Below are 576,716 nucleotides of genomic sequence, written 5' to 3' on the forward strand. Positions count from 1 at the left end.
CATAGTCCCGTTTTTCAGGAAATCCTGAAGAACATTGTCTTTATCATTCATTTAAAAATCAGCCATAACACTCTTTGCTTGTCCTTGTTTTTTTTAAAAAAGGATATTATTATAATCGGCTTCATATATTTTTATAAGCATAAATCTTAATATATTGAATTTAAAGTCTTTCATATCCCTTTTTTTTTTACTATTTTACACTCATTTGAAATGTTTTGTATATCTTGTCTTTTCATTAGATTTCATGATCATTTCATGAAAGAATCAAATATCAAAATTATACAATTTCTCATACATTTAGTAAAGTATTATGCAGATGATAGATATTAAAAACTAAATATAAATATAACTTAAAAGAATTATATGTTGTATATTCTACTGTTCTGTTATATACAGTTGGTGTTTGCTGTGGGGCAGAATGGGAGGATCAGAAAATAACAAGTACTAAGTGCCTTCTATGTTCATGACTATGCATTAACCTCATTCAATCACAGTCATAGTCATCCAATTTACAAATGAGAATACTGAGGCTTAGTGGGATTAAGTTACCTGCTCACAGGTAACTTAAGCAAGGTCATACAAGCAATAAGTATCAGAGTAAAACTTCAAAGGCAATGTGTTTTTACTCTGTCATATTAGCTTCCTTGCTGAACTCATACATGGTTCTTAGAAATAAATAGATGTGGAATCTTCCCATTCTTTAACTCCTTTTTCAACTTTTAAAAACAAGCATCCATAAAAAGTACCTACATGTGATAATAGTGTTGATAGCAATAACTTACTGTAATGGTCTTCAACAAATAAAATATATATATTATAAAATATATTAACATATTGTAAGAGAAGAGCATTGCCCTTGGAGTAAGGAACACTGATATATATCTATCTTGGTTCTGGTTGATTAATAATTAATTAATAATTAACTGATAAATACAGTGCCTAATTTTTTTTGAGCTTTACATTTTGAAAGTCCTTTTCAATATAATATTTGATATGATATTAGTTTTTAAATTAATTCTATTGAACCTAAAGTATATCAGATATTTCATATAACTATCTTTTCTATAACAGCAATGATGAAAACTTTTTGCTGTTTAAACATTTAAACATGTTTAAATAAGTATTTCTTTAACAGCACAGCTAACTAGCTATGTTGGAAATCCCTAATAATTGCCAAGTTATTTTCTGGCAATTTATAAGCTTAAGGTCAATATTAAATATTTCAGACAATACACACACACAAAAAAAATTAAAATAAATTTCTAAGCTTTGTCTTTCCTAGAGGCATGAAATATAAATTATTTGGATTCTTGTTGAGTTATCATTGAACAGCTGTGAAATTATACATGTTTCAAAGAAATCATACACGTTTCAATTTCTCCACTTAATATAGTCTGAATGGCTTGGGGAAGGGGCTTAAAAGTAAGTGGAACCATAGGTTGTAGTTTTGGAGAAGTATTGCTTGTAGGGAAGATTCATATATAAGGAGAAATGGTTGTATCCTGTAGAACGTGGCCATATAGAGAAAGAGGGCAAAGTTAGTTCTCCAGCAAAAACAAATGAGAAACAAAGTATGCAACTTCCCTGCCCCTGACATTATCCTTTCAGGAAATTGTATAAAAAAGGTCAGAACTGATATATGAAGCTTCTCTCAAGACAGGAAAATCCTCCCTTCCCCCCACCCCAGACAAACATGAAACAGAAGAAAACTGTACACTACATTCCATTATATTCCATAGCACCTAACAGGCTTTTAGGAATATGAGAAAATATTTTGAATCAAGAATATCAAATATCTTCATGTTTGAGTTGTGTATGTTGTTATTTTTCCTCCTTGATGACTATATGATTCCTTTTGGGAGGGTACTTGGGGTGATTCAAATTAGGTCCAGGGTCTACAGTTGTTTTTGGTCTTTAAGTTTTCTTTCCACTCTGATTCAAGTTCAATATTAGTGTTTGGGGTAATTTTTGAGTCCCTGTGGTTGACTTCTACAGTCTTCAGAATGCAGTTCATCAAGAATTGTTTGTTGCAATAAGTGGCTGTCTGATTGCCTATTTTTGTGGCTACCCACAAAAATACTACCTAATGTCATTTTATGAGTAATCTTCATTCTTCAGAATGTAATGTAAGAATGTAAATGTAAAAATACATTCTTCAGTGAATAATCTGTAGAAAATAGAAATTTTGCAATAATTGAAAGCAGTAGATTCTTAATACACTTTGCAAGTATCCTATATATATATATATATATATATATATAGTCCTAAAAGAAGAAATGAAAATCCAACAGTTAAAAACTAGTTTATCTACACATGCAGAATTAAAGTTGGTAAGCAACTTATGTAACTAATCATGTAAAACAAAATAACCTAAAGTATTATTGAGAAGGTATTTGTAATTATACTTTAAATGTATGAAAGTCCACTAATGGTATTGGTTCATAATTTGGCCATAAATATGTTACTTTTAATATAAAATATTAAAAGTAAGGGACAGTAGAGACCATTGGATCTCATAGTTAATAATCAAAATGTGAGAAGATGGAGATTTTTCAAAACATGCCTGCCAAGACACTGTCTCCTCACTTCTGACTCACAAGATTTGGGACAGAGAGTATTGAGTATTGAGTATTGAGTATTGAGTATTTCTGTTGTATGCCCCTGGTTCACATCCACTGGCAAGTTAACTGCTTCTATTTATAGTCAGAGGAACTGAGTACTAGACAGATTAAATATTTTACAAAATTAAAGATATTAATATAAAAATTATAATACAGGGGAGTCACTTGTATTAGAATGATGTTTAATTACTTTACTGAAAATATGAAAAATATATGGGTGGCTTTAAACCTCCAGATCCTATTGAAAATACAGAAGATTTTTGAAGATAGAACTTCTAGTGATGAGAAAATCAGTATGCTCATAGGAATGTGTATTAAATGCTCTACAAATTTTTCAAATTTTATTATAATTATTTCTTTTCTATGAGTGACAATATTTATTTTTCTTTTTTACTTTTGAAAAGCCAATTTACTTTGCATATTACTGACTAGAAGGGCTACTTCTAAAAAAAAGTAAAGTAAATTTTCATTAAGGTGAAATTCACCTAATATTAAATTAATCATTTTAAAGTGAACAATCCAGTGATATATAGGACATTTACAATGTTGTGCAATCACCACCTCTACCCAGTTTCAAAATATTTTCATGACCCTTAGAGGAGAGCCTATACCCATTATGAAATTGCCCCTCCATAGCCCCATTTTCTACCCCCTAGCAACCACCAATCTGCATTTATCCCCATGGGTTTATTTCTTTGGGATATTTTATATAAATAAAATCATACATTACCTTATGCACCTGGCATCTTTCACTTAACATCATATTTTTGATATATGTCCATGGTGAAGCACATTATCAGTACTTCATTCCTTTCTATGGACGAATAATATTCTATTGTGTGTATATACCACCGTTTGTTTATCCATTTATCCAATGATGGCCATTGGACTGCTTTCACCTTTTGACTATTGTGAATAATGCTACGATGAACATGTGTGTACATGTATTTGTTTGAGTACCAGTTTTCAATTTTGGTGGATGAATATAGAAGGACTACTTTTATGGTAAATGACATAAGAACTACTGAATGAGTTTCCACAGATCTAAAATTTAAAAAAAAAAGCTATTAAAAAGAAATATTAAAGCAAAGATTTATCACACTGAACAGATAGAAGTGAATAAACAAAACGTTGATTGCCTTCCATCTCTGAGTTCTTCTAGTTACGTACATTTTGATTCCTTTCATCCCACTTCCCTTCACCCTTCCACCATATACCTTCCCATCCCCATTCCTATGTTACATCTTATCTCCTTTAAGGAAATAAATGAGGGTAAAATAATAATGAATTATATCATTTGTCAGAGTAACTTTCACATTTCTTCTAGTCACTCAAGACACAACATCTGTGATTTTATGGGACATGGTTTTGCTTATTCTAGCCAGACTACTCACAAACCCCTAGTAGAGTGCCTTGGTAAGTAAATGGAAATGTGGATGAATGCATTTTAAGTGTATTAAGATGTATTGTGTTTTATGGCCACTTGGCAACAAGACCAGCTAAGTTTCATCTCAGTGAAATATGAAGCCATGAATCTCATTTCCTTTAATGAGGTTATATGATAGAAATAATTGGAATGTGGCATGGTTGACTTTTTTTTTAACTTTGTTCTGGATTTGAGTACTGAATTTGTGGAGACAATCAACTTTGACCAACCTAATTAAGAACCATAGAATAATAATTGTCTCTGCCAGAAATTTTAAATGTTCATGGAAGTAATGATGCTTCAGCTGTTCTGGGGCCTGAATATCGAAGAAAGTCTGAGATATTATCTTTCTATAAACAAAGCTGTCTGGAAAAGAAAACAAATACTCCAAATTTGAGTGAGTTGCTCATTTTTATTAGAAGAACTAGATGGTTATCTCTGAGATCTAAGTTTTCAATTCATTTCACTCTTCTGACTTAGACTTACAGAACTATTACCAGCTAAAGATTTTGATAATTATACAAAAATCATGATTTACTTTATATAAAGTCATGTAGTTTCAGGCTTTTTATCTCATTCACAGAATGTAATATTACTTTTTCTATATAATATATGTTCACGTACATGAGTAAATTTTTCTACTCCATTACATCCTTACTAAGTCATTCTTTTAAATTACAGAAAGAACAAATTATCATGATTTACATGAGACTTTCTTTGGGAGAAAGATGTCTGGGATTTACCATCAATGTCATTTTACTTTCAACTTTCATCACTGTTACTGCCTCTGCATAATTTCTTTGATGTAGTCTCCATTTCACCCTTAAACTCAACAAAGTGGGAAGGGTTGACTATTTTAAAGGTAGTACCTCTAATGGTAAATGGATTGTTAAAAATAAGAAAAAGTATCATTTAAAGTTAAAGCAAAATACATTTCTCTAAACCTAATATTTATTTAAATTTTTAAAAATATGTATATACTAAGTACAAAGTTGTAGTAAGTATAATATAGCAATATGTTATATATATAATATATGTGTACATTGCATATGTATATATATTTTCCACATATACAATATATATGCATGTAACTAAATTTTAAATGGCTTAGTTTAAATATTTCCAAGTGTTAAAGTATACCTTAAGATTTTTTTTTTCTTTCAGCATTTTCCTCTCACCACTTCAATCTTTGTCTGGCTTTTATTATTAAAAAAAAAGTCTCCATCCCTGATTTTTCTAGCCTGCCCCATGTGATTAATGGTGCTCCCTTTAGTTATGATATCATTGCAGTCTCAAATTCAGAGACATGGCACACGTCGTAGACTTCTGCTTTTCTACTTACCAAAAGCCAAAATACACTTGGTAGCATTTAAACACAACTATGGGGGAGAATTAGGTCAGAAAGCAGGAAAGAGAGGATTAATGTTGAATTTACCAGGTGGAGCTATAAAGCCTCAAGTACGTTTTGTGATTTCTGCACGTCTTAGACCCAACTAGGTCTGACGGAGCGCCATCGGAGCACACATTTCCTGTTTAAAGTCAGCGTTGGACCCAGCCCCAGAAGCTTACAGTATCAGACCAAGACTTTCCAGACTTTGGCCAGGGCTAAGCCTCGTCTCACTGACACATTGCTAGCCTGATTCCCTGACTCAGAAGAGCTGAAGGTGCCTGGTTTGTTCGCTCACTCTAAAATTTACTGCTAAGAGTGAGAAATACCTGTCCCCTCGGCCTGAACCACACATGGACATACGGTCTAAATGCTGCGAGCATTCGGTTTCAGGCTGTCTTTGTTTTACCTTTTGTTCTGCAGAAACATTAGCTAAACATAAGATGTTTCTCTGGGAAAAAAAGCTTTCCCAAAGTCTTGCTATAAAAAGTGAAGCCAGATTGGAACTTAGTAACTGGGAACCAGGGAGGGCATTTCAACATTTAGGAAAATCCTCCACAGACAATTACAACTCCCCACAGAGTTTTGGAAAAGTACGATAGCCACTTACTTGCCATGGTAAGAGGATCTCAACGTTAATTTAATATTTTAAAGAAACTAGTTAGAAAGTTAATAAGGAGATGCTCAGTCAATATAACCATAGCTAGTCATTAAAATATTTTCCTGCCTATGACAGATCAGTGTGGTTTAAAATTATCTACTAATGGTTATATTTCTTTATACATATGGTTTTCAGGGGTGTTTTTTCCCCCATGGAACCAACATGAGAAGATTTTTATAGCTTACTTTATTCATAGAGATATACAATCTAATATTAGAGAAAGCCACTGCTGCACTAGTAAAAATTCAGTACTTTCCTAGGAAGAATGCCTCAGAAAGAAAAATACACATCACTCATTTCATTATTAATCAGCAACTTAAAGTCTTAGCAATACAATTTCCTGTTGTACAGCAAAAAGAGATAAATAGTATTGTACTTCACTTGCTCCCTGTAACCTCCTTTTGTGCTTGGTGGGAAGGAAAACATTGGAACAATTGCAGGACATTTTATTTATACAAAAAGTAACAGAGTCCCCCTTTATCCGTAGTTGAAGACCCTCAAAAGTAAAGCTACTGCACTAAATACCCTGTAAGTCAGCAGGTTTTCACAATAATCTCTGTTAGGGCATGATGAAACTGAAATGTTCACTTTACTTTGGATTAGTACTGCCTCTCTTTGTGGCAGATTCTCTACAACCTAGCTGTAAAGGCTGCCAAGGGATTCCTTAAGAATCTGTGAGGGAAACTATGCCCATAACAAAAGGACTCCATTATTATCCTTTTTATGTGGATTTCAGTAATTTGGAAAGCAAAGAATACAGCAATATTTCAATTAAATTGAGTAGAGGCAAAGTCTTTTGTTAATTGTTTTTGTTTTGCTTTATTTCATTTAATAATATCAGCAAGTTTATAAAATAATAATAAACCTTGACCTGCTTTGTCTTGCTCAACAAGGACACTCTGCTAACCTGCCAAAGTACAAGCACACAATGGTCTCTGTATGCTGCCCATTGTCTGTGACCAGGTGAAGGTAAATAGCAAGGAGGATGGGCAGTTATAAAGGTGGTCTTCAGTGTCAATGCTCTGTCACTTGTCTTTTCTTACTATATTATTTTCATCCTCAGTAGTAGCCCTTTTTCCCATCCAAGTGCTGGTTCTTTCCATTTTCAAGTCTGTAACCCTAATCTAACTAGCAACAGATCTGAATCAGTTGTTTAGAATGATTATTGGCTGGTTGATAATGTTTCAATCTGAATAGGAAAACTAAAAATAAAGAGAAAGGGTGCATTAGTTTTTTAAAATCACATTAAACATGAGCCAATTGAATATACTATAAATAATAATTTCTACCTTCTGATATTCTAGAATCCATCTTTGTATCTGTTATAGTTTTCTTCCTTTGGTAGAAAAGTTTTTAATAATTCTTCTATAAGTAGAATATACGTTTTTAAACTGTTGAATTTGCATATAACAGAAAGTTATCTGAACCAAACTTTAAATGTCTCTGAGATTTTACTTTAAATATTTAGGAAGAGATGAGGTAAATACATGAAAGTTAAAATGGAGAAAATAAGTCTACTAGATTGTTTTTGTAGTACTTTGTTTTCAGTATTAGATTCCCTTTTATAGATAAATGGGAACCCGATGTCTGTACTTGGGCTAGATTAATGTATTTTGAAAGCCTGGCTAAATAAAGGAACAAGAAAGACTTTCACTAAAAGGATAAATCATATAATTAAAGGTGATTCAGGGAAAAAAACAAGTCCAGATATTCCTTTCAACTAGATCACCAATAAGAAGAGGGCAGAACCAAAAGAACTGAGTATGAGCAATGAGAGGAAATGAGAGAAACAGAATAAGATTTGAGTCACCTTAAAATTAACCACAATGATTATTAATGTGACATCCATATCTCAGTGGCATGAATGAGCTGTTAAGAGCACAACCAGTCAGGACATTGTGCAACACAATTACACATAAAAATTCATTTAATTTTCACATAAACCCACTCTGAATATATTAAACTCTGGGTGCTGCCATCAGATCCTCTGCCACTGCTAACCTAAGAACTAAATCTTTCTGTTTATCACTATGACCTGCTGGAAGAGTTACACGTATGTTCCAATCTTAGCATCACTAGCTCCTGATTCAAAGTCTGAGGTAGACATTTATCGTCTTGTGTTTGCACCTTAACTCCAAGGGGAGCTCGGAAAGAAAGCAGCATTTTCAGGTTTTATAACGAGAAAAGAGTGTATTCTACTGCCAACAAGACTCATCAGGTGGGGAATTCCCCAAAAACCTGAAGGGGAGTTAAGCTATTGACCAGTTAAAATTAAAAAAGGAATGGCAACTGTCATATGGTTAAAATAAAAGCCATCTTTAGCAACATAAACCCATGGATCTAGGACTGAAATGAGGGGAAAAGGGCTGATCGGCATCCACATGGCAGTTCTTTCCTTCCGTTTGGATGTTAAGAACATCCTCCACAAAGGAACTGTTTTTTGTACTCTGAGCCTATTTTGAAAGATCCATGAATTTTCACAAAATGTCTTGTCATTCATCCTTTAATTCTGTTCCTGACCAGCCACACGTATTGTTAACAATTATCTGTGATTAATGCAAATCTTAACCTCAGCTCATCTCAGGCAAAGTGTAAAATTTTGCCACAGAGGATGTTTTCTACTTCCACCACCCTTTAGAACTCACCTAAGTAAAGTTTTCTACCACAGAATTGCACTTTCAGCTGCTATATGCTTATGGTGTGGAGCCCTAAAGCAGACTAAAATATTTTTCTCTTTAATCAACTGGTTGTAAAAGGTTCTCTGGGAGGCCATCTGAGACATTGACTTTAGTTGAGAGAGTGGTGGAATAAGAAGAAGCTCCTTGTAAACAAAAGTCACTGTTTCATGCAAATTATGTGTGTTTCCAGAACTTTCTTGGCCCAAATTCCGCCCATTAGACTTTCCCTAATGTGCATACCAGACTTTATGTGTGGATGCATCAGATAACCCATACTTCATGAGCTCAAGGATTTTGATCACTTAATAGTCTCATGGTAAGGCATCCAGCCCTTTCTTTTTAACTTTTTAATTACGGAAACTTTCAAACATACACAAAAATAAAAGAATGATATAACAAATCCCCAAGTACCTCTCACCCTAAGCAATTAAGCAATACTTATCAATGTTTATCTATGCCTACCACTTTCAACCCTGAATAGATTTTTTAAAATAAGTACCACACATGTCTTCATATTAACTATAAATAATTCAGCTTGTCCAAGGGATAAGAACTATTTTTTTTTAAATATAATGATACCATTATCACGTCTAAAAATTAACACTAATTCTTTATGTCATCTAATATCCAGTTTCAAATTTCTCTCACTGCTACACACATGTATTTTAAACTTGGCTTGTTAAAATTAGAATCCAAACCAGTTCTACATATTGCATTAGGACATATTTCCTAAGTTTTTAAAATCCATAATAATTACCCTTTCCTTTCTATTGTCATTTATTTGTTGATGAAACCAGATTTTTTGTTTTGTGGAATTTGTCATATTCTGGATTGCTCCCTCTGCTGTTTTTTAATATGTTCTTCTATCTACTGTATTTCCCATATAATGGAAGGTACCCAAATCTAGAGATAGTATACAAAGGAAAAAATAAAACAAGTAAGCTGTGCTTTTCAAAAATGCTAGTATCATAAATGACAAAGGAAGAGTGAAGACCTGTGACAGATTAAAGAACGCTAAAGAGGCATGAAAACAAAGGCAACGCATAATTAGAAATTTTATTTTGCTATAAAGGACATTACGATAAGTGACAAACTTTGATAAGGTCTATATAAAAAATTCTTTTTTTTTTTTAATGTTGAGCCTTCTTTTAATTTATTTTATTTTTATTTTTCGCTGTGTTGGGTCTTCGTTTCTGTGCGAGGGCATTCTCTAGTTGTGGCAAGCGGGGGCCACTCTTCATCGCGGTGCGCGGGCCTCTCACTGTCGTGGCCTCTCTTGTTGTGGAGCACAGGCTGTAGACGCGCAGGCTCAGTAGCTGCGGCGCACGGGCTTAGTTGCTCCGCGGCATGTGGGATCTTCCCAGACCAGGGCTCGAACCCGTGTCCCCTGCATTAGCAGGCAGATTCTCAACCACTGCACCACCAGGGAAGGCCCATATTTTTATATTATAATTATTTCCTTATTTTCATCATTGTGCTGTGGCTAAGTAAGAGAATGTCCTAGTTTTTAAAAAATACACACTGAAGTGTTTAGATGTAAAGTGTCATATCTATAACATTTCTCAAATGGTTCAGAAAAAAATACATATATATGTGAATATATCTATATATATTTATGCATACATACAGTCAGACAGAGGGAGAGAAAGAGAGAAGGAGGAAGAGGAGGATGAGAAAGAGGAAAATAAATGTAGGAAAATCTTAACTGAGGAGCTGGAAAAAAGGAATATGAAAATTCTTTGTACTGTTCTTGCAAATTTTCTGAATGTCTGCTATCACAAAATAAAAGTATAAAAACATGATAGATCTGGGACTTGATGGGATCCATGTTATAAATTTGGCAAGAGCATTTCACAGGTAGTTTGAGCTTCCTACTGTAACATGTAAGGAAGGACATTATGTCTGGTTGTCTCATTTTTTTTTCAAAAAAATTTTTTTAATAGGGGTGTAGTTGTTTTACAATGTTGTGTTAGTTTGTACTGTACAGTCAAGTGGAGTTCCCTGTGCTATACAGCAGGTTCTTATCAGTTTTCTATTTTATATGTATTAGTACATATATGTCAATCCCAATCTCCCAATTCATCCCGCGCCCCCACCCCCTGCTTTCCCCTCTTGGTGTCCATACATTTGTTCTCTACATCTGTGTCTCTATTTCTGCCTTGCAAACCGGTTCACCTGTACCATTTTTCTAGATTCCACATATATGCATTAATATACGATATTTGTTTTTCTCTTTCTGACTTACTCCACTCTGTCTGACAGCCTCTAGGTCCATCCAAGTCTCTACAAATGGCCCAATTTCGTTCCTTTTTATAGTTGAGTAATATTCCATTGTATATATGTACCACTTCTTCTTTATCCATTTGTCTGTCATGGACATTTAGGTTGCTCACATGACCTGGCTATCGTAAATAGTGCTGCAATGAACATTGGGGCACATGTCTCTTTTTGAATTATGGTTTTCTTTGGGTATATGCCCAGTAGTGGGATTGCTGGGTCATATGGTAATTCTATTTTTAGTTTTTTAAGGAACCTCCATAGTGGCTATATTAATTTACATTCCCACCAACAGTGCAAGAGGGTTCCCTTTTCTCCACACCCCCTTCAACATTTATTGTTTGTAGATTTTCTGATGATGCCCATTCTAACTGGTGTGAGGTGATACCTCACTGTAGTTTTTATTTGCATTTCTCTAATAATGAGCAGCTTTTCATGTGCCTCTTGGCCATCTGTATGTCTTGTTTGGAGAAATGTCTATTACTTCTGCCCATTTTTTTTAAACATCTTTATTGGAGTATAATTGCTTTACATTGTTGTGTTAGTTTCTGCTGTATAACAAAGTGAATCAGCTATATGTATACATATACACCCATATCCCTCCATCTTGCATCTCCCTCCCACCCTCCCTATCCCACCCCTCTAGGTGGTCACAAAGCAGCCAGCTGATCTCCCTGTGCTATGCAGCTGCTTCCCACTAGCTATCTATTTTACATTTGGTAGTGTATATATGTCAATGCTACTCTCTCACTTTGTCCCAGCTTACCCTTCTCCCTCCCCATGTCTTCAAGTCCATTCTCTACATCTGTGTCTTTATTCCTGTCCTGCCCCTACGTTCTTCAGAGCCTTTTTTTTTTTTTTTTAGATTCCATATATATGTGTTAGCATACGGTATTCGTTTTTCTCTTTCTGACTTACTTCACTCTGCATGACAGACTCTAGGTCCACCAACCTCACTACAAATAACTCAATTTCATTTCTTTTTATGGCTGAGTAATAGTCCATTGTATAAATGTGCCACATCTTCTTTATCCATGCATCTATCAATGGACACTTAGGTTGCTTCCATGTCCTGGCTACTGTAAATAGTGTTGCAATGAACATTGTGGTACATGACTCTTTTTGAATTATGGTTTTCTCAGGGTATATGGCCTGTAGTGGGATTGCTGGGTCATATGGTAGTTCTATTTTTAGTTTTTTAAGGAACCTCCATAGTGGCTGTATTAATTTACATTTCCACCAACAGTGCAACAGTCCACCCTTTTCTCCACACCCTCTCCAACATTTATAGTTTGTAAATTTTTTGATGATGGTGTTTCTGACTGGTGTGAGGTGATACCTCATTGCAGTTTTGATTTGCATTTCTCTAATTATTAGTGATGTTGAGCATCCTTTCATGTGTTTGTTGGCAATTTGTATATCTTCTTTGGAGAAATGTCTATTTAGGTCTTCTGCCCAGTTTTGGATTGCATTTTTTTTTTTTTTTTTTGATATTGAGCTGCATGAGCTGCTTGTATATTTTGGAGATTAATCCTTTGTCTGTTGATTAGTTTGCAAATATTTTCTCCCATTCTGAGGGCTGTCTTTTTGTCTTGTTTATGTATGGTTTTGCTGTGCAAAAGCTTTTAAGTTTTTAGGTCCCATTTGTTTATTTTTTTTTTATTTCCATTTCTCTAGGAGGTGAGTCAAAAAGGGTCTTGCTGTGATTTATGTCAAGGAGTGTTCTTCCTATGTTTTCCTCCAAGAGTTTTCTTTTTTTTTTTTTTTTGAGGTACGCGGGCCTCTCACTGTTGTGTCATCTCCCATTGTGGAGCACAGGCTCCGGACGCGCAGGCTCAGTGGCCATGGCTCATGGGCCCAGCCGCTCTGCGGCATGTGGGATCCTCCTGGACCGGGGCACAAACCCATGTCCCCTGCATCGGCAGGCGGACACTCAACCCCTGCGCTACCAGGGAAGCCCCCTCCAAGAGTTTTATAGTGTCCAGTCTTACATTTAGGTCTTTAATCCATTTTGAGTTTATTTTTGTATATGGTGTTAGGGAGTGTTCTAATTTCATTCTTTTATATGTAGCTGTCCAGTTTTCCCAGCACCACTTATTGAAGAGGCTGTCTTTTCTCCATTTTATACCCTTGCCTCCTTTATCATAGATTAGTTGACCATAGGTGCATGGGTTTATCTCTGGGATTTCTATCCTGTTCCATTGATCTACATTTCTGTTTTTGTGCCAGTACCCTACTGTCTTGATTACTGTAGCTTTGTAGTATAGTCTGAAGTCAGGGAGCCTGATTTCTACAGCTCCATTTTTTTTTTTTTCCTCAAGATTGCTTTGGCTATTCGGGGTCCTTTGTGCCTCTGCACAAATTTTAAGGTTTTTTGTTCTAGTCCTGTAAAAAAATGCCATTGGTAATTTGCTAGGGATTGCATTGAATCTGTAGGTTTCTTTGGGTAGTATAGTCATTTTCACAATATTGATTCTTCCAATCCAAGAACATGGTATATCTCTCCATCTTTTTGTGTCATCTTTGATTTCTTTCACCAGTGTCTTACAGTTTTCTGAGTAGAGGACTTTTACCTCCTTAGGTAGGTTTATTCCTAGGTATTTTATTCTTTTTGTTGCAATGGTTGCAATGGTGAATAGGATTGTTTCCTTAATTTCTCTTTCTGCTCTTTCATTGTTAGTATGTCTCTCTTTCAAGTGATGTTAAGATTGATAAGTGAGTTCAAATGTCAGTCTTATCCTGTTGTAAAAATACCACCAGCTTTTCACTTAATTTTTTTTTTTAGCAGCAATTGATGATGATTCACTTAGTAAAGATAACATAAATGCCTTTTTCTCTCTCTTTAATGGATTTCAGGAAAATGAGATGTTGGCACAATAACTTCCAAAATATACCAAGGATCTTTTTTCAGATATTGTTGAACCTGTAGAATGTAACATATTTAATGTATTTCAATACATTGCTGTCATTATTTTCCTTGGTACCAAATTTCCTCATATCTAGGCAGTGGAAGCTCCTTCAAGTTCGTCCCCTTGTACTTTTTTTAAAAAGCCATCATAGTCTTTGAGGATGTTCTGCTTCCTGGTATGACAACATGCCTTATATAGTATATTTTCTGACCCAAACATTAAACCAGTCATTCCTTCATGGATCCCTGATTCCTCTTAGTGAGAAAAAGTACTAAGGGTCTGTATTAGTTTTCCATTTCTATGTAACAAATTACCACAAACTAGTGACTTAAAACACACACACACATATGTAATCTTTTATGTATAAATGTCTATAAATATATAATATATATTTATATAAATATATTTACATTTATATAAAATATAAATTATTTTTTATATTATACATATACACTTATGTACATGTATGAATGAAATCTTACAGTTTCTGTAGGTCAGGAATTTGGGCTTACTGCTTACTATAAGTCTTCAGCTTACTGTATCATAAGGTTGAACTCAAGGATTCAGCTGAGCTGTACTCTTATTTGGAGGCTTGACTAAGGAAGAATTTGCTTTCAAGCTCATTTAGGTCACCTGCAGAATTCATTTTCTTTTGGCTGTATGACTAAAGGCCCACCTTCTTACTGGCTGTTGGCTAGAGACCATCCACATTTCCCTGCTGCATGACCCTCTCTGTAAATAGTTCACATCGCAGCAGCTTGCTTCTTCAAGGCACAGGGCATCTCTCTCACTGAAGTCATATGACATGGAATTTTATATAATGTAGTGTAATCATGAGAATGACATACCCTTATCTTTGTCCATCCTATTAGTTAGAAGCAAGTTTTGGGTTCTGCTTGTACTCAAGGTAAGGAGGCTGTACAAGGGTGTGACTCATTGAGGATCCCCTTAGGGTTTGTCTGCAACAGTGATCAAACCCCGGGTATTTGTGATAACCTCTGCCTCTGAGTTGGTCATTGTTTTTAAACATTTTCAGTGGACTGAAGAAATATATTTCTTTGATAGAGAAAAATACATCGTGAGTTTATTAATGATGGTCACTTGGACTGTTAGGGCTGCTATAACAAAATACCGTGGACTAGATGGCTTAGAAACAACAGAAATGCATTTCTCACAGTTTTGGTAGCTAGAAGTCACAGATCAGGGTGCCAGCACGGTTCTGGTGAAGGCCGTCTTCTGGGTTGCAGACTGCCAACTTCTCACTGTGTCCTTATATGGTTGAAGGGGCAAGGGAGTTCTCTCAGGCTTCTTTTATAAGGATATTAATTCATTCATGAGGTTAAAACCCCCCACACAGAGATTCAGACCCTTCTTTCACAAACGCTGAAAATAAATTGATTTAAATGGCCATTCTTACTCTCACTCCATGGCTCCACGACAGTGGAAATTACATAGCCCATGACTTTTTTCCCAGCCTCACCATTGATTCTAATGGGTTACTCAAGGAAAGTGGTGAATGTTCACAGCTTGATTGAAAACTAACCAAAGCCAGAATATGACTACAGGGCTCATCAGTGAATCATGCCCCTAAATTCTTGAGGGTTGTTACATCTATCATTGTTTTATACATTGATATTGTACATTCTCTTATGTAATGACCTCAATATTTTCTTTTAGCAGAATTCTCATGCTATTTCTAACATTAAAGGAAGCATCTTTTCACACATATCTCAACTACCACATTTAGATTTCACTAAAATTTTTAAATATACTGATACTTATTTCTGTGCACTCTATACTCAGCCAATGATGTCTTATTTATCTAATTGTTTTATTTTTTTAACTGTATATTACAAAAGTTTTTCAAACATTTAGAAAGTACAGTTACATAATTAAATCCATAAGCCATCACTCCAACAATTATCAATATCCTGAACTTCTTATTTTATTTATCACTGAGATTTTTTCCTGAAGTGTTAAAAAGCAAATCCCAGATATCAAAGAATTTCATCTGTAAATACTTAAGTATATGTTTCTAGTAGATAAGGATGCTTGTAAAACATAACCACAATATCATTATCACATCCAACAAAATAAACAATTAAAAGTAATTTCTTAATTTATCTAAAATTCATTGCATTTTCCCCAATTGTATAAAAATGAGTTTTTGTTTTGGGGTTTTCTTTTTTTGGTAGTTGTTTGTTCAAGTCAGCATCCAAACAGGATGACCAACTTCCTTTGATTGATATGTATATTAGGGCTTTTAAAATTTGCAGCAGCCCTTCCTCATTTTTGTGCCCTTTACATGTCAAAACTGGGACATTGGTTTTCAAGAATGTCTCTGTTTCTTGATTTGAATTATTGAATCTTCATGGAGTCATTTAAAATGATCCTTTCTTCCTCGTATTTCCTTTCTTTCCTCGTAAAGTGTTATCAGAGGCTTGATTGTATTTTAGCAAGAGTACTTCACATGGAATGCTGTTTATTGCTTATTGCTTCACATTGGGAGGCACTGCATGTCTGGATATTCACTTTTAGTGATGTTAAGATTTATCAGTGTGTTCAGGTAAAGTCACCGTCACTCTTTTTAGAGTTTCGCATCAACTTGTCTACTAATGGTTTAGCAGCCATTGATTATTTATGTATATATCCATTATTTCCTTTGGTGTTTGCAAATGATAACCTTTTAACTCTATCTTTTCTTCCCCTTTCTTTAACTGTGATTCATCTATTTAAAAAAAAAAAAACATGTTTCTTCCATTAACTATTTTGTTAGCCTGAAATATATCTACAAAAAAAGGTAGAATAAACACTAGAGTCTTTTCCTATATTTATCAATGTTCAAAACTATGAATTAGCACTGTAGCAAACTCTAGAAATATCCAAGTTTTTTGAACATCAGTATGAACTTGCAGATTTTTATGTATGTGATATGCTTCAATTACTTCAATCACTATTCTTCCTGGTGTTCAGTTGTCCCACATTTAGATGGTAGGAGTCCTTCAAGTTGACACCTATTTCATTCTGCAAATACCCCACTAATATTTGACAGATTTCTTTATTCAGTACAAAGATATCTCAGGCTCAACTTGGCCTGAAACATTAGCCGATGTTTCCTTCCCCAGATCTCTAATCGACATTTTCCCCAAAGAACCTTGGTTTTAGTAGAAAATTGTATTTAGAGAGCACAATCTGGAAGTCAGTGTTCCTTTGTATTTTTTTATATTAGCCTTTATTATACATTTTGCAATAAGTAGGGTGGGTATGCACAAATAATAAAATAAGTAGAAATATATTGTGTCAACTGTACTGTAAATTTACTCTAAATCTTATGAAAATGAACTTTAAATATTCAACTTGGGAAAGGACATTATATTTATTTTAGTTGGTTGATAACACAGAGACCCAAGGCTTCCATTTTTCTAGGACATAGTTATTCCAGCTGTTGCTTATATTACACAGCTGTCCTCAGAATTTTCCATTTTCTATGCTACAACATGAAGCCAGATATTTCCAACAGTTCCATTGTTCATTCTCCCCAGTGACTATACAAACATCCTGCAAATGGTGTTACCTAGCACATTGCAAACACATGGATGCAACAACTAACCAAGAAGCTGCTATAGCCTGACTCACTGTTTATAATAGTTTGTTGTCAATGACAAATATGGATCAGCACGTGCAGGAGAGTAATTAAAATTAAAGAGAGAGACATCACTGAAATAAAATGTGTGGGAGAAGAGCAAATATTTCTGAATGTAATTAAAAGTTGTATGTGCTCTAGATTTAAATAACTGAAGGAAATTATCAACTTTTCAGAGGTTGCATACCAATATCTTCTTCAAAACCTGAACACATGAGCAATCTGAGCCAAGAGAAAGAATAAGGAATGAATGGGCTTCCTTGACAGCACTGTGACCCTCTGTGGTCCGGTACATTAACTGTTCTAGTGCACTATGCATTCAACTGCAAGTCCATGATGGCATACAAACTAATGTGCTAGGAAAATTTTTATAGGGACCTACATGAATTCATATTGTACTTACATCACCCTCCAGTTACCAATTGCACATGTTCTCATTCATCTTACAGAAGCATGTGCTGTAAGAAAACACACTGGGTTTAATTATCCATATGTATTAACCATACGGACAGGTAAGGATCGAGCTCACCTTTTCCTTTAGCAGAAATGCTGCAGATTTTATATTCATAGGATGAAAATAAATAGATATACATAACGGTTTTCATCTATGAGGAAATAATTTCCAATCTGGTATATTTCTTTTTCTTTTCTTTTTTTTTTTTTTTTTTTTGCGGTACGCGGGCCTCTCACTGTTGTGGCCTCTCCCGTTGCAGAGCACAGGCTCTGGACACGCAAGCTCAGCGGCCATGGCTCACGGGCCTAGCCGCTCCGCGGCATGTGGGATCTTCCCGGACCGGGGCACGAACCCGTGTCCCCTGCATCGGCAGGCGGACTCTCAACCACTGCGCCACCAGGGAAGCCCCCAATCTGGTATATTTCTATAATGAGGTGTGAATATGATGTTATCCTTTGGGTAGTAGTTGTGGGACAATATTTCATGTGAAAGAGAGCTAGAATGTCTTTCTAGCAGGCCTAGTAATAAAAATCCTTTAGCATTCTCCTGCCATATAATGAATTGCCTACTTTTTATTAAATAAACTTTTGTTGAAAGGATGAATTAAAGAATAAAACTCATTAATTAAAAGCTATTATGGGCTTCCCTGGTGGCGCAGTGGTTGAGAGTCCGCCTGCCGATGCAGGGGACACGGGGTCGTGCCCCGGTCCAGGAGGATCCCACATGCCGCGGAGCGACTGGGCCCGTGAGCCATGGCCGCTGAGCCTGCGTGTCCGGAGCCTGTGCTCTGCAACGGGAGAGGCCACGACAGTGAGAGGCCCGCATACCACAAAAAAGAAAAAAAAAAAAAAAAAAACTATTATTATCAGCCCCCAGTGTATTACTCTATTCAGTTTCTTTTTTTTTTTTGATTGAAATGTAGTTAATATACAATGTTGTGTTAGTTTCTGGTTACAGCAAAGTGATTCAGTTATACATACATGTATATATTATTTTTCATATTCTTTTCCATTAGAGCTTATTACAAGATATTGAATATAGTTCCCTGTGCTATACAGCAAGTCCTGCTGTTTACCTATTTTATATATAGTAGTTTGTATTTGCTAGTCACAAGTCCCTAATTTATCCCTCCCTTTGGTAACTGTAAGTTTGTTTTCTATGTCCGTGGGTCTGTTTCCCCCAGGGAGGGAAACATTTGTGGCAGCCATTTGAGGGATCTTGTACTATGCTGACATTGGTGCTGGAAAACACTCTTACGGAAATATCTCTCTAGGCTATTAGCTGGGGGCTTGTCCCATCTTCCAGTGAACCTATAGCAGCTGCACATGCCAAACATGCAACCAGCCATGCTGGGGTCCTGCCCCGCCTACCAGAGTGTCTGCAGCTACTGTGCAAGGCAGGGCCTCACAGACAACTGGGACAGGGGCCAGCCACGCATACTAGCCCACCCACAGTAGCTGGCTCTACCACAGCAGAAGGAGGCATGCAGCTGACATAGGGGACACCACTAGAAGTTCTAGCTCTGGTGACCAGAGGGGAGCATGCTGCTGGACCCAGAGGACAGCTACATGAGGCCACTTCTCCAAGACTGGGAGATGCAACAGACCTACATAATGCATAGAAATAAACACAGAGAATTCAGCAAAATGAGAAACAGAGGAATATGTTCCAAACAAAAGACAAGACAAAGCCTCATAAAAAGAGCTAAACAAAATGAGAAAAACAATCTAATCAATAAATAGTTCAAGAAAATAATCATAAAGATGCTCACTGAACTTGGGAGAAGAATAGATGAACATAGTGAGAATTTCAACAAAGAGCAAAAATAAAAAAGGACCAATGAGAGCTGAATAATACAATAACTGAAATAAAGGATACACCAGAAGGAATTAACAGCAGATTAGGTGATACAGAAGAATGCATGAGCTACCTGGAAGATAGAATAGTGTAAATCACCTAGCGGAATGGCAGAAAAGATAAACAATAAAAAAACAAGGATAGTTTAAGAGGCCTTTGAAACAACATCAGGCAAACCAACATTCACATTATAGGGGTCCCAGAGGAGAAAAGAGGGAGAGAAAGGGGCAAAAAGGAATTTCACAAAATTATTGCTGAAAACTTCCCTAACCTAAAGAAGAAAACAGATAGCCGGGTCCAGGAAGCACAGAGTCTCAAACAAAATCCCCAAAGACACCCACACTAAGAGATATCATAATTAAAATGGCCAGAGTTAAAGAGAGAATTTTAAAGGCAGCAAAAGGAAAACAGTGTCACACACAAGGGGACCCAAACACAAAGGAGGCAAGAATATACAATGGGGAAAACTGGACAGCACATGCAAAATAAACTGGATTACTTTCTCACACCATATACAAAAATAAACTCAAAGTGGATTAAAGATTTAAATGTAAGACCTGAAACCATAAAACTTTTAGAAGAAAACATAGGCAGCAAGCTTTTTGACAGCAGTCTTAGCAATATATTTTTGGAACTGTCTCCTTAGACAAGCGAAACAAAAGCAAAAATAAACAAATGAGACTACATTAAACTAAAAAGCTTTTGCTCAGCAAAGGAGACCATCAATAAAATGATAAAGTTACCTACTGAATGGGAGAAGATATTTACAAGTAATATATTCAATAAGGATTTAATATTCAAAATATATGAAAAACATACAACACAACATCAAAAATCAAACAAGCCAACTAAAAGATGGACAGAGAAACCTGAATAGACATTTTTCCAAAGAAGACATATATATGGCAAATTGACACATGCAAAGATGCCCAACATCACTAATCATTAGGGAAATGCAAAGCAAAACCACAATGAGATATCACTTCACACTTGTCAGAATGGCTATTTTCAAAAAGGCAAGAAACACCAATTGTTGGTGAGGATGTGGAGAAAAGGGAAGCTTTTGCACTGTTGGTAGGACTTCAAATTGGTGCAGCCAGTTTGGAAAACAGTATAGATGTTCTTCACCAAATAACTGCCTCATGATCCAGAAATTCTACTTCTGGGTATTTTTTCTCAAGAAAACAAAAACACTAATTTGAAAAGATATATGCACCCCAATGTTCATAGCAGCAGTATTTACAATCGCCAAGATATAGAGCAACCTAAGTGTCCATCAATCAATGAATGAATAAAGAAGTTGTGGTATATATATACAATGAAATATTATTCAGCCATAAAAAAGAACAAAATCTTGCCATTTGGGACAACATGAATGGATGTAGAAGATATCAAACTAAGTGAAATAAGTCATAGATAAAAACAAATACCATATGATTTCACTTACATGTGGAATCTAAAAAACAAAACAAACAAACAAAATTAATCAAAAACAGACCTGGATACACAGAACAAATAGGTAGTTGCCGAAGGAAGGATGTGCAACTTGGGCATAATAGATGAAGGGGATTAAGAGGTATAACCCTCCAGTATAAAATAAATAAGTCAGGGGTTATAATATACAGCATAAAGAATCTGGCCAATATTATAGTTACTCTTTGTGGGGAAAAATGGTTAGTAGACTTATACTAGTGATCATTTCATAATGTAATTAAATGTTAATCATTATTTTGTACACCTGAAACTAACATAATATTGTCTGTCCACTATATTTCAATTTTTAAAAAAAGCTAAAGAGAGTATGGCAAGGAAGTGCAAAAATTTTGTCTTAAATTATGGCAGATTGGGATTTCCCTGGCAGTCCAGTGGTTAAGACTCTGTGCTTCCACTGCAGGGGGCAAGGGTTTGATCCCTGGTCCAGGAACTAAGATCCTGCATGCCGTGTGGCACAGCTGAAGAAAAATAAATATGGCAGGTAGATTAAAATGATGTACTAGATTTAGGGGATTTGTCATTTTATACAATTAAAACTTAAGCATTACCAATACCCTAAAAACAAAGATGCATGACTGTTGTAGAGAACTCTGAGGGAGGTGAAGCACGTGAATATTCCCTTCCTCATTTTTAGATATCCTCTCTCATGTAGTGATATCCCCTTTCATTTCTCCTTATCATGAACTAGAAAGAAAAATTCTGCAAATATATATTATTCCTTTTTGTAAAGCCTATGTGTTGTCATTTACGTGGTGAAACTCCATAACAATGAATTTAATACAAGCTTTAAAATTTTTAGTCAAAATAAACTGTGAGAAAGGAATTCAATATTAGAATTCACATAGTGTTCCCATAGAACCCAGAGACAAAATGGCCAAAATACATATATGAAGGGGAAAAAAAAAGCCTTGGAACCTATTATTAAATAGGAAAGAGCATCAATTTCCTTCTATCCCAGTCTATCTTCCCACAAGCTCCTGAATGCTCCCTGTGTAGTGGGTGCTCTGGGAATTTAGGTTTATTTTCCCAGTAAGACTTGAACTATAAGTGGGGCAAGAAAGCAAAAATGGAATGATGGTTGTTAGTTGATGTCCTTAACAAAAGATTTTAAGAACTACCTGTGGGTGTGATCTTAGTTCTATGATACAATCAGCACACAAGCTATTTTGACGATGTGTGACAAAGACCAAGAAAATTGTTTACAAAGGAGCATTCAGAAGACTGGGTCATTAGCAGAGGTAGAGAAATAACTTTGATATGGCAAACACCTTTTTATAGTTGTTTTCTTATAATTACACCTTTAACAATAAATGCTCCCTTACTTGGCTGAGGTCTGACTAGCAGGTCCACCTTAAATTATATTAAACATAAATAACATTTAAATAAATAACAAAAGAAAATGAAAAACATCAGATTAGTTTTAACAGTTTTATAAAATCAAGATAACAATTCTTGTGGTCATTGAGCTAGTCTCATTTATCTATCTATCATCAAATTATCAATCATCTATTTATCAATACTCCACTGTGCTTCAGTAATCAAAGGATTTGGAGAGACCTTCAAGATGGCAGAGGAGTAAAAGGATTTTAAAAATAGAAAAATATATATCAAATAAATATATACATAAAATTATACATATATTCCCATAATTGCTTTGATAAAGTCTGATCTATTGTTCCAAATAAGAATAAGTTTCAGGATAATTAAGTTTTGCCAACCCTTGAATGAATGTGGCATATATGTCCAGGTGGTCCAAAAACTTCTGCTGGGATACAGAAAGAACATCAGTGTTGAGGTTATCCAGTTGACAGGAGACAGGAATAAAAGTTAAGTTTCTAAATACAATGTAATAGTCTGTGACCAAGTCCAGCAACCTCATCTTTAGATTAAGTTATGTAAGAAACAAGGGTGATTGTATTGCATAGAATGACAATGTGTTATTTATGAACCTTTTGATGGATCTATGGTCTCAGCTATAAGAGCAGTGATCATTCATTAGGCAATGGACAGAGTTTCAGAGATTTGCTTCCTCACTGAGATATCCAGGGGAAAAAATGTGTGCCCTGGGTTGCAAGAGAACTGTCTATAGCTCAAGACAACAGGAGAAAAAGTTTATTTCTTTATTCTCTCAGAAGTCTTTCAGTATCTATTCTAAGTTCTGAACTAGGTAAATTAATGATCTCAGAGATCAAAGACAGGGTGACCTGTAGCAGACAGGGATATAGCTGAGGGGCCTGATCAAGGACTTGCCAGCCTGCCCTGGGATACAGCAAAAAACTGCAGTATAAAGGGCATCTAGACTATACAGGAAGAAAATTTATTTACTAATCCTAGAGGCTCTACCAAATGAGCAGGGAACTGTTGGAGCATCCACTGGGGTTAAGGGCACTGGCAAGTGTCATTGTTTGAGACCCCTCAGGACTATCCTCAACCTGCACTGCTCCAGCTCCAGCCCCAGCTGTCCATCCAAGGTGGGCTCAGGTACAGCACTCTGAAGGGACTGCCTCTGTCCTGGGATCACTCTAGCCCACGCTGGCCTGCCAAAGCCGCTAGGCACAAGCACTCTACGCAGTGGGTGCTCCCACACAAGGCCATTCCTTTAAGATCAGGAGAGGTAGCTGTTTTGCCTAATTCATAGAAACAAAACCAAAAGTCAAACAAAATGAGGAGACAGAAGAATATGCTCTGAATGAAAGAACAAGATAAAACTCTAGAAAAAAAATGAAATGGAGATAAGTAATTTATCTGATAAAGAGTTTAAAAAACCATAATAAGGATGTTCATGAAACCTGGAGAAGAATGGAGGAACTCAGTGAGAACTTCAACAAAGATTTAGAAAATATAAGAAGGAATCAATCAAAATGAATATAATAACTGAAAAAATAATCTAGAGGGAATCTTCTGTTCTAGAAGAACAGAAAAGCAATCTGGAAGATAGGATAGTAGAAATCAACCAATCTGAACAGCAAAAAAAAAAAAAAAGAAAGAACTTTTTTTTTTAAATGAGGAAAGTTGAAGGCACCTCTCAGACAACATTAAACATACTAACATTTGTAGAAACTTTACAGGCCAGAAGAGAATCTCAGGGTCTACTTAAAGTGCTGAAAGTAAAAAACTTAAAACTTTAATGTACTACACCACATTAACAGAATGAAAGATAAAATTTATACAATCATCTCAATGGATGCATAAAAAGCATTTGACAAAATTCAACATCCATTTGTGTTAAAAACTCTCAACGAAGTGGGTATAGAAGGAACACATATCAACATAATAAAGGCCATTTATTACAAAGCCACAGCTGACATCATACTCAATGGTAAAAAGCTGAAAGTACTTTCTCTAAGATCAAGAACAAGACAAAGATACCCACTCTTGCCAACTTTATTCAACATAGTATTGGAAGCCCAAGTCACAGCAATTGGAAAAGAAAAGAAATAAAAGGAATTCAAATTGGAAAGGAAGAAGTAAAACTGTCATTGTTTGCAGATGACATAATACTATATATAGAAAACCCTAAAGACTCCATCAAAACTAGTAGAACTAATAAATGAATTAAATAAAGTTGTAGGATAAAAAAAAAAACTGACCTACAGAAATCTGTTCCACTTCTATACTCTAACAACAATCAGAAAGCTAAATAAAGAAAATAATCCCATTGAAAATTACACCAAAAATAATAAAATACTTAAGAATAAATCTAACCAAGGAGGTGAAAGACTTGTACTCTGAAAATTATAAGACATTGATGAAAGAAATGAAGACAGCAAATGCAAGTGAAAAGGTTTACCATGCTCATGGATTGGAAGAACTAATATTGTTAAAATGTCCATACTACTCAAGGCAATCTATAGATTCAATGCAATCTCCATCAAAATACCAATGGTATTTTTCAAAACACTTGAACAAATAATTCTAAAATTTGTATGGAATCACAAAAGATCCTGAATATCCAAAACAATATTGAGAAAGAAGAAAACGGGAGGTCTCACACTCCCTGATTTCAAACTATACTACAAAGCTACAGTAATCAAAACAGTATGATACTGGCACCAAAATAGAAAAATAGATCAATGGAACAGAATAGAGAGCACAGAGATAAACCCACACTTATAAGGTCAACTAATCTATGACAAATGAGGCAATAACATACAATGGAGAAAAGACAGTCTCTTCAGTAAATGATATTAGGAAAACTGGAGAGTACACACAAAAGAATCAGACTGGACTAATTTCTCACACCATATACAAAAATAAATTTAAAATGGATTAAAGCTTTAAATGTAAGACCTGAAACCATAAAACTTTTAGAAGAAAACTTAGGCAGTAAGCTCTTAGACATCAGTCTTCACAATATTTTTTTGGATCTCTCTTCTGAAGGGGAAACAAAGGCAAAAATGAACAAATTAGACCAAATCAAACTAAAAACATTTTGCATAGCAAAGGAAACCATCAACAAAATGAAAAGACGATCTATTGAATGGGAAAAGATATTTGTAAGTGATATGCATGATAAGGAGTTAATATCCAAAATATACAAAGAATTCATTCAACTCAAAATAAAAAAAGCAAACTAGCTGATTAAATAAAGGGCAGATGCCCTGAATAGACATTTTTCCAAAGAAGACATATATATGGCCAATAGGCATGTTATAAACTATTCCATATCCTAAAAACTTTACTTTTAATATAACTTAAAAATTAAATTAACAACTTAATTTGAATTTCTATACAGTGTAGATAGAAGACACAATGAGTGACAGTGTCACTTACACTTACTGCACTGGGAAATATTAACCATGGACAGTTCTGTTAAAACGTGTCATTTTGATATTGTGCTGTATCAATCAACTCACCCTTGAAAGCTAGAGTGCAGATATTTCTCAGTTCATTTGTCAGAGGTTACATGATAATCTTTTTTCCCCCTTAAAATCCTTGAAATCCTCTTCCTATTCCTATTTGTTTTCAAAAGAGTTCCAAAATTATTGTGGAGTATTTTTATTTTATTGTCTATATCTCCAACTCGTCACCATAATGAAGCCCTGGTGATATTCATAGATTGTTGTTTCTTTTTGGTGGGGAAGAGTTAGTTTTCCAGAAGGAATAGCCACCTTCAAGGAGTATAAGACACATTAACAGTTATTAAAGTAATTTTATTTAGCTCCCGAATCTTGCATTTCCTTTAAGCTGTTTTCTTAGAAAAGTTTGCATCTTGCATTTGTAGCTGCAAACTAACTTTTCTCCTTGTCTTTCTTTGTTCCTGTTGTTATGAAATGCATTCTGTGCCTATCCAGCTGTGCTGGCAGTGTGTCAGGAATATGAGTCACTGCCTGATGTCCTCCACACGCGAACAGGAACTCACACACACACAAAAATAAAAGACATTGCTCTTGGATTCTGTTTACAGCCAAACATCAGGGAAAGAGGCAATCGTGTGATTTTCAGTGAGGTATGATTAACTGTGTCTCTTTCTATTTGTCAGTGACATTGATATTTTTGGTTACCTGTAGTAGATCCAAGAGATGTAATTGGAAGAAGAAGAGAAATGGTCTTCAAGATATCTCTTGATTACATTTTAGCTAGAAAATCCCTTGACAAGGTTAGCAAATATTTTTATTAAAATGTCACAAAAGCAAAACATCATTGAGAAAGTATTAAATAAATATGGGTTTCTCAAAGCCACCCAACCATTTGGTAACATATGTATATATTTCTTTCTGTCCTTCAATCTCTTTTTATGGGTTGATTAGAATTACGAGTTCTGAGTCCCAGAGAGAATCTTATAAATTATGTGTTTACAGACAGGAAAATCAAGTTCTAGTAATCACAAAGTAATCTCAGCCCCATACAGATAAATATTTTAAGGATTAAAGCTAGTATTCAATCTCATAACCAAGTTTACTGTGACTTCCCGTACACGCCACCATAATTTCCCCCTCCCCTACTCTAATAATCAGCAAAGAAAATCACTCAGTGAATCATTGGTGGCAGTGTTTAGTTAGTCTTACGTTGTCTGATAAATAAATAAAATTATCAGGTGACTCATATCACCAAGTTGCACTTGGATTGAGGTAAGCTAAACACCTGGGTTCAACAGTATGATGGCACTAAGAAGGTTCTAATTAAAGAACAATTGTACATCTTATTGCCAATCCGAAGAGGAGCAGATTCATAAACATATTCTCATGACTTGTAAATGAGAAAGCTTTAATAAAGCCAGTTGGCTGAAATAGTACTTTTTTTCCCTCTCTCTCTCTCTCTCCCTAAGGAGAAGGGTGAGAAAGAGTCCAAAGGCAAAGTGAATCTGAGGATGCGGTAATGCCACGTAGCTTCTCAGGAAAAGAAAATTCTCAGTCCATATCTTTCAGAAAAGTAATAAAATCATAAATCCTACATTCTAAAAGTTCAATAAATTAAGTTATTTCTGCACTGATCTCCAAATTATAAGTTAGATTTATCTACTTTACTTTTATTACTTTATTAATTACTTTCTTAAAATAAAAAAAGAGCTCTAATTTTGCCTTTTGTAAATGTGGACAATGCTGCCTAGAGGCAAAGCTAATTCCGTGTAAAGAATGGGGACATAGGTTCACTATGAGAACTATGTAGTTATGTAATTAAATATTTATGTCATGTATATTTTGTATGTCGATAAGTTTAATTCAATACAGAGTTCTCCTTTGAGAACTTAGTGTTCCTGCAAATAACAAAGACTGAAAAGCGTGCTAAAAGCCCAGTTTTACTGACCATGTTAGAAATAGTTAAACATCTGTCCTTTATCTGTGAGCTCAGATGGTTACGTATTGTATTGTATATTGTATTGTATAACCAAGTGACTACTGTTAACTTTCTTCTGACTCTTTATAGGGCCCAAATGCTAATTCCATTTACTGAAGCCTCCCTGGTTAAGGGTTCTGGAAAATTTCAAGAGCATACAATAAAAAACAGTGATGAACTAACTTAAGAATGCAATTTTTCAAAGTTGTCATGAAAACAGCAAACCCATAAGAGAGAAGAAAATGTGAAGTATGGTGAAAATGTCCATCCTAGTGGAGGAGTAAAGGACAGTGGGCATCGCAGCCTTCCTTCTTGTCCTCCTTTACCCACATGCTTCTTTTCCCCCAATTTAAGAGAATGTGTTAGGAAGCTAAGGGACAGGGGACAGCTTTCATGGGAGAAATGGAAAGAGACATGAAGGAAAACTGGGAGGGTGGAGGGAAGAAGAGAGATGGAAGAGAGAATTCTAGAGCCTAGAGTAGCTATTGGCAATTGCAGGTTTTTGACCTGGGGTGAGAGGTATTTACTGCCTTTTGGCCTGGAGATAAGTTTAGCTTGAAAATGCTGAAAGGTGAGGTTGGCACACAGAGATCGAAACAGATAGATCATTGCCAAGAACTTATCTTCAACTATTTGCTCAAAGACAAAGGATTAATGAGCCTGTAAATATATTTATATATCTGTAAGTCTAGCTCAAAAATAACAAGTGCTCAAAACTCTCATTCCAATATGAAGTTTGTGTCATGTTTTAGTACCTTCTCCCAGCCAGGCCAGTCTGCCTCTTCCAAATGACTCACTTTTATTTCAGATGATTTGTTTGCTGCTGTTCTTTCCCAGACAACAGTATTATCACTTCTTAGAAATGCTATTGGGAGTTATATTTCTTCAGATAGAAAGTTAGACAGATTATACAAACGGCGAAACACAATGTCATGTGAAAGGAGGCGGAAAAAATGTTATTTAATAAATTGCAGAGAACCGTCTGTGTAATTCCTTACATCTTCTGTAGTGACAACTGCGCTTCTGGGGAAAACCGCTCTCCTGTTTAGGAAAACTCTTCAATAGGCTTTGTAGTTATAGGAAACAAATCATCTATAGGGAGAAGTTAAGAAAATACACAAATTCCCTATGTAATGAAGTAAAGGGTGTTCACCTTAGGGAATGTTTTGTTTTTGTTTGTACAATTTGTTGTATGTGGATTTATACTGTGTCGTTGGTTAGTGGGATGGGGAGGAGGGATGATGAGCAGAGAACATCTTTCTGTTCTGAAGCCCTAGAGACATCAGAACAGGTCTGTACTCAGAGAGGGGCAGACACAAAAGAGGCCTCTTTTATAGGAATGGCTGAAAAACTTACGAAACATGGTATCTATACCCAGTTTTAAATTATTTCATGTCCTGTACTGTGATTCTCCTCCACCAACTTCAGAGCTTCAGTACGGTCTAATACACACAATAGCGCTGTGTTAATGGGGACTAAATGATTTATGTCCACATTTGGGACCAAGGGGTGTGGAGAGAAGGCAGCGACTGGCATGAACAGTGAGCGATGAGGCCATGGTCATTAAAGGGAAGCCAGGAGTTTAGAATGAGAGATAAGAGTGACCAAGAGAAAAGATATGTGTCCTGGTAAACTTCAGAATTATGGCAGAGGGATCTGGACTTGCTACAGTTACATTAGATGAAAGAGGATTTGGAGACATTTGGATTACTAGGAAAATATGTTAAATTATTTCAGGATGTTGAAAAAATAAAATTAGAGCTTCCAAAATATGTATAAATTATGTTTCTAAAGTAATGAACTTCCAGTGGTATAGAAAGCAAATCATTTTCATCTGAGAGAACCCAGAGATGGGAGAAAAGAAGGTGTAACCAAAGAGAGAAGATGGCCTGTTGCCCATCTGAGGCAGACTTGGTACAGATTACTATGTTGCTAAAGGGAAAAGTAAGGGCTGGTTTATGGCAGTCTCAGCCTCAGCCATGCGCTTAGTTATCTAAGAGTGAACGGTCTGTACTGTCTTCAAGGGCATAATTAAAGGGCTACACATATTTGAAATTCATTTCCATATCTTTTTTTTTAACATCTTTATTGGAGTATAACAGCTTTACAATGGTGTGTTAGTTTCTGCTTTATAACAAAGTGAATGAGTTATACATATACATATGTCCCCATATTTCTTCCCTCTTGCATCTCCCTCCCTCCCACCCTCCCTATCCCACGGCTCTAGGTGGTCACAAAGCACCGAGCTGATCTCCCTGTATTATGCGGCTGCTTCCCACTGGCTATCTATTTTACATTTGGTAGTACATATATGTCCATGCCACTCTCTCACTTTGTCCCAGCTTATCCTTCCCCTTCCCCGTATCCTCAAGTCCGTTCTCTAGTAGGTCTGCATCTTTATTCCCGTCTTGCCCCTAGGTTCTTCTGACCATTTTGTTTTTCTTTTTTAGATTCCATATATATGTGTTAGTATATGGTATATGTTTTTCTCTTTCTGACTTACTTCACTCTGTATGACAGTCTCTAGGTCCATACACCTCACTACAAATAACTCAGTTTCGTTTATGGCTGAGAAATATTCCATTGTATATATGTGCCACATCTTCTTTATCCATTCATCTGTGTTGATGGACACTTAGCTGCTTCCATGTCCTGGCTATTGTCAATACAGCTGCCATGAACATTGTGGTACATGACTCTTTTTGAATTATGGTTTTCTCAGGGTATATGCCCAGTAGTGGGATTGCTGGGTCGTATGGTAGTTCCATTTTTAGTTTTTTAAGGAACATCCATACTGTTCTCCATAGTGGCCGTATCAATTTACATTCCCACCAACAGTGCAAGAGGATTCCTTTTCTCCACACCCTCTCCAGCATTTATTGTTTATAGATTTTTTTGATGATACCCATTCTGACCGGTGTGAGGTGATACCTCATTGTAGTTTTGATTTGCATTTCTCTAATAATTAGTGATGTTGAGGATCCTTTCATGTGTTTGTTGGCAATCTGTATATCTTCTTTGGAGAAATGTCTATTTAGGTCTTCTGCCCATTTTTGGATTGGGGTGTTTGTTTTTTTTGATATTGAGCTGCATGAGTTGCTTGTATGTTTTGGAGATTAATCCTTTGTCAGCTGTTTCATTTGCAAATATTTTCTCCCATTCTGAGGGTTGTCTTTTCGTCTTGTTTATGGTTTCCTTTGCTGTGCAAAAGCTTTTAAGTTTCATTAGGTCCCATTTGTTTATTTTTGTTTTTATTTCCATTTCTCTAGGAGACGGGTCAAAAAGGATCCTGCTGTGATTTACATCATACAGTGTTTTGCCTATGTTTTCCTCTAAGAGATTCATGGTGTTTGGCCTTACATTTAGATCTTTAATCCATTTTGAGGTTATTTTTGTGTATGGTGTTAGGGAGTGTTCTAATCTCAATGTTTTACATGTAGCTGTTCAGTTTTCCCAGCACCACTTATTGAACAGTCTGTCTTTTCTCCACTGTATATTCTTGCCTCCTTTATCAAAGATAAGGTGACGATATGTGTGTGGGTTTATCTCTGGGCTTTCTATCCTGTTCCATTCATCTATATTTCTGTTTTTGTGCCAGTACCATACTGTTTTCATTACTGTAGCTCTGTAGTATAGTCTGCAGTCAGAGAGCCTGATTCCTCCAGCTCCGTTTTTCATTCTCAAGATTGCTTTGGCTATTCAGGGTCTTTTGTGTTTCCATGCAAATTGTGGAATTTTTTTGTTCTAGTTCTGTGAAAAATGCCAGGTAGTTTGATAGGGATTGCATTGAATATGTAGATTGCTTTGGGTAGTAGAGTCATTTTCACAATGTTGTTTTTTCCAATCCAAGAACATGGTATATCTCTCCATCTTTTGTATCATCTTCAATTTCTATCATCAGTCTTATAATTTTCTGCATAAAGGTCTTTTGTCTCCTTAGGTAGGTTTATTCTTAGATATTTTATTCTTTTTATTGCAATGGTAAATGGGAGTGTTTTCTTAATTTCACTTTAAGATATTTCATAATAAGTGTATAGGAATGCAAGAGATTTCTGTGCATTAATTTTGTATCCTGCTACTTTACCAAATTCATTGTTTAGCTCTAGTAGTTTTCTGGTAGCATCGTTAGGATTCTCTGTGTAGATTATCATGTCATCTGGAAACAGTGACAGTTTTACTTCTTCTTTTCCAATTTGGATTCCTTTTGTTTCTTTTTCTTCTCTGATTGCTGTGGCTAAAACTTCCAAAACTATGTTGAATACTACTGGCGAGAGTGGGCAACCTTGTCTTGTTCCTGATCTTAGTGGAAATGTTTTCAGTTTTTCACCATTGAGGACGATGTTGGCTGTAGGTTTGTCATATATGGCCTTTATTATGTTGAGGTAGGTTCCCTCTATGCCTACTTTCTGGAGGGTTTTTATCATAAATGGGTGGTGAATTTTGTCGAAAGCTTTTTCTGCATCTATTGAGAAGATCGTATGGTTTTTCTCCTTCAATTTGTTAATATGGTGTATCACGTTGATTGATTTGCATATATTGAAGAATCTTTGCATTCTTGGGATAAACCCTACTTGATCATAGTGTATGATCCTTTTAATGTGCTCTTGGATTCTGTTTGCTAGTATTTTTTTTTGAGGATTTTTGCATCTATGTTCATCAGTGATATTGGCCTGTAGATTTCTTTCTTTGTGACATCTTTGTCTGGTTTTGGTATCAGAGTGATGGTGGCCTCATAGAATGAGTTAGGAAGTGTTCCTCCCTCTGCTATATTTTGGAAGAGTTTGAGAAGGATAGATGTTAGCTCTTCTCTAAATGTTTGATGGAATTCGCCTGTGAAGCCATCTGGTCCTGGGCTTTTGTTTGTTGGAAGATTTTTAATCACAGTTTCAATTTCAGTGCTTGTGATTGGTCTGTTCATATTTTCTATTTCTTCCTAGTTCAGTCTCAGAAGGTTGTGCATTTCTAAGAATTTTTCCATTTCTTCCAGGTTGTCCATTTTATTGTCATATAGTTGCTTGTAGTAATCTCTCATGATCCTTTGTATTTCTGCAGTGTCAGTTGTTACTTCTGCTTTTTCATTTCTAATTCTATTGATTTGAGTCATCTCCCTTTTTTTCTTGATAAGTCTGGCTAATGGTTTATCAATTTTTTTAATCTCCTCAAAGAACCAGCTTTCAGTTTCATTGATCTTTGCTATCATTTCCTTCATTTCTTTTTCATTTATTTCTGATCTGATCTTTATGATTTCTTTCCTTCTGCTAAATTTAGGGAGTTTTTTGTTATTCTTTCTCTAATTGCTTTAGTTGTAAGGTTAGGTTGTTTATTTGAGATGTTTCTTTTTTCTTAAGGTAGGATTGTATTGCTATAAACTTCCCTCTTAGAACTGCTTTTGCTGCATCCCATAGGTTTTGGGTCGTTGTATTTTCACTGTCATTTGTTTCTAGGTATTTTTTAATTTCCTCTTTGATTTTTTCAGTGATCTCTTGGTTATCAAGTAATGTGTTTTTTAGCCTCCATGTGTTTGTATTTCTTACAGACTTTTTCCTATGATTGATATCTAGTCTCATAGCACTGTGTTTGGAAAAGATACTTGATACGATTTCAATTTTCTTAAATCTACCAAGGCTTGTTTTTTGAAACAAGATATGATCTGTCCTGGAGAATGTTCCATGAGCACTTGAGAAAAATGTGTATTCTGTTGTTTTTGGATGGAATGTCCTATAAATATCAATTAAGTCCATCTTGTTTAATGTAACATTTAAAGCTTGTGTTTCCTTATTTATTTCCATTTTGGATGATCGGTCCATTGGTGAAAGTGGGGTGTTAAAGTCCCCTACTATGAATGTGTTACTGTCGATTTCCCCTTTTATGGCTGTTAGTATTTGCCTTATGTATTGAGGTGCTGCTATGTTGGCTGCATAAATATTTACAATTGTTATATCTTCTTCTTGGATTGATCCCTTGATTATTATGTAGTGTCCTTCTTTGTCTCTTGTAATAGGCTTTGTTTTAAAGTCTATTTTGTCTGATATGAGAATTGCTACTCCAGCTTTCTTTTGATTTCCATTTGCATGGAATATCTTTTTCCATCCCCTCACTTTCAGTCTGTATGTGTCCCTTGGTCTGAAGTGGGTCTCTTGTAGACAGCGTATATAAGGGTCTTGTTTTTGTATCCATTCAGCTATTTTATGTCTTTTAGTTGGAGCATTTAATCCATTTACATTTAAGGTATTTTTGATATATATGGTCCTATTACCATTTTCTTAATTGTTGTGGGTTTGTTGTCGTAGGTCTTTTCCTTTTCTTGTGTTTCCTGCCTAGAGAAGTTCCTTTAGCATTTGTTGTAAAGCTGGTTTTGTGGTGCTGAATTCTCTTAGCTTTTGTTTGTCTGTAAAGCTTTTAATTTCTCCATCAAATCTGAATGAGATCCTTGCTGCATAGAGTAATCTTGGTTGTAGGTTTTTCTCCTTCATCACTTTAAATATGTCCTGCCACTCCCTTCTGGATTGCAGAGTTTCTGCTGAAAGATAAGCTGTTAACCTTATGGGGATTCCCTTATGTGTTATTTGTTGTTTTTCCCTTGCTGCTTTTAATATTTGTTCTTTGTATTTAATTTTTGATACTTTGATTAATATGTGTCTTGCTGTGTTTCTCCTTGGATTTATCCTGTATGGGACTCTCTGTGCTTCCTTGACTTGATTAACTATTTCCTTTCCCATATTAGGGAAGTTTTCAACTATAATCTCTTCAAATAATTTCTCAGTCCCTTTCTTTTTCTTCTGGGACCCCTATAATTCGAATGTTGGTGCAATTTAATGTTGTCCCAGAGTTCTTCGAGACTGTCTTCCATTCTTTTCATTCTTTTTTCTTTATTCTGCTCTGCAGTAGTTAGTTCCTACATATATATAATTTTTTTTTTTTTTTTTTTTTGTGGTACACAGGCCTCTCACTGTTGTGGACTCTCCCATTGAGGAGCACAGGCTCTGGACGCACAGGCCCAGCAGCCATGGCTCACGGGCCCAGCCACTCCACGGCCTGTGGGATCTTCCTGGACCGGGGCACAAACTCGTGTCCCCTACATCGGCAGCCGGACTCTCAACCACTGCGCCACCAGGGAAGCCCCAGTTAGTTCCAATATTTTATCTTCCAGGTCAGTTATCCATTCTTCTGCCTCAGTTATTCTGCTATTGATCCCTTCTAGAGAATTTTTAATTTCATTTATTGTGCTGTTCATCACTGTCTGTTTGCTCTTTAGTTTTAGGTCCTTGTTAAACGTTTCTTGTATTTTCTCCATTTTATTTCCAAGATTTTGGATCATCTTTACTATCATTATTCTGAATCTTTTTCAGGTATACTGCCTATTTCCTCTTCATTTGTTAGGTCTGGTGGATTTTTGCCATGCTCCTTCATCTGCTGTGTTATTCTCTGTCTTCTCATTTTGCTTAACTTACTGTGTTTGGGGTCTCCTTTTCGCAGGCTGCAGGTTCGTAGTTTCCGTTGTTTTTGGTGTCTCTCCCCAGTGGCTCAGGTTGGTTCAATGGGTTGTGTAGGTTTCCTGGGGGAGGGGACTAGTGCCTGTGTTCAGGTGGATGAGGCTGGATCTTGTCTTTCTGGTGGGCAGGTCCCTGTCTGGTGGTGTGTTTTGGTGTGTCTGTGGCATTATTATGATTTTTGGCAGCCTCTGTGCTAATGGATGGTGTTGTGTTCCTGTCTTGCTAGTTGTTTGGTATATGGTGTCCTGCACTGTAGCTTGCTGGTCGTTGAGTGGAGCTGGGTCTTGGCGTTGAGATGGAGATCTCTGGGAGATTTTTGCCGTTTGATATTATGTGCAGCTGGGAGGTCTCTTGTGGACCAGTGTCCTGAACTTGGCTCTCCCACCTCAGAGGCACAGCCCTGATGCCTGGCTGCAGCACCAAGAGCCTGTCTTCCACACAGCTGAGAATAAAAGGGAGAAAAAAAGAAAGAAAGAAAGAAGAAGATAAAGTAAAATAAAATAAAGTCAGTATTTTTTATATTTAATATAAAAAATAATTATTAAGAAAACAAATTTTTTTAGTAATAAAAATACAAACAAACAAACAAAAACCGGACAGACAGAAGCCTAGGACAAATGGTAAAAGCAAAGCTATACTGACAAAATCACACACAGAAGCATACACATACACACTCAGAAAAAGAGAAAAAGGGAAAAATATATATATATATATCGTTGCTCCCAAAGCCCACCTCCTCAGTTTGGGATGATTCGTTGTCTATTCATGTATTCCACAGATGCATGGTATATCAAGTTGATTGTGGAGCTTTAATTCGCTGCTTCTGAGGCTGCTGGGAGAGATTTCCCTTTCTCTTCTTTGTTCACACAGCTCCTGGGTTTCAGCTTTGGATTTGGACCCGTCTCTGCGTGTAGGTCTCCTGAGGGCGTCTGTTCTTCGCTCATACAGCACGGGGTTAAAGGAGCAGCTGCTTCGGGGGCTCTGGCTCACTCAGGCCGGGGGGAGGGAGCGGTAGGGATGTGGGCTGAGCCTGCGGCAGCAGAGGCCCACGTGACGTTGCACCAGCGTGAGGCGCGCCGTGTGTTCTCCTGGGGAAGTTGTCCCTGGATCACGGGACCCTGGCAGTGGCGGGCTGGACAGGCTCCCAGGAGGGGAGGTGTGGATAGTGACCTGTGCTCGCACACAGGCTTCTTGGCGGCGGCAGCAGCAGCCTTAGCGTCTCATGCCCGTCTCTGGGGTCCGCGCTTTTAGCCGCGGCTCGCGCCCGTCTCTGGAGCTCCTTTAAGCAGCGCTCTTAATCCCCTCTCCTCGTGCACCAGGAAAAAATGAGGGAAAAAAAAGTCTCTTGTCACTTTGGCAGCTCCAGACCTTTTCCCGGACTCCCTCTCGGCTAGCTGTGGCGCACTAGCCCCTTCAGGCTGTGTTCATGCCGCCAACCCCAGTCCTCTCCCGGCGCTCCAACCGAAGCCCAAGCCTCAGCTCGCAGCCCCGCCCGTCCCGGCGGGTGAGCAGAGGAGCCTCTCGGGCTGGTGAGTGCAGGTCGGCACCGATCCTGTGTGCGGGAATCTCTCCGCTTTGCCCTCCGCACCCCTGTTGCTGTGCTCTCCTCCGCGGCTCCGAAGCTGCCCCCCTCCGCCACCCACAGTCTCCGCCCGCGATATCTGTCTCTCAGCTGCCGCAGGAATGCAGGAGGACAGGGAAGTGCATGCAGTAAAGTAGGTAGAAAAGCAAAAGCTCAGAATTCAGATCAAACTAAGTTTGAATTTCTTTTTACTCATTCATGTTGCAACAGGTCAAATTAATTTATATATCTGAGTCTCCTTTTATTTTTTTGCTGGTAAACAAGATAATTTACGTAAAATACTTAGCATGGTGCGTGGCACATAACAAGCACTCATTAATGTTTGTAGGACGTGATAGATGAATAAAATTATCAGTATTATTATGTTGTTACTATTATCATCATTTACATAATATCTAATCTAATTCCTCATCTAATGAAGCAATCTCTTCTACAATTTAATTTCTAAATGACTTAGCCAAACTTTTCACTAAACATTTTTATTGTTGGAAATTTGCAGCACAATTTGCTCTGCCCAACTTACACTCTTCGGCTCTGCCCACTGCTGCCACATGGGATTGATATACTTAAAACACAAACATACACATACCATACCACATTTATTTAACATCGTGTGTACTTGGTCATGAGCTAGGGATACAAGAAATGAGACAGACATGATACTTTCTTGGGGCTTGCAAACTAGTAGTCAGAAAAAAAAATGAAAGTATTATAAACACTAGGACAGAGTATAACAGAAGGACAAATACTGTATGATTCCACTTATATGGGGTATTCAAAATAGTCAGACTCAGAGAAGCAGAGAATACAATACTCGTTGCCTAGGGTTTGGGGAGAGGGAGAAACGGGACATTGTATTGAACAATGTAAAGTTTCAGTTATGCTAGGTGAGTAAGTTCTAGAGATCAACTGTAAATCAGATTGCCTATAGTTAACACCATGGTGTTGTTCACTTCAACATTTAAGAGGTAAATCTCATGCTAACTGTTCTTACCACAATAATAATAATAATAATTTTTTTAAATCTCATTAAAAAAACCCCAAGGACCACAGGGGTGGTCAATTATCAGAAAGTTGTTCTTAAGGCAGATAATGATTAAGTTGCATCTTGAAAGATACATAGGATTAGTCCAAATAGGACTGGACAAGATAGTTTGTCATGACAGGATCAGAGAGCAGCGGGAATGGGCACAGTTAAGGCCAGGAGGTTTAACAGAAGTCTTACCCCAGGGAGATGTATATGGCATGCTAATGGGTTTGGACACTTTTGCCTAAAGCAATAGAGGATGATGGCCTCATTTTAAGCTGGAGAGATTCATGTTAAAATTTCAAAATGTCATTCTGCAGTTGTGTACAATGAATTGGAAGGAGGGCGCTAATAAAGACAGGGAACCATTTAACCAGTTGGAAGTTTACTTCAATAATTTCTGGCAATATTGTGGTTCTCGAGATCATGACCTCTATTCTCCACATGACCACAAATGCAAAATGAGCTTTCATGATTTTTTAGGCAATTAAATCATACCGTGACTTATAAGGAAGCAACAGTCAATTAAAACCCTAGGTATTTTTTATACAATTGAAGACTCACTATTCTCTATTAAAGCAGTTGAACTTAACATACATCTATATTATCTCTTAATTTTGTCTGTTGTTCCCATAATCAAGATCTATTTTTCCTTAATTCCTGCCAGAGTTTAGGCTGTTCAAAGTTTTCAGAGTGGCATAATATGTCTTTTAAAATTATTGTCACTTTATTGTTAATTTAGCATTTATTAATCTTTAACAGGAAAGAAATTGGGTGAGAGAAGCTGTTACTGTGCAAATTAATGAAGCTAAAAGTGGCAGAAAAAGACTGGAATTCAAACTTTTAACCCAGGCCCTGTATATCATTAACTACATGACAGTTTTCACTCTGTGCAGTCCATTCCTGCACAGGTAAGTTATGTTATAAAAGTCACTAATTTTCACACTGTCAGCTGAAAGGAATTTGGTTAAAAATATGTGAATTAGAATACGGAGATTTAAAATCTCACACATTTCCCCATGGAAAATTACCTTCCTTTTAAAATATGATAAACTAATCTTTTCTGATTCAGTGGGAAAATATTAGGTTCATTAGTAAAATTTGAATAGGGGGTAATTTGGCAGGCAGAGGAGGAAATTTAAAACCAAAAACTAGTAAAGAAAGAGCATTAGAAATGCAATACTGACCAAATTCAGTTCAAGAAGATTCTCATTATCTATTCACAATAAAACAGGTGTTCCAGACCTCATATATGTAGAGAACAAATTAATTTGGATTTTAATATCCAATGGCCAAAGGTTTTCAAATTATATTACCCACACTCATAAGCATATTTGAAAAAAAGGTTATTATTAGAATTGACATCTTTTACAGATTTCTAGCATTGTAAGAACTATAAAAAGGGTTGTTGTCGACTTAATGTGTGACTAAGTTGATGTGTTGGCTAGTTCTCATTTGGAATAATAACATCTAGTGGTTTTCATTAAAACTATAACAGCAGTAGTAAAGTTGTTATTTTTCTCTTGGTTGCCCCATTCATACCACTCTCATAACCACCTCATGCTCATCCTTCCAACAAAATAAAAGGTATTATGTTGTGGCTTCAGAGACCATTGGACTGATCAGAAAAATATGTCTTGGCATGACCATTAGTCTTATCCATGAGGCAACAAATTGCATGCAGCAGCAATGTAGGGCACCAGAAACGTTTTTGAAATAACGATCTTTGATATTTCAAAAATTGTTGAACTTGTTTTTATGCCAAAAATCAGAACATTTTGATTCCTTATAATTACTTTATAATTTAGGTTTGTTTTCTTTTTTGATTTTAAACCAAAGCAGGGAAAACCATAATCTTTTCAGTGCTAAGAGCTGCAAAATCTCTTTTTGGTTGTTTCTTTTCCCTGTAATACTATTCAAGTTATAAAAAATGACTAAATTTGATTGTCATTTAAAATCACAAAAGACATATCAATTCTAAAATTATTTTCATCTCCTGGTAAGAATGATGCACATAAGCTGAGCTGAATAATCAATTTTGTGATTTTATGGCTGCCCATGAAGAAAATATTTTAGGCTTTCCACTGCTTTTTTCCTTTGTCTAATACTGATTGACCTAATTATGACTTAATAGAGGAGGGTTTTTTCCCCCTGATTTAACCCTCTATTCATTTTCTGCAGGTAGATTGATTATAATGGGCAGATAAACTTCTCCTTGGAAATAGCAGCATTTGTCATCTAAGGACCTCTGTGTTAGTAAAACCAAACTCCCAAGATACATATTATTGATTCCATGGAGGAACATACCATATAAATCTCCATTTTCTGCAAATGACTCTGTGTTCTGGGGGTATTGATAATTGGATTAAAATCAGAATTTGAGATAGAAATTATATTTTACTTGCAATGAGTGGCATCTGATAAGCAAAGCTATAGTCAACCTAGAAAATTCATAAGTAGATGTCAAAATGACAGTTTACTTATAAAGCTCTGTTCCCAGATCAATGTGATTTACTAAAGGTTCAGAGCAGTATCTGAGAGGATTAGAATGAACCCCAAGTCTTAACAACATTTAAGGGACTGGGCTGCAAAATTGTGCCGCAGAATTTTATCTGTATTCAGAGTGGACAAGTAGTTTGCCTACTGTTATTTTGATAACTCAGTCCTAAATGGCAAGTTAATGAATTATTAGTGCCTAAGTCACATTATAAATTATATGTCAACTTTAAAATATCATTAAATAGATCTTCTAAATCTCAAATGGATCCACCAAAAGTTTCAAAAATCTTTCTTTGAAATATTCTTCTACTTTTCTGATCCAGGTTAAAAAAAAAAAGTCATATTGACTAGGAAATTTATTTGGAAATGATAACATATGGATAAGCGTATAAATAAACGTTCCTGGAAATATTAACTTTTTGTAATGCCTGTGTTATCAGAACTTGGCTGCAAAACTATAGTTCCAATTTATAAAGAGATAGAAAAATGTTCAATATTATAGGTTAGTAGTAAGTATGTAAACTTCACAATCTATAGCTCCTTGAGTCATAACTACTATTTACAGCTTTTATATACTAAGCTAAGTTTTCTGTTTCCATGCAACCAAACTGATTTTTAGAAGATTGGGTTAAAAAAAACTCTGATGTATTCTTTGAGGTCACAGAATGAATCGCCAACAGACAGGAGCCTGAGATGGAAACCATTGGAGGACATTTTGCCAACTCTGATGAATTGTATTTAATTTTAAAGTCCATGTATCGAGGTTATGTTTTCTTTTAAGAAACTTACTTTGTAAATCTCACTACCATAGCTTGGAATTAAAAGTTTTTCCACATTGGTGTCTAGTGTCTTTCATCCTGAAGTAAGGCATTGAACATCTGTTCCTCAATTTAAAAACCACCCACCATTTTTTTACAACTTAGAAAAAAAGTCCACATTCTTTATTCTGTCTTTCAAGATTTCCCCATTGTCTGTCTGCAGCCTACATTCTCAATCAATTTACTCCAAAAATTGGAGTCAAACATAAGTATTATCAGATATTTATGTACATTCCATGTACAGTTTGTCTCAATAGTAACATAATGCAAAACCACGGACAATTCATGACCAGGATATTGACATTAATATAGTCAAGATACAGTCAAAATCTCTTTGTAGTATTCCCTTATCCTATTGATGTTTATAGAGTCTGTAGTGATATCTTATATTTCATGTCTGGTATGGTAATTTGTGTCTTTTCTCCTTATTTCTTTGTCACTCTTGCTGGAGATATCAATTTTATTAATATCTTTGAAGAATAAGATTTTTGTTTCACTGATTTTTCTCTATTTTTTTGTTTTCAGTTTCATTGATGTCTATCTACCTTTACTATTTCTACTTGCTTTGGGTTTATTTTGCTCTTCTATTTCCAGATTCTTGAGATTAGGTGATTGATTTGTGACTATGCCTCTTTTCTACGATTATATATATATATATATATATATATATATATATTTTTTTTACAAATTTATTTATTTTTGTCTGAGTTGGGTCTTTGTTGTTGCGCGTGGGCTTTCTCTAGTTGTGGCGAGTGGGGGCTATTCTTCGTTGCGGTGCACAGGCTTCTCATTGCGGTGGCTTCTTTTGTTTCGGAGCACGGGCTCTAGGCATGGAAGCTTCAGTAGTTGTGGCTCATGGGCTCTAGAGCGCAGGCTCATTAGTTGTGGCGCATGGGCTTAGTTGCTCTGCGGCATGTGGGATCTTTCTGGACCAAGGCTCGAACCCGTGTCCCCTGCATTGGCAGACGGATTCTTATCCACAGTGCCACCAGGGAAGCCTCTCTACGATTATATTTTTAGTGCCATAGATTTATCAACAATTGTCTTTTACATTACAAAGGATCATTCCAACATACTCTTGACATCCAAAATGTTCATCAATAACAGAAGTATTCTTGTGTTAAGTGCTCCTAGCATTGTATATCTAATTCTTCACAACACCTAAATGACACATTTATTGCTATACATCAAATTAAATATTTATACATATGTGAGAAAAACATTGATTAATGTCTTTCTCTCCCACTGGACTGTAAGCATATCAAATTCTATATTTATTGCTTGCTAGTTTGATCAATTTCTTTATTTCCTACTAGACAGTAAGCTCCATAAGGCAATGGTTTACTCACCATGCCTGGGATTTAATTTGTGCTAATTAGCTTTCACAGAGTAGAAGAACAAATATCCTAATTCTGAAAACATGAGAACTTATAATTGGCTAAATTTGACAGAAACCATCATCAAGGATATGTGCCTCTTAAAATTACTTTTACTCTCTCTTATATTCTGTCCCCAGTATGATGGTGGCAGGCAGACCAGCCAACTCTGTTCTTGTCACATACTCCCATTCCTACCCTTTCACCCATATCTCATTTTAAATAACATATTCTACCAAGATTTGGATCTAATGGTCACCAGACACCCCAAAACTGTCTCTTGTTAAGTTAATTCTAATGTAAGTAAATTCAAATGTTGGGAAGAGAAAAATTTTTTAATAAACTCTTTTTTCCCCAAGAATATGTTTGAGGCAACCAAAATCAAGTGGGATAGAGTGAGCTGAATTTTATCATAGGAATCAAAATCCCATATTATGAATGTACATTAAGTATGTACTTCTGCATCATTATTGCCTGGGCACTGGCTAAGTTATTAGTAGGATATTCAGAAATGAGTTACAGTGGGCATAGGTGAGAATATAGATAGTTTTGTGTTTGATTTTCCAACACATGCCCCATTTTTCTCTATTATTTGTCTTTCTTCTTCATTTTTTTCTTTTCTTTAGACTAAAGTCTTGGGCTAGATTGTGGCATTTTGAGGGATATTGTGCAACACACCAGGTACTTCTAAATAATTAACAAGTCTAGGAAACTTTTAAGTGTGGAACTATTTATAGGCAAGGGTAGGGGGAACAAAAACATTTACAGACAATATTAGACTCTTCATTGTAAAGTCTCCATTGTTCAGTGTAAAGGAAATTTATATGGGGAGTAGGCTCACCTATTATTTGTCAAGTTTCTAGGCAATTGTGTGGTGTAACCTCATCAAGTTCCCTTATGGTTTAAAGGAACTAATATAAGTATCTATATGACATTCTTCCTTGCTATCTCTTTCACTTCTGATAAGATTATTTTAATGTGCTATTTTTATTAGTAAAAATCTCTTAGCTCATCTTTGAGGTTCTGAATTTCCTCTCTGATTCCCACTGGATCTTGTTTATATTTCTAAGATTGTCAATTTTTTAAAAGTTATATCAAATGCATTTGTACTTATGTGTGGTTGGACTAAAGCCAGTGTTTCTCTTTCTCCAAACAGCTTGCTCCTCTCTGATCTCTCTTTTCCCTTCTTATTCATTCCTATAGAAAGGACAAAATTTCTAAATGCATATTCAAGGACTGACAGAGACATGGGGCTTCCCCAGCCAAGATTATCATTTGATTCAACAGGAAAACTAATAATTTTTCATCCCTCCAAACTGCTATTATTTAAAGATATAATCAACATTATACAATTGGGGCAGAGTTATGAACATAAAGAGCATTCTATTTAGTTTTAATTTCTTACCAAAATGTTGTCTTCTTTGGGAGAAGCCACTTCAATTTATATTTCAACAGTTATAAGAGAACACCCTAGTTAACTAGCAGCCACCATATTTTTTGACCTGTTCATGTGATGTTTTAGCAATCCCTAACAGAGACGTGGTTTGGGTGCCGTTTGCTCTCCTCTTAATCTGGCTGAAGAGCACCAAGAATGTAATACCCATCTCTTCCTTTTTCTCCTTTATCTGCTACCTCTTTCCTATATTACTTTCAACCCCTAAAGCTCTCCTTGCTGCCTCATCCCCTTTCTCTCTGTTGCATTTCTTTCTTTTTTTTTCTTTTGAGATGAAGTATAAAGAGATAAAGAAAATAAGGTGAAAGTAATGCCTCTTCTTTCTCCTGCTCCAATACATCCTCCTTATGGCTATTAAGCTATTTTTCCAACTTTCAATATAATCATTCTGTAACTCTGTACTTCTTTAAAATACCATCCAAAATCTTAGTGTGATGTACAAGGCTCTCCAAGTGCAATAATAATAAGTTCATATGTCTATATTCTTCACTGAACTGAGAGTCTCACAGGATAGAAACTGTGTAGGATGTGGGTACATGTGTGTGTTTATTTTCCCCCACATTCCCAGCACTTAATTTAGTGCCAAGTACAAAGAAGACTTGTAATAATGATGGTTGAATAAGCAATCGATAGATAATTGTGTCTCCTTTTCTTAGCAGTATGTTCTCTCGGCTGCAAAGATGAGAAGTTCTTAATTCACTAGTGTGACAAACATGAACAGAGAATAAGACAAGCCTCCCTTTGACCTCCACCCCAAAGTAATATGTACAAAATTTAATGGATGTTCTGAATAAAAAGTTCTGTCTTTATTGTGTAATTATGAGAGGTGATTTTAATGGTAAAATGTTCTCAAAAGCAGGAGATGAAGCCAGCAGTCTTGCAGAGCTCTGAAGGGAGGTATGCTCAAATGGGTGGATTTTGTTTCATAGTAAATTAAGGGTCAGCTATGTATTTGTGTCTTAAAATGTCTTTTCATTGAGAAAAATCTTTATAAATAAAGAAATCCATATTTTGCTGTTTTAAATAACAAATATTATTAAACAATATTAAATATGTTTATGCTGAGAGTATTTTCACATAAGGTATGGTGAATATTTTCTATAATTCTTTTATAATTTAAATTTCACAAATTACACTGGTAAATGTTCATAACTGTGGCATACAGTGTTTTCCTTTTGAAAGAAGGTAGAACTTACCTGGGGGAGAAAGTTAGAGGCAGTCAACACACCAAGTCTGATTCTCCAAAAATACATAAGTCATAGGAGGCCACCATGAAATTCTATGCACCCAATGTTCACTCTCAATTGTTTAAAAAGATGTTAAGATGATCAAAGATAAATACTGATCAATATGTGTGACTGTTCCATTCACAAACAAGAGTGGAAAGCTGAAATTTAATGTAAAATTAATCACACCAATGGGAACTTTAGCATACTGACATAAAACAGCACGTGAAGTACAAAGGACAATTATAAGTTATTTTCTGCAGACTTTATTGCATACTAGCAAAAATCTAGTGGGCTCATCTGTAAGCTATCTGTTCAGGGTTCTTTCCTCTCTCTTCTTCAGTTGGCAATTCACAGTCTCTTCCTCTGCCAAATCCTGTGAGGCAGTAGAGAACAGGTTGATCTTAATTATGTGGTTTGATAATGGAACACTTGCTAGAAGACATTTTTTCCTTTGACTAATTAATTTAAGGATAATTATTGTTTCTGTATTTCTCTTTAGAAACCACATTAAGTATTTTTCTGGGTACATTTGTATCAGAAAGTCTTCTAAAATTTGGTGAGAATACAAAGAATAATACATGAAGAATAGAAATGTTCTGTTAAAAATATGGAATTGATTTATTTAAACAGATGAAAAAAACTAAATCTTATTCATCAGCTAGGCCAGTTGATGAGTAAGAGGGAGTAGGGCTGAAAGAATTTGAAGGGTGTTAACAAAAAACATGGACAACAAATGTTTAGCATTATGCAAATGTTGACTGGGTAAAACAGCAGCATACAGGATAAATTCTCGTTCTAATAAAATGGTATTTAGACAAAAACAATTGTCAAGGGGTGGGAGAGTCATTGCCTGAATTATTTGAACTTAACAAATAAGAAATGCTGAATGTTTTAGCAGCTAGTGGGAAACGTAGAAAAGTCATATATGGAGACTTAATGGATTATGCAAATCAAACCAAAATTTTTCAGACATCATCTTTCACCATATCATTAAATCCTGACTCAAAAATGCTGAAAATTTTATTATATCTGGTTGCATATTTCATTCTGGAGAGACGTTTATAAATGGACAATATGTGTTTCTGTTGGGAAACTGACAACATTGAATGATATAGGACGGGGCTTCTTAATCTGTTTGTGCAATAACAGGACGTCCAAAATTATGTCCAAGAGTGTCATAGAAATCTCAAACTTCACCACCCCCTAAAAACATTTCAGAACAAAGTAGATATTAATTCATTTTAATCATTTTTTAAAATCACTGGTATTCAGAAGGCAGGTCATTTAGGAAGATGGGTATCATGAAATAAAAGCAAACTCCAAAAGTTTAAGAATCACTGTATTAGGCAATAAATATAACCATTGAATGAGAAATTTTGCTCATTGGTAAAAATTCTCCCAGTGATTTTGTTCATAGTAAGGCAGCACTCCAAAAGTCAGATTTCCATATTCCTATTGATATAGCAGGGTGGTTTGCTTTTGTTTTGTTTTGTTTTTATCCTTTCCAAGACCACTAATTGTAGGGATTATCTATTTCTTCTAAGTGAAATCAGATTTTAGCATTTGACAGTCCCACAGAATATAATGAGAATGAATGCAAAATAGGACAGTTTTGATTTTGGTTTAATAACATAAGAATACATATCATGTCAACTTTGGAACATTTACTATTCAGTTCCAAGTATGGCACCTTGGAAAACATGAAGGGGAAAATAAGATGCATTCACATTTTAGTTCAATGATTTCAGTAAAATATTTAATGAGTCTGCTGTGAGAAAGGCACAATGCTGAGCACAGTGTAGGTTGCAAAGAAAACAAAAATAATCCTTGGTAGATAGACGTTTACCAAACAGATGTAGATATAAAACATATTCATAAACTATGGTAGAGTGATAAGCAATATAAGTGATACAAATGCAGGCTCTTGGTAAGGAAAGTAATTAACTCATCACTAAGGCTGAATATTTCAGCATACAAAAATACATATGGAAGGTGAGGCATTCCAGATGGCAATAATGGAGTCAAATATTCACAGGTCATGAGTAGTTTACAGAATATTTCATGGCTCAGTTTGGCTGGAACACAGCCAGTGTTGAAGCTAGATTGTGGCCAGATTGTGGGAAACTTTAAGGGCTAAGATGAAAAGTGTGGACTTTATTCCATAGGAAAGCAAAATGAGTTTCTTAACAGGTGAGTGATACATGAAATATATGCTTTAGAGCAATTAATTTTTCAGAAATACACAGGAAGAGTTGAAGTGGCTAAAAGATGTAGGCATGGAGGGGGACCTTCAAGATGGCAGAGGAGTAAGATGTGGAGATCACCTTCCTCCCCACAAAGACATCAAAAATACATCTACATGTGGGACAACTCCTACAGAACACCTACTGAATGCTGGCAGAAGACCTCAGACTTCCCAAAAGGCAAGAAACTTCCCACGTACCTGGATAGGGCAAAAGAAAAAAGGAAAACAGGGACAAAAAAAATAGGGACATGACCTGCACCTCTGGGAGGGAGCTGTGAAGGAGGAAATGTTTCCATGCACTAGAAAGCCCCTTCACTGGTGGAGACGAGAGGTGGCCCAGCGGGAAGATTCGGAGCCATGGAGGAGAGCACAGCAACAGGGATGCAGAGAGCAAAGCAGAGAGATTCCCACACAGAGGATCAGTGCCAAACAGCACTCACCAGCCTGAGAGGCTTGTCTGCTCACCCACCGGGGTGTGTGGGGCTGGAAGCTGAGACTGCGGCATCAGATCCCAGGGAGAGGACTGGAGTTGGCTGTGTGAACACAGCCTGAAGGGGGCTAGTGTGCCACAGCTAGCCAGGAGGGAGTCCAGGAAAAAGTTTGGAACTGCCTAAGAGTTAAGAGACCATTGTTTCAGAGTGTGCGAGGAGAAGGGATTAAGAGCACCGCCTAAACAAGCTCCAGAGATGGGTGCAAGCCACGGCTATCAGTGCGGACATCAGAGACGGGCATGAAACACTAATGCTGCTACTGCAGCTACCAAGAATACTGTGTGCAAACACAGGTCACTATCCACACCTGTCCTCCTGGGAGACTGTGCAGCCCGCCACTGCCAGGGTCCCGTGATCCACGGACAAATACCCCAGGAGAACACACAGCGCACAACAGGCTGTTGCAATGTCGTGCTGGCCTCTGCTGTTGCAGGCTTGCCTGGCATTCCTCCCTCCCACCAGCCTGAGTGACCCAGAGCCCCTGAATCAGCCACTCCTTTAACTCCCTCCTGTCTGGGTGGAGAACAGTTGCCAGAGGGGGACCTACATTCAGAGGCAGGGCTAAAACCAAAGCTGAAACCTAGGAGCAGTGCGAGCAAAGAAAAGAAAGGGAAATTTCTCCGTGCAGCCTCAGGAGCAGCAGATTAAATCTCCGCAATCAACCTGATGTACCCTGCATCTGTGGAATACATGAATAAACAACAAATCATTCCAAAACTGAGGCAGTGGACTTTGGGAGCAACTGTAGACTTGAGGTTTGCAATCTGTGTCTAATTTGTTTCTAGCTTTATGTTTATCATAGTTTAGTATTTAGAGCTTATTATCATTGGTAGATTTGTTTATTGATTTGGTTTCTCTCTTCCTTTATTATTTTATCTATCTATCTATCTATCTATTTCCCTTTTCACTTTTTGTGAGTGTGTATGTGTATGTTTCTTTGGGCAATTTTGTCTTGTATAGGTTTGCTTTTACCATTTTTCCTAGGGTTCTCTCTGTCCATTTTTTTTAAGTATAGTGTTAGTGCTTGTTATCAATGGTGGATGTTTTTATTGGTTTCTTGCTCTCTTACTTTTTAAATTACTTTTTTATGTTTTATTTAAATAATTTTTAAATATTTTTTATTTTAATAACTTTATTTATTTTTTCTTTCTTTCTTTCTTTTTCCTTTCTCCCTTTTCTTCTGAACCATGTGACTGATAGCGTCTTGGTGCTCCAGTCAGGTGCCAGGCCTGTGCCTCTGAGCTGGGAGATCCGAGTTCAAGACATTGACCCACCAAAGACATCCCGGCCTGTCATAATATTAATCGGTGAGAGCTCTCCCTGAGCTAGCCATCTCACCTCTAAGACCCAGCTCCACTCAATGACCAGTAAGCTCCAGAGTTGGACACCTCATGCCAAACAACTAGCAAGACAGGAACAATACACCACCCATTAGCAGAGAGGTTGCCTAAAATCATAGTAAGTTCACAGACCTGACAAAACACACCACTGGATGATGTCCTGCCCACCAGAAAGTCAAGATCCAGACTTATCCACCAGAACACAGGCACCAGTCCCATCCACCAAAAAGCCTACACAACCCACTGCACCAAACTTACCCACTGGGGGCAGACACCAAAAACAATGGGCACTACAAACCTGCAGCCTGTGAAAAGGAGACCCCCAAACACAGTAAGTTAAGCAAAATAGGAAGACAGAGAAATACAAAGAAGATAAAGGAGTAAGGTAAAAACCCACCAGACCAAACAAATGAAGAGGAAATGGGCAATCTACCTGAAAAAGAATTCAGAGTAATGATAGTAAAGATGATCCAAAATCTTGGAAATAAAATGGAGAAAATACAAGAAACATTTAACAAGGACCTAGAAGAACTAAAGAGCAAACAAACAATGATGAACAACACAATAAATGAAATTAAAAATTCTCTAGAAGTAATCAATAGCAGAATAACTGAGGCAGAAAAACAGATAGGTGACCTGGAAGATAAAAGAGTGGAAGTGGGCTTCCCTGGTGACGCAGTGGTTGAGAGTCCGCCTGCCGATGCAGGGGACACGGGTTCGTGCCCCGGTCCAGGAAGATCCCACATGCCGCAGAGCGGCTGGGCCCATGAGCCATGGCCGCTGAGCCTGTGCATCCAGAGCCTGTGCTCCGCAACGGGAGAGGCCACAACAGTGAGAGGCCTGCGTACCACAAAAAAAAAAAAAAAAAAAAAAAAAAAAAAAGTGGAAGTAACTACCTCAGCGCAAAATAAAGAAAAAAGAAAGAAAAGAATTGAGGACAATCTCAGAGACTTCTGGGACAACATTAAACACACCAACACTCGAATAATAGGGGTCTCAGAGGAAGAAGAGAAAAAGAAAGGACTGAGAAAATATTTGCAGAGATTATAGTTGAAAACATCCCCAATATGGGAAAGAAGATAATCAATCAAGTCCAGGAAGTGCAGAGAGTCCCATACATGATGAAACCAAGGAGAAACATGCCAAGACATATTAATCAAACTATCAAAAATTAAATACAAAGAAAAAGATATTAAAAGCAGCATGGGAAAAGAAACAAATAACATAAAAGGGAATCCCCATAAGGTTAACAGCTGAACTTTCAGTAGAAACTGCATAAGACAGAAGGGTGTGGCAGGAGACATTGAAAGCGATGAAAGGGAAAAACCTACAAATAAAATTATTCCTTGTAGAGCCAGAAAAGATCTCATTCAGATTCACCAGAGAAATTAAAAACTTTACAGACAAGTAAAAGCTAAGAGAATTCAGCACCGCCAAGCCAGCTTTACAACAAATGCTAAAGGAATTTATCTAGGCAGAAACACAAGAAAAGGAAAAGACCTAAAATAACAAACCCAAAACAGTTAAGAAAATGGTAATAGGAATATACATATCGATAACTACCTTAAATGTAAATGGGTTAAATGCTCCAACCAAAAGACATAGACTGGCTGAATGGATATAAAAGCAAGACTCTCATATATGATGTCTACAAGAGACCCACTTCAGAGGTAGGGACAGACTGAAAGTGAGGGGATGGAAAAAGATATTCCATGCAAATGGAAATCAAAAGAAAGCTGGAGTAGTAATTCTCATATTAGAAATAATAGACTTTAAAATAAAGACTATTACAAGGACAAAGAAGGACACTACATAATGATCAGGGGATCAATCCAAGAAGATATAACAATTGTAAATATTTATGCACCCAACATAGGAGCGCCTCAATACATAAGGTAAATGCTAAGAGCTAAAAAGGGGAAATTGACAGTAACAAAATAACAATAGAGGACTTTAACACCCGACTTTCACCAATGGGCAGATCATCCAAAATGAAAATAAATAAGGAAACACAAGCTTTAAATGACACATTAGACAAGCTGGATTTTATTGATACTTATAGGACATACCATCCAAAACCAGCACAATACACTTTCTTCTCAAGTGCTCATGGAACATTCTCCAGTATAGATCATATCTTGGGTCACAAATCAAGCCTTGGTAAATTTAAGAAAATTGAAATCGTATCAAGTGTGTTTTCCAACCACAATGCTATGACACTAGATATAAATTGCAGGAAAAAAATGTAAAAAATATAAACACATAGAGGCTAAACAATACACAGCTAAATAACCAAGAGATCACTGAAAAACTCAAAGAGGAAATCAGAAAATACCTAGAAACAAATGACAATGAAAACATGACAACCCAAAACCTATGGGATGCAGCAAAAGCAGTTCTAAGAAGGAAGTTTATAGCAATACAATCCTACCTCAAGAAACAAGAAACATCACAAATAAACAACCTAGGCTTACACCTAAAGCAATTAGAGAAAGTAGAACCCCAAAGTTAGTAGAAGGAAAGAAATCATAAAGATCGGATCAGAAATAAATGAAAAAGAAATGAAGGAAACAGTAGCAAAGATCAATAACATTAACACCAGGTTCTTTAAGAAGATAAAGAAAATTGATAAACCATTAGCCAGCCTCATCAAGAAAAAAAAGGGAGAAGACTCAAATCAATAGAATTAGAAATAAAAAAGGAGAAGTAACAATGGGCACTGCAGAAATATAAAGGATCATGAGAGATTACTGCAAGCAAATCTATGCCAATAAAATGGACAACCTGCAAGAAATGGACAAATTCTTAAAAAACCACAACATTCTGAGACTGAACCAGGAAGAAATAGAAAATATGAACAGACCAATCACAAGCACTGAAAGTAAAACTGTGATTAAAAATCTTCCAACAAACAAGAGCCCAGAACCAGATGGCTTCACAGGCAAATTCTATCAGACATTTAGAGAAGAGCTAACACCTATCTTTCTCAAACTCCTCCAAAATATGGCAGAGGGAAGAACACTCCCAAGCTCAATCTATGAGGCCACCATCACACTGATTCCAAAAATAGACAAAGATGTCACATAAAAAAAGAAAACTACAGGCCACTATCACTGATGAACATAGATACAAAAATCCTCAAAAAAATATTAACAAACAGAATCCAACAGCACATTAAAAGGATCATACACCACGATCAAGTGTGGTTTATCCCAGGAATGCAAGGATTCTTCAATATACGCAAATCAATCAATGTGATACACCATATTAACAAATTGAAGGATAAAAAACCTATGATCATCTCAATAGATGCAGAGAAAGTCTTTGAAAAAATTCAACACTTATTTATGATAAAAACCCTCCAGAAAGCAGGCATAGAGGAAACCTACCTCAACATAATAAAGGCCATATATGACAAACCCACAGCCAACATCATTCTCAATGGTGAAAAACTGAAACCGTTTCCTCTAAGATCAAGAATAAGACAAAGATGTACACTCTTACCACTATTATTGAACATAGTTTTGGAAGTTTTAGCCACAGCAATCAGAGAAGTAAAAGAAATAAAAGGAATCCAAATCGGAAAAGAAGAAGTAAAGCTGTCACTGTTTTCAGATGACATGATACTACACATAGAGAATCCTAAAGATGCTACCAGAAAACTACTAGAGCTCATCAATGAATTTGGTAAACTAGCAGGATAAAAAATTAATGCACAGAAATCTCTCACATTCCTATACATTAATGATGAAAAATCTGAAAGTGAAATTAAGAAAACACTCCCATTTACCATTGCAACAAAAGAATAAAATATCTAGGAATAAACCTACTTAGGAGACAAAAGACCTATATGCAGAAACCTATAAGACACTGATGAAAGATATTAAAGATTATACAAATAGATGGAGAGATATACCATGTTCTTGGATTGGAAGAATCAACATTGTGAAAATGACTATACTACCCAAAGCAATCTACAGATCCAATGCAATCCCTATCAAACTACCACTGGCATTTTTCACAGAGCTAGAACAAAAAATTTCACAATTTGTATGGAAACACAAAAAACTCCAAATAGCAGAAGCAAACTTGAGAAAGAAAAATGGAGCTAGAGGAATCAGGCTCCCTGATTTCAGACTATACTACAAAACTACAGTAATGAAGACAGTATGGTATTGGCAGAAAAACAGAAATATAGATAATGGAACAGGATAGAAAGCCCAGAGATAAACCCACACACATATGGTCACCTTAACTTTGATAAAGGAGGCAAGAATGTACAGTGGAGAAAAGACAGCTTCTTGAATAAGTGGTGCTGGGAAAACTCGAAAGCTACATGTAAAAGAATGAAATTAGAACACTCCCTAACACCATACACAAAAATAAACTCAAAATGGATTAAAGACATAAATGTAAGGCCAGACACTATAAAACTCTTAGGGGAAAACATAGGCAGAGCACTCTATGACATAAATCACAGCAAGATCGTTTTTGATGCAGCTCCTAGAGAAGTGGAAATAAAACCAAAAATAAATAAATGGGACCTAATGAAACTTAAAAGCTTTTGTACAGCAAAGGAAACCATAGAAAAGACGAAAAGACCACCCTCAGAATGGGAGTAATATTTGCAGTGAAGCAACTGACAAAGGATTATCTCCAGTATATAAAAGCAGCTCATGCAGCTCAATATCAAAATACCAAACCACCCAATCCAAAAATGGGAAGAAGACCTAAATACACATTTCTCCATAGAAGATATACAGATTGCCAACAAACACATGAAGTGATGCTCAACATCACTAATCATTAGAGAAATGCAAATCACAACTACAATGAGGTATCACCTCACACCGGACAGAATGGCCATCATCAAAAAGTCTACAAACAATAAGTGCTGGAGAGGGTGTGGAGAAAAGGGAACCCCCTTGCACTGTTGGTGGGAATGTAGATTGATCCAGCCACTATGGAGAACAGTATAGGAGGTTCCTTAAAAAACTAAAAATAGAACTACCATATGACCCAGCAATCTCACTACTGGGCATATACCCTGACAAAACCATAATTCAAAAAGAGTCATGTACCACAATGTTCATTGCAGCACTATTTACAATAGCCAGGACATGGAAGCAACCTAAGAGTCCATTGAGAGATGAATGGATAAAGAAGATTTGAGACATATATACAATTGAATATTACTCAGCCATAAAAAACAGAATTGAATTATTATAGTCAGGTTGATGGACCTAGAATCTGTCATACAGAGTGAAGTAAGTAGAAGAGTAAAACAAATACTGTATGCTAACATATATATATGGAATCTAAAAAAAAAAAAAAGGGTTCTGAAGAACCTAGGGGAGGGACAGGAATAAAGACGCAGCATAGACAGTAGAATTGAGAACACAGGGAGGGGGAAGGTAAGATGGGACGAAGTGTTAGAGTGGCATGGACATATATACACTACGAAATGTAAAATAGATAGCTAGGGGGCAGCAGCCGCATAGTACAGGGAGATTAACTCGGTGCTTTGTGACCACCTAGAGGGTTGGGATAGGGAGGGGTAGAAGGGAGATGTCAGAGGGAAGGGATATGGTGATATATGTATACGTATAGCTGACTCACTTTGTTAAACAGCAGAAACCAACACACCATTGTAAAGCAATTATACTCCAATAAAGATGTTTAAAATTTTTTTAAATAAATAAGTAAATAAAAAGATTATATAGGGGACAGTTTTTATTTTATAATAAATAAAGACCAAAAATTTAGTTTAAAGAAGGAAAAAAGAAGAAAAGATGTGGGCATGAAGGTCACTTCATAATCTTGAACCACTGCATAATCTTAAAATCATAAAATCTCATATTAATACAAATATAGTTGAGTTGGGGCATCTACAAGTAAATCTCATTAATTAAATTAGTGATAATATTTAGAAGAATTTTCATACCTAATGTTACAATAATGACATAGATCTAGTCATTTTAACAGTTCGATAAATGTTAACAACATGCTTTATGTTTAATGATATATTTTTAGAAGCTTCACCTTTTAAAAACTCAATAGGTAATTTAAGTAGAGTGTGAATGTATGAGTTAAAAGTTTAGTATAAGTAGGTAGGAGTAAATATAATTTCATTGGTGTGAATCAATGGAGATATAATCAACAAATAATTTGTAAAGGCTTAATAAAGGCAAGTACACACTAATATACTACTCTTTGAGGAATTTGAATAATACATCTGTAAAGAAATAATCTGTTTTTTAAAATAATTCTTAGAACCCAAGAATTTCATAAATGAATAAAAATTTAATGATAAATGTAACAATCCACATTATGTCACTGAAAGGGAAAGTTACAACTTCAACTATACGGCAGCCCTGAAAAATAAGTGATGTTATATATACAATGGAATATTACTCAGCCATAAAAAGGAATGAAATTGAGTTATTTGTAGTGAGGTGGATGGACCTAGAGTCTGTCATACAGAGTGAAGTAAGTCAGAAAGAGAAAATCAAATATTGTATATTAATGCATATATTCGGAATCTAGAAAAATGGTACAAATGAACTTGTTTGCAAGGCAGAAATAGAGACACAGATGTAGAGAACAAATGTATGGGTACCGAGGGGCAAAAGGGGGTGGTGGGATGAATTGGGAGATCGGGATTGACATATATACACTAATATGTATAAAATAGATAACGAATAAGAACCTGCTGTATAGCACAGGGAACTCTACTTAGTACTCTGTGGTGACCTAAATGGGAAGGAAATCCAAAAAAGAGGAGATATATGTATACATATGGCTGATTCACTTTGCTGTATAGTAGAAACTAACACAACATTTTAAAACAACTATACCCCAATAAAAATTTTAAAAACATAAGTGATATTAGATAAGTTAATATTCTATATAGCTTTGAGTTCCCCCTATTTCTTTTTTACTTAGACATTTCCTGGTGGAAATATTCCCCAAATAAATACTGTGTTTCACTATTTTCTTAAATCATTGTATTATGTTGGGTACATATAGCTAAAGATTCAGTTGTATGTAGCATGGGGCATTGGACTAAGTAACAGTTGCTTCTGTATGGTAACTTTGCTGTTTTCTCTTATATTCCTATTTTTTCTCTCTCTCATAGCTTTCCCACACATTTCTGCTTGTGCTATTCTCTAAATGACTATCATCATAGGACATTATCAGCCACAGAGAGCCTGTTATTTCAATTTTTTGCATTGGATAGAATTGGGAGATTTGGTCCTCTTTGTTTCATTCTTCGTTGCTGAACACTAAGGAATTGCTTCCTGGGCCACCAGAGACTTTCTTCTTGGCATGTTTCCTCTCATTAAACTTGGGAATCATATTATGGAAAATAAGTAAATCCATGAGGGACCCACTGGGGGTATTCATGAGAATGAGAAGATAAGGTTCTTTGGAAATGCTAAATATGCAATTGAATTTCCTTTCAACAAAAGTTAGACTTACGTTCCATGTACTTCATTTATTCTTTGATAAATTCAAGGGAATAAACTGTTCTTTTTCTTCTCATTATTAGTATTACTAATTCTTTTATTTTTCCAGCTAAATAATCATTCTTTGAAATTAGATGACAGAACTAGGCCTGGAAGCCAAGTCACTTGACTCTCAATATGTTTCTTTGTACTTTAACTGGGAGTCACTTTTCCTTTCTGAGTTTCTGCTTCTTCGGTGAAGAAAGGAATAGGCCATCTGTAAATGCCCCTCCAGTTCTTGATTTCTAGGAATTATAATCAAGTTCTGGAACTCAACTGTCAATCAATGCAAACTTTTAAAATGTGCTTGGATGAGTTAATGGTGAGCGTGAAACCATGAGTTTTGCTTTAGATAAATTATTTGATCTCCTATGGAGATCAAACTGGTGTTTTTATTCTCATGATTAGTCCATGAGACCTGGTGTATTTAGTCTGAACAACAGGTTTCAGAATGATGTAATTGTTAAAAGAATATCAAGGATTGATGTGATCCTAGTATAATTTTAAATGACCTTTTTCTTCATACCAATAGTGAATAGAGCAAGGAGAGAAGTAACAGAAATAAAATGTAGGTTCTAAAACATGAATTACTCAGAAGTAATTTGAGTAATATTAAATTTTTATTAGCTCATTCAATTGAATCATTACTCAAATGTATTTTCTGACTAAAATTTATATCTTGAAAAAAGGAGTTAGATAATTTGTACTTTAAGTTTGTTTATTAAATTTTCACCCAAATATACACAATATGATCATACTGTTTGTGTTAAATAAATATTAATACTGTTTCCTCCCATCTTTCCAGCAACCAGGGTGATCTTTCCATGAACTTATCAGGGCACTTTGAATAAAGTTAAAATTTCTTAACATGGTCTTCAAGAATCTACAAGAACCTAGCCCCTGCCTACCTTCTCAATCTCTTCATGTTAGTTTCTTCCCATACTCACTACACTCCTGAAGACTAAGGAAACTAATGAGATTAAGAGACTTTGGGCATCAGGAAGCATGAGAGAATATGATCTTTCACTCTCCAGAAACTGAGTTACTTGAGGCAGCTCCAATGTGACAACAGGTCTCTCAGCAATGACAATGAAGCCCTGAGGCACCATCAGAGATAATATCATTCACCAGACAAGAAGTTTGTAATTATGCTGATACCCACTTTTCATCAGAAATGGTCAGTATAATCATAAACTGAGTAAACTGTACAGAATTTCTTGGTAATAGCTTTACAATGTTGTGTTAGTTTCTGCTGTACAACAAAGTGAATCAGCTATATGTGTACATATATCCCCTCACTCTTGGACCTCCCTCCCCCTCCATCCCACCCCTCTAGGTCATCACAAAGCACTGAGCTGAACTCCCTGTGCTCTACAGCAGGCTCCCACTAGCTATCTGTTTTACACATGGTAGTGTATATATGTCAATCCTAATCTCCCAATTTGTCCCACCCTCCCTTTCCCCCTCTGTGTCCACATGTCCATTCTCTACATCTTCATCTCTATTCTTGCCCTGCAAATAGGAAGCTTTGCATCAAAACTGTTTTTAGGAAATTTCACTGTACCATAATTTAAAAGCAATTTTGTGTTTGTGTCTTTATCTCCAATATGTTTTAACACTTACAACACAGTGCGGTCCTAAATTTCTTTAAGAATAAAATAGAATATTTTTTTCATATTTAGTTATCTATTTTCATTTTAGTACTATCCTGTACTTCAAATGCACTTCCAGTTACGATTAAATCCCATAATATCCACCCATAACATCTGGATAAATACATATAGATTATATGCCAAAGAGCTATAATGCATGGAAAAATCCTGTTGGCATCCACTAGACTTTTCCATTTCTTTAAAATTAAGCTTTACTTCATAGTAAGCAGAGGTGAAACATATAATTAGCTTTTTTTTTCTACTTAGTGTTATGTTTGCTATTTTCTTTTCTGTCAATTTTCTCCCGATACATCTGTTGCCTCTAATTTATATAAAGAACCTTCTCATCTTAATGAGAGTGTTTAAGTACTGATTATTTTCCTTTATTGTGTATAAAAGGCATACGTTCAATTTTTAAAATTTCCCAAATTATTCTGTGTTAATCCCCTGCTGATCTCAGGCCTATTAAATGATATATTAGTGTGTGCAGGAGACAATGCTGAGTTTGATTGTTCACACAGACTGCCAAAACAAACTCCTGCTAAAATAGCATATCCGTTTGTATTTCACTAAGTAAACAATTGTCCGTGAAGTCTCACAATTTGGTGCAACACATAAAAATTAAAATGCCATCTGGAAATTTCAGACTCAGTATGTTACATGATACACATGACATTAATCTTGGTGGAGTGAAGACATTTCACAAAATTCCCATATTTTCATTTTCCTTTGCTTGCCAATTATCATGAGGAAAGTCACTGTATTAAGAACCTGTAGAAAGCATGTTTTTTACAAGGGAATTTTAACAACACATAATATTTAACCATCTAGTTAATTTCAACTATGTAAAATCAACCTCCCAGAAAAGTGAAAGCTATACTTGGTAGAGTTGTGAGACCAGACAATCATTTCTGCAAATTTTGGTTTAAATTGGAATCATTTTCGCTAAGAAGTCTGAGCCATTTTCTTTGCAGACCAGCATTTTTTATCAAATTCTTGGTTTTATAAGGCTGATAGCAGTAGCAATTTTTGTCACTGCTTTATAGATACTGTTTTCCTGAGGGATCTCATATGAGCACTTGGACAGACTATGTTTGAAAGTCCCATGTTTTTGCAAAGTATACTATTTTGTGAGATGTTTTATATTTTGTTTCTTAGTTGAAAACTCCTTGTCCACAGTGGTCAAGAGGATTATATAAATATTGCCTCACACAGATGTACTTACCAGTATAACTTGCCTAAGAAATAAAACAACTAAATGTTTGACAAGTTAGAAGTTTTCATCACTGAGAATGTTCATTCTGAGGGTTACAATAACCTTGGATGTGAGAACTATGCGCTGAATGATGCAGTTATGGAGCTCTTTAGTGAAAATAGAAGGGAAAGAATTATATTTGTTGTTAAATCTCCATGAACATTTTGCTGACATAGATTTATTGGCTTTCAACCTTCTTTCCTCTAGCTTTTTATTAGCAGAATTCTGAGGAGAGTACTGAATAGGAATTTTCACCTTGTTGGGCTTAATTTCCAAAATACACAGATAGCTCATACAACTCAATAACAACAACAACAAAAAAAACAAACAACCCAATCAAATAATGAGCAGAAGACCTAAATAGACATTTCTCCAAAAAAGACATACAGTTGGCCAACAGGCACATGAAAAGATGCTCAACTTCACTAATTATTAGAGAAATGCAAATCAAAACTACAGTGAGATATCACTTCATACCAGTCAGAATGGCCATCATTAAAATATCTACAATGAAAAAATGCTGGTGAGGGTATAGAGAAAAGGGAACCTTCCTACACTGTTGGTGGGAATGTAAATTGGTGCAGCCACTATGGAGAACAGTATGGTGGTTCCTTGAAAAACTAAAAATAGAGTTGCCATATGATCTAGCAATCCCACTCCTGGGCATATATCTGGGCAAAACTCTAATTCAAAATGATAAATGTACCCCAATGTTCATAGCAGCACTATTTATAATAGCTAAGACATGGAAGCAACCTAAATGTCCATCGATGAAGGAATGGATAAAGAAGACGTAGTGTATATGTATATAGATAGATAGATAGATAGATAGATAGATAGATAGATAGATAGATAGATAGATAGATACACACACACATTTTATATATATATATATATATATATATATACAGTCAGCCATAAAAAAGAATGAAATAATGCCATTTGCAGTAATACAGATGCACTTAGAGATTATCATACTAACTGAAGTAAGTCAGAAGGAGAAAGACAAATATATGATATCACTTATATGTGGAAGCTAAAATATGATACAAATGAACTTATTTACAAAACAGAAACATACAGACATAGGAAACAAACTTATGGTTACCAAAGGGGAAAGGAGGGAGGGATAAATTAACAGTTTGTGACTAGAAGATACAAACTACTATATATAAAATAGATAAACAACAAGGTTCCACCATATAGCACAGGGAAACTATAGTCAATATCCTGTAATAAACCATATGGAAAAGAAAATAAAAAGAAATTTTCACTATGCTTATTAAACTATTTTTTAGTAACAAAACTATACCTGAATTTCAATGACAGATACTATTTAAGAGCACTATCTATTTATACATTATGACCTGTGAGTATTAAAACCTTCAGTTGGTAAAAATTGGCTTCTATGTTATCAAAATTATACCTTACTTAATGTTAGTTTCTTTTGGTTTTTTTTTGATCATCAATGTAACTTAATTAAATCTGTGTTTGAAGAAGGATAAATTTTTTGTGCTTCGAGATGATAGCCATTATTTTTTATTTTTCAGTCCCCCTTCCCTAAATCATCTTTATAGTTCTTTTCATAAGCAGTAAGAAGGTAATAAATTTATTTAATAATTGGAAATGAACTCATTCAATATTGATGATGAATGACAGGGGATGAGAATTTTCACTCAGTTCACTCACTGATTGATTTGTTCAGACATTAGTCTATATTAAAGCAAATAATAAATATTTGACTTTCAACATTCAGCTTTGGTAGTAACCCACTACAGAATATTTGCATTTCAAGCTTGAGACAGAATTCAACCATGAACTGATGCAGCTTGCATTAATCAATAAATAGGGCAATTAAAAATGAGAAAGAAAATTAGTTTTATATGTACTTTCATCTATACCATTTCCAGTGCTTCTCATTCCATTAGGTAAATTCAAGTTTTTAATCATATACATGTTGCCTAAAGAATTTCTTTTAACATTTTGTTGTGGGGGTTTGTTGTTATTAACTATGTTGTTTATTCTTTGTCTGAAAAAGCTTTTTTTTCTCTTTCATTTTTGAAAGTTATTTATGCTAGATAGTGTAAACTAGTTTGACATGTTTTTCCCTTGAGGCCTTTTAAAGATGTCACTTCATGATCTTCTAGCTTCAGTAATTTCTGATGTGAATTATTGAGAAGTCTGCCATCATATATATATATATTTATATATATGTTATATATATGTTATATATATATATGTTATATATATATATATGTAATATGTTCTTTTCCTCTAACTCCATTTAAAATTTTCTTTTTATCTTTGGTTTTCAACACTTTGAATACCTTTGTCTAGGAGTTTCATGTATTTTGTTTAGTATTTATTCTGCTTGGTTTTCGATGAATTTCCTTGATCTGTGGTTTATATCTTTCAATATTTTTGGAAAATTCTCAATCATTAACTTACAGCACTTTCCATGTTTTCTCTCTCTTCTTCTTTTGTGATTCCTATTACACCAGTACGAGACTGACTGATACTGTCCTGAAAGCCTTTTATGTGTTGGTCTTTTAAATTTTTTTTTTATACTCATTTAGTCTTTATAATTTAGCCTGGTTAGTTTCTATTACACTATTTTCCATTCACTTCATGTTCTTCTTTCTTTGGCTGTTTTAAGTCTATTAATAAACTCGTCAAAGGAATTTTTCTTATATCAGTTACTGTGTTCCTTGTATCTAGCATTTCCATTTGATTCTTTCTTATCATTTTCATCAGTCTGATGAAATTTAAAATCTATTCTTATAATTTTTTTCTCTCTGCTGTAATACATGCATGTTGTACATATTATTAACAAAAGTTTTTTTTAAATACATTAATCATAGTTATTTAAAATTTTCTGTTTGATAGTTCCAAGACGGACCTCATTCTATTGATTGATTTCAGTTTATCTTAACAGAATATTGTTTTTTTACTGTTTTATCACTCTGTACTTTTTTGTTGAATGCTGGACATTGTGTATAAGACAACACAAATTGATGTAAATATCATTGATGTCTGAAAATGGAAATATTTCTTTTTATGCTAGGTCTTCAGTGTGGCAGATTGAGTTAACCTAGCCAGGGGTTGGGCTGTATTTGGGTTTTGTTGTTGCAATGATTTTTAGGGCACCACTGGCTTCAAATTCCTCTAGCTTTTCCTTGTGTTTATGATGGGAGCTGAGTTGCAGAGGTTTATTCTAAATTATTCTGTTCCACATTAAGTTTTAGAATTCTCTGTATATTTACCCAATCAGAGAAGATCTTTCTCCACGTTCTTGTCCCTCTCTCAGCAGTCGACAGATTCTATTTATCATTCATCACTTGGTAGCCTGGTGAGGGACGGTGGAGAGGGTTCTCTCTTGTCCTGCTTTAGCATTAGTCTTAGGCAAACTCTCTGTTCCTGGATCTTGGGGCTTTGTTAGTGACCCTGCCATTCCACCAGTGGAGTGGACCTCTAATATCCTGATATTTGCTCTGGTGTCAAAGGTTGTTTTTTCCTATTTTTTCTTCAAGCTGCAGTGGATTTCTATGTGTTCTTTGAAAGCTACAGAGATTTGCCTGAGTGGTGTAAGGCTATTTCAGTAGAAGAGATGGGAAAGAATAATCCAAGTGAGGCTTTGTGCCTTTGCCACAGTGGTTGATACTTTCCTCACCAAGGCCTAATGAAGCAGGAGACAATCTCTGATCTCCCAACCTGACCCACATCTTTGTCATGAGAATGTGGAGATGGGAGTGGATAAAAGCCTGAGATAAAGTGCAATCTCCTAATTTCTATGGTTTGAAGCATTCTATACTCTCATAGTAGTCAACACTCAACATTTCAAAATCTGTTCAAACATTTAGCTGAATTTTCTTACCAGTTTCTTTAGCACCCCATGTCCCTTCCTAGCTTGATCTCCTACAGGTGAACCAGTGCTCACATCTTGTCTCTGTTAGGAGGCACCTGTATTCCCTTAAACTTGAGACTATTTGTTTGCCTGTGGCCTCAGCTCTTTCATGGGCTCAAGAAAATTTATGATTTGGTAAATTATCCAACTTGTCATTGTTTGAGGTGGGGAGCAGTGCTCTTTCAAGTTTTCTGTATCTTAAGACAAAGCTAAAACCCTTCTCAGCTGATTCTGAAGATATAACTTCTAGGATTAAATATAATACAAGTTACATTGACAATTTATTAAAAGTAATTCATAAATTTTAAGTTTAAAATTGTTTTGAAATACTTAGTCAACATAAACTTTCTCCATCTTGAGTTTCCTGAGGGTTGCTAAATGAAAAAGGAGAGGAATTAATGACACAGAAAACACTGGATTATTGAGCAAATAATTGAGCCCATTTCATAGTCGGGATACACTATTGGTATCATTAACTCAATATATGGATGATAAGATCATTAATTTTTGTTTGTTTGTTTAGTGCCAAAACTTGGTTTGATGTTGAAGTAGCCCATAAATGCCTTTTCAAAATCTTAAATTGTCTGAGAAAATAATATTAAATGGTGTGTTCAACACATTAATGATTTGAAATAACTATTTAATAACAATAAAACTGCTTTAATTCAACTAATCTAATAGTATGTTTTTAAATCATGAATTGTCATAAAAAATTGCTAGTTCTTTAGTCAGAAACAAAAATAATTTCAACTACTTTGGGCTGAGTCAAATAATTCAAATAACTTGTGTTTACAAAATATAGACAACATTATTATTAAAAATATAATTTAATTTTCAGCATTTAAAAATGTCAGTTTTGTACAAACTGCTTCATGGTTTCACTCCAATTTCAGTTTAAACTGTATTAGGAAAATGGGAAATAAGACTTTGAAGAAATTATTTCTCCCCTTAAAAACTTTACAATCTAATAGAAACTGAGAAGATATACATTGGATTTGAGATTTAAAAACATAAACATCTTCACACTTTAATTCAGCAATATTTTAAACAAATATTTATATGGTGTCTTCTATGGCCAGGCACTGTGCTGGGTGCAGATAGACACAAACATGGAGGAGAGTGACACAATGTTAAGAGATAAAAAAGTATGAATATGGCTTCACAAAAATTATAAAGTGATTGGGAAAGAAACACCAAGAACAAAGTCAAAAGCCAAACAGGCATATATGACCAAAAATAGTCCATTTTATTCATACGTAAAAGCTCCTAAAAACAAGAAAACCCCAGCAGCCCAAAGCCCAATTGAAAATGGATAAAATGACATAAATAGTATACATAAGAGGAAAAACAAATCAGTTTCAAACTTGTGAAAAGATATATAACCTCGGGACTTCCCTGGTGACACAGTGGTTAAGAATCTGCCTGCCAATGCAGGGGACACGGGTTTGAGCCCTGGTCTGGGAAGATCCCACATGCCACAGAGCAACTAAGCTCTTGCGCCACAACTACTGAGCCTGTGCTCTAGAGCCTGCGAGCCACAACTGTTGAGCCTGCACACCACAACTACTGAAACCCGTGCACCTAGAGCCTGTGCTCTGCAACAAGAGAAGGCACCACAATGAGAAGCCCTTGCACCACAAAGAAGAGCAGCCCCCACTTGCCGCAACTAGAGAAAGCCCATGCACAGCAACAAAGACCCAATGCAGCCAAAAATAAAAAAAATGATTTAAAAAAAGATATATAACCTCACTTGTAATAAGTGAAATGGAAAATTAAGCTAAAGTTATTTTTTACCAATCACATTGGTAGAATTTTTAAAAATTATTACATGTTCTATTAACAAGGAGGAACAGAAACAGGCAACCTCATACATTATTGGTGGGAGAGTAAATTGACGTAAAGTCTTTGGAGATAATTTTGTCAATACCAATCAAAGAATAAGATATATATAACCACTTCCAACAACTTATTTTACTCTTCAAGCATCTAAAATTGTAAGACTATGAATATACATTGGAACATGTTTATTTATAATAACCAAAGTATATGGCAATATATCAAATATTTACTAATAAAGGACATTCATCATATAATATATATGTAAAATAAAATAAAAAATATACATTGTATAATATACCAAATATATTATCATACATTTATAGAGGAGACTAATCTCTCTTCCTTATCAAATATGTGTTATACACAAAATTAAGACAAAAGATATTTCAGTAACATAGATAGGAGATAATGAGTGTCTTAGTTTGGGTGGAATACTCAAGATGCAATTGAGAAATAAAATCAGTTGGTGTCATTTGGATATAAGGAGTTAGAAAAAATATGTATGATGACACGTATTTCTGGCTTAGTATCTGCCTGGCCTAGTTATCAGATTCTATCAAATTCATTATCACTTATTTATTTTTAAAAATTTTTATTCAATTTATTTAAACTAGAAAAAAAGTTCACTATTATCTCTCCCATGTGAATAGTTATTGCAGTTTCATCTGTTACCAGTTTCTAAAATGTTATCGCTATCAATGAAATATCTTTTTTTCACACTTAGCAAAATTTCTTATTTACAATAAACAAATATAAATGAGAAATATATTTGCCTGACAATGAAAGGCATTATCCATTAGCCCACAGAAAAGCATCAGGATCAGGAGGTCCTAAGGCCAGTTACATTAATGTATCTCAGTCTGGGCTATGATAGAGGGTGGGGTCCCCCAAAACAGACTCCTGATCATAGATGGAATTTATATCTATTTTGTTAAAATTTCTTTTTTTCATGAATTAATCACTTTAAAAAATATTCCTCCTTATAAAAGTATTAGAAAATATATTTAAATTGTTAACATATTACAACCAGCAAAATATTATTTCATTTAAATGTAAAATTTTTCTAAAGATCAAGTAAGTATTTTCTACTTTAGCATCTGTTTTAAATTATGACCTATATCCATCCTGCCATGTATCCCTCACAAAAAGCGACGGAACCACATGATTGATGTTTCTGTCCCTTACTGCTTGGACTTGTCTAAATCCACTTCTTACAACTTGGCAAAGATTTTTTTTCTTAGTTCCAACATTAACTACTTTTAATTCATTATTTTGGTACACTGTGATAATAAGTAATATGGAACATATTCCATACCTTAAAGACTAGTCATAAACTTTCAGACATAGAGTACATTTCTAAAACAGTCCTTCCAGTGGATTTAAGCCAAATGTGACTTAACTGAACAAGGATTACTTACGGAATACTGTGCTTTTATTTCCTTACTTCTCACCTCTCTTTCAATGTTTTTACAAGCCAATAAGACATATATAAAAGTGTATGTAATTTTTCTTTTTTAACTAACATTTTTTTCTGAAGAAGTGTTTAATAATCAAGTTTCTTATTAATATATATTTGTGCAGAAAAGTTTGTTCTTTAAGAAACTCAGGGATAAATATTTTAGAGTTGTAAATTATAATACTTGATTTTTTTCTTTCTAAATATTTAACTTATTACATAATGGAATATTCTTGCATATGGTTTAGCAAAGTAACATGATGTAATTTATCTCATTCATGCCGATTAATGTTGCAAATCTGTAACATCTTTTTGTATAGGTTACAGTGAGCAAAGATTTGATAGAATTTCCTAAACATAAATTGAAGGGAACATAGAGCAAATCATTATCTCAAAATGTTATCAATTTATGAAACTTTCTTCTTAGGAGTTCAGCTAATTCCAAAACATAATCTGGGTGTTCCTCAAAAATTAAGCATAGAATTACCATATGATTCAGCAAGTTCACTCCTAAGTATATGCCCAAGAGGAATGGAACCATATATCCACAAACACACACACACACAAAACTTGTACACTAGTGCTTTAGCAGCATTATTTGTAAAAGCCAAAAGGTGGAAACAATCCAAATGCTCATTACTGACAATAGAGAAACAAAATGTAGTATATCAATACATATTATTTTACCATTTAAAAAGGAATGAAACACTAATACATGATACCACATGGATCAACCTTGAAAACATGTTGCTAAGTGAAGGAAGACAGCCACAAAAGACTACATATCATATGATTCCATTCATATGAAAGTCCAGAATAGGAAAATCTATAGTGGTTGCTTAGGGCTGGGGGATATGAGGATATATGTCCTCATTAGAGGATACAGTGTTTTTTCTGAGGTCATGAAAATGTTCTAAAATTGACTGGTAATGGTGGTAATGATTGCACATGTCTGTGAATATTCTAAAAGCCACTGCATTGTCTACTTTAAATGAATGAATTGTATGGCATGTGAATTATATCTGAATAAGGCTTTTTTTTTTATTTCAAAAGAATCTGATACTAAGCAGGTCAAGACTGGCTTAGCTATTCAAGGTTGTCATCAGAGTCAGAAACTTCTGACCATCCATCCCTTACATGCAGCTTTAATCACTAGGATCTCAATTTGACTCCTTCACCTCTAACTCATCCACCTTCCAGTACACAAAAGAAACAAAAAATGTATAGCACCTACAACAGGACAGCAATTTACCAAAAAGCCCTCCATCGTATTGCTTCTGGAGCCAGAAGTACAGCCATCCTCAGCAACAAGACAGGATGGAGAATTTGGTATGTTTACCTGGACACCATTCCACATCAAACAAAATCTGGGGAAATGTATATGAGATAGGAAATTTGCAGAATCTGTCACAAATTCTTATTCATAAGAGATATTTTAATTTTACAAGTCTTTCACTTTTTACCAGGGACCAAGATTCAGGGTTTTTTTTTTTTTTAATCAATATTAAGCTTTTAGAAGAATAGGAACTTATGATGAAAGAGAGTATTTGATAATAGAACAATAAGAAATGAATTCTTCCTTTCTAATCATAAACATTAATCAACTGTTATCCATCTTCATAGAGAAGTTTTTAAAATTAGCAAAACCCACACGGTATCAAAAACATAACATTTATTTTTTCTGTATAATTTTTCTTTATAAATTCACAAAATTAATGGATTTATTAATTCGGTAACTATTGATTAAAGATGTTCTATTGTTCATGCCCTCTCAAGTTGCTGGCCGTATACACATCTTTAAATATATGATACTATAGAGAAAATCTTAACTAATAGGATGAGATTTAGAGATGTTAAAGGAAAGGAAATCCTTAAAGGAAAATTCTTTCTAACTAGAAAAGCGGTAAGGACAATGAATACCAAAAGAACTGTTGGTACAAACATCCAGAAGTATTTTATAAAGACGGTATTGCAGAAAACAGTGAAAAACATCTACAAAGGGTAAACAGGGTGCACAGGGAGGGCATATGAACCATGGGAAGAGTTAGAAGAGGCCAAGTACATTTTATAAGTTATAAATGTTATAAATACAGCAATAAGCAATGCATGATGTTCAGTGTTAGAATACTGAAAAATGACTCCTTATAATATTCCGAAGGATCTAGTCTCTCTTTGGCCTGAAGATTGCAATTACTTCACCTCCGAAAGATTTAAAATGTTATAGTGCACACCCAACATGTAGATAGAGTGGTTATAAAATATGTCAAAAATATCTTTTTTTAAAAGGGAGGCTTATGTTAAAATTAAATTTTTCTTTGAAGTGCATAAACTATGATGAGCACAGATTCCAATAAAATGATTACTTTTTCTGAATCATATTTATATTAGCTTATTTTTCAGCATTTATTTTTATTACTAAGATTTCAGTTAGTCTGTTTCATAGAGTGTTACATCAACTGGAAATTTTACCCATTATTTTTAGTCATATTTATATTGAGAAGCATTGTAACTGAAATAACACCTATTTCATTGGAATATACAATACCTTTTTCCATATATTTCAAAAATATTTTAATATATAATTTTAATATGTTATATACAAAAGAGTATAGTAGTAGGCTTGCTTATTTTTTTGTTGTTTTGTCCATTGTTCTGCTTTATTTTGGAAAGTATGAGGGGACCCCCTGACATTTACATGAATAAGAAATTTGTGATATTTCTAGAACATTTCAGGTATAAAATTAATAGTAAAAACTTGTATAAAAATATTTTAACAGTAAAGTTTAGATTTCTTTTCTGACCCATGAGGAATTCTAGGAATAGCACAATGTAAACTAAAATCTTATTTTCACTTTAGTTATCTTATAAAGAGATAAAGATACTGTAATTTTCTGCAGATAGTCGTATATTAGTGCTGGAATCACGATTCTTAATTTCAATTGTGTATGTGCCATTAATTTCTGTTGTGTGTCCTACTGACATAAAGCCACCCTTCCCTGGGGTAGGGAAAATATGTTTCCTGTCTCTTTTCTTGGACAGTGTAGAATGGGTGATACCTAGATTGTGATGGGAAATATCCTATGACCAAAAGTGACACAGGAATACAGAGATGAAAGATTCACTGAGAAATGGAGTTAGAACTCTGACTGTATAATTCCTGAAGCGCTCCTACTTCTAAAATTTTAAGTTTACATGAACTGGCACAGGCCTTTCATGGTTTGAAAAAAGTTTGAATTGAGCTTTCTAATACTTGTGAGTGAAAATAACACAATTGACACAGATTGGAATATTCCAAAATTAAAAGTAAGATCCATCAATACATATCATTTACTGTATCATAAGAGATAGTGTGATGTAAAAGAGAAAGAGGGGACATGAGCTCTAATTTAGATCAGTGTGCAGAGTGTCCTGGACATTGAATAAGCACTGGAGATAGAGGATCACATGAGAATCTGTGTCTCACTTCAGAGTTAGAGAGACTAGGGAAAAAACTGGCTCATAAATTGATAATTTTCCTAAAATATTGTCTGGGTGTATGTGTTCATGTGCAAATGCTATGATTAGGCTGCTCATAAGAGAGAGACATCAACACAACTTCTAAGAGTATCTAAAAAAAACCAGTCATTACTAAAAATGAAGAAAGTGGGATGACTTAGCATGAACAAAGGCATAATGTTATGAAATGTCTAATTGTTATTGTGTAGCTATTTAGCTAAACTATAGAGTATAAGGCAAGGACTAGAAAGAGATGAAGTTGCAGAGATAGGTCATGAATGAATGATGTGCATTGTTCTGAGAAATTTGGGCTTAAAAACTAAATTGGGAAGTAACAGTATTTTAAACAAAAATATTAAACTGTTAGATCTACTAATACTTACTAAACTCAGCAAGCACATGGAATACATTTAGAGACTAATAACAGAAGAAAGAAATTATACATGTATATGAAGACCATATTATTTACAATAAAATTCCTGAAACTTTTAATGATATCATTAAAAGTTATCATTTAATGATAAACATATAAAAGGATATCATGCTCCCAAATTTAAAACTAAATAGAACAAATCAGTAAAGTTTTATGTATTTGAATTTTGTTTAGAGACAAGACTGCTATTTGAAAGAATAAAGAAAATGTTATTTTATGCTGTAGAGATGGACAGCAAGATAGCAAATCATAAACTGTAAGTTTATCTTGAAAGTTTCTGTTTCCACATGTAAGGAGCTTGGAAGTCTCCACTCCTTCCTAACAAGTAGAAAGCTGAATAGATTGAAAGATCAACAGTGCTTATTGGATCCATAAAAGAGCAGAGGACACAGGACAAAACACTGTCCCAAGATTGGAGAGACAGGAAAAAACAGGGGATCATGGCTTACCAGGGCAGAGACTCACATGCAGAAACCACCCTAGGAGCAAGTGCTGTGGTAGAAAAACCTGAGCTGTAATTGATGAATTGCTGGAGGCTCAGTATGGATAACTCCGAGAGTTAAAAACTCCAGGGAATGCAGTCATAGGATGCCTGCACAATATTGTGAGATTATTCTCCAGGAGCTCAACCAAGTTCCCACAGTATATATGAGAAAAATTCCATTGTGATTCTGGCATGGGAGGGGAAAAGGAACAATTTTGAAGAAGGCCTGCCATCAAGGGAAAATACTTACCCAGAACCTAATCTGCTGGGCTATTACCACAGCCTAACTGACCTGGAGGAAGCAAAATATGCAACTCTAGCACTCTCTAGCCATTCTGTCTCATCTAAAGGAAAGAAAAATACTGAGAAACTGTTGTGAAGTCAACAGCCCAAAGATGTAGGCTCACTAAAATACTGAGACCCAATTGTAAGACTCTGGAATATTTCCCCTCCCTACAGCTCGCCACCACATGTGCTAAGTCCTATTTACAGCCATTCCTTTACCCAGTACATTATGTCCAGCTATCAAGAAAAAATTACAAGACATACCAAAAGGCAAAAAACATGATTTGAAGAGACAGTACAAGAATCAGAACAAGACTTGGCAAGGATGTTGGGATTATTAAACCAGGAATTTAAAACAACTTTAGTATGCTAAGGGTTCTAGTGGAATAAGTAGACAGCAGGCAAGAACATATGGGTAATGTAAGCAGAGAGATGGAAATCTTAAGAAAGAACCATAATAAATCCAAGAGATAAAAAAAACACTTTAACAGAAATGAAAAGTGCCTTGATGGGTTTAACAGCTGCCTGGAAACCATCTCTGAGCTAGAAGATATATCAATAGAATCCGTGAACACCACAAAGCAAAGAGATTAAAGACTGAAAACAAACAACAACAACAAAAAACAATATCCAAGTACTGTGGGACAATGCTATAACATAGTGTAACATATGTATAATGGGAATACCAGAAGGAGAAGAAAGAGAGAAAACAAGAGAATAAATATTTGAAATAATAATGACTTAGAATTTCCCCCAAATGAATTTCCCCTAAATGAAGTTCAGACACCAAACCACAGATCTAGGAAGCTTAGAGAACACCAAGCAGGAAAAATACCAAAAAACATCTCTAACTAAGCATATTATTTTCAAACTACAAAAAATCAAAGATGAAGGAAAAATATCAAAAGAAGTTTGAGGAAACCATCACCTCACCTACAGAGGAGCAAAGAGAACTATATCCAACTTCTCTTGAATTATATCCAAGCAAGAAGAGAATGAGGTGTAATAATTAAAGTTTTGAGAAACAAAAAATCTCACCACCAACATATTCTGTACCCTAAAAAATTATCTTTCAAAAGTGAAGGAGAAATAAAGAATTTCTTAGACAAGCAAAGACTGAGGGAATCTGTTGCCAGTACACATGGCTTGCAGGAAATGTTAAAATAGTGATATATATAGAGAGAAAATAATATAGGTCAGAAACGCATATGTTCATAAAGTAAGGGTGTCAAAAAGGAATAAGTGAAGGGAAACTAAAAATTTTTTTCTTATTTTTTTTTAAACATCTTTATTGGAGTATAATTGCTTTACAATGGTGTGTTAGTTTCTGTTGTATAACAAAGTGAGTCAGCTATATGTATACATATATCTGCATATCAACCTCCTCTTGTGTCTCCCTCCCACCCTCCCTATGCCACCCCTCTACGTGGTCACAAAGCTCCCAGCTGATCTCCCTGTGCTATGCGGCTTCTTCTCACAAGCTATCTACTTTACATTTGGTAGTGTATATATGTCTGTGCCACTCTCTCACTTCATTCCAGCTTACCAATCCCCCTCCCCGTGTCCTCAAGTCCATTCTCTACATCTGCATCTTTATTCCTGTCCCGGCCCTAGGTTCTTCAGAACCATTTTTTGTTTTTTAGATTCCATATATACATGTTAGCATACAGTATTTGTTTTTCTCATTCTGACTTACTTCACTCTGCATGACAACACTAGGTCCACCAAACTCACTACAAATAACTCAGTTTCATTCCTTTTTATGGCTGATTAATATTCCATTATATATATGTGCCACATCTTCTTCATCTATTCATCTGTCGATGGAGACTTAGGTTGCTTCCATGTCCTGGCTATTGTAAATAGTGCTGCAATGAACATTGTGGCACATGATTCTTTTTGAATTATGGTTTTCTCAGGGTATATGCCCAGTAGTGGGATTGCTGGGTCATACGGTAGTTCTATTTTTAGTTTTTTAAGGAACCTCCATACTGTTCTCCATAGTGGCTGGATCAATTTACATTCCCAGCAGCAGTGCAAGAGGGTTCCCTTTTCTCCACACCCTATCCAGCATTTACTGTTTGTAGACTTTTAGATGATGGGCATTCTGGCCAGTGTGAGGTGATACCTCATTGTAGTTATGATTTGCATTTCTCTAATAATTAATGATGTTGAGTATCCTTTCATGTGTTTGTTGGCAATCAGTATATCTTCTTTGGAGAAATGTCTATTTAGGTCTTCTGCCCATTTTTAGATGGGATTGTTTGTTTTTTTGATATTGAGCTGCATGACCTGCTTGTATATTTTAGAGATAATCCTTTGTCAGTTGCTTCATTTGCAAATATTTTCTCCCATTCTGAGGGTTGTGTTTTCATCTTTTTTTTATGGTTTCCTTTGCTGTGCAAAAGCTTTTAAGTTTCATTAGGTCCCATTTGTTTATTTCTGTTTTTATTTCTACTTTTCTAGGAGGTGGATCAAAAAGAATCTTGCTGTGATTTATGTCAAAGAGTGTTCTTCCAATGTTTTCCTCTAAGAGTTTTGTAGTGTCTGGTCTTACATTTAGGTCTTTAATCCATTTTGGGTTTATTTTTGTACATGGTGTTAGGGAGTGTTCTAATTTCATTCTTTTACATGTAGCTGTCCTGTTTTCCCAGCACCACTTATTGAAGAGGATATTTTTTCCCCATTATATATTCTTGCCTCCTTTATCAAAGATAAGGTGACCATATGTGTGTGGGTTTATCTCTGGGCTTTCTATCCTGTTCTATTGATCCATATTTCAAAACGGCACACCAGCACACCATTTTTGTGCCAGTACCATACTGTATTGATTACTGCAGCTTTGTAGTATAGTCTGAAGTCCAGGAGCCTGATTCCTCCAGCTCTGTTTTTCTTCCTCAAGATTGCTTTGGCTATTTGGGGTCTTTTGTGTTTCCATACAAAATTTGAAATTTTATGTTCTAGTTCTGTAAAAAATGCCATTGGTAATTTAATAAGGATTTCACTGGATCTTTAGATTGCTTTGGGTAGTATAGTCATTTTCACAATGTTGATTCTTCCAAGCTAAGAAAAGGTATATCTCTCCCTCTGTTTGTATCATCTTTAATTTCTTTCATCAGTGTCTTATAGTTTTCTGCATACACGTCTTTTTTCTCCTTAGGTAGGTTTATTCCTATGTATTTTATTCTTTTTGTTGCAATGGTAAATGGGAGTGTTTCCTTAATTTCTCTTTCAGATGTTTCATCATTAGTGTATAGGAATGCAAGAGATTTCTGTGCATTAATTTTGTATCCAGCTACTTTACCACATGCATTGATTAGCTCTAGTAGTTTTCTGGTAGCATCTTTAGGATTCTCTATGTAGATTATCATGTCAACTGCAAACAGTGACAGTTTTATTTCTTCTTTTCCTATTTGGATTCCTTTTATTTCTTTTTCTTCTCTGATTGCTGTGGCTAAAACTTCCAAAACCATGTTGAATAATAGTGGTGATAGAGGGCAACCTTGTCTTGTTCCTGATCTTAGAGGAAATGGTTTCAATTTTTCACCATTGAGAACAATGTTGGCTGTGGCTTTGTCATATATGACCTTTATTATGTTGAGGTAGGTTCCCTCTATGCCTACATTCTGAAGGGGTTTTATCATAAATGGGTGGTGAATTTTGTTGAAAACTTTTTCTGCATCTATTGAGATGAAAATATGGTTTTTATATTTCAATTTGTTGATATGGTGTATCACATTGACTGATTTGCATATATTGAAAATCCTTGCATCCCTGGGATAAATCCCACTTGATTATGGTGTATAATCCATTTAATGTGCTGTTGGATTCTGTTTCCTAGTATTTTGTTGAGAATTTCTGCATCTATGTTCATTAGTGATATTGGCCTATAGTTTTCTTTCTTTGTGACATCTTTGCCTGGTTTTGGTATCAGGGTGATGGTGGCCTCATAGAATGAGTTTGGGAGTGTTCTTCCCTCTGCTGTATTTTGGAAGAGTTTGAGAAGGATATGTGTTAGCTCTTCTCTAAATATTGGATAGAATTCACCTGTGAAGCCATCTGTTCCTGGGCTTTTGTTTGTTGGAAGATTTTTGATCACAGTCTCAATTTCAGTACTTGTGATTGGTCTGTTTTTATTTTCCGTTTCTTCTTGGTTCAGTCTCAGAAGGTTGTGCTTTTTTAAGAGTTTGTCCATTTCTTCCAGGTTGTCCATTTTTTGGCATAGAGTTGCTCGTAGTAATCTCTCATGATCTTTTGTATTTCTGTAGTGTCAGTTGTTACTTCTCCTTTTTCATTTCTAATTCTATTGATTTGAGTCTTCCCCTGTTTTTTCTTGAGAGGCTGGCTAATGGTTTATCAATTTGGTTTATCTTCTCAAAGAACCAGCTTTTAGTTTTATTGATCTTTGCTACTGTTTCCTTCATTTCTTTTTCATTTATTTCTGATCTGATCTTTATGATTTCTTTCCTTCTGCTAACTTTGTGGGTTTTTTTGTTCTTCTTTCTCTAATTGCTTTAGGTGTAAGGTTAGGTTGTTTATTTGTTTCTTGTTTCTTGAGGTAGGATTGTATTGTTATAAACTTCCCTCTTAGAACTGCTTTTGCTGCATCCCACAGTATTTGGATGGTTGTGTTTTCATTATCATTTGTCTCTAGGTATTCGTTGTTTTCCTCTTTTATTTCTTCAGTGATCTCTTGGTTATTTAGTAGTGTATTGTTTAACCTCCATGTGTTTGTATTTTTTACAGTTTTATTTTTCTGTAATTTATATCCAGTCTCATAGCATTGTGTTTGGAAAAGATACTTGATATGATTTCAATTTTCTTACATTTGCTAAAGCTTGATTTTTGACCCAGGATATGATCTATCCTGGAGAATGTTCCATGAGCACTTGGGAAGAAAGTGTATTTTGTTGTTTTTGGATGGAATGTCCTATAAATATCAATTAAGTCCATATTGTTTAATGTGTCATTTAAAGCTTGTGTTTCCTTATTTATTTTAATTTTGGATGATCTGTGCATTGGTGAAAGTGGAGTGCTAAGGTCCCCTATTATTATTGTGTTACTGTCAATTTCTCCTTTTATGGCTGTTAGCGTTTGCCTTATGTGTTGAGGTGCACCTATATTGAGTGCATAAATATTTACCATTGTTATATCTTCTTCTTGGATTGATCCCTTGACCATTATAGAGTGTCCATCTTTGTCTCCTATAATAGTCTTTATTTTAAAGTCTATTTTGTCTGATATGAGAATTGCTACTCCAGCTTTCTTTTGATTTCCATTTGCATGGAATATCTTTTTCCATCACCTCACACTCAGTCTGTATGTGTGTATGTGTCCCTAGGTCTGAAGTGGGTCTCTTGTAGACAATATATATGTAGGTCTTGTTTTTGTAACCATTCAGCCAGTCTATTTCTTTTGGTTGGAGCATTTAATCCATTTACACTTAAGGTAATTATTGATATGTATGTTCCTATTACTATTTTCTTAATTGTTTTGGGTTTGTTATTGTAGGTCTTTTCCTTCTCTTGTGTTTCTTGCCTAGAGAACTTCCTTTAGCATTTGTTGTAAAGCTGGCTTGTTGGTGCTGAATTTTCTTTGCTTTTGCTTGTCTGTAAAGGGTTTAATTTGTCCATCGACTCTGAAAGAGATCCTTGTTGGGTAAAGTAATCTTAAGTGTAGGTTTTTCACTTGCATCACTTTAAATATATCCTGCCACTGCTTTCTGGCTTGCAGAGTTTCTGCTGAAAGGTCAGCTGTTAACCTTATGGGGATTCCCTTGTATGTTATTTGTTTCTTTTCCCTTGCTGCTTTTAATATTTTTTCTTTGTATTTAATTTTTGATAGTTTGATTAATATGTGTCTTTGCATGTTTCTCCTTAGTTTCTTCCTGTATGGGACTTTCCTGGACTTGATTGACTATCTCCTTTCTCATATTAGGGAAGTTTTCAATTATAATCTCTTCAAATATTTTCTCAGTCCTTTCTTTTTCTCTTCTTCTTCTGGGACCCCTATAATTCAAATGTTCATGCATCTAATGTTGTCCCAGAGGTCTCTGAGATGGTCCTCAATTCTTTTCTTGTTTTTCTTTATTCTGCTCTGAGATAGTTATTTCCACTATTTAACTTCCAGGTCACTTATCTGTTCTTCTGCCTGTTAGTTTGCTATTGATTCCTTCTAGCAAATTTTTAATTTCATTTATTCTGTTGATCATCATTTCTTGTTTGCTCCTTAGTTCTTCTAGGTCCTTATTAAATGTTTCTTGTATTTTCTCCATTCTATTTCCAAGATTTTGGATCACCTTTACTATCATTACTCTGAATTCTTTTTCAGGTAGACTGCTTATTTCCTCTTCATTTGTTTGGTCTGGTGGGTTTTTACCTCATTCCTTCATCTGCTGTGTATTTCTCTGTCTTCTCATTTTGTTTAGCTTACTGTGTTTGGGGTCTCCCTTTCGCAGTCTGAAGGTTTGTAGTTCCTGTTGTTTTTGGTTTCTGCCACCAGTGGCTAAGGTTGGTTCAGTGGATTGAGTAGGCTTCCTGGTGGAGGGGCCTGGTGTCTGTGTTTTGGTGGGTGAGGCTGGATCTTGTCTTCTGGTGGGAAGGGCTGCTTCTGGTGGTGTGTTTTGGCAGTCTCTGAACTTATTATGATTTTAGGCAGCCTCTCTGCTAATGGGTGCAGTTGTGTTCCTGTCTTGCTAGTTGCTTGCTTGGCATGGGGTACTCAGCACTGGAGCTTGCTGGTTATTGAGTGGAGCTTGGTCTTAGCATTGAGACAGAGACCTCTGTGAGAACTCTCACAAATTGATATTATGAGGGACCGGGAAGTCTCTGGTAGACCAATGTCCTGAACTCAGCTCTCCCAACTTAGAGGTTCAGGCCTGACACCCGGCGGGAGCACCAAGACGCTGTCAGCCACATGGCTCAGAAGAAAGGGAGAAATGAAAAAAAGGAAAAACAGAAAGAAAGAAAAAATAAATAAAGTTATTAAAATGAAAATATTAAAAATTTATTAAAATAGAAACATAAAAAAGTAATTAAAAAAGAGGTCAACCAAACCAATAAAAAATTCCACTAATGATAACAAGCACTACAAACTATACTAAACAAAAACAGAGATACAGAACCCTAGGACAAATGGTAGAAGCAAACCTACACAGACAAAATCACACAAAGAAGCATACACATACATACTCACAAAAAGAGAAAAAGGGGAAATATATATATATATATTAAAAAAAGGAAAAGAGTAACCAAATCAATAAACAAATCTACCAATGATAATAAGCTGTAAATATTAAACTAAGATAAACATAAAACTAAAACAAATTATACACAGAAAGCAAATCTGAAGTCTACAGTTGCTCCCAAAGTCCACCACACCTCAGTTTTGCAATGATTCATTGTGTATTCTGGTATCCCACAGATGCAGGTACATCAGGTTGATTGTGGAGGTTTATTCCACTGCTCCTGATGCTCCGCAGAGAGATCTCTCCTTTTTTCTTCTTTGCTCGCACAGCTCCTAGTGTTCATCCTTGGATTTGGCTCTGCCTCTGCATGTGGATCACTTTCTGGCATCTGTTCTTCACCCAGACAGGAGAGGGTTAAAGGAGTGGCTGACTCCAGGGCTCTGGCTCACTCAGGCCAGGGGGAGGGAGGTTGCTGTATGCGGGTGAGCCTGCAGATGCAGAGGCCAGAATGACATTGCAACAGCCTGAGGCGCGCAGTGTTCTCCTGGAGAAGTTGTCCCTGGATCCCGGGACACTGGCAGTGGAGGGCTGCACAGGCTCCCAGGAGGGGAGGTGTGGAGAGTGACCTGTGCTTGTACATAGGATTCTTGGTGGCTGCAGCAGCAGCATTAGCATTTCATGCCTGTCTCTGGTGTCTGCACTGATAGCTGCAGCTCACGCCTGTCTCTACAGCTCATTTAGGCGGTGTTCTGAATCCCCTCTCCTTGCACACCCCCAAATAATGGTCTCTTGACCCTTAGGCAGGTCTAGAGTTTTACCTGGACTCCCTCCCAGCTAGCTGTGGTGCACTAGCTCCTTCAGGTTTATTCATGCAGCCAACCCCAGTCCTCTTCCTGGGATCTGACCTCTGATGCCTGAGCCTCAGCTCCCAGCCCCCACCGACCCAGGAGGGTGAGCAGACAAGCCTCTCGGGCTGGCGAGAGCTGGTCGGCACCAATCCCCTGTGTGGGAATCTCTCCACTTTGCCCTCTGCACCCCTGTTGCTGCGCTCTCCTCCATGGCTCTGAAGCTGAAGCTTCCCCTCTTCTCACCTCCCATCTCCACCGATGAAGGAGCTTCCTAGTGTGTGGAAACTTTTCCTACTTCACAACTCCTTCCCAGAAGTGCAGGTCCCATCCTTATTCTTTTGTCTCTGTTTTTCCTTTTTTCTTTCATCCTATCCTGGTATGTGGGGAGTTTCTTGCCTTTTGGGAAGTCTGAGGTCTTCTGCCAGCATTCAGTAGGTGTTCTGTAGGGGTTGTCCCACAGGTAGATGTATTTTTGATATATTTGTGGGGAGGAAGGTGATTCCATGTCTTACTCTTCCACCATCTTGAAGGTCCTCCCTTTTTCTTATTCTTAATTCATCTAACAGGTAGCAGTTTTTTCAAGATAATAATTCCAACACATAAATATTTATTATGTGTATATGTATGTTTATATGTAAGTAAAATGATTGACAACAATGACACAACTGACAGGAGGGGGGAATTAGAATTCTTTCATTACTATAAGATACTCACATTACCCATGAAGTTGTATAGTGTTGCTTGAAAGTGGGTTTGGATTAGCTATAATTATATTGCAACCTCTATGGTAACCACTAAAAAAGTTTAGAAAGGAAGTATAACTGATATACCAAGAAAGGAGAAAAAAATGGAATAATATAATGCTAAATTAAAACCACAGAAAGGTAGGACAAGAGTGAAAGACAAAAACAGGGACAAAGAACAAGGGCAACAAATAGAAAATAGTAATGAATACAGTAGATATGGCTCCAGCTATGACAAATAATCACTTTGAATGTCAATGGTCTAAATGCATGAAGTAAAAGGCAGAGATTGTCGAGAGATTGTAAGAGTGAATGAAAAAACAAGACCCATCTATATGTTGTTTACAAGATACCCACTTTATATAAAAATGCGTACAGTTGAAAAGTAAGTGGAAGGAGGAAAATATACCATGGTACACTAATCAAAAGAAAAATCAGTCTTCATAGTAATAGAGGAGAATGGACATACAGTGAGAAATGGTATTAGACTCAGACTCATGCATAGTGAAGCAAAGAGGGCAAGTGTATAAAAGGGTTTAATCATAGCCTCCTAATCACCTGGTGGAGAACAAAATGAAATATGTACCTGGTACATAGTAAAGATCATTAACTGTTAACCATGGTTTTTATGGGTTTGATTATTTCATCTCAAGCCTGTCTCATGAGTCACACTATAAAGAACACATAAGAGCTCTGCCAAGATCAAGACTGCTTTATCCAATATTGTCCTGAGTCAATTTCAATATTCTTTACTTTGTCAGTATCTCCCTGGCTATCTGATTCCTTGCTTCCTGCTGGAATTTAAAGAGGCTTCTCTGGCTTAACTCCCCATATTCATATTGGATTTTATCAGTATCTGTCCTCTCACTCTAGGCATACCTGATTCCACAGTCCTGACCTGTAGAATCCATAATAGTCTGCAGTAGGAGGCTAATATATTCATTCTGCTTCTCAAATGTGTCTTGACATTTAGAAATCACATATTTCATTTTCATTTGTTGGAAATTACCTCTGAAATATGTCAACGTTGAAGTCATTGAATCTCTTTCATTTTGCAGGTTGGTAACTTAACTAACTTCAGTATATTTTATATTCTTTGTAGACATGACCACATAACCACAGAGCGATTTGTAAACACCAGCGCTATTAAAATCTAGCAGGTGTATTTTAGCACAGTTACATTTCGGTGAGGGAACTGGAAATAATTAGTTTTCCTCTCCATGATGATACAATTCTCAGTTACTACATGTACTCTGAGTAACGCACACCAGCTATGGGAACAGTTCAGATTTTTAGTACACTTCTCTCAGAGACATAATCAAAGCCAAAAATATTAACTGACTAGTTCATACCACACCTTAAAACAACCAGTGGTTAATTCTCTTGTGCTTTGAGGGAATAGATTTATATTTTATAATAACAATGACTGGCATCAACTAACCATGTTTCATATTCATAGCATAAGATATGAATAATTGATTATTTTAAAACATGTGGCCAATTATATGTTTCCTTTTGTCCAGAAATAAATTTCTCTCTAGGAGAGAAATGCAGTATGAGTTTATGCAGAACTGGGGAAATTAATCTCCATTTCATCTTCTTAAAAGACTTAGAAGTCTACAGTATTACAATTCCAAGAAAGAATTTCTCTGGTTTCTATGTTTATTTGTTTTAAATGATATGTAAATCCTTCTTTATCAGTAATCAGGGATAAGATGTGAGTTGAGTGGTGACTCTACTGTATCAGCAGGGCAAACCAGGGACTCTCCAATGATCATTACAGTTGAGTTGTCCAGTTAATAATGAACCCAATGAAGTAAACAAGATAAATAACAGTAAGTGAATATAATAATCATTACACACACACACATACACACACACATGCATACACAGCCATGCCAAATCCTCAGAAAACAATCCTCTTCAAATCAGAAGTTTTTTCTAGAGTTCTCTTAGACAAACAGGTTAGGAAAATGTTAGCTGATTCTTCTCTGACGATAGATGATGCATAGTAACTTAAATTTTCAGAACTTGTTCTTAGCAACCAATTGCAATTCCAGAATCAGTCTTTTTCCTGGAAGGTCAAATCTGTAACTGGATATTTTTTCATATGTTAGAAATAACATGAGAATTGAATTCACAAACCCTGTGTTAGAGTGCTGGCACTACTGTAATGAATTTGAGAATGTTACCTAGCATTCCTGCAAATTCAATTTTATTATTTGTTGAGAATTTGAATAAAATTGTAAATGTTCAGTGAGTTGAAAATTGTTAAATGATATGAAATTGTTTGTTATTACACAGCATATTTCTACAATAGTTCTTGTAGTGTGGGCTGTTGGTCATAAAACTCTCCTCATCTTTGTATAACTGAAACTGTCTTTATTTGACTTACATTTTTGGATGATAGATTAATTGAATGTTAGATTGTAAGTTAATGGCTCTTTTGTTGATGATATGTTCTCTTGTTGTTTATCTGTCTTTTTCCTCTTGTTGTTTATCTGTCTTTTTCCTCTCATTTTCTCTTATGTTTTGTATCACAAAACATTTAGCTGTTGGTATTTATTTCTTTATCATTTATATTTTGCTTTGTACTTTCAGTCTGAGGTTACATGTCTTCAATTCTATAAAAAAAATCTCACCTCATCCATTTTCTTTTCAAAAATTTATCTTCTGCCCTTTCCTCTACAGTTTTCTTCTGGAACTTCTTTAGACCTATGTTGACACATATAAACTTACCCTCCATTTCTTCCATAGGGTCATATATTTCATGTCTTTATCTCTTATGCTGCATCCTGGGAAAGTTCCTCAGTCCTATCTCTGCATTTAACTATTCGTGTTGCTGTGACTTTCAGTGATTCTGTATTTCATTTCAGTTCTCCTAATTGCTTCTTGTGTCAATTCTACTTGTTTTTGTAATTTTCATTCCTGTACATGGCTGTTATTCATTCTTTTAAGAATCATAGATATATTTCTTAAAAAATCAGTTTCAGATTGCTTTATGATTTTTATTTTATTTGGAGTGAACTTAAAAAATATTGATTTTGTTTATAACCATATTAACACTGCTTTCCTTCACATGTTTTGGAATGTTATACACTAATACTTAATAAAAGGATTTTTTTTTTCACTCATTCTTTGTCATTTTTTTCTTGCAGATCCCCAGGTCCCACAGGTCAGAACCAGGTCTTGTATTTGAACTTCAAATAGCCGGGTTATGTTAAAAAGTACCAAAATTATTATTTTAATGATTGACACAAAAGAGTTGCTCTTAGGTAACAACCTAACTTTACTTAGGAAAACCTCTTTTGGGAGTTGGATATTATGATAGGTTGGATTACTGTTCTCTACTCATCACTCTTGTCTGTTAAGAAATTATATGTAAGCACACTGTGCCATGTGACTGCAGTACCTCTCATTAGAGTAGGTAGAGAATATTTATTTACTTTATTGATTTTGGCTTGGCCTGGCCTTATAAATTGCTTTGGCCAGTTGAAATAGCAAATGTGACACTAGGCAAGGCTTTATACTTATTTTTAAGGCTTTATGTATAACATTCATCTTGGCCTCCTGAGTTTCCACAATTCACTAAGAAAAGAACTCACCCTTAGGGAATTCCCTAGCAGTGGTTAGGACTCCCCACTTTCACTGCCCGAGGGTGCGGGTTCAATCTCTGGTCGGGGAACTAAGATCCCGCAAGCCACGTGACATAGCCAAAAAAAAAAAGTACCCACCTTTGGTAGCTGCTGTTCCCACAATGATAAGAATCCCAATCTGTAGTACAGGTAAATCCAGGTAAGCCCAGCTGGGATCAACTAAACGATAAACAAATGAGACCTATGAAGGAGAAAAATATATTGTGTTGTAATTGATCAAAATCTTGTTGTTATTACATAGTATTTCTGTATAAATTGCTGACTAACTCAGAATGTGAAGAGGAAATAGGCTAGTGAAAAATTCCTGGTATCAGGTTGGTCAAAAGACTTTAAAGAATAAATTTACCAAATATTCAAGTAAATGCTAATTTTCTAATAATCGCCTCCTGATTTCCAAAACCTCTGTAAACTCTATTATGCATATACAAACTCCTTATTGGTACTTCTTAAAAAATAGAAATCAAAGTAGTTGAGTTCTATATTTCACTTAGGAAGAAGGAAAGAGAAAATTCTACCATGCAAGAGGAGACAGAAATGAAATCAAGAATACAGAGGAAGCAGTAACTGAGAGCTAGCAATGACCATGCAAACATAAGCACAAGGGAATTTGCAGAAATCTTGGGCAGGACATTCTACTTCACACAAAAATGGGTTAGAGTGCTAGTGCTAGCTCCACAAAAATTTCAAAAGACAGGGTTACATTTTTTGAAAACTGTAACTCCCATTAATATAATTTCTCAATTCTAAGAAGCTATAAATTATAAGACACATGGTAAATGCAATTAACAGATTTTTTCTGGAAATATATGTTACATTAATTGCACTTTAAAAAAATTAACTTAGAAATAATAGGAAACATTTACCAACCAAGTTTTAAGTTACTGTGTTAGTTTGGATTCTGTGAGGAGACCCTGGAAAGGAGTCCCTTGTAAGAGATTCATTGGGAAAAGACCTGTGAGGGAAAATGGGTTGGGGGTCAGAAGAGGATGGGAGATTTTTCAGACCATGGAGCAGGTCCAAAGCTTGTGAAGGAGGAAAGCAAGGAAGGAAAGTTTGGAAAGAAACTGCAGCACAGTTCTGATAGAGCAAAAACCAATAAGGAGTCTTCAAGCCAAAATCGCCTATAAGAGGAGGACAGAATTTCCCAGGAATTGTCCTGGCTTAGAGTCTCTGCCTGACTCAATCATTGGTTGACAGTGGCCCCTGGAAAGTGTGGCTTCTTTGCAAATGCAGTAATAGATCTCAAAGTACAGCAGATGAAGCCATTGTCAATTATGCTCCTTGCAGTGGAGATTTGAGATCTGAGTGGAGCTTTTTCATAGATGTTACATTTATAACCTCTTAGAATTGAGCAATTATAGTAATGGCTGTCACAGTTTTTATTGCTTTCTTTTGAAGATTCCAATCAAATTCTGTGTCTTGACCTTCTTCATATTCAAAAGCTAAAATATTTTCTGAATTACTTTTGAATATCACATGACATATTTCATAGTTTTTGTTTTTGTAATCATATCTTTATCATATTTTGAATTGAATTTGTAATTTTGGGTTACATTGAAGAATAACAATGTTTTATCAGAATTTCATACTCAGTTAAATTAACAACTTTGTTTTTCCCTCTAAATGAATTGTATGTTTCTGGCAGATTAATGGCTTTTCTTAAAAGTCAGTTGGTAACTTTTGACACACAAAGGCTTGATCTTTTCTTGCCTTTAGAATGGCTGAACTATCCATCACAGACTTAGTTAACTAAGAAAATGTTATGATCTATTGCAAGAAATTCTTCTGTCTTATAACAATAAACTGGCTTTGTATATAGTTTGTATATATATATAGTTTTTTGTATATATATATTTTTTTCCTCACTGCTACAACATTTGGAGGCATTTAAATTACAAATTTGCTGCTCAAACTGACAGCAAATTTCATCCCATGTGGTGCTATCAAAGTAAATAACATAACTGGGATGACTGTAAGATGGATGTATATTTTATCCATTACTAAGTTTGCACTATACAAATAAAAACAAATATATCACAAGTTACCCCACTTGTGGTAGGCAAGATGCATCCAAATTTCAGGAATATTACTAAAATGAATATTTTGAAATGAGAGGTTTCCTTATTGTTACAGAGGTGCTAACTAAAAATTTTAGACAAGATAAAAATTAGCATATAGATTCTTGCCAGAAATTTGTTTCTTCCTGGAAGTTGTATGTCTAACTATTTAGTGATTACTATCTTTAACCCAAATCACATAATTTGAGATATTTAAGGGATTATTAATTCCAGCAAAGTTCCAACATTTTTAAAGTTAAAACTTTTCTTTTAAAAATAACTCTTACAAAGTATTCCAATGTATACAACAGATAAACAAGATTACTATAATTAAATTTGGGAAGTGTTTCTTGGAGCATATCCACTGAGCCTTTTCACATCTTTCTCCTTCTGTAACCCCAGAACCCCTTCCCAAGTGTTTCCACATAATGCAGTTTAAAAACAGATTATGAAAAAAATTATTATTTGAATGGAAGTGGTGTGAGTGAATACAATTTTGTCCTGACTGTAGGGTGTACACTTAACATGATGAGTATTAGGTTAGCTATAAGTTTTTCCAGCTATCTTTCTGTTACTGATTTCTAGTTTAATTCCATTGCAGTCTGAGGGCAAACATGTATGATTTCTATTCTATCCCTTTAAATTTGTTAAGTGTATTTTGTTGCCCAGAATGCGGTCTATCTTTGTCAATGTTCTATGTGAGCCTGAGAAGAATGTGTATCCTGTGGTTGAATGAAATAGTCAGTAGAGGTCCATGATATCCACTTGACTGATGGTATTGTTGAGTTTAACTATGTCTTTACTGTTTTCTTCCTGCCACCCGTTTCTTTTTCTTTTTTCTTTTTTTAACATCTTTACTGGAGTATAATTGCTTTACAATGGTGTGTTTGTTTCTGCTTTATAACAAAGTGAATCAGTTATACATATACATATGTTCCCATATCTCTTCCCTCTTGCATCTCCCTCCCTCCCACCCTCTCTATCCCACCCCTCTAGGTGCCATCCATTTCTGAGAGAAGAGTTTTGAAATCTCCAGAATTGATACTGGATTTATTTATTTCTCTTTCCAATTCTACCAGTTTTTTTTTGTTTTGTTTTGTTTTGTTTTTTTTGCGGTACATGGGCCTCTCACTGCTGTGGCCTCTCCCATTGTGGAGCACAGGCTCCGGACGTGCAGGCTCAGCGGCCATGGCTCACAGGCCCAGCCGCTCCACGGCATGTGGGACCTTCCCGGACCAGGGCACGAACCCGCGTCCCCTGAATCAGCAGGCGGACTCTCAACAACTGTGCCACCAGGGAAGCCCCTACCAGTTTTTACCTCACATAGTTCAATGCTCTGTTGTTAGGCATGTCCATGTTAAGGATTGTTATGTCTTCTTGGAGAACTGACCCTTTTATCATTATGTAATGCTCTCCTTTATTCATGATAACTTTCCTTGCTTTGAAGACTGCTGTGTCTGAAACTAATAGAGCTGCTCCCGCTTACTTTTGATTAGTGTTAGCATGGTATATTTTTTCTCCATCTATTTACTTTTAATCTATATGTGTCTTTAAAGTGGGTATCTTGTATACAACATATAGTAGGGTCGTGTTTTTTGATCCACTCTGATATTCTCTATCTTATTATATTTGGTGCATTTAGACCAGACATTCAAAGTGATTATTTGACATAATTGGGGTAATATCTATCATATTCATTACTCTTTTCTGCTTGTTGCCCTTGTTCTTTGTTCCTATTTTTGTCTTCCACTCTTTCTGCATTTCTGTGGGTTTTAATTGGACATTTTATTTTTTTTAATTTTTTAAAAAAATTTTTTGGCTGTGCTGCACAGCTTGGGGGATCTTAGTTCCCAGACCAGGAACTGAACCCTGGCCCCGTCAATCAAAGCACAGAGTCCTAACCTCTGGACCACCAGGGAATTCCAAAATGGACATTTTATATGATTTCATTTTTCTCCATTCTTAGAATGTAAGTTATGCTTCCTTTCTTACTTCTTTAGTGTTTGCCCTAGAGATTGCAATATTCATTTACAGCTAATCTAAGTCCACTTTCAAATACAGTGGACTTCATGGATAATGTACATAACTTATGATAACAAAACAATCTTAATTCCTCCTTCCTGTCAGTTGTGTCATTACTATAATTCATTTCACTTATATATAAACACATATATATGTATATAATTATACATATATATGAGATATATACACACAAGATCAAATACATTGTAGGTATTATTATTTTGAATAAACGGTTATATTTTAGGTTAATTAAAAATAAGAAAAATAAAAGTTTTTATTTTTCCTTCTTAGATGGTCTTCCATACTTTATGTAAATCCAAGTTTCTGACCTAAATTATTTTCTTTGTCTCTAAAGTACTCTCTTGACATTTCTTGCAAGGCATGTTTACTGGAGACATACTCCCTCAATTTTTGTTTGTCTCAGTAAGTCTTTATTTTCCTTCACTTTTGAAGGATACAGAATTCTAGGTTGGTGGGGTTTTTCTCTCAAAACTTTATTCATCTCATTCTCTTCTTGCTTGCGTGCTCTCTGAGAAGTCAGATGTAATATTTTTGTTTGTTCTTCTATATGAGAGGTGTTTTTGTCCTCTGACTTTTTTCAGGATTTGTATTTATCTTTGATTTTCTGTAATTTGAAAATAATATGCCTAGGTGTAGTGTGTTTCTTTGGTTTGTTTGCTTTTTTTTGCATTTATCCTGCTTGGATTTCTTTGAGCTTCCTGGATCTATAGTTTGGTGTCTGACATTAATTTAGGGGAAATTCTCAGCCATTGTTATTTCAAATATTTTTTCTCTTGCTTCCTCTCTTTCTTCTTCTCTGGTATTCTCATTATGCATATGTAGATAGGTCTCAGTCTTTTAGTGAGCCTATGCTTCTGGACAGTAAACTTCACAAGAGTTTCTCAGTATTTTCCTCCTCCTTCAGTTGGGACAGGATGTATAGAGTAGGTTACAGTTGGGTATTTTCTTTGCTCCATGTCAGTTAGGCTGTGATGAAACCCTAGTGGGCTAGGCTCTGGTTAACTTGCTTCCCTTGATGACGGCCCTTTTTAAGAACAGAGTGCTATGGTGTATATCAAAATGGTTCCTTTTCCTTGTCTCTTGCTGGAAGTACAAGGGGATCTTTCTCAGATATTTACTTATGGAAACCTGGTTAAGCTCCAGGAGGTATGTGTTATAAAATTGTGGGTTTCCCCTTATGACTGGGTCCCCTGGAATTTTTAACCCTCAGACCTGCCCACACTGAGTCTCCAGCAATGCATCAATTACCATTTTGGATTTTCTTTCTGGCCCTGGTTCCTGTGGGGGTTTCTTCTTGTGAGTCCCTGGTCTGATAAGCCATGACTCCCTTCTCCAGTCTTGGGGGCAGCACTTTGCCCTGTGTCCTCTGCTCTCTAGGGTCCAACAAAAGTTTTTGATTACTCAGTCTGTTCAGCTTTTTACTTATTGTTAGGATGGAGTGGAGACTTCCAAGCTCCTTACACACAGGATTGGAAACTGCTTTCTCAGCTATGAGTATTTTATCGTGGTTCTATATTAGGCTGCAAAAATGTCCTTCTGTTCTTAGTTTGCTGAGAACTTTTAATCATGAATGGCTTTCAGATTTGTCAAATGCTTTTCCTTTCATATTTTTAGATGATCATATGTTTTTTCCCAATTTTCTGTTAATGTCTTTCATTTCATAGATTGGTAAATCAACTAACTTTGAATCCTTGGAATATAGCTTTTTGATCATAAAGTATTGTACTTTTACTATATTTATGGTTTTAATTTGCCAATATTTTATTGAGAATATTTGCATCTTTGTTCATGAAGAATATCATTCTGTAATTTCCTTTTCTTGTAGTATCTTTGTCAAGTTTTTCATCAGGATTAGGCTTATAAAATGAGTTGGGAAGTATTCTAATTTTTTCATTTTTTACATTGGATGTTTTCATTTCTTCTTTTTTTTTTCCCTTGATCAGTCTAGGTAGGGGGTTGTCAATTTTATTAAAGTTCTCAACAATTTGTCTTTTAGTTTTATTATTTTTCCGTATTGATTTCCACATTTCTATTATCTATATCATTTCTTTTCTTATACTTACTTTAAACTTAATTTTCCATTTTGTTTGTAGCTTCTTAATGTGAAGAATCTGATCCTTACTATTAGACTTCTCTTTTCTATGCATAATTTTATACTGATATTTTTATATTATTAAATAACTCTGCCACTATACCAACATTCCCTAATAAGCCTGAAAAATTATATTTTTGAGGGACTGCATTGTATTTTTTAATTTAAAATTTCAAAAATTCCTTGTGGAAAATTTGATTAAATACATAATACAACTTTCTTTGATAACTTGTAGAATAAACATTACTATCTCAATAAAGTATAGAATTAATACTTTTCATAGCTTGGTTATACTTTGAAAGTCAGAAACCATGTCCAAATTAATATTTGTGCTTTTGTTTATCATCATTCCTGAGGTCTAAGTCTGTTGGATATATTCACAAAGTCCTAAAGAAATTGTGATATAAAAGGAGCTTTGGATATCCAGATAGTACTACTAAGTATTTCTTTGAAATGTAATCAAAATAAAATCCAGAAGTGTGATAAATATTTAAAATATTTTTAAAAGATATGTTATCTTTTGTTTAATTCATGTTTTCTTTTCATCCCCTTCCTTGTCCCATCCCACTTCACCTACTTCAGTCCTAAAACCCCATTGTTTCTGAATCAAAGAGCACACTATGGCTATGAAGTAAAGTATTTTGTCATAATGTAATTTAGAATTTTAGAAGTTTTCATAAGTCCTCATATATTACAAAGAACAAGAATAAAAATGAATTTTCAACCTTAAACAATCCAACTCATAACAAATTAACAAGAAATAAATAACTTTAAAAATAATAATTAGAATTGTTTTTCTTTTATGGTGTCAGCTTTATATCGATCTGTTGAAGTTATAGAAGAAATGATTTGGATAGCGAGAAAATTACTTGCTTCAGATGGCACATTATTTAGTTAATTCTTAAGCAAGTTTACCATTGTCAGGCTTAAGTTATACATGTTTTAAAATCAGATTTTGAGCAGTCATTATTATACAGGATGATAGTTAACATTTTCATCCAGTAGGATTTCTGATCCATTTATGTTCTTCCTCGAATAATGGGCTGCATACTGTTAAACACAATGGCATTCTATTTTGTGTCACTGGCAAGAAACCCTATTTGTATTCAAACTTACACAAATAAACAGAGCTCCTTTTTATTATTTCCTGTAAAAGAATTTGGGAAATATTTTATAAAATTAACAACCACATTAAAAAAAAAACAATAACTGCATTGACTATATTCTTAGAAACAAAAGAATATTTTGTAATTAGGAATATTAAGAATGTAAGTTCAAAAGGTCACTACTTTTTCTAATCGTGTGCTATCCAGTTGCTTATGAAGATTTCCATGAATTTATGTCAATCATGAAAATGACGTATGTGTCAAGAATGTGTTATGTTTTGTGTGAGGCCACTGAAAAGATTTTTATAAGAATGTCTAGTCTTATTTGCTAGTGATTTGAGAAGTACACAAAAGAATAAAAATTAAGATACAAAAATAAACATTATATGTGTCAGACACTGTGCTAAGATTTTTGCATGCCTTATCACTTCTAACTTGATCCACATAGAAATACAATGTGTACTTTCACTATGTGAACACTGAGTATTGAAGAAGGTAGGTAATTTGCCCAGTTTATCCATATAAATATTGAATAAGGAGTCATTGCAACCAAATACGTCTGTTTGCAGAACCCAGGCTGTTAACCATGTCACCTCTCTATGTTAACTTCTGTCTTGAGTTTTATGTGCAGAAAACTAAGAATTTGCAGGTAAGTCAACTTTACTAATTTAGAAACACAGAATCAAAACCGTTCACATTACTAGTTTAGAATAGCTCTTTCCCTACACATCCTAGATAGATAAGCATTTGTCTCTAATAAAATATATATAAACTGTCATATCTGTAAGCATTTTGAGAAACTGTTTTCACTTTCTTTTATCTCCAACATCTACCACAGTACCTGGCAAGGACAGTATTTTTGGGATTTTTTTGGATGACTTGAATAATATATATATATTTTTTCTATACAGCAGGTTGTTATTAGTCATCAATTTTATACACATCAGTGTATACATGTCAATCCCAATCGCCCAATTCATCACACCACCATCCCCACCCCCCCGCCGCTTTCCCCACTTGGTGTCCATACGTTTGTATGCTACATCTGTGTCTCAATTTCTTCCCTGCAAACAAGTTCATCTGTACCATTTTTCTAGGTTCCACATATATGCGTTAATATACGATATTTGTTTTTCTCTTCTGACTTACTTCACTCTGCATGACAGTCTCTAGATCCATCCACGTCTCAACAAATGACCCAATTTTGTTCCTATTTATGGCTGAGTAATATTCCATTGTATATATGTACCACATCTTCTTTAACCATTCGTCTGTCGATGGGCATCTAGGTTGATTCCATGACCTGGCTATTGTAAATAGTGCTGCAATGAACATTGGGATGCACGTGTCTTTTTGAATTATGGTTTTCTCTGGGTATATGACCAGTAGTGAGATTGCTGGATCATATGGTAATTCTATTTTTAGTTTTTTAAGGAACCTCCGTACTGTTCTCCATAGTGGCTGTATCAATTTACATTCCCACCAACAGTGCAAGAGGGTTCCCCTTTCTCCACACCCTCTCCAGCATTTGTTGTTTGTAGCTTTTCTGATGATACCCATTCTAACTGGTGTGAGATGATACCTCATTTTAGTTATGATTTGCATTTCTCTAATAATTAGTGATGTTGAGCAGCTTTTCATGTGCTTCTTGGCCATCTGTTTGTCTTCTTTAGAGAAATGTCTATTTAGGTCTTCTGCCCATTTTTGGATTGGGGTGTTTGCTTTTTTAATATTGAGCTACATGAGCTGTTTATATATTTTAGAGATTAATCCTTTGTCCGTTGATTCATTTGCAAATATTTTCTCCCATTCTGAGGGTCGTCTTTTCGTCTTGTCTATGGTTTCCTTAGCTGTGCAAATGCTTTGAAGTTTCATTAGGTCCCATTTGTTTAGTTTTGTTTTTATTTCCATTACTCTAGGAGGTGGATCAAAAAAGGTCTTGCTGTGATTTATGTCAAAGAGTGTTCTTCCTATGTTTTCCTCTAAGAGTTTTATAGTGTCTGGTCTTATATTTAGGTCTCTAATCCATTTTGAGTTTATTTTTGTGTATGGTGTTAGGGAGTGTTTTAATTTCATTCTTTTACTTGTAGCTGTCCAGTTTACCCAGCATCACTTATTGAAGAGACTGTCTTTTCTCCATTGTATATCCTTGCCTCCTTTGTCATAGATTAGTTGACCATAGGTGCATGGGTTTATCTCCGGGCTTTCTATCTTGTTCCATTGATCTATGTTTCTGTTTTTGTGCCAGTACCATATTGTCTTGATTATTGTAGCTTTATAGCATAGTCTGAAGTCAGGGAGTCTGATCCCCCAGCTCCATTTTTTTCCCTCAAGACTGCTTTGGCTCTTCGGGGTCTTTTGTAACGGCAGTTTATTTTTAAGAGACAATTTTTTTGAACCAAGTTATCAGATTATAAATTTCAGAAATATACTTAGATGTTTCCCACAGTTGTAAAAGTGGTTTTACATATAAGAAAATCACAACCAATTAAAAATAAATTTGGAAAAATTCACGAAATTAAATAAATTATGAAATTACATATATGCTAAATCAAAGAATTCCAAAGATATATAATATATTATACATGTGCACCATGTTTCAGAATCTGGATATGGTGCATATACATCCCAGGATTTTATTTCAGGTCTAAATATGTGTAAGTGATATCCCCTTTTACTGAAATGCAAGTTCATAAATATTCACTGAATGACTAACATGGGTTCAGTGTGTCTCTTCCTAACATGTGTAAAACAATGTTATATTAAATTGTAATTTTCAAAGGAACATGGATCCTCCCTGTGGATTCATGAAAAAGCATTTATCTGAGTTGAGATATATGCTAATTTCAAGAATGAGTCAGACTATCTATCAAAGAACATTATATAGGATAAACTGAATACAATTAAAAACAAGAAGTGCTAGAGAACAGTCACATTGAATAACAAAATTTGAGACTGTGATGAAATAGATCAGTGATCAATAGATTTGGGGTACTAATATAAGTCCTTTAAAACAGATTACTTCATTTGAGGCCTATGATGGATTTTGTGGTAGATAAAATAATAATTCCCATTTTTGCCAATGGGAGAAAGAGATGCTTAGAGAGATCAAGTGTCATGCCATAGTCATACCACTAGGAAACAATAGTTAGGATTTGCTCTATACCATCCATCTCTAGAACTCATTCTTTCCTTAAACTATAAAATATTTTCTACAACAAGGAGTATCAATAAAACCTTTTTTAAATTCAAGAATTGGAATATATTACACCTAACCAGGTAGATAAATATCAGAAAAAAAATCCTGGACTATTAGAATTCAGGGACCTGGGCCCTTGTCTCAGCTCTGGACAAATTAGCTACACTTTACAGGCAACTTACTTAATCTTTACATGCCTCAGTTTGTCAATTTGTATATCAAGAAGGCTGGAGATGATGCACTTAAAATCTTCTCCTTCTCACTCAATATTTGCAAATTTCCTGCTGCATTATTGGTTGTTTTCTGCTGTATCTGATTCTGCCACAATTTTCTCTTCCACTCCCAGCACACTGTGATATTTACATCAATAGGATAAAGTTAAGTCACTCATTGTGCTAAATTGGATTTGTAACTATTGCTTCCTGACATGAAGGTAACTTGATGATCCAAGACTGTACCTAAGAAGACAGAGATAAACTTATATTAATTTAGATTTGTGATGTTGAATTTTAGTAAACTCAGGTGCTAAGATTAAGGTCGGTGAGATAATAATCTATTTGGGTTTGTAATTCTATAAAATGAAAATTTCTAAATATTTTAAACTATAGTTTTTTATAACACAGTATAAAAACGTTTAAATTTCCTAGGTAATTTTTTACATATGATACTAAACAATACTAAAATTAAAATATGACACTAAATTTTAGCAATGAATCAAAAATTAAGTTAAATAAATGAATTAGAAATCTTTTGTAGTCTGCAATTTGGGAAAAGAAAATATGCAAAATATTGCTTTACAAGCAATTTATTCTCTTAAGAAGGTATTACAAATGTTGGTGGGAACATAAGCAGTATTTACATTGATGAATAGAAGTTATTACAGCTTCATTTATGGGATACACCTTATTTACTCATTCTTTGACCCCAGTCTACTCTCATCCCTCTTTCAGACATCTTAACTGAATACATATCTATAAATTTTATGGAATGAATTTATTTAATATATTAGCTGGGTCTGTTCTTTCTGACTCATGTAGGGAGACAGCCTGGCCAGCCACCCCAAAAATGCTTGAGACTTACATGAGGCCTGCAGACATCACTATCCACCACAGGGCATGGGAGCTGCAGGCTTGTTTCTTGTTACTTGCCATCAGCCATGCCCACCACATGTGTGCACCGATCCAGAATACTCAAGCTCGTTCTCTTGTTGCTGCAACATCAGAGCTGTCCGTCTTCTCAGGCACACACTTCTGCGATCAAGAAAAAAGAATCGACTTGCTTCTAGGTCTTAACTGAATATGTGTGAGACTAAAGTGTCCCAGCTCATTTAGGAAACGGACCTGATGAAACCAACCAAACCTCACCTAACTGTAATACCCTGCAAGTGTCATCTCCTTCTAACCTCTTGTACTCTCATCCCCAAAAGAATCTGTGTTGTTTACCCCTTCATCCATAACCATTCTCAGAGAAGCCCATGCTATATGTCTCCCTGAACTGTTCCAGATTAAAAAAAAAAAAAAAATGGAGAAGACATTAAATTATGTTGGGATATTTGGCTGACTTTCATCTAGAGAAAACTGTAAATTTAAATCCCTACCCTAAAATATTCACAAAATAAAAATTAATTTTAGTTAAATTAAAGATTCAAATATTTGTTTAAAAACCTATATAACATTAACTGCAGAACTGAGGGATATAATCATAATTTTGAGGTATGTGATTGGAGGTCATATCAAATAACACCCCAAATGCAGACTCTAAGAAACAAGACAGATACATTAGCCCGTGTTAAAATAAAAATATCTATACAACAATATATATTATAAAGCAATGTAAAAGATAAATAAAAAGGCCGAGTAAATATTTGCAGTATATATAATAAAGGTTTAAATTATATTTTAAAATATGTAAAATTCTTCTTTTAAAGAAAAAACTCAATGGAAAGAAGCCAAAATATGAATAAACAAATCACAAAAGAAAAAATAGTAATGGCCTATAATCATTTAAAAGAAGCTCAACCTCACTAATAATTAGAAAAATGTATATTAAAATAATTAAAAACAATTTTAACTCATCATATTGACAATTTTTTTTAAAAAAAAGACATAATATCATTTCTTAGTACGGGTGTCAGAAAATGGCTTCTTTCTCATAATGTTGGAAGGAGCAAAAATTGGACAGATTTTTTTTTTTTAATTTTTATTTATTTATTTTTGGCTGCGTTGGGTATTCATTGTTGTGCATGGGCTTTCTCTGCAGCGAGCGGGGACTACTCTTGGTCGTGGTGTGCAGGCTTCTCATTGCGGTGGCTTCTCTTGTTGCAGAGCGTGGGCTCTAGGTTCACGGGCTTCAGTAGTTGTGGCTTGCAGGCTCTAGAGCGCAGGCTCAGTAGTTGTGGTGCATGGGCTTAGCTGCTGCACAGCCTGTGGGATCTTCCTGGACCAGGGACTGAACCTGTGTCCCCTGCATTGGCAGGCAGATTCTAATCCACTGCACTACCACAGAAGCACTGAACAGATTTTTAGTAAGGAAATTTAACTAAAAAATATATGCTAAAAACATTAATTACCTAGAATGTAAATTGCTTAATTTGAGAGTCTAGATCTTGAATTTATTTGCCATTATCTGCCCCTGGTGTTGCTTTTTACACACACAGTGGGTTGGAATTTTTACTTAGTTATGTATTGAATTATTTACTCACACTTCTGGATTGAATTACTTATTTAAAAAACACATTCCCTTACCCCATTTAGATGACATTAAAAATATTATTATGGATAATATGGCATATTGATAGTTATCCCATGATTTTCTTCTTACTAAAGCAAAATAGAAACATTTGAAATATATGCTTGTTGGCTTAGAAATCAACTCCAGAGAACAAAGATCTAGTTTAAATCATTCCTAAAGTAACTGTTAAAACAGTCTCAGTTATAAAATATTCTTTTTTTTTCTATCTTGTCTCCTTCAGTTTCTATGTCTAAATTCCAATATGTATCTTGATTACTCCCATGTTCATGTCAGCAAGTGTTAACTGTACCTTTAGTATGTTTCATATACTTTGCTATTGATTATGAGAAAGAGAAAATAAATATGGCATGGATTAGCCCTTAACAATCTGCTGGGGAAGCTGACTTGTATATGACAAGCAACAAAGATATTAGGAACATAGTAAGAGAGAAAACAAAGTTCAGTGGTGGCAAAGAAGAAGAAAACTAATTCCAACTCATGGGTTAAAAAAAAGTTGTTTGAGGAATTGACATTTTATGCACACTACATAAGACTGATAATTAAAATATTGTCTCTAAAATTGTATGTTTTCTTTCTTCTTTCTTTCTTTCTTTTTCTCCCTCTTTCTTTCTTTTTACAATTATGTTCCTTAAAAATTTTCAAATCCATACATATTTTGTAAATTCCTAGAGGAACTTATGAGTTAATGGAATTCTTTAGTGATTTCTGGATGAGGTGAATAATTGTTCTCTGATGTTTCTTTTCTAGAAATCCAGATTTCCAAATATTGGAGAGTAAAATTAAGGACACACACCCATATATTCATTAGTTTGGTGTTCAGTGGTATCACTAAAGGTATTGATGAGCAATTTTTAAATTCACTTCTGAAATTTAAAAAGAATCTTATAAAAATATTGCTATGACATTTATTGCTTTGTGCACGCATTATATCCAACATAGTAACTAGGAAAAAATTAAGGGAATTTACATAAAGTTTGAATTACTATTATTTTTAATGTATCTTTTTTTGGTTGTTATTTAGATTTCTTGGCAACTTTCCCTGATACGTGGTTAAATCTCTATTCGTGAGTCACTGATACATGGGAAAGACAAGTACTATTTCATTTAACTTCACAAGTCATCTGTGCCTTTGTCTCTCTCTTGAATCCCTTAAAATGTCCCAGGCCCTGTTATGTTCTTCTGTTTTGTCAGTTTGTACTATTCTTCTGCTAGCCCTCCCAATATGTATGTACCACCCACTCCTGCCACAGACACCAAAACACCTTGGTAAGTTGAAGAAATGTTGAGTTTTGTTCCCTGTTTTTCTTTGGAGCCAGAAAAAAAAAAAATCTACAAGTTGCCTCTCTGGGAGAGGACAACACGTTCACCTAGCTAAGGGCTAAGAGGAGAAGCAGGACAGTGTAGGGGTGGAAAGTGGCACAGAGGAAGGAACAAAGAACAGGGACAGGGGCTAGAGGGTTTTCTGGCATCTGTGAGAGGAAAGGAAGTAGAGGAATTGAACTCTATGCCTGGAGGCTACTCCCACTTCCTTTCTGCTCAGTGAACCGTTGCTCATCCTTTAAATCTCAATTCAATCACTACCTCCTCTGTGAAGTCTTTCCGGATCGGTTCAGGAGTGATTAAGCACTGCTTCTATTTCATTTTACACAAACTTCTATAAAGGCAAATATCTTGCTGTTTTGTGTTACTAGCATAAAGAAATGTGATTTTCTTAAAAGGATTCAGCCCCTGCTCCTAAACGAGAGAATGCTGACTTATAGGTTGCTGGAGTTATGGCCTGAGAAGCTCTTAAATTGAAGAAATGTTTCTCAAGAAAGATAGCAGCCAGGTTACCTTTTAATTTTGTTGTCTGGGGTATGCAAGTTGAGGGCCAGTACCAAGTTGCCTGATGCCATAAAGGAGGAAGAAGGGAGTAAGTGGGGTCAGTAGACAAAGAAAAATAGATAACGAGTCTAGAAAATAAAATAGAACTCTCTGATTTTAAAGAAGTGATTCCAGATATAGAAAAGGAAAATGCATTACATACAGAAGTACTTCCAAAATTGCAATAGTTGTGGTGATGGTAGTGAAAGAGTTGATACATGACAATGTGTTGGGTCCAGCCTCAAGGTAGCCATGGGTGAGATGCTAGCTTCCCACATGGGCTCTACTTGTTTATTTACAAACTATCCTCCCCTGAAGGTAAGCCAATCAAGTTAAGAATATTTGCTTTTTCATCTTGATATTTCCAGTAGCTCACATAGTATGCATGCTATCTGTTAAATAAATAGTGGTTGGAAGAATAAAAAGGAAGAGACCAAATTGTGCCTAAGCACAGAGTGAAAGATTGAGTGAGTTGGTCTGACCTATCCATGCTGGTACTAGTGCAGCCACTAGATAAGTCAGTGATTTTGTATATGTGTCCTGTTGCCTGGGCCAAGGGACAGCTTCTAGCAGCTAAGTCTTCATTTTCCTTGATCAGTAACACTAGGAAAAAAAAGAAAAAAAGGTATGTCGTTATTGCCTGAGGCTATAGGACAGCTCACAATTTTCTCCAGTTCTTTCACCAAATCTTTATCACCCAATACCAAATACATACACCCAAGCATTTTCCCTCTATCATCTGTCTTGGCACACCTATTTGGGGAAATCTAGGGCAAAATTCCCATCATACCTGTGCCTAAAGAAAGTCTATATTCTCTAGAATAAAGAAATAGAAAGTCTGTCCTCTGTGTGTGTTATGCAACTGATGTGTGGTGTCAGTACTCCAAAATCTGGTGCTAATATTCAGAAGGTTTTTCGTTCTTATCATTAAGAAACTCAGAATAACGGTTACGTATTACAATAAAATTTTAAAAGTTAAGTTCAAGTTCTAAATATAATAAGTCTTGGAAACTTTTACTCTGAAATCACACTGGCCTATTAAAAAAGAAATATACACTCAATATGTATACTTCAAAGCATCACTGTTTGGATAAAACTGAAGGAAAATTTTGTTTAAGATAGACTAATACATAGATATTAAAAAATGAAACAATTCTAATGAAAATAAAAATCTTAGATAAGATTTATTATGTTATTATGTTAGTTACTTCAGATGTTAGACTAGGAGAACATAAAATTTCCTTTCCATTTCTTTTAAAGTGAACCAATTATTTTTAGCCTGTCTGAAGTAGGGAATTGGGAAAACTATTGCTTAATTTTAATAGAAGAAAAAAATAGTCAATATTTTAGGGCTATCCAATAGAAAATGAGAAGGAATTTCAAATGTGTTTTAGCTAGGCCAATTACATACATCTGCGGTTTTTCATACTATCTAGTAGGTTATCATGCTTGCATAGTTAAAATGCCAGAGGAATGCACTTAACTGCAGAATGCAGATCAGAGAAAAATATTGTTTATATAGTGGGAGGTAAGATAGTTCCTGTAAGTGGAAAGCCTCAAGATATCTTTCAACTAGCCAGTGTCAACAGATTTCTTAAATTTTAATATTCTTGGTCTGTTCATACATGTTTTATTCCAAATTATTCAAGTTCAGTCATAGCAGTCCTGAGAGTTTCAAGATAATGTTTCCTTTAGACTTATTACCTCCATCTTCTCTTAACATTCATACCCTGACATTTAAGAAATTAAGATATTTATTAGTTTTTATCAAATAATTCAAGAAGTTTCCTCTAGGCAGTTAGAAAATAATCCTGCAAAAATAGAATTCTTAAAAGACTGCTTTTTTTTTCTGTCCTAGCCTTATACCAGTCTACAACTATCATTCTTACTTAGAGACAAAATGACAAACTTTATTAAATAATATAAATTTACATATTCCAACAGCTGAAAGATTTTATTTCACTTCTCTCCAACCTGTCTGGTAGGTAACCGGTACGTAAACTGAGAGTGCCACAGAGATGAGAAGTCACTGAGCAATGTCATGTCTGTATCTACGTGTCTGGTGAATATTGCTGTGTTTCCACAGTGAAAAGACAGGAGAATATCTTCTGATAATATCCAAAGGGCTAGTGCAAGTGCCAACCCTAATAGGTCATTTCAATCTGACTGCTGCCGACACTACCACATATTATTAAGTCTTCAAATGAGAAGAGTCTTTCTAGTTCCCATTGCCAGGAAACAGACAAGGCATATGATGTAGAATCCATAAATAGTGAGTTTATCCCAAGTTAAGCTTTGAAGTGATTTTGACTGCTAGAGATACTCAATCTTTAGCCTTTAATAAATTATATTAGCTCACTCTGAACTGTTTGAAATATTCAAGAACAAAGAACTGTTCACCTCAAAATTAAGATATGAATTTTAGCAACAGGTTTTACATGATGGCATGCCTGCTGCTAAACATGGAGACAAGCACACCCTCATGTATTTCTTATTTGGCTTCAGTTTGAAATTTATTTTGTATTTTGGGTTCTTTATTAACATTTTATATTTTATTTTGTTAACCTCTGCATTAAACATTGTGCCTGGCACAGAGTAGGAGGTGAAATCATGATAAATAAATTGCATTGAACATGCTTTGTGTTCTTCTTTCAGTGAAATCCTTAGAGAAGGATATGCTTCCTTGAAGCATTAGTGCTGGTACTGTGAAAGGTTACAGTTGAAATAATGTTTTCAAAGAAAACATGCCGGCATTTAGCATGGGCCAAAATACTCTTGTTGGTCAGGTGGGACTCCTACTGAAATTTTATCCACAACATGACTATCCCAAAACCCAGGCTCACTGCGTGGGTGAAAAACTAGGATTGAAATTGACCCCAAAGAAAAGAAAACAATGTTTACTTGTAGGACTAGTCATTACATTTACTTCCCATGAAGAACTATTTACCTATGTAAGTAAGACAACATTGAACATACTATCTTGATGGAAATGTTATAGTAACACATAATTTACATCTGCTGATCACCGATGCAGTTTGTCAGCAGGAGTAGCTATTATACAAAGCATGCCAAATAGGAGTAAAGAGTTAAGTGGTCCATGTACAATTAGCCTCCCCTAAGCAAGCAAATTATCCAAAGAATTGCTTACCCTCCCCACATTACTAAAGGGAGTGAAAACATGATTGTATTTAGTAAACTCCTGTACATATATACGGTAGACACATTTCATATATCTAGCCTTCCCCAGCTTCCTTTGTGATTTCATGTTACTGGAAACAACTTTGGGCAAACTGGAGGTGAAGTCAGAAAACGGATGGGCCAAAGCTTTCCCTCACTCTCTCTCTCTCTCTCTGTATGTCTCTGTGTGTGTGTGTGTGTGTCTCTCTCTCTCTTTTGGCCCCTTCCTTGCTTTGACTGATTTTTTGTTTGTTTGTTTGTTTTTAAACTAGCTTTAGCTTTAACTGATTTTTTTCTGTCACAGATGTTACTAATGATGCACAAATTGCTGGAACCAATGTGGAAAATATTGCACAAAAGAAACACTATTCTTTTAGTTTTATTGCCAGGTATAATTGATTCCATACAGTCTGGCCATCATTCTAGTTGATTCTATTTCTTCCAGCACTTCTTTTGGGGAGAATGAGAGATGGAGTAAAAGAGTTGCGTTTACCTAACTGCTCAGAAATTTAAAAATAGGAAATGATCATTTAAATACCTTACTTACTTTGCTTTATTTTTATATTTATTTATATTTTAACTCATCTTTCAATGGCCAAACATAATTTGACCTTTATAGTTTAAAATATATCTTATCAAGATTAACAGGCTATTAAATGTGCAGGTGGTCTCTTAAAAATGTTTAATTATAGGACATTTGCCACAAAGGCTCCTTAAATAATACTTCACCTGATGAGCTTTCCTTAAATATCCAACTTTAGATTACACAGTGTTTTGCAAATGAATTGATACTTGAACAAAACTCTCGCATTTACGTCTGCTACCTGAATATTTTTATGCGATAAGTTCTTTTCTCATGAGTCATACATCAGGGAATCCTACTGAAAAATAAATCACTCAAACTTTTTAAATAGTTAATTTGACATTTTTTTGGTGATGTGTGTTTTGATTAAGTTGAAACCAAGAAAAAATAGTAAAAATAAGCTATCTGATATATATACCTGTTTATTCACTATGAATAGCATGTAGAAGCAAGGTCATTATACCGCCTACAGAAAGGCAGACTTCAGTGATCTCACAGATATTTTTTTCTTCTTTATATTATTTTATCCATAAATGATGTAGGTCATACTTGAAGAGATAATGAGAATTTGGAATGTGATGATGTCCAAAGCATCCCTCCCACTCCCAAAAGCATCTTTATTTTTCTTCACGTTATTCTAGAATGTTTATTAAAATATATTTTCCAAACACATGGAAACATTTGCAGAAATGTCACCTAGCCAACACTAATTCAATACTTCTTTTTATATTGCTGTCTTTTTAGATCTTTAGATCCGCTCATCTTTCACTGTTGTTTGAGAAGTCTGTGAAAGGGATTACATTTCTCTGCATCTAGATAGAATCATTTTATCTTATGTCTACCTAATTTCTTTCCAGCAGTGGAAGACTTCAAGACTGTAAGTAAAAGAACTTGCCAGCAGCCCAGAGCATAAGTTCTAAACTTGCCTATAAATTAAGCACAAAGAAAGTAAGTGACATGCAAATATATTTGAAAATAACGATGGCAATTTAGCAGAAACAAAAGACATAAAATATATAGTTTTGTGTTTTAGATAGATAGTTGTGTTCAGAGAAACCCAGAGCTTCTTCTTACTATTAGTTAAAGGGAAATAGACATCTAGCATGCATTGAAAAACATCATTGTAATAGCACCTTCACTTTGAATCAACTTAAACTACGACTTTAAATGCATGCTAATGATAAATGCTAGTAACTGAAAGTTAGGAGAATGTGTTAGTGATCTTCTCAATCAGTTGTAAGACATAATACAAGTAAGTCTCTGATGTTTGCTATAACAAAGCTCAAAGTAAAGGCAGTTAAGGTACCATGTGCTCATCTAATATGAAGACAAGTAACCTGTAAGAACCAAATAAAGTCTTGTAGATACAGATAATTGTGCTTTAATTATTTTATTTCCAAGAGGATTTACTTTATTCCAGATAGAAACTTGCTCTGTAAAGAGAAGAATGATATTGCATTTCCTGTTTTAGTTTTCATTCCAATGCAAAGAGCAAGGGGAGGCACCTGTCTGCTAGGTCTGGTGACACAGGCACTCTGCTTCCCTTGGGTTCCAGATTGGTTCACCAGGAGCAAGTGTTAGGGACAAAGCTGGAGATAACCAAGGTTCCAATCCTGAAGATTGAGGGCCACGGTTGCTAGCAGCCAGGAGTGTCCCGCCAGCTGTGGCTCAGGCCGTCATCGCCAAAGTTTACCTCTACACATGATACTGGGGGAAATAGAATTACTTAAACTTATTTTTATGTCAAAATTCATGGTGGAAGAAAATAGTGAGTTCAAGGAAATGTATTATTTCATAAAGACCTTCCTTCAACTCATATAATTGAATTTTTCATTGGATAAGAAGGGCTGAAATATACTCTCAATTAGTTTTGTTGTGAAAAAAAAAAAGTGAACCATTTCTCTATTTGTGTTACAAATAGATCTCTTCTTTTTAACGATTTTTTATGGTAACACCCAAATTCTCTCTCTCTCTTTTTTTTTTTTTTTGCTGTACACAGGCCTCTCACTGTTGTGGCCTCTCCCGTTGCGGAACACAGGCTCCGGACGCGCAGGCTCAGCGGCCATGGCCCACAGGCCCAGCCGCACCGCAGCATGTGGGATCCTCCTGGACCGGGGCACGAACCCGTGTCCCCTGCATCGGCAGGCGGACGCTCAACCACTGCACCACCAGGGAAGCCCCAAATTCTCTTTTTATCCCCATTCTTTCCCCCTAGACAAATTGGTAGACTCCTATAGCTTTAATTAACTTTTCTGTATAGTTGATTCCCAAGTTTCTTACAGGCTCCAACATAAGCTGAAGCCCAGAAAAGCTCCGGAATAAGAGAAATAAATCCTACTACACTTGCACACCTCAGAATATCTTGAGGACAATTCAGATTTATTACATCCAGAACTGAGCTCTAATCCATATTCCTTCTAAAAATAAAAACCTTCTAAAAATAATCTGTACTCCTTCTAAAAATAAAAACTATTTCCCCTCCTCTTCATTGTCACAATCTAATCACCTAAGTTAGAAATCAGAAAGCCACTTCAGGATTTTCCTCTTCTGCCCTATGCCACTCCCTCTACCTCACATCCAGTTAGTAACCAATACATGTCATTGCTGTCATTAATATTTGTCTTTTTTTTTTTTTTGCATGGAACTGTCACCACTACCATGATTTCATTATTATAGTCCTGACCTCTTCATCCCCCACTTATTTCCCATCTGTATGCTACTGTCAGAGTAAAATTTCTTCAATATAAAGGAGCTAATTTTGTCTCTTTTTAAAAATACTGTCCTCTGCTTCCCACTTCACCAAACTTAAAGCTCTTAGCATAATACACAGGAGACCTCATGACCTAATTGCGTTTTTTTACTCCCATCTCTTCCGGGTACTCATGTCCTTCTTTCCTACACAACCACCATATATACCAACATTACAAATAAAACAAATTAAGTTACTTAAAAGAACCTCGCTCTATTATACCCTCAGACCTTTGTAAATACCAGTTCATCTACCTGCTTTTTCCACAGTTCGCTTTTTTTGGGCTGGTGAATGCTTAGTTACAGTTTCACATTAAGATTAAATATCACCTCCTTTATATAATCGGCCCTGATCCCTGAAAGATCCCTTCCCTGTGCTATCTTGGTAACTTATGTACTTACTTCACTTTCTCACAGTTTGTCTGTGACTGTTGACATTGCAGACTTCCTCACTAGACTTGGAGAAATGTAAGTGCAGAAATCCTGTGTTATTCATGTTTGATTTCTCAGCACTTAGTCACTCTGCTTTGACATTTTTGCACAAATGGTGACCTGAAAATATATGCATTATGACTTAAAAGACTGGAGAAATAAGATAGTATTTTCTACAGAATGATGAGTGTTGATGTTTTCTTTCAGTTAAAGGTTCATATAAATCTTATTCATTCATATGAACTGTTCTATTTCTCTAACACCTTAAGGACAATAATATTAACAGGATGGGATGAGAGTGAGATTTAAAAATGCAAAGTTATAGTTTGATGATCATTTACTTTGTTTAATAAACCCATGTATTAGAGCATTTCTCAAAATCCCATCACCATACATGCTTTCATTTTAGCCGCAAGCTATCATCTGGGCATGGAGATATTTAAATACTTATTTTACTGCTGAGGACACTAACCATTAGAGAGGTTAAATGATTTTACCAAGGCAGAATGTTAGAAAATGTAGGAAACAAGACTTAAACCCATATCCTCTAGCTACGAGTCCAGAGTTCTTTCCTCTCACATCATCAACTGTGTAAATAAGGTCCAGACATGTATTTTTGATGTTGGATGTATGGAGTCTTTCATAATCTCTGGTCAGATGCTGAAATTAAGTTAGAAGTGTAAGAGATTTATTGAGAGGTAACCCCTGGGATCAGAGAAAGCAGGATTGGGCAGAGAGTCTCAGACTATAACGCATTTATGACAGACTCTCAGTCACCCAAAGGGGAGCTTTGGAGCACAGATTACAAGTCAGGTAAGTCTCTCACTGTGCAGAAATTGCCAGGCCCTGCAGTCTTCACTCTACTCAGTCATTGGCAGGGGCTACTCTGGAAGTACTTGACCTTGGTTCAAAAGTGAGGCAGATCCCCCAGGTGCTAACAGCTGGAGGCTGTCAGCTAACTACCCTCCTTGCAACTAGATGGCCAGGTCTTTCTTGAAGGTACTGCAATAGTAACTTATATTCACACATAAGCTGTGGAGTTATAGGAGTCTAAAACTTCTTGGAAATGGTGAAGCAAGAGACAAGCAGTGAATTAACACAGATTGTAGAAAAGAAGTTGGCTCTGAAGGGTATTGAAGTTAAATATGTTTAAAGTCTTGTTTTTAGAAAAGTGTGCTCCACCAAAAGTTCACATGAGCTATATTACTTTATGAATTTGTCTCCCTTCACCAAGAAAATACGTTGGCCATACTCAGTGATTCTTTTCTAACAATCTTCAGAATATGAGAAAACATTTCCTTATGAGTCACATAATTCTATTTTGGTGACTTGTAAGCAAGTTTGTACATGAAACATGAAAATGGAAAACAGCTGGACTTAAAATTTTGTATATGAGAATTTTCTTTAGTAGTTTATCAGTTTATAGAATGTATAAGATGGCTTAGAAATTACCATTGTCAAAAGTGGCCAGATGACTCCTGAAAAGCAAATCTAATTTCAGCATCGAAAGAGCTTAAAACGTAAAAATACTTCATACTGTTCCAAGGATTCTTACATAAGAAAAATTTGTAGAGTTACATAGTTAACTATTGGATAACTCAAATAATCATCTTGAGATAAGTGGAAATAATATTAGAAAAATCATTGCTGAGGAAGTACACATTTTCAACTCTTTCTCAGTTTTCATCCTGAATATATTATAGCAATCTTATGAATATTTTGCTAAAGTGAAGTAGGATTAGCTATCCATTTATAGGTGTAAATAAATTTATTTACTTATTTACAAAGGTAGTATTACTTAGATCTGTGAGTATGTCTGAACCATTTAGAAGTCAAACAAATACAGTTCAGCAACTAAAGTATTTTCCAAACAGTTGAAAACCATTGACTTATATTTTTCACAGAATTCTGAAGAGAATCAAAGTGTGTAATTCTCAGCAATATTTATAACATCCCCCTTCAAATCCCTATCCTATTTATCAGATATAGTCATCACTCTTCCTCCATCCCCAACAAACATTTTTTTTTTCTCCATTTCCTTTTCTCTCCAATCTTGTATTATGAAAGTTAACTTAGCCTTTAATAAGCTAGAACCCTTAAAAATTTCAGGGGGAGAATGAGAAATATTAATCTGGTAATAGCAATATTCTCTTTGAGTAGGGAATATCATGAATACAAACTAATTAATGTAACTTTTGTTCTAGTCACCTTTTGCAGAACTCACTCAACTTTCACAATTTTGTATAATGTTCAGGCATTATGGAAAAGCATTTTCAGAATGTCAAACTACTTAGGAATGTATTTTGAGAAGTAAATCAATGGCCATTATGTCACTGTAGATGTTTTCTTCTGGGCCTCAACAACCTATGAGTTTACAAACATTTTAATGACAAAAATCACAATGGCTTGAAGTTCACACAGGCTTTTTTTTTTTTTTTTTTAACAGAATCTGATTTCCTAATAATTTCTGGAATTCCCACTTACAACACAAATCCATCTTGGATGTCACTAACTTCACAGTTAGCATCTGGTCTGTAACACACTTTGCCCTTAGGTCACCTCCTGCTGGCTCAAAGTCAGGATCCCTAGGGTTTCTGCTGCTTACACTACAAATACTTTTCTCTATGTATGGACCCAGTGCATCCTACAATGTATTACCACGGTTATGGTGACCAAGTTGTGATGTTTTAAAAGACGTCAATGAGTGAGTGGGGACAATACAAGAAAACAGTCAAAAAAAACTAGATAAAGTTGAATACTCTCCCAGGATTATATAACACAAAATTTATAGGAAGCTCATATTATGCAAGCTGTTTCATAGGTACATAATAAAATTTTAGAGATGTAGAAAATTTTGTTTTTTATGGAAATTCAAATCAGCCCTTTGATTATGAAGTAAGCATACATGGCAAAGACTATAGCAAGAAGACATTTTGCTTTTGAATGTTTTTGTTTTATTCTGTTTTGTCATGGATTTTTGCTATAGAGATTCTTAATCCAGCAGTTTATATTATTTAGGTGTCGCAGGGTTATTCTACATCTTTTGTAGTAACTTCTTAGGTAGCTACATGAGGCATGAAGGCCTTCTTTGTACTAAATGAGTACTTTGTACTTAAATAAGTACAAAGAACCCTAAGAGCCAGGACAAAGTCAGGCAGACCTCCAGACTAGCGTGCCCATGACCCAGGTTCACTTACTTCGTGGAACACAGAAGCAGAACGAGAAAGCTAAATTTGAGCTCTGAATGCAGCAATCCCATGCTCAGACTCAGCAATCAACGTGGGTATGTAAGAGTGAGGAGGATGGAAGGATAGGAAGATTCTTTCTTGCCAATACTGCTGAAGGAACAGAAGTTCCTATATTATTCATTAATTTAGGGATACTGACAGAAGAAGAAATGTATGGTTCTTCCTACAGTTTCAACCCATGGTTCTTGTATTCATTAGGGTTAATTTGTCAGTAATTAATGAAAATCTGAAATAATACGCAGGTACTGATTTTTCTCTCATATAACAGATGTCATGAGGTAGAATTCAGCTGTCATTTGAAAGTTTCATTGTCCTCACACACCCAAATACCCTCTGAACCTTGTATTATGCAACTTCTTTCATAGCACACTATTCTGCAAACCACATGTGCCTCTTTCTGCTTTTTAAGCATGCTGTGCTCTTTTCTGTTTTAGGGCCCATAAAATATGACCCAAAATTGATCTATCTAAGGGTCTGATGGCCTGAGCTATTCAAAAGTGTCTGGATAATTGGCCTTTGTTCTACTTTTGCAGAAATAAATTCAGAAAAGTACTTAGGACTGGGTGTCCTAGCACAAGAGTGGTAAATAAGAGGCTTATTAATGCTGGATTTGTCTCATTGTGTACTGATGAATAAATTTTATATTTCTGTAAATAGCATGTTTACTTTTTCACTTCTTGATATCCCATTGTAAGCCTTACTTACTTACCACTATGGAAGATGGAAATTTAGTTGCCTTTCACTTTCTCCCACTTCATTACATTTTACCTAAGTATCCTTCTTTCCAATGTACAGGTATACCTCTTTTTATTGCACTTTGAAGATATTGCTTACTTTTACAAATTGAAATTCTGTGGCAACCCTGTGTCAAGCAAGTCTATCAGCTCAATTTTTCCAAAAGCATTTGCTGTGTCACATTTTCGTAATTATAGCAGTATTTCAAATGTTTCCATTATTTTTACGTTTGTTATGGTGATCTGTGACCAGGGATCTTTGATGTTACTATTGTAATTCTTTTGCGATGCCATGAACCACAACAACATGAAATGGCAAACTTAATCATAAATGTTGTACTGCTCTGCTGACTGCTCTCTCCCTCCTCTCTTTCCCTCCTCAGGCCTCCCCATTCCCTGAGACACAACAATATTGAAATTAGGCCAGTTAATAACCCTACAGTGGCTTCTAAGTGTTCAAGTGAAAGGAAGAATAGCATGTCTCTCACTAGATCAAAAGCTAGAAATGATGAAGCTTGGTGAAGAAGGCATATCTGAAGCTGAGACAGGCAGAAAGCTAGGCCTCTTGCGCCAAACAGTTAGTCACATTGTGAATGCAAAGGAAAAGTTCTTGAAGGAAATGAAAAGTGCTACACCAGTGAACACACAAATGATAAAAAAGTGAAACAGCCTATTGCTGATATGGAGAATGTTTTGGTGATCTGGATGGATCAAACCAGCCACAACATTCCCTTAAGCAAATGCCTAATCCAGAACAAGAGCCTAACTCTTCGATTCTATGAAGGCTGAGAGAAGTGAGGAAGCTGCAGAAGCAACGTTTGAAGCTAGCAGAAGTTGGTTCATGGGTTTAAGGAAAGAAGCCAACTTCATGACAAGAAAGTGTAAGGTGAAGCAGCAAGTGCTGATGTAGAAGCTGCAGCAAGTTATCCAGAAGATCTAGCTAAGATAATTAATGAAGGCGGCTCCACTACACAATGAATTTTCAGTGCAGACAAAACAACCTTCTCTTGGAAGAAGAGGACATCTAAGACTTTCATAGCTAGAGAGGAGAAGTCAATGCCTGGCTTCAAAGCTTGAAAGGACAGGCTGACTCTCTTGTTAGGGGCTAATGCAGCGGGTGAATTGAAGTTGAAACTAATGCTCATATACCAATTTGAAACTCTTAGGGCCTTTATGAAGTATGCTAAATGTACTCTGAATGCTCTATAAATGAAACAATAAAACCTAGATGACAAGCACATCTGTTGACAACATGGTTTATTGAATATTTAAAGCCCACTGTTGAGACCTACTGTTCAGAAAAAAAGATTCCTTTCAAAATACTACTGCTCATTGACAATTCACCTAGTCACCCAAGAGGTCTGATGAAGATGTATAATGATATTAATATTGTTTTCATGCCAGCTAACACAACATCCATTCTGCAGCCCATGGATCAAGGAGTAATTTTGACTTTCAAGTCTTATTACTGAAATTTTGTAAGGTTACCATTGCCATAGATAGAGATTCCTCCAATGAATCTGGGCAAAGTAAATTGAAAACCTTCTGGAGAGGATTCCCCATTTTAGATGCCATGAAGAACATTAGTGATTCATGGGAAGAGGTCCAAATGTCAACTTTAAGAGGAGTTTGGGAGAAGTTGATTCCAACCCTCATGGATGACTTTGAAAGGTTCAAGACTTTACTGGATGAAGTAACTGCAGATGTGGTGAAAATAGCAGGAGAGGTAGAATTATAAGTGGAGACTGGAGATGGGACTGAATTTCTACAATCTCAGGATAAATGTTAATGAATGGGGAGTTGCTTCTTATGGATGAGTAAAGAAAGTTGTTTCTTGAGATAGAATCTACACCTGGTGAGGGTGCTGTAAGGATTGTTGGAAACACAACAAAGGATTTAGAATATTCCATAAACTTAGTTGATAAAGAAGGGGCAGGTTTTAAGAGGACTGACTCCAGTTTTGAAAGAAGTTCTGTAAGTAAAAGCTATCAAAATCATTGCACGCTACTGAGAAATCATTCGCATTCATGAAAGGAAGAGTCAGTCAATGTGGCAAACTTCACTGTTGTCTCATTTTAAGAAATTGACACAGCCACCCCAACCTTCAGCAACCATCATCCTGATCAGTCAGTAGTCAACACATTGAGGCAAGTTTATCGCTTGCTAAAGATTAAAGATTACAATGTGCTAAAGGTCCAAATGATGGTTAGCATTTTTCAGCAACAAAGCATCTTTAATTAAGGTATTTACATTATTTTTTTAGACAATACTAGTGCACATTTAGACTACTGTATAGTATAAACATAACTTATATGCACTGGGAAACCAGAAGATTAGTGTGACTTGCTTTGTATTGATATTTGTTTTATTACAGTGGTCTGGAACCAAACCCACAATATGTCCAAGGTATGCTTGTAGTTAAGTTGTACTTTTGATTAGTTAAATATGTAGTATTTACATTATAATTAGACATGTTGTCTACTATGATTATGTCTCTCATGTGTAACTTTCTTTTTTGCTAGAATTAATAAATGATTTGAATTTTTCCATTTTAAAAATTCTCTTTATATTTTCTATTATTTAACCTTATATCTTTGCCAATATTTAAAAAAATGTTACAATAAATCCAAATGAATCAAGCATTCTAATTAATCTTCTACCATAAAGCCCTTCTAGAGCAGTTTGATATAGTCCATTCTAGACTGTTTTCCCTCTAGCCCAATATAAGCTCTCATCCTGGCATCTTCATTCTCATCATCTGAGGGAGTCTCTTTGCCTCTCTCCTTTGTTGGATATGCTGTTTCCTGTATCCTAAGTCATTCTCTTTCTTGTTCTGCTCATCCAAGTTTGTGTAGTATATCCTCCAAAAACTTCCTGAGAATGATTGTATAAAAGACAAATGTTTAGAGTCCCTGCATGTCAGAAGTTATATGTATGTGACTGATCATTCAGCTAACTTAAGATTTTAGGTTGAAAAAATTTCCTTCCCCCAGGATTTAGAAGACAAAGTCTATTGTCTTTTAGCTTCCAATGTGCTGTTGAGTATTCAGTAATCATTCATACTCGAGACATTGTGACCATTTCTCCTCCTTTCTAGAAACATCTTATTCCTTTTTGGGCTAGAAATAACAAAATGCCAAAGACTTTTATGTTTATGAGTGTTCCACCCTCATGACCTAATGACCTCTCAAAGGCCCCACCTCCTAGTACCTTTGCCTTGGACATCATGTTTTCAACGTAAAAAATTTGGAGGGACGTGAACATTCAAACCACAGCAGCAAGTTTTCAGGATCTTCTCTTTTTTATTGGTCTTCTGAAAATGTACAATAATATACTTACTTTGGGTCTATTTTTAATCCATTGTATATGGAATTTCTCTAATTCAGGAAAAATACATTTTAGATTATAAAGTAGCTACTGTGTATTTGTTTCATGAGTGACTTAATTTTTTTAAACCATTCATTTCTGATTGTTTAAACAATACATACTCAACATAAAAATTTGGTTCATGGTGCATGTATAAATTTGCAAAATGTAATTAACATGAAGGAAAAATCAGGTATAATTCACTAGATTCCTATAAACATTTTGGAATATTTACCAAATATTAGAACTAATTACTTTTGATAACTTTTATAATCGGACTCAATCCCTTAGTGTTAATCTATGAATGACTATTTCCTCATGTCAAGAAAGATCTCATAGTGGTTTCAGATTTCTATATGTGGACTATTAATTACTTAATCATTCCACTATTTTTAAACATTAGGTTTGTTTATAGTGTTTGTTGTTATAAATATAAATATGAGATATTTGCATATAATAATAGCTAGTACTAGATCTTCTTCCCACATTTCTATTTGGACTCATTTAATCTTCATAAGAACACTGTGACTATACTTATCCTTATTTTACAGAAGAGCAACTGAGGCACAGTGACGTTAAGATCACACAGCTAGTAAGAGGCAGTGATAAGATTTGAATTCAGGCAGTTTTTCTCCACAGTCCATCTCTCACAATATTTCATACCATGCCACCAACAGCTTCAGTATCATTGTCAGATATTTTTTTCCTTAGGATAAATCCCCAGAAATTATATTTTTGGAACACATTGTAGACAAGGATATTTTTTAAAAGAGCTGACTGTACTGGAAAAATTTTTTCCTTAACACTGTTCCAGTGTTGAAACTAGTAAGAAAGGGACTTCCCTGGTGGTGCAGTGGTTAAGAATCTGCCTGCCAATGCAGGAGATAGAGGTTCAAGCCCTGGTCTGGGAAGATCCCACATGCTGCGGAGCAACTAAGCCTGTGTGCCACAACTACTGAGCCCGCATGTCACAACTACTGAAGTCCTTGTGCCTAGTGCCCATACTCCACAACAAGAGAAGCCACTGCAATGAGAAGCCCGCAACAAAGAGTAGCCCCTGCTCACTGCAACTAGAGAAAACCCGCGTGCAGCAACAAAGACCCAACGCAGCCAAAAATAAAAGTAAATAAATAAACTCATGGGGAAAAAAAGAAACTAGTAAGAAGGTAATGAGGATTGTCTTTCTAAACTTACTCTTAAAACGTACTAATTCTTACTTTAAAAATAGCCCAAATCAAAGGTGCTGTGTAATCATTTTTATATTCAATTTCTATAAGTACTATAGGTTTATAAAATGTTTAATGATTATTTTCTTTTTTATTTTTTTCTTTCTATTCATTTCCTAGATTCTTTACCAGCACATGTATATTTTATTTATAATATGATGATATTTTAAATGTTAAGGAAGCCCATTTTCTGTTACGTTTGTGATAATTTTCCCTGAATTTTTGTTGTTACATTAAATCTGACATTTATAATTTTAATTTTATTGTTTGGTAAATGCTAATTTTTACAATTGATTTTTTTTTTTTTTTTTTGTGGTATGTGGGCCTCTCACTGTTGTGGCCTCTCCCGTTGTGGAGCACAGGCTCCGGACGCACAGGCTCAGCGGCCATGGCTCACGGGCCCAGCCGCTCTGCAGCATGTGGGATCTTCCCAGACCGGGGCACGAACCCGTGTCCCCTGCATTGGCAGGCGGACTGTCAACCACTGCGCCACCAGGGAAGCCCTGCAATTGATTTTTTTTGCTACTTGAAAAGAAGGTATAGTGTATAATAGATGAATATGTAACAAACTTAATAAAGGTACTTTCCAAATCATAAAAAATGTTTTTCAAAGTCTAAAAGATATATACTCTCACTGCTATTATGTTTCTGACAATTTATCCATATGTGCACAGTGTGTGTGTGTGTATAAAACTTTACTTTCATGTTATTTAATTTTAAAAAATCATGTTTTTCAGGAATATGAGAAAAATAGGCTTTTTAAAAAACAAACCAAATCCCAATTAGAAACATCCATAATATTTGATCAGCTTTATTCCAGATAACTCTCTAGAGAGAAAGAAAAGAAATACAGATTTAATTTTAGAGATGTGTTCTAGTGTTAATAAAATTGTTGTATTTAATTTTAATTGAATGTAACCCAAAATTGCCAAAAAAAACTAGTAGAATTGCTAAAATTCAGGCAATTGCTTCTTTACCAAAAGTGATATTATTTCCTAAAATATTCTTCTAAAGTTAAGATTTTTAAAAGATAATGAAAACTTGAAAGGATTAGAGTTTTATTTAAACAACAAATGATTTTCACATTTTGTCACAACTTATTTTGAAAGTTTTGAAATTCACAGATAATAAACAAGAACAATAAAACAAAGACCCCATATACCCTTGATATAGATTGTTGGAATCACTGACATTTTCTGGTGTTTTGTTTGTTTTGTTTTGCGGTACACAGGCCTCTCACTGTTGTGGCCTCTCCCATTGCGGAGCACAGTCTCCGGACGCGCAGGCTCAGCGGCCATGGCTCACGGGCCCAGCTGCTCCACGGCATGTGGGATCTTCCCGGATCCGGGCACGAACCCGTGTCCCCTGCATTGGCAGGCGGACTCTCCACCCCTGCGCCACCAGGGAAGCCCTTTCTGGTGTTTTTTAAAGTTATGTGTCAATTAATACAGTTTCTATTTACTCCCTATTAGGAAAGACAGCGTAATGCACATTTATATGTCTCTTTTTCTTACTCCCTTGATTTATGTTATTAATATAGTTATGTTCATACTTCCTTTCTAAACTAATAGTAACTATGGCTGAATTCAGTTTTATAATTAAAAGGATTCATTACTCCCCACAATTCTCTTCCTACTTCCTCAAGGCAGTTTCTAAGGTACTGTGCTCTGTATACTGGTTGTCATAGAATAATTTTGTTTTGTCTATTTGTCTGACACTGAATTTGCTAAAGTTCTTGGACACTTGTGATCATGCATCTGCTGCTGTTATCCATGATGAAAATTTACATAGGAAAATATTTAGGGTTATATTTCATGTCTCTCAGATCTGTAGATATCATCTACTGGTAAGAATACACTGCCTTCTAGTATAAGAGGCTGCTCCTTTCTGTCTGGACACCAATTATTAGTGATGTTAAAACCCCAAGACATGTCTGGTGTCTATTGTTCTCTATCAGTTTTCCCTGGTAAATAGCACACACCATAAATCTACAGATTCCAGTCTTCATTTGTTTCAAAATTTTCACTTATTATATATTTGAATAGATTTTGTATTCTATGCATGCTGTTCTCTCCAAAACCACTAACCATGTGTGGCCCAGATGTCCTTTGTTACTATATTTTTAATGTTTTGTAGTCTTATTTAATTAGTTGGCATTTTCCTTTTGTTATGTGTTTTGGCTCAAATCTATCAACATATTTCTGACATTCTTTTCAGCCATTTTATTGTATTTTTTTTTGTTTCTGTAGTACATTTAATATTTTAATTCACTTCCATTTCTTCCCCATGCTCTATTCTCAAGTTTTCATTTGCACTGATCTATGGTCTTCTGCTCTTTTAAGTCTTTTCTCTCTCATTTCTATACTTCTTTTAAAAAAGATAATGTTTTCTTTCATTATTTTGAGATTTTGAAAGATAATTTCTAATGTCTTCCTCTGTTTTTATGGAGTGATTCTTCTTGAGGTGTATGATATTTATCTTTTGATTATGTGTCTATTCCTGTTATGTTTGGAAGTTTTTATGCATAGAAACTTTATTAGTTCATTTCCCATTAAAACTCATTTTTGAATGAGCAATGGCCTCCAGAAAATACAGTGTTGGGAGAGGCAGTTGGGAATAAGGCACAGAGGGGCACATTTTCTAGAACACACACTCTTCTATTTTCTTTGTATCTGACCACATTCTTTGTACAAGGGACACAATTCCCCTCAAGTTTGCTTAAGAAACTCATGGACCTCATAACAATTCCTATTCAGGCTCAGGCTGTGTATTTGGTGGTCTGGCTCGACTCCTTCTTTCACTCTACTTCACTCTCTTTAGTCTCCTGGAGCTAGGAAACGAAATCCTAGATAAAAGAAGTTATTTATCAGCTTGATTTTTCTCTTAGCTTCCCTACCTAGTTACTTTAACTGGGTTACTTTCTGGACATTCCACCTAAAACCTAGGTCCTGTACTGAACTAGGTCTAATCTCCCTAATCAAACTATACTCACATATGCCTTCCATGAAGGTGATAATTGTGGAGAATATGTATTTTGCTAAAGTTTAAAGGCAACAAATGTTAACCCTTAACACGTTCCTCATCTTAGTTCAGGCTGTAGAGTTTTGGCAAGTGTGCCCCATAGTCTGTGGTTTGAGGTTATGTCTGTCTTTCTTTTTTGGCCACGCCGCCCAGCATGTGGGGGCATGTGGGATCCTAATTCCCAGACCAGAGACTGAACCCCACCCCCGCCTCCCACATTGGGAATGCGGAGTCATAATGGCTGGACTGTCAGGGATGTCCCATAACTGTCTTTTTATATCACTGATGAAGTACTTTTAATACCTATCGCAAGATGTGAAGTTGGGTAAACTATTAATGTTTTTTCTTAATTTCTGTAGATTTAGTTATTCATTTTTCTGTAAGATTCCTTTGTTCTTGTGAGTGTCAATCTTCTTCCATGTGTCCGATGCAATTGGAAAGGATATGGTGGTTCCATATTAAAAGATGTTAGCATGATACTCACCACTTGAATAGAAATCATGGCCATGTCTTTGAAGTGCAGAAGTTCCTATAGCTTAGTAACGGTATATTTTTGAATTCAATTGTTTTTATGAAGAAAAATACCTTTTCCAGATAGAGAACAGATGCATATTTGCAACAGTTTTCTACTAGCCCTTCTATAGTTTTAGTTTTGTTTTTTGTGGGTTATTTTTATTCTTATTTTAAATTTAATACTTAATAAATTTAGTTGTTATTTTGGAATATAGTATGAGCTGACAATCTAGAAATACTTTTTTTAGTAAACAGCTAAGTTTTTGACACCTTGGCTGAGCAATATATATTTTTCTTTATTGATTTTTGCTTATTTATATCACTGTTTTCACTGATATATTTCAAGTGCATGGAAGAGTGTGGAACATAGTAAGCTCTCAAATATATTTGAATTAATTAGTAATATCTACTCACAAAAATAAATGTGTTTTGCTAGCATTTCCACTCACTGATAAGGATTTCCCTGGTTTCTTATGGAAAACCTAGACAAAGAAGATAGAAAGTATGATGAAAATCTCACATTTGACAAGTGCCGATTGAATTCTTCAGGAGGCAGATGACAAGACAGGCTTAAAAGTGCAACCATTTTATTGGAGACAATGCCTGTGAAAGGATCAGGATTAGGAAACAAAAGGCTTTAGGCTATTATATAGTTCGGAAACCAGTGAAGGGAGAGGAGGAAGGAAGGCAGATTAGGTAGGAAAGTTTTCAGACTTCAGTGTACCTCTGAGAAAGCCTTGGCCATCTAAATGGGGACCTGTAGGGCAATGGTTGTGCAGAAATGGCCAGCCACTGGTATTTCCATCATGCTCTGTCATTGTTTGTCTTATACTGTCTGTGTGCTTTCTAGGAAAAGCATAACTTCAGCCTGAAATCTCAAGTGGATCATGAAAGTATATACACCACAGTTGGAGACTCTCAACTAAATACTTCTCATGACGGATTCTAGTTTGAAGAGAGATCTTAGTGGAACATAGTTTGGGTTGCCACAGATACTATTGATAAGCCAACAAAAAGTGAAAGACAAGGAGACTCTACATGAATAATCCTCTTTTCTCAGATAGAACAGTTATGAAAGAAAGAGGCTCAATTATTATCAACATCGGAGACTATTATGATATTATATATAAAGTTCTATTATTACATTAAAAAAACAATTAACTTCATTTACCCAAGTTTGCACCCAGTTTACATAGCCTCAGTTTCCATGTGTGAAACCAACAAATAGCCCTAGAACTGAGGAAACTGTAATTTTACATTCTGGGTACATTGATACATGCCAGCCAATTTTTGATTTAAAGTAGTAGTAGTTTAGGGCTTCCCTGGTGGCGCAGTGGTTGAGAGTCCGCCTGCCGATGCAGGGGACACAGGTTCGTGCCCCCTTCCAGGAAGATCCCACATGCCGCGGAGCGGCTGGGCCCGTGAGCCATGGCTGCTGAGCCTGCGCGTCCGGAGCCTATGCTCCGCAAGGGGAGAGGCCACAACAGTGAGAAGCCCACGTACCGCAAAAATAAATAAATAAATAAATAAATAAATAAAAAGTAGTAGTAGTTTAAAATAAAAACATAGGAAATGAATGGATAAAAGTATGCGTAGGGCTCAATTTAGTGTTATTAAGAGGTACACCCTTTCTCCTAGTTAATTAAAGACATAAACACATGCACACACGCAGACACACAATATCTATAAGAAAGAGAATACAGTTTCAGCGGTATATTTATTGTATGTTTTTCTTAGAGAAGGTGAGGTTTCACACAAGTTTTTATAGATGGCTGGATTGTGTTGTTGGTTGTCATAAAATAATTTTATCTTTCACTATTCTACTTTCTTCTTACAATGCTGATGTTACATGTTTTCATCATTAAATAGCACTGTCAATTTAATGATTTTTTTTTAATCAAACGAAAGCTTTCTCGTAGACATTTTGTTTGTTAAGGCCATTACATGGTTATTCTGTACTTTTCCATACTATAAATATTTCTGATATTCTATTTCATATTTATTAAAAAAAATAAACCACACTCCTTATACCTCATAAAAAGGAAAGCAAAATTCTCAAAACTGGAGACATCTCCTTCAAAGAGAAATTCCAGAGAGCTCTACTCTCTAAATGATACATGTACCCTTTCCTTTCCATGAACTTGTTCACCTCATACTTGAACTATGCTAATATTTGTTGATTTCAACCAAATGGATTTACAGTAAATCACAAGGTCTAAGAATGAGCTCTCATTCATAATGTTTTGCAGTTGATCTTCCTTCCATTGCTATGAGTAATAGAAATATAACATTGCCTAGTGATTAAGAGCATGGTCTCTGAAGGTGGATAGGAATATAGATGTCATGACACTTGCAAAACAGTGTGACTTGGTTCTTTTGCCTTATTTTTCTCTCTTGTGAAATGTAGACATAATAATATCTAAATTGCAGTTTTGCTGTGAGAAATAATGACAACATAAATGTAAAATCCTTACAGTACTGTCTGCAACATACTATATACTCACTAAATATTAGTCATTATTAACTTTTGAATTGAAGGTAGTTTAGTAAATACTGTGCTTTTCTCAGTATATGCATTGGGGTTTTACTTCGGCTTATAGTCTAAGCTAGTCATGGCCTTCTCATTCCCCTTGTCAATAACTGATTGAAGCTTAAGTATATTAACACTCTCCAGGAGGTGAAACTATAATAAAACACAAATGGATGTTCAATGAATGCCCCTAAGTAAAAAAGTTTCCCTTCATTTGAAAGAAAAGCATTATTCTTATCCTGGATATCATGACATGTGAGTATAAAGTATGGAACCCTGCCAGCCATCTTACTACCAGCAGGAAGATATATCCAACACACCAAAAAAATCAGGCCCTAGAGAATCAGAGAAAAATTGAGCTGTATCCATGGAATTAAGCCAGTCCTATTGCATACAATGCCTCTTAACTTCCAAGCATGTGATCTGATTGATTTTGTATCATAATTAATCTCTTTCAACTTGGGCTTTCTCTTATTTGCTATCAAATAAAAACTATCATAGATTTTCTTCTGAAACATAAATGCACAGAGTGCATGAATGTGTGTATACATTGGTTTTAGTACTTTCAATTGCAACAAACAGAAAATAGAAAACAGATTTGAAGAAAGAAAGTGTTATCTTACAATACATAACTGGAAAAGTCTATAGCTCAGTCAATAATCTGTTGTCATTCTGTAAGAGCTGTAGCTTGACTTCCCTTATTCTCTTGGCTCTCTCTTCTCCATGTGTCACCTTCATCTTCACTAGAGTAGCAGGAGGGTTGTGGCAATCCAGGCTTCTTTTTCATACACAGTAATGTGTAGAAGAACATGAAAAACCTTTCTTTCATTGGCTTTGGGGTTTTTTTCCAGTCTTATTGAGAAATAACTGACATACATCACTGTATAAGTTTAAGGTATACAGCATACTCATTTGACTTACATACATCATAAACTGATTACCATAATAGGATAAGTTAACATCCATCATCTCATACAGATAGGATAAAAAGAAAAGAAAAAAATTGTGATGAGAACTCTTAGGATCTACTCTCTTAGCAATTTTCTTATATATCATACAGTAGTGTTAACTATAGTCATCATGTTGTACATTACATCATTAGTACTCATTTATCTTATAACTGAAAAGTTTGTATTTTGACCATCTTCTTTAAATTCCCCCTCCCCTCATCCCCTATCTCTTGTAACCACAAATCTGTTCTTTTTTTTCAATTATTTTGGTGAGCTTTTTTTGGTTTTGTTTTTATTTTTTTAGATTACACATGTAAGTGAGATTGTATAGTATTTGTCTTTGTCTGACTTATTTCACTTAGCATAATGCCTTCAAGTTCCATTTATGTTGTTGCAAATGGTAAGATTTCCTCATTTTATGGCTGAATAATATATACATATATTATATATATTATTTGTGTATATATACTATATATTTTATATATATTATATCTGTAAATATGTGCGTATGTATACTATATATGTATATATATAGTATACATACGCACATATTTACAGAACACTTCCTATCCGTTCATCCGTTGATGGACACTTAAGTTGTTTCCATGTCTTAGCTATTGTAAATAATGCTGCTATGAACATGGAGGTGCGGCTACATTTTCATGTTACTGTTTTTGTTTCCTTTGGATATATTCTTAGAGGATGAATTGCTGAATCATATGGTAGCTCTAATTTTAATTTTTTCAGGAAGCTCCATACTGTTTTCTTGGTGGCTGCACCAGTTTACAGTCCCATCAACAGGGCACAAATGTTACCTTTTCTCCACATCCATGCCAACACTTGTTATTTGTTTTTTTGTGGTTGGCTTTGACTCTGTCTTAACATCAAGCAAATATCATTTTAACTTCCCTAGGTGTTTTATTAAGCATTACGAGAGACTTAAGGGAAGTACTACATGGTGATTAACTCAAACCTTAGTTGATAAACACTTGCACAGAGGATGGAGGATGGAATCACCTTTCCACCAAATCAAGTCCACTTCAAAAAGATAGGGTCAGCTTCCTTTTAAGCATAATAGATACCTACCTAATTGAGAGTTGGATATCTGAAAGAAATAATGTTTCAATTAGAAAGGGACAAATAGATAAGTAATCAATAATTTTGACTAGAGTGTTTGTATATATTATTCTTTATATATGCTTTCCACTAAAAATTCAAAGAATTTTGAATTACCCATGTAGCAGAGTCCAACCAATGGATATACTTGTCTTGGAAAAGAATACATAATTCCTACTGTTCAACTTTGAGACATTAAAGACAACCCTGCCTATCACCTCCTCTTTATGAATACTATAATACATTCCCTCAGGTAGTAGTGATAAAAGTATTTTTTAACACTGCTTACTATGGACTAATCACTCTTCTGAGCAACACGTATTAACTCATTTAATCCTCACAATTACCTATTAGTTAGTTGTTACTATTGTATCATCTCCATTTCACACATGAATTAATGTGGATATAGAGAGGTCAAGTGACTTGCCCAATCTCACACTTAGTAAGTAAGTAATTGGGCCAGGGTTTGAACCCAGGTGGTTTGGCTTCAGGGACAGTGATCTTTACTATTGTGTAGTCTGTATCTTTGTGTTCCTAGCTCATAAAATTCAATTTGAGCATGTTTTGTCCATCTTTTGATACCCACTTATCATATCTCTCTGCCCACCAGAGTTTATGACTGTGATCCAATATGTTCCTGAATATGTCTACTGCACCTACTGGGCATTTAAACAGATGAAGAAGGTGAATAAAGGAAATATTTAATTATATATTGAGTTATAATTGTTTCCTCTTTAAATAGAGTCTTGAGTTTGTATTGCAATGACCTAGGATCATGCAAAAAATATACTGGGATATCTTCACTGAAAGAGCATGGCATATTACTAGCTATAGCAATATACATCTGTGTCCAACACCTGGTTGTATTTATTTACTTTTTCCTCCTTGGCAAGCTAATAAACCAAATAACCAAGAGAATTTTGGATTTTTATGTTTTTTGTAACCAAGAAAACCTTGGATCATTTAAATATAAATTGAAAAAGTAAATGAAAATTAAATTATGTCTTTGTCTTAGCTGTTTTAACTCTAATATTGATTTAGTAAATATTAACCACCTTAAAATCACAATGTTATTTAAGATGTGGTAACTTGATAATTACAAACAATGGAAGCAAACACCTTAAGTTTAAAATATGGCAAAATATAACAAATTCAATATAAAAAAATCCACAAAGATGAAATCCAATCCCCAAGATATCAACAAGACATGAATCTATCAAAATCTAGGCCTCAAATTTCTAGGGCAATATGACCAGAATCACTATAATTAAATGGGCATGACAGAATGGCTTCACCATCAAAGAGTTTGGTGACTGATCTTGAGGTGGTTTTAATTATGATTCAACTCTTCTACAAAATGCACATTTAGGGAAATACTTATCACCATGTGTGCAACTAGCTGCCTGATTTGTGCATTCTTAATTCATTCAGTGACATGAATTAATTACCTACTATATTCCAGGCATATGGGTATGCAGCACTGCAGAAAACAGAACACTGTCATAACATCATAGAAGAGTAGAATGGTTTGAAGAAACAGAAATATAATCCAGAAATGGAGTGGAGCCAATGATAGCTGGAACAGACCATTGGTAGAGAAAAAAATCTGGTATATAACAAGAAAAATGGAATAATCTCCTTTGAAAAGGGATTTTGAGAAGCACATGAGTCTGAGTCAGAGCCACAGAAGTAATCCATCTAAGACAAGACCATAGCCACATATCAAAAAGATATTTTTTATGTCTGAACATTCATTTTTTACTATCCCAGCTGCTGTAAAAAATTGCATCCTTAACATTCTTACTTCCCTTTTCTTTCCTTGCTACCAGCCCCTCATGGATAATTGTTTACTCACAAGGCCGATGATGTAAGTACAGTAACTTGACATTTAGTTACCAAACATAAAGAGAAAAAAATGCCTAAAAGATTCTTGGTCAGGCTTCCCTGGTGGCACAGTGGTTGAGAGTCCGCCTGCCGATGCATGGGACACTGGTTCGTGCCCCGGTCCGGGAAGATCCCACATGCCGCAGAGCGGCTGGGCCCGTGAGCCATGGCCGCTGAGCCTGCGTGTCCGGAGCCTGTGCTACACAACGGGAGAGGCCACAACAGTGAGAGGCCCGCTTACCGCAAAAAAAAAAAAAGATTCTTGGTCAACAAGAGTTAAGAAGCCATCATTTATTTACCACTATACATCTAAATTACCAGGCTCAGATCCTGGTAGAATTATTTATCCCAACAATAACAGAGTGTCTCAGATTTTTCATCTAGCCCCATAAATTATGATGTTGCTCTGGGAGAATGAGTAACCTTTGCCTCATCGTTTAATTGTATAGTATAAGTGAAGGAGTCAGGGAGTTTTAGTATTCTCATCCAAATATTATTGGGTTGAGTTTTCCAAGCTAAAATACAAAGACCTTCATGTCTCACACTTGTTTCTTCATTAATAGGTTTCATTTTTTCCTATTCCTTTGTTAATTAAAGATTGAAGGAGAGACTTCCCTGGTGCTGCAGTGGTTAAGAATCTACCTGCCAATGCAGGGGACATGGGTTCTATCCCTGGACTGGGAAGATCCCACATGCCACAGAGCAACTAAGCCTGTGCATCACAACTACTGAGCCTGTCCTCTAGAGCCCACAAGCCACAACTGCTGCAGCCCGCGCACCAAATTACTGAAGCCTGTGTGCTTAGAGCCCCTGCTCAACAACGAAGAGAAGCCACCACAATGAGAAGCCCACGCACCACAAGAAGAGTAGCCCCTGCTCGCCGCAACTGGAGAAAGCCCGTGTGCAGCAACAAAGACCCAACACGGCCAAAAAAATAAATAAATAATAAAATTTAAAAAAAAAAAGATTGCAGGAGTGCACAAAGTTTTGAGTCTTATCTGAAGGTGCCAAGAAGAAAAGAAATATACATGAAAGTGTTCTTTTCCCTGAGTAAATTTTTCCTTATTGTAACAGTTGAAAAAGACAGACTAGCCCGTTTTGCTTCTTCTTGTATTATACTTAAAGTGAATCTTGCCCATCAATATGCCTCACACATCTGCACAGATTTCAGTTACCCTCATATTCAGGAAAGAGGTCTGACCCAGAGACAAACTACAAAGAAAACTTACATCATCTACATATACTGAGAGCATAGTCTTTTTCATTAATAAATAGAATATCACCAAATATTAAGACAAGATCAAGTAAGAGAAACTGATTTTAAAAAAATAATTCAAGAAATAAAAAAACATTTTAAATATAAATCTATGTCCATAATAGGTTCAAGGAAATATAACATCAATAAAATAAGACTGGACAGCTATAAACTGTAGCCATCAAGAGAACAGAAATGAGTACTTTGGAATTAATTGCAATGTTTAAACTAAACAGAAAAATAATAGAATAAACACTGTTGAAGACTACATTAGTTCTATGGAAGATAAATTCAAAGAAATATCTTAGAACATACAGCAAATTGACTTAAGACCAAGAAACAATTCCATAGGGAGAATAGAGACAGTGGTGGGGAAGAGTGAATTTCAAGGAAATATAGATCACTTTTATTATTGTCATGAGTATTTCTTCCTCTCTCTGCCAGAACATTATACATTTCTGCCTTGTTAAACACCAGAGTTGCAAGTGACTTGCTTAGCCAATTTACTGTTTGTGAAAGTTATGTGCACCACTTCTGAACAGGAGCTTTAAAGTCCATTTTCCTTTTCCCCATCTGCCATGAGACTTCAATGTTCTGCTATTTCTTAACCTAAGTCCTGGAGTGAAGACTATAGGAGATTACTATTTTACAAAATATTTTGCCACTGCATAACATTCCAGAATCTAACACCAGATTTCTCACCATTCCTGCCTGGTGTAACCCTCAATGGGTGTATACACAGTGTGAAAAAATAAACATTTTTACACCACTGTTTTGTGAGGGATTTGAAGTTTTATTGTTGCAGGCAGAACTTTGTGTTTTATGATTGATAAACAAATTGGTTGTTACCACAGCAGAAACCTCAAATATGCGTCACTGGCTGATGAGCAGCCGGTGAATAGTGAGAAAACTGTTACTCTAGAAGGATAGTGATGGTATGCGGTGATAAAACATTTTTAAACTGTCACCATTTGTCATTCTGAAAGCAGATAAAGTACTGACTGAGCTTGTGCCTTTAGTCTATTGGGAAACCGACTCTAGGTTGCCTGCTGTGGTGCTGTTGGTTGCATTTAACAAGTTTCTACAAGACAGAGACAAACTCAGAAGGAAACTGGTTGGATTGCAAGCAAAATTTAAGGGGTACAGAAAATCAAAAATTTTGAATCCTTGTAATGTTAAATGTTTAAAGACTCTAAAACATCAGAAGAAAATATTACATATATATGTATAATATACACGTATAAATATATATGTACACAATTCATATATGTCTCTCTATATATACATACCTATATATAAACTCTTTCTTAGTAGAAGCCATAAAAGATGATTGACAGCTTTGACTACATTTCTATTTCATTTTGGTAGTAAACTTCATAAACTAAGTTGAAAAATCTGACAGAATGACAGAAATATTTTCACCATGTAGAAAGGACAAAGAATTAACATTCATTTTTATAGAAATTCCTCCTAGAAATCAATACCCCCCAAAAGATAATTAAGTAGAGAAATGCATTCAGAAAAGAACAGGCAGTTCAACAAAGAAAAAATAATCACCTGTCAAAAAAATATATAGAATGGTGCTCAATGCAAGCATTTTAATACCAAGATAAATACATTGAAGTCACATATAAAATAGCTTTTTAATGCCTGGTATTCTTGAACTGTAAGGAAAGAAATATTTACATTCAATTCTGAGGGGAGTAAACATTTTCATCACCCTTTAAAAGAGTACTTTGGCGATTTCTATCATTTTAAATTGTATATGCTCTTCGATTGATGTTATTTCTGTTAACATCTTATAGAAATGTTTGTGAGAGTAAGTATATGGAAATTAAGATCCCTAGTATTTGTAAAAAGAAAAGATGGTAATAATCAGAATGGAATTGTTAAATAAATTTTAATACATTTATATGGAATCACACAATGAAGAAGTTAAAAAAAAATGGCATAGCTCTAGCAGGGTTGCCTAAGGAAGCATACTATCTATTTCTCCATAATAACAATCCCAGGGTATATCTGGACAGATTGCACAAATCAAAATATAAAAATAATTTAAAAATTAGAATATTTATCCATAATATTTAGCAACTCAAAATCACTAGAATAAAATAAACATTTTGCTTTAATGAAAATGTAATTCTTTAGGATTGTTTCAGGGCTTATTTGATTCAATTTATTGTAGATATGGTCATTAGATTTGACAGTCTTTTCTGTGATATTTTAGAATTTACATAGTTCTTGGTAAATTTTAATTTTGGTAATAATGGCAAAATTAGACATACTGCAAGGACCACAAAAGTGTACAGAAACGAATGAAGTAAATTATTGATACACATGCAATGTAACATTTCACCAAGACTCAAGCTAGATTATAGAAAAAAACATAATAATTTTTCTTTTTCTGTTCATAATCAATTTCAGTTGCAAAATTTTAAGTAGTTGTAGTGGTTTATTCATATGGTACCAGAATGCTGAACTGACCATTAGATTGTCTTTCTTTCTAAGACTGAGATCAAAGATGAGCTGATGGTGAGATTCATAGTAGAAATCAGTTTTCTTTTTCCTTTTTCCAGTATTTTTTATGTCAGAAAGTTTGGCAACAATATCCAAAGACTCTACTCTTCGTTTTATGCAAAAAAATATTTAAGTAAATAATACTCTTCTTCTAAGAAGTAGTGTTATGTACCTGAAATCTTGGTTATTACATCATTTTGCTTACAAAAATTTTTTATTCAATTCATCATGCCTAATTGGTACTCATAAAATAAATTTAAAGGTAGATATTTTAAAATCTATATTTTTAATATTACTGACAACTGATAACAATGCTTTGCTTTGCATTCTCCCTTTAATTAAGTTTTTAGGAACTCGATGACATCAGTTTGCATAAAGTACTATATTACTTTAAAAATACAACTCTGTAAAATTATAGTTATCTTTTCCACAGGGCTTACTTTAGAACTTATATCTAAATTGATCAAGTGACACCTGGCAAATTCATCTATTCAAAATTATTTCATGCATGACATGGCATTAATTTTTTAAATTTGATTTTGTCTCCTAAAGCATGTGTAATATTATTTCTTATTGATGTTTGCAATGGCCACGGGCTCTCTTTTATAACATTATTTGATTTTGCTATGGTTTCTATCATGTGAAGAAAATTCCTATTTTCATAATTACGAAGTATTTTGGGATGATGTGCTGTAATCTAGGTATTGCCTCACTAAAATATAAATAAATTATATTATGAATTGAATGGCAAATATTTTTCTGAGTCTCTCTTCTCTAAAACATCAGTATGATGACTTATGATGTTTGGATCTTTAGAATCAAAAAAATTATAATAAACTATGTAAAAAATTCAAATTTATTTGGATGCCTACTTCCTTAGCTATAGCTCCCTGGGACAGAACCAGTGTGGAACCGGAACAACCGTATACTATGGCCTGTTCTTTAGGTCTTAATGTGGAAAGATCTTGAAGACATATTATGTGATAATTAAAGATTTAAATTTTCATGTATGATCTCAGTTATTTTCAAACTGAGTAAACAAATAGATCTGAAAGCCTATAAACAAACTGTTAATTGTCAGAAGATAATAAGAACCTGGTTCCTGGCTATTTACCCTAAAGGCTTATGTGAGAAAAACGTATTTTTCTGATTTTATTATATTTATTCCTAAAGAAAACACAATGCTATTTTCCAACAATTAAAAGATTAATTAATTATTGTGTTTAGGCACAGGTAAAGCAGCATACACATATAAGGAAACTACACTGTTCTGAAGATTAACAACTCCGCAGAAACTTGAATGATGTAAAAGCATTAACCAGGTTAAAATGGAGAGAAAAAGCTACAATTACATGTCTGAACTACTAAATGAATTCCCTAAAACAGAATATCCTCTTCATCTTTCTGTGGTACCCAATACCTAATCTTTATAGGTGTTCAATAAATGTTCAGTAAATTATTGGGTGGATTCTTAGGACTAGATGACTGTGTTTAAGCATATCTGCCAGAAAGTGACTTATTAGAAATTTCAAAGCACAAAATTTCAGGAAGACATCCACCACTTTGCCTAAAATGGCCTGGATTCCATAATTAAACTATCAGATTAAAAATCAATTTTTTAAACCTCAAATTAATTTTTATTATGTTACTGTGAAATAGCTATAAACTTCATTTTTTTAGTAGTTGGTCTAAAATTATAATTATGCCCAATTTTCAACTTCCTTTTCCCCAACTTTTATAATCTTATCAGTCATTACTACATATGCTTACCAATTTGTTTATTTATTCTTTCAACAAACTTTTATTGATCCATTTTGTGAACAAGACAACTTATTATTGCACCAATTGCATTCACTAAGTTTCTTACCAAAACCCTTGCTTACCAGATATTAATATTTTTCGCAGGTAAAAAGCTCTGTTGTAGATGTTTTTTCTGCTTTTCTTCAAGCTAAAATGGAATTTCTTACCAGAGAATACATCAAATAGTGATCTTAGATGCATTCATAGCACCTGAGATGGATACATTAAACTTAACTAACTCCTTTTTATTCATTTATTTATTTTTTAAGTTCTGATATCATCCTCATCATACAGGCTATGCCTGATGATCAGTAGAAAATGCAATGTCATCTAGATATTACTATCTATATAGAGAAAGGACAAACAACAAAGTCCTACTGTATAGCACAGGGAACTATATTCAATATCCTGTGATAAACCATCATGGAAAAGAACAGGAAAAAGAATATATATGTATAACTAAATCACTTTATTCTACAGCAGAAATTAACATTGTAAATCAACTATGCTTCAATAAAATAAATTTTTAAAAAGTAAATAAGTAGATATTACTGTCTATACAACTTAATAGTCAGCTATTTAGAAACATTATGATAACTGACAAATTTCTTTCTTCAGTATATTCAATAAATATCCTGGAACATTGGAGCACTTGACACTAGGAAGGAAATGGAATATTGAAGACCCAACTCCACTTTCAAAATTTTTTGTGTATATTGCAAGCAAAGCAAACCTAAAATAGGACAAGTCCTGTGAGAGACTAATGACAGATATGTGCCTAGGGATTCTCACTTTTTTATTCTGTTTTGTTTTGTTTTCCTGTTATTGTTTTTTAATGCCCAAACTTTTGCATGTATTATCCACACTGTAATTGTGATTCCATCTCAGGAAGTTTTGCTTTTACTTTGAGATTTTAATTATTACGCTTCAAGAACTAACTATTAATGTGCAGGTTTAAAAGTAGTCACAAATGATCTAGTTAATCCCTTGGGTTTATGACATGAAAAGAATGGGAATGAATGGTGTGATACCTGTTGAAACTCCTCCAAGGTTTTCACCCACTTGTTCCAAAAAGGGCATTGCTAGTGCTGAGACATATAACGAATCAAGACTTGAAATACACCACAGTCATTTTTTTTTCTAGAAACATGTCTACTGATGTTTTAAATTTATTTATAAGCTGACCTTAGAAATTAAAACACACAGAGCTTACTTAAGACTATCTGCCAAGTCTATTCTGCAATAAGATACATAAATCATATATAAAAATTTTCATCGTTATGGTATACTAAGAAAAATGTACCTTTTAAAATTAATTATGTGCATGGATAACTTCTTAGCACAGGTTTGACAGTAAATGCTATTAATTAACAATTTCCACTGTTATACATACAAGTAAAGTTGCTTTCAGACACTAGTGACAAGATATGTTAACTGCATTAATATTAATAATAAAATTATATTAATTAATGATGGGAATATGTTGAGAAGTACTATGGATATAATGTAGTTTAAAACAGGATGCATACAGGATTTGACGACTGACGGAACCTGAGTTAGGATTGACTGGAATGACATGCTAGAGATTTTGGACTTGATTTTGAATGCAAGAGGAAGCCATTAAAACATTTTAGTTTTTAAAATTGCCAATGATTTTTGAAAATTTTCTTGTAGTGATTAGATTTTAAATCATAAAAAACATTGGCTTGGCAATTACAATGGTAAAAGGACTAATGGATGAGTTTGTATGAATGGATGGTTAATGGTAATTTCATAATCAGAAAAGAATATTTAAGAAGCAGTGAAATACTATGTGTGTGTTACACATACATACTACATATATTTTGTATTACATATATTATATGCTACACACACACACACACACACACACACACACATGCTTAAAAATAGTTCTTTAAAAGTAGCTCTTGGTGAATGTAAGATGTCTAAATATTGTAGAAAAATCTTATAATTTTACTGATATATAAGCAATAGTTTTTGAAATCCCATCTTGCAATTTATTTCTTCATTACTCAATGAACATTTGTGGAACACCTACTATGTGCCAGACAGATAATAAACAGGTGTACAAACAAGTAAATGTAAAATATCAAGTTTTGATAAATGCCATGATGGAAAATAGTCAGATGTTTGGGAAGTGAGCAAAAAGATGGGTGAAGATTTTTTCTTTAGATGGGTTGTTAGGGAAGACTACTTTGGGAAACTGACATTTGAGCTGTGATATAAATAATGGGAAGCCAGATATAACAGTATGAAGAGTATTCAAAAAAGAGAAAATTCCATATGAAAAGATCATAAAGAAGTTAAAAGCACAGCGTATTTTAGGAATCCAAAGAAAGTTAGTATAGCTAAGACTGTTGAGAAAAATGATTATTACATGAAATAGGAATAGTAATGTGGAAGACAAATTATGCCTTCTAAGCCATGGAACTTAGATCTAATTAGATCTAAGTTAATCATTAGATCAACTTAGGTCATTAACTTAGATCATTCTAAATTCAGTGATCAAAAAGGTGTAACTTGGGCTTCCCTGGTGGCGCAGTGGTTGAGAGTCCGCCTGCCGATGCAGGGGGCACGGGTTCATGCCCCGGTCCTCGAAGATCCCACATGCCGCGGAGTGGCATGGCTGCTGAGCCTGCGCGTCCAGAGCCTGTGCTCTGCAACGGGAGAGGCCACAGCAGTGAGAGGCCCGCGTACCACAAAAAAAAAAAAAGTGTAACTTTTCTGTGTTTTAGTTTATTCATTTGAAAAGTAGTGATAATAACTGTGCATCATAAGGTTTTCGTGAAGATTAAATTAGTTGAACTAAGTAAACTTAAAATAGTATCCAGCATAAAGTAAGTGCTCTATAATTGTTAACAATTATTTATATTTTTCTTGTTATTATTTACAATAATAACATATTGAAAGCCCTAAAAACATGTGTCAGTATTCATCATTATTCAGGAGAGAAATCAAATAGACTAGGGGACAGATAGTAAGTATTTAAGATTTTTAAAACTTAAGTTCTCTATCACAACAGCCCTACTCTACCATTGTAGCGTGAAAGTGGTAGGAGACAATATATTTTAAAAAATGAGTGTGTTTGTGTCCAATAAAACTTTATTTATAAAAGTAAGTAGTGGGGTAGATTTGGCCTGTGGGCTATAGATGTTACTCCCTGAATTAGAGGGTTATCCAACTTAAATATCTGTAGGCATCATCACAACTCCCCAAAAGGGCTGAAGATCTGAAAATCAGTCAACTTGATACTAGAAGGCAGTATTGGAAAAAATTGGAAACTAAAATTTATAATTTTCAAAAATTTATAATTTTCAAAAATATATTGCAGTTGATAGCAAGAGATAAGCATGAATTATTGCCCTTCCAAGCATAATTTGTAGTATCTAACCATTTTTGATGAGCCAACCCCTAGCTAACCTGGTAACTCTCTAGAGACATGAAAAGTCTTAGCCAAGATGAGGTGGTCCTGGCTCAGCTTAGCACAACTGGTCAGTCCTGCTAAAATTGATGACCTACAGAATCCTGAGGTAAATAAATGTTGTTTTAAGCCACATTACACAGCAAAAATTAATTGACATAATAGGCTTATTATCATTGCATTAAACAGTTAATGTATCTTTCTTAAATGATGGCAAAACTTATATAAAACAGAATGAATACCAATAACAGTATTTAGTAAGTGCCCACTATACATAGGGACCATGCTTGAGTTCTGAGATGCACCAGGAATCAAGAGAATCTTGCCACCCACCCTCAGAATTTTCATTTGTTATGTTCAAATAACAGGTTGTTGGAATGATCCAGTCAATAGTTAAAGGTTAACGTTCTGCAGTGATAAACATCAACAATGATATAAACTTCAAAAAATTTATGTAAAGTGGCTGTAACCAAGGTGAGCTACAGTGTTTATGACATTTTAGATTTTATAGGAAATAGAAATTATTGGCCTCCCCTTTTACTGGTTGCTTCCAAAATGAAGAATAATGTTGCAACCTACTCTTTCCTTCAGTTTTGCTTTTGTGGGGCAGCTTGTTGTGACATGTATTCAATGAGCCTCTTTCTTTTTTTCCTGTGAGTCTGTTGTAAGTGGGAGACATAGGTACATGGGACTTGAGCATTTTCAAAAGAGCCTTGGCAGACTCCAGTGCTTTGAAATTTAATTCTGTTCTCTATGCTGTAATAGTTTCCATTTTGAGTCTTATCTTCAATATTACGACTATTTGCTGTTGGCTTAGTTAAACCTACTTGAAAATTCATTGACTTATAAACAATAACACAGCTGTGTGCATAATAAGGGCCCCAACTGCATTTTACCTCTATACTCCTTTAAAATCAAAACTGAGTGAACCAAATGTCATCACCTTTGTCCACTACGTAATAATTAATAACTATCTTATTAAAATGTGTGGAATAAAATATGTTGAAAATTATCTGTTTCTCATTTCCCACTATACAGAGATTCTCCACCATATTTTTAACCAGAACTGAGATTTGCTGCACACTTCCTAAACTTTAAAATCCTGCTTTTTCTGAAATGAAGAAAATAAGAAAGAGAAATCAGCTTGTTCACAATCATGAGTACGTTCAACTAAAATTGTTTCCGTGAAAATTATTAAATTTTATAATTAATTAATAAATTAATAAATTTTATAATTTATTTATTTAGAACTGATGAAGTATTCATGAGTTTAAGCATTTCAGTTATACATCTTTCCCCAAATTTTTGTATTAAAAAAATTTATTATCCACATTTTTCTTTACTTTATCGTAGATAAAATGGTCTAGGCTCATAATAGGCAAATCCAGTCTGTTACATTTTTTTTAACTATGATAAAACAACCATATGATTAATGAAATCTCATGTGTAAAATCTAAATGTTTACATCACATATTTTGTTTCATATTCTCAACTTTTTGAGTTAAAATGTTTTGGTTTTACATTTATATCTTGTTTTTAAAAATTATGAGCCTGAGATTCTTGACTCCTGATGGTGTAAAACACCCTTGAGGTAGTTTTCTAAACCACAAACCAGAGAAAGACAGTCCAAGTAGTCCAAGTAGAGAATGATCTCTCTAGAGTAAACAGAGATCAATACTTGAGGCTGCCAACACAGGTGGAATTTGGGGTAGTACTAGAGAGGAAGGATGCACAGGGAAGGAACCATAAAACCTGCATTAAAATTTCCTTCTGATTCTTGGCCAACTCCCGAGCTGCAAATTCACAGGGTGAGACTCTGGGAGACCATCCTCACAGCTACTAGGAGGCTGAGAGCTGAACAGAGATTTAAGAGGTTGCACAATGCAGGGAAGAACTTGGAAGCTGGGTAAGGCCAGATTGAAGCGACTTAGCTGAATACTTACTAAGCATTCAATTGAGGTAAAAAGGCCATATCCTAACCCCTAGAATCATGCCCAGTTGGGCAAGTGGTGTGTCCAACAGGACGGGTACTGGCAAACCTGGAACAGACCCGCCAACAAAGCTTAAAACCAAGCTTGCACAGATCCAGGGTCATCATCCAGGAAGTTAACTGCTTCCTAGAACAGAATCAACACTTTCCTGTGTATAATTTACTAAAAATGTATGTTCTACTGGCTATGTATAAAGTAAATAATCTCAAAACTTGCAATATGTGACTGGGATTTTATTTACTGCTCTAGTTAAACAAATTTGAGCTAAGAACTTTTTGTTCTTTTTGAAAATATCTCTTCAGTCATTCCAGCTGACTCTGCTTAAATCAGCCTTCACCCTTCTCATTCCCCCCATAAACTGTTGATAGTGCACAACAACGTGCCCTTCGTTTTTACGTACATCATGCATTTTTGATGAGTTATAATATGGCTCTATCTGCGTTTTAACATTTCTATAATTAGATGTGACTTAATAATCAATGGTGGATCACTATTTACTGGGAGTTTTTTTCTTTCTGGTGGATACATACAATGATAGTTGCATAAGGCTATCAATGCAGACTTAGAGTCAATGAATTATGGTAAATATGTAGGAATGCAATTACTTAACGGATATTAAAAATATAACACAAAGATAAAGGAATTGCTTTAGAAGTTCATAAGAGTTACCACTCTAAGGCAATGATACGTGAAGAGAAATATATCGGCATCTCAAAGATCTACATTAGACTCACTAATGGCTCTGTCACTGACTAGCTGGTAGACCTTGGATAATTTACTTCATACTTCTCAGTCTTGTTCTCCTCATCAGCAAAATTGTACCAATAATACTAGTGGACACCTCATAGGGTTGTGAGAGTTAAAAGAGATAGAAAGGAACGTGCTTAAAACAGTTCCTGGAATAAACTGTGCTTGATTAAACAGAAACCATGTTTATTACTATGAAGATGATGAAGATGTTGAGTTACCAATTTCTTGCATATATTACCAAAAAAAGTATATTTTTAATCTTTCATTCCTAAAAAAAAGATGAAGGATGTAAGGAAGGCAAAAAAAGGCAGGGAAGGAAGGCAAAAGAGAGAAAGAAGGAAGAAAGAAGAGATTAAAGATGCTACTATTTAATGCAATTGGCAGATAGAAATGCATCCTCTTCTCATTTATGAAGTATAGTTGACACTAATTTCTGAGATAGTAGAGTTTCTGATCTGTGAATAAGTGCAAAATCATTATTATTTTTCTTCCCACTAGACTGTAAGCTCCATGAGGGCAGAGATATGTCTTTTTTCTTTTTACTCAACAGAGAGGTAATAATAAAAAGTAAAATATATAATGAATAAATGTTATGCATTGTTGAATTCCAATTTCTTGAAGGAGAAAAAAACTTCCTCATAAAATTACTGTATTATACAACTTAATAACAGAAATGAAATACCTCTAACATGATAATATTCAACCAGCCACCCTATCAGGTAGAAATAATTACTTCCATTTTTGGTCCCTTTTGTGTAGCACCTGTTACATTTGATTGAATTTATATGTCTCTCCTTGAGGGCAGGGGCAGGCTTACTCATCTTTGGGGTGCCAGCAATCTTCACAGGGCACAGAACAGAGAAGGTGTCAGTGAGTGCCTGATGGATGAATGAGCCAGCGAATGGTTAATCCTGAAGGAGATCTTAAATCTGACCCTATCCTGACACTGACACTCAATCTAACTAAACCCTGACTGCAATCTGGACCTATTACCAACCTGCTCCTAAAGCTGATTCCACTACTGAGGCAGAATGAACAGGGACTGATGGAGAAAGGGAAAGAGGGCAAAGCCAACAGGAATGAGCAGTGGGGAGACACTTAAAGAAAGAGCGAGGGCTTCCCTGGTGGCGCAGTGGTTGAGAGTCCGCCTGCCGATACAGGGGACACGGGTTCATGCCCCGGTCTGGAAAGATCCCACATGCCGCAGAGTGGCTGGGCCCGTGGGCCATGGCCGCTGAGCCTGCACGTCCGGAGCCTGTGCTCCGCACCGACGGGAGAGGCCACAACAGTGAGAGGCCCGCGTACCGCAAAAAAAAAAAAAGAAAGAAAGAAAGAAAGAAAGAAAGAAAGAAAGAAAGAGCTAATCACTCCAAGGTGGGAAGTGGGGAGAAAGATGGAGAAGGAGGGAGAAAGATGGAGAAGGAGGGAGAAAATTATGACTAGAGGGAAGAGATGACAGAACAAGAAAGAGAAAAGGGAGGATAAAAAGGAGGGGTAGAAAGAAAAGAGAAGGAAAGGAGAGAGAAGAAAGGTACAGAGGAGTTTTTAAGAGGGAAGGGGGAGAAAAGAGGAAGAGGCTGGCTGAGAAGCTGAGAAGGACAGCACAAACCACCATAAAACAAAAGAAAATTTAATAAATCATTTTCCATAAATAATACTTCTATATTTGCTGTTTTATAAAAAGGAAACAATGAAGTTTAGAAAGATTTCCAGGATCCAGATGTTTTAAAATAATGAAAAACCTCTGTGCTTGAAAGAGTATGTTTTGGTGACTTGGAAAATCCATTCGCTTAGGATAACACTTCTCCCAAAGACACTAAAAACAAGGACAGACTCAATTCCAGTAATGATAAGGTAGAGTGACAGAATATTCTGATTCTTTGCAGTTTGTATTGATCTTGAAAGTAAGTGTTTCAGTTTTACCAATTTATATAAACAGTATAGAAAAATATAAAGTCATTTTATTTCTTAAGAGGCTCATTTTCCTTTATCATTGTTTTTCATTCTTACACAATCTCTGTGAAGTGGCAAACTGGCTCAAAGAAGAGTGAAAACTGACAAAGTACATGGATGTTTCTTTCCCCTTTCTGCAGAAGGAAGACTCTGTCTTTCATGGTTTCCCCCTCAAGCCACCCATTTACTTTGCAGCCACTTGCCTTGGCTCCTAACGACAAGAATTTGCCATAATTCCCAAAGACACAGCTGCATTTATTTACTGTGCTATAGATATGCACATATCTCAAGTTGACACCTAATGAAATACTGAAATCATTAAAAAAAAAAAATTCAAACTCTGTGTGCTTTGGAAGAGGCCAAAAGTACAATGACCACTGTACATTACACAGGCATAAAGAGTTCAGAGGAAGGGTTGACATCACGCATAATGAGAGAATTTCTCAGACTCCTTCACCCCGTGAATCACTAAAGGGGAATAGCTACACAGCAATTCAACTTGCTAAATATTTTTCTCTAATATATTGTGAAATATTTAGATGTCTTGCTTAAGATTCTTGTATCTCAAAAGGTTTTGACTTTATGTTATCCTTTATTTTGAAAGTGACTTAATGCAAATACTGTTACATGAAAAAGCAAAAAAGAGTAGTCACTAAATCATTTATGAGTTGATCAATGAAAAGGGGGCATATGATTTTCTATATTTTTCTATAAAGTAAGATTCAATAAGCATCAAAATATATATAGTACATTTTTAAAATATATTTTGATCTGTGGTATAATAATCTATATTTGTGTCTATGTATTATTTTTATGTACTCACAGTTTTGTTCTTTTCAATTTTATTAAAGTTTCATTTGTTATTTGCTATTTACTCTGAATTGCTTATCTTCTGTGGAACTCTTACTGATCCCTTTATCCATTTTCATGTTCTTTTTTAAAGCATTCAGTTATAAAATCAAAGTTGAAATTCATTTCTATTAGATTAGTGCATTATTGGAAATGCACTAATCAGGGAGAAAAAAACCCTTTAGAAAGGAGTGTGATTATAACTAGTTCACATTGAATAACTAGGTTTCAGAGCATTTTTAATGGTATCTTTTTTCCCAAGCAGATTACAAATACAAAATTATCTTTATGGGCTCCAGATGTGTTGTCAAATAAAAAGCATCTCTAGGGCTATTTGATGTATTATACACTTGTTTCCGCATTTATCAGGCAGAGCAAAACTTGACCTGGCATTATATAAGATATCTTTCTGAGACTGTTAAAACCATCAGTACAGCTGCTCATTTTATGGACTCTGTTTACTAAAAAGATTCCACAGACAGTAAATACGCTGACAATGAAGACACACAGGATCTCTAAGTGCATCCAAAGAGACATTTTAAGATGTCTCCTTGGCTCCTTGGGACTTACTAGTGTCACAGTGTGAAGTTTAAGCTATATAGTTAAAAGGAAGCATACCCGTTTTTTAATTTCAATTTTTCAATGTAAAGAAGACCTGAATTTGAAGCACAAATTTGCTTAACACTTTATACTTCAATTCTATAAACCAATGTATTTATGTCAGTGCTTCAATACTGACAGTACTGTCAGTAGTTTAATTTCAATATTGGGTAGTCACCAGAGAGCAATGTACATATGATTTATTCATAGCATTGAACTTGGTTAAAATTACCACAATTTTTAAGTTGCCATATTTTTAAAACCCAAACAATTCTTCAATAGCCTCATTTCTAATTTACTTACAGTCAATTTTTATGTATAAAAAAATAAATAAATTCAAATTTGATAAGGTGTGTCATTTTTTTCTCCCTCAGTACATAAATATAATGTTAAAAATATACTTTCTCAATCAAAATCACAATGCAATACTACTTCATCACTAGAATGGTTAGAATTTTAAAATGGAAGAATGAGGAGAAACTTGAATACTTACACAGTGCTAGTGGGAAGGTAAAACGGCACAGCCACTGTAGAAAACAGTTTGGAGGTTCTTCAATAAGTTAAGCATACAATTAGCCTATGATTCAGCAATTCCATTGCTAGGTATATACTCAAAATAATTAAAACAGGTGTTTAAACAAAAACTTGTACATGAATGTTCATAGCAGCATTTTTTTTGCAATAGTCAAAACATGAAAACAACCCAAATATCCATCAGCTAATGAATTGATAAGCCAATGTGGTACGTCCCACTCAATGGAACATTATTCAACCATGGCAAGGGGTAGAGTACTGATTATGCTACAACATAAACCTTGAAAACATTATGCTAACTGAAAGAAGTCAGACACAAAAGGAGACATATTGTATGGTTTAATCTGTATAAAATACCCCCAATAGGCAAATACATAGGGTCAGGAAAACTGAATAATTGTTGCCAGCAGCTGGAGGAGGGTGGGAATGGGAAATGGCTGTTAAATAGGTATGGAGTTTCCTTTTGAGATGATGAAAATATTCTGGAACTAGATGGTGGCGATGGTTGATAACACTGTAAATGTGCTAAATGACACAATTGTACATTTTTAAATGGTTAAAATAGTAAATTTTATATCGTATATTACGCTCAAATTTTTAAAATATATCTTGACAGCCACTCGCCATATGGCCTATTGTCTACTTAAGAATTTATGCATTTGTTTACTGAATTTTATAACAATTTTCTACTGAAAAATTCAAAGCATGACTCTTTCTACTCCCTCATGAGATTATAAAATTAAATACACTGTAGATGAATTCTGAAATGGATATGAGCTAATAATGACAAAGATAAGGGCAAACTAATATCGGCAAGTAGTAATTATCCACAATATTTAGGAAACTAGGAAGTAAACTGATGAATGGCATGGCAGAAAATGTTCACTATCCCCAATCTGTCCTTCCACTTTATGTTAATAGAATTTTTAGGTGAGAGTAGGAAGATTAATTAGGAGCCTATTGCCAACATATTTTACTCTCAAAGTTAAAACTTTGAATTATGCCATAATTTTCTCAAGAGATACCAGTGGCCTTTGTCCAGAAGGAATGTCAAGAGGCTGGACTCATTATTATTCATCATAAAGTCTATCTCTAATAGTAGAGACCATGGAAAGATTATGATTATGTACAATTTCTGCTAAAATATTCATAGTGAGAAAATTTAACCCCTAAGTATAGCTTAGGAGTGAAACATTCAAGGACCCCCATACCAAAATTTCCTATTCTCTTCCATTTTAATATCGCTATCATTATCCTTTAGCTAGGAACATAATCTGTTTCTTAACTTTGCACCCCATTCAAGAACAAAAACTTTTTTAGGGCTTTAGAATACAGAAATTAATGTTTTGGATCACATTGTCAAAACGAATCTATTAAAATACTGTATCCAACTTTAACTAGTTAGTCTTCTATGAGTGGAAATCTCTAGTGTCATGTGCCAAAACAAACAAAATGAAAAAGCAACTCTTAAAGGGTCTTTATGATTGTGTTTTAGATTAGTAATTGCTGTCCTTTGTTTAAACAAAAATATCCATAAAAATACTTAAATTCAGATAAAATATAAACATTTAGATTACAGTATTTTAGTCTTAATTTTTCTAACGTTTACTTTCATTTTGGAAAAAAAAACCACTCGTCTTAAGAAGCATTTGTCTACAATTTTTTTTCTGATGATGTCTTTTGTCTTATTTCAATTTCAGGGTATTGTAGGTTCCCGAAAATGATTGGGGGAATATTTAATCTTTCTCTATTTTCTGGAAGAGATTGTGTAGAATAGGTATGATTTCTTCTTAAATCTTTGTTGGAATTAGCCCATGAAATCATCTGAGCCTAAAGTTTTCTTTTTCTGGAAGATTTTTAAGTAAGAATTCAATTTATCATATATGTGATTGTTCAGATTATCTATTTGTTAGTTTGTGTCTTCAAAGAATTGGTCAATTTCATTTAAGTAGTTGGATTTACATGAGTTGTTTGTACTATTATCATCCTTTTCAATGTCCGTGGAGTCAGTATTCCCTTCTTTCATTTCTTAATAGATAATTAGTGTTTTCACTTTTTTTTCTTGGTCAGTCTGTTAAGAAGTTTATCAATATTAGTGATTGTGCAATTATTTTCTGCTCTCCTTTGCTCCTCCTTGTATATTTAGTATAAACTCACATTTAGGTGACTAAATAAAGCCCATTTCTGTGACCTACAATAGGAAACATTCTAATGTGTCATTTTAAGCAATCTGTGATATGATAAACAAGAATCTATAAACTTTGGGGTTTTTCTAATAATTTTTATTGCAGTTTAGTTGATTTACTATGTTGTATTAGTTTCAGGTGTACAGCAAAGTGAATCAGTTATACATATACATACATCCACTCTTTTTTAGATTCTTTTCCCACATAGGTCATTACAGAGCATTGAGTAGAGTTCCCGATGCTATACAGTAGGTTCTTATTAATTATCTATTTTATATATAGCAGTGTGTACATGTCAATCCCAATCTCCCAATTTATCCCTGCCCCCTTTCCCCCTTGGTAACCATAAGTTTGTTTTCTATATTTGTGACTCTATTTCTGTTTTGTAAATAAGTTCATTTATACCATTTTTTTAGATTCCACATATAAGCAACATCATATATTCGTATTTCTCTGTCTGACTTACTTCACTCAATATGACAATCTCTAGATCCATCCATGTTGCTGCAAATGACAGTATTTTGTTCTTTTTATGGTTGAGTAATATCCCATTGTATATATGTAACACATCTTCTTTATCCATTCATCTGTTGATGGATAAAAAAAATCTCTAAACTTTGGAACAAGACTCCTAGTAAATGAAACACAACAAGACTAAACAACTTGTGTAAATAAAAAGGAAAACACTTTGGGTAGAATGACTACTCTCTCCCCTTATCCTCTAAGCATAAAGAAATATTGAATTACTCTGGACATTTTTTTAATAAAAAAAGTTGACAATTTTTTCACAGAATCCTGTGATCTTCAAAGTATGTACACATAAATCCTTTGAAGTGCTGTAATTATGTTTTCTCAGGTATTGAAAAAAATTCATATTATTCAATAATATCTATTTACCAACTCTATTATTTTCCATATTATCACTGCACTTACCTGTTTCTTGAACTTTAAAAAAATTTATTGATTCTGAAATCTCTTCAATTCATTCCTTAATTATTCAAGTTTTAGGTCCTGATATACATTTTTAGAGGAGAATTTCTTCAGAATAAAGTCAGTTTGGTTAAAATGTATAATATTTGTTAAAACTAAAATTAAACTTGTTTGGAGAATTTTAAATTTCTCTTGAAATATTTGGAAAAGTTTATCAAGTTACAAGAATAGAAGACAGAAAAGTCTTAACTGATAAAGCAATTGTTTGTCTATATTTTGATATAGATAACTGTCCAAGTTTGATAAATAAACACTTATCCACCTAGTTTGGTAAATAGTTAAATTTCACAGTTATATTGATAATTTACTTTCCATTCACACCAGATAACAAAAGCAATCTTTTTTAGATTTCATTCCATGTAACCTATATGTGTTGAGGACATCAGAAAACATTTTAATAAAAGATCTATTTTTTATCCTTTGGTAATATTCCTCCAACATGAAAAAATAACTTGGCATCCCATGAAAATACAACTTGGCAACCGTAGTCTCTGCTTTTAAAACATGTCCAAATCACTATGATTTCCATAAATCAGATTTAAAAATAACTCAACTCATTCCCAAAGAACTTTAGGTGCAAAAATACATAAAACTTTTTGATTTTTGAATACCAAAATGCACATTTTAAGGACAACTTTATAAACTTTTAATAAACTTAAACAGAGAAAATAGAAAATAAAATTACTTTTTAATTAAACATACAAAAATTAAAATACAAAGCTAAGCTACAGAGTTTACCCAATTGTCTCTGAAATGCCGTGCAAATTGAACTCTTTCACTATCATTTCAAAAAACATATGAAGTTGTTTTCCCAAAGCAATATGCATTTAAGCCTGGCATAGAACTATTCAGTTATTATCTGCTCCTGCCAATCAAACAAATGACTCTTAACAAGACCAAAAAATTGAGTGTAGTCAGTTATAAAAAAGGCATAATTTTCTTCTATATATGGCAAAATTGATTACTTAGATGAGGAAATTGTAGAATAGTGAATGAGTAATCATTAAGATTGGAATCACATAAACGCACATTTACCTCCCATCTCTGTAACAAAGTAACTTTGTCATTCAAACGTATAACACTCCTTAACCTTGTTTTCCCTGTCTTCAAAAAGGGGAAAAAAATTGTAAAAATAGTAAGGAAATGATAGCCAAATTTAAAGCAGCATAGAAAAACCTTCCTGACATTTGCTTTTTGTTTGTTTGTTTGTTTCATTATTTCTCAGCTTTTTTGAGATAAAATTGATATATAATATTGTCTAAGATTAAGGTGTACAACCCGTTGATTCAATACACTTATATTGTGAAACAATTACCACAGTAGCATTAATTAATACTGCTATCATCTCAATTACAGTTTCTTTTTTTGTGGTGAGAACACTTAATACCTACTCTTTAGTGACTTTCAAGTATAATACATTATTATTAACTATAATCGACTTGCTGCACATTAGAGCTCCAGAACATATTCATCTTCTAACTGGAAGTTTGTACTCTTTGAACAACATCTTTTCATTTCTTCCCCAGTCCCTGGAACCCACCATTCTATTATCTCTTTCTATGAGTTAGCTTTTTTTAATTCCAGGAGTGTTTTGGTTTCAAGTACTACGTTGAAGTTTTTAATACATTTTGCTAGTTTTCGTGTATGGTGTAACATAGTGTTCCAGTTTTATTTTTTTGCATGTGGCTGTACAGTTTTCCCAACATGGTTTATTGAAGAGATTTTCCCTTTCACATTGTATATTCTTAGCTCCTTTGGATAAATTAATTGATCATATATGCCTGGAGTTATTTCTGGGCTCTGAATTCTGTTCCATTGATTTATATGTCTGTTTTTATGCCAATACCATACTGTTTTGATAACCATAGCTTTGTAATATAGTTTGGAATCAATAAGCATGATGCCTCCAACTTTGTTCTTTCTCAAGATTGCTTTGGCTATTTGGGGTCTTTTTGTGATTCCATACAAATTTTAGCATTGTTTTCTATTTCTGTGAAAGATTCCATTAGAATTTTTATAGCGATTGCATTGAATCCATAGATGACTTTGGGAAGTATGACTATTTTAGCAATATTAATTCTTCCATTCCATGAACACGGGATATCTTTCCATTTATTTGTGTCATCTTTAATTTCTTTCATCAAAGTCTTAGTTTTAGCTCCTTGGTCAAACTTATTCCTAAATATTTTATTGTTTTTGATGCTTTATGAATGAAACTGTTTTCTTTATTTCTTTTTCAGATATTTTGTTAGTGTATAGAAACACAATTGATTTCTGTATGTTGATTTTGTGCCTTGCAACTTTATTGAATGCATTGATTAGTTTTAACAGTATTTTGGTGGAGTCTTTAGGATTTTCTATATCATCTAAAAACAAAGACAATTTTACTTCTTCCATTCTGATTTGGATGCCTTTTAAATTTCTTTTCCTTGCCTAATTGCTCTGGCTAGGACTTGCAGTGCTATGTTGAATAGGAGTGATGAGAGTGGGCACCTTTGTTTTGTTCCTAATCTTAGAGGGAACCTTTTAACCTTTCACCATTGAGTATGGGTTTGTCAGATATGGCCTTTACTATGTTGGAATATGTTCCTTCTTTACCCAATTTGTTGAGACTTTTTATCATGAAAGTTTGTCGTATTTCATCAAATGCTTTTTTTCTGCATCTCTTGAGATGATCATATGATTTTTATCTTTTATTCTATTAATATGGTTTATCACATTTATTGATTTATATGTGTTGAACCATCCTTGCATCCCTGGAGCAAATCTTCCTTGATCATGGTGAATGATCTTTTTAATGTGCTGTTGAATTTAGTTTTCTCATATTTTGTTGAGAATTTTTACATCTATATTCATCAGGGACATTGGCCCATAATTCTTTTCTTGTATTTATTTGTCTTTGGTATCAGGGTCATGCTGGCCTCCTTAAATGAGTTAAGGAGGCTGTGGAGGGTGTCACTTCCTCCACAAATTTTTTGAAGAACTTGAGAAGGTTTGGTGTTCATTCTTCTTTAAATGGTGGAATGCACCAGGGAAGCCTTCTGGTCCTGGGTGCTAAACTCAAATTTGTGGTCTCTTCCAGATTTGCAGATTCTGGCTGGCTTTCTGTATGTGGTCACTAACCATCTGTGAAAGCCTTCTCTCACCATCATCACTGGGAATGCACACAGGGAGCTGGCCTCCAAAAGGGTGTGTGGGTGAGATGCAGAGTGCTGGGGGTGCCTGTGGGCCAGTTGGGGGCATCCATGGGGAAGGAATCCCCAACAATTTGTGGACAGGCTTCTTGATGCAGTCTACCACACATTTAGTAGGATCCGAGTCTCTTTAATGCCCTCCAAGGATCCTATCTACCACTTTCCCAGCCTCTTTCTACTTCCCAGTCATTCAGCTCATGACTCAGTACTCTGCATAGGGTGAGAGAGAAAGGAGCCTTTTGGGCAGTGTCCTGCACAGCTGGGGAAGCCAAGTGCTCATTCACAAGCTCTCACGTTCTCTTGCAGGAGAAATCACTGGCCTAGGAAGATCACCCTTGGCTTTAAGCTGTGCAGCCTTGGGGGAAAGATGAGGCAGGTAAAGTCAAACAGTTCCTTGTACCCTCTTCATTGTGTCCAAACTTGAATTTTTTGGTTCTAAAGGTGTGCTGGAACTTCTATGCTGGAAACCTAGACTTCCACAAAGGCTCTCTAAACTGCAAGTGATTGTCTAAGATAATGTGTTCCAGGGGCTCCTGGATGATGGCAGAGAGGGGCTGGAGGCAGTAAATAGGCCACTGCAGATTCTACAGCTGGGAACAAAGTCTATAGGCCTAATATCCAATGCACAGGTGGGCTAGACTTCTCTTGGGTCCCTTGGTGTAAGTTGCTGGATCCCGCAGATCCCACAAATACACTTTTGTCCATGGATTGATGCCAACTTTTTGTTTTTTCAGGGGATGGGAACACATAAATGAGGGATGTCATATTCAGCCATTATGTTGACTTTACTAGATTTATCTGATGTTTACTCTTGATTTCCATTCAAGGAAGTAACTCATTTAATAAACTGGTCTTATGATGAGCTGGCTTTGACTGGAGTATTTATACAATTCCTGTAATTTTTAAATTGAGAAGATCAATACAATTTCAAGATTTCCATACATGCATCTGCCATCTTGACTAAGAATGTGTTTTTTCCAAGCAGGTTTTAATAACGCTCTTACCATAGCTTATGTCTCTAAAGATTTGGGCTGTCAGTTAAAATAACTCCTGGTGTTAAAACTGCCACAAATATCCCTTTGTCCTATTAAAATATGTAAAGTCTATAAGACTAAACTCACAAAAATCCTGTATCTAAAATGACTATGATTAGTCTGACATAAAAATTAGTGACCTGTTACCAAACCACATAAGACTGATTTGAACTGTTAGTTAAATGTGAGTGTTATCTAAATGTGGAGTTTAAAGGTATTGATCACCACCATTGATTTATTCTTGTATAATTAATCTGTCATGGCTTTTACATCACAGGAATGGAAGGCACAGATGGAAATTCCTGGTCATTAGGACTTCCTGTACTGATCTCTGGGTCTCTCACACCAGATACTTTTTTATATGATAAAAGGCCTTGGCTCCTTTTTTCACCAGAAACGGAGAGTACCTCTTGCCCTTGAGCTTTTTAGTGTTCACTTGATCATCTGAGGACAAACACTGACCATTTGTCTACCCTACCACAGGCCAAAATGCTATCTTTCCTCCTAACTGGAAGTTAGGAAGGAGTGGGAAATTACCTCAGGACCTGTTATAATCTTTCTTCTATTAATGTTATGGAGGATATTCCTTTGAGGTAAGAGATAGACATAAGATATACTTAAGGCACTTTATTTTCTTAAAAATTCAGCACTTTAAATATTCTTATTGATTAAATGATTTATATGTCACCTTACTGCAAAGTGAATCAAGGCAGCTAATCCTTTAGCAAGGGTGGCCACAGCAAAGTGATGCTTCGGATTTCTAAACCCACAGCATGTGTTGGATCTTATGTAAGTAGTTCTAGAAAGTTTATGGCTACCTACATCCCAAACTCAAGATATAACTCTTTTCAGGAGACCCTAAATGTTCACCTTTATATGGATGGAAGAGTTATCTTTTGATTAATACTGCTTAAGTAACTATGATCTATAGTCAGATGCTAGAAATAGGTTATTTTCTTAATAAGTCTCTGTGCCCTTATCCCTTAGTGATTCTCAGTGATTTTTCAAGCAGTTAATGAAAAATTGGCTATTTATGGGGGGAATAGCAAATACATATTTCTTATTTTCATAGCAAATTACTGTATTTAATTGGTAACATAATTTTGCATAACATGCTAGTAACAAAATTTAGTGTTTTGCCCCCTACAATGAAGTATTAATTTAGTTTTGATCACATTAACTCTTGGTTTGCTGCTTCATTCCTGATGATGTTGAGATATCCAGTATCAGTCGTTATTCGTGAAGGATGGAACCTACTATGGTAACAAGACCCCAGCAACTGGGAAATTGAATAGAGGGTGTTTGGCTCCTCAGATCATATTGAGCACTTCTGAGATGCTTGTAGTCCAAACTCAAAAGTTTGGAGAACCCATAATTTCTTCCTCTTAATATCATATGTATCTTTGGATCTTTTGCAGAATCTTCAATCAGAAATGACTAGTATTGATTTTCCTGTATCAACAAACTACATAGTTAACCGTCTATGAATATATGAAGCCTTTCTGATAGCCTTAAAAATGCCCAAACTCTCAACTTTTCTCAGGAATTGGCAATGTCTTCTCATCACCAACATAGTACCATATTACACCTTTGATGCCAAACCCTTGTCTGTATCTTCAAGTGTGTGGTCAGTGCCTGTACCAGCTATGTTGTCTCAGAAAGCAATCTTTTAAAGGAAGTCAGAGTTGAATAAAGAACAAGGAGGAAATGAATGTTGAAATCAGTTATAGCATGCTCCTGTTTACAAGATAATGTTAACAATCTGCTCTGCTTCAACTTACTTGGCGGTGTTTTTTAAACCTAATCTCCAAAATTCTCTTCAGCCTTCATTGAAGCTGTCCAATTTAGTCACTTGAATTAAAAGACATACAGATGTTCAAACACTGGAATTGAACTATTTTTTCTCTAACATTTATCAATATTTGTTAGTCACTATTTTATTTTATAAATTGTGGTGTAATAAGAACTTTTGCCTTATTACTGTAATCTCAGTGTTTGAGAAATCCAACACTAGCAGCTTTACTGGACTTAAAAATCTTTAGTGGTGGACTTCCTGGCAGCAATATTTTTTTTCCAAGATTTAGTCCAAAGTTATCTCAGTAAACACAGCTGCAAAACCAAAACCTTACAGCTTGAACTACAATTCCCTAAGATTGAATATCAGGAAATATATATTTTTTTCTAGTTTTTATACATGACTTTTAAATGAAGAAGTCAAAACCATTTTTATAATCATGAATCTCTTCTGCTTACATATCATCCCACAAAAGCAAAATATACCATGAAATCTTGGATTTCATAAAGGCAGAGCTAATAATTTATATTGGTATAATATGTATTGTTTCTATAAAATTAAACCATCAATTTTATTCTTCATAATTATCTCATTTTGCAAATGAAGAAACAAAGAGCCAAGGTAGTTAAGTAACTTCTGAGACTACCCAGCAAATAATTGTGAATAAAAGTAGGACCTCATTACTCTGAGTCTCGGTCCTCTTTCTAATTTTTCTATGAAAATCATGTTAAAAAAGTATTATTTTCTAAATATTGCCTTCATGATTCACTAAAAGAGTAGTACTTCTATATTATCCTATACTTCACAATGATGAGTAAAATTTACTCTGTCATTTGGCCAAAGAAAGTCAAACTGTGAAGTGTTTCCACATAATAGAGGTTAAAGGAATAAATAATCCAGGAAAGATCTTAAAATATGTTAGTGATAAATGGTAGTACTAATGTTAGTGATAACATCCCTCTTGCCTAGAGTATAGCTCTGCACAAAGTTTTTTTTAAAGAGTAGTGTGTGGCTTGTTTACTGATATATATCTTTGAATTCTAGTTTCATTCAAAATGCAAAAAATCAACAGGTAGACTTGTATAACTATGACAAAAAATATATAAATCCAAGCTGTCTATTCTCTCCAAAAATAACTTTTTCTCCACTACAAAGCTGTATATGATGCTTTTACAGGCATACCACAGAGATATTGTGGGTTCGGTTCCAGACCACCACAGTAAATTGGATATGGCATTAAAATGTCACATGAATTTTTTGGTTTCCTATGCATACAAAGTTGTGTTTACACTATCCTGTACTTTATTAAGTGTGCAATACCATTATGTCTAAAAATGCACATACCTTAATTTAAAAAATACTTTATTGCTAAAAAATGCTTACCATCATCTGAGTATTCAGTGAGTTGTAATTTTTGCTGGTAGAGGGTTTTGCCTTCATGTTGATGGCTGCTGACTGATCAGGGTGGTGTTTGCTGAAAGTTGAAGTGGGTGTGGCAATTTCATAAAATAAGACAATGATGGAGTTCACTTCATTGTCTCTTCCTTTCATGAACAATTTCTCTGTAGCATGCAATGCTGTCTGATAGCATTTTAACCCACAGTAGAACTTCTTTCAAAACTGGAGTCAATCCTTTCAAACCCTGCTGCTTTATCAACTATGTTTATGTAATATTCTAAATCCTTTGTTGTCATTTCAACAGTCTTCATAGCATCCTCACCAGGAGTAGATTCCACTCAAGAAACCATTTTCTTTGCTCACCCATCATCCGTGAAACTTTATCCTGAGATTGCAGCAATTCGGTCACATCTTTAGGCTCCACTTTAATTCTAGTTCTCTTGTTATTTCCACCACATCTGCAGTTACTTCCTCCACTAAAGTCTTGAGCGCCTCAAAGTCATCCCTGAAGAATGAGTTAGAATCAACCTCTTCCAAACTACTGTGAATGATATTTGGACCTCTTGTTATAAATCACAAATGTTTTTAATGGCAGCTAGAATGATGGATCCTTTCCAGAAAGTTTTTCATTTACTTTTCCCAGTTCCACTAGAGGAATCACTATCTATGGCAACTATATCCTTACAAAATGTACTCCTTACATAATAAGACTTGAAAGTCTAAATTACTCCTTGTTATGATAGCAGGCATGAAAACATTAATCTTGCTATACATCTCACCAGAGCTCTTGGGTGACTAGGTGCATTGTCAGTGAGCAGTAATATTTTGAAAGGAATCTTTTTTTCTGAGCAATAGGTCTCAACAGTGGGCTTAAATATCCAAAAATCCATGTTATAAAGAGATATGCTAGCATCTAGGCTTTGTGGTTCCATTTATAGAGCTCAGAGTAGATTTAGCATAATTCTTATGGGCCCTAGGATTTTCAGAGCGTAAATGAGCATTGGCTTCAACTTCAAGTCACCAGCTGCATTAGCCCCTAACAAGAGAGTCAGCCTGTCCTTTGAAGAGTTGAAACCAGATATTGACTTCTCTCTAGCTATCAAAGTCCTAGATGGCAGCTTCTTCCAATAGAAGACTATTTGGTCTACATTGAAAATTTATTTAGTAGAGCCACCTTCATTCATTAGCTCAGCTAGATTTTCTAGATAACTTGCTGTAGCCTCTACGTCAGCACTTGCTGCCTCACCTCGCAAGTTATGGAGACAGCTTCTTTCCTTAAACTTCATCAACCAACTTCTGCTGGTTCAAATTTTTCTTTGGCAGATTCCTCATTTCTTTCAGTCTTCTTAGAATTAAAGAGGGTCAGGGCCTTGCTCTGGATTATGCTTTGGGAATGTTATGGCTGGTTTGATCTTCTATCCAGACTACTAAAACATCTCCATATCAACAATAAAGCTGTTTCACTTATTTTATCATCGTTCATGAGTTCACTGGAGTAACACTTTTAATTTCCTTCAAGAACTTTTCCTTTGCATTCACAACTTGGCTAATTGGCACAAGAGCTCTAGCTTTTGGCCTATTTTGGCTTTCAACATGCGTTCTTCACTAAGCTTAATCATTTCTAGCTTTTGATTTAAAGTGAGAAACGTGTGAGTCTTTCACTTGGAGGGCATTGTAGGGTTATCAATTGACATAATTTCAATATTGTTATGTCTCAGGGAACAGGGATGCCTTAGGAGAGGGAGAGAGATGGAGGAATGGCTGGCCATTGGAGCAATCAGAGCACACACAACATTTATTGATTAAGTTCACTGTTTTATGGGGTGGTTCATGACACCCCTAAACAATTACAATAATAACATCAAAAATCACTGATTACAGATCATCATAACATATATAATAAAGGTGGAAAAGTTTGAAATATTGCTCAAAGCAATATTTCACAGATCTTCAATTTGTAAAAAAAAAAAAAATTTTTTTGCAAAGTGCAATAAAGTGAAGTACTATAAAACAAGGTATGCCTGTACTTGAAAAGTTTTTCTTTACTCCTGATACAGGCTTACATAAAACAACGTTTAGTTCTCCCCTAACAATAGTCTAGCCAAGTGGAAGTTTCCTAGTACCAGCTTGGCAACAAGCGAGTCTTCCTCTAATTATGAGCCCCCAAGCATGTGCAAAAAATTTGATATACATATGAATCACCTGGAGAATCTTGCTAAAATGTAGGTTATAAAGCAGTAGGTCTAGGGTGAGGCCGCGACTCCATATATTTTCTAAGCTTATATGATGCTTGCTGCTGGTTCTCAAATAACACTTTGAGTAGTAAGACTTTATTAGAAGGACCCCAAATGTAAAGAACTTGGAAGGTCATTCTCAATGGACTTCTCACAATACTGTGACTAGAAGGTACTTGGAAAGCTCATTGATACTGGGAATTGCAAAGCTAGTGCCAAGGCAGCTGCAGTCAACTTGAGTGTATTCTCAGTACACTGCATTCCACACAGTTGAGGCTAAAGGAGTGAATAATCCAGGAATGATCCTCAAATATGTTAGTGATAAATGTTAGAATTAATGCTAGCGATAAAGCATACCTTTAGCTAAATGGTAGCTCCATCCAAAAAAAACTTCATTCTATAATGTTTCTCAAACCCAAACCAATGCAAAAATATTCTGCTAAGTTTAATTTCAGGGGAAATGTCTTTGCACACACTAGGACACGTTTTAACGTTTTAGGTAATAAAACTGTATACTTTAATATAGCTTTTCTTCTTATAGTTACCTGGAAACTTTAGAGACAGCTTTAAATATTATCATAAGTTTCAATTTTAAAATGGTGACAAATATAATTTAACCTTGTTGCTTCATTTAATTTCTATTGTTTTGTATCCCTAATGTTCTTATTTTGCATAATGTTTAATCTGAAACTGTCTCCAAATAGTTTTTAGAGGTAATCAGGAAAATAAGAGAGGAAAGGAAAAGTAAACAATAAAACAAAGAGAGAGAGGGTATATAGGAGGAAGGTAAGAAAAAAGAGAGAGGGCTTCCCTGGTGGCGCAGTGGTTGAGAGTCCGCATGCCGATGCAGGGGACGCGGGTTCGTGTCCCGGTCCGGGAGGATCCCACATGCCGTGGAGCGGCTGGGCCCGTGAGCCATGGTCGCTGGGCGTGCGCGTCCGGAGCCTGTGCTCCGCAACGAGAGAGGTCACAATGGTGAGAGGCCCGCGTGCCGCGGAACAAAAAAGAAGAGAGAGAGAATGGAGACAAAAAGGAATGCTGCAAGGAAAGACGGGAGGAAAGGAAAAAGCAAGGCAGGAAAGAAAAAGAAGGAAGACAGCAAGGAAGAAAAGGCGTTAAGTACAAGGTATGAGAAATTAGTTTTTTGTAAAATGTATGAGATTAAGGTCAAGTATTTTTCCCCCTAAGGATATCTAATTGTTCCAGCACCATTGCTGAAATGTCATTTTTGCCATTGAATTGTTTTTGTATGTGAGTCCAAAATCAGTTGGGCATATTTGTGTGGGTCTATTTCTTTGTTCTCTGTTCTGTTCCATCGATCTGTGTATCTATCCCTCTGACAATACCACATGGTTTTGAACAGAAGTCAAAACTATAGCCCTTTTTTTTTTTTAATAGATCTTTATTGGAGTATAACTGCTTCACAATACTGTGTTAGTTTCTGTTGTACAACGAAGTGAATGAGCCATATGCATACATATATCTCCATATCCCCTCCCTGTTGAGCCTCCCTCCCACCCTCCCTATCCCACCCCTCTAGGTGGTTGCAAAGCACTGAGCTGATCTCCCTGTGCTATGCGGCTGCTTCCCACTAGCTATTTTATATTTAGTAGTGTATATATGTGGATGCTACTCTCACTTCACCAAGCTTCCTCTTCCCTCCTCCGTGTCCTCAAGTCCATTCTCTATGTCTACGTCTTAAATGTCCATCGACAGATGAAAGGATAAAAAAGATGTGGCACATATATATAATAGGATATTACTCAGCCATAAAAAGAAACGAAATTGAGTTATTTATAATGAGGTGAATGGACCTAAAGTCTGTCATACAGAGTGAAGTATACTCTAAGTCTTAAAAGTCATATTCCTCCTACTTTATTCTTCCTTTCCTTTATCTGTCCTTTCCTTTCCTTTATCCTTCCTTTCCTTTAGCAATTCAAGCTCCTTTGCATTTCCATGTGCATTTTAGAATAATCTTGAGTATGTTGACAAAAAACATCTTTCTGGAATTTTGATTGACATTGCATTAAACCTGAATATACTTTTTGGGAGAATTGATATCTTTACTATGTTGAGTTTTCCAATCCCTAAAAAGATATGTCTCTTCACTGATTTAGATTTTCTTTTATTTCTTTCATCAGAATCTTGTAGTTTTCAGTATACAAGCCCTGTACATGTTTTGTGAGATTTACATTTCAATATTTTGTTTTTTGAGCAATCGCAAATGGTATTGTCATTTTAATTTTGATGTCCACAATTATATTGGTAGTACATAGAAACACCATTGATTTTTGCATATTTAGCTTCTATCTTGTTAACATGCTAAACTTACAAATTCTTGGAATATTTTTGTAGATTCCTTTGGATTTTTTTCTTAGACAATCATGTTGTATGCAAACAAGGACTCTTTTATTTATTCTTTTTCTGATGTGTATGTTTCTATTTTATTTCACTGATTTCTACTCTTACCTTTATCATTTCCTTCTTCATGCTTGCATTGGGTTTATTTTGCTATTCAATATTCTTGAGGTAGGGACTTGGATTATTGATTTGAGACTTTTCTTCTTTTCTAATATGTAGTATACATGTTAGTGCTATAAATTTTCCTTTCCTTCTTTTTTAATTTAATTTTATTTTTGGCTGCATTGTGTCTTCGTTGCTGCACGCAGGCTTTCTTTAGTTGCGGCGAGCAGGGGCTGCTCTTCGTTGTGGTGTGCAGGTTTCTCAATGCAGTGGCTTCTCTTGTTGCAGAGCATGGGCTCTCGGCGCACGGGCTTCAGTAGTTGCGATGTGCAGGCTCAGTAGTTGTGGCTCGCTGGCTCTAGAGTACGGGCTCAAGTAGCTGTGGCACATGGCCTTAGATGCTCCGTGGCATGTGAGATCTTCATGGACCAGGTCTCGAACCCGTGTCCCCTGCATTAGCAGGTGGATTCTTAACCACTGCGCCACCATGGAAGCCCTAAATTTTCCTTTCAATGTTGCTTTACCTGTGTCTCACATATTTTGCCATGTTGTGTTTTCATTTCCATTCAGTCAATAGTTATTTCCCAATACTATTAGATTTTAACAAAAGAATTATTTAGAAATGTGTTGTTCAGTTTCCAAGTGTTTGGAGCTTTTCATCCTATCTCTTATTGCTTTCTGGTTTGATTTTATTGTAGTTGGTCAACACTTTGTGTGATATCAATTTTATTTTATGGCCATAAATCTTCTGTGGGCACTGGAAAAGAATGTGCATTCTCCTGTTGATGGGGAGAGTGTTCTATAAAAGTTGATTTGACCCTGTTGGTTGATGGTGTTGTTAAATTCTTCTATATCCCTGCTGATCTTCTGTCTAAGTTATTCTTGTTAAGACAGAGGTGTTGAAGTCTCCAGCTTTAATTGTGGGTTTGTCCATTTCTACCTGTTCTACCAGGTTTGCTATTTTGCAGCTCTCTTGTTTGTCTTAGGATTGTGATGCTTTCTTTTTGTTTTGACACTTTTATCACTACATACATTACCCTTTTCTAAGTCTGATAATTTCCTGTGCTCTGCAGTTTATTTTATCTGACTAATAATATAGCCATTACTGCTTTCTTTTGATTAATATATGCATGATATATCTTTTCCCATCTCTTTACTTTCAACCTGCTTCTATAATTATATTTTAAATGAATTGTTGTAGACAACCTACAGTTGTGGCATGTCATTAATCCACTCTGACAACCTCTACCTTTTACTTGGTATATTGAGATTATTTACATTTAATGTGATTATTAACATGTTAAGGCTTAATTTTGGCATTTTATTTGTTTTGTTTTCTGATTGTTCTGTTTTTCATCCCTCTGTTGTCTTTTTCTTGGCTTTCTATATGTAACTTGAATATTTTTTTAGAATTCCATTGATGTATAATGTGTTTGAGGGTCTGTATTTTTATTGGTGCCTTTAGGTATTTCATGTTATATATGTAACATTTCACAGTCCATTAAAGACATAATCTTACTAGTTTGAGTAAATTGTAAAAAACTTTCCTCCTTTACATCGATTTACCCTCCCACATTTATAATATAATTGCCTTTAATATTTCTTCTACATACATTTAAAATCACTTTAGATAGTATCATACATTTTTCTTCAATAATCAAAAATAATTTAGAAAACTCAACAAGGGAAAGTCTATTGTATTTACCCATTTTTTTGCTGTGTTCTTTCTTCCTATGATCTAAGATTTCTTCATTTGTCATCATTCACTTTTTGTTTAGAGTACCTCCTTTTAGTCATTCTTTTAATGTGGGTCTGCTAACAACAAATAATCTAATCTGAGTTTTGTTCTTCTGAGAAGGTCTTGGTTTCCCCTGAGACGGTCTTGGTTTCCCCTGAATTCCTCAAAAATGTTTTCTCAGATAAAGGATTCGCAATAGCTTTTTTCTTTCAGAAATTGAAAAATGTTTTGCCATTTCCATCTGGACTCCATGGTTTCTAACAAGAAATGCACTGTCATTCCAATTTTTTCTCCTATGGGAAATTTGTTCTCTTGCTGCTTTCAAGAATTTTTGTCTTTAGCTTTTAGAACTTTGACTATGATGTGTCTTTGCGTGGAATTCTTTGATTGGGATTTGCTCAGCTTTTCATATCTGTAAGTTTATGTCTTTTGCTAAATTGAGAAGTTCTCAGCCATTCTTCTCTGAATCTTTTTTCAGCCCCACCCTCTTTCTCCTCTCCTTTGTGAATCTCATAAGAATATTCAATCTTTTATTATCCTCTCACACAGCCCTAAGGCTCTGCTTCTTTCTTTTTTTTTTTTTTTTTTTTTTTTTTTTTTTTTTTTTTTGCGGTACACGGGCCTCTCACTGTTGTGGCCTCTCCCGCTGCGGAGCACAGGCTCCGGACGCACAGGCTCAGTAGCCATGGCTCACGGGTCCAGCCGCTCCGCGGCATGTGGGATCTTCCCGGATCGGGGCACAAACCTGTGTCCCCTGCATCGGCAGGCGGACTCTCAACCACTGCGCCACCAGGGAAGCCCTGCTTCTTTCCTTTTATTCCATTTTCTCTCTATTATTCTATTCGTATATCTTCCAGTTCACTGATTCTTTCCTCTCTCCCCTCCATTCTGTTGTTGAGCCTGTACATTTTTCAATGCTAACATTTCCATTTAGGTTCTTCTTAATATAATATCTCATATATGTGTGCTGAGACTTTCTATTATGGTTGTTTCAAGTGTGTTCATTAATTTCTTATTGAAGCATTTTTAGGATGGCTGCTTTAGGATGTCAGATAATTTTAATACCTCTGTCATCTCAATTTGTCTTTTTTTTTTTTAAGGTTGAGATCTTCCTGATTCTTAGTATGACAACTGATTTTTTGGTTGAAAGCTGGAAAGTTTGGGTATCATGCTATGGTGTTATTTAAACCTTCTAGATCTTATTTAAGCCTTCTGTTTTAGCTAGCTTGCTTCTCCCTGCTCTAGCACTCCAGCTCTGTTGACACCTGAGTGGGATGCTTCTCATTAGTGCTGAGTGAGAGTGAGAGTTCTGGCTCTCAGCTAGGTCTCTACTGATACCTCCCAGGCTGCAAGCGTAGGGGGGGCCTCATTACTGCTCCTCACACTGAGACCTCCACTGAGACCAGAGAGGGGTGTGACCTCATTACCACTGGGTGGTGGTGAAACTCCTGACTCTCCACTAGGCCTCCTCTGATACCACCTTAGTGGGGGAGATGAGGAGGGTCTTTTTCACTGCCAATTGGGGGGTAGAAGTCCAGGCTCTCTAATTTGTTGGTCTCTACTGACACCAAGGTGAGTTCAGGTACTCTTTACATCCAGTGGTGATGATGTACTATCTCCCTACTAGGCCTCTCATACCATCCCAACAGAAGGGTTGAGATGCTTCATTGCAACAAGTAGAAGGTAGCAGCTCTAGGTTCCCCTGGAAAAGGTGGAGGTCTAGGCTACACTTTCGACATTTGCTGACTTGGGGAAATGCCACGGTTTTCTGTGATGTTTGCCTGGAGTGGAGTGGTTGTTTTGCTAGGCTTCACCTTTCTGGGAATTTGGCTACAGAGAGCAGGCTTTCATTAGGCCTTTTTTTCCTGTGTGCATTTGTTTTTCTGGGTTGCCAGCTCCTTCAGCCCCAAGTCTGAGATACATTAGTCAAAAAGGAAACCAAAGGAATTCACCATTGTGTTCTTTCTTGGATCTGGAGGCTCCTAGCCAGTCAGCCTTCTTTCAACTTTTCTGAGTCTTATGTATGTTTTATATATATTGTCCAAGGTTTTCAGTTGTGCCGAAGAGTAAAGTATGTATATTCCATCTCTCTGGAAGCAGAAACTTTCTTCTCAATGTAGCTTTAATTTGCTTTTATCTTATTATATTGAAGATCCTTAATTATATCTTCTTTGAATTCTCTGTTAATGTCTTTTTCCCATTTTTATAACTGGGTTTTCATCTTGTTTCCCTCAGCTTGTAAGAATTCATTACATATTAGGAATCTTAGCCTTTTATATCTGATACATATTAAAATATTTTCCTTACAGTTTTTCATATGTCTACTGAAGTTGGTGGTTATGTGAGGCAAGTATATATTTTTTTTAATTTTTATGAGTCCAGTGTGTCAGTCTTTTATGTCATCTGGATTATGAGTTATATATGTCTTCTATTGCTGTTTCAACAAATAACCACAAAACAAATTTACTGTTTTATAGCTCCATAAGTCAGACGTCTGACATAGATCTCACTGGGTATAATCAAAGTGTCAACAAGACAGCATTACTTTCTCAAAGCTCTATGGGAGAATCCATTTTCTTTCCATTCCCAGCTTCTAGACACTGCTCATATTCCTTGGCTGTGATCCCTTCCACCAGCTTCAAAGCCAGAATGTCAGGCATAATTCCTTTCACACTTCCTTCTTTCAATGTCACATCTCTTTCTTATCAAGTTGGGGAAGATTCTCCGCTTTTAAGAATTTATGTGATTATATTATATTTACCCAGATAATCCAGGAAAATCTTCCCTTCTCAAAGTTCTTACCCTTTATATAACATCTGCAAAGTCCCTTCTGTTACGTAAGGTAACATATTCCCAAGTTTCAGGGATTAAGGATGGCCATCCTTGGGGGCCATTATTCTGTCTAACATATGATTCATAACTAAAAAGCCCTTCTTTATAAAGGGTTATAGAAGAATTCAACCTTTTCCCCCTACTTCTTATATTTGTTTCTTATTGTTACTGTAACCAATTAAGTGACTTAAAAAATATACATTTATTCTCCTACAGTTTTGGAGGTTCAATGTACAGATAGGGCTAATCAAGGGGATGGCAAGTCAGTTCCTTCTGGAGGCTCCAGGGGAAAATCCATTCCTTGCCTCTTCTAGCTCCTAGAGGATGTTGGCATGTGTTAACATTTGACCACATCACTCATTTGACGATCACGCATCATCATATTGCAGTTTTCATTTTTGACTGCTACTGTGTCTCTCATTTAAGGACCCTTGAGGTTGCACTGGGGCTACACAGATAATCCAGGATAGTCTCCCTTTCTCAAGATCCTTAACTTGATAGCATCTACGAAGTCCTTTTTGCCAAAGAAGGTAACATTTACAGATTCTGGGGATTAGGGCGTGGACATCTTTGGGAGCCTATTCATTCAACTACACTTGTTTTCTTCTCTTTTTTTCTTTCTTTGCTTTATTTTTAAGGCTAAATAGTTATCCAAGAAACATTTATTAAAAAGTCTATCTTTATCACAATGACTTTAGATGCCACTTTTTTCAGATACTAAATTTTCATACATACATGAGTCTACTTTTGGAATTCCTCTTCTATTCCACTGGATTGTCTATGTATGCCTGCTCAGCTTTAGTATGGAAACATTTTAGTAAATTTTAATATCTGGTCTGGCTAATCAGTGCTCATAGCTTTTATCTTTCAGTGTTTACTTAGATAATGTAGCATGATAATTGAGCTGCGTAAACTTTAGGTTTACTTTGTCTTACATCATGAAGAAAGGGTGTTTAACACACAAAAATAAACTCAAAATGGATTAAAGACCTAAATGTAAGGCCAGACAACATGAAACTCTTAGAGGAAAACATAGGCAGAACACTCTATGACATAAATCACAGCAAGATCCTTTTTGACCCATCTCCTAGAGAAATGGAAATAAAAACAAAAATAAACAAATGGGACCCAATGAAACTTAAAAGCTTTTGCACAGCAAAGGAAACCATAAACAAGACGAAAAGACAACCCTCAGAATGGGAGAAAATGTTTGCAAATGAAGCAATTGACAAAGGATTAATCTCCAAAATTTACAAGCAGCTCATGCAGCTCAATATTAAAAAAACAAACAACCCAATCCAAAAATGGGCAGAAGACTTAAATAAACATTTCTCCAAAGAAGATATATAGATTTCCAACAGACACATGAAAGAATGCTCAACATCATTAATTATTAGAGAAATGCAAATCAAAACTACAATGAGATATCATCTCACACCAGTCAGATTGGCCACCATCAAAAAATCTACAAACAGTAAATGCTGGAGAGGGTGTGGAGAAAAGGAAACCTTCTTGCACTGTTGGTGGGAATGTAAATTGATACAGCCACTATAGAGAACAGTATGGAATTTCCTTAAAAAGCTAAAAATAGAGCTACCATACGACCCAGCAATCCCACTACTGGGCATATACCCTGAGAAAACCATAATTCAAAAAGAGTCATGTACCAAAATGTTCATTGCAGCTCTATTTACAATAGCCTGGAGATGGAAACAACTTAAGTGTCCATCAACACAGATGAATGGATAAAGAAGATGTGGCACATATATACAATGGAATATTACTCAGCCATAAAAAGGAATGAAACTGAGTTATTTGTAATGAGGTGGATGGACCTAGAGACTGTCATACAGAGTGAAGTAAGTCAGAAAGAGAAAAACAAATACCATATGCTAACACATATATATGGAATCTAAAAAAAAAAAGAAAAAAAATGGTCATGAAGAACTTAGGGGCAAGATGGGAATAAAGATGCAGACCTACTAGAGAAGGGACTTGAGGACACGGGGAGGGGGAAGGGTAAGCTGGGACAAAGTGAGAGAGTGACATGGACATATATACACTACCAAACGTAAAATAGATAGCTAGTGGGAAGCAGCCGCATAGCATAGGGAGATCAGCTGGCTGCTTGGTGACCACCTAGAGGGGTGGGATAGGGAGTGTGGGAGGGAGGGAGATGCAAGAGGGAAGAGATATGGGGACATATGTATACGTATAACTGATTCACTTTGTTATAAAGCAGAAACTAACACACCATTGTGAAGCAATTATACCCCAATAAAGATGTTAAAAAAACGGTGTTTATATTTTCAGTGAGATAAATTTACAGTAATAAGTGAATGACATTTTTATGATGAGTTGTTCCAATCAAGAACAAGGATGTCTTTCTATTATTATCCCTTCCAAAGTATTTATATTTCTACTCATACAGAGTGAGTATATTTTATTAGGTTTATTCCTCTATTACTTTTTTGTTGTTACTATATATGTGATTGTCCCCACCATTATTTCCTCTAAGTGGGTATAGATTTTTGTGTATGAAGGCTTTTTATTTCTGCTTCCTTCTATCCTTAAAGTCATTAATGACTAATTCCAGTGGTAAAGGTAGTCCACTGCACACTATGGGAGACAAGCACATAAACAACCCCCATAAACACCTGTAATTTTGTGTCAATATAGGTAATGGCTTTGGGTAACCAAGTATTTGCTGTGATAGAACATCTTAGTGAAAATAAGAAGTATAGTAGGGCTGGTGAACTGTTTCTAATTGCTCTGGAGAAACTGGGGGAAGAAAATGATTAGTTCAGATCATTAAATTCCTGCTTCAAGGTCCATATTTTTCTCTATCCCAGTATTCAAGATCCTGCTTCTTCCCAGTCAATACTCTAACTTTAACAAATGATCATGTGAGGTTGGGGAATTCATTTGTGCTACTTCGGGCACGTGCAGGACTAAATGGTGGTCTTGCTTTTCAGAAATCTAAGCTCTTTTCTCTATACTTTCATAAATACTTTTCAACTGGCAAGGCTGGCAATATAGCTTAATGGTCATACCTCAAGGTTATATCATGTCTCAGACCTGTGTCATAATCTAGTCTTCAGGGACTTTGATTGTCTTTCTATTCTATAAGGCACCATGCTGGTCTCTGGCATTGCTGATAACATGCTAAATGGCCTAGACTGATACAGTCTGCTTAAGCTTTTTATATCTAATAGGGTCCAATTTGGTAGACTATTTTCCTAGGAAGTTACCCATTTCATTTAGGTTTTCAAATCTATTTGCATAAATCCCATTTGTTTCCCTTCTGTATCAATGCTTATGTTCATTATTATTAATCATTTTTTACATTTGTATACTTGTTCTTTCCTCTTGTAAATTGATTAAATATTTTATTTAATATTTAGATACACTTTTAAAAATACATTACTTACTTGATTTCTTGTATACTTATTATTTCCTTCTTTTGTTTTTATTTATGTGTTGTTCCTTTTCTAGCTTTTGATCTGGGAACTTATTCATTTATTTTTATTTCTTAATCCTTACTGGTAAGTCTTTAGTGCCAGAAACTTTTCTTTTATCACTACTTTAAACGTATATCATAAATTCTTATGTGTAGTGTTTACACTATCATATCTTTTAAAAGTTCTATATCCAGCAGTCATTTTCTCTCTCTGACAAATCTATTTAATAGAATATTTTAATTAATTTCTAGAGGGAAGAGCCTTTATAACATTTTTTTAAAATAATATTTATTACACTATGAACAAAGATTGTTGATTAAAATATTTCTACCCCATAAAAATTACTGATGCATATTTAGGGCCTAACATATTATGAAATTTGGTAGTATTCCATATGCACTTGAGAAGAAAGTGCATTCTTTATTATCAGAGCACAAATTTCACATAGACAAATATGTGTTCATAAAATACAATTTATTTATTGCATTGGTTTGTCTTTTACAGCCCTACTTACTTTTGGCAATTTGTTCTCTCTTATACTGAATAGCAGTCTCTTATTGTTGATGTGTTTCTACATAGATCTTCTTCAATCTCCTGTACTTTTTAACATGTAAAGGTGGCTATTATGTTATTTTGGTGCATGAATATATATAATTATAATATACTCACTACAAATTATGATAGTTTGCATTAAAAGTGCCCTTTTTCACACTGAATTCTATTTTTTTGATATTAGGATGATGACCCCTTTTTTTATATTTTCCATTTGTCAATTGTACTTTACATTTGTCCTTCCCTTTATTTTTAACCTGAGGTGTGTCTTAACATTTAGTTTTGCTTTCAGAGCCAAATTGAAGATGCTTTTCTTTAAAAATATTAATTATTAATGTTAATTATTAAATATTATTAAATATTAATATTAATTATATTTGAGCTCATTTCTACCATGTTATTTTATGTTATAATTTAGGAGAACTCTGGCATATTTGCTGTTTATTTCTCTACACCTTGTATTCTCTTTGCTCTTATACCTTTTAATGTTTCTTTTGGTATATAGGGAGGTTTTCCTTTTCTGTTCTTGTTGTTACCTTTGTACATATATCTTCTTTAAATGTCCTTAGTCCACTGTTTTTCTTACTTAATGTTTTACTAAGTTGTTTGTTAATTATTGATGATATCCTTTGATTTCCACTATTTCCTATGCAAACAATCAATGAGCTTATTCTACTGCCTTCCTTCTCTCTCCCTTATTCTATAATTTTTATTTGAATTATTTATATTTTGTTAGCATATATAATATTTATGCATCATGCTTTCATCTTTGTTCCCACATTTACTTTAGTCATAGATCTGTAATTAAATATATTACATGCTTGCCATCAGGCTCCTGCCTACGTCTCCAACCTCATCTCACATGACTCTTCTCATTATTTGCTACCTTTCACCCTCAGTAGCTTTCTATGTGTTCCTCTATCACCACTGTCACTCTGTGTCTTGTTGTTATGATTTAATGTCTTCACAAGGCTTATGACTATCTGAAATAATCTTATTTTTTTATGTATTGTTCATTTTCTCTCTCCCCTGACAAGGCACACAAGGTTTCATCACCATAAGAGCAGAGTCTTATATGTAGGCGCAGGTCCTGGCACATCGACAATCATGTAGTCGGCACTCGGTAAGTACGTGGTGACTAAATGAATGAAGAGATAGCAGAGCATGTTTGGTGTCAAATTTTATTGTCAGTACCATTCCATTCTTTCAGAAATTATTCTCAATGCAAGATGGAGATGGTGACCTACCTCCAGTAATATTTTGTCAACTAGACAATATCAATCCCTCCTCTCCTAAAGTATGACATCCTCCTTCAGGATCGCCACCAATTGTCCACTGCTTTTGATGGAAGTGTCACAATATTACATAAGTTAGGTTGAAAATTTGCCTTACAACATACTTTAATCATTAAAACAGTTTTCATCAAGAAGTGGTACTACATCTAATAAGAGAAGCCTCTAAATTACACTGCATCATCATCTTTTTCTGTCATCACATTTTTCTTCACCTTCCCATCCCTTATTTAAGTGGAATAAAATTGGATTAAGACTTGAAGTAGAGGTGAAGCACTAAGGCGAAACCAAGATTGTTAGCTACGGTGGAACATCTGCAAGTTCAAATAGTGGTTAGTCAGTTCTCTGCAAGGACATTAGAATAATAGGACTCTCCAGTAACATCGAGAAATGGCTACAGTTCAGTTTTTGTGTCTTTGGAAAAAAATCACACATGTTCCCCAAAGGAAGTTCAAACCCATGAGTCCAGCTGCATTTTTATCTCTTGTACTAAGAAAGGATGAGAAGATTTTTTTCCAGAGATTTTAAATGTGCTAGACTTAAAAGACAGAGTTAAATTCTCTGTAAGATGTGTGAGGTGGGGGCCATATGTCTCTCTGCCAAAAAACTGAGCTCCTCTAATTTGGGGTTTCTGAACACAGAGCTTCCTGCATTCAGACAATACACAAAAGTGCATCATTTCTCCAACCACTTCCATTCAAAGGAGAGCAAATAATTTGACATATGTGAAAAAATTTGATAAAGAATGATCCAAATGTATGGCAATATTATTTTTAAACAAACTCAAGTTTCTGCTTTTGAATAACTGAAGTATTTTTTAAAGCCTAGATTAATACTATTTTATTAACAAATACTGAAAATTTATTGTCACATTTTAGTTGAAGTATATTTGGGGGTTAGAAAAAAAGAAAAATAGGAAAGCCTGAATAAAACCTAAAGAAGGGCAAATACATTCAGAGAAGTTTGGCTCTCAAGGCTTGTCACAGCAAGAATGAAGTGAACTTTAACATTGACCTCTGCCCACATTTATGACTATGTAAAAACATGTATTGGTTGCACTATAATAAATAGTAAATGCATTTCATTTCTGTGCTTATGGTTCTATCTTACAGTTGCTAAATAATGTGAGGTAGTCATTATTGGTGTGAATCGCATACATTTCTACTCCTGGGCCAAACATGCACCCTGACACCAAATGAGGTTTCAATAAATGAATATCAAACAAGTAAACAAAATACTATTGGTGAATGTGTTAGGATTCTCCATAGAGGTAGAATCAATAGGATATAAAAAGATATATAAAAAGAGATTTATTATGAGGAATTCGCTCACACAGTTATGGAGGCTGAGAGGGCCACCTTGCCTTTTGCAAGCTGGAAGCCCAGGAAAGTTGGTGGTGTAATTCCAGTCCAAGCCCAAAAGCTTGAGAACCAGGGCAGCCAATGGTGTAAGTCCCAGCCCGAGTCAAAAGACCTAAGAACTGGGATCACCGATGTACACGGGCAGAAGGAAATGGATGTCCCGTTTCAAGTAGAGAGAGCAAACTTGCCCTTCCTCTGACTTTTTGTTCTATTTGGGCCCTCACTGGATTGGTGGGGGCAATCTTCTTTAGTCTACTGATCCAAGTGCTAATGCCTTCAGGAAACACCTTTACTAATACCTCCAGAAATAATTTTTACCAGTTCTCTGGTAAAAATCCTTTAGCCTTTAGCCCAATCAAGTTGACACATAAAATTAACCATCACAATGACTATAAAGTAGTACTGAAAGTAACTGTAAATAAATAATTGTGTCTCACTATTTAATCCAATTTTCTTTAGTTGACTTGTTTTATAAAATCAAAAGCGATATGGCTAAAATCATTTGTAGATTCAACAGTTCATCTGACTTTTGTGTATCTCCTTACAATCTATATACCTTGAACTTGTATGTGCATTCCTTCAAAAGCCTGTTTAGGAAGAAAGCAATTATTCTAGCTTTATTCTGTTTTGGCTAGAGATCCATATATCTAGAGCACATTATTAAGCCTACTATTAGCTCAAAAGGATAAGCTGAGTTTTAAAATTCAGTCGCATTTATAGAATTGATTTGAAGAGAGCTGGAAATTGAATGAAACAGAGATTTGTAAAAGCTCTAAGGAGAACATTAACTCGAATAAAAACTTTTGTATGAGCAGCTGGATAAAGATTTTAAAACATGGCTAAAATCATAAAGGAAAGGCAAAATCGAGTTAAATTGTATTAGATAAAATGAAATTTAAGAAAACTGGGCTTGGCTTACTTGGGATAATGTTTAGAATAGTTTGCTCTTTGCTCTCTTTTTTTTTTTTTTGGCCAAGCTGTGCTGCTCGCTGGATCTTAATTCCCTGACCAAGGATTTAACCTGCACTCTCAGCAGTGAAAGCACAGAGTCCTAACCACTGGACCACCAGGGAATTCCCTAGTTTGCTTTTTATAAAGAAATTAATTCTTTCAACTCTCTAGAATATTTATGAGTTTTAACTACATGAGTATTAGACAGAGTTAGTGAAATCCAAAAAGTGAGATTTCATTAGATACGTAGTCTAACTTAAATTTTGTTAATATCATAAAACATTGCCTTATTATTTATGTTACTTATATTGAATTCCAAACCCTGTATTCTCTGAGAATGCATACAAGCTTACAAAAAGTTTTCCTTGTCCATGTGAACCTGACATGTAGATAAATCCACAATACACCTCCTTTAAAACAAAGTGCAGATTTTATCTTACCTTTTTAAATATGTACAATTTTGAGGGCAAGAGTTGTGTCTTGTTAAACTTAATCCCCCCAAACACCCAACACAATGTTCTGCACATAATTAGGTGCACATAATTAGGTGTTTGCAGAGAAAAGTCAAGGAAAAAAGAGTTGACTCGAAACTGAGAATATAATGTCTTCTTGTCTTTTGCATTTTCATTTGCCACTTGCATGGTCATCTCCTGAAATGAAAAGTTTACATTACAGGAAATAAATTCAAGTAACATGAAAATTTCAGAGAAGGCAATAACAAAGCAAGATGCCTCTTTCAAAACAGAACCTTTGTTTTTTAACAATATTAGAGAAAAGTTGTATCAATTTACAAAGCATCCCAAACATGTTTTAAGTAAAATTAAAAACAAAAATAACAAATTTAAACAATTGTGAAATAAGCAGGTGACACTAATACAAAATATTTTTTTAGTGTCTGGAAACTTCAGTTGAATGTAAGACAAACTTTTTTGCTATGTACATATATGATGCAAATGTACATTAATTACTGATCATTAAACATTAGAAATTTACTACTACTTATTACCTTCACTGCCTATTTATTCTCTGAATAAATTAGCCAGATACATATAATTTTGTTGAAAATAATCCTCCAAAATAAAGGTCATTACGTTATCTCATTTCTAGAAGCATATTATACCTGGCTACTAAGAGCCATATGTAGGAAATGGCAGTTAAAATTAAAATGTCTAGGGGCTTCCCTGGTGGCACAGTGGTTGAGAGTCCGCCTGCTGATGCAGGGGACACGGGTTCGTGCCCCGGTCCGGGAAGATCCCACATGCCACGGAGCGGCTAGGCCCGTGAGCCATGGCCGCTGAGCCTGCGCGTCTGGAGCCTGTGCTCCATAACGGGAGAGGCCAAAGCGGTGAGAGGCCCGTGTACCGCAAAAAAAAAAAAAAAAAAGTCTATACGAACACTGAGCTGTCTAAATTAAGTCAAGTACTGTGGATTCAAACAATAGAGCTAGGCAAAAGGCAATTTATTAAATTTCATTTTTTTAATTTATTAAATTCTTCCTTTTAGATGGTATCAATCAATAGTATTTCAGTGTTGTCAAGGTAGAAGGATGGAATGTAAGTTACTTAAAATTTGTCAACTTGATCTATAACTTTAAATATTTAAACTTATGGTATATGGGTCTCCATTTGTACGCCTGTTCTGAGCCTTATAAATAATAAATAAGATACAAGGAAAGTAATCTAAGACAAAACTCTGCCATACTGATTTGTTTGCAAGCAGGCACAGAACAATTATATAATCCTGGTCTCTACGCTCGGTGAGTTCTTAGGTTTAAGCATTCCAGCAAGTGTCTTGCATGAAAAGTTCATTTGAGGCATATTCAACATTATTTCAGGGGCAGGATTCTGATAGTCTTCTCATCAGAGTCAGAGGAGAATCATCTGTACCTGGCTTTTCACAAGACCAAATCTCTTAGCCTAGGATGCTATCCCACTAGATTATTCCTTCTGTTTATACAAGGGCTGAGATGCCTGTCTAATATTTCTAGCCCATCCACATGGATTTCTACCATTTCTTATGAAAAAAAATCAACTCTCGAAGGCAGATTAAAATAGAATTATTTAAAACTCCTCTCTGTTAATTCCTGCTAGTGTGTGGATTCGTAATTAGGGCTTTAATTATTTATTTTTTTTAACATCTTTATTGGGGTATAATTGCCTTACAATGGTGTGTTAGTTTCTGCTTTATAACAAAGTGAATCAGTTATACATATACATATGTTCCCATATCTCTTCCCTCTTGCGTCTCCCTCCCTCTCACCCTCCCTATCCCACCCCTCCAGGCAGGCACAAAGCACCGAGCTGATCTCCCTGTGCTATGCGGCTGCTTCCCACTAGCTATCTACCTTATGTTTGGTAGTGTATATATGTCCATGCCTGTCTCACGCTTTGTCACAACTCACCCTTCCCCCTCCCCATATCCTCAAGTCCATTCTCTAGTAGGTCTGTGTCTTTATGTAATTAGGGCTTTAGAATGCTGTCTATCAAATCCTGAATGACATACTCCTGAGTAAGGTACTTGACCTAGTGTAGAGATTAAAATTTACACCTATAGAGCATTATATATGCTGAAATGTTATAATGGAAATTAAATACAATAGAATACATTGTTACATAGGGCTTCATCCTGGCCTCTCCTAAAGTTCTACAGCAGAATAGGGGTCTGCAAGCCTAGAGCTTTATGCATCCCTCCTAATTCTACAGTCTCCTGCCCACTTTGCCATGACTCTCCAAATCTAGAATAGGGCCTAGGGAATTTGAGTTGGAATCTTGGCCAAGTGCCATTCATAAAACTACCAGAATTGGCTGCCTTTGTGTCAAAATTAGACTGCTAAAATATGAGACCTTTAAGAAGGTCCATTTCATTTGCTCTTGACAAAAGTATAAAGATGCTCTAAGATTCAGGAGTGGAATGAATGCTGACTTTTAACCTTTTTCACTCCCCCCAGTAGAGACTGAGAAAAAGTTTTCACAATCTGAATGTCAGATTTTTTTTCTTTTTGCTTTCTTTCTTTCCTATTTCTTTTATTTTTTTGAGACAGATTCAGGAGAAACAGCTTTATGAGAACACTATTCTTTCCAGGTCTCCAGGAGTTTGATTGACAGTCCTAATGCCCACAGGAAGTCAACTAAAATAAGGGTGCAGTGGTTCTCAGCAGAGCTCATTCCCCTCAGATCTCTGCCCTTCCTCCAGGGGATTTCTTGGCCAGGAGTTACACAAAGGATTGTGAAAGGAGTATCAACCCACTGAGCTTTTTCTAAACAATCTACACCCATTTTTATCTACAGCAAACCCCTCCAAGCAGAACAAGGCCTTATAGACCAGAGCCCCTGCCAGACTTCTAGAGGGCTGCACCTCATCAGACTCAAAGAACAAAGAAACAGCAAATTTTATCCGTCAGTTCTCTGGCCTGGCTCAGCTTTCACAGTATAGTGTCCTCAAGGGAAGTATCTAAAACATTCAAAAGGAAAAGAGCATCCTGTACTTTCTCCAACATTTCGCATCCACACCCTGCTTTCCTTACCCAGATATCAGAGTCTTGGAGAGAGGTATGTAAGGGCCTCATTCAAGGTCCCCACCTCCCATGTTCCCGTCCCAATTGTGCCAGGTGATCGTACCCAGAATAAATTCTAGTTTCCCTTGGATTCTTCAGCCTGGACGTGTTCGGAGGCCCTCCGTTTCATCACCCTAACCTTGCCTGAGGAGGCCTGATTTGAAATGCTGGCCCGCGATGACTTTGAACCACTCACAGTGTTCTCTGTCACAAAATCATTCACATCCCTGAGGCCAGGGATGGAATAACTGCTCTGTAAACAGAAAGGGAACAACTGCCGGATCCTGAGGTCCAATTACAAGGATCACACATGAAATTTTGGTGGATGAGAGATGTATAAACCCTGAATTTCATAAAGTCAGGGGATGGGTATGCCCCAATTTGGGGCTTTTTGGTGTCTTCACCATTGGTTGTGTACTATGTCTCTTGTTCCTGGTGTTCTAGGATGCCAACCACAAAAGAAACATTGCATGCGTCTGCAGTGTCCATCCTTTTTTCTCATATTTCCCCAGGCTTCTGGCTGATTCTTCAATAGTACCCTAGAGCCGGGGGATCTCCCATATCAGGAACATCATCAGGCTTCCTAGCACTGGGACTTTAAAGACCCAAAATGGATGTCCCTGAGGCAAATAGCCCCACCCCCATTTCTTTTCTGTTATGCTCCGTAAGAGGCAACATAGAATGCATAGCTTAAAAGAGGCAAAAAGAAATTATTGTCTATTTTAAATTTAGAACATAGTACTTTATGACGTGTGTGTGTGTGTGTGTGTGTGTGTGTGTGTGTGGTGTATGTAATTAGAATTTGGAGTACAATCAGTTTGCATTAACTGAGGAGTTTGTATGATTGAGCTTTTCTGTGTCCTGTGGGAATTGGAGCTTGTTTTTGCAAATGACTCTGAGTCTTTAATTGGAACTGTAAGTTCTACTATGAAAAAACATGACAAGATATATGTAATTTTTTCTTATTTGAAGTGGATTAAGAAAATGGGGATAGAGAAAATGGGGAAAGTTAGGTCAGCAGGAACCTGGAAGGGAGGACAGGGAAGCCTGGGTATTCAATCACAGTCATGGTACCTAAGGAAGTATAAAAATTGCAGCCAAGGAAAAATGTCAAATGCGGGACCAAGTAAAAGATTCTTTCAAGGGACATTGTTGTAACACCTGGTCTTACTTGAGCTTGAGTCTTCTTTTACTGACTGTCAGACTTCTCTCTGGTAGGAACACGTAGTCACATGCGTTTGGAGCTAGCACAGTTGATCATCTCATCGCACTAATGAATCCCTAACTCCTACCACCAATGGCCTAGGAGGAGTTAACACGTGTCTGTGCCACAAAACTTTGCTCAGACTTGATGTAGATAATCCCACAAAGTCCCACAACATCCATACGCATCAAGATTATAACTAGCGTGGTGGTGCATTGAGATCAGGTTTGGAGGACTGAACTAAACAACTTGGAGACCAGTCAGCTGAAAGTGATTTGTGACTTCTCCACCGCGTGCATATACCTTAGAGATGTATCTTCCACTGTCCATTAACCTTAGCTGCATAATCTGGCAACAAAACTAGATCTTTGTCCTTAACACATAGATTCTAAGGGATGCTAATTTTTTTGTTTGTTTGTTTGTTTGTTTTTACATCTTTATTGGAGTATAATTGCTTTACAATGGTGTGTTAGTTTCTGCTTTATAACAAAGTGAATCAGTTATACATATACATATGTTCCCATATCTCTTCCCTCTTGTGTCTCCCTCCCTCCCACCCTCCCTATTGTTTGTTTGTTTTTTTAACCAAATACTTAATAGGTCTTAAGAGCTATACTACTAAGGGACTTCATGAATATTATGGACTCAGAGCTGCCTTGAAAATGAACCATTAGAAATAATGCAATTCATTTTCCTAAGGGTCCAGCCTCCTTTCACACAGGAATGCAGGAGACACAATTGACAAAATTGGCTTGGCACTGTCTTAGAAGGCATTGAGTGTCAGACAGAGATTGTGGGTGGGGATCCTGAAAGTTCTGAGCAAGGGGATACATTTCGTGAAGGATTCCAGACACAGAAAAAAATTCAAGTGCAGCCTCAGAGAAAAATTTAAAACTCCTATAGGGGAGTAAAACATCAAAATGATTTGTTTTATTGAGTGAAAGGAAAAGGAATAAAACCTGAAAGACTTTATATTTGATTTCAAAAATAACATAACACACAGGGAGAGTTTTAGAACAAATAGTAAAATGCTTAAAAAAAGAAATCAGGGTACAGATATTGGTGAAATTGGGGCTATCCTGGAAAATTCACATATGGTTATAGACAAAGTATTGCTAATTTCTCTGAAGAGAAGAACTACATGGAGGATAAATACATTTATGGCCTAATGACCTTTCAAAATCTGTCCTAACCTAATTCTACCTATGAGACAGTAAACATTTATTAATAGAAGAGACAAAATTTATAAAATTATAAAATTTGTGCTAAGTAGCTAAGTTTTAAAATGGATAGTTCAATTATTCTATACACTGTCTTGTGAACTCAGTATTCATTTTATAAAAAGAAAGAGGCTTAATTTATCATTTTTGCTGTTAAACCTACTTACCAGGAGTTCTGCTAGCTGAAAAAAAGATTTTATTTTTTTCCTTTCAGCCAGGACAATTCAAATACTGAAAAACGAAGAGACAAAAATTCAAGTTAGGGCTTCCCTGGTGGTGCAGTGGTTGAGGGTCCGCCTGCCGATGCAGGGAACACGGGTTCGTGCCCCGGTCCAGGAAGATCCCACATGCCGCGGAGCAGCTGGGCCCATGAGCCATGGCCGCTGAGCCTGCACATCTGGAGCCTGTGCTCCGCAGCGGGAGAGGCCACAACAGTGAGAGGCCCGCGTACCGCAAAAATAAATAATTTAAAAAAAAAAATTCAAGTTATAAGGCTATCACTTTAAGACCTTACTGATTAAATAGATTTTTTTAAAATATAGATTTTTAAAATTTTGTTTGGTTCCATGCATCAGAAACTTGAATCTCCTGGCTTAACTAATTTTTTTCTTCCATACAAGAAATTCAGAGGGAAAAACTCAGAATCGGTATGGGGGTAGGCCACAATGCCATTAAAGAGAGTTCAACATGTTTTCAACTGACTCTTTCCCTTTACATCAAGGAATAATATAGATTTGGCTATGAATGTCATACAATAGTTACAAAGGAATATGAGGAGGTAAGTAATTTTAGTCAGGCTAGTTGATATCTTGAACAAGATCAGTGCTCTCTTAGTAAGGAAGAGGGGGAAATTATTTAGGCCATAAGCAATAATATTTTAATTGCTTAGATCTTTTAGAACTTTTTCAATTTTAGCTTTTATCAAAAGCTCAAGGGACTGTTACATGTACTGTTACAAAAATCCCTTCGTGTATCCATGTATTCATCATTGAGATATAAAAATAAAATGTAGTATTTTATACTATGTACTATGTCCCAAATAGTACATAGCTCTGTATGTGTTTGTGTGTTTATGAAGCTGGATGAATATAAGAAGAGAAAAATGTAAACATATTTCTATATAAATGATACATGAGAGCTAGTTTTCAAGTTATCTATACTAGGGTTATAGAGCAAGTGATTGGCGTGGAGGTAAGGAGGTAACACACATGTAGAGAAGATTTCTGGGATGAGCTGACACATAAAATTTATCCTGCCTCCCAGGATTTTAGCTGATCTCCATAATGTCACCAAGAACTGACCAGGGGCAAAAAGGAAGTGGTGTTGAACAGCCACTCACATTGACTCTTTGCCTCCAAAACCTGGTCTCAGAAAGTTGAAAGACGACTATAGGCTATTGATTAAATCTACTTTTGGGAATTAGTCTCAACTTATTTAACTTTAGTATCAGATAAGGACAATTAAAGTAAGTCATTTGATGAAATTTGAACCTAGAGGGAGTTTTTGGTTGTTTAATTTTTTGATCAATTTGATTTAAAAAATCAGTCTATGAAACTATTTGAACAAGAGTCAGTGATGTTGAGATATAAAAACAAACAAACAAAAATCATAAATCTTCAGGCCTGCATGGTGACGACCGAGATGGGTGGGATGGGGGGGAGGGAGGTCCAAGAGGGAGGGGATATATATACACATATAGCTGATTCACTTCATTGTACAGCAGAAACTAACACAACATTGTAAAGCAATTTTACTCCAATAAAAAAAAAGAAAGAAAATGATGAATTAGAGGTTGCAAGGGAAAAATCTACTTCTTAATTAAAGGCTTTTTATTTATTTGTATGATAGGCAGGCTATATCCCTTTCATGTCAGGCATCTGGAAAAGCAGAGACGGATCAAGGCATGAAAATCATCAGATTCACTCCAATAAAGCTTAACAGTTTTATAAGAAATAGACAGTTTGCAAATATTTTACCATAGCACTGTCTGAGGCTTATGAACCATAGACAGAGGCTTAGATCAAAGCCACAGGACATGCTGAGGTTTAGCTTGTGTTTGAGTTTATCCAGAAACAACGGAAACATGATATCATTTCACATCAGGGAATAAACCAAAGTGGAAACAGCACAATTGCAGTGATGGGTTCAGTCTGTGGTCAGGTTACACAGGAAAAAGGAGGAGAAAAAGTAAATTGTTCTGCTACAAAACTTTATTTCTCCTTGTAAAAATTTGTCATCAAATTGTGATCCAACCATGACCATCAAGTTGTGATCTGTAAGATGAGAGATTACCAGAACAAGAAAACCCTGCAGCAAGGAGTTAGGGATGTTTTTTTTTTCTTTCTCTTTTCTTCTCAAATCTCACCTTTTATTATGACAGTGTTAGGTTTCATATCAGGCCAGCATGTAGTGGTTAAATGTGTGAAGTCTGCTGGAAAGAAAGCAACATATTCTCTAGTCCTTCCAGATAATGGTATAAAACCTAAAGGATCATTTTGATAAGCACATTTTACCCCTCCCAACCAAAAAGGCATAATCATCACTCTTGTACTGCCAATGAATGACAGTTACATTATTTTGTACATTTATAAAATGTTCATACAGATTTTCATTTTCTATAAACAAGCATACTTAGTATTCATTGAGGTCAAGTCTATGTTTACTTATTTTTATTTTTTTTACTTTTTTATTGAAGTACAGCAAAGTGATTCAGATATACATATATATATTCTTTTTCAGATTCTTTTCTCTTATAGGTTATTATAAAATATTGAGTATAAATTCTCTGTGTTATACAATAGGTCCTTGTTGGTTATATATTTTATATATAGTAGTGTATACATGTTAATTCCAAACTCCTAATTTATTCCTCCCTCAAGTCTATATTTATTAATGAAACATCATATTTAAATCTTCTTGATTCCTTCATAGCTAAAATAAATAAGGAAAATTTCTTGTATTTGATGTGTACATCAAAAGTGTATTTTTTACACTCTTTGGTGTTTTAATACCCACTATTCTACGTATCACTCACCTTCACTTTCTTAACTAAATAAACAGAGATATACCATCGTTCTTTCAAGGAAAAGAAAGGCATAAAGAGGTTAAGTAACTTTCCCAAGTGACACATCACACTAATATTGGAGTTGGGACCAGAAGACTATCTCCTTTCCCCAGACCCTGAAAACAGTTGCGGAAAATTTGTAAACTAGTCACCTATATGCTTTTGCCAGGTAAATATGGCTTATCTGGGGTTGCTTATTTGCCTGTTCTATTAAACTACCTAGAACTTCCTAGAATTTTTAAATGAATTGTGTAAAGTGCTTCAATGATCTCTGTCCAAATCAAAAGTGTAAATGTCTACAAGAATTTTTCTGTTCCTCTATGGCTGTTGGATACAACAATCACATCAATGATTAAGCAATGCTGAGAATTGCATTTTTATTTTTAGAACAGACTTATTTTACTTTAAAATAATGAATTCTAGAGAAAGCAATGAATTACCAATGGTAAAACATCAGGAATCAGTGGAGTACCACCAAGAAGCTTCAAGCTATATTTATGAAATTCAAATTTAATAAAAAAAAATACTCAGAGGTTGGAATTCTGCTTGAAAAGGTAAAATCTAGAAGTAATTCTGAAGCACTATGGGGACAAATTGGGAAGCACCTGGTAAAATAATCCGGATAAAAATTGAACTGTCAGTATAATTAGCACTCACTCTCTTCTGCATGTTTACTAGTTACCCTAATTTGTTCCCATTCTTGAATGACTGGCTCTTTTTTACTGTTTACTTTACCTGAGGACTTCAGTCTGTCTTACGTCACTTGGACATCAGGAGGAGAGCTTCTTTCACCTACCTAAAAATATGGCACAATACAGCCAACGTATTTTCAGGACAATCTGTAGTGCAACAATGCTCATTTGGTTTTTTAAGGTAATAAAAAGAAAAAGAATAACAAGGACAGATAAATGAACCAACTTTTATCATGGCAAATACCCTAGAAGATAGTAAGCTTAATTATGGTATACTCCTTGTAAAACTGAGGCATAGAGAGTTTAAGTAAATTCTCTGTGTCATAAGACTCACCAGCGGCAGAGATAGGGTTCAAGTTCAGGGTATAAAGACCTCGTGCCCGCTGCTCACGACAGTGTTCTATCAATAATATCCTATTGTAATATAATGTTATACCATCACTCATGATAGATCAAGTTAATAACTATTTTGAGTTAGACAAGCACAGATCTAGTTTTTGTTGTTGTTTCTAACATTTTTTTCTGACTATTAACTTACTAAACTGGAAACTGGGAGATATTAGATCTCTATTCTAATTTAGCTCTGAGACATTGAGACACTAACCTCTTTGCGTTTCACTTTCATTATGCGCATAATGGAATTTTTAGAATAGATGTTGTACAAAGCCCGTTTTGCCCTCTAAAGCCAACTATTCATTCGAACCCCATTCTACAGAGTGTGCCCATTTATTTCAGTAGTCACGTTGTCAAAGCAGCAAAATTGAACTGGGATCAAGAGGGCAGTGGGGGAAAAGAGGACACAGAATATTCCTCTCTCCAAAGTTTTGTCACATTTTGAAATAAGCCTGGAAGGCAGATTGGGTTTACTTAGATACTTGAACAGGTTGGCCATATAATGAATTAGAGGCTATATACTCCTTAAAAGGTAAGAGAAAATATAGATTAAATGCTCTATTGAAGATGTGGATCTTGGGACTTGAAGAATGATTAAGATTTAGATAAGTGGAGTGGATGAAGAGAGAACTCCACATAGAGGACACATCATGAGAACAAGTACAGATGCAGGAATGAGAATCATGTGTTTAGGGACAAAATGAGGGAAGCTGGAAATACTGAAACAATGTTTTCATTTTGGCTTATCTTGAGAAATACCACTGGATAGATAAGTCAAGTTTGAGTTGCAGAATGTCTTAAACATTGGTCATTGGTGATCAATTGCTGCATAAAATGTACCACAAATTTTGTGGCTCAAAACAGCACACATTTATTGTATTATCTCATAGTTTCTGTAGGTCAGGAGTCCAGGTATGGCTTAGCTGGATTCTCTGTTCAGTGTCATACACGGCTGAAATAAAGCTGAAATCAAGTTCCAAAGCCGAAACTGCTTCTTACCCGAGACTTGGGGTCCTCTTTCAAGCTCATTCACGTTGTTGACAGAATTTATTACCTGTGGTTGTGTGACTGAGTCCCCAATTTCTTGCTGGCTGTCAGTCAGGGTGCTCTGTTAGCAGCTAGAAGCCTTCCTTTCCCAAGCATTCTAACAGCATGCTAGTGTATACTTCTTAGTGGTCATTGGGAGAGTTTCTTTTCACTTCTTTTCACACCTGAGTGTGCCAGACCCACCCAAGATAACCTCTTCTTTTGATTAACTCAAATTCAATTGACTAGTAACACAATCATGGTAGTGATTGATATCTCATTATATCCACTGGTCCTGCCCACATCAAGGGAAGGGGATCATACAGGGCATGTACACCACAGGATGGGAATCTTGGGGCTGTCTTAAAAATATGCCTACCACAGCTGGATATTGGGAACATTATATTATAATAGAATATCATTCAAAGTTTATTGCTGTGTGAGATAATTTTGTTATACAAATCAAGCATAGAGAGGCATATTACCATATAGTGTTTGAGACTGATGCAGGCTGGTATGCCTCTGCCTCTCAGATACCTCCACAGGGCTTGGGGCATTCATTCTCTCAAATGCTGATAATGTTGCTCCTTGATGAATCAATAGCTGAGTCCCTTCCTAGGAACTGCCCTCTGTCAAAGACTTCACCTAAGATTACACTCCATCCTCAGGGAAGGCTACATACAATGACGGACCTAAGCAGCAAGTACAAGTTTTCTCGAGTCAGGACATTTCTGAAAAGATATTCCAACCACAGAGTTCCTTATGGGATCATCTGAAGTCTTTGTTGCAACTACATTGTACTGTAATTTCTCCCTCTGCCCAATTCTACTTCCTTCATTCCTTTACAGGCGTTGATACTACAAATTTCCAACACAGGGTCTACTTCCTCAGGAAACTGACCTATGACAGTTAATACAAGGTGTGGTCCTAAAAAGCAAACTCTAAAATGATATTTTGAAGCAAGTAGACTTCTACAAACTGAGAGTCAGGACCAATTAGTACTGATGGGCAGAATACTGAGAGCCTGGAAAGCAGCCGAAGAATTTTATGCAATTGATAAAAGTGATGAAATGGAACAGGATACCACTGGAAGGGAGCATGCTGTTAGATGCAATACTGTATATACTTAAGGGTTTGGGAAATGTAGTAATTATAAGGACTATGGAATTCGATAGCTGTTGCTTGGATATGTGGGTAGATAAGGAAAAAAACAAAAGAAAACAATAGTTGGTAAAGGTGATTAATCAACAATTGAAGACAAACTATGAAAACCAGAGTGCCTTGGCACAATATAAAGAGACTATCTCCTTCATCTAGGGGGAAGAAAAAATTAATAAGATTCAGGATATTAAGGGGAGGCTGGCTCCAGAAAATGTTGGACTCTCAAATTTGGAAGTCCATTACACAAGGTCAGGGCTTTGATTGGGAAGAAATGAGAAGCTGAGACATGGAATGGGACACGTGAGTAAATGCATTAAAAATCTTGAATACTCAGATCACCTTGAACCCTCTAAACCCACAGAATAGGTCCAATATTCTCTATTAAAGGTTTGTACTCCTCATTTGCTTTTAGAGGCCTCAAGGGTCTTCAACTGGCAAGACAATATATTTCCTTTCTTAGGATCTACACTCATCTATACTCTGGGCCACCAGAGCAAGGACTAGAGTAGTCACAATATAATTTATCAAAGGAAGTTCTGAGCTTGCTAAGGGAGGAAAGGAACTATACCCTGAAGATGCTTCAGAAGCTATATATCAGCAGTAACAGGAAAACATTTTGGGATCAAAGGAAAGAAATGACAGTTTGGGATAGGGGATAATTTATTAATTTGGGAGCATTCTCCTGTGATACAGGATTTCATACTGGGAAGACAGCACTAACACGCTGAGGAGATGGTTTTTGAATGGAAATGACAGAACTTCTGTGGAAGATAGTGAAATAAGATTTTTTTTAAAAAAATTCAGAGAAGTATTGGTAGAGTGAATAATCTACATAAAGATGGAAAACTCACCAGCCACGTCCGGCCAAATCACCCAGGGTACACTTCATTTGCCAAAGTGATAGGAAATACGCTTGTGAGAGAAACACCAGCATTGTTGAGAACATCAGTGGTGGCTGAACTCTTTAGGCTGATGGTAGATGGTGTTGATACAGAACAAGGCTTGCATATAGCAATGGAGATGGAAGGATCACAGATAGAGGTCAAGTGGAGGCCTTTAACCATCAGAAGAAAAATATTGCAATTATCGTAATTAATAAGTAACAAGGTTGCTCTGACAAGCAGAGGTGTCTGGCCTATAAGAAGCTATGGAGATGGTCAACAGAGCATGACATCCTCATGGACAATATAAATGTTCAGTCAACAAGAGTAATATTCAGTCTAGAGATATATGGTCTATGGTCAGCCAACGAAAGTATTATGCAACCTATGTCTATAGATACAATATTACTCAAATTGTACAATAAAAAATCAAGGAAAGATAATCAGGGGTCTGAGTCCAGCTATTCCAATAAAATTCCATAATCCTTTGTCTAGCACCATAATTGAGCAAGTTTTCAGAACTAGAGCCCATTGACTGAAAAAGAGGCCAAATCCTCAGAAATAAGGACCCTGTCAAGTGTATATGGTAATGATGACATATACTAGACTTTCCCCCAAAGGATCTATGGACAATTATTTGAGTAATTGTACACTGAGGAAAGAAATTAACTCGTACTTTGAAGACAGCTGGACACAAGGCATCATCATAGACCTTCTGTTAGAGTGAGAGAGTTTGAGGTCTAGTGATAAATGAATTCCTGGCCAAAGTTCAACTTGCCATGAGTCAGTTGGGTTCTTGGCCATTTCTCTGGTACATAAATTTATAATTTTAATGAATGTACTTATTGTTAGGCAAAATTCCCAAATTCATTCCTTGGTCTGTAGGTTCAGAGATACTGCATTGGAGTAGATAAAATGGAAACCATTGAAACTATATCCTCTCTTTCTCCAGACAAGATAGTAAATCAAAAACAATAAATGTTGAATTCCAGGAGAATGGAGGGTGAGAAGGGCAGTAATTAGTTCCATCCTTAAAGATCCAAAGAATAAAGAATCAATGGTCCCATCAAATCCCTATTTAATTCAACAGTCTCGTTCTTACACTGGTAGATGACAGTATTCTACAGCAAATTCAAACAAACAATAGTCTCAATTGCAGCTGCTGTGCCAGAACAGATTAACTGGGTCTCAGGTGAATGGTATGTGTTTTGATCTGGAGAATGGATGCTTTTCTATGTCACTGCCCAGCAAGAATGCCGTGGTGGGAAATCCTCAAAATGGGCACATCTTAGATGATGCATTTAGTCATCCACTTTATGAAGGGGTGTGTCCTCTTGTAATAATATATACAGTCTCATAGGCAGTGATGAGTGAATTGGTTTGTTGGTCTGAGACCTAGAGAAAGATTGGAAGATCAAGAACAAGCATATCTGGGTTTATGGCATGTGGATGGCATTATAGGCTTGAGCATGAAATGTGAAGATTTTTGTACTGTGGGTTAAGAGTTGTACTGTGGGTTATTGCCATGGAAATGGCAATAAACATCTGAGTCATCAGAATGACTTGGCTAGTTTCTGTAGATATCAGCAGCTTCTGTCTTCAGAAAAATAAGTACTAGAACAGAGCAGCATGGTGACAGAGATGGAAGCAATGCATAGTCCAGCAGCCTAGGCTCTCATTCACTAAGGCTGATCTAGCCATTGTCATTGCCAAATGTTAATCTTTCAGCAATGGAAAACGTCTCAAATTCCCCAGATAGGTACCATTCTCTGAGGAGGAGAAGTAGCATCTGATGGCAACTTGACTGTATTGGAACACTTTTACAAAGGAAGGCACAGCAATCCATCTATACTATAATATTGTAGATAAATATTCTGGGTATGGTTTTACCTTCCTTGCCTACAAAACTTCAGGGCTTAAAAAGAGTTTGTTCTATTGACAAAGAATTCCTGAATAACATCACATCAGACCAAGGGACCTATTTTATAGAATAGAAGGGACAGCAGTGGGTATGTATCCAAGGGATCCACTGGTCCAATCCTATATTGTGTAATCCAAAAACTGCACTCCTGATAGCATGATGGCCTTTTGACAATGCACCTAAGGTACAAATCTGGAGATGATTTTTTGTTAGCATAGAGATTCATCCTCCACAGTGTAATACATACCTTTAATGACCAAACATAACAAAAATATACAAATACAGAAGTTATAAACTAAAAAATTATGCTACCCAGAGGCTCAGTCTCATGAATAAGTGTCTCGTTTTCCCCACTAGAGAGAGCATTTACACAGAAAATGGTGCCAGCTATGACGGAATTTAGAATGGATAGTAGTGGAAGATAGTGATGAGTATCATTTGCTTCCTAAATACCACCTGCACATGAGGGAGCTTTAGGTTTTCCCACTAAACTTACTCAAGTATATTTCCTCATGAAACAAAGACCGACAAAAACCATGGAGGGACTGTTTCTAAATGGGAAAAACTTAGATACCCACATACCTCCATTAGGATGTTCCAAGGCACTCATGCTTCAGTTGCCAGAATCATCGCCTTCTAACGGCTCCTAGTTGAGTTCTTCCCCAGTAATTACTTTTGGCCGAAGGGAGATGCCTCACCTGAATTAACTGCCTCACTCCAAAGCAAACTGCATATAATTACTAATCCATGAGAAGGCACAGCCCACTTTCCTCAATTTGGAGTATCTCAGAAGGGTCAGTCCAGCCCCAGAGCTCCCTGTTGGATAACTGAAGCCATTGTTGTATCACAGTTCAATATCTCCTTCTGCCCAGTCCAGCTCCCTCACTCCTGCATAGGTGTCATTACCAAAAAAAACGATCCCCTGTTAACTATCTGTATGCAAATATCCATCTCAGATTCTTTTCTGCCAGGAAACTCATCCCATGACTTTATTACATCTGAATGACTTTAGTATATATTTAAAACATGTTGTTAAACTGACTCTCACCTCCCAGTGCCACACCTTCCAAAGTGATCTTTCCCTACGTGATTCTTTTATTCTTGGAATTGCTGTAGGCCCCTTTTTACCATGTTTTCTTCCCAGGGCTCTGGAGAAGGGAGGTATTTTACCTTCAGGCTCATTCATATGTAAAAAGCTGCTGCACTGCTTATCTTTTCTCCTGGTTGTGAAAGCTAATGAGATCCTTACTAAGTTACAGCTCAAACTGCCCAATTCAGCAGCCTCCCCTGTATTCATCCTCTTTTCTCTGATTTAAAGCTCAATTTGGGATTGTTTACTCCAGATCTTCCATTCTGAGTAATCCATCCTTTAATAATGCTCGTTTCCTTTTTTACCCAACTTCCCACATTTTTACTGAAAGTATCTGTACTCTCTTTTGCCTTTATGCAAGGAGAACAGCTTGGTGGTTTCAATTCCCAGAATACCTTAAACACACATTTTTAGAAAATTATGTAGGGAAATACAAATTTAAATTGTGACTTTATTAGCAAGGTACATTTATTAGCATAGACTGACTCAAAAATATTTCTAAATAGTTTTTGTTTCCTCAGTTAAAATTGATAAAATATTTCTGTGGGTCAACCCTCAACCATAATTATCTTTTAAGAAAACTATCATTTTGTGTATAGGACAGCAATAAAACCAAGAAAAATGATGAGTAGGCAGATAAAAATGTTCACAAGCAAAACACATGTTTATTAATACATTCTATTTGTAACAACACTGTGCTAGACACTGAAGGTCATAAAAAAGTATATTTTGTAGTTGCTGTTAGTAAGCACTTAAAAGCTAGATGGAAAAGCAGATGATATCACACAAAATATCACATTAAATGGAAAGATTTAACAGTATCCAAGTAAAAGTGGATAAAACTATGAGAATGTGAGAGGATATTTATTAGTGAGAAAGAATTTGTACTTGCCAAAAAGGGAGTATTAGAAGAGTGTAGACTCATGGAAACCAAATATCCAAATTTTCAAGAGGAAGAAAGATAAGGGCAAAATATAATCTAAACAAACTATAATCACTTTCTATTCAATGTCTACCATGTTCAATGAAGCAAAATTGGACCGACACTTTGTCAGCAACCATTTACAGTTCAGCATATTTGAGTTGCCTAAGTACTCACATTTTTCAAGAATTTTAACCAAGTTTGGTTTTGGTTTGAATTCTCCTTGGGATAAATTTCAAACCATAGAAAAAGCACATAGTTTTTTGGCTTCCAGTAAGGCAACCTGGGTTATACTTTGTGGGACTCTCGGTTCTGTAGCCATGCTCAGCACAAAGATTTCTGGCAGACACAGACCCATTTCAAAAGCCATGCCAATGGCCTCTATTGCAGGGGTAACCCCTTCAAAAGACCAACATTACTGTTTTCAATTATGTAGCTCTTGTTATGATTTATTTAGCTCTGGACATCCAACCCTGGAAAGATTGAATCTCACTTTCATTAAAGATATCATGTGGAGCAAATAGGCAGCTCAAAATTGCAGAACATTTTATGGAGCAGACAAAATGAAATTATTCTGAAAATATATAGTGAAACAATATTTGTTACTAAGTCACTTGATGATATATAAAACATTAAAAGAAATACAAGACTAAGCACTTTTATATTAATTTCCTTATTGCTTTATTTTTATTGCCTAAGACTTATTTGAAGCATAAGTATCTCATGGCTGTAATAGTACCTCTGTGTTCATTTGACATTTTTATAATAATAGCTATCATTTATTTAGTCCCTAGCTAATTTAGAGGCTTTATGTATTCAGTTTCATTTTATCCTTAACTCTGTGACTAAACACTGTTCATATTTTAGTAAGGAGACTGAAGCTTAAGATACTAGGTGTTTTTTCTAAGGTCACAAAGTTAATAAGTATTAGAGGCATTTAGTAAGTATCAAGGACTATATCAATACTTGCAAAATTTGGTTTCCTCTTTATAGTTTCCCATTCTATATCCCTTTCCTGATGAACTCAGGGGTAGGCCTGTACTTGCTTTGGCCAATGAAATGATGTGTGTTCACTCCTGAGCAACAGCACTGTGTGTCTCTGCCAAGCACAACTGTTGAGTCAGTGAGTAGCTCATCACGCCTTTTTCCTTTTTACTGCACAATCGGTAATGCCCCAGTTAGGGACAGCTTCTTTAGCCTGGAGTGGATCTGCCTTGGGATAAACAGAAGCAGCATTTGCAGTGGACATGTAGTGTGAGTGAAAAATAAGCTCTTGTTCTCGTCTGATACTTGAGGGTCACTTGTTGACACACTGTATCCCGGCCTGGACTGACTGACTCAATAGAATCAACAAGTAGAAGTCACTTTGACTTGATTCAACACCCATTCCATGATTGTTGCACATATAATGTGCTATGTTTATACTTTCATATTTCTCTCCACCAAAAAAAAAAAAAAAATTGCTCTACTCAAAGTATTTATGTGGCATCTGCTGTGAATGAATATTATGTTCATTTGTTTTCATTGATTTTATTTTTGCATTTTTAATCTATGACCACACAACAGTATATGTATATATGTATATATATGTATGTATATATGTATGTATATATGTATATGTGTATATGTATATGCCTTTCCTTCTGCTTAACCTTAAGTATATTAAGTACCACACTATTTTTTTATCCCCAAGATGTCTTTATTTACCCTTGGCAGACACTAACTCTTGAAATAAATAGCATCTTTGGAATAGCGTTGAAAATATCATTTTGTAACATTTCTACAACTTAAAAAATCTAATACTTCTATTGAGTTCATGTAAAATTAATGCTCACTCAATTCTGTTTTATCACCACTTCTATATTTCTGATGCACATTTCTTTTGTACTTTTCAGATCGAATGGACGTTTCCTCTAGTGTTTAGGTCTAGAGAAAAACTGGCATTCAATAGTTAATATCTTCTAAATATCTATATTTTGCTTTTTTAATATTTTGAGTGTTATACTAATAAAACAAAACTTTAGCCAGCAAACATATAGGTTGCTATATATCTCAAGAAGCTATTAAAATTTTTTAAAATAAACTTTAATTCAGAATAGTTTTAGATTTACAGAAAAATCACAAAGATAGTACAGGTAATTCCCATGTACTGCACACATATACCCCTATTATTAACTTGTTTTGTATAGTGTATTTGTCACCATTAATGACTAATAATGATGTATTATTATTATTCACTAAAGTCCACAAATTATTCAGATTTCCTTAGTTTTAACCTAATGTCATTTTTCCGTTCCAGGATCCTATCCAGGATACCACGTTATATTGAGTAGTCCAGTCTCCTTAGGTTCCTCTCGGCTGTGACAATTTCTCACATTGCCCTAGTTTTTGATGACCTTGACAGCTTTAAGTAGTACTGGTTAGCTGTTTTGTAGAATAGCCCTCTATTCTGATTTGTCTGATGCTTTTTTCTCATGATTAGATGGGGTTGTGGTTTTATGAGAGGAAGTCCTCAAAGGTAAAGTGTCATTTTCATCACATCATTTCAAGGGCACATACTATCAACATGGCTGATTGCTTTTGATGTGCACCCTGATCACCTGTCACGGGTAGTGTTTATCAGGTTTCTCCCCTGCAAAGTTAACTTTTCCTAGCTTTTGATGCTGTACTCTTTGATGCTGTACCTTTCCTTACTGTGCTGTGCTTCTTTCTAAACAGCCCACATTTAAGGAGTGGGGAGTTTTGCTTCACCCCCTTGAGGACAAAATATCTATACAAATAATTTGGAATTCTTCTGTATGGCATATTTATCTTTTCTCCACAATTTATTAATTTATTCAATCACTTGTTTACATCAGTATAAACTCATGGATATTTATTTTTAACTTTGGATCATGATCCAATTCTACTTTATTTTCTTGCTCAAATTTTTCTGTTTTTGGCCATTGGAAGCTCTTTCAGTTGACTCCTGTGTCCCTCTGATATACTCCATCATTGTGGTTTTCTTTTCTTTTCTTTCTTTTCTCTTTTCTTTTCTTTTTAACCAACCCCTTACTTTCAGGCACTACAAGATGCTCCAGACTCATCTTGTATATTTTTTTCCCCAAAATTCTAGAATCACCCAAATTTTCAAGGAGGAGCCCTGGTTCCTTTTACTAGAAACCAAGATCTAGGTAACATATGTGCTCATTGTTACTAGGGTGTCACTGCTTCTAGATCCTCTAAGCTGACAAAGCAGGGAGCAATATGTGTGTATACTAACTGGTGTATACTCACATATCTATAAATATTTCTATATGTAACTATTTGAATCTATATTAAGCTAAAAATGGGTTTTTGCTGATATATCTAAATCGAATCCATTTCCACATAGATCATCGTAGCCTTATTCCCTTGCTTATCTGTAATCTGCTACTCCAAAAGTGAGAAACCTGGTTATCAGCATTGGCCATAGGTTCACTTAATTGTTTAATCCCAATATACATGTGTAGTGGTATCAGAATTATTAATCCATACCCCCATGTGAAACAACTTTAACATCTAGAGCATATTGCTTATGGACAGCTCCCTTTGCCTTTAGTCTTGCAGACCCCACTCATCTGCAAGTTTACTTAGGCCAGCACATTTACTCCCTCCCCTTCAGTGAACTTGTTTCAAACACTTGTAATACAGTTAGATTGTTTTGCTACATTCTGCATTTCATCCTGGGATCTCCCAATATCCTAAGTGATTTAAAAAATTTTTCATACATTAGGGTCCAGTCTTGTGCTGCACAGTGTCATTTATTTATCATTATAGTATCAGACAAAATAGTTTCACTGCCTTAAATTGTTTTTTATGCTTCGTCTATTAAATCATCTCCCATTCCCCAAGCCCTTAGCAAACACATCTTTTTACGGCTATAGTTTTGCCGTTTCCATAATAACATATTCTTTCGATCATAAAGTACATAGCCTTTTCAGAGTGACTTCTTTCAGTTAGAAATATGCATTTAAGGTCCATCCATGTCTTTTCGTGGTTTGATAGCTCATTTCTTTTTTCCTTTAGTAGTATTATATGGATGTACATTGCGCAAGTGTACCAGTTTGTTTATACATTCACCTATTGAAGGATATCTTGGTTGCTTCCAGTTTTTGGCAATTATGAATAAATTTGCTATAAGCATTCGCATGCAGGTTTTTATGTAAAGCCATAAGTTTTCAAGTCAGTTGGATAAATACCCATGCGAATGTTTGCTGAATCGAATGGTAGGACTGTATTTAGTTTTATAAAAAGCTACCAAACTGTCTTCCAAGTCGCTGTACAATTTTCCATTCTCACCAGCAATGAATGAGAGTTTCTATTGGACTACATCCTTGCCTGCAATCAGCACTGACAGTATTTTGGATTTTAGCCAAATATTATTATTTAATATAGAATTTCTAGTTAGGAAGAGGCAGATATCATCAAGAACTGCCAAAGCCCTCACATTTTATACTTTTTTTTTCTGAGAGTCATTAATCCAAGTAAGGTGCTTCAAAGTCCACTTCAGAATACTTTAACATTAGTAATTTGGGGAGACAACACATCCTGAATAAGTTATCTCTATGCTTGAATGTAATTTCCACTATAAAAAGAAGTTAGAACCAAAGTTGCAACTAACAATTAGAGGAACATACATTAACACATGAAATCAATAAGCAACAAACCAAAACAAAACAAAACACCCAACACAATCCAAAGTATATTACATGATTTAATATTTTTTTCTTCCAGTTTTATTGAGATATATTTGACATACAGCACTGTATAAGTTTAAGGTGTACAACATAATGATTTGACTGACATACACCATGAAATGATTAGCACAATGAGTTTAGGGAACATCTGTCATCTCATATCGATACAAAATTAAATAGAAAAAAAATATTTTTCTGTGTGGTGCATACTCTTAGGATTTACTCTCTTAACTTTCCTATTTAACATCAAGCAGTGTTAATTATACTTACCGTGTTGTATATTACATCCTTAGTACTCATTTATCTCATAATTGGAAGTTTGTATCCGCTGACTGCCTTCATCCAGTTCCCCATCCCCCCCACTGGTAACTGCAAATCTGATCTATTTTTCTATGAGTTTGTTTTTGAAGTATAATTGACCTATACTATGTTAATTCTTGTTACAAAGCATAGTGATTCCATATTTTTGTACATTTCAAAATGATCACCACAAGTCTAGTTACCATACAAAGATATTACATAGTTATTGAGTATATTCCCCACACTGTACATTTTATAGCTGTGACTCATTTATTTTGCAACTGGAAGGTTGTACCTCTTAATCTCCCTTGCCTATTTCTTTCCTCTCACCAACCCCTCCCATCTGGCCACCACCTGTTTCTTCTCTGTATCTCTGTTTCTGTTTTGTTATGTTTGTTCATTTGCTTTCTTTTTTAGATTCCCCACAAAAGTGAAATCTTACTGTCTTTGTTTTTCTCTGTCTGACTTATTTCACTTAGCCTAATACCTTCCAAGACCATCCATGTTGTCACAAATGGCAAGATTTCATTATGGCTAATATTCTGTTGTGTATCTATCTATCTGTCTATATGTATATCTATATATACCACATCTCCTCTATCCATTCATCTACTGATGGGAATTTAGGGTGCTTCCATATCTTGGCTACTGTAAATAATGCTACAATGAATATAGGAATGCATATATCTTTTCAATTTAGTGTTTTTGTTTTCTTCAGATAAATGCCCAGGAGTGGAATTTTGGGTGATATGGTAGTTCTATTTTTAACTTTTTGAGGAAGCTCCATATTGTTCTTTGTGGTGGCTGCACCAATTTTTATTCCCACCAACAGTGCACAAAGTTCCCTTGTCTCCAAGTCCTCATCAACACGTGTTACTTATTGTCTTTTTTTTTTTTTTTTTTTTTTTTTTTTGCGGTACGCGGGCCTCTCACTGTTATGGCCTCTCCGGTTGCGGAGCACAGGCTCCAGACGCACAGGCTCAGCGGCCATGGCTCACGGGCCCAGCCGCTCCGTGGCATGTGGGATCTTCCCGGACCGGGGCACGAACCCGTGTCCCCTGCATCGCCAGGTGGACTCTCAACCACTGCGCCACCAGAGAAGCCCATTTATTGCCTTTTTGATAATAGCCATTCTGACAGGTGTGAGGTGATATCTCATTGTGGTTTTGACTTACATTTCTCTGATGATTAGTGATGTTGAGCATCTTTTCAGGTGCCTGGAAGTCATCTGTGTCTTCTTTGGAAAAATGTTTATTCAGATACTCTGCCCATTTTCTAATCAGGTTGTTTGTTTTTTTGATGTTGAGTTGTATGAGTTCTTTGGATATTAACCCCTTATCAGATATATTGTTTCAAATATCTTCTCACATTCAGCAGGTGGTCTTTTCATTTTATTGATAGTTTTCCTCTGCTCTGCAAAAGCTTTAGTTTGATGTGGTCCCATTGGTTTATTTTTGCTTTTGTTTCTCTTGCCTGAGGAGACAGATTTCCCCTTCCCCCACAAAACGACAAAAAAACAAAAACACAAAACAAAACAAAAACCTACTAAAACCAATGTCAAAGAGCTTACTATGTATGTTTTTTTGTAGAAGTTTTATGGTTTCAGGTCTTACACCTAAGTCTTTAATGCATTTTGAACCACATGATTTGACATTTGAACTCTTTATTTTAATAGGATATCTACAACTTGTGGATTTTAGGCTATTCACATAGAAACCCACTAGTCCATGTTGTGCTTTCACAAATATAGAAATAAAGAATTATGACACAGTAATCAGAAGTTTCTGCCAAATTATCCATAACACTTCATGTACTCTGGGAAAAAACCTAAGCTAGAACAGTTGATAGTAAATGATCCTTTTATCACAGCACTAATAGATGGCTTCTGTTCTACTGAAATAACTCAATGGAAGATACTGAATAAAGTTTTTTGTCAATAGTACCATATGTAGAGCTAAATTAATATGGGTTCAGAAAAAAGTATCACTTATATGGGTAAGCTAACTTAAAAATCTTGTGTAGAACAAATTAACAATATGTAGCATTAAATACATACATTAAAATTAAGAAATAGAAACTCATTTTGCAAATTTATTTTCACAAAATCTTGATATGAAAACAAACACATTTATGAATATATACATATTTATTGTACTTTATTTGTTTTTCAAAATTTGAAGTTCTTACAAAAGCTTAAATATAGTGGACCTCTCTGCCTCTCAAGCTGAATCTGTCTGGAATATTGCTATAAATAAATAGAAATCACATTTTTCTACATCCATAATTGCCTTGGCTCTAATTCATACTAATTTATAATTATGATGAAGTTTCAATAAAGTCAAGAATAATATTATGAGAACATCTGAGTAAGTATGTACTTTAAAATTAGAATAAAATTTTTCTATATGGTGATCTATAATCTATACAAAAGTCTTTCATAATTTGTGATTCCTATTTCTTTAGGCAGAATAGAGATATTTAGATGCAATAAGCTTGACTAAAATGTATAACTGATATTGTTTGCAACTCTCTTTTGAGGCTATATCAAAGAAAAAAAGGCAGCATGAAATTGCTGTTCAACAGTCTACTTTAGAGCCACATTCTGTAGTTTGCTAATAACTTTTCCATATTATGCTGATCTGCAATTTTGAAACCATATTTTTAACCCAAGCAGTTGGCATAATTTCTAGAGCAACTGCTTTATTCTGGGAAATCTGGCTGCCATGATTAGTGGTTTGACTACAATATTTCCATATGAGTAAGTTCCCACTGATGTATTTGTGGTTTCACATACACCAAGAAATATTCTGTGATGACTGCTGGATGGAAAAGATTGTTCATCTCGCAATGATCTTTCTGGCCACATAGACATACCACAATCTGTATCAGTAATCTTGAAATTTTGGCAGTCATAAATATACATTATTCTTGCCAGTATATATTCATTATTTAGATGGTTTTCTTTTGATGTTTTAGCCTTTAGGAAACGAAAGAAAAAAGAAATATGTCTCTAACATTTTTCCAGTTTTTTTTTTTTTTGAGAGAGAGAGATAGAGACTTCTCTTGCTGGAAAGGGAGTATAGTCAGAGTGGAGATGCAGCCAGGGTGCAGAAATTTCAATTGTCTCTTCAAAATATGTGCAGTTAAGTCACATAAAAGAATCAGTGAAGGGCAATAACTTGTTTTTTCTTTCAGTCTTTACCCACCTAGGAGAACAGACTCCAGTCAGCACAAAAGGACTTCATCAGAGAAGCCTTTTAACATAAAGCATCTGTCTTAAGTTTAAAAATACGACTTCAATTTTCCTCTTAAATACCATGACTGCTGACCTTTTGAAACAGAGCTGAAGTTTCTCTCTACTTGAAATTGCTCATTCTCATGAAGAACAATAATCAATTAATGCATTTATTTTAATCTCGCTTGGCCTTTCTTGAGAGCAAGCACATTCCAAAATAGCTCTCTGTGCTCTTTAAATCCTAGTTACACTGTTTTATTATACATCTGAAAAATGAATTTGCTATAGCAATTTTCCTGATAATTGTTAAAGGACAATATAAGTGGTATTACATGCAAGTCAATATTACATATTATATGATATAAAAACACTGTTGAACAGCCTTTAACATATAAAATTCAAAATGATAAAACATGGTCTTCCTTTTACTTTTCCATTAATTTTGTTTTGTTAGTTGTTAGACAATTTTCATGCTTTGCTTTTTGGGACATTTTTATACACGTTTCCTTTGATCTTCTAATTTTTAGTTGGGGAACAGTACAGGAAACAATCTGGTTTTGATGGAATCCCAAATTTTTGTAAGTGTGTGTGTTCTAAATAAACTCAGCTAGGTCATATGACTCGTGCTTCCCATGGTCTTATTGACATTGTGTGTACAAACTTTCTAATTAATTTATTTGATCATATAGACAGTTTTAATTGTTTCTTTTAAAAAAAATTGAACTGTTTTCTAAGAAAGAGGTACTGCTTTAGAGTTTTTTGGCAAGATAACTTTGAAAGGTGTGTACAGATTTGCTCAATTTGCATGGCAAAAATAAATGCTCAAGCTCCTGTGGTTTTCAAGGACAGCTGTTTTCTCTAGTTTCAGATCTGTGATTAAGCCTTAAGGAAGGGATACAGAGTGATGAGAAACGCAGTTGGTGCCTTTGGAAGATCTAACAGGCATGCTGGGGATTTTTATGTTCTCTGTGTTTCTTTTCTTTATAGGTACAGTAATAAGAAAAACTTTACCAAAAAAGTGACACAAAGGAGTGTAATACAACATATGTCAAAGGCAAGTTTTATTTGAATACATTTCAAGAAAATATTCTAGTATTCACATTCTCACATATGAAGCTTCAGTATACAACTTGTGGAGAAAAGCAGTACATATCTCTGTGAATCTAAATATTTGACTCCATGTAAACATATTTAAGAATACTTGTGCTTTGATATTGTTTCTGCTGTCCTTTTTTAAGGGATTTTGGACAGCCAGATGCATCATTTACCTAGGACTCATTGATTCAATATTTATTCATAACTGGTATGTAAATAAAAGACAAAATATTGCTTTCTATGACAACTTTTTTAAACTTTGGTTTATTTGGAGAACTTCCTTCCTTTTACGCCAAGAATAGCTAAAGTTCAGGAATGTTATGAACCCCATTACATGACTTTCCCAAAGTCAAATATCAGTCTAGATTTATAACCGTGTCATATCACAGTATGAAGTTTTAAATCCTAGTTCAGTGTTTCCCTATAGATCAGACTGAGTTGTTTTAAAGTAAATGCAGTTTACAGGAGTAATTTTTTTTTAATTACTTAAAAATTCACATAACGTATAGTTGAGAGATTTTCGAAATCAAGTGATTCTAAGAAAGTGATATATGTTTTTCTAATAGCCATGGATAGCAGGAAGTCATGAAAGAAGTGTCCAGCTTATCTTCAGGCATTTTCCTTTTTATTTATTTTTATTTTTTTGTGGTACGCGGGCCTCTCACTGTTGTGGCCTCTCCCGTTGCGGAGCACAGGCTCCGGACGCGCAGGCTCAGCGGCCATGGCTCACGGACCTAGCCGCTCCGCGGCAGGTGGAATCTTCCCGGACCGGGGCACGAACCCGTGTCCCCTGCATCGGCAGGCGGACTCTCAACCACTGTGCCACCAGGGAAGCCTGGCATTTTCCTTTTTAAATCCTTTTATGGAGAAAAGATGAAAAATGGAGGCATTACCAGAGAACCAAGGGGAATTAAAGAGGAATTACTATAGAAACAGCTTTTTACATAATTGCATCATACTTATTACTCCCTAGCCTGCAAATGGTCTAAGTTTTCTGAAAAATGAACAGGTCAGGTATCTGTGCATAGTCACTTTGTCACATGTGGTTAGTTGGCATGTCTGAACATTTATGACTATCTCCCCACTATCTGTCCCCCACCATCTGTCTCCTCCTATTCCTTGTACTGTTGAGTACAAGTTTGGGTTTTTTTTTTTTTTTTTAATGAATGCAGATACCAAGAATAAAATAAATGGAAAACTAAATAGCTAAATGAAGTGCATACGCTTGTGTATGTGTGTGACAGAAGTTAGTTTAAGCTGAATCTTTGCCAAAATCTCTCTGCGTTCATACACTTCCTACATGTATGATAGGAAGTGTTAATATATTTTGCAAAAATCAATAAAATACTGTTTTGGAAACATCATTTAAATATATTTTTAGTAAAGTATTTTTTTAACTTTTCTATTTGTTTAATAAAGATTTTTTAAAAAACTTTTCTGTTTTCTTTTCTGTTAAAAAGACACTTCCTATTTAATACCAATTATTAAATGATATTCATATTAAATTTTAAAAGTATATAAAAAAACAAAATGACACAAAGCAATGGAAAATAGTAACACTTTTAAATTAGTCCCAGAGCTACATTAATGTTTTCAACTATTAATAGACTTAGCCATAAAATTGTTTTATTTTTTTCTATCAAAATGTAGCCAAGAAACAAACATCTTTCTTTGCTTTCTTTGCAGGAAAGAACCAGTATCTGGATTATTTCCAGTCCATCCAGACAGCTATTTCAACTGGAACAAGTGACCTTCAGAACAGAATAGAACATAGCAGCCTAGCCAGACAGAGGGGAGGGAGTAGGCAACTGGGAAGGGCCCCAAAATGTTCCTATGAAATGTCATTTGAAGTAAGAGGACAATAAAAAACTAAGGACAAATAAATGAACTTAAAAATATTTAAGGCCAATGAAAACTGTGTGACCACAACATGGGATTCAAGGAAAGATGCAGTTTGAGTCTTTACCTATCATTCTTTAACTCCCATGCTCAACAAATATAGTTCTTCACCCTCTGAGTCCAGGCAATGTCCCTTAATTATAAAACATTCATCTTTGAGTCCTCACAGTCTCATTGAAGCTATAATAATCAATTAATAAAAATCAATATTAACATAATTAATATAAACAACAGTCAATTGTTTTTCCTCCCTTGAGTGAGCCAGATTTCCTTAGTCTATGAATCTATGGTGATTAATAGATGCTCATAGCAAATGTCAACGTCTTTATTTAGCAGATCATTGCTACATAAGATAAAAGTTAAAATACTGGTAAAGATTTTATCAGAAAGGACAAAGTGGTTATCTTCTCTTAAGATTTACTTGGAAGGCATGTTGTTCTTTTCTTTCACAGGGAGCATAAGAAGTTTTAGTTCACATCATTAGCAAGAAACATGCTAAAGAATCATTTAACCTTTTACCGAACGCTTTATGGGTAAAGTGTTGTGCGTGGCACCAAAGAAGATACAAAACTGTCAAAGCAATACTTCATTAAAATTTCTGGAGGATAAACAGAAAAGTTTTTTTAAAAAAACTTTATTAAACAAATAGAAAAGTTAAAAAATACTTTATTAAAATATATTTAAATGATGTTTCCAAGATAGTATTTTATTGATTTTTGCAAAATATATTAATAATGACAAGTTGATAAACTAAAAGTTACAGAGAAAATGCTATGAGATTTCAGAATGTCCTTTAACAGAGAACTTAATTAGGTCCTGCGCGTACTGGGGAATTCTTTTAAGAAGGTATCTCCTACAACTTCTAGCCAGACTCCCTTTAATGAAAACAGCAACATTTAAAAGTCTGATGCAAGTTCCAAAGTGCCTATAGAGCTGTTTGCAAACTGGAAATGTTTGGCTCATTAATTTTGAGTGTGCATCTGAATAAACACCAAAAATGTGGCTAAAGGTAAACATAAGGTAATTATATAAGTAAAGTTTTAGTTACACAGTTGTAGTGGTACTATTAGCTCACACAAAACCCAATGTTAGTGATACAGAAATAAGAAATTCAGCTATTTCAATTTATCATGTAGTGATAAATTTTTATCAGAAAAAATCAAAGTGAGCTTTCAAACTCAACTTCTTAAGTATGCCATCCTTTGTATATTATTAACTATGATTTTGGAATTAGTGTGTCTTAAGATCAATGAACTAGAGTGGAAATAAATGAATTCAGAGAAAGGCAATGTCTTCTGCTATTTAAATAATACCCAATTTCATAAAAATGCACTTGAAAGTAAAGAAATAGAAGACCATACATTATTTTAAGAGGTGGTCTCCTCACTAGAGTAAGGGAATCCCGCTTCAGATGAATTGAGAGAAATACGTTTTGAGGGAGAGAATTCTATAAGTGGGTTACATTTGGATCTTAATAACATAAGGTCAAGACATGGAATGAGTGTATAAGAATTAAGGTTTGGGTTGAATTTATGAAATGGGTGTTGGAAGGGGAAGTTCTTGAGACAGTCGTCTGAGGTTATCTAGGAAGGTGAGGACACTTAAATTAGGCACTTCCTGCATGAGACACAGGGGTCTGAGGGTAATACTAGCCATGCCCGTATCAACAGTGTGTTAACAGCTCTTAAAGAGTGTAGTTTGGGTGGAGTCTGGGTTTTAGTTGTCAAAATTGAGTCCAAGATTCTTCAAAAAATTTAACAGAGGCTGAAACCCCAAATCATGAATAAATATTGAATTTGGAACTATAGATGGAAACACTGGAACAGAAAAATATTAACAGCCAGGTTTTTTTCATGGTTATGTTAAGTAACATCAAAAGGAGTAAAAACAAAAGTCAGTATTTAGAAATGCATCAACACAAAAATCTATCAGAAGTTCTATCTGAGAATGAATTCCCACAATGTGACTAAAATTTAAAAAAAAATCAAATCCAAAATACAAGAAACAGGAAGAGGTGAAGAAAATTATTGTCATTGGCCTGTCTTCATAAGCTTCACACTGGATATCTAACATTATAGACACTAGCCAGTGCTAGGTACCCAAATTTAAACATAGTTAAATATTAATATTCTAAAGGAAATTTTTGGTTCACACAGTACTTTAATACATATAGGTTTTCATTTATTAATTCAAATATTTGCCTTACTTTTCCTTTACAACAATGAACTCACTGAAGACAGGGATCTTGTCACCTTCAATTTAACAATGTCTGTTAGCAAACTTACGAGATGTTTTCCTACCCACCTAATACATGATATTCACATAGAGTAATAAATGAATTTTAGTGAACAGATGGATGAATTGTTCATTGGTGTGCAAAACTGTGCATGTGAGTCCTGTGTACCATTAAAATACTTAACATTGTGTTTTGAATAGACTCAAAACTTCATGATATTCTAATTAGCCACCACTCAAATTCTATTATCAAGTCCATCTTTTTAGGACTACCAGCCAAGATACCCTTTGTATTACTAGCTTAAAAAGGCTCTCCATTCTGAAAAGAAATATTTACGTAATACAGTTATTACACCAGATGCTTCTGGTGAAAGGAACCAAACTATGACCTCTCTCACCAGCAGGATGAAATCCATTGTTTTCACAACTGAATTATGTTTGATCATAAAGCTAAAAAGTGTGTGGGTTGTAAGAAATGAAGTTAAAGTCTTTTTCTGCTTTCTTCTTTCTCTTTCTGTCTTTCTTTTGGCACCAATCTATGACCAGGAAAATCTGGCATGAAATTAGCTTCAGAATGTGTCTAAATTAATTAGAGGTTATTTAATGAGTTATATATACAAATATAAATTATACAATTTAATTTATTTAAAATCATTTATTCTCAGCAAAATCAAACATATCATTGAGTTTACATAGAAATACAATTTGCAACTGTATCTTCATAAAAATGCACTGGTGAAATAAATGTTCATAATTAATGACCAATTATATACTATTTAATCATGCCAGTAGCAGAACTGATTACCATTGAAAATTGGTACAATAACGTATTTTAAATGTGCAAAGTACTCTATTGTGTTACCATTGATAATAAATCGCCACTAAATATATACCTATTACACAAAGCTTTATAAAGTACAATAAAAATACAAATTCTATCTGTTAAAAAAAGCCATTGATATGGCTTCTAAACATCCTCATTATACAAATTTCGAAATACTATATGACAAACAAAATTATAAAGACTCTTCTTTATGAAACATATACTACCCTCTAATTAAGGTACAACTTAGCAGATAACAGAAAGCAAACAAGAAGGCTTATATACACCACAGAACATTATGGAGATACATACAAATATAATATTGCATAAGCCTATTTGATTTCTGTTCCTAGTGAAAATGTACCTTTAGCACGTGAAGAAAATTCCCATGACTAAAGGAAAAGAAACATTTTTGAGATCTACCCTCAATCTAAGCTCATATTTTCATTAATTTAATTTTCTTTCTTATAATGTGATGAACCAAATTATAAATTTGTCCATAAATTTTGCTGCACTCAGTACAAATTACAGTCTGTTACATAATGGGCAAAGGTGTAAGAAACAAACATTTTTAAAAGTCAGAGTTCATCAGCACATCAAGAATCAGCTGCAAGAAAATGTTATTGTTCATGTTAAAGACTAAACTGAGCAGCAATTTCATTTTTGTGAAAAATGAGATTCTGAGTTTAACAAAACAGATACAAATTAAATTTGCTAAATAATGTTGATAATTCATAAAGAACAGGTGCCATAGATTTTTAACAGTATCAAAACTAATGGGTCATCACAAAATAAACTTTGGTGAGAAAATATCTTTATCGAAGGAGAAAATATAGGAAGGATAGTCTTATTCAGTTCAGAAAAAATATATTTGGTAAAGTATATATGGGTAATAGATACTGCAACTATAGACAGCATATATTCCAAATGTTTTTTTCAGAAACTTCAGATCAGATGATGTTTAGTAATGTAACTTATCTCATTAGAAATTAAATTTTATTTTAAGTGTAATATTTAGAGTGTAGCTGATAACAATAACTAACATTATTACCTTGCTTATACTAATAAGTACTCTAAATACATTTAGTTTAATTATTATTGGAATTTATATTTTTGTTATTTTACCTGCTAAAATGATCTGGTGGTATTATATTCAAAGTTTACATTTTCCGAATAATATGAACAACATTTCATATATAAAATGACATCTGTCTAATGAATGGTAACATGTCTATTGGTTTGAATATAGAACATATTTAGTTTGGCATTGGTGTATCTCTTCAGGACTCTGAAAGGTATCTTTAAGGTATGGCTTTTGGGAAATCAGTAATAAACTAGCATCCTAGAGAATGAACTTAAATTTGAAGAAGCTAATTGTTTAGAGCTCAGACACAGGCAGATATTTGGATAATTTGTCTTTCAATTATAAATTCTTCTACAAACAAACAGAAAGGAACATAAAAGTATGATTTACTTTACAGTGAGTTGTTTTTAAAACAAAATGCTACAGTTCAACAGTGAAAGTATGAGGAAATTTTACTGAAATAATTTTCAGAAAGTTATGAGATTCAAAAATATATTGGTACATGTATAATACCTGTCATAAGTAATAATGAATAATAGATATGTATACAAAACAAATTTAACAGATTCAAGACCTCTTGTTCTTGACATCAGCACCTGCTGTCTAACGGGTCGAGACAAAATACTGTGCCTTCAAGAGTTAGTCCCATTTTGAACCCCTCCTGCAAAATAAAGTAAAATCATTAAAATAGGAAATGCTCATAGCAAAACAAACAAACAAACAAAAAAAAAAAAACAACCCATAAATGAAAGAGAGTATGAGCAGAAGTTGAAATCTTCATGTTTTGATCAACTAAGAAATAATTATATGTCAAATGATGTTGGCTTGTCAAATTTTTATCAAATGCTTTTATACCCGTTAGCATTTTAAATGCTTTAAATATACATGAGGTTAGCACGCATAAGAGATAGAAGAAAACAGAAATATGTGGAATTAAGTAATTTTAAGACTTAAATGTTTCTTTTCAGTGAAGTCTACTTTATGTCATTCTACTGTTGCTTAAATACCTTGGCTTTAAAGGTCAATATTCATATAAGTAAGATAGCTAGACCTCAAGGTGATGACAGCCTGATAGTTTTCACCTTTTCTTCTTGGTTACCACTATCCAGAGCCTGGTAAAATAAATTGCATTGTATTCCCTAAATGCAATGCTGTATCCTATGTGTAACACAGGACTGCAGATCACTTCGCCATGGAGAAAGCTTCCTCTACTAGCCTTGTAGCTGCAAATTATTGCTTTGAATTCCACTCACCTCTAGCATGTTTTAGATGCTTCTAGAAGTTAAATTTCTTTTGATTTATTGAGACCAAGTACCCAATTGCCATGAAAAAAAGTTTTTTGAAGATTTTTGAGTTAAAAGTTAGTGGTAAAGATGTTTGTCCTTCTCTACTCTCCAGCTCTTTTCTTTTCTGTACAAGGTAGTTGAACTATGGGCCATCTCTGGTCTTATCATCTTCCTAATCCCCATCCTTGCTCATAAAATGAAATGTAGACAAAAGTCTATTCCTGAGGAAAAGAAAATCTCTCTCTAAAAGAAGGCTTTTGTCCTCTGTTCTGCTTTGTGTTTTGTTTGATTAGATGGTATCTACTCGTGTGTTAGGCAATTGCATATCTATTTGCATTTCCTCAAGTTACTTTCATTTAGAACCAGTATTTAATGTACTTACTATAAATCCAATGTAAACATTATGATATAGAGGAAGAAAATCATTACAAAATACAAGCCACACCTTTTTCTCTGTTAATGTTTAAAGAACACTCTTCATTATGCCTAAGCACAAAGACCACACGGCAATGCCATCACTTTAAGGATTTTTCAAAAGTACTTCTCGGTACTTGGAATACAAATTATATTCAGTTAAGTAAAAGTCAGAGTACTTACCATTGTTTTAAAAGCCTATTCTGGTCACAAGAGAAATATTTTGCCACATGTATGCATATTTTTTTAAACAGCCGCCAAATACTCAGAAAAGTCAATACTTTAAACTGAAAATATTGTAAATAAACTGCTTTTTAAAATATTTTATTTGGATATCTGAGGATCTATGTACTATGTCATCTTCTGGAATATCAGATAGATAGATAGATAGATAGACAGATAGATAGGTAAGTAATGTGGATATATACTACCTTTGGAAAGATTTACCATTGTTTTTTAATCAGTTCGTTCTGAAATTAAACCACTATCACTTCAGTTACTCTGAAAATACTATTTATCAATGTGTTATCAGTATATGAAAGGCAGAATAGTAATCAAAGTAAAATAGGGGTCATTGTTTCAACAAAAAATGTTTGTATATCACTTACAAGAATATCTCCATGTTTTTATAAGGATTCTTTAGGAGTCGTCTTAGATTAACTTAATTATCCCTTTTGACAGACACATTGTTATATGGCTCCTTGGTTTTCTTTCCCCTTAAAATTTCCCACACATTTTCTGACCCTTCCTTCCAGGCCTCATTTAGTAAGTCATGACTTAATGCATTCTAAATCCTTCTAAGGTTTCCATATCCTCTTGAATTTTAAACGTCTGAATGAAAATAAGGCTTATTCAACTTACGTAGTGATGGAAACTATCATAAACTCATATCACACAAAATAATGATCTTATTATTGATATATTATTAAAAATATATTTTTATATAAAATACTTTCCCCAATTGCATTTTCTTACTTTGAAACATGGAGAAAAGCATATCAAGGAAGAAAAAAACTCATATGCAACAATTAACATGTTGAAGTATGTCCTTTGAGTCTCCCTCTTTTCTACCTATAAATTAAAAAAAATTAATACTAATATAAATAAATATATATTATATATAACTTATTTAATGTATTAGATATATTATATATAAATTTCTATACTCTTTTTTAATCTTAGCAGAACAAACTTGATTATTTTGAGTCCCTGTAAAACTAATTTGATGATTTTATAATGTTCTATTAATTTTAATATAATTTATTTCCTGTATTTTATAGTTATAAATAAGGTTGACTGTATGTTTTTATGCATAGAGATTTTCCACATTCATAGTTATTTTCTCCTCAGAATAGATTATATTAAAGTTTTTGACATCAAACAGAAATACAAGTATTAGTAACAAATTACTCCCCAAAGGGATGCTGTGAACTGACACTGGCCCAGCAATGATTTAGAGTGCTTGTTTCATCACAATTTCATTTGCACTCTATATTAGTAAAAAAATATAATGTTTAATTTGCTGGATTAAAATAGCTTTTATAGTTCTTAATTTGTATGTTTTCTTTGATTAGACTTAACATGTCTATAAGTATATAGCCATCTGTGGTCTTATTTTGTGAGCTACACTTTTTAATTTATCTGTTGATTATTTAGTTTCCTAATCATTTGTCTACTTACTTTAATCATGTGTACATGATATAGTTATATTTTTTAAAGAGAAAATTTAAAAGAACTATAGAAGACCTTCTATAGGTGACTATATGTACATATTTTCCTTTTCCTTATAAAAATTTCTTTCCAATTCAAAAGTCTGATATATATATAATTGTATTTCAAAAATTTTAAACTGCCCAAGGCTTCTAAAATTTATCTGAGCATTTGTTGTAGGCTTCAGCTATACATTGATCTTCTCCTAAATTATTAACCAGTTGACTTAATATCACTTAATGCAAAATTCTTTCATTGACTTGTCACTCTCCTTTTTTAATGTATTAAATTATTATAACATACAAGGTACACTTCTGGGCTATCAATACTATTAAACTGATTTGCCTGTCAGTGACATGTACTAAGAAGTTTAAATTATGTCAAATCATATAAGGATATAATTGATTTCAAATAAATATCTAATTTTCTAACAATTTATAAAAACTATGGCTTAACATTTCTGTTTAAATTCTTACATTCATGAGATATTTCTATGATTTCCTCTGAAATAAAAGAGGAAAATTAAAAATCTCACTAGGCTTATTAACTCAATATAGTTTATACAACCCATTATACTGTATTAAGTTTTTACATTATATGCAAAGATAAAAATAGTAGCTAAATGTGTGCATTCAATTAATTAGGCTAACAAGATTAATAACAAAAGTCGTTATAAATTTTAGTTAAAATATTACTTTACTTTAATTAAAGTGACCTTGCAAACACATCGTGTACTAAAAGAAACAGACAAGCAATGAGGTGGACAATGCAATAGTGATTGAGTCATTGAAAAAATAACTTCAAGTATGGGTTATAAAACCTCTTTAAACAAAACTAATAATCAGACATATACATGTGAAACTGCTTTTTGAATATTTATTAAATAAATAAAGCAAATATTAAGGTTTAGCTTTAAGAAGTTATAAGTTGTTTAAAATTATTATGAAAATAGTATACCAACCATCTCTGGCGCTACCCACCATGAAAGCAGAAAAGAATAAAAAAGACATTAAGAGTATATTAGAAATGACAAAAAGAAAACAAAAGCAAAAATACCACAGCGTAACATTATTTGACTACCATACCATTAAATCATTTCAATATAGTGTTTCTCAAACTGGGTTTCTACAAAAATCTGGAGATACAGGCTTATCTTCAAACATCTATAGAAAACATTTGTTGTGTGAAAATCTAAAAAATATTAATAGAAAGTCTTTGTGTTTTGTATAACCTTTGAGAACAAATACTACCACATCAGTGCCCATGTTTGTTTTTGTTCTTACAAAAGCATTAGTCCCAAGGTAGTACAACCATAGTTGGTAAAACTAATGAAAAGGAAAATAAATTTATTTCATATGAAATAAATAAAGCATTCTCACTAAATAATCATGCACTATTTGAATGAAAGTCTCGTAGTATTTTAACTACCGAAAAGATGTGGGGAAATTGTGTCATCAAACAAGATACATGCTGATATCAACAGAAGTATGATGTTGGTGGTTTTAGTTTCAGCCAAATAAAATAATCCATGCTGTTATATTAAAGTTCTTAATCTGAATTTTATTAGGTGTTGTAATTTCGCTTTTATTTAATTTATAAGTTTTGAATTAATAGTTGTATAAGAACTATAAGGATAAAATGTATATAACTTTTTTTGTAAATATTTAAGAAATGTTATAGAAATAGTTTACAGTTTAAGTCAATATTAAGGATTTAAAATAATTTTTCATGCAAAAGGGAATTATAAATCACCCAACTTGAGAAATTTTTGTTTTGACATATTCTTTAAAAACCTCAAGGTATGTTAAACAATCCAACTTTTAAAATGCAGAGGCATTATTATATCTATAATAATAAGGATATTCACATAATACCTAGAAGACTGCTTCACACCTTCAGTCCAAAATCAGTGAAAGGATATTTATTATCTTTCTAGGAAGCAGTGTTTTATCAGTGTTAGAAGATCATAATCCACCCCTCAACTTTTTTTTTCCCAGGAAATGAAGCATAGAGAGTGAATGTATTAACCCAGGCCTAATAAATAAAAACCACTCCATCTCTTCACCACATCTTCTCAATCAGCTTCATATAATTGGTCTCTGCCTGAATTCTTCTGTGTATATATTGTCTTTTTGATGAAAAATAGGATATAATAACTTCATCAAAATGTAAAGGGAAATATAAAGAGAAGACTTTATTATAGTGCTTATAAGACTAATTACTAATCATCGCCCACTGTACAAAGCTTCTAAACCAATATCTTCAAACTTCCAGAACAATTCAGAATTGAAAAATAAAAGGGAGAGAAAGGAATGAAAACTCAATTGGACTACATTCCTAAGGAAGCTGTCATTTGGTGTCTGCTGTTTCAGTAAGAGCCCAGAAGTTATGAACTATAGTTACAATGCTTCCTATTATTTTATACCCCTCTTCCTTTGGAATTCTTCGTTTTAGCTCTCAGCTTTATTTATTAATTGAGGTAACATTGGTTTATAACATTATATAAGTTTCATGTGTGCAACATCATATTTCGACTTCTGTACACAGGACAGTGTGTTCACCATCAAAAGTTTAGTTTCTTTTTTTTTTTTTGGCCTCTCCTGTTGTGGAGCACAGGCTCCGGATGCGCAGGCTCAGCGGCCATGGCTCACGGGTCCAGCCGCCCCGCGGCATGTGGGATCTTCCCGGACCAGGGCACGAACCTGTGTCCCCTGCATCAGCAGGCGGACTCTCAACCACTGCGCCGCCAGGGAAGGGAAGCTCCCAAAAGTTTATTTTCTGACCATCACCATACAGTTGACCCCCTTTACAATGTTTCTTTTTAAGAGACTGATTTCATTCTTACAATGATTTTCCTTCACCCGTTCACAATTCTGAAATTCATAATTGTTAATTGTTAAGACTGAGATCAAATCTTGTAAGTCTAGTGCAATGACCTTTCAATTTTTGGATTTTGAATAATTAACTCATGAAGAATTTATGTTATTTTGTATAAAAAAAAAGAACCATGTTTTTGCCACTGTAAATCGCACCATTAAGAACAAAACACAACGAAACCTTATCCGTAGCATCTGTCTGAGTATTTTTAGGACTAAATGTATGTTATTGTTATTTTAAAGTAATTATTTTAAGTAAGTTGATAACAGTTCAAGGGAAGGGTAGTTTTAGTAATAACATTCTCTTAGTCCCATAGAAAAAAGAAAACAAAAACATTTATGCGCCAATCTGTTAAAATAGTCACCTGCATCTCATCTAATTTTGATTGAATATCTGGAGGGAAATCCCCTGCTCCACAGTTAAATGGGTCAAAAGGTTCTGCTCCAAATAGGTCCCGTTCTAAAAGGAAGAAAATAATTTAGTATATGAAATGACAAGGAGTGAGTTGGGGTGAGTTACATTTCAAAGGCAGGATTATATAAAGAAGCACCTGCATGACCAAATGAGCCCCTATCCACACATACTTTATGTTGGGCTTTCCTGAGCTTAGACTAGTTAAACACCAACAAGCAAGCAAAGATCCGCTTTTATGACGATTTAAAAACTATTTGGTTACAAAGAATTATTATTCAGAGAGGTTTCTGTGTCTTTAAGTAAGACTTAATATCAAATTCACCAAATATTTGATAATTAATATATTACAATACCTACACTTTACTAAAGCAATTTAAATGTACTAAAATTAACGTATTACTCACTGAAACTTCTCTATTCCATTTATTGATGACTCTGCAACACAATAGCGAAGGAATAGGTAGGACCTAGTAGATTAGGAAGTAGTTTAACTCACAGTTCATGTACTTTAATCTCACCTTTTAGCCAGAAAAAATTTAAGGCACATCATCTCATGTAGTATAAAATCATATCACCTTCCTAGATAACCACAATGAGACAGGTTCTTTAAAAATGCCTCTTTTCCCCCAAACAAATTTCCTTTAAAAAAAATAGCAGTAATTGAGTATCAAAAAGCTCTCTGTGCATATATTTTAAAGTCTGCATTGTTTTTTTAATCATTAAAGAAGTATCAAAGTTAAAATTGATGTTTGTAATTGATAGGACTATGACTTAATTTATGATTTAAAATTCCTTTTTAATTTAAGAAATTTCTTTCCTCTGAATCAATTTAAATGCAGCCTTAACTGACAAAAAATTAAATTATATATGGGCAAGGGAATTTATAATGTATCAAGACTTTCATTTTTCAGGAAACTATATTCTCTAAATTAAATGCTTTGTAAGAAATAATATTTATGCTACTTGAGTTCTATTATATCTTCTAAATCATTGTGACTCCCATTATGAAAGATTCTTTTTTTTTTTTTTTTTTTTTTTTTGCGGTACGCGGGCCTCTCACTGCTGCGGCCTCTCCCGTTGCGGAGCACAGACTCCGGACGCGCAGGCCCAGCGACCATGGCTCACGGGCCCAGCCGCTCCGCGGCATGTGGGATCTTCGCGGACCAGGGCACGAACCCGCGTCCCCTGCATCGGCAGGCGGACTCTCAACCACTGTGCCACCAGGGAAGCCCTATGAAAGATTCTTGCTTCTCTAGTTACAATTATTTTTTCAGATTCATGTATTAGGTTAATAAATGTAAAATGTTTAGAAGCTCCTGGTTCTGGTAAGTATTGTATAAATAAGAAGGACATATAATTTATCTTCCAAATAAAGACACTTTTAAGAGTGAAAGGAGTGCTACCAAGTTTCACCAGGATGAAGGGTATAAGACAGGGTACTCCTAAACAAATGGGAATTTACTGTCACCATACATATAACTGATGGGTATTATTATTGTTGTTACTATATATTTTCCTCAGTCCGATGTTTATTGTAGGCAATAAACCAGAACTTAGAGAAAAGAGGAACTGTTCTTTGGAGGTGTATCCTGGTTACCACTGTACCACGAACACATCAAGCAATGCTTTACATGTGGTACATGCTTGTCAAAAGAAATGAATTAATAAAGAGGAAATAGAGTTGTCAGGAGGAACAGAGATTCTCATTACACAGGTTTTCTAAAGTTGGGACTCAAAATCACCAGAGATTTCAGATGGGCTTAAGGGATCCTTAACATTCCTGAAATGCAATGCAAAATTTTGTATGAGTGGGCATGTTGTGTTTTTCTGTGAAGAGGTTTAACTTTTATCATATACTCAAGGGTCCACAACTCCCCCACAAGTCAAAAAAGTACTACTTTACATATTAAGTAGACATATCAATACCAGGCAAATTAATAAATATAATAGAGCTCTTTGGCATATTTTGATCAGCTCAGATGGATCTAAAATTCATAACAAAAAGTCATATAAGTCCAATTTTCAATTTAAAAAGATTTGCTATGTAATTAATGACATGAAAATTATTTAATCTAATACAAGAGCAAAATAAAAAAAATAGGTGATACTTCACTCATTCTTTTGTTTATCCACTAAATATTTATTGAACACATATTATGTGCCATACATTTTGCTAGGCAATGGATTAAAACAGTTGAGGAAAGGACTTTAGAGTCAAGTGCCTTCCCTCATGTAATTTATAATCAATTAGGAAACATGATATTAAACAAATTAATTAAAGTCTGATACATATTCAAAGATCAAAAATATACTCTGGAGAACTACTAGGGTTCTCAGGCAGTAAGGAGAGAAACTAAGGAACAATCTTGTAGGTTTCTGCTTTTATGTATTTAAAATATAAAGAAAATAAATGAATGAATACATTTAAGATTTCATTAAAAGAAAAAGTCCTATTACTAAAAGCCCACTGGATTACAGTTTTAGACAATCTTACAATTAAAACTGAGTTGAACAATCTGTCCTTAAATTGTTAGTATAGATAGACAAGAAGATGATTGATAGATAAATGACAGATAGATATAATACAGTGGTAATCAGAACTCCATTTCTTTCTATCTATCTATGTATCTATCTAATCTTTCTAATGATATACTGCAGTATTTACTAAACTCTGGCATTTGGGATAGATAGACATTAAAAAATATAGCAAGATATTACTTCAGTTTCTCATTAATAAATCCCTAAAAACCATTTGACCATCTCTACCTAGATTTTCCAAAGGCATTTCAAACTCACTAACATTTAAAAGAGGCTCATCAGTTTCCCCCTCTCTACCTCTCGTTTTCCCATTAACAACATTTGGTCCAAAATCCTGAATCATAATGGAGTTTGAACTTTCAGTTACCATCCTGATGGATTATTCCTTCTAAGTATCTTAAAATCTATTCACTCTTCTCAATTTATATTCTACTTGGATTAAAACCTGACATTGTGGATACACTTCTAATTTATATTTCAAATTCTAGCATGTAACCCAAGTCTAGTGTATGTACTAAACAAATGCCCATTGAATTAAATACATGAATGAGCAAAACACTGATGTAGTCCAAGGAAGTAAAGAACAGTGGTAAAGGAAGAGATCTGGAACACTCTTAAGGACAAAAAATTCCCCATATCAAGATATTGGCAACATTTTCTAAAAACACATGTATATTATGGATTATTTCCTTGAAAAAAATATTTTGCATTGACACAAAATATATTCAGAAGAATTTAAATGTACTATATTTCAACAAAAGTATTGAAATATTTTTGTTCACTGATTTTTAAAGTTCTAATGTTATTACTTTGTAGTTATAAATTAGTCCTCTGAAATTTACTGAATACCTAAAATGTGCAATGCACTTTGTTGAGTTCTGCAGGGGAAACAAATAAACTATAGGCTCTGAAGTGCTTTACAGCCTTAAGCTAAAACTTCAGAGTTACATTGAAAACGTCTCAAATGTGAACCAGAGAGGATGCAATAAAGCAAAATATGTAAAACTCTCTTTTCTTCAGTGCCCCTTTAGACCTGATGACTGATCATGGCCATTGGAAACTATTCTTTCACTTTCTGTGACAGGGCACAGAGCAAAATATAGTCAAGACATTGACGATGAACATCTGTTAGATGCTTTCTACTTCGTCAGAGAGACTTTTATGTTCCTTCCAGATATACAGAAAGTAAATCAGAAAAGCAATGCATTTATAGCTTTGTAGATATCAAAGAAAGAACACTTACATAGGGTTAATAAATAAATCATGGAATTCATAGATTTATATATTTCTTTAACTAAGACTATCCATATACTCTATGATAAAAAAATTAAACTGAGTTCTAAATGATTAAAATAATTACCACAGGACTGTTCTTAATCATTAAACAAAACATTAAAAATATAACCCCAACACAATAAACATAACTGTTTTGTATTATGATGTAACTAAGCCTATACCAAAATATCATTTTTCATAAAATAGTTTCAAATGCAAATAGTGATGTCTTTAGTAGTATACTCTCAATTATTAAGTAAAATATAAATAACTGAATTTGGCACATATATATAAACATAATTCTTCAGTGATTAAAATTTTTAGTGAGCTTGTTAAGATATATACTTTCCCATAAAGTGCTAATTAAACATTTAAAATGTACACAAATATAGCAAAAATATTGATTTGTTTAGAAAGCTTACTAATCTCGGTAGATCTACTAGGGACTGGAGGTGGCTGCGTGCCATTGCGAGTAGGTATTGAAGACTGGTGTGAAATTGGAGAAAATGGAATCATATCAAAGATGTCAGTGGAGGGAGACTTAGGTGTCACATTGCCTGCCTGCAATGAAGATAACATGAATTAGTATTCCATGTAGAAACATTATAATGCTAAATATTTCATACACATATAAAACATATATAAGCACAACAAAAAATGCAGTTGAGTCATATGAACTTGCCATTCTGTAAATCAAAAATAGTTACCAAAAAAAAAAAAATAGTTACATATTGGCTATTTCATATGACTCAACCACTTATGCTAAATGCTCATTGGAAAGAAAATTTCTGCAAAAATATTCTCAAAGATGATGGCAAAAATGGTGATAATACTATTCTAGACAGATATAAAAGATATGTTGGATTTTTTGTATATCTAGAAATAATTGCCACTTATATCAGAGAATTGAAAACGTGTTAGAAACTATTTATATAAAACCTTGATTTCAGTAATGTATTTTGCACAAGATTACAAGATTTAGACAGAAATAACCGAACATAAGTGATGAATCTTAAATATAACCATTCAAAAGCGATTGATAATGATTTTAAAAACATTTTAAGGAGTCTATTTTAATTTGTACTTATAACTGTAATGGAGCCAACTATTATATTCATTGCAGTGACTTTTCTTCTTAGAATAAGACTTCATCGTTTTCTACAATAAATAGCTACCTTGTGAAATAAATTATAATCACAAAATGATTAAGTTATCTGGGCCAGTCTGGGCTAGGATGTAATGAAAGAATGAGACAATCATCACTTTGATTGTCATATAGGGAAAAAAATTATTTTATATATATATATCATCTATTGATATAAAAGAAAGAGAATTCCCATTTTGGAGAGAAATAGTGAGAAAAATTTATTTTTCTTATAAGAACATGAATATTGTTTAGAATTGCTTAGAGTGGTTCATATTATAATTTGTGTTCTCAAAATACATTTGTTTACTGATTCACAGATGATGCAGGTAGTGAAGATAAAAAGGCTGATTGTGTGTAAAGAGTGATAGATTGTGTGTAAAGAGTGATAGATTTGCTATTCAGTTAATAAACCTGTTAGTACATTTTTTCATGCAGGAAAATTGCTGTCATCTCCCTTTCTTTAGCAACTTACTTTAACTTTAATGGATAGTCTATCAGTTACAAATACTATCCAAAGACTTGGAGGCAACTTTATCCCTCAGCTCTTTCCTCCTACTCAGGAATGTTGTTCTCCTAATCAGCCTCTCTCTCAAATTCCACTGGCTTCCATCTCTCTCCTCTTTGTCAGATCTTGACTGTTGTTAAAACAAACCAACCAAAAAGGTCTTTACCCAGTGCCTCTTTACTCCTCTCGTCTCTCATATCTCTTTCCCTTCCCTTCAAAGCTGAGGTCCTTGAAGGAGGTATCACATCTCTTGCCCTTTTACTTCATCCAATCCTCAACTCAGATCATTCCAGACTTTGCTCTTTTTGCTGAACTCTACTGAAAGAGCTTTTGCCAGTCTCAACAATGGCCTAATTTCCCAGTTGTTATATCTGATGGATCTTTGAAAGTACCTGTCCTATTTCATCTTTTTGTGGATTTGGACCACCACTCTCTACTAGAAACTCTCTGAGATCAGATGACCAAAGGATGCAAAAATGGCACACAAGGGCCCCAGATCACATCACATCAATTCAAGACATACCTGATTTTTTTCAATACTATATAAATGGCATATTTTGGCAGAATTAAAAAAATACGTGGGATAATAAAAAGCATTTTCTATTTAGCGAATTACATGAGGTCTTGGGATGCTGCTCTCACTGATTGGCTTGGGAAGGCCACATTTAGAAGGTGGTGGTATTAACAGTCCCAATGATAGTCTGGAATCAGGCGAGTTGACAGGAGTGACAGTAATGGAAGAAACATTTAGACAGGGAGATGAATCATCAGTTCTACGCCAGAAAGAAGGTGAGCATCTCTGAAACCCGTGTTGCTCATGATCAGACATTTTGTGCAGCAGCTGTAAAGGAATGACAGAAAAATATACTAAGGAGAAGAAAGAAGATGTGGAGGAAAAAGAAAAAAAGTATATATGAAAATGTATTAGGATATTTTGTGAAAATGATAAGTACTTTCAAAATAACTTTACTAAAATTAAAACAAATCGTTTGAGTAGATTTTTTCCTATTGCAAGAGTCTTCAGATTCTGGATTGTTTAATTTGATGATTTTTCACTGAAATATTACATTTTTAGGTATTTTAATAAAATATTACATTCAATACGACTTGAGAGGAAGAAAGTGGAGAGAAAAATGACAAATGCCTACAGATTTATTTCTGAGAGAGCCTCTGTGTACTGAGATGGGAAAAAGGAAGGATAGCAACAAGAAAAAAAATGTCAGTAGGAGTGAAGTCTGGTATAAGTTAAGACTTTGTAGAATTTTCAAAAAGGGCTACAACATACATTTTAGATTTAATCCTCAAAAAATTCATTTGAAGTATTAGTAATATTACATCCATATTATAATAAAGATAGGGGAATCAAGGCCCATAAACTCTTTATGAGCTACTCCTGTGTATGTAAGAAGCAAAGCCAAAATTCAAAACAATCTGACTCCAATCATCATGCCCTTTCTATAGGTAGTAAGCTCCAAATGGTAAAATTTTGGGGGGATGGGCAGAGGGAGTTGTCAAGCATCTCAAGTAAATCAGAGAGATAAATAATAATAAGCAACTAGTACACTGTACTGGGTCTGCACATCAGTCTTTGGATGACTTTTGGAAGCTATTTCCATTACATCATGGAAAGCTACCGTCAAGTACTGAACTGGACAGAGCTGAGTGGCCAGATGTCAGAGTGGTCAGTTAAAACAGCAACCAAAATGAAAGTATGTAATAATTGAGCCTTTATTCACTTACAATGATAGTGTAAGCAAGAGGCCAGAAAGAAGGTTCTGGTTCCATCAATGTCCCATTTTTCCCCAGTGAATGGCACTGGGCAAAGGTCAGGAGTATCATTACAGAAGCAGGACAGTATCTCTCTCCGGAGGGAGCCCTGAACACAAGGTTTCTGCTGGTTTTGTTTTGGGGAGGGGGAGATGGGAGTGCAGAGGGAAGAAAAGGGAAAAGAACTAGGAGTAGAAAATACTGAAAACTGAATCCTAGTGGAGAAAAGTATTTTCAAGGCCCCCAAAAGATGAAGCACTTAAGAGAGGCCTTGGTCAAGGGCCTCCAATAAGGAGGGCTCTGAATGGAGGTACCTGGGCTGGGAATGCAGTTAATGCGTAATAGTGCGGCCAGCCTGGGTGGTGAAGGGGGCTGAGTCCCTGACTACAACTCCTCCAAGGAGTGCACTGAATCTGGGGTGAGGAGGGCAGCTTTCTCCCATGAGGCTTGCCATGGAAAGACTTTGTAACTTTGTAGGGCCTAAAGGATTTGACCTGGAGCCAGACTTCTCAGCTACAAGTCACACTGCAGAGATTTTTCAACACTAATAGGACCTGGAGGCAGCCAACACAAATCTGGCTTTTGATAAACCTCATGGTGAAAGGTTGTAACTAAAATTATAGTTAGGAGAAACAACTTTGAAAGAATCTTTAAACTAGGAGTCACCTCTTCACACATTTCAGGAAGCAGAGGGGGAAAGAAGGAAGCGTAAAGTGACAGATTTAAGTTGAGGAAAGAATTCAGTGTGGAAGCAAGTCTCTGATGGTCTGAATTATGTAATTTATCACTCTATTAATATGCATATACAGTTACATAATGATTGCTTTCCCTACTGATCTCTATAGTGATCTATCTATCTATAGAAATGTATACATGTACGCATGTATGTATATAATTTTAAGATCTATTTCATGGTCTATATAATTCACTGTAAACTTTTGTAGTTGGTAGCCACCTTTTACTTAATTATAGGTAACAACTGTAAGCTCCTGGTGGACAAAACTTTGTTTTTCTAAAATAATCTGTATAACATATTAGAATACTTGATATATAATGTCAATGAATATTTATTGTTTAATGTATACTATAGCAACTTCTTTTAACTTAAACTATAAATTGATAAGGATGTCTGTACTGAGTAAAAAATAAAAAGATATCATGTGAAAGTTGTCCTTGGTATCATTTGGCTTATAAATGGGAGTACTCTATATTGTTTTATGACTTGTATTCATCAAAACATCTTTACCAGGTGCCACAAAACAAACTGAAGGCCAATCTAACCTAACTTAAAAGTGCTCTAGTGTTTTATCATGGTGTTAATATTTGTATTCTACTTCCTCTGAGAAAGTATACTTATATAAAAGAAGAATGTATATAATATGAAAATAATCGAATATTTCAATGCCCCAATTAAGAAGTATTTTCACTTTCAAAATGGTAAAGCAGGGCTATCTGTCAATAATTTGGGTATCTAAAGTTTAAAACTCTAACACTAATTATTACAATTTTCCTTTGGGTCATCAGTAATCTAGATTTGGTCAACTAAGATTTTTTGTTTGGGTCACATAGGTCTTTAAAATAAGTTTTGATTCAGTTGCTTACAGGTGAATATTAAGAGGTTGTACATTAAAATCCAGAGAGTTTGTTTAGAAGTTAGAAAATCAAGAAAGTAGACCCACAAACTTGCGTAAAAATAACTGACTGGTATTGAGCAAGTAGCTGTGCCTTCTAAGTTGGTGTCTGCTCTCCAACTCCTCACTCCACCACATGCCCATTTCACACATTTGTTTAGGCCACAGCCTGGGCTCTGCTGACATTTGTGTTTGTCATTGCTAACTTAGAAATAATTCAAGTCAGGGAATTAGATGTTACATCTGATTCCTTATAAGAATGAAATCTAAGTACATAGGCATATTTCAATAGCATCTGATTCTGCACCAAATTATTACACTTATTAAATAAGAATATGTGACTACAGCCCCTAAATGGCATACGGTGGCATTTTTGGCACTGGATAAATATTTTGAGCAGTGTCTCTAAATTTAAGTGTTCAGGAACTAGTCATTTTTTAATCTTGCATTTTTAAGAGGTTGAGGATACTTATTCTTTTAAGAAATGAAATACATAGTTCAGATGAAAATGGTTTGATATTTTTGTGTTGGGCCTTCTGTCAGTATTTTTACAGATGGCTAGAGACCAAAATTTGGGGAGTTTCCTACAGAAGTTTATGGCGCTACTGTTTAATCCTTTTATGCCCATAATTCTAAGTGCTTTGGTCTTCAGGAAGGTGTACAGCCTCTGAATTATTATACTAAGGGGAATGAGGAATTCTGTGTTCAACAGTTACATGTTAATTATGCAGAAATTATTAGGTTATTAAGACATATTAATAATGAGTGCCCATATTTGAGATTCATAGTTGTTGTAGTTTTACAGCTCTTTCTTTCAGTAAGTAGAGGCTTGGCGCATTAGGCCATGTGAATATTTCAATTCCGAGCTTTGCCTAAATATGACAATGTTGAAATGTCATAAAAGCGTTTGAATCCTATCAGTTAATGTTGAATACATCTAAACAATAACAAAAAAACTGCACTAAAGATTAGATACTTCGATTATTAAAAAAAACACTAAAGATGGGGAAATATAAAGGTAATGTAAAATGTTCTAGCAAATCCTTCTGCATTGTCATGCTGATTCATTCTTTTGAAGTTCACTATTATGGCACATTTTCAGCATCACTTTTTAAATAAGTTTCAAAAATAACTTCTAGTCCATGACACGGGGAGGGGGAACGGTAAGCTGGGATGAAGTGAGAGAGTGGGATGGACTTATATATACTACCAAATGTAAAATAGATAGCTAGTGGGAAGCAGCCGCATAGCACAGGGAGATCAGCTCAGTGCTTTGTGACCACCTAGAGGGTGGGAGGGAGATGCAAGAGGGAGGAGATACGGGGATATATGTATATGTATAGCTGATTCACTTTGTTATAAAGCAGAAAATAACACACCATTGTAAAGCAATTATACTCCAATAAAGGTGTTAAAAAAGATAAAAACTTCTAGAATTTATAGCTCCACGTATGTTATTTTTTCAGACTTCTAGATACACAGTTTGGTTACATTGGCTTCTTAGTTGTAAGACCTATTATCTTATACATTCTTACAAGAATCTTGCAAGTTAAATGGTTATCATCATCCACATATCCCAAAGAGGAAAACTGGAACAAGGAGAGATCAAATGACTTCATTAGGTACTCACGGTCAGAAGTGGAATGAAATACAGGTATATTTTTCTTCCCATTAGACAGGGTTTACTTCTTTAGAACCATCATTTGTGCAAGTAACAATTGTGAAAGTTGTGAACCGGTCATCGTTTTTTGTGGGCAACAAACGTTCTTGAATCAATGTTCATGTTTAAAATTTATGCTTTTGTTTAAAGATTCACATTTGGCTTGTTGTATAATTGAGAGTTCTCACAATCTGCTCTTGTCCATCTTGACTTCAATAGCAGTTGAGAAAACCCCAGAGGAAGATAAATTGGCAGTTTTATTTACCCACAATGAAATACACATTTTAGGTTATAATTTGTCCTATCAAGCCTAATCAGTGGCCACACAGTTGATTATGTAAAGGTAAAATTTTATACAGTAACACTTGGTTTAATTGAAAGGGAGACATTTATTTTACTCAGCAATAGAAAGTCCAGTATTTCTTAGGACTACAATTTTATTCATTTCACTTCCTGACAAAGGTTAAAATTTGGTTAAAACCTTCTATAGCCAGAAAAGTAAAATGCAAGCATCCAGACACTAGAATCAAGAAGAACAATTTGATTTAGCTTGCTATGCCCACATCTTATTATGGAACAGTCTTCCAGAGGCGTTCATGAGGCTAGGAGGGCAGAATAAACCCTTTTTTTCTGATATAAATACAGGCAGCACTGCCATGTGAATGTAATAAATGGAAATCAGATTGTTCCTAGTTAATTAGTACCACAGGGTGGAAAACCTAACCTCTAATCTATTGCCAAACCGCTAGAACACAGCAAAAAGCAAACAACACAGCCAAGTAACAGAACTTACTCAGTATATCTAAATGACTGAATAAAATGAAGACCCAATTTCTAAAACCAATGAAAAGATTTCCACAATTTCAGTAGTATACAGACGTATGTAATATGGGAACTATCAAGGATATTTCATTTGCCAGAAAAGGAACCCAAGATTGAATCATTCAAGTGATATTTAGGAGACCTGTAAGCATTGTTTTTTAAGAACAAGTTTAAAAACAGCACGTCAAAACTCTTAGAGGAAAACATAGGCAGAGCACTCTATGACATAAATCACAGCAAGATCCTTTTTGACCCACCTCCTAGAGAAATGGAAATAAAAACAAAAATAAACAAATGGGACCTAATGAAACTTCAAAGCTTTTGCGCAGCAAAGGAAACCATAAACAAGACCAAAAGACAACGTCAGAATGGGAGAAAATATTTGCAAATGAAGCAACTGACAAAGGATTAATCTCCAAAATTTATAAGCAGCTCATGCAGCTCAACAACAAAAAAACAAATAACCCAATTCAAAAATGGGCAGAAGACCTAATAAACATTTCTCCAAAGAAGATATACAGACTGCCAACAAACACATGAAAGAATGCTCAACATCATTAATCATTAGAGAAATGCAAATCAAAACTACAATGAGATATCATCTCACACCAGTTAGAATGGCCATCATCAAAAAATCGAGAAACAATAAATGTTGGAGAGGGTGTGGAGAAAAGGGAACACTCTTGCACTGCTGGTGGGAATGTGAATTGGTACAGCCACTATGGAGGTTCCTTAAAAAACTACAAATAGAACTACCATATGACCCAGCAATCCCACTACTGGGCATAAACCCTGAGAAATCATGTACCAAAATGTTCAGTGCAGCTCTATTTACATAGCCCAGAGATGGAAACAACCTAAGTGTCCATCATTGGATGAATAGATAAAGAAGATGTGGCACATATATACAATGGAATATTACTCAGCCATAAAAAGAAATGAAATTAAGCTATTTGTAATGAGGTGGATAGACCTAGAGTCTGTCATACAGAGTGAAGTAAGTCAGAAAGAGAAAGACAAATACCATATGCTAACACATACATATGGAATTTAAGAAAAAAAATGTCATGAAGAACCTAGGGGTAAGACAGGAATAAAGACACAGACCTACTAGAGAATGGACTTGAGGATATAGGGATGGGGAAGGGTAAGCTATGACAAAGCGAGAGCGAGGCATGGACATATATACACTACCAAATGTAAGGTAGATAGCTAGTGGGAAGCAGCCGCATAGCACAGGGAGATTGGCTCCGTGCTTTGTGACCGCCTGGAGGGGTGGGACAGGGAGGGTGTGAGGGAGGGAGATGCAAGAGGGAAGAGAGATGGGAACATATGTATATGTATAACTGATTCACTTTGTTATAAAGCAGAAACTAACACACCATTGTAAAGCAATTACACTCCAATAAAGATGTAAAAACAAAAAAATAGCATGTCAGTTTACACATGAAAAAATGAAAAATAGTAGTCCTTCATTCATTATGAGGAATTGGTTTTAAGTGAAAAAAGGGTTTGGGATATATACTAACAACATACATTTCTGTAGTTAGGAATGTCTTTTAATTTTAATACTGAGCAAAAAAAAAAAGTATTTTGTTTTTCTTAGCTAGAACTAAACTACTCTGTAATCTCACACTAAATTTTATACTGGGTGTATTAACTAAAACAATAAACAACAGTCCAAATGATGTTAGAAAAAGAGTAAACTTTTAAACTCAAGTACTGTATCATGAGGCCAGACTTCTTCTTTGAATTCCAGATTTGAATATTCAAACTTTTAATAAATGTCTTCATCGGCCACCCAGTAGGCAGAAGTAACACGAGCAAAAATGAACTACTGATTGGTTATCATTCACCTCCCCCAAGTCACATCTATTTTGGAAAATGGCACCACCACCCAGATGCTCGGGATAAAACCCTAAGGGGCAATCTTGACCCTCTTTTATTCTACAGGCCACAGCCAATCCATCCGTAAATCCTGCAAGTTCTACTTCCAAAATATATCAAGCTATTATATACATCATCCCAACTGATAGAATTCTAGGCCAATTTACTCTTCTCCTTCACCTAGACTACTGAGATAGCTTCCTAGACAGTTTTAGGGACCTCAGTGTGGTCTCTTTACAGCCCATGGTGCATACAGCAGCCAGCTGATCCCCAAATCTCCTGTTAAAAACCTTTGAGTAACTTCTCACTGCAATTAAAGAAAACAAACAAACAAACATGGCCTACAGGGCCCTACAAAATCTAGCCTCTGACTCTCTTCAATTTTTTTGCCTCTTTTTCACGATGCTCCAGGCGCAAAGTTCTTGTTACTGTTTTCAGCCCTTTGTATTAACTAACTTTATTTATTCAGGTCTCAGTTTAAATGCTACATTCTCAGAATGCACTTCCCAGATCACTATCTCTAAAAAAAAGCTCCCATTCTCTCTGATTCTCTCTTTTATTTTATTCATATTTACTTATTTGCATCTTATATAAGATCCAAATTTCTAAATTTATTTATTCATTTAGCTATGGGTTTATTACCCATCTCCCTGTCTTTCCCCATACTATGGAAGTTTCATAGCAGCTGCAATTCATATACTGCTAAAACCCAAGGGCCTAGAATATCATATGGTCATATAAGATGTTTAACAAATGTGTTACAAGCTGCCATAACAGATCACAACTATATCAAATGTACGCAACTGGCAAATGTGAGAAAATAAAAATCAAAGTGATATGCATCTTAATATGTAAAATATGTCACCAAGCTACTATTTCAAAATACCAGTGATGACTTAGCGGGACTAGGAAAAATAAAAACGAAACTAAAATTTACACAATTGTAAATTTTGAAAGAAATTTTTAGGATTCTTGAAGATTTTCTTTAAAAGCTTGAACCTAAAATTAGTTTCATCTTCAAAATAAATCAATGACCAATTCACATTGATGTATATAAGACATAAGTGGTTGGCAGGCTAGCACCTAAGAAATAGCAACCTTTCCTTTGGGTGCCTCTGAGGAGACTAGAGAAATGCATCTATGTTCTCACGTACACAGTGACTCCTTAGAGTACAAAGGTTCTCCATCTGGAAGATTCTACTCAACAGGGCCTCACACTTTTAATCTATGATTTGATATAGAATAATAGGATCAATATCTATAAGACTGAAATTTCTTATTAGAAGACCTGATCCTTTGAACAGAAATTCAACTTTAACTTTGGACTGCTTACTAGGATAGATGGCTGGTGTGACCTTTTAGTTATCTAATCAAATTTTACCAAAAATGGGCTTCCCTGGTGGCGCAGTTGTTGAGAGTCTTCCTGCCGATGCAGGGGACGCGTGTTTGTGCCCTGGTCCGGGAAGATCCCACATGCCGCGGAGCGGCTGGGCCCGTGAGCCATGGCCGCTGAGCTTGTGCGTCTGGAGCCTGTGCTCCACAACAGGAGGGGCCACAACAGTGAGAGGCCCGCGTACCACAAAAAAAAAAAAAAAAAAAAAAATGTAAAAACAAGTTAATAGATACCTATAACAGCATCTTGAAAACCATTTGAATTAATCAGGTATCGTTAGCAATTTAAAAATGTTGAGTTCACTTTCTTTTAAGAATCAAATTCTATTTTTTAATCTTGAAGATGCATCAGCAATTTCAAAACTCACATAATGAGACTTTAGGAGCTGAAAAGTTATGAGACAAGTAATTTTTTAAAAGTTAAAATAAAGAGAAAATATAGACAAAGATATTACTATGATGAAAGAATATAAGTAGATTGCAAAGTTATAATTTGAGCTAGTTGCATAATGATCAATAAGGCAATAAACTTTCTACACATGTGTATTAAGTGCAAAAGAATGATTTAGAGAAAATTATTTCTCTTTTTTTAATTCAACCTTTTAGTTATAGTCTTTTAAGCGTTCTATTGAGACATAGTGCTGAGACGAACACAATGCCTATGATAATTACTAAATGACAACTTTAGGAGACTTAATCCATTCTAATAACTGGCTATTTGAATAATTTTATTGTTTTTTATATAACTGACTCTACCAATGATAATTGCTGAATAAATGAATATACTCACGTATAGTCTGTGCTCATTTATATACCAACTTTCAAGCTCACAGCTTGTTAACGGCTACCTAGGCCAGAGGGTCCAGGAAACTGAAGAGAGTGTCATTTCTTCATTCTTCCTGCCCTTTACCATTTCTGAAGCTGACTTGGTAACCATGTGAGATCACCAGTGCACACACATAACCCCAAGCCTGACCCACCTTCTCAGTTGTCCCAGTGCTAGTCTAGGGCAGTGTCTGCTTTCAGGAGATAAAAGACAGATGTGCTGTCCTATCAACATGTCCCAAACCTCTCTGCTCTTCCCAAATCTACCATGTTCCTTAACATGATACCTCTAGCTCTCTTTCTAGAGAAAGAAGATACATAATGAATAAGGTTTGGTTTTGCATCCAAAATGGTGATGGATCTTATTTTTACTCCTTTGAAAACATAAAGACTGAAGTAAAGCTACTTTTCATATGCAATGAATTCCAGCAAAATCTACCATATTAAGACTGATTGAAAAAGTAACTTCTCCTTCATTTATCTTCATACTCCTAATTTGTTTCATAGGATGGCTTACAAGACATTCAACAAGACCTAAAAAATGTTGCTCCATTTGGGACTGAAGGTTGAACAGTTTGAGCTGATGCTCTGTTCCTTGCAATGGGGAAGGCAAGAAAATATCATCATCTTGATGAGAAGCAAATAATGATCGTAGTAAGGAGAAAAAACAGGGAGCGATATTATAATAAAGCCAGAACTTGAAGAGGATGCTCCGGCACCTCACTGTGCATTACAGAGGTACACTGTGCAACATTGGAACCTCACTCCCAACCTCTCTCACCTTGGCTGTCTCAACCCCACTGTCACAAACTATATGCCAAGCAATGGAAATACCAACTGTTTCAGTGTGGAAGATGGAAAAGTCTGAGTTTAGAAGAAAAAAATGTTTTTTGACCCATTTCCAGGGCACACCAAATTTAAAACCCAAAATGTAACTTCTTACAGAAATATTATTCATGGTACTGAACTGGTGAAATATTCTAATAGTAGATAGCAATAAATATATTTATATACATATATATACTAAGGGGTTTTCATTGAGTTAGCCTAGAGATTGAACCAAAATTGACTTGCAAATGAAAATTTGCAACAAAAATTCTTTTCAGAAGTTTGTAAATGCTATAATTGTGTTTCAGTTCATAGGATCATGCCAAAAGTTATATATTAAAATTTCTAAATGTAAAATAAAATATACATTTTAATGGACAATATCAGTACAGATGATTCTAAAAGAGAATAAAATTCCTAAGTATATTTTGCTTAGAAAAAAATATCAACTGTTTTAAATTCTATATCCCCTCAAAAAATTCCCTTAGCTAAAATCACAAAATAATGGCATCATATCTCAAGATGAGAAAATGATTTCAAATCTGTGATAAACCAAAAGTAAATAATTTAACTATAAAAATACTGAGTGTTGTCTGCAGAGACTACCACTGATTTTAGTGTGTGAAATATAACTCTGTTACCCCCAGTAGGAGCCCTTGCTATGTAATATAAGAAACCAATTAGATCGTGTTAACAGTCCAGCTTCTATAATGAAGTTCAGTACTCCAAGGGCAGATTGGCTTCAGTCATTAAATCAACTTCAGTAAACAGTAATCAATTGGAATGAAGGAAGATTATGTCACAAAGAGGAAAAGATCAAATTGAGGGCTGAATTATTCTAGAAAAGAGAAAAGAGCAACACGGAAAAACAACTCTGATCTGAGCTACCTAGGTAATTTTAACGTTTAAATTAATCTTATTTAGCACCTTGTATCTCTATCTACATTTAGTTTAAAATGACTGATCCCAGAGTATTATTTGGAATACTGAAGAGCTTATGATCCAGACATGTTTTATCACCATGAAATCTTATTTCTAAGGAAAAGATGCATGTATTCTATATACTTACTGGAGATGTTGATACTTGGGTTATTCTCAACTGGTTTTCCAAATCTTGTACTTTGTTTTTAAGTTCCATATTTTCTGTTTCTAAGTCTTGAATCTAAAAAGCAAATGATTATTGAATAATCTTCAGACATTTGTTCTTGGAAAATATTGGCTGTTAAATTGGCTATATTAATGAATAGGGTTTTATATTATTTAAAATTTTAATGTATTTTTTTGTGCACAGGGGAGAAATTTATTTTGATAAAGCTTGGGATATATCGTAGAATTCTAGGTCACTGGAAAGACATATTATTAAATTTAAAATATGTCTTTATGTGTGTGCAAATTTCATGTTTCTAATGCCTCATCTCTGTTTTCTTATAGCGTTGTGCAATCTGTACCCATAATCTTGGAGTATAACTGCAAGACAGTGAAACTTGCTTATGATGATTTTGAAGAGAGTGGAGAAAGGGTGTAATTTAATTATAAAGGAATCTGATCTGCATGGGAAACCACTTACCCAGCATCTGCTGCTTCTGCTGCTCTGATCCCCATGAGAAGCATCAGGAAGTGAAGCAAAGTCACATGAGAACACTAAGTTCTTGTGGGAATTCAATATAAAATGGTTAAAAACTGTGCAGGGGATCAGGAATGAAAAATTATAGGAACACAGTGAAAGCAGTTCCAATCAGTGTGGGGGGAATTTAATGGCAGGCCTTCTAAATTTGTTTGATGATATGCAAGTTTCCCTGTACTTACATCACATAAATGTGAAATAACAAGCTTAGTTTACTCACTCTTTTCTGTAACACTGCAATCTGTTTTCTTGTTTCAACATCTTTTCCTCCAGATTCTAGAAATTTCCTATACGCCAGGTCAAATGCTTGGCCAATTGTTAAAGTTATCTCTTCAGCCTTTGTAAAAACCAAACAAAGATTTGCATTTTAATAATAATATGTCAGACTATTCTTTGAATCAAGAAAAACAGTAACATGAGGTATTTCAAAAGGGCAATGTCTAGGGGTAGACATAGTAAATGAGCAAAGTAGTCTATGCTAACATAATAATTCAAAGCCTACCCATGCACAACATAAAAAAGAAATGTTTTGGCAATTAAATGAATAGCTGTTGAAGTTGGAAGCAAGAGTCCTATCCAACTTCTCATCTCTTTTATCATAGCATTTTTTCCCCTAGTTTGTTTTCCTCCCTTCCTCAAATATTTAGTGCCTATTAAATAAAAGCATAGTGCCAACTGCAGTTTTTCTTGTTGCTTTGCTACTTATTTCCTTTTCTTACTGAGGAGGGTTTATTAAGCCTGGCAGTAACTTGAATGAGGTTGGCTGGGTAGTGTCTGTGGAAAACCTGATGGATGCCCTCTCTAAAGGAAGCAACTGCTTGCTACTCAGTTCCAATTGATTTTTGGCTTGTGGAAATGAACATTTCCAACCCAGAGTTGTCGATTTTAAATATGTGAGATGAGGTCAGAAATCTGAATATTCATATGGAAAGCTCCCAATTTTAAGTGACAGTAAACAATATTTTTGTAAAACAGTGCCGACTGAGCAAAATACATCTGTCACCTGAATTTGGCCTCATAAACAATTATGTCTCTGGTCTATTAACTAGAAACTGCCACAAATATCCTAAGTCCACCAGCTCATTCCTTCTCCACTGATATCTCAACTGGTATCACAGTGTCTTACTGGGAACAGTGTAAACAGTAAATAAAGATTTATTTACTTTATTAACATTATAAAGAAGTTTGGTAAAGGCATTAATTGATTTAATGCATCAGAAATATTTCATATTTAATATAACACCTCCAGATGACATAACAACTGGTAGCAACATTAAATCTTGAAAATGCCCTGCTTTCACTAATCTATTGCAAATCCTAAAATTTTGTGATTCCTAGGTGCAACATAAATTGAAAATATGCTTTATTAATAAAGCTTAGATTACTTAAGACAGTTATTTTTGTAGTTCACTATTCATTTAAAAAGGCATTTAGCCATAAAAAGTATTTATAGTGTTTAACCCAATAAACCAAAAAATGCAAAATATATGCCTAAAATTATATGAGAACTATCTGTCTTACAACAAAGATGGAAAAGAAAATAAGCTATATTAAGGAATACTAAAAAGTTAAAATGAGTTCAATGTGTCTTCTTAGTAAGACAATGTGTTTTCGTCAAATACTCAAGGTGTACAGGACAGAAAATTGTTTAAATGGTAAGATGGTTGATTCATCACTAATAACATTTGACTTCATTATTAATTATTTGTTTACAATAATAATTTTTTAAAATCCATAGTCTCTTTTTTATGGTAAGACATGTCTTTTTAATTAAGATAGCACTTAGCTCCTTGGTAATTATTCTCCATATATTACCTCACTTGCTTCTCATGACTCTGTGAGATGGGGGTTATTATTATTCCCACAATACTTATGCAACTGCAATTCTGTGAGGTTGTATAACTTGCCTAAAATCTGATACTTAGTTAGAGGAGAACCTGGATTCAAATTCAGAATATCTGACTCTACAAGCCTCACACTTTTGGGGGGTAGGGGATAAAATTTATATATAATGAAATGCACAGACCATGATTGTACAATCAGGTGTGTTTTGCCACATGTGTTTTGATACCTATATAAGCACCATATCATTAAAGATATAGAATATTTCTATCATCCTTGAAAGTTCTCCTATGCCTACCTCTAGTCAAATCACATTTCTTACGGGTAACCGTTGCTCAAATTTCTCACCATAGATCAGTTTTACCTGTCCTTGTATCTATAAAAATGGGCCATACTGTATATATTCTTTTGTATTGGTCTTTTTTAGTTTCTCAGATGTTACATGTATCATTCGTTTTATTGTTGATTACTTTCCATCCAGTGAATATATCACAAATGATTTTTCACTTTTCTATCAAGGGACATTTCTGGTGTTTTCAGTCCTGAGTTATAAATAAAGCTGTTACAACATTCTTGTAAAATCTTTTTGTGTACATATGTTTTCATATCTCTGGGTAAATACCTAGAAAGAAATTGATAAATCATAGGATGGGTCTATGTTTAACATTATAAGAAACTGCCAAACTGCTTTCCAAAGTACCATTGTACATACCCACCAGCAGTAAAAGAGTTCTAGCTGCTCCACATTCTCACCAACATCAGATATTGACATCTATTTAATTTAGTTATTTTACTGGATGAGTAATGCTATTGCAATGTATTTGTAACCTGAATTTCCCTGTTGAATAATATATTAGCCCAGTTTCATGTAATCATTGGCCTTTGTTACCCGCTCATTATGAACTCCCTGTAGACAGTCTCTTGCCCATTTTTTATTAGTTTTTTTGTCTTTTTATTATTGATATTTAGTTCTTTATATATTCCGGATACAAACTCTTTTTCAGATATATGTATGTGACTTGCCATTTCACTTTATAATACTGTTTATAGATTAATAGAAAATGTTTATTTTTAATTAAGTCCCACATATCATTTTTTTCTCCTGCTATATTTAGTGCTTTTGGGGTCATTTCTAAGAAATCATTGTCTACTCAAAGTTCATAGAGAGATTCTCCTATGTTTAATGAAAGTTTTGCAGCAGGCTATAAAAGCTTCTACTTTTGTATCTATTATCCATCTCAAGTTATTTTTATGTAGCATAAGTAAGAACTAATTTTTAAGTATTATTTTTTCATATATTTAGCTAGCTGTTCCAATACCAATTATCAAAGATTTCTTTTCTCCATTAAATTGTCTTGTCACATTTGTGGAAAACTCAATTGACCACTTATGTGTGGATATTTCTGGTCTCTACAATCTAGTTCATTTATTATTTATCTACCATTACATCAATATCACCTGATCTTGATAATAATTTCTTTGAAGTACCCTGTGAAAGCAGGTAAAATGTGTCTTCCAACTTTGGTCTTTTCTTTCAAGATTAATTTCTCTATTCTGCACTGTTTTAATCACCATATTAAAAACAAATTTTCTATTTCTACCAAAAATCCCATTGTGATTTTGATAAGGATTGTATTGAATATACAGATCAATTTGGTGGAATTGACCACTTAACTAAATTGAGCCTTCCAACCTATAAATATGGTATCTCTCTCCCATTATTTTAGTTCTTCTTTAATTTCTGCAATAGTTTGTTGATTTCAGCATATCTTCTTCAAAAAATCCTAATTATTTCATGTTTGTTGATGCTTTAGTAAACAGATTTTTATTTTTTCTAGGAGACAGAAACAATTAATTTTTGTATATTAACCTTGTATCTTGTGATTAAATTTGCTTCATAATCATAGTAATTTGTAGTTTTCACACGACTTTCTTTGTAAAAATTCATATTACATCTGTGAAAAAGATAGTTTTACTTTTTTTCCCAATCTTTATGCCTCTTGTTTCTTTTACGAACTATTCACCATCTAAGACATCTAATACCAGGCTAAACAGAGGTGGTGAGAATAAGCACCCTTGCCCTGTTCCCAATCTTAAAGAAAAGCATTCAATAATTAACCATTAATTTTGATATCACCTGCAGGATTTTTAACATCCTTATTGGAATAAGAAACGTCTCTTCTACTCCTAGGATATTATGAATTTTGTCATCAATTGGATTGAATTTTGTGCTTTTTCTGCATCTATGTGATAATTTTTTTTCATAGAACTTAACAGTGAAACTATCTGGGTCTGTTATTTTACTTGTCAAGAGATTTTTAAAAAAATTTAATTACACATATATTCAGATTTGTTATTTCCTCAGTTTCGTTAAATCAAGTTTTTCAAATATTCATCAATTTCATCTTACTTGACAAATTTACTGGCATAATAGTTATTTAATATTTCTCTCTGTATCCTTTTAAAGACTGTAGCATCTGTACTTATATCCACTCTTTTGTTTCTGGTATTGGTAATTTGTGCTTTCCTTTATTTTTGTCCTTGATCTGTCTTTTTAGAGGATCCTTGTTAAAGAACCAACTTTTAGTTTATTAATTTTCTTTATTGTGTTTTCAACATCATCGATTATATTATTTATTGTTATTTTTACCTTTTACTTTGTTTTAAATTTGTTCTTATTCTAACTCCTCAAGATCAAGAGCATGATTACTTTTAATCTTTTTATCTTTTCTCATAGAAGCATTTAAAGCTATAAATATCCCTCTAAGTACTGCTTTAACTGTCTTTTACAAATTTTGATATTTTGTATTTTGTTGTTATTCAGAGAAAAATAATCTAATTCCTCTTGTGACTTTCTTTGAGCTATTATTACGTGAAGTGTGTTATGATTTAAAACATTTTGACAATTCGTAGTCAGAGAATATACTCTGTAAAATTTTCAATTTTGAAATTTACTGAGTCTTAAAATATGGTCCAGGATATGACGTATCTTTGTAAACATTCCACTGCACTCAAAGAGAAAGTATACCCTGGAAAAGCAAGAAGAACTACAATCCTGCAGCCTGTGGAATAAAAACCACATTCACAGAAAGATAGACAAGATGAAAAGGCAGAGGGCTATGTAACAGAAGAAGGAACAAGATAAAACCCCAGAAAAACAACTAAATGAAGTGGAGATAGGCAACCTTCCAGAAAAAGAATTCAGAATAATGATAATGAAGATGATCCAGAACCTCAGAAAAACAATGGAGGCAAAGATTGAGAAGATGCAAGAAATGTTTAACAAAAACCTAGAAGAATTAAAGAACAAACAAACAGAGATGAACAATACAATAACTGAAATGAAAACTATACTAGAAGGAATCTATAGCAGAAAACCTGAGGCAGAAGAACGGATAAGTGACCTGGAAGACAGAATGGTGGAATTCGTTGCTGTGGAACAGAAAAAAAAGAAAAGAAATGAAGACAGCCTAAGAGACCTCTGAGACAACATTAAATGCAACAACATTCACATTATAGGGGTCCCAGAAGGAGAAGAGAGAGAGAAAGGACCCGACAAAATATTTGAAGAGATTATAGTCAAAAACTTCCCTAACATGGGAAAGGAAATAGCCACCCAGGTCCAGGAAGTGCAGTGAGTCCCATACAGGATAAACCCAAGGAGAAACACACCAAGACACATAGTAATCAAATTGGTAAAATTAAAGACAAATAAAAATTATGGAAAGCAGCAAGGGAAAAATGACAAATAACATACAAGGGAACTCCCATAAGATTAACAGCTGATTTCTCAGCAGAAACTCTACAAGCCAGAAGGGAGTGGTATGATATACTTAAAGTGATGAAAGGGAAGAACCGACAACCAAGATTACTCTAACCGGCAAGGATCTCATTCATTCGATGGAGAAATCAAAAGCTTTACAGACAAGCAAAAGCTAAAAGAATTCACCACCACCAAACCAGCTCTAAAACAAATACTAAAGGAACTTCTCTAAGTGGGAAACACAAGAGAAGAAAAGGACCTACAAAACAATTAAGTAAATGGTCATAGGAACATACATATCAATAATTACCTTAAAAGTGAATGGATTAAATGCTCCAACCAAAAGACACAGGCTTGCTGAATGGATACAAAAACAAGACCCATATATATGCTGTCTACAAGAGACCCACTTCAGACCTAGATACACATACAGACTGAAAGTGAGGGGACAGAAAAAGATATTCCATGCAAATGGAGATCAAAAGAAAGCTGAAGTAGTAATACTCATATCAGATAAAATAGACTTTAAAATAATGTTACAAGAGACAAGGAAGGACACTACATAATGATCAAGGGATCAATCCAAGAAGAAGATATAACAGTTATAAATATATATGCACCCAACATAGGAGCATCTCAATACATAAGGCAACTGTTAACAGCTATAAAAGAGGAAATCGACAGTAACACAGTAATAGTGGGGGACTTTAACACCTCACTTAAACCAATGGACAGATCATCCAAAATGAAAATAAATAAGGAAACACAAGCTTTAAATGACACAATAGACCAGATAGATTTAATTGATATTTATAGGACATTCCATCCAAAAACAGCAGATTACACATTCTTCTCAAGTGCGCATGGAATATTCTCCAGGAGAGATCACATCTTGGGTCACAAATCAAGCCTCAGTAAAGTTAAGAAAATTGAAATCATATCAAACATCTGTTCTGACCACAACACTATGAGATTAGAAATGAATTACAGGGAAAAAAAAGTAAAAAACACAAACACATGGAGGATAAACAATACATTACTAAATAAAGAAGAGATCACTGAAGAAATCAAAGAGGAAATAAAAAAATACCTAGAGACAAATGATAATGAAAACACAATGATCCAAAACCTATGGGATGCAGCAAAAGCAGTTCTAAGAGGAAAGTTTATAGCTATACAAGCCTACCTCAAGAAACAATAAAAATCTCAAATAAACAATCTAACCTTACACCTAAAGGAACTAGAGAAAGAAGAACAAACAAAACCCAAAGTTTGCAGAAGGAAAGAAATCATAAAGATCAGAGCAGAAATAGAAACAAAGAAAATAGCAAAGATCAATAAAACTAAAAGCTGGTTCTTTGAGAAGATAAAAAAAATTGATAAACCTTTAGTCAGACTCATCAAGAAAAAGAGAGAGAGGACTCAAATCAATGAAAAAGGAGAAGTTACAACAGACACCACAGACATACAAAGCATCCTAAGAGACTACCACAAGCTACTCTATGCCAATAAATTGGACAACCTAGAAGAAATGGACAAATTCTTAGAAAGGTATAACCTTCCAAGACTGAACCAGGAAGAAATATAAAATATGAACAGACCAATCACAAGTAATGAAATTGAAACTGCGATTAAAAATCTTCCAACAAACAAAAGTCCAGGACCAGATGGTTTCACAACTGAATTCTATCAAATATTTAGAGAAGAGCTAACACCAATCTTTCTCAAACTCTTCCAAAAAATTGCAGAGGAAGGAGCACTCCCAAAATCATTCTATGAGGCCACCATCACCCTGATACCAAAACCAGACAAAGATACTACAAAAGAAAAAAAAAATTACAGACAAATATCACTGATGAATATAGATGCAAACATCCTCAACAAAATACTAGCAAACAGAATCCAACAACACATTGAAAGGATCATATACAATGATTAAGTGGGATTTATCCCAGTGATGCAAGGATTTCTCAATATATGCAAATCAATCAATGTGATACACCATATTAAAAAATTGAAGAATAAAAACCATATGATCATTTCAATAGATGCAGAAGAAGCTTTTGACAAAGTTCAGCACCCATTTATGACAAAAACTCTCCAGAAAGTGGGCATAAAGGAAACCTACCTCAACATATAAAGACCATATACGACAAACCCACAGTAAACATCATTCTCAATGGTGAAAAACTGAAAGCATTTCCTCTAAGATCAGGAACAAGACAAGGATGTCCACTCTCACCACTATTATTCAACATGGTTTTGGAAGTCCTAGCCACGGCAATCAGAGAAGAAAGAGAAAAAAAAAAGAATACAAATTGGAAAAGAAGTAAAGTTGTCACTGTTTGCAGATGACATCATACTATACATAGAGAATCCTAAAAATGCTACCAGAAAACTACTAGAGCTAATCAATGAATTTGGTAAAGTTGCAGGATACAAAATTAATGCACAGAAATCTCTTATATTCCTATACACTAATGATGAAAAATCTGAAGGAGAAATTAAGGAAACACTTCCATTTACCATTGCAACAAAAAGAATAAAATACCTAGGAATAAACCTACCTAGGGAGAGAAAAGGTCTGTACTCAGAAAACTATAAGACACTGATGAAAGAAATTAAAGATACCAACAGATGGAGAGATATACCATGTTCTTGGATTGGAAGAATCAATATTGTGAAAATGACTATACTACCCAAAGCAATCTACAGATTCAATGCAATCCCTATCAAATTACCAATGGCATTTTTTACGGAACTAGAACAAAAAATCTTAAAATTTGTATGGAGACACAGAAGACCCCGAATAGCCAAAGCAGTCTTGAGGGTAAAAAACAGAGCTGGAGGAATCAAACTCCCTGACTTCAGACTATACTACAAAGCCACAGTAATCAAGATAATATGGTACTAGCACAAAAACAGAAACATAAATCAATGGAACAAGATAGAAAGCCCAGAGATAAACCCACGCACCTATGGTCAACTAATCTATGACAAAGGAGGCAAGGATATACAATGGAGAAAAGACAGTCTCTTCAATAAGTGGTGCTGGGTAAACTGGACAGCTACATGTAAAAGAATGAAATTAGAACACTCCCTAACACCATACACAAAAATAAAGTCAAAATGGATTAGAGACCTTAATGTAAGACTGGACACTATAAAACTCTTAGAGGAAAACATAGGACGAACATTCTTTGACATAAATCACAGCAAGATCTTTTTTGATCCACCTCCTACAGTAATGGAAATAAAAACAAAAATAAACAAATGGAACCTAATGAAACTTCAAAGCTTTTGCACAGCGAAGGAAACCATAAACAAGAAGAAAAGACCACCCTCAGAATGGGAGAAAATATTTGCAAATGAATCAATGGACAAAGGATTAATCTCCAAAATATATAAACAGCTCAGCAGCTCAATATTAAGAGAAACAATCCAATCCAAAAATGGGCAGAAGACCTAAATAGACATTTCTCCAAAGAAGACGTACAGATAGCCAAGAAGCACATGAAAAGCTGCTCAACATCACTAATTATTAGAGAAATGCAAATCAAAACTACAATGAGGTATCATCTCACACCAGTTAGAATGGGCATCATCAGAAAATCTACAAAGAACAAATGCTGGAGAGGGTGTGGAGAAAAGGGAACCCTCTTGCACTGTTGTTGGGAATGTAAATTGATACAGCCACTATGGAGAACAGTATGGAGTTTCCTTAAAAAACTAAAAATAGAATTACTATACTAGTGGGATTGCTGAATCCCACTACTGGGCATATACCCAGAGAAAACCATAATTCAGAAAGACACATGCACCCCAATGTTCATTGCAGCACTATTTACAATAGCCAGGTCATGGAAGCAAGCTAAATGCCCATCAACAGACGAATGGATAAAGAAGTTGTGCTACATATATACAATGGAATATTACTCAGCAATAAAAAGGAATGAAATTGAGTCATTTGTTGAGACGTGGATGGACTTAGAGACTGTCATACAGAGTGAAGTAAGTCAGAAAGAGAAAAACAAATATTGTATATTAACGCATGTATGTGGAACCTAGAAAAATGGTACAGATGAACCGGTTTATAGGGCAGAAGTTGAGACACAGATGTAGAGAACAAAAGTATGGACACCAAGGGGGGAAAGCCGCTGGGGGGTGGGGATGGTGGTGTGCTGAATTGGGTGATTGGGATTGACATGTATACACTGATGTGTATAAAATTGGTGACTAATAAGAACCTGCTGTATAAAAAAATAAATTAAATTAAAAAAAAGAAACTGTACTCTTGTTGCTTGGGATAATCTAACATGTCAATTAGATCAAAGTGGTGGATATTATTTTTTCATTTTTTGTAAGTTTATTTTTTTCTATTTCCTCTGTCAATTGCTGAGAATGGCAGTAACATCTATGACTGTGGGTGTCAATTTGTCTTTATCTTCCTGTAATTGTTAGATTTTCTCCTTCATTTCTTAAAAATCAGTGTTATTAAATGAAACACAGTGGTCCTTTAATCTTTGTGGGCTTTATCTCAATGTCTGGTAATATTCCTTGCCTTGGACTCACCTTTTTGATATGAGTATAGCCACACCAACTTTCTCACACTTATTGCTTGCATGGCATATGTTTTTTCAATCTTTTGTTTTTTACCTATATTTGTCTTTATATTTAAAGTGTGTGTTTTCTAGAGACCAAACAGTTGGACAGTTTTAAAATTGCTGCCTGATAACCTCAGCCTTTGATTGGTATATTTTTACATTTATGTTGTTTTTTATTTTCTATTTGGTCCACCTGCTTTTATGTTGCTGTTCTTTCCCTGCCTTCTTTAAATTTCATTAAAATAATTATTTTCCATTACATTTCCTCTATAGGCTTTTAGCTATATGCATTTGAATTACTTTTAGTGGATTGCTCTAGTGATTACAATATGCATCCTTAAGTTACCAGAGCCCACTTAGAGTTAATATGGTATCATTTCACATAAATAATAACACCCTTGAAATAGTGTAAGTCTATTAAGTCCAATAGTATATATACATCCTTTGTGCTATTACTGTCATTTGTTAACATCATGATACAAGGCTACAATTTTTGCTTTAACCAGTTCTGTTTTAAAGAATGGATATTTAGTCACAATTTTTCCAGTGCTTTTTTTTCTTTATCCTTTTTTGCACATTTGAATTTCCTTTTTGTGTCATTTCCCTTTGGGTTAAAGAACTTCCTTTAGCATACCTTGAAGCACAGTTCTGCTAGTAATAAATCACTCCAGTTTCATTTATCTCAAAATATTTTGACTTAAATTTTTAGCCTTCAATGGGTGTAAAATTCTGTTATGACATCTCTTTATGCATGTTAAAGGTATTGTTATATTCTCCTCTGGCCTCTACTGATACTAATGAAAAGTCAGCTGCCATTCATACTACTTTTTTATCTGTATGTAAAGATATGTCTTTTAAAAAATTTTCTGGATGATTTCAAGATCCATTCATTCCCTCAATCATTCTCTTGCTCTCTCTTTCTCTCTCCAACTCTCTTATAGATAGTCTGTGATATAATTACAGGTAGTTTTCTTTATAATTTATTCAGCTTGAAGTTTGTCATGTTTCTCAAATCTGTAAATTGACAGTTTTCACCACATTTGGGAATTCTTCAGACAGTACTTTTTTTCTTTCTTACCTTCTCTCTCCTGTCTTCTTATGATTTTTGTTTCACATATGTTAGAACTCTATCTTGTCCACAGGTGATTATGGCTCTGTTATTCAATACTATTATTATTATTTATATTCTCTGTTTGTTTGATTGGATAATTTCTCTCATCTATCTTCCAGATTACTGACCATTTTTTCTGCCATCCTAAATCTGATGTTAAGCTTATTTTTTTTCTTTTCAGCTATTCTACCTAACCATTTAATTATTTTTTATATTTGATATTTCTATGCTGAAATTTTCATGTTTACTTATTACTACCTTCTTTTCCTTTAATTCCCTGAATATATGTATAATCCACGTTAAAGTCTTTGACCATTACAGATAAATTTAAAGTTTCCTTTAGCTCTTTAACTTTAATCTTGGTCCCCTCTAGTCTTCATGGAGGTAACAACTATAAGTTGTTTATCATTCTGGAGGTTATGGGTTTTATATATATTTACATACATGTATATATTTACATATGCTTTAAGGATAATAATACTAAAGTTTGATTATGGGAGCAACCTGTAAGTCTAAAATTCCTCATTATATATTAAATTCAGTTATATCAGTTATATTCATTTTACCAATAATAATATTAAATATTAATCATATTAACTTTGCAAGAAACACAATGTTCTATATTAGAAAATAATTATTTATTGCCATAAACATGTAATATAAGCTATTAAAATTCATCTAAAATCATATCCACAAATCTATGACAGAAATGACACACTCTAATGGTTTTTCACTGGCTGTTTAGAATAAAAACATTTTGGTTATATATGAGACAGATAGCAAAAAAAAAAATCCCCAATCCTACTAAGTTAAAGAAGTTTCCTTCTTTTCCTATTTTTCTGAGATTTTTTAACCATGAATGGGGATTGATTATTTTCAAATATTTTTTAAAACATTGATAGGATCATATATTTTTCTTCTTTAGCCTGTTAATATGGTTAATTATATTGTTGGATTTTTTGTGTTGAATAAAACTTACATCCCAGGAACAAGCTCTACTTGGTCTTGGTGTAGAATTCTTTTATATATTGCTGAATTATATTTGATATTGAGTTAGAAATTTTTGCATCTATATTTTTGAGGGATATTGGTCTGTAGTTTCCTTTTTTTGCACTATCTTTACTTGGTTTTGGTGTCTGGAAAATAATAGTTTCATGAAATGAATTTGGGGAATTCTCTCACCTCTTCTATTTTCTGGAATAGCTTGTGTTGAACAATGTTAACTCCTCTTTAAGCATTTTATGGATTCTTCCAGTGAAACTATCTAGGACTGGAGATTTCTCTTTTAATAAGTGTGAAATTATAAATTCAATTTCCTTTATAGTTACAGGGCTATTCAAATTATCTAATATTGGGTGGTATGTGGTAGTTGATTATAGCACCCTCTTATTATTTTTTGATACCTGGAGGGTCTTCAGTGAAATCCCTGTTTCATGCCAGATATTGGTAACTTGTGTCTTTTTTTTTTTCTTTTACTTTGCCAATCTTAACTGAAATTTTGTTACTTTTATGGTCTTTTAAAAAAACAGCTCTTTGTTTCACTGATTTTCTCTATTGTTTCTGTTTTCAACTTCATTAATTTTCTTCTCTTATCTTTCTTATTTTCTTCCTTTTGCCTATTTTAATTTGATAAGTGCTTGAGCTGGGAGCTTAGATTATTAATTTGAAACTTTCTGCTTTCAAATATTTTAAGTTAGTTGTTAAAATTTCTCTCTCAAAACTGTTTTAGCTGAATCACATAAATGCTGATATGTTCTATTTCATTTCTATATAGTTCACACATTTAAAGTTTTTCTTCTTAAAGATTCCTCTTTAACATATGGAATGTTTACAAATGTGATGTCCTTTTTGACATATGGAAAAACAAAACTTCCAAGTTTTTGAAGACTTTCCTGTTATCTTTCTGTTATTAATTTTTAGGTCGATTTCTTTGTTGTCAGAGAACCCATGCTTTATCATTTCAACTCTTTTAAACTTTTGAGGTTTGCTTTGTAGCCCAGGATATGGTCTATTTTGGTACATGTTCCTTTGGCACTGGAAAACAATACGCATCCTGTTGTTATTGAATGAAGTTCTCTTTAGTTGCTAATTAGATTCCATTGGTTGCTGATGTTGTTGAGTTCTATATTCCTGATGATTTCCTGTCTAGCTGTTCTATTAATTTTAAGAAAAGTGGTGGTGAAGGCTCCAACTATAATTTTGTATTTGTCTATTTACCCCATATTTCTTTTCAGTTCTATCAGTTTTTGTTTCATTTATTTTGCAGCTCTGTGATATGATCATGTAAATTTAGAATTGTTATTCTTCTTGGTGGTATGACCCTTTTATCATTAAATAACGTCCTTCTTTGTCTCTGATAATTTTCTTTACTTTGAAGTGTACTTTATCTGATATTAATACACTTACTTGTGCTTTCTTAGAATAATTTTTGCATGATACATCTTTTTTCATCATTTTATATTTAACCTTCTTATATCACCTGTATCATTATACTTGCAGCAAGTTTCTTGAAGACAACATATATCTGGGTTTTTTAAAATCTACTCTAGCAATCTCTTTTAATTAGTATACTTAGACCACTTACATTTAATGTTATTTTTGATATATTAGAGGTTAAATTTCCATTTAATTTTTTTCTTTTCTGTTATTTCTATTTTTTCTTTCTGTTTTTTTTTTTTACTGAATTTCTATGGGTTTTTAAAACATTTTTATAATAAAATTTTGATTTACCCATAGTATTTTAAAATGTATCCCATTTTATAACTTTTTTAGTGGTTGCTCTGGAATCCACATTATATTTATACAACTTATCACAGTGTACTAATGCTGTCATTTTTCCAGTTCAAGAGAGGTGTAGAAACCTTACCTCCCTTTACATCCCTTCAACTTTCCCTGTTTATAATATAATTGCCTTACATATTTTCTATATATTCATTTAGAATCATATCAGAAAGTATTTTTTGCTTCTACTGTCAATCATAATTTAGAAAACTAAAGATTTACCCATATGCTTGCTTATCCTGTTCTTTTTTCCTTCCTCATGTTCCAAGATGCCTTCTTTTATTGTTTAGAGAACTTCCTTTAGCCATTCACTTAGAGTAGATCTGGGAGTGACAAATAATCTTAGTTTTCCTTCGTTTGATAAGTTTTTGATTTCTCTTTAATTTCTGAGGTATATGTTTTTTTCTGGATATAAAATTCTGGTTTGACAGCACTCCTTTTTTTTTTTTTTTGCACTCAAAAAAATACTGTGACTTCCTTCTCACCTTCATGGTTTCTAATAAGGAATACACTGTCATTTGAATTGATGTTTCTGCTATAGGTAAGGACTAGTTTATCTCTTGCAGCTTTCAAGGTTTTTCTGTTTTTAGTTTTCAAAAGTTTGATTATGTATGATGTGACTTGGTGTGGAATTAGTTGGGTTTATCCTGTTTGGAGTTCATTCAGTTTCTTGAATCTATAGGTTTATGTCTTTTGCCAAATTTGGGAAGTTTGCAACTATTATTTCTTCATGTGTTTTTTTCAAGGCTACCTTTTTTTCTCTCTCTTTCCAGAACTCTGATGACACATGAATGTTAGACATTTTGTTATAGTCCCACAGGTCCCTGAAGTTCTGTTTTGTTTTTTGCTTTTGTATTGTTTTGTGTGTATGCCTGTGTGCACATGTGTGTGTGCATACATATGTGTATGCTTATTATCTCTGTGTTGTTCAGATTGGGCATTTTCTATTTTTTGATCTTCTAGGTTGCTGATTCTTTCTTCTGTCCTCTCCCTTCTGAGCCCATATATTGCATTTTTTATTCGACTATCGTATTTTTCAGCTCTAATATTCTCAGTTGGGTTTTCTTTATATCTTCAATTTCTTTGCTTTGATTTTCTATTTCTTTGATAATACTTTCTACTTTTTGTTTCAAGTGTGATTGTAATGGTTTATTTTATTATTTTTATGTTGGCTGGTTTTGTTACTTTTGTCTGGTAACTAATATCTCTCTCATCTCAGTGTTGAGATCTATTGGTCATCTTTTTTCATTTAGTTTATGTTCCAATTCTTGATATGATGAGTTATTTTCAAGTGAACCCTGGATATTTTAGATATTATGTTATGAGACGCTGGAAATTATTTAAACTTTGTGTTTGGGTGGCTCTCTCTGACACGGTTCCAGTAGGGGAATGGGAATGGGAGAGCATTGCCTCATTACTGCCTGGTGGGGATAGAAGCTTAGCTTCCTTACTTGGCCTCTCTTAATTACTGCTTAGCAGGGCTGGGTACTCTAGCTCCCCACATTATCCTCATTGTCACCATGGAAGGAGACTCATTAACACAACATGTTAACAAAGTAGTGAACTCCAGTCTCATGGCATGCTAAGAGGGGCTTCATCTATCTTTCAAACTCTCAACAATTTCATGGAAGTACTGAAAGGATAAAATATAATGAATATATAAGACAAGGCCCCTGGAACAGGTCACAGTTTGGGAGTAAGATAGCATGACTGGATAGATGTTACAATGGCAATTCAAGGTATTAAATCTCAATCCTGATTCTGTTATCTCCTAGCTTTGTAACTTTGGGAAAGTCACTCAACTTCTCAAGCTTTGGTTTCTTAAAGTAAGAGGAAGAGTTGTGTTAATCGGGCCATAATTTATTTTCCTGTTTTAATTTTCAATAACTAGGAAATGAGAGTTAGAGGGGATGGTATTTCAAAATTCTGCATACATATAAAATCAATTTTATGAATATAGACATTGTTATAATTAGAGCAAATAAAACTTTGAGGTGAAAATGATATAATGAAACTTTGAGGAAACATGTTCTCTTTAAGCTAATGAAAGTGATGCCAACTTATAGTTGGAGAGATATCTTGGATCCTTGCTTTTCAAAGCTCAGACTTCCATCTACCTGCAGCAGAATCACTTGGTGGACTTGTTAAATGTAGATTTCCTGAGCTCCAGCACGAATCAATATGAACTTATTTTTTGTAGTGGGAACCAATGAGCTGTATTGTAAAGGGTCCTCCATTATGCACACTAATGGTTGTGAGCCACTGCTGTAGGCTTCAAGAAAATATTTTCAACCTTCAAGAAAAAAGAAAGCTAATATGGTATATCCAGAGAGGAATAATGGGTCAAGGAACTGAAATTCTGGAAATCAGTTACAAACAATTATGATCAGGGAGTAACAGAGTTTATACTTTGAAATCAATAAAAGTTCATGGGAATTCTAGCAAGCTTATATTTTAAATAATCATGTAATAAATTTGGAGATCAAAGAAAGATAAAACATGTGACATAACGTTATAAGAAGACTAGTATTTATAATGGACTTGGGTTATGAATATTTCAAAGGACCCCAAGGAAGTTTATTCCCATGTGTAAGACAAGAAAGAAGGGCAACTGAATTTACTGTTTGTCATAAGTGGTAAAAGGTTATAATATCTTACACATAGAAGATATTCAATAAGTATCAACCTTAATCTTCTCAATCACAGAGAAAACATTTGCAAGCAATTATGGTTAAGAAGCATTTGGGACATTAAATATAATGCATTCATTCGATAGGATACATTTCAAAAACAACTTTTTAATTTCATATAAAATGCCATATTGTTCACATAATATTGTCTTATATGGATAAGCATATTTTTCTGATGAGATGTTTCATAATATTCATCAAATTCTCAAAACATGTTATGATGCGGAGTAGCTTAGCACATTAGTTTGCCTGTTTAAAGAACTACAGTTTAAAAGATACAGATAATAACTTGCTGTATCTTTTGTAAATTTGTCCACATAGTCTTTTCTTTAAGGAAAAAAATTCATTGAGCATCTATTGTTCACCTGACGCAGGAGTTACATGGACAAATAAAAGTATTTGTTTTTAAGAAGCTCACGTACTGAAACCAGAGAAATAAATTATATAATAGTGATAATATTAGTCCCTGCTATTTTTGACAGTATTAAAAATGAGCAAATAAATAAATTGTTTCTTTCTGTCTAAGGCAATCATGTTGTTGAGATTAGATGTTCTTCCTCAATTAAAGCTATCAAAGGCTACAATGTGTGCTTGGAATTCACATCTTATGTTTTATAACAGAACCTCGGACTAGGTTATGATTAGCATTAGCTTATGCTTGTAGTCAAGACATTGGGTTTTCCTTAAGATTCCAGATGATTAAAGAACTGTTAGTGAACTTAACTTTGGAATTCTCTAATTGTTCTTACTTGCTAAGAACTTTAGATTACATTCTCAAGCTCATACACAGGCACAAACACACGCCCATACAATTCTACCACCTTTCATTATATTAAGTTTTCTGAATAATGAAAATCAAGAACCAGATTTTCAAAGTATTGGAGACTTTTTTGAGAAGGCATACACATTTCATTTCCTGGAGTTTAAAATATTTATTTTCATCAGATCCATCACATTCCAGAAAAAAAAAAATCAATACTTTGGTTGCAATTACTCTTTTGCATTATATGCATATTACTAAATTGTATTTGAGTTTAAAATGTCAAATAAATCAAGTGATTATAAGACAAATGTATAACATAAGCATGACATTCTAAGAAAAGAAATTTGCATGAAAGCTTGTGCCCATGAACATGAGAATTTAGTTAAGGATGAAATCCTGAAGCATATTCTCATGACAGGATGAATCTATTAGTGTAGTTAAGTATTTGCAGAACTTATTCATTTCCAAATACTTTACTAATGTCAGAAACAAGATAATTCCTGGCTTGTAGAGCAGAACAAACCACCCTAAAACATCTGGCATACTTACACACTTTTCACTGTCAAATACATAGCACAAATGTTTATTTGACTCAGAATCTTTGCATATGAAAGTGAATATCCTCTTGTCAGTTTTATCATCTGCACAAAATGATATTCTGTGAAGCTGGCAATTGTGTTGAACTTCCTGTGAACACAGATGAAAATAAACATAGTTGAAGAGATTTTTTTTTCCATTTTCTGCTATACCAGCTGTGCTAATAACATACAACTTATGAAACATCATCTGTCATTCCTTGATTTTATAATTACATACACTTCAAACTTAAACAAACACGTAATGAGATAAACCTCCTGAGTCAGGATTAAACTAAGATAGTCATTTCAATAGCACTTAGAAAAACAGAAGGGAAAAGAGGATCAGAGGTTCATGGGCTTCCTGAGCTACAGGGGATTCAGAGACCATTACTTTAAATTGTGCAATTTTAGTTAGGAGGATATTGAGGTCTAGAGAGATTAAGATGCTTCCACAAGGTTACAGAATTAGCAGAACCCTTTTTAACCAGAATACTTTTCATTTTATCTTACTGCTACTAACATTACAGTTTAAAACATAACTTCATTTGTACACAATTTCATATGAAACATACTACATATTACATGTCTTCATGGTAACTCATACACTCTTGAAACTCTTCTGTCTAAGGAAATCATCCTTGCAACTTCTGTAATGTTTTCCATTGGAGCAATGAATGAAGAAGATCTAGACATCCAGCTTCTAAATTGCTGAATCAACCTTGTTAATCAGTAGAAAGATAAATACTGCATACACACACACACACACACACACACACACACACACACACATCATATACTGCAACTATAGCATCTGTCACTACATCCTTCCAAGTTCAGGGTTTGACGTGCCAGCTTGCTGAGATTTTCTCTATCACTCTGATTCACATTACTGCCCTTCAGACGGAAAATGAGTACATATAACAAGTTAAACAAATAAATGCTAAGAGAATTTGTCTACAGCCTGCATTCTCGACTGCATACAAAACAAATGGTAAGGAGAGCACCGGAAGATGGCGGAAGAGTAAGACGCGGAGATCACCTTCCTCTCCACAGATACACCAGAAATACATCTACACGTGGAACAACTCCTACAGAACACCTACTGAAGGCTGGCAGAAGACCTCAGACCTCCCAAAAGGCAAGAAACTCCCCAATTACCTGGGTAGGGCAAAAGGAAAAAAGAATAAACAGAGACAAAAGAATAGGGACGGCACCTGCACCAGTGGGAGGGAGCTGTGAAGGAGGAAAAGTTTCCACACACTAGGAAGCCCCTTCGCGGGCGGAGACTGCGGGAGGCGGAGGGGGGAGCTTCGAAGCCGCAGAGGAGTGCACGGCAACGGGTGCGGAGGGCAAAGCGGGGAGATTCCCGCACAGAGGATTGGTGCCGACCGGCACTCACCAGCCCGAGAGGCTTGTCTGCTCACCCGCCGGGACGGGCGGGGCTGCGAGCTGAGGCTCTGAGGCTCGGGTTTCGGTTTCGGACTGAGCGCAGGGAGAGGACTGGGGTTGGCGGCTTGAACATAGCCTGAAGGGGTTAGTGCACCACAGCTAGCCGGGAGGGAGTCCGGGGAAAGGCCTGCACCTGCCGAAGAGGCAAGAGACTTTTTCTTCCCTCTTTGTTTCCTGGTGCGTGAGGAGAAGGGTTTAAGAACGCTGCTTAAAGGAACTCCAGAGACGGGCGCGAGCCGCGGCTAAAAGCGCGAACCCCAGAGACGGGCGCGAGCCGCGGCTGAAAGCGCGGACCCCAGAGACGGGCGCGAGCCGCGGCTGAAAGCGCGGACCCCAGAGACGGGCGCGAGCCGCGGCTGAAAGCGCGGACCCCAGAGACGGGCGCGAGCCGCGGCTGAAAGCGCGGACTCCAGAGGCGGGCGCGAGCCGCGGCTGAAAGCGCGGACCCCAGAGACGGGCGCGAGCCGCGGCTGAGGGCGCGGACCCCAGAGACGGGCGCGAGCCGCGGCTGAGGGCGCAGACTCCAGAGACGGGCGCGAGCCGCGGCTGAAAGCGCGGACCCCAGAGACGGGCGCGAGCCGCGGCTGAGGGCGCGGACCCCAGAGACGGGCGCGAGCCGCGGCTGGGGGCGCGGACTCCAGAGGCGGGCGGGAGACGTTGGGGCTGCTGCTGCCGCCACCAAGGGGCCTGTCTGCGAGCGCAGGTCGCTCTCCACTCCCCTCTTCCGCGGAGCCTGTGCAGCCCGCCACTGCCGGGTTCCCGGGATCCGGGGACGACTTCCCCGGGAGAGCGCACGGCGGGCCTCGGGCTGGTGCAGGGTCACGCCGGACTTTGCCGCCGCAGGCCCGCCCCGCATTCCGTGCCCCTCCCTCCCCGCCGGCCTCAGAACGCCAGAACCCCCGAATCAGCGGCTCCTTTAACCCCGTCCTGTCTGAGCAAAAAACAGACGCCCTCCAGCGACCTACACGCAGAGGCAGGGCCGAATCCAAAGCTGAGCCCCTGTGAGCTGTGAGAACAAAGAAGAGAAAGGGAAATCTCTCCCAGCAGCCTCAGAAGCAGCGGATTAAAGCTCCACAATCAACTTGATGTACCCTGCATCTGTGGAATACCTGAATAGACAGCCAATCATCCCAAATTAAGGAGGTGGACTTTGGGAGCAAGATCTATGATTTTTTTCCCCATTCCTCTTTTTGTGAATGTGTATGTGTATGCTTCTGTGTGAGATCTTGTCTGTATAGTCTTGCTTCCACCATTTGTCCTAGGCTTCTATCCGTCCATGGTTTTTTCTTAAAATTTTTTTCTTAATAATCAATTTTAATTTTAAGATCGTTATTATACTTTTCTTTCTTTCTTTCTTTCTTTCTTTCTTTCTTTCTTTCTTTCTTTCTTTCTTTCTTTCTTTCTTTCCTTCCTTCCTTCCTTCCTTCCTTCCTTCCTTCCCTCCTTTAGACAACGAATCATCCCAAATTGAGGAGGTGGTCTCTGACAGCAAGATTTATGATTTTTCCCCCTTTACCTCTTTTTGTGAGGGTGTATGTGTATGCTTCTGTGTAAGATTTTGTCTGTATAGCTTTGCTTCCAACATTTGTCCTAAGGTTCTATCCGTCCCTTTTTTTTTTCTAATTAAGAATTTTTTAAATTCAATAACTTTATTATACTTTACTTTATTTTTACTGTATCTTCTTTCTTTCTGTTTTTCCTTCTTTCCCTCCTTCCTTCCTTCCTCCCTCCCTCCCTCCCTCCTTTCGTTCCTTCTTGCCTTCTTTCCTTCTTTGCTTCTTTCTTTCTTTCTTCCTTCCTTCCTTCCTTCCCTCCTTCCTTCCCTCCTTTAGACAACGAATCATCCCAAATTGAGGAGGTGGTCTCTGACAGCAAGATTTATGATTTTTCCCCCTTTACCTCTTTTTGTGAGGGTGTATGTGTACGCTTCTGTGTAAGACTTTGTCTGTATAGCTTTGCTTCCAACATTTGTCCTAAGGTTCTACCCGTCCCTTTTTTTTTTTTTTCTTTCTAATTAAGAATTTTTTAATTCAATAACTTTATTATACTTTATTTTATTTTTACTGTATCTTCTTTCTTTCTGTTTTTCCTTCTTTCCCTCCTTCCTTCCTTCCTCCCTCCCTCCCTCCCTCCTTTCGTTCCTTCTTGCCTTCTTTCCTTCTTTGGTTCTTTCTTTCTTTCTTCCTTCCTTCCCTCCTTTCCTTCTTTCTTTCCTCATACTTCTACTAATTCCCTCTACTTTTTCTCCCTTTTATTCTGAGCCGTGTGGATGAAAGGCTCTTGGTGCTCCAGCCAGGAGTTAGGGCTCTGCCTCTGAGGTAGGAGAGCCAAATTCAGGACACTGGTCCACAAGAGACCTCCCAGCTCCACATAATATCAAACGGCGAAAATCTCCCAGAGACCTCCATCTTAACACCAGCACCCAGCTTCACTCAACGACCAGCAAGCCACAGTGCTGGACAACCTGTGCCAAACAACTAGCAAAACAGGAACACAACCCCACCCATTAGCAGAGAGGCTGCCTAAAATCATAATAAGGCCACAGACACCCCAAAACACACCACCAGACGTGAACCTGCCCACTAGAGAGACAAGATCCAGCCTCATCCACCACAACACAGGCACTAGTCCCCTCCACCAGGAAGCCTACACAACCCACTGAACCAACCTTAGCCACTGGAGACAGACATCAAAAACAGGAGGAACTACGAACCTGCAGCCTGCAAAAAGGAGACCCCAAACACAGTAAGATAAGCAAAATGAGAAAACAGAAAAACACACAGCAGATAAAGGAGCAGTATAAAAATGCACCAGACCTAACAAATGAAGAGGAAATAGGCAGTCTACCTGAAAAAGAATTCAGAATAATGATAGTAAGGTTGATCCGAAATCTTGGAGATAGAATGGACAATAGAATGGACAAAATGCAAGAATCAGTTAACAAGGACCTAGAAGAACTAAAGATGAAACAAGCAACGATGAACAACACAATAAATGAAATTAAAAATACTCTAGATGGGATCAATAGCAGAATAACTGAGGCAGAAGAACGGATAAGTGACCTGGAAGATAAAATAGTGGAAATAACTACTGCAGAGCAGAATAAAGAAAAAAGAATGAAAAGAACTGAGGACAGTCTCAGAGACCTCTGGGACAACATTAAACGCACCAACATTCGAATTATAGGGGTTCCAGAAGAAGAAGAGAAAAAGAAAGGGACTGAGAAAATATTTGAAGAGATTATAGTTGAAAACTTCCCTAATATGGGAAAGGAAATAGTTAATCAAGTCCAGGAAGCACAGAGAGTCCCATACAGGATAAATACAAGGAGAAATACGCCAAGACACATATTAATCAAACTGTCAAAAATTAAATACAAAGAAAGCATATTAAAAGCAGCAAGGGAAAAACAACAAATAACACATAAGGGAATCCCCATAAGGTTAACAGCTGATCTCTCAGCAGAAACCCTACAAGCCAGAAGGGAGTGGCAGGACATACTGAAAGTGATAAAGGAGAAAAACCTGCAACCAAGACTACTCTACCCAGCAAGGATCTCATTCAGATTTGATGGAGAAATTAAAACCTTTACAGACAAGCAAAAGCTGAGAGAGTTCAGCACCACCAAACCAGCTTTACAACAAATGCTAAAGGATCTTCTCTAGGCAAGAAACACAAGAGAAGGAAAAGACCTATAATAACGAACCCAAAACAATATAGAAAATGGGAATAGGAACATACATATCGATAATTACCTTAAATGTAAATGGACTAAATGCTCCCACCAAAAGACACAGATTAGCTGAATGGATACAAAAACAAGACCCTTACATATGCTGTCTACAAGAGACCCACTTCAGACCTAGAGACACATACAGACTAAAAGTAAGGGGATGGAAAAAGATATTCCATGCAAATGGAAACCAAAAGAAAGCTGGAGTAGCAATTCTCATATCAGACAAAATAGACTTTAAAATAAGGACTATTAAAAGAGACAAAGAAGAACACTACATAATGATCAAGGGATCGATCCAAGAAGAAGATATAACAATTGTAAATATTTATGCACCCAACATAGGAGCACCTCAATACATAAGGCAAATACTAACAGCCATAAAAGGGGAAATCGACAGTAACACATTCATAGTAGGGGACTTAAACACCCCACTTTCACCCAAGGACAGATCATCCAAAATGAAAATAAATAAGGAAACACAAGCTTTAAATGATACATTAAACAAGATGGACTTAATTGATATTTATAGGACACTCCATCCAAAAACAACAGAATACACATTTTTCTCAAGTGCTCATGGAACATTCTCCAGGATAGATCACATCTTGGGTCACAAATCAAGCCTTGGCAAATTTAAGAAAATTGAAATTGTATCAAGTATCTTTTCTGACCACAACGCCATGAGACTAGATATCAATTACAGGAAAAGATCTGTAAAAAATACAAACACATGGAGGCTAAACAATACACTACTTAATAATGAAGTGATCACTGAAGAAATCAAAGAGGAAATCAAAAAATACCTAGAAACAAATGACAATGGAGACACAACGACCCAAAACCTGTGGGATGCAGCAAAAGCAGTTCTAAGGGGGAAGTTTATAGCAATACAAGCCCACCTTAAGAAGCAGGAAACATCTAGAATAAACAACCTAACCTTGCACCTCAAGCAATTAGAGAAAGAAGAACAAAAAAACCCCAAAGCTAGCAGAAGGAAAGAAATCATAAAAATCAGATCAGAAATAAATGAAAAAGAAATGAAGGAAACAATAGCAAAGATCAATAAAACTAAAAGCTGGTTCTTTGAGAAGATAAACAAAATAGATAAACCACTAGCCAGACTCATCAAGAAAAAAAGGGAGAAGACTCAAATCAATAGAATTAGAAATGAAAAAGGAGAGGTAACAACTGACACTGCAGAAATAAAAGAGATCATGAGAGATTACTACAAGCAACTCTATGCCAATAAAATGGACAATCTGGAAGAAATGGACAAATTCTTAGAAATGCACAGCCTTCCGAGACTGAACCAGGAAGAAATAGAAAATATGAACAGACCAATCACAAGCACTGAAATTGAAACTGTGATTAAAAATCTTCCAACAAAGAAAAGCCCAGGACCAGATGGCTTCACAGGCGAATTCTATCAAACATTTAGAGAAGAGCTAACACCTATCCTTCTCAAACTCTTCCAAAATATAGCAGAGGGAGGAACACTCCCAAACTCATTCTACGAGGCCACCATCACCTTGATACCAAAACCAGGCAAGGATGTCACAAAGAAAGAAAACTACAGACCAATATCACTGATGAACATAGATGCAAAAATCCTCAACAAAATACTAGCAAACAGAATCCAACAGCACATTAAAAGGATCATACACCATGATCAAGTGGGGTTTATTCCAGGAATGCAAGGATTCTTCAATATACGCAAATCTATCAATGTGATAAACCATATTAACAAATTGAAGGAGAAAAACCATATGATCATCTCAATAGATGCAGAGAAAGCTTTTGACAAAATTCAACACCCATTTATGATAAAAACCCTGCAGAAAGTAGGCATAGAGGGAACTTTCCTCAACATAATAAAGGCCATATACGACAAGCCCACAGCAAACATCATCCTCAATGGTGGAAAACTGAAAGCATTTCCACTAAGATCAGGAACAAAACAAGGGTGCCCACTCTCACCACTCTTATTCAACATAGTTTTGGAAGTTTTAGCCACAGCAATCAGAGAAGAGAAGGAAATAAAAGGAATCCAAATCGGAAAAGAAGAAGTAAAGCTGTCACTGTTTGCAGATGACATGATCCTATACATAGAGAATCCTAAAGATGCTACCAGAAAACTACTAGAGCTAATCAATGAATTTGGTAAAGTAGCAGGATACAAAATTAATGCACAGAAATCTCTGGCATTCCTATATACTAATGATGAAAAATCTGAAAGTGAAATCAAGAAAACACTCCCATTTACCATTGCAACAAAAAGAATAAAATATCTAGGAATAAACCTACCTAAGGAGACAAAAGACCTGTATGCAGAAAACTATAAGACACTGATGAAAGAAATTAAAGATGATACAAATAGATGGAGACATATACCATGTTCTTGGATTGGAAGAATCAACATTGTGAAAATGACTCTACTACCCAAAGCAATCTATAGATTCAATGCAATCCCTATCAAACTACCACTGGCATTTTTCACAGAACTAGAACAAAAAATTTCGCAATTTGTATGGAAACACAAAAGACCCCGAATAGCCAAAGCAATCTTGAGAACAAAAAAAGGAACTGGAGGAATCAGGCTCCCTGACTTCAGACTATACTACAAAGCTACAGTTATCAAGACGGTATGGTACTGGCACAAAAACAGAAAGATAGATCAATGGAACAGGATAGAAAGCCCAGAGATAAACCCATGCACATATGGACACCTTATCTTTGATAAAGGTGGCAGGAATGTACAGTGGAAAAAGGACAGCCTCTTCAATAAGTGGTGCTGGGAAAACTGGACAGGTACATGTAAAAGAATGAAATTAGAACACTCCCTTACACCATACACAAAAATAAGCTCAAAATGGATTAAAGACCTAAATTTAAGGCCAGAAACTATCAAACTCTTAGAGGAAAACATAGGCAGAACACTCTATGACATAAATCACAGCAAGATTCTTTCTGACCCACCCCCTAGAGTAATGCAAATAAAAACAAAAATAAACAAATGGGACCTAATGAAACTTCAAAGCTTTTGCACAGCAAAGGAAACCATAAACAAGACCAAAAAACAACCCTCAGAATGGGAGAAAATATTTGCAAATGAAGCAACCGACAAAGGATTAATCTCCAAAATTTACAAGCAGCTCATGCAGCTCAACAACAAAAAAACAAACAACCCAATCCAAAAATGGGCAGAAGACCTAAATAGACATTTCTCCAAAGAAGATATACAGACTGCCAACAAACACATGAAAGAATGCTCAACATCATTAATCATTAGAGAAATGCAAATCAAAACTACAATGAGATATCATCTCACACCAGTCAGAATGGCCATCATCAAAAAATCTAGAAACAATAAATGCTGGAGAGGGTGTGGAGAAAAGGGAACCCTCTTGCACTGCTGGTGGGAATGTGAATTGGTTCAGCCACTATGGAGAACAGTATGGAGGTTCCTTAAAAAACTACAAATAGAACTACCATATGACCCAGCAATCCCACTACTGGGCATATACCCTGAGAAAACCGAAATTCAAAAAGAGTCATGTACCAAAATGTTCATCGCAGCTCTATTTACAATAGCCCGGAGATGGAAACAACCTAAGTGCCCATCATCGGATGAATGGATAAAGAAGATGTGGCACATATATACAATGGAATATTACTCAGCCATAAAAAGAAACGAAATTGAGCTATTTGTAATGAGGTGGATAGACCTAGAGTCTGTCATACACAGTGAAGTAAGTCAGAAAGAAAAAGACAAATACAGTATGCTAACACATATATATGGAATTTAAGAAAAAAAAATGTCATGAAGAACCTAGGGGTAAGGCAGGAATAAAGACGCAGACCTCCTAGAGAACGGACTTGAGGTTATGGGGAGGGGGAAGGGTGAGCTGTGACGGGGCGAGAGAGAGTCATGGACATATACACACTAACAAACGTAGTAAGGTAGATAGCTAGTGGGAAGCAGCCGCATGGCACAGGGATATTGGCTCGGTGCTTTGTGACAGCCTGGAGGGGTGGGATAGGGAGGGTGGGAGGGAGGGAGACGCAAGAGGGAAGAGATATGGGAACATATGTATATGTATAACTGATTCACTTTGTTATAAAGCAGAAACTAACACACCATTGTAAAGTAATTATACCCCAATAAAGATGTTAAAAAAAAAGAAAAAAAAAAGAATTCCACTTCTGGGTATATACCAAAATAACTGAAAGCAAGCACTCAAACAGATATCTTTACACTCACGTTCTTAGCAAGCATTATTCACAACAGCTAAAAGGTGGGAGCAACCCACTGACAGATGAATGGGTACACACAACGTAGTATATACGTACCATGGAATATTATTCAACCTTAAAAAGGAAGAAAATTCTGACACATGCTACCACATGAACAGATTTTGAAAGCATCATGCTAATAAGTCAGTCACAAAAGGACAAATATTGTATGATTTCAATTATATAAGATACCTACAGTAGTCAAATTCATAACAACAGAAAGCAGAACGGTGGTTGCCAGGAACAGGAGCAAAGAGGACTGGGGAGATATTGTCTAATAGGTACAGAGTTCCTGTTTGGGAAGATGAAAAATGTTCTGGAGATGGATGGTGGTGATAGTTCCATAACAGTGTGAATGTATATAGTGCCAGTGAACTGTAGACTTTAAAATGATTTAAATGGTAAATTTTATGTTTTGTACATTTTACTATAATAAAAAAAAAGTACGTATTGGAGAAAAAAAACAAAAAACAAAAAACAAATGGTAAGTCATCAAAGGGTTGTTTGCAAGCATGAAAATTAAAATGAAGCTGTATACTGTATGATTGTAAACAACTTACTAAGGCTTCTGATGAAGTCATCTTTCCTCTCTTGTGGTTAGTGCTGAGATGGACACTGACCACGTTTGTCTGAGACTATCCTTCTCCTACACTTTGCCTGATTGACCAGTCTTTTTCTCACTGGCATATCTTTGTTTTATTATTAATACAGTCAAACGATGGCCTTCAGCTGTACTGTAGCTCCCAAATACTGACAGCAAGTCTGCGCCAGTTTACTAACTGTATAATCATGTTAAACATAAAAAGGACACATCACTGCTATACAATATAGAAAAATGATTCATTTTTTTCCATTTATAGGAGAAATTACAAGTATTTAACATGAAAACACATCATCTACACAGCTGGTGGTGAAACCTATGCAGTTCCTCATTCACTCACCAACCAATGTGATCACAGAAAGCCTTTGGTTATGACAGTTGGGAATCATCTTAAGTTTTGTCTAGACTGGCAAGAGGTATCTTTCTACAAAAGAAGACCAGGGTGCTGAAACTTATAATTTTATTACTTTTGTGAATTTTTGTTGTTGTGATACATCTTTATGATATAGTACTGATTTCTGGTGAGACAGGATAAAGAGACTCAGGAATACAATTAAGCACAGTGAGAACATAATTATCCTTTAACACTGACGATATATTATTGGAGTTGGAACAAAACATAAGTAAATCCCCAATTCACCTATACCACCTTTTTCCAGTAATGCAAAATCTCCATTTGGAGGAAAAGTGAGAAAAGCAAAAGGTGAAAAGACACAGGAAGAAAGATGTTGGAGTCAACTGAGATTGCTTTTCACTTCCATTTTCATCCATCCAAATGGTATAGAAAAATGGTCTATTTTCTATCAAGTCCATTTGGTTAAGAATAAATTTTTAAATATATAAATATATTTACTATATAAATGTATAGCAAACATGTATGTTTTACTATAAATAAATTTATCTTAGGACCATCATATTTAATTATTTTTTTCCTAAATTACAGCTTATACCCAAAATAAAATATATGATAGATTATTTCTGATTCACTCACATCTCCTCAAATAGTGGTTCCTAAATGCATATCTGTGAACAGGCTGTATCAGAGCCACCTGGGGAGGTTTTCTTGTTTTTTATATTATAGATACTAAGTCTTGTTCTATAGATTCTGAATCTGAAAGGCCTGGGTGGTCTCCAGCAAGTGGCATTCTCAGGAGCCTCCTAGGGGCACTAATGCCCAGAAGAGCTGGTAATCCCTTTTTTAGATTACCTATATGTCTTTATGGATTCAAAAAATGGTATATTCTATAATAGGTAAAGAGTCAGACACTCTATATTCACATGTGATATATGAGTAAAGGGTCAGTTGCTGTCTATCCATATGTAATATAATAGAATTTATAAGACATTTCAAAGATTTTAAAACTCCAAGATCACTCTTCAAGTCTGGCAGGGATGAAAATAGAGATGTTTCTTTCTGGTTAAAAGTTTGGAAAACTTACTTTTTTGGGAAAAAATTAAATTGGGTCTCTTTAAAATTAGCTATTAGATATAGGAAATTGAGACCTTGGGACAGGGAAGAAAAGCATTGGTGTTACTGATTTGGGTAAGAAATACCATGAACAAAAGTCAGTTGGCTAATCACAGAGTTGAATCCCAACTCACTGATGTTTTGTAAGTGGGGTTTAGGTTGGGAGAGGCATAGAGATTTGACAGTAAAAGTTTAGGGAACATAATGATACAGTTGACAGGTTGAAAACAGAAAACTCATTATTATGGGAGTCTTATTATGTGGGCGCCAGAATCACAAACGGTTAACATTTGCTACATATGCATTTCCCATGATCTGCTTCTTTGTGTCTTTTTAAATACACACACGCACACACACACCCCACATACTAAATCAGTGTTAGTCATCTTGCAGTATCCTTAAGTCTCTATATTTTGTGATTTGTAAAGATATGCCATTATTAAACTGTTGATTCTAAACACTAATGACGATCTCTTTATATACTGCATTTAATCATATTGGTATTTTCTAAATACTTAAATTTTGTTATTAATTAATGAACAATTTGAAGCATTCTAAATGTTCAATAATAGGAGAATGGTTTAGTAGATTATAATTTATAGATTATGGTATTGGTGAAATTTTTATAGCTTAGGGTATATTATGGGTAGACTTGAATCAAAACGAACAAGAACACATGTAGATGATACGTAAAGTGTATTATCAGCCTTACATATTTCAAGGTGTGCTTTGACAAGTCCTAAAATTCATGTAAAAGATTGAATTAATTACACACACATACATTCCAAAAGGGATCTATATGGTTTAGAAGAAATAAACAGGAACATGGCCTACAAATGACTTGTTCTACCTGGACATTTGCCACTATATATCCACTTAGTTTAAAAAAGGAAATGCAGTACTAGGATTGTTTTTCTTTTTAATTGCATATAAGACTACACTTTGGTTGCTACATTTTTGACTACATTGTCACTCTGTAACTTACTGCTTCCTTAGCCTACTGTTCTTTTGTAACTACCATCTGCCTAATGAGTTAATCTCAGCCATAATTTCAACTGCCTTGTTTCCCAGCAAACCGTACATATATATACATGAGCTTGAATAGATCAGACCTCCCACTATCCTTTCATCACTTCTTTTGTCTGCTTTCAGCCACCTCAGCAATAGTTACTTTGGGATAACCATAACAAAAGTCGTCTCCAATTCTTTGTTTTTATTTAATATTGAGTGTGGAGAATAGGAGGAAATTAGAACAGTTGAGGGAGGTCTTAGATTCTTGGCTTGAGAGGTTTGAAAGAATGCAATTGTTCTTTATTTTGGAATTGAACAATAACTGTGGGTGCATCCATGCCATTGTCCAGTTGTCCTAAAACATATTATAAATGCAAAATTTCCATGGCAATTCTGCTTCTGTAGGCTAAGATAGTATGTGGGACTTATTTTTGCAAATGTCTCAGTTATTTTTGATGCAATTTAGGTGAAAACAATTACATCCACAGTAAGTACATATTAATAAATGTGAATCTAGAATAGATTATATTTTCCAATTTTTTTCCATTGGATCTGTAGGGGGGAAAGCTCTCAAATACAAGAACCTTAAGTTTACACTGTGTTATGGGCTGAATTATGTCCCCCCAAATTTATATGTTGAAGCCTTAACTCCCCGTACCTTAGAATGTGACTGGGTTTGGAGATAAGGCTTGAAAGAGGTGATTAAGTTAAAATAAGGTCATTAGAGTCAACCCTCATCCAATCTGACTGGTGTCCTTAGAAGAGGAAATAAGACATACAAAGAGACAGGAGTATGCATGCACAGACAACCACGTGAAGAGGCAGCAAGAGGGCAGCCATTTGCAAGCCAAGGAGAGAAGACTCGGAGGAAACCAAGCTTGCTGCTGTCAGCTTAATCTCAGATTTCCAGCCTCCAGAACTGTGAGAAATAAATTTCTATTGTTTGAGCCACCAGGACTGTGGTATTTTATTATGGCAGCCTTAGTAAACTAATACACACTGATTATGTCTACAGGCAATAACAGTCGGTCCAGGACATTTTAATAAACAGCATACAGCTTTTGTCTTCTTTCATACTCAGTGAACCACACTTACATGCATCTCATTCAAGCTTATGAAGAAAAATTCCTAAATACAAGACCAAATACCGTTGAATACACTTTTAGTATAAATTTTTATATCCCAAACATAGGCTGCAGAACAAACCATTCAGAAACCAATTCCAAATGTTGTTTCTTCCCCTATAAATCCTATAGAGTTTTAAATTGTAGTTAACTGAGAACTCAACAGTTTCAACTGGTAAAACATTTTAAAATACTCATTAAAATAGGAGCATAATTGCAATTAATTCAAGAGTAGAGTGCTTCCGATGTTTAAGAATGAGCCTTACCTTTGTTTTGGGTTCTAGAATTTTTACTCCATAAATTGATATTTGCAACTCAACTTTAGGAATTTTCTGGCCTTCAGATTTCTTGATATGTCTTGCAAACTACAAATGAAAATTTATTCACAAAACTGTAATTCTGTTTCTATAGAAAATGAACACATATATTTGGAGCTCATATTCAGTGTTGAAATTTCATTAAATAAATTATTGCCCATTATAAAGTATTTTTATAAACTCCACACGGCCCCCAAATATTTAGAAATCCAACTGAAGCTAAGGATTGAAGTAATTATCCCAGATAAAACACTCAGAACGGACTTCCCTGGTGGCGCAGTGGTTAAGAGTCCGCCTGCCGATGCAGGGGACACGAGTTCGTGCCCTGGTCCGGGAAGATCCCACATGCCGCGGAGCGGCTGGGCCCGTGAGCCATGGCCGCTAAGCCTGCGCGTCCGGAGCATGTGCTCCCCAAGGGGATAGGCCACAACAGTGACAGTCCCGCGTACCGCAAAAAAAAAAAAAAAAAAAAATACACTCAGAACTAGACTCAGTCTAGAAGTATTGAAATGTCCTGGCTTTATCTGGCAATACTATTCTCTCCCTACTTTCCTTCTCTCCTCCCTCCCCCCGCTTTCTTGTCAAGAAATAGAAGAGAACTATTGAAAAAAATTGTATTTATTACCCCTCTTGTAGGGGTTCAAGAACTTATTTCCTAGTATAACATTTTGTTAGCATATGGATCACCCTAACTCGATTCAAAACAGAGTATCTGTAAGGCAAGATGGGGTTTCAGTCCTCTTTTGTGTGTCATATTTATATGCATTGTGTATTTCTTTCTAATGTAAATACACATGGTATAGTTCAGTCCCAGAGCAGAGAGTGTTTAAAGGCCTCTTTCTCTTTTCATGATTTTGCACTGCCATGGAGAATAACATAATTAATGCATATAAGAATGCCTTGAAATGTCTGCCTTGATATCCAGGGAGGGGGTTACGGGGGAAGGGTTCCATTTGCTTTATTTCATTTTGGGTGGTATAATTTTTTAGTTTGCTATCTGTCCTGTTCTATAAATACAGGCAGCTTTTTTCTCGGTATTCAGCAGTCTTACATTCTGCACATAAATGTGACTAATTCATGCCAGAGAATTTTCTTTTTTGTCTTTAAGAAACTTGTTTTGCTTCAGCGCAGACCTTTAAAAACTATCCCAGCTCTCTCCCAAAGAAAGTGGATTAATTTGTTTCTCTTCCCTTCATAATCTTCTTCCTGTATTGGTATAATCAAAGCAATTTGGGGGTTTTCACATATGGAGGCTGACAAAATAAATCAGCTGCTTTCCATCTATGTGAACACGTCTGAACAAAGCCAATCCCATGGCTGGCCGCAGAAGCAGTCTAAGCTGGCTTCCTGGGTGCTGCTCTTTTCCAGAAACAATGAGCAATAGCTCTTGAAGCCTTTTCCACATCTGGACACAACCTTTCCTGTGACCTCTTTTAGTTTCCAAAAAGTCCGTCACAAAACAACCACTAATGTTAAACTTATCTGTTATGTCTTTTCTGCCAGAAAAAAAAAGGAAAAAATGAAAAAGGGGAGGAAGTAGTGGCTACAAGTAGAATAAACAAAGAGAGGAGCAAGGAGGGAGAGAGGGAGAGAGGGGAAACAAGAGAACGAGACAAAGAAAAAGAAAAATAAACATAAAATGTCTGATCTATGGCTTGTGAAACCTTTTCTTCTGCTTCATATCAAGATGAAATAATTGTGCTCCAAGAAGGTTCAGAGATCATCCAATCCCATCCTCCCATTTCAAAGATGAGAAAAGTAAGTCTCAGAGAAGTCAGTTACCTTGGTCATAAAATGGATCTGTAGCAATCAGGCCTAGAACCTAGTTTTGCTATCTACTAATAACTGTTTTCTTTTGCCCAGCACATTTTCTGAATTAGAGGAAAAAAAACCTTCCAGTTCTATTTTCATGTTTATCAAGGTTGATACTGGTTATTGGCCTTGACTGTTGCACAAATGTTGCAAAACATTTAAGCCTAAGGTTATATTTGTTAAATCTATAATATTTTAAACAAAGTTTAATATTCTCATTCCTGCTTGTTTTTTGTTTTGGTTTTTTTTTAGTTTAAGATGACTGTATTCTATCTACAGTTTGCATGATTTCTCTAGGTCTCTTTTCCTACTCGTAGACCTCTCAACTGTGTTCCACAATACATCTAATTTACATTTTGGAGACACATTCATGCTCACATTGTATTCTTTTCTCTCCCTATTTACTACTTGAATGTTAATGCTTGAAAAGCCTTTCTGCAAATTTTTTTCCATTTTTGCTTCAGTAAATTTATTTCTTGGTCATCTAGATAGAGTGATCTACCAGTAAAACTTGAATATAATAATCTAATAAGAATATTCAAAGGGGGTAAACCTAGGAATTCTGGAGGATATCTGGATGCAACAAATGAATAAACAAAACCAAGCCTTTATCACCACAAAATGATGGGGAAGGATAAAGTATTACTTGAAATAAATAAAGTACTTAGTTAAATATATGCCACTTGTAAGTAGAACAGCTAAAGAAATTTTAAAGGGAGCACAACTGAGTTTCAATATCATCATCACACAATTTCTATCCATTTCTCAAAGGACTTAAAAAGTGAAATCTAACTATATTATTAATGGAATATACATTAGGCAATAAAAATTAATGAATTAATTCAAATTCTTTTTGTGATTCTTATAAATTGTTGATTTAATTAAACATTTTCCTGATAACTCTTACAGGGATACCAGCTATGTATGTACGTTTATAATTAAAATAATCTTTAAGTATTTCATTAATTAAATAACCGGTTATGAAGACAAAAACAGAGTGTTATGCTACGCAGAGAGAGTGAGGTCAAGTAGAGAAACTGCTGGGCCTATATTTAACAGAACTTTTCAGTAATTTCCAAGGCCACATAGCTTGAGGTAGCTTCATGTAATTTTGTTAGCTCTGCTGGGGTGAGGGGTCTGTCCTCTAAAATTGCGGTCCAGGAATGCTGCTCCCTGGTTATCTCCCAGAGAAATCAAGAAGTTTTGGGTCTACATACCAATATTCATCCACATGTAAATATCACAAGCAGATTGTTGATGAAATATATTGAGCCCTCTGACATTTGTACTAGTTGTATTAAAACTAAATAAATCCTTATTAAAAATAAAATTCCTTACAATAACAATGATATTAAATATCTAGAAGTCAAAAGGGTTTTTTAATTATCACTTTTTGAAAAATTTGGAATTTTCTTAAATTGTAGACTAAAACATGATTAAGAGATAGAAATTGTTGAACATGATTGAGAAATAGAAAATATGCTGTTTTGATATAGAATTTCTGAAAGTAAACACTTATAAAAATTATAATATTTAAGAAAACTTTATGAACTATAAATTCTCCACAAAATGACAGAAAAATAGTACCCAATAAAATAAATCAAAGTTTTAAAATTTTTCTTGAAAAATTATTAGGCATCATTAAACACAGAAGCATAAAAAAATACATTATTGAAAATCTTGTAAGTTTTCTATCATCTTGTATTAGTCATAAATTTTGAATTCTTTAATGTCAGAAGCCAATATATTAATATTGCAAACTTTTGAAAAATTATTAAATAGAAATGAAATGTTACCTTATGTGGCAAATATAATACTGAACTATAGTGGATAAAAAAGTAATCAGAATACATATGTTTAAGAAAAGTACGCAGGAAATTAAAATGGGGGATGTGTACACAAAACAGGGTTAATAAGCAAATTTCTTTTTTTTTTTATTTTTATTTTTTAGTAGAGCTATAGCACCATCTTCTGGTCATCTCTACATGACAACAGAATTAAACAGGAGCCAGGGTCTAAGTTCTTAAAATAAATGTAAATATTCTTGTATACTCTTGAGTTGTAGCATCTGCCCTTTGATACAAAGAAACAAACAAAAAAATTTAGAAGTAAATAAAAAACATTGTTTTATTTATTTTCATTAGTTCATGAATCATTACCCTTAGATATACTTTCCTGATCTACAAAATTTTTACAATCAATAGAGTAAAGATTGCTTATTAGATTAAGTATTCGGGAAGATACTTGAAAGACAAAAGCTATTATCAACTGAGTATAAATTTTTAAACTATACTTCATGATTTTTATCTTATTGTAAACCACATTCCTTTATTAACAGAGTACATTTCCAAATAGGAAACTACATAAGAACTGAAAATAAAGTTTCACAAAAATACATTAAAAACTAGCCATTTTTTAGAAAGCATTTCATCTCAAATATCTGTTTGTTACCTAGTCATTATGTAATTGAATCTTTTTGGGTTTGGATTTGGGTTCACTGAATAAAGAACCTCCTAGGTATAAAGAAACATTAAGTGTAAATATCATCATTCTTTTATAAAACATCCTGATTGCAGTGAAGTTGGATTCATACCCAGAGTGTGCAACGTTCTGAACATTTAAATAGAATCTTATTCTAAATGTTGTCCATAAATTGTAAGACTTTTAAAATTCTGTATTAGTGCTTAAAAGTATTTGCCAAACAAGCACAAGTATAAATTACTGCCTAATGAGTAGTTAAAAGAAATGGTTGGCTGGTCCCCTTTTTCTCCAAATGGGAGTGAGATCATCTTAGGACCTTTTAGCATATATCTTTAAAAATAAGTAAAATATAAAATACATAAAATATTTTAAAATACAAAAAAATTAAGTCAGGTAAAATAAATGGATTAAAATATTACCTTTTATTTCTTTACCCAGAAAACAAGCCAACTCACTTCAATTTTTTTCTCAATTTAAACACTCAGTAGATTCCACCTGATATGACATTCTCAAAGCAAAGTAATACTTTTTAATGTCTATGATTTTGCCTCTCCTATGGAATAATTGGATGAACTCTAAATAAAGTCAGAGAAGGGTTGTTTCTAAAAAAAATTTTGAGAACAACCATAGAGAATAACAATAAAGTATGTTAACAAAATAGTGCTATGTTAAATTTTCTTTTTTTCTTTTTTTTTTTTTTTGCGGTACGCGGACCTCTCACTGTTGTGGCCTCTCCTGCTGCAGAGCACAGGCTCCGGACGTGCAGGCTCAGCGGCCATGGCTCACAGGCCCAGCCACTCCGCGGCATGTGGGATCTTCCCAGACCGGGGCACGAACCCGTGTCCCCTGCATTGGCAGGCGGACTCTCAACCACTGCACCACCAGGGAAGCCCTTAAATTTTCTTAATGAGACAAACATGAGAATTCTGTTGAAGGAGTTTTTCAAATCTTAGTATCTCAGAGGGAAGGATGTCTTTTGGGATGGGATGCAATTAGAAAAACATGCGAAGGATGCATGGCAGCTTACATGAGATTTTCTCAGGAAACTTGCTGATTCTTAGTATGTGGAGTTGCTTAGTGTCCTTTTCTGCTCTTACTCTCACCAGTTCCCCAGGTCTGCTCATAGATATGGCCAGATCCTCGTGGATTTGTCCTTTAGGACGTCTTTAACATATAGTGCAACAGCAAAATGCTGCTTTGTAATTAAGTCTAATTCTATACTTTCAACTGGTGAATATGATATTCTAACTTTTAGAGACAGTTGTTCTGCCATTATTAGTCTTTGAGTTAGGGCACAAGTCCACATTGCAAAGTAAAGGCAAGCTACGGAATGTCAACACATAAAATATTGCCATTACATTTTTTTTGTTGAGTATGAAAAATTATACCTTAGAAAAATACAGAGTGGTCCACACACAGAAAAATAATCGTGTGTACATAGTTATTACTAAATATGTTTCCTTGATCTAGTGATATTCATTCAACAGACCATTTTTACCAGGGTGAAGTCATATCTGCCACAGAGCTATTCATGCTTTGAATTTTCACCAGTCTACTGATGACTGAAGATAAATTCAATACACTAGACACTTATCTGGAGGGCTTTCCCTACCTTTAGCTTCCTTACAGCATCTCTCACAACTTCTGTTCCTTTGGGCTGCTCCACTTCTGTGCTGCCAAGAAACTGAAAATGGTCACTTGTGAGACAGGCTTTACTTTATCATATGTCAGTAAGTCATGTTGAAATATATCATGGAATAATAGAACGATGTGATAGTAATTCAAGTCCAAATCCTAAATAGAAGTTACTAATTTATATTATTTTATATGAAAATATAAATACATTACTTAATCATATACAATTCCTATTATTCAAGGTTTTTTTAAAACATACTTTTCCTAAATACTTTACTTGAAGATTTGTACTGGAAAGAAAATTAAAGACATTTCATTGGGCCCAGAGAAATAAAGTTGAACTCAAATTTAAAATACAATTACAATTAAAAATTATCTGAAAATTTAAAGCATATGATTTTTATGTTGTCAATAGTATATTTTGAGATATTAATGTGGTTTAATACAGTTTATAATGTCAAATCAACATCTTTCTTTGTTTTCCAATTAGCACACTTGTACAGCATGTAAAATTTTAAAATACATACTTTTTTAATACCCAGTATATAACATTCATCAAAGCCATAAGCTAAAGTACATTCAAAAAATTTTTAAAAAAAGCTCTACAATTTTACTAATAGTTAAAATATCCCTGGAGGTTTTTAGTTAAAACCTGACCTATCCCCCCAAAAAAGAAAAAGTTTCATAATAATTACGACATTGTAATAAAATCTCTATCCTGGAAAGATATAATACTTCTTAAACAGAAGTCCAATATCATGAAATGTTCAAGACCAATTAGAATTGACATGTGGATATTTTATTCTACAGATTATTTCTATATAAATAGCAAATAATCATTAAATTCATTAGGTATATATAATTTTCCAAAGACTTTTTTTCTTGTCTCATACTATCAATCATCATAACACCAGGGTGGGATAAGAATTCATCACTTCTTATATAAATAGACATATGCATGAGTATGTATGTGTGTATACTTTACATCAAATAATTAAGTAGAACATTTTTCATGTGTTAACTCACAGAATAAAAGGGAGCAAAATAGTAATGTCAGGGTATCTTTTAAAATCACATTTAATTCCTTCTTTCATTCTTTTTAAAAAAAATTTTATTGGAGTATAGTTGATTTACAGTCAGCTAGTAACACAACTATAGCTGTGTTAGTTTTAGGTGTACAGCAAATTGAATCAGTTATACACATACATATATCCACTTTTTTTTTTTTTTAGATTCTTTTCCCATATAGACCATTACAGAGTATTGAGTAGAGTTCCCTGTGCTATACAGCAGGTTCTTATTAGTTATCTATTTTATATACAGCAGTATTATCTATACTGACATATATATATGTCAATCCCAATCTCCCAATTTATCCCTCTCTTTCATTCTTGAAAAAACTAACAATAACAACTAAAGAAATGAGAGTTTTGTTTTTCAAAATGGGCTCTGTGTATTACCTGTATGAGAATTACCTAGGTTAAAACATAACAATGTTAAAACATTACCTAGGCTAAAACATTTACCTAGGTTAAAACATAACAATGAAGATTTCTCAATTTAATAAGTAGGGCTAGGGAATTCTATTTCTAAAACCATCACAAGTGATTTCTTGTACTAAAATCTAAGGAACAGACTTAGAAAATAGTAACAGCTGAGGAGAACAGTAGAAGGTAGATAGAAAAGGTGAGCTGAAAATATAGGAGAGGGGCTTCCCTGGTGGCGCAGTGGTTGAGAGTTCGCCTGCCGATGCAGGGGACACGGGTTCGTGCCCCGGTCCGGGAAGATCCCACATGCCGCGGGGCGGCTGGGCCCGTGAGCCATGGCTGCTAAGCCTGCGTGTCTGGAGCCTGTGCTCCGCAACGGGAGAGGCCACAACAGTGAGAGGCCTGCATACCGGAATAAAAAAATATATATATATAGGATATAACTGCTGATCCTGTTTCTAATGAGCTCATGGAGAGAACGTGAAGCTCAGAAGCATTAAATTTCAGTTTTCAGATTCTACAAGGTACAACAGTTTCTTTTTCTAATATATTCAAACTATGCCAAACAACTGCAACTTGGTCTAGATGTAATATCATTAGGCACTAGGTTTATCCCTCTGTGACCTCAAATTGGTTGACCAGATCTGCAAAAAAAGACCAAAATTAATGGAGAAATTCTCAGCTAAAAAGGAACTGAAAACCTGCTACTAAGATATGTGAGACAGCCAAATCGATTCCTGACACCACTGGACCCATCACATTTCTTCTGTTTCAGGACAGTGTATTCAACTTTGGCTTCATGATACAATAACTTGGGAGCTTTAAACTTAGACCAGTGCCTGGGACTCTGATTTAATTAGCTGGGGCGGAGCCAGGGCATCTGTGCATTTTAAAGCTCCCCAGGTGATTTTAACGTGCCACCAGATTTGAAAAGCACTGTTTTAGATCGTGCAGAAAGAGTAAAGGGTTCAAGTGACAGGAGGGGAGCGAACACAGTAGAAGCTATTTAGTTCTGAGTAAATCCATGGGGTAAACTCTTTTCAACATCTCTGAAATTATCACTGAGAGATTCCCCATTAGTGGTGGTCTAGTGTTAGCAAAACAGGAAGGTAAAAGCAGACGATACTGCTAAGGGATTACTGAACTATAAGAAGGAAGCGTCTGATGTGTTGATAACAGACTGTAAGAGTTGCTAGAAATATTTATGGAAAATATTCATACTTCGGCAGTAATGTCATGAGTCATAGTGGTTATACGTAAATAGGCCCATATGGGAAAATTATGGAAGAACTCCAAGTACATTCTAAATGAATCAACCTCTTGCAGTGCTCCAGGAACATTTTAATATGTTTCTTTCACATTGGCTTTAATTAAACCATCTGAGTAATGAAACACAGGGAGAAGCCTTGAGTGATTGTGGGAACTAAGCTTTAAAGATTTCCAATGTGAAGCTTGCCGCTTAACCCTTTTTTTCTATGTAATGTTGGATGAACTGAATGGAAATAATTTTAAAACCGAAAAGCAGATTATTCCTTATAAGAGTTCCTGTATTTTTAAGTTATAAAAGTCATGATACTTAGATTAAATAGTTCATATTTGTGTGCATTCCATGTCTATATAAAATATTTATAAGACCCTTGAATATGATGCAGCATGCTGGAATAAACTCTAGGCTTAGAATCTGAAGATACTGAAAGGTCACTTAGTCTCTGCCTTATTTGAGTCTTGCAAAATAAGGATAATAATATTGTTCTTCTCTCCTTACAAAATTGCTCTGAAGATCAACTGCAGTAAGAGATAAGAAAAAAAACAAAAACAAAAACACCCTGTAAACCGCAAAATGCTTTATAATTATGAGGGATTGTCACTTCTTAATTTAATGATTGTTTGGGGAAGACACTAGAATTCAGTGTTTGTTGTTGGTGCCTGCTCAACTCTCCTTGGATCTTCTTTATCAGTGCTGGGATCCATCCTCCAGCTTCCCCATGCTTTGCTGGTAATGGCTCACACACAAGACCTTCAAAGGATTTCCTTTGGGCAATGAGGTCACTTTGCCAGTACAGACAGCTGGAGACACCTGGAAGTTTTTTGCTTTGCCCCATATCACAATATTCCTTAGCTAATGACTGGTGTAGAAAAATAGAAAAATAACTTCATATTCTAAGAAAAAAAAGATTTAGAGCCAAGTTTACAGATTACAAGGAGAGAAAAAATACATACTGAGATATGAAAGGGACTAAAAGTTTAAACTCCCATGCCCCAGCTCTTCATAGGAAAAGAGGGAAGAGTGTAAAACAAAGCAGAGGAAGAAATGGAACCCAGGAATCAAGGGGGCGGGGCAGTGACAGAGGGTGTTAACCACGACATATATGACAAATCAAGGCACAGCAGTGTAGCAGGTTATCCAGAAATAAAGAAGAAAATAACAAGAGTTGAAAATGGTTACTTCAGTGAGTGACACTTGGGAAAAGAGCTGAGGAACATTTTGCTTTTTCATTATAAGCCTTGGGGAAATATTTGTTTAAAATGGACATGGATAACTTTGATTAAATAAAAATTGAATTAAGTCCCCAAGTGATAACAAGTTAAAGTTGCACATACTCATTTATTCCTTTAAAAAAAAAGAGAGTATTTACTATGAGTCAAGCATTTACTAAGTGCTGGGTATATAGCAGGGGGAAAATGTCCCTGTTCTAGTGTAGTTTATATCCCAGGGAGCATACCTGTGTATGTGCGCATGTATGTATGTATCTATATATTTCTATGTTCATGTCTAGATCACAAACATATTTCTAATATATCTTAGATGGCATAAGTAAAAATAACACAAATAATAACAGAAATTGAGCAGAGTGTAATATTTAAGATCGAGTGATCAGGAAAGTCCTCTCTAAAAGGGTGACATTTTAATAGCGACCTGAATGAAAGGAAGAAATGAAAGATACTCAAACATATTGAGTCTAAATTCCTTTGATGTGTCAGTTAGAGTAGCAGACTCAACAGCTGGGTATACAAAGTAGAGCTTGGGGAAGGAGAATTCTGGGTAAAAGGTGTGGATTAGGGAGACCCTGGCACTGAGGTCTCAGTGGAAGGACTGAGGAGTGCCAGAACCACGGGTCCCCAGGTAGCTGCCATGCTGCAGAGGGAGATGAAAGAGAAGAATGCTGCCAACAGAAATAAGTTAAATATTCGGTGAAAGGGCAAGGAGAATCAAGAAAGTTAGATCCTTAATATTAGTAATCAGTGTTATCAGATTAGCAAATAAAATTATAGGATGCTGCTGTTGGTGGGAATGTAAAATGTTACAGCTACACTGGAAAATAGTTTTGGTAGTTTCTCTGAAGACTAAATATGCACTTATCCTAAGGTACAGCAACTGTACTTTTTGGTGTTTATCCCAGATAGATGAACACTTATATTCCTGTAAATATTTTTGCACTGATGTTCACAATGGATCTATTTGTATTAGTCAAATGTCAGAAACAACCCAAATATACTTCAGTGGGTGGATGGTTAAACAAACTGTGGTACATCCATACCATGGAACACTACTCAGCAATAAAAATAAGTGGACTATTGTTACACACACAACTTGATGGATCTTAAGGGAATTATGCTGAATAAAAGAAGTTAATCTCAAAAATTCTTTCTGTTATGAAATTTACCTAAATAAAAAATATAAAAAATTTGTTTTACAATCTCTTAGAAAATGGGACATTGGTATGTTGAACACTTTCAATTGGGTAAAAGTCATTGCTTTTATGTTTTAGCAACTTTATGTCTTAGCTCCTCCATGTGGCAGAAAAAAAATAACAATGATGAGAAGAGAGTATAATGTATCAGACTGTTTTTGCTTTATACATGTAGATTCTAAGTGCTATTTTTCAGTGTGGCAAAAGAGCAAAAGAAAGAGTTATGTGTTCCGAGGCCAGTGATAATGGTGGGTGCTCTTTTTCTTATTTCAAGTATTCAAGATTTTATCAATTATATTTCTTCAGAGTCTCCAATAGACAACATTCTTTTCAGCACATACTTTTTTTGAAAGATCAGGCATTAGACCTTACATAAGTCCAAGTGTGTGTCTTGCACAATTGTGTGTCTGTGCTTTGAAGATCTGCAACAAAATTTTTCTGTTGACTTATGAATAAACATTTCTACTTTAATAGTAATGTATGTTCACTGTAGGAAATTTAGAAACTACAGAAAAATGTATCAATGAAAATAAGCATCAACTTCTTTCTCACAATCAAGAGGTAATTATCATTGAAAATGTAATATGTTTTAAATTTGTTACTGTTAAAGTAATCAGCTAGTGATAGTATTAGGCAAACTTACATAAACAAACAAAACCTCTTAAATTACTATATATGACTGATTCCATTTGGGGCATTATTGTGTGTGTGTGTGTGTTTAAATTTTGGCTACTAGTTATTAAAAGGATTGAAGATTAGAATACTGAATAATGTTTTGATCCTAGATAATATGGACAGATAGGAAAGATATAAAACATAAAAGGACATTTACAATATATTAGACTATGAAAAGTAAGATGACAGTGATATAAAAATGTTTTGTGTATTCTTAGTCTATATATTGAAAGGTATAACAACACAGCATATATTTTTCACAGATTTTACAAACTATAAAATGTCTTTGGAAAATCATCAATAAAGACTTTGACAAATACAGAGCAAATTTTTGATACTTTAAAGCTAATTATATATTCTGTGCAAATAGTCCAACCTATGCATCTCTTTGGTCAGTGCATTTGGATACTTAGTAAATGCACTCACAGCAGATATTTTAGAGGCTGGAGGTTGTTGAAATTAAAAACAGAAAAATGTCATCAAACTCACTATTATATACAAAAATATTTACTTTATAGACTTTTAAAATTAGAATGCTATTAAGATATTTCATATCTGGCTTAATATTTTCCAAAACTCCCACAACTATTTTTCAATTAATTAAAATGACACAGGCTTTTCTTTTAAGCTAATCTCAAGTGATGTCTGTAGTCATTTCTTCCAGTTATTTCATTGTATTCCATTATGCCTAAAATAAGGATTTTGCAAAAACGTGTGAAAGTTTGAGAATTACACCTTCATTTTCAAATATTACTTGAAATTGACTTTTTTTTTTCCCACTTAAAAGACTGAATAGTTTGTTTTATGACTTGCTTCTTTGCCAGTAGAGAGCAGTGTTGGACATCATATGGACCTAATTATAATATCTGCTTTTCTTGCTTTCTCAAATGTTTTTAGAATCACTCTGTAAATATGAAAATGTGGGTTTTTAAAAAATAAATGCCAGATAAACAACAACTAAAATAATTAACTAAAGAGTTACTAAGCCTAGCTGCTAGGAAATCTGACACTAACATATGAAAGAGCTAACATAAATATATTGAATACACGTTTATATCAAATTCAAAATATGCCAATTGTATGTAGATAACATGTTCTCTATACAATTATTTTAAAATAATAAAGGAAAATAATTTTCATTTTGTAAAACATAAAAGCTTTCTTTAACATCAAGGCTAATAAATAACTCTTGGTAGCATAACTACCAATGGTTATTTTAACTACAGAAGAAAACTAAATGAGTATGTCTCTATCTTTGTAAGCAAGGTTTCAGAGACTCAAACAGGATGGGGCTAATTTTCTTGGCGTTAACTTGACTGCATATGTGTATTAAAAAAACCCACAAAAAACTCCCCAGTACTTAAACCTTCCAGCTACTCAACTGCACCCAGTAGATAACCCATACAGGAGTAAGCCAATTTAATTTTATAGTCTTTATTTGGCTGACTCTCCATGTCACAGTGCCAAACAATATAAAAAGCACATCATAATAATCAATTGCTAAAGAAAGGTCAGAATCAATCGAACTTAAACCTATTACTTAATTGTCAAAACCATGATCCTAAAAAATAAAATAAAATAGATCCACCAAAAAAGAAAGGATATAATTTAAACTAAATACTCTAAAGGTTATCCTTTAAAGGATGAGCAGGATTTAAAAGAGAATAAAAAATACTGGGGTCAGTGTTTAAACGTTTACATTTTATATTTGATTTGATAGTTATTCTCACTTTATTGTAGTAACTTTCTATTAAATTGTATCTTTTTTATTATTGTTATATTTTATTTTTTATTTTTGGCTGCGTTGGGTCTTCATTGCTGCACGCGGGCTTTCTTTAGTTGCGGGGAGTGGGGGCTACTCTTCGTTGTGGTGCACGGGCTTCTCACTGCGGTGGCTTCTCTTGTTGCAGAGCACGGCTCTAGGTGCATGGGCTTCAGTAGTTGCAGCACACGGGCCCTAGAGTGCGCGGGCTTCAGTAATTGCAGTGTGTGGGCTCAGTAGTTGCAGCGTGCAGACTCTAGGGCGAGCAGGCTTCAGTAGTTGTGAAGCACACGGGCACACTAGTTGTGGCACATGGACTCAGTAGTTGTGGCGCACAGGCTTAGTTGCTCCATGGCATGTGGGATCTTTCTGGACCAGAGATTGAACCTGTGTTCCCTGCATTGGCAGGCAGATTCTTAACCACTGCGCCACCAGGTAAGTCCTTAATATTAAATTGTATCCTCTATCTTCTTATTTTACATGAATACAGAGTGTATTATTTTAACAGGCTCTTGCTATTAAAACAAGATTCCTAATTTTAAGGCAAAACAAACCTAGTTGCTATAAACAAGAAACTGTGCTCATTGCCCACTGTGGAAGGGTCTCCCAAATCGAGTTTTGAATAACACAGTCACAGTAAGAAGCACTGAGGGTTTTGTTCTGTCTCAGAGGCCCCTCCACAGTCAAACTTCTTTTACATCTGAGGAGTGAGACAGGTGGAGTGAAGGGCAGAGCATTCACCTGTGTTGTTATAAATAAAATTATTACAAAAATAAATAAACACCAACTAACACAGAAAACCAAAAGCATGGGCTTTGAATCCAGACAGGCTTTACAATCCATTTTCTCCTTAGAGAACCACTTGATTGTGGACTGTGGAGATATTATCATTCAACTCCCATTATTTTATAGATAATATAAACTGAGGACAAAGAAGGTGAAGTGACTTCTGAAGGTCACAAAGCTTTTCAGTAGCAGAGCGAGGGCTAGGATTCCAGCTCTCCTAATTTTCAGACATATACTCTATTTTTGCTATCTTAAATAAAACAGAAACAGAAGGAAAGATAATATAGTATACTGGATATATATTACCCATTTAGGCCACATCCATTTGGTTAATTAAGTTTTAAGTTATAGGTTCTTCCTACTGTGAGATATGCTTAAGATGTGAGGAAGTCACCTCACACCAGCCAGAATGGCCATCATCAAAAAAGTCTACAAACAATAATTGCTGGAGAAGATGTGGAGAAAAGGGAACCCTCCTACACTGTTGATGGGAATGCAAATTGGTACAGCTGCTATGGAGAACAGTATGGAGGTTCCTTAAAAAATAAAAATAGAACTACCATACAACCCAGCAATCCCACTCCTAGCCATGTACCCGGAGAAAACCATAATTCAAAAAGATACATGCACCCTGGGACTTCCCTGGTGGTGCAGTGGTTAAGAATCCACCTGTCAATGCAGGGGACATGGGTTTGAGCCCTGGTCCAGGAAGATCCCACATGTCACAGAGCAACTAAGCCCATGTGCCACAACTACTGAGCCTGTGCTCTAGAGCCCATGAGCCACAACTACTGAGCCCACATGCCATAACTACTGAAGCCTGTGCGCCTAGAGCTCGTGCTCTGCAACAAGAGAAGCCACCGTAATGAGAAGCCTGCGCACCGCAACGAAGAGCAGCCCCTGCTCACCTCAACTACAGAAAAGCCCACATGCAGCAATGAAGACCCAACACAGCCAAAAAAAAAAAAAAAAAAAGGAAAAAATATACATGCACCCTAATGCTCATTTCAGCACCATTTACAATAGGCAGGGCATGGCAGCAACCTAAATGTCCATCAACAGAGGAATGGATAAAGAAGATGTGGTGCATATATACGATGGAATATTACTCAGCCATAAGAAAGAACAAAATAATGCCATTTGCAGCAACACGGATGGACCTAGAGATTGTCATACTGAGTGAAGTAAGTCAGACACAGAAAGACAAATATATGATATCGCTTATATATGGAATCAAAAAAAAAAGGGTACAAATGAACTTATTTACAAAACAGAAGTAGAGTCATGTATGTAGAAAACAAACTTATGGTTACCAGGGGATAAGGGTGGGGGGGATAAATTGGGAGACTGGGACTGACATATACACACTACTAATAAAATAGATGATAACTGATAAGAACCTGTTGTATAGCATAGGAAGCTCTACTCAATACTCTATAATGGCCTATATGAGAAAAGAATCTAAAAAGAGTGGATGTATGTATATGTATAACTGATTCACTTTGCTGTACACCTGAAACTAATACAACATTGTAAATCAACTATACTCCAATAAAAATATAAAAAAAAAAATCTGAGGAAGTCAAAAGAATATTTGGTTGGCTTTACGGTTAGGTAACCTGAATTTCCTCTACCATTTCTTTATTGAAGCTCTCAGAGCCTCAGTTTCCTCATTCAAAAAATGGGGATAACACACAGTGTTTCTGTGAGAATTAAATGAGAAAATGCAATCAGTGACTGGCACAGAGTGAATGTTCACTGAATTTATGCTTAGAAATTAAAATACAATAATAAAATAACAGTCACAACAAGAATTTACAAAAAGCCAATCTACCAACAGACTATGAAATAAGCAAGAAAAAAAACCTATTTTAGGCCACTAGTAGTCAGATTTTGGCTGTAGAGGCAGCTAGAATCCTTACCAACACATACACAGGTATATTCTTTCCTCAAAATTTTATTGGTTATTTTTAAACACTTATTCTTCTAAATTCTCATTGTAATTTAATTTCATTGCAATGTAATTAATTATACAAAATGAGATGTGAGATTTTTAGGATATCTATGAAATACCTACATGTGGATACCTTATCAGTAAGTGTTTATACTGTTTTTCAGGAAGGCCAAGTACTTTTCTTGCTAAATATATTCCTAGTTGCTTTATAGTCTGGGGTAAACAAGTTTTCTTAAATTCTATTTATAACAAATTATTGCTACTATGGGAAACATTTACCCTGCATTTAGTCAGCTTACCAAATTATCTTATTAAGCCTAGCAGTTTTATTTCTTTTGAAAAATGTGAATCTACTGGAATGTAATTATCAATATCTTTCTCAATATTGTTACAAATTCTTTCATCCTCCTTGCTTACAAAACAATGTTAAATAACAGTTATAACAAGTATCCATTTCTTATTCTTAATTTTCATGAGATTAAGCTTTTGGCAATACAATATACTGCTTATTATTCTACTTCTGTTTTAAACTTCAATAACATAATTGCCCCCAAAATTCTTGTGCTCCTGAACTCTGTCCAAAAAGAATATATTTATCCAGAGAAGGCCCTAATATTTCAAAGAACCTCCACATTTCTCCTGAGCTAAATTTATCTCTTCTTCTCCCTTTTGGAGAGAACATTCTTTAAAAGCTCTGCATCCATCCTAATTCAGGGGATAACATTTCCAGTACTTCCCCTCTGAAACACTATGTTATCATCATCATTTCTCTAACCTCTTCCTCCTCCTCCTCATTATTATTTCTATATCCTAATTCATTTAAAAAATATTTATTGTGTACCATCTCTGTGTCAGTTTCTGTTCTAGATACCAGGGATACAGCAGTGAACAAAACAGATCCAAATCCCTGACCTACTAATGCTGCTGTAGGCTACACCCTTATCTTCAGTGCTCAGAGGGGGTGCCTATATTTTCTCACAGGTTTTTTCATTCCACTCCACCTACAGCCCTATTACGTATAATGTAAATAAACTGCAACAAGAGAGCTTCCAAATCAACACTAATTGCCATAGTGGAGCTCTCTGGCTGTACGTGATTAGTTTTGAAATCTTAAGCCGTCTTGGAGAAGACCTCATCCCAAGCTGTGAGCAGAACTTCTCCTTCACATTTAAATATCACAGAAATGAGTGACCACATTAAGGGATTTTACTACTCAAACTGCTATCCTTGTTTCTTTAGGAAGGGAGAAAAATCTACTTTTTAGATCTTGATAGGCTGTGTATAGCTCTTTCGAGTGAAAACTGAGTGTGGGCTCATGATACTCCTGAAATGCAGATTTATTTATTTCTTTCAACAGACCTTCTGTCAATGATTAATATGAATGATCACTTTGTGAAGCACTGCTGCATGCACAGCGCTCATTAGTCTGCTGTGATGGTACAAGCAAAGAAGACGGGATCCTGCCCCCTGGGGTTTTACCTGCTAGATTTAGAGATTCAAACACATACAAGGAAAGGCAAAGACAACAAAAAAACAAGACAAACAAACAGACAAAAACCTGAGATCTGGAACAGATTGAGACAAGCTTAACGTACTATTCTACTCCCAGCAGGGGCTGGAACAGATTGAGACAAGCTTAATGTACTATTCTACTCCCAGCAGGGGCCCTCAGAGGCACAAGTGAAAGCAGGCTCTGCACTGAGCAGGCCTTCTTTTAATCAAGAAATGTTTACTGAGGACCTACTATGTGTCAGGCACTGTTCCAGGTACTTAGATACAGTGATGAACAGAAGAGTCAAAGTCTCTAGGGAAGTGGCTTGGTGGAAACATGCATAAGGGTTTTAGAACCACATGGACACAAAGTTTGAATTCTGGCTCTGCCACTTGATAGGTTTATGAATCTTAACATCTCTGAGCAGCAGCATCTTCTTTTGTAAAATGTAGATAAATATCCCTGTATTTATAAATGGTTATAAGCAAAAATCGTATGGGTAAAGGGCCTGACACATAGTAGGCATTCAAAAAATATTTGCTTCATTCAATAAATGCTCCTACAGGGAAAGATAAATACTGTATGGTATCGTTTATATGTGGAATCTAAAAAATACAACAAACAAGCGAATATAACATAAAAGAAGCAGACTCACAGATATAGAGAACAAACTAGTGGTTACCAGTGGTGGGGGGGGGAGGGGTAATATAGGGTAGGGGAGTGGGAGGTACAAACTGTTGGGTGTGAGATAAGCTCAAGGATGTATTGTACAACACGGGGAATATAGCCAATATTTTGTAATAACTGTAAATGGAAAGTAACCTTTAAAAATTGTATAAAAATTTAAAAATAAAATAGAAAAAAAATACATGCTCCTAAATGATACATAGGTGCTGATTATTTGGTTCTATATCCTAAAGTAATGCTGGAAAGACAGAGTTTGTGACTGATTATTTTCAACAACGGTCAGGGTTTTTTTTTCCTTCTGATTTTATAGACTCAACATAATTCTATTAATAGGGCTTAAATAAGTCTTCTGGGAAGCTGATGACTCTGGCTAATTAAGTGGCAGATTGGGAAATACAGACGCATCAAGCATCCAACAATGGCAGAGTCCTGGCAATTTCTACAGGGGAATAGGAGAATGAGTGGGTCACTCTGATTTTGTGTAATCAGCTGCGTCCATTTATGGAAGGATTCTGCCTTGCAATCAGATGCTGCTATGAGGATGCTGCTGTTTTATCTCATTAGCTAATAGCTGAATTCCCTCTTCCCTGTTTGTAAAAGTGAGCAGCTATTCTGCTTCTACTATCACAACTCATTCTTCCTACTTTTGTTACCATTAAGCCCATCTACTTCTAATTTAATTTGATAATTCAGTTTATTTTTTTAAGTCTACACTTTTTTCTTTTTAAAGACAATTTTATTTATTTATTTTCAATAGTTGAAGTCAGTTATCACTAATTAGCACCGATTAGTCTTCACTGTAATGTTTAACTGGTTTTTCTTTAACCTTACTATATGCTGATTTTATTTGATTATCCTTGACCTTTAAAAGAATCAGTTGTCACATATTCCTCAGCAGCTTTTGAGAGTATTTTTCAGTTGCCCTTTGAAAATTCTAATCCTGGTATTAACATAGACCTTTATGTTTTTATTGGAATACTTCTAAAAATTTAATAACCTGATTAGTAACTATAATTCCAAACTATATTAAAAATTCCCTTTATATATACAGAATTATATTGCAGTATATATACATTTCTATTTCCCATGATATATTTGATTAATATATCAAATACTTAAATTTGCTATATTCACACTGCAAAACTGGTATTTGAGAAGAACCTTTACTTTATATGCAGTTCCATTATTAATATGACTAAAGTTTAAAGTAAGTTACTTATTTTTAACACATTTTTAATTTAAGCATTTTATGACATGCTGTTTCAATTCCTTGCGCATCAGAATTAATATACTATATATATACTGGCTCAGGCCTGAGATTAATTTATTTTCATTTAAAAGCAATAAATGTTATTAAAATGCACAAATAAGTGAAGTATTAGCAAAGATTTAATAGCATTAAAATCATATTTATTTGCATTTCATTTCGGGGCTAATCTAGTATAAATTTCAAAATTATATATGGCCACAATAGAAATCATGCATGCTGCTACATGTAAGAATTAGAAAACATATGGTATTCTCTCTTTGCACCAAAAATTTACATTCTGTTACTGAATATTCAGGTTAAAAGATCTATCCAAACTCAGGAAGCCTCACTCTATAAAGCCCCAATAACCCCCGCTCCTCCCCAGTAATGGAATTTTACTAAAGACTCTGAGAGTTTCTGCCATTTAAACATGATTAAGTCTTTATCTGAAGGTAGATGGCATTGCACACATCAGACACCTTGGGGAAGGGTCTTTTTAAGTCCTTGATAACATCTCATTGGAGTTGGAGGGCCTCAGTCACTAGAACCCCATCTGTCAAGCTTTGCCTGTAGAAATCCTGCCAGCAGCCTGCAGGAAGGAATGCAAAGTGCGTGGTTGGTAGGGAAAATGTCACGAGAAGGGCAAGTAACTTTCCCTTATTCTCAACAGTCTTGTGAGCCTCGCCACAGAAAGTACTTTTGGCTTGTTGCTCTAAAACACTTCCTGAGAGAAGGAAGAGATGCAGGTTGTGGTTGGTTCTTCTGTACTTGGATTGAAATTTCCACTGTTATTAGGATAGCAAATTTACCACGTTACCATATATACTATTTGTAAAATACAAATCGTCACGTAAACACTGAAGTCAAGGGGCTTTATTTTTGTTAATTCTTATTGTCCTCAAAGATTGGCTGTTTACTGAATGACCAAGTCAAACGTTATTCTGCCAAGGATATAGTGCTAGGAAGAATCTCTGGACTCAAATTAAGATTTGAATCTTGGCTCTGCTGTTACTAAGTTTTTGGTCAATCTACTTTACATTTCCAAATGTTAGTCTTTATAAAAAGTGGTAGTGATACTTCTATATAGAGTCATTCTGAGGATTGCTGAATATAATGAGAATACACTATTTAGTATTTAATAGTATTTAGTATTTAATAGGCTTGTCTCACTTAATCAAGTAGGAGAACTAAAACTATTTTATAATAAAAGCCAAAGAGTCTCTTTGAAATTAAACTGTTCCATACTACATGATCCAGATATATTACAGAAAACAAGTAATCAATTAGCTTCTGGTTTTTATCTACTACTTTGAAATTATATAAATGTGAGTAAAAAGGCAAGGGTGTTTGTCATGCTAGTTCCCCCCCACCATGGTTTTATTTTTTTAATTTAAAAAAATTTTTTTTAATATTTATTTATTTATTTACTTGGTTGCGTTGATGCGGCAGGTGGGCTCCTTTGTTGTGGCTTGCCGGCTTCTTAGTTACGGCAGGAGGGCTCCTTAGTTGTGGCTTGTTAGTTGTGGCATGTGAACTCTTAGTTGCGGCATGCATGTGGGATCTAGTTCCTGGACCAGGGATCAAACTCGGGCTCCCTACATTGGGAGCACGGAGTCTTAACCACTGTGCCACGAGGGAGGTACCCCACCCATGATTTTAATGTCCCAGTATAACTCCAGGGATTTAATAAATGGGAATCTGATATTTAAGTGGGACTATGAAGTGTCTCTGTGTGTGTGTGTGTGTGTGTGTGTGTGTGTGTGTGTGTATACCAGCAAATATACTCATGGGCCTGTATTTAAAATAATGAAAGGAAAAGAACGGATAAATAGGGTACTATTTAATCAAATGTTAGAGATAAAAAATATACAGGAAACATTACATTTAAACTTTACTAAGTGCTAAGTATAGTGCTTATGACTTTTTCCAAGAAACTTCTAAATTTAATAAGGTAAAAATTTGGTGTTACTAAAATTAAATCTGCTGTTAAATTAAGTGGTATAAGTGTACTATGTAGGTGTGTGGTGATCTCATTAATGAGGTCATGCAGTTGGTCATTGTACAAAAGAAGTTAGTCTGAAGTAATCAGAAACACACTGGTTCGGTGACTATAAATTGGTTAAAATCTGAAACTTGTGCTGTTAAATGATCCAGTTTGTGACGGTCAAGGTACAGCATTCAGGAAGTATATCATCTAAATGATCTCAATGCCTCTAATTTATATGTCTCAAGTTCAATACATAGATAGATAGATGTATTGCTTTGGGGCCAAAGTATTTAACCTATTGGTTATGATTTTCTGTCTAAACAGACTTGTACATGGATAATCGTACTGCTAGCTAGAATAGCACATCTGCATCCAATGGGTAAATCAGTTATAGGCCATATCTAAAGATTTGGCATGCTATATCTGTTTGCTTGAGAATATTTGTTGACAGGGAGATCACTACCTCACAAGAGCATCTGCTACTATACAGTAGCATTGTGTATAATATTCTTCCTAGGATGGCGTTATTTTGGGGAGAATGACAATGAAGCAGAAGCTAAAATACTGAAGGAACAAAGGAGTCACCTGGGGATTACAGATGACTTAAATTAGGAGAGGAAGAGTGGCACAGTTTGATAACATGAGACTCAGAGAGAGTAGGAAAGGGGAAGGAAAGTCAAGTCGCTTGCCAGGCCAGGTGTTCTGGGAGGAGTTGTGTGGAGAAAACATCCACCTCTTGTGGAAAGTGTTCAAGGTCGGCAAAGGCAACAGGGGATTTCGAGCCCTCAGAAGAGAGCTGGTTTTCTTTGGAGCAAGAAGAAGCAGGGTTCAGAGGAGAGGTGGAGGACAAAGGGGATTTTGCTGGTGATTGATCTTGAGTTCCCAGAGACCCAGGCATAGTTCCTTCTTCAAAGAAAAAAAACTTTTTTTATTTCATTGATTTAAAAAATAATTGTACTATGTCTGAAAATGTACTTAAAATGTCTTATAAAGAGTCATAAAATAGAGGAAGGTAAAATAAATTAGAAAAATGAAGCAAAAGGAAAATAAAGCAAGAATGTAGAGTAGAAATAGGTTTGTAGTCAAAAGCCATGTAATCCTGTAAATTTTCTAGAAGTGGATCATAAACTAGGCTTCAATTTCTTCAGCAGCAGCATAAAGAAACACCATCAGTTAACTATATGATTCACTGTTAACAAGGAAAAATAAAAATAGAAGTGTTTCATATATATGACGGGACTTTGATATGTAACGATTAATATGTGATTTCACTGGCAGAGTGTTTGATAGTTCATTAAATTTAAACAGCACACTAGATATTTGTTTTACTTTTATAATAACTATGAACAAAAAAAACAACTGCACAGTTATTATTAACTTTATTTCAACCTATCATCTTTTATACTATGTTCAAGTATATTGGAGAAATACCTATCCCTTTCAATCAAAATGGGATAAAACATTAACTACTTTCATCTTTGCATTCTGTCCTACACAGTTGCCTGTCTAAATAACTTTCTTTATAATTATTATATTAATATTTAATTTACTCAACCATGAAATACTTCCTGGCTGTGAAATGCACTTCGAGGCATTGTAGGGTAGATATAACATACAGGCAAATAAAGCCCTACCTTAAAAATGATTCTCCTGAGTATAGTTCCCACTTCCAATAGATCTGCCAAGCTTTTAAAAGTCTCAATGAGTTTCTAGAGTCAAGTTTTCCAAATTGAAAAAATATGAATCATGACATCTTGTCAGTTTTATTTTTCAGACGATACATTTTTCTTAAAGCTTTCCTTATCTCCACATTGTTAATGTTGGAAGAAGTCATGACATTCCCTTCTACAGTACCGGGTAGTGACAGCTGAATTATTTCTCCTACTTAGCTCTCCCAAGTATCATTGTTAGCATTATTTTTGAGACATTCTGTAGTACTAAATCAAGGGTAGTAATTATGAAGGAAAAAATGTGTTGGGTCAGTTATAATAAACATTTTAAAAATGCTTGTCAAGGCTTTATTTTAATAAGTATATGTTAACATAAAGTTAAATCCAGAGAGTTAGGATGTAGGTAGGTATAGATTTCTGAGAATTAATTTAAATGTACATCAATTACTAAAACTTTATCTTATACAGTATTTCCAAAATAAACACAAATGACAGCATTACTGATTCAGGGATTCATAAGGCATTAGCTGGGTCTGTGCTCTCAGTCATTTGTGGAAATAATTCAGTAAGTGGTTTATATGCAAAGCCCATGGCAGTTGTGTTCATATCTACTTATGTTTACAGGAAAAGGAGACTTTCCAAGAAAACTCCATTAGCGTGTCCTTTAAAAGCTCCTCAAGAAGCTATGCTCTGCTGGCATTTTGAAATACTCCGGGATTAAATAAAATTCTTGCAAATGTCTAGAAATTATGGAGAAAAGGATGATTTCTAAAATCTACTATGTGTTATTTACTGTCTTCAAACATAATACCTCATTTAAGGGTAATGAAAACATCAGGAAATGTTCCATAAGTTTGTAGACTGAAGGCAGACAATTTCCACCTTTAGTAAGGTAAAGGTATTTATGTAGATCCCTTTAGTAAGGTATCTGTTTCTACATAAATTAAAATTATAGATATTACCTTATGGACAGAGTGAATAATTTACTCTAGCATAGTCTTATAGCACTGATAACAAACATGCAACAGTCTCCTTATTAAACTGAGTCTAAGTTCTAATTCTAACAAATCAGAAAGTAAGTGTTCTAAAATGTACAGATACTCTTTCCTTAAGAATTTCCTTGCCAGCCATGGGACAATCCATGACAAATTAAATGCCTAATGGAACTCCTCCAACCACGGCCGTTAGATCCAGGTCTCTCCCCACCCTTTCCCTCTTCTTACTGATACGGGCACAGTGGATAACCATCTATTCCACCCTCCAGCATCCCTCCCTATTCAAAGCCTCCCATGATTGCTTCTTACACTGCCAGGGCTTTCCCAAGTACTGGAATTCTAATAAAGCATGGGTGGGCTGTCTATGAAATCAGGGCAAATGAGTAACAAATTTATGTTCTGAATAAAATGAAATATATAAGTTGAGGGATAGAAAAATACGGCTCTGGAAAACCTGGTGCATAGGAGGAAGGGACATAACGAGTGTTCAAGTTGGGGAAAGGAAGCCTGAGAGAGGAGGAGAAGACAGCCTATTGGCAGATCATTCTGGAAGAACACAGTGAGACTAGGATAATTGTTCTCTTCAGTTCTGGAAATTCCTCAGGAATAAATTGCTAGAAACTATTCATCAGAAGAGCAAGAGCTTATCAAGCGATGAAACATAGGGCCTCCTTTTTCTAACAGAACAGAATAAGATTCAGCAAGTCTAACAGGAGACATTCTCTACTTACATAAAGACAAAAGGCTTCAAGTTCTAAGACCTGGTGGCATGCTATAGTGATTAGAAGCTCATGCTCTAGAATCATGCTGTCTGAACTTGAGAACTCTGCTGATTAATAACTGTGTAACCATGGGCAAGGTATTTAATTATTCTAAACTTCAATTTCCTTATTTGTAAAATAAGGGCCATAATAGTAACTAAAGTAGGTAACTATATAGAGAGAATTGTTATACCTACATTACCTACCTCATAGTATTGACATGACGATGCAGACAGAATATGTGTCTAACAAGGTATAAGCAGTCAACAAGGATAGTAGAACTAAGCTAAACTATGAGTTGATCAGTCAGCATATACCAATGACCAGTCACTAACCTTTACCCAATTTGATCGAAAGTAGCAGGTTAGAGGATGTGAATTCAGGGAAAAGGAAGTTGGGAAAGACAAGAGTCACCATTGAGAGAGTGTGGAAGGGGAAAAGGAGGAAGGCAGGGGATTGCTAAAACAAATGACTATATAAATTGGACTCCATTGGGGCTTCCCTGGTGGCGCAGTGGTTGAGAGTCCGCCTGCCGATGCAGGGGACACGGGTTCGTGCCCCGGTCCGGGAAGATCCCACATGCTGCGGAGCAGCTGGGCCCGTGAGCCATGACCGCTAAGCCTGCACGTCCGGAGCCTATGCTCCACAATGGGAGAGGCCACAGCAGTGAGAGGCCCATGTACCGCAAAAATACAAATAAAAAAAATTGGACTCCATCAAGTCTTGCTAATCATAGATGGACATTCAGAAAATCTTGATAGTGATGGCTATACTATGCAAACACATCCAAGAACAGCTTAAGAGAAGTATTTCCATTGCACTGGAAATTTACTCCTTATTTTAGCACAATTTTATTACAAGACTTTTATACCAGAAAGTTTTATTTATCCAGGTGTCACCAGTACAATGGATTATTCGTATCCTGAAATTTTCTTTTTCTTCTCCCAAATCGTCACCTTTGGATGGTTTTAATGCTTATTAACACTGCCACAGATGGTATGCAACAGCAAAGAGAACTGAAACTAAAGACACTCAATTTTGCTGCTCATTATTAGCTTCCCCTAAAGACTCATAGGGAGCAAGGTGGACCGTATTGATTAAAATAGGCTTTATCTGTGTATTTCATTTGTTTTTTTTTGCTACTTGTAACTTCCAGTACAAAGAAAATACCCTGATCTTTCCCACTGCTTCTCAAGTACACTGCAGTCAAAATGCAAGGTTTTAGGCTCACTCTGGACCTACTAAATCAAAATAAGTGAACAGGAAATCTTCATTTTTTACAAGCACACCAGTTTAAGAAACACTGATCGATTCTAAATAAACCCAAATATGATTACTTCTGCATATTCAATGATAACGTTTCTCTGTACCACAAAGCATTGTGACAGCTCTTTATCTGGTCAAGGATATGCATGCCCTACTTACTAAAATGTCTACTTGTATTAGGATAGTGCAGAAAGGGGTGTGTACAGTTTAAAAAATGGGGCAATAGGGTAGCACGTAGCAGCATTCTCATGGATTAAAGCCCACAACTCTCAAAAGCAACTTTCTCTTTTTTGTATACTTCTATACAGAAGGTTGCTTTAATGTAAAATTCAAAATAAAAGGTGTATACATGATAATAAAAATACTATCTTTATCTGTTTAAAAATTTAAGAGTAGTTATACAATATATTCCTCTACTGTTACATTTCTGAAACTAGAGAAGGCAGCTTGGACAGGAAAAACATTATCTTTCAAATAGGTTAGAACCTAAAAGAACTTTATCTGCACAGAAGACCAGGTTTCATTTTTTAGATGGTGTGACTTTAGATAAGTAATTTAAGTACTCTGAGGTTGTATTCCTATTTGTAAAATGTAATAATATTAGTTCTGACTACCTCACTGTAATGCAAAAGCATAAACAAATGTAAGGTAATAACACTTGGCAAAGAGACATGACAGTTAGCAAAGGTGTAGAGGCCACTACTCTAAATGGCATAGGTAATTTTGTAGTTCACAGGAAATGACTTTTTGATGTTTGTGCTTACTTTTTAGACATTTCTTCATGATGGAGGACGAGGTGCATATGCAATATAATATTGATGATTCTTGCTCTTTACTTAGTACTTGAAAGGAACTAGCTCATCACTCAAAACAAAAATCAGGTTTCAAGAAATTGCTTATTTAAAAAATGCTACAAAGATAGATTTAAAAATTGGTACCATCTGTCCTTTGATCTGTAAGACATAGTAAATTCAGAGTCCTTATATGTACCTTATTTATATGAGTATATACATACGTGTGTGTACCTTATGTATATTTGTGTACATGAATTTAACTTCAATTAATTATTTCAGAAGTCAGGTAAAATCCTTGGATAAAAGGAAAATGGAACAGAAAGAAGGGAATGTCTCTTTGAATCCATATGGTAGAAAGAAGCCATAATGAAATTCTCAAGGCAAAACTCCTTCTCCACAGGAAGCCGGCTTTCACCTGATCTTCTGCAAGTGTCTTTGTTAACTGAGAAAAAACATCCTCTCTTTTGACAGTGTTGAAACTTGAAAACAGTAGTTTGTTCTAAAATAAGTTCACAGCATGAGACAGGTTTAAAAACAATTTTTTGTTTGTTTGTTTTCCTATTTATAACAGATAGGTTTCTGACAGAAATTATCAGAGCTTTTAAAATGCAAGATCACAGCATTAGCCTTTTAGTTGTTTGGTGTTTACTGAGTAGTCACAAAATAGTACGCTCAATATTCTGGGCTTTAAATTCTTTTCTTGCATATCTCCAACCTAGATGTTCCATAGGACCTAAAATTCAATGTCTAGAACCAAGAGACATCTCTGATTTGGTACCTCATTATCCCCTATCTCAAGTTTGCATCTATCTCTGCACTCTTGTCACCCAGGAATACAGCTGGGGGATTATCCTCATAATTATTTATCTGCTTACCTATATATAGTCTACACTACAACCATATGGAACCCTTAGGCTTTCTAAAATTAACCATTTTTCTGGAATGTTCCTGGGAGGCTGTGCGTGCTGTTCCCTCTGACTGTAACAGCCACCTCACCTCAATCACTAAGATCATTTATGTTGGCTCTTATCTCCATTAGGAAATCTTTCTTCACCCTGACCATGGATACTCTCCAGTACAACTCAAGGTGCCACAGTGTATAAGATAGCGAGCCAGTTATATGCATATCTTTGGGAAGTGTAGAAGTCTGATACTAAACTCTTGGCCAGATAAGAACGAGGTCTTCTGAAACCAAAATTCCTTCCACATATGTTGCTGGCTCATAATCTGGAGATGAGTCCTGTGTGACTAACCAAGGACCCTAGAGAAGGGTGTCTGGAAGCTTCTTGGACTCCTGATGCTTTTGTGTGAATTCTTTCTCTTGCTGTAACATTTTCATTGCTTTTATTAGAGTCCTACATGGGTCAGGACATGCATGAAACCCAAGGGGTCCTGTGTGTCCTGACAATCATCTAACCTCACATAATCCTTGGAGACAGTCTCTTCCATGGGACTGTGGGCCAGGCATTTTATATACCTGGAGTCTGGCACCTAGTACATGCTAAAAAAGAGGGCTGAATCAGTCTGTAAACAACTGTAAACACTCACGTCTTTTGTTAATCAGGTATTCTGGAATTATAAACTTGGCTCTTGGAACTGGTTTAAAAGATTGTTAATTTATGCCCTAAAATCAAACCTGCTATGGATCCAATTATACACATCATCTACTATAAGGTGATTCATGGCAAAACCGAAAATAAAACCATTTAAATTTGTAATAATCCCATTAACTATTTTTTTAACTACTAAGATTTCTATTTTATACTGGTGGCCATTGAAAGGGTCATTGCACCCACTTAATTAATATTCTGTTATTCAGATCATTTACTATAATGTCATGTGAGTTTGCATTCTCTGCAATTTTTATTACACTGGAAAACATATGGAAGAACATTACTTATGAAATCTACTCAATAGATGGTAAAAAATATTTATTCATTAACCCAGTAAAACAGTTGAAGCTAAATTTGCACAAGTATCATTCATACAATGCTCATAAGGTTATGCTGTTTATCACACCTCTGCTATAAAAATTTTTCTCTGTCTTACTTTTCCAAAAAGGATAGACAATTCATTAATTATAATACCTGATTTACTACTTTAACCTGCTATTGCCACACTCACACATAAACATATAAAATCATCTGCAGAATTCTAAATTCATTTCTTAAATTATTTAGTTGTTTCCTCACTCTTTCTACACACTTTTTTTTTAAGTAAATTTATTGACATGTTTCTCCTGGCAATGCTTGAGCATATTCAATCTCACTCATTTTCCCCCAGAAATTCCTGTAGCATATTATTCGGTCTGAATATTTGCAAATGGAAATAGATTCCCTGCTTGTAAGACTTGATTTGTTTTTATCCCCTTGTCTTGGCAAATGTTTGTGTGAGCAAGCCTGGAGTAATACCATTCTAATGAACAATAAAAACAGACATGTAACCAAGTAAGTGGTGTGGTAATCCTCAGAAATAAATGCAAAACCTGACGGAGCTAGAGAGCAAGCTTTAATTATTTAGGATTATAACTGGGGATCAACTAAAGGTAGATCAAGCCCCTTCACTGCTTGCTTCCTGCCCAGGGTACCATTTCTTAGCTGAACCTGCAGAGTCTGGGGTGAGGTGATTTATGCTTCTCTGACTCTAAACCTCCTTGGAAGTAATTAACCATCACTGCCTTGCTTCTCACCATTTGTAATTCCATCACAGATAAAATCTGCCTGAGAGACAGGGCAGGAAGTGAGGGGGATTGGGCAAGTCTATTCAACTTAGTTCTACTATTTCATAATATTGAATCTTGGAATAGTCATGTCATTCAAATATGCAAAGAATCAGGGCTAATCTCCTGATGAATGTGCTGTATTCTAAAAACTCCAATCTGTAAGTACCTCCAAACTGTAGAAGCTATTTTCCATAGTAACAATGTTATATCAAAACTTTGTTGAATCTAGGTATGCCTGAAAGAAAGAAAAAGGGAAATCTAATATGTAGTGAGCACCAACCATGTGCCAGGCACTGTACAGATGTCATCCTGTTTAATTGCCACCAAAGCTTTATGAGGAAGGTATCATTTGCATTTTATAGAAGAGAAAACTGAGTTAAATACTAGGCTTGCTCTTAAATTGTAGATTTCACTTTCGACTCATTTCTATGAGACGCCAAAGCCCAGAGCTCTTTTGATTACAGCGTACTGCCTTCCAGATGGAAAACTGTTGGTTCTGCTGTACTAATAGCATAATAGCCCTTAATCACCATATACATTTCTTTGAATAAGTGAATTTATTGTTATATTTTGAAGAATATAAACCACATTTTCTTCTCACTTCTCCTCCTGGGCAGCCTTCCCAATAGAGCTGAGGACTTCATTTTCTGATTCCAAGGCATGTTTGCTTGGACTTAAGTCAGGCCCATAAGCTATGTTATTAAAGTTTAATGATAAAAAAATGAAGTCTCAAGCATCCATGGAGAAAAAGTAAGACAACTTCCAGGGGGGAGGTGAGGTAGATTCAGACACTTTTCTCAACAGAGAATGACAGAAGATTGTGCAGCAGGGACTAATGTTCTGGGGGAAAGAAAAATCTAAGGTGATAGGCAGGCATCCTCAAATGTGAAATACCTCACAAAATACTGAAGTTATGAAGCCTCTTGAAAAAACTTGAAGAGGAAAACCAAAATCAAATACAGATCTGAGGAATAAAGAAGAAATGGTAAATAGAGTGTAGGTGATCTGAATCCATTTTAATAAGTAAGATTAAACTACTAGGGGAATTATTGTTTGTAAATTATAATTTACAAAATGTAAATGTTGCAAATCCTGGCAAGTAAAAGTGAAATAAGCACCAGAAACTGGGGAGTGGAGCATGTGAGAGGGAGGAAATGAAGTAGGCTATCCACCTCATCATTCATATGTACACACTGTCAAAAACTGAAATGCGCTGTTAAGGAAAAACATAAGGATGCCAAACACTTAATGACTTTCATAATCGTCTTCCTTTAACCCTAGAGCAATCTTTTAGGAACTAATATCCCTTTTGGCAAAGATATATGTATCTGAAATTTAGCAACTCCTTTGATTGGCTTCGATTTTGTTTTTTCTTCTGTTAAATTCAAGTAAAGTTCAATGCTTTTTATTGTAAAATAGCGTGCATGTTAATACTTCTTTCTCATACACTTAATTCTTCATATCTATTCATTCCTAGCCTTAATCTCCTTAATTATTTAACTATTTGCGGTTTAATGTTACAATTCTACTGTTTAATGGGGGATATTAATAGTCCCAATCTGATTGGGCATTTGTGAAGATTAAATGAGATAATAGATGTAAAATGTTTAAAAAGTTATTGGTATAGAGTTGTTTATATACTGTTGAATGTCATTTTTTAAATCTATATATCTATAGATTTAATTTGTTAAATTTAACAACTTAAATTTGTTCAATTTAATTTGTTAAATCTATAGATATATAGATTTGTATTTGTTCAGAGAGAGATGCCTAGATTTCTGTTAACCAAAAGTTAATACTGGGTTATTTCTGCCTGGTAGGATTTGGAGCAATGCGTTTTGGTGTCTACACTTCTGTGCTTTTCTGTAGAGCTTAAATTTTAATAACTAGCATATGTTTACAAAATAACAAAGTTATTCTTAGAAAATAATACAGTGCAAACCTATAACATGAACAACTGCCTTTTCCATGCTTTATCCTGTGTTCTCTGTACTTTGAGATATATCTTTTCTCAGACTCTGGTTGCATAAATTACATCAGATCTTTAGCTCTCCAATTGCCTTTCTTCTTACTGCTTTGCTATCACAACTATGCAAGTTACAGAGAAAGGAGGTGCCTTGATACTACTTGATATAAAGACTGACATTGGACTCTTACTTTTTTGAATACGGTTTTTAAAGCTTCAGAAAAAGGAACTGCTTAGTTCTGGCAGGAAGGAAAAAGAAAAGATGATACACACTTTCTTGGAAACTGAAGAAATAGGCACACAACAGGAGACCATTCTTAAATGTAAAAGTATACAGAACTGCTCTGGGGATGAAGTTTCCCATAGTTCATAAAATTAGAAGAAAGACAAAAATGACTTTAGTTTGATTTAAAATACATGTATTGATGTACATATTTCTTAAGGAATGAAAGATTACTTCATCCAAATGTCTTTTAAAATGTAAGAATACAATGAGCAGGCATCTTGGTTTGTAATCAGAAGAGATTCTGTCTCTGAAATGACCTGACTACTTTCCTTATCTCACATCACTCAAATCAGATGACAAAGAGAAAACTCTGGAGGCAACTTTCTTCCACCTAACAGCTTTCTAATCAATATCTGAAATGCAGCCATATATTCATTGACAATGATGATTCAATGTTTAAATCTAAATAGCTTTCAAAACCTTGGTGTTTCCTGCTGTATTTTACATCCTACAATAATCCCTTTCCCTTCCTCCCCATTTCTCATTTCTCTTGGATCCTTTGCTCAAACAATGCTCATCTCTTTGCTAATTTTCATATATTTAACATACACTTATTTTAGTTATTCATTGAAACCACTACTGGAATGATCTTGATGAAAACATTAACTTTTTTTTACCTTTTTCAACACTTTTTCCCCCAAACTACAATATCTCCTACTTGTCCTTTCTGCACAGATCCCTGAGTTTCACATTCCAGGCTTCAAAATGCTACTGCTTGACCCTTTTGAGACCAAATCAGACTTTTCCTTTTACACATTCTTTGGCTATGAACAAGCTTTCTTGTTATTTCCTATATTGCCAAACATAACCACGTAGAAATATGAAATAAATAATAAATGTATCCAATATTCAGAAGATTCCCATTTATAACTAGGTGACCTCAAGTTGAAGAAGCGTTTAAAGATGGATAACATCAGAGGCAATTTTATCCAGGGATTATATTAATAGAAATATCATTAAGCAAAGCAGAATAAGGGAAATAAAATGCTTCACAAAAGCTTAGACTTTGTGGCCCCTCTGTTAGGGAGGCATATATAGAGACTTTGATCTGCTTAGCTTACATATTTGCCAAACTCCTGTTTGGTTTTAAATGATGTCCAAGGGATCAATTACAGACAGGCCCCATAAAGGAACCTATTTCACATATAATATATACAATAGGCAGACATGTATACATATTCTACTTTATCTCTGGGTTCATTCATGTGCCTGCTAAGTAGTTTATCTCTTTAAAATTGGGAATAGTATAGTACAATGGAAAGAAAAACGGATGTTGAATAGCAGACTTGGTTTCTAGACCTAATTTTGCTATCTTGTTATGTAAGCTTTTAGCAAATCACTTAACTTCTCTGGGCTTCAGTTTACTTTATCAAGAAAATGATAGAGCTGGAATAGATGATTCCTGAAGTCCTTTTCAACGCTAAAAGTCTTTCAACCTGTAACACACGTAATGTTTTTTTTTTAAAGGCACTGAAGTCCATAGTGAAATGTAAGGAATAATTAACATTGAGTTTTTAGTTTCTATTCAGTAACTTCTAACAGCCATATTACATTTTTTTTAGAGCTTTCTCAGGCAGAATAATAGTTTACAATGATGATGACCTTCAATATTACGTTTAATAATTATTAAATGTCTACTAGACTTATTGTGGTGATCATTTCACAATATATATGAATATCGAATCTTTATGTTGTATAGTTGAAACTAAAATAATGTTGTATGTCAATTATACCTCTGTAAAATATAACAATAATAAAAAAATAAAAATTGAAAATAAATAACTATTTCAGTTACCTGGGAAAACTTAGGGGTGGGGGACTAAGCATCTTATTTAAAATAGGCATATGATTTTTAAAAATTAAATTAATTTTATAAACATCTCAAGAATTGAGAAGTTAGGTAACGTTCAGTGTTTACTGTCATTTCTCTTTTTCCATTTATTCTTGTATTTTATAAGCACATACCAACCATAAAGTCATAATTCAACAAACTTCCAGTTGTTACTATATTCTCCTTATTTGTTTTCACATTGTTTAGCATAAAAAACACTTATAACTTCCCACTCTAAAGAAGGCAATGGAAAAATAATATATCATAGCTTTCTAATTTCCTTTTAAGTATATGTCAACGTTGCTGCGGCACATAAAGGGACACTTCCAAATGGTTACAGATGCCGAATTATTATCAATAAATATGATGGTATATACCACTTTTAATTGAAGGAAATGACAGTTAATGTTCAATTTATATGCTCATTTGACAAATTTTAAGATGTTTGGAATGAATATAAGTTGCACATATTAGAATTATTGAGAGCCAATTCTAAAATCTAAGAAAACTTTTTTAAAGGTTCTACATAAAATTGATTCTTGAAGTAGTTTTTACACTTTTGAGATTAACTAAACACTTATTTTTGAACAAATAAAATTAGTTACATGAAATGCAGTTGACTTCATGTTTTCTACTTTCTCCCTGGTATCTACAACCAGCAAAACTGGCAAATGCTTATGTTTCTTGCTATTACAAAGCTGCTCTAAAGAATCTCATGAATTTGGAATTCCAAGCTATTTTGGATGTTTCAGCAATGCATCTCATTGATTACAAAGATGCATCTTTTGCCCAACTTTTAATGATTCCACAGGGTTCAATTTGAACATGTTTTCTTTCGTGATTTCCTTTTTTTTTTTTTTGGCATGTCTATAGATATTTATTTCTCGGATTCAAATTTTCTTCTAAGTCATAAACCAATATTAACATTTTGTTGAAGGGTAATTCAGAAGCATTAGTAAAATGATTTACTTATATTAAAGCCTTCCTTTACCATGATTCATTAGGCCACATAATGTAACTTTCTCTCTTCTTTAACTTCTTACTTGTAAAACTGCATAACAGTTTTAAAAGGTTTACGTGGACTTCCTTATTATATTTCTGTATTTGATTTTAAGACCAAGATGATCTTTACATTAACATCTTGCTCCAGAATGCAGTTGTTGAAAACTCAGAGTAATAGGAAAGTATGATTATAATGATATTTTTCTTTAGCAATCAAAGCCTTCTCTTGTATCTTAACTTAACAAGGTCAAAGCATTGGGTGCCCTGCCATGCTTGCAGGAAAAGTCATTCCTTCCTCAATTGAAACTCTCAGGCTGGCCACTATAGATACCCTGGCTGTTTCTGATGTGAATTTTTAAAAAAGGGACATGATATCTGACATGTATTCTAAGAACTTGGCTCTCTGTTTTTCAGATAATAGTGCAAAGGCTAAATTATTCTCAAGAGATAATAACAACCAGTCAAACTCCAGAGTTGACAGAACATATTTTTATAATAAAGATATTAATATTAATAAGTTTTGATATATAAGACACTGATCTAAGGTTTTTTTTAATATATTAACTCATTTAAACCTCATAATAATACAGTAAGGTAGGTACAATTATTAATCTCATTTTACAAAGGAGAATACTGAGGGACAGAAAAGTTATATAATTCAGATATTAGTTGGGAGAGCTGACATTTGAACCCAGGTAATTTGACTGAGAAGTGGATGCTCCAATCACTGCTATCAGAGTTTAAATTCTGATAGCATCAGTGGAGTTGTTGGGCTGCATCTGAGCGTACCGCATGTTGAGATTCTAATTTCCCTATATCAATGACTATTGCATAGGTTTAGCTAGAAGTTTCAAACTTAAGTGGCTTAATATGTGTATTTCAACTACCTCAGGGCTACAATACTCAGGTTGTAACCACATATTTGAGGTTGCACCTTTTTTGTTTGTTTGTTTTTGTTCTTTGCTGTTTTTACTAAGCCAAATAAGAGGTTTTTTTTTTTTTTTTTACAATGTTGAGGAAGATTAGGCTGTGAAGATTGAGAAAGCCTCGTTAGGAACCACAGAACTCACTGAGGAAGATCTTGAGGGTCACAGCTCAGCCCAGCCTTATCTTTTTTTTTTTTTTTTTTTTTTTTTTTGCGGTACGCGGGCCTCTCACTGTTGTGGCCTCTCCCGTTGCAGAGCACAGGCTCTGGATGTGCTGGCTCAGCGGCCATGGCTCACGGGCCCAGCCGCTCCGCGGCATGTGGGATTTTCCCGGACCGGGGCACGAACCCGTGTCCCCTGCATTGGCAGGCAGACTCTCAACCACTGCGCCACCAGGGAAGCCCCCCAGCCTTCTCTCTTATCAACCACACACAGTGGCAAACAATGCGTGTTTCATATATGAAACTCTGATACCTCTAGAAATCACTGAAATATGACAATCTTTCTTTTTAAACCTCCCTCTGACCTTCATATTCATCATCTACCTAGTGTTCTTCCAAAATTCTTTGTTTCATGTGCCTGCTCTCTCTCCCCAGGAAAGTCATAAGTTTTTAAGGTCAAGGTCCACGTTCCTATTTGTTTTGGATTCACTCACTTTTAGAACTTGTAACACAAAAAATAAATACATCAGCCTTTTGGGGGATAGTTATACATTTTAGAATAAAACAATAAATACATGTTATTTTATTTTGTTAATTACATCACAATTCTTCATCAGGGAAATGACTATCTCATGCCAACAAAATAATAAGTTCATTACAAGTTTTTCAATATTTCACCTTTATAGAAAAGACAGTTCAGCAGTCTCATCAAAAGTTGGGAGGAGGGCCTCCCTGGTGGCGCAGTGGTTGAGAATCCGTCTGCCAATGCAGGGGACACGGGTTCAAGCCCTGGTCCAAGAAGATCCCACATGCCGCAAAGCAACTAAGCCGTTGAACCACTACTGAGCCTGTGCTCTAGAGCCCGTGAGTCACAACTACTGAGCCTGCGTGCTGCAACTACTGAAGCCCATGCGCCTAGAGCCCATGCTCTGCAACAAGAGAAGCCACTGCAATGAGAAGCCCGCACACTGCAACGAAGAGTAGCCCCGGCTCATCGCAACTAGAGAAAGCACACGTGTAGCAACAAAGACCCAACACAGCCAAAAATAAATAAATAAAATAAATACATTTATTAAAAAAAAAAAAAAGTTGGGAGGAATGAAAATACTACAGTCTTCCTTAAGGGTGATCAAAAATTATCTTTATGCTTTAATGCTCTAATTATAGCATCAATAGATAGCTAATACAAAATCCACCCATAGAGCCTATCAGCATCATCTTCAAAATATACTCAGATGCCCACTACCTTCTCCTTCAGCTCCTACTCAGCTTCAAGCCACAGTCGCTCTCCTTGCTTGGACCCTCACGCTGGACTTTTGATGTGTGTTCACCTTTTCCTCTCACAGCTGATTCCTGTTAAAAACTCGTTTCACTTCTTGTTACTCTTTCTCTCAAAACTCTCTAAATTGAGGGTTTCTCAAATTTTACAGTGGCCTATGTTGGAGAGGGGGAAATTTTCCCTCTACCCCTCTGGGACAATAATCAAATTAATGCAAGACAGATAAACAGGAGAAAAAGCAACAAATTTTAATTCATGCACAAGAGGTCTCGTAAAAATAGGACCTAAGAAGTGTTCAAGGCAGGCAGCTTTTATACTTTTTAGACAAAGAAACAATAAATTTGTGAGGAACTGACAGGACAAAGAAACTTGGGTTTGGGATGCTCAACTAGTGAAGAATCTAAATAGAATTTGGGCTTGGGGTAGTACACTAAAGAAGTAACGAGGTTTGTTTCTGTAGGCTCCTAATCTAAAACCCCTATCTCTGGCAATAGGGTGTCCTTCTATCTCCAGATGCAGGGAGTGCACCTTTCACACGAGAGATTTATTTCCTGCTTTCAGGGAGACAGAAAGAAGTGTTAGAGTGTCCCTCTTGTGTTGGTGATTTCTTAAGTAACTTTAATTCAAATTAATCAATATGCCATTGTGGCATATTTAGGGGTGGCCCGCCCTGAGCCCCAGCACCTAAAAGGCCCTACAAGAACTACAGGACATCCCCTGCCCCACCTGCTCTACTGCACGTGTGCCTTTTGGATTGTACTTACTCCGACTTCCCTGAAATCCACTGCATTCCAGCCATCCCGGCCCCTGGCTAGTCCTTGGCTAGGCAAACATGGTCCCACCTTGCCCACGACAGCCGATCTGGAATATTTGTCTCCCAACGCACTCACACGCCTCACTCCCTCCCTTCCCTTAGGCCTCCGCCTGCCTCAGACCTTCCCTGACCACTTCATGTAACATAGCATCCTCTTTCCCACCTTTCCCGATCCCTGACGTTCTGCTTTCCTTTTCTACATACAATTATTACAGCCTGGAATACTGTATTAATAAATAAAATACTGTGTTAATACTACATCATATATACTAATAAAAATATACTATATGATACATAATATACTATATAAATAACACTAATACTGTATTAATAAAAATACGCACATTGTTTTCTTATTGGGTGTCTCTCAAAAAAGTCTTATTATTTAGCTTATTATATGTAAGTCCTAGGAGGGTGGGAGTTTATCTATTTGGTTCACTAATCAATTCTTATTTTCTCAGTCAAGGCCTGGCATAAATTAGGAGCTCAATTCAAATGAATAAGTACATGTGTGGATGAATGAGTGCACAAATGAATCTATATTAACATTATATTTACATTTTACTGTATTTTTCTATCACTCCTACCATGTTTATATGCATATTTCAGAAATCATATTCAGATGTTATATTCAATGAGGACATGTAGTTAAACTTACGTGGATCATCTCTTCTATTAAAAATTAACTGCTCTTTTAAGAAACTCCCCTCTATTATTAGTTTACAATTTAAATTAGTTAAAGCTGGTAAAGTTTTTAGTACTACTTAAAGGCAGGTTACCGTTTAAAGGCAGTGGCTTTCAAACTCTTATGACTATGAACCACGATTTTATGGAATAAATTGATGTTTACCATACGCATTCTGAAAATTTCTTTTCTTTTTCTTTTCTGTCCTACTTCATCTTTAAATACATGTCTTCCATGATCCACTGCATTGATTTTATAACCCAATTTTTTTCAGGGAGTATAATCTGCAGTTTGAAAAACATCACTATAGGGTACATAGGAATATATGTAGAATTCCCAATGAACTAGCATTAATGCTGTCACTGCTCATTAAAAAACAAAAACAAAACAACTAATGAACCCTACATAGAAAAATACTTTTGAAACCAACTACTATTTTATATCTATATATGATTTGAAATAAGAACACTATGAATATTAAATGTGAATTTTTGAAATAGAATATTATATAAAATGAAAGGATGTGGAACTAAAATATGTTCTTAATAAAGAAACTAAATGAATTAGAACATGAAAGCAGAAAACTATCATTTTAAAACTTAATACATTTAAATGTAAATGTTATTACATATTTCCCCAGGAAGAATTGTAATTCTTAAACAGCTCTGTTAAATTTATCAGATTATGGGCTTCCCTGGTGGCGCAGTGGTTGAGGGTCCGCCTGGCGATGCAGGGGACACGGGTTCGTGCCCCGGTCCGGGAGGATCCCACATGCCGCGGAGTGGCTGGGCCCGTGAGCCATGGCCGCTGAGCCTGCGCGTCCGGAGCCTGTGCTCCGCAACGGGAGAGGCCACAACGGTGAGAGGCCCGCGTACCGCAAAAGAGAAGAAAAAAAAAAAAAATTATCAGATTAATTTGTAAGCAGTGGTTGCCAAAAGTGAGTGAAGTGATAGGAATCTTTTAGTGATATGATCATCCTCCCTTTTAGACAGGATGAGGATAGATTTTTCTTTTCCCCATATACAAATTATTCCTCTGTTGCATCAATTCTCTCACTGGAATATTTAGCACATCTTTATTTTCCACGATATGTTTATCAACTACACTATATAAACATAGAAACACACACTTTTACCATTAAAATAACTTCCTAAGAAGTTTAATGTCATCCTACCTCTCTTGATCCAAATTCAGATCACTATAGATTTATCTTCCTAACATCCTATTTGATTAGTTTACTACACAAACTGCTTACCCTGCCATTCAAAGCCTTCCCAACTTATCTTTTTAGCCTTGTCGATCATTAGTACTTCTGATGGTCAGTGTTATGTGACAACTTCGCCAGGTTATACTATCCAGTTATTCAATCAAATACTAAGCTAGGTGTTGCCATGAAGTTATTTTGCAGATATGATTAACATCTATAATCACTGACTTTATGTAAAGGAGCTTATTCTGAATAATCTGGCTGGGCTAGATACAATCAATGTAAAGGCCTTAACAGAAATGAGACAGGCCTGCTATGTTCCTGAATAAGAAGAAATTCCACCTGCAGTCAGCTCCTACCCAGGAGTTTTCAGCCTGCCCTTCCTAATGGCCTGCCATATGGATTTCAGACTTGTCTGGCCAGCCAACCCCCCCGCAAATTGTGTAACCCATTCCCTGAAATAAATGTGTGTGTAGAGAGTAGGGGGTTGTACATCCTACTAGTTGTGTTTCTTAGATGGAACCTCAACTGATAAAGTACTTTACCATCATTAGTACTTTACGCCCAGCCCAACTCTTGCCATTTTGTTTGTGCCTTAGGCCTTCTTGACAGAGCTCATCCTCCTTCAGACATCTCAGCTTGAAATGGTCATTCCACTCTTATTTTGACCCTTGGAAACCCTACCTCACTCCCACTTACATAAAACAGGAATGACTCACCATTCTTTGAATCTCCATAGCTTTCTACTAAGTGCCACTTGAATGGCAAAAAACAAGATCTGCCTTTTTATGTTAGTTATTTTTGAAGAATATTTCCCTATGACAATAAGCTCCATGAGACTATATAGGCCATTAGTCATACAGCTCTGAAACTTCAGCATTCAATCAATGGTGCCTTATACATAACAGTCATTTAATGAATTAATTTATAATCAACTGTTATTACATACGTAAAAAGAAGAAAATCTTTGAAGTCAGATAGACTTCAGTTTTTTAGCCTGGCTCTGTCTTACTAGCTTTGTGAAAATAGTCATATTATTTCATCTTTCAGCCTTACTTTTCTCTTATGTAAAGTGGTGATAACATTAATAATCACTATATTGGTTCATAGAAATACTAAATCATGTAAAAACACACCAGCACAGTGCCTGGTATATATTGGGACTCAATGAAATGTAACTATTTTGCAATTACCTTGGAAAAGTTATTATGCACTAATTCATAACATACATATATATATATATTGAACAACTACTGTGAGATAGGCACTTTGGTAAGGCCTGTGAAAAATAAAAAAGATAAATTAATGATTGCTAACATTTATGAGTAGTTGTTTTATCCCAGATACTATTCTAACCCTTCATGGAACACCTTTATAACAACACTAATGAGAAATTACTATTAACCCTATTTACAGATGAATAACCATAGACACAGAAAGGTTAAGTAATTTTCCCAAAGACCACAGCTAGTAAGTGTTGGAGTCAGGATATAAACCAAGGCAATCTAGGTCTAGATTCTGGGGTTTTTTGTTTTTTTTTGTCTGTTTCCCCAAGGTACTTCTGTGGACATGGATTTAGTTTTCAAGTGGCATTTCTCTACTAAGAGATGAGAAATTTTTCAAAAATAACTACTAAGCAATCAATTTTAAAAGTGCCACAAAGAAGGGAATTCAGAAAAAAATAACATTCTTCAAATATTTTTAATGCTACTTGGTACATATGATATCACTCAGGAGGCCAGATGAGAATGAACAAAACCAACCTGCTCTTCCACATTTGACCGACCCCAGTCTGGAAGATATTTCTGTGCCCTCTACTTTGTCGGGGATGTTTTAGAGTTGTTATGGACCTGTGAATTAGCACAGGCAACTTTTCCATGTAGACAAGCAGATCTCCATTGTCACATTAATCCAAAGAGTTAAAGGCAGTTTTAATTACAGTGTAATCTTTCAATCCTTTATAAACCAGTTTTTCAAAATGAGGCACTTCAGTCATTTATAAAAGTGAATAATCTCTGATGGTTTCACTTGAAGGATATAATTCTACAATGATTGATAACATAAAAAAATTGAGCATAGGCTTTAAAATAATAGTGATTTTCTAGATTAAATTTGTTTCTATGAAGATCTTATGTAGTGTATCAATACCTAACACGAGGAATATCTGTGGAAGAGATGGGTAATATTAACATGTTTTTTTCTCATTCCTTTAAGTAAACTTTTCATGCTAATTCATGGCAATCAATCCTCATGTTAACTTTACAGGGAAATTCATGAGCATTGTAGCGGTTTCAGGTAGGTTAGTTTTACACAGAAGACATTTTTGAGCATTTTCTTTGCTGCACAGTCAGCCAGAAGACATACAGTTGCTACACTCCACAAAGCTCGCTGCTGAGTAACCCTCTGGAAGAACTTCTTCTAGATGGCCTTTTAAATGCTGCTTCCTGCTGATTCAGACTCAGACCAGTGCTGTAGAGGTTTCCTATTAAACACTATCGGCTCTCAGTTCAACAACTTTTTAGAAAATTTTTCCTGAAATAATTCCTCATAACTAATCTCTTTATATCCCACTAATCCACTGTTCTCTTATAAAAATAATTTTATCATTTTCTATTTTCCCCCATGCCATCTCCAAAGGTCAGTTGCTTAAGTCTGGCCCACTCCCTTATTCCCAAACCCAGCTCTTTAATTCACATCTGTCTCTTCCAAATTTAAACAGATTTCTCTGAAATCTACTTCACGTTTAGTGCTCATAAATTATAAAAATAACACCTTCCTTTAAAAACCCTTTTGTAAATGGCATTCATTTATTTGTCCAGTTTTCCAACAACAGCAATGAATCAAATCTTTGAAGACATGGCGTATGGATTGTTTCGATTTCTCTATTAAAATGCAGCATTTGAACAAAAGATTCATAAAAAATATGCACTTTTTCTGCGTTTTCTTAATAGTTTAAGTTTTGTTTGTCTCCTTTTTTTGGGTGATAATTACATTCATTAAAATTGCAGCTCATTACCAGACTAGTTTTTATATTTGTCTGTGTAATGCAACACTAAGTATTTTTAAAGGAAACTAATTTGTTGGTTGTTTTATTTCTTATAGGCTACAATACTGCAATGATTTTAACAATAGCCAAAATCATTTGAAGAAACTACATTCATGATTTAAACAGAAATTATAAAGGATAGTCTTTTATAAAATAGAATACTTATTTAGAAAGAAAAATAACTTCCCATATTATATATACAAAATTATTTTATTTATGCAAAATTTTTCAGGGATCATCTACTAAGAAATGCCAAAGCATAAGCAATCTTTATAAGATCAACCATAAATTAGCAATAATAAGGGGACCTTCAAGATGGCAGAGGACTAAGACATGGAGATCACCTTCCTCCCCACAAATACATCAAAAATACATCTATAGGTGGACCAGCTCCTACAGAACACCTACTGAACACTGGCAGAAGACCTCAGACTTCCCAAAGGGCAAGAAACTCCCCACGTAACTGGGTATGGCAAAAGAAGAAAGAAAAAACAGAGACAAAAGAATAGGGACGGGACCTGCACCTCTGGGAGGGAGCTATGAAGGAGGAAAAGTTTCCACACACTAGGAAGCCCCTTCACTGGCAGGGACGGGGGTTGGCGGGGGGCGCGGGAAGCTTCGGAATCATGGAGTAGAGGGCAGCAACAGGGGTGCAGAGGGCAAAGTGGAAAGATTCCCGCACAGAGAATCAGGGCCGACCGGCACTCACCAGCCCGAGAGGTTTGTCTGCTCACCTGCTGAGGCCGGCGGGGGCTGGGAGCTGAGGCTCTGGCTTCGGAGGTCAGATCCCAGGGAGAGGACTGGGGTTGGCTGCGTGAACACAGCCTGAAGGGGGCTAGTGCGCCACAGCTAGCCGGGAGGGAGTCCAGGAAAAAGTCTGGACATGGCTAAGAGGAAAGAGACGATTGTTTCAGGGTGCGCGAGGAGAGGGGATTCAGAGCACTGCCTAAATGAGCTCCAGAGACGGGCGCGAGCCGCGGCTATCAGCTCAGACACCAGAGATGGGCATGAAACTAACGCTGCTGCTGCAGCCACCAAAAATCCTGTGTGTAAGTACAGGTCACTATCCACACCCCCACACACACACCCAGGAGCCTGTGCAGCCCGCCACTGCCAGGGTCCCATGATCCACGGACAACTTCCCAGGGAGAACACACGGCATGCCTCAGGCTGTTGCAATGTCACGTTGGCCTCTGCTGCCACAGGCTTGCACCGCATTCCAATTATAACTACAATATCTCTCCCTCCCCCCCCACCATGAGTGAGCAAGAGCTCCCTAATCAGCTGCTGCTTTAACCTTTTCCTGTCTGGGTGGGAACAGATGCCTGAGGGTGACCTACATGCAGAGGTGGGGCCAAAACCAAAGCTGAACCCCAGGAGCTGTGCGAACAAAGAAGAGAAAGGGAAATTTCTCCCAGCAGCCTCAGGAGTGGATTAAATCCCCACAATCAACTTGATGTACCCTGCATCTGTGGAATACCTGAATAGACAACGAATCATCCCAAAATCGAGGCGGTGGAATTGGGAGCAACTGTAGACTTAGGTTTGTTGTCTGCGACTGACTTGTTTCTGATTTTTATGTTAATCTTAGTACACTTTTAGCGCTTGTTATCATCAGTGGATTTGTTTATTAGTATGGTTGCTCTCTTCTTTTTTTTTAAATTATAATTATTACTTTCTTAAATTAATAACTGTTTTCTTTTAATAATTAAAAAAATTACTTATTATTTTTTTTCTTTCTTTTTTTCTCCCTTTTCTTCTGAGCCATGTGGCTGACAGGGTCTTGGTGCTCTGGCCTGGGGTCAGGCCTGATCCTCTTGGGTTGGAGAGCTGAGTTCAGGACATTGAACCACCACAGACCTCCTGGCCCCATGTAATATCAATTGGTGAGAGCTCTCCCAGACATTTCCATGTCAACACTAAGACCCAGCTCCATACAACGGCCAGCAAGCTCCAGTGTTGGACGTCCCACGCCAAAAACTAGCAAGACAGGAACACAACACCACCCATTAGCAGAGAGGCTGCCTAAAATCATAATAAGTTCACAGACACCCCAAAACACAACAGCAGACGCGGCTCTGCCCATTGGAAAGACAAGATCCAGCCGCACCCACCAGAATACAGGCACCAGTCCCCTCCACCAGGAAGCCTACACAAGCCACTGAACCAACCTGACCCACTGGGGGCAGACACCAAAAACAATAGGAACTATGAACCTAAAGCCTACAAAAACGAGACCCCAAACACAGTAAGTTAAGCAAAATGAGAAGACAGAGAAATACACAGCAGATGAAGGAGCAAGATAAAAAGCCACCAGACCAAACAAATGAAGAGGAAATAGGCAGTCTAACTGAAAAAGAATTCAGAGTAATGACAGTAAAGGTGAACCAAAATCCTGGAAACAGAATGGAGAAAATACAAGAAACATTTAAAAAGGACCTATAAGAACTAAAGGGCAAAAAAACAATGATGAACAACACAATAAATGAAATTAAAACTTTTCCAGAAGGAATCAATAGCAGAATAACTGAGGCACAAGAATGGATAAGTGACCTGGAAGATAAAATACTGGAAATAACTACTGCAGAGCAGAATAATGAAAAAAGAATGAAAAGAATTGAGGACAGTCTCAGAGACGTATGGGACAACATTAAACGCACCAACATTTGAATTATAGGTGTCTCAGAGACGAAGAGAAAAAGCAAGGGACTGAGAAAATATTTGAAGAGATTACAGTTGAAAACTTCCCTAAAATGGGAAAGGAAATAATCAACCAAGTCCAGGAAGTGCAGAGAGTCTCATACAGGATAAATGCAAGAAGAAACATGCCAAGACACACATTAATCAAACCATCAAAAATTAAATACTAAGAAAAAAATTAAAAGCAGCAAGGGAAAAGAAACAAATAACATACAAGGGAATCCCCATAAAGTTAAGAGCTGATCTTTTAGCAGTAACTCTGCAAGCCAGAAGAGGGTGGCAGGGCATATTTAAAGTGATGAAAGGCAAAAACCCACAACCAACATTACTCTACCCAACAAGGATCTCATTCAGATTCGATGGAGAAATTAAAACCTTTACAGACAGCAAAAGCTAAGAGAATTCAGCACCACCAAACCAGCTTTACAACAAATGCTAAAGGAACTTCTCTAGGCAGGAAACACAAGAGAAGGAAAAGACCTAGAATAACAAACCCAAAACAATTAAGAAAATGGTAATAGGAACATACATATCAATAATTACCTTAAATGCAAATGGATAAAATGCTCCAACTGAAAGACATAGACTGGCTGAATGGATACAAAAACAAGACCCTTATATATGCTGTCTACAAGAGACCCACTTCAGATCTAGGGACACATACAGACTGAAAGTGAGGGGATGGAAAAAGATATTCCATGCAAATGGAAATCAGAAGAAAGCTGGAGTAGCAATTCTCATATCAGACAAAATGACTTCAAAATAAAGACTATTACAAGAGACAAAGACAGACACTACATAATCATCAAGGGATCAATACAAGAAGAAGATATAACAATCGTCAATATTTATGCACCCAACATAGAAGCACCTCAATACATAAGGCAAATGTTAATAGCCATAAAAGGGGAAATTGACAGTAACACATTAATAGTAGGGGACTCTTAACACCCCACTTTCACCAATGGACTGATCAACCAAAATGAAAATAAATAAGGGAACACAACTTTAAATGACACATTAAACAAGATGGACTTAATTAATATTTATACGACATTCCATCCAAAAACAACACAATACACTTTCTTCTCAAGTGCTGACGGAACATTCTCCAGGATAGACCATATCTTGGGTCACAAATCAAGCCTTGGTAAATTTAAGAAAATTGAAATCATATCAAGTATCTTCTCCAACCACAATGCTTTGATACTAGATATCAATTACAGGAAAATAATCTGTAAAAAATGGAGGATAAACAATACTCTACTAAACAAGCAAGAGATCACTGAAGAAATCAAAGAGGAAATGAAAAAAATACCTAGAAACAAATGACAACGAAAACATGGTGACCCAAAACCTATGGGATGCAGCAAAACCAGTTCTAAGAAGGAAGTTTATAGCAATACAATCCTACCTCAAGAAACAAGAAACATCTCAAATAAACAACCTAACCTTACACCTAAAGCAATTAGAGAAAAAAAGAACAAAAAAACCTCAAAGTAAGCAGAAGGAAAGGAATCATAAAGATCAGATCAGAAATAAATGAAAAACAAATGAAGGAAATAATAGCAAAGATCAATAAAACTAAAAGCTGGTGCTTTGAGAAGATAGACCTAATTGATAAACCATTAGCCCGACTCACCAAGAAAAAGGGGAGAATATTCAAATCAACAGAATTAAAATGGAAAAGGAGAAGTAACAACGGACACTGAAGAAATATAAAGGATCATGAGAGTACTACGAGCAACTATATGCCAATAAAATAGAAAACCTGGAAGAAATGGACAAATTCTTAGAAAAGCCCAACCTTCTGAGACTGAACCAGGAAGAAACAGAAAATATAAACAGACCAATCACAAGCACTGAAACTGAGACTGTGATTAAAAATCTTCCAAGGGCTTCCCTGGTGGCGCAGTGGTTAAGAGTCCGCCTGCCGATGCAGGGGACACAGGTTCGTGCCCCGGTCCGGGAAGATCCCATATGCCGTGGAGCAGCTGGGCCCGTGAGCCATGGTCGCTGAGCCTGCGTGTCCGGACCTGTGCTCCACAACGGGAGAGGCCACAACAGTGAGAGGCCCACGTACCGCCAAAAAAAAAAAAAAAAAAAAAAAATCTCCCAACCAAAAAAGCCTGGAACCAGATGGCTGCACAGGCAAATTCTATCAAACATTTAGAGAAGAGCTAACACCTATCCTTCTCAAATTCTTCCAAAATGTAGCAGAGGGAGGAACACTCCCAAACTCATTCTACGAGGCAACCATCACCCTGATGACAAAACCAGACAAAGATGTTACAAGAAAAGAAAACTACAGGCCAATATCACTGATGAACATAGATGCAGAAGTCCTCAACAAAATACTAGCAAACAAAATCCAACAGCACATTAAAAGGATCATACACCATGATTAAGTGAGGTTTATCCCAGGAATGCAAGGATTCTTCAATATATGGAAATCAATTCATGTGATACACCATATTAACAAATTGAAGGATAAAAACTATATGATAATCTCAATAGATGCAGAAAAAGCTTTCGACAAAATTCAACACCCATTTATGATAAAAACTCTCCAGAAAGTAGGCATAGAGGGAACCTACCTCAATATAATAAAGGCCATATATGACAAACGCACAGACAACATTGTTCTCAATGGTGAAAAACTGAAACCATTTCCTCTAAGATCAGGAACAAGACAAGATTGCCCACTCTCACCACTATTATTCAACATAGTTTTGGAAGTTTTAGACACAGCAATCAGAGAAGAAAAAGAAATTTAAAAATCTGAAAAGAAGAAGTAAAACTGTCACTGTTTGCACATGACATGATACTATACATAGAGAATCCTAAAGCTGCTACCAGAAAACTATTAGAGCTAATCAATGAATTTGGCAAAGTAGCAGGATACAAAATTAATGCACAGAAATCTCTTGCATTCCTATATACTAATGATGAAAAATCTGGAAGAGAAATTAAGAAAACACTCCCATTTACCAGTGCAACAAAAATAATAAAATATCTAGGAATAAACCTACCTAAGGAGGTAAAAGACCTGTACTCAGAAAACTATAAGACACAGATGAAAGAATTAAAGATGATACAAACAGATGGAGAGATGTACCATGTTCTTAGATTGGAAGAATCAACATTGTGAAAATGACTCTACTACCCAAAGCAATCTACAGATTCAATGCAATCCCTATCAAACTACCAATGGCATTTTTCACAGAACAACAACAAAGAATTTCACAATTTGTATGGAAATACAAAAGGCCCAGAATAGCCAAAGCAATCTTGATAAAGAAAGGCAGAGCTGGCGGAATCAGGCTCCCTGACTTCAGACTATACTACAAAGCTACAGTAATCAAGACAGTATGGTACTGGCACAAAAACAGAAATATAGACCAATAAAACAGGATAGAAAGCCCAGAGATAAACCCACGCACATATGGTCACGTTATCTTTGATAAAGGGGGTAAGAATATATAATGGAGAAAGGACAGCCTCTTCAATAAGTGGTGCTGCAAAAACTGGACAGCTACATGTAAGGGATGAAATTAGCATACTTCCTAACACCATACACAAAAATAAACTCAAAATGGATTAAAAACCTAAATGTAAGGCCAGACACTATAAAACTCTTAGAGGAAAACATAGGAAGAACACTCTATGACATAAATCACAGCAAGGTCCTTTTTGACCCACCTCCCAGAGAAACGGAAATAAAAACAAAAAGAAATAAATGGGACCTAATGAAACTTAAAAGCTTTTGCACAGCAAAGGAAACCATAAACAAGACCAAAAGACAACTCAGAATGGGAGAAAATATTTGCAAACGAAGCAACTGACAAAGGATTAATCTCCAAAATATACAAGCAGCTCAATATCAAAAAAACAAACGACCCAATCCAAAAATGGGCAAAAGACCTAAATAGACATTTCTCCAAAGAAGATATACAGATTGCCAACAAACACATGAAAGAATGCTCAACGTCACTAATCATTAGAGAAATGCAAATCAAAACTATGAGGTATCACTTCACACCTCACACGCCTCCATCAAAAACGCTACAAACAATAAATGCTGGAGAGGGTGTGGAGAAAAGAGAACCCTCTTGCACTGTTGGTGGGATTGTACATTGATACAGCCACCATGGAGAACAGTATGGAGGTTCCTTGAGAAACTAAAAATAAAACTACCATATGACCCAGCAATCCCACTAATGGGCATATACCCGAGAAAACCGTAATTCAAAAAGGGCCATGTACCACAGTGTTTATTGCAGCAGTATCTACAACAGCCAGGACATGGAACCAACCTAAGTGTCCATCAACAGATGAATGGATAAAGAAGATGTGGCACGTTTATACAATGGAATATTACTCAACCATAAAATGAAATGAAACTGAGTTATTTGTAGTGAGGTGGATGGACTTAAGAGTCTGTCATACAGAATGAAGTTAGTCAAAAAGAGAAAAGCAAACACCATATGCTAACACATATACATGGAATCTGAAAAAAAAAAAAGGTTCTCATGAACCTAGGGGCAGGACAGGAATAAAGATGCAGACACAGAGAATCGACTTGTGGACATGGGGAAGGGGATGGGTAAGATGGGACGAATTGAGAGAGTAGGATTGACATATACACACTATCAAATGTAAAATAGATAGCTAGTGGGAAGCAGCTGTAATGCAGAGGGAGATCAGCTCGGTGCTTTGTGACCACCTAGAGGGGTGGGATAGGGAGGGTGGGAGGGAGACGCAAGAGGGAGGGGATATGGGGATATATGTATACATATAGCTGGTTCACTTTGTTATATAGCAGAAACTAACACAACATTCTAAAGCAATTATACTCCAATAAAGATGTTAAATAAAAAAATAATAGCAATAATACTATAGCAAAATAAAATTCAGTAATATCATATGAACTATTTTACCTTTGCATTATAGGGAATGTAATGTTTTGATAAAGCCTCTGGCGTATGCATCCATGATTTGTCTGCAATGAAGAATACACAGTGTTAAATTAAATCACAGGTTCTAAGGGTGTCATATTCATGCATTTGAAAGGAGTCTGATATGGATGGGAGCACTTCTAATTTGGAGATAGTTTTGCTAAAATGAGAAATAATAACTAGTCAGATATATGAACGATGTAACCACAAAGTAATTATAGGATTCTTTCTTTAATATAAAAGTCTTTTCCTTTTAAAAGCTTTCTAATAATAAAACAATTTTGAATTTTTAAAGAATATTAAAAGAACATCAGTTGGGCTATGAGTAATTATATCAATTATGTGAATAATTATGTTTTATTTTTCTTATTTCATGTGATACTCTCATGAATAACAGGTTATTTTTCTTAATTCCCTTTTCAATAAATAGTAATCTGCTCTTTTCTCATGACTGTTACTACTCCTTAGTATCAAGAATTAACTAGTAACAGGAAATTCTAACATTAAACTAACAACTGCATTTATATAAAGCTGAAATGAATCAATCTACTAAATTCATTTAAAAATTAATATAATATTAGGATAATTTTTTAACCTCAATTTAAAGAAACATTGATTGAGGGTCCACTATCAGGAGTTTTGGATATAAATGATCTTAAATGCAGTAATTTGAAATTATTACACTATTTAAATTAGTGTAATAGAATAATAGAAATAAAAGTAATTAAAAGAAGATTGTAAAGCAATTATACTCCAGTAAAGATGTTAAAAAAAATAGAAGATATCGAAAGTAATTTGTATTGTATATTATTGATAAAATAGAAAATAAAATTTTCATTCAATTTTTGAATTTGATTTATATATTCCACATATCTTCCAAAAATATTTTGTGGAACATATAAGCAGGAAAAAAGCAAAACATGCTAATGTTTACACAAATCTAATTTGCTGATTTTTTACAAACTGCATTTGTCTGTAGTAAAACTTCTCAATCTTCAAATATGTTATGTCTTAAGTGGAGTTTTGTGAATATTTTACTCCTAATGGGAATTTAAAAATTTAGAATCAATATTATAAATAGAATAAAATCAGACATATATTTTACCATGAAAAATATTAAATAAGTACACACTAAAAGAAAATATCAGATTACTAACAAAGCATTTTCAACATTCAATTCAGAACATTTAAAAATGATGTTAGAAAAAAAAAAAATGATGTTAGGGCTTCCCTGGTGGTGCAGTGGTTGAGAGTCCGCCTGCTGATGCAGGGGACACGGGTTCGTGCCCCGGTCTGGGAAGATCCCACATGCTGCGGAGCGGCTGGGCCCGTGAGCCATGGCCGCTGGGCCTGCGCGTCCGGAGCCTGTGCTCCGCAATGGGAGAGGCCACAACAGTGAGAGGCCCGCATACCGCAAAAAAAAAAAAAAAAAAAAAAAAAAAATGATGTTAACAGAAACTAGTTCGGTATAATTAATATGTTCTCAAACTGGAGGAATGTGAAGACATAGAGAAAATGGCAGATATTCCCGGAATTTTAATTATTTTAAACCATTCAAAGGATAATGCACTATATATTAAATATGTTTATGGGGTTCAATGCAATATTTACAAGGATTTCTAAGACGAAACATGAGGGATCAATAAAATCCTGTGCCCATGATGAATTTTAGGGCTATTTCTGATTACTGAAGTGGATATGTGACAGCCGTACTTGGGTGAAATATTTTGAGAAGCAATACATTCTAGGCTTCAAAAAGCGGTATTGACATACTGACATTGACAATAATGTATAACTCTTATTTCTTGTATGGATTTTCATTTTAACTACAGTTTTCTCTTTATGACTGCTACTGGATAGTGATATGATTAATTCAAGAATAATTTGTACTTAGATTTGGAATATAGTCTTGCTCTTGTATATTAAAATAAATTTATCACAATACTGTATGCCAAGATAATAAAAACACCAAAGATCTGCCTTCAGAAAACCCAGAAAAATATCTAGTTCCTTTTTTTTACCTCTTAACTCAATTCTTCTCATGTCTCCTTTTCCAAGACACAGAGCATAGCTCAGGAGGATGCAAAGTCTAACTAAAGTTTGAATCCGATGGTTCATTCCAATCCTGAAGCAGAGGGATAACTGCTTTCTCCTCTAAAACACTATTATTTGAAAACTCATGACACTGCCTTTGTTATAGTCTCGTATTGCAGTAACCTAGAAAGAGGTTAGGTATATCTAGCTGTTACTGGTGAAAGACTAAAATAATCACAATACTAAATTACCAGCGGATAAGCTGCAGTTACTACAATTACAAAAAATCTACATCCACACACCAAGTGCTGACGATTTAACGGTTGTTCATTACATACCTCTAGTATAGGTAATACACCTATTAAACCTGAAGCATTTCCAAAATGAGTCTTTAATGTCATTCTAATTTATACTTTGGCAAAAGAAAAAACTGACAGGACAAAACTATATGTTAACTCATATAGATGTGTCTGACCTTGAAGAAAGGGTACAGGTGATGCCTTTGGTCACTATATGGACCCACAAAAGATACTGGATCCATAGAATTGGTGATGAAACAGGAACAGACACTCTAGAATGTGTTCCCTTTCTTGATATTAAACTATAATCACTGACTTAATAGTGAACATTCACATAAAAGGAAAGGCCAACATTTCAAAAATATTTGACAGCTGTCAAACCACTCTGACTACTGGGTCAATAAATCTAGGTATTCAAATGTATTTAGATTAAGAGTTCATCTAGAAAGATGCAGTAAACTTCATTATTCTTGTATCATCAGAGCTTAAAATAGTGAAAAAACCTACTTTGAACATATTAATTTAAAACTAAATATTAATGGATGAATGGATGCATTTGAATAAAATTTTCATGAAAAGGAAAATATTTTAAAACTATTGAAATTTAAGTGCTTTGCACTATGATTATTTCTACTCATCACTATATCAACTGACAAGTTAAAGAACATAAAGTGTAATTAGTTGAATAATCACGTTTATGCTTTTTTAACTAAACGATTAATTTTTGACATAATAAATAGAATATAAGATTTTAAAAGTTCAAAAAGAAAGCTAACATAGGGAAAGAAAGAAGCTATAAAACATTAATTAAAATTTAATCTATGAATCTGGGGTTAGATAATTTTTACAGAGCTTTTCAAAATAGTCCAAAATGATGCAATTCTAGTACATTCAGTTTTTTTCAGACCCTATGAGCAACACTAATAACCATTAAAGCATTTGCAAAGAAAATCAGTGAAGTGCCTGGACAATTCAATCAAAGAATACCAAATTACTAATTGGGAGATTTAATAAAAAGAGAAAAAAACAATTATGTTTAGGTTTAAGATAATCTCTTTTCCTTGGGTTTCTGATTCAGTAAGGTTGCATGTAATAACCAAGTAAATTGGATATCTATGAAATAAGAGATAAGTTTTTAAAGATAAAAGACGATCTTGTTTTGTTTAGAGTACAGTACAGTGTATGTTGATGCTAGTTATTGGAAAGATGACTTGAATTATATATTCTCTAGGGCTATAATTACAGCTCCTGATGGTCAAGTATATGAATTCTCTGATAAAATTCCAGTTTTACATCTCAAATTAAAATTCAACAAATAGTGCTACTGATTGAAACTAGGAGCACAGGCTCCAAGAAGTTTTCTTTTTACAACTGTAATAAATGAGAGAGTGTGAAGTGACGGGTGAACTTAAGGTAGAACTTGCCGGTTCTAAATGAACTGGAGTGAAATACTGATCAAAAATTTTCTGATATGTAATCACTAGACTTGAAAAATAAGAGAAGTCAAAAGAAATTTAAAGAGAATGCAGCAAAGCAGGAAATAACAAGTTTCTGCTTCTTGATTCTCTAGATCACTCTGATTTTCCTCATGGTTGTACTCCCACTGTCTTCAAGTGAGCCAAATATACAATCGCCAGTTACTCATCTTACTATCCAACACTTGGGATTTCTCAGTGAAAAACCACTCCAAATCCCCTTCAAATAAACAGTAAATTAGAAATGTGAAGTTTCAATTTTAAAACCATGGGAAAGGGAATTCTAAGCAAATAAAAAGAAGCGAAGATATTGAAGTGTCTTTAAAAAACAAGATAGTGTGTTTAAAGTGATGAGTTGTGATGTAAGGTTTTTATTGTCTTAGTAAAAATACTTCTATATCAGAGAATTATTTCTAGATTTTTTACTAGTAAAGGGAATAAAAAGAAGCATGATTTCATTTTTGGTATATGTTTTAAATCAGAAGCAAGCTACAGACCACAATAAATGTCATTTTGCCTTCCTCTTATTCTGAAAAATAAGTAAAATAATAAATTCCTAGTTTCCCAGGGTTGAAAAGTGCCTGAAAGTTCTTCACATTACCTAAATCCCTACTGAATACATTAATCCTCTGCACCACATCCAAATGTTCGAACACCTCTCATTGCAGTAAAAAATAAAGGTAATACTTTGAATAATTCCGTTATACTTTGGCACAACTTTGTTGGAATTTTTTTCCTACATTTAATCAATGACCTTATAATTTACACCCATTTGTCCTTTATTAAAGTTAGTTCCATGAACAAATGACAGCATTCAAACGTTCATAGGTCTTCCAAAATTGCAAGACCACACCAAGGGTTCTCAGCCATGCTTCCTGTTGCATGGTTGAAAGTCCTGAAGTCATCTCAGCCTTTCTCAACCAGGCATGTTACAGTGTGTCAATTCATCCTTAAAAGCAAGAACACACTGTGACTGAGGACATGGAGTAGAACAATTAATCTGTTTCCTGGTTCAAGACTGTTCATTATTCATCCATTAGAAAATGAACTGGAACCTCTGATAACCACACTGATGACTTTATTCTTCAGCCATGTTTTACCCACACAGCAATTAAGGTGCATCTTCCAAATAATAACCATATATAAATAAGTATATAAGTGTTAGAGGTTCTGGACCCATGTTTGGCAATTTACAATATCTTATTAAGTTTACAGTGTGGAATATGACCTAACTAGTCATTTCCCCCCATATGCCTGTAATCCTACCACATCAGTTATCTCTTCCTACTTTCAATCACCTAAGAACTTGAGTGGCATCATTTAAGTATTCTCTCCCAGGTCATTGACAGCATGTTAAACAGGAGAGAGCCCTGTGCCCACCACTAGAGAACTCCTTCTAGAATGGCAAGGATACATTATTTTAACTTTACTGAACTATATAAAACTATCAAATTTTTCTATCTTTCCTATGAGTGTATCAAGAAATATTTTGCCAAATGCCATGTTTTCCTGCCCCTTAAAAAAATTTCTGTACTGATAATTACGATATATTTATACTTATTTTAAATTCCTACTTTAAAATTAATAACAAATTTATTTGGCCTCTTGCTATCAATTCACCCATCATGAATCCTTATTCATTATTCAATAAAAAGTGAAGTTCATGCACACACACACACACACACACGAGTGAATTTAAAACACTATAGCCCATGTAAGCTCAGGGAATTTAGTACTATGGCTATGAAAAGTGAAGTTAGGACTAACTTCCTGTCAGATCACTTTATTTTTTGCAACTCTAACTTCATTCTAGAGTCACATGGTTTGATAATCAGAAAAAGTGATTTCTTAACATCTCTGCTGGATTTGAACAGTAATATTGAGATGACTGCCAGGTCTTTAGTGGACACACTTACCTTTCTTCCTGCTAAAAGCACGGTTCATGATGAGGATCAACCAAATAGATGTTCAGTTCAATCACACTTTATATCCTATAAAATTAAGAAAATAGTAAAGCATAAATAAAGGAATGTTGATCAACCTCTTTTATGTAAATTATTTTAATCACAAAGTCTTTTAAAATTTTCTAGATGTTTAAAAGCAATATTTCAAAATATCCTGAAGGACGATGGGTAAGAATAAACGTAACACTCAATATTATGAGTGGCACAGCAGATAAGAACAATATATCAAAAGAAATTCCTCCAAAGTTCCTTAACTTTTGTCTTTTATCCTATTATACGTCTTTCACTAATTATATTTACCTTCAAATTTAAGAATAAAGAAGGTTAACTTTTCCCTGAGCTTGTTGGCAAGAAGTGTGGTAATGTTTTGGGTTATCATTAACAGCAGTGGTGGATAAACAGAAGTCTTCTGATATAAATGGGGGTCATGCCCCCCACCCCCAATCAGGCTATGCTTGGCAGCCCTGTGTCCCATGATGCTCCAGACAGCTGCTGCCTATCTGTTGAAACCAAGGCAATGGCATGCCTCCCATTCCCCACCCCTGAAGCCAAGGAGGGAGCCTTGATGATCTCCGAGTCACATTCAGGATCATTCATTCTTAGTCTTGAAGAATAGTGCACATTCACAGCCAAGTAGCTGTATGGTCCTTTCCTGTGGGATCTAAGAAATCCAAAAGCTGTTCTTCATTTCATCCCATCTCCCTCTTCTTCAGTTGAAACTGGCAATGTTTTGCTAGAGTAGCTGATTAGGTCTGCAATTCACATAGATACTAATCTCATCAAAGGGCTATTTGGCCATACCTTTGGTGTTCTCTGCTATATGGATTGGCTGAGAATTTTCCAAATCTTTTAAGTACTGATTACTTTCTGCTTAACAAATTCATTTCCTTCTCACATTTTACTATAATCAATTAGAAGGAACCAAGCCCCTCCTTCAACATTTTGCTTAGAAATCCCCTCAGCTAACATCCAATTTTATAGATTGCAAGTTTTACCCTCCACAAAACACTAGAACACAAATACAAGTTGGCCAAGTTTTTTGCCACTTTATTACAATGATCACCTTTTCACCGTTGTTCAAAAAACATGTTCCACTTTTCCGAGACCTTATCAGAATGGCCTTTACCATTCAGATTTCTACAACATTCTGTTCATGATTATCTATGTATTCTCTAAGAAGATGGAAACTTCCTCTCCAGCTCTCCTCTCACCAGAATCATCTTTAGTAATCCCTTCAAAATACTCTTGGTTTCTTCTAGCATGCACTTTAAAACTCTTCTAGCTTCCCCCCATTACCCAATTCCAAACCTGTTTCTACATTTTTAGGTGTTTGTTACAGCAGCACCCTGCTTCTCAGTAACAATTTTTATTTTGGTTTGCTCAGACTGCCATAACAAGATACCATCAACTGGGTGGCTTAAACAACAGAAATTTATTCCTCACAGTTCTAGAGGCTGGAAGTTTGAGAGTCATACTTTAGGGTGCCAGCATGGTAGGGTTCTAATGAGGACCTTCATCGTGGCTTGTAAACAGCCACCTTCTGGCTGTCTCCTCACATGGCAGAAAAGAGAGAGGGCACTCTTATCTCTTCTTGTTCTCATGAGGACACTAATCCCATCACTGGGGCCCCACCTTTGTGACCTCATCTAAACCTAATTAGCTCCTAAAGGCTCTATCTCCAAATACCAGCACTCTGGGGGAGAGGGCTTCAACATATGAATTTGCAAGGGACACAAACATTCAGTCCATACACTCTCCATAAATCTACATAGCAATTGAAGCACAGCAGAGAAATTAATCTTTATCATAAAGTTGTTATTGCAGTGACATTACTGCTATCTCTGTCCTTGCACTTCTACTCCCAAGAAAAATTAAAATAGTTAACTGAATTATAAAATATTACTAGGTACTGTTTAGTAGACTTAGATAATGACACAATAATATCAATCTGTTATTCACCCCATACTTTACTCATCTTCTCATGATATATGCTATTAATACAAGATAGGTAGAGAATACATTTTAAGAATTAGAATGCCAAGATAATTATTCCATGTATATTAACAATATAACATGGTTTATTTTCTATAGTATGAAAGATATTACTATTATATATATATATATAACAATTAAAATGACTTCATTTTCTACAATTAATTTATTCATTCACTCAGAAATAATTTATTGATCTCCAGTTCCAGGCACTCTGCAAGATGCAAAGAAATACAATAAGGACAAAATATATTCTGTATTCTCCCAAGAGTTACTCTTCACCTAGAACATAACAGACATGATTATTAATTGATCATATCCTCAAGGAATAAGTGAAGATCAAAAACTAGCAGAAAAGGAATATAATGTATCCAAATGTTAAGATTCAATTTCTCTGGAAGAATAAAGAGACCAATACCATGATGTCTATTAATCAAAAGATCAAATTCAGTATGCCTCTTCACTACCCAAATCTCATCACTTTTAGGTAGACATTTTCAACAATAGCAGAGCATAAAATATAATGGCATTTAATACTATATAATTTTAAAATCCATGAAATTAAATAATATTGTGCTTTTTAAATTAAGAACAATATAATATAAACTCTTTGGGGACATATAGACAGAAAGTAATAAACCTTAGAATAATTGTATAAAGTTCAGTAGGCCAAATAAGAAGAATATAAAATAATAGTACAATTCTATGACTCTAAAACACCAGAAGGATTGTTGCCTGCTCACAAAACATGTAGATATAAATGTCAATGAATATCAGATAAGCCATTCTTGTAATGTAACTAAAAACCAATAATTTCACTTTCCAAACACCATTCTTTAGCCTATTTATTTGATCCTATGGCACTCTACACTTCTTTGTAAAACAGATCTTACTTCCCCTCTCTATGCCCATGTATATAGTAGAGTGCATGGCACTAAGTCGGCATTCAATATACTTACACCTATTTAATGTATAACAATACATGTTTTGGGCTTCCCTGGTGGTGCAGTGGTTAAGAATCCGCCTGCCAATGCAGGGGACAAGGGTTCAAGCCCTGGTCCGGAAAGTTCCCACATGCCGGGGAGCAATGAAGCCTGTGCGCCACAACTCCTGAGCCTGCACTCTAGAGCCCGCGAGCCACAACTATGGATGCCTGCGTGCCTAGAGCCCGTGCTCCACAACAAGAGAAGCCAACGCAATGAGAAGCCCACGCACCACAATGAAGAGTAACCCCCGCTCTCCGCAACTAGAGAAAGCACGAACGCAGAAAGGAAGACCCAACACAGCCAAAAATAAATTAAATAAATAAATAAATTTAAAAACAACAAAAATACATGTTTTAATGCACTCTACAGTTGACATAATAAGATATATGTCATTATCAACTTAACACATTAATAAGCTAAGAAATATAAGTTCTATATAAACGGATTTTACTTCCATTTACAATATAATATAAATCTTTCTGTTTGGATAAACTTTTCGTAAAGATTGTTTTGGTGACTATATACACATGGATGCATCATTGCCCTATCATTAAACAACTATTATTTCTAAATTTTAGCTAAATATATACAAAGGGAATAATTTACATAAAAATTAGCTTTTATTCATTTTTCCCATAAAATAGCATCCCAGAGTAAAAATCACTAGATATAAAGTATTACTATTTAGGTTTTCTTTTTTCTTTTTTTTAACTAAACATAAAGGGGTTGTAACAATTTACATGGCCATCAGTTATATGACAACACTCATTCAACTTCACATTCCCCGGGATTGACTATTGAATATTGTGTGTCTCTGTGTGTATTTGCATGTGCTATACTTTTTATAATCCTGTTTTTAAAATATAAAACTCTTTAAGATTAACAGTGCTATATGGTATGAAAACATACACTGATATCCCAATGAAAAAGAACCACTATCATTCAATAAATAATCCAAACCTTCCTCAGAAATTTATGTTGACACCTTTCCATATATTAAATTCAGCTATGTAGATTTATTTATACACTTTTGTTTCTGGCCAAGACAGAGTAACAGAGGCTATATTTCTCTTACCATCTGAAACACCTAAAAAATGAAACAAGAGGTATGAAACAATGACTGTTAAGACATTAGACATCAGGCAACAAAGGACAGTGATCCATGAGAGACGAAAAACAAATAAGGTAAGCCCTATGACTTCCCTGGCTTAATGCATGGAGAAGGTTTCCAGACTATGGTCCAGGGAGGTGCAACTCAGTTGAACCCCAGCAATCTCCCTGAGTTTTGGAGATATTGCTGAGAATGTGGTGAAATGAAGATGCCTATTTTGCAGTCAAGAGCACTGGAGAGGAAAGAACTCTACCGAAAGCACTAAAGATACCTGTAAAAAATCCTTCTTACAATCGAACTGAGTAATGATAATGACCCAAGACTGAGGATAGAGCCACCCACAAAATTTAGAGAGAACAGTGCCTGTAGCTCACACAAGAACAAACAGCAAGGAAGGAAAATTTTGAATTCACAGAACTTCAGTTTGATTACTAAGAAGAGTCTCATCTTATCAGTGGGGAAAAATTAAGGCTAGAATAAATGCTGCTTTGGCCTCACCTGACAAATCTTTAAAAACAAGACCCAAAAGAATCAAACTATTTCCAAGTAACTTCTCTATATCCCAAACTATGCTCAAAAGGATTTTAAGGTTAATTAGCACCCAACATGGTAAAATTCACAATACTTGGTATGCAATAAAATGTGTGTGTGTGTGGGGGGGGGGTGGCCATATATATATATATATATATATATATATATATATATATATCACATGCAAAGAAGCAGAAAAATACAATCCACAATGGGAAGAAAAATTAATCAAGACTGATCTACAAATGACCTGGATGATGGTAGTGGTAGGCAAGGACATTTAGATATGTTCCATATGCTCAAGAAGCTAGGAGATAGATTAAATAGATACAAAAAAACACCCAAATAGAACTTCTAGAAATGAAAACCACAATGTATAAAGTAAAAAATATACTATATGAGATTAACGGCAGGTAAGACATTGCAGAATAAAAGAGTAGTGAAATTGAAGACACAGACATAGAAATTATAATGCAACATAGGAAAGTCTAGCTGGCAGGCAGGAAGGAAGAAACGGAGGGAGGGAGGGAGGGAGAAAGGAAGGGAAGGAGGAAAGGAGGAAGGAAGGAAGGGAGGGAGGGAGAAAGGGAGGAAGGGAGAAAGGAAGAGAAGGAGGAAAGGAGGAAGGAAGGAAGGAAGGAGGGAGGGAGGGAGGGAGGGAGGGAGGGAGGGAGGGAGAGACAGAGGATCACTGAATTATGGAAAAGCCTCAAGTGGTTCAATAGTCCCTGAAGGAGAGGAGAGAGAAAAATATTTGAAGAAATAAAGGCTGAGAATTTTTCAAATGATGAAAAATATAAACCCAGAGATTCAACAAGCTTAAACCCCAAATATGAGAAACAAAAAGAAAACAACACCATGACACATCATAATCATTGCTCAATTTTAAGAACAAAGAGAAAATCTTAAAAGCAGCCAGAGAAAAAGACAAGTACGGAGGAACAAAGATTAGGATGGCAGCAGTTTTCACATCTGAAACCCTGCAAACTAGAAGACAGAGGAGCAACATCTTTAAAGTATGCAAAAGATCAAAGTTTGATCAAGAAGAAACAGATAATCTAATTATATACGGGGAACGGTAAGAGTGATTTTTTTTTCCTAAGGCCCATTTTGAATTTCTTTATAAAAAACTATATACATTTTTGCTTTTATCTTTCTTAAGGATCCAGAGGCAAGTAAGTCTGGCTATATTCAAAATACAAATGGAATATTTAAACGTGATCAAGGAAAAAACTCATAATTCATAAATTATTCATAATGTATTGAAATATTACCACTCCAAGTTTAAAGCCAATTGGGAGTTTTAAATCTCCAAATAAAAATTTTTAAATACATTATAAATATTAATAGCAGATGCCATTAGATGAATTCTTTTAATCCCATATTTTAAGTAAAAATCAGTAATCCCATTGACAAAACACCATGAGGCCACTTGGTATTCATTTACTCTATAAATTTAACCTTTTTAGGCCTCATTTTAAAACAAGTTTGAAGCCAACAATCATTTTTCTAAAATAAATCCAGCATATCCAAGTTTGAAAACTATTTACCAAAGGAAATTCACAGATATTTATAATTTAGTTTAGAAGAAGTTTAGGGTGACTTTTTAATGAATGGCAGTTTCCTGCTTTGCAACCTGCTGCCCAAGCTCTTGTTTTAAAAAACTGTCACACTGTTATGACTAAAGGAACTCTATATGGTATGAATGTTAAAAGCTGTAAAGCATCTGGCTTTGAATTTCATTTTTATCCTTATAAGTACATTTAATATCAAATTTTCCTTGAATTCTTTCAAGGTTAAAAGAAAAAAAACCTCAGTATTGATTAAAACATGGTTCACATTAATATGTCATACATCACCTTAAAATCCTGTTCACTAAGAGATCAGAGATGATGTTAAAATAATGAAGACTAATCATTAGGTTTAGTTCTTTGCAGGATGGTAAATTAGGTGAAGTTAAAAAAAAAAGTTCTTTCTCGTGTGAATGCATATAAGATGCATTTTCTTACTCTCAAAACTTTTGTGTGCTTTTTGAATATATAATCCAGGAAGGTAATCCTGACATGATGTCAGACAATTTTAGATCCTGCATTAACTCCTCCACGTTGCTAAATACTCTAAAGCAGTTGCTAACACTTGCAACTTCGTTGCTTGCCATGGTAAAGGCAACTTCCAAAATCCTCCTGGGAGAACTCAGCTCATTTTTGACACTCTTAAGGATCTAATTAGTGTCTATTGTAAAGGTTCTCTGCTTAAAACTCCCAATTGTAAGACATCTTATAATATTCTTCTTCATTGTATTGTAGGACTGTAATTTGCAAAGGGCTCTTTGCTTTTGTAGATCATTACTGAGTGCAGCCAAGAAAACTAACCAGTGCACAAACTGAGACATTTCACAGAAGGAGAAGTCACATGATACGTGTTTAAGAGGCTATACATTTATAATTTACTAAGAAATAGCAGCATTAGTATTTTCTGAAATTCCTTAACTTGGGATATAAATGCTTATCGTTATTTTCATAATACTGACCCGTATCTCTTAACACTCATAAAAAAATCCTTCGCCCTTCCAAAAGATACATGGCAAGACCACGTTATTCGACAAGCATTATAGGAGTGGAAAAGTAAAAATAAGTAGCACATGGTCCCTGCCTTCAATGAACTTATCATCTTTGACAGGTAGGCAAGACTGGGTATGGGGCTCCATGGATAGGGAGGAGCCCTATAAAAGAGGTAGATACCCCTGAAAGAGAGAGGAGGAAGCATGGAATGGCTGTTTCGTACAGAGGGGCAGCTTCAGAGTGTATGTGAACAGTCACTTCCCAAATGGGCAAAGGCTAAAGGTGAGGCGGGGGGAAGGGTTTCAGGTTGTAGGGCAGAGCACGTGTGGCACATGCTGATTAGAGCAGAGGGCTCCTAGCCACACTGCTAATCGCCTTCTGGGAGCCATCCACTGGCCCTCCCTGAGGCTCCCACCTAGACTCTTGTGCAACACCCTTGACTAGGAGGGGAGGAAGGTCTAAGGACAGCTTTAGCTCTTGATAATGTGGCCAACTCTTCAGAATGGCTTATATATGAGAAAACCTTGACATATAAGGTCCAGAAATACCAGGTCTATGCAACAAAATAAAAAGGGCCTGAATTTCTTCCAATGCCAAGAGCGAAGTCAAAATAAAGGCTACAATGAATCAAAAAGAAAAATGGGCACATACAGCCTATTCTTACTGACACTGAAAGCTATGAAATTTGAACCACTTTATTCTAACAATAACATTTTCTATTGTAAGAGGATTTGAATGAAGTATATTCAAAAGTCATTTCCAGAGCTAAGCATTGTGCAGTAGTATCCGGACAATAATTATGGCAAAGCTGGGATACCACAGAACTCCGTGCAGGGACTGAGTATCAGCCTGATGGTGCCGCCACCACTCACCCCCTCCAGAATAAGGTTGTGCCCTTTCAACCAAAAGAGAGAAAGCTCCAGGGAAGGAGATGTAGCGGAAATCTCAAACCACCTGAGCAATCCCAGGGGTATGATGAGTATCCCAATATACTTCCACAAATGTCTATAAAATTCTGAGCTATACTTTGGCAGGCTTATAGCAGTATATTTCAATAACTAGATCGAGATTTTTCATGAGAACTTCAACCAACGATCGATGAACTATTTCTCTCCCTGGGTTATCTTATGTTCTTAATGGGAGGTCAGTTACCTTTCTCTAAAATGAAATAATCACAATAAATAAATTATGCTAAGAGAAATATTTTTAAAGACAAAATATTGAAACAAACATTATTTACAAAAGAATACACATGGCTCTCCTATATGTGGACCTAAAGGTAACCTAGGTTTAGCTTCATTTTAAAGGTTAGACTTTGAAGTTCTTTGTACAAATTCTACTGAACATTCTCCTCTTTTTTTAAAACTCACAATACACTGTCTCTCCTTTTTATTTTGATTGTACACAAAAGAATTATCTTTTTAGACCTGCTGTTTTCGTCATTTCACCAAACACTTTGATATCCATATCCTAACTGTGAGTGAGAACTTGTGGGATCCCATTACTGAGGTAACATTATCTTTGGCAAAACTGTCTGAATTCCTTTGAAAGACTAGAATAAAACAGCTTGACTGCTCATTTAATGCTATTATAGTCTAGGACTCAAGACAATGGATTTTAAGACTAGAATTTGTGAAATATATATTGTTTTAAGATTCAGTTGATCTCTACAGACAAAGCAACAATATAAAAATTTTTACTTCAGTTTCAAATTTTCTTCCTTTTATTAGGGTATTTCACTTGAAAGGATTTTTTTCATTTAAATGTCTTGCTTTAATATGATCTTTTTTTTGACATTTTGTATGGTAAGCAGTTTTTATCTTTACATTAAGTTCTAACAATCAGGAATTTATAAATGTGCATAGATTTGCCATTTTAATCACTTTATACAGTTTTGTTTTAAGACAGACAGACAGAGGGAAATTATTCCTTTTACCAGTTCTTAAATCAGCCCTGGAAGAAACTTCTCACATCTTTTCACCTGATATCTAGAGCACCTCACAATGTTAGTGGCTTAGTTAGGAGGGAATTGATGGGCAGGAAATCTAATCCTCCAAAACAGAGCCTCCAAATATCTCCACTCGAAAATTATGCTTTCCTTACTGTTAGAGGCATTACTGTTACTCTTAGAGGCACTACACTTGCCTACACGCAATACTGCTTCGACCACAGTTAATAATGCATTCTGCCTCTGTGACTACAATCAAAACTTCCTATACTGCTTTGACCACAGTTAATAATGCATTCTGCCTCTGTGACTACAATCAAAACTTCCTATTTTTAACTTTAGTGGGACTATGGCAATCTTAAATCTGCTGGTTTCCTTCCTGTGGGCTTTCAACCAGCCTTTCCCATCTAGCTGCCAAAACATTTCTCCTCAGAAATCTCTTTACCTTCATCACCATCTTGACCATGTTGAACTTTACCCTAGCCCTGCGACCCTGGAAAATAACAAAGGTTAAGGAAATCCCCCATCCCTCTGTGTTCTGGAAATGGCTTGCTACAAAGAACCACCCTTCCCTACAAGACTTAGATAAGATTTAGGGCACTCCCCTGTTTATCCAGGACAAGGCCAGACTTTGACCCTCCAAATTCCCATTCTTTGCTTCATTAATGATTAGCTGAACTGTTTGTGCCACTGACCAATCTGGACAAAAGACCTGCTACCTTGATTTGACCAAACTTTAGCTAAGCTTCTCTCCTTCCCCCAGGCTCCTCTGACCCACTCTCAGCCTAGCAGCCTCAACCCTTCCTTCATAGTCTCCTCTAAGAAGAGGCTGACCTCACAGTAAAACATTCTCTGGTCTATTGTCCCCAGTTGTACCATCCTCACTCATCCTACCTTCCCACCCACATCCCATTCTTTCCAGCCTTGGTTACTCCTCCTTATAAGAGAAAAGCCCTTTTCTGCCTAGCCTTTGAGATGCCTGAGATGATCCTATGCTTGGCATATTCTCCCTACCACAATCATCCACTCCCCTTATTGCACTAATATTTTCAAATAAGGTCTCTCCTTATCTAAATCTGGATTTATTTTTTATTTGACACTCCATTTAACCATACTCACAAGGAGTTCTGGCAACTAACATCAACCTACCTCATTGAATTAATTTGCAAACTTTCGTTTGAATATATCTACTCAAATGGAGCTAGCCCTCTCATTCTCTTGCACTCATGGGTGCTTTCATTTCAGCATCAAATGAATTGCAAAATCATTTTGCAATCCTAGAAAAGTAAATGTATCTTAGTTTTTTAAATTTTGTTATTTTTGCATCCCTAGCAGCATCTAGTTCATACCCAGAGTAAATATCTGTTTAATTACAAAGTGAATTAACAAGTTGTTTTCTAAAACAATATACATTTTATCGTAATACAAACATATATCTTAGCTCCCAAAATCTGTTGAAAATGTACAACTAATTTGAAGATATTTCGTTAGGAAAATTTCTAAGATTGTTTAGTAATACAATTAACAAAGCTACAATCTTACCTTATTACATACATAGTACAGGACTGTGATAAATTATGCAAATAAAGACAATGCACTTACTTTTTCATCAAAGAAAACATTATAAACAAGCTTATAATGATAATAGCCATGATGATTCTCTGACAAAAGAACTATTTCCTTTGTTAAACAGGAAGAAATCTATTGAAATAATATATTTGCTGAAACAATATAAATTAATGAATAATTTGATAAAGCCACATATATTTTCAGACTGGAGTCCAGCAAACACTGTGATTGTTCCAATACCAAAAACATGAAGAAAAAATTTACTCTAATAAGGCAAATATTCTTTATCTAGGTTAAACTTTTCATAGAAACAAAATTCTAAGAATAGAAGGAAATGGAGATAGTATCTACCTAAGGACAAAGGAGGAAATATTTGTAAGTGAGAAAAGAGTAAGAAGTCATTAATAAGTGAACCAAATGGAAAATATCAGTATGAAAGCATAATGACTGAAATTGTAAAAAGCCATAAAAATGGACTAAGTTGCAAAATAGGTAAAATTTATAGATGAATTACTGAGCACAAAGATTAAATGGAGAAACCCTCCTAGGGGACTATGAAAAGACTGAAGAGATATATCAAAGAAATACTGAGAGAGTTAGAGGATAGAAATAAAAGTGCCAAAATCTAGATCCTGGGAATACCAGAAAGAAAAATAAAAAGAGAGAAAAAAGATAGTTAAAAAAAATTATGAAGTGGATTTTCACAGAATTAAAATTGATTATGAAAAATGTCAAATTGAAAGTTTCAGACTTAAGCATATTATACTATTTACTTAAGCATATTATACTATTTACATATTTAGACTATTCTAAAATTTAGAATAGTAAATGCAAGACAAAATATACAATACATGCAGGCAGCCAAATTAATAATAAACTTCATAACAGTAACAAAGGACGCAAAAAAGACAAGTAAGCAATATTTTCAAGGTATACTGAAAGAAAAGAACTTTGAACTATGAATGTTATATGGAGTAACTATAATATAATATAATGTGAGGGAGTAATAACTACATTGAAGACAAACAATGCCTCAGAGTTATTACCACTGAAAACATACTTTTTTAGTATTCTGAGGTAATGGGGGGTTAGGATTTCAACATATGAATTTTGATAGGACACAATTCAACTCTTCACAGCTACTGTGAGATAGTGTATTTAAAATAAGCATGTGGGACTTCCCTGGCAGTCCAGTGGTGAAGACTTTGCCTTCCAATGCAAGGGGAGCAGGTTTGATCCCTGGTCCGGGAGCTAAGATCACACATGCCTCATGGTCAAAAAACCGAAACATAAAACGGAAGCAATATTGTAACAAGTTCAATAAAGACTTTAAAAATGGTCCACTCACATCAAAAAAATAAATAAATAAAATTAAAAAAAATAAAGAAATATAATAATCATGATAATATGAGGTTTATGCCAAGGATGCAAGGATTGTTCAATATAAGAAAATTTGCCAATATAATTAAGCACATTAACAGGCTGATTGAGAAAAGATGTAATTAACTCAATAAATGCACAATAAACTTTTTTCAGTTTGAAAAAACTTTTACAGAATTAAAAAGAAAAAAAGTATCCCTTAACAAACTAGAAAGGATGACAATCTTCTTCACTTGGTAATCTTCACCATTTATCACACTTAATGGAGAATATTAAGATACTTTTAAGCCTGGGAGCAAAATAAACCTTGTACCATGGTACCAAAGGTACTTGCTCCTGCCATAGCAGGAAAGAAAAAGATATGAGTGTGATGAATGGAAGGGATGAGATAAAACTAATATTAATTACAGATGATATGACTACCCATCTTTTAAAGTCTGCAGAATACCTATTAGAATTAATACTGAGAGTTCAGCAAAATTGCCATATACAAAATCAACTTATAAAAATGAATAGTATTACTCTATACCTATAATAGCTAGCATGATCAAAAAATGAAATATTATTCACTATAGGAATAAAACTATAAAGTATCTTGGAAATTAATATAAAAAATTCTTACAATTTCTATGGAGAAAACAGTTTAAACTTGTATATAAACAAAGATAATTTACACAAATGGATATATTTCTTGCTCTGAGCAACATAACTTAATGTTATAAAAATATCAATTATTTCCCAAATAATTTATATATCCAAAACATATAATCAAAATTTCCAACTGGATTTAGTAACTTGTGAAAATGCATTGCATATAAAAGAGAGTAATTTACTGTAAACTTATTCTAAAATTATTTATTCTTCCATATAAATGTCCACATAAAATTTCCTCCATATGTTTTAGCATCTGTCTAAACTTATTCTAATATTTATATGATATAATAAATGTTTAGAAATAATTAAATTACCCTTTAAAAAAGTTTAAAAAGAAATCCTAAGTGATATAAAAACATATATATTGTAAAATTATTGTAATAAAAACAGTAATAACATTGGCAGGAAATCCAAGAAGTGGATTGTAATAAAGAGTTCATAAATATCCCTGAAAGATGGGATCTTAATTCTGATTAAGGGTAGAATCTTAATATATGATTAAGAGGACATCATAAATCCAAGGATATGCTCTTTAACAGATGGTATTCAGAAATTTGGCTCATATGGAGGGGGGGAAAAAAACATTTTATCCCTAACACTACACAAAGTTGGGATCCAAATGCATTAATAACTTTATGAGTAAGAAAAAAAGCCTATAAAATATAAGAAAATACAAAAAGAATATCATTTTGACCTAGAGCAAGAAAAGAATTTCTTGAAAAAAAATGCAAAAATAGAAATAAATTTGATTACATCATAATTAAAGATTTAATTTCAGAAAAGGTAACCATGAAAGAGGTAATCAACAAATGACAATTCTGAGAAAAGATATGTTCTCTCTCTAAATCTGATAATAACTAATATCTAAAATATAAAAAGGCTTTCCTAAAAATCAATTTTAAAAAGTCAGTGACTGCTCCCCACAAAAATGGACAAACAATAAGAACTATCAATTTGTTGAACAACCCAAAAGGCTAAGAAGCATATAAATGGATGCTCAAACTTATTAGTAATCACCAAAATTCAAATTTAAACCATATTACTTTATATTAATTTGATTGGCAAAGTTAGAAAATTGTATAATGCCAAGTATTGGTGATTTTGAGAGGTTATAACAATGGTTCTCATATTTACATGCTCATTAGAATCACCTGGGAAGATTAAAAACTATTACATGTCAAAAATTCACTCTGTCTATATCAATCAGAATATAGGCTCCTGACTTGAATATTTTTAAAGAACCCTCCTGGTAATTCTAACATGCAAGGAGAGTTGAAGAAAACTAGGATATAGTAACCTTCAGGCACTAATAGGGACAATTTATAAATAGCGTGGCTCATTTGAAGAACAATCTATAGTGCTTAAACAAATTTAATGTTCACATACCCTATAACTCAGAAACTCTGTTCCTGAGTATTCATCCCAAAGAAATTCTCACAGGTCCACGAAGGACTTCTGTGAGAAATCTCATTAATGTTTGAGGTGGTAAGGGGCTGGAGGCATTCTGATTGTCTATCACCAGTAGAAGAGACAGGCAAAATGTGGCAGGGGTACATCAAGGAGTACTCTGTAGAATGGTCAATTGAAAATGATGATTAAATGTGTGCATAACAAAATGAGTGGATCTTAGAAACAATGCTGATTACAACAAACAAGACGGTGAACCAGATAATCCCCAAATTAAACAATGCTTATATACAAAACAATACCAATTTTAAAAGAATAAATACAAACAAAAAAATATGTACATGAAACAACTGAGTATGCTGAAGAGGGGGAAAGGGATAAAAAATGTGCATAAAAGGTAACAAATCAGAGGAAAGACAGTGACTTTGAACAGCCCTAAGGAGTATGATTATTTCAATACTTTGCACCTGCTATCAATATATAAATCTTGGTATAAGGCTGGCATTACCATGCCATTTTTCTTTATGCAGTCACCCAGGGTACATGGAGTCTTGTGGTACATTTATGGGGTGACGTCAGCACCCCTGCCCTTCAGTACAGGAAAATGCCGAAGCTCGTTTAAGATTGGAAAGAATTATCTTCCATACAACGGAGGCATCTAGACTGGGCTGAGATGATTGATGTCAGCCCGTTCATACCCCCTCAATTTTTTCTATCTCCATTAGTCAATTGGGCAATGGTGATTACCCACTTTAAGGTTGAGATCCAAATACCCAGACATCAATCTCTGCCTATTCTCTTCATCTTCTCTCTTATCTCAGAGGAACAGGAACATCTTCCCACTCCCTACACTTGTGTTCTTTGTTCTACTTTAATCCTAGTTCTTTCTAATTCTTGAGCATCATTAACATCCTCATTCCACCAAGAGATGGAAATCATTAGTTATAGATTTCTCTTTTAACTTTTGCCACAAAGTTCTTGAAATTCTGGTTACTTTTTCCACTGTGTCATGTCTTCAGACCCTTTGCAATATTTTTTTATTTATATTTCAAAGAGAGAGCTAGCCAGTCTAATTGATGGATGGATATGGAAAGTAAGAGAAAGGGAATTCAAGGACAACTTTCTTTTCTCTTTTTAGATGAGTAAATCATAGTACATTTATTGAGAAAGGGACACTTGCGGAAACAAAGGTTGGAAAATGGAATTCAAGACTTGTTTCAGATATGTTAGTTCTGAGATATCTATTAGACATCTAAGAAGCTGAGTGAATGGTTAGATATAGGAGTCTGGGACTGGCAGGCAGGGTAGGAGTAGAAATATAATTTGTGAAGTAACCAGTTTATAGATGATGAGGTCAGCTAGGAAGTGTGTACAAATGGAGAAATGATAATTGAGCCCACAGGCATGCCAGATTTTATAAATTAGGCAGAATAAGATTAAGCTGGGAGATGGTTAAGAAACAGCCCCTGAAGTCAAATGAAAACCAAGAAATTGTGCATTTCTGGCATCCAAATGAAGAAATTTTCATTAAGAGAAGATTAAATAATACTGACATGTCTACAAAGGGGAAATCTGAGAAATGGCTATCAGTTTCACAACATGGAGACTATCAGTGACTTTTGCATTGTAGTTTCAGGGGTGAAGGGGCTAAGACAGCTTGATTGGTGTTGGTTCATGAGAGAAGAAGTGAGGGAGCAGAGAAAGCAAGTGGAGAAACTCATGGAATTCTTCTATAAAGGGAAGCAAGAAATAAGGCAGGACTTAAGGGTGACGAACTCAAGGAATAGATATAAATTGGGTACTACTGCATGTGTATTTAGGCTGATGGGAACGTATCTTTAACGGGAGAAAATTGATGATACAGAAAAGAGAAGGGATAAATGCAGGAACAAATTCCTTGAACAGGCATTCATAAAGGAATATGGTTGAATCCACAAATGAAGTGACTGTCCTTAGATAAAAGGAGAGGTAGTTCACTCATAACAGAAAGGAAGGCTGAGTCATTGGAACATATAAAAATCCTTGGTAGTTCAGTAGATTTAGTGGTGAGAAAAATATGGAATTTCTCATCTAATTGCATGTATTTTATCAGTTAAATAAAAAGCAGGTTCTTACCTCTGAGTGAGGAAGATGAAGGGATGTAAGGATTAAAGAAGGGAAAAGAAGAGGAGAAGAGGGGTCAGAAAATAGTCATCTCGAAGAAAAGAGCAAATTGAAGAAACAAAGCAGTTGAATTTCTGGGCTTTTGTAATGATCTGATGAGGACTTCAGTCTAAACATAAAGTCAGACTAATCAGCATGTGAGTTTTTGTGTGTCTGTTTCAGCCTCTTGATCTACTTAAGCGTAGAAGAGTTCGGAGTTGGACTATAAAAATCTTAGTTGGTGAGAACTGCAGAAGATAAAATGAGAAAATACTTTTAAGCAAGGTGGGTTTGAAAAGTTTATAAATATGTTAGGGAAAAACAGTCTCTTTCTAGTCCTTGGCATTTTTAATATCTAACAAGGAGACTTGAACCATGTGATGTGAGTTCATCTCCTTATTTCGCATTCTTGTATCATAAAACTGCTGTCAGGCACAACCCGGTCAGCTAGCTCTGCTTTCAGTCCAGTGACCTGGAGGTGAAAAGCCTCCTGATTTTGCGATTTCTCTGCAGAAACACACACTTGCTTCTGCATTTGGTGCTTGCTTTCCTTTTGTTATTCTTAACATATAAAAAGAGGAGTTACGAAAGCCTAAGCTTCAGATTTAGTGACAACCAGACAGAGAACAAGTTTGTCTGGGAATAACAAGAATGGTTGGTCCATAGCCTTCTTTTATTTAGAAAGCTAAATGTGAGTATTAGAATATATTAAATATTGTAGTGTGTATACTTACTTTTAATGGTCCAAAATTATAAAAATACTCAAATAATTACAAAAACATTCATCTTAATTCTACACATCTTTATTTTTTTTAAATTTACTCTACTCATTAGAGAAATATTGTATTCTAAACATAATATTTAAAAGCATAAATTGAGGTCCATCCATCTTTGCTTTTAGATTAAAACTTTAATTTACTGGATGTTATGACATACATTTCTATCTTGCATAGAAACCAAGTGCTTCAGTGCATTTGAAATGCCTTGATGCAATTTAAATTTTATTCCTCTTTCTCCTAGTACACCCTAGAAGGGATATCAAAGATAAAAAAATAACTGAGAAGAGAGGTAAGATGTACATTTCCCAGTGAACTTCTTTACAAAGTGTAGAGCAAAGAACACTTTACAAACATTGTGCTTTCAGTTATGGTATTAATATTGAGAATAATATTAATATGGAGAATAAGAAGCCTAAATTAAAATAAGCATTTTTTTAATTATGGAAATATTGGCAAAGTATAAGCACATTTTAAGTGCTGGAATTTATCCACTTAACTCATCTAACAGAATCATAAGCAGATAATCATTACTTAATGATAAAAATGCAGTATATACACCATTACAAAGAAGTCCTGTCTTGGTGGAGGTGAAATCAAAACGTCCTTTCACAGAGAAACAAATCTGGAGTTTTCTCATGTTCCCCAGTGCTTTTTTTTTTTTTATATATTAACATTCTGTTCTCATAATGCAAACCGTATGTGACAATATGCAGCCCAACTCATTCCCTTAACATTACACAAATGTGCTCACTCAGCAGTCCAACAAAGTGACTGAATTGTTGTGAATGTCTTTGATCACTTCTATGCCAATGATGGCCAGGTAAAGTAAAACAACAATGTGTCTTTCCTTTGCAATGTATGTTTTTTAGATCATAAACTGTTAGAAAAAAATCAGTAGAAAACTAGTTCTTAAAAAAATTTAAATTCAGAAATCATTAACCAAAATATAAGGTCAGTAGTTAAGACACTAGTGCTGCTTTTGTTTTAAGCTAAAAAGAGTCACTGCATTTCGCAGTTTAAATGAGTGCATATACTCATTTACTAACTGAGTGATTTGCTACAAGGAAAGGTAAAACCTCGTCCTTGCTTGGGAGAAATCAGGAACTGAGAGAGGGGAATGTTGCTGAAGCTTAATGATCTTCAGCTGTGAGACAGATGGAGCTTCAGACTGAATTGGAAATCTTTTTGAATAGTGAAGTTGGAGCTCCCGAAACATGGAGGAATTCTACCCTTGCTTCTGCTGGGTTTGGATTATGGAAGAACAATTCCTTCTGAAAGTTTAATAAGTCCAAATATACCTACTAAACAGAAAATATCTTTCCATTAGAAAAGAAATCTCATGTTCTCATACCTTCTATTTCTTTTATATTAAGTAAAACATTCTAAATTGAAGAGAGTTAAAGAAAATGATAGTGATACATCTTAGTCCACAGATGCACTGATTTTTGCAATTGAGAAAAAATATATAATTGCATATATGTAGATAATGTATATATTTAGATATTTAGATAATTTAGATAATGTATATATTTATATAGTGATTAAACAAACACTGCTTTTTTAATATTAGAGAGTCACTACAAAATTTGCATGGTCAATTAGTTTCTTCTATCTAGTTATTCCATATCACAATTATTCTTCTAATTCAAAATACTAACTAGAAATTGATCAAAAATATAGTATAACTATGTGTAATTTAACTGTATTATGTACATACTATATGTATGTACTTAATGCTTGAATATTATTCATCATAAACCAATAAACAATTACATATTTTAAATATTAAGATTAAAAACAGTAATTTGATAACAAATAAATCTGAATCTGAAAGTTTCTACTTTATCTATTGAAAACAGAATTATTTTTGTCATATTCTGGAAATTCTAAATCACCTGGTATGATGCCAGAAATATAGTGCAAGAACACTAAAATATCTTTCTTAATGGTATTAATGATAATGTAATACATATTTTCAGTGTTTTTTTCATATTATATACATTATTAATATTATTTTAGGTAATCATCAATTTGCATATGTAAACCATACATATTGCAACATTGGTTAGATTTAGAGAAATTGAATTAGCTGAAATCTAAATGTATACTATTAGGAAAGAAGAAGGGAAGGAAAGTGAATCAGAGACAGAACAACTTTCTAAATACCTGAATGAATGAAAAAAAGACACTCTATAGAGGCCATCTGAACTACTGCTATACTTCCTTTAAAGTTCAAACAAAACCAATTTCTCACTGAATTTGCCAATAATGTGGTGATAATTCATTTTGGTCATAGTCTCATATAACCCTTCCAATGCATTATTTCCAGGCATGATTCCAAGACTCTGAATCCTAGAGTAGCGATGGCAATTGCTTTGCAATCCTTTGCATTAGCAGAAATGCATTCTCATTTGGTAGACCTATAGCAGAAATATCCATTTTAATTTTCCAGCTTTATCGTTGTGCTGCATACCCTGCACTACACACACCAACCCACGGAAGCGATGATATCTCACAATGCTCAAGCCATCTGTATTCTCATACTGTTATATGTTGAGTTCCATAATGCTGTTACTAGAAGTATATTTACTACCCAATTAGTATTCATTCCACACAATTTCTTTAGCAAGAAAAATACATAGACATATGGGGAGGCAGGCCAAAGCTGAAGCTCACAGACAGAGATTCAATGGGGGGTGGACAGGAATACAGAGAAAACTTATGGACGAAGGAAGAAGAGAAAATAGTAAAACAAATTTCCTACCCCTGAGGTTAACTTTACTATATGACGAGATAAATGAAAGCAGAGTTACTATAAGGGCTAACATATTTTTACAGGATAAATATTCTGTTTCTCTGCAAGGCTGGGGAAAACAAAGGTGAGACATGATAAACACTAAATTTAAGAATAATGTGTGATTCACTAAACATCTACTGCGCGCCTATTTTGTGTCAGGCTCTGTATAACTAGGTGCTTTCATATATGTTCTTGTTTAATACAGCCATTGTCTGAAGCAGGTAATACTATTTATACATGAATATGCGGAGATCCATGTAGGTTTTAAATATTCCCCAGATCAGGGCTTCCCTGGTGGCGCAGTGGTTGAGAGTCCGCCTGCCGATGCAGGGGACACGGGTTCGTGCCCCGGTCTGGGAAGATCCCACATGCCGTGGAGCGGCTGGGCCCGTGAGCCATGGCCGCTGAGCCTGCGTGTCCGGAGCCTGTGCTCCGCAGCGGGAGAGGCCACAAGAGTAAGAGGCCCACGTACCGCAAAAAAAAAAAAAAAAAAAAAAATTCCCCAGATCAAACAGCTGGTAAGAGACACATTAAATATCTAACCCTGGGTCTTATAATGGCAAGTTCAGGAGACTTTTACACTATATTACAAATACCATATGAATGAACATATCTTTGTCTGGAAGGTAGACAGGAGATATATTTATTACATAAAATATTTCTGTTTTTAATTTATTCATTTTTTACTGATGTGAGAAAGTTTTTTTTTATGGTATAGTGGAACTAAAATTGGGGTTGCAAAGGAAGAAAAGAATATAGGTCCTGAGTGATTGTAATAATGTAGGTCGAAGAGTTATACAGATATTTCTTAAAACTAGATAAGTTATAATTAGCAGTGCTACTTCACACACGCTATCAAACATCTATCTAAACTTTTTATCACAGATCTTCTAGGGTGCTCATAATTTTCTCTTTCACCACTATGAGATCAAAATATCTGAGAAATTCCACTATCTCAGAATCCAAACCATATCTCTCTGACTTAACCTCTTATTTCTTGACTTGACACAGACTACATGCTCTGATGTTTCCAATTATGTGTTCAATCTGGGTATCTGATTTTTGCTTTAACCTGCATGAACTCTGTATTCCTATAGTAAAGTCAATTACTGATACTTTATGTTATGTCTTACACTGAAAGAAATGGATTTAAATTCTGTCTCCCAAGGATGTCTTATGATCAATGGTAAGACAGCAAGACACGTGTAGAGGGTCATACAGTCTATGGGTATGGAATAAACAGAATCAATGGGTTAACAGAGTAACTAAAATTCTCACCTCAGTCTCATTTTCAGGGAGCTCTGAAGAGTTTATATACCATATATTTGGCATCTAGTGTGTGCCTGGCAATGACTAGTGCTTTAAATATAGCATCTCATTTACTTCTCAAAATAACATTCTCAGAGTGGTAGCAATTCAACATGTCCACATCTGGACTAATGTAGCAAAATAATTTACCCAAATCTATATGTCAATCAAAGTGGCAGAGTCAGAATTCTATGGTAAGTTGATGTGACTCTTACGGACATGTTTAAACTTCCTACTATATAGGGCTGATTCTCACCTTGGATTTATTATTATAAAGCAGATTCCTTCTAAATTACCACTGTGTACAATGACAGTGCCAGAGCAACTCTTATTCCCAAAGCTGTTAGACATCTAGCAAGAAATACCAATACATCATTAAGTAAAATCATGCTTTACTTACACAAGTTCAAAAAAACTTTCTTTGCATATAAATTGAAATTTAATGCTTTAAAATCTTGTCTAGTTATCATGTAGTGGGATGAGAGGATCCTAGAGGAAATAACAAGCACAAATACTGAAAAGATTTAGACCACACAAGTCACTTGTGGCAGAGAAGGACAGACAAGTCACCTACACCCAGTCAGAACAGCAGAATCCAAACAAAAAAACCCAGGAAACAAGGCTGAACTCAGAATCTAGGAAGTTAGAAATACTGTTTCCTACACACGTTTGTATGCTGCCATCTTAGAGTTGCCAAACTTGGACTCAGTTTGTCTTACTTAGGATGCTTTGCGAATGCAAGTAACAGACTGACTAAAAGTGGCTTGCATAATAGGGGCTTATCATCTCACATTAACAAGAAATCTGAAGGCAATGTTTCCCAGGTTGGTAAATACAAACACATAGATGTCATCAAAGACCCTAGTGCTTTCAATTCTTCTGCTCTCTCATCCTCAGCATGTTGGCTTTTGTCTTAGGTTATTCCTTCACAGTCACAAAATGACTGCCCCTATTTACCTAAAAACACACAAATGTAGCTAGAAGAGTATTTCATTTTCTCCTAGGAAAAAATCCCCACAAACTTTCTAGAAGCTTCTAAAGAGAATTGGTTCTCACGACTAGAACACACTTGTAACCAAGCACAGGAAAGTAAATATCAGAAATTTTAGCTTCTAGGTTGGTTCATCCATAAGAAAGGATGGGAGGCTGTTTGAGGATATGCAGCCAATAATGTCTACTCCATGTAAATCTATAATCATAAACAATCATAAAGATCTTAAACGACCATTCCTTGCAACAGATGCTGAATTAAATCTTAAAATTACATGACATGTTAAGTTTTGTTTTACTGCCTTTCCCCATCAGGAGGTTAAGAAACTTGTTTCAATTTGTAGGATTAGTAATAAATTTAAAATGGAAAAAATAGTAGAAAAATAGACATGAATAAAATGAAAATATGCTTGGTCGTGCCAAACCATACCAACTTAAACGTCTTAAAAATGAGACTTCTGTTAAAAAATGGTAGTGGGCACTAATGTGCACTAATCCGGGATCATGACAGACCTGGAGAGGAGTCTATGGTAGGAAGTTAAAAGAATTATGCAGAGGCCTGAAACACACCTCTTGCACTGCTAATCCTCTGTCTCTCAAAATTACTATATTTATTTTTTAATCAAAGTTAATGACTGCTAAAACATTTGGTATACAGTCTTCTAGTAGAGTGGATAAACACAGCCCTTGCTTTAGCTACTTGTAAATGAGCCTCTCGAGTCCCCTCGTATTTATTGTCTTTGAATTACTTTCCCAATTATTCACTATGAAACACATCCTATGTCTTCCTTGTCTGCTTTTAATGTCTTTTTAACAATTCTTAATTTGTTTTTTAAGTTATTTTTGTTTTTGATTTTCATTCATCGAGGGACCTGGATGGATGGCAAGACAGAGTTAGCAACCTGAGGAGGGAACCTTAGAACTGAGATAAGGTGGAGTGGAATCGACTTCAAGGATTAGGCACCAACCAAAGTGAGAAACAATACAGGGCGTGGGATCCATAAATAATAATATTAAGAGACTCGACGTTCTGTCTCTGCATGAAGTAGAAACCTGTTCCTCTTTGATCATTAGAAAGTTATTCATTACAAATTTGACAAAATGATGAGGATATTAACATTAAAAAAAACAGCAGGTGACAATCAGTTGGAATCTGTTTTGGGAATTCCTTCGTATTCTTACAATTCTATTTATTCAAAATTGACTGTTAGAAAAGATTCTTTAATAAAAAAAATTTTTTTGTAAGATAAACTCAGTTTTAGGTAGAAAGATACAGATTATTTTTGTAGAACCTGTCTATATCCTGCTGATCTAGAATACACAACCTTAGAATTTCAATAAAAATGTATTGACTGCTTTTGATGGAACAAGCACTGAGCTGGGCATTTTCCAGCACAGCAGCTCAGTTATGTGCTGATGTGCTTACAACTGAAAAGAATATGGCATACACAAAAATCACTATGACACAATGTGGTCATGGAAAACGGCCATGTATCTATGAGCTAGAAGTTCAATGACGGCAGAAATCAATCATGGCTGGTTTAACGGAGGAGCCAGCTTTTCCAATTAAATTTAGGGTAGAAAAAATAGTTTGACAGATACCGATATTGGATATTGATCAAGGAAAATGTGTTTTTACCAGTATTAATCTGGCAGCAGAGAAGAGGATAATTTGAATAAGGAGAGTTTACAAGGTAGGGAAATCAGCTAAGGGTGTACTGCAATGGTCTGTGCCAGAGGTAAGGCCTAAGTAGAACTAGAAAGGGGGGTAAGGATGCCAGAAACTGGTGTGGCGCTAGGAGAAAAAATGGAATGCCACAGCGGATTTTTAAAAATCTTTCTAGAGCTATCTTTTGGAGAAGAAAACATGTTCAACTGACTTACTGGGAGAAAGTATACATGTGATTAGAATTATTACTCTGATATATTTTGAATTTCATTCTCAGATACAATTAAAATTAGAAGTTCACATATTTTTTAGTTTAAGATCTTTTATAAAATTGTTTTTTAACAGAAGAGTCTTTCAAAGAACTGTATCCCAGTTTGTAACCTAAACTTCTAAGAATATAAACTGATAAAATACTGTTCTAAGTGAGAAATACTTCATTTTAACTTCATATTTGCTTCACTCCTTATGTTCTAGAGTTGCAACTATTACATTTGTTTTTCTTATGGTGAAATGGCAGCCATTGTGTTTAACGTTGATTAAAATGCCTTAGAGAGTTACCATTTAATGTCTGCAATGTGATGTATGTAGCTTTAGATCAGATGATGAACATTCAGAAGCCTTCAAGAATCAGGAGATAAAATAAACAGGAAAATCAGGCCAGCTGCAACACAATAGGGGCAGTGGGTTTCTTGAGGAATCTCTTGGGACATTCAGACCCAAGCTGTCCGGTCTATCCTATTTTCTGCAAAGAACCTCGGCATTTACCTAGTTTCCAAAGTAATACAAAAAAAGGTTTCCAGGTACTTTACATACTTTCTCTGAAAACAAAAGTTTCTTGGAAAGCGTCTTTTGTATTATTTTTACAAATATAACATCCAAGTATCTTTTTATTTAGAAAGCACAGTGGTCATATACAATCACAATTTTATTAATTCCTTCACTCTTCATTTTATAAAAGCCCAGAATGTGGCTAATAATTAATGTTAATGATTTTATGTATGACCTAAGGACTCAAGTGCTTTAACTCCATTTACCAGAGGTGACTAAACATCATAAACAAAGATCAAGATAACAACAAAAAGAAGCTACATTACTTTATAAACAGAAAATTGTATTTATTTATGAGGTCTCTATATTTTATTCAAAAACATCAAAAGGAAGAAAATTAATTTTGACATTTATATATAAATTTAAAATGCCACCAGTTTTAATTCCAAATATGTTCATTATTTTATTTTTCACAAAGAATATAACCTCTGTAATTATTATTAGAATAATTTTACTGACGTTCTAAAAATAAAAGAATATTATTAGCTGACATTTGATATTTTTAACCTAGGTTTTTTTTTTAAATTAATTTATTTTATTTATTTATTTTTGGCTGTGCTGGGTCTTCGTTGCTGCGTGTGGGCTTTCTCTAGTTGTGGCGAGCAGGGGCTACTCTTCGTTGTGATGCATGGGCTTCTCATTGTGGTGGCTTCTCTTGTTGCAGAGCATGGGCTCTAAGCGCACGGGCTTCAGTAGTTGCAGCACGCGGGCTCAGTAGTTGTGGCTCACGGGCTTAGCTGCCCTGCGGCATGGGGGATCTTCCCAGACCAGGGCTCGAACCCGTGTCCCCTGCATTGGCAGGCGGATTCTTAACCATTGCGCCACCAGGAAAGCCTCACCTAGTTTTTTAAAAGGCTATTTTTCACGTTTTGAAAACCAATGATCTTAACCCATCAACCCATCATTGTAAAGTCTAATTCAAAATGTTTGCTTGTTCAGGAAACAGAAGAAGCCATTTTATATCTGTTGCATTATTTTAAACTTACAAAGCTCTATCGATCAGAGCTCTTTCAGTTCCAAATAAAGAAAAATCAATTTTAGCTTAAGCAAGAAAAGGAGGGTCTTTATTGAGTCATTTAACCAAACCACAGAAGATGGAAAGCACAGGGTTGTACAGCACTGGGCTCAAGATGGACCAGACAATATCAGCCTCTCTGATCATCATTTGGGTTAACTTTAATTAAGGTAATACGTCTGGAAAAAAAAAATATATATATATATATATGTATATATATGTATAACTGAATCACTCTGCTGTATGCCTAAAACATTGTAAAAGAGCTTGTAGAGGATCTGATATATAGCTATCATTTATCACATATGCAAGAGACTATAAGAGAAATCTTGTGGTTTCTTCTAAATACATGGATTCTGGAAGGATCAAACATATGGGCAAGTATTTTGTAAACATTAAAGAGCCATGTAGATTTCAGTTATACTATAATCATCTCCACACTTCGATGTGTAGTGTGCCAACCCCATCCTCCACCTGTCCCAACAGGGCTTTCAATGCTATTCGAATGTATCTGCTCTCTGTGTAAGCAACCCAGGGTAGAGGCCACTTCTTACATCTCCCTCTCCCCATCCCTCCTCCTACAGTTCCTAACACCACGCTAAGCACAGAGTAAAGGCCCAACATACATCTCAGAACTGATTAATAGATCATGATTCACTGATCACCTTGTCATCAATAGGAATGGAAATTCCCAATGAGGGTATAAGTAGAATTTAATCTTTTATTCTACCAGAAATAGTCCTTATAGTATTCAGTAATGAAGTACATGATTATTAACGGTTCTGCTTTCAAGTTGATAACAATTATGTCTAAATGTCTTGAATACCTTCTTACTCTTGCAAAAATAATACAAAATATCTTGTAAACACTACCATTAATCAAAATTTGTAGACATAACCTACAACACAGGTGGTAAATTGAAGACAGGAGTCATTACAAAGTTGAAATACTACAATATCAAAATACATTCCTATATGTGTGATTCTGCACAAAATACATTAATGCCCCATTTATCCTTGAGGATTGAGGTATTCCACATGAGTAACTTCTCAAGTAATTTATGTCTTTAAACAACCTGGCTAGTGTCTTAATTTCCAAATGGAACCTTGCTACAGTTAAGTTTGGTAACTGAGAGGGACTTGAATGAAGCTTCAGCAGTTATCCAGTCTGCCCTCAGCTCAATGCAAAATGACTACTACAGCTTCCCCAAAATAGACATGTTTTTATGTAATGAACACTGTGAATTATGTTTCTTTATCTACTCTGCTTTATATAAATCTTAGAATCCTATCTGTGGCCCAATTCTAGCAAATATGCTAGACCTCCAGGAAATACATTCATAAACCAGTTCAACTCAGTTTCACTTATTTTGCTTATACCCTCTGTGTTATTTCCTCACTTTTGAATTCTCTTAGATGTTATGGTTGCACTCTTTAAAAAATATACATATAGGCTATGCATAAATGAATAAGGATATAAATGACTTCCTTTTCCTATCATCTAATGCTACTTGATGCAAGGCAATCTCATTTCATTACGGTTTTCCTGCATCACCTTACTGATAAGCAGTGCTCAGTATAATCTGTCTAGTATTTTATACACTACTTTTTCTTTACTGATTTTTTTATGACAAAATTCGCATAGCATATCTGTTGCAAAATTTCAAAAAACACAGAGATGCCGAAAGGGAAAGATAAAGACCCATCTCCCCAGTTTAACTACTGGCCCCTTCTCCCCGTCCTCCCGTGTCTCTTCCCCCCCGAGCCATGCCTTGAAGATCACGCTGACCACTGAAAACTGTTTGGTGTAGAATGTTACAGAACACACAAACATACACAGAGTCTGTGTGTGCACACCAGTTTGTGGATGTGCATTTGTAGCCTTTTTTTCACTTGTCACATCTCTAAAGGTCAATTATTGCCTGAGTGATATCAGTGAGATGGTGGAACAGGAGATCACCCACTCATATTCCCCTTCAACAACAATAATTTGGCAGCCATCAATGACAAAAGTGCTGGCAGAAGCCACATCTGTCTGAGTCCCTGGAGGCTGGCTTACCAGTCTCGGTCCTGCACAGATCCTGTAAAGGCCTTGAACCTGATTCTTGCTCTTTTTAAAAATTTTTAATTTAATTTTTTATACAACAGGTTCTTATTAGTTATCTATTTTATACACATCAGTGTATACATGTCAATCCCAATCTCCCAATTCATCCCACCACCACCACCCCCCACCCCCGCTTTCCCCACCTTGGCATCCATATATTTGTTCTCTACATCTGTGTCTCCATTTCTGCCTTGCAAACCGGTTCATCTGTACCATTTTTCTAGATTCCACATATATGCGTTAATATGTGATATTTATTTTTCTCTTTCTGATTTACTTTACTCTGTGTGACAGTCTCTAGGTCCATCCACATCTCTACAAATGACCCAATATTGTACCCTTTTATGGCTGAGTAATATTCCATTGTATATATGTACCACATCTTTATCCATTCATCTGTCAATGGGCATTTAGGTTGCTTCCATGACCTGGCTATTGTAAATAGTGCTGCAATGAACATTGGGGTGCATGTGTCTTTTTGAATTATGGCTTTCTCTGGGTATATGCCCAGTAGTGGGATTGCTGGGTCATATGGTAGTTCTATTTTTAGTTTTTTAAGGAACCTCCGTACTGTTCTCCATAGTGGCTGTACCAATTTACATTCCCACCAACAGTGCAAGAGGGTTCCCTTTTCTCCACATCCTCTCCAGCATTTGTTGTTTGTAGAGATTTTCTGATCATGCCCATGCTAACCAGTGTGAGGTGATACCTCATTGTGGTTTTGATTTGCATTTCTCTAATGATTAGTGATGTTGAGCAGCTTTTCATGTGTTTGTTGGCAATCTGTATGTCTTCTTTGGAGAGATGTCTATTTAGGTCTTCTGCCCATTTTTGGATTCGGTTGTTTGTTTTTTTTAAATTGAGCTGCATGAGCTGTTTATATATTTTGGAGATTAATCCTTTGTCCATTGATTCGTATGCAAATATTTTCTCCCATTCTGAGGGTTGTCTTTTTGTCTTGTTTATAGTTTCCTTTGCTGTGCAAAAGCTTTTAGGCTTCATTAGGTCCCATTTGTTTATTTTTGTTTTTATTTCTATTACTCTAGGAGGTGGGTCAAAAAGGATCTTGCTGTGATTTATGTCAAAGAGTGTTCTGCCTATGATTTCCTCTAAGAGTTTTATAGTGTCTGGTCTTACATTTAGGTCTTTAATCCATTTTGAGTTTATTTTTGTGTATGTTGTTAGGGAGTGTTCTAATTTCATTCTTTTACATGTAGCTGTCCAGTTTTCCCAGCACCACTTATTGAAGAGGCTGTCTTTTCTCCACTGTATATTCTTGCCTCCTTTATCAGAGATAAGGTGACCATATGTGCATGGGTTAATCTCTGGGCTTTCTATCCTGTCCCATTGATCTATATTTCTGTTTTTGTGCCAGTACCATATTGTCTTGATTACTGGAGCTTTGTAGTATAGCCTGAAGTCAGGAAGTCTGATTCCTCCAGCTCTGTTTTTTTTCCCTCAAGATTGCTTTGGGTATTAGGGGTCTTTTTTGTCTCCATACAAATTTTAAGGTTTTTTGTTCTAGTTCTGTAAAAAATGCCATTGGTAATTTGATAGGGATTGCAGTGTATCTGTAGATTGCTTTGAGTAGTATAGTCATTTTCACAAAATTGATTCTTCTAATCCAGGAACATGGTATATCTATCTGTTTGTGTCATTTTTGGTTTCTTTCAACAGTGTCTTCAACAGTGTTTTCTGAGTACAGGTCTTTTACCTCCTTAGGTAGGTTTATACCTAGATATTTTATTTTTTTGTTGTTGTAATGGTGAATGGGATTGTTTCCTTAATTTCTCCTTCTGATCTTTCATTGTTAGTGTATAGGAATGAAAGAGATTTCTGTGCATTAATTTTGTATCCTGCAACTTTACCAAATTTATTGATTAACTCTAGTAGTTTTCTGGGGGCATCTTTAGGATTTTCTATGTATAGTATCATGTCATCTGCAAACAGTGACAGTTTTACTTCTTCTTTTCCAATTTGTATTCCTTTTATTTCTTTTTCTTCTCTGATTGCTGTGGTGAGGACTTCCAAAACTATGTTGAATAATAGTGATGATGATGGACATCCTTGTCTTCCTCCTGATCTTAGAGGAAATGCTTTCAGTTTTTCACCATTGAGAATGATGTTTATTGTGGGTTTGTCGTTTATGGCCTTCATTAGGTTGAGGTAGGTTCCCTCTGTGCCCACTTTCTGGAGAGTTTTTATCATAAATGGGTGTTGAACTTTGTCTAAAGCTTTTCCTGCATCTATTGAGACAATCATATGGTTTTTATTCTTCAGTTTGTTCATATGATGTGTCACATTGATTGATTTGCATATATTGAAGAATCCTTGCATCCCTGGGATAAATCCCACTTCATCATGGTATATGATCCTTTTAATGTGTTGTTGGATTGTTTGCTAGTATTTTGTTGAGGATTTTTGTACCTATATTCATCAGTGATATTGGTCTGTATTTTTTTTTTTTGTAGTATCTTTGTCTGGTTTTGGTATTAGGGTGATGATGGCCTCGTAGAATGAGTTTGGGAGTGTTCCTTCCTCTGCAATTTTTTGGAAGAGTTTGAGAAGGATCGGTGTTAGCTCTTCTCTAAATGTTTGATAGAATTCACCTGTGAAGCCATCTGGTCCTGGACTTTTGTATGCTGGAAGATTTTTAATCACAGTTTCAATTTCATTACTTGCGATCAGTCTGTTCATATTTTCTGTTTCTTCCTTGTTTAGTCTTGGAAGTTTGTATCTTTCTAAGAATTTGTCCATTTCTTCCAGGTTATCCATTTTATTGGCATAGAGTTGTTTGTTGTAGTCTCTTCGGATGCATTGTATTTCTGAGATATCTGTTGTAACTTCCCCTTTTTCATTTCTAATTTTATTGATGTGAGTCCTCTCCAACTTTTTCTTGATGAGTCTGACTAAAGGTTTACCAATTTTGTTTATCTTCTCAAAGAACCAGCTTTTAGTTTTATTGACCTTTGCTATTGTTTTCTTTGTTTCTATTTCATTTATTTCTGCTCTGGTCTTTATGATTTCTTTCCTTCTACTAACTTTGGGTTTTGTTTGTTCTTCTTTCTCTAGTTCCTTTAGGTGTAAGGTTAGATTTTTTATTTGAGATTTTTCTTGTTTCTTGAGGTAGGCTTGTATAGCAATAAACTTCCCTCTTAGGACTGCTTTTGCTGCATCCCATAGGTTTTGGATCGTCGTGTTTTCATTGTCATTTGTCTCTAGGTATTTTTGATTTCTTCTTTGATTTCTTCAGTGATCTCTTGGTTATTTAGTAACATATTGTTTAGCCTCCATGTGTTTGTGTTTTTTACTCTTGCTCTTTTCAACTGTAGCCCAGGAGTGGTTTTGACACCCAGTGACAGGTTAGGAGACACACTTGTCTCTGCCCCGAGGCAAGCCCACTGACCTCAGTTCTACTGCAGAGCATGAAATGTCTCTGTAAATTGCATTCAGTCCCTCTCAGTCACAGGCCAAAAGCAGTCCTGGCTACCCAGGAACGCCCCCCCCCAGGAGACACACCCATCTGTATCCCCAGAGGTAGGCTTTTTGTCTGTGGATCTTGAATCAGCCCTTTAACCTGGGTCCAGCTCCTTCCAGCTGCTTTCCTGGAGTTTTTCTGCCTGTGCAGAGAATGACTGCACAGGGAAATTAGCCCATCCATGCTCCAGGAGGAAGGCCCAATGATCTTGGTGCAGCTTAGGATCTTGAAGCAGCCCTGTGACCCAGCTTCAGCCCCACTCTGCCTCAATCTAGAGGCACTCCCACCCACCCAGGAACGTGGCAGGAGGCATGTCCCTGAAGCAGCCCTGTGACTTGTTTCTAATCCCTATCAACAAATCACAAAGACAGAAAGAGAGGGAAAAAGGAACAAATGAACTAATCACTTTGATATATGTGGATTAAATTCTCCAATCAAACTATACAAAATGGTTGAAAGGATTAAAAAAATATAATAAAATGCTACCTGTAAGAGACTTACTTAGCTTTAAGGACACATATAGGATGATAGTGAAAGGATAGAAAAAGATATTCCATGGAAATAGTAACCAAAAGAGATTAGTGCTGGCTACCCTTATATCAGATATACCCTTATATCTTGCGTTCATTGCAACATTATTCCCAATGGCTAAGACACAGAAACAACCTAAGTGTCCAGATGAATGAATAAGGAAAACGTGGTATATATATATACAATGTAGTATTATTCAGCCATAAAAAAGAAGGAAACCTTACCATTTGTAGCAATATGGATGAACCTGCGGAACATTATGCTGGGAGAAATAAGCCTGACACAGAAAAATAAATACTGCATGATCTTACTTAATGTGGAATCTAAAAATACGTAAAACTCATAGAAACACAGAGAAGACTGGTGGTTGCCAGGAGCTGGGGAGTCGGGGAAATGGGGAGATGCTGGTCAAGGGTACAAACTTTCAGCTATAAGATGAATAAGTTCTGAGAATCTAATGTACAGCATGGTAACTACAATTAATAATACTGTTCTGCAAATTTGAAATTTGCTAAGAGAATAAATCTTATTTGTTCTCACCATTAAAAGAAAGTGGTTATTATGTGAGGTGATGAATGTGTTAACTAGATCGACTGTGGTAATCACTTCACAACATATTCATATATTAAATCAAGTTGTTCACATTAAACGTATGCAATTTTTATTTGTCAATTATACCCCAATAAAGATGGGGAGGAAAAGGTCAACTACCATTCTACCGTATAAATACAATATAATTTGTTTAACCAAACTCCATTTAATAAATATTTTTTGGTTTAGGGATACAGAAAGAATGTTATAAAGACATTCTTGTATGTATGCCTTTGTCTGCTTAAGAATTTTCTAGGACAGATTTTTTTCCCCTCTAACTTTAATTTAATGGTTCTAATTTGTTACCTGACAGGAACTTGGAGAATCAAACTGAGCAGAATGCCATATAAAATGATAAATGTGCTTTAAGCTAAGGATTTCTCCATTAGTAAAAATTGTGAGTTTTAGACTCTAATCTTCATGAAATCTATCCCTTCCCAACCTCAAATTTTACTTTTTTTGAAGTTACTTATTCTCTGGAATGTTGAGATTATTAGCTCACCATCATTTCCAAACATCTATTGAACACCAATAGTTGATGGGAAATCTGTTCCCCTTGGGATATGAAAAGGAGTGGGACATGGTTTTTAGAGAAGAGTATAATTTAAAGCTGATAATTTAATTATAGCCCTAATTTAAGGAAATAATTTAGTGTTTCCTTAAAAAAAAAAGTCTCTCTCCTTAAAACTTTTAAGTAGTTTGATTTTTGAACATTTGTGGAATATCTACTATATGTGTAAATGGAGGGATGTTGTGCTAGATTCATTTTTTATATTATGCAACAGGACGTATAATGACATAGAAACACATAGCAATAATATATGATTTTAAGCACTGTGCAAGCTTAGTATGGCTGAACTCATGTTTATTTCCATCTGATAACGTTTTTCAACCAGTTTTATCTATTTCCATTTATTGAAACTATTGATGTATTTGGATTTGTTCATGCAACTTTATTTTGTGCTATTTCTATACTTCACTCTACACTTTTTGATTCCTCTTCCTGTCCCTTCCTAGTTCTTACAGGATTATCACTGTGGTTGAATGAATTACTGTTCTCAATTCTTCACTCCCTTGTTACAGCATTATATACACCCCCTTGACATAACCTCACAGTAGCTGGCTTTGGGCTTGGGCATGTGACTCACATTAGCCAATGAAATGTTTGAAGATGAAATGTAAGCAGGGACCTGAAATGAAATGTACTTGCACAGTTGCTTTTGAACTCTGCTTTGTCCTGGATAAGATTTTATATTAATTCTAGACTGGATTTCTTAAACCACACTGGTAGTATATATTAGAACTTTTCTCACTGCATTTTTAAGCCTGGAATTTGAATTACCTGATGATGATTCTTCTCCCATCCAAGACCCTGTACAGACAAAAGTGTCCAAACTGCTTACCTGGATCAGTGGACAGGTTTTTCATTTTTGTTTTCTTTTTTCTGTTTTTTAACCTCACTTTCATAGTGGGAGTAACACTCAAGTTTTATGTATGCAGCTAGATGTCAGCTACCTTGTTTTAAGCAAGCCCAAGGCCGTATCTTCCATCATGACTCTTCCCTTTCTTTCTTCAGAATTTGGCTGTGCACTCAAACAATTTTTGGATATCTACCAAACATTTCTAAGTATATGAAATCGGGGGGGGGGGGGTCAATCCACATTAGATTAGCTTGAAATTCACCCAAAGTCACTCAAATAACCTGTGCCTGATTAGCTAATTTAAACATAAGTAAATAAAACTCATTGGAAGAAACTGAGCAGAAAGGAAGAATAATAATATAATCACAGTTCATTCTCACTTTTGGAAGGCACCTGACCAAAAACCCACCTAGGTATGGTTGAGTAGTGTCACCTGTTCATTAAACAATTACTTATTAAGATCCTGTGATACTCTGTACTCAAATCAAAAAGAGCAGAACTTAGCTTTAAGGAGATGACAGTCCACCAGGAAAGATTTAATATGTGCATACATATAAATAATAAATAATAGAGAGTAAAAGTAACAAGAGAGACAAGTACATAAAGTAATATGAGAGAAGATCATTCCAGCTTAGAGGGTATGATATTTTGATATAATGAGAGATGTATATTTGGTCTTCGTCCTGGTTCCGGGCACAGAGCTCCTAAAACCTTTGATATTTCCTGAGTGATAGGGATGAGAGGAGTGTCTTTTGTTATTCATAGTAAGTCCCTTTCTACCAAACCTGAGTTTATGCTAATGAGGTGACTTGGAGGATGGGGCTCCTTGCCAGAGGATTAGATTAGAGGGCTGGAACTTTCAGCCCTACCTCTCACCTCTGGGGAAGGGAGAGGGGCTAGAGATTAAGCTCAATGCCAGTGACCAATGATCTAATCAATCATGACTACATAATGGAACCTCATAACCCTAAACAAAGGGGTTTGGAGAGCTTCTGGGTTGGTGGACAAGATGCATCCATGTGCCTGGAGGGCGGCGCATCCCAAACTCCAGAGACAGAAGCTCCTGTGGACATCACCACATGTATTTCTTCATCTGACTACTCATTTGTATCCTTTAAAATACCATTTGTAATAAATTGGTAATAGTAAGTAGACTGATTCCCTGGGTTCTATGAGCAAATTATTGAACCCAAAGAGGGGTCTGTGGGAACCCCCAATTTATAGCCAATTGGTCAGAAGTACAGGTGACAATCTGGAACTTGTGATTGGCTTCTGAAGTGGGGGTAGTCTTGTGGGACTGAGCCGTTAACCTGTGCGATCTGTGCTAACTATATGTAGATGTTATCAGAATATAGTTAAATTGGAGGACAGCCAGTTGGTGTCCACCAAGAACTGGAGAATTGTTTGGTGTGGAAAAGCTCACACATCAGTTGTCAGATGTGTTGTGAAGAGAAGGAAATAGTTTTTTTTTTCCTTTTAGAAAGACAATCAAATAGGCCTTGAAGAAATCACCCCTCTTTCTTCCCTCTTCCCCTCCCTTCCCTCCGTTCCTTCCTTCCTTCCTTCTTCCTTTTCACAAATATTTATTGAGCACCATCTCTGTTTCCAGGCATGGATCTGAATGCTAGGAAGATGTAACTGAAGAAGACAAACTCCTTTCTCTCGTGACATTTTTGGGGGGGTGGGGGGTGCGGGAAAGAGGGGGAGGAGGCAGTAATAAAATAAATATATAACAATTTTAGGCAGTGAAAAGTACTATAAAAACTAAGGCAGGGTAAAGAGTTAGAAACTGATATGACGGAGCACAATTTTAGATCAGAGGTTTAGAAAGGGAAGGTAAGATGACTTCTAAGTAGAGACCTGGGTGAAGTGAAGCAGTAAGCAGAGGAGATTCCTGACAAGAGCAACAGGGAAAAACAAGCCTGGCATTTTGAAGAATAGCAAGGAAGCCAGTATGCAGAGACTGCAGGTAAGAAGGAAAGTGGTAGGAGTGGAGGTCAGCAGGGCCAGATGCTGTAGGGCTTTGTAAACATGGCAAGGAGTATAGATTCTGTTCTAAGTACAATAGGAAGACACTGGAAAGATTTAGCAAAAAAGGTGATACAACTTGACTTTTTATTCAGAAGTATCACTCTGAGAGTAAATGAAAAATAGACCACTGAGGGGAGGGTACATGGTATAAGCATGGAAGCAGGGAGGCCAAGTAGGGGGCCTGGTGGAAATGACAAAGAAAGGTAGTTTGTTCTGAGTTAGCTACACAGAAGTAAAAATTGGTCAAACTGTGCATATATTTTGAGGATGGAGCCATAAGTTCTTACTAACAGATCGACTGTGGGGTAGAGCAGATTTGAGAGAAGGTGAGTTATCAGCAATCTGTAGGATCTTCAAGGAAAAAAATGAGGGAGGAGCAAATTTGGGGGTATATTGTGAGTCAAGGTTTCTCTTTTGGATACTTTCTAAGCAATTATTTTTTACAGTTCTGTACTAATATCACTACTGATTTGGAAGAACATTTATAAAAAAATAATCTTAAAGCAAAATCCCCTGTTTCTGTTTCTTTCTTCATGCCTGAGGCTAGTTCCAATTAGAACAAAGGAAGAGGCTGGGTGGCAGTGCAGCTCATGTCCCACTTTTCTTTTCTCTAACCACAAAAACCAGAGAGCGTGACATCTTAAATATGCATGATGCTTACTTTTCATGTCGGTTTGATCCCTTCCTGACTTGGTCTATGAAGTACTATGGAATACAGTCATCATAATATTTAAAAATATTCATGTCAGTGTTAAAGTTACAAAGATTACACAATTCATTAGATTGTCTGGCAGATTCAGCTACATTTGTGTTAATAAGATCTAATTTATAGACTGCCTAAAAGATCCTTCTACATTCGCCAATGTTTAAACTGTTGAGATTTTGTTTCCTACTTTACGTTATTTTTTTTACATTTATCAACTGACAGAACAAATTATTACATAAGTCTTAGCTTCCGGCATCAATTTGCAAACCTTTTGCTTTTAGTTAAAATAATTTTATCTTGTTGAAATAATAAAATATTTTTATTTAAAGTGGATTAAATGTAATGGTTATAAAATTTAACAAATCATCAAAAATACCCATATAAATTGATGTTTAATTTTAAATCCTTCACTCAAGGGGGCAAAAACACAACAACAAAACATTTCTTGATAGCCAGAAAGTACGTTTGTTTCACAGGTGATATACAGGCACCATGCTGTGTGCATCTGGGGAATTAATACCTGCTTTTGGATAATAAGATACAAGATACTAGTAGATGACCTTTGATCTCAGAACTGCTAAACATTCTTTGGAAGAGTTAATTTTTTTAAATTCTCCTTTGTCTTTTGTGCTGTGTAACTTACAACTCCAAGCACTTTGAGTGCCAAGCAAATATGGAAGCCAAAGTGGAAAAAGAAATGCTATTTCACCTCTAAATAGAACAAACAGATGATACCAATGTATAATCAATTCTAACTTGATATGTGCAACTGCCAATTAGATCATGTGGGCTCTGAATTTTAAAAAGGCCTTTAGAACAGTTTCAAAAAGAATCAGTAAATTTAGCTCTTAATGCTCTTCTTTCTTGGGGAACAAAATGTAACCTGGAAAGCATAATTTCTACATTTCTATAAAAGATTCAGAGACATTGCCTCTTAATACTTGTCCTATCAGCTAGTAGATATTAATGCATAATATGAAAAATGTAACTTAAGGGTGGTTTTCACATACTAAAAACAAGGATATCTTAGAAGAGTCATCCTAGCAGAACTGGTATGGTAAATCTGATAAAAGAAGGTTAAGTCTATGATGAATAATGCTGTGGTCCAGGTAAGTAGTAAGACTTATTATTTTTACTGCAGACTGGCTAAATTTTATTGTGTTCTTACCTATATGCCAAGAGCTAAGGACATACAGCTAGAAATAGAAGTATATAGCCCCTCTTGAAGTACTTCATGATCAAAAAAGTAGTTTCAAAATGTTTTCTTTATGAAGACTATATGTAGAAAATGCTTGAGCATGTGCCCCAACACATGTACAAATTAATATATACATATATATTTAATTTAAAAATTAAATGTATATACTACTTTCTCAATATTAAGATGTTATGAAATATATCTAAAAACAGAAATCAAAAAGTATGAGATAAAAATTGATTTTGATTAAAAATTTTAATTTTTTTTTCTCTTTAAATTCCCTATAGTAATTCATGTGTCCCACTTTGGAAACCACTGGTCAAAGAAAAAAGACAGTAAAATATACCAACTACTACAAAAAAGGAAAGGCTTGAAAATGTTTTTATGATGGGTGCTTGGGAGGAGAATCTAAATTCATGAGGAAGGTAATCCCAAAATAAAATGATGAGGCCTTAAGTACCTACACTTTGGTAAAACAGGAAGATCATACCTATGATGTCATAGTGTCTTTTGTTATTATATTATCTCGTATTTAATTTTGTTAGCATAAAAATTTACTTATAGGATTTTTGGAAAATGTGATAATGGTGGATAGTTTGTGAATTCCTTCATAAAAAAAAAAGTACAATCAATAGAGCAAAATGAAAAATCTAGGAACAAAATCTACAACAATATTATGTGACAAAATGTGATGGGCAGAATTTTAAGATGTCCCCAAGATTCTTGCCTGCTAATACACACCCTTTAAATCTTTCCCACTGAATATGGGTAGGACCTGTGAGTATAATGGGTATCACTCTCAGGATTACATTAGGTAATAAAGGTGGAGGGATTTTGCAGATACAATTAAGGTCCCCAAACAGTTGATTTTTTTAAGTTAATTAAAAAAGAAATTATTCTGGGTAGACCTGGCTTAATCAAGTGTGAGCCCTTAAAAGAGGGACTGAGCTCTTTCTGAGACTCTCTCCTTTTGGCCTTGAAGAAGCAAAGAGCCATGCTGTGAAATGCTCATGAAGAGAGCACAGCCTTCCCCCCAAACTGGATACTCTAAGAACAGACTTTGACTCTCCTTAACTGGCTTAGCCATGAATTGTACAGCTACAAGAAAATGAATTCTGACAAAAACCCAAGGAGCCTTGGAAGCAGATTCTTCTCTGGTCGAGTCTACTGATGAGAATGCAATCCAGCGAACATCTTAATTTCAGCCTTGTGATACCCTACAGAGGACCCAGCCAAGGAAGTCTATGGGACTTCTGACACACAAAAAGTGTGCGGAAACAAATGACTATAGCTTCAAGCAGTGAAGTGTTTTATACAGTACAACATTTGTTACAAGACATAGAAAATGAATACATGAGCTGTCTCTGAGAATATCGTAATGCAACTGAGTGAGGATAAACAATGGACAGCCAGAGACACTCATGGCATCAGCATCTGTGAAGGAGAAAATAAAGGAAATCAAAAGGTGATTTAACACAGCAAAATAGCCAACAGGTTCTCAGTGAGACCTGTAGTAATTGAGAGGGAATTTTCCATTCCAACTCACTGGGGTGGGCAAGAGATTTGGGTTAAGGTCCAAAATGGTCAGAGCAAGCTGGGTGCTATGAATTTCCAAAAGCTACCCATTAAAGCCTCCCATAAAGATAACTTCTGGGAAGAGAAACAAACTGAGATAAACTGAAATAATGGTGACTAAAGAAAAAGTCCAGAAAAACTTAGGGGAGAAGACAAGGCCAGAATCTGAAAGTATGAAGCTATCCACAGAAGAGAGAATTTTAGTGTTATGAAGCTAGAAAAGACATTGTAAGCCACTACTTTTGTTTAAACTTTCAGCAAACCTAATCTCATGCCAAAAATATTTAAATGAAAAAAAAATTGTATTAGAATCTCATAAAATTGTAATAAAAATATAAAAGAAAATGAGAAGAGAATAATGTCATTATAAGCAACGAAAGTATGCCAAAAGACTTGCCAACAAATCAAATTAAAACTCTAGGCTAATTTTTCAAAATAAGCCAAAATAAATTAAGAAAATAACAGAAGACCTGAAAAACAACAGAATAAAAATTAGGAAAACTCAAAAATTAGGTGACAAAACTCAGAAAATTTAGAAATAAATGAAATAATTTCAGAAGGAAAAACTAAACCAGAAGAATGAAAACACAGTCTTTATAGTGCTATAAAGAACTAAAAGAGAAAAATAGGAAGAATTTTTTAAGTTTAAAAAAAAGAAATGAAGAAAGAGATACAAAGGGTTTGAGAGGAAGTCTCTAAATATAGAATGCAGAAAAAATAATCCAACATATAATGAGTCCTCAAAGGAGACAGCCAAAACAATGGGATAGAATGAATACTAAAATTAAAAATTAAAAAAAAAAACTTTACTAAAAAGGAAAAAAAGATTAAAAAATATGTGCATATGAATATTACATTGTATACTTGGGCAAAGTCACCAAAATGACCAACAAGACATATTCTAGTCAAATTTCAGTAAAATTTAAAGTGAAAGAAAAAAAGAAAAAAAACAACTTTGAGAATGTAGGCAAAAACTCCAAGGCACTTATAAAGAAGAAAAAAGTCAGATTGAAATCAAAGTTTTAACAACAATGCTAATGGCAGAAGACAACTGAAGAAAGGAAAATGAGAACTAATGATTTTAGATCAAGCAAACACCTTTGAAATATTAAGGTGTAGACTAACTGTTGTCAGCATGTGAGAACTAAGGAAGCATTCCTATCAGCTCTTCCTGAAGTATCACCTTCAGGCAGCCAAACTAACAAGAGAAACAATTACATAAGGCTAGTGGTGAACACTAAATATATCTTCACTATATAAAGAACATTTACAACTCAAACAACAAAAAGGCAAACGACCCAATTAAAAATGGTCAAAGGACTTGAAATGACATTTCTCCAAAGATATACCAATGGCCAACAAGAACATGAAAAGATGCTCAACATCATTAAGCATTAGGGAAATGCAAATTGAAACCATGAGATACCATTTCACACTCACTAGAATCACTATAATAATAATTTTTAAAAAACAGATAATAACAAGTGTTCGTGAGTGTGGAGACACTGCTGGAGAGAATGTAAAATGATGCAACCACTATGAAACAGTTTGGCTGTTCCTCAAAAGTTAAACATAGCATTACCCCATGATCCAGGAATTGACCCAAAAGAATTGAAAAAAGTACTCAAATACTTGTCACAAATGCTCATAGCAGCACTATTTACAATAATCAAAAGGTGGAAACAACCTAAATGTTCATTAATGGATGAATGGTTAAACAAAAATGTGGTATATATACACAATGGAATATTATTTAGCCATTAAAAGGACTGAAGTATTAGTATATGCTACAATGTGGATGAATCTTCAAAAACACTATACTAAAGTGAGAGAAAGAGGCACTAAAAGCCAGATATTATATAATCTCATTTCTTTGAAATATCTAGAATGAGTAAATCAGAAAGCAACTTGGTGGTGGCCAGGTGCTGGGAGGAGGTAGGAATGAGGAACGACTGCTTACTAGGTATGGGGTTTTCTTTTATGGCAATGAAAATGTTTTGTAACTAGATAGAGACAGTGTTTTAAAGAACACTGTGAATGGACTAAATACCACTGAACTGCAGACTTTAAAATAGTTATTTTCATGTTGTGAATTTCATCTCAAAAAATAAGTCAAATTTAAAAAGATATATATATTCATATGTAAAACCAAGAAGAAATGATGAGTACAGGGTAGAACAAATAATGTGCAATACTGATAAAGGACGGTATCAAAAATGGATGTAACCATGGAAATTATGTGAAAAGTAGAATGAGCTTGCTAATTGTATTTTATACATAAACAGCAAAATAAAGACTGTTACTTTGAGTCAGATGCTGGAGTTAACGAGAAGGGAGTGAAGAAGAGATCAGATATTGCACGTCATAGGAAAACAAGAGATTAAAACAAAACATAAAATAAAATGAACGGTTCATAGAGCCAGGACTCAATCTAGCCCAGGGGCTTACTCAGGACAAAACTGACATGTTGACCAAGCTGACCTGGGACCAGCCAGCCACTTCCTGTGTGTTCTTTGTCAAGGGCAGTGTTGGCAGGCCTTGGAGAAATGACTGATGCCAGGGCTGAGGCAGAGAAAGTACAAGATGAACCCGAACCTCTTCTGCTCAAAAAGCAAAAAAGTGCTCAAAGAATGATGGAGGTATGTCAAAGTGACACAAGAGCCTAAAGGGTTACCATTGAGACAATTTAAAGAACATAAATAATGATAGTAATGGATTATAAACCATTGAATAAAATAGGAGTCATGAGTCAATAATGCTATAAATAATTATTGGGTTGGCCAAAAAGTTCATTTGGGTTTTTCATAACATCTTATGGAAAAAACCTGAACGAACTTTTTGGCCAACCGAATACATACATTACGGAAAAGGAAAATTGTACTTTATAGTAGAATGCCAATATAGAAGGAATGACAGAATTAAAAAGCCATCATTTGGCAACCATCACAGCAATAACTAATTAAGATAAGGGTAGTCAGTGCTAAAACTAATAGGTGAAATTTGATGTAGATCAAGTTATTCACAAGGCTTTAAAATATCTCTCCCAAATATTAATTACTCATTTGCATAAAACTACTGATTGCCAAACTTTACAGAAGAGAAATAAGGCAGATACCATATTTAAAAAGGTGAGAAAACGATCACCGGTATTGGGACATACAGACACCATGTGGCTCCTGATACACCGAGAACACAGCAACGCTTCTGTGCTGTTCAAACCACAAAAGAGTATAACCCGAATCTAATCATGAGAAAACATGAGACAAACCCAAACTGAGAGATACTCTGCAAAGTAGCCAGTATTCTTAAAAAATGTCAAGGTCATGAAAGGAACGGGAAGACGGGAACTTTCCAAGCTGAGAGATTAAAGAGACAGCTAAATGTAATATGCAATCCTTAAATTGGATCTTGAAGGATACTATTGGGACTCGCAGCAAAACATGAATAGCGTTTGTGAGTGAGATGATGGAATTCAATATTAATTTTGTGATTTTGATGGCTATACTGTGGTTATAAAGGAGAATGTCCTTGTTTTTAGGAGAAAGTTGCTGAACTAATTAGGGGTAATGGGACAGCATGTCTGCTACTTCATCTCAAACAGTTCAGAAAAAAAATTATATTTATGTGTGTATTATTATGTACTGTATAGTGGATGTATAAATGTATGTATATGTATGTGTATGTATATATATATGTATGCATATAATATATACATATAGAGGAGAAAGGAGAAAGAGAGAGAGAAAAGAAATGATATATGTTTAATGCAGTAAAATTTCAACAAATGGAGGACAAAGATTGAGGCCTGTCTTCTTTAAGTATACATTGCTTAATAGATTGAACTTTGAAAACAGGTAAATTTTTACTAAATTATAAAGCAAAATTAAATTTAAAAAGGGCAATTTCTGAAAATAGAAAATAAAATGAAAAATATGATCCTAAATATGTATCCAGTTGGTAGTATAACTATATAGACAAGAGCTATTTCATGTGACTCTAAAACAGAATAATCTGACCTAATACCTCTAAGGGGATATATCATAAGGACAAAAGGAAGTGCAAACAAAATTTAAACTCGGTAATCATATAAGTGAGATAGTATTGGAATTGTGACTCTGAGTCTCTTTTGTCTATAAAGTGGGATAACAATGAATAACGTTATATTCTTTTGTCTTCATTGGTATTGAGAACAGGGATTCTTAATCCAGGTGAAAGAAGATGCATATGTGAAACAGAAATAGTTAAGTAAAAGCTCTACAGTCCTGATTTCAAACTGGAACAATCAGTGTAAACTCAAGACCTATTTTTATCTTTAAAAAAAAAGGAATATTGAAAGGTTAGAAACAACCAACGCCAGTATCAATGGGCAGCACTCTGGCACCCAAGTTTTGGTCTTGAAAAATAGTACTTCCCACTGAAGAACCAAAGTTCCTTGGACAAATGGCTGATTCAATGTCTGGGACAGGAATTGTACATAGTCTAATAAGTATAAGGTTGAAAAGGCCCCAACGGAAAATTCATCATCAATTAGAATAATAACTGAAATTGATTGAAACATGTCAAATATGTCTAAATTCATGAGCTAATAAGAATAAGAAAGGATAATTCATCTCTCAACATTGAAAAAATGCTAGAAAACAAATTCATTATTTTGAGAGCCAGCAAATAAAGGGAAAGAACCAATCATTTATCTTGACTTTCCTATGTAAACTATTTCATTAGTTAACACAATAGTAGATGAAGGGCAGTTTTTTCTTTAGAAGTATCCTGCTAGTAACTGTAAAAGTAATGATAGAATTGGAACATTCATTTTCAATCCCTAATAAATTAGTGGACCCATTGAGCATCAGTGGCTACTTAATGTCAAACAAGAAAAGTTATATAACTCCTGATGAAAGAACACTACACCACTATGAGACAGATTTGCCAAAAGAAAATCAAACCTGATTCTGATCAAAATCTGTATCATTAACATTTTACAGAAAATTCAGAGAACTGAGGAACACGTTAAACTACTCCACAGGGATGCCATCATTAAAATTCAGATGGTGAGAAACCCTACAGCACAAAGGACCAGGCTTCTTCAACATTTATTTGTTACATGGGGGGAAAAAGAAAGAAAGATTAAGGAGAGAAAATTACTGCTTAAATGATACTGAAAAGACACATGAAAAATTGTAAATTATGGACTTGTTAAGGATTATAGGTTATATTTAAAACAAGCAAATTGAAAACACTATGATGTTTATCAGACAACTGGGAATTTAAACATGGCTAGCTATTGATGCTATTAAAGAATTATTATTTTCATGTCATAATGGCATAGCAATTACATTTAAAATGGTTTTATCTTTTAGAGATTCAAACAGAAGTACTCATGGGTGAAATTAGAGAATGTTGGAATTTGCATCAAAATAATACTAGGAAGAGGGGTAAGGAAAAACGTACGGATGAACAGAATGGCCATGCATGGAAATTGCTGAAGGTGGGTGAGAGATACATGAGGGTTCATTACACTACCGTGAACTCTGCACATGTCTGAAACTTTTCATAATAAAAATTAAAAACAATTTACAACTATTATAGTGAATTCAATTCAACTGATATTAGTAATTTTGATAAAGCATTTTTTATATTATAAAATTTACACTTGTAAAAATTTTAAAGGATTAAAAGAGTCGCAATTTTTAATAGGTATATTTCATGTGTTGTTAGTTAGTAGTCCTCTTTGCTATCAATTCAAATAACAATCTCAGCTACTCAACTTTACATCTGACCATCTAATTCAACAGAAAGGTTTCTATCACAAGGCCGGAGAATGATTCCTCCAATAGCTGCACATTTAAGAAGACACGATTATTTTTTTAATACCTGTAGTAAATGAAATACCAAAATATCCTGAAATGAGGCAAAGATAGACCTGACTTTAAAGAAGGTTTATTTTCAAGACTGAAACTCAAGTACACACACACATATATATATACACACATACATAAACATATATATTGTGTGTATATGCATATACATATATACACATATAGAAACATAATATGTACATATATATTTTTAAAAATAGAAACATGATGGAAGTCTGAAAATAAGTAAAAAGAAATAAATTTTAAAAGTGCTATTTTCAACTCAACTTCATCCATTTTAAAATGTTAATTTGTGAACATTTATATATATTTATATTATATTATGTTAACTCATAATGAAAATGATTTTGACATGTTAAATTTTTCACAATAATACCTTTAACTGACTTTTTAGTTACTAAAATTATATGGAGCTCAAAAATACAGATTAGCACAGAAATTTTGTTTTTCATCACATTTTTAAAATTTAAAATAATTCTTTCTCAGGAATTTCTAAAACAGTATGTTTTACAAGGATGTAGTATTCTTAAAATGCAATCAGGTCATAGACATGGAATTTTTGGAAGAATCTATTGTTTTATTTAAAATTAATGAAAGAGGCATAAGGGTGTATGCAGCATTGCACAGCAGAAAGAATACTACCATAGGAATAGATTAAAACTGGTTCTAATTATCATTTTCATTATCTATATGGCCAAGGGTAAATCACATATTGTCTGGAATTTAATTTCTTTCATTAGGACTATAAAGTGGGAATAAATTGTTTCTACAAACACATACACCAGTTTTAAAGGAATAAAGATATTTCCTCATCTTTAAAACGGGATAAAAAATTTCTATACTGGGCTCTTTGAGTGTAGTGCTACAGAAAAGCAGGGCACAATTATAAACAAATAGGGTTTCTCAAAAACTCACCTTCAGCTGGTAGAACTTGACTTTTTTCATCCTCAGAAGCAGTGAATAAACTGGAAACAGCTAAAGAAAAGAAGCCATCCGTGCTTGACTTTTGAAAAGCAGACCATATAGTACTAAAGGTTAACCTGAATCTCTACCTGATTTGCGAACAGCTCATCTTCTAGGCAGTACTTCTCAGAAAGGAGGTCAAAGAGATGTTTGAGGAGTCCAGGGGTCTGGAAACTGAAGCAGCATAGAAATAAATAGTGCCTCTATAGGGTCAGTGCCTCTAATTAGCACAGGCAAGAGAAACTCCACTGCTCTCATGTAGTCACAGTAAGAAAGAGAGTCTTATTACATCCTATAACCTGTGTGTCCTGGAAAAGGCTTAGGAAAGAAAAAGGTATTTTCAGTAACAGTTGAGAAAATTTCTTTTTAATGTGCTGCAGGGTTTTTTTCTCCTAAATCAAAATTCCTGCCTGAGTTCAAAACTGACTAATATTTTACTAAAATTCTCTATTTAATTTGAATGCTTATTTACTTTAAATAGATGTGCACATATTCAACTAAATTAGAAAATACATCAGAGCTTCATAATATAAAGTGAAAAGCAAATCTAAACTAAGTTCTACTTTTAAGGTTCATGTTTGCCAAACAACAAATAAAACATCAAACCAACAAAGGCTATTTAAGTGTAGGAAAATGTTGAAGGAATGGCCTATCATTTAGTTCCAGGAATGAATTTATGAGTATATGTATATATTTATATATACGTATACAGAGAAATCATATGTAAGTTATATATATGTGTGTGTATGTGCGGTAGGTGTGTGTAGTGTATGTGTAATATATATGTACATGTGTATATATACACATACATACATATTTGTACAAGCATGACAACTGAATTTATTCTTAGAAATTAACCAATTACTATGGTTAAATTTATTGTTTCAAAAGGCCATTGAGGGCTGCCCTGGTGGTGCAGTGGTTGAGAGTCCACCTGCCGATGCAGGCGACACGGGTTCGTGCCCCGGTCCAGGAAGATCCCACATGCCGCGGAGCGGCTGGGCCCGTGAGCCATGGCCGCTGAGCCTGCGTGTCCGGAGCCTGTGCTCCGCAGCGGGAGGGGCCGCAGTGGTGAGAGGCCCGCGTACCGAAAAAAAAAGGCCATTGATATGAGCTAATTCCAAGTTAAATTTATCACTAATTAACACTTCAAATGAAACCTGATGAATTCGAGACTGAAATATTAAAAGGAATTTGGAGAATTTTGAGAGGAATAAATACAGTATTTAAGGGGTATAATACATGATGGATAAAAAAAAAGTAAACTTAAAGAGAAATGAAAAGGTCAAGAAAATAAAAGTATGTCCAGAGGTTATTCAATGTTTATCTATATTGTGAATGAATTTTTTTTTTAATTTTGAATTTTTTGACATGAGAAATATTTTAAAAATAAAGAAAATATGAAGAAGGAGGTTCAACACTTCACTTTTGAATAAAAACAAAGAACTGCTACTTAGCTCTACTTGAGGTGTTTTTCCATATGAAAGCAAAAAGCAGCGAGAGTCATATTTCTAAAAATGAAGATGTGATTTTCCATTCTCCTGCTAAGTCCTTCATACTTCCATTCTGCAGCTCTACCTGTCCCTCTGCCTATAAAGCTTTTTCCCATATTAAGCATGTATTTCAGTGCTCCACTCCCAAAAAGATGGCCACTCCCTCCATACAAGTCTCCATATATTCTCTGTCACACTATTTGAAATTATTAATTTATACATACTTTCACTCTATTAAACCAAAAAGATTCTCAAATGCAAAAGCTATGCCTTCTTTATGGTTTTCACCCCAAACCTGCCACATATGAGACAAAAAAAAATTTAATTGATTGATAAATGACTGAACGAGTGGATGGAACAAAAACAAGGCTGGTGATGATATACAGATTGCCCACAAACACATGAAAGGATGCTCAACATCACTAATAGTTAAAGAAATGCAAATCAAAACTACAATGAGGTATGACCTCACACAGGTCAGAATGGCCATCATCAAAAAATCTACAAACAATAAATTCTGGAGAGGGTGTGGAGAAAAGGGAACCCTCTTGTACTGTTGGTTGGAACGTAAATTGATACAGCCACTATAGAGAACAGTACGGAGGCTCCTTAAAAATATAAAATAGAACTACCATATGACCCAGCAATCCCACTACTGGGCATATACCCTGAGAAAACCATAATTCAAAAAGAGTCACGTACCACAGTGTTCATTGCAGCACTATTCACAATAGCCAGGACAAGGAAACAACCTAGGTGTCCACTGACAGATGAATGGATAAAGAAGATGTGGTACATATATACAATGGAATATTACCCAGCCATAAAAAGAAATGAAATTGAGTTATTTGTAGTGAGGTAGATGGACCTAGAGTCTATCATACAGAGGGAAGTAAGTCAGAAAGAGAAAAACAAATACCGTATGCTAACACATGTATATGGAATCTAAATTTTAAAAATGGTTCTGAAGAACCTAGGGGCAGGACAGGAATAAAGACACAGATGTAGAGAATGGACTTGAGGACACAGGGAGGGGGAAGGGTAAGCTGGGACGAAGTGAGAGAGTGGCATGGACATATATACACTACCAAATGTAAAACAGATAGCTAGTGGGAAGCAGCTGCATAGCACAGGGAGATCAGCTCGGTGCTTTGTGACCGCCTAGAGGGGTGGGATAGGGAGGGTGGGAGGGAGACACAAGAGGGAGGGGATATGGGGATATATGTATATGTATAGCTGTTTCACTTTGTTATACAGCAGAAACTAACACACCATTGTAAAGCAATTATGCTCCAATAAAGATGTTAAAAATAATAATAAAATAAAATAGATAACCAACAAGGACCTACTGTATAGCACGGGGAAATCTACTCAATAATCTGTAATAACCAACATGAGAAAAGAATCTGAAAAAGAATGGATATATGTATATGTATAACTAATTCACTTTGCTGTATACCTGAAATTAACACAATATTATAAATCAACTATACTCCAATAAAAATTTAAATAGATAAATAATTTTAAAAATTAAAATAAATAAAATTTTTCAAAAGGCTGGCAACGATAACCCTTCATGTTTTTAATCTGAAATTTTAGTAAAAATTTTCTAAAAGAAAAAATATATTTTGGCATATTGACATTTTATTGTTGTATTAACTCCTACATCCCTCTGTAAACACAAAACACACACACACCACAACACACACACACACACACGCATGCACACATAAGCACACAAATATTCCAAGTTAAAATATAAACTCTGTTAGTTTGGACTTCACATATTTAAAATTTCATAATTTTTACATAGGTAGGGCTACCAAAGTTATTAATGACTGTGACTGATTCAAAAGATTTAAATGGGGGAAATAAAAGTTCCTCCTTAAAAGAACAAATCTGCTCTTTGTCAATGAGGAGGTGAGACCAAATAATCAATAAGGATCTTTTGAATTCTCATTTTAAACAATTTTTCCCATGATGTCAGACTTCCATTAAGATTGGATACACTCATGTTTTACAAAGGAACAGCCTTTTAAAATGAAGTGAAAATAGTTTTTCAAATGATAGCATAGTTGAATAAATATGAACTAATTCTCTAGACATTCTATAGTAATGTATTTTTTGCTATTTTTAACTAATTCGAATAAATTATAGTATATAGTTACCACTGGGGGGGAAAAAACTGTTAAAATGCATCTTCCTTCCTGCTAGCAAAGGCCACCTGAGCTATTCCCATAATTTAGGGTGTGTAGGCAATTTCTGGCACAGAAAGTAAAGAAAGTAAGTAAAGTGTAAGTAAAGTAAGTAAAGAAAGTATAAAGAAACTATTGGGTAATTCTAGCAAATAGCACTAGTTTGAGCAAATGTTAACAAAACAACAATCCTTTATAATCCAATGAGCCATGCTTTAAAAGCTCCCAGTGTTCGATAAGAGATAACGGGACAACAAACAATTGGAAACTGGAATTTTAAAAACAATATATAATTAAAAATTGAAATTAAAAAAAAAAAGAAAACCACAAACACAAAAAAACTGTTAACGATGAAAACTTATTATGCCAGGCCTTAGTATGGCTTGACTTGGAAATTTAGTTTCAGAGGCTTTTGTGAATATACCAAGGAAAGAGGACCTAGGTGTATCTTATTCCCACAGGCCACCAACAAATATTTGCTTAACGGAGAAAAAATTAATATATAGTGTAGGAGAGAACCTGACAGATGCTTAACATTATTGAGTGATAGCAATGCTCAATCTCATCTGTGATCAAACACTATGAAGTATCCTCCTAAGGATAAACTTATTACAAATAAGAAGTGAAAATTCAATTATGGAGAAACTTTCAGTTTCAGCTCTGATATGCAAAAAGCTTGGAAGTTTCACTGTATTTTGTCCTTACAAGATAATGCTGTACAAAATGAAAATCAATGACTTTTCTCAGACGTGATTAATAAAACATGTAACTATGAAAGAATTTAAAAAAAAAAAGATAACGGGAAAAGGAATTTCCTGTCATGGGTGAGATGCGGCAACAAAAACAACCAAATGACTCTGCTTTACAGAACAATGAAAAGAAAACAACCTTATATTTGTATTATTTCACACATATTTGAATTTGCTGGATTCTCACTGTCCCAGTTTTAAAATAGAGTTTAACTGTTAAGTATTTTGAAAAATTTCCTGATGTAGACAAAACATATTTTCTGGGCACCCAAAACTTTTTCAAAAACAGAAATTATAATACTTTTTCAAAAACTCAATCTTCACCATTGTGATCTGGAATCACAGATCACAATGAAAATGAATAAAGCTTACCAGACTTTAGAAACAAGTATTCAAATATATTTACCCAGGACTTGCCCGGTGTCACAGTGGTAAGAATCCACCTGCCAATGCAGGGGACATGGGTTCGAGCCCTGGTCCGGGAAGATCCCACATGCTGCGGAGCAACTAAGCCTGTGTGCCACAACTACTGAGCCTGAGCTCTAGAGCCTGCAAGCCACAACTACTGAGCCCATGTGCCTAGAACCCATGCTCTGCCACAACAGAAGCCACCACAATGAGAAGCCTGCACACTGCAACGAAGAGTAGCCCTCACTCACCACAACTAGAGAAAGCCAGCACAAAGCAACGAAGACCCAATGCAGCCACAAATAAATAAATAAATAAATTTAAATATATATATATTTACCCAACTATATCTGATTAAATGCAGTAAATGTCTTGCATGTTTTGTATGCTTTTTATTCATCTTTCAATTGAATATATTCAAGAGCTTGCCATACCATGGCTTGTCTTCATAAATGGCAAATCCTGTCTCTGAATTATCACTGACAGTCTCCCTTCATGTAGGACACAAAGTCCACAAACTGATATAGGTGAATGAAAGCTGCGACTGATGCCAATTTTCTGATTGTAAGTCCATCTCTTCCATCTCAAGACTAAAAAAAGCAAGATTGATATGACCTGAAAGGACTTACCAATTGAGTCCTAAAACTCAACGTCTAGCCTTGTGATTTGTTGTAATCAATCTGAGAAAAGACCCAGTGTCCTTGTACTTTACTTACTCCAGTCCAGTTGCCTTAGTTAACCTCTGGTTGGCATTTCCCTTTGTAAAAAAGTGATATGTATATGTATACAATTTACATGCCATAGAGCTCACTCATTTAAAATACACAATTCAGTGGTTTTTAGAATATTTACCAAGTTGTGCAACCATCACCACAATCTAATTACATTTATGCAGAACATTTTCATCACCCCAAAAAGATCTCTCAAAGGAAGAACAGAAGAAAGAAAGGGAAAAAGAGGAAGAGAGAGAGAGAGAAGTAAGTAAGGATGAGAAGAGAAAAGCTACATAGAAAGAATTTCATTTAAAAGAGTGAAAATAATGCTTACAAAAAATAAAAATTAAAAAAAACATTGGAAATATAAATTCAATAAAATTTTTAAAGTATATTTCTCATTTTATTCTAGATGCTTATATCCTTCCTTCCTTTTTCATAATTAATATTATTAATTATTAATTAGTCACAGGATGGGCAAAAGATTCCTGGAATAGGGCTTTGTGCTCTAAAATATAGCACTGGGGCATCTTGATTTAGTTTTATCACTTTGCAAACCGAGAAATTCACTTTTAACTGAGAGTGGTTGCACTCATTCCATGTTACTTTGAGGAATTTTGAAATAATGAAGGTATTTTTGTAATTGAGGCAGTGAGACTGTAACTAGGGACTCTCATCTCCTCAGCATTATTCCAACTCTATTTCTTACTTATGATATGGCTGTGACTTTATGCTTACCATACCTGACTTCTACCCTAGACCACCACTAACTTAGCTTAGCTTGCTGCTAATGGAAAAAGCTGATGATGCCTATCAAGACTGAAGATTAGTTCTATCTGCTTCACCTTTGTCTTTGTCCCTTATTTCTTGCTTTTCAGGACTAGCTAGCCAGAGATTTCTGACTTAGATAATGTTCCGGCTGCAAGCAAGACTTGATGGCTACCTGGAATCATGTGACCAAGACATCATCTCTGAAAATACAAGATTGCCCCCTCTCCAGCTTGTAGCCCTTTCTTTTCCCTACGTAATCTCCCAGCCAAACCTGGGGAATTGGGAGTTGGTTCTTTGGGACATGAGTCCACATTCATCCCAGGATTACTGGCTTCCTCAACAAAGCTATCTTTCCTTTTGCCTACCACTTGTCTCTCAGTATTGTATTCTTGAGCAACGAGCAGCCAAACCTGAGTTAGGTAACATTTTCCTTTAATTCTTACTGTAACACTCATTTTCAGGACTCAGTTGGAAAGTCCTTTCAGGGTCTTAGCAATCTTGTGCTTTTTAGTCTCCTGATGGAAGAGATGGACTGGCAATCAGAAGACTGGAATCAGCTGCAGCTTTAATTCACCCCTATTCAACTATTCTTTCTTTTCTAAGGTCATGTTCCAGGTACTTCTATTCTTTCTTCTCCAATTGCAAACAACTTTTTTCTCTGATTTGCTCTACACTGACAAAGGATTTAGACAGACATTAACATTTCATCTAAACATACTTTTCTTTGAAATTTGCTAGGTCAGAAGAATAAATGTCACATTCCCCAAATTATCAGGGGACTCTTCAAAAAGCCAACTCCCAGGAATTATCATTAAACTTTTCAAGTATCTGGGCTACATTTCACAGATGGATATACAGAGTCCTGCAGTCTTCTGAGATAAAGTTGCCTTATTACTTAGATCAAATAGATTTTATCTGAGATCATGTTAGCTGGCCCTGAGATATAGAAACCATAGTAGCCTTCATGCTATAGTCTTTAAAAAAAAAGTCCCCCAAATGTGCCCTTTGCTCTTGTCTGCAAAATACACAATTTCCTTAGATTTACTCCTTATGCTATCAGAGGCTCCAATGAACTATATGAAGAAAATTCTCCAGAGCACATTAATCTATAGCAAGGAATCTTGGTTATTTGCAAAGCAATCTGAGACTGTTAAAATGAAGCAAGTGAATTTTAAGTTCTTAAATACTGCTAAAGTCATTTTTAAAACACTGCATTTGAACATCTTAAGACTTATTCCACATGATAACATATATACTCCTGATGTAATACTATGCCATAAAACCAAGAATTATAATTTATTACAAAGGAGTTATAACACCACCTATTCACTGTTAGAATCCTGTTTTATAATAATAAAACAGTCAAGCAAATTAATTCCACTTAAGAAATTATAAATTAGTCTAATTATATAAAGTTTGTTTCTTGAAGAAATCAGAACTATTTCTGTCATTGTGTGATTTAAAAAATTTACACAGATTCAAATACATAAATTGAAATTATTTTCCTGTCACAAATATCATTTTAGAATAGAACAAAATTACAAGCCCCTGACATATTACAAAAACTCCTTTTAATGATTATAGCATTGAGTTCTAAGAGGAATTGCCAAGCTAATGACATATTAAACCTTTCCAGCTTCAGCATTCTTTTGAACACTCTGGGAGGGCAAGCATCTTATCTGTCAAATCCTTCACTTAGTTCTTGCTAAATTAAGCTCTAAAAAATACACAAATTACTATTTTTGCAATGAAGATTACTGAAGTGTTATGATTTAGAATACCAGCCTACTGGCTAGAATCATACTAATAAGTCATAAAACTGATTTGTCTAATGGTTACACAGCTGTAGTCAATCTTCCAATTTAAAAATATATTTATGTAGCTTCTTTGTAAAGAAAATGACAGAATTCAGTAGACATATAACAAAAACTGGTCACCAACTAGAAGCATATAAAAATCAATCAATACCTAAAAACATTTTCCTTATATTATAAAACACTAACTTAAGTTTATTTTAATACATTAAAAAAATTTAGTGTTTAATCAAGCAAATTGAAACAGGAACATCTCTCAACAGATACAATAACTGACTTATATAATATGATTTATTCCCCGAATAGTCATTTTAACATTTAGTCATAATTAGTGCATAAAGTAAAAGTATAGATTTTTAAATTATTAATTTCTTTTATTTAGAGACAATGTCAGAGAATTTGAAAATCTAAAAAATACATAAAAGGGATAAACAGACTTCTCTCAAGAAATACTCCATCTTTAAAAGAAGTAACAAAAGTATCTTTCAATCATTCAATCCCTTATTTAAGCAATTATTTACTGTGAATTTATATTGTGGATGATATTTTAATACAAGCGAACAAGACAGAATTAACCTATGCCTGATGGAGCTGATACACTATCAGGGAAGACAGAAATTGGAGAAAAAAATAATTGAACACATAATGAGAAGAAAAAAAAATACCTAGGGTACTAAGGTGGCATATTATAAGAAAACCTTAACTAGTGTAAAAAAAGTCAAGGGGTCCTTTTTGGAGGAAGTAATGTTTAAACTACAATTTGAAAGATATAAGTGAGGTTTACCAAGCAGAAGGAACAGGGTGTGCAAAGGTCTGAGGGTGTGCAAACATGGCATTCAAAAAACTGAAAACAGGCCAATAAGGATGAAGAGTGGAGAAAAGGGGAAGTAGTGACAACAGACAGAACTGAAGAGATGAGACCAGGAAGAAACCTGTTGGGCACATTAAGCCTTGTAATAGGAAGCAACTGAAGTTGCCTGGGAGATATTAAATCTGCATGTAAATTTACATATTAATATATGCATACTGCTGAAGTAAATACTAGAAGAGTTAAAAAGCTTTTGCTTGTAGCTCAGGCAAAAGATGATGGTAGAGAAACAAGGTTGTCTCTGAGATTGGAAGCAAGTGAATGCCTTATATTTTAAAAGTCTGAAAGACAAGATTTAGTGTCTGAAAGTAAGGGGATGTGGAAGACAGACAAAGTAATCACAGAATTAAGGCTTTAGCAGCAGTGTGAAGCCCCAGTAGATCTGGAAGAGTGGACTACTTCTAGGAAACAGATACAGGTCTTCCAGTCAAAGAGAAGCTGCCTTACCTGACTTGATACAGTTTTAGATTAACTGTTTAATCAAATTTGCTGTTCAAGGAGCTTAAGCCCTTCATGAAAACTGAAAGATGATTGGAAACTTTTACAAAGACCTCAGAGTGAAGGGTGAAACCATGATGCTTTTGCATTTAAATGTACATTGGATTTATCATCAATAAAAACAAGGAACTGTTATAAAGTATTTATTAAAGATGAAAACGAACAACATAATATTTAATTGGGCTTTGTAAAATCGCCATCATTTTCTTATAAAATTGGGGACATAAATCCTGATCCAGAAACATGGAATTACTGCAGAGGAAAGATAAATGATAATCAAGGTGCACTCTAAGAAGCACCAAAAAAGCAGATAAAAAAATGAGCATAATTTGCTTACAAGGCTGACTGAAAATTTTGTCGTAGCAATTTGCAAGTATGAAATATTTAAAATCATAGCATCAGGCATCTCTAAACTACAGCTTGTATCTATTAGGTGGTTAAGGAGAGAGTACATATTATCCTGAGACAAAAAAACAACAAAATACCTCAGGAGGAAAATGCTTCTTAGTATTGGAGTATTGGAAGAGAATCATTGAATCATGAAAATTAACATCCTGCACATAAATTGATGTTCTGTCTCAAACCCAGCAGCAATTCAAGTTCAAGTCAGCAATCTTCTGACTTGAGTTGTCACAGAAAATTCATAGAAAATGCTCTAATACATAGTTGCAGACTTATTAGCCAAAAACATTATCAGTGACTATAAGCAGTAACGTAGCCCTATCTTGGGTGTTGCCAACATGTGAATACACCTGGCTAATTCTATAAAAATAACAGAAACAGTTCAATATGTAATCAATAAAACTTATAGATACAGAAAGATTATGCTTAAGATACTGATCTATGAGTAACCTCTCAAAGAGACCCCAAATTGTATCCTTAATATAAGTGTTCCAGCAACATGAAGAGACAGACCAATCCACAATGAACAGGAATAGACATGTGTGAAATTTTGAGGAGCATAGGAAGATAACCAACAATTTGAAGTAAGGGATGGGGTTGTCCTTGTCTATCGATGGAAGCGAGGAGGGATGGATAGTTAAATCCACAGATACAGAAGTGGAATTTAACCTTCACATAGTCCATGCTTCTGTATATTGTTCATGGACACCTCTATGGGGTCTTTCTTACTATGAATATATTCTTTTGTACTTGAATGGGAATTTCAAACTATAAAATGTTGGCACTGTCTGAAGCCTAACAACTTCTACATATTGGTTAGATTTATCTGTAAGACATTAGTTTGCAGTTATTTAATGATTTCATTACATTTTCCATTATTATTTTATTTTAAAAAAATAAGCAAAAAACTGAAAAGGCAGGTTCTATTTTTAAAGAACTTCCTCAATTCAAGGCCATGGAAATTGAGAAGGAAGAGGCTGCAGTAATGTTCTTGCACTGGAATGTAAGCCCAGAAGGGCAGGGGTTTTGTCTATTTTGTTTCCTACTGAAGCCACAGTGCCTAGAACAGTGCCAGGTACCTGGTGGTTGTTCCCTAAATATTTGCAGAATGGAAGAGGGAATGAATGAATGAATATAATCTCAGATCATGACTAAGTAGCACAGGTCCACACACTGAGACCACCAATTCCAGCAACTTAAAGTACCTGCCTAGGAAAGCTGGAATAATGTCCTCAAATGCCCGTATCTACATTCTCACCCTTGTAGGCTTGAGGCAGGGAGAAGCGAGACAAAGTACAAGAAGTAGCCAGATCTTACACTGCACTCGTACACATCTGATATTATTTCTGAAAATATCAGCAATATGCACCTTTAATAACACTTATTAAGAAGTACTGTGAGATGCTCAACATCGCTAATCATCAAGGAAATGTAAATCAGAACCACAATGAGATATCATCTCACATCTTTCAGAATGGCTATCATCAAACAAGAACACAAATAACAAATGTTGGCAAGGATGTGGAAAAAAGGGAACCCTCGTACACTGTTAGTGAGAGTGTAAACTGGTGCAGCCACTGTGGAAAACGGTATGAAAATTTCTTAAAAAACTAAAAACAGAACTACCATATCACCCAGCAATTCCACTCCTGGGTACATATCCGAAAAAAAGGCACTAATTCGAAAAGATACATGCACCCCAAAGTTCATAGCAGCATTATTTACAATTGCCAAGATATGGAAGCAATCTAAGTGTCCATCAACAGATAAATGGATAAAGAAGATATACATTGGAATACTACTCAGCCATAAAAGAACAAAATTTTGCTATTTGCAGCAACATGGATGGACCTGGAGGGCATTATGCTAAATGAATTAAGTCAGACAGAGAAAGACAAATACTGTATGATATCACTTATATGTGGAATCTATAAAATACAACAAACTAGTGAATATAACAAAAAAGAAGCAGACTCACAAATATAGAAAACAAACTAGTGGTTACCAATGGAGAGAGGGAAGAGGGGAAGGCCTATATAGAAGTGGACTTTTAAAAATATATGTTAAATAATACATACTATTGTCTATATTCATGCATCATACCAAATCATACTGACTAGTTACTGAAATAGCTTGATTCTGTACTACTGAAAACATTGATGACCCAGCAATTTTGCAAGTCGGAAAAAACAAAGGACTCCAAAAGATTCCATGTTTCCTCAGCATTATACTTACGGGTATCAGGGGTAGAAGAAAAAAGTGTTCAACACCTTTTCAACACTAACTTAAAGGGTTTGTTTGCAATGAAATATTAAGAATATGACTGGAAATCTGTTAGGCTTGGGAATAATAAAGTTAAACCACATTATATCTAGGTTTGGCAATGGAAAGAAACAAGCCAGTGCTAAAAAGCTAAAAATCTACAGTATAACCTTGGAATAAAAACAATGAAAATATTTTTGTTACTATTTGGAAACTTCCAAAGCTCAGAAGACAGAAAAAAACATTCTGTATGCCCTACCACGCAGATAGACCCATGCACAATGCTCTCTATTTCTAGAATAAATATCCAGTCATTATAAAAGACTGACAAAATAGAGTGCCCTCTGCTACTTTTTAAAGTGGGTTCAATTTATTTCCTAAATGAGGGTTGGGATGGAGAAAAGGTGCACTCTTTACTTTTTTGCATTCCAATACTTTGTTTTCTATCAGAGTTTATTTTCTTCAGCATTGTTTATACTGTCCCTGAGAAGTGAGAATAAACAGTGAGAAAAACAGCTCAAACTCTACACAGAGAATAAATGTCTCAAACTCTACACAGACAAAAAAATTTTCTCCCTGTTGTTAAGCTACACTTATCAGGAAATAACTTACTGAAACTCTGATTATGATAATATTTGAGACTGAAATATTTTCTATGGTTTTAGTGTTGAAATATTTGACAATGTTATAACGTAAAAATTATACATCATACTGTAATTTTGAAAAGAATTATGCAAAAAGAAACCAAAGAAGGCAGCATTCTCAAAAAATAATTTTTGTTTTGGAGCGATATAATGACCTTTGTCCTCCATCTTCATTCCTGATTTTTAACACTATTTCTAACATTTCAAAGATACAGTGGAATTTTAGGTTGAAATATTTCTCATCTATGCTTTGGCCTAGTTGAAATGTTAAAGGAATATGATCAAGTTTTTAATTCACTTGATTTCTGCTTTACTCTCTTCTATTCAAGGAATATCTCTCCCATCCCTCGCTGTTACATGTAAATTGCACTGTGCTTAGTTTATTAACTCTTGTTATCTCAGTCCTGTAATCTGTCTTCAAAGAGAGTGAGGGAGGGCTTCCCTGGTGGCGCAGTGGTTGAGAGTCCGCCTGCCAATGCAGGGGACGCGGGTTCGTGTCCCGGTCCAGGGGGATCCCACGTGCCGCGGAGGGGCTGGGCCCGTGGGCCATGGCCACTGAGCCTGCGCGTCCGGAGCCTGTGCTCCGCAACGGGAGAGGCCACAACAGTGAGAGGGCCGTGTACCGGGAAAAAAAAAAAAAAAAAAGTGCGGGAAGAAAGGGTAACTTTGGTAGTAGGGTTCCCTGATTCTCCTCATCGTTGCTGATATCTGAACACTTCAGTGTTTTCCTCTAACCCGAACTCACATCCTCCATGTCCAGACCACAAAAGATAAACCGGGCTTCTGCAGGTTTGAATACCTACCTGACTAAGCTCCTCTGCGGTATCACAACTAAGCAACTAGTTACTCATCCCTGAACTCAAGGCTTCTCCAGGAATCTGGAACCTACCACTTATGAGAATGGCACACTCTTAGTGTCACACCAACCTTTGGTAAGGGTCCTCCCCAGGGCATATCTTGAGTTGTGGCTTCCTTCTCAAATCTGACACTACATCCTTTTTTGAATTTCTCATACTTTCTGGTCTATTGAAGGTTCTCTGATTTATTTTCTAACACAGTTCTATAATGAATTACATATATTTATTTTCTGTTCTATCCAGGGATAGATATTATTCAGTGGGATATTACTGTGTGTGCTTGGTTTATCATAAAGAATAGAAAATTTGTAATTTTCTTCTCAAAATAAAATTTAATATCAAGTATAAGCTTAAATTATCAAAGGGGATATCAAAAACTCTTTTAATATTCTCATTACCCTGAAAACTTACTATTGCTGTTTGCATCAGTGTTATCTTAGAACAAGGAACTAATGTTTTACTTTCTCAAAATGATGTTTTCATCCTTTCTAGTTAAACAAAATAAGAGATTTATCTTTGAATCTCTTTATACTAGAAAACATGTAAATAAAACTATAAACAGAATATGAAGTAAGAGAAGAGTTAAGGGATCTGAAATAAATGAAATATGAGGAGAATGAGAGGTACAAAAATGTGGGAGAAGATGAAATGTGTAACGGGTATAGCAGCCAGCTGTATGTCAGATCTTCCCACTAGAAGAAGACAAGGGAATACTGACGAAGTGCTTGATATTTTTGAATTAAAATACTTTCTCTCATGTTCATCTACGTTTCTTCATGCAGTAGAGTGTAATGGGTAAAATAAAGACTCTCATGTACTAGAGTGTAATGGATAAAATAAAGACTCTTCCTGGGTTCTAATCCCCTCTCTACCATTTGATCTTGGGCAAGTTTACTTTACTACTTTCTGCCTAAGCGTTCTCATCTGTAAACTGAGTTTCCTACCTCAAAATATCTCTGTGCGGATTAGATATGTTCATTTGTAAGGACAGCTTAAAACGGTGCCTGACACTAAACATGTAAGTGTTAGCCATAATAATTCATAGTATTAAAGTTCCTAGGACTGCCGTGGCAGATTCTTAATTCTCAGGAGTTTAGAAAACTCTACTCAAGAATGGGAAGATGGAGGGGAGAAGCACATAAACTCCAAGCAATTAGATTCTCCAGTAGAATTTCAGGTTCATAGTCCTAATTAAGTGAAATTTTACATAGGACAAGTCACCTAAAATATTTTTGGGATAGGCTAACTAAATGATATAAGGGATATAAACTTGCTTTAAAAAAGTCACTCTCCACTGAAACGTAAGTGCACTTTTTTCTTATAATTATTGTTATCTATTTTCTTTTAAAATAATTAACCAAGAAATGTATTTCTAGTATATCTATTACTAGAGTTTATTTGAAACTATTTTTAAAGAAAGAAGGTCTGCTTACTTTATAGTCATTAGCAAGTAAAATGTTTGAACTTTGAACTATCCTTAAACAGCAAAATATTTATTCATCATCCCAGGTCAGGATTAGCAAATAATTTTATCGAGGAATCAAAGTAAACAATGCTATTTAAGCAACTAACAAAATTCTGAAGAAAAACAAAAACTCCCACAGAAGTATCAAATGATTTTCCTAATTGCAAGTACTGGCCAGCATTCGGCCTTTTATAAACTTTATTATGAGACTTTAATTAAGCTGTGTTATCTCTTGATAATCACAAAAAAAGAAAATAGCCTAAAAGATGACATGAGAGTTTTAATTGCTCCGTCACATCATCCAGTAAGTGTTAATGGACTTGTTGTTTAATATTCTGAAACTGAGTGGAAAAAAACAGAAGAACATGCAAATATGTTCTGTTCTCACAGCATGACCCTTGATATGTAAAGTAGATTTAATAGTAAAGCTCTAATTTTGCATTCCAGAAACCTAAATACCACTTCAGTCTTACAAAATTAGTAAAATCTTCACAGGAATGTTATGTCTAATCACCTTACATAAGGCAACCTGGCATTACTGATGATAACTTACATAAAAGGATCAATTTCTATGTTCTTTAAATTGCTCATTCACTGACGTGGTTTTCAAAATCAAGTGAAAAGGGCTTTCAATCCAAATGTATTTCCTATTTTATGTCCAAAAGTAGAAGTTTTTCCCCTGATTTATCCAATGGCTACTTAGCCCAACTGAGGATGTGCAATCCATAACCCCATACATATTTCAAGATATTTTATGAAATACCTGGCTCAGGTGATATAATTCTTTATTCACTCACAAGTCTTTTTTCCTCCTAAGTCAAAAGATACCCAATCCTTGAAATCAATTGCTTATTTTTAAAAACACTGTGCTATGAAAAATCTTATTTCAGGTATATTTTATGTGCTAAATTTTACCAAAAGATGCTTTTTCCCCCTCGTTATGAAAGTAGTATATGCTCATTGGACCCACTATATTTTAAAAATGTTAGAAAGAATAAAATTAAAGTCACCGAGGAATAACCACTGCTAACATTTAGATGCATTTACTTTTAGTGTTTAATATTAAAGGTTGCCAGGTATACACAGTGTTGAGATCTACTGTAGATACAGCTGTGTGTCCCAGTTTCACTCTTTTCACTTTCTTTCTCTTTGCATTTCATAATGGTTATTCCCTCAGTGGCACCCCACTACATTCAGGATAATGTCAAACTCCTTACGCGTTCCCTTAATCATCTGTCCCATTGAAACTCTTCACCATCCTTTCTCCTCTCCACCTCTTGCCAGCCCCATTTACTCTTTGCTCCAGTTGAACTGAACTATTGATACTTTCAGTTCTTCCAATGAACTATGCTTCCTCACAAATGCTGAGAGGGTCCATTATACATCCCTTTCCTTCTGCTGAACATCCACCCTCAGTTAGACATTTCCTTCAGGTAAGCTTCTCTAACATACCCCACGAACAGGCCCAGGGACCCTGCTAGGAATACCAACGGTATCATGCACCCTCCCTAGAGTGGGTTAAACACCATCTCCCCAAAATTCATGTTCCCTCAGAACCTCAGCGTGTGACCTTATTTGGAAATAGGGTCTTTATAGATGTAATTAGTTCCGGATCTTGACGTAAAATCATTCCAGATTTAGGATAGGCCCTAAATCCAATGACTGGTATTTTTAGAAGAGAGGACACACCCAGAGACACACAGGGAAGAAGGCCACGTGAAGATGGAGCCAGAGATTGGAGTTAGGCTGCCACCCGCCAAGAAAGACCACCAGCCACCAGAAGCTGAAAGAAACGAAGAAGGATCCTCCCCTAGAGTCTTTGGAGGACACGTGACCCTGCTGACACTTAGGTTTCAGACTTCTAGCCTCTAGAATTTTTGTTGTTTAAGGCCACCCAGTTTGTGGCTCTTTGTTACTGTAGCCCTAGGAAACTAATACAGCTCCCATTCTAGACTTCCTGCAATATATTAAGTGTTGCACATACTTCAATTCTCACTAGACTACAAGCTCTGTGCAAAGCCACGACTAATTCTATTGTTTATAGTTTTATTTTCACTGCTTAGGACAGCACTTGGCACATGACAGACAATAAACATATGTATAAAAAAAGGAACAAATAAATGTTTGAAACCTGAGCGACATTATTATTTAATCTATGTTAATTTTACTGGTAAAATCTTTATTATTTGAGCTTTTTACCACTAGAGTTTGATGGCTTTCGAATGACAGTTCCGAAGAAAGGTTTTAGAAACATCTACTGTTTTTACTTACCCTACAGAGACTTCCCAACCTGGTCCCAAAACGTTGAAATTCTTTTGGGGAACCTACCTTCTCCACATGCTGGCAGTCTCGGGAGAATTGTTAATCAAGTGCCATGGTTCCTGGCTGAGCGCAAATGATTGAGACCCAGCCATGCACACTGGCTTTGTGAATGTGTGAGAAACAGCATTAAACCACAGTATCGGTCCAGATTTAGCTCCATGGCAGTACTCTTCACAGTCTCTCTCCACTTACTGCTTTCTGGATCCCCGGAAATGCTCTGGCTGCTTGCTGTCTTTCCTGAGAACTTTTTTTCTGATTACCCTCTGATTCTATGAGCTACCTCATATCCTTTCAATAAAATGCTTTTTTTTGCTTAAAGTACTCAGAAGTAGTTTCTGTTACTTGCAAACTAAGAACTGAAATTGATAGAGACTCTTCAAATGTAGATGTGATTACTACATAACAGATTGCTTGTATAAACAGGTTTTGACCATCACAGATAGTCACTTGATCAAAAAGTTTCCAGTTTAGATTGTCAGGCCACTGAGCTGATGAACTATGCAATGCAAAACTCACGATTTACCAATTTCCTTCTCTCTTCATTCAATGCACATAATTATGTAAATCCTATTCTTTTCCCTCATTTATTTCTGTCTTCATGTGTAAAGAATATCTTTTTGAAAGATTTTTTTATTTTTCACTAAACTAAATTTTCTCAATGTAAATCATGCTCTAAAAGCAAAGTAAATCATTTTATAAAGAATGTTACCTCTTAGGAAACCTTCGGAGGTCAAAAAAAACCCCAGAATGTTACCTCTAAATAACGGAAAGCTTTGATATAATATATAATACCCTCATAGCATGAATAATTAGTTTACACTAAAAAGTCAATAGATTACCACTTTGCAACAGAGACTAACATACTTGATAAAAAACTACTTTCCCAGTTTTCACTATTTCATTCAAATAGCCATTAATTTATGAATAAACCATTCATTACAATTACATATTGCATAAATATTCAAAACATTTTTCCCTTTAAATCTCTTCGTTAAATGAAAATTAATGTTAACATTATACAGATAAAGATTAATTTGAATATCATTAATTATTAGAAGCTTGGTTTACATATACAGATGTACTGAATGTAAATTTTTAATGTACAACCAAAGGTCAGGGAAAGCAAAATGTCTTTCTTCAATCTCTTCGAATGGCTTAAAGATTATTTCCTTTGGTATTTAAATGCTGATCAAGCAGAATACATTTCCTGAAAAGGATTTGAATTTGCTCTCCACTGAGGGATTTCCCTAGAGGCTCTCTTCAGACAAGAGTGCCATTAGTCTTACTTATTACAACCAAAGGGGGCAAAAGAAATGATACTTCTATTTCCTTTCTGCTACTTTCTTAACACTGCATCACATTTTTGTTATCTATTTATTCTACTTCTCATTATCTTGAACAACTAACTGCAGCATTCCATACACTTCCCGCCTAATATATTGTAATGTCTGTGAAGAGATGTACCTTTTAACACTCCTAAAAGCTTAAAAACACATCATAGCCTCATTCAAATCTAAACTTTATTTAGAACTTTCTCTTTTTGTCATACTTTCTTGAGCTTCTACTTCTTCTATTTCTGAACATACCTTTGCCTTTATCCTACACTTAAACTGTCTAGTCTTTCTCCATCACTAGCCCATAGTTTTCCTTTCTCTTTCATTTGTTTCCATCTTAGATGAGTCTGTACGTTTAGCGCTTATACTGATGTTTCAGGCCTCTTCTCCTCTCTTCATCCTTCATCTCTTTCATCTTTAACTTTAGTTTACGACAGAAGAAAACCTATTCTGTGTTGGCCATTATATTAGACATTCTGCTGGGTGCTTTGGATATAAAAACAAACACCTATCTGACTCCTGGAAAAAGAGAATCCCAGACAAAGGCAAGCAAAAATAAAGAACATAATATATCTGGAAAGTCTTATACAATTTTATAGATCTATGTTAAGGAATGATTAAAGATACATTTTGGATTTTAGGAAGTCAAGAGCTAGATCACAAACTAGAACTTTTTCTTGAGAATGTTAATAATAATGGGAATTACATAACTCCATTTGAGTTTTCAAAAGCCACTTTGCAGGGTTAGGTTTGAAGGAAAAAAAGTTCAGAAACAGATAGACGATTTAGGGGCTATACTGCTAATTCTAGAAAGACATAATACAAGCCCACAAACAGTAGGAGAGAGATTGAAAAGAAAGGGAGAGATGATAAAAATTTAAGAAACAGAATGAAAAAGACTGGTTAATCAATTAAGGGCTATAAATATTAAGAAAAAAGTAGAAATTCAAATTAACTCTAAGTTTTCCAATTTGACTTTCCAAAATGAGCAGTAATTCTAATCAGAGAGGTGGGAAATACAGAGAAAGATCATGATTTTTAAGAATGTGAGATAATGAGTCTAATATCTGGCCTGTAGAGTTTGGTCCATCTACACAGATGTGTCAAACAAAGATCAAGCAAATGGAGGCATTCAGAAATCTGATAGAATAGATAGACTCTCGGATGGCTTCCAAGGATCTCTGCCTCGTGATATTCATACCCTTTTGTGACCCGCTCCTCTTAGATGTTGGCTGGACCTAGGACTCATTCTAAAATATAGAAGACTGCAGAAGGGGTGGTATATTAGTTTCCTGTGGCTTCCATAACAAACTACCACAAACTGGGTGACTTAAAACAACAGAAGTTTATTCTCTCATAGTTTTGGAGGCCGGAAGTTTGAAATCAAGGTGTCAGAAACACTACACTTCCTCTGAAGGCTCTAAGGGAGATTTTATTCCTGCCTTTTCAGGGCCTGGTGGCGCCAGGTGATCCTTGACTTGTGGTCGCATCACACCAGTCCTTGCCCCTGTCCGCACAGGAACTTCTCCTTTGTGTATGCCTCATAAGGACACGTGTTACTGGATTTAAGGCTCCTCTAGTTAATCCAGGATGTTCGCACTCAAGAGCCTTAATTTAATTACATCTACCGTCTTTACTCTTTTTCCAAATAATGTCACATTCACAAGAAACACAGGTTAGGACTTGAACGTATCTATTTGGAGGCCATCGTTCAACTCACCACAAATGGGATGACACTTCCTAGATTTGATTATAAAGGAATGCGGTTTCCATAATGGGTGAAGCAGCCCTATATAGAGAGGCCCTCCATGGCTGAGTCTGGAAGTGGACCCTTCAGCCCTAGTTGAGCTCTGAAAGGACTGCAGCTGCAGTGGACAGCTTGACTGCAACATCACAAGGGACCTACAGCCAGAGGCATCAGCTAAGCTGCACCCAGATTTGTAGCCCACAGAAAACTGTGAGATAATATATAAGTACTGTTTTAAGTGGCTAAGTTTTGAAGTGATTTATCATATAGCAATAGAAAACTAATATGGAGCTCACAAAAACGTCTAGACTAGGACAGCAATGATTAAGAGACAAGCCATGGAAATGGATTAAATTTTGCATTTAAGAAATATTTGTGGAGTATCTATGAAACCAACATTGTGGTGAGTTTTATTTAGATTTCAATTTATATCTGTAATGATAAATGACAACCCAATCCTCAAGAATCATAGTCTCAGGAAATGATAGACAAAACCACGATGCATGATATGACCAAGGAATGTAAACGGTATTAAGGTACATAATATAATGGAGAAAGATCTGGTCCCGGTTCCAAAAATCAGGAAAGACTTTCTGGAGAAGTTGAATTCTTAACTTCCACAAACTTATCTACTTATAACTATGTGTTAACAAAGTTCCCTTTCCTTCCAACAATGCAAAATTTAAGGCACCTCTAAGTGGTAAGGACAATTTTCCTGTCCATTACACTAAGATGTCTCTAATAAATTTATTTAAGCTCTTAGGGCAAGAACATATATCCACTTTTGTGATTGCTGGAAAGGCTAAAGCTAAATTATATATACAGTGGTTATGAATAAAATCAGGTCTTTATTTCATATGTTTTGTTTGATGTAACTTATTTTTACTCTTATCATATTTGTACTTTTAAGGAAACTCATACCGCTTTTCATAGTAAATAAATGGATTCTCAATTACATAAGGAATTGCAATGAAATTTTAAAATGCTATGAGGGCTCCAGCAAAGGTATGAGCAAAAAGCAGTGAGAGAGCAAAGCAAAACTAAACCTATTATTTTACCACGACAAAAATCCTACTTTTGCTTTTTTTTTCCCCCATATCTATAATGCCACCAACATGCCACTCTTGCCTAAGATAAAAGACCCTCTCCTTAACCTCCCACCACTTCTACCACTGCTTTGTTTTTCATTTACACTACTTTCGCCCTAAAGTTTCATTGATTCCTGTTTGAATTCTTGCACAGTTTAGAAACATTGCTTCTAGTGTAACCTTGATCAGACTCGATGTCTTTGGGAAAATCACCTCAGTTGATAACCCAGTACCTGCATCTCAATATAACTAGTTACCAATTAATCTTACCTTGAATATGATTAAACTGTTACACTGTCATGGTGTATTATATTCCTTTGTTTGCCACACATGTCTCACCCACTATAGTATAAGAGCCTCAAGAGTGAGGATTATGTCTTCTTCATCTTTTTTTCTACAGTTCCTACCATAATGCCTGGCACATAGCAAGTGTTTAAACAGCTATTGATAAAAATAAAACAGAAAAGCCTACAAATTATTCTCCCTCCCTTTGGGTTTGCTCTCTCTTCATTAGTCTAACACACAAATCACTTCCAGATTAAGCTGCTTAGGATAAAACATGGATCATCTTATTCCCCTGCAACTGTCCCTCATCATATAATGATGAAATATAAATGCCATAGTATAGGAATCCAAATCACAAGAACCTACTTGCCACTACTCTGCTATATCTACCACATGCTTCCAATTTCCCGAATATCCCCTGGCTTTCTCAGCTCTGTATCTTTACTCCAATTGGCTGTCCATTTAAATGTTCACCTGCCAAAGTGACTAGGTTTGTTAGGGAAACTCGGTTTTGTTAGGGAAAATTTTTGAATGAAAAAATATAAGTCAACGGGTCTATAACTCATTATCACCTTCTGGAGGTAAATTCAGCAATAAGAATAAAAAGCCTTTAAAATATTACAGCCATTGAGCCAGTGATGCTAATTTTAGTAACATTTAGCATGCAAAATGAGCACTATATATATATGTATGTATATATAAATATATATATTAATTTATCCATAAGGATATTCTGAGTAATAAACCCAATCTAAAAATTTTTTTAATCATTTATGTTTATATTAACAGAAAACAATGAAAAATATGAAGCATTAATTCATATTCCCAAATAGAACAAAATAGATTTGTTATAAAAATAATAAATTCAACAAAGAATATGTATATTAGCCTAATGTTGTTTAAAGGAAAAAAACAACAAAACAAAAATCAAATGCTATAGAACAAACAGGTAACAGAAGTTGTTTTTAGAAAACAGACTCATTCACGATTTCAATTTTATTTTGCTTTTATGTATTTTACCATTTCATAAAATAAAACTATCTTTTTAAATAATCCGTACAAAGTAAAAACTTTTTTATAGCTTCAAATCTTTTTTCCAAATGTTATTAAGTATATAAATAAGCAATCACTTATTCTTACCTGGGTAGGTATGTTCAAATATAGCTGAAGGAATATGCAGACACTTGACTTTCAATCATCCAGTTCCCATCTGAATTTGCCTTCAATTACTTTCTCTCTTGTGTATATCAGATGAAATTACACATAACTAAAAATAAAATTAAAATTGGACTCAGTAGAATTAATCAATAATTATATTTATGTGTATTTTAATTTAGTTATTACAATGCATATTCTAAAATTCCAATTACATTTCTTGTGAAAGTTCAAGAAAGTTACCCAGTAACAGGAAAACAACGGTAAAGCATGTTATTTTTTTGAAAAGGTAGAGTAACAGACTGTTAGATAAGGGCAAATAGTAGGATTGCTAGATAATGAGTTAAATGTTTTAACTCATGGATATGTTACTATTAAAGAACAGTGATGGTTGGTTGACCATATACCCCCTTTCTCCCTCAGGCTGTACGACAACTAGGCCCAGCTGTCTCCTTCACTTATTAGCTAATTAGACTAACCAAGCGCATACTCTGTCCTGGATTAAGAAGGTGAAACAGAATTTTAGAAAGCACTGATCTATTTTAACTTTCATTGCACTTCAACTGCTATGGAGAAACATTTAGGTAGCTCATCCTTCTATTTATTCTCATGCTATAACTAGAACAGACACAACGGTTAGTTAAGATTCTTACATTTTTATTCCAACACACAAAAGGAAGAAGTCCTTCCAGATGCAACAGCACAAATTATGCCTTCCCTTAATTCCATCATTTCAAATGGACCTCTGAACATAAATTCAAAAGCAGCAAAAAAAATTCATAGTATAGTATTTCTTCTTGCCAAAACAGCAAAAATATGCTTTTTTTTTTTTTGAGGGGGAGGAGGAACACAAGTACAAAAACATATCAAACTCTTTTGTTGTGTCTCCCTCCATAACTCTGATACAGACCATTGGTAAAGCCAGACCTGCATTTTTTTTTTTTTTTTACGCGGGCCTCTCACTGTTGTGGCCTCTCCCGTTGCGGAGCACAGGCTCCGGACGCGGACGTGCAGGCTCAGCGGCCATGGCTCACGGGCCCAGCCGCTCCGCGGCATGTGGGATCCTCCCGGACCGGGGCATGAACCCATGTCCCCTGCATCAGCAGGTGGACTCTCACCAACTATGCCACCAGGGAAGCCCCAGACCTGTATTCTTGACTTTCTCAAATTATAAACTAAAGACAGATCTTTATTTCTGACTCTTCGTTTGTATCTGACCCATCTGAATACTCTGAAACTATCTTTTTCTAACTTAGCCACAATTTTCTTTAGAAGCCTGTTTATCTATTTGTTCACCATATTCTTTTTCATTTTCTATCGTAACTTTAGAGATAAAGAAAGAAGGAATCTTAGTTTAGGAGGCCCCAAAGGCACATAATTCAAGTAAAAAACGCTTATTTGGGAGATGCTAAGGGAGTGGGATTATAGGCAGATCATCAACAGCATCTAGCAGAGAAAGCAACGATTTTAAAATCTGAATTAAAATATGAGCAGGGTATATTTTAAGGCCATTTATAGATATTTTATAATGTTAGTGAGAAAAATGTTTACCTACCCAATGATGCTGTTATTTATTAAATCATAGGCATGGTATTCTCTTAGCATTGACTCCTAGGGTATATATAAATGATACAACTCATCTTATCTTTCCTCAAAATGTAAAGGCTGCATTATCACCTACTTCCAGCTTTAGAAATAGATCTGCTCATCCTGGACAGGAAATTTCAAACATGGCACAGCTAAAAGGTAGCCATGAAACTGTGCCATGATTTCCAAAGTGATTAACCAGATCATTTTTTCTCTTTTGTCTGCTTGGGGAAGGGGGAGAAAAAGGAGACAAAATTAGTTTTTTAGTGTAATGGTTATTTCCTTATTTATTTTGTGCAAATGTTGGTCTAATGGAATGAAATAAGAAAGAAATCACCCAAGATAACATAAGTCACTTTGTTTAAAAAAAAAACTGTTTAAAAAAATCCCATTCCAAACAGTATAGCAAAGTAAATATTTTCCTTAATATGGTTGACTCAACTTATGCCCACAGCATTTATTTCTATCTCAGATTGACTGAAATCCATTCTTACTGTGGAAAACACTTTTCAACCTAGAATATTTTATGCAATGTGACAGCATAAAGAAGAGCACAAAAATACCCACATCAAAAAACAAGAATGAACTTGTGCCTACTTCTATCTTTCTTCTTGCAGGAAAGTGACATATACTCTGAAGTGGATGTATTATTCCACCGTCTGATATGATTAGACTTGGTCATTTAAAGAGCACTTTAAATATTCCTGCAAAAAGTTAGATAAGCTTATGAGCTGCTCTTTTGAACATATTTTTATTTTAAAATATAAAATCTTGATTTCCAATGTGAATGATTCTTAAAATTTTAGTATGAACATAACACACTCAATTTTATACTGTTTTTCCACCATTTATTACATATTATGAAATTTGAAGAGGTACATGAAATTAAATGAAGCCAACCATTTCTTTACCAAAACCTTCATTTTTTCCAACAGTATTAGTTTAAGAAAACCATTATGAACATTGCAATATGACTAGACACCTCTATTTGTTAATGCAACACTTGTATCTTTAAATATTCCACACACAACAAAACCGACCTAAACCAACAAGCCAGGTTTAAAGGTATTTTTACTTGTCTTCTTCCTTAAGAAGATGGAACCTGTGAACCATCAGTTTAGAAGTTGTCCAATGAAGAAATTGGTTGGCAGAGGGAACATCATAAGCAAAGGTATAGTAATAAGAAAGAACATGCCACCTTTAAGGACAGGCAAGTGGTCAGGTATATATGATTTGAAAATAGAATGCTTATGAAACTATTTTATAAGAAATTTTTGCAGTAAGGTAAGGCCATATCAAGAAGCCTCCTGAATGCCATGCTAAAATTTGAATTTTATCCTAAAGATGACATGAGTGTGATAAAACAGGGAAGTGGTGCAAGAAAATGTATTTTAGGTCGACCATGTGGTAAATGTGGCTCTGAAGAGACCATGAAAGGGAGAAGGTGAGACAAGTAAATTGTTTCTTAGAAATTTGTATATATTTGTTAAATGGCAATGCAAAATAGAAATAGACTCAAGGCATTCATATTTGTAAGATGTAAAGGGGGAATGGTGCTTGGGATTTAATTTAGGTAAGAAGAGAGCAAGACAAGACAACCCTGATCCAGGCCTTTCCTATTCTCAGAGATGTCAGCCTGAGCCAAGAATTGACATCATTCCTTTTTTGTTCCATGTGCATTTTAAGTTCTCCACTCTCAGAATGGTGAAGAGAAAAGTGATAGAGGATGAGACATGACAAACTATTTCAGAATTAATATCAATTTTAAATTCACCAATTTGAAAACAAATTAAATCTAGTTCATTCCTCTACATTTGACATGAAACTTTTAGCAGTGCTTTGAAGCTGTCACCAGCAGGAAATTTTCCTAATTAGAAGAAGCAGGAGAACAATTATCAAGTCATTCACTCTTTCTGCTGCAATCAGTGGAAAACCCAAGCAACTTTCTGTGAAACTTTTGGTTATTATATTTTTCAGTATAAATAGGTTAAGGTGAAGTCTTTGTTCTTTTTAACATTAACTCTTCACAAACTCTGACCTCTCAAATATTTAGAGCCTTTTATGTAAAACACAGCATAGGCACTAAGATGGATTCGAAGTAGTGACAACTGGCCACAGACTAAAAATTTACTTGTGTTAATGAATGATGTATGGCAGAGTGAAATTCATACCAGGATATAGTAACTTTTTAATGCAATGGGAATTTGAGGAGGAAAATAAATCTGACTAGGGAAAAGAATGGAAATCTCAGCAATGTTTGGAGGAAAGAAGCGGGGAAAAAGGAAAAGAAAGAGCAAGAAAGCCAGAGCAAAAACAAGAGCGAGAGCTAAAGGAGAAAGAGCATTTCTCCTTCAATCAGTAATCAAAAGTTCTGGGATTTACTCTTATTGAGTCAATAAGGTCACACACACACACACACACACACACATCCCTAATCAATCACTGGGGGTATAGAATCACTGATGGGCTTAGGCCATTCGAGATACCAATAAGGTCAGTTCTCCTTAGCCATATGGCTACTACACATGATGAAAGATGAGTTCCACCAAGGAAAGGCTGGTCTATTATAAACACAGTGGTAGGGAAATTAACAAATAAACATTAAATATACATTACATAAATGTAGAAAGAAATAAATGAGATAATCCACAAACAGTGCCCAGCACATTAAAAAGAAGGATCTAGTAATTCAAGACATTTTTACTTATGATGAATTGTTCAAAAGTTCCACACTTTCATAATAAATAGAACTGCAATACATATCTTCATACATAAATATCTGTGCTCATCTCAAGTTATTCCTTTATTATGGCTTCCTAGAAGTTAAATTACTAGGTGAAAAAGTACTTGATCTTTTTTTTTTTTTTTTTGCGGTATGCAGGCCTCTCACTGTTGTGGCCTCTCCCGTAGCGGAGCACAGGTTCCAGACGCGCAGGCTTAGCGACCATGGCTCACGGGCCCAGCCGCTCCGTGGCATGTGGGATCTTCCCGGACTGGGGCACGAACCTGCGTCCCCTGCATCAGCAGGCGGACCCTCAACCACTGCACCACCAGGGAAGCCCATACTTGATCTTTGAATTATTTTCTTACATACCACCAAGACGCTTTCTAGAAAGATATACCAAAATAGACTTCCCACCAATGGCAGATGATAATGTTAATTTCAAATCACCCTTTCCAGCAATGATCTTTTTTCTCATATTTTGACAATTTGTCAAAAAATTGTCTCTTTTTCTGAAATGTGTACTTCTTTAACTGCAAGTGAAGTGTAACTTTTATGTGTTTAATTTATCAAATAATTAATTTATAATTTTTATTTTCCTTTTGGTGTGCTTTTTATTTTTATGTTTTAATGAGGTTTTTTGAGACTTTGATTCAAACATTAAGTCTCAGGACCTTTGAACATTTTATTCCTTCTGCCTACCTTCATTGCTCTTCTCTCAGATAACTATATTCATTTCCTCAACTCCTCCACTGAATTAGGAAAGACTGGTTTTTATTTTAGAGTTTCCCTTAATGTCAGTTACATATTTTAAACACAAAATCATGTAAGTTTCTAATCCTTCAATTAAGACCTTAGCTATGAATTGACACAGGTTTTAAAGCAACTAAGTCATTATCAAAAGTGTCAAAAATTTTATTTAGTTGTTAAAATTTTATTTGTCTAATATATTTTAGATTTAATTAGGTTTAATTTTTTGAATTAGTCATCATATTTTGTTTATCTCCTACCACTAAGACTACTTCTGAAACCCTGCAAGTACAAATTTCAGCACCAAGTTATTTAGGAACAGAATTTTTCCCAAGTATTCCCCATTTTTTAGGTACCTTCTCTCCTTCTTTCATTACGTCTCCACTCCTTCCTGCCTTCTTTCTTTCCACTCTTCTTTCCTTCCTTCCTTCATCTCAGAAGATGAAAATTATGAATCACTATTCTTTATTATAGTATTTTATTTTATTTTATTGGGGGTGGGTGGGTGGGTACGCGGGCCTTCTCACTGCTGTGGCCTCTCCCATTGCGGAGCACAGGCTCCAGACGCGCAGGCTCAGCGGCCATGGCTCACGGGCCCAGCCGCTCCGCGGCATGTGGGATCTTCCTGGACCGGGGCACGAACCCGTGTCCCCTGCGTCGGCAGGCGGACTCTCAACCACTGCGCCACCAGGGAAGCCCTAGTATAGTATTTTAAAACATTAAAAACATATTCAGGGGGGCTTCCCTGGTGGCGCAGTGGTTGAGAATCTGCCTGCCAATGCAGGGGACATGGGCTCGATCCCTGGTCCGGGAAGATCCCACATGCCACGGAGCAACTAAGCCTGTGCGCACATCTACTGAGTCTGCGCGCTAGAGCCCACGAGCCACAGCTACTGAGCCTGTGCGCCTAGAGCCTGTGCTCCGCAACAAGAGAAGCCACCGCAGTGAAAAGCCCTCGCACCACAATGAAGAGAAGCCCCTGCTCGCCCCAACTAGACAAAGCCCGTGCGCAGAAACGAAGACCCAAGGCAGCCAAAAATAAATCAATTAATTAGATAAATTTGAAAAAAAAAAAAACATATTCAGGTAATTAAAGAAAAATTTATAAAACACCTACGCTAAAAGCCACACTTAATTTTTAAAAGACCTTATATTGCTACCAAAAACTGTAAAAATGTGTAAATATATTTCAGTGTGTATGGAAATAGAGCACCTATTCAATACAGGCTCTTATTAAGCATTTTTGTAAATAGCCCCATAATAGAGGCTATTCAAATGCAGGGAATCAAGAAACTGTGGTTGATTCCTCAATGAAAAATTAGACCAGAAAGCACTCATTAACTTGGACTACATAAAAAGTCATTAGTTTAATTTTTCCAGTCCTGTGGAGTTTAATTTTATTCATGTTAATATCCATGAAATGAGTAATGTATTTAAAGGCAAATTTCAGCGAGCTGTAATAGTGTTCCAATTTCCCACAGTTAAGGAAAGGTGGGGAGAAGAGTTTTACTAATCCTTGTCTCTATTCTAAATTGAGTGCAATATCATCCATAATTGGATATAATTAAATTACACAAACATTATTTGATAAAATCTATAATACCTCCTATAGCAATATAATTCAGCACAAAAAAGGTGTATAAAAGTATCTACTGTTAACCAAATAATTATTATTTTACAGATGAGAAAATCTCAGAAATGCTATGATCACAGGTTTTCTGTATGATTTGTTATGTTCCAAGGCCTTTCTTCAGCAATCAAACATTTTCAGTATCGAGGTTTTGCAATCATTCTTTATGTTGCTCTATCACAAAATATTAGTATACCAATTTAAACTGCTACTCTTTTGCTCAATGGGACTTATATATAATGGTGCACATTTCACTCTTAATTTAATTTAATATATACATACACTGTGCTTTGCTGTCACCACCACCTCTCACCAAAACAAAAACAACGACAAAACAAAATACATTCTCATGATAGCACCCTGGGTTTCCCTTGCAGATCTGTACTTCTTTTCTCCGTCCTGGTAGTTATGTTTGCCTGAGGGTGATTCTAGGTCCAGGACTGGCCAATAAACGCACCATAACCCTAGTCATAATTATTCATTTCAGGAATGGAAAGTTGGACTAAGTTAAATCAAAGAAAATCAAATCAACCCTTTTCGAAAACTATTTAGAAAGAAACAATCCCTATTCACTTGAGTTGACTGACTGGGGGAATTGAAAGTCTAGTGGCTATTTTGTCTTCAGGATTCCTGCACTAAAATAAATCCAACTCAGTGGAAAACAAAGCTGAGAGTGAGTGCCTGGATTCAGCCATGTCTGAAGCATCACTACAGAACTTTCAATTATGATAACCAATACATATTTTGTTTTGCTTAACAGTTTTAATTGGTTTTCTGTCAAGTACAACCAAATAATCACTCTCAAATATGTTATTTACTAATGTGTAATATACACTTTGTTGAATTTGTGAGTTTTGCTAAATTGAGCTCACAGTATAAAATAATAATGGGCCAGAATGATTGATATATTAAAAACAATAAAAATTTTCTACAAAATTGTTATTCAGCAACTCTTTTAGTGTTTTGAAGGTATCTGTTGTTGTTGGAAGCTGAAAAGGGACATGATGTGCCTGCAGTAGATTTTTCAGAATTAGGAGGGCAAAACATATACTTTAAAATGTTTGTGGGCTTCCCTGGTGGCACAGTGGTTGAGAGTCTGCCTGCCGATGCAGGGGACACGGGTTCGTGCCCCGGTCCGGGGGGATCCCACATGCCGTGGAGTGGCTGGGCCCGTGAGCCGTGGCCGCTGGGCCTGCGCTTCCGGAGCCTATGCTCCGCAACAGGAAAGGCCGCAGCAGTGAGAGGCTCACGTACTGCAAAAAAAAAAAAAATGTTTGTGTTTTCTTAGGAAATCATACAATATAGCCTTTCATTAAATTTAGGTTGGAGTACGACATGAATCACATCTTCACTTCTGTTGAAGACAGTATAAATGTGATTGGTTTAAGCAATTATAAATAAACAGATTCTGGATAGTTGTGAACAACTTAATAAATCTGATATGCAATGAGAAATGTGGAGCTTTACTAATTAAAAAATTACACAAGATGAATAATATCTCTTCCTTCCTGCAGAATTAATATTATGGTTTACGTGAAAGAAAATAAAAAACTGATTGGCAACTGAAGAGAATTATTCCAACCTGACTATACTCTAATAAGGTACTTTCTTATTTCTTTGAAGCTTTTCAGAAAGACACTAGCTAAGTAAATCTTTTGTGCCTTACTAACTGGTCTAGAAGTTCCTTAAGCAACTATCTGCTTTGACACCTATACCTTTTATAGACTTTCACTGTCTGATAAGGATTTGATATCAACTATGTGGTATCTGAATGACCTATATAAAAAAAAAAAGACTTGAACTATCAGTGTTTATAGAACTGGAAAAATAAACTTTATTTTATAAAAGACCTAAGGATATATAAGATACCTGGGTCTACAATTTCACAGTTTCATTTTTAAGACTGGGTGTACAAGATATCATAAAGCACCAAAAAGTTCTCCCCAAATATTAGCTATAAAGAAATAAAAGTTTTGCTTACTGAAGTTCATTTTTCTTCATTGTTCCTTTGTTAAGAAAATAAAAATTATGGCCATTTTCCTTTTTTCTTAAATAGGTTTAAATATACTATCTAAATATGCACTGCTACCCAAAGGCACCTGATTCTTTTCTAGAATCTTCTCTCCATTTTACCCCCTCTTTTTAGACCTAAGCCCCATCTCAAACAGAATTCAACAAACTATAATCACCAAAGAAAGAGGTCACAGATTAAAAATATATATTTGAATCATTCTTTCCCCTGACCTCTCAGGATAGAGACTGTGCTATAAAATAAATATATAAAACACTTACAATAAACAAGTATTATATTTACCCAAGCTATAAACATCTTTCTCTTCAGCCTTCTCTGTTACACATTTTCCTCACCAGAAGAGAGACATTTCTATCTTGACTTGACAAAAGACAAAAAATATCTCAAACTCTTTCAGTTATTCTTCAGTTACTCTGTGATAAATGAAGATAGCTTCCTATCTGTGAGCAAAGAAGATTGCAATCATCTCATCTGAGCCTAATCTCCTGAGGCACAAGGTCTCAAAACCCAATGATATAATTTAGCATAGATACAGCAAGCGTTTTCTTGGTTCACAGATTTATGGGAATAGTAAGAGGTGTGGAAACGTCAACATAGTTAGGTCAAGTCTAATTTTATTTGACAATTAAATATTTTATAGGTAAGTTAGGTCAAAGTAACCTACAGAGCAGTTGTAGCAAGATGCCTATAACACTTATCCTCCCTCTCTCCTGGGGTATTTGCAAAGGAGTTATGTATGAAAGCACTTTCAAAACTGTAAAGGACTATACAAAGAGCAGATCATATTACTAAGCCAAAAAAGATGCATTCCAAACTTAAGTGTCCATAGACAGATGAATGGATAAAGAAGATGTGGCACGTATATACAATGGAATATTACTCAGCCATAAAAAGAAATGAAATTGAGTTATTTGTAGTGAGGTGGATGGACCTAGAGTCTGTCATACAGAGTGAAGTCAGAAAGAGGAAAACAAATACTGTATGCTAACAAATATATATGGAATCTTAAAAAAAAACAGTTCTGAAGAACCTAGGGGCAGGACAGGAATAAAGACGCAGATGTAGAGGATGTATTTGAGGAAACAGGGAGGGGGAAGGGTAAGCTGGGACGAAGTGAGAGAGTGACATGGATATATATACACTACCAAATGTAAAACCGATAGCTAGTGGGAAGCAGCCGCATAGCACAGGGAGATCAGCTCGGTGCTTTGTGTCCACCTAGAGGGGTGGGATAGAGAGGGTGGGAAGGAGACGCAAGAGGGAGGGGATATGGGATATATGTATACATATAGCTGATTCACTTTGTTATACAGCAGAAACTAACACACCATTGTAAAGCAATTATACTCCAATAAAGGTGTTAAAAAAAAAAGATGTATTCCAGGAACATTTATGACTTGTGCTGAAAAGGTAAAATTTACAGTCAAATTTCCCTTTTCTAACAAGTGATATCAGAGTCCACACATGCATGTAAACTTTTGCAAAGACATGTCATTAGAATTCAACACTGAGCCACAGAAAATACAAAAACATGTAATACCAACTATGCTTAATTTCCAAACTGTGAGTAGTTAAAAGAAGTAGGGCTTCCCTGGTGGTGCAGTGGTTAAGAATCTGCCTGCCAATGCGGGAGACATGGGTTCGAGCCCTGGTCCAGGAAGATCCCACATGCTGCGGAGCAACTAAGCCCGTGTGCCACAACTACTGAGCCTGCGCTCTAGAGCCCATGAGCCACAACTACTGAGTCCACGTGCCACAGCTACTGAAGCCCATGTGCCTAGAGCCCGTGCTCCGCAACAAGGGAAGCCACCGCAATGAGAAGCTCACACCCCACAAAGAAGAGTAGCCCCCACTCACAGCAAACAGGGAAAAGCCCGCACGCAGCAACAAAGACCCAACGCAGCCAAAATTAATTAATTAATTTTAATAAAACAACCCACTTTATTTTTAAAAAGTAAATGATTAAAGAGCAGTCTTTGAAAGTTCTGAATCTATTATTATGAGGAAAGTAATAGTATTAGCCATGGCAGGTCACTCCTCTGGAGCACTCATGACTAGATTAAACTGGGCAAACCAGTCTTCATCTCTTTGCTATGCATGAAAGCATTTAAAATCAAATCAGTACAGTACATTCATTTAGGCAATGAAGACTTCATTTAATATCGACAAAGATATTACCAAGAGCACATCCTCTTAATGTTTTACTGTAATGACTCAACAGCAAAAGAGGTGAAATTACAGAAACAAAAAACTTCCAATTTCATAGATTGAGGCAAAGAGGAAACAATGAGCGAGGTACCTGTTTAAAAGATTTACCTGTCTCCAAAATATGACTGAAAGCTAGTTCTCTAATTTATAATAATCAGACTATGATGTTATAAAGATGTTCTTTCCTCATGTCCTCCCCAGTTTTATTCATCCAATGAACATTTATTAAATACCTGCTCAGTGCTCTGCACTCGGGATACAGATGAAGAAGTGGAGCTTTGAATGTAGTAGAGGAATCAGACATGTAAGCATATTATAACTTGTTATTATAAAAGCAAAAATAGATGTCATCTTATTAGGAGCTTGCATCTAACTTAATTCTTAATTTCTAAATAGTAATCTATTTACACTAGGTGAGCCACTGATGATGATTAATCTTTTAGGTCCTTCTAACTTTTCGAAATGTTTTCACTGGTATAACAACATTTTATTTTCAAAATAACCCTGCCCATATGTAGGGCTGTGTTTCCTTATTTTTCCAAAAAGAAAATCAATACAGTCAATATTGAGAGATGAATTACAAGCATCAGAACCAAGACACCCCAACTCAGCAATTCTACTTTCTATTCACGACTAGAGGATAACACAACTAGTTTGCAAGCTAAAATCCTGTGTACTAATTGTCATTTTATTTCACATATTTTTGGTGAACTCTAAATTTTTATTGATAATACTGGAAAAGAAAATCCCTCACCCATTGTAGCTAAAGCATGCTTTTGTGAGAAAATTATTCTAAGCTATGAATTGCTTATTATCAATGAAATAATGATGAAATTTATTTTTTGTCTATTAGAACTTGACAAGAAGACCTTTTACAGAAGAAAACAAGACACAGTGTGAAGTCTGAAAGAATATACCAGGTGCTTGTACACAATGAAAATTGCTGCCTAATCAAGGAAACCATACTTTTCAACCTATTTACATCTTGCCAGCTGGATTATAAGTACAGCAATCACAGGCTTACTGTCTATCTGAATTAGATAAAAACTGCATCACTTTCTTTGTGCTTGGTACATAGTACATGCTCAGTAGATACATGGGAAAGATTTGGGGGAGAAACAGCCAAAAGACTGCTAGAAGAGAGAAAAGTCTTATGAATAGGTTATCAAGTTCCACCTTAACAAAAATCAAACAAATAAAGAAACTAACAATAATAAAACCACACACACATACACACACACACACACACACAGAATTAACCAGAAGCAACACATACATTTAAAAGCAGTTAGGGCTTCCGAGAAGATGGCGGAAGAGTAAGACGCGGAGATCACCTTCCTCCCCATAGATACATCAGAAATACATCTACACGTGGAACAACTCCTACAGAACACCTACTGAACGCTGGCAGAAGACCTCAGACCTCCCAAAAGGCAAGAAACTCCCCACGTACCTGGGTAGGGCAAAAGAAAAAAGAATAAACAGAGACAAAAGGATAGGGACGGGACCTGCACCAGTGGGAGGGAGCTGTGAAGGAGGAAAGGTTTCCACACACTAGGAAGCCCCTTCGCGGGTGGAGACTGCGGGTGGCGGAGGGGGGGAGCTTCGGGGCTGCGGAGGAGCGCGCAGCCACAGGGGTGCAGAGGGCAAAGCGGGAAGATTCCCGCACGGAGGATCAGGGCCGACCGGCACTCACCAGCCCGAGAGGCTTGTCTGCTCACCCAACGGGGCAGGCGGGGCTGCGAGCTGAGGCTCGGGCTTCGGTCTGAGTGCCGGGAGAGGACTGGGGTTGGCGGCGTGAACACAGCTTGCAGGGCGTTAGTGTGCCACGGCTGTTTGGGAGGGAGTCCGGTGAAAAGTCTGGACCTGCCGAAGAGGCAAGAGACTTTTTCTTCCCTCTGTTTCCTGGTGCGCGAGGAGAGGGGATTAAGAGCGCTGCTTAAAGGAGCTCCAGAGACGGGCGCGAGCTGCGGCTAAAAGCGTGGACCCCACATACGGGCATGAGATGCTAAGGCTGCTGCTGCCGCCACCAAGAAGCCCGTGTGCAAGCACAGGTCACTATCCACACCCTGCTTCCGGGGAGCCTGTGCAGCCCGCCACTGCCAGGGTCCCGGGATCCAGGGACAACTCCCCCAGGAGAATGCACTGCACGCCTCAGGCTGGTGCAACGTCATGCAGGCCTCTGCCTCCGCAGGCTCGCCCCACACTCCGTGCCCCTCCCTCCCCCCGCCTGAGTGAGCCAGAGCCCCCGAATCAGCGGCTCCTTTAACCCCGTCCTGTCTGAGCAAAGAACAGACGCCCTCCGGCAACCTACACGCAGAGGCAGGGCCAAATCCAAAGCTGAGCCCCTGGGAGCTGTGAGAACAAAGAAGAGAAAGGGAAATCTCTCCCAGCAGACTCAGAAGCAGTGGATTAAACCTCCACAATCAACTTGATGTACCCTGCATCTGTGGAATACATGAATAGACAACAAATCATCCCAAATTAAGGAGGTGGACTTTGAGAGCAAGATTTATGATTTTTTCCCCTTTTCCTCTTTTTGTGACTGTGTATGTATATGCTTCTGTGTGAGATTTTTTCTGTATAGCTTTGCTTCCACCATTTGTCCTAGGGTTCTATCCATCCGTTTTTTGTTTTCTTTTTTTTGTTTTAGTTTTTTTTCTTAATAATTATATTTTATTTCAATAACTTTATTTATTTTACTTTATCTTCTTTCTTTCTCTCCTTCCTTCCCTCCTTTACACATGAATCATCCCAAATTGAGGAGGTGGACTTTGAGAGCAAGATTTATGTTTTTTTCCCCTTTTCCTCTTTTTGTGAGTGTGTATGTGTATGCTTCTGTGTGAGATTATGTCTGTAGAGCTTTGCTTCCACCATTTGTCCTAGGGTTCTATCTGTCCATTTCTTTTATTTTTTTAATTTGTTTTCTCTTAATAATTATTTTTTATTTTAATAACTTTATTATATTTTATCTTTATTTTATTTTACTTTATCTTCTTTCTTTCTTTTTTCCTTCCTTCCCTCCTTCCTTTCTCCCTCCCTCCCTCCTTTCTTTCTTTCTTTCTTTCTACTTCTACTAATTCTTTCTTTCTACTTTTTCTCCCTTCTATTCTGAGCCATGTGGATGAAAGGCTCTTGGTGCTGCAGCCAGGAGTCAGTGCTGTGCCTCTGAGGTGGGAGAGCCAACTTCAGGGCACTGGTCCACAAGAGACCTCCCAGCTCCACATAATATCAAATGGCGAAAATCTCCCAGAGATCTCCATCTCAACACCAGCACCCAACTTCACTCAATGACCAGCAAGCTACAGTGCTGGACATCCTATGCCAAATAACTAGCAAGACAGGAACACAACACCACCCATTAGCAGAGAGGCTGCCTAAAATCATAAGTCCATAGACACTCCAAAACACACCACCAGACGTGGACCTGCCCACCAGAAAGACAAGATACAGCCTCATCCACCAGAACAAAGGCACTAGTCCCCTCCACCAGGAAGCCTACACAACCCACTAAACCAACCTTAGCGACTGGGCACAGACACCAAAAACAACGGGAACTATGAACCTGCAGCCTGCAAAAAGGAGACACCAAACACAGTACGATAAGCAAAATGAGAAGACAGAAAAACACACAGCAGATGAAGGAGCAAGATAAAAACCCACCAGACCTAACAAATAAAGAGGAAATAGGCAGTCTACCTGAAAAAGAATTCAGAATAATGATAGTAAAGATGATCCAAAATCTTGGAAATAGAATGGACAAAATGCAAGAAACATTTAACAAGGAACTAGAAGAAATAAAGATAAAACAAACAACGATGAACAACACAATAAATGAAATTAAAAATACTCTAGATGGGATCAATAGCAGAATAACTGAGGCAGAAGAACAGATAAGTGACCTGGAAGATAAAGTAGTGGAAATAACTACTGCAGAGCAGAACAAAGGAAAAAAATGAAAGGAACAGAGGACAGTCTCAGAGACCTCTGGGACAACATTAAACACACCAACATTCGAATTATAGGGGTTCCAGAAGAAAACGAGAAAAAGAAAGGGACTGAGAAAATATTTGAAGAGATTATAGTTGAAAACTTCCCTAATATGGGAAAGGAAATAGTTAATCAAGTCCAGGAAGCACAGAGAGTCCCATACAGGATAAATCCAAGGAGAAATACGCCAAGACACATATTAATCAAACTGTCAAAAATTAAATACAAAGAAAACATATTAAAAGCAGCAAGGGAAAAACAACAAATAACACACAAGGGAATCCCCATAAGGTTAACAGCTGATCTTTCAGCAGAAACTCTGCAAGCCAGAAGGGACTGGCAGGACATATTTAAGTGATGAAGGAGAAAAACCTGCAACCAAGATTACTCTACCCAGCAAGGATCTCATTCAGATTTGATGGAGAAATTAAAACCTTTACAGACAAGCAAAAGCTGAGAGAGTTCAGCACCACCAAACCAGCTTTACAACAACTGCTAAAGGAACTGCTCTAGGCAAGAAACACAAGAGAAGGAAAACACCTACAATAACGAACCCAAAACAATTAAGAAAATGGGAATAGGAATATACATATCGATAATTACCTTAAATGTTAATGGACTAAATGCTCCCACCAAAAGACACAGATTGGCTGAATGGATACAAAAACAAGACCCATATATTTGCTGTCTACAAGAGACCCACTTCAGACCTAGAGACACATACAGACTGAAAGTAAGGGGATGGAAAAAGATATTTCATGCAAATGGAAACCAAAAGAAAGCTGGAGTAGCAATTCTCATATCAGACAAAATAGACTTTAAAATAAAGACTATTAGAAGAGACAAAGAAGGACACTAGGGCTTCCCTGGTGGTGCAGTAGTTGAGAGTCCACCTGCCGATGCAGGGGACGCGGGTTTGTGCCCCAGTCCGGGAAGATCCCACATGCCGCAGAGCGGCTGGGCCTGTGAGCCATGGCCACTGAGTCTGTGCTCCGCAACGGGAGAGGCCACAACATTGAGAGGCCTGTGTACTGAAAAAAAAAAAAAAAGGACACTACATAATGGATCAAGGGATCGATCCAAGAAGAAGATATAACAATTGTAAATATTTATGCACCCAACGTAGAAGCACCTCAATACATAAGGCAAATACTAACAGCCATAAAAGGGGAAATCGACGGTAACACATTCATAGTAGGGGACTTGAACACCCCACTTTAACCAATGGACAGATCATCCAAAATGAAAATATATAAGGAAACACAAGCTTTAAATGTTACATTAAACAAGATGGACTTAATTGATATTTATAGGACATTCCATCCAAAAACAACAGAATACACATTTTTCTCAAGTGCTCATGGAACATTCTCCAGGATAGATCATATCTTGTGTCACAAATCAAGCCTTGGTAAATTTAAGAAAATTGAAATTGTATCAAGTATCTTTTCCGACCACAACACTATGAGACTAGATATCAATTACAGGAAAAGATCTGTAAAAAATACAAAATATGGAGGCTAAACAATACACTACTTAATAACCAAGTGATCACTGAATAAATCAAAGAGGAAATAAAAAAATACCTAGAAAAAAATGACAATGGAGACACGACGAAACAAAATCTATGGGATGCAGCAAAAGAAGTTCTAACAGGTAGGTTTATAGCAGTACAATCCTGCCTTAAGAAACAGGAAACATCTCGAATATAAAACCTAACCTTGCACCTGAAGCAATCAGAGAAAGAAGAACAAAAAAACCCCAAAGTTAGCAGAAGGAAAGAAATCATAAAAATCAGATCAGAAATAAATGAAAAAGAAATGAAGGAAACAATAGCAAAGATCAATAAAACTAAAAGCTGGTTCTTTGAGAAGATAAACAAAATTGATAAACCATTAGCCAGACTCATCAAGAAAAAAAGGGAGAAGATGCAAATCAATAGAATTAGAAATGAAAAAGGAGAAGTAACAACTGACACTGCAGAAATACAAAAGATCATGAGACATTACTACAAGCAACTCTATGCCAATAAAATGGACAACCTGGAAGAAATGGACAAATTCTTAGAAATGCACAACCTGCCAAGACTAAATCAGGAAGAAATAGAAAATATGAACAGACCAATCACAAGCACTGAAATTGAAACTGTGATTAAAAATCTTCCAACAAACAAAAGCTCAGGACCAGATGGCTTCACAGGAGAATTCTATCAAACATTTAGAGAAGAGCTAACACCTATCCTTCTCAAACTATTCCAAAATATAGCAGAGGGAGGAACACTCCCAAACTCATTCTACGAGGCCACCATCACCCTGATACCAAAACCAGACAAGGATGTCACAAAGAAGGAAAACTACAGGCCAATATCACTGATGAACATAGATGCAAAAATCCTCAACAAAATACTAGCAAACAGAATCCAACAGCACATTAAAAGGATCATACACCATGATCAAGTGGGGTTTATTCCAGGAATGCAAGGATTCTTCAATATACTCAAATCAATCAACGTGATACACCATATTAACAAATTGAAGGAGAAAAACCATATGATCATCTCAATAGATGCAGAGAAAGCTTTTGACAAAATTCAACACCCATTTATGATTAAAAACCCTGCAGAAAGTAGGCATAGAGGGAACTTTCCTCAACATAATAAAGGCCATATATGACAAACCCACAGCCAACACCGTCCTCAATGATGAAAAACTGAAAGCATTTCCACTAAGATCAGGAAAAAGACAAGGTTGCCCACTCTCACCACTCTTATTCAACATAGTTTTGGAAGTTTTAGCCATAGCAATCAGAGAAGGAAAGGAAATAAAAGGAATCGAAATTGGAAAAGAAGAAGTAAAGCTGTCACTGTTTGCAGATGACATGATACTATACATAGAGAATCCTAAAGATGCTACCAGAAGACTACTAGAGCTAAACAAAGAATTTGGTAAAGTAGCAGGATACAAAATAAATGCACAGAAATCTCTGGCATTCCTATACACTAACGATGAAAAATCCGAAAGTGAAATCAAGAAAACACTCCCATTTACCATTGCAACAAAAAGAATAAAATATCTAGGAATAAACCTACCTGAGGAGACAAAAGACCTGTATGCAGAAAATTATAAGACACTGATGAAATAAATTAAAGATGATACAAAGAGATGGAGAGATATACCATGTTCTTGGATTGGAAGAATCAACATTGTGCAAATGACTCTACTACCTAAAGCAATCTACAGATTCAGTGCAATCCCTATCAGACTACCACTGGCATTTTTCACAGAACTAGAACAAAAAATTCCACAATTTATATGGAAACACAAAAGACTCCAAACAGCCAAAGCAATCTTGGGAACGAAAAACGGAGCTGGAGGAATCAGGCTCCCTGACTTCAGACTATACTACAAAGCTACAGTAATCAAGACAGTATGGTACTGGCACAAAAACAGAAAGATAGATCAATGGAACAGGATAGAAAGCCCAGAGATAAACCCACGCACATATGCTCACCTTATCTTTGATAAAGGAGGCAGGAATGTACAGTGGAGAAAGGACAGCCTCTTCAATAAGTGGTGCTGGGAAAACTGGACAGGTACATGTAAAAGTATGAGATTAGATCACTCCCTAACACCATACACAAAAATAAGCTCAAAATGGATTAAAGACCTAAATATAAGGCCAGAAACTATCAAACTCTTAGAGGAAAACATAGACAGAACACTCTATGACATAAATCACAGCAAGATCCTTTTTGACCCACCTCCTAGAGAAATGGAAATAAAAACAAAAATAAACAAATGGGACCCAATGAAACTTAAAAGCTTTTGCACAGCAAAGGAGACCACAAACAAGACCAAAAGACAACCCTCAGAATGGGAGAAAGTGTTTTCAAATGAGGCAACTGACAAAGGATGAATCTCCAAAATGTATAAGTAGCTCATGCAGCTCAATAACAAAAAAACAAACAACCCAATCCAAAAATGGGCAGAAGACCCAAACAGACATTTCTCCAAAGAAGATATGCAGACTGCCAACAAACACATGAAAGCATGCTCAACATCATTAATCATTAGAGAAATGCAAATCAAAACTACAATGAGATATCATCTCACACCGGTCAGAATGGCCATCATCAAAAAATCTAGAAACAATAAATGCTGGAGAGGGTGTGGAGAAAAGGGAACACTCTTGCAGTGCTGGTGGGAATGTGAACTGGTTCAGCCACTATGGAGAACAGTATGGAGGTTCCTTAAAAAACTACAAATAGAACTACCATATGACCCAGCAATCCCACTATTGGGCATATACCCTGAGAAAACCATAATTCAAAAAGAGACATGTACCACAGTGTTCATTGCAGCACTATTTACAATAGCCAGGACAAGGAAACAACCTAGGTGTCCACTGACAGATGAATGGATAAAGAAGATGTGGCACATATATACAATGGAATATTACCCAGCCATAACAAGAAACGAAATTGAGCTATTTGTAATGAGGTGGATAGACCTAGAGTCTGTCGTACAGAGTGAAGTAAGTCAGAAAGAGAAAGACGAATACCGTATGCTAACACATATATATGGAATTTTAGAAAAAAAAATGTCATGAAGAACCTAGGGGTAAGACAGGAATAAAGACACAGACCTACTGGAGAACGGACTTGAGGACATGGGGAGGGGGAAGGGTGAGTGGTGACAGGGCGAGAGAGAGGCACGGACATATACACACTAACAAACGTAAGGTAGATAGCTAGTGGGAAGCAGCCGCATGGCACAGGGAGATCAGCTCGGTGCTTTGTGACCGCCTGGAGGGGTGGGATTGGGAGGGTGGGAGGGGGGAGACGCCAGAGGGAAGAGAGATGGGAACATATGTATATGTGTAACTGGTTCACTTTGTTATAAAGCAGAAACTAACACACCATTGTAAAGCAATTATACTCCATTAAAGATGAAAAAAAAAAAGCATTTAAAGACAACCTCCTCTCACATTTTTTTTTTTTTTTTTTTTTTGCGTTACGCGGGCCTCTCACTGTTGTGGCCTCTCCCGTTGCAGAGCACAGGCTTCGGACATACAGGCTCAGCGGCCATGACTCACGGGCCTAGCTGCTCCGCGGCATGTGGGATCCTCCCGGTCTGGGGCACGAACCCATGTCCCCTGCATCGGCAGGCGGACTCTCAACCACTGCGCCACCAGGGAAGCCCCCCCCTCACATTTTTAAAATTCTGACTCTGCTTTTCTTCTTTTTTTTTTAACATCTTTATTGGAGTATAATTGCTTTACAATGGTATGTTAGTTTCTGCTTTATAACAAAGTGAATCAGCTTTACATATATGTATATCCCCATACCTCTTCCCTCTTGCATCTCCCCCACTCCTACCCTCCCTATCCCACCCCTCTAGGTGGTCACAAAGAACGGAGCTGATCTCCCTGTGCTATGCGGCTGCTTCCCACTAGCTATCGGTTTTACATTTGGTAGTTTATATATGTACATGCCACTCAATGGAATATTACTCAGCCATAAAAAGAAACGAAGTTGAGTTATCTGTAGTGACTCTGCTTTTTGCCAGTGTTACCTGTGTACTATTTGAGTATCTGCTCAGAGACTTTATCCAAGATAGAGACAACACTCTGAGATGCAATCTTTATCACTTTTTAAAACTGAAAGAGCCTTACCTACTTCAGATGTCTCCATTATCAAATAAGCTTAACTCCCTTTAGAAGCTGTTTATATATTTTTAAGCCCCACCTATGGGTTGAAATAACCCGTAAAGTAGTAAATGAAAATTAAGTTTGAAAGAAAAATTTGTGAATTAAATGAGGGTGATAAACAAAATATGCAATGAGAGTCAAGGAAGGCCTCTAAAACTAAGTGAGAAACAATTATTTCTCATTTATTGATTGTTTCATCAAGGCCAAAATACATGGAGGGCCAAGGATGAGCAGGTCACTGGGCTAGTGTTTCAGGTTCTCTAACCACTGCACTCCTTGTGCCAAAGTAATGTCTCACTATATGCAAACTGGCCATCTGTTTCTCCCAAAATGCCTGCCGTGCCAATAAATCCCATCTATAAGGGTCCTGCCCTCACCCTCCTGCTAAGAGATTAACCTGCCAGGAAGCACTTGGCATAACCCTTCGCCTCTGAGGAGACTAGAGTGAGCACCTGAGCTAAGATACATCATCTAAGGCTTAAGCGGGGACCTTGTGCAAAAGCTCCACCTAAACAATGTAACAGTGGGTTACCTGAACCAAGGACATGTTCTAGATTCTGAACTCTGACATGGAAAAGAATCGGACTATTTGGGGCAGAAAAATAAGACGCAGGGAGAAAATGCTTAACAGATGTTCCGAGGCAGTAGAAATCATGAAGAATAACTACTATGAGTGATCAGAAACTGAGTCAGAAGAAAGAGAAATATAAAGAGAGAGGATGCTGGTAGCAGCGGGAAAAGCAGACGGAAGGTAGCTACATCATTCCAGTGGCAGAGAATCAACTCTGTCACTAGGGGGCAGAGAGGCAATCAGCTCAGAGATGTACTGGTTACTTCCCATTTCTGAATCTCAGGTCCATCTTCCCTGGGTTCCCTTAAAGGCTAGACACATGTCTGGGACGCCTGTCTTTTTCATTCCTAAACATAACCTTACTGAAGTGAGCCCTTTTCCTCGCATCAAAGGAGACTAACATCATCTCTTCTGTCTGGGCTCAACAGTCACCTAAGGAATCAGTCTTAAAACCACAAATGAACAAAACTTCACCATATATAACATTGTAAAAATAATAGGAAAAAAATGGTATCAAATTAATACATTCTCAAAGAATTATAGTAATTCAATGAAAAGGAAAAAAAGCCACACAAATTTATACAGCTCAAATCACTGAGAAAAAGTGTACTCTCCAAAAAAGAAAATATGCTCTACATCTTGTAGACATCTGTTCTCCTACAGCTAATTCAAAAGCAAAAACAAACAAATCTGTGCTGATTTTTCTCATTCTTTATAAGAACAATAAAGCAAACACAATTTATCTATGGCTTCTGTATTTTCTTTGCTATGTGTAAAACATTTTTTTAACTCAAGGCTTAGACTGTATCAATATAGCCAAAAATATAATACATTCTTTTCAATTTTACGGACCTCCCAACACCAGGTAGTTCATACATATTTTACCTAGATTATCCTTAGTTATATATTAGATTTTATTTTCCTATATTATAAAATATTAGGTACAGAATTTTTACCATACTTAAAAATGATATCCTGCAGGGGGGAAGAAGGAAGGAGGATGAGAAAAAGGGAAAGAGAGGGTCAAAAGGGAGAAAAAGAGAGGATAGGATGTAGAAAGGATGTAAAGGAGAAATGAAAGGATGCAACGCGGGGGAGGAGAAGGGAGGCAAAGGACGAATGCTTACAGTGTGCCATGGAGCATCACCACATCCTTACCCCCAGGCTTCACTGCGGGTCCCCACCCACCCACTCTAGAGCCAAAGCACAGTAGGGAAGAGAGCAAATAGGCTTTTCCATTTCTCATTCATTGATGTTGGTCACTCATCTTACTGGCTGAAGGACATGCTGATTGTTCTGACTCACAACCTCCTCCCTCCTGAAGCCACCCACGCTGGTAAGAGGATACAGACAGCCACTTTCCTAATTGTGTATCCCTTCTGTGGGCCTCAGTATATAACTGTTACTAACTTGGTACCTGTCTGAGTTTCTAGGATAATACTGTACTTCTGTCACACCTCCAGAACTAAAACTTGATAAATAAATTCTACTCGATGACATGGGCTGACCTAGAACTCAAAAAAAAAAAAACCTGTGAAAGCCCAGGATATATATGTATTAAATGCCATCTGATTCTCCATGGCTGTGTCAGACCCATAAGTCAATGCTCCCTGTTGCTTCATCCTGAACTCCTGGAGCTAATCTATTTTCTCAAAAGCGGCTGGAGGTAGTCTAAGGTAACTTTGGACACAATGGTTCTGTCCACCCACTGGAACTCAACTGTCTGCCCTATGGCTAAGGCAACTTCCCCAGCCCGTGCCCTCTCCTTTATCCCTTCCGTCAGTTCACACAGAGACAGACAAATGCTGAGATAAGAGAAAAACTGGAATCATTACTCCAGTAACTAAAATTCATTCATTTAACCAATATTTATTGAGCGTTAGGGATATGTCCAGACGGCAGAGATATAATGATGAACAAGACAGATTCTCTGCCCTCGAGTAACTTATGTTCTATTTATCTGCATATATAAACCAAAATCTAATGACATACAAAGGTAAAATCATTGTCTGTTTTTTACTACAACAAATAAAAATATGTGAGCTCTCTTCTTGGAGACAGACCACTCCAAATGAGTTGGGCTTCATTAGAACATGGATACAGATGCTGAGGGCCTAGTACCATGAACCTGGTACTCCGAACATGCTGTTTGGGATGTAAAATCTTCACTTTCCTCTGTGAATTCTCTCCACAGGCATCTCTGTACCAATAAGTTACCCAGGTAATCCTGGGAATCTGAAAGTGTTCTCAGTGGGCACTTCCCATCCATGTAACAGGACTGCAAACTCCCATGAAGAAAGCCAACAGGAATTTCTCTGGTATTTGCCAGCACAGCATTGCGAAAGGGCTTCTGATTACTTGAGCACCATTGGCAGGATGATCGGACAGGAAACAACAAGGACTTATTTAACTATAGCAAATGATTCTTCTGAGCAACACAGAGGGAGGTAGGCTAGTTCTAAATAAGAGAGATGATAAAGAAGCCATGGCATACATTAAAACCACTGCATGTAAATTGAAGATTTTTAATATACCTTCTGAAAAACTGCAAACACAATCTATTACAAGCAATATTACACAAGCATATGAAGTATAACTAGCAAGACCATTGCCACTGGTCAGCTCCCAAAGGTGTCACAAATTAGATAAGTCGAAATAAGCCCTTATCTTCATGATTGTCAAAGCTGCTCTGCTCCCAAATTTTTCAACTAGGAAAATGTTGCCAGCTCTTCAAGTTACATCATATTTCTCCCCTTTACTCAACTCCCTATAGCCTGTCACCATGTCTTGTCCATTTAACTTTCAAAAGAGCTCTAGAATCTATTGCATCTTCTCCATTCCCTCTGCCCGACATTAATAACACTCTGCCTTGAATCGGACTAACTCTCCTTACCTATATGTTTCCCCCAGATCTTACTCTACCTCCTGGCAGCAATAGCTTGGAAATGCAAATCTTGATTCTGCCACCCACCGATTAACCATCCTTCAGTGCAGCCTTGGAATCAGCAGGATAAATTTTACACTCCTCCATAATTTGGTCCCTGCAAACACTGCTAAACCCAACTCTCGTCAACCATTACTTGATGTATATCCATTGCTTTCAATAGTTCCTGTTCAATGGATTCAATTCCCTGAGTGACCACAAAGTTATTGCAAAGCATCTTCAAATTGACAGGTGCACCAAGTACCTTCTATAGACTAAAAATGTCACACACGAAGACATACTATAACTGTTCAAAGGTGTAAAAATGAACCCTTGAAAGTACCAAAGGAAAATAGATGTTATAACTCTGAATTCTCACAAGTACAATGACAAAAATAATATTTTCCAGAAGATAAAACAGGCAATGATGTTAATAGAAAAGTTATTAAGAATTGGGAAGGAGATAATTTTTTTCAAAATTTAGTATTTCCACTGTTCCTGGGAAATGAAGAGTGGAAAGGGCTTTCCAGTCACTTAGACAGCTATATCTTCCACCTGTCTTTAAAATCCATGTTTTTTTTTTTTTTTAATTAGACAGAACCCACCTCCTATTAAGCATCAGTTTCTTTTTCTGTACCTACTCTATTCCTTTAACTGGTTGGAAGTAAGTGGTGATAATTCTCCAGATGCTTCAATTGTCACATATTTGATAGAAAAAGCCACTGTGCACACCAAAGGAATCAAAGAATGTTCTACTCTCTTGGCCAGAATTACCTAGCAACCTTCTAAATCAGATAATAGAGAAAGAAATAGAGAGAAAGAATACACACACTGCAATGTTCAGAGGCTTGTGAAAGAAAGACAATCATTTAATATCTTGGCATATGGCTAGGAGGACTGTAGCTACTATTTCTGTGAAAGCCCTGGAGTCATCGATGAATGTAAATTTAAGACTTTAGAAGAACAAGCAACAAATTAACAGGCGTACTTGTAAGTCCCTCAGGCACTTAATACGGGAATCAAATTCACATCTGTTCAGTGTCAAAAGGACATAAACCGTCCACTGTTTTGTTTTGTTTATAAACATGTGCAGGTGAGTAAGGCATCATCAATTATACCACCTGCAGAAATAAGTCAGTTACATATGTAGAACAATGCTTTTCCTCTTTATATTATAAACCCTAAAAGGTTTTAAAATGTACAAATGCCTGGGCGCTATGCATTTCTAACTTAAATGGTATGAAATAAGGCTTAGGTATGTGTTTCTTGAAAATGACTGGAGAGAAAGGTGTCTGTGGCATAAAATAATAAGTGAATAAATGAAGGAGTGATTGACATAAATGAAGACACCTACTTCCTATCAAATACGTTTACAGAGCAGATCATGTTTTGAATGCTGCATACAATATTTAGCACTTAATATCTAATGGCCAAGATATCTGTAATTGTCATCTGCTCAATATTACACAATACAAACAGTTTAGAAAGGCAAAGAGCTTCAAATTGCTAATTTGTTGGGGAAAATAAGTTTTCAGGTTTATGTCACCATGAAAGAGGAGCTCTTTCCGTGATTGCATGGAATGGCAATAGCCTTCAAGTGTGTGGTAACTCATGATATATTAAAACCAAGACTGTTCTTTGGGCTACTTACTTTTCAGTTTTTATAACGATAATAAAATTAAATATCGACTTCTACAATAAAATTTCTAGAAGGCAGTTTGTGTCTTATTGCTCCGCCTCAAAATAAGCAGATCATATCTTCCTAACCTTCCAGAAACAGCAGCCAAACAGTTTCCACTCAGTCTCTTCCTCCAGCATCCCATCAGACAAGAGCACTGCCAAGTGTACAGAGATCAAGCACTGTGCACACCCTACCCAACCAAAGACCAAATGGCTCACCACTGACGTAGTCAACATTAACAATTAAATCAATCTTCCGGTTAAGAAATCAGAATAAAGGCTTCACAGGTGGAAGCAGCTCTTACAGCCAAAGGGCTTTCCACAATTTGACACATCCAAGATTTGGTGCCAGAAAAGGTGATGAAAACCTTGGAATGTTTCTAGCAGAGGAAATTTTCACTGCTTGAAAAATCAGTGTTAAAAAAAAATGTAGAGTTGTTTACAGTGCTCAATCAGGATTCTTTAAAAGCTATGCTAAGTATAGACTTTTTGGGTTGGGATTGAAGAGCTTTCTGTTTGAAATTTATTAGCAGTTCAGAGTAGAAATGAAGCCTGTTTTGGTCAGAATACATTCTTTTTAGTCATGAGGGATACTTTATAAGATCATAACTAGAGAATCTGAGAATGAACTAGGTAAAATCATCAGCGTAAACCCATGAGGCACTAACTACAGGATGTCAGTCAAAGAGAATGAAGATCAAGAGGCAGCGGAGCTTATTTCCAAGGGGGAAACAAAATTCTCCGACATTGAAGAGTTCACATCTCGTTACAAAATGTTAACAAATCTTGATAATCAAGATATTTTTAGGGCTTCCCTGGTGGCGCAGTGGTTGAGAGTCCGCCTGCCGATGCAGGGGACACGGGTTCGTGCCCCGGTCCGGGAAGATCCCACATGCCGCGGAGCGGCTGGGCCCGTGCGCCATGGTCGCTGAACCTGCGCGTCTAGAGCCTGTGCTCCGCAACGGGAGAGGCCACAACACTGAGAGGCCCGTGTAGCACAAAAAAAAAAAAAAAAAAAAGATATTTTTAAAGCAACTATAGTCATAAAATATGGAACAATCACAAAATAAACACTGAAAGCCTCTACATTTAGCTAGCCCCCAACATTTTTCCTACTCTATTTACTTACCTATTCTTTCCTTTCTGTGATAAGGACTCTGACACATCACCTTGCACAATTCCTAAAGCTTACCAATGTATAAGCAACATCTCAAATTGAGTTCACTTTTTTCTTCTTATTGAAGTATAGTTGATTTATAATGTGCTAGTTTCAGGTGTATAGCAAAGTGATTCAATTACACACACGTATTTTTTTTAAGATTCTTTTCCCTTATAGTTTATTACAAAATATTGAGTATAGTTCCCTGTGCTATACAGTAGGTCCTTGTTGGTTATCTATTTTATATATAGTAGTGTGTATATGTTAATCCCAAACTCCTAATTTATCCCTCTCCCCACCCTTCCCCTTTGGTAGTCAGAAGTGTGTTTTCTATGCCTGTGAGTCTCTTTCTGTTTTGTAAATAAGTTCATTTGTACCTTTTTTTTTTTGATTCCACATAAAAGTGATATCATATGATATTTGTCTTTGGCTTATTTCACTTAGTATGATAATCTCTAGGTCCATCTGTGTTGCTGCAAATGGCATTTTTCACTCTTTCTTATGGCTAAGAAATATTCCATTGCATATATATACCACTTTTTTTTCAGGGGAGAGCGTGAACACAGTCCCCCACTACCACAAACTATGCAGTCGAGTTTCCCACCTTTGGGGAAATCACAGGGGTCAGCACACCCGCAGTGCAATGGATGAGCCTCACCCTGGGAAAACCACCTTTGTGATCACGGTATATACCACTTCTTTATCCACTCATCTGTCGATGGACATTTGGGTTGCTTCCATGTCTTGGCTATTGTAAATAGTGCTGCAGTGAACACTGGGGTGCATGTATCTTTTCGAATTATAGTTTTCTCTGGATATATGCCCAGGAGTGGGATTGCAGGATCATACGGTAACTCTATTTTTAGTTTTCTAAGGAACCTCCATACTGTTGTCCATAGTGACTGCACCAATGTATTGGGTTGGTCAAAAAGTTGGTTCAGGTTTTCCCGTAACCTCTTATGGAAAAACCCGAACAAATGTTTTGGCCAATCCAATACATTCCCACCAACAGTGTAGGAGGGTTCCTTTTTCTCCACACCCTCTCCAGTATTTATTATCTGTTGACTCTTTGATGATGGCCATTTGGATTGGAATGAGGTGACACCTCTTTGTAGTTTTGATTCGCATTTCTCTGATAATTAGAGATTGTGAGCATCTTTTCATGTGCCTGTTGGCCATTTGTATGTCTTCTTTGGAAAATGTCTGTTTAGATCTTCTGCCCATTTTTTGATCGGGGTGTTTGTTTTTTTGATATTGAGTTGTACGATCTGTTTGTATATTTTGGAAATTAATCCATTGTTGGTCCTATCATTTGCAAATACAAGTCCTATAGTACTGTTAATGTCACGTGAAAAAACAAAGTATTTTCCTTCTAAAATTATAAGAAAAAACAACAATCAACTATTTTAGGCCTGTCACCTCTCTTCAGGAAAATTAAAGTTAATACTAAATGGGCATCATTTTTTAATTCACCTGCCTCTTATATCCATAACTATTAAGCCATTTTTATTCACCACCACTTTTATTTAAAACAACGTGACAGGAACTTCCCTGGTGGCGCAGTGGTTAAGACTCCGCCTGCCAACGCAGGGGACACAGGTTCGATCCCTGGTCCAGGAAAACCCCACATGCCACAGAGCAACTAAGCCAGAGAGCCACAACTACTAAAGTCCGCACGTCTAGAGCCCACGCTCTGCAACGAGAAACCAATGCAATGAGAAGCACGTGCACTGCAAGGAAGCATAGCTCCTGCTTGCCGAAACTATAGAAAGCCCACACACAGCAGCAAAAACCCAATGCAGCCAAAATAAATAAATAAAAATAAATAAATAAATTTATTTTAAAAATGTGACAACTTTTTCCATGAGACAAATTTGATCACAACCCAATTAAAGGTTTTGATTTTGCAGGTTGTAGAATCATGAAACAAACATAACAGGAAATTTATTTATTAACCTGCTAGAGGAGAATAACGTTCTAAAAATTTGGATTAGATCGATAGATAATTTGAGTTAGTAGATAATAGCTTATGTCAGTGTTTTCACTCATTTTAAGGACTGTTAAACATAATCACAGCACCATTTATTTCTCCTCCATAGCTTGTATTAGGCTCACTCTGGAGCCTAATTATCAGTGACTACATCTGTTTTGCTCACTGCTCTATCTCCAACATTTGGTACAATGCCTGCCACATAATTGTAACTCAACACATACATGTTGAAAGAAAAAAATAATGTTTAAAAATATATAAGGGGGCTTACCTGGTGGCGCAGTGGTTGAGAGTCCGCCTGCCAATGCAGGGGACACGGGTTCGTGCCCCGGTCCGGGAGGATCCCACATGCCGCGGAGCGGCTAGGCCCATGGGCCATGGCCGCTGAGCCTGCGCGTCCGGAGCCTGTGCTCCGCAAACGGAGAGGTCATAACAGTGAGAGGCCCGCGTACCGCAAAAAAAAAAAAAAAAAAAAAATATATATATATATATATATATGGAAGTGAGAGCAGGGTGATACTTGAAATTTTTATGTATTTCTTTGGCATCCAAATCCAATTTAAAGTGTTAAATTTATCCATAAAGAAAATTATCATTGATAAGCCTTCCAATACATCTTTGTAACTGTCCTGTAACTGTGTTGGCATTTTTTAAAAAAATCAAAAAGAATTTGTAGTTCTCTTCTCAAAATAAAAAGACCTAAAAGCCAAAAGAATATAGCTGAGTCCATTATCCACTATATAACTAAAATGCTAGACTGATCACTTTTTTTTTTTCCGGTACGGGGGCCTCTCACCGCTGTGGCCACTCCTGTTGTGGGTCCTCAGAAAATTAAAGGAGCTACTATATGATCCAGCAATTCCACTTCTGGGTATTTATTTGAAGAAAACTAAAACTAAAACTCAAAAAGATATCTGCACCCCCATATTCATTGTAGCATTATTTACAACAGCCAAAATATGGAAACAACCTAAGTGTCCATCAACAGATGAATGGATAAGGAAAATGTTATGTATATATTTTGCCATAGACAAAAATGAAATCTTGCCATTTGAGACAACATAGTTGGACCTTGAGGGCATTATGCTAACTGAAATAACTGAGAAAGACCAATACCATATGATTTCACTTACATATGGAATCTAAAAGAGAAAAAAACAAGGCCGTAGATTACAGATAACAGACTGGTGGTTGCCAAAGGCAGAAGGTGGGAGGTGGGCAAAATGAATGAAGGGGATCAAAAGGTATAAACTTACAGTTATAAAATAAATAAGTCACAGAGACGTACAGCACAGCAATTATAGTTAATAAAACTGTACTGCATATTTGAAAGTTGTGAAAAGAGTAGCTCTTAAAAGTTCTCAAGAAAAAGAATTCTGTAACTATGTATCGTGATGGATATTAACTAGACTTACTGTGGCAATCATTTCACTATGTATACAAATGCCAAAACCTTATGTTGTGCACTTGAAACTAATTTGATTTTCTATGTCAATTATACCTCATATTAAAAAAAAAATAAAACCTTACAGATGGAAAAAAAAGGCCAATGTTCATGATTTTAATCAAACAATGAACGTTACAAAGGATGCTATTAGAAACAAGCTTATTTTTCTTTACTTTTCTTCATGTAAAACACTGCAAGAAGTAAGCAGTCCTAAACTTTATAATGTGCAAATTCTATTTTAATGTTATTAAATGTCTCCTAAAATAGTTTTTTATTTCTATCATAATATGTAAGAAAAAAAATATCAGAAAAACAACCATGTAAGATATATATACATCCTTTTATTTGTTTGTGATTTTATAGTTTTTCTCCCATAACTTTGTTTTTAGGATCTTATGATTAAAAATAAACATATCCTTTTTCCAATCATCTCAAAAAATATTAACTATTATTCATTTACCCTAAATTTAATATTCAATAGAAAATAATTTATTAGGCAATCAGGTAAACTTAGTGGTTTAGTTGTTTTTTGTTTTTTGTTTTTTATTTGTGGTACGCGGGCCTCTCACTGTTGTGGCCTCTCCCGTTGCGGAGCACAGGCTCCGGACGCGCAGGCCCAGCGGCCATGGCTCACGGGCCCAGCCGCTCCGCGGCATGTGGGATCTTCCCGGACTGGGGCACGAACCCGTGTCCCCCGCATCGGCAGGCGGACTCTCAACCACTGCGCCACCAGGGAAGCCCAGTGGTTTAATTTTCAACTCCATGTATTAACTCCTGATTTTATTTTGTCATCTTCCTTCTGTAAGAAGCAACCTTTTTAGAACTATAGTACCAAGAAGCTATTCAATATTTTCCCCAATATTTCTTAATCTAGATTATTAATACTAAATATTTTTTTCAGTTTATCTCTTGCTTTAATAACATAACTGTTTTCCTTCAGATATTTCTATTTCCTTTTCTTTCCTTTTACCACAATTTGCATAATGTTATCGAGAAATATTTGTCCTAAGCCACATCTTACAAAAGCAAAACATATACAGATACAATACTTCTTGGTCCCAAGTTGGTTTGTCCTTTTGTTCGGTACTTCAAAGCACTAGCCTACCTAAAACACGACCCAAAAGTGTGACCTACCACCACTTTATGGTGGCGGTAGATCCCCCAAATAGGTCCCAGTATACACATTAATGAAATGTATGTTTCTAATCTAGGACGTATAACATCTTCTTGGCTGATCTTACTGGGTAGACTTCACTTGCTTACCAATACGCAGATCCTGATGAATAAAATTTATGAAGATACAAGGCTACAAAGAAGGTTTTGAATGTTGATAAAATGAAAAAGGATTTTCTTCATCTTCAGAACCGTACTGCCAATAAACTAAACATGGTTAAAAGTGAAAATTTTTATTCAAATCATACAGTGTATCAGGGATTCATGTTTATATACATGAACGTAAGTTAATGGTATAAATATACAAAACTAAAGAGACCATGATTCATCAAATATATATATGTATATAAAAAAGTAATTTTACTTTTTTAAATGTTACATAACTATGTAATAAGCCACACAGTATTAAAATGTATTCTAAAGGCAAATTTTTAAAAACTTCATCTCTTAAAGCAACTAATTGCTCTTTCCTGGTCTAGAAAGTTACTCATCTGAATCCCTGACAAGGTCTCCATTCTATTTTCTATTTTCTCTTAGTCTGAGAGGTTTTTTGGTGTCCAAGTAGTTCACAGGCTACATGAACATGTTCCAAAAAGTTCCTAGATGACCTAAAATTGCATGCAATATTAGGTGTTTTCATAGGTATTTTGAATATATTCTCAAAAGGGCCTATGATCCCAATATGTTAAGAATTGCCACTTAGCATTTATTGCTTCTTCAGTGCACAAGTTGATGTGAATTTGTGAGTGGTGTAAATAAACACCAAAGACACATACACACACACACACACACACACAGATTAGTAACATGGGTTAAAAGACTTTAGAAATATTTCACTTAGTTTCTAATTTAACATAGATAAATAAATACATGCAAATAAATTGTCAAGTACAGTGATAACAATACTAAAATACAAGAGTCACAGACAAGATACCTTAGAGAATACCCTAATTTGCTTATTTGCCCTGCTGTGAAAATGGCCATGTCAATGCTTTACAAATACATTTGCTCAAAGACTGAGAGTTGTTCTTACTTTTTTTGTGGCACAACAAACATCTCATTGCTTAGCTGACTAGCTTGAGAGAACCAAACAAAAAACAAAGCATAAAGCACCTTTTGCAAAATCAAGTTTGACTGGGTAGTTTGACAAAGAAGAAACGGAGGGAGGGAGTAAAGGGAAAGGAAAAGAAAGAAAACAGGAGGAAAAGAAACAATATTTTTTCACCCATGTAAGTAAAATATAAAAATATCAATAAGACCTAATAATCCAAGTTTGGCATTTTCTCAGGTTTACAGAATGGATTTTTCACTATTGAATTTTTAAACTGTGTTCTATTTGTACTTTTTTTTCCTTTGATGACATACTTGCCTATCCTATTTCTCCACATCAGCCTTTTACATCAGTTTTCTATTCAGTCTTTTGGGGTGGGAGATGGTGGGAAGGGCTATCTGTCAAGCCTCCTTCATTACAGACATAATTTTGTTATTTGATAACTTCCTGATTCATGTGATGCTTATTCCTGCATGTCTTTTTTAACTTCCACAAATTTGTGCTTGAATGAAATGTGAAAGATTGTGTAAGACTAAAATAATATATTTTTTCTTTTTTTAAGTTTTTAATTCCAGTAAAATATACATAACATACAATTTACCATCTTAACCACTGTTAAGTACACAGTTCAGTAGTAAGTACATTCACACTGTTGTGGAACCATCTCCAGAACTCTTTTCATCTTGCAAAACTGAAACTCTGTACTCCATTAAACATCAATTCTCCATTGCCAGCCCCCCTACCCTTTGCAGGCCCTGATGAAAATAATGTATTTTTAATTGATGGAAAAGTATGAACTCATTGAGGAAATGAACTTCCGAAAATACATTTTGTATTTCTTCAAACTATTCACTGCACAGAGGTCTTTCCTCAAATACATGTTGATCATTGACAGTATCTCTTCATAATTAGCACAAAAACATTATGTTGTTTTCCGGACATCAGAGGCACCAGAGCATTGGGAGTTATTTCCAGTAGTGAGGATGATTTCTCACAACCTGCCCACATGTTTTAAAACTCAGTCCTTATTAATAATATGAGATAGCAACAGAGTGCCACACACTGTTTTGTGTACTCTACAAATGTGTTAGTTATTTTATTTCTGACAACAAGTATACAGGTCAGTACTAACATTACCACTATTTCACAGGTGGGAAACTGAAGTGAACTATCAGCTTATTCTTGTAGGGTTCATTGTATCAGCATGAAAGTTTATAAAGTCACTTTGGTATGGGAAAATATCCAAAGATAAAAGGTTGATGAACATGCTCTTTCCATTTTTCTGTTGCCAAGAAGGATTCTTCCCAGGGTCCAATGTGACAAAGATTGCAGCATGTGCACTTGTGATCCCTACATTGTAGAATGAGAAGCTCGTAGACTATGAAGAACTAAGCTTGAGCCAACCTCTGTTCCACTGCTTCTTTTTTTTTTTTTAATGGAACTTTTTTGGAGTATAATTGCTGCACAATACCATGTTAGTTTCTGTTGCACAACAAAGCGAATCAGCTATATGCATACACATGTCCCCATATTCCCTCCCTCTTGAGCATCCCTCCCATCCTCCCCATCCCACCCCTCTAGGTCATCACATAACACCACTGCTTCTTAACTGAACAATTTTGGACAAACCACATAAATATATCTCATCTGTAAAATGGGCTATCTTAACGTGCTCTGCTTCACAGGATCTGTGCCTATACCTGTGTGTGCATGTGTCTGTGTATGTGTGTGTGAGTGAGACTGGCAGGGGGTGAGAGAGAGAGAGAGAATATGACAGAATATTCAGACAAGGACTTGTTAACTACGACATGTTCTAAAAATGTAAGATAGTATCATGATTATTATGTGTAAATAGGCACCTACAAACATATGAGAAGTGTCAGGAAATATTTAAAAGTGTGGCCTATGGATCCAGAATGTCTGGTTTAAATGCCAATTGAGTGGCCCTGCAAGTTAACTAATCTGTGCCTCATTTTCTTCATTTATGGGGTTAAAATAATACCATCACGGCTTGTGTGGATAAAAGAGTTAGTACAAGTAAAGCGCTTAAAATTGTGCCTGGCATATAGTGAATGCTTGGTGAACGTTAGCATTCATTTTTTTATTTAGCATTTCCTATCACTAATCGCAGTTTTCCCTGTCTCTACCAAGTCTTTTCCTAAAACAATTCATGTAAAAAGCCTAGTAAAGGATTTTCTACCCTATAAACAAAGAATGTTAATTAAAAGCTGTATCCTTACTCTTTTTTATCACCTCATGGATTTTGCCATGTTAACAGCTTATCACCAGTCTTTGCCCACAAAAGCAACTCATCTCACGTTTCTGCTAAAACCTTAGCAATAGACTGAAAGGGGAGAAAAAGGTTTTATTTAACTGGTTTTATTTAAAGTAGAATATACTATATGCCATAAGTGTTAAATCAGTGTTGTCCTGTTCTGTGAATTACTGAACTTCCTCACCTCTAGTTTGGATTGTTTTCTTGGAGTTCAATCTATAATTACTGTAGAATTATGTCATTCATATACTTAACATTTTCCATTTCAGCTCAATAGCAATGCTGAAGATTGGAGATATGCATTCAAACTGAAATTTTACTGAAATATGCATTTGTATGTATTACATGTAGGGTAACCATATAATTGACCACCCCAAATGGGACACTTCTGAAAGTGAGAAGAAAGCTAATTAGACAGGGCACCAGGGCAACTGGTACAAAGTTAGATTATCCCTGGCCAGTAGGGATGCAATGTTACCCCAACTGAAAGGCTGGGGATAGTTAAGAAAAATTTAGCTAGTAGAAGAAGCAAGCTGCCTTTTTCTTTTCCCAAAGCCTTAATTTCTCTTCATGGAGCTTGGGATGTAGTAGATATGACATACAGTGTCATGTACGAAAATAATTGCTGAATAAGTGAAGAAATGAATGCATAAAGTATGTACAGGAATGCTAACATTAAATGACAGAAAGGGAGTACAATATATCAGTTACACTTTGCTCCTGCAGTATGACTAGCCATGAGAATCCAAATTGGTATGACAGGGTCACATGATGCTAACAAAAACAGCAGTTGCATATTATGCATTATAGCACATTCATGTAAATTTTTAGTATAAATGCCCAATCTTTTCTTTTTTCCTACTTTTCATGAGCATCTTCCGCTATAACCTCTAGAATTTGCAAAGAAATCACACTGCTCTATTATGAGGTACACTTCATAAAAAATGTAAAACACTCTATTGAGAAACATGGGTTGGACAAATAATATGCTATTGGAGATTTGGGGAATGTAATAAAGTCCACAACCTCCATAGTTACTCCTGAAATGCAGCAGGGTTGGGGTCAGGTTTGTTTTAAATCCTAGCTCTGCCATTCACAGCTTTGGAACTTTGAACAATTCATAAGACCTCTGCTCATATTACTAGCTAGCAATATCAGTAATTTTTGCCATTCCCTCCGCTTCATTCTGCCATGATCAATCTTTCATCGAGTTGTTTTTTTGTCCCCCCCAAAGTTCTCACCCTTGTTTCTAGTTTTTATTAAATTACCCTCTTTATATCTGTCTTACTACAAAATATATATTATCAGTCTTCTTTTTTCTTCAGTCTTCCTCAAACTATATTCTATCCTCTGCATGATTTGTTTTTTTTAGAGTTGAATAGAACTTTTAAAAAAAATTTCCCTACATTCTGACCTTATTCATGCCAATTTTTATGTTGAATAATTTCTGCTTTATTCACCTTCATTGCCAAATCCCGTCCATTCTTTAAAAGAATGAGGTTGTATTCTGCCATTTCCATAATTTTGTTATTTACCCTCAGCAACAGTTTAGTTTTCCTAATATCCATTGAATTTGTATTTGGTATTACATTTCCTTTGGAGGTATTTCAAGCATGTTGAACTTGGCTTCTCTATGCAATTAAGTTTGTGGACAGACCTCTTTTTTTTTTTTTTTTTTTAACTTCCACAATGCCTACAAATTTCTGGAAATAACGTTGCATTCAAAATTTTTGCTGACAACTGTATTGGCAAAATGAAGACAATTTGCTCTCCAGGTTCATCCACTATTGTACTGAAAATATGGGCTGAAACAGATGTCCAAATGAATATAACTGTAGTTTTTAAAACCTGTTACAATTAAATATTATTATATATATTACACTATAAAAATCAGATTTTCAAGATTAGTTAAGAAAAAGAACTAAAAGACTTCCAGATTGGAAAGTGTTATGGGACTGAATGTTTTGTCCTTCCACCCCCCACAAAATTTATATGTTGAAACCCTAATCTCCCCAATGTGATAGTATTAGGAAGTGTGGCCTTTAGGAGGTAATTACGTTTTAGAAATGTCATGAGTATGGTGCCCCACAAAAAGACTAGCATCTTTATAAGAAGACACCAGATCTCTCTCCACCATGTGAAGATCCAGTAAGAAGGCAGCCATATGCAAGCTAGGAAGAGGGCCCTCTCCAGACATCAAATCTGCAGCACCTTGATCTTGGACTTCCCAGCCTCTAGAATTGTGAAAAATAAATGTCTGTAGTTTAAGCCATATGATATTTTGATACAGTGGCCTGAGCAGAATAATACAGAAAGGAAGAACCATAACTATCTCTATTCACAGAAGACAAAATATTATATATAGAAAATCCAACAGAAATAACCAAAAACTTTTGAGAACTAATAAATGAGTTCAGAAAGATACATATACTAAAATCAATTCTATTTCTATACATTAGCAGTGAACAATTTGAAAATGAAATTAAGGAAAAAATTCTATTTTTAATAATAGCAAAAAGATTAGTATAGGATAAATTTAACAAAAGAAGTACAAGATGTGTACACCAAAAACTACTTACTGAAAGAAATTAAAGAATCTCTGACTAATAGAAAGATGTTCCATGCTCATGGATTGGAAGATTTAATAAAGTTAGAATGGCAATTCCTCTAAATTAATCTACAGATTTAATGCAATCCCTCTCATAATTCCAGCTGACTTTTTTCTTTTTTTTTGCTAAATTGACAAGCTGATGCCAAAATTCATATAGAAGTACAAAGAACCCAGAATAGCCAAAACAATCTTGAAAAAGAAAAAAAAAGTTGTATGACTCAGGTTCCCCAATTTTAAAATTTACTACAAAGCTATAGTAATTAAAACAGTATGGTGCTGACATAACGCTGACATATAAATCAATGGAGTAGAATTGAGAGTTCAAAAATAAATCCTTCATTTATAGTAAATTCTTTTCTGCAACAGTGTCAAGCCAAATAAAAAAGAATAGTTTTTTCAACAAATGGTGCTAGTACAAATGGCAAAAGAATAAACTGGACCCCTACATTATACTATATACAAAATGCCATTCAAAGTGGATTATAGGGACTTCCTGGTGGCACAGTGGTTAGGAATCCGCCTACCAATGCAGGGGACACGGGTTCGATCCCTGGTCCTGGAGGAGCCCACGTGCCACAGAGAGGCTAGGCCTGGGCGCCACAACTACTGAGCATGCGCTCTGGAGCCCATGGGCCACGGCTGCTGAGCCTGCGTGCCACAACTACTGAGGCCCATGTGCCTGGAGCCTGTGCTTCGCAACGGGAGAGGCCACTGCAGTGAGATGCCCGCGCACCACAGCGAGGAGTGGCCTCTGCTCTCCACAACTAGAGAGGGCCCACGTGCAGCAACGAGGACCCAATGCAGCCATAAATAAATAAATAAAACGAAAAATGCAATAGCTTTAAAAAAAATTTTTTTTAAGAAAAAAAATAAAAGGATTATAACCATAATGTAACAGCTAAAACTATAAAACTCTTAAAAGAAAACTTAGGAGTAAATTTTCATGACCTTGATCTAGGCAATGGTTTCTCAGATAGGACACCAAAGGCAAAAGCAACAAAAGAGAAATATATACATTGGTTTTTATCAAAATTTAAAAATTTTGTGCTTCAAAGGTCAACATCAAGAAACCCATAGGATGGCAGAAAATATTTGCAAATCATACATCTGATAAGAGAACAGCTCAATTAAAAACTGAGCAAAGGATCTGAATTGACATTTCTCCAAAGACGATATACAGATGACCAATAAACACTGGAAAAGACGTTCAATATCATTAGTCATCAGAGAAATGCAAATTAAAGCCACAAAGAGATACTACTCCATGCCCTTTAATGTAGCTAAAATAAACAAGATAGACATTAAGAATTGCTGGCAACAATAAGGTGAAATTAGAAACCTCAAACATAGCTGGTGTGATTATAAAATGGAATGGCCACTTTGGGAAACAGTTTGGCAGGTCCTCAAAATACTAAACACAGAGTTACCATATGATCCAGTAAATCTACTCTGAGGTATATATCCAAGAGGATTGAAAACATATGTCCACAGAAAATAATTATACACAAATGTTCTCAGCAGCATTATTCAAAATAAAAAATAGAAACAATCTAAATGCTTGTCAATAGAAAAATGCATAAACAGATTATGGCACATTAGAATGATACATTTGTAGAGACTTTGTTCCTTTGGAAAGTGGAAGTTTCAAAAAAACAACAAAACTTTGAATGCATTCTGCATTAATTTATTTTTTTAAGATAAAATGTAAACAAGTTTTCTTTTTGAGATAGACTTTAATATTTGCCTTTTTGGTGTATCAGAAAGTTTCAGTAATTTCCATCTATTATTGAGAAACAGGTATTAAATTTCAATATTTGCAGAACTGGTTGATACTCAGGCAACTATTGCTTGTGATTATTTATTAATATACAATAATGCACAGTCATACAAGATGTTACCAGAGGGGAAGCTGGGTGTTGGGTACATGGAAATTCTTACTAGATTCGCAACTCTTCTAACACCATAATTATTTCCAAAATAAATTTTTTTAAAAAAATCATATCTCCTCATTTTCAAGTATTCTGATGATGTTGTTTCAGATATGACTGGAAAACCAATTCAAGACTAAGCTTTTATCTAAAACCTCCTTCTTTTCCCACCTCTACAGAACAAGAATTGCTGTTTATACAAATGAATGTTTACCCTACATTAACCACTGAGTAACATCAGCATGATACTACATGCAAATCATGAGGCAAGATTCATAGCATACTCCAGCAATCACTGAATGGACTACATGTTCCAGCGGAAGCTGTTAGTTGGTAAAAGCAGCACGTGGGCTAATGTTCCAGTCAATAGTTACACATTTGACCAGATAACTTCCTGTCATGATGGGTATGACCCGTTAACTATTAAAAGCAGATTATTGCACAACAATGTGTTCAGCATTTTTCTTAGATATATTTAAAAGTAATAACAGATAAAGTTATATAATATTGATATATCCATAATATATCTTTTAACGGTTTCATTAAAATAAGTATCCTTAAGAACAAGTTTGTTGGCGCTTTCCTGGTGGCACAGTGGTTAAGAATCCACCTGCCAACACAGGGGACACAGGTTCGAACCCTGGTCCGGGAAGTTCCCACATGCCGCGGAGCAATTAAGCCCGTGCGCCACAGCTACTGAGCCTGCAGTCTAGAGCCCGCGAGCCACAATTACTGAAGCCCGTGTGCCACAACTACTGAAGCCTGTGCGCCTAGAGCCTGTGCTCCACAAGAGAAGCCACTGCAATGAGAAGCCTGTGCACCACAACGAAGAGTAGCCCCCGCTCGTCGCAACTAGAGAAAGCCCGCGCGCAGCAATGAAGACCCAACGCAGCCAAAAATAAATAAATTAATTAAAAAAAAAAACTAGTTTGTCAAGTGCTGTATAAATTGATCATGTGTTTCTCAAACATTTAATAATGAATCACTTCTATAGTGAATTTTATGTCCTTTGGTATCTATTACATCTAGAATATTTCCAAAGAAAAATCATATACTGACTCCAATTGATAACAAGTTCCGAGATTCACTTCAATAGATACTATCAACAGTATCTTCAATAGATACTGTTTTAATTCTCCAATATAAAAAACAAACAAAAACCCTGTGAGAAGAACCGGTCATTGATTGGACACTAAAATTACCCATGTGCCAATTAAAAGCATGAATATATTTAGTCCACTGACTTTTTTGAGGGTATTTAGATAACTGTATTATGTAATACACTGCTTCTGATAGTTTACTGTAATGCGAAGTTATAAGAGCCACAGAGAAGAAAGAAAACTCATGTGTAAAGAGCCTAAAGAAGCAGTACAACATTACACAGAGGCTCCAACTGTCCTTGGGTCAGTTCACCTTGGTTTGAGTCATGACTCACTTACCAGTCATGTACACTTGGATAAGTTACTCAACCACTTCTCAATATTATCAACCGCAAAATCCGAGTAATAATAGCTATAGCATGGGATAGTGTTGAAGATAAACTACCTGTAAATTTCTGAACTCCATGCCTGGTGCATAACAAGCCCTCAACATGTCAGCTTTTATTACTAACATTTATGAGCCTCAATTTCCTAATCTGGGATAATACAGTAGCAACGCCTCCTCTGCCTATGGGTCACCCATGTTGTGAATCAAAAGCAATAATGCTGATTATAGTGTTTTATAAGGAACAAGCACTGCACAAACGTAAAACATTCTTTAATACTACGATTTATCAAATACTCACTATGGATTATGAGGGCTGTCCAAAAAAAGCTACAAGCCTTGTCTCGTTTGTTTTTGCTTTTTTTAAGACTCTGTTATTACTCTTCATTAGAATTTTGTGTACACTTGAGTCTAGCAGCCACTAAGTAACTACTTTGATAAACATTTGGAGGCATTAATCGACTCCTCGGGAAGTCCCATTGACCTGAAGATTTTTGCATTGCCTTTGAAAATTCTTTTTGGGCTCAAGCCAACCATCCCATTATAACACAACTGATCATCACATGGATCTACCTGATCTCAGATCAAGCCATCTTAAACAATGTTATCATCTTGAACAATAGAAGCCTGATAAACCACTACTAGGACCAGGGCCTATAAAACAGGGGTTATTTCTATTCTAGGTGTCAAGGTTAAAAAGAATTTCCACTCCATGTGATTCAGATAGGTGTATTAAATCATGACTCTGAAAAAAAAAAAATAGGCCACATTAAAACCCTAATAAAGAACACCCTCAAAGCAGGAATGATCCCTAATCACAACATGTGCTATGGCTTTAGCCTGTAAATTCCAAAGAGCAGGAATAAGAACCTCAATAGTTGTTTTCATAGAACATCTGACAGAGTGACACATTCAATATATTCAAGTAATATTAAGGTTATTGCTATTCACAAGGGTGTGAAAGGATGAGGGGGAACACTGTTTCAGGAAGAGTGAATAGGACCACGGTATATCAATTTCCTCTCCTCTTCTATAATTTCTACTCTCTTTTACTGGCTTCTTTATAAATACCGTCACATCTATTTCACCTGAAATAAAATCCTATCTCCACTCTATCCCTTTCCATTCACAGCTAACCTTTTTGAAAGAGTGGTCTACACACAATATTTGTATTTTCTCATGTCCCACATACCATTGAAACCACAGCAATTCCGTGTTCCTTCACTATTCTACCCTGCTTCTTGTCCCCTGAGATAAGCTCCCTCTCACTGTCTCCATGGGATCAAACAAGTCAGTTGAGGTGTAGTGAAGTTTCTTAGAGGGATGTGAAAGAATGGGTAAAGTAAAAAAGGATCTTGAAAACCATTTTACGGCGTGCTGTTGTGACAGCAGGGGCAACTTGCAGATAGAGTAAATTGCTTAGCAGAGTGGTGTGATGCTAATGATTTAGGAAAAGAGTCTTGCATAACTGAATAGAGGAAAGGAGGTACATCTGCTTCACAACTAGCACTCCAAACAGGTCATGAAAACAAAAAGAAAAGTTTTCAAAACCATACTTAGTAAGCAAAAAGGATATTTTCGGCAGAGCTTCTTAAAGTACATAATCTGAGGTTTTTAAGAATGCAGATATTTACAGCATTGCTCAGGGTTTTGGCAAAAAAATTTTATTCATGAAAATCAGATCCTAATTGTTTTTATAATAATGAAGTCATACTTTTTTTTTTAAGGTATCGAAGCTTATTTTGCAAAGACATATCTGTTTAAATAAACTGATATTAAACTAAATGTGTTTATGTGTGTATATGTATACAAATGATATCATGCAATAAGCACAACTTTAAACTATCCAAGACCGTCACATCTATATTTGTGTCTGACTTACCATGTTCAAGTGAGATGACAATGGCCACCCAGGAAAAGACCACCCAAGAACAGCACAGTTACACAAGTAGGTGATCCAGTCCTCACTGAAATGCTCTCTCAGGACCTGAAATCAATGCTGGAAATTTCTCTCCCCTTATCTCCAGCCTGTGAAACAAACGCCAGGAAACTGATAGTTTCTCAACCACACAAAACAAACAATCACTTACCTTATCATGAATCCTTCTACTATCTTGTCCTTTGAAATTGGCTCAAATCTAATTTCGTCTGCAAATCCTTTCTCCTTGAATCTTGTGTGAACCTTTATAGTACTTTTAAAGCTCAATTAGATGAGTAGAGGTTCTCAAAACAGAGTTCCACTTAACCAGTTCACCACTCACCAGACTAACTGAAACTCTCCACTAAAGTGTAAACCACACTAACTGCTGCCTGTGGCTAAGTGGACACTTAGAGCTACTAGACTTTGCCCTACGTGCATTTAAGCAGTTCTGTTCCCACCAATTCTGCTACATGCTTACTGTGATGAAAATTGTTGGCTGCCTAACAAGCATCTACTTCCTCATTCCTCCTTCCTAATAAAACCACAACTTAGTCAGGTATTCACTCCCATGTCACATTAGATGTGGGCAACACAGCTTTAAAAAGATCAAGATGAAATTATTACAGTTTAGAAGGAATGTGCATGTATATAGGTGCCCCTAAGTTCTCCCTCCCATTCGATGAAGTAATCATTGGGATGATCTGTCATGGGTTTTCTTTACATAAGAAAGTCTTTCTAGAACTCCAGTCAGCAGACTCAAAGGAAAGACCTTAACTTACTTGAAAAATTTGACAAATAAATACATTTGTGTAAGGTTTACATTAAAATAAGATAGTTTAAGTAGACATGCATCTTTTTAATAATTATGCTACTTTAACCATCTTTTGCTGATACCTTATCAGCAATACTCCTGGTTATTGTTCACTTCGCATCTCCTCCCTAATATGCCACTTAATGGATTAAAAACAAATCAAAATTTTCTAAGTTTGTGTCAAAAATACACATTGATTGCTCTAAACATGTCATCACCTATCATCCTTGGTTCCTTCCTTTTTTTATCTCCAGAAGTTTGCTCAAAATTTGATTTCCACGTTTCTTCAGGAATCACCCGCTCCAAGGCTCTTAGCAATCTGCTTGCTGAGATCATCTCCACATTCATTTTGTTCTCTAGAAGTTTTTTTGGTTTTTGTTTGTTTGTTTTTCTGTTCCATTCTGCAGAGGTAGAGAACTTCTAATATGCTAAGAATGGAATCCAGATTTCTTGATGTCCAGTTTGGCTTTTCTCTTTTAGATGCCCCAAATGTTGGTCGATTATCAAGTATTATTACATCTTCTTTGTCAGGTCAATCTTTTGAATTCAATATCTCTTCACTAAATCTAGTGCTAATATTCCATGTCATGTTAATAAGGGCTTTGGGATAAGAATCAGGAAACCTCACTGAAATGTGTAATATATTTTTACCATTTAGAGTCTCTTAACAATAATTTCAATTTCAAAGTTTCAGGAAATAACTGAAAAATGACAATTTGCACATATTTTTACTAGTGAAGCAGCAGAAAGAAAACAAAATTTAAGTCTAAAATCTTTGGGGAATATCTTGGTATTGAGATAATGTACATAAAATAACATTCTCATACTAAAATACACTTAAAACTTAGTAATCAGTGAACTGAGATGGTCTGAAACTAAAGTTTGCATTGTACTTGTACTCTTTTACCTGCTTCCTTAATACAAATGTTCAAAATAAGTAGTGGGTTAAAAAGTGGCCTCCAAAAAGGTATGTCCAAATCCTAACCTCTGGTACCTGTGAATATAACCTTATTTGTTAATAGGGTCTTGGCAGATGGCAATTAATTCAGTTAAAAATCTAAGATGAGATCATTTTGGATTTGGGGTGGGCTCTACAGCCAATGACCAGTGTCCTTATAAAACAGAGGGAAATTTGAGACGCAGAAAGACAGACAGAATGTCATGTGAAGATAGAGGCCGAGACTGGAGTTATGAAGCTACAAGCCAAGGAATGCTAAGGATTGCCAGCTGTTACCAGAAGCTAGGGGCACGCCAGTAACTGATTTTCTCTCAGAACTTCCAGAAGGAATCAACCCTGCCAACACATTGATTTTGGACTTCTTTGGCCTCCAGAACTGTGAGAAAATATATTTCCATTGTTTTAAGCCACCAAGTTTGCGATACTTGCTATGGTAGTCCTAGGGAAATTAATACAATATGATTACCTATATGCATTTATACATTTTCATTTAAACCCTTTCCACTTCAAAAATAGACTTCCTGACCATTATAATAAAAATTTGATGTGCCTGCTCATATAGCTGAATAGAGGGGCACACAGAAAGAGGTAGGAAAAAAAAAAGTTTAGAAAAAAGCCTAGACTAAAATAATTGCTATAAAGAACTAATATGGCATAGTAAAGACTGCAGGTTCTAGAGTTAGAATGGCAAGTTCTATTCTTAATTCTATCATTTTTCATTTATATGAACTTGGGCAAGATATTTAACCTCTCTGAGCCACAGTGACCTACCTCATCTGTATAACAAAAGATAACAGCACTCTTTCTTATGCGGTTGTGAGAAAAATACAATAATCTTTGTTAACCACTTTGCACATTTCGAGGCATACAGTCAACTTTGAATAAGTATTGTCCGTTATTAACTGGAATTAAATGTTCATAATGGATCATCTCAAAATCAATCATTTAGAGCAGATATAAATTCTCATGAGACTCCCTGAGAAGGTAGCCTGTTCTCCTTTCTCTAGAGACAGTTGCTCTAATTTTAAAGAACCTCAACCACAAAACTGATGTTAATTTAAGTAAGATAATATTAAGAAATCTCCCAGTTAAGAAACAGTCATCGTCTACTTTTACCTAGGATCACCATTTGTTTCACTAACACAGAAAGTGAAGAGTTTCTTTCCCCAAGTTATGCTTAATTGTGTTCCACCATTTCTTAAGTGGCCACCTTCTAAAGGCAACCCATGCCTTCTCCTGGCCTCTATGACCCTACATTATTCTAATACAAAAAATAATTATGCAAATCTCTGTCCAGTTCTTTTTAGGTTAATCAATATTAAATGACACTTGCACAAAATCCTTCTATAATTAATACTCAACATGTGAATAGTATTTCAGAGTACAGTCCACACGGGAATACTAGAGCATTCATTCCATCATAAAATCCTAATCCTATAAATGAAGCATTTATTTCTTTATTTACATATTCTCTTTGTTCAGGACACTGAAGCTCAGAGAAGTTTAGTGAATTGCCTAAGTCCCAGGGTTTTATTAGTCTAATATACGAAGTTTTCTTTTTATTATGAAAAAAATCATACATATATAAAGTAACATAATAAAATAATAAACCATCATGTACCCATCACCTCGCTATGTTTATTTAGAAGATTCAATTTCTCAAAATCTCCCTACAAACACACATCTCTAGCTGTAATGCATAATTTAAAATGTGCATCATGCATTAAGACAAAAGGAGGAAGAGACAATCAGAAGACATATTCCAGAATGAAAATTTTCCATCCTAAGCATTTTGTCTCTAAACCCATAGAGACAAAGAACATCCCTAGGTAATAACATTCAAGGGACCATAAATGTGTTCACCAAAAACTTACCGACAAAGCATGGACTAAGCATGAAGTTTCTGAAAATTCACTGGCAAAGGCAACACCTAAATATGTATAACCTAGTGATTAAATCTCACATAAAGACACTGAGTCAAAAATCTTTTCAATTGCTTTTCAATGTAAGGTACTCTTAAATGCGTGTACTGGTATCATGGGAGATAAGGCCTTTAAACAAGAAAAATGGGATACCTCTTTCCCTATTTGTAACAATGAGCAATTCCCATTAAGGTAAACAACATGTGAAATATTTCCAGGAATCAATCACCATTTTTACCTACAGAGGTGTTGGAAGTGCAATTTTCTCTGCTAGTACAGTCATCGTGAAGAGCATTGCATCCAATGGACATATCAATGAAAAAGAAAACAAATTCAGCTACAAATAAAAGAATATATTCTAAGAAGGGACTTCCCTGGTGGTTCAGTGGCTAAGACTCCATGCTCCCAATGAAGGGGGCCCGGGTTCGATCCCTGGTCAGGGAACTAGATCCCGTGTGCCACAACTAAGAGTTCACATGCTGCAACTAAAAAAAGATCCCGCATGCCTCAACGAAGATTCCACAGGAGGCAACAAAGATCCCACCTACTGCACCTAAGACCTGGCACAGCCAATTAAATTTAAAAAAAGAATATATCCTAAGAAATAAAATTGGCATAAGTTAGTAAAGATTCAGAACTTCAACAGAGTGGAGAGATAGCCAGAGATGCAGAAAATGGAAAGCCATTTTAGAGAAGTAGCTACATTTTTAACAACCCTTCCGAGAATAGCCTGGCACAAGTGCAGGACAGATGGGGTTGGTGATAATTATAAACATATTTTCACCTTAGTTTTGCACAGCTATTAAGAACCACTTAAATTTTAGAAGCCTTTTCTCAGATGCAGCACAGTAGACCTCATAAAAGGCTAGTTACATATATTATTGAAATAATAACTACTAAACAGATACCAACAATTTCTCTTAAAATGCATATACATTTAAGATTGTGGTTAATAATTAAATACTTATTTAGCTTTACCAAAGGGGGGAGGGGGAGCTCTTAGTGAGCTGTCCAGGGTAATGTATCCCTCATCAATGATATGTCTAGGAGCCTGGAGAGATCTTAAGTCTAATGGGAAAGTAGCATCTTTGTACTACATCCTGATCTTTAAGTTAAGGAAGGTCAATAAAGAGGTTTCCAGAAGAAATAATTGAATAATTAGTCTGCCTACCCATGAAAGTCTGCAAAGAATAAAGTAGGCTTCTAAACCAGGAATACGTTTATAAATACTAGTTTTGCAAATAAAAATATGGGAAATAGGGTTTAGAAATAAGCAGTGTTCACATCTCCAGGTCATATCTGGCCACTAATTAGCCCAAGAATGTAAAGTTGAAATTAATCTCATAGATCTAATACTTAGATATAGGTAGTAAATCTCTCTGACCCTTATTTTCAAGTTGGGGTCATCGACACAGGGCTCTGAACTGCAAACAGAAATGCACTCTAGTAAATGTAAGTAAAAAGAAATTTAGGGGAAGGATATAAGAGATTCACAGAAAAACTGCATGATGGCTAAAGAACTAAGCTATGCAGTCAGAAACAGTACTGAAATAAGAGCACTGAATTGGCCCTGTGTGCTCAGCGCTGCCGCCATCACCAGACATTCTCACCAAAGTCCACTTTGCTAACTAGGATCTGTGCACCAGATGCTATTGAACATATTAGAAACTCTGCATGGCGGCCCCTGTAGATGAAATGTATCAGCCACCATCACTGCCAGATGGATTCCGTGGTGCCTGTTTCTTGTCATTAATTTCCGATTGGAAGTCTTACCTGTGTGCATCTGATCAATAGAGCCTAGGTCCTATGCATGTGTCCTTGATACACAAGAGGCTGAAGAAGCAAGATTCTGGCTTCTATTCTGGGACCTTACTCATATGGAACGATTTTCCCAAACAGGTGAAAAGCAGCAAAGATGTTGAAAGAAGTACCCAAGATGTCAAAGGTATCAAAGATGTGAGAACATCACGATGGATTTCCGCGGAGTATCTGCACGCTGGCATTTGAGAAAGTCTCTACCATTGACTGTAAATCCATAATCTGGACCTGCCAACCTCTCCTCTCATCTCCTTCCACTCTCCTCCCACCAGCCACACTGGTCTTTAGTGGTCCTCCAACATGCAGAGCTCTTCCGGCTTTAGGATTTCTGCCCCAAGCATCCCTCTGCCTAGAGCTCTGCGTCTCCAAATGTATTCATGACTGACTCCTGCTTTGCTCACAGCTCTCAACTTAAATGTCACTTCCTGAGGGGGACTTCCCTGACCACCCCATCCACGGATGTCCTCACCCTACTCCATCCACATTCCTCCTTGTCAGCCCATTCTATTTGCTTTACGGCACTGATCACTATTGGATTTTGTTTTACTTGTTTATTTTCAGCCTCAGTTGCCATAATTGCCATAATGGAAGCTCTCTGGGTCTATGGGTCCTGTCTGTCCTTTTTTTGCTGTTGTATCTTCAGCACCTAGAACAGTGTCTGGTTCACATTAGCCTTTCAAATATTTGTTGAATAATAAATGGACCCCTGCTATAGTTTATTTATTTTTTTGCTATAGTTTAATAGGTCCATCTTATAAATGTGGAGACAGAGGAAGAAAGGCTCCGTATATGAACACACAGCAAATTAATAATCAAAGGGCGAGTCCTTGATTCCTAACCATGCAATTTCCAGGAAGAGAAAGGTGCAGGCAGCTTCAACTGCTTCTTAAAGCAAGGGAGGCAGTAGGGAAGGGCAGAAAGAACACTGATTAGGAAAAAAGCATGAGTTCTATAATCATACACTTCTGAGTTCAAATTCGTGCCCCCAAACCTAATATAAGTCTCACAGATATTTCAAAGAATTAAATGTGACCATATATGTATATTATACATATACGTTATTTCTATAACACCTGACACGTGCAGGTACTTAACTGGAGGCCAGTGCTCACCTTGGCAGCACAGACACTAAAACTGTAACGATACAGAGATTAGCATGGCCCCTGCACAAGGATGACACGCAAACTCATGAAGCATTCCACATTTTTCTACCATATATAAAATAGATAAACAACAAGGTCCTACTGTATAGCACAGGGAACTATATTTAATATCCTGTAATAAACCGCAATGGAAAAGAATATCATAATATATATACATATAACTGAATCACTTTGCTGTTCACCAGAAACTAACACAACATCGTAAATCAACTATACTTCAAATAAAAATTTTAAAAATTGGAGACCACAAAAATGATTGTTAATTTATGACTAATGATCTATGTCTGAGTTCACGTTCTCTTAATAATATGCTAAGAGAGACACATCTTAACATAATCTACATCAGAGTCTTCATTTACAAAATGAGAATGTTGATTCTTTCCCACAACTGAAATTTACTGGGAATCTGCTATACGCCAGGCATGTGTTACGCACAGGTTGAAGTCTCTAAATTTCTCTCCAGCTATCAATGCTGAGGGCATTTCAATCCATTATTGCCATCTCCAAAGATCATCTTGACACTGTAAACTAAGGGCAAAAACCGGCTATTATTTTCACTTTTCATTTACTTCCAAGAATTTATTGAGTCAAGCACTGTGCAAAGTTCTGGAGACACAGAAGCTATTGGGAAATAACCCCTGCCTTTAAGGTACTTACTGTTTCATGAGAGAAACAGACAAAAAGAAAATTAGCAATAATGTGACATATACAAGATGCTATAGGAACCCAGAAGAACGGTACCCAACGTAGAGTATAAGTTGGAAGAAGTGGTTCTGCGCAGAATCTGAGCTGAAGGAAGAGGAGGACTTAGCCAGGAATAGAAGAAGGGGTCAGACCTGCGCAGCAGAGAAAACAGCAGCTGCAAAGGCCCCGAGAAGAATTTAAGCACATCACTTGTAAGAAACCAAAAAGTTCAAGAGAGTAGGGTCACAAGAGTCTCCAAAAGACAGAATTTCACAAAAGGGTCTGTCCCCAACCCCCTTCAAGAGCCCTAGAGCTACAAATGATTAATTGTCCTTAATTACTTTGCTTTTCTCGAAAAAGAGAAAGAAACTCTTCCTTTAATTATTAGAGTACCTCTCCAGTCTGGCACTAATCCTCAGTTTGGAGTTTGGAGTTATCATTTTTAAAATATATACATGTGTTTTCAAATTATATTTTCATTGAAGCTCAATTTTATGTTTCTTTTTTTTTATTCCCTTCATATTAGCAAATTTTCTTAAAGGAATTGACCTTTGAGTCTTTGTGCCCAAAATGCCTTCAAGTCACCTTCCTTGGGCAATTTTTCTAATTCCTCCAAGCAGCATCTTTCATTTCCTCCCATAAAGTGACAACACTTTCTACATTACTTCCATTACAGCGCTCAGCAAAGTGCCTTTTAATAAGTTTTCTTCTTGCTAGACTGAGCTTCTGGAGGGAAGGTTTTGTGTTTGTATCCCAAACATGGTCTTTTTTTTTTCCCTAATAAACACTTTTAATTTTAGAAGAGCTTTAGATTTACAGAAAAGTTGCAAAGGCAGTACAAATAACTCCCTAGGGATCTTTTTAAAATTCACATTCTGATACAGCGGGTCCAGGAAAGTCCAGATAGTCTGTGTTTCTAACAAGTTTCCAACTCATGCAAATGTGGCTGGTGCAGGGACCACGATTTGATAAGGGATGAGTGTCAGACAAATTGGGACAAAGGTTCGCAACCCTGGCTGCAAATTAGAATCACCTGGGAATGTGTTTCGTTTGTTTTTAAAATGGCATTGCTGGGAGGTACCCACCTCCAGAGATTCTATTCTAATTCATCTGCCCTAAACCCAGGAATCCATAGTTCAAAAAAGCTTTTCAGGTGAATCCAATGTGCAGCCAGAGTCAAAACCCACTTGTCCTCCTAAATTGTCAGAACCTATATCTTAGCAGGCTCTCCGTTTCTTTCTCTGTAACCCGGAAATAAACACAAGTACCTGGTAAGGTATTACTGAGACTGAACAAAACAGCGAAAGTCAGCACCAAATTCAGTGCTTATTAAATTCTAGGTGCTTGAAAATGTTAATTACAAATTCTGACAGGCAAAAGGACACGTAAATACACATTTCCTACCAATAAACCTCCGAGAACGTTCTTCCTAAACTGTCTTCCCAGAGTTAGACTGCTCTCTGATCTCCAGCTGTCATGTAAAAGGGCAGGAGTTCAGGGTGTTAGGGTAGAGTCACCATAGAAATCTGCTAGTCTTTAGGGAATGCGGTCTAAGTATCCTTTGATTAATTCAGCAGGCCTCACAGCTGAGCCTGGAGTCCCTGCCCATGCAGGACAGAAACAGCTTTGTATGAGGACAGTCCACAGGGTGGCTAGATGGGTCTAAGCTGTTTATTCCAGAACAATGAGTGGTCACATCCGAACTGCAGCTGGTCTTGAGGAGAGATCTCAGAGAATCTTCTGGTTTCAAACCACTGTTCATAGGCTTGAGGGGAAAGCTCCCAATAAAATTCAAAGAGTGATATATGGTCATTAAAATTCAAGCCAAAGGACACTAGCACTTGTGGGAAAAAAAAAAAAACCTACAAGTCTTCTACATCTTCTAATATACAGCTCCCCTTCTCCAACTGTAAGGAACATAAAAGTAATTCTACTTTCAGCAGACACTGAAGGTTAAAGGGTTACCTTTTTTTTTTTATGTTCCTCAATCAACTGTTTTTATCAAACTAAACTGAGGTTATTAGGTTCTTGGGGTGATTAGAAAAGTTAAAAGATTAAGAGGTGCCACACATAATTACTATCCCTTTAATACTGCCTTCGCCTAAACCAATTACTAATTTTTTAAGTAACAGATAAGCATTTTTGCCCAAAATATTGTCACCTGCTTAAACAGCTGGAATCTACTATCAAGATCAAATCACATGATATCTTCCATGGCTGTTTTATCTCTATCATCTTATATCATTTGAGTACTACACTTTAATAAATAGTGAGGGGGCATTTATAAAGACTGTGGGCAAAAAGTGTCACCTGCCATATCAGTAAACAAAAGATGTTGCGGCCATCAAGCCATCGGCCACTGCAGCCATCACAGACTGTGCACCCTGAGGGGATTCAGGATGGAGAAAAGCAGGATACTGGCCCAAGATAGTTAAGGCGCATATAGAAGAAATGATTTCAGTGAGCCCAGACTCTTGCATCTTCCCATACATATTGAGAAAAGCACTAAATTCATTGACTTGGCATGTCTGGTTTTCTTTAATTAGCAGTAATCTTTTGACGTTGGAGTATCTGTTTTTTTAATTGTTCGTTTGACCTCCTATATATCCAACCTCCTGCCTTACTTCTTCAGAGCAATCCCTCAGAGCTATCTGAGAGGCTGCCTCCCGGGCTTAAGTCCTCAGCAAGTCCCCCTGAATAAAACATAATTCTCAACTTTTAGGTTGTGCATTTTTTTCAGTCAATGAGACACATATAAATATGAAAGGATACTCATCAAATTGTAGTAGAAGAAGGACTTCCCTAGTGGTGCAGTGGTTAAGAATCCACCTGCCAGTGCAGTAGACACGGGTTCTAGCCCTGGTCCAGGAAGATCCCACATGCCGCGGAGCAACTAAGTCCGTGTACCACAACTACTGAGCCTGCGTGCCACAACTACTGAAGCCCATGCACCTAGAGCCCATGCTCCGAAACAAAGAGAAGCCACCGCAATGGGAAGCCTGCACACCGCAACCAAGAGTAGCCCCCGCTTGCCGCAACTAGCGAAAACCTGCGCACAGCAACAAAGACCCAACACAGCCAAAAAGGTAATAAGTAAAATAAATTCATAAAAAATAAATTAATTAATTTTTTAAAAAAGCATATGTTACTTTTAGAAATGTACAATAAATTTGCTTTAGAGATACAGGGCATCTGTCAGCAGTCTCTGTTTCTTAGTCTAGGTACAAGAAAATTACTTCTGCAAATCAATAGACTAGATACACTGCATTAGTAGCTACTGCCAACACACAGAAAAAAATCACTAAGTTCATTTAGTTTCAGTCTTACCCTTTATGTAAAATTATCTAAATCAAATTTTCAGCAGCAGAATGGCCCACAGAGATCATATGCATATTCTGTTCTTGTCTGGTAAATATGGATGGATTCTAGTCATTTAAGTGCAACAGATGACAAGACACTAAAATTATCTGCCATCACCGAATATCCAACATTTCATGAAACTTATCTTTGCCTTCTGACATCCCTTGCCTTCCCAAATGGTTCACTCTTGGTATGACTTTCTGGTTTTTCTAAATGGTATTATCTCTCACAGTTATCCCTAGATTCACATAGACAAAGGGAGTAGCATAAATGAAAAGTACAAAATTGTACATAATGAAAACTTTCTAGGCCACAATAAGCTTCTGAAACATAGAAATGCTGAAATTAAATATAGAGACGGGCACATGGAAAACAATGTCCAGATGGAGAATTCTGATATTTTATTTTCTTCTATATTTGCCATGTAATTTTTTCTCATTCCGTACCATGGGAAAGGAGTCATATTCTTAACTGAAAACAACTTTTATGACTGATATCCTCCTATCTTCTGCCCTGCAAAAATGGTGCTCGAATCCAATCCACCTAGAAGCCTACAAAAAACTAGGAGTCATGCCAGACTCCTCCCTCTTAGCTATCCCCCCACAATCAGTCAGGAAGTTCTATTAATTCCAATCCTTTAATAACTCTTGCCTCTAACACTTTTTTCTTAGTACCAGAATAGCCTTGCCATTTCCAGCCACCACTCCAATCTATCCACCACACTGCTGCCACAATATAAAGCTAATCAAGTTATTTGCCTAAACTCCCAAATTCTTTCAAATGGCATATGAGATGCTCCAAGATGGGGCTCCTGCTTACCTGTTCAGAATGCCTCTTGCAATTCTCTCAAGGGCAACCAGCCCTTCAGCCATATCAAATTACTTACAGTTCCCCATTTATAACACAGGAGGTTACATTTCCATGGGCTTTGCATATTTCCTTGTCAAGGAAAAATCTCCACCCTAGTCTCTCATCAGCTTAGATAAGACTGCTCCTCAGTTTTCAAGATTCACTTTATTCAACAACTCTTAAGTGAAACCAACTCAGAGCTTCCCAAGGAGAGACAGCTTCTCTATTCTTTATGCCACCTTTGCTTCCTCTGCTATGGTAGGAATTTGGTACACCTGTGCTCCTTTTAGCCTTAGTGAGTGGCATATATCCTACGAACATAAATGTTTGTTGAAAGAACAAACGGATGACCATAAAATGGCCTTGGGCTGAATAATGAGATAACTACCAATGCTGACCATCATTCTCCTGAAACCGAGTCCCCCTAAAACTAAGTTCCCTTGCTGAGTTTAAGATTAATCTCTCTATCCAGAACTTTATTCCCTTTCTTGTCCCACCCCTGTTCACCTCAAGATTGAAGAGATTCAAAGAAAAGGGGGGTTGAAAGCAAGCAGGACCCTGTGGGGTCTTTCCAGTACAAAAGCCCCTTCATACTCCATTTCCTGTTTATAGGGAAAAAGACTTTAGTCTTTTAGGCTTTCCCTGAGTTCCAAAGAGCAGACTCAAGCAGTTAATGATTAGGACAAGAGTCACAGCCTCTTAGTTCCTCCTATAGGGATACAGATAATAATCTGATGAATATCTCTGAGTTGTTCTGTAGAAACTAAGACCCCCGCCCCGGTGAAGGATGGTGGCTACATGCTGATCCCAAGCACATAGACCTCAGACTGGTTGGAACCAGAAGGTTGAGATTCCGAAGACATCACCCTGTTACCTCACCACCAAACAATCAGAAGAAGGTCCATGAGCCGATCACACATCCTATGACTCTTTCCCCTGACACTGTCTTTAAAAACCCGTTCCTGAAAGATATCAAGGAGTTTGGGTCTTTTGAGCATGAGCTGCCCATTCTCCTTGCTTGGCACCCTGCAAATAAACCCTTACTTTGCTGCAAACATCCACTGTCAGAATTTGACTTTCTGTTCCACAGGCACACAGAGCCCTTGCTTGGTAACACTCCCTTTAGAGCAGATCAGAGGAGTCAGTATTTTTTATCCAAGGATCCTGACTCTAATGTGCCCTGAAAGGACTCAGCAGCAATAATACTACCATACTAGATAGGGTCCTTTTATCCTTGCCAGTTTCCAACTTCTATAAAATCACCTTTATGACAAGTACCGGAGGTGTAAATCACTAATTAAAATTTACCATTTTTAATGATAAAAGTAATATATAATCATTGTAGAAATATTAGAATGTAAAGATAAGTGAAAGTATAAGCTGTCCATAATCTCAACAGGCAGAAATAACCAACCACTGATAACATTTGGAGGACATCCTCTTAAATTGATCTTTTTGACATAAATGGATGCTATTACATACAAAAATGGAATCATATTATACAAACAATTTTTAAAATGAATTTTCCATTTCACAATATTCTGTTATGAATTATAATAATGATCTACAATTATAATCAAATGATGTGTTTATTGAAAATGTGGATTACTGGACTCCATCTCTTGATCTATTGAAACAATCTTTAGATAGAGAGCCCTGTAATATTCATCATAACCCTCTAAGTGATTCCATGTACAGTAAATTTTGAGAGCCACTAACCACAGATAGTGTTTTCAAATCCCTATGGTAAATGACAGAAAAGTGAAGGTTTCAAAGGTATTTGTTTTGGCTGCACATAAGAAAGCAGAAGAGCTATTACAAAATGGAGTGGGTTACCATCCCAGTTGATGAGCCCCTGGTACTCTGCAAACAGATTTTGAATAACTAGTCTCAAGGATGTGGTGGTCATTCTGTATCAGGAAAGAGGTTGAAAGAGATCATTTCTAAGGTCTGTCTCAACTGTAAGATTCCAAGACTCTATAATTAAAGAATGTTAAGACTAAAGTATACATCAGAGGCAAAAAAAGAATAGTTACCTGGGAAGACAGTAATGGAACTAGCTGGGTATGTTTTATAGGCAGTGGTTTAGCGGTAAAGCAGCTCTCAAAGCTGACAAAAACTTTACACATAATTAATTGAAAATATTTTTTTTCTAGAAAAGATTAGCAATTAACTGGTTTTCTAAGACTTTTAAACTGGTGATCCTACATTTCAAAAATATCTTCCTTGGTAGCACTAACACAGAGCAAATAAAACGTAAAGGCTCAGGTTGAAAGAGTGAGGGACCCAGGCATCTTTGGCATACTTGGCCCATTGTGACTAGTCTGGGAACTGTGCCAGGAAGGGGGTGAGGTAGTCTGTAGAACTGTGGAAATACCAGTAATCTAATTTAATCTTTTAACTTTCAAACAAAGAATCTGAAGCCTAGAGATGTTGTGTTATATATTCATAGCTAGTTGGTGACAAAATAATTACCCTTGAAATCCACACTTCTCACTCCTAGTCTAGTGTTTTGAGTAGTAAGGATTTCTCTACTATTGCAAATTGCCTTTTTTTCAAATCCTAAAAAGTTAGAGATAAGGCACAGAAGAGCCAAGTGTTTGAAACTGTATACAAATAAAGATGCCATATTGTAAACAAATGGCTTAAAATAATTGTATTTTAAAAGTGGACTGAAATTTCAAGGATAGCTGTGCAATAATGCTCCCCATGTTCTTCTTAGAGTTATAGTTTAATTCCCTTGTTTGGCAGGAAAATCAGTGATTACTCTCACTTTCTGACATTTAAATAAAAATGCCTTCCAAAAAGGCAAATAATATTTTCAAACATAGTCCTTGTGTTATACACACTTTATATGTTTACCTGAGTTTACAAGCACAGGTCAGTATTTTAATAGACATGCTCATTTTTAGGTGCTTATGTTGTATACACATTAATTACAGAATATACAAGTTCTTTTTTTTTTTTAAATATTATGTCTAATTCTAATAACATTGTTCTTAGAGACTGACTGATTGACCCAACCACCCTATATCTACAGTGAAAATTATATTTATAAATATGTAAACAAGAAGTTTGAGAATCAAAAGCCTAGGTAATTTCAATTTAAATATCATCTATATGCTGATGACTCTTAAACTTGTATCGGTACCCTAGACAATTCCTATGAACCGCACCCATTCAATACATCTACTTCAATGCATCTCAAACTTAACAGATCCAAAATCAAATTCCTAATCTTCCTCCTTAAACTCTTCCTCCAACAGTCATCTTCATATGAGAAATGACAGGTCCATCCATCTAGCTGCTAAACTTGTCATGATTCTGGACTCATTTTTTAACCACTGGCAAATCCTGTCCCCATATTCCAAAATACATGCAGAATCCCACCATTTCTCACTATCTTTGTTGCTGGAATCATCATTGTCTTTCTCAATAGCCTCCTAACTGGCCTCCCTGCTTCTACCTTTGTCCCCAGTCTATTATCCAAACAGTAGTCGGAGGGACAAATTATAAGACAGTCATCACCTCCAATGACTTCAATCTCACATTGAAAATAAGCCCTAACAGGCACCCGGTGGTCTTCCCACCTCATTCTACTACCATTCTGACTTAATTTCCTGCTACTCTCCCATTTGCCTACTTCATTCTAGCCACCCAGTCCACCTTGCCGTCCTTCCAATATTCCAGGAAAAGAGTTTTTCCATGTAGAAGGTTCTTTCCCTACATGATTTTTTTTTCCCACACCTACTTCATATATTACTGATAACATCAAAGCATCACAGACATATTCCTAGACTAACATCTGTATCAGTCAGTGTCTAGAAGGAAATGAGTACCACACTAAAATTAAGATAATCGATGGAGAGTTTAATAAAGGACTATTTACAAGAGTTTGGGAAGGATGTAGGAAAACCAAAAGGGATAATGCAGAACCTCAGGGAGAGTAACAGGGGGCTACTGCTACACACAGCCCTGAAGGGACAAGAGAGAGGAAAGGTACTGAAAACCAGAAACAGCCCAACAGAGAGGGCAGACTTGAGAGAAAAAGTGATAATTGGAGGGGAGCAGCAATCAAGTTAAGGCCACCTGCAGGAAAAGAGCTAAGAGAACAACGTGAACTCACACTTCTCTCTCCCTCATCTCTCTTCCCGGGGGCTTATTAATATGGTTTATATTGACTTGCCTACCAGGGCAGAGAGCAGAATAGAGAAGGGTACAGAATGGACCTGGAAGAGACATCTGAAGATGTCCAGCCCACTACTTCACTCCATTTCTCCCTAGCACTCAAGCAGTACTTGTTGAATGAAAATGTATGATTCAATGGTGATTGTCCATTGAATAAAGCTTTTAAATATGCTATATAAGCTATGTTTCCTTAAAAAGAACTCCTCTGACGGGGGTCAGGAGTCGGGGGCCACACAGGTCATCCAACGGAGACACTAAGGAGGCTTACATGAGCTCAATATGGTGAATAAGTCATGAGGTGTCTTGCATGCCTCCCGTTCTGCCGTATAGAACTTAAGGTTGGTTATCATATTCACCAAGACAGAGAAGTATGAAAAAAAGGAGGTGGGGTCATGGGTGGGCATTGCACTGAGGGTCTCCCCACAACCTAGATGCTTTGCAGGTGACTTGTGATGAGTTGATCGGTGATATCTGATGTATAACATAGATATTTCTGATAAAAGAAACAATGGGGGGGAAAAGTCATACTCTGAAGGGTAAGGGAGTATTAAATGTTTAAATATCTGTCCTACATACTTGTATCCACCATGAATAAATCAAGCAAGGCTTCTCGTGAGACCCTTCATCTCCCTGGCAAGGGTTCATTAAAGAAAAGCTCTTTGAGGAACAAACATTAGTAGAACTTCTGATTCCTTAGTTTTCTAAATTACTTGTGTCATTTGGGGACTTGTATGCAGCAATAAGAGCATTACTTCTTTTGTTAGAGTTTCCCAGATTCCCCAAAGTTGATACAATTAGAGGAAAAGATAAAACAATGGGGCAGAAGAGCAAACATCTGTTTTACTTGTGGAAACTGAGGAATTCGTGTTGATGGAGAATTTATTAACAAATAATGTATTTGCTAATTCTAGTAGCACCTCCCAGGCCACCTCCAAGAAAAAAATAAACAAAAAAAGCTATCAGGGTAACATATCATCAGGAGACAGAATGGAAAATCCTAGAAGACAGGCTTTGAGAAGGTCTTTCACACCCACACCCAGTTTCATTAAGAATCTCTTTCACTGAAGATACCTATCTGTCTTTATTTTCCTGAAAGGGAAGATGGTGATAAACAAGGTTGAGAGAAGATAGAGACAGATTGAAGTAGACTGAGTTGCTATGGTTTTTGAAATTTAATCCTAACCATAGAAACATCACCTTATATACTCTAGTATCACTCTTCCAATCTATTTTCACCCTGTTACACACCTTTTTCCTCTGAAAGAAAATCAGTTATGTTACTATGCTTGATCTCCAATTTAAGAAGTTATAAAAATAATCTCTGAAAAGGATCTTCGGGTTCCTGGAAAAAATCTGTTTGCTATTGGGGCCCCATTCCATATGCTTCCCATTTAGGGGCAGATCCAAGTATTGTGAACTTTGAAGCTTATACAGTGGAGGCAGGGGAGCCTTTTAAGTAAATAAATTTCAAAATACCACAAACAAATAATTTGACAGTTATGACAAAAATCCAGAAAAGTTGCATAGGTTTTCAAGTAATTACTAGACATGCTTCTTTCATGTCTAGTAATGACTTTTGGCGTTTTGTTTTGTTTTGGCTTATACACTTTGGGTGCCTCTTCATATTTCAAGGATTTTATATCGCTTTCTATGGGAAGACTAGAAAGATAATGCAAAGTTTCCTCTATGCGGGTCGATCAAAGTTTTATTGTTGTTTCTCCTCTACCCACATGTTTTCTGCACCACGTGCTCTTAAGACATGTGCATATCACAAAATGACCTCTGTCCATGTACTCATCACACTGGGTATGCAGGCTCAGTGAGCAGCTGGAAGATTTCTGGAAGAACAGTCCTTTACCAGGACAGTAGAAATAACTTAATTATACAATGAAGTAACTTCCAACCACATGTGACCATATGAAATTGCCAATGTTCAATCATCTTCAACCTCCAAAAATAGCAATTTCATATTGTCTCACACTAATATATCCCACTAAGCCCCAAATAAATGTATCTCCAACTCAGCATCCCATTAGCCAGATTCCAAAATTGACCATGGCCACTCTATCACAATCTGCACTAGGGGAAATATGACAGAGAGGAGTAGGTGTGCAAAAAGATCACAGTCTTACCTGATTATGTTTAAAACATCCTAATTGCAAATTTTACATACGATCATATGAATAAGGCCTAAGGTCTTGGAAAAATCCTGGGAAAATAAGGGGCCCTGAAGCCTAAGATCCATTAACTTCACAGTATATCACCTCTGTAGTCCCAATCCAGTCAATGAAAGTTTTGTCAACTGAGCAGTCCCAGGGAAATCCACAAGGCACATCGGAAAAGCAAACACTTCTCTTTTCTCCCAAAGAAATAGTTTCCACGTGTCACATAGAAATGATTTCCAATTTATAGGCACAAGCAGAGCAGGCTTCATCCATCCATTACTGGATTCAAACAATCCTGTCCAAGATGATGAAAATTTCTGTGAAACAAAGAGTCCTTTGTTAGCACGGAAATCTCATCTCTCTATCATTATTCCCTAAGGCAGTCATCAATTGCATGTTCTGTACACCAGGCATCTTGCCCTCATGTGAGCACTTGTAAAGCACAGCGCCCGCGGACAGAAGTGTTCTCAATGCAAAATATAAACCTGTGGTTTATGTGGACTCTGACACCAGGCTATTTGCTAACTGGACCTACGGTGAAATAAGTCTCCGGATTTGCTAACTGGACCTACAGTGAAATAAGTCTCCGGCCATATGCTTTTCAAATCTAACTCAAAATGCCACACAAAGAACAAAGTTCAGCTAGAGCCCTCAATCCATTTTAGTAAGACTCTTTTTATTTCCCCCATGCTTTTACAGATAAATCTCTTCAGTGCAGACCAATGCTTTACATACGCAAACTGTTTATCTGCTGAATTATGCTGAGTTGGCAGCACTGCTCAAGAGAACTGTGCTGAGTCTACACGATGGCCACCATCTGTTGCAGAGCTTCTAGGAACAGTGTCTTCAGCATGAAACACGGTGTTAGCCCTGACCATTAAAGGATTGCTTTGCAAGCTAAAGCCAATAATGAAAATTTATTCCAGAAGGTCATTAACACCTGGCTTCTTTGCAATAATTGAGAACACAGCTGCATAAGGAAAATAAATAAAACTGTATGACATGTATACACTGATGTGTATAAAATTGATGACTAATAAGAACCTGCTGTATAAAAATAAAATAAAATAAAGTGCACAATTCAAATAAATAAATAAATAAATAAAGTATATTTCTTGTGGACAAAAGGAAAAAACTGTATCATGTTCACTCCATTTATATTTCAAAGATATCAAATGTAATCAACATACACTGTAGATTCAGATAAGGCAGAACCTCAGCTATGCCGCTGGTTGATAAGTTGGCATTGATAAGAGTAATAACAACAACCAACAACAGACATATAGTGTCTTGATTCTCAAATAACCCAGTAGGTAAGTATTATTATCTAAAAGGCAAACTATTTTAACCCTCTAAGTTTCATTTTTCTCATCTTTAAATCAAAGATAATTTCACTAATTTGTAAGATTTCGGTAAAAACTAAAGATAATATAGGCAAAGTATTGAGTATTCAATATCAGATGTATGAAATAATAAAATATTATTAAACTCAAAGTTTATATTGACTGTATATATTCTGAAGTATTAGCCATAGCTCAAACATGTTAAACATACAGAAAACTTCAAGCATCTCATCAGGTGACCTAGGACACTGCCTTGCTGGTAATGCAGATTTGAGGAGTAAGCTAACAAAAGACGAAGCAGAGCAGCTGTATGGGTCACAGCATCATTTAAATCAGTCAGCATGTATTAAAAGCCTTCTCAAGTATAGCAAGAAACTGAAAAGAAAGTAATAACACAGTCCTTCTGAAACAGTATTTTAAGATTACAGAACATATACAGGTATCTCATTAGTCTGTTATCTGGAGCAGTGCATAAAAGAATACTGAAATAAGTAGCAAAACAAAATATTAGTCAAAACACTTGGAAATCAGGGATCTATGAAGAGTGACAGCTGAGAAACCTTCGTGCTCAGTATGTAATTTTCAGACTAAAATCCACCTTTAACATGAAAGTAATAACTATGTGCTAAGTGACAAGGTTAGCTAGTGGTTTTATCTCAAACAGTCAACATTACCCTATGGAGAGTTAATGCCACGCTGTCCGTGTACCACCCTTCCCTTTATCCCCTGCCCTGGAACTATTAGTCAAAATACCTCAAACGTAGATAGAAGAAAGGGCATATACTAGCTCCACTGCTCAACAAATTTTCATAGTGGTCTTATAAATTGAGCATAAAAAATTGTAACTAAGATTAAAATGACTAATAGTGGAAAATCAAATTTACCAGAATGTTCTGTTTATCACCGACTAAATCAGACCAAAATGTCTTGCTTAAATCATGAACATGAATATTCAAAAACAAAGGAGATAAGAAAGCTTACCAGAAAAAAACTTTTTTAAAACATCACCCTCAAATGGTTTAGAAAAAAGGTATATACACACATGTGTATAATATGTGAATATATTATACACACACACACACACATACACACTCAAGAGAGAGAGCGTGAATGATAAGTGAAATATTAGCAATAGGTTACTGTAGGTATAGTGTACCCCTTCAACTATTCTTGCAAATTTATTCTAGTTTTGAAATTATTTCCAAATAAAGAGTTATAAAAAGAAAACTAACAAAAAATATTTAAACATAAAATAAAATTTCAAGGTATTTATATATTCCTCTTAAAATTTAAGAAAGATTAATAATATTACAATCATTTTCTAAAGGAGCACTCAAAAATTTAGAAAAGTTACAGTCAGTTAGGAATACTGGTTCAGTACAGAAAACTATAGGGTTTTTTCCACGCATAATTCTCCTACGTATAAATATGAATCTCTGACAGAAACAATAAAGAAAGTCAAACTTAAAATAATTCTGTTTGGCCAGATACAACATGAGATTGAACAAGGCATGAAGTAACAACAGCCATACTTAAATCTTTTATTTTTTTTCCTTTTACTATCCCCATTGTATTCAAAGCTGCCAGTCTAACATATAATCAAGAATTATACTGCGTCCTCTAAGGAGTCCTCCAACTATAGTCATGGCTTCATATATTTCTGGCAAATGCCCCAGATTCTCACAAAGTAGGGAATATCGACACGATTCCATATAATCTACATTAAGGATATACAAAGAGATATTACCGCACTGAGTTTTGGAAATATATATATATTAATCAAAGTTTCAGTACGCAATAGCTTCATTTAGCATCAATATACTTGCCATTGACTTCAGTAGATTAGGAATGAGAAGATGCTTCTAAAGGAAATCAGTTTTTGAATTGGTTAAGTAATTAAGCTGAGGTATAAACTTAAAGGATCCTAAGTTGCTATATTCAGTCTTAAAATTCTAGTTAAAATAAACAGGCCTCTAAGGAGGGAGAAAAAATGCTCATGTATAACTTAGAAGGAGGTTCCTTTGAATATTACTCTTCTTGAAGACAAAGCATTTTCTATGTTCACTAAGCAATTATTGCTAACAAGTCTAGTTTCAGAATGTCCCCTGGAAAATGATTCAGGGGCATCAGAGACTCTTCAACAAATTTAATTAATAGTGCTGACATTCAGTCATTTACTCATTTAGTCCTGAGTAAATATAAAAAAGTGCTCAGAGTAATCACAGACACCTCTCTGCATAAGCAGCATGAGGTCCAGACTTTAGATTTAATATATCTTATAATTAAATCCCCTTTCCTATTGTTGTCATTAGCACTTTGGTCTAAGTTTAAGACAAGTATACCTGGTACTAAATTTTGCTATGTTATGTATGTTGCAATGATAACGTTTCAGTGAAGATATAAGAAAGTATAAAAGCAAATTATTACATTCAGGAGCCTAAACATATAACAATTAACAGATTATCAAATTAATAAATCATTTGATATTCTTTCTATTTGCAAACATGCGAGCTTTTTTCCTGCTGGTAACTTGCTGCACAGAAAGTAAATAAATCATGGAAGAATGAGATATCGGGATGCCCTGTAATCTCCAGATTCCATGCTTCTGAAATTTCCCTCTTAAAAATTGGAAACTAGCATAGTAGTCATAAGTGACCACAGATGGCTCTAAAATGCAGTGAGACTGAATACACTTAATAGATACATACAGACTAAAAAAAAAAAAAAAAAAAATAGGAAAGCACTGATGATGAAAGAAACCTTCCCTTTCCCCAATTTTGTACACATAGAAAATCTTCAGCTATCTCCTCAGGGGTGTATTTTCATTCAATTCCTGCTCATAAACTCCTTAACTGTGCACTTTATTGGAAAGAAAATTAATTCCCTGTGGGTGGCAAAAACATTGAGATTCTTCAGGATATTGTTTGAATAAATACTAAAATAACATTCCTTCATAAATAAGTGGTTTTTCATCCTTCTAACACATTCATTGCCAACTACAGCTTTGTGTGCAAGAAATAGACTCCCTAGAATGTAAAAGAATACAGATCTTCTTCAACCTATGATGTGCTTATGCCCTGATAAACTCATCCTAAATTGAAAATATCCTAAGTCGAAAATGCATTTAATACACCTAACCTAACATCGTAGCTTAGCCTAGTCTATCTTAAACGTGCTCAGAATATTTACATTAGCCGACAGTTGGGCAAACCATCTAACACAAAGCCTATTTTATAATAAAGTGTTGAATATCTCATGTAATTTATTGAATACAGTACTGAAAGTGAAAACCAGGATGGTTGTATGGGTACAGAATGGTTGTAAGTATATTGGTTATTTACAATCATGATCACGTGGCTGACTGGTAGATGTAGCTCCCCACCGCTGCCCAGAATCAGAAAGTATCCTACAGCTGATTGCAAGCCCAGGAAAAGTATGGTTCCTACTGAATCTGTATCGCTTTTGCACCATTGTAAAGTAAAAAAATTCATAATCATTGAAAGTCAGGGACCATCTATATATGACGCAACACAGTCCCAGCTCACAGCAGTTACACAGGGTTTTGAGCAGACTCAAAAACCCATGCCTTTCCTCTATACTGAGATTACAATCACGGTATTTTTTAAACAATAAGAAAAAGAAGTACAATGGTGATTCAGGGAGAAGAGAGATAGTACGTCATGTTTGTGTGGGGTTAAAAGAGAACCCAAGGAGGCTAAGGTGAGGGGTAAAATGTAAAATGTAAGCTGAGCCTGAAAAGTAGTGTAGATATTAACAGACAAATGAATAACTTTGGTATTCAAGAAGAGTAGTGAATGAGAAGAGAGGACAGTAACAGCACAGGTATAATCTCCAAAAGGCTCAATGACTGTAGCTTGTGTAGATTACAAGAACATGTGAGGACTGGGGCAGCTAGTGGTGGGAACAGAAAGCAGAGATAAAGAGGTCTTTGCAAAGATGAGATTCTGAAGGCTTCTGACCAGGGTGAAACAAATTCAGAGCTGCAATGAACTAGAGTGAGAAAATACCAAGGGCTGGAAAAAAGTTAAGACAGAATTTCAAGTTATAAGGAAAGGGGTAGTGAAGGCCAAATTCAGGTCAGAGAAGCAGTGAGAATGGAAATTGGCTGGTTTTAATGTACCTCTCAGCCATAAAGTCTACATTCTAATTAAATGTGACCTTCACTACACAGAGCTAAGCGAGGGTGGCATAAGAAACTTTAGTCGATACACATTTCCAAAATAAACCTGCATGACACAGCTGAAATAACAAAGGTAGGGAAGAATTGTAGTGCTGTGAAAGACTGAAAAACAGCTAAAGTGCCTGGCAAAAGAGCAGCTACAAATTTGGAATATAATAAACCACCATGAATATTATGCCCAGCCACATGTTATAAACTGTTTTAATGTCATTCTTGTGGAAACTCAGAATTAAACAAACTGGAATCAGCTTCAACTCTCTCCCCTAAGGTATTACTAAAGTTCGTGTCATGAGAACAGAACAAAATAAAGAAGCCCTGTTACTTATTGTTACTCCCTTTACAACCCCACCTAATAGCCGATGCCAACCGCCCGACTCCTCCCAAAAAAGAGTTCTAAGACATAACTGTTAGGCTCAATTATGTTCTATAATAATTAGTACTTTACAGAAATCACTGTGTATAAAATTTCAAAATAACGAAGCAGAAGAATTTTTGGTCATGTTCTGGAAAATTCTTACTTCTATAACCTTGTCAAGTCTCTGCAAATAAAAGGCATTTTATAATGTACAGATTATTTCCCTCAAATCAGTGTTTCCCAAAATGTGGCAGGTGATGTAACAGATGACTTCAAGTGATTCCTGAGTAACCTTTTCATTCTATCTATTTTAATGTGTACTGAAAAAAATATGGACCATTACATATTTCCCTTTTAAATATATTTGACAGGTATTTGAATAAAAATATTAAAGTTATACAAGTGACACACAGATATTGCCAGTGACACAATAAAGACTTAGATATGAAAAATAGCTTTAGCATGACACTGTGAACATAGATGTTAATATCCATTAAACAGTGGCATACATATTTTTATCAGAATATTACTTTTTAATAATTCTTACTTGGTCTCAAGTTTATGAAGAATAAGTTCTATTACTTTAGTCAGAATTTATATTAGTGTTAAATATAATATTGATGTCTAGAATGTGTTTCATATTAGCTTGAAAACAAATAAAATATTTCATCTTTCTATTAGATTTGCCATTTTCAAATCTTTTAAGTTGGATTAGGTAATTCAAAAGAGAAATTATAAAAACAGAATGAGAAAGTACAGATTTAAAGACAGGAGTGTTGAAAAGAATAATCTGATACATTAAAATAATGCTTGGATTTTGAAAACACTCAAATTTTAACTTCAAAAAAGGTTAAGCGTTGTTTCTGTAAAGAAAGTGATTTAAATACACATTGGGGAAAGCTTGAAGTAACTCTTTTAAAATTGACTACAGTACAAATTTCTTTTAAAATCGACAGGAAATTAAATAAAAATATATAATAAGGGCGGAAATAAGAATATTAAGTCTAAAAGTGTAGGAAACACTGTTTGAAGTAGTCTAAATTTCGTTGTAAAGGTCAGTTTTTTTAAAGTTTCAAAGATAACTGTGTCTGAGAATATTTCCTAGATAGTTTATAGGACAGGATTTTTATTATTAAAATAGTCAGAGTTTTGCAAATTTTAGATAAAATATTAAAATTTTAGTTTATGTTATTGCCATTTACATTGAATATACACAGATTTACATATTTGAAGATAAATGTTGAGGCGCTATGTATGAAAAAACCCATACATATTTAGACTCTATGATGCCTGATCTACTCTGGAAGGTAGTTTGGTTTGATTTAAGAATACATGTTTATACATTGCATTGCAATAGGCCAAATGCATATTTTTTTTTAAAGTTCTAAGAGTTAAGGTGCTCAACGAATTTTTTTCAAGACATAAGAAAGAAGGTTTGATTTCAGGTTTCAGATTTCACCTATATAGACAGGTGAGGAGATTTCTTTCAAGTTGCAGAAGGCTTTTGCTCAGCAAATATTTTCATATATACATTTTTTAATCTAACTATACAGCAAACACCTATCTACTTCTAAGTGAGTTAAAGATAATTACACATATATGGAGTGAAGTTTCAACAGTGTTGTATTTATACAATTTTTTAAATACATTTATTTTTTTTTAATTTTTTATTTATTTTTGGCTGCGTTGGGTCTTCATTGCTGCGTGAGGGCTTTCTCTAGTTGTGGCGAGCAGGGCCTACTCTGCGTTGCAGTGCACGGGCTTCTCATTGCGGTGGCCTCTCTTGTTGCAGAGCACAGGCTGTAGGCACACAGGCTTCAGTAGTTGTGGCACACGTGCTCAGTAGTTTAGCTCGTGGGCTCTAGAGTGCAGGCTCAATAGTTGTGGCGCACTGGCTTAGCTGCTCCGCGGCATGTGGGATCTTCTTGGACCAGGGCTCAAACCCGTGTCTCCTGCATTGGCAGGCGTATTCTTAACCACTGCACCACTAGGGAAGTCCCTATTTATACAATTTTAATGACACTTCAAAACATATTATGGACTAGATTAGGGATAGCTATCTACCCCTGCAAAATATATGCCAGAAAAATAAAGAGTTTAGAAATGCTACTAAACCATGGTTCTCAGTGGGTTGATTATGCACCCCCAGGGGACATTTGCATCAACTGGGGGTGCTTTTGGCTCCAGAGGACATTTAGCAACATCTGAAGATATTTTTGATTATCACAACTGGGAGCATAGTGCTGGGATCCAATGGGTAGAGACCAGGGATACTGCCTACAATACCCAGAATAACCCTTCCGCCACCCAACAACTAAGAATTATCTGGAGGTTGAGAAATTCTTTTCTAAACTCATCACCATCAAACGTGCTCCAAAATGTTAGGGTTAAAGATAGGAGAAGATAGGAAAATCACAGGAGGTCAAATGAGAGGGAGGGAGAGAATAAGAAAGATCAGAATCAACTAAAGAACAATCTAAAGTACTGTATCTAACAAGCATTTTACCGTGTGGTTAATATGAGAAAGGCAATATGGGGCCAAACCAGTAATGATCACAAACATACAAAAAAAGTGTGAGCAAACTTAACAAACTTCTATCTTTCTTTCTATCTATCTATCTATCTATCATCTATCTATCTATTTATTTATGGCTGCGTTGGGTCTTCGTTGCTGCACGGGGGCTTTCTCTCTAGTTGCGGCGAGCGGGGGCTACTCTTCGTTGCAGAGCACAGGCTTCTCATTGCGGTGGCTTCTCTTGTTGCAGAGCATGGGCTCTAGGCACACGGGCTTCAGTAGTTGTGGCATGTGGGCTCAATAGTTGTGGCTCACGGGCTCAGTAGTTGTGGCACATGTGCTTAGTTGCTCCATGGCATGTGGGATCTTCCCAGACCAGGGCTCAAAGCCCTGTCCCCTGCATTGGCAGGCAGATTCTTAACCACTGCACCACCAGGGAACTCCCAAAAAACTTCTTTTCTTAAAAGAAAAAAGGATACCTATTTTTTTTAAGCTACTGCTTGTTGGTGAAGGAACTGACTTATATACAATTATTTTACTCTCTCATGGACATATTTCCCATTCCTCAGAGAGGCTATGCCAAGAAAATGCTAGAGTAGCTTGGGGAGACTCACACTGGGCAACAGTGACAGCTACTTGGGTAGATGCTCCAAATAATAGCGACCTTGGCATGTACAAATCATGCCTCCTTAATTCCAAAATATCTTGATCTCCTCCAACCCAAATTAAAAGACTATACATTAGGATCCCATTTTTAATTTTTTAACATCAAGGTGTATATTTGTAAATGGGTAGAATTTGTGTTGGAATGATTCATACTAAACTATTAACAATTTTTACCCTGAGGATCATGGGTGTGAGAGGGCACGAAGGTAAACATATTTTGCTAGATCTTGGGAGTATTTGAATCTTTTATAATGAGAATGCATTCATGTATAATAACTTTTTTTAATGAGTTTTCTCAAAAGCAAAATGCAAATACTCTGCTATGGTCCATAAACACTTAATACAAATATCTTGCTTTATATGAGATACATATTGTTTAAAAGTTGTTGTAACAGCTTTAATCATACTCCCAGAAAGGAATTTGCTAGTTAAAGAAATCCTACAGAAGTTATTTCGTAGGCTTAAAAGCTTTTTAGAAAACAAATATCACTCATAAATTAAATGATATATTGAGCTAAATTTCCATATATGGACTTTATTGAAAGAAAAGAACAATTGAATACCATCAGCACACCACAGTTACTACTGGGAATTTACTGACACTTTCACTTTGATTCCTGTCTGAAAATTAATCAGCTGACAGCATTAGAGCATTTAAGATATTTTTAAGAACTCAGAAATTCTCCTAATAGTTATAAAAAATTTATACCATCTTTGAAATGGATTCCATAAATGTTTTACAACTTTTATGAGGGCTACTCTGATTCACTGAAGTAGTATATACAGCAATAGTCGATGAACAGTTAAAGAAATATTTTGAATTTTCTCCATTCTGCTTTATTTAATTCTGAGCAGGAATAACTGCACTTTGCTATTTTACGGTTGATTTTTTCATTTTTTAACATATCATTTTAAGGAACCAAAAAATGAATCAGATGAAAATTAGTTATTTCATCCAACTAAAATTAAGCAGGTATCATAAAGTTTTCTCATTCATCAATTAGGGTAAATAGTGAAATCAGGTGAAAGAAATGAACAATGAAAAATTGGAAATGAAAAAGCTGTGATTATAAAATCAATCTCTTTACAGAACTATAATTTCATTCTCAGAAAAACATTTCCTGTTCGTTGGATGTGTAGATATAGATATTACAATCCCAAAAAAGAATAATACAGATCTACTAATATATTTAAAAGTATATTTTAAAATATATTATAAATACATCTTTATAAAAACATACGCTTATAGTCATACACTCATATGATTAGGTATATTATTATATATTATAAATGAAACCAGTGTCCTCCTCAACTTTTCAAGGAGATTTATCCATGAATATGGCATCAGCTAATAAATCAAAACATGTTTAGTCCTTATTTCTCATACTTTATTAGTAAGTGACATTTCTCAACACATAACCATTTTGACAGGCTGCACCATGATATAGAGAAATAAACGAAATAATAAAAAAATAGTAAAAGATATCAAAATAAATCCATGTGTCATTACAACAAACATATGCAAGCCAAGTTACTATTAAGTTATGCTAAATATATTTCTCTTCAGTTATCACCACTTTTTAGAATTTGCTCCCCCAATTACCAAGTGAAATACCAATTGACTAGACAGTGTCAACTACATTTTGCATCCAGCATACTCTGTAAAAACATAATTTCTATTTCATTCAACCTCAGACTATTCCAATTCAATCTGAGAAGAAATGTGTTTTTAGGACTGAAGTCCTCACATAGGTAAAATCATATGTATAATCTTAAATAATCATAGAAAAAGTGGGCCCTGAAAAATCCTTTCATTCCTTCACATGGAGTGCAATGGAGCAATGAGATAGCCAAGGCAAGATTCCGCAGGGCTGTGTAGTTCATGGTGCAGAGTTTGAATGATTTCTGCTAATAAAATTTCTGAGATAAAAACTGACTCTCCCAAGCAATAGCCCTCATGTAATAGATAGGCTAAGGGTCAACGTACAGGTAACGTACAGGTGTGTCCTCTCCCAGTTCATCATTTGCATCTGAAACATTTGCATCCTTCTAACAGCTCTTACCAAGACATTATTTTAGTATATGCATGTTGGATGAGGCACACTTTATCTTAAGGAAACTAGATCTTGAATTTCTTATTTCTGCATTCACTCATCAAATACTTGAATGCCTACTGTGCCAGGAACTCTTTTAGATTCTGGTCCCTAGAGATAAGCAAACAAACAGCAATCCCTGCTCTTGTAGGGCTTTCACTACACTGAGCAAGAAATACAAGCATAAAAGTAGTTTCACACTTAAATACATTATTTCTCATCCACTCCCCAAAATTCATAGAGAGAGACTAAGTAACCTGATGAAGGCTACCCAGTTTGTACCAAGAATCAAGTAGAAAATTCAAGAGTCCACAACTAAAAATGCACTAAAAATGACTCTAGAGAAAGTGCTAAAAGAACCCATTTCTGTACTATATCCAAGACCAGTGTCTTACCAAGTTAATTTATAAAGATTACTTTATATGCATTTTTTATCTTTTCATTTTCCTTTCTATGAAAAATTTTTAAAAAGAAGAAAAATTAAAAGTATCTTATTAAGGAATCTTCTTAAGTCCTGTTTTTTAAAGAAAAACTTATGACGTAAAGAGAATAGCAATTCTAGGTATGCTGTTTTTGAATTATACTGAAGGGGCTTTCTGAAAAGATCTGAATAAAAGTAGGGTTTAAAATCTACTTCAGTGCTCTATCTCTCTCAATTCTTTATTTTCCAGCAGAATTATTTTATAAAAATCCAGTGCGATTTAAGATAAAAAATATGTGTACTAATACAACTATATTTGACATATAGATGCAGGTTTATAATGTTAATCATAAAATAACGAAATGCTTTTCTAATTAACATTAATATAACCCTATAGTAAATAATTTTCAATAACCTAGGAAAATCTACTTTGGCAAAACTGGTTACACCCACTCATATTTACTTCTAGGTACCCCTACTTCAATGATTGGTCAAATTCAAAATGGCGTGGGAATCAGAAAAGCCCAACGTAGAGTCACAAACAGGAACAGATAACTCCACAATACAATTTTCATTACCTTTGAGAATAGCTTTGTGGAGACAAGTTGTAGAGTTATAGAGATAGTATTTGGGGAATCAGGGGTAACCTAGGGAGTCCTATAATACTTCATGTTTTGACCAAGGATTGAGGTTCGTTTTGCCAAATGTGTGAAATCTGTATTCAGTTTCTAGAGTGGAGCTGTGTGAACACAGAAAGCCACAACCCCAAAATGAACATGAAGCCCTGGCCAGCTAAACTGGCCAGTTCTAGAAATACCTGCCTTATGTTAGGTGCAATTTGGCCTTTACCTTTAACAGCACAAAATAGTTCTTTTAAAATATTTGGCAAGTCAGTCCTTTCTTTCTTATCCCCTATAAGATGATTCTAGCTTAGATCTCTATTAATCTACCTCCCAGGTGGGTAAGACTCCCCTGCGGAATAAAGACTTCGGTTTCATGTTTGGGTTCTTCTCAGTCTTTTTTGCTGGCTTTTCATTTTCTGATTCCCCTTAACTATCAATGCTCTCAAGGGTCTGACCTCATGGTACTAATAATCACCCAGTGTTGGTAACTTTCAAATCTATATCTCCATCCCAGGATTTCTCCTTATTTCCAAATGGCACATCCAGCTTGCTATAGGGCATCATCTCTCTGTAACGGTTCCTAAACACCTCAAATTCAAAAATCCAAAGTGGAATTTTTAGTCTTTCCCTCCAATCACGTCCTTCATCCTGTATTCCTTTGTCTTGATGAATAGTACTACCACAGTCTATTCAAACAATCCAAGTCTGCACTGAGCCTCTTTATTCCTTCTTCCTAAAATGCTCACATTCAATCAGCCAACAATTCTATAAATTAAACATCACTACAATTCATTCTCTTCCAATATTATGATAGCTCCTACATTCAAGGCCTTATCATCTCTCACCTGGACTATTTTAACATTTCCTACCTTAGTTCCATACTTCTATTCTCGTTATCTCTTCATTCCATCCTGCCCAAAGCCATAAGGTTTCATACATACAAAGTTTATCAAGTTCCTTCCCTCCTTTTCCCTTGCTCTTATTCTGTCTGAAAACCTTGAAGGACTCACCACAGCTCACAGCCATAGAACTCTAACAGAGACACATATACTATTAGGGAAATGTAACATCAAGCCAAGGGGTAAATGAAGACACAGGATTAATAGTCCATAATCCTGAAGGACTGGTATTGCCTCATTGTAATTAAAATACATTAGTTTTACTTTAAAACCAAGTTTGTAGGTAGAAGTTCAGATTCAAATGAATTTCAGACTTCAAGAAATTGCACTTGCAGCAGGCAGATTAAACCTGTGAGTCCACACTTCTCTGACACTAGGATACTTTGGAGGTATCTAGCACTGTAGCTGCTATATAAGCATGAAGCTTGAAAAGTGTTTTGAATGAATGAAGGTCTACATGATTAAATGTAGGAATCCCAGTAGTTTTAATTCATTTAGCACACAATTATTGGCTCTCCCTTATTTTCCAGGAGATGATGACTCCAATTAAATTTCAACTATTATCACAGTAGGATCTTAGAAATCTTCTCACCTAATGTCTCAAGCTACAGACAAGCTGCAGGATACTTTTCTATAGCAGCCCTGACCCATAGCTATTTGTTCTTTCTCCAAATAGGTTCGGTAATAGAGAACGTCACTATCGAATAATCAATCTTGATTCATTGTCAGAAGCTGCTTTCTTATACAGGGTTGGAAGCTGAAGATAACACAACTTAATTTCTTCCTAACACAGAGATCATTCATGATGTCACATGTCCCAAAATACAGACTGATAAAGAAAAATGCCCTTGGACTCAAACTGTGAAGAGGTACAATTTCAAAAATAACAATAGGAACTTTAACCATTAATTGATCCTCAGAAGCCTGCTGGTGATCTGATAAAAGGAGAACAAGGAAATCTGTTGCTGTCTGCTCTCCAAGCCCAAAAGAGACAGTGCAAACTCTAAAAATCTTTGTGCCAAGGGAGAGGAGACATGTAGAATGTTGCTAACCATCCGGTTCTACAAGGATTAAGACATTCGCCACTGCAGCCACTGAATAACTGTGCACCTGGAGAGGAATTCAAAATGAAAAACAGGGTGATGCACTTTGTGCTTTGGAAAAACAGCCTCCTTCGATAGATGTATATCTCAGGAAGAATTTTAATAAATCCAGATTCTTGCATCTTCCCATACATAGAAAAGCACTAAAATCATTAACTGGAGTTATCTGTTTTTCATGACTAGCAATAATCTTTTACCACGATGTACGCCCGACTGCATATACTGCCTAGTCAAAAATCATATATACACTGGCTTCTTCCCTACACTTTGGAGCAGTTTTCTCAGAGCTGTTTAGAGGCTATCTCCCAGGCTATCGTCCTTTTTAAGATCCCTGAATAAGACTTAAACTCACAACTCTTAGGTTGTGTGTTTTTCTTTAAGTCACACACAGGAGAAAGCTACGTGAAAACTTACTGGTGCTACTGAAGATTCTTGTTTTATACCGCTCAGTGATACACACAAGGTTCATGTCATTATCTTCATTTTACATTCAAGAAAAAAGTTCCAGAGATGCTAAATTATCTCCCCAAGAGCCCTAAGCTAGTAAATGATGGAGCCAGAAGCAAGACTACACAGCATGGAAATATCTGGTAAGAGGTCAAGTTTATCTGTAACTCAGTTAAGTCTTCAATAACTTATCTGGAATCTTCCATAACATCCCACAGACTACACATCTCACTTTACCTTTTTTTGCAAAGGTTCAGTATATAAGATGCAGAGGGGGTACATCAATAAAAGTAAAACCAAGCCCCAGTGCATTTCTGCTTTGTGGGTTTGTTCTCGCTCTCTTTTTTTCCTTTTTTTTCTTTGTACATCTCTTTGTTTTCCAAATTTTAACCAGAGGAGATTTCTTTTACAAGTGTTAGGGCGAAAAAAATTATCAAAAACTGATTTTTGTGAGGTTTTAATTTTAATACTGAGGAGAATTCATTTCTAAAACACTTTTTTGTAATAACCATTTTCACATGCAAATTTACAAAACACAGTGCAGCTTGCTCTTAGCCCCTCATAGAAATGATGTATTTTAAACACCAGACCTGAAAAATAGATCCCATCCTTGAGGCCTAAGTTACTTTAATGCCTGTTAGACAAGAAGAGACTCACAGATGCAGCCTCCTCTTGTAACCAAAATAAGTTGAGTTCAGGCAAATGTGGGTGCTAATGTGTGCATCCAAAAATAATGACCTAAATGATCCAATTTCAGGCCTCCAGTAATCACAGACACAGCTATTGAGTTGAAAAATGAACCAAGACTTGAGAGTGTAAGATAAAGCAAAGGGGCAAAGACTGACACTTGTGCTGAGCAGTTTATAATTTACTGGTTCTTCCTCAGTCATCTGTCTACTCGAGAAAAATAAATCATGATTCTGACAGAAACCACTGCCAGATGATTTATCTTTGATTACTTACTATCTGTTTAAATGTTATCAATCCACAGCATGCTACATTTATCCTTAAAAGTAACATGAATTTGAAATCATAAAATGATATTGACAGGATTCTTCTCAATTTCTTCCTACCCCGATACCAGTACACACCTAAGCCAGCTGCTGAGGTCCATCACATCACTAGAAAAAAGTCAAATTACAAACCAATATGTAGCCCATGATCCCAATTCTTTTTTAATTTTTATTGAAATATAGTTGATTTACAATGTTGTATTAGTTTCAGATGTACAGCAAAGTGATTCAAGATTTCATGGAGTAATCTTTTTTAGATTCTTTTACATTATAAGTTATTACACGATATTAAGTGTAGTTCCCTGTGCTACACAGTAGGTTCTGTTGGTTATCTACTTTATACATAAGTAGTGTGTATATTTGAATCCCAAACTCCTAACCAAGTCTATTTTTAAAATTAAGGAAATGTCATCAAATCAGTCAATGAGACTCATTTTTTTTCTTTATACTCTTCAGTATTCTTAAACTTGTTTCAAGAGCATGTATCAATTGTAAAATTAAGAAAAAGAGTGTTGATGTATATACACTAAAAAGTTAAAAATATGGGCTTCCCTGGTGGTGCAGTGGTTGAGAGTCTGCCTGCCGATGCAGGGGACATGGGTTCATGCCCTGGTCCAGGAAGATCCCACATGCTGCGGAGCGGCTGGGCCCGTGAGCCATGGCCACTGGGCCTGCGCGTCCAGTAGCGGGAGAGGCCACAACAGTGAGAGGCCCACATACCACCAAAAAAAAAAAAAAAAAAAAGTTAAAAATAGTTTTCTCCTACATAATTTTAGGATTAAGGGTTTCTTATTTGTTTCATCTTAACATTTTATATTACAAATTTTCTTCCACCATATTTCATTTGTATATATTTAAAAAAACAAAAAAATTCTAGAAGGAGAAGATATATTCCAGTTCAAATTACACAATGTTTTAAGCTAGTGGGGTTTGCTGACTATCTTTAGTGTTGTGTTTGGATTCCTCTTTCTATTCTGTGTGTGTATCTATTATAGATTTTTGGTTTGCAGTTACTACGAGGTTTTGGTATAGTAGTTTATGTATATATACATAGTTGCTGTATATGTATATATACATAGTTGCTGATCTCTTAATTTCAAATGCATTTAAAATATCCTGCATTTCTGTGTTGATGATTTCCTACCTTTACTGAATGTTTGTCTTTACTGGTGAGCTTTCCCATTTCATAATTTTCGTGTTTCTAGTTGTAGCCTTTTCTTTGCTGCTTAGAGAAGTTCCTTAACACTTGTGGTAAAGCTGATTTGGTGGTGTTGAATCCTTTTAGCTTTTGCTTGTCTGGAAAGCTTTTGATTTCTCCATCAAATCTGAACAAGAGCCTTTCTGGGTAGAGTATTCTTGATTGTAGATTTTTCTCTTTCATCACTTTAAACACCTCATGCCACTTCCTTCTGACCTACAGGATGTCTGCTGAACAGTCAGCTGATAGTCTTATGGGGATTCCCTTGTATGTTATTTGTTGCTTTTCCCTTGTTGCTTTTAATATTTTCTCTTTAATTTTTGTCAATTTGATTAATATGTGTCTTGGTGTGTTCCTCCTTGGGTTTATTCTGCCTGGGACTCTCTGCACTTCCTGCATTTGGGGGACTGCTTCCTTTCCCATGTTAAGGAAGTTTTCAGCTATTATCTCTTCAAATATTTTCTCAGGTCCTTTCTCTTTCTCTCTCCTTCTGGGACCCCTATAATGCAAATGTCGGTGTGTTTGATATTGTCTCAGAGGTCTCGTAAAGTGTCCTCATTTCTTTTCTTTTCTTTATTCTGTTCTGTGGCAGTGATTTCCAGCACTCTGTCTTCCAGCACACTTATCCATTCTTCTGACTCATTAATTCTGCTATTGATTCCTTCTAGTGTCTTTTTCATTTCAGTTCCTGTATTCTTCAATTCTGTTTGATTGTTCTTTATATTTTCTAACTCTTTGCTAAAAACTTCTTGTAACTTTTCGCTCTGTGCATCCATTCCCTTCTCAAGTTCTTGGATGATCTTTACAATCATGACTCTGAACTCTTTCTTGGGTAGATTGCCTATCTCCACTTCACTTAGTTTTTTATGTTGTTCCTTCATCGGAACATATTCCTTTGCCATCTCATTCTGTTTAAATTTCTATTTGTAATTTTTTATGTATGCAGTAGGTTAGTTACGTTTCTCGACCTTGGAGAAGTGGCCCTCTGGAGGGGATGTCCTATGTGTCCCAGCAGTACACTCCCTTCTAGTCACCCAAGGGCCAGGGACCACTTGGTCCCAGGGTAGGTTCTGACCTGTGTTTGTGGACTCAGTTCCACAGGCTGTGGGACTATAGTTTTCTTGCTTCTGGTGCCTGCCCACTGGTGGGTAGAGCTGTGTCTTGGCCCTCTTGTGGGCAGGGCTGTGTAAAGGGGCATGTCTAGAAGTGTCTGTGGGCTCAGGAAGTCTTTAGGCAGCCTGTCTGCCAATGGGTGGGGCTGCGTTCCCACCCTGTTGGTTGTTTGGCCTGAGGCATCCCAGCATTAGAGTCTGCAGGCTGTTGGGTGGGGCAGGTCTCAGTGCCAAGGACACAAGATATCTGCCTCCAGCCAGAGTTTATGTAGATGAACACTCCCCAATATGTCCACCACCAGCTTTTATGACCCCAGAGAGAGCCACAGCCCCTCCGCCCCCTGCCTCCCCAGGAGACCCTCCAAGACCAGCAGATAGGTCTGGCCCAGGTTCGTACGAAGTCACTGCTTTTGCCCTGGGTCCTGGCACATGCAAGACCTTGTGTGCACCCTCCAAGAGTGGAGTCTCTGTTTCCCCAAGTCCTGTGGAGCTCCTGCAATCAAGCCCCTCTGGCCTTCAAAACAAATGCTCTGGGGGCTCCTCCTCCCAATGTTGGACCCCTAGGCTGGGTTGCCTGGTGTGGGGCTCAGAGCTCTCACTCCTGTGGGAGAACTTCTGCGATATAATTATTCTCCAGTTTGTGGGTTGCCCATCCAGGTGGTATGGAATTTGATTATATTGTGATTACACCCATCCTACTGTCTCATTGTGGTTTCTTCTTTATGTCTTTGGATGTAAAATATCTTCTTTTGGTAGGTTCTCATCTTTTTTATCAATGGTTGTTCAGCAGTTAGTTGTGATTTTGGTGTGCTCATGAGAGGAGGTGAGGTCAAGGTCCTTCTACTCTGCCATCTTGCCTCCCCATCCAATCCCTACTGGGGTTTTTTGCTGAAGATATATAACTTTTTCATAGAGATATAGTCAAAAACAGATACTCATTCTGTACCCCTCTAATTTATTATCTTTTATAAGTTGCAAATGACATATTGCATTGAAGTTGTTCCATTTGTATTTATAGTTTAGGATAAATTCATTTATATAAAACAGCATATTTTCTAACCAGAATGAAAGCAGAACATAATTTTACTGTGAGGTTGAACATAACAGTACAAAAATTATATTGACACTTTACACAATAATGCTAGCTACCATTTACTAACACTTACAAACTCCAGCCACTATGCTACATGCAACATGGTTTTAATCCTCTCAGAAACCCTGCATTATTGTCTATGCCATCTTACAGATTAAGAAAGGAAAACAGTATGAGATTAATTTGCCTGTTGAAGAGTACTCAGGTTGTAAATAGCCAGTCCTATCACCAGAGAAGCCAAAGCTCAGGCTTTCTCCAGTACCACCTACAGATTTATACCATGAAAGATTTGTCTTCATGTACTCTACTCCATAACTTACCACACACATAATTCCACCAAAATTGTTCTCACCACAGTCACCAATGACCTTCATGTTAAGTACAACAGACACATAATAGATACTTTAATCTGTTTGTTTACCTTTCTATACTATTTAACATTGCTGATCATTGTCTCCTTCTCAAATTATTTTTTTTTTTATCTTAGCTTTTACAACATCATAGGTAGTTCCTTCTTAGTGGTGCTTAAGGCTTTGCTTTTTCTGCCCTCAAGCCTTGTTATATGATAGCCCTTGCTAGACTAAAATCTCATATTTGTAGTCTGAAATCTGAAAACTTGTATATATGTACACACACACACACACACACACAAACACACCACATATACATATATATCACCAGTCCACACCAAACTTCTTAGCTCCAAACATGTATATGTATGTACATCAAATAACTACTACTGGACATCTACAACAGAATGATTCAGAGACACATCAAAATGTGTCCAAAATAGAAATCATTAGTTTCCTCCAATAGTTCTACTATATTGACTTTGCTGATGAATACCAACACCCAGGTTGCCAAAACTAGGAATCTTAGAATTAACATTTACACCATCCTCCTGCCCACCTCCCGCAATCACTAACAAATCATAAAACTGTACAGATGTTTTTCCTCCTAAATATCTCTGGAGCAAACTCATTTTTCATTGCCGTCATGCTAAACTAGACTACCACCTTCTCTTGCCTCGATTTACTGGCTGAGCAACTAGTCAAATCTTTCTAAAATGCAGGTGACATCTTGTCACCAATCCTATTTTAATCCTTCAAAGGTTTCCGACTGCTATTAGAATAGAGAGCAAACTCTGAATTTGAACGTCCTGTAAGATCTGGTCTTTGCCTCATGGGCTTTACCTCCAGCGATTCTAGTTCTTCTTTCTCTTCCACTCTATTCTCTACCTCTATTTTCAATCTTGTAATTCTGTGGTTGAGCCGTATACTAACTCCTCTAAGATTTCCTACCTGCTTGAAACACTCTCCACTCTCATTTCTTTCTACTGCTGAGTCTTCCCTAACTTGTAGACTATGTCATATCCCCTGTCTATGGCTCAAAGGGTTCAAGAGAACTTTCTTATAATACCCAAACTATAAATACCTCAAGAGATCAAATGTCTAACAGTTTAACTTACCAAAAAAAGACAAAATGATGAAATCAAATATTAAAATCAGACAACCCTGAATACAATATTTTGATTAAGATACTTGTTTTAGTTTAAAAACAATTATTTAAAACTAAAACTTAGACTCCTCTAAGGGCTGAAATGTTTTTTGAGGTTATTTAGTCCATCTTCTCAATGCAGGAAATATCAATGAAAAGTACATGACTTGCTTTTAAAAACATTAATATTAGTTATTTTACATCTTAGGCTTTATTTATACAAACCTTATCACTTTGACAAAACCAGGGAAAAAATGGGATTAAGAAGGTCAGATTTTCTCACTCAAGCATTTTAACCTTCTTGACAAATCAAATCAAGCATGAGCCAAAGCAACATACAGACACAATTTAGGCAATGAGTTAATTTTTATACTTTATCTAACTAACTAGGGTAAAATGAACAAATATCTTGTCATATGGGAGTGCCAAGTTGTCACTTCTAAGAGTGGGAGATGAGCAGCTCATGGTGCTGCAAAAAAAGGGGGAGTTAAGCACCAGCCAGGAGTCTAGGCGATCAGGTTATTCAAAGGTATCGCACTCTCACCAGTAAAGAGAACTACCGAAGCTGCCCTAATCCTTCAGGGGGACTCTCGCCACTCTACTGCACACTTCCTCAACTAGGATGGTGGTTAAGATGCACTACTTCCCACCCTACTATCTGCCCTAGTCTACTGTTTGCCAGCCCTGGAACCTTAAACAAGTTTCTTAATCATTTACAAATCATAAAAAAAACATTTAGCACAATGTTCAGGACATTGTGAGCACTATGTAAATGCTATTTGTAGAGGAGGAAAAGGGTAGACTTTCCTCTACCCTGCCAGGCTCTCGCTAAGACTTCCTGTAACAAAAGACAGATTAACAAGAGAATGGAATACAAATGTATTTAATATAAGTTTTGCGTGACACAGCAGCCTTCATAAAGAAATGAAGACACCTAAAGAAATGATTAAACCTGAATGTTTTTTTACGCTAGGTTTGAAGAAGAGTTACAAGTCTTGGAAAGGTCTGACAGGACCAAGCGTATGAGCTAAGTATAGTAAACTAGGGGAAACTTAGCAAGATCATTCAGATTCCTCTGTGTCCCTTTGTTTTCAGAGCTAAGGATGTTCTTTTCCTTCTAGGACAGAGAGGGCACCTCTCACATGAGGATTTTGTGACCTGCTTCAGGAGAAGGTCAGAAAGTCCTTCCTTCACATGCCGTTTCTCAAATTCCCTCAGGTTGAAGTATTCAATATGTCAAGGTACCATATTTTGACGTAGTGTGTCCTAAACCCTGTCATATTCTTGTTATTTCTCTTTCAAAAAATCATTTTTGGTTTGGACCACAGGTAGAAGACAACAGGTTAAGAAAAGAGCTCATATGCCATGAAGATCCTAATAAAGAGAGACAATGATTGGGGTGGGGGAAGGGCACGACTATTTTCACTTTATTTGATTATTTTAGCACTAGTGAGAGTTGGAATTTGAATTATCTGGATATTTATCCTCTTCCTTGTTTCATATCTGCTGTGAGCCAATTTATATTTTCTATTAAAATTTCCGAAGTGGAGAAGCAGAGTCCCTTTATAATAGTTTCCACACTAAGAGGCATTTATTCACATTCAAAAACCCACAAGAATGTGGCTCCCTTTTAAAGAGGAAAAGGTCACCAGAGGGCACTTTGATTCTGGGCAAAGGGATACCCCAGAACAATCCCTGAACAACAGCTTCTAAAAGAACAATAATCCTCTGAGAATTCCAGCACTTTGTATTCTCTAGTTCCCTTGCCTAACTTTGAAAGAAGGTCATGATCTCATAGAGGAAGCATCTCAAGTATGTTTACAGCATTTTTATGCAAAAAGAAAATAGGCACATCTCAATCACGGTAATGTAGGAGGTCTTGTTAACTATGGATCTCTCCATCAGTAACTTCTAAGGTCTCTCACTTTCCTAAGGTATTCAAATTACTGGCTGTCCATTTCCCTCTCCAGCCCAATCTCCATACTTTCAACATCCACACTGACACAGCTCTAATACAACAGTCTTGTTCTTTCTTGGCGAATGAACCATTTGTCACTGCAGCTTTTCACCATCTGTAATGTTTCTCCCTCCAGTTTCACCACTGCTCTTCTTCACCTCCACTGTCTACACAATCTTTAGCTTTCTGTTTTTCACACCCCCTCATTGCCAACAAACCTGCCCACTGTGACACTTGCCTATTCTGAGCCTGTTAGATTATTCCTGGTTTTGCTTGCCTCCACCTCCTGCTTAAACCACCAGTTAAACCATTTCAGCATTAATACTCTAAAATATATTAGACTGGCCAAAAAGTTCGTTCGGTCGAACTTTTCGGCCAGCTCAACATTTTACTCCTGCTTTTGGCAATTCTCAGCTTTGGGTAATTCCTACAACCTTTAGAGCAAGAGGACAAAGACTCAGATATACCTCCTTACTTTGATACAGCAAAAAACAATGTGCATAATGGTAAATCAGCAAAAAAAGCTAGAACTCAACATGGTGGCAAGAACCACCATGAACATGGTGGCAGAAAATAAACTGCTATGGTTCCAGTGAACTAGAGCTTTATAACACTAGTTCTGACTTAAAAGATTATTATACGTCTGCACTGTTTTTTACTTCTGTGAATGGATCTGCACTACACAATTTTCTTAATTTTACTCCCATCATCTTTATCTTTTACATTTAAATAATTACGTTAGTTTTATCATGACTCCAAGCTTGAAACTACTCAGACAAGGCAATGAGAGTACTTCAGTGTTTCCTAAGGTACATTTAATGTTCAGAGTACAATAAAGACACCAAATAACCAAATAAACAGTGATGTGGTTTTATGGATTAGATTTTGAATTTGTATTTCAAGTTATTTTATTTTTATTGAATAATGTATTCTGAGATATATGCAGAATATATTCATCCCCAAATAACTTTAGCTAAGATGATTAATACAATCACTGTATTAAAAACATAATAAAATTTGGTGCATTGAGTAATAATATATTTATATAGAGTAATAGCACTAATCATATCCAAAGTTTACAAAACCCAAGTGGTCTATAAATTTTCTTTATTTATCTAAATTGTTATTTCTAAAATATTTATTTCAAATTAAGATACCACTTAATAACTGTTCTAATTGAGATACTTTCTCATTTAAGTAACTGAAAGGTCTAGTTCAAACTGGTTTGAAAAATAAATAAATTCATTCTCTTACACAACAGTAAATCCAGAAATATGGTAGGTTGATTCAGGGACCCAACAATGCCATCAAGCATTCAGGTTCTTTACATTTTTTTCTTTCTTCATTGATGCATTTGTTTTGCCCTCGAGCTCGATATCCTCATGGACAAAAGATGACCCCCTACTGCAATTTCAAGCATCTATTCCAGACAGGACAAATATCAAGAGCTGACATATGTATGCCTTCTCACCAATGTCCCCTTCCCAAGTGTAAAGGAAGTTTTTCTACCCCACCTCCCTCCAGTTCTGTCATTTCATATAATTGACTCTGACTGGGACAAGGAACAAGTGCCCCCTCCATAAACAATCACTGACAAGGGGAACAGAAACACTGTGACTACTAGCTCAGCCTAATCCAAATTTCTTATTAGAAATGAACTGCCTTCCCCTTGAGGCAGGAGATAGATGGGCCCCAGGCCAAGCAGCTGGAGTTAGTCCCCTATAGACAGATACTCGAAGATGAAGATAGGAGAGGCTGAGCCCTGCCCAGATAAAAGATAAGAGACCACATATTCCTCATTCTCTAAGTCAAGGAGACCTTCCCAATTAAAAAGCTCCTTGGAGGTCAAAAGAGGAGTGATGTAAAGCTACCCACAGGCCTCTTTGCTGGAATCCATCTTGCGTGCACACATGGGAGGATCCTGAGATGTACCAAACACGGACTCAGAACCAGGCAAATCAAAATGACTGGCCAGGGCTTCCCCGGTGGCGCAGTGGTTGAGAGTCCGCCTGCCGATGCAGGGGACACAGGTTCGTGCCCTGGTCCGGGAAGATCCCACATGCCGCGGAGCGGCTGGGCCCGTGAGCCATGGCCACTGAGCCTGAGCGCTCCTCAACGGGAGAGGCCACAACAGTGAGAGGCCCATGTACCACAAAAAAAAAAAACAATTTGAGATATAGCTACATGTCTATAGATATATCCACATATAAAAAATAATACCTAGAAGCAAGTGTAATTATTATTGTAATTTTAAACCGGTGGTAAACCTAAAAATATTTCAAAATATGTGCAGAGTCATGAGACATGACAATAAATATGTGCAACTTCTAGCAAGTTATAGGTACTTAAGATTGCTTGTGTGTGTGTGTCTCCCCGCCTTCAAAACTGAAAAACATACTAAATTTAAGTGAGGTGTTCAAGAGTAATAATGTTATTGTTTTATATCCAAGTTCATGGACACCCCCACCACCACCACCACGAGGGTGAAATGGAGCGCACACTCAACTCCTTGTGACTCCAATTACATGTTAGTTAGACCTGGAGAAATTTAAAAAGAAATAAAAAGAAGATAGCAGTTTTTTAAAATAATTAATCCAGTTAAAGTTCTTAAACTCCCATATGCAATTACTAATGATTATGGTCATCAACATGAAGATAGAAAGGAGAAACATCTCCAAAGTTCCGAAATTCAGTTTGCTCTGTTAAACCATTCACAGGGTTCCATGCCTCTTTGCCTTTACCACTCACTGTCTTGAACTGCTCTCCTTCATTGCTTGCTAACTCATCTTCATCCTTTGCCTAGGAATCACCTCCACACTTTCTTTCCAGACACTGCTTCCCCTCGTGCTGATGAATAACCTCTACCCCTACTCCTTCAATATTCTCTCCACTGTAGCACAGAATTATATGGAAATAAGTTCTATTTAAGTCTATTTAAGTTAATTGGAGATAGGTCTCTGTCACTGCCAAAAAAAAAAACCAAAACAGTGTTCAATAAATATTTATTAAATTCCACTGGATAATATAAAAATCCCTTATTTGTCAACTCATACTTTAAACCTAGTAACATTTTTCAGAATGAAAAGGGGGGTGGGGGAAGATTGCAAATTTTTATGAAGACTTAAGAGAAAGTCTGTATATCTCATCGAATGAGAAAGTCCCAAAGAAAGATTTATTATAACATTGTTTTCTAAAGCCTCTAGGAAATTTCATTTTTCGAAATTAATCATAAATTTCCTAGTCTACCTAATTTAAGCAATTAAGCCTATGATAAATTCACATGTTATAAATTTAGTAGCAGTTCTTCCTTTAAAAAGAATTAAAGACAATGTTGGCAATATAATAAATCTTACTTGTTTGCCATAAAGAATTTTAAAGGCTTTTCTCCTAGACATCCAGAGTCACAATGATATAAAACAGAAATAAAATTCACAAAATTTCAAAACAATACCTATTCTTATTATAAAGCATTGTTACTTTATAGATCTGAAATTTCAATAGACTTTTGCCATTTCAGATGGCATTTAGATAATTTCAATACAATTCATTTACTCAAATATTTCTCGTTAACAATTCTCTCAAACTGTATTTTGCTAAACTACACTGCATAAGTAGCTTCTAACTAATTATATACTCAGTTACTATATGCAGCATAGAGATAAACTGCTTTGGAATTAACTCAGTTATACAATTGTTCTTTACAATAAGCCAAATTTCTCTATATTTATGTGTACTACCAGCAACAATCTACATTTAAGTACATTTTTAAGATTATAATAGTGCACATCCTCAAGGAGGTAGTAGGAAAGTTTTACCATCAGCCAAAGTTCCATATTTTTTATGGAGTTCTTCAAAAGCAGACAAAAATTAAATAGATTATGAGAATAACATGCACATTGACCTTTAAAAACACTTTACAAAGTACTCTGTCTTCTTAAGTAAAACTCCTATCAGTACTTACCAAGCTATGTTTTAACTCACCCAAGTGGAAATCTGGGTAAATTAACCTATTTGCTGTTAAAATTTTACTGGCACTCTTGATGGTTGTAAACAGCTATAAGAGAAATCAAAAAGCTAAAATCAAGTTCATTCTCTTATATCAACTGTTAATTACCCCAAACTGGAGATTTCTGCCACAGCACAGATGGTTCTGTTTGCTTTTTAGCCAAAATGCTGTCTAAAATCACTATTACAATCTAAGTGAGAAGTAGAGCTTAGTTATCATTTGATGAAATATTACATAACTGTTTTAAAAGATTATATATCCAATCTTTAATGATTCCTTTAGTAGGTTACTTGTGCTCTGTATTTCCTTCTACCAAACCTCTCAACTAGCTGTGTTTTGGTCATTTGAATGGCTATCATCACTTCTACAAGAAAGTGGATTAAAGACTGAGCCCAAATCATTCAATCTGCTCTTGGTTAACAGCTCTGTCAAAGTTTATGTTCCCTGAAATTCTTGGAGGACTTGTGGTTGAAGTATCAGGGAACAGATCAACTGTAACATCTGATAATCATAAGAAAAAGCTATACAATACCAGGAAAACACTACATTTACACACAATTCTCACTTCACAGAACCTTATAAACTTAGCAGTAGTAGCCACATTCCAAGCAGTGAATTTACCTTCTGACAGTAGTTAACTGCACATTTGCCTGTGTTCTACTTAAGAAAGGTAGAAAAGGCTTCCATGATTATGTCACCATCAGAGCCATTAACCAAGAATGATGATACTAGATATTTTCCATTATTTTTCGCATCCTTTACAGGTATAAGTAAAAGCATGAAACTCCTTTAAAATTTGGAAAAAAAAAAGTCAAGAATCTCTAGCAAGAGTTATCTGGAAAAGATTTTAAGCTAATGGTTAAAATTAGCTCAGAAATATCAATTAATTGAAGTTGCTTTTTCTTACGAAAAATATACCTAGCACAAATAGAGAAACATCAAAGAATACATGTCATAATTCTCTGTACATATATATACATACAAACATATATGGGAAAGGGATTATTTATCCAAGGCTTGGAAGTTTCTAAGATATATTCTGAATCTCCTCTTCAGAAGGCATGTGATGAAGATTATATGTAGGTATATTTATATAATGTTAATAGCAAGAAACAAACATGAAATAAAGATGGCTATTACTATCTAGATATTGTCTAGTAGGTGCACCCTGAAAAATATATACAGTGTTATTTAAAACTCTTTTAAAAAGTCATATTGGGACTTCCCGGTGGCGCAGTGGTTAAGAATCCGCCTGCCAATGCAGGGGACATGGGTTCGATCCCTGGTCCGGGAAGATCCCACATGCCGTGGGGCAACTAAGCCCGTGCGCCACAACTACTCAGCCTGCGCTCTAGAGTCCGCGAGCCACAACTACTGAGCCCTCGTGCCACAACTACCGAGCCCTCGTGCCACAACTACTGAAGCCTGCGGGCCTAGAGCCTGTGCTCTGCAACAAGAGAAGCCACTGCAATGAGAAGCCCGCGCACCACAATGAAGAGTAGCCCCCGCTTGCTGCAACTAGAGAAAGCCCGCGCACAGCAACGAAGACCCAACGTGTTCAAAAAAATAAAAAAGGCATATTAATCTTTGCAATCACAATTGTTACATAAATTAACTCACTTATTCATATTATGTGAGCAAATTAAAGCAGTCTTTCCAAAACTATCATTAAGTATACAATATTGAATGATGAAACTAATCCCAAATTTACTATAATTATACCATTTCAGTGGTAAACAGAAAATTTGTACTTATTCTCCTGCTCAGTATTTGAGTCAATTACCTGTTTTCTGATGAAAAATAATCATGCACTATAAGTATCATTAGAGTGGCTGAAAACATTTTCTTAGCATAAAACAAATACAAAACTAGCAAATAACAGAGCCTAAAAAGAGTATAAGAACTGTTTTCTAAGCCTAACTCTGCAACAGTGACTTTTAGCGATTGTCTTTAAAAATAAAGGGCTGATTTCAATTTCATATCCTCACTGGAAGCAAAGCAATTTCTCTGCTCAAAGTTTATACTATTTTTCCTCTTCAATTTGAATATATTTACACTCCCATAGGAACAAGTTTAACTTTCCTGATCTCTAAATGCATTAAGACAAACACTATTAGATCCACCAGCCTCTAACATGTTTAGGGACCAGGGCTCATGGCAGTCATGCAGTTGGGTCCTGTAACTACTTTTGAATCCATTATTATATCCGAATAAAATAACTTTTCTTGTTCTTTAGAGGTTTTACAAAACAAATCACAGTTTTTCAGAACGAACCACAAAGTACTCTGCTAAGTAAAATTTAAATTTAAATTATCTAATATTCAGCAAGGAGAGTAAGATTTTAAAAATGTTAAGTTTAAAATCAAAAGCAAAACTGGTTATTTTACAGTAAAATTACCCTATTACATCCTTGAACATTCACTTGTTCTTTGATTATTCAAAAAAAGTGCTGGTCGTGTTAAGATGACCATAAATTCAACTGCAATCTTCCTTATACTCCCACTTTTTATGGATTCACTATTAATGATAAGGTGAAGTCTAAAAATAAAAGTTATGATTAAGTATTTTACCAAAAGATCTTATCCTTTAATATATCCATATTTATTCTGTATTCTTTCTCTAATACACTAACCTCTTCACCTGAAAAATAGTTAAGTTACACATCCAAGAGTATGATACAGTACATTGAACTATAAAAATAGGTAGTTTATTTTACTAATTGATGTGTCAAACTAAAAATTAAATATTTCACAATTATCATGCATGTATCAATAGTTTAAAAGTTCATACACTACAGATAGCAATATAGATAATAAATTATATGTTGGTAAAACATTTAAGAAGTAAAATAACCCACACAAATCACAGTGCTGAAAAGTTCAGAGCTGGGATTTAAATCCAAGCTTGATGTTTCCTCAGACATAAAAAGTATGCAACAAATATTGGTTGAATCAATTAATGAATGGCTCCTAAATCTACCCTCTAAACTTTTAAGGAAACTGTTGTGGCCATTGGGAAAAGAAAGTTTGTTTGTACATCATAAATGTATTTCAGTCTCTCAAGTGTTATTTCCGAGAAGGGAGCCAAATTCTGCAAATATATTTGGTAACTTCTCATAAAGGCAAAATTGAGTTGGTCTTAAAAAAATAACTGGTCCTTGAGTATAAATATAAACCAAAATAAAAAAGTCAATGAATTTGCTGATTGTTCTTTGCTGTTTGAGAGAATGACTCAGCTTTAGTCATAAAATCTCACCCAATATTTTCAAAAACATAAAATTTATGATTAAACTAAAGCTATGATTAAAAGGCACAGTAGTAATTTTTATAAATTAAATAGGTATGTCACTATTACGTTTGTATTTTAGGTATAAATATTCCAATTTACCCCTACAAATCTCAATAGAATCAACCGAGACTGAAGCCCTATGACCTTTATATCTAAAAACGTATTAACGTAATTTCATCTCTTTAAAGCTTACTGTGAAATTTCTTTATTTTGCAAGTGGAAAAACTGAAATCATAGACAGGGAAAACACATTGCCAAGGGTGATTCATAAAGTCAATCTCAGAGAGTAGGCTGATATTCACAATCCCAAACTCACCAATCCAGAGGAAATACCATATTAGTGTTTTTTACTATTCAACCCCCAAACCCACAACAGTAGACCAACCTTCCTGAAAAAAAAATAGAGGAAACATGAGCAATTTTAACACATAAAAGAAGGGTCCTAATTGCAGATAAGACTCTCAGTTCCTGGCTAGTCCAGAACTTGGAAGCAGCAGGGCCTTAACGTATTGGGCCAATGTGTGAAATACTGAGATCACACCAACTTCTACTCCTTCAGGTGAAAGAGCAAGTTCTATTATCGGGATCACTTTTGACAAACACAAGGAAGACATTTGGACACATTTTCCACTTTAATTTCATGACCCACTTTTGTGCCATTTGAGAATACCTAATTGAATTATTCGATTTAGGTGGAAAATCACCTGCTCAAAACCCAAGTCTTCAGTTCTTACTGGCTGTGAAAACAAAGGTCAAGGTCAAGGGCTTGAAGTTGCAGCAAGCCTAGTCCAAGTTGAGGAGACAACAAAGTGTGGGTATTTGCAAAGTATGATCTCACAAAAAGCACCAGGCCCCCAGCTATTCCACTGCAACACTGATAGGGAATGGTCAGACATCCCTCCTAGACCGCTTCTTTCACTCTCCTCTGTCACATCCCACTGCACTCTATGCTTAGCTTATTTTTTTTGCCAAGAATACTGATCTTAGTCACCTTAAAATTCTCACTGCAAAAGAAACCCCTTGTTTAAACCCAAGTACAACCAACAGCTCCTTTCCAATTATCCCCAGCAACTTCCCCAGTCCCTTTTATGTTTGGCTACTGAGCTCAGTCTAGTTTGGCTGCCGGCCAGGTTCCTCTCTTCTTTCCTTGTCAGTGGTAAAAACTTGGAAAACAGTCCTGGACAGCTCAAGGAGACCTTTTAATTATGCAGTGGGGCAGTACCTTAGTCTGTCTGCTGTTTCCAGCAAGGCTTGTAGTCGCCAGCGACTGCACTCTCCCAATTGGTGGGTTTTCTAGCAAGGTTACTTGTTTATTTGGGGAAGGAGGGAAAGACTGGCAGAAAAAGGGGCGATTTGCAAATCTGAAAAATGCCCAACTCCTCTCAGAGTTTCCTACCTCCTCACATTCACTCTGTCTCATTACTGCCCTCCTTTACCACCTTATCACCCACTTGGCATCAAAGACACAAAATCATCAGTGTCCGGGTCTCCTTGTAGTCCTAGAAATTAACAAGGGGAGTCACGACTGGAACACTCTCCAAAAACTTTTATTCTCAAGTGCTGATGCAAGATATATATATATATTTTTTTTTAAAGCAGGTCCCAAAATAAACTTACTAAATTCTTCCTAATTGCATTATACTTTGTTAAACTTGCAGACTGAAATAGTGCATGTAAATGTCTGATTGCCAGTGGAAATAAGGCGAGCTCAGTCGGGAAAACTGCTAGAACCCAGGAAGAGATACCTTGACCGACACTCGCACTTATTCGGGGTTTGCCCAAGGTACTAAGTGCGCACGCCAAGCCCAACACCAGCTACGTCTTCCTTACTCTACCCTGGCAAGCTAGTTCCAGCTGCAGCGCCCAGCTTCCTGTTCAAGTTCCATTCAACATCGTAAACACATTCCAAGAAAACCAGCCTGCCCCGAGTTCCCTCCCGCACACAGGGAACTCTGAGCGGCGGCCCCAGGAGCCACAGGGAAGAACCGATCGCGCTGGGTTCTGATCCGTGCAGTGAATCAGCCCCCCGGGCTGGTGGACCCGGGCGAGCGAGCTCGGCAACGGGACCGAGAGCCCAGGGTCTCAAGCACCCCGCAGAGCCGTGCGCCTCTCTAAGGTAGCGCCCGCCAGAAGGAACTACTCGACCCACCCAGCCACAGGGTAACCATGTGGGCGCCGCCCCTGAGTTTGGGCCCTCCCAGCCCTGGGTTTTAAAGAATCCACGGCCCGGCCTCGGAGCTTCGCGCCTCCCCGCCCCCCATGCCCACACTCCCTCCCGGAGCCAACAAAAGGGAGGTTACGCTGGAAGAAGTTTTGCTCCTGGGTAGCCTCGCTGTGACCCGGAGATGACTTGCCTGCTCAGCCCCGTCTGGTCCGCACACCCTCAGCCGTCCTGATCCACCCGCGCCCCACCGCCCCCTCCAGCTCCTAACCACCGGCCCCGGCTCCCCGGACCAAAGTTACCACAAAGGGCTCCAGGAGTCCGGAGACCAATGCGTCCCCGACCTCGGGGGGCTCCCCGTCATCCCTGCAGCACTGCCACGGCAGTAGTCAACAGGTCTCAGCCTCCTTTCTTGCTGGACGACTTCCTGAGCCTTTCAGTGTCTTAATTTTTGCAACCTGCCCAGCGGCGGTAGTGGCGGCGAGCAGCCCCGCGCCCTCCTTCCCCGGCACCCGGCCGGGGCTGACCACCGCCCGCTGCCTCTCAGGATGTCAGTTTAAAAGAGACTGCACGCTACCTGGCGGGACGCTGGGCTTGCAGCCAGGGAAGCCCCCAGATAAACCGCGGTCTCTCCGTACCTTACTGACTGATGCAGTCGGGTCAGGCTCCGGGCAGGGACATGGAGAGCCGCCGCGTCCTCGGAGCCTGGCGAACTCCGCTCCGGCGCAGCCCGGGCGCCGTTTCCGTGGCCGAGAGGGAAAGTTTCTCTACGTCAACAGCGAGCTGGACTCGGGACCCTCCGGCTCCGGTCCCCTCCCTCTACGCGCTCTCGGCCCCCTCCCTCCTCTTCCTAATCGGCTGAAGCCAAAACTGGCGCTAGCTGGCGGCTGAGGCTCGAGGCTCGGGACTCCGGGTCGCTCCCGGCTGGGAACGCGGGGCTCCCCCTCTCGGCCAAAAGGAAACTCTCCCAGACTCGGCTGGCGCACTTGGGGCGATCTCCTTGGACACTTCCAAACGGGACGCCTGGGTTCCAGCTCGCTGACTTTCTTCGGTCTCTGATGCTCGTCTCCTATGGGCCCTCTGGGCTATATGGCGTCGGCACGCAGGACCCAGGGGGAGAGTGGAATGTGAGAGAAACTCGACCGGAGAAGACGAGGCCTTACCTTACCCGGTTCTTAGCCGGCACGGGAGCCAAAACACAGTTCTCCCCACCCCCACTCCTCGTCCCCCGCTGCGTTTCCTTTTGAACCTCCTCCCTGAAGCACCGGATCGGGACTATTCGCCTTCCCTTGTCTCTCTGTTTCCGCACACAATTTCAAAACACTTCTGCTGCTTAACAAGAAAAAAAAAAAAAAGTGTCCAAGGAAGCACACACACGAGTAGCACATACCTTCTTTACAGCCTTTATCAAGAAAGCACTGACACAGTTTTTGCTGTGTCTCTGGCCGCACCTCTACACTTTTTTAATTTATTTTTCCTCAGTTTTTTAAAACTTACTGAATCTCTGCACTTTATTATGCCTTACAAGAAAAAAAAAAGAAAGGAAAGAAAACAGAAAACTGCCTCCACCACCAGGTCATGCTCATTTGCTCCATTCAGATATTAACCTCAGAATTCAGGACATCTACTTGGGGTTCGAGGGAAAACATAACAAACCATCCTTACTGACACAGTAAACTTCTGTGTGTGAAGAAGGACAAGAAGGAGGGATATCCTCGTTTAAGCGATTCTTTGAGGATGAGAGGACATTTACTCAAATCTTTTGAGATGCTGCTCAGAATTTAGTTCACTAAATTTTTCATTTGAACCTGAAAATAGATGGAGAAAGGAAAAAAAGCATTTTTGCAAGGCTAACAAATATAATATGTTATGGTGGAATCCAGGGCTTAGAATCAGACTATTCATATTCCTTTCCAGGCTCCGTACTTACTCATTCTGTGCCCTAGGACGCTGGACACAATTACAGCTGCCAAAAGGAATTGTATAATAGAACTCACAGAGTCACAGTCACATTTACAGGAATTAGACTAGAGTAGTGTCAAGCACAGACAAGGTACTCAATAAATATTTGGTTCTTACATCCCACTATTTTTCACTGTAACTAGAGGATGGTACTAGAAATTTCCCCAAAAGACCTTATTAACTGAACCAGTTTTCTTCTCCCTAATGCTTTTTCCATTAAAAAAGATACAACATCACAATTTTTGAAATGAAAACTAAGTTTAGGGATTACCCAGCTCTAGCCAAACTCCCTTACTTTAAATACAAGGCAACTGAAGTCCAAGAATCTTAATTGACTTTCCCCAAATCTCATTGTTAGGAGGTGCTAAAGCTAGGACCAGAAATCAGGCCTCTTCATACGTGGACAGAATCCTCTTTTAACTATGTTTCCACTTTATCATAACAGGCAAGCACACAGTAAAATACTTACATTGAAAATATTAATCATAGGACAATGCTAGTTGCTTCTTCTGTAAATAACCTTTAAATGATTAATTTTCAAACAACCACTAAAAAATAAATGATGCCATTTAGGTGATCACTTAATATTCAAATGATTATAAAAATAAATCAAATGATAGCCCATAGTACTTAGGAATAAGGAGGTTGACCAGATGACCAAACCCATGCTTACATTATATAATTATAAATATATGGGTGTGTTCTTTTAACACAATATTTAAAACTTTGAATAGAGAACTCTAGGCTCCCAAGGATACACCAACAAATCACTAGGATCTGTGGACCTCACTTCGAGAAACACTAGTTTAGTCTTCAATACGCTGCAGCTCCACTTGAATAAGCAGATCATAAGAATAAATGAGGCTACAGAAATCAAGCATTACAAGCTCCATTGTTTACATTAATGGAAAATCTCAAAACATGTACTTATTTCTTATTCATTTGCCTCTGATATCTTTAAGGAGAAGTTTTTCTAAACCTTTTCTCACCTTACTCAATGTTGAAAGTTACTTGGACTTTTATACAATTCCCAGGTTCTCAGAGATAAGACCCTATACCTTCCTTATGAGTAGGGGTTCTCTACTACACCAGCCTCCCCCTGAATTAGCCACTAAAATAATTTCTTGAAGGCATTTCATAGACTTCTCTTTAGAGTTCTATGCTCCCTTTCCATGAGACTTGGAAGTTGCCAAAAAGAGAAAAAATTATAACTATAAAGTATATCCATCATGGATGGATGAATGGGGTGCATGAATCCCCATAACTGTCTTTTTCTAATCATTACACAGAGGGCTAAAGCTTACTAATTTTTATATTTCTTCCCAACATTTAAAATCTCTAAACTTGCTATTGCTCTATAATTTTTATAACCTGACTTTTGATATGAACTGCTATTTATGAAATGGCTTAGAGGTATAAAAATCTCAAAGATGTCAGAATGGAGTTTTTAAAAACACTAAAATCAAATAGAACAAGATTTAAAATCAGATCTGTAAGCATGACCCAGGAACTGAAGAAGGGAGATGCCAAGGAGAAAGGCTGCAGAGGCTCTGGCAGGGCATTACCATTAGACTATGTCTAATTTGCTACTGATAGCAAATACTCAGATTTCCATTTGAAAAGTCTTCACATTCATCATAGGAACATATGCACTGTGATGGAGACTCAGCAGCCTCCTAATATTTTTAAATTAATTTTCTGGCTCAGGCCAGTTTCAAGTTTCTCTTACTTGAACTAAAAGAACCTTGACTAAGATGGACAACTACCTATTATTTATGTTGAGAATAACATTTTATTGCTGATTATTACAAAAATATATAAAAACATGCTATCATATTGGTTGTTTAGCTCTATATTACTGCAAACCCATCAGTTAAAGTATTTAACAACTTTTTAAAAAGGAAATAAAAACCAAAATGGAATTCAAAATCTCAGTCATGTCCATTGAATTCCTAAGGGGACCTGGGTTCCAGAGTTAAAATGTGTTACATTTTACTTTCTATCTTCCATCATTTTATCTTTCAGTCTATTTTGGTCCCCCTGATTAAGAACATGAAACATACTCATTGCAAAAAAAAAAAAAAAAAAAAGAATAGGGACAATACAAAAAAGAAATAAATATCACCTGTGTTCCCACCATCAAGAGTACCCATTGCTAATATTTGCTCCATACCCTCCAAGTATTGTTGAAGTCTCTGAGAGAATCTCCAATAAATAACATTTCTTCTCTATGCTTAGGTTGAGAATAAATTGAGAAATAAAACAAAAGTTTAAAATAAAAGCTAAAGTATTACCTGTAGTATTGACAGAGACCTGGTTTGAATTGGTAAATCTAAAAATGAACAACCAAAATAACATTCTCAGTCACTGTAGTTTCCAGGCTCCCTATCTGGGAGGAGCCAGTGTCTGAAAAAGGAGTTGAATTCTGTTTTCTGAGATCCATTCCTTGGAGGGATAGAGAGGGAGGGAGGGAGGAAGAGAGAGAGGGTGTAGTTGAACTCTGCATTCCCAATAATTCTTCCCAGGTTTATTCCTAAATGTATGTATCACATATGTCACAACACCTCTCCAAGGGCAAAAGAGTAAAGACCCAGAAAAGATATTTTAGCATGGAAATCAAGAGTAGAGAAAAAGTCATTATCCAGTACATACAGCCACTTACATTTTTCTTTTGTTTTTTTCACAAGGAAGTATACTGTACATACTTTCTACTTCCTAACAATATACGAGTATATTGTGGGCTTTTCCCTTACCAGTGTTTATTGACAATTTGTATGCTATTATAAACAAAGAAATTAAGGACATCTGTGCACATACTTTTGTACACCATCTGTACATATTTTGCCTGTCCCTTGCCAATTATTTCATTAGAACAAATATCTAGCGGTAGATTCTCAAGGTTAGGGCACAGACTTCTTTCATTATTATTTTGAAAAAAATCTGAAGTTACAGAAAAGTTGCAGGTAGAGTACAAATAATTATTTTTTTCTGAACCATTTGAGTATAACCTACCAACACTATACCCCATCCTGCCCAATTTTGTGTACTTCCTATAAACACAGACCTCTCCATAAAGAAGGTAAACCATCAAAAATCAGGACATTAACACTGATACATTTCTACACCTGCCTCTCAGGTCCCATTCAAGTTTTTTCAATTATCCCTATTATTTCCTTTATATAAACAGGGTTCAGTTTGAGATCACATGATACAAGTATTTAGTTACTATGTCTCTTTGATTATCATGGCATTAGTACTTTTGAGAATTGCTCTATAGTTATACTGCAAAATGTCCTTTAATTTACCATGTTAGATTCAGGTTATGAATCTTTGGCTGGTAAACCATGGAAGTACAATACTATATTTTTAAAAATTCTAACAAGCTGCATCCAGTTTTGAATTGTCCCATTACTGATGATCTTCACTTGATTAAGATGATGGTATTGTCAGGCTTCTCTGTAATGTTAATCCCTTTTCCTTTGTAATTGGTAGGTATTTTCTGGGGAGGTACTTTTAAACTATATAAGTATTTCATTTCTCATCAAACTTCTAATTTTTCATTTACTTATTTATGTTAGCATAGACATATGGTTTGCTCAAACTCAAACTCTTATCTGTTTCTATCGTGATTTATTTTGACATTCAAATTATCTCCCATTTGCTTCAGATTTCAAGCTGACTTCTGTGTTCTTTGCAAAGTCTCCATCATTTAGGAGCACTTTATCACTTTTGAGCACAAAAAGGTGTTCAAGTCTCATCTTGTATTTTCCCAACCCCAGCCCTGGAATCAGCCATAACTCCAAAGAAGCCAATCCCTTTTACTGAAGGCTGGTGTTTAGAAGATGAGTTCCAGGTGCAATGTCATTGCTATTAGGTTTTTGCTTTACTTAGGTCCTCTCAATGGCCAAAGCAAAGGAATATATGCACATATTTCTTTTTTTCTTCCTTCCTTCCTTCCTTCCTTCCCTCTCTCTCTCTCTCTGTCTCTCTCTTTCTCTTTCTTTCATTTTGAAAGCCATGAGTTCATACACTTGCCTTCAATTCCAGTCCAATTCCACTTTCCATTTTTGTAACTCCATTCTCCTCCAATGAAAATATGGCTTCCACTCCCATTATTCTTATTATGTTTTCTTATTTAATCAGTGTCCTTGTATAAAACCAATCTCTCATGTCTGTCACAGCCCCTTCCCCCGTATGGCCAGGCCACTCGTCTTTAGGAGCATCTTCATCATTCTGCTCAGGGGCCAACAACTCAAGACGACAGCTTTCTTGTGCTTCCTCACCTGCCTATGGCTCCAGCACACCGTCCAGGCTGCCTTCTGAGTCCATTTCCTCCGCATCTGGCTTAGGCTCCAAGTCATCACAGGAGGCTGATCGTCCACTGGGACACCATTTTCACCACACTCGGGCTTCCTGGCCGCTTTCTGGGCCACTGCAATCCCCCAATTCAGGTACTAATGCAAAAGTTTACCTCACTTGCCCCTCCTAATATTGCCAAACTAATTCTGGAAACTTTATAAAAATGCGTACTCCCATGAACAATATATAGGGTAGTGCCATGTCTTCAACAGGCATTGCTTGTATTTTATTTATTACTTACGTTATCCATGTAGTTAGTAAGGAAAGCTAGGTGTGGATTGGCTGTGTGAAGCATGCTTCTCCATGTTTGGCACATCATCATCCTGTAAGTTCCCACAGGTCCCTCTCAATGTTATTATTATTTATTTATTTATTTATTTTTGGCTGTGTTGGATCTTCATTGCTGCGCGTGGGCTTTCTCTAGTTGCAGCAAGAGGAGGCTACTCTTCGTTGTGGTGCACAGGCTTCTCATTGCGGTGGCTTCTCTTGTGGTGGAGCAAGGGCTCTAGGCGTGTGGGCTTCAGTAGTTGTGGCACACGGGATTAGTTGCTCCGTGGCATGTGGGATTTTCTCAGACTAGGTCTCGAACCCATGTTCCCTGCATTGGCAGGTGGATTCTTAACCACTGCGCCACCAGGGAAGTCCCCCTCTCAATGTTATTTAATGAAGCACTTTTATTCCCACTTTCTCCCATTCACTTATCCAACACAAATACTCATTCTAATGTATTTAATGTGTATCTTTTTTCGTTTTTATATGTATTCTTGAATTAAAAATAATTCTAAATATTTATTTTTATTTTTTTTCTTTTTGTGGTACGCGGGCCTCTCACTGTTGTGGCCTCTCCCGTTGCGGAGCACAGGCTCTGGACGCGCAGGCTCAGCAGCCATGGCTCACGGGCCCAGCCGCTCCGCGATGTGTGGGATCTTTCCGGACCGGGGCACGAACCCGTGTCCCCTGCATCGGCAGGCGGACTCTCAACCACTGCGCCACCAGGGAAGCCCTTCATTTTTAATGTATGTAAGTGCTATTGTGTAAACTATGCCATCTTGGTTGTTACTTTTTTTATCTGGACACTCTTAACTTTTCAAATAATCTAAGTGAAAATTCAGCTCAATCATTGTTTTAATTTTTATTACTTTCACTGTTAATAAAGCTGAACATATTTTCATACAGTTAGGAGGCATTTATATTTTCTTTTATGAATTGGCTATTTATGTATATATTTTTCCTATTTTTCTTTTTTCCCTACGGATTTGTATATTTTTATTTTTCCTTACTCATCTTTAAGTGTTCTTTAACAAATGTACTAATCTCTAGAAAAAAACTAAAGTATTTGTTTCTTTAAACTTAATTTTAAATAATTAGATTATTGTGGGGGGTTTTTTCTTCTTTGGATTGCATATAATTTCTTTCTATGTAGTCTTTTATGATTTCTGGGTTCTTTGGTAATGCTTATAAAGACATTCTACTCTAACTAATCACCTATATTTTCTTCTAGCATTTTGTAGTTTTACTTTTTGCTTTTTCTTTCCAATTTAGTTTGATGAAATCTAAGGTAAGGTTTTTGTCCTTTTTTTCTTTTTTCAGGATAATTACCTAAGTGTCCAACACCATTTACTGAATGATCCATTCTTTCCCCAGTTATCTTGGAAGTAATCCTTATCATATATTAATTTAGTTATAGGGTCTGTTTATGAACTTCCAGATGTGATAAAACAGTATACACAATGCAGTAGGACTCCCCCCAAAAAAGGCATAATGCAGACTGAAATCCAACCAGGCGCCCCTTCCAGCCGTGCCAGTGAAGCTTATCCATGAGTCTGAGAAAGGGGTGTCTTTTCTAACTACAAAGTCGTCCTCAGCTTCTAGCCAAGTACCTGCAGAACTTCCTTGGAAGGGTGGTCAGGGTTTCTCTAATTTGCACAAAGATACCATGTGGGCTAGCAGCAGCCCTTTCCCATTTATCTTTCAGTTATTCCTGCAATAAAACAATATTAACTACCTCAGCCTATAATTGTTTAAAATATCTGTTGGTTAAGTTTCCCCTTAAGTATTTCACCTTCAAAACTTTCATCACTATTCTCTCAAGTTTATTTTTCCAAATGAACTTTGGAATAATTCTGTTAAGTGTCTTTATCACATATTCTTCTTTCCTACCTTTGACCCTCAAACTCTTTCATTACAATGTTAAACTTATATATCCATATACTTGAATCATTTCATTATTCAATTTTTTCTTCTGATCCTGAAACAGAAGATGCATTTCCAACTTGAAAAGAGTTAACTTCTGCACCCATTCATATCGTATCTTTACCTTCCAGCCCATTACATTGCCACTTGTTGGGTTCCTTGTTTACTGCCAAGAATGAAAAGGCCATTATTCTACAGGAACTACAGAACACAAACACTTGGAATGCCACAGCCCTACTTTACAGTAGAAACGAAGGAAAACACAGATCTTAATCCAGGTCAGGTTTCAACTTCTAGTTCTAGCTCACGTGCACCTGAACCTGTAGTGAGTGTCTTATGTGGAAACGAGTCATGATCAAAAGAAAAAAACTTGGACCTGCTTCATGGAAAGGCCTGGCCTCATGACCAGGAGTGGTCTCCTGAGATGTGCTCTCCTGCCCCAGCATTTGCAGGCCTGGAAAGTTTGCTCAAAGCAGTTTTATTTGCACAAAAAACTGCTGAGTTCAGAAGATATTTTGTCCATGTGAAGAGTCACATACTTAAAATACAAGAAATAGAACAAACAAATTATTGCAAATAGAATTAGGTTTTTTTTTTTCAGTAAGCCTGGAAACAAATAATACATTCTAGATTGTCTAAAAAAATGATTTTGGGCACACGAAAACTTCTTATTTGAAAATTTGTTTTGTGGTCTTTCACTAGAATGCTAATTTCTGAAATGCCCTTCAAAATTCTATATCAGAATTTACCCAGACCGGATGATAGGGCTTGACAGTAAAGCAAAACAAAGCAAGGCACCTATATGCTTGAACTTGGCATGATGTGATTTGGGAAAATGTCATCATTTCGCTTTAAAATGTGAAGGGGGCGTTGGCTCCTACCACAATCTAACAACAAAACACTGAGTCTCTTTTTCATTACAGGGGTAAAATAATTCTAACAGTGGCTCTTCTGGAAAAGGCAATCTGTGGCATGAATTGCTAGAACACAGACTTGTCATGTTGGTTCCGTGTCAACAGTCTCTCCCACCCAGCAACCTGAGAATTCCCATAGATAAAGTGCTGTCAGTTCAATGGAAATTGGCTTTTTTTCAACGGGTATAATTGTGCAAGCCCATTGTTCAATTTCAAAAAAATGAAGGCCTCCAGAAGCAATTTCAAAATCACACAAATCTTTCACATATAATGATAGTGTAGGCAAGGATCATCCATTTTCCACATAAAAATAAATTGCTAAAAACTTTAAGATGAACACCACTATCTATAAATATAATGTTCTGTTTGAAAATATATACATTGTTCAAGTGAAGAATATAATAAAATACTTAAGGAAATTAAATTGGTATTTTTGAAAATTTTGTGTACTGTACCATGGGCTTAGGGGAGAATTAATGAAGTATAAGTGAATGATTACATGAATTCATCTCATAAGACAGTGTTTAAGATTTGAAAGAAGCTTTCACAGCTTAAATTCTATTTACTGAATTAAGTTTCAGATATTTCTTATAAATGTAAATTTTTGGGCTGTTGATTTTTGAAGGGAAAAGGATAGCATAGAGTTTTAATGCATGAGCTTTGGAGTAACAGTCATGGGTTCAAATATGTGCTGTGCCACTTACTGGCTATAGAGTCTTGGGCAAGTAACTTCCCCTCCTTTAAATTAGTTTCCTCACTTCTGAAACAGAGTTGCTGTCAAAATTACTAGGGTTAGTAAATGTAAAGCATTTAGCATAGTCTTGCAAGTAAATATAAAACATTTGATAGTTGTACAAGGAAACATGTAAAGCTATTCAAACTTTTGATATGTTTATGGGAGTTTGTCTTGAAACTTAATCAATGTGGGCCAAAATAAAAGGAAAATAATAGCTTTGGCTAAAAAATCAAACTTCCCTGGTGGTGCAGTGGTTAAGGATCCTCCTGCTAATGCAGTGGACATGGGTTCCAGCCCTGGTTCGGGAAGATCCCACATGCCAGGGAGCAACTAAGCCTGTGCACCACAACTATTGAGCTTGCGGTCTAGAGCCCACGAGCTACAACTACTGAGCCCAAGTACCGCAACTACTGAAGCCCTTGTACCTAGAGCCCATGTTCCGCAACAAGAGAACCCACTGCAATGAGAAGCCTGCACACTGCAGCGAAGAGTAGCTCCTTCTCGCAGCAATTAGAGGAAGCCCGTGCGCAGCAATGAAGACCCAACTTAGCCAAAAACAAATTAATTAATTAATTAATTAATTTAATTTATTAAAAAAAAGAAATTTGGGGAGTAATAGGTACAAACTATTCTGTATAATATAAATAAGCTACAAGGATATATTGTACAACTCAGGGAATATAGCCAATATTTTATAACTATAAATGGAATATAACCTTTAAAAATTGTAAATCTCTGTGTAGTACACCTGAAACTTATATAATATTGTACATCAACTATACCTCAATTAAAAACAAGAAATTTATTTACATAGTTAAAAAATTTATTGAGATATAATGTTATATGTCAATTAGTTCCAGGTGTACAACATAATGATTTGTTATACGTATGTACTTTTTTCCTGAGCAATCTATTTGAGCTTTTTATCTTATTTTATTTTATTTTTTTAACTTTTTATTTTATATAACAGTATAGTTGATTAACAGCGTTGCATTAGGTTCAGGTATACAGCAAAATGATTCAGTTATACTATATGTATGTATTTTTATTTTTGTTTATTTTTTGCCCTTTAACTTTTTTTTTTACATCTTTATTGGAGTATAATTGCTTTACAGTGGTGTGTTAGGTTCTGCTGCATAACAAAGTGAATCAGTTATACATATATCCCCATATCTCTTCCCATTTGTGCCTTCCTCCCACCCTCCTTACCCCACCCCTCTAGGTCATCACAAAGTATCAAGCTGATCTCCCTGTGCTATGCAGCTGCTTCCCACTAGCTATCTCTTTTACATTTGGTAGTATATATATGCCAATGCTACTCTCTTACTTCGTCCCACCTTACCCTTTACCCTCTCCGTGTCCTCAAGTCCATTCTCTACATCTGCGTCTGCATCTTGTATGTATTTTAAAATGACCACCACAGTAAGTCTTGTTAACATTCGTCACCAACATAGTTACAATTTTTTCCTTGGGATGAGAACTTTTAAGATCTACTCTTGTAGCAACTTTCATATATACAATACTGTATTACTAACTATAGTCAATAATACTGTACATTACATTCCCAGTACTTATTTTATATCTGGAAGTTTAAACCGATGGTCAAAAGATGCCAAGTTCCAGTTGTGTATTTACTTTAATCTTTTAAACCATCAGTAACATTTATTCAGATATTGCCAGTTTCTCTACCAATGTGCCTTTTCTGTTCCAGAATCTCACACAGCATTTATGTCTCCTCAGTCTCCCCTAATCTGTGATAGTTCCTTGCTCTTTCCTTGTCTTTCATGACCTTGATTATTTTGAAGAGTAATGGTTGAGTATTTTGCAGAATGTCCCTCAAATTAAGTTTGTCTGCTGTTTTCTCATAGTCATACTGGGGTCATGAGTAATTGGGAAGATACCACATAGGTAAATTGTAGTCATCGTATCATCACGGAGGTACATGACACTGACATGAGTTCACACTGGTCATGTAAACTTGGTTAAGGTAGTGTCCAACAGGTTTCTCCACTGTAAAGTTACTCTTTTTCTCTTTGTAACTAATAAATATTTGGGGGGAGATACTTTGAAACTATTTAAGTATCCTATTTCTCCTTAAACTTCTGCCCAATAATTTTAACAGGCACTGATGGATCTTGCCTGCAGCAATTATTACTGTAGTTTTCTAATAGTGATTTTTCTTTTCCTCACAATTTTTGCAATTATTGATTGGGATTCTTTTGTAAGGAAGTGTGGTTCTTCTGCCTCATATAAGTCACCATTTGACTGAGTTTGGTTAGAATCTTAAAACATTGTTCAAAGAACTGCAGTAAATGTACTGCTAGGGGGGAGGAATGATGGAGGACAGATCTGCTCCAGGAGTTCTATCACCATTCATGCAGCATTCAGAATTGAGTACCTCTAATGCCAGTCACTTAGCTGGTGCAGGAGAAATGGCAATGAATAAGCACATTCTCTGCCCTTAAGGAATTCACAGTCTAATAGAGGGAAACTCATGTAATAAATAAATGCAGGTTAGGCACTGAAATAGAAATACACTCCTTAGTATTAGGGGCAGGATGTGCTAACAATTTAGAAACCAGGCATGTTGTCAAAATGTGAGCTGAGTTTTGAAAGATGATTGGGTGTGCAGAAGGCAGGCAAGATGGAGAAAGGGGTTCTCTGCAGAGAGAATTGCATGATCGAAGGCTGAGAAGCTGAAATAGAAAGATAAATACAAGGAAGTTCAAAAAGATTTGTGTGTTAGTAAGTATTCAGTGACAGTCTTGAATTTATCTTGTAAATCTCTGTGATGGGGGCTACTCAAAGTCTTATAATGTAGTGCTTTTGTTTTAGAAAATGCACTCTGTGACCATTTAGAAAAGATATTGAAGCTGTGTAAAACTTTAAGTAGGGAGATCAATTAAGGGACTTGAGTTCCTTTTTTATAAAACTTAATATTATTGGTTATCTGAGAACTAAATATTACAAAAGGGCATAAAAATGACAGACTAGAATGATGTGATTATTGTATTGGGAGAAAGTACCAGTCATGGGGTCTTACAGCTCAATAAGTTTTGGGTCCTGCTCATGACTCTTTAGTATTTTTGAGTATCTTAAATTCTGCATTATTGGGGTTTCAAATTCTCCTGAATTCTGAGAGTGGTCATCACATAATATAATAATGGAAAATCTAGATCTTACAGCTATTACTTTTGTCTAGCTACCTTTACAACCCTACAAGGTATATTTTCATAATTTTCAATAGTATGTAGAAAATTAGACTGGCATGGGTACCTCTAGGGACCTATTAAATCTGCATTCCTAAAGTTACATTTATGCAGAACCACCACCCTTTTAATTATTTTAAGTTAATATTTAATCACAGCTGTTGAGAAAACTTAAAGTCATGAGAGTGAAGCCAATGACTGAAGGAATTTCAGAAAAGGATAAGACTAAGAAGCTCATGAGGGAAGGTAAATCGTAAAAGAACACTCTATTTATTACTGAACAACATAGACTCTAGATAATACAATAGGGGCTGAGAGATATTAAAGTGAAATGCATAGTTGCTGGCAATTTAGATTACATGCTACTATGACACACTAGCAACAGGTTGACCTTTGAGTTTATGTATAAAAACATTTAAGGTTCTATGAGTACCAAGAGTATTAAACTATATAAATATTTCAGAAAGTTCTATGAGAAATTGTATGTATTCGTGGGAGTCCTGGAAGGGAACAAATAGATCATTCAAGCTAGGTTATTTGAGAAGAGTTTAATTAAAAGACTATTTTTAAAGGTGTGGGCAAGGTTTAAGAAATATAATTACCCTTACAGGGTAATACTTTGGGAAGCCATTACCACACCTAGACCTAAAGGGGCAAGAGGAAGGGGAAGGAGTGGCTACTAGGACCCACAGAGGATAATTATATGGAGAAGAAGTTGTGACCTTCAGCTATGGGGCACAGCCAAATGGTGACTGGTCAAGAAGAGAACAGCGGATATCAGTGTGTTAACATCACTCTCCTCCCACGTTCCCATCTCCTGCCGCTGTTTCCCATTGCCCAGCTGCAATAGAAAATCTGAAGACAATGGAGCAATCGGATGCAATCCCAATGGGTCATTCTTCTAGGGAGTAGAGCAAGACAAAGGAGGATGTAGAGTAAATCTGGAGGGTTAGACTGAAAATATTTAACACATTTTAACTAATAATTTGTAAGAAGCAAGAAAGAGTTATCTTTATTTAAACTGGACTTTATTTGAATGCAACTCTAATGATAGAGGGGTTTTAATCAATATGAGTTTCTTTGGTTTGGGATTCATTAAATTTGGGAAAGCATAGAACTTAGCATGTTGAAGATATTTTATCATTTTAAAATAAATTTTACAGTTATTGGAAACAGAAGGAACATGCAAATAAAATATAAAAGAATGAAGTAAAATATAAAAATGGGTATAGTTTATAAGCTTAAAAACTTCAGTTGCCTACTGGGCATCATGAAATCCAATTTGACATTAAAATAAAGATGAAAATCCACAAAAAAGATATTTAGAAAAATCATTTACATAATGCCCAAACATCAGAAACCACTTAGATGCCTTTAGGCAAAGCATAATGTGTTTTTATGACACTAATATTTAAAAATTTCTTCTTCAAGCAAAGTATATCGTGTGGGAATCTGGGGGTTTTTGTGTGTGTCTGTTGGTACAGTGCTTGAATTTTCACATGGATAATTGAAACAATATTGTCTCATTATCTACTTCAAATAGTATTTAAAAGTAAAAGTAGACTACAATTTTGGTAAGTCAAAACTTGAGGACACGGGGAGGGGGAAGGGTAAGCTGGGACAAAGTGAGAGAGTGGTAGTGTATATGGACATATATACACTACCAACTGTAAAATAGATAGCTAGTGGGAAGCAGCCGCATAGCACAGGGAGATCAGCTCAGTGCTTTGTGACCACCTAGAGGGGTGGGATAGGGAGGGTGGGAGAGAGACGCGAGAGGGAGGAGATATGGGGATATATGTATATGTATAGCTGATTCACTTTGTTATAAAGCAGAAACTAACACACCACTGTAAAGCAATTATACTCCAATAAAGATGTTACAAAATAAATTTAAAAAGAGTATTACAACTTATTATTTCAACTTGTATAGAAAAATAATTTCCTTTTTACTGTAAATATTTAAAATAAAACAATATTTAAATACTCACTTGAGAATAAAAGTCTTAATGCAACTTACTTTTCCAAATTTTGTGTTCTTGTTTAGAATATTTTATTTTGCATTAGTTACAAAATTAGTTTCTATTAGCCAGGTCCTGGTCAAATGTACTTTGTAAATATTAATTATTTCTGGTATGTATTATTAGTTTTATTTTTACAAAGAGTAGGTAATTTTCCCATTTATTTTATTTTGTTTACTGAGAGTCTTCAGACTTTTCAACTGTACTGAGTAGATTATTACTTTAGCTTTCAATTTTAATAACTGATTTTTATTAATATGATAGTATTATTATTTTCTTGACAACAACATTTAAATGTTAAACTGATGTAATAGTTCTAGTTATAAGTATGAGTAATAAACATCATTATTATATAACTGGTCTTGACAAGTGTAAAAGAAATAATTTGAGATCATGTGAGATAGAAGTAATGTAGTAACATAGAAAAGAAAAAAATGCATTAGTTGAAGTCAGAACAATTGAATTTGGGTCTTGGTTATATTTTTCTGGAGCTCTGTGCCTCAGTTGTACCAGCCCAGGATAACAGTCGTGGTATTAAATAAGATATTGTTTTACATGCTTCCTTGTACCCATTGCTCTGGTAGCAATATTCCCTTCTGTTCTCTGCTTATGTACATACAGGTGCATATATTTTGGCTTTTTAAAGTTTATCTTGCAAACAATACCTTGAAAGCAAAAGTGCTTTTGATTTCCAAGTGACAGTCTTTGTTGAAAGAGAAAAGTTTCATTTGAAATTTCTAAAGCTAGGTTTTGCATATCGGTGGGAATTCCCTGGTAGTCCAGTGGTTAGGGCTTGGTGCTTTCACTGCCGGAGCCTGGATTTGATCTCTGGTCAGGGAACTAAGATCCTGCAAGGTGCGTGGTGTGGCCAAAAAAAAAAAAAAAAAAAAAAAGCAACTGGTAGAACTAATGTCAGGAACCCAAGTAGAGAAGAATGATAATCTATCACTTTTCCCACTCCAAACAAACAAGGGCTTAATTTGGGTGATTCTGGGAACAGCAGATATAGCTGCCTGGATTTTATGAATAGGCTTGAAGCTCTATAGTACCTCCCAGCTTCCCAGAGAGTTAAGAGTAACTGTACTTGTGGGAGGGAGTCCCATTTACCGAAGAAAGAGTGCCCCATCCTCCCAGTGGAATGGAAAGAAAATTTCTCTGTGAACATTACACTCCCCAGGAGGCTGAGGACTATAATTTTGCTTTCCTTGGTCCCATCCTCTCCCTGTCTGGACTGTCAACAGGGCCTTGTTCTGCTTCAGAGTTAGCCGGGACTGGACCAGTTGTAGGAGGCTCACTTTAGAATGTCCAGTACATTCTTTACCTCTAGCTTAAAGCTGGAGCACAACAAGACAACAGGAAAATTCCATTCAATATTCTGTTATGCAAACTTCCTAAAGATCATCTAGAAATAATTGTGATATATTTTTTGGTTATTCGCAAATAATTTTTTAAACATTGCAATGATGGGTTGACAAGTTAAAACCATTATAACGTTGCCTATTGACATTTCAGCAATGGCAAAGTGAGTTTTCAGAGGAGAAAAGAACATATTCGACAATTTTCTGTTACATGGATTCATATGTGTACAAATTTTATACAATGTAAAAACTCAAGAAATCTGCTCTTTGGAATATAAGACCTAGATGTCAAAATTGAGAAATAATTTTTAGGTAATGGTATATCTAATTTACATTTGTTTCAGGATATAGCTACACAGTGAACTTTTTATACAATGGAAGATTGGATGGTCATTATGACAGTGCATGATTCCACTTGGAAATCACACAGGATATGTTTTAAGGACACACAGTGTGTCTTATTACTCAGAAAAATCTGAAAACTCTCTCTTTTATAAATAGTTGCTCGTAAGGTCTTATTTTCACAGAGCCTTATCGGAAGAACAGCTTATATGCATATTAAGAATAGTGGTTGGAGCTTCCCTGGTGGCGCAGTGGTTGGGAGTCCGCCTGCCGACGTAGGGGATGCGGGTTCGTGCCCCGGTCTGGGAGGATCCCGCATGCCGCGGAGCAGCTGCGCCCGTGAGCCATGGCCGCTGGGCCTGCGCGTCTGGAGCCTGTGCTCCGCAGCGGGAGAGGCCGCAGCAGTGGGAGGCCCACGTACGGCAAAAAAAATAAAAAATAAAAAAAATAATAGTGGTGGAAAAAAATTTAATAAAGATTAGAGACAATGCCATACTGTGTTAGGAGCTCTGTTTTAAAAGGTTCTCACTTTGACTTGGAAACCACTCAGTGAATTCTATTTAACTTCACATTCCAAAATATGAGGGAAACAAAAAAATTTATTGAAGGCAAGAAAGCTATGTAATAAATGTAATATCAACTAATGTATTATTTTCAAAAATTTGAATGAAACAGTTAATTACTTTAGACTCATACTTAAATTATGGATAAGCCTTTCCTTTTTCTCTTTACAAGAAAGTTATGGTGTTGCTACTACTTGAGAAATAACAATGTAAGAAAATCTAGCAGGATTATTTTGGAAATACAAGACAGTACAATTCCTTCAGTTTTCTTCTACCTCAGATAATGTTGTTTCCTTTATTGTTTCATATTCTTTATTCCATCTACTGCCAAACAATTTGACTCTAAAGCCGTAATTTACTCTAGTGCAGGAAAATAGTTCCTTTCTTTGTAATGCCTTTATTGAAGCAAGTAACATTTGGCCAAACCTTAGAAATAATAGATAAGTGAGAAGAAATTGCAAACAAACGTAATGATACAGAAAAATTGTAATTTAAGGTAGGGAAAAGGTGCTGATGAATAAAATAATAGAGATGTTTCTAAGCTTATTTTTTATACTGTGTTCAATGGTGATAAAAAATTAATGAAGACATGCGTAGAATATTAATAGTGGTTAGTCTCGGTAATGGAAATAAAAATTAGTTAATATTTTTAATTGTATGCATTTCCTAAATTTTATACAGTTTTCCTTCTTTTCAATTTAGCTGTAGTTTTCTAATTTCTATTACTTAATGATATAAAAATAATTAGAAATATAATGTCATTCGAGTTTTATAGAAATCATTTAATAGTATGAAAGCAATAGACTTATCTCACTTTTAGTTCAGAAATTAGTGGAAAAACACCACTTCCTTCTTAGTCAAATTATGGATAAATTTTTATAATTCCAATTTAAACCCTCAGTTCATTGAATGTTAACTAAGTTTGGTGTGTATAGCTTGTTTACCATGATTTTGAGAAACAAAAACAAACAGACAATAAAAACCCTGTAGTTATAAGCCCTTTTATTTTTATGTAATTCTTAAAATAAAATCCAGCCTAATCCTTGAGATAAAGTTTGGACCAGTGGAAAGAGTGTGAACTTTGAAATTAAACAATCCTGGGTTCAAATGCTAAGCTTTCTGCCTCACATTTTTATAGTAATTTTCATCTCTAATATTATGTACTTAACATGATAGTCCCCACATTTCCTTCTCTTTCATATCACATTCTGCTTCTCACATTAAGGAATGCAGCTTATTTACCCTCTCCTTAAATCCTTGCTGGCCTTGCCACTAGCTTCACCCCATAGAATGCAGTAGACTTCTAAGTCCAGAAGAATAGGCAGCTTTCACTTTCTTCCTCTTGGAATCCATCTTCCAGGCTATGAGAAGCCTAAACCAAAGTAAGACCCTATGTGGCAATACCATGTAGAAAGAGAAAAGTCCTAAAACTACATAGAGGAGAGCCAAGAAACCCAGCCAGCAGTGAGAACAAGGTCCCAAACACAGTGACCGCAGCTGAGCCATTGTAGCCAAGCCCCCAGTCTTTCCAACTATCCTAGTTAACATACTGAGCATGTGAGTGAAGACGCCATCTTGGATGTTCCAGCTTCAGCAGCAGGGCGTGCTGCTGGGTGCTGTATGACCTGAACAGTCAAACAGAAGCCCCCATGCCTTGAGAAGTCCTGTGCTTGGTTTAGTGTTCTGCTGTCACCAACTCGAAATCCTTAATAATGTGTAAACAAAGTCCCACATTTTCACCTTGCCTGGCCTGGCCTGACAAATCATGTGTAGCCTGTGCTGCCCAGCAGCCATCATGTGGAGCTGAGACCATCAAACTCACTGCGCCCTGTCCACATATCTGACCTGTATTATTGTATGTAACAATTAAGTGGTCATTGTTTTAAGCTACTAAGTTTTAGGGGAGTGTGTTCACAGCAGTAAATAGTCAAAACACATGACATTTGAAAATAGCATAGAAGCTCAGTAGGAGGCCATGAATAATACTTCTTAAGAGGGAGGGGGAGGAAGAAATGCAGATATTTATATGAAGATTTAAAGGTGTGTTTAAAGAATATATTTAGAAAATGTATTTTTAGAATGATAGATGGTAAAAAGAATAGAAGAAATTTTGGAAACAAAAATATTAACCAATGAATTATTGAAAAAGTTTAAAGATTTTATAACTGTAATCAATGTACATACCTTACCCTTAGTTGATGTTTAAAATATTGAATAGTGGATGAAATGTTACTCAATAGTTAAAATTGGACAATTTTAGAAAGTGTATTTTTAATAAAGAACTAGCTCATAATAAAGAAAACAGAGAAGCAAGCATGTATATAAAAATATATTTCCATGGAAAATAAATTAAAGTTATCCAGCATAAAATAATGGTTATAGCATAAAAAATTCTGATGATATATTTTTTATCAGTTAAAAAAATATGTAAGTTCAGTTTGAAATGCCCTAAAATTTTATATTTTGACTTAACTCGGCTGAATTTTTGTGTATGATCTGAGATGAAGATCTAATTGTATTTTTATTCATGAGAATAGACAATTGTCCCAGCAATTGTCCACCTCTTCACCAGTTTATAATTTCACATCACTCGTATACTAGTGTCATATCTGTGGATCTCTTTCCATATACTTTATTCTGCTCCATTGTTTTTCTGTTCATGCATCAATACCACACTGTTTTAATTACTATAGACCTATAGTGAGTCTCTATATCTTTAAGGAAAATGCCTGTCTTCTTTCTCTTATTCCTTTTCTCCTCTTTTTTCTGCTTCTTCTTCTATACCTCCTTTATCTCTTCTCTCTTTCTTATTTATTCTACTTTAAAAAATTTATCTTGTTATAATAAGCTTGCTAATTACATGAAAAACAGCTTTAGTTATCATGCTGTCCTTTATCTCTTTTTTCTCTTTTTCTGGAACTTTTTAAAAATTCATATATTAGACTTTCTCCATTTAAACATTCTCTTATATATGCAGCATTCTCTATCTTTAACTAATTATTTCTTGTCTCTCTGCATCTAAGCTTGATGTTTAACTATACACCTAGTTTTAAATTGCAATTTTGATATTTTTTACTTCCAGAATTGTTTTTCTTTTCTTTTCTTTTTTTTTTTTTTTTGCGGTACACGGGCCTCTCACTGTTGTGGCCTCTCCTGTTGTGGAGCGCAGGCTCAGCGGCCATGGCTCACGGGCCCAGCCGCTCCGCGGCATGTGGGATCTTCCCGGACGGGGATACGAACCCACATCCCCTGCATCGGCAGGCAGACTCTCAACCACTGTGCCACCAGGGAAGCCCCAGAATTGTTTTTCTTGAACCTGTTCTTTTCTGTTCATGGTTCTTTTTCTTTCAATATGTTTTTCTCTTAATTTCTTCTTTATTATTTACATTTTTACTTAGTGTAATTAAATGTCCCTTTCATCGAGATCTCAATTCTATTTTTCCAGCTTGCTCTGTACTAAGACACTTCTTTCCCCTAATTGGTAATAAAACCAAGGCTCATAGTGGTTGAGGTCCATATCCAGGTCCTATAATTCCCTGATCCTCCTGGGCAATAGCTCACACTTTCCATACGGTATTTGGTTTCTCTGTTTATTTCCAGTAGGTGAATTAATAAATTAATAAGTAAAAGTATTTATATATTTGTTAATTCTCTAGTGATCCTTTAAATATAATTATTTGGATTACTGACTATGGGTACAGTGGCCAGCAAAACAACCCATGTAACCACTCCAATCTCAGACTTGTTTAAGCCTCTCTCCTAATGGAATCACTGTAGAGATTGCAGGATGCTTTGAAACCAAGTCTGTAATGTTATGATACACCTCAATATCTTCAAAATAGTCATACAGATTTGATTCATTACATTCTCAGTTGAAATAGATAATTAATTTCAATTATGAAACATAATGTTTAGAGTCAATACAAAATATATTAACTTTAGAAAAATACCTCTTAAAGGTATAATTTTATTTTATTATTGTTATTATTTTTTGTGTGTGTGTGTGGTACACTGGCCTCTCACTATTGTGGCCTCTCCCGTTGCGGAGCACAGGCTCCGGACGCGCAGGCTCAGTGGCCATGGCTCACGAGCCTCTTCCCGGACCGGGGCACGAACCCGTGTTCCCTGCATCGGCAGGCGGACTCTCAACCACTGCGCCACCAGGGAAGCGAAGCCCTCAAGAAACTCATTTTATTAGTCTTTTGTTTCCTCAATATCTAGTTAATTCCTCACATATAGTTGGCATTTGAAAACTGTTTATGGAACGAATTAAAGATAAACATTATTAAACCACAGTTGCATCTAGGGTTGAACGGTCCTGTAATAAAACCATATGATTCTTAGGTACAAGCACTTCTAGCTTGAACAGCTATGCACTCAGATTATATCCTGATATCATCTGCCAAACATCGTATGGCGTCGGGCACATGGCAGGACGTCTATCAGAATTATTAGAGAAACTCTCAAGGAGTTTGTCTGGAGAATAATAAAGTTTTGACTTCTGCCAAAAACATTCTGTGTATGATTCTTAAGATCTAAAAAAAACTGGATAGAGGGAGTTTATCTGCCTCACTTCTTTCATCAGTAAAATAAAGTGTGTCACCCTCACAACGGAATTTGAAGTATTTGTGGAAAGACACTAAACTGTAGAGGGCACATCATTTGCATTCATCCTCAAAAGAAGAGGCTCCCTTTTGTCTTCTCAAAAATATTGATAAATGTGCACACTATCTTCTTGTAGGATTAGTTACTATAAATTTAATTATATAGACTTGTGAAGTAAGCCACATCTAAACTAGTATTTGCTTTTAAAATGTGAGGTTAAATTACACTTCATTATAACATGATTGTAACAGTAAAAATTTATTTTACATTTCAACATCCTTTCGTAACACAGAAAGGCAGGGAGGAAAGGGGTAGTTTTCTATAAAATTATGTAAGTGCATATTAAACCATTACTGTTTTACATTTTGAACAGTATTGTATAAAGAGATGAATAGCTTCTTAAATATTATTACAACAGTTAATAGTTATTTCCCATACGAAAATAAACATTTAGGTAGAAATGAAATATGGTGAGATGAAGGAATTTAAATTAGTTATGTGAAATAAATTATGTTAGTAGAAGAATGTCTTTAGGTTTAGGCATAAGCAAAGTCAAAGCCTTAAAGAAAAAGAGAGTAAGGGGGCACTGATGCTTGAAATTGAGCTGTGGAAGCAGAATTCTTTCCACTTAAAGTTTTAAATTCTTGTTAAAATGCTTTTTTTTTTTAAACCACAGTAAAAATCTCCTCTTTTAAATTGCAGATGACTTGAAAAGTAGAGACAGAATATCATATCCACCCTCAGGTTCTTAAAGGGAGCATTTAAATATGGATGAAGTATATTGGTGGGAACCCAATTAGTCAGACACTGAGCAATCAATGTCTTTATTTAAGTTGTCAACAGCTTCCTGGTCTTGGGGTAGATAGTGGGTCATTTTGGAGTAGACTGCATTTGTTTAGACTCATTTAAGTGGCTCATCTTAGTGATATAAATTTAGGGTGATGAAAATTTTGTTGTTGCTATTGTTGTTGTTTCCTTATAAAGATGTCCCCTTAATATTCTTGGTAGGAAGAGTTCAAAGTCTCCTGAGAAGGATATGGAAAATTTTGCATAACACCTGAGGAGCTTTGCAGGATACAGTGTATAGAAATCATTCGCTTCCATGATAGAATTTTATTATATCCACTCTTATGGCTGAAGCTGGTCTTTACTTAGGTCTTTCGAAAGCAAAGAACACTAGATGTTACCTAAGGAAACTCACCATGATGGCTATAGTAGGAATCAGTGTCAAGAATAATGGAGGGTGGGGAGAGCTGGTCCAGCACTGCATGTGACCAAGACTGGATGTCACTTCTGATCTAGCAACTGTGGCAAGGAGAGTGGAGTTCATAATGTGATGAGTCACAACCATAGGAGTCCACGTGTAAAATATCCTTAACCATGAATGAGACGATAGGGTTGGGGGTAGATGGGTTTTCCTCCCTGGAAAATTTTACAAAATATACAAGAAACATCTGAGTACTCATTTCATAATTTTGAAAAATGTTAATGTTGTTCCAGATTTGCTTCAGATTCTTTCTTTTTAACCTTAAGATATATTTGAAATCTCCTGTGTATTCCTTCCTGACCCTGTTTCCTTCTTTAATTATTGAAGTTATCCAGAATTTGATATTTATTATTCTTGTGTATATTACCTCTATTATATATACAAACCCGTAAAATAGTGGTTGTGATAGCAAAATAAATGAATAAAGCATAAAACATTTGGTAGAGATAAGCACTAAAGAGAGACAAAATAAAGCAGGGAAAAATGATATGATGTGAAGTGTGTGTGTCTGTAGCTAGGATTGGTCAAGGAAAGCCTCAATAACAAGGTTACCATTGTCAATGAAAAAAAATCAATAGTCAATCTAAGAAAGAAATGGAAAATTTTATTTGAGCCAAATTGTGTATTATAACCAGGAAGACAGTCTCTCAGAGAGTTTTGAGAACTGTTCTGAAGAGGTAAAGGGGGAGGCCAGTATGTATGTGATTTTGGTGAATACAAGTAATATCGTTAGTAACATAAATAGTAAGTATTTAAGCTAAGAACTTCCATTAGGTGCGATCCAGTATCTCCTCAAGTCATCTGACCAGTCTGTTCTGCATCAATAGCTATCCTTAAGGGAAATGATTTACTGGCATTGTACCAAAGATGTCTGCACGTACAAGGTTAGTGGTGGGTCACCGTGACCCCTTATAGGATTGAGAAAGCAAGGTTATCTTCTAAGGAGTTACATTTTTCTTCTTCTGGCGCTGGCCATGTAACTCCTTAGGAGATCTATAAAACTAGAAGATAACACAAAAGAAACCTAGATGACCTTGGGTATGGCAATGACTTTTTAGATATAACACCAAAGGCATAGTTTAAGACAGAAATAATCGATAAACTGGATTTCATTAAAGTTAAAATCCCTAGAATGTACAACAGTAAGAATATATTGTAATTTAAACTATGGCCTTTGGATAATAATGGTGTGTCAATATAGGTTCATCAATTTTAACAGATGTATCCTCCAGTGGGGGACATTGATACTGGGAGTCTATGTATGTGTGGGGGGGAGGGGATGTATAAGAAATCTCTGTACTTTCCCCTCAGTTTTGCTGTGAACATTTAACGATTCTTAAAAAATAAAGCCTTAATAGCAATAAATTTTTAAAGTCTGTAGAGAATTAATCTTTTTTTCTCCGTACCAAATCCTAACACTTTTTTCCCCTTGTCCCTCTTACAGTTTCAAAAAGTGGTTGTTATAGTGGGCATTCCTTTCTTGTTCTTCACTTAAAGGGAATTAAACAAATATTTCTCCATTAAATATGCCATTTGTTGTACTTTTAAAAAGTCCCTTTATTGGGTTAAAAAAAGCCCAATTCTATTCCCTTTTTGCATGGGAACTTTTTACCTGTTTCTCTTAGAAAAGAAACATGTTTTCTGAATTTTATTAAAACTTTATTCTGACTCATTCAGATATATTATCTGAATCTCATCTCTGCGTGCATCCTGGAGATTAAACAAAACTTGATCACTTATTTTTCACATTGCTTGATTTTGATCGATAATATTTTATTTAAAATTTTTTAATAGGAAGGAAATCCAAAAAAGAGGGGACATATGTATACATGTAGCTGACCCACTTTGCTGTACAACAGAAAGTAAGACAAGATTAAAGCAATTATACTCCAATAAAAATTAATAATAAAATAAATAAATAAAAAATATTAAGCTATGCTTGTAAATGGAATTGGTCTTTTATGTTTTCCTAGTGAAGTTTTGGTATTAAGGTTATTGTCATCTCCAGACGAATGGATAAAGAAGATGTGGTACATATATACAATGGAATATTACTCAGCCATAAAAAGGAATGAAATTGGGTCATTTGTAGAGATGTGGATGGACCTAGAGACTGTCATACAGAGTGAAGTAAGTCGGAAAGAGAAAAACAAATATTGTATATTAATACGTATATGTGGAATCTAGAAAAATGGTACAGATGAACAGGTTTGCAAGGCAGAAATAGAGACACAGATGTAGAGAACAAATGTATGGACACCAAGGGGGCAAAGCAGCAGGGGTATGTGTGGTGGTGGTGTGATGAATTGGGAGATTGGGATTGACATATATATATACCAATATGTATAAAATAGATAACTAATAAGAACCTGTTGTATAAAATAAATAAATTAATTAAATTAAATTAAAAAAAAAAGGTTATTGTCTTCTCATACAATGAGTTGAGGGAATATTCTTTCTTTTTTCTGTACTCTTAAATATTTACTTGCAGATTGGGATATGATTTGCCTGGGACAGTCACTAGACCTGATATTTTTGTTTGTTTTGGTACTAGGTAGAGTTTTAATTCCTCCTTAAATTTCATTAATGGATAAAGTTCTATTTAGGTATCATATTTCTATTTAGTCTGTACCTCTCTTCCACTGTGCTGGCAGTAATTGAAACAGAGACAACAAAAACTAGGGCTTCTCCTGCCCTGATTTAATTTTCTAATCTTTTACCAGCAGGATTTTGAAAGAAAAAGTATACCTTTCAAACTGAGTTAATCCTTAAAGTTGGTGAATAATTCTTAGGTAAAATAAAAGAGAGTTTGGGAACATCTTGTTAATTTTGGCACTTAGAGATTGAAATTTTTAGTGAGAATATGATTTTACTTGTACCTGAAGCTAGTGAATGGGGACATACCAGTTACATCTATACCTATCCTTATCTCTATCTCATTATTTATCATCCTTTTCTTTCTATCTCTATGGCTCTTTTTACCTATCTACATTTCTCCAGTGTCCTACACATAATAGTTTATCTATTATGCCTGGTGTGATAGACAGAATACTGGCCACCTAAAATGTGCATGTTGTAATCCCCAGTACCTGTGATAAATTAGCTTACATGGCAAAAGGGAATTAAGGTTGCAAATGGAATTATGTTTGCTAATCAACTGTCTTTGACATGGAGTGATCATCCTGTATTATCTGGATGGGCCTTATGTAATCACAAGAGTATTTATAAATGGAAGAGGAGGTGCAGAAGAGAAACAGATAGATGGCAGCAAGAGAAAGATTGCTGGCTCTGAAAACAGAGTAATGGTGCCATGAGTCAAGAAACGTGAGTGGCCTCTAGAAGCTAGAAAGGCAAGGAAACAGATTCTAAGGTAGGCCTTCAGAAGAAATGCAGTCCTGCTAATATTTCACTAGCCCAATGAGCTCCATTTCAGACTTCTGAGTTCCAGGACTATAAGATAACAAATTTCTGTTGTTTTAAACCACTACATTTGTGACAATTGTTACAGCAGCCATAGGAAACTAATACATGTGGGAATTCAAAGCAGTAGAGAAGATAACAAACACTTATTAATTGAGAAAGCTTTGAAAGTCATTTCAAGTCCCTAAGTTTCTCTTTCTTCCTGTTTAAATTAATAAACTCTAACTTTCCTGTACATTTAGAGGATAAGAATAGTCCTTCAAAGAGAACATTGGCATTAAATAAATCAGATAAATGACAGACTAATTAATGATTCCTAATTGATTGCTGATGACAAGTAAGGAAATTTCCTTGAAGGATGGATCCCAACATGTGAGGAAATTACAAGGGAATTAGTTAAGAAGCAGACTGTGTGTGAGCAATATAAAAAGAAATGGTCATTGAATTTTTTATCAGCATGAACTTTTTATGTGTTTATATCTAGTAAAAAGAAGAGAGTAGGTTTATTAAGATTAACATAATGTCTTTCTCAGATTAAATAAGACTGTGCCATAATGCCTGAGCCAGACTAGTTGTGTTAGAACCTGAAAAGAACATCCTTGATGTTGTAGCTCCTTGATTTCAAAAGCTATGAGGTAGGCTTTCTATCTGCTTGAAAATTCTCCACTTGGCATCAATACTGGGAAAAAAAAAAACAACATAGGTTATGGTAATGTAGTTGGTGATAATTTGATGGCAAGTTGCCTACCTTTGCCTAAAAAGAGTTTGAAAAGGGAATAGATTAAAAAAAAAAAAAAAGATTTAGTCCAGACATTTAGATTCCAGAGTGAAAAGGTTTTACCAGTCTGTGGATTTCTACATATGGAATTTTTCTGAAGAAGAGGCTTTCAAACTTTTGACTGTTTACAATGGGACCCAGTGTGTGCATGTACACACACACACACACACACACATTATTTACCTTTCTCAGGTGAGATGTAATATAACATTTTCTATTTTATTTTGTTCTATTTTGTTTCAGTCTATTTCATTATGATGCTGTTTCTGGCACAACAGATTTATCTTAAACCATGCTGAGACTGCACCCAGCAGTTTGAGAATCACTGCACCAGAGAGTATTTTCTAAGGGGCATGGGGGCTGGGGAAGGTGTTTCAATGCCCAGCCTATGGTGTGCTATACCTGCCTTCCTGGAGATGCCCAAAGGACATGAGAGGGTTAGTGGGAGCTGAGAATCTGACTTCAGGAGAAGCATCGTTATGCTGGGATCTACAGGGCAGTGTGAAGAGCCAAGAATGTAAGGGAATCAGAACTAGAATCGGAGGGATATCACAAGAGATGTGCGGTTCAGAAGAGACAGTGTGAGACATCATAAAGGTGGATAAGCAAGTATAATGAGTAACAGCATTATATTCTGCTGTTCAGACATGTTGTACTCCAATCTCAGCTTTGCTACTTATAATTTCATAACTTTGCATGAGCATTTAATCTTTCTATGCCTCATCTTACAATGCACAAAATAGTATGTATGATTTATTGAGCACTTAAATGCCAGGTACTATGAAAAGTGCTTTCAGATATTAACTTAACTACTACTTACACCATCTCAATGAGGTAGTCAGAGTTTTTATTCCTATAATACCCATATGTTAGAGCTGTTTTATTTAATTTTATTATATATATATACATATACATATGTGTGTGTGTACATAGATATATATATGTACACACACACACACACACACACACACATTTTTGGCCACGCTTTGTGGCATGTGGGATCTTAGTTCCCCGACAAGGGCTTGAACCCATGCCCCTGCTATGGAAGTACGGAGTCTTAACCGCTGGACCACCAAGGAAGAGGATAAAATCACATGAAATAGTTCCCAGCACATAATAAACATTCATTAAGTCAAAACAGTGAGATATAAAAGTTTTCTTTCTTTTTTTTAAAAATAAATTTATTTATTTATTTTTGGCTGCATTGGGTCTTTGTTGCTGGGCGCGGGCTTTCTCTAGTTGCCGTGAGCAGGGGCTACTCTTCCTTGCGGTACACGGGCTTCTTATTGTGGTGGCTTCTCTTGTTAGAGAACACGGGCTCTGGGCACCCAGGCTTCAGTATTTGTGGCACGCAGGTTCAGGCGGGCTCAATCCGCATTGGCAGGCGGATTCTTAACCACTGCACCACCAGGGAAGCCCTATAAAAGTTTTCTCAAACCCTAAAAACAAGCAGCAGGCAAAGGAAACCCATCCAATCACTAAGTGTCATTCTACTTCCTAACTATGACAAAGCAATTGCATTAGTTTGCTTATCTGTAAAGGGGGATACAATCAAGTTGAAGAGTAGGTGAGCTAATGGATATAAAACACTTATTATTGGGAGTTAATTCTCCATGGCCCTTCTGCATGCCTTATATTAAGTTTTGTTCTGGACTATCTTTTCAAGGATATTTGTAGAAGAAACAGTCTTGGGAGATAGAAATAATGTCTTCCATCAGGGCAGAGACCAGAATAATTATCTTTTAAAGATATTATCTTCCTCTAGGACAAAGGTTTGGCAGGTTTGCTAGCAATTCTCTTTAAAAGATTAAGGTTTCTTAAACTTTGGGCTCCTCAGCTGCGACATAAATCCATTGTGTGGGCAGCATGCCCAGGAGTCAACCTACATATTGCTGCTATGGGTGCAGGGAGGTAAGAAGAACAGATGCAGACTTGAAGCTCATGTTGCCTGCTGTTCCATGAGTAAAAAAGTCCTTTGTCTGTGTCTCTGAAGTCTATTCTTTTCTCCCAACATCTATGAAACTGTGGTAGACTAACTTGTTAGTTTGCAAGCAGGAAAAATAAATCTCAGACTATTCACAGTTCTCGACACTTAGACCATGGCGAGCCACCAACTGAGTACTCAATTAATTCTACCCTGTTAGCACTATGGTATTTATTAATGTGGCAATGTGGTGGATAACCAATTTAGTTAAGGAACTATTTAATGCATATCTGTTACATGTTAGTTGTGATGCAAAGTGCTAAGGTTAAGAAACTGAATAAGAACTCTGATTTCACAGTCTGGAGGGGAAGACATTTGCACATAGATAATTATAACATGTCTAAATACTGTAATAGAAATGTGAATAGGGATCTAGAGCTACACAGAGGAGGGAACATTTATCACTGCCTAAAATGTGAGATAAAGAGGAGGTATCAGGAAAGCTGCTCAGGGTAAGTAAGCAACTGAATTTTAATAGCTGGCAGTGAATGTGGATTTGTCAGTCACAATGGCAACAATAATTTGTTATTATTTTACTATTATTTACTGTTACAATTTGTTGTAAGTTGAGTTGTTTCCCCGAAAAGCATATGCTGAAGTACTAACCCTTTTACCTGTGAATGTGAACTTATTTAGAAATTAGGGTCCTTGCAGACGTAATTAAGATGTAACTTAAGGTAAGATTATACTGGAGTAGGATGGACCCTTGCTCCAATATAACTGGGGTCCTTATGAGAAAAGGAGAGACACAGAGATAGACACACACACACACACACACAGAGGAGAACATGTAAAGACACAGTCACACAGAAGGAAGACATCCATGTGATGACAGAGGCAAAGAATAGAGTTATACAGATGCACACTTAAGGATGCCAAGGATTGCTTGCAACCAGCAAAGGCTGGCAGAGTGAAAGCATGACCCTCTGCCACCTTGATTCTTGACTTGCTTCTAGAACTGAAGGAAAATAAATTTCTTTTATGTAACCCAGTTTGTGGCACTTTGTTATAGTAGCTCTAGGAAACTAGTATACCATTTTAATCATTATTGTCTTCAACATCGTTACATTTAGACAAGAATGAGGATAGGATACTGCAGTCAGAAAGAAGTGAGAGAGAGAATAACAAGTTCAGGAAACCATGATTGCTGAAGTTTACTCTGTGGGGTGGTAAGTGGCAGTTTAAGGCTGGAAAGTGGTACACCTTCTACGGATACCTGGATCCTGAGGTAGGGTAATGAGTATGGTATTTGGGTGCTGGCAGACCTGTTCAAATTCCAGCTCCTCAACACAGTGGCTGTGCAATCTTGGGAAGTTTAGTCATCCTTTTCAAACCTTGTTATCATCAGCTGTAGAATGGGATAATGATCTCTACCATGAAGAGTGATCTGGAGAATTTGGGAAATGAGGATACAGCACATGGCGAATGTTTGGTACATGGTAGTCGGCAGTGTTATCAGATTTGTGTGTTAGGGAGGTTTTCTGACACCCATGGTGATGACGGAAGCTGGGTGGGGAGGGGTGCGGTTGAAACATCCTGAGGCAGCTGTTGAATCAGCCCAGGTGAGAGGTATTGGAGGCATGAGCTATAGCAGTGGCACAAGTGGGGAGAAAAATGAGGAAATGAGTAAGAAAGGTTCCTTCATTAAAATATGGACACAGTGCTGAGACAGCAGTTGTCTCATCTTCTATACTTTCCTGGTAATGTGTGAAAAGGACGTATTTAATGTGTGAAAGGTATTTCAGGTGTTTTGTTTTGTTTTGTTCTTCCAGATAAAGAGTGCTATTATCCCACTGTACTTAGACAACTAGATTTATTTATGGGTACAACCCCTTAAGTGAGGCCTAAAATGGAGTGTGTCTGGAGAAATCATCAGAATGAAGAGGAGGTGCAGTCATTTCATATGAAAAATGACAGAAAAATTGAGGATTTTTTTATCTTGGAGAAAAAAATCAAAATTATGTATCCCCAATTCAAGGTTAACTCAACTCAATATGAAAAATATCCCAATAAACTGGATTACTCAAATGCACTGTGACACCTGATACTGGAATTTGAACATATAAAGAATTGTATTAGAATAACCTTCAAAGTCTAGTCACACCTTAGATTCTTTGATTTCAGTTTAACAGAACTATACAAAAAAAAATGTTATCCTCTGCTCTTAGAAAATCACACATAATACAAGGAACCCCCGCCCAAGCCTCAAGCCTAAACAAACAGAAGCACAGGAAAACCATGCTTAGAATGGTAAGTTATTTCTGCAGGAAAGAAAAGTAACATTCTCTCTTTTTTTTTTTTTAAATAAATGTATTTATTTATTTATTTATGGCCGTGTTGGGTTCATTGCTGCGCACAGGCTTTCTCTATTTGCAGCGAGTGGGAGTTACTTTTTGTTGCGGAGCACGGAGTCTAGGCACGCAGGCTCAGTAGTTGTGGCTTGCGGGCTCTAGAGCGCAGGCTCAGTAGTGGTGATGGTGCACTGGCTTAGCTGCCCTGCAGCATGTGGGATCTTCCTGGACCAGCGCTCAAACCTGTGTCCCCTGCATTGGCAGGCGGATTCTTAAGCATTGTGCCACCAGGGAAGCCCAAAAAGTAACATTCTCTTAAAAAAGTATTTAGTAGATTTTAAGAAAATTTTTATAGATTCAGAAAGGCATAATAAAAATAAAATTTGGATACTGATAAATTTTATGCATTAGAATATTTTTCCTTTAGAGGCTTATATTTATCACATCAAATATGCATCACTCTCTCTGTCTCTCTGTGTCACTCACACACACACACACACACACACACACACACACACACACACACACACACACACACACACACACACCACTTATACATTAAATATAGAACACAAAGACTTGAGACTTAGAATACAAGTTTCACATGAGTGATCACTTGACCAGAAAATTCAACACTGGATGCTTCAACTGTGGGTAAGAAAAAAAAAATCTGAAATGACAATTAGCCAAATTAATTTGTAACAACCAAACAATGAGCGTGATGTTTACCAAGTGGAGATGACAGATTTCTGAGAACACTGAAAACAAAATTCTCTCCTAGAGGACTCCTCTCATTACAAGGCTTATTTGAAAAACTCCCGGGTGATGTAAACATCATTATAATGTGATAGATGACACTGATTTTCCTTGAAGTTAGGAATATTAATGGTCATTCTGTTTATTTTCATCTTCATGGTAGGTACATTTCTTATGAATACCACTTAGCATAATTTCTAGATCAATGTTTTCAGCTCCAACCATTTCAGCATAGGAAATAGTCTCCAAATGTAGCCGACCAAAACTGTAGACCCAAAGATTGTTTCTTGGTGTTGTGGATTTATCTTTGCAATCTAGGCTACTTTTTATCGAATAATCTTAGTGGTGGCAAAACATTGTCCTTTAAAGATGTATTTGATGTTTTAAACAACCTATGTCATTAAGACCCATGTCTGTTGAATAAGGTTAATGGTTAAATTGCAAATTTAAATGATTTGATTATAAAGAAGAAAAAAAACACTCCTTTTTTTGTTATTCTTGTGGCTGAGCCTGAAGCCTGACCATTCAAGACAAGAGTCAGCATTAAAGTAATTACTTTCCACATCCAAATATTGATTACATTTTACTAAGCATATAATAAAGAAAACTGAGATTTTTGAGAAATTGTGACAAACTTTCTTCAGAAAAAAATTTTAAAATAATTAAAGTTTAAGAAACCTACCATAATTGTATAGGATAACATTCCTTTTTCTCTTCTAGAACTTTTTTTTTTCACTTCTATGTCTATCGATAGAATTTGTATACACTACGGATGCCAAATATAAATGTCAGGGGTCAGTGATTACTGACCACTTGTCCCCTGGGGTCAGCTGGTTCTGAACCCTTCCAAAGTGGTCTCTCCAAGGAATCTGATCTTTTACCCTCAGTCATTGTTTCAGCCTTCTGAGGCCCATGTCCTACTGCATTCCTACACCCTCTCTCCAACAGAATGAGTTTAAGATTCTTATAGAAATTAAGATTAATTGGAATGAATTCTTTGAATATCTGTGTGTGTTCTCCTATGAGTGAAGGTCTTTCCTCATGCAGTTACTGCTGTGATTTTCTAAGGAGGCCCAGCTCTGTTCTCTGGACACTATTACCAAAAATTATTAACAGTATTAACAAGAATAATTCTATTTCAGTTGGCTGATTTTACAGATATGAAAGAGTTGAGAAATGGTTATGGAGGCTAGGAGAAAAGAGCCCAAATCTACAGTTCCACCTCTGACCTTGTCTTAGGTATGACATTTCTGATTACTTCCTGGGGTCAGGTTGAGTGGTGCCAGAAACCACAGGTGATAATACTCTATTATTTCACTTGACTGAGCCAGGACATGGAGATTCACCAAGATAAAAGAAATTCTATATGGACAGGAGAAAAATGGACCACATTTAAATGTTCTAACCTTTGACTGACTGTGAATTTATATATTTCCATAAAACAAACATATGCATTAAGCTAGAGCATAGAAATAATTTACTTGATTGCTTTTTTATTGCATTGTAAATCTATTCAATGAAAACTTACAACTTAATGGTTTTTAATACTATTTATAAAGAGTCCGTAATAAGCATATCAAAATGACTGGCTGGAGAACAGGAAAGGATTTTTGCAAGGGCGTAATTTAAATTCAGAACCCTCAAGCAAAATTTGCATTAAATCTGTCATTTCCAATATTGGATTTATCTTTATAATTATTGTTTATAAGTGTGAAAATGATCCTTCTATATACAATATTGGTCTAACAAATTGACTATAAGTATAACATAATGGTAGCGTTATGATGGTTAAGAGCTTATTTTTGGAACCAGATAGACCCAGGTTCATATATGTTCTTTATATTCATTGTGTCAATAAAGCAATTATCTGATCTTCACCAGCCTCTGATTTCTCATCCACATCCACAATAGTAATACCTACTTCATAGCTTCTTTTGGGGATTAGGTGAAAAGTTAGCACAGTGCTTGGTACAGCATTTGGCACATAGTTCTCCATAAATAAAAGTGATTATAATCTCTCCTTGTTATCCTCTAGCTAACTAATTACTAATTAGCAAATGAATTACTGCTGATTTGTTATTTTTATGCCATTACACATTTTCTTTAAATTATTTTTCTTTTCCATATGCTCTACTCCTAAATAGGTCCTTATCTTATTTTTCTGAAATTTAGAAAAAAATATGTTTAGTTTTATATAGTTTAGTTGCATATGTTTATATTATATATAATATATTTATAGCTTTATAGTATTATATATAGTATTATATATATATTTATAGTTATATATATATATATATATATATATCTTTGTCCATGTAGCAATAGAGTATAAGCAATAGTAATCAACTTTGATTTACTCAGGAATTTATTAAAATGATACTGGGTTGCTAGCAGAATGAAGAATGACCATAAATAGAACTTCCTGGAAGAAAAGGAAGAGTGATTATGGGAACCATACAACCAGGGTCACAGTTAAAATCATGATAGAACAGGGCAGGGAGGACTCTGATGAAATCACCATTGAACACCTGTCATAGCTTTTACCTCTGGTGCTGCTGGCATAGAATAGTGTGACACCACATTTGCCATCGTTGCCACAGATGCCCAAGGGGATTATATGTTTGTGGTACTCCTCTTGAAAGAACTCTCTTCACATTATGTTTGAATCTCTAGCTCTTGTTTACTATGCATCTGATTGACTGAGTTGTTTGAGAGGCCACAAAAGCAAGTTTCTAGTATTTTAGGTTCAATAGTAGGCTCTACTTTCCATCAAGAACTGTAAGGTGGGACATTTTCTAAACATAGCAAAAAGAATTTACATGCTGGGCCACCAAAATTGACTAGTGCTCAATATAAACAGTAAATTTTAAAACGAACCTTAAGGAAGTTCCCTGGTGATCTAGTAGTTAGGATTCTGGACTTTCACTACCGTGGTCTGGGTACAATCCCTGGTCAGGGAACTGAGATCCAGCAAGCCACGTGCTGCCAATAAAACAAAATAAAACCAAAAATAAAATGAACCTTAAAAAAGTTTTAATGTACACGAAGGTTGAAAAATTGACAACTACAATGGATAGAGGAATATTTCACCTTGAATTATACATCTCCACGACTTTTTTCCTTTAGGATAAATTATTCAGAATAAGAACCCAGTTACCAAATTAGTCACAAAGAAATAATGATTATGAATTAGGTATGGTACTGTCATGAATTCTGTAGGTTTTTTTTCTTCTTCTTTTTTTTTTAAAGAAGATGTTGGGGGTAGGAGTTTACTAATTAATTTATTTTTGCTCTGTTGGGTCTTCGTTTCTGTGCGGGGGCTTTCTCTAGTGGCAAGCGGGGTCCACTCTTCATCGCGGTGTGCGGGCCTCTCACTATCGCGGCCTCTCTTGTTGCGGAGCACAGGCTCCAGACGCGCAGGCTCAGTAGTTGTGGCTCACGGGCCCAGTTGCTCCGCGGCATGTGGGATCCTCCCAGACCAGGGTTCGAACTCGTGTCCCCTGCATTAGCAGGCAGATTCTCAAACACTGCGCCACCAGGGAAGCCCTGTAGGTTTTAGTTTGAAATCTTACTGAAAGGATTAAAGCCATCATTTCTGAGAAGTTTTGATAAAGGAGGTTGCATTGGGTGAAATATTCATATACATAAAAATAATAGCAAATTTTCTATCCTCTAATTATTTTGCATGTTGCTTGGGGTTGGATGATGTCTACAAACAGAAGAGCAATACTATTATTTAGAATTTGTATAGTCCTTTATGCTTGTGAAGGTTTTTGCATGCAATTTGATCCAATCTTTCCTCTGCTCTGTTGAGTTGCACTATATAGCACAGAGAACAGTTGTGAGCATTTCCATTTCTTAGCTGGAGAGAGGAAGCCCAACAGATTCTTCTTCTGGCTTTCTTGGAGTAAATTCACTTTCCTTTTGCCACATTTACCCTTTGAAAATCTGAAAAATTTTCTTAACGTCACTCCATCCAGAGTGCTTAGAGAAAACTGTAGGGTATGAATCTTATGTAATTTACGTTTGTTGACATGTCAGTTAAGAAGATATATAGATGGGAAGAAAAACAAAACCATTTTCTTAAATGAGTTTGGGTTTCATACACAATCTGCTCCTGACATTAAACATTATCTTGGATCATTAGCTGTATGTACGACATTTATTTTTTTAATTGGTAGGGTTGGATTGGAGGGAGAGTGCTGTCTTCTCAGGTCTAGTAGGTTTCTGAGTGATCCTCAAGGAAGAGTAATGCAAATTCGGTTACCTTTCTTTCACTCAGTTATCTTCCCTGCTGTCACTTTGACTCTGAAGCATGGCTTGTTTTTGTTGTTGTTTTGTTTTTTTTGGGGGGAAGGGGGTTTGCTAACATACATTTTTAGAAAGCTTTGCTTCCCTGTGAGTTTGTCTAATACACCATTTAATGTTTAGAATACTGGAACAAATCTAAATAGTTTGAAATTGAAAAGCCAGGTCATAGAGGTAGTAAGTTCCTGAAGTGAAGACAACGTCCCGAAGGTCAAATGACTAGATTTTCTTTGTCTCCTTTTCTCTGCATCTCTCAAGATGAAGCAGGATTACTTAGAAAATAAGAAAGAGAACTTATTCTTCAAACTCAATTAACTGTTACTTTTTAAAGAATTCTTTGCTGCACTACCCCCACTTCAATATCCAATCTATTTAACAGCGTAGTCAGACAAATGTGAATAATCCCATCTTTTTACTGATGAGCTTTTCTCTCTCTCTCTCTGTGTGTCTGTGTGTGTGTGTGTGTGTGTGTGTGTGTGTGTGTGTAGTTTCTCAACAAGCCCTGGTGTCTATTCTCTCTCTATTAGTTATCTGAATCCCAAAGTGATGAGAAGTCATGATTTGTTCTATCTAGCTGTTCTGTACTGCTGTCCCTGAAGAAATGGGCTTTCTTTTCAGTACAGAATAAACTGTCGAGCACATTTAGATGTTGATCAAATGGAACAATTATAACTCTTATTGTGGGATCCTTAAAAGTCCTCTTGTTGGAAGATAAATAATTTAAATCACCTTGACTATTGTTTGAGAGTCATCTTTCTTCTTTTAAAAGGAAATTTACCTATGAGATTTTAGATCTTAATGTGATTTTTATTAACTTTTGAAAATGCCTCTTAAGTTAAATGAATTAATCAAGTTAAGTATATTCTAATACATACACATAAACTTAACTGTTGGAGGTCATAGTGGTGCAGCATCTATTTGAAGTATTCCTATAACATATTAGGCAGATATTTCCGTAATACAAAAAGGTGAAAAGGATTATTCTCAAATAAGAATGTGTCGACGATTCGGCACAAAGCAATTAGATAAGGAAAAGCAGGGCCCCAACAAGAGTATAATGGGATATTTTTTTTGTATTGACTAGATGGTTAGGGTGACATAAATGCACTAAAAATTGTAGGGTAGAGGATGCCAAATATTAGAGTCACCTAATAGCCATTTTATATTTCTAAGTTTATCAAGCCCAGATATCCAGTTTTTTAAAATGGATGAGATAAACAACAGTAACAACAACAAAGTAACATCTATTATCTCATTTGCAAAAGCTAAACTGGAAATATCTATGGGAGAAAAGTCACACTGTGCTTACTTGCCTTGCCTAAATGAGTGATGGCAAGAAAACTCTTAGGTCGGTCACTGAAAGAGCAAGCACTAGTCTCACTCAGATTTCTCTTTACTGTGTTCTTTCTCCTCTGGTATTTTTCATTCCTATTTATTCATTACTTATTTGCTGCCTATTTGATTACAAAGTCCTCATAAACTTTTGACTAGTAATAGACAAATTAAAAAATAATTTGTTGGATTATTTTCTCAAATGTATAAACCAGGACATTTCAATTTACTAAATAAGCTGGAGAGTGAATGCAACTCAGAGTATCAGTTTAATAAAGTATCTTAAATTAAGTCCTAGTTAAACACACTTGAAAAAGACCTAAATTAATTTGTTTTTCAGCTTTGCCATCTATTGTTCATTGTTTTCAAAATCAGAAGTCAAAAGTTTTCACTGAATACCTTAGTTTGTACAAGGAATTGTGCCTGATCCCAAGTGCTGGCTTAGAGAGAACGGAACAGACATGTTTCTGCCTCAGTAGGTAGGAAAATGAATAAGTGATTACTTCAAGTAAATAAAGAATTACATGATGATAAGTGTATTGTTTAAAACAAGATGTTCAGTTGGCCATAGGAGTATATAACAGGGTAACCTACCCTAGCCTGGGGGTTCAGGAAAAGTTTCGCTTTGGAAGTAATACTAAGTCATGCAGGAGAGTAGCACTTACGTAGGCAAAGGCAAAGAGAAGAGTGTTCCATGCAGAAGAAAGTGCAGGTAAAGATCTGAGAGGATGAACAGTCCAATAGGTATGAAAAAATGAGAGAAGCTCAGAGAGCTGGCATGGAGAGACAGGGACAGCGTGTCCTGATAAGTGACTTAGAAGCACAAACCACTGTATTATGCAGGCTTTTGTAGATCGTGCTCAGGTTATTGGAAGAGTCCAGGTGAGAGAGGATGAACTATGCCCATGGCAGTGAAAAAAAGAGAGAAATAGCTTGCTGATCAACAGGAGGGGACTGGGCATGGGTGAGAGTGAGAATGTGAGGAATCCAGAGGGGACCAACCTGACTCCAAAGGTCAGTGGATGACGGTGTGAGTATCAAAGACTGGGAAGCAAGAGAAAAATCACGTTTGCAGATGAAGATCAAATATTAATTTTTGGAGTTATTAGTTTATGACGTCTATGAGGCATGTCAAATAAGTTATTGTGTATAGGAATTTGGAGCTTGACCCTCCTGGAGAAATAGATTTGAGAGTCATCAACATCAGTATAATATGTTGGAGAGGGTTTAGTCTAAATTGTTTTGATGAAAATAATCCCATATACAATGGATTAAACAAGATAGAAATCCATATGTTCTTTTTCAGCAGTGCAGAGGAAGGTAATACAGGGCTGGCCAGTTAACTCTATTGATATCAGGACATAGTTTTATGTCTGGACCCATGGTGGCTGGCTGCTCCAGCCTGTGCCATCCTGAATGCTTTCCAGCCCAAAGGAAAGGGAAAAGAGGAGTTCACTTCTTCCTCTTAAGGATACTGAAAGTCAGACAAAGTCTCTTACAATCTCCTGACTTAGGCAAGAAAAGTGCACTCTGTATTTAGTAACATGGCATTGTCTAGTGACCTAGTTACAGCAGATTGAAGGGTATTTACTGGGAGCAGAAAGGGCAAACTTTTTTAGAAAATCTATCATGAGAAAACAGAGAGTGGGACAGAAGCTGGAGGGATAAGGGGGGCTCTTTTAAGATAGGAACCTTTTGAAATAATTAAATTATTATAGAATAAATCATAAATGCATACAATTTGAAGACACTGAGAAAAAGGCATAATTGGTGGTGGAGTAATAGTCTCTAGATAAGAAATAAGACAGCAATTCCATCTGCAGAACAGTAGAAAAGGATGAATACAGTTGAAGAAATAACTGGAGGCTTGAAGGCAGAATTTTGACGTAGTTTCATTTGTTGTTTTATATCTATAATAGATGGTAAACTCATCTTCTGAGAGTGACTGAGGAGATCTCACCAGGAGTCAAGATGTTAAGGAGAGAGGAGGGGATTTGAAAACATCACAGAGGGCAGGGCAGTCACGTGCAGACCTGCGCAGGGCAGACTTGGGCAGGGCAGTCGCGTGCAGCAAGTTGTGCCCCACTCCTCTTTAGGGATTATCATGCACACAATTTACCATGAGAACAGTGCTCCCCAGAGTTATAAAGTACGTAAACACGAGACTCAGTGCAGGCTTTCACATTCATAGAGTGTGTCACTGGAAAACTGACTAGAGACCTATGTTACTGTGCAATGTACAGGCCATTAGTGGTTGTCAGCCTGAATTTATGGTGCATCAGTTTTCCAGCATTCATTAGCAATCAAACTGTGTTCCTATTTCCGACACTCTACAATTTGTTAGACTTCTAAAACTTTGTCATTTCATCAGTTACCTTATTTATTTTCAACCTTTTCTTATTCTGTCTCATTTGAAAAGTTGTTCAAGAAGATTCTACTTTTTTTTGATACTCATTCTTAAGTTTTTCCCATTTTTCTCCACATTTAATTTTTTTATTTTATATATTTACAGTCTAAGCTTTTAAAAGGAAGTAATGCTTTCATATACTTAAGAACTTTTGTACTTTGCTCATGCACTTCCCTTATGTCGGATTTCTTCAGTTTTAAGTGCTGATTTCTTCATAGCTGCCCATTTTCCCTCATTTTATTTGGTTTGTAGAGTTATTTTTTGTTTGTCTTAGGTATTAAATCTTCCAAAATCATCTCACTTTAAAATTTTTAGTGTAATAAATTGGAAGTGGCAAATAGGTTGTATCAGGAGGGGCCAGTTCTGATTAATGATGCCTGCTATGAACAAAAAGTTGACAAATGTGGCACATGTGACCTGTATCTCATTATCCTTCTTCCTAACATTGTTTATTATAAACAAACAAATGAACACATACAACAACAACTAACCTGAGGGTTTGGTCCTTTGGAATGTAATCCTCGTTTCATTTCTATCTAGAGACACTGAGGTGACTTGAGCAGAACAGAAGTTCTATGTAGTGTTTGAAGTCTAAGAAACGGAAACCAGGAATTTTCAAGTGTATAACTCTATTGCTCACTTTATTCTTGCATCACAGTGGTTGTCCCTTATAAGAGCTTGACGGGCAGTATCAAGACTTGCTAGCTCTCAAAAAATCAATTCAGGTATCTGAGTTTAATACACTGTATGAACTCTCCGTGACTGATCTGTGACTATTCTTCTAGAAAGGCAACGTCCTTGTAGGAAGTCTGGACTGATTACTAAAAATATGTGACATTTTATTATCTCCTTTTCCCATATCTCAACAATAAAAGGGAATGGTAGAAATGCATGGGGCAGAGAAATGTAGGTGGCTACAGGTTTGATCTTTAAACTTTGAATCAAAATGCCAAGGACTCACAATGTAAATAATGCAAAATGTAAATGAGTCTTTCAGGCTCTATGTTGTCATGTATTTAGCTATATAAAAAAAGGCTGGTCCTAAACATGGTCTAATGAGGCTTAGACAGTGCTTCTAAATATGGTCCTACAAAGAATTTCTTTTGGTCAAACCATTTCCTAGGATAAACAGATTAACTCCAGATTAGATTTTGATGTAGATAGAGTAAATCTTATAATTCATGAGAAAGTCCTGGATCTGTCTATAGGCAGTCCTGATATCCATCTATATGCAGTGATAAAAAAGTTCCACATTTGAAGTAAAATCACAATGACTTTCTTAATTTTCAAAATTAAATATCAGCTATGATAACAGCATAGCTGGTATTTAGAATATATAGGCTTTTTGTCATTCAATAAATAATAAAGAATAAATCAACTTCAGACATCATTCTCATATCAGTTAATAATTAGCTACTCTTAGTAATCTGGCTGAAATAATTGCACAGCACCCACCCAACAAAAAATCTAAGACATTGGTTTGCAAACTGCACCCTATGGAGCAAGAGGGTTTCTCCAGAGTTTTCAAGTTAAGCTTAAGAAGCTTCCTGGGTGGATGAGGAACCACTGTTAACCTCCATCCTCTGCAAGAAAAGGAGGTCTGCTTTGATATCTTTGAAGTATGAACCCCTGCACAAGCATTCATTTGGAGAACATATTTCTCAAACAAGAAAGAGGTTTGCAAATCACTGTTGTAAGGATCATGGAACCATCCTTTCCTACGGATACTTTAAACTCTATTCCTGAATCACGTTGGATAAATATCAACATAGGGACATTCTTTTAGCATAGATAGATCTATCTATATCTATACATATCTCTATAGCTATCTATCTATCTATCTATATATGTATCTATCCACCTTCCCAAATGCTCATTCCTGGCTTCAGGGTTGGGTCTTAATTACTGCTGACAAAAGTAATCCCATTTGCCTTGCCACTGTTGTTGACTTAGTGATGGGCATATGACTCTCTTTCTATGGAATGAGATGAAAACAGGGCTTTATTAGGGTTTCTGGAAAGGGAAGTTGATAGCTCTTCTGGATGTTGATGACAATCCAATTCTGGATTGTCAAAAAGAAAGCATCTCATCCCAATTCCAACTGGAAGATGTCCTTGGAACATAAGGACTAGATTTAGAATGGAGCCCCCATGATGGGTGATTAAATCAAAAGGTGGAATGAAAAGCATGGGCTGTTCAAAAAGAGAGGAAAGAGGTCAGTATAATGTCAGTCAATAGCTCTTTTTCCATTGCGGAGCACAGGCTCAGCGGCCATGGGTCACGGGCCCAGCTGCTCCGCGGCATGTGGGATCTTCCCGGACCGGGGCACGAACCCGGGTCCCCTGCATCAGCAGGCGGACTCTCAACCACTGCGCCACCAGGGAAGCCCCAGTCAATAGCTCTTGATCAACATAATAAGGATCGAAACTCAAGTTTAGGTAGCAGATGAAGGATTAAGTTTTTTGCAAAGATAGGAATTGTCTACAGAAAAATTACCCTCAATTTTCCCATTTTTAAGAGTATAATGGAGCAGAAAGGGTCTAGATTTGGAGTTAGAAAGTGATTTCTTGTGTCTATTCTGACTCCAACCAGCTGGAAAATTTGTGCTGATGAATTATCCTAGGTTTCTCTTTTGTTTCTCCTTTGTAATGAAGGGACATTTTCTAGATAATTTCTAAGCTTTAAAAGTCTAATTCAAAGACAAATGGCAAGTGAATTCAGCCTGGTGCTGCAAGTAGAGCTTTATTGTTTTCAGAGAACCCAGGATACAGGTCTGTGTTTGCATTTATTCTTTTTTTTTTTTTTTCCCACTCCTCCGCTTTTTTTTTTTTTTTTTACTTCATGACAATTTTCATAAAATAACAGTTCTTTCCATTTATTTCCTGGTTGCTGAGGTGGGTGGGTCTTCCTTCTGGCTGGTTTGCTAGCCTGTGTTCTGAACTCCACAGGGCTGAAAACAGAGCATGGTGAGTCTGAAGGCACTCTGTGGGATCTCTGCACATAAAAGCTCATCCTCTCCTCAAAAAAAAAAAAAAAAAAGCTCATCCTCTGTTCACTAACATCTGTAGCACCAGAATGAGTTGGTGTCAGTCAAAAATGCAGAGAGGGCTTCCCTGGTGGTGCAGTGGTTGAGAGTCCGCCTACCGATGCAGGGGACACGGGTTCGTGCCCCAGTCCGGGGAGATCCCACATGCCGCGGAGCGGCTGGGCCCGTGAGCCGTGGCCACTGGGCCTGCGCGTCTGGAGCCTGTGCTCCGCAACGGGAGAGGCCACAACAGTGAGAGGCCCGCGTACCGAAAAAAAAAAAAAAAAAAAAAAATTGCAGAGAGAAGCTGGCTGTGGAGGAATTGTGTAGTCCCTGCCTCGTTTTGTTTTTTTCCCAGAATGAGTCCCAGTGGAACCTGTTAACACCTCTGCTAGGCCAAAGGCTTCCATAATTACCTGGAAATATGGAACTGCATTGCATTTTCTTTAGAGTCATGATTTTATAACGTGAATTTATTGTATGCCACTCTTCAATCCAGAAATGGAGGACTCATGCTCTGAGTTCCTAATAAAGTAAAATCTGTTAACTCATTATTTTTTAGTTTTTGCAGATAGAGATTAGCAATTTTCATTATAATAATTTTTTAGAAGATTAAACAAAACCAAAGCAACAGATTGCAGGATTTATGGAAAAATAGATATTTACTGGGAAACATAATGAGAGACTTTAGGAACAGAAAATTGCTCTGAAGCAAATAACATAGACAAATGGAGATGGTAAGTTAGGAAAACAACTGAAATAAATTGAACTGTATTTCTATAGTTTAAAGGTATCAAATGAATATCTTAACAGAAAATGTAAATAAAATGAAATAAGTTCTTAACTCCAATAAAACCAATCAAGCAAAATAACTTGAAGAGCTCACTAAAAAGTTAAAAATATAAGCACATAATTTCTGGGGCAAAACCTTACTCTCTTCCTAGAAAAACTCATAGTTACTTGATTTCTATCATCTTATCTACTTCTCTTTGAGAGTAAGCATATTAAAAATATTCTATGATCTATAGTTCAGAAGTTTAAAGATCACGTTCACACATGAGTTAATGTGTAATCTGGGCTGAGTTTTCAGTGTTAAGTTCAAGGAGAACTTTTTTCTTTCTTATTTTTCTTGTTATCAACCATAGTTTTACACCTAATTTATCACTAAATAATCCAAGCCCCCAGGTAAAAAAAATATAGATGACTCATAAGATAGAAGATACTGCTCTAACTTTAGCTGATTATCTTCCCTGACCTATAAAGTCTACATTATTCTTAAGGCCTTATTGATACCATTGTGGTCAAGAGTTTGGGTGCCAGAGTTTCAACCAGTCATGTCCCTAAGCTACACTAACATTCTTTTAGGAGGTCACATGCAAGACAGGAAACAGAATATCAATGACTTATTGTAATTCACCCTTTTGATGGCAAAGAATTCCAGAGTACCTGTTTTGCTGACCCTGAGGGTGAAGGACAGCATAGAGGGAGCATCTGGAAGAGTGAACATACTGACTAAAACTTCAGCATCTCATTGAAAAGAGTCACGTTTGGCAGTTTGGTTTTTCCACAGGATAAAACTGGAGTGATTCCTCCCTTCCTATTTTAGAATTTCCATACCACTATCTAGAAGCCGTTCTTCACATCACACAGCTTCCTGGAACTGAAAAAATAATATGCATATTAGCCTTTGCTAGTGAGAAATGAGGGAATAGAAGATAAAGAAAGATTGTGGAAGAAAATGTAAAGTACCAATTGGCAAAATGTAGTGAGTAATTAAAAGCAGAGAATCCAGGAACAAGAGAAAGTAACAGTGATGCTGGATCTAAGGGACTTAGAAGGTGTGGGTGACAGTGAAGTGGAAATTGAGAAGAAAGCTGGCTTTACAGGAATATGAAAATATTGAAAGAGCAATGCTCCAATTTAAGGAAGAACAAAGCAGTGCTGAGCTAAACTGCCTGATATTTCTTTTTCAGAATAAAGAGTTATTCAAACAAATTTGCAGGGGTAGATCTCTTTTATATCTTTAGCTAATTATTAGATTGTTTTATGTAGTTAGACTTAGTTGGGTCAGTTCTCACAGTCAGCATTGAGGTGACAGTGGCCAAACTGGGTGAACCATGCATGACTGTCTTGGTCTGATTTGGGTAAATATGACCTAAGAATTAAAAATGAAGGCTCAAAAAAAAAAAAATAATAAGAAGGCAAGAAGTAGGGCAGAGGGAATTAGCAATATTATCCTCAGCCTGAATGCAACATTTGCTGTTTATTTTTTCTTTGTACTGTCTGTTGAAGGGTTACTGAATATTTTCCCCTTTTCCATGTGACAGAATTCATTTTCTATTTTTGTTCCCTTGGTAATCTGTTGAGAAATTATGCTTTTTGACATTTTTCAGTTATAATGATTTCTGAAACTGGGCACATCACTGTGGGCAATCTGGAAGCTACACCATTGGGGATATTACAGGAGATACTGTCTCGTTAGGCTTTTAAGCCAGAGTAACTAGCACATCTACCTCAAGTGACTCACATTCCCTTCCACCTGGGCTATCACCTGGAGACAAAAAGGAATAGCTTGTGAATGAACTGCTGAAGACCGCTGGGAAGACAACTCCTGTGCAAAGGAAATGGCTGATGGGGTTATCTGGGAGATATGGTTCTTGCCCTAAGCTCTCTGACAGCTGCAAGAGTGACCAGTTGAAACAAAGAAGTCCTACTAGTGAGCACTGAGGAATCAAAGTAGGGAATTTTTTTTTTCCATTTTGCCCCCCTCCTGCTCCTTCAATGAAGAACACTTCTCTTTTCAGTTTTACTGCTATTATTTATTGGTGGTATCATCTTAAAGGACTATCTCAACGTGTCTAATTAGTCAGAGGAAACTTATTTTTTCACTGCATTTGTTACCACATTGGATATAAAAATTTTTCTTAGCATCTAAAAGTTGTCAAAATTATAAAGAGACATTGATTCAACAATTGAATTATTTGCGCTTTAGTGCATAAGGTTCAATTAATCACATGCTTCATTTACTGGCAAACCAACATCAAAGGCCATACAAAGTCATTTTCTTGTTTTGTTATTTGTTCCTTAATGCCCATCCTTACTTCAATTCCCAGTGCCGTCATAATGTCCTCTATAATTTCTTCAAAATATGTAGATGTATATGTGTGTGTGCATGTGAACACATGTGGAGAGAAAGAGAAAGGGGCTGGAGGGAGAGAAAGATGTTTATGGACGTGTTACTAATCTATATAAATTTATAGGCCTCATAACCAATTATAGCAGAAGTACAAGTTTTCTAGAAATTAATTAAACAAGAAATGGCCAAGACCATTTTGAAAGATAATTTTAATATAAAAATAGTACTTTGGGTATATGCAGAACAATACTGTGTTCGTGCATGGGATTTTTAACATAAAAAAGTTATCAATTTTTCAAATTAAGTCCAGAAGATGATACAATTCCAATAAAAATTGCACTAGAAGTTCCAGCTTATGGAATGACAGAGTAAGTTCTTTATGAGAAATTTTGAGTTATAAGTATATTCATTAGCATTTAATTTTTTATTGCAAATCCACAGGCTTAGATTTATCACCTTTGTTACCATTATCTTGCCACATAATTTTAATAAAACTAATGTACACCTTATGAGTTGAATTGTGTCTCCCCTAAAAAGATATGTTGGAGTCCTAATTCCTAGTAGTTCAGAATGTTCCTTATATGGAAATAGATTTTTTTCCAGTTTTACTGAGATATAATTGACATGTAACATTGTGTACAGTTAAGGTGAATCACCTTTTTACTCTGCTTCTGTAAGTTCGATGTTTTTACAGTGGTAATCAAGTTAAAATGAGGTCATTAGGGTGGGCTCCAATTCAATATGACTGATGTCCTTATAAAAAGGAAAAATTTGAACACAGAGACAGACACGCACAGGGGAAGACAATGGGAGGACACAGTGACAACACGGATGTGAAGATGGAGGATTGGAGTGATGCATCTACAAGCCAAAGGGTGCCAATAATTACTGGCAAACCACTAGAAGCTAGAAAGAGGCAGAAAAGGATTCCCTACAGCAGTTTTGTGTTGTGTTGATAGTCTCAAAGCTGATACTGAAGGAAGTAAAAAGAAACTTACTCTTCAGGTCAAATTTGACATTCTAATTATTCTTTTCACATGTGATCCTCATAAAAGAGTTAATTGTCAAATTGATTAAAATATATGTGGTAATGAATACATATAAGTATATATAAAATATTGGTTGTCTTTAACCAGGAATTAGCCAATTCAATATTATAATATAAAAATAATATTATTACATAGATGTGCGACTCTTCCTTTCACTTGAACACTTAGAGGCCATTGTATGGTTCTTAATTGGCCCAATTTCAATGTTGTTGTGTCTCAAGGAATGAGAAGGCCTGAGGAGAAGAAAGATTGGGGAGTGGCTGGTCGGTGGAGCAGTCAGAACCCACACAACATTTATCGATTAAGTTCACCATTTTGTATGGACGTGGTTCTTGGCACCCCAAAACAATTACGATAGTAACATAAAAGATTACTAATCACAGATTACTGTAACAAATATAATAATAAGGAAGAAGTTTGAAACACTGCAAGAATTACCAAAATGTGACTGAGACATGAAGTGAGCAATGCTGTTGGAAAAATGGCTCCGATAGACTTGGCTTGAGGCAGAGTTGCCACAGACCTTCAGTTTGTAAAAAACACAGTATCTACAAAGTGCAATAAAGCAAAGGGCAATAAAAGGAGGCCTGCCTGTATTAGTTAACATCAAATCTGGCTCCTTCTCTTGTCGCACTTCTCTCACTTTAAATCAAAAGCTAAAAATGATTTAGCTTAGTGAGGAAGGTGTGTCAAAAGCTGAGACTGGCTGAAAGCTAGGCCTCTATCACCCATTAGCCAACTTGTGACTGTGAAGAAAAGGTTCTTGAAGGAAATTAAAAGTCCTATTCTGGACAACTCATGAATAAGAAAGCAAAACAGCCTCATTTCTCATATGGACAGAGTTTTATTGGTCTGGATAGAAGATCAAACCAGCCACATTTGCTTAAGCCAACACCTAATCTAGAGCAAGGCCCTAACTCTCTTCAATTCTATATTTCATGCCTGCTAACATAACGTTCATGCTCCAGCTCATGGATCAAGGAATAATTTAGACTTTCAAATCTTATTCTTTAAGAAATTCATTTTGTAAGACTATAGCTGCCACAGATAGTGATTCATCTGATGGATCTGGGCAAGATAAATTGAAAACGTTTTGGAAAGGATTTACCATTCTAGATGCCATTAAGAACCTTTGTGATTTAAGGGAAGAGGTCAAAATATCGACATTAACAGGAGTTTGGAAGAAGTTGATTCCAACCTTCATGGATGACTTTGAGGGGTTCCAGACTTCAGTAGAAGAAGTAACTGTAGATATGGTGGAAATAGCAGGAGAACTAGAACTGGAAGTGGAACCTGAAGATGGGACTGAATTGCTATGATCTCATGATAAAACATTAACTAATGAGGAGTTGCTTCTTATGGATGAGCAAATAAAGTGGTTTTTTGAGATGAAATCTGCTCCTCGTGAAGATGCTGTGAAGATTGTGGAAATGACACCAAACGATTTTGAATGAAGCAGCAGCAAGTTTCGAGAGGATTGACTCCAATTTTGAAAGAAGTTGTGAAAGTAAAGTGCCATCAAAATCATCGCACGCTACTGAGAAATCACTCACATTCGTGAAAGGAAGAGTCAGCCAATGTGGCAAACTTTCATTGTTGTCCCATTTTAAGAAATGGCCACAGCCACCTCAACCTTCAGCAACCACCACCTGATCAGCCAGCAGCCATCAACACTGAGGCAAGACTCTCCACCAGCAAAAAGATTATGTCTCACTGAAGGCTCAGATGATGGTTAGCACTTTTTAGCAATAAGGTATTTATAAATTAAGGTATATACATTGCTTTTTAAAACATAATGCTATTGCACACTTAATAGACTACAGTATAGTGTAAACATAACACTTATATGCACTGGGAAACCAAAAAATTCATGTGACTCACTTTATTGCAATATTCTCAAACTTTAATGCACTGGTCTGGAACCAAGCCCACAATATCTCCAAGGAAGGCCTGTATTAAACTGGACAAAGATTTTTAATATCTGACAAAAAGTTCTAATACCCACAAATGAATGGATAGCTATAGATTCTGTCTAGGACATTGTTCAAAGATGGGGAAGGAAAACCAACAGAACTGGTTTCTAGGGGGATATTTTTAGTTTTAAAAATATTATATATATACTTATATATAATACATATTTTAAAATATGGGGACTTCCCTGGTGGTGCAGTGGTTAAGAATCCACCTGCCAATGCAGGGAACATGGGTCTGATCCCTTGTCCGGGAAGATCCCACATGCCATGGAGCAACTAAGCCCGTGCACCACAACTACTAAGCTTGTGCTCTAGAGCCCACGAGCCACAACTACTGAGCTCGCACGCCACAACTACTGAAGCCCGCGTGCCTACAGCCCATGCTCCGCAACAAGAGAAGCCACCGCAATGAGAAGCCTGCACACTGCAACGAAGAGTAGCTCCTGCTTGCCGCAACTAGAGAAAGCCTGTGTGTAGCAACGAAGACCCAATGCAGCCAAAAATTTAAAAAATTAAAAATAACATTAAAAAAAGTTTATAAAAAAAAAAATATGTATTTTTTTCCTTTCATGAATGACTACTTTAAAAGGTAAAATGGAGTAACTGGAGAATGCCAAAGTAGAATAGGATCACCCAAAAGTAAATCATCCACAAAATCACTGATTAGGTTAATTGTTTCTTTCAACATTAGTAGAATAGTTTAGATAATTTAGGGACACAGAATAGCCTTTATCTACTATATAGTAGGGTAACGTGCTATCAATTCCATACAAGTACTTTGGTTGGCCCCATGGTATCTTTACCATGAAGCTAAGTTTTTGCATATTGCTAAACTAAAACAGTTTTAGTAACCCATTAAACCTATCAAATTTCATTATTTATGCCAACTTTGGACTCTGTGTTCATACCTAAAAATATGAAAATGTTGAAGATAAAGTATAAAATTTATCATAGCTATATATAATTAAAATACAAAATAAAGTATACATGTAAACTTAAATTGTCTTTGCAGTTTTGAGATTAACTTGTTTATTTGCTAGTGGCACCTTCGGAAAGGTGTCTTTTGCTTCCTTGAGAGTGAAGTTCTTTAGTCCTTTCTGTTTGTAGTGTACCACAGGATGTCTGGTGTTCCCTTTAGTCTACCTCAGATCAAGAACTCCCAGTGATGGAGAAACAGGTACTTTTATTTTTTTTTCTGCTAACTGTTGTTATGCCTGCCTGGGGGGAAAACCAAACCAAAGCAAACCAGCCAACCAATAATAAATAACTGTCCTCTATGGAGCTTAAGAAGTCCTTTTACTGAAGGGTGCTATACATATCCCCAAACAGCTCAGAATAAAACTTGGACTTGTCCCTTTTTCTAACCTATTGTGAAAGGGGTTGTGCAGGGGTAAGCAGCACTAGGAAAATTAATCTCCCAGGATGTCTGTCTATTCAAGAACAAAGAAATCCCTTTGGAGAAAAAATCAGCCTAAAATAAAAGAGCAAAGAAGTATAAGTTTGGTTTAAAGACATTGCATCAGTATCAGAAGCAAACTGATCTGAGGTAAAGCTGTAGGCTCTCATTAGATTATTCTGTGCCCCACATCCATGAACTTATGTCTTAACTCCAGGGAGACAAAGCTGCAATGAAAGAAAAAAACTCTAGAGTCAGTTGCTTTATATTTTACATAAGACATTGAAAGCACTACTTAGGTCTTTGAAACAGAAGAGCAATGTTTGAGCTGCAGGTGCAGTGCATAATGTCCATTCAGACCAACCTCCATTTAGGATAGAAAATAGACATCAGATATTGGTGCCTTCAACATGAATGGTCATGCCTTTGGTGCCAGTCTTGATAGCTTTGGCAGTAGACACCATGTGAAAATAGAGCAGGAGTGTGAAAAACCACAGACACAGCAGGGGATAACCAAGATCAAAATTTGGTGAGCAAACAAGAGACACTATCCTAAAGAAAATGAAAACTATCAGGCAGGAACTTAGGGGAGTTGAAATTCTTGCAAAGAGGGGAGAATCCAAAGGGAAATTTTTTAAAATGTTAATATGATTCTATTACTACCCCCAGGTTAGTGTCATTTAAATACAATGAAGCAGCTGACTAGATAAAATTATCTATTGAAAATTTAGAAAATACAGGGAAGGAAAAAGCCATCTATTATCCTACAGGAAGACTCTTTGGATGCTTTTATGGAGAAAATAGATTTGCATTAAGGGAGACATCAGAACCATGCGGTTGCTACTAAATATATGTTTAAAGGTGACCCATAGGAGGATACATTTCTGACCAGAAAGTCTTATGCACACTACTTTTTTTCTCATGTGAACTGCAAATCTAAAGAGGAACCTAAAAGAAAGGAAAAAGAATCAAAATAAAAATAGATAAAAATTATAAATTATAAGTTATAGAGACAGGATGTTAATGTTTTGCTGATATTTTCAACCAACACTTTAGGAAGTGTTTAAATTTTAAGTACCAGAATCAGTTGTTTACAATTCAAGGGTAGTTAATTAGCATTTGAAAGACCTTAATCAAAGGCCCACACTTCAGCCATCCCTTCAGCAAGCCATTCAATTAGTGTTATCTAAATCTGCACTAGAGAATTTGTTACTTAACATAAGAAATGGTAAAAATAAATTTTGACTTGCAAAACGAATGTTGAACGAGATACGTGATTGCTTAAAAATAATGCACAGGTGGGTGGGGGAGGGGCAAGATAAAGGACGGGATTAAGATCTACAAACTACTAGGTATAGCATATTACACAAGGATGGAATGTACAGCACAGGGAATATAACCAATATTTTATAATAACTTTAAATGGAGTATAATCTATGAAACTATCAAATCATTATGTTGTACACCTGTAAATCAACTATGCTTCAATTGAAAAAAAAAAAGAATGAAGAAAAAAAATGCACAGGCATCCATTACCAGTGTATCAAAATCTAGGAAGTTCAGCAAGTGAACAGCTTTGGAGTAGCACCCTAGTTCTAGCACTTCATGAAGACTTGTTCCCTTCACTTTTTTTTTTTTTTTAAATCTTTATTGGAGTATAATTGCTTTACAATGGTGTGTTAGTTCCTGCTTTATAACAAAGTGAATCAGCTATACATATACATATATCCCCATATCCCCTCCCTCTTGTGTCTCCCTCCCACCCCTCTAGGTGGTCACAAAGCACTGAGCTGATCTTCCTATGTTATGTGGCTGCTTCCCACTAGCTATCTATTTTACATTTGGTACTGTATATATGTCCATGCCACTCCCTCACTTCGGCCCAGCTTACCCTTCCCCCTCCCTCTGTCCTCAAGTCCATTCTCTATGTCTGTGTCTATATTCCTGTCCTTCCCCTAGGTTCTTCAGAACAATTTTTTTTTGTTCGTTTTAGCTTCCATATATATATATATGCTTCAGCATACTGTATTTGTTTTTCTCATTCTGACTTAATTCACTCTGTAGGACAAACTCTAGGTCTATCCACCTCACTACAAATAACTCAATTTGTTTCTTTTTATGGCTGAGTAATATACCATTGTATATGTGTGTCACATCTTTATCCATTCATCTTTCAGTGGACACTTAGGTTGCTTCCATGTCCTGGCTATTGTAAATAGTGCTGCAGTGAACATTCTGGTACATGATGCTCTTTGAATTATGGTTTTCTCAGGGTACATGCTCAGTAGTGGGATTGCTGTGTCATATAGTAGTTCTATTTTTAGCTTTTTAAGGAACTTCCATACTGTTCTCTATAGTGGCTGTATCAATTTACATTCCCACCAACAGTGCAAGAGGGTACTCTTTCCTCCACACTTTCTCCAGCATTTATTGTTCATAGATTTTTTGGTGACGACCATTCTGACTGGTGTGAGGTGATACCTCATTGTAATTTTGATCTGCATTTCTCTAATGATTAGTGATATTGAGCATCCTTTCATGTGTTAGTTGGCAAGCTGTATATCTTCTTTGGAGAAATGTCTATTTAGGTCTTCTGCCCATTGTTGGATTGGGTTGTTTATTTTTTGATATTGAGCTGCTTGAGCTGCTTCTATATTTTGGAGATTAATCCCTTGACAGTTGCTTCATTTGCAAATATTTTCTCCCATTCTGAGGGTTGTCTTTTCATCTTGTTTATGGTTTCCTTTACTGTGCAAAAGCTTTTAAGATTCATTAGGTCCCATTTGTTTATTTTTGTTTTTATTTCCATTTCTCTAGGAGGTGGGTCAAAAAGGATCGTGCTGTGATTTATGTCAAAGAGTGTTCTGCCTATATTTTCCTCTAAGAGTTTTACAGTGTCTGGCCTTACATTTAAGTCTATAATCCATTTAGAGTTTATTTTTGTGTATGGAGTTAGGGAGTGTTCTAATTTCATTCTTTTACATGTAGCTGTCCAGTTTTCCCAGTACCACTTATTGAAGAGGCTGTCTTTTCTCCATTGTATATTCTTGCCTCCTTTATCAAAGATAAGGTAACCATATGTGCGTGGGTTTATCTCTGGGCTTTCTATGCTGTTCCAATGATCTATACTTCTGTTTTTGTGCCAGTATAATACTGTCTTGATTACTGTAGCTGTGTAGTAGAGTCTGAAGTCAGGGAGCCTGATTCCTCCAGCTTCACTTTTCTTTCTCAAGATTGTTTTGGCTATTCGGGGCCTTTTGTGTTTCCATAAAAATTTTAAGATTTTTTTGTTCTAGTTCCATAAAAAATGCCATTGGTAATTTGATAGGGATTGCATTGAATCTGTAATTCTTCTAGGTCTCTGTTAAACATTTCTTGCTTCTTCTCGATCTTTGCCTCCATTCTTTTTCCGAGGTCCTGGATCATCTTCACTAACATTATTCTGAATTCTTTTTCTGGAAAGTTGCCTATGTCCACTTCATTTAGTTGTCTTTCTGGGGTTTTACCTTGTTCCTTCATCTGGTACATAGCCCTCTGCCTTTTCATCTTGTCTATCGTTCCGTGAATGTGGTTTTTGTTTCACAGGCTGCAGGATTGTAGTTCTTCTTGCTTCTGCTGTCTGCCCTCTGGTGGATGAGGCTATCTAAGAGGCTTGTGCAAGTTTCCTGATGGGAGGGACTGGTGGTGCGTAGAGCTGACTGTTGCTCTGGTGGGCAGAGCTCAGTAAAACTTTAATCTGCTTGACTGCTGATGGGTGGGGCTGGGTTCCCTCCCTGTTGGTTTTTTGGCCTTAGCCAACCCAACACTGGACTACCTGGTCTCTTCGGTGGGGCTAATGGTGGACTCTGGGAGGGCTCACTCCAAGGAGTACTTCCCAGAACTTCTGCTGCCAGTGTCCTTGTCCCCACGGTGAGCCACAGCCACCCCCCGCCTCTGCAGGGGACCCTCCAACACTAGCAGGTAGGTCTGGTTCAGTCTCCCCTGGGTTCACTGCTCCTTCCCCTGGGTCCCGATGCACACACTACTTTGTGTGTGCCCTCCAAGAGTGGAGTCTCTGTTTCCCCCAGTCCTATCAAAGTCCTGCAATCAAATCCCACTAGCCTTCAAAGTCTGATTCTCTAGGAATTCCTCCTCCTGTTGCCGGACACCCAGGTTGGGAAGCCTGACGTAGGGCTCAGTACCTTCACTCCAGTGGGTGGACTTCTGTGGTATAAGTGTTCTCCAGACTGTGAGTCACCCACCCAGCAGTTATGGGATTTGATTTTGCTGTGATTGTGCCCCTCCTACCATGTCATTGTGGCTTCTCCTTTGTCTTTGGATGTGGGGTAACTTTTTTGGTGAGTTCAGTGTCTTCCTGTTGATGATTGTCCAGCAATGAGTTGTGATTCTGGTGTTCTCACAAGAGGGAGTGAGAGCATGTCCTTTTATTCCGCCATCTTGGTTCAGGGCCCATTTAAGGTAATTATTGATATATATGTTCCTATTACCATTTTCTTAATTTTTCTGTTTGTTATTGTAGGTCTTTTCCTTCTCTTGTGTTTCCTGCCTAGAGAAGTTCCTTTAGCATTTGTTGTAAGCTGGTCTGGTGGTGCTGAATTCTCTAGCTTTTGTTTGTCTGTAAAGGTTTTTATTTTCTCCATCAAATGTGAATGAGATCGTTGCCGGATAGACTAATCTTGGTTGTAGGTTTTTTCCCTTCACCATTTTAAATATGTCCTGCCACTCCCTTCTGTCTTGCAGAGTTTCTGCTGAAAGATCAGCTGTTAACCTTATGGAGATTCCCTGTATGTTATTTGTTGCTTTTCCCTTGCTGCTTTTAGTATTTTTTCTTTGTATTTAATTTTTGATAGTTTGATTAATATGTGTCTTGGCGTGTTTCTCCTTGGATTTATCCTGTATGGGACTCTCTGTGCTTCCTGGACTTGATTATATCTTTTCCCATATTAGGGAAGTTTTCAACTATAATCTCTTCAAATATTTTCTCAGTCCCTTTCTTTTTCTCTTCTTCTTCTGGGATCCCTATAATTCGAATGTTGGTGCATTTAATGTTGTCCCAGAGGTCTCTGAAACTGTCCTCAGTTCTTTTCATTCTTTTTACTTTATTCTGCTCTGCAGTAGTTATTTCCACTATTTTATCTTCCAGGACACTTATCTGTTCTTGTGCCTCAGTTATTCTGCTATTGATTCCTTCTAGAGAATTTTTAATTTCATTTATTGTGTTGTTCATCATCATCTTTGCTCTTTAGTTCTTCTAGGTCCTTGTTAAACATTTCTTGTATTTTCTCCATTCTTTTCCAAGATTTTAGATCATCTTTACTATCATTACTCTGAATTCTTTTCCAGGTAGACTGCCTATTTCCTTTTCATTTGTTGTCTGGTGGCTTTTTACTTTGTCTCTTCATCTGCTGCCTATTTCTCTGTCTTCTCATTTTGCTTAATTACTGTGTTTGGTGTCTCCTTTTTGCAGGCTGCAGGTTCATAGTTCCCGTTTCTTTTGGTGTCTGCCCCCAGTGGGTAAGGTTTGTTCAGTGGGTTGTGTAGGCTTCCTGGTGGAGGGTTCTGGTGTCTGTGTTCTGGTGGATGAGGCTGGATCTTGTCTTTCTCATGGGCAGGACTGCACCTGGTGGTGTGTTTTGTGGGGTCTGTGAACTTAGTATGATTTTAGGTAGCCTCTCTTGTAATGGGTGGGGTTGCGTTCCTGTTTTGCTATTTGTTTGGCATGCGGTGTCCAGCAATGGAGCTTGTGGGTCATTGAGTGGGGCTGGTTCTTAGTGTTGAGATGGAGATCTCTGGGAGAGCTCTCGCCAATTGATATTACATGGGGCCAGGAGGTCTCTGGTGGTCCAGTGCCCTGAACTTGGCTCTCCCACCTCAGAGGCTCAGGCCTGACACTCGGCTTGAGCACCAAGACCCTGTCAGCCACATGGCTCCACTTGGTACGAGGGATGCTTGCCAGTGAATTAAGGTGTGAAAAAGACACAAGGCATAAATACCAACGGTGTTGCATGCGGTGCCAACTCTCTGGTTCCACCTGTTCCCTTCAGTTTGGCTAGAGAGTTTTCTCTTGATTCACCCAGAAAGGATCATATTAGGTGATAATATTTGCCAGCAAATATTTGTTGAATTTGCCTCAGTTGAACTTTTTATCCAGATGCTAGTTAGAGTGCCTAAGAGGATTGAAGGCTGAGACTTTATCTAGCTTACATTAACATGGCTTTAACTATTTTTGCACCCTTTTATAACCATGTTATAAAAACTTCAGTCTGAGACTTACTGTTATGGTAACATACCAGCTGGTAGTGAGGTTCTAGGAGAGGAGACATATAGAGCACACCAGCTTCAAATTGCTTTCAGCTGCCAAATTGACTTGGTTAATTTGTAACAACAGTAATTTTCATCCTTGGAAGCTCTAAACAATACTGATGCCTGGGACACTCCCAAGAGATTCTGATTAATTGGTCTGGTGTGTGGTCTAAGCAATGAAAGTTTTGAAAAGTCCCTGGCAATTTTATTAGGCAGTCAAAATTGAGAACCACTGTCATGTTGCTTTCTCCACAGCAGTTTTCCTATAATATTTTCTCTTTGTGCAAGTCCTGGTCTCTCTCCATTTTTCAATATTTAAGTAAACTTTCACCTATTTATTAGGGAATTGAGAATATCCTCTGAGAGTTTTTTTTTTTTTTTTTTTTTTGCCGTATGCAGGCCTCCCACTGCCACGGCCTCTCCCGTTGCGGAGCACAGTCTCCGGACGTGCAGGCTCAGCAGCCATGGCCCATGGGCCTAGCCACTCCATGGCACGTGGGGTCCCCTGGGACTGGGGCACGAACCCATGTCCCCTGCACTGGCAGGCGGACTCCCAACCACTGTGCCACCAGGGAAGCCCTCTCTGAGTATTTTAGCTTCCTGTTTTTCCCTCTTCAAGTTTCTCTGTCTTCACCCATCTATTGTATATACCTGTCTATGTAAATTAGAATGTCTCTTCATTGCTAGTATATACACTTATTGCTGTTCTCTTGAATCCATCTTCTACATTTTCTAGCACAGTGTTCCTTAAAGTTTGGTTCCCAGACTACCAAGCATCAGTATCACTTGATAGGTTTTTAGAAATATAGAATCACATACACCATCTCAGACCTGCTGAATCAGATCTGTATTTTAAACATGATATCCAGGTCATTTGTATGCACTTAAAGTTTGATATTCATTTTTCTAGGGCAGTACTCCACTAAGTATCTGTTAGTTGCATCTCTATTCTCTCTTGGCTGACTCTCTTTGACTAAAAAATAAAAATCAAATAAATATTCTCATCCTGAGATAGTATTCTCAGTACCTTCCTCCCCCTGAAACAAAACATCTTCCCTCAGTCCTCCTAAGACCTCAAATCACAGTTCTCAACAGTGCATTTATACATTCATTTACTGACTTATTCATTTTGAAACATTCATTCATTAGTAAGTATTGATTGTGCCAGGCACTGTTAATGCACTGGAAATACAATGGAGAGCAGAATAGGCACGGGATTTGCTTTCAAGAATATTAGGGATAGTTAGGGAGTTTGGGATTAACATATACATACTGCTATATTTAAAATGGATAACCAACAAGGACCTACTGTATAGCTCAGGAACTCTGCTCAGTATTATATGGCAACCTAAATGGGAAAAGAATTTGAAAAAGAATAGATACATGTACATGTATAACTGAGTCATTTTGTTGTATGCCTGAAACTATCACAACATTGTTAATCAACTATACTCATATAAAATAAAAAGTTAAAAAAAAGAATATTAGAATAAACTGGGAGAGACATATAATTAAATACATAATTAAAATATAGTATGATTATTCCTAAAATGGAGGGAGCATATGGTACTGTGTATGTGCAGCAAGGCAGTCATATCCAGCTTAGTTCGGGAAGACTTCTGAGAGGAAGTGACATTTAGAATGTGTCATACAGGATGAGTAAAGAAAAACAAGTGATGTTGAGAGGAAGGGAAGTGTGATAGAAAGATGTTAGGAATAAAGGGCAGAGAAGGATTAATGGCACATTGACATGCTTGAGGATCTGAAAGAAAACAAAGATATTGGTTTACATTTATCCCTTCCTTAGTCATCTAACGATAATCTATATTGTCTCAATTCTTTATCTTCTAGTCATTTCCTTAATTCCTTTCAATCTGACTTCTCATACCAACACTCTACGTAGCCTCTCACTTGGCAGTACCAATGTCCTGGTCATTGTAGAATCCAATGGAATTTTTCCCCATCTTCATTCCCTTAACATGATCTTGTGTAGCAGAGTGCCTGATTGGGCAAAACTTGGTTAGGAGAAACAGCTTTTCAAATCTTCTGGCTCCTTCCTGATAGAATTGGATCAGAAACTCACTTTTTATCAGATTGTTTGTTATTTAAAGAGTAACTGAATAATTCCTCTTAGTTATATTATAGTAAGACCAAAATGTGCTTATTGCTTAGAGAAAAGCTTGCTTAAATTTTTTGCCCCACCTTAAATTCCTTGGCAAGCATTTGATTACTAGGCAATGAGTGGATAAACTGTCTTTTAAAATTATCAAGATAATATACGTAAATGATTAACACTGATTAAGTGGGAATAATAAAAGTGATGGCCTTCTCTTTCATCTTTCTCCACTTTAGCACTGCATTACAGAGGCAAACACTTTTAAACAATTTTTATTTCAGTTACTTTCTTAGCTTCCTCTGTATCTCTAAATAAAATTCTTATGTCTCTTTTCCATAATTTATTAAAAATATACAACCCAGTAATTTCCTAAAAAAATATATATATAAAGTTTTGAGCTATTTGCCACATCTTCATCTCCCTTCCTCCCTTTCAATTTTATAGCGATATCAGTTATTTATTTTTTTTTAACATTTGGTTACACTTGAAATTTAAGTAAATAGGCTTCCCTGCTATTTCTTTTCCCATCAACATTTGACTGTACATCTTGTTTTTGTGTTTTTGTAGTTCTTGTTTTTGAAGTTTTAGAGACTTTTTGGTCCCTCCACTTCCCTTCCCATTTATTCTTACTCTTGCTAATACGGATAATTGTTACCAGATTAGTAACATTTATACTCTGTGCTGTAAGAGAATTAACTTTTCAATACATTGAATGTAGGTTGATTCTAAAAGTTGAGAAATCTGTTAGCCACATTAATAATATTAATGTACATACATATGGATTGTCACAACACCCAGCTATTCACTGATTATATTTCCTTCTCTACACTTCCAACAACCCAATGATTCAGGTGGTGTAAAACATAGAATATGCTTAGTTTCAATAGATTCAATAATCATTGCCAGCCTTTTTACCACAAATTCTAAAACTTCTCTAATTCATATGATTAACTTTTTGAAGTTTTAATTTTTTTACTTAAGAAATGCTCCTGAGGCTTCCCTGGTGGCGCAGTGGTTGAGAGTCCGCCTGCTGATGCAGGGGACGTGGGTTTGTGCCCTGGTCCGGGAGGATCCCACATGCCCGGAGCAGCTGGGCCCGTGGGCCATGGCCGCTGAGCCTGCGCGTCTGAAGCCTGTGCTCTGCAGCAGGAGAGGCCACAGCAGTGAGAGGCCCGTGTACCGCAAAAAAAAAAAAAAGAAATGCTCATGGGTGTTACAGTTTCTGAATTTATTCATGTTTGAGAATGTCTTCCTGACATTAGCTTATCTATCTGTCTACCTATCTATCTATCTACCTATCTATCATCATCTATCTGCTTTTCCCAGTTTCTTAAATTGTTTCAGACTGTTTTCATCTGTCTTTTCCAAACTAATTTTATCTTTCTGTCTCTCTCTTTATCTCTCTCTTTCCTTTCTTTAGTGTGTTTGAATACTTTTAAGGTCATAACCTTGCTTGGATTCTCCTTAATGATTATTTGCCTCATTTAGGACTTTGCCTTACCTTGAGAGATACAGATGGCAGGCTAGGTGTTATGTCTATACAGTTTCTGCAGTTGAAGGCATGGGGGAAAGCTCTTCTGACCCTACTTGCAGTTCTTTTTGGAAAACCCAGGATCTGTTCTATGATCTGAGACAGAGGAAAGACAGCCATGTGAAGATGGAAGTAGAGCTTGGAGTTACGCTGCCACAAGCTAGGGAATGCCTGGGGCCATCAGAACCTGGAAGAGGCAAGGAGATATCCTCCCCTAGAGGCTTTGGAGGGAGCATGGCCTTAGCAATATCTTGATTTTGGATTTCTAGCCTTCAGAACTATCTGTTGTTTTAAGTCATCTAGTCTGTGGTACTTTTTAATGGCAGCTCTAAGAAACTACTACAATGTTGAGTTTAAAAAAATTTTTGGTCACAAAGAGTAGCAGGTGTTTTTGGTACCTTGGTATCTTTAGTAACTAACATATTTTTCTTCCTACCTTTCTCCATTGAATTTTACCTAGAATTAACTACAGTTCCTATTTTTTCTTTATATGTGACTGAAGCATGCTTTTATTATCTTTGTCTCTAAGAAGGTAATATTCAAATATCAGTGTCCCATTGTTGATAAGAATTTGAAATTTATAAGGAGAATGACAGAAATAATTCTGGGGAGGGTATTAAATAAGAATTTGAGTCATTGGAATTAAAATTAACAGTAATAAAATGAATATGAGTTGGTATCAATGTAGTTTTTCATCTGTCTGTACAATTAATACATGTCGTACAAAAAGTATGTTTCATTTGGACTCACTTTTCTTTCATAGTGTAATACTTCATACAGTGTCATATCATCACAAATTATTCACTTAAAATAATTCATCCTTGTGTCAGGTGTTAACTGGTTTTAGTCCAATCAATTGTGAAGTGTGTTAAAAGTGATTATCTCAAAAAAAAAAAGAAATGAGGAATCTGAATAATTTATATCTTAAATACATTTAAGTGGATTCAAATTATTTCTTCAATAATGTCACCTGCAGTGACATTCACATATGTTTTATGAGTGTATTTAGCAAAACTGAAATTTGGATGGGAAAGGCTTCTCTTCCCAAGTAAAAAGACAAAGTCTCACAAAGGTAAGTCCTCCTATACTTCCCTTCCCCGTTTTTGTCTATAAAGTAGACATTATATCTAGAGAAGTAGAAGCCATCTGGTGACTTTAATTTTTTGATGACAACAGGCTTAAAAATGCAGGATAAAAAGCCATTGTAAACCATCTACAAGGATCATTTGCCTATAAAATTGTCCACTCTTAGGTCCCCATGATGATGTGTAATTAATGGTTAAATTAAAATTGTGGCATCTGACAATTCCAGATATTATTATAACTCTAATGTCAAGGACAGAGCTATGCTACCATTCTATTTTAAAACAAAATTATTTTTAGCTTTTGAATGGTTTTCCTTTAAGTTAAACTCCTTCTAATTCTGAAGCTTCTAAAGTTAGTAATTCTTTGTCATTGCATTAGTCGGACCTGGAATGGTGAAATGGGTGAACCATACATACAAACTCCGAGATCTTTTAGTTGAATAAACAAATGATCATCAGCTAACTTAAGGATATTCATTCCACATATTGCTGTCCATCAATCTGTGGCAACCTAGACAAGAGAAGGTAATTTTCCTTCTTAGAAATTAAACTAAAATTATTAAAATAAAAACATTTTTAGCAATGAGATTGGAAGCTAAGAAGTCATAAGGTAGAGAGTCAGGACTATGAAGAGGTGTAACAAGTCAATGTTCCAAGCAGGCTGAAATCCTGTTTCAGCAGATACTATTAGACAGAGGAAAAAAAGTATACAGTAGAGATTGAGAAAGGTTGACATAGAATGATACAAAGAAGGACTAAAAAGTTTAGCTGAGCATCTTCAGTGATGGCCCATGGAGTGAAAATTTTAGGGTAAGCATTACCATAAATTCCAGATTTATCCATGTATCTGACTTTTCTCAGTCCATGCTGTTCAACTCTGACTGTTCAGTGTTTTATGAATTTGAATGTTCATATATGTAAGTTAAGATTCTTTTGGTTACAAATAACTTATGTAAGAATATGAATTTATTGTGAAATACTTGGGCCTATCATTGATTCCAATCCAATGAATAGGTGGGTCACCAGACATGAAAAATCAAGATTTTATGAAAATTCTCTTAACGTGCTGCCATCAATGTAACTCAGCTCCCATGAACTCAAACTCTATCATTTAGTTTAAAATTACTAATTTGTAAGAAAATAATATTTGATTAGCCCAGCTTTTTTTTTTTTCCAGATATTCTATTATAATGCCTAGGGAAGCAGAATTACATAACAGAACAAGGACTGTGGAAGTGACTCCAGTGTTAAAGGTGGGTAATTTTCAGAGAAAAGGAGCTGAAAAGATAACCTAATACGAATGCACCACAATATTTATTCTTACAACAACTTCTGATTACTAGGATAATTCAACAAGTTTTTGTTGATTGCAAACAAGAGAATCAAACAACCCTAGGTATTAAATTTGAGATATTGCATGTGGTTGTAACGATACATCTTCATATTTGCCAAGGAATTATACCCAGAGCTTCTGCATCCTATAGTTTCAACTGCCCAAATCTGTTGTTCACATGTTTTCAACTTGAAGATCCCAAGAGTTCCAGAGTATATCACGAGTGTCTGAATTGTGTGATTCCAAATGAGGTGGCTGAATACTAGGCTAACGTGACTAGATAATTTTGCCATGAACTAGGTTTAGTTAAGAGTTAATTTCATTTGTTAGGAAGAATGAACAACAGCTAGAGAGAGAGAGATCACACCCTTTTTGTTGGAATGACAGAATTACCGAATTACCTACAAGTTTCCCTATAGTCCTAATCATCATTTATTTCATAACTCTTAACTCCCCGAGCAAATTCTTACAAAATCTCCATTCTAATTAGTTAGTTTCAACACCTGTGTTCTTGAAAATCCTACCAGGCTTGCTCTTGAATATTTATTCGAATGATCTGCTTTAGGTCTGTATATACTAGGAGATGCGAACATAGACACTTCCTTGGCTAATAGGGAAAGCATTTTATGTGATCTGAAAATAAAGTAAGAAATGTGCCAGAATGATTAAAGAAGTTTTCTTTATGTATCTTAAGAACATAAAACTAGGTAAGTGTATTTTGCCTCATAATACTGGTAATATTTCGTACTTCACTATTTCATTAACATGTCTCTTCAGTGCTTCAAAATATTAACTCTTTCTTGAGAGAAATGTAAGCAGAAAGTGAAATTTTATAAACTTTAGGAAAAATTCAAGGGTCAAACATAAAAAGAACATTCATTTTGCTTTTAATATTTGTTATATTTTAAAATGTTAAATGTTGATTTAGTTAGTAATAGAAGACTAACCAGAGAAGGTGTCATCTAGATATAAGAAATTTAGGAATGACCATGTAAATACAGAGCTATTCCAAAAAAGAGATGTAAACCAAGGAAGGGTTGCTTTAAACTGAGTCAAAATTTTTGACACATTTTCATTGAAAGAGAACTCAACTGATTTAAAGGTTATTGCTAAGATAATAAAATGGACAGTTTCAGATGAAGATTTTGGTGTGATAGTTTTTGGAAAAGAGATGTATTCACTTGCTTTTCACAGTGTCCTCACAGCTTTTCATTAACGTAAACAGAGAAAAACAAAGTGCAGCAAATGTTCCATTAACAGGAATTTGAATTTTGGAAGACTGACAAAATAGAATAAAAATTAGAATGATTAGAGGAAACTGATAAAATAGTAGAAAAGTAATTCCTTCATTTTGGTAGTTTAATTTAAAATAATACATTGAGTAAACAAGTTTAGAGAAACACATCAACGGTTCTCAGTAATCTGAAGTTATGACATTAATTCACTGTATAAGCCTGTTGTAGCTTGAAAGTTTGTAAGATGCTATATTGCTAATATCCTTTGATAAGAATAACAAACTTAAAATTGAGATGTTCTCAAGTTGACCTAATCTTAACATTACTTTTAAATTAACTAAAACAGCTAGAAATTAATGTCATTTGTTTAAATAGGCATTCTTCATTTTTCATAGACCAACCAGTCATTCAAATGGTAGGATATATGGGAATTTAAAAGTTTGCTGGCTCCAAAACAGCTTTTTAAGGCTGTCAGAATTCCTAAGGTGCTTACAATTATAATTTGGTTGAGTCTAAGTATTGGAGACAGAGGAGGTGAGGGTGGGAGAAAATAAACATTTTTCAAATACTGTGGCATCCATAAAAATGCATTGACTTGCTATGTTAGCTGTGAAGCATTTATATGATAAGATTTATTCAGCAATATACCAGCACAACTGGTTTTCAGATTAGTTCACTAGTCATCCAGTCAGGTACTGAGAGACCATTATACGGTACCAGATAGTGGCATTATATCAGAGGAACAGTGACTGAGAGGAGAGAAAGGGAATACCAAACATATTTCAGTAATACCTACCAATACCCCTAAGAACTAAGCATTTACTGAATGAGTGAGGCCTGCATTTCCCAGCATGAATTCTAGGAAACTCTATAAAATCTGGTGTGTTTATTATTCCAGGGTAATGTTTAATGGTCGAATAAATTAGAGAAACAGTGAATTAAACAAAGGTAAATAGGTTTCAGCATTGCAGGACTTCATAGATCTTTTAATAAGCTAATAGGTAATAATTTCAAAAAGGGATTTATATATTTTAATCCTAATTAAACTAATCAGTGAAAACCTTTGTCCTAGAATTTCTCTCCTGGCCAGTATTTTATGTACCACACTTTGGGACATGCTTTCCTAGACCTATTAATAATAAATGCACTGTATAAAGCCCTGATTCCAATCATTTGGCAAAGCAAGAGTTCCCTATGCAAAGGCAAAGCTAGGCTTGTATGAAATTTTATTTTGAAGGTATTGCTAAAAGAGAAAATGAAACTCTTTATAGTATTACTTTAATTCTCTCACTTAGATATTTACAAAACAAGAATTTATAGAGCTTTAATTTCATAACAGATCCAAACACTTGACTATAATTAATTTGTAGTAGTATTGAGAATATTCATTTGTATTTGAAGTGATTAAAATAAGAACCTCTTGATTAAGATTATAAACCATAATAGATTCAAGTATTAGGTATAAATCCATTTATTCTGATTTGTTTCTAAGAAATTAGTTGTTACTGAGAAAAGAAAAAGTTGTTTTTTTTAAAACAACATACTTGGTTACAGTTGAGCAAAACCTGCTCACTGAAATGTGTCACCAATATTATTAATGTGATTTTTTTGGTACTGACTTAAAATGATTATAAAATAAAACAGTTTAGAGATAGTCTACACTGCTCTTTTCTTTCCATACTTCATTTATTCAAGTTATTTTTTATATGAACTAAAATTATGCAAATATATATTGTTAGAACTTTTGGTATCTTTACTTATCTATGTATAATAGCACATTTTAAAAAGTAACAAAACCAGGACAAAGAAATACAGGCATACCTCATTTTTACTGTGCTTTGCTTTATTGAGCTTTGCAGATACTGTGTTTTTTACAAATTGAAGTTGGTGGCTACCTTCAAGCAAGTCTATTTGATGCCATTTTTCCAACAGCATTTGCTTAATGTCTCTGTGTCACATTTTGGTAATTATCACAATATTTTAATATTTTTCATTATTATTGTATTTGTTATGTGATCTGTGATCAGTGATCTTTGATGTTACTATTGTAATTGTTTTGGGGCACCACAAACCGTGCCGATATAAGATGGTGAACTTAATAAATGTTGTGCGTGTTCTGACTGCTTTACTGACTAGTTATTCCCCTCTCTTCCTCTCTAAGGGCCTTCCTATTCTCTGAGACACAACAATAGTAAAATTAGGCTGGTTAATAACCCTACAATGGCTTCTAAGTGTTCAAGTGAAAGGAAGAGTCAACTGATGGGACAAACTTCATTGTTGTCTTTTTTTTCACATTGGGAAGCATTAGTTTATTTCAAAATCAATTGGGTCTAAAAAGAGTGTTCAAAGAGTCTTAGCAAAGTGGCTCCTGATGAAAAGTTTCCTGAGGGCACCGTTCAGATCTCAGTTCCACAGGCTGTAGATGAAGGGGTTCAGCATGGGGGTGACCATGGTGTATATCACTGTGGCTGCCATGTCCCTCTGGGTGTCTGTGGATGTGGGGTTGAAGTAGACTCCAATGACAGTCCCATAGACAGATTACACAAAGGTGAGAGCCGCAGGTGGAGAATGCTTTCCATTCCCCCCCCCCAACAGGCTGAGGGCACGTTGTTGTCTTATCTTAAGAAATTGCTACAATCACCCAACCTTCAGCAACCACCACCTTGATCAGTCAGTAGCCATCAACTACTGATCAAGTGGTGATCAGTGGGTAAGACACACCACCAGCAAAAAATATTATGGCTCATTGAAGGTTCAGATGACGGTTAGCATTTTTTATCAATAAAGTATTTTTAAATTAAGATATGTACATTGTTTTTTAGACATAATTCTATTGCACACTTAATAGACTACAGTATAGTGTTGATGGAAGAAATTTTCACATATTGAGGTATGGCAAAGTCATTCTGCCTTATACATGATTTGGCTTGAACTTTATGCTAACTAGCACAGCTTGTTTTATGGCCTGTCAAATGTGCATTGTACATCTGCTTCAACCATTAAAAAAAAAAAAGAATGCATTTAAAAATCAAAATGGAGTAACTGTGGTTCAGGCATTCAAAAATGCAGCAGGGTGGCCATTGGGGATGTAGTTTCAGACATGTTCCTGAATCACCCAGAACTTGAATTTTCTGAACTTTATCAAACTCAAGGACACCACCAGCCATTCTCAAAACAATATCTGCTAGCAGCTGCCAGCTGCAACCTTATGGTCTCAAGGTTTCTCTTGTAACTATCCAACCATTTCAGACCCCAACCAATTCTTGCTTAACAAGCACTCTTATTTCTTCTTCTTTTTTTCTACAGAACACTTTAATTCTCTTTTTTTAATTAAAAAAAATTTTTTTTTAAATTTTTTGGTCATGCCATGCTGCATGCAGGATCCCAGTTCCCCAACCGCGCCCCCTGCAGTGGAAGCATGGAGTCCCAACCACTGGATTGCCAGGGAAGTCCCAAGTACTCTTCTTGCCAGCTCCAATTATAACTCTTGACAAACAAATTATGTAATTTTTCAGTTTCTACTTTTATAAGCCTCCGCCATTTTGTAGTTTGATGGAACATAATCCAAATGCTTCTTGAGTCTGTGTCTCCCATGTTAAAGTCTCCAGTTTGCCTCCAATAAAACTCTTTTCTATCCTTATTATAAATTGTTTATTGGTTATTTCCATCAACAGTGTAAACATAACTTTTATATACAGTGAGAAACCAAAAAATATGTGTGACTTTATTGCGATATTTGCTTTATTAAAGTGGTCTGGAACCTAACCTGCAATATCTCTGAGGTACACTTGTAAAAGGAATACAGATTAGAAAGGAAGAAATTTAGTTGTCTCTAATTGTTAGTTCCCTCCTTTCTGTTTTTACTATCATCTTTTCAATTCAGGGCTTGCTTCTGCACAGAATAATGGCCTATTTTGCTTCCATTCCTGTTTATTCCACCCTGCACAAGACTACAAGGTTATTCTTTCTCAAGTAGAACTCTAATAACTTCATCTGCTAAAAACAAGCAAAACAGAAACTGCCAGTACCTCCCTATTGCCTACATTTAAACTTGTCAGGCTGCATTTTAAGGCACTCAGTGATCTGGCTTCCACCTGTTTCTCCAGATTCATCTCTTGTTATTCTTCACGACTTCTGGGCCACAGTCAATCTGGACACCTGAATGTTTCCTTAACACTCGATGTATGGTCCCACTTCTATAACTCTCCTGTTTTTTTTTTTTTGTTGTTGTTTGTTTGTTTGTGGTACGCGGGCCTTTCACTGCTGTGGCCTTTCCTGTTGCGGAGCACAGGCTCTGGATGCGCAGGCTCAGCGGTCATGGGTCACGGGCCCAGCCGCTCCGTGGCATGTGGGATCTTCCTGGACCGGGGCACGAACCCGTGTCCCCTGCATCGGCAGGCGGACTCTCAACCACTGCGCCACCAGGGAAGCCCTCCTTACTCTTTTATTTTACCTTTTCTTGATTTCTTGACTCCTACCATTCTTTAAAATGCCACCTCATTCATAAACCTTTCCATGAGCCAAACCATCAGTTACACTTACTGCTTTCTTGAATCTCCACTATAGTTTAGCATATTCTGCTTTTAATGAACTGTGAAATAATAAGAAATACATTTCTTACATATTTCGCGGTTCCTGACACACACAGCTCCTAAGACCTTTGTAATTTCCTGAGTGATAAGATCCTCTGACACTGAACTCCTAAATCCCTTGGGATTTCCTAGGTGATAGGGATGGTTTTTGTTTTAATCAGGTGACTCTTGGTGGGCTTCTGGATGAGGCTGGTCACCAGAAAGCCCATCTAAGCCATGATTAGGAACTTGGAAGTTTTAGGCCACCCCACCATTTTCCAAAGAAGCGAGAGGGGCTGAAAATGAAGTTAACAATTGACCTTGCCTACATGATAAAGCCTCCAGAAAATTCCTAATAGTATGGATCTGGGAAGCTTCTGGGTTGGTGAACACGTGGATGTGCTGGGAGAGTGGGTCTCCCACATACTTTGTCCTAGGCATCTCTTTCATCTGGTTGTTCCTGAGTTATATCCTTTTATAACAAACTGGTAATTTAATAAGTAAAATGTTTTCCTGTGTTCTGTGAGCTGCTCTAGCAAATTAATTAAACTCCAGGAAGGTTCATGGGAATCTCCAATTTATAGCCAGTAGGTCAGAAGCAAAGATTGACAACCTGGACTTGCAACTGGCATCTTAAGTGAGGCAAAAAGCAGATGGGGGCACAGTCTTGCTGGACTGAGCCCTTAACCTGAAGGATCTAATGGTAACTCCAGGTAGATACTGTCAGAAATGAATTACAGGGCTTCCCTGGTGGCGCAGTGGTTGAGAGTCCGCCTGCCGATGCAGCGGACGCGGGTTCGTGCCCCGGTCCGGGAAGACCCCACATGCCGCGGAGCGGCTGGGCCCATGAGCCATGGCCACTGAGCCTGCGCGTCCAGAGCCTGTGCTCTGCAACGGGAGAAGCCACAACAGTGAGAGGCCCGCGTACCGCCAAAAAAAAAAAAAAAAAAAGAATTACATTGTTGGACACCAGCAGGTGTTGCAGAATTGCATGATGTGTGGAAAACTCACACATATGGTGTCAGAAGTGTGTAAAGGAGAAACAGAGGTTTTCTAATACATAAACAAACAGCCAAATCATAAAATTATGCAAATTATAAAAAGTATTTTATCAATTTCTCTATTCAAGAAACCACTGTACTGCAGGCACATTGAAGTTAGGATTTGTGCTTTACTTTGTATTGCTCCTTGCCTGTGTCACCCCTGACCCCTTTATAATTTCCATATTATTTTGCACAAAGTATATGTATAGTAAAAGTTTGCTGAATTGAACAGAATTACCAGAAATATTTTGAATTAAGCTATTCCATTTTGCCTCAGAATTAAAGCTATCATTTTCTTTTCTCATTATATTAGTTCACTATTAAGTTCAAGATGTGAATTTTAAAGCTTGATAGGTGGTATGTCTCTGAACAGAGCACTGTGGCCTTGTGTTCACATTGACATTTGGATTTGGCAAAACCTAAAGATGCCAGACTGTACTTTTCCACCTGCTGTTCCAGCTCAGGGTTTGATGTTGGATTTTAAATCTGAGCCAAACAGGTAGGGGAAATAAGTACTAACCATCTGATACAGTAGAGATTGAGACCACATGGAAACTTGCCTTAAAAAGTCAGACCAGTTTCAGTCATGTCAACATGAGCTACCTTGAATTTCTGCTTTGGAGACATTATTATTATTATTAATGACAGTATTCACTGAAACATTGCATTTTATTAAAAAAATGACCTGGAAGGTAGGCTCAGTAATGTGATTGTCAAAATGTTAATCCTGAATCAGAGGTGGTAGAAAATAATAATTTTAGCTTGTGTTTAATTTCCACCAATGATCTTAAAATCTGGAGCTGAACTTCGTGAAAAGAATATCAAGTTGGCTCTGAAGACTGATATATGCATAGCTGCAAATGGCTATTTTCTCACAAAAGTAGTAAACTTTAAAAATAAGTGCAATGATCCAGCAATTAATTTCTCCAGAATTCGTTTCCTGAATTTTTACTTTTTAGAACATTTAAAGTTCCTATAGTACTTAAAGAGAGACTGGAGGTACGGCATTCACAACAGTTTGGTGATGATGGTAACTTTAAGACTAAAAAGGCAAGAAGACTTTAGTATGGAAATAATGAAGGGATGCCCTTAAAAGGTCAGATAACACACACTCAGCCATTCAACATAGCCCTTTAAAAAGTGATTACAGAGTCATAGAAAAGGATGCACTTTGACTAAATGGGAGCTTTATAATTATCCAAACTACTATCTTCCTAATCATTGCAATGGCCTACTTGAATATGAGACAGGTGATCTTTTGCTTATCACAAACATCTACGGGGAAAACACCTTCTCTCTTTCAATTGTCTGCAATTTTAATGGTACCATAATGCATAATTATCACACTGAACAATGACCTCTTTCCTCTCATACAGTTACACAGATGCTGGAATAAATGATCAACATTGACTCATACTGTATCTTCATTTATGTGTCTTTATCTTTCTCCTTTAATGTAATTAACAAATTATCTCGAATACTATTTCAATCTTCAATATTTTCCATTATTGGAGTCTTCAAGTTCAGAAGAGAAAGAGTACGCTAGCTCATTATTTAAACACAATTATATTATCTAAATAGGTACTCAATCAATCCTCTTTGTTATCAATAATGATTACGCAGAGATCCTGTAAGCATAACGAGCAATATAGGAAAGAATGAATTGTTTCTCTCTGTCAGAAAGTAAATTCATTCATTCATTTTCTCATTAAAATAAATTTATTTAGTGGCCATTATAAAGCAGATGTGCCAGGTTCCAGGGATACAAAAAAGATTAATACTGAATTCCTGTCTTTCAGGAGCTTGGCCTCTCAAAGAAGCTGGCAAGTACATTAATAAAGAAGTCTGTATGAGGGAGAATGAAGCCAAAGGAGAGAGTTTTAGAGTTTTGAGACCTTCAGGACAAACAAATAGAGCCGGCTTTCTTTTTTTATGCTGTTTTCTTCTCCTGTTTTAAAATTGCATGTTTATTTCACAACCTCCTGATTAAAAAAAAAGTTCTGCATCAGTTTTATGATAGCATTTATGAAGAGTTGAAAGGACACAAGGAAGCTAGTTTTTCACTTGGGTGGGACATCAAATGTGGGGATACACAGAGTGGAATAAATACATTTTGTGGGCTGTACTTCAGATTTGTAAGTCTAGAATATTGACAAGGGTGAGAGAGAGATATTAACACTAGAAAAACTCAAAACATTTAAGACAGAGTGCCTATTAACTCACTTGGGAGCACTTTTTTTGCAGCCCCCAGAATACAAGTTATTCTCTCACCTCCAAATCACTGCTCTCCCCTCAGAGGCCAAACTGGCAAAGAGGTGAATGAGCACAGTGAATATGGAATGGGTTTTGAGAGAGTTTACTAGAAACAAATAAATACTGCCATTCTGATAAATCCCCTTACATTGACATATTTTTTTTCTTCAGATAGGCTGTAGTACAACTGATTATGTTTATGATAAACTCCATCCATTTCTAGAATGGATTAAGCTACAGAATCATTTATTATTATGAGTAGGCTAAAAAGTGGTATAACTGAAACTGCCATAGTCACTCTGATGGAAGCTTTTACTTCACCTATTTTGTCTCTGTTCTTTTTTTTTTTTTTTTTTGCGGTACGCGGGACTCTCACTGTTGTGGCCTCTCCCGTTGCGCAGCACAGGCTCCGGACGTGCAGGCTCAGCGGCCATGGCTCGCGGGCCCAGCCACTCCACGGCATGTGGGATCTTCCCGGACCGGGGCACGAACCCGTGTCCCCTGCATCGGCAGGCGGAGTCTCAACCACTGCGCCACCAGGGAAGCCCTGTCTCTGTTCTTTAGGGTGGATCATTTCCATAAGTAGCTCATTACAGCTGGTAGCTATTATTCTTGATTTCATTCTTCTTCAGTTTGTCAAGGTTCTAGGAATGCCTTATTTGCTGCACATAGGTTTTATGACAGTCATATATGTTATATTGACATTGCTCTCATTTAATTTATGTTTACTGTATGCATGTAGTATGCATATCTGCCCTAGTAGAACCGGCTTGAGTTTGCAGTGTACATTGTATGCTTTCCTGCTATTCTTCAGTGTGATTTAGATTGATATGTTAATTTAAAAGTAGACATTGGAACAAGTGCTTTTTGTTTTTTGGGTTTTTTTGTGGTATGCGGGCCTCTCACTGTTGTGGCTTCTCCCGTTGCGGAGCACAGGCTCCGGACGCCCAGGCTCAGCGGCCATGGCTCACGGGCCCAGCCGCTCCGCGGAATGTGGGATCTTCCTGGACCGGGGCACGAACCCTTGTCCCCTGCATCAGCAGACAGACGCTCAACCACTGCGCCACCGGGGAAGCCCAAGAACAAGTGCTTTTTGAATGACATGGAATCTAATAAACTCTGAACTGCTTTAAAGAGGACATTAGGTCAATTCCTGCTTCTGCCTTAACACAATGTCTAAACAAGTACCCACAATTCTCCAGATTTCAGAATTTTTGCCTATAAAAGAGAAGAGCCTAGATCATCTATCTCTAAGCTATCTTTCCATAGCAAAAAATATATTACAAACCACATCATGATGCTGTAGGGCAAATAATAAAGTATTGGGTAGAAGTATCAGTACATTTTCTGGAGAGATAACAGCTAGAGAACTCTGAACTTAAAGACATGGGTAGTGGAGAGACACAAAGATCAGGCTGAACATAGATATAAAGGCAAATAAAATAAAATAAAAGACTTCTTGTTAGTATTTTGAGTCTTTGGGATAGTTCCTTGGGCAGAGATTTCTACCACCATAGCCCTGGGTTGAATCCTAATCTCTATAAGTCAAGAATTCTTTCTGCTCACCTTTCTCCTGCATACTCAGTGATCATTCCAGAATTATACCGTTCAAAGCCTTAGTATTAGAAAATTCAGTAAGTCCTTGACCTTGAAAAGCTCATATATGTAAGTATAAAATATTTATTGAAAAAAAAATATTTATTGGAAACTTAAAATGTGGGTATTATGTTTACCTCTTGATACCAGACTAGAAAACAAATCTAAATATTTTATTCAGATTATGAAAATAAATGAACATAATACTAAATATTGATAGTAGGTATTAAATTTACAGCTTCTTGTTTTAAAAATTAAACTACACCAAATAACTCATTAGAGATTCCTTCTATCGTCTGAAGAAAAATCTCCAAGTATAAGGACAAAGTCCTTTTTTTCATGAAAATTAATTCAGTTATAATCACAGATAAGTGTGAAATAAGATAAGAGGAAGATAATTATTTACTTTTGTTCAAATTATCTCTTAGACTTAATTACAGTAATTTGTAGACAGAACATTTATAGATTTGACTTAGTGTGATTTAGAACAGACTTGGACATAAATTCAAAAAATGTATAATTCCACTAAAACTTTTATTGGTCTACTTTATCCCTAATTAGGAGAAACATAGTGAAATATATAATATTCTTAGTACTAATTCTACAATCTAGATAGTGTCAGTCTCTAAGATTGAATGAGGTCATCAGCATTTGATGTTTATCTGGTAGAGAAAGGGATAGATGACATGATGCATGAATAGGCATTGGTTTCTTTAGAGGAAAAGTGTGTTTACTTTTCTATTAGTGTCATTATGAGATGTGAATTACAATTGAGAGGAACCGAAGAAAAAAGAATATATTAGTTTTTGCTTATTTTTTGAAGAGAATGTTTACCAAAATGTGTTTCTAGAATAAAAAATCCTTTTATTGATCACTCTATATTTAGAAAAAGTGTTTTTGTCACTAATGCTTTGACTCAAGCTGAATCAAAACCTATTTATTTCATTTTTATGAAGCATAAAGAGCAAAATAAATATAGCCAACCACATGAAGCAGGGTATTTCTAGTCCACAAAGCGTTAAGGTTTAGAAAGAAGTTACTTGTTCAAAGTGTAAAAAGGAACCCTCTTACACTGTTGGTGGGAATGTAAATTGGTACAGCCACTATGGAGAATGGTATGAAGGTTCCTTAAAAAACTAAAAATAGATCTACCATATGATCCAGCAGTCCCACTCCTGGGCATACATCCAGAGAAAACCATAATTCGAAAAGATACACGTGCCCCAATGTTCATTGCAGCACTACTTATAATAGCCAGGACACAGAAGCAACCTAAATGTCCATTGACAGAGGAATGGATAAAGAAAATGTGGTGTATATATACACACACACACACACACACACACACACACACACAGGAATATTTCTCAGGCATAAAAAAGAACGAAATAATGCCATTTGCAGTGGCATGGATAGACCTAGAGATTGTCATACTCAGTGAAGTAAGTCAGAGAAAGACAAATATTGTATGTATCATGTATATGTGGAATCTAAAAAAATGGTACAAATGAACCTATTTACAAAACAGAAAAAGAGTCACAGATGTATAAAACAAACTTATGGTTACCAAGGGGGAAGTGGGGGGAGGGATAAATTGGGAGATTGAGATTGACATATACACACTACTATATGTAAAATAGATAACTAAAAAGAACCTACTGTATAGCACAGGGAACTCCACCCAATACTCTGTAATGACCTATATAGGAATAGAACCTTAAAAAGAGTGGATATATGTATAACCAATTCACTCTGCTGTACAGCAGAAACTAACACAACACTGTAAATTAACTAGACTCCAATAATAATTAATTAAAAAATAAAAAAAACTGAATCCTCAATGGAGCAGTCAGACCTCATGGCTGTGTACACCTGGGCTGAGGAGAGAAAGGTATGGATATAACAAGTGCCTGGGAATTACACAACTGAAAGCCTGTGTTTAAGTAAGAAGAAAACCAAATATAAATCTGTATAGACTTACATGAGGGCATGCTGCCCAAGTAAAAAGTGTCTATTGCTATTAACAGTAGAATAAAGTTATAGGAGTTAGGATTTGTTCTCCTATGAATTAGTGATATAGGCAAAGTAAAAGCATGAAAATTTTATTGCTTTTTCTTATATCTTTGATTGAATGAGAGAGAAAATAAGTGTTACAAGATTTAGAGTCAGTCAATAAGAAGGAAAAATAATACCTCAAGTCTCTTCAGTTCTCACCTTTACAACTCTGCAACTACCTAGCCCAAGGTATCCCCATTCTTCATCAGGGCACTGCAATAGCCACCTAAATGGAGGCTTCCTCCATCCATGATGGCTTCTAGCCCATTCTCCAAACAGCAGTAGGGGTAGGATTTCTTGAATGTTGGAGTGAGGGAGGATCTCCATAAATCCACTTAATAAATGCAACAAAAGTACTGGCAAAATTGTGAAAATCAGAATTCTACTCTGACTTGACAGAAAGCCATGGCAAAGGGACTTTCATGAATGTGATTAAGGTAAGAGCATTAAAATGAGAGATTATCCAACATAATCAAATGAGTCCTTAAAGAGGAGGACATTTTCCTGTTCTGGTCAGAGAGAAAGATGATAATGGAAGAAAGGTATGAGGATATGCAAACCCATTATTGGACTTGAAGATGGAAAAAGGGGACCATGAGCCAAGGAATGTGGGCCATATTTAGAAGATGCAAAGAAATGTATTCTCCCCTGGAATCTCAGAAAAGAACGCAGCCCTGTTGACAACTTGATTTTAACCCAGTGAGACCCATGTCAGGCTTCTGAACTAGAGAACTGTAAGATTATACACCTGTGTTTTAAGCCACTAAATTTGTGGTAATTTGTTATGGCAGCAATAGAAGTTGAGTATGTCCTTGCATACTCTGTCAATTTCTTTGTCCCTCTCTCACTTTACTTGTCTGGCTAAACTAAATGCTGGCCAGACCCAACTCTGTGTTTATTCTTATGTAGCTGAAAATAACTGAATGAAAACATAAAACCTTCTAGCTAGTCTGACTTTAAATTCATAATCATGTACCTCAAATGAACCCTTAAATGTACCCAGCAATAGTTCCTTATTCTATTCAATTTTCTATTCTCCTAGTGATAATTTCCCACATTCTCCTCTTTCCTAAATCCATTCCTAGATGTCCTACATCCTAAGCTTGTAATTGTTTTCCTATGTTACTGAGAAGATAGAAGTAAAAGGACAAGAACATTCATAATGCTCTACCATCCCATCTATACACTTAGCTCCATCCATTTTCATATTCCCTTGCCTTAGTTTTTTTTTTGCGGTACTCGGGCCTCTCACTGTTGTGGCCTCTCCCGTTGTGGAGCACAGGCTCCAGACGCGCAGGCTCAGCGGCCATGGCTCACGGGCCTAGCCGCTCCGCAGCATGTGGGATCTTCCCAGACCGGGGCATGAACCCGTGTCCCCTGCATCGGCAGGCGGACTCTCAACCACTGCGCCACCAGGGAAGCACCCCCCTTGACTTGTTTTTATGGCTGTGCTTCCATCCTTTTATTTAAAGCTAAGTGCATCCACTTGTTCATTAGATTTCATCACCTATCACTTACTCAAGGAAACTATTTTATCAATTTTTCCCCCTTTAGCTTCAAAATCTATCCTGAATCTAATTACTTCTCACTACTTCCATTCTTGCTACTTAGTTCAAGCTGCTTACATTATTGTCCCCCTAAAGTGTATTCTCCACCCAAATGCCAGAGTGGGAATGTTAAAATATGAGTCGCCTTATGAACTGTTCAGCAGTTATCCATACCTCCTAGATTATTTCTGTAAGTATACAAAGATGCTGTTATTTCTCCCACCCACAGTAGCATTTTCTTGACTTTACTTTTTTTTTTCTTTTTTGCCAGACCCTGCCTTATTTCTATCCTTTTTACAAAAATAATCATTGAAAAGGAAGTCAATTGTTTTGGTCTTAATCAAGTTTCACCCCGACTAGGCTCTGAGCATGATCTTGTCAAGGTGAACAATGACCTTCATGTTGTTAAATCTAGTGGTCAATTCTCAGTCTCTTAATTAAACTTTAGCAGCATATAACAGAGTTAATACATATTTTTTCACTTCCAGGACTACAGGCTTGCTTCTTTTTCCTCTAGCTCACTGGTCAAATTCCCTGGTTCTTCTTGCTTCCCTGACCTCTAAATTTTGAATTGCTTCAGAGTCCTTGGAACTCTTCTATTTTTATTTTTATCCACTTTTTTGTTGGTGAATACTGTTACCCTGTATATACTGATGACTCCTACGATTCCCAAATTTATAGCTCCAGCCAGGACCTCTCCTCTGAACTCAAGAATCATATATCAAACTGTCTACTGGAAAACTGTACTTGGATGTTTAATATGCATCTCCAACTTGATTTGTCAAAAACTAAGTTCCTGGAATGACATGCTCCTCAAATCTGCCTGTATCCCAGGCTTCCTCATAGTAGTAAATGACAACTCTACAGTGTGCTCAGGATAGAAGCCTTGTAGTCATTTTACTCTTTTCTTTTATATGCCACATCCAATGTGTTGTCATGTCTTGTCAGCTCTGCCTTTAAAATCTATGCAGAATCTACTACTTATGACCACTTCCATTGTAATTACTTTATCCAAATAATAATATCTCACCTTGATGACAATGTCCTCTTACCTAACCTGTCACCTTGATTTCATGCCTGTTCTCCTAAAGTATATTCTCAACTCAAATCAGAGTGAGACTCCTTAACACATGTCCATTCATGTTATTCCTTTCTTCAAAACCCTCCAAAGTCATCTAATCTCAGTCAGATAAGAGACACAATTGTTACAATTACCTACAATGCCTGATTACCTCTTTGACCTGATCTCCTACAAATATGCCCCTTGCTTACTGCACTCCGTGCACGTAGGTCCTCTTGCTGCTTCTTGAGTAAGTCAGGCATGCTTCCATCCTTGCATTCCCTATTTCAGTTTGTATATCATCTGCCTGGAATGCTCAACCTTCAGATAGCCAATAGTTTGCTTCAAAACACTTCCTTCAATTCATTTTTCAAAGTTCATCCTCTCAGTGAGACCTTCTCTGGCCACTGTGTCTAAAGCTACAACCTCTTCCACTACCACCATAGTTTCTAGTTTGACTTTCTGCTTTGTCTTTTTAAACACTAATTCCTTTCTAATATGTGACTTTTTTTGTTGTTATTGACCTTGTTTATTGTCTGTCAGCACTTCTAGAATACAGCTCCAATGAGAGTAAAGGTTTTACTGGGGTTTTTTTTGGTAACTTTATCTCCAAAACCTAGAATAATTTGCTGGTACTTTATATTCTCAATAGTTGCTTAATATATGATTATAAAGTAGATGCTACTGCTTTTTCCATTGTAAATGAGACATACTTATACACGCATTTACTTAATTTTTTTGTCTGTCTCCTCTAAGATGTGAGAGTCATGAGTGCAGAAAAGTTGTCTTCTCAGCTAGAATAGTGCCTTTTATAAAATGGCCTTCACTTCAAAGAATCAGGGAGAGAGAGACTCCTTTAAGTTTCTGATATACTCTTAAGAAAAATGCAAACATGTACAACCATTCAGAAATAGTTTTCAGGGAATTTATAGACACTCTGAAGCCCATTATTAATGTCCATACTGGTAGAAATGTATGATTTCTACTTCAGTGTTTATCTTTTGCTGCATCCTAAAGGTCTGGTATCACAATTGAGAACTTGAAAATAAAATATTTATTACAGCTTATAATTGTACACAGAGTGAAAATAAATATTAATGGATTTGTGAGTCATGGAAATCCTTCTTTTTAAAAAAAGAGATATATGTGTGCATTGACCAAGGAGATAAGAGAATCCTTTGTGCCTTATGTGCCTTATGTGAATGTCGGAACCCAGTGGTTCTCAACCAAGAGTGCTCTTGACACCTGGAAGACATGTGGCAAAGTCTGGAGACACTCTTGGGTGTCAAAACTGAGGAACTATTGGTAGCTAGTGGGTAGAGACCAGAGATGCTGTGTAAACATACTTTAATGAATAGATCAGAGCCTTCCCCACCAGCAGAGAATTTTCCAGCCTAAAATGTCAGTAGCGACAATGTTTGGAAGCCCTGATATAACCTTGGGGTACAAGCACTATGTTCACAGATGTATTCTTCAGCATGATTCCTGCGCATAATAGATACACAAGAACACCTGTTGTGTAACTGAAAGATAAAGCCTAAGCAAGTACACTAGTCCTTCTTAAAAATAACATACCATATCTAATTCATCCCAACATCCATTCATCCACCCATTCATTGATTCATAAGTATGTACTGATCACCTCCTATGTGTCAGGCATGGGACCAGGCAATCGGAGCACACTGAAGACTAGGGTCTTTGTGCCTAGTAATGAACACAAATAGTTCACAGATAATTTCAAAGCATCGTATGTACTCTGATAATGGAAGTGCTAGATTTTGTGAAAGCCAGCACTAACACAGGTCATCTAATCGAAATCTGAGGGTGAAGAAAGGCTGAGTTTTCTAAACCAAGATTTGCAGGATGAATATGAGTTAACAGAAGGGGAGGTAGAGAAAAAACATACAAAAAGGGCCAGAAGCTAAAGACAGCATTCCATATTCCGAGAATTATAAGCAACTTGGAATGGCTCAAGTTCAGAGTGTAATAAAGTCCTAGAAAGTGATGGATCTAGAATAATAAACATGAGTCACATTAAGAAGTTTGGACCTTATTCTGATAGCATTATAGAATTTTAAGCAGAGTTATAAAATAACATAAATGTGAGGTATTACTATTATTTTTGTTATTACTATAAATGTTATTACTTTTCCTTGTAAAAAGTTGAAGCAAGTATAAGAAAATTGAAAATAAAATAAAAATTCTCAATAGGATTTATTTAAAAACAAAAAGTTCACAAATTTTTAAATGCTAATGTGTCATTTTACTTTAGCCCTATTTCTGCATTTTATGCATTTTTATATGTCTGTCTATAAGGAAAATTGGTATTGCCTATACATGCTTTACTGGGCAAATGGTGCTTGACTGTGAAACTATCTGTAATCACAACCTCCATGAAAGCATCCACAATGGGAAAATAGAAGATATGATCATCTAATCTAATGTAATTATACCTCGTCAATGAGGAGGAAAAAGGTTTTATAAATAGAGGTGGGTGCTCCAGGATTCAGACAGTAGAGTGAAAAGTTTAAAGCAGAAGTTATTTACAAAGGCTCTGCTGATCCATTCTGGGTCACTTTGTCAAAAAAAGAGATGTTTCACCTTCCCTCAAAGTCTACAAGGGGAAGCTACAAGTTGGAAGAGTGTCCTGATCCTTTTTCTGAAGACTTTAATCATTTCAATTCTGGTCTCGACTTAAAATGTCCTTAGAAGTTTTAACAATCTGTTGGTTTCCCACATCCCTAACTCATATTCTCAGAGGAATTAAAATATAATTAAATGTTACCTTTCACACACCACTTCACAGTTTACCAAATACTTCAATCTGCATTGTCTTAACAAAATGTTGGAGGTTTGGCTTTCACCAAGGGTCACTTAATTGCCATGTTTTTCTTCTGGTATAGAACTTTACATGGTGAACACTGCAATTCAAATAATGATTACCTAGTCAGACACTTTTACGCTTATCCAAGTATTCATTTTGGAAATTTATAGTTTATTTGATTTTTAATTGTGTATATCCAAAGTGCATAATAACATTTAATCATGAAGACAGCTTTTTTTTATTTGCTCCATCTTTTGGTCTTCACATTGTTTATGGCATTGTTTTAAACCTAAGAGCTCAGAATGTGTTTTCTTATGTTTTCATGAATAAGAGAATCTGTCATTCACATGGATCAGTTAAGACAATATACAGTAGGTGAGACCTGTAGAATTATTTCTTAAAAGCAAGCAATAGGGGCTTCCCTGGTGGCGCAGTGGTTGAGTCCGCCTGCCGATGCAGGGGACACGGGTTCGTGCCCCGGTCCGGGAAGATCCCACATGCCGCGGAGCGGCTGGGCCCGCGAGCCATGGCTGCTGAGCCTGCACGTCCGGAGCCTGTGCTCCGCAGTGGGAGAGACCACAACAGTGAGGCCCGTGTACCGCAAAGAAAAAAAAAAAAAAGCAAGCAATAAATTATTTTGGTTTCAGGTAAAAAAATACTTTATGCAAGTAATGAAAGAAAGTGAATGCATTGTGTGATGGTATTTTCTTAGTGAAATGGGAATATTTTTCTGATCAATTATTTGGAAACTGTAATATAAGCACATTGTTTTGAAAAACAATGGCATAGGTAAAAGGAATAACCAACAAGACTTTCATTAAAAAGGCAAGTAGAACCAGCAGCAGAGGAAAACTATAAAGACATTATATTTAGGAATAACCCATTTAAGAAGCACAAGTTGCTGACACATTTCTTCAAAAGGATATATGTTTAATATATTTGGAAGATGAAAGAATCTGCAGCCAAAGGAGTTAGCTTTAGGCTGTATTTAAATCTCACACACCCGCCTTAATATCATGTATACAACTGCAATATCTTTTCCAAAATACATATTTTTTCCTTCCAAATTTTGAGGATAACATTTTTTACCTTCAGAGTATATAATTTCCTCTTTTAAGTATTTTTTCAAATAAGCTTTATATTTTAGAACAGTTTTTTATTTACGGAAATGTGATATTAGTACACATCACACTATTTACTATATACCCTATGCTATTTCTGCACTTGTTAATGTCTTATGTTAGTATGCTACATTTGTTACAATTAATGTTATCGATACATTATTATTAACTGAAGTCCACACTTGATTCAGATTTCCTTAGTTTTTAACACATGTCCTTTTCCTCTTCTAGAATCCCATCAAGGATACCATATTACCGTATTACATTTAGTTGTCATTTCTCTTTAGACACCACTTGGCTATGACAATGTCTCATACTTTCCTTGTTTTTGAAGGTTTTGGCACTTTTGAAGAGTAGTGGTTGGATATTATATAGAATGTCCCTAAACTGGTTTCATCTGACATTTCTCTTATGATCAGATTGGGGTTGTGGATCTATGGTAGAAAGACCACAGAGGTTAAAATGTCATTTTCATCATACCATGGCAAATGTACATTCTATCAACATGACTTATCTTGATCACCTGGAGAAATAGTGTTTGTCAAGTTTCTCCACTGCAAAGCTATTCTTTGTTTCCCCTTCTGCATACTGTACACTTTGGAAAGAAGTCACTATACACAGACCACATGTGAGAAGTAAAAATTGTGCTCCATTTCTTTGAGAAGAGAGTAGCCACATAAATTACTTGGAATTCCTCTGCATTGGAGATTCCTATTCTCTCTCATTAAAAAAATTCAATCAATCATTTATTTATATTAGTAGGGACTCATGAATATTTATTTACTACTTTGGGTTATAATCCAATACTATTTCATTTATTTTCTTGCTCAAATTATTTCAGCTTTGGACATTGGCAGCTCTTTCATTTGGCTCCTATATCCCTTTGGCATCACTGTTGTTTATTTTTTCCTTTTTGAGCACTTATTTTCTGACATTACAAGATGTTACAGGCTTATGTCTATATTTTCTGCCCCATTCCTAGAGTAAGCCATTTCTCCAATGATCCTGGTTCCTTTTATTGGAGGATGGTATTAGAAATCAAGATCCAGGAACTAGTTGTGTTCATTGCTCCTGGGGATTCATTGCTTCTAGGCCTTCTCAGGTGACACAGCAAAGAAATACATGTGTATATACTTACTTGTGTATATACACAAATCTATAAGTCTTTCTATTATATATGTAATCATCTTTATCTATATTAAGCTAAACATGGGTTTGTACTAACGACTCCAACTATAATCCATTACCACATGGATCATTCTAACCTATTCCCTTTGCTTATCTGTAAACTCCTACTCTAAAAGTGAGAAACCTGGCTCACACCATCTACCATGCATTTACTTTCCATCCAGTACAGATGTATAGTGGTATCAGAATTGTTAACTCATACCCCCAAGGAGATCAACTTTATTAACTAGAATATAAGACTTATGTGCAGTTTCTTTCACTTTTAGTCTTACAGATTCCATTCATTTTTAACATTACTTAGTACTTTTTATCTCTACTCCCTTCAGTGAGGTTGTTTTATATATATTCTAATACTGATTGTTTTGTTATGTTCTACATTCCATTCTAGGATCCCTCAACCTCCTAAATGATTTTTTAAAATTTGTATGAATAGTTACTCTGTGCTAGAAAGTTGTATGCCTTCTGGAAAATGGATAGTATCATGTCTTTACTATTGAAGTATCATACAGAATAGTTTTACTGCCCTAAAAAAAACCTCCTGTGCTTGATCTATTCATTTCCCTTCCCTTGCCACCTGATCTTCTGAAACCACTGATCTCTTTGCTGTCTCCATAGTTTTGCCTTTTCCAGAATATCATATACTTGGCATCAAGGTAGCCTTGGCTTCTTTCACCCAGCAGTATTCATTTCAGATTCATCCATATATTTTTCTGACTTGAAAGCTCATTTATCTTTATCACTGATTAACATTGTATTGTATGGATATACCACAACTTGTTTATCCACTCACCCATTGAAGGTCATCTTGGTTGCTTCCTGTTTTTGAAAACTATGGATAAAGCTTCTATAAACATTCATGTGGAGATTTCTGTGTGAATATAAATGTTAAAATCAGTTTGGTAAATACCTAGGAGCACAATTACTGGACAGTATGGTAAGATTATATCCAGTCTTGTAAGAAACTACAAAACTGTCTCTGGCAGTGGCTATACCATTTTGCATTCCCACCAGCAATGAATGAGAGCTTCTGTTGCTTTGCATCCCAACACATGCATATGGATTTTGCAAATATCTAACCTCCCCAATGTGTGGGGTTTTTTTTCCCCTTCTCTTAGCAGTGTCTTTCACGCAAGTTTTTAATTTAAAGTCCAATTTATCAATTTTTTTCTTTTATGGATCATGCTTTTGAGGTTTTGATATTTATATTTTTATATCAGTTTACTAAACACATGCTCTAAATGTTATTATTTATTGAGATTTTCCTGTGGCCTAAGAATCTGTTCTATAAACATTCTATTTGTTTATGAAAAGGGGCTTGATAGCACGTTCTCCTGGTTTTCCTCCTCCCAGTCTGACCTTTCTTAGTTATTCTCCTATGTTGCTGGGGCTCAATCCTAGGCATCCTGATCTTTGCTTTTACTTCTCACCTTCATCCATTCCCATAAGCTTCCAAAGCCTTTCATGTACCTGCTCCCAAATTTATTTCTCTAGTACAGATATCTTTTTTTCATTTTCAGCCCCATACATTCAACAGCTTACTTACATTATCACTCATATGAGTTACAACATCTCAAAATCTGCATATGCAATACTGAATTTCTGATATCCATTTACTACTGCCAGTACTTAGGTACTTGGTCCAGAAATCTTGGTATTGTCCTCCATTATTGGTCCTTCTCCTGAACTCTGACTTGAAATCCTTTTACTTTAATCATCCACTTCTTTTACTTCATTTATCCTCCCCAGTTCAAGCTGTAATCATGTCTCTTGGACCACAGCAATATGTTTCCTGGTGTCCCTGCTTTCATTTTTACTCTCTAAGACTTTTCATATAGAACCTCTGCTTTAAACCTTTTAATAACTTCTTATTATAATTAGCATGTGATTCAAATCCTTAACATGATTATAAGGCCTTACCCGTGACTACTCACCTCAAGCCACTTTTCCTCTCTACTAGCCCCCTCTAAATTTTCAGTTGGCCTCCAGCTATTTTTTTCATTGAAGCTTTTACACATATAGTTCTGTTTATCTTTAATGTTCTTTTGGCCACTGTTTACTCGGCCAGATTCAAATTGTTCTTCAGGTCACAGCTTACTGCAACATTTTGGAAGAGAACATCACTGACACGTTAATATAAAATATCTCTCTTTTAGGTTCTTTCACACTACTCTGACATTTTCCTAAATATTTTCTTCTGTAACTCCCAAATGTGGATTTTCCCCTTCAATTACACATAAAAATGCAGATGCAAAGCTGCACATTTTCTTTTAAAGATGCATTTTAATCTTTGAAGATGGTGCCCTCACCTAATTATCTGCCTATCTATTTTAACTAAGAGTGAAAGCTTCTTGGCATAATATAATGCAATTTCCCCTCTATTTTGTTAAAGCTTTGCTAAAATTTTGATCACTGAGAACAGTAGATGGTTCTAGGAGTATATTCAAGGCTGCCTTTGTGTACGAAATATCAAGATAAAATATGCAATCAGGAGGCACAGAGAACTTTTGTCAGGGATTTCATATATTAAGTTTAATGCTTTAAAACAAAATATTGGGACTTAACAGAGTTATACCACTGAAAAGAAAAGGAAGTAAATTCTTCAGCTTTCAAGTTGAGCTAACAGGTTTTAGTAATAAAATAATAATGTCTTCATCCTTCCAATGGCCAGCCTGATAAGTCTTACCCTTCTGATTTCAACTTTGTGATCATTGTTTTCTCACTTCTAAATGAGAAGAAAGACTGTGTCCAGTGCACTGGACAGAGGATGGGGTATATGCTAAAGTCACTACCCCCACCTCACACTCATGTTTCACGTCCAGTTTTCTATAGCATCTGTTTGTACTTCAAATGTGATTGTGTGACCTATTGTCAACTTCAGCTACATATGATGAAGATAGATTCATCATATGTATATGATGTTTTATATATATAAAACTTTTTCTTACTCGTATGACATCCAACTAACTGGATAAAAAGGTGTCATTTTTCTGACAGCTCATGTGAAGACATAAAGTGATTTTCAGTCCATCTTTCTTTTGATTGTCATATACATTTGGTTGTAATATCCTGCTGCTTCTTCATATAGTTCCCCCTGGCACCCTTCCTGTGTCACCTTCAGTACTGTCCTAGATGTCATTTCTTCTAGAACTACTTCTGGAACTGCCACTTCACAAGATATTTTCAATACTCTTCTTCTCATCCACTGAACCTCTTCCCTGCCAATCTACCTTCATTTCTACTGTCAAAGGCGTTCTAGTACAGGATATTTTGAACATATCACACCCACTCTGAGTCCTTGGAAGTTTACCTCTGTCTTTCCATTCCACTACAGATCAGGTCTCAGGTCCTTATTCTATATATCAAAACCCTCCCACTAAGGGATATGTATTTCCTCTCCTTATCTTTCTATTTTTAAATCCAAACAACTTTTTGAACTTTTTTCCAGGAAGCCTAATGTCAGTTTTTCTTTACTCCCATCTTTGATGTTTTTCCCCTCTCCAAGCAATGCCACAAGCTTTGAATTCTCTTCCTTTAATGACTACCAAAATCTCTGACTCTTCTCCTGCCCCCACTTCTTTTGTTTCTCTTTCCTTAAATAGTGTCTAAAAATATTTCACTTATTTTGGAAAATCCTTCTGTATTGATCACAAAAAAGTTAATAATCTTGCTTAGTTTATTATGTGCAAGGGTATTTTATAAGGCTATTTCTCCCATCTTTCTCCTTTATTTACATTCATCTTTTCTTCTTGATACGTGTTACATTTTATTTTGATACAGTGTACTTTTATCATTATCTTTCATATCATGGCCACAAATTTTTAGTCTCCTCATCCTATAAATGTGTATTAGTAAGAATGTTTGGTTTTAAGCAACAGAAAACACTTCTAAATTAATTAAGTCCAAAATGAAATTTTTGATGGATATGGAGGAAAACCTCTCAAAACCTCTCAAAACCAACAACAAAAATCAGGATATTGGCAGATACCAGTAAAGGTAGCCAGCAGAAGTGATGGCTATATTCATGACCCAATAAATGTTTGGTCTGTATACTTGCCCAGCCACAGGAGGATCCAGAAACTGAACTCTCCCTGACTCTACTGTGACTGACTTCTAAACTCTGCCCAAATTTTCACCTCACCACCAAGACTGCTATTATGAGCACCAATTATCTGAGTATACATTATATATAAGTGAATATAGATTTAATTCCATGTGGTAAAGAGAGGTACTAACTCCTTGGCTTTCTCTTGGAATTCAGAACATTACCTCCTAAAGAATACTCAAGTGATGGAAGATTGCTCCCTTTCTGTCACTATTTTAGATTGTAGTCTAGGAAATAGGGAAAAATTTTGTATTATTCTTATATGCTATTATCCTGGTTTTTAGGCATGATTTTATGTTTGGGGACAATGCTATTAATATCATTTTTGCTTCAGTATGAATGCCTTGTTTTACAGGTTAAGAGAAAATTTTCCTCTACTTTAGTTTAGCATTTAAGGTGTTACATGTGCTAGAATAATGAATTAATTTCCCCTTTTTAAAAAATAGTATGTGTGTATGCTGAAAATATCATCTGGCTTCAAGTATTTGTCTTAACTTTGATTTCTGATTAATTAGAAGCTTAAATTGTGAGTTTATGTGTCTTATATATTAACTTAATTACCTGGCTCTAATGCACAATCTGCTGGATTTAATTGGCAGGGTGTATCACAACTTTTAATGAGTCACATCTTCCACCAAGCTATGCTTTAAAAAGAAAGAAACCACATAATTAGATCAGGTTTACTCCATTTAAAAACATTGGACTGATTAGATACTTTGGCTTAATTTGCTGGAAAAAGATAGGAAGTTTTAAATTGTGTTAGTTATTCATGCTGTGCTTTTCATCCATTTCAAGTATGAATCTATTTGGGCTATGGAAAAGAACTTAGCATGTTTTTGCTTTTCAACAAGATAAATAAAAATGTTTGCATCAGGTGGAAATTGAGTATATATATATGTGTTTATGTGCATTTTTTATCCTGGGATTATTGAACTCTCAGATATTTAATTTAAAATATTATATGTATATCTATACGTTCATTAGATTCTCAAAGAGATCCTGACCAGAAGGAGATCCAGAATCACACTTTAGTGACTTATTTTATATTGTTTTCTTACTACTTAATAAAATAAATTTTAACAAAGTGTCAAGTAACCCAATTATTGAAAAATATCTTGTATTTGTATATAAATATATAAAATACCATCTCCATAGTATCATTATATCCATTTATATTCTTTAAATTTATTTGGTGAAAGATAAGTTAAAAATTGAATCACTATATTAATACATGTGTAAACTAGATCTATACATTCACTAGAAATATCTTGATGAACTTACAAATTTGAATACATTCTCAAATTATATATATATAAAAGGTTAAAATGTTAATAATGAAGTCTCAACTTAAAAAAGGTAGGGATTTTGTAGATTTTTCAACGTGAACAATAAAAAAAATGGAGGAAATATTCTTCCACTATTCAAAAGCTATTGCCTAATTAAGTAGAATAGTCATTCACATCACTGACAAACACCTGAGGTTCTGGTGTACATCTTTATTTCATTTACATTTTACTTAATGTAAATAAAAATATCAACCAACATTCATGCTGAAGCTACAATCAGAAAGCTAATTGTTAAACATTTAGCAGCACACCACTGCCTGCATATATGACAGCTGCGTTCAATAGATTGGACACTGTGATGCAGACAGCAAGATTGCCAGTTATGCATCTGTATGGTCCAGTCTGCTTTGCTGTTATAAGATGACTTTCCTGCTACAGCTACTAACTGACATGTTTCCCCTTAATTACATAAGGAAATATTAATCCAAATTCTTCATTTTTACTGGAAAAAAATAACACCGAATGTATGTCTCATTGATATGAATAACTTGTTACTCCAAAATAACTGTTCTAAAATTAATCTCATTGATTCCTTTTTAAACCTTTGCATATATCAAATGTAACTGCTCTTTATACATGATTATATGTTTACATTAAATGTATATTTATATATTTAAAGATGATTCACAATATTTAAAGAGCCATCTCTTCCCCAGTTCCACTGACCATTTTTAAGAGGTACAAGTTTTTACTTATATGATTATTGACTGTCTTCTTTCTGAACTATTTGACAGTTTTCACTACTAAAACATAAACTGGTAATTATATATTGTTGTTTTTTTTCCCCAGATCATCTTTAGGTTCTCTAGCTTGCTGTAGATTATGAGAGTTGGGAAAATCTTTTTAAAAAGCCTAAAACTATAAAAGCAAGCACACATACACACACCCAAATACACACTGAACAGTATTTGTAACTGTAATAATTACTTTAAAATTCACAATAGTCTATGGGAATGATTTGTAATTCACTCAGTATGTTAAAATCATATTTAACTTTCAACAGGTGAAAAACATCCTCTGAAATGTAGGAATCTATGGTGAATATGTTTCAGCTGAGGATCATTTGGAGTAAAGCCAGCCAGAGATGGCATTGGCAGAGTGGAGAGTATGATGGTGGGGCAGTGAGTGTCTAGCTACATATAGGCAAAGTTCTCAGTGCCAGTGGTGGCAGCAGTGGGCATCCATCTGGAAAATGGCCAAATCCTGTGTAATCTACATTTTGGTTCCTGCTACAGCCTTGTATTTCAGCCTTGCTGTTGATTGTCTCAGTTTCCCTATGTCATTCTCACTTTTCAGTTTTGGTTAACTAGAGTCAGAGTTTGTTGTGTGTTTGTTTTAGAACAATTGATAATGGCATTTTCACATTTAAAGCACTGATATCCTATACCAGATGGGAATTTTCTCTTGGCCACTATTATTTCATTTTTCAGGATTCCTATTCATTCTCATTTATGTCATAAAAGAATTCATTTTAAAAATCAACCAATGGGGTCTTGAATTAGATGTGAAGATGAGTTGGGATTCTATATCTATGATAGATAAAACTCTAGTGGGTCTCTGGACAATGAACCACCTCTGCAGTATATGGATATTCAAAGAAGGGGGTAAAGTTTTATTTTCAAGCTGTACCAAAAATATATTGTGTATTCTAAAAGAGGGAGTGGTCAGAATCTACATGTTGACCACTACTAGGCATAAATGGGATTATTTATACAATAAAGAGTCTATCTATTAGGACATCTTGCATTTTTAAATTTGTAACATCACTTGACCATTTTATCTCTCTTTTCTAAAAATGAATGGCATTGGAAACTAAGCATTTGTCATAAACAAATATTTCCTGAGACAAAAGAGACTTGAATATTATTACTCATAAAGTTTAATGAACATTTATACAACTTCAACAACTATATTAGAGTTAATACTCTCCTTTAACTGAATGTTCAAGTAATTGATCCTTTTAACTAGTAAGTTGGGCATTTTATTACAATTATTCATCTAGTTTAAACAACTGCAAGTCTTCCATAAAATAATTATTTATAACAGGAACCTGATGAGCTGGAATATCAGACTTTGCCAGTATTAATTGTGTGCATTAACTCTATCTTTGTCCAACAAATAAGGGAGAAGACTTCAGCTTGGCACAGAGTAAACTCAACGGTCCAGATGAGGTGTTGAATTTCCCTTTTCAGAGGAGCAATTTGCAAGTTGGGAAAAAAAAGGGATAACAAAAATCTAATCATATTCTTTAATATTAAACACACCTCCTGAGAACCGTGAAAGTACTATATTTGCCAAAATACATAATTTAAAGCTGAGATTTCCTTTTAAATAGAGTGAAATTAAGCACATATTTGATACGTGTTATTCCCAGGTGGGAGGAGCAAATAAGAACATGAGAGAGAGAGAGCCTGAATCATCTAGTATAATAGAGGCAGGACAATCCCAGAGGAGAAGAATTAACAGCTGTGCTTTAGTTGTTCCAGTAGGGTGTAGAGATAAGTTGGATTGGAAGTTTCATTTAACCTGGCTCTTGATGGCGTTAGATAATAGTCAACGTTTAACACTTTATAGTGCTCATCATGGGTCAGGTGTTATTTGATGTACGTTATGTATATATAGTCCTTTAATGCTCACAACAATCCTATTAGGTTGGTTCTATTAGCAATCCTGTTTGGAGGTTCTAGCAAGGGAGTGCAGCTACTGGTGTACATGTGACCATACAACCACACTCCTCTACTGGGGAAGGTTGTCCTCTTCCACCAAGTGTACAAGTTCATAGCAGATGCACATGGAGCAGTGGAGACACCTGCCTAGCCAGATAAGCCAAATCTAACCTGGCGATCAATCGGGTGACTGATGTTGCAGCCAGATCGCCCTTACATCTGAGGTTGGTCGTATTAGAATCACCAGTATACAAATGAAGAAATTAAGGTAACAAGAGATTAAGAAGCTTTCCCCAAGGACACACAGCTTGTAGCAGCTAGTCATGCAGACTGGATCCAGCACCAGTGCCTTTCATTCCATATCCCATTTCTAGATCATCTGCTTTGTTTTCAGTGCTACTAAAGGAGTGGTTCTTATTGGTTATATTCCTTGGTCATAAAACCCTGCCTCCTGCCATGTTCTCAGAAAACAAATATTTTATGCAAGTACTATTCAATATTTTGTGCAAATAATCAAGCTGAGCAAGTGAGTTTGAATTAAGAAATACAGTGTTGGCTTCCCTGGTGGTACAGTGGTTAAGAATCCACCTGCCAATGCAGGGGACACAGGTTCAAGCCCTGGTCTGGGAGGATCCCACATGCTGCAGAGCAACTAAGCCCATGCCCCACAACTACTGAGCCTGCGCTCTAGAGACCACGAGCCATAACTACTGAAGCCCACATGCCTAGAGCCCACGAAGCGTAGCCCCCGCTCATTGCAACTAGAGAAAGCCTGCACACAGCAACGAAGACCCAACACAGCCAAAAATAAATAAATAAGTTTATTAAAAAAATAAAGAAATACAGTGAGACTAGGCCAGTGGGTGGTGGAGATTGAAGCGCAACTGTCATTATTAGAAGAATCTGAAGGGGCCATGATGGCCATGACCAGAAAATGAAAATGGGCTCAGGAATCTGATTGGCGGAAAAACAGCTTAGAGAAGACAATAGACTCATGGCAAGCCAGAGACACCACAAAAGAGAGTTTGAATAGTTCATCCCATTCCAGGTGTTTCCTTATAATAAGACAGAGAAATTGAGAGTGTGTCTATTTCTGTTTGGATCTTATCATGGATTATATCATTGGGGAGTCATTGAGAGTTTTTAAACAGAAAGATGAAATAATTAGGCAGATGATGCAGTAATGATAGGTCAGACAGCAGAGGATATAACAAATTGAAATGGGAGAGACTAAGAACAAGATACTCATTACAGAAGGTGATGGCTATAGTTGAGGTACAAGAGTAATATCATTAAGAATGGCTCAGAAAATTATTACAGAGACAAATATGACTTCTTTCATATGCTAATTTATTTATTCACTCATTTGCATCTTTGTTCCTGTATTTTTTTGCCAAAATACATTGACTCCTACATGGGTTTCTGGAAACACTAAGGTGAACAACTCAGTCCTTTCCCTCAATGAGCTCATTGACTAGTGAAGACTGTTATCAAACAACAGATGGTTCATAAAAGGGACAGCATATCCAAACTAAGAAAATCAGGGTAACGTTGTAAAAGAAATGACGTTAAATTAGTGGTTGGAGATGGGGAAGGAAATGTACAAGATTTTGAAATTTGGTGACTATGAGGATAGTGCTGATAATAAGAAATATAAAGACAACAGGAGGATGATTCATCAAGAACTACTTTTTAGGAATCAATGTGAAATTTGATGGAGATGAGAGAGATAGATGACCTGGTCCACTAATAACATACCCTTAATTTGTCTCCTATTGCCCTATAAGACGACTGAGGAAAATGTAGCACAGATTTGGTGGTCTAGTTAACAAACTGTTATTAGGTTGAGACCAAAACAGCTTTGGAAAGCTTATCTTAGCTGGAAGGATCAAATGAAAGATTCCCTGGCTTCACTGAAGGCAGGCCTAAAGTTCAAGAAGGTAAATGAGTATTGTCCTTATAACCATTAATCCTATCCTCTGATGAGAAAAGTCAATTTTGTTGACAGAAAACAAGCAAATGAGCATAAGGACTAGAACGAAAAGCCAGATAATTTTCTCCAAAAGCAAGAGCCTCTCATGCCAGCTCTTCTCAGTCCAGGGTGCCTCCAAGGCAGGACCACAGCCCTGGCTGTCTCATCTCACCATTTAAGTGGCAGAGAGAGCCCAAAGGGAGTCAAAGTGGGGACCAAAGAGAAATACAATATGATGTTTTTAGCCCCTGGAGACAAGACTGGTCTTAAATGGATACCCAAGAGACTGATAGAGACTAAAACTTATCTCAGAGGAAGGCAACATTGCCCATCTCCCTTTGACCTTTCTTGCATCTCAAAAGTGCCTTACCTTTCTGGTATTAAAGAATGATATGCATCTCTAAAGTAATGATTTTTAAATGAGTTTGGAAAATGTTTACATACCTCTTCAAGATATCCATGCACATTAACACAGAAAAACACTAAAAAAATCCCATAGTAAAGAAATTAAATTATTTTCAAAACTTATTTGATAATCAATCTTATTTATGTAACCCATTAACATGTTGCAGACAACACCTTGGGAAATATTGCAGTAAAGAAAGAGACTATAGATGTTTGCCAGGGCTTTTCCCTATTCTAAAGTAACATGTATTTTTAAAAATATTTTCTAAAGATAATATATATTTTTCAAAATATATATTTCATGCTCAATAACTTTGGAGTGAACAAGTATTTTCACTGTGATGGACATTTCTTACAGTGCCATGTTAGTCACTGGGAGTTGATAATCATGTGGTATTCCCAAAATTATACTGCATAAGTACCTACTCCTTTTACCTTTTTTTTTGAGTTTTCACCTAGATTTTTTTTTATTATTTAAAAAAATTAAGAAAAATTTTTATTGAAGTATAGTTGATTTACAATGTTGTGCTAATTACTGCTGTACAGCAAAGTGATTCAGTGATACATATATATACATTCTTTTTTTAAATATATTCTTTTCGGGCTTCCCTGGTGGCACAGTGGTTGAGAGTCCGCCTGCCGATTCAGGGGACACGGGTTCGTGCCCCGGTCCGGGAGGATCCCGCATGCCGCGGAGTGGCTGGGCCCGTGAGCCATGGCTGCTGGGCCTGCGCGTCCGGAGCCTGTGCTCCGCAGCGGGAGGGGCCACGGCAGTGAGAGGCCCACGTACCGCAAAAAAAAAAAAAAAAAATTCTTTTCCATTATGGTTTATCATAGGATATTGAATATAGTTCTCTGTGCTATACAGTACTCCTTATACTTTAAAATAAACTTAATTCTCAGAATTTAAAAAGGTCCCCACTATTCTCAGGGCCAAGATGACCTGTAAAGCCATGGCACTGGAGCTTGCCTGCTTTATTCATAATTTTAATAGGGACAATGATAGTTTGGGTTATTCAGCATATTTAAATGTAGGCTAATTCTTTTAAATTTAGGAGTTATCCCTCAGTGTTTGCTTTCCTAATCCCCACATTTCAATCTATCAGAAAATACTGCCTTTTCTAGCCAAATATATTTGAAAACCATTGACAAATATTCACCTTGTTGGCAGTACGCTATTCTCAGCCATAATCATCTGTCTCCTAGACTCCAGCAATAGCTTTTATATTGGTCTCTTCTATCACATATTTTTCTCCACAAAATTGCCAGAGTGTCAGTTTTTAAATATAAATGAAAGTATGTTGCTTCCTTGCTTCAAGTGCTTAAAATAGCTTCCTCTTGCTGTCAGAGTAAAATCCAAATTATCATGGCCTACAAGTCCCTTTATAGTTTGCTCCTAGTTTCCTAAGTCCTAATGAAGCAGAATCTCTGGAAATGGAGCCTGGGGTTTTATTTTGAATAAGATTTTGATGGTCAGTCATGACTGAGAATTACTCCCTTCTTCAGTGTTGGTGTTCATTCAGTTCCTTCACTTTTCACTTTCTCAGCAATGTTCTGGTGCCTTAAAGTCTTTGCTACCTGTTAGCAGAGAGAGAGCAGTTTGGTCAATGGAACACATCATAGTTCCCCTTAGAGATTCTAGTCTTTGCTGCATCTTTTCACTTCAGACCCAGAGCCTCCTCTGAGGCTACTCTGGGTCCTCCCGCTGCTTCAGCTGTAGCTTCTTTGCTTCTGCTATCATAGCTGCTGTTGCCAAATAGTCTATGCTGCCAGAGTACCTGCCAAAGCACTTCCAAATGTCACTTATTTCCAGAGTTGGGAGATACATTTTGACCTTGGCATAAAGGAAATCTTGTCCCAGTTAACATTCCCAAATTTGGAAACTAAGCATCAAAGGACTACTAAGTTATCACCTTTCAACTGCATGCCATGATCCATCCATGCAGAAATGCTGTATTATTTGGTGATGATAATGGCCTTAGCCTTGAAATATTCTCATCTGAAGACTTCTAGTAATGCCCCATCCCCCCAAACATACACACACACACACATACATGCACTCACCGCCACGTATGTGTATATTTTGTTGAGCGTACTCTCTAACACCAAAAAAGGAATAAAGGTAGTTTTACTCTGAAGTATAGGTGACAGGCACTATTGTAAGTAAATATAGAATCTAGTTTTTGAAAATAGTTGATAGTGGAGAAACATACAGCTTGGAGGTAATGTAGAGAATCATGATGAAAGTGTAGTAAAAGTATATTTTACTGTAGCTATGGTGTTAGCCTAGGTTTCCCAAATAGTAAACTCCCCAGACAAAAACTTCATTCAAATGGGAAAGTGAAAAACAAGACGAAATAAAACAAAGTGTCACTGGTGGTAGACTGCAGTAAAGGAGCAGTCCAGGCAAAATTCTAGAGCTGGCTAATGATCAGTTGCTTCTATTTCATTGATAGTATGCCTGGGTATAATTGACAAAGGGACATAGTGGTTGTATACCAGACCATTAAAGGTGGTAAAAAGGAATGGACAATAGATTTCACAAGATGGAGATACTCAGAAAGATTGAAGCAAAAATGTTTTAATTTCAGGATCAGGGTTATCTGAAATAAAAATTTTGAAGAAAATGAAAATGTTAGAAATTTAAGGCATTGTCATGTTCTTTATTTAACAGATTGTATGAGTTTTCCACCTATATCTTTGATTAAGATAATCATGTCTGATACCTATAGTTTTTTTTTATGAGTACTAACATGACTACATTTTAATGCTTGAATTTATATCCTCTAAAAACCATATGAGGACTACCTTTTTAAAGGTCATCCTTTGAATTTTTAAAGATCTAAAATGTTTAGCATTGCTTTAGGGTTTTCTCCACATTTGTCATCTAAATCTTACCTGCACATCCATTTGGGGTTTCCCTGCACACACATTTGTCATTTATACATACATATTCATGACACCAATTTGATTAATGATCTTGTCTTTCTTACTCCTACAGTTTAATGGACAAAATAAGATGTTGACAAGGCTCTGGAGGTTGGAATGAGACATGCTAATTACATTTTTTAAGGCCAATAGACATTTTCAGTCATAGAACTTTCTGATGTTCTAAATGTCTGGTATTTTTAATGCTTAATTCTTCAAATTGCTTCGAATGTAATGATGATGGTGAAATAACGGTAATTACAGCAGTTGGTTTGTTGCTCCAGACTCTGACATTAAATCTATTATGCCCAGCCTCTTAGAGGGAATGGGTCTGAGCATTTTTTAATCAAGTGAGCAGGGTCATTATTTGAAAAAAACAAATAATGTGTAGAGTATCTATTTTTCTCATTGTTAGATTTAATTTTGTCAAGAAATCCTATTCATTTTTTATAGTTTTTGACAATAATCCTGATTACAACATAGTCTTGAAGAACTTTATATTTGAATAGTTTTCAATAGTTTATTAGCTATCCTCCACAGAAATCTTATGAGGTCAGTATAATTATCTCTCACTTTATGGCAAGCCTATTAGAATATGTTCTCCACCTACCTACCAAAGTAGCATTGTTATTTTAGTATTCATTTTTAAAGTAATAGCAGAGGCTGTGCTCAATAGTGTATCCTTGGGCATACTGCACTTAATATGTTTTATTACCTGACACTTTTTTCATTTAATTTCTATAATAATGCAAATGTAAAACAATAAAGACTAAGAGACAGATGTATGACCTTCAAGATTAAGTATGAGTCCATAAAGGAAAGAGGAAAGACAGACTGTGAAAATATGGTCAATATTGAATAATTATAGATAGAAATTATTCACACGTAGTTAAGCTATTTAACTCATTTTATGTTGTCTCAAGATATATGGAAAGCTAATTATTTTAAAACTGTATCACATAAAGCTGTATGAAATAATTAATACTTTTATGAAAGACACACTGAAAACATTTTTATTGCATGATAAATTTTCAAATCTATTCTGCCCCTTGTCATTTACATACAATTATCTAACTTGGGCAAGGGTTAGCTCTTTGGCCTCCCATTTTTGTTTCTTTAAGTGTCACCTACCCCAAAAATATTTATGAGATGTATACATGTGTACATGAGACATACTTTTTTCAGTACGATGAAGAATACCTATATTTTTACACACATATATTCATCCTAGATTTCAAAGATATATCTAGACTTTACCCAAAGTAAAATCCTAGATTTCAAAGATATATATTAGAATTTACCCAAAGTCTAATATTATATGATCTATATGTATATATACCTATAAAGTTAGAAATAAGTGGATTTAAAACTAAAGTCCTAAAATATGCTTCTTATAAAGCACACATGTTAAACAAAATCATATAGAAAATATAAAATTAAAGGAATAGAAAATATATACCAGTTATGGAATAACTGGAAGAAAAACGGTGATTAAATATGGAGCCTGGAAACAAACATATACACATATGGTAATTTGATATAGAATAAGAATAAAATGAGAATGAGATGGTGATGATGATAGTAACTTATGAGGATGATGAAGATGATGATGGTGATGAAGATGATGAGGATGGTGGTGAGGATGATGGGGTGTTATTGTTTGCATATCATGTGCCCAGGTTTATAAATGCTTTATATACTTTAGCTGATTCAGTTCTCCTGACATCTATTAAGGACTTTAAAAGCTATAATATAAACCAATATGGTGCTTTAGTTGCTATCAGTGGGTATCCTTGATTTTAGATTTTTAATATTAAATGTGAAAAGAAAACCTGACAACCTGATAGAAAACTAGTCTGTAAATAGGAACAGTGAATATATACACACGAGGAAAATCAGGAAGCTGATAAATCTATGTAAAGGAACACATTTCTCCACTTATCAGAACAACAAGTTACTGTTTCATGCTCATCAGTTTGGCAAAACATATAAAGTCTGAAGATACAACGGTCGGCAAGGATGAAAATTCAAAACATAAACTTTTATACAGTTGGTAGAAGAGTAAATTGGTACAGCCGTTCTGGAAAAGTTATAGAACAAATTTACCTTATACCCCACCAAGCAATTCCATTTCCAGGAGTACACCCTGGAGAAATGCTTTCACACACTAACAGGGAAACATACGTAAGAATGCTCACAAAATCAAAGCTTTTGTTTGCAAACTACTGGAATTAATTTCATGTAGATAAATCTCAAATGCATAATATTGCTATGGGAAAAGGATTAAGTAAAGGTGCATAAAGTTGAATGCCATTCACGAAAGTATGAAAATATGAAAATTAAAGCTATGTATTCTTTCAGAATCCAATATATTAAAAATATAAAAGGATGAATGGCAAAATGAAACAAATTCAAGGTAGTGACTACTTCTGGGGAAAGAAGGAGAGAGACTCCAAGAGAGTTGTACAGCTTCAATTTTATCTGTAACGCTTTGTTTTTTTTTTAAAAATGGGAAATGATACATGAAAATGCTAAATTATATTAAACCTGAGCAGTAGCTACAGAGATATTTGTTGTATCATTCTTCATATTATATTGCACATTTGAAGTATATTATAATATTTTGTATATATACTATAATCTAACAGTATGATATATTAAATATTATACAGAGGTTTATAATATAATTCATACTTTCATAACTCTTTCTTTATATATGTCCCAATATATTTCCTCCCTCCCAGTTGTCTCAGCATTCTTTCTGATTAGTATATTACCTATCAGATAGATGGAGTTCAACATGTGTTTCCTAAGTAAAGAGATGACTGACTGAATATTAAAATCCTTCTATATACAGAGTGTATAAATTACCTCCAGGAGGTCTTCAGTAGGTAAAAAAACACAAATACAGAAAGTGGGATATACTGATAAGACATTATTCATGAAAAGATTTTACTATTTTTGTGCTTTTCTTAGAAATAATTTACTCCAAATGTCCTTGGAAATT

At 35.7% G+C, this 576,716-nt stretch overlaps 1 protein-coding gene across 1 annotated transcript; it reads right to left on the bottom strand.

The window, feature by feature from the left end:
- Nucleotides 1-200,764: 200,764 nt before the first annotated feature.
- On the bottom strand, nt 200,765-476,851 carry GULP1 (GULP PTB domain containing engulfment adaptor 1). Its single transcript, XM_082658306.1, has 14 exons — nt 476,684-476,851; nt 383,280-383,406; nt 314,034-314,108; nt 308,292-308,353; nt 263,447-263,518; nt 257,491-257,589; nt 243,514-243,651; nt 225,631-225,747; nt 225,354-225,377; nt 224,856-224,948; nt 213,591-213,815; nt 211,745-211,883; nt 207,460-207,554; nt 200,765-201,469 (listed from the first exon to the last, which is right to left on the bottom strand). Exons 3-14 carry the CDS (start codon nt 314,059-314,061, stop codon nt 201,398-201,400), a joined length of 1,164 nt encoding a protein of 387 aa, XP_082514432.1. The 5' UTR covers nt 314,062-314,108; nt 383,280-383,406; nt 476,684-476,851; the 3' UTR covers nt 200,765-201,397.
- Nucleotides 476,852-576,716: the final 99,865 nt, after the last annotated feature.

Source organism: Grampus griseus (genome assembly GCF_964374135.1).
Source record: "Grampus griseus genome assembly, chromosome: 7".
NCBI classification, from domain to species: domain Eukaryota; kingdom Metazoa; phylum Chordata; class Mammalia; order Artiodactyla; family Delphinidae; genus Grampus; species Grampus griseus.

Excerpts from the sequence above, each read along its gene's own strand:
- GULP1 (XM_082658306.1), bottom strand. The coding sequence starts at position 314,061 with ATGAACCGTGCTTTTAGCAGGAAGAAAG. Across the intron at positions 225,378-225,630 it reads TTGCAGTGTTACAGAAAAGA|AGCAGCAGAAGCAGCAGATG; the intron begins GTGAGTAAACTA and ends CATGGGGATCAG. Across the intron at positions 201,470-207,459 it reads CAAAATTAGATGAGATGCAG|GAGGGGTTCAAAATGGGACT; the intron begins GTGACTATTTTA and ends TTTATTTTGCAG.